The sequence below is a fragment of the Saimiri boliviensis genome, chromosome 5 (assembly GCF_048565385.1).
Source record: "Saimiri boliviensis isolate mSaiBol1 chromosome 5, mSaiBol1.pri, whole genome shotgun sequence".
In the NCBI taxonomy this organism is placed as follows: domain Eukaryota; kingdom Metazoa; phylum Chordata; class Mammalia; order Primates; family Cebidae; genus Saimiri; species Saimiri boliviensis.
In genome coordinates, this window is record NC_133453.1 from 87,108,195 (window position 1) to 87,684,910 (window position 576,716).

General features: G+C 40.6%; 3 protein-coding genes across 8 annotated transcripts in view; all 3 read left to right on the forward strand.

The window, feature by feature from the left end:
* The first annotated feature begins 14,995 nt into the window (after positions 1 to 14,995).
* CACNB4 (calcium voltage-gated channel auxiliary subunit beta 4) lies at positions 14,996 to 302,989 on the forward strand. 5 transcript variants are annotated; one of them, XM_003921977.4, is made up of 14 exons: positions 14,996 to 15,464; positions 15,992 to 16,075; positions 247,748 to 247,867; positions 250,192 to 250,314; positions 256,380 to 256,510; positions 259,868 to 259,944; positions 261,522 to 261,541; positions 261,763 to 261,843; positions 263,134 to 263,192; positions 271,688 to 271,797; positions 277,867 to 278,018; positions 279,709 to 279,804; positions 291,699 to 291,884; positions 295,034 to 302,988. In XM_003921977.4, the coding sequence occupies exons 1-14, from the start codon at positions 15,402 to 15,404 to the stop codon at positions 295,292 to 295,294; spliced, it is 1,563 nt and encodes a 520-aa protein (XP_003922026.1). In that variant the 5' UTR covers positions 14,996 to 15,401; the 3' UTR covers positions 295,295 to 302,988. The 5 variants fall into 5 exon arrangements, with proteins under 5 accessions (XP_003922026.1, XP_003922027.1, XP_003922028.1 ...); XM_003921978.4 differs by lacking the exon at positions 14,996 to 15,464 and adding an exon at positions 15,567 to 15,765; XM_039470093.2 differs by lacking the exons at positions 14,996 to 15,464; positions 15,992 to 16,075 and adding exons at positions 157,008 to 160,004; positions 161,948 to 162,107.
* Positions 302,990 to 305,300: 2,311 nt separating this feature from the next.
* On the forward strand, positions 305,301 to 337,495 carry ARL5A (ARF like GTPase 5A). Of its 2 annotated transcripts, XR_012517758.1 has the most exons (7): positions 305,301 to 305,640; positions 317,173 to 317,233; positions 318,357 to 318,504; positions 320,212 to 320,295; positions 325,343 to 325,494; positions 329,279 to 329,595; positions 336,133 to 337,495. XR_012517758.1 is itself a non-coding variant. In XM_003921981.4 (6 exons), the coding sequence occupies exons 1-6, from the start codon at positions 305,595 to 305,597 to the stop codon at positions 329,325 to 329,327; spliced, it is 540 nt and encodes a 179-aa protein (XP_003922030.1). In that variant the 5' UTR covers positions 305,301 to 305,594; the 3' UTR covers positions 329,328 to 335,572. The 2 variants fall into 2 exon arrangements, 1 of the variants encoding a protein (XP_003922030.1); XM_003921981.4 differs by lacking the exon at positions 336,133 to 337,495 and having other exon boundaries at positions 329,279 to 335,572.
* Positions 337,496 to 392,782: 55,287 nt separating this feature from the next.
* NEB (nebulin) overlaps positions 392,783 to 576,716 on the forward strand; it is a 221,979-nt gene continuing 38,045 nt past the window's right edge. Inside the window, 137 exon segments of the mRNA XM_074399695.1 lie at positions 392,783 to 392,808; positions 393,342 to 393,406; positions 397,153 to 397,194; positions 398,873 to 399,073; positions 401,862 to 401,969; positions 402,430 to 402,534; positions 403,031 to 403,135; positions 403,905 to 404,009; positions 410,081 to 410,185; positions 417,518 to 417,622; positions 418,301 to 418,408; positions 421,074 to 421,190; positions 424,111 to 424,215; positions 424,302 to 424,409; positions 424,507 to 424,611; positions 425,113 to 425,211; positions 426,252 to 426,356; positions 427,295 to 427,402; positions 427,495 to 427,608; positions 429,534 to 429,635; positions 429,730 to 429,837; positions 429,928 to 430,032; positions 431,141 to 431,239; positions 434,017 to 434,121; positions 434,679 to 434,786; positions 434,879 to 434,992; positions 437,426 to 437,623; positions 439,629 to 439,736; positions 441,498 to 441,596; positions 442,404 to 442,508; positions 442,595 to 442,702; positions 444,534 to 444,845; positions 444,950 to 445,156; positions 447,259 to 447,363; positions 448,067 to 448,174; positions 449,716 to 450,027; positions 451,164 to 451,370; positions 453,179 to 453,283; positions 454,705 to 454,812; positions 456,235 to 456,546; positions 457,102 to 457,308; positions 457,789 to 457,893; positions 458,044 to 458,151; positions 458,809 to 459,120; positions 460,396 to 460,602; positions 463,535 to 463,639; positions 464,609 to 464,716; positions 466,207 to 466,518; positions 466,649 to 466,855; positions 467,306 to 467,410; positions 468,578 to 468,685; positions 471,749 to 472,060; positions 472,257 to 472,460; positions 476,766 to 476,870; positions 478,399 to 478,506; positions 478,845 to 479,156; positions 479,625 to 479,828; positions 480,108 to 480,212; positions 480,296 to 480,403; positions 481,781 to 482,092; positions 482,389 to 482,592; positions 483,085 to 483,189; positions 486,167 to 486,274; positions 488,487 to 488,798; positions 491,410 to 491,613; positions 491,933 to 492,037; positions 493,807 to 493,914; positions 495,566 to 495,877; positions 496,189 to 496,392; positions 497,488 to 497,592; positions 502,054 to 502,161; positions 503,270 to 503,581; positions 504,884 to 505,087; positions 505,563 to 505,667; positions 506,906 to 507,013; positions 508,436 to 508,747; positions 509,815 to 510,018; positions 511,352 to 511,456; positions 511,599 to 511,706; positions 512,101 to 512,412; positions 513,128 to 513,331; positions 514,421 to 514,525; positions 515,300 to 515,407; positions 517,134 to 517,445; positions 518,232 to 518,435; positions 519,433 to 519,537; positions 520,109 to 520,216; positions 521,684 to 521,995; positions 526,926 to 527,129; positions 527,483 to 527,587; positions 530,351 to 530,455; positions 530,583 to 530,664; positions 530,667 to 530,893; positions 531,630 to 531,734; positions 532,287 to 532,385; positions 532,596 to 532,697; positions 532,835 to 532,942; positions 533,848 to 534,159; positions 535,491 to 535,595; positions 535,707 to 535,811; positions 536,489 to 536,593; positions 537,693 to 537,800; positions 537,904 to 538,017; positions 538,784 to 538,981; positions 539,378 to 539,482; positions 540,152 to 540,256; positions 540,356 to 540,460; positions 540,773 to 540,880; positions 543,346 to 543,459; positions 544,401 to 544,598; positions 544,922 to 545,026; positions 545,632 to 545,736; positions 546,734 to 546,841; positions 548,789 to 548,893; positions 550,097 to 550,204; positions 550,802 to 550,906; positions 551,003 to 551,107; positions 552,043 to 552,141; positions 552,473 to 552,583; positions 556,846 to 556,950; positions 557,607 to 557,711; positions 557,957 to 558,061; positions 560,642 to 560,746; positions 560,902 to 561,006; positions 561,973 to 562,077; positions 563,371 to 563,475; positions 564,863 to 564,967; positions 567,127 to 567,231; positions 567,890 to 567,997; positions 570,012 to 570,116; positions 571,718 to 571,822; positions 572,272 to 572,376; positions 573,025 to 573,129; positions 573,220 to 573,330; positions 574,025 to 574,135; positions 574,681 to 574,782; positions 574,882 to 574,986. Coding sequence (XP_074255796.1) covers positions 393,371 to 393,406; positions 397,153 to 397,194; positions 398,873 to 399,073; positions 401,862 to 401,969; positions 402,430 to 402,534; positions 403,031 to 403,135; positions 403,905 to 404,009; positions 410,081 to 410,185; positions 417,518 to 417,622; positions 418,301 to 418,408; positions 421,074 to 421,190; positions 424,111 to 424,215; positions 424,302 to 424,409; positions 424,507 to 424,611; positions 425,113 to 425,211; positions 426,252 to 426,356; positions 427,295 to 427,402; positions 427,495 to 427,608; positions 429,534 to 429,635; positions 429,730 to 429,837; positions 429,928 to 430,032; positions 431,141 to 431,239; positions 434,017 to 434,121; positions 434,679 to 434,786; positions 434,879 to 434,992; positions 437,426 to 437,623; positions 439,629 to 439,736; positions 441,498 to 441,596; positions 442,404 to 442,508; positions 442,595 to 442,702; positions 444,534 to 444,845; positions 444,950 to 445,156; positions 447,259 to 447,363; positions 448,067 to 448,174; positions 449,716 to 450,027; positions 451,164 to 451,370; positions 453,179 to 453,283; positions 454,705 to 454,812; positions 456,235 to 456,546; positions 457,102 to 457,308; positions 457,789 to 457,893; positions 458,044 to 458,151; positions 458,809 to 459,120; positions 460,396 to 460,602; positions 463,535 to 463,639; positions 464,609 to 464,716; positions 466,207 to 466,518; positions 466,649 to 466,855; positions 467,306 to 467,410; positions 468,578 to 468,685; positions 471,749 to 472,060; positions 472,257 to 472,460; positions 476,766 to 476,870; positions 478,399 to 478,506; positions 478,845 to 479,156; positions 479,625 to 479,828; positions 480,108 to 480,212; positions 480,296 to 480,403; positions 481,781 to 482,092; positions 482,389 to 482,592; positions 483,085 to 483,189; positions 486,167 to 486,274; positions 488,487 to 488,798; positions 491,410 to 491,613; positions 491,933 to 492,037; positions 493,807 to 493,914; positions 495,566 to 495,877; positions 496,189 to 496,392; positions 497,488 to 497,592; positions 502,054 to 502,161; positions 503,270 to 503,581; positions 504,884 to 505,087; positions 505,563 to 505,667; positions 506,906 to 507,013; positions 508,436 to 508,747; positions 509,815 to 510,018; positions 511,352 to 511,456; positions 511,599 to 511,706; positions 512,101 to 512,412; positions 513,128 to 513,331; positions 514,421 to 514,525; positions 515,300 to 515,407; positions 517,134 to 517,445; positions 518,232 to 518,435; positions 519,433 to 519,537; positions 520,109 to 520,216; positions 521,684 to 521,995; positions 526,926 to 527,129; positions 527,483 to 527,587; positions 530,351 to 530,455; positions 530,583 to 530,664; positions 530,667 to 530,893; positions 531,630 to 531,734; positions 532,287 to 532,385; positions 532,596 to 532,697; positions 532,835 to 532,942; positions 533,848 to 534,159; positions 535,491 to 535,595; positions 535,707 to 535,811; positions 536,489 to 536,593; positions 537,693 to 537,800; positions 537,904 to 538,017; positions 538,784 to 538,981; positions 539,378 to 539,482; positions 540,152 to 540,256; positions 540,356 to 540,460; positions 540,773 to 540,880; positions 543,346 to 543,459; positions 544,401 to 544,598; positions 544,922 to 545,026; positions 545,632 to 545,736; positions 546,734 to 546,841; positions 548,789 to 548,893; positions 550,097 to 550,204; positions 550,802 to 550,906; positions 551,003 to 551,107; positions 552,043 to 552,141; positions 552,473 to 552,583; positions 556,846 to 556,950; positions 557,607 to 557,711; positions 557,957 to 558,061; positions 560,642 to 560,746; positions 560,902 to 561,006; positions 561,973 to 562,077; positions 563,371 to 563,475; positions 564,863 to 564,967; positions 567,127 to 567,231; positions 567,890 to 567,997; positions 570,012 to 570,116; positions 571,718 to 571,822; positions 572,272 to 572,376; positions 573,025 to 573,129; positions 573,220 to 573,330; positions 574,025 to 574,135; positions 574,681 to 574,782; positions 574,882 to 574,986 — 19,545 coding nt within the window. The 5' untranslated portion in view covers positions 392,783 to 392,808; positions 393,342 to 393,370.

The window sequence follows — 576,716 nt, forward strand, 5'->3', positions numbered from 1 at the left end:
TTGGGGTCTTCATGAGCTCTCCCTGTCAGCTTTTCTAAACTCTTCTTCCACTCTCACATACACTCTAGACTTTAGCCACCAAACCCAAAATTCCTCAGGTGACAATCTGACTTTTTTTGTACCTGTTTGGCCCTGTTATTTTTTTCTGTCCAGAATACTTTTGTCCACCTAACAAATTATCCTTTCAAGTGTCAGCCCAAATTTCACTGGTCCCCAAACCATGCTGTGATTCTGAAGTAGCTTGTAACCATGTTACAGCAGATGCCCTGTTGCATTGGAATGTAATTTGGCTCACTCAACATGCATTTCTAAACCATCTCCTTACTTAGATTCCTCTTAAGGAAGTCAGTAGGTAAGATAATAATATTTGCCTTCCCAGACTCTTGCAGCCAAGGGTGGCCACATAACATGGTTATGGCCAATGAGATTTAGCTGAGAGTTCCTGGGGAGAAAATCTTAGGATGAAAGAAAACACTTTTTTTTTTTTTTTGAGACAGAGTCTTGCACTGTCACCTGGGCTGGAGTGCAATGGCGCTATCTCAGCTCACTGCAACCTTGACTCCCTGGTTCACGTGATTCTCCTGCCTCAGCCTCCCGAGTAGCTGGGATTACAGGTGCACAGCATCACATCTGGCTAATTTTTTGTATGTTTAGTAGAGACAGGGTTTCACTATGTTGGCCAGACTGGTCTCAAACTCCTGACCTTATGATTCGCCCACCTCGGCCTCCCAAAGTGAAAACACTTTTAAAGAAAAGCTCTTTCTACTTCTGCGTTAGAAAGCACGTGTAATGCCAGGAGAAAGCAAGTTATGATGGCTCAGAAACACTGAAGGTGCTTGGCTCCTTGATGACATCTTCAAGTGGCTGTTGAGTTCTAGACTGTTCTTCTGAATTTCTTCATATGTGACAAGAAAAAAAAAAAAAAGCCTCTATCTCTTACCCTTAGTGGTCTAAACTATGGTTGGTACGTTTTGCTATTCGTACCTGAAAGCATTTCTACCCCCACTACGTCTATAAAAGCCTTCAGACTTTTACTCATTGTTGTTCCTGGGCCTAGCATGGGCACATAAAATATTTGTGGAATAAAGAATGAAAATTGATTTAGCACCTGACAATGCCTGGTATTTAGTAAATTTTAGTTTTCTTTGACCTTATCCTTGTGCTTTTCATCATTCTGTTTTAACATTTCTGAAATTGAGATTTGACTGGGCATGGTAGTTCACACCTAAAATCCCAGCCTTTGGAAGGCCAAGGCTGGCAGATCACCTGAGGTCAGGAGTTCGAGACCAGCCTGGCCGACATGGCAAAACCCCATCTCTACTAAAAATACAAAAATTAGCTGGGTGTGGTGGCAGGCACCTATAATCCTAGTTACTCAGGAAGTTGAGGCAGGAAAATCGCTTGAACCCAGGAGATGGAGGTTGCAGAAAGCTGAGATCATGCCACTGCACTCCAACCTGGCCAACAAGAGTGAAACTCCCTCTCAAAAAAAAAAAAAAAAAAAAAAAAGGGCCAGGCGCGGTGGCTCAAGCCTGTAATCCCAGCACTTTGGGAGGCCGAGGCGGGTGGATCACGAGGTCGAGAGATCGAGACCATCCTGGTCAACATGGTGAAACCCTGTCTCTACTAAAAATACAAAAAACCAGCTGGGCGTGGTGGCGCGTGCCTGTAATCCCAGCTACTCAGGAGGCTGAGGCAGGAGAATTGCCTGAGCCCAGGAGGTGGAGGTTGCGGTGAGCCGAGATCACGCCATTGCACTCCAGCCTGGGTAACAAGAGCGAAACTCCGTCTCAAAAAAAAAAAAAAAAAAAAAAAAAGAAAGAAATCAAGATTTATTTTACAGTGGGTAAGATTTCATTTTATTCTCTTAAAGCTATTTAATTATTGACACATCTGAAAATCCACGATGTTTTAGAATCAAAGGAATATGGCATTACTTTATCAAACATCAAAGGGACACCCGGGCGCAGTGGCTCACCCCTATAATCCCAGCACTTTGGGAGCTGAGGCGGGTGGATCACTTGAGGTCAGGTCAGGAGTTCAAGACCAGCCTGGCCAACATGGCAAAACCCCATATCTATGAAAAACACAAAAATTAGCCAGGCAAGGTGGTGCACACCTATAATCTGAGCTACTTGGGAGGCTGAGACATGAGAACCCAGGAGGCAGTGAGCTGAGATCACACCATTGTCTTCCAACCTGTGTGACAGAGTGAGACTCTGTCTCAATAAAGAAAAAAGAAACAAAGGGGAGTTAGGGTCTGGTCTAAGGGTCAGGAAACCCAATGGCTTTGCTTTATTTTGTTTTTTAAATATCTTAGGCTTTGTGGTGCACAACTATAATCCCAGCACTTTAGAGGCCAAGGAACTTTCCTTGAGCCCAGGAGTTTGAGACCAGGCTGGGCAACATAGGGATATTAAAAAAAAAAAAAAAATTAGCCAGGTCTGGTGGCATAGCTATAGTCCCAGCTACTTGAGAGTATGAAGTAGGAGGATCACTTGAGCCTGGGAGTTGAGACTGCAGTGAACCATGATCATACCACTGCACAATCAAGACTCTGGGCAAGACTGTGTCTCAAAAACATAAATAAACATGGTAGTGTGCCTAGTGCTCATCAAATAATGCTCCTTTCTCCATTCTGAGTCTAGGGATTGCAGCAGAGGCAAAAGTACAGTGAACATTTCTTTCTGACATGTGACAGAAAACTATTATAGCAAAATAGGACAAGAATTTTAATATTTGGAACCTTCATATTTCAGCACCTTAATTTGAACCTATAAGGGAATACTTCCTTCAAATATTACAGAAAACTTTGCATAATTTATGATAACCACCCAAAATGACAGAATGAAGATGAAGGATAGAGGTGATTATATATGTATATTTTGTTTTTTGTTTTTGTTGTTTTTGAGATGGAGTCTCACTCACTCTGTAGTTCAGGCTGGAGTGCAGTGGCACTGTCTCAGCTCAGTGCAGCTTCCATCCCTGAGGTTTGAGCGATTCTCCTGCCTCAGCCTCCCGAGTAGCTGGGACTACAGGCTCGTGCCACCATACCTGGCTAATTTTTGTGTTTTCAGTAGGGATGGGGTTTTACCATGTTAGCCAGGATGCTCTGGATCTCCTGACCTTGTGATCTGCCCACTTCTGCCTCCCAAAGTGCTGGGATTGCAGGTGTGAGCCACCACACCCAGCAGAGGCGATTCTATTTTACTGTTGTCTGTTTTAAGCGTGTTATCCTTTGAGTGGAGGACAGTATTGTTGTTTACAGCTTTTTACTCTCCCCTTTTTCTGTAAGAGGACTGTTTATATTTGCCCATGCACTTGACTTCTGGAGTTTTATGTCCTCATTCAGTGATTTTGGAATTAGTTGTATGTCTATGTCAGACATTGGCCAAAGGGATATGAGCAAATGCAGCAGATGCCTACATCTAAGAAGAGCCATCATGAACTTCCTGTAGCTCTCTAGCATCTGCTCTCTCCAGAGCCAGTATGTTCCAGATTGTGGCTGCTCCTTCAACCTGGGCCTGGGAATGGGAAGACAAGGGGAACAGAGCTACAGTGTAGACCAGAGCACAAGCTATGGTAGTGTAATCCACAGAGATTTTAGAGTTGTTACCATAGCAAAACTGGCAAATATGCCTGGTAAAATAAATGTAGGTTTTAAAATGTAAATTAAATTTAAATGAGCTAGTAGGTAGCATCTTAATATAATTCACCACTTAAAAGATGTATATGATTCATCTTCACAGTGACTATACTTACAATTTAGATTTTGGATTTTATATCCGTTACTAATCTGAATCATTTGTATTTTTCAAAATTGTATGACTGGGTGTAGTGGCTCACATCTCCAGGCTTTGGGAGGCCAAGGCAGGAGGATCACTTGAGGCCAGGAGTTCGAGACCAGCTTGGGCAACATAGTGAGATCTATCCCTACAAAAAATTTCAAAATTACCTAGATGTGGTGGTGCATACCTGTAATCCCAGCTACTCAGAAGGCTGAGGTGGGAAGATGGTTTGAGTCCAGGAGATTGAGGCTGCAGTGAGCTGTAATTGCACCACTGCACTCTTGCATGGTGACAGAGTGAGATCCTGTCTCAAAAAAAAAAAAAAAAAAATTGTACCATTTTCTGTTTTTGTCTTTTTTTAAAGACTAGGTTTCTGCTGTGCACATGGCTCACACCTGTAATCCCAGCACTTTGGGAGGCCGAGGCGAGCAGATTATGAGGTCAGGAGTTCAAGATCAGCCTGGCTAATGTGATGAAACCCCTTCTCTACTAAAAATACAAAAATTAGTCAGGCATGGTAGTGAGCCTGTAGTTCCAGCTACTCAGGAGGCTGAGGCAGATGAATCGGTTGAACGTGGGAGGCAGAGGTTGCAGTGAGCCAACATCATGCCATTGCACTTTAGCCTGGGAAACAGAGTGAAACTCCATCTTAAATTTAAAAAAAAAAAGAGAGAGAGAGAGAGAGCACAGTGGCTCACATCTGTAATCCCAGCACTTTCAGAGGCCAAGGCGGGCGGATTATGAGGTCAAGAGATCGAGACCATCCTGGCCAACATAGTGAAACCTGTCTCTACTAAAAAGACAAAAAAAAAAAAAAAAGCTGGGCATGGTGGCATGCACCTGTAGTTCCAGCTACTCAGGAGGCTGAAGCAGGAGAATCACTTGAACCCGGGAGGCAGAGGTTGCAGTGAGCCAAGATCATGCCATTGCACTCCAGCCTAAGCGATGGAACAAGACTCCGTCTCAAACAAAAAAGACCAGATCTGGTCTCATTCTGTCACCTAGGCTGGAGTGCAGTGGCACAACCATAGCTCACTGCAGCCTTAAACACCTGGGTTCAGGAGATGCTCCCACCTTAGCCTCTCAAGTAGCTGGGACTACAGGCACACACCACCATGCCCAGGGTTCACTGGGTTTTATAACATGTACATTTTTTAGGGTTAGGAAAGTAAACATTTTAAATCCAATTCTTGAAAATTTTAACCTTTAATGTCCTGAAGGTACATGGCTTATGTGTCTTTTGAACAGATTTTCAGTTTGGACCAGAACACTGGGGAAGGGGAAGAGGTAATTCTGGAGAAATTCTTTAGAACAAGAGAAAATAGATCCTCCAAGATGAAAACTCTGAAAATTGATGCCATGGTTAGTTGGACATAAATTTAAGAGGTCAATTACACAAATCTATAATATGCAATTAAGCACTTGTGCAACTATTGCGATTTTTGTATGCTCCTAGATTAAGAATACAACATTCTAGATGCATGGACCCTAGACAAAATGTGTTTTGACTTAATTTTTTTTTTTTTTTTTTTTTTTTTTGAGATGGAATTTCACTCTTGTTACCCAGGCTGGAGTGCAATGGCGCAATCTCGGCTCACCGCAACCTCCGCCTCCTGGGTTCAGGCAATTCTCCTGCCTCAGCCTCCTAAGTAGCTGGGATTACAGGCACGCGCCACCATGCCCAGCTAATTTTTTGTACTTTTAGTAGAGACGGGGTTTCACCATGTTGACCAGGATGGTCTCGATCTCTCGACCTCATGATCCACCCGCCTCGGCCTCCCAAAGTGCTGGGATTACAGGAGTGAGCCACCATGCCCCGCCCCGATTTAATTTTTATTTAAGAAACACATTGTCATCTTATATTCCTGAGCTCTGTGAGTTCTGCAAATCACTTCTTTTTAATGGCTCTTTGGACAAGACTTTGACTTTAGGAAGCACTTAACAAAAGTGTTTATTAAGTGACAATAAGGTTTATGAAGAGAGAATCTGTAGCTGACCAAGTGATCCAGCCGTGTTGAGTGTTTTAGGAAAGCAGCAGAGTCTAATAGGAGTCACTTGCTCTAGAGAAGTTCATTCTCTTTTTTTTTTTTTTGAGACAGAGTTTTGCTCTTGTTACCCAGGCTGGAGTGCAATGGCATGATCTCGGCTCACCGCAACCTCCGCCTCCTGGGTTCAGGCACTTCTCCTGCCTCAGCCTCCTGAGTAGCTGGGATTACAGGCATGTGCCACCATGCCCAGCTAATTTTTTGTATTTTTAGTAGAGACGGGGTTTCACCATGTTGACCAGGATGGTCTCGATCTCTCGACCTTGTGATCCACCCGCCTCGGCCTCCCAAAGTGCTGGGATTACAGGCTTGAGCCACCGCGCCCGGCCGAGCAGTTCATTCTCTTGAGCTCAGCTTCTTAATTTGCTAAATGTGGAGTTCGTTCTAAACAGTTGCTAGATTCCCTTCCAGCTCTAAAATTTTAGAATTTTAAAAATAAATTTTTATTTTGGAATAGTTTTATATTTATTTACAAACAATTGCTAAGTTAGCACAGAAAATTCTATACCTAGTTTATTCAATTATTAACACCTTCTCATGGTAAATTTGTCACAGTTTGGGCCAATATTATACATCATTATTAGCTAAATCTCATATTGTATTCCGGTTTTCGTGGCTTTTACCTAATGTCCCTTTTCTGTTCCAAGATCCCATCCAGGATATACGTCACAGTTAGTCATGTCCCCTCAGGCTCCTTTTGGCTCTGACAGTTTCTCAGACTTCCCTTGTTTTTGATGACCTTGACAATTTTGAGGAGTACTAGTCATATATTTTGCAGAATGTCCTCAGTTGGGATTTGTCTGCCATTTTCCTCATGATTAGACAGAAGCTGTGGGTTTTCACCCCAGAAGTGCCTTCTCATCCCATTCTATCAAGGGCACGTACTATCAACCGGACATTGCCGTTGATGTCGATCTTGATCACCTGGCTCAGGCAGTGTTTGTGGAGTTTCTCCACTCCCCGCTTTTCCCTGTTCTCTTTGGACGTCACTATATGCAGCCCACGCTTTACAGGGTGGAAAGTTATTCTTCTCCTCCTTGAGGGTAGAGTTTCTACATAAATTATGTGGAATTTTCCACATGGGGGGCTTGTCTCTTTTCTCCCATGTATGTATTTGTTTGATGGTTTATTTTTATCACTATGAACTCATGGGTATTTCTTTTGTACTTTCGGTTTTCTTTTCTTTTCTTTCTTTTCTTTTTTTTTTTTTTGAGACGGAGTTTCACTCTTGTTACCCAGGCTGGAGTGCAATGGCGCCATCTCGGCTCACCACAACCTCCGCCTCCTGGGTTCAGGCAATTCTCCTGCCTCAGCCTCCTGAGTAGCTGGGATTACAGGCATGTGCCACCATGCCCAGCTAATTTTTTGTATTTTCAGTAGAGACGGTGTTTCACCATGTTGACCAAGATGGTCTCGATCTCTTGACCTCATGATCCACCCACCTCGGCCTCCCAAAGTGCTGGGATTACAGGCTTGAGCCACCGCGCCCAGCCGGGTTTTATTTTCAATACCACTTTTATTACTCAAATGATTCGATCTTTGGCCATTGGGAGCTCTTTCAGTTTAGTTTGCTCCTATTTCTCTTTGACGTGCCTCACCATGTGGTTTTGATTTTGGGGTTCTTTATTTAAAGCACTTACCTAGGCCAGGCACGGTGGCTCACACCTGTAATCCCAGCACTTTGGGAGGCTGAGGTGGGTGGATCACCTGAGGTCAGGAGTGTGAGACCAGCCTGACCAACAGGGGGAAACTCCATCTCTGAAATAAAGATTTTTTTAAAAAGCACTTACCTTACTTTCTGGCACTGTGAGATGCTCCAGACTCCTCTTGTATGTTTCCTGCCCCAGTCCTAGAATTAGCCATTTGTCCAAGGTTGCCCTGATTTCTTTTATTACAGGATAGTATTAGAAACCAACATCTTGGTACTAGACGTATTTGTTGCTACTAAAGGGTCATTGCTTCTAGGCCTTTGGCTGAAAGCAAGAAAAAATATATATGTATGCTAGCCCATGTATATACAGCTATCTATAGGTATTTCTTCTTCTTCTTCTTCTTTTTTTTTTAGGAGACGGCTTCTTGCTCTGTGGCCCAGGCTGGAGTGCAGTGGCACGATCTCTCCGCCTCCCAGATTCAAGCAATTCTCCTGCTTCAGCCTCCTCCCGAGTAGCTGGGACTACAGGTGTACACCACCACACCCAGCTGATTTTTGTATTTTTAGTAGAGAGGGGCTTTCACTATGTTGGCCAGGATGGTCTCGATCTTTTGACCTCGTGATCTTCCTGCCTTGGCCTCCCAAAGTTCTGGGATTTCAGATGTGAGCCACCGTGCCTGGCTGTTTTGTTGCTGTTGTTGAGACAGAGTATCACTCTGTCACCAGGCTGGAGTGCAGTAGTGCTATCTCAGCTCACTGCAACCTCCAATTCCCTGGTTCAAGCAATTCTGCCTCAGTCTCCCAAGTAGCTGGGATTACAGGCATGCGCCACCACACTCAGCTAATTTTTTTGTGTGTTTTTAGTAAGGACGGGGATTCACCATGTAAGCTAGGATGGTCTTGACCTCCTGACCTAGTGATCAACCCTCGTCGGCCTCCGAAAGTGCTGATATTATAGGTGTGAGCCACCATGCCTAGCCTTTTTTGTTTTTCGGAGACTGAGTCTCACTCTGTTGCCTAGGCTAGAGTACAGTGGCTTGATCTTGGCTCACTACAACCTCCGCCTCCCAGGTTCAAGTGATTCTCGTGCCTCAGCCTCCTGAATAGCTGTGATTACAGGCATGCACCACCATGCCCAGCTAATTTTTGTATTTTTAGTAGAGACATGGTTTCGCCATGTTGGCCAGGCTGGTCTCCAACTGCTGACCTCAGGTGATACCTACCTCAGCCTCCCAAAGTGCTAAGATTACAGGTGTGAGCCACTGTGCCTGGGCAAATATTTCCTTTTAAAAAGTTATATATTTTTTTTATGTCCAGGCTGGAGTGCAGTGGCACAATCACAGCTCACTGCAGCCTCAACCTCCCAGGCTCTAGTGATCCTCTCATCTCAGCCTCCTAAATTGCTGGGACTACAGGCACACACCACCATGCCCTCCTAATTTAGAAAAGCAGTTTTTTTTTGTAGGGATGGGCCTCACTATGTTGCCCAGGCTGGCCTTGAATTCCTGGGCTCAACTGATCCTACTGCCTCATCATCCCAAAGTGCTGGGATTATAGGCCCCATGGCATGGGGCCCTACACATATTTCTGTATATAACCATCTGTATCTATTAAGCTACCCTCGAGTTCATGCAGGTTCTTTGTTACCACATGGATCATTACCAGCTACCCTTGAGTTCATGCAGATTCTCTAGTCCATTACCACATGGATCATTCTCATCTCCTCTCCTTGCTTCTGTGTAACCTTTCACTCCAACAGTGGGAAACCAGGCCCCCATCATTTTCTATCTGTAATGAATTGAGTTCCAGTGTGTACACACAGTGATTTCACAATAGTTAACCTATACTCCTCAGAAACAAATTTATCAGCTGTAGTACAGTGCTTAGACACAGTTCCTTTTAGTCTTACAGGTGCTACTCATTTCCAGGGTTACTTAGGCCAGCACTCCACATTCTTCAGTGACATTGTTTAATATATTTGTATTACAGTTATATCACATTCTGCATTCCATCCTGATCTCTCAACATCCTCAGTGGTTTTCTTTTTATTCACACACATTAATGCTTACTTTATGCTGTGAAGTTCTATAGGTTTGGACAGATCCATGTCAGGTATCCATCATTACAGTATCATAGAGAACAGTTTCATCACCCTTAAAACCCCCCCATGCTCTACCTATTCAACCTGTGATCTCCATCACCACTCCAGAACCACTGATCTGTTTATTGACTTTATAACGTTGCCTTTTCTAGAATCCCAAATAACATACAGCCTCAGACTGGATTATTTCATTTACCAATATGCATTTAAGGTTTATCCATTTTTTTAATGGCTTGATGGTTGAATAGTATTTTATCACATGCTGAGACCATGTTTTGTTTATTCATTCACCTCCAGTTTTGGGTTATTATGAATAAGCTATTAAACATTTGCATGCTGGTCTTTGTGTGGATGCAAATTTTCAGATCAGTTGCATAAATACTTAGGTTCTTCATTGCTGGATTGTATAAGATGGTTTTAGCTTGTTAAGAAACTGCTGAAGTATGCTCCTAAGTGGCTGTACCATTTAGCATTTCCATCAGCAATGAATGAGAGTTCTGTTGCTCCTTATCCTTACTAGCCATTGCTATTGTCATTTTCTGGTTTTTGTTTGTTTGTTTGTTTGTTTTTTGAGACAGATTCTCCCTCTGTCCCCCAAGCTGGAGTGCAGTGGCACAATCTTGGCTCACTGCAAATTCCACCTCCTGGGTTCAAGCAGTTCTCCTGCTTCAGCCTCCTGAGTAGCTGGGATTACAGGTGCACATCACCATGCCTTTTTTTTTTTTTTTTTTTTTTTGTATTTTTAGTGGAGATGGGGTTTCACCATGTTGGCCAGTCTGATCTTGAACTCCTGACCTTGTGATCCATCCACCTTGGCCTCCCAAAGTGCTGGGATTAGAAGCGTGAGCCGTTGTGCAGGGCCGCTATTGTCATTTTTATGTTTAGTCATTCTAATAGGTGGCATTGTGTTGTTGTTTTAATCTGCATTTCCCCTAAAGTAAATGATGCTGAACAGTTTCACATGCCTATTTGCTATCTCTGTGTCTTCTTTGGTAAAGTGTTCATTCATTTTTTTGTTCATTTAAAAAACTGGTTTTTTTGAGATGTAGTCTCACTCTGTCCCTCAGGCTGGAGTGCAGTGGTGTGATCTCGGCTCACTGCAACCTCTGTCTCCTGGGTTCAAGCGATTCTCCCACCTCAGCCTCCTGAGTAACTGGGGTTACAGGCACATGCCACCATTCCTGGCTCATTCTGTATTTTTCATAGAGACAGATTTCACCGTGTTAGTCAGGCTGGTCTTGAAGTCCTGACTTCGTGATCCTTGGCTTCCCAAAGTGCTGGGATTATAGGCATGACTCACCGCGCCTGGCCAAAAAAATGTTTTTTGTTTTGTTTTGTTTTTCAGATGTTAGATATGGGTCTCCTGTGTCTCAGGCTGGAGTGCAGTAGTGAGATGATGGCTGCTGGCAGCCTCAAACCCCTGGGCGCAAGGCATCCTCCCACCTCAGCCTCCCAAATAGCTAGGACTACAGCTGCATGCTACCCACCATGCATGGCTAACTTTTTTATTTGTTGTAGAGATGAGGTCCAGCTTCATAGCCCAGAATGGTCTTGATCTCCCGGCTTCTTAGGCAATTCTCTCCTCTGCCTCCCAAAATGCTGGGATTACAAGTGTGAGCCACAACCCCCTGCTACTTTTGTCCATTTTTATTTGAATTGTTTGTTATAGTTGAGGTTTTTGTTTTGTTTTGCTTTGTTTGAGATGGAGTTTTGCTCTTGTTGCCCAGGCTGGAGTGCAATGGCACGATCTTGGCTTACTGCCAGCTCTACCTCCTGGGTTCAAGCGATTCTCCTGTCTCAGCCTCCTGAGTAGCTGGGATTACATACATCCACCACCATGTCCAGTTAATTTTGTATTTTTTATTAGAGACCGGGTTTCTCTGTGTTGGCCAGGCTGGTCTCGAACTCCCGACCTCAGGTGATCTGCCCGCCTCTGCCTCCCAAAGTGCTGGGATTATAGGCGTTAGCCACCGCACCCGGCCTATAGTTGAGTTTTAAGAGTTATTTATATTTTGTTTACAAGTTACTTGTCTTTTTATTATCTTAACAGAATTTTTCACAGAGCAGAATTTCTTTTTTTTGTTTGTTTTTGTTTTTGTTTCAGACAGAGTTTTGCTCTTGTTGCCCAGACTGGAGTGCAATGGCGCGATCTCAGCTCACCGCGACTTCCGCCTCCCAGGTTCAAATGATTTTCTTGCCTCAGCATTCTGAATAGCTGGGATTACAAGCATGCAACACTGTACGCCTGGCTAATTTTTCTATTTTTAGTAGAGACAGGGTTTCACCATGTTGGTCAGGCTGATCTTGAACTCCTGACCTCATCCACCTGCCTTAGCCTCCCAAAGTGCTGGGATTACAGGCATGAGCCACCATGCTTGGCCCATTATTTTCCTTTTCTTACTCATGCTTTTGGTGTCATGTCTAAGAATTTATTGTCAAAGGCCATGGAGATTTGCCCTTATCTGATGATCTAATAGTTTTATATTTTTAACTCTTTTAAGTCTGTGATCAATTTTGAGTTAATTTTTGTAAATGATGTAAGGTGGCAATCCCCAACCTTTCTGGCATTAGGGAATAGTTTCATGGAAGATAATTTTTCCATGGGACAGGGATGGGGGATGGCTTGGGGATGATTCAAGCACATTATGTTTATTGTGCATTTTATTTCTATTATTATTACATACTCACCATAATGTAGAATCAGTCACTTTTCTCTAAGAAACTCCCAACTCCATGGTGCAACAACCCAGCCTCCCTTGCATTTCTGATCACTCTTCATCTCAGTTCTCCATCTTGATCTCTCTATGCAAACCTTTTTTATACAAACCTTCCAGCAAACAGGTCTTCCAGCAAGGAAAGCCTTGCTTTCCTGCAACTAGATGGTCTCATCTGGGGGTGATGGGAGACAGTGACAGATCATCAGGCATTAGATTCTCACAAGAAGCCTGCAACTTAGATCCCTTGTATATACAATTTACAATAGAGTTTGCACTCCTATGAGCATTTAATGCTGCCCCTGATCTGACAGGAGATGGAACTCAGGCTGTAATGCCCACTTGCCCTACCACTCACCTCCTGCTGTGTGGCCCAGTTCCTAACAGGCCACAGACTGGTACAAGTCTGTGGCCTGGGGTTTGGGGACCCTTGATGTAAGGTCAGGGTTCAACATCTTTTCCACTCTGGTGTTGGAGGTAGGGACAATGGTGCACCTTGCTTTGAGTGACATCACCATGTTAGATGCTGAGTGTTTCTGGTAGAAAGGAGAAGCGGTCCCATGTTTCCTGACTTCCTTCTTGATGATCCAGAAGCAAAGGTGATCAAGGCCCAAGTATACTCAGTGCTGCTGTGGCCAAGGTATAGCCTGCAGGTACAGCTGGGCAGAAGGGAGCCCCTGCTTCTCTGCCATATTGCTTAGAACTTAGTCTCAACAACAGGCAGCTGCAGGGAGGATAAAAAATGCCGATGTTTTGTCCCTGCTAGGAAGCTAACCCTCCAGCTGGGAGCTGAAAAGGTGAGGGAGCTCTGTGTTCCTGGCTGCACCAGTATAGAGTGGAGTTTCCCTCTCTGAGCTGGAAGCAGAAAGAGAGTGAGTAGGTCTTGGTTCAAATACCTCAAGCTCACTTTTCTTACTGGGTTTCAGTAGGTTTTCTTGAATGAATGTTTCTTGATTTGTTGTGCACCTTTAGGACCATTTTTAGAAATTTTAATGGTTGTGTATGTATGTTTTTGTACTTTTCACCAGTTTTGCTTTGAGCTGAATGTACAGGGGTTCTCATGCAGTTGTGCCTCTGTGGGTTCTGTTTCAATATAACTCAAGGTCGGTGAGACTATGGTCAGTGGAAAACCAGACAATTCAAAGTCCAGTGCTAATGCAGTAATTGAACATGCACACACATGTATCAACTATGAAAATGACTCAGAACTAAATATGGATTGGGTTGACAGGAACTAAAGCGGGGAGTTCTGCATGGTTATACCTACCATTCCCCATAAATTCTATGGAATATCTACTATATGGAAGGCATAGGAATAGATGATAAACAGCTAAAAATCTGTCCTGAAAATTAGGAGACTTTCACAAAAACAGAACTAACAAACCAATAAACTAAGGCAGCCTATGCTAAGTGCCCAGAGAATACCTGCTCCAGTTTTTCAGAAGCACAAGAATTATCTGGGACTGGAGTGGTCAGGGAGGATTTCTGTGGAGGAAGAGTGAGCCGAGTCCCATTTAGAAGAAAGGTAGGATTTGGCTGGGTGGGGTGTGTAGGTTGGTGGGAGGGCGTATTCCAGGGAGGCATTTCAAAGCAGAGGCGCTCAGGTAGGATTGCATTTGGAATGCTTGGGTAATGATGAGTAGATCTGCCTGCTTGCTGGAAGGTTTGTATAAAAAAGATCAAGATGGAGAAATGAGATGGAAAGTGATCAGAAATGCAGGGGAGGCTGGGATTTTGGGCCAGGGAGTTTGGAGTTTAATCTTAGAGAAGAGTGACTTGGGCAAGAGATTTTAGGAAAATGGTTTTGCCTGTAGTGTGTGGATGGAATAAAATCTCTGCGTGTGTATGTGCATATGCACTAGGAAGCCTGGAGGCAAAAACACTGGTTATAAGATTGTTACAGAAGTTTGGATTAAGTGAAGGGATTAGGAATGGAAAGGAAGTGTCTGGTGGATGGTAAACTGTAACTGGGACCTCAATAAAGCCAAGCAATTGTTAAAACAAGCATGGTAGTTGTGTCTATAAAGTCCTAGAATGCAGGCTGAGATGGGCTGATTTAGCGATTTGAGAGGGTATGTATATGTTAGTTTAAACAGATTCTCTTTATTTTTAATTTGCATATATTTTTCTTCCCTCTTCTTACTTCTCTCTACAATACCTCACACTTATTCCTCTTCTCCGCATCTCTCTTTTAATTTGATCACAAATTAATCTCTTGTATGTATTTGCAGGAGGAAACCAGCGGCAAACGTTGTGTACGGTTGCAAGGATGAGTTTCTCCCCTTGAAAACATCCATCCGCATAGAAATGGGAGGCACAGTGACCAACTCTTGCTTCTTAGCAGGTCTAACATGACCTTCAAAACTCCTTAGGACATGCTGGTCTTTGGCGGGGCAGCATCTTCCGTCAGACTCGGGCTGGTTGGGTTTCCCACGGCTGCCTGGATGTGTGTGACTCTCAGCTCTAAGGACAAAATTGCCAAAGCAATACAAAAACACGGACGAAAAGCTAGCCACAAAACCCCATGCCTTACCACAGTAGGCTGTTGAGTGAAGTCGCGGAAGGTGGCTCTGCTCTTGCCCTTTTAAAATTCCAGTGCAGCAAACACACAGACACACACACACACACACACACACACACACACAGACACACAGCCGCTCGGTTCTTCCCACTCCCGCCACACTGCACCAGCTTTCCTCCCCAAGTCCTGATTCATGAACCGTGCCACCTTTGTCTCATTTTAAACTGTGCAGACTATTTTAATCCTGCCACCCCCATCCCAGATTTCCCCCTCCCTTCATCCTCTGGAAGCTCTGATGTAAAGCGCTCGCTAAGTGGGAGAGCGTTTCTCCCAGTCGGCTGGGGTAGGCGAGTTTCCGAGAAGCCCCCTCCCCGGGACCCCGCCGTGGGCGCAGGGGAAGCGCCTCGGTCCCTTTAAGGTGCCGCGCTCTCCGAAGTGCGGGCAGGGAGCCTGGGCGCCGGCGCGGGTCCCGGAGCCCGGTGTTGAAGTCCTGCGCCCTCCCCCTCCGCCCGCAGCCCAGCCTCGGGGGCCAGCGCCCTCCGCCCACCGCGCACTGGCGGGCCATGCGGTGGCTCTGAACGATGTCCTCCTCCTCCTACGCCAAGAACGGGACCGCGGACGGGCAGCACTCCCCCACCTCGCAGGTACCGCCCCCTCCTCCCCCTCCTCCTCTTCCTTCCTCACACCTCCTCCGCCGCCCTAGCGCGCCCCGCCTTCGTGCCGGGCGTGCGGGGCCCCAGTCCCGGGAGTCGGCGGCCCCGCTCCCCCACCCCTCCTCCACGTTCCTTTCTCCTCCCGCTCCTCCTCTTTCTCCTCCTTCTCCTCTTCCTCCTCCTCCTCACCCTCCTTCGGGTCTCTGCGCTCCCGCTCCGGAGCCCGCAGCCTCCCCAAGCCGATGCCGGGGATTCGGACCCCGCACCCTGACAGTCTTTGTTAATGGATGTGGTGGGTGCTTGCGGGCTGCTCTTCTCGGGCATCTTCTCTGCCGTCGAGGCTTCGAGTGGGTGGGTGGGGGTGGGGGCTGTATTTGGGAGTCGCGAAGGAGACTTGGGTGCGGGTTCTGGGGGACCCCGGGGAGCGGGTCCGGAGGCGGACTCCAGCCGGGGATGGTCGCCCCGCTCCGCGCTGCGGTCCTCACTGGCTTCTCTCTGGCCCCGTGTGTCGAGTCCAGGTGGCCCGAGGCACCACAACCCGGAGGAGCAGGTTGAAAAGATCCGATGGCAGCACCACTTCGACCAGCTTCATCCTCAGACAGGTACGAGGAGGCGGCGGGAGAGCAGGATGGGGAGGAGGCCGAGCGTGTGGCGCGGGGTCCTGGAGCCAGTGGTGGCCACCACGTGCGGGAGCTCTGGGTCGAGTCCGCGTGCGTCTCTTCCGGCCTCGGCGGGTGCTGGGGCTCCATCGCTCTCCTTCTAGCCCAGGCTCTTGAAGTCTTCGGGTCCCAGCGTCTCCGCACCGCCCTGGGAAGTTAGTTTGTGCATGTGTGTGGACAGTTCGGAGGACCCCTGGCTTGAGTCAGGGACGTTGAATTAAAGAGCTGGAAATATGTCTGGTTGCACCCTTGGTGCCGGGAGAAACGTCTTCAAGTCGTGTAACTCGACCTAGAGTAACTAGACCCTTCGGGGCCGGGGACCTGGTTTGATTCGAGTTGAGAGTTAGTGGTTTCTTTTATTTTGTCCTAATTTGAATACTCTTATCTGTCTGGATCTTGGGAGAGATCGCCGAGCTCGGTCAAAAGAAAGATACTTTGAGCAGAAAGTTTACTCTCACTTTGGGACCGATTCTTGGATTCGCTTAATAAGGGAAAGACAGCCGTATCTGGTTAAATAGGAATTAACGAAGGCCAGCACTCAGCTCCCGGGGTCTGGGTGCGTTTTCACTTCGTGTCTGTTTTCTTACTGCTTGCTTTCTCCTGCGTGGTTCCAGTGAGAGTTGTCTGTGCTCGGGATCTCGGGATCGCTGGTAACGCTGAATGCTTAGGTGCCTTTCACCTTGGCACAGGAAATTGGTCCTCAGTTTTCCAACTGTTCGTGTGCTGTTAATGAAACCACCCCTGGCTGCTGGGTGCTAGAGAGATCATGCAAAAGTGAGTCACCTTGATCTTTCTTTGGAACAGAAATTGTCGGGGTGTGTCCTAGGTTTCGGGTGACCTAGGAAGACACTGGTCATGGCACCAAGAAGCTTTTGTCCCAGGTCTTCCTGTGGGCTGCCACAGTGACCTTGAGAAGTTCTTTTCCCTGTAGGTTACTCAGTAATTGTGTAATGTGTTTCTAACCTATGATGGCAGCTGTGGTGTATCTTTAGTGATTATCATCAATTTAAACATATCAACGAGGAATGGGCTTTAGCCTTAAAATTGGTCTCAGACCTCTCCTAAAAGGGTCTATAAAGCACAGTTAGATGATATTTATTATGCAGAATTTCACTTTCTTCCGAAGCAGAAATTTTGACTACCCTTTAATTCAGTGACCACTAAGCATATACATTATTGAAATAAATGCATTTTGGATTTCTATTTCATTCTTAAAATGCATTCTATCCCCTTTGCAGTACTTAGATTATGTATTTAATAAGGCAAACACATTGTTTATCTTAAAAACATTTTTCTGTTATGCAATTGTTTGAGGTCTTGCTGGTGTTTATTTTGGAGGTGCCTATTTTTAGTGGCGTTTATTGTTGCAAATTCTTGGAAATACTAATTATACAGCAGTTCATTCCATAAGCTGTTTGACTAGAACTTTGGAGTTCATGTACATAATTGCACTAATGCCTTATTCTTCCTTCTAAGCACAAACAAAATAATATTCTAATATTCTTATTCTTTTCTCAATTTATGCCCACAACTGATTGAGATAATGTACATATAAGTTCTTGTAAAATGTGTGCTGCTATGTGCTGGCTTAAAAAATGTAAAATGTATTACATGATAAATAATTTTGGGAATAATTTAAAGCAAACTAGATGTTTTAGAATCAATATATTTCATAAATCTGTATGAAATGGGGATTCATTGGTTTGATTAAATATTCTAATTTAAATTCAGGAGTTAATTGTAATTATATATACAATCTTTTTATTTTTTGGCACAAAAGTAGTACTTAATTTTTATGAGCACTTTACAACTCAGTAAGTACCATAAACATGATCTCATTTAAATGACATCATACAGACTTCTGTACTGGCTACAGTAAAAATAACTGATGGATTTATATTTCTTTGATGAGATAAAGAAAATGATTGCAAATGCAATTTAACAGCAGCTTTGAGATAAAATTGAAAATTTCACCCAAATGCCATTTTTTTTTTTTTTTTTTTGACAGTTTTGCTCTTGTCATCCAGGCTGGAGTGCAAAGGCATGATCTCAGCTCATCGCAACCTCCACCTCCCGGGTTCAAGCAATTCTCCTGTCTCAGCCTCCCAAGTAGCTGGGACTACAGGCATGCACCACCACGCCTGGCTAATTTTGTAGTTTTAGTAGAGACAGGGTTCTACCGTTGTTGGTCGGTCAGGCTGGTCTTGAACTCCTGACCTCAAGTGATCCACCCGCCTCAGCCTCCCAAAGTGCTGGGATTACAGGCATGAGCCACCATGCCTGGCCACCCCAAAAAATATATACATATTTTTTGAGACAGAGTCTCACTTTGTTGCCAGGCGCCCGGCTGGAGTGCAGTGGCACCATCTAGGCTCACTGCAACCTCCACCTCCCGGGTTCAAGCAGTTCTCCTGCCTCAGCCTCCCGAATAGCTGGGACTAAAGGCGCATGCCACCACGCCCAGCTAATTTTTGTTTGTTTGTTTGTTTTTTGAGATGGAATTTCACTCTTGTTACCCAGGCTGGAGTGCAATGGCACGATCTTGGCTCACCGCAACCTCCGCCTCCTTGGTTCAGGCAATTCTCCTGCCTCAGCCTCCTGAGTAGCTGGGATTACAGGCACGCGCCACCATGCCCAGCTAATTTTTTCTTGTATTTTTAGTAGAGACGGGGTTTCACCATGTTGACCAAGATGGTCTCGATCTCTTGACCTCATGATCCACCCGCCTTGGCCTCCCAAAGTGCTGGGATTACAGGCTTGAGCCACCGCTCCCGGCCAATTTTTGTATTTTTAGTAGAGACGGAGTTTCACCACTTTGGCCAGGATGGTCTCGATCTCTTGACCTCAGGTGATCAGTCCGCCTTGGCCTCCCAAAGTGCTGGGATTACAGGCGTGAGCCACCGTGCTCAGCCAAAAATATTTTTTATGAAAGCATAACAGCTGCTTATGTTAACAGAGCCTCGGGCTGGTCGCAGTGGCTCATGTCTGTAATCCCAGCACTTTGCGAGGCTGAGGTGGGCGGATCACCTGAGGTCAGGAGTTTGAAACCAGCCTGGCTAACACGGTGAAACCCCGTCTCTACTAAAAATACAAAGAAATTAGCCAGGCATGGTGGTATGTAATCCCAGCTACTTGGGAGGCTGAGGCAAGAGAATCTTTTGAACCTGGGCGGCAGAGGTTTCAGTGAGCTGACATTGCTCCACTGCACTCCAGCCTGGATGACAAAGCAGGACTCCATCAAAAAACAAACAAACAAACAAACAAAAAAAAACCCCAAAGAAACAGAGCCTCATTTATTTGTAGAATGAGTGATTTATTGATATTTGAATTCTTGATACGTTGGGGCGATGAAATCTCTTGGTGATGTTTCACAGTCTATGTGATGCCTTTGAGGATGAAGAAAGTGGAATACCAAAAAAAAAAAAAAAAAAAAAAAAAAAGTTGCTCCTTTTTTTGTCATGTCATACACAAAAATATGGAGAAAAGCTTTCACTTAAAAAAAAAATCAATGTGTTGCATTGGATGGGGAAGACTGGGCTGTTGGTGAAGCAGAGAAAGCAGTTGGCAAACTCACCCAATAAGACAATATTTGTTCTTTAAGCTTGTTAAAAAGTTTCAGTGTTTGTGAGAATATATGTGCACATATGTGTGCACGTACACACGGGCACATTTGAATTGGCTGGAAAACAAGCAGACTGAGAAAGGGAGCCGGCTTGCACTCTGAGGACTGCTCATGAAGCCCCTCAGGGATCTCTGACCTTGTTTCTGGTCTACAAGATTGCTGGCCTCCACCATTTAGGAGGAATAGAGGTTTTGGAATGAATCCATGGAGCAACTAAATGGCTTCTTTGAGGAAAGGTGAGAAGATGAAGTACTTTGCCACTGAAAGGAAAGAAAGCGAGGAGTGACCCAGAAATGATTTTCAAAGTACACACAAAGGCCTGCTTTGGAAATGTGATGAAGTGTTTTCACTCTTCATTGAGGATGAAACTCAAGAATTGGCCAAAATTAGAAAGCAATGCTGTTTTACAGCAAGACCTTCCTAAGAGTGTTGCTGTCATTGGAGTGGCTTTCCAAATGAGGCTGTAGACTTTCCTTTCAGGAGAGCCCTTCTTATAGGCCATTTATGAATGGAGTATTTAATCATATTTTAAAGTTTTAGGAAACTCTTAAGTATTTGCTATATGTCCAGCACTGTATTAGATATTGTAGCGGAGGAATGAAAAGATGGATGAGACACAGCTCCTGTACTCAAAGATTTTTATAATTTAGCAATGGAGACAGAGATGTATACAAACAGTACAGTGACATGTAACAAGGAATAAGAGGGTGGGCTCAATGACTGTGAACCCCAAACTATTATATTCCCATAACTATATCTACCCATGGATGTCGCTACACATACAGTTTATATGGTTGAGTACTTCAAGTTAGTCCTCTTCCCACTTGGGTTTGAAGAGAAAATCTGATCAGAGTGGGAATAGTTTGTTGACCTTTCCTTGTTAAGTTTGCTTTTATGAGGCCAGCAATGTCTTACCTGGCCTGGCCTCTACCTGCTTCCAGCCTCATCTTTAGCCATGATCTCTTAGCTCTGGATACAGAGTTTGAACACACTATCCTCCCTCTTTCCACTTTGCATATTCTGAGCCCTCTGTGTGGCAGGTTCTTGCTCTTCCTTCTGCCTAGTTAACTTTTTATCTTCCTGAGATCTGAGAGTTTTGTCTTCCCTTCCTTTTCTAATCTTTCTGATGAACTCAGTTCCCCAACTGGAGGCTCCCAGAGGGCCTTGTGCCAATTTTCAAGTAACACCACCACTTTTATTTAACATGCACTTAGATTTCTCTGTTCCGTTCTGTCTCCCCATCCAGAAAATGAGTTCCATGAGGACAGGGACATATCTGCATTTGATCTTTGTGTCCTCAGCATCTAGCATAGTATATGGTCAATAAATATGCGCCTGAATGAGTGCAGGAGTGGATGGATGGAAGACTAACTTGATATATTTTAGGGATGAGATTCTGCTCCAACATTAAATGCTTTGTTTAGTGGGGAGAAATTGCCTCCTAACAAACCTCCCCCCAAACTCTGTGGCTTAAAACAACAACATTTTTTAATTTCTGTGTACTAATCAGACAGTTCTGCATTGTGTGATGTTATATGGGCACTGGCATGGCTGGAAGGTCCAAAGTAGCCTCATACATGTGGTTGGCAGTTGGTGCTGGCTGCTGGCTGAGAACTCAACTAGAGCTTTTGGCAGGGGCTCACTTCTTCTCCACCTGGGCCTCTCAACATGGTTGCTTGAGCTTCCTGATAATATGGTGGCTGGGTTCCAAGAAGTGAAGGCTAAATGCAGCTCTCCTAAGGCCCAGTTTCAAAAGCTACACGGTATCAGTTCTCTTGCAACCTCAATTCAAAACAAGTTCAAGAGCCTGCTCAGTTGCAAGGAGAGAGAAAACATTATCTTCTGATGGGGTGCAGCAAGGTCAGATTATAAAAGAGCATATGAGTAACACACACACACACACACACACACACACACACACACACACACACAAACACAGAGAGAGAAAAACAGCAAGTCAGATTCAGTGCCAATAGTATAAACAGGAATTTAAAGATGATTCAATTTATATAACAAATTAAAGAAAAATATATGTTGAATTCAGTAGTTGCCAAAAAACTACTTGATAAATTTTGTAAGTTAAGAATAGATCCTGTCTAGAGGCACATGATTTTAAAAGAAAGAGTAGAAGGCAGCTCCCTAAATCTAATAAAAATTATCTACTAAAATCCACAGCAAACATCACATTGAGCAGAGAAACTAGAAACAACGTATGTTTGCAGCAGTCAGTAAATGAGTAAATGATGTATATCAGGCCTCTCTTATCCATGGTTTTGTATTCCCTGGTTTCAGTTACCTGTGGTCAACTGAGGTCTGAAAATAGGTGAGTACAGTATAGTAGATATTTTGAGAGCAAGAAAGAGACTATATTTCACATAACTTTTATTATGGTGTATTGTTAACATTGTTCTATTTTGTTCTTAGTTATTGTTGTTAGTCTCTCTGTATGTTTTTTTTTTTGAGATGGAGTTTTGCTCTTGTTGCCCAGGCTGGAGTGCAATGGCATGATGTCTGCTCACCGCAAGCTCTGCCTCCCGGGTTCAAGCGATCCTCCTGCCTCAGCCTCCCAAATAGCTGAGATTACAGGCATGTGCCACCATGCCCAGCTATTTTTTATTTTTATTTTTTGTATTTTTAGTAGAGACAGGTTTTCTCCATGTTGGTCAGGCCAGTCTTGGACTCTCTACTTCAGGTGATCTGCCTACCTCAGCCTCCCAAAGTGCTGGGATTACAGGCGTGAGCCACTGCCTATTGTTGTTAATCTCTTATTGTGCCTAATTTACAAATTAGACTTCATCTTATGTATATATGTATGGGAAAAACCATATATATGGTTTGTTACTCTCTGTAGTTCCAGGCATTCACTAGGGTCTTAGAATATATCCCCCGAAGTTAAGGGGGGACTACTCTATATTATACTACAGAACACTGTTCATCCATTAAAGAAAAAAATGAAGTGGCTCTATATATAATTATACAGAAATGCATTTAAGACATTCACTTGAAATGCATTCAACTGAAAAAAATAAGTCATAGAATCTGCACAATAATATTTCATTAAAAAAGAGTATGTGGAGTGGAAGATACGGTCGCAGCCATTGTTGGAAGCATCTACCTTAGAGCAAGGAACCTCGTATTTTTTAAGGTATGTTAATCAGATGATTGTTACAATAATTCAGTGAACGGCAATGTATTTAGAGATCTAAAACATTCAGATTTTTAGGTTGATACTAGAATAAAACAAGTTGGCAAACAAATTCTTTGGGTTATAATTTGAACACCAGTTATAGATATGTTTCTCTGATGAAATGCAAATTCATCAACAGAAGGTATATGCTTTGCACATAGCTCTAAGAATAATCATATGCCTAGAGGCATGTATATATGCAAAATTTATCCATAAACTTAGAATCACAGAATTTTAGAACAGGAAGCGATTGCAGAAAGAAAATGCTTCAGTCTCTTTCTTCAGATGAATAAAACATAGGCCCAAGGACATAAAGGTCATACCAATAGATAATGGTAGAACGGACACAAGGGATCCTGGCTCAGACTCTACTCTTTTTTTTCCACCACAGTTCGCTTTATCCCTGAATAAACAAGCTAGACACACAAACTTACATAGGTGTGGATACATGCAAGAACATATGGAGCTTACTCCTCTTAGATCCTGGAAATGTTCTTAACCTATGTGCTTGCTGTGAAGAACCATAGCATCAGTTGAAGAATTTAGAGACTTTGGTTTCTTCCCAATTCTGTCATGATGGAATTTTTGTTTGCTTGGTTAGCTTCTTGCAGAATTATTCCTACCATCCTCCAGTCTTCTGCCAGTTCCTCCCATTGACTGAACCTCTCTGGACACCCACTGACCTGGGATTCTGGGAAACAGCCTGCAGGCTGTGGCCCCTGAGATGGAAAGCAGAGCACTCAAGGAGCAGGGACACAGCCATTTATGTTTATTTTGATTTTTGTTTGAGATAGAATCTTGCTCTGTGCAGTGGCACCATCTCAGCTCACTGCAACCTCTGCCTCTCCGATTCAAGTGATTCTCCTGCCTTACCCACCTAAAGTAGCTGGGATTGCAGGTGCACGACACCACATCTGGCTAATTTTTTTATTTTTAGTAGAGGTGGAGTTTCACCATGTTGTGGGCCAGGCTGGGGCACAATCATTTTTATATTTTAGCTGCATGGAAGACAATAGCAAATCATTTTCATCTGAAAAGTTGGAAGCTTTTACTTGCTCTGTAATTAGACCTTCCTTGCTAAATGGTGTAATCCAGTTACAATGAACTTTAAGAAGTTCACACTGATTTCCTTGGTGAGGTTTTTGTGCAATGAATCTTCCCAAATTGAGATCTGATAGAACAAGAAAGAGCTCTGTCCCTTTTGGCAAACTGTACTTCTTCATGTTTTGGGGGCTTAAATACATTGAACTGAGCTGACGAAGAAAGAAATCTAATTATGGGCAGCTAACCCATTAACCAGTCATTTCTACTTATGTCTGAGTTTCTGTTCTTGATGGATGGATTGTCTAAATTTCGTTTCTTTTTTTTTTTTTTTTTTTTTGAGATGGAGTCACACTTTGTTTCTCAGGCTGGAGTGCAGTGGTGTGATCTCAGCTCACTGAAACCTCTGCCTCCCAGGTTCAAGTGATTCTCCTGCCTCAGCTTCCCAAGAAGCTGGGATTATAGGTGCCTGCCACCACACCTGGCTAATTTTTTATTTTACTAGAGACAGGGTTTCACCATCTTGGCCAGGCTGGTCTTGAACACCTGACCTCAAGTGATCCACCTGCCTCAACCACCCAAAGTGCTGGGATTACAGGTGTGAGCCACTACACCCAACCCTACATTTCATTTCTGTAGAATAAAGAAATATTTATTTTTTAGTTTAGAATGGTATGATTTTGTTGAAACTTAGATGAGTTCTGATTCAAGTTTTAATTTTCCTAGAAATTTATAGGAAGCTGTGTGGAAATGCAAACTGAAAATGACCTTGGCTTTGGCCCTCTCCCTTAATTGCTCCACCTGCTGCCCCAGACAGGATCAATGCTGGGTATTAAGGAGGCAGAGACTGCCCTTTCAAACAAGGTTTTACAGAAAACCAGTGCTGTTCAATGGGCTTCCTTTCACCACTCAAATCTGGATCTGACCCATCTTTTCTGGGTATGGTCTTGGCATTGTCCATAGTCATCTTCCTCAAAGCTTGGCCCTTTGTTGGTCTCCTTCCTGAAGCTCTGACTCAGAACAAAGCATAAACCCTAACCAGGATGAGCAGCTTGCAACCCACTCAAACTCCTGAAGACTCTACAGACACAGGGAGAGTGGGGCTTGCAGGTCCCATTCTGCCCAGTAGGTCTCTGTGTTTGGCCTCTGCTTGTTTCTTTTTTTTTTTTTTTTTGGTTTGTTTGTTTTTTTTGAGACAGGGTCTTTTTCCCTGCAGACTTAACCTCCTGTGCTCATGTTATTCTCCCACCTCAGCCTACAAGTAGCTGGGACTGCAGGTGTGCACCACCATGCCTGGCGTTTTTTTTTTTTTTTTTTTTTTTTTTTTTACTTTTAGTAGAGGTGGAGTCTCACCATATTGCCCAAGCAGGTCTCAGACTCCTGGGCTCAAGCAATTCTTTCATCTCAGCCTCCCAAAATGTTGAGATGACAGGCATGAGCCACTGTGACTGACTCTGCATGCTTTTTCAGCCATATTTTGGAGCAGAGATCTTCCTAGAACAGTGTCATCTCTCTCTCTGCTCTCCTTTTACTGGAGCTTTCTTCCTTGCAGAGCATGTGGGCCGAGAATGGGTGACAGGCCTCAAAACATGTATCCACTGAGCTGATCCTTCAGTGGGGTGAGCCTGGTGTGGGCTGAGCTTCTGGACTGTTTTTCGCTTCCACTGAATCTAGTGTGTTGCACAATTATTTCCTTTGTGGGCCATGGCAAGACAAAGCTTGCAAAGCACTCTTTGACCATCCCTAGGCACGCACTCTGCTATACCTCTCCATCTTAGGATACATCAATGGATAAGTCTCAAGAAGAGCCTGGCCGTTATCCCCAATGAACCCCGATCCAAACACACTCTGGTTGAAGCAGTCGGTATTATCCTGCTTTTGCACAGTTGCATGCCCTTGTACTTCATAAACCAGGAAAACAATAAGGTGCATACATACAGTGCTCTTCATTCTAGAAGAGTGTAAGTTCTGAGCTTGACTACATAGACACATCAGCAATTTCACATGAGTTTAACCATGTGTACTGTGAGGAGTTGGGAGGGCACTCGGGGAGGTAGGACTGGAAGTGGAAGTCTGATTTTGTGAAAAAGCCGAATTATAAATTCAGTCTTAAGGCAATACTGTAGCTTTATTGCTTTCAAGTAACAATAATGACAAGGTGTGTACCAGAGCACCCTGCCTTCAGAAACAGATGAGGCTGATGTATTATCATCTGGCTTGAATATTAGCAGTGCTTTGGAATTCCTTAAAGATAGTTCTCACTTCAGGTAAACATGCACCTTTATAAACGTCCCTATTTTCTTTAATGTGTCTTTTCTTATCACACACATAAATAAAGCAGAGGTAATTACTTGAATCTGAAGGGATGGCATTCATGGTCTGAAAGCATTAATTAGGTAAGGGCTGTAAACGTTATTCACGGCTACTGAATTTTTCTGATCATTTCACAGTAATCTTTTGGATGACAAATCATGTCTATTTCATTTCTCATTTTATGTTCTATGTTGATGGATGTATCTTTCTCCAAGACTGCAGTTTAATTGCTGTTACAGTATTTGTTTTGGGAGTAAATATTTTGTAAACTTAAACTTGAAAAGAATATGCATTTTCTGGGTTGTAAGATCACTAGAGGTGGTTAACTTTCACACTGCTCACTGTGTCCTTATATTATGATGATATTTTATAACTCCTTATGAAAATTTTTTTAGCAGTTTTACTGATAACATATGGAAAATCTAGCAGTAATGGAAATGCATAGTAACTTGTGCAGATAAATTTATCATCTTTTCTTCTTAAATGGCCCAATGCTATTGCTAACAGTTCAATGCTGATTATGGTTTAGAATCAAACAGGTGGGTAAAATGATCATTATTACCGTTAGAATGTTCCAGAGTCACTGCTTTTTAATTTGCGCTCTCTCTCTCTCTCTCTCTCTCTCTCTGTGTGTGTGTGTGTGTGTGTGTGTGTGTGTATGTGTGTGTGTGTGTGTGTTGAGCAGAAGTGGGGAAGGCATTCTTTTTTTCAGGCATGTCATAATCTAATATTTTCATGTTCAGGAGAAGAAACTTGTCCCTGTTAGCAGTCATTCCCCATCCTCTTCCTCACCCTCCAGCCCTAGTCATCCATGAATCTGTTCTCTGTCTCTGTAGATTTGCCTACTCTGGACATTTTATGTAAATGGAACCATAAAATAACATGTGGTCTTTTGTGACTGGCTTCAAATTTTTTCATTTTCTCTCTCTCTCTCTTTTTTTTAGACAGGGTCTCGCTCTCTCTCTTTATTTTTTTAGACAGCATCTTGCTCTGTCGCCTGGGCTGGAGTGCAGTGGCACAATTACAACGCACTGCAGCCTTGAACTCCTGGGCCCAAGCAATCCTCTTGTGTCAGTCTCCCAAGTAGCTGGGACTGTAGGCATGAGCCATCATGCCTGGCTATTTTTCTTATATTTTTGTAGAGATGAAGTCTTGCTATGTTGCCAAAGCTCACATTTTTTTTATTAACATACTGTCCACATCAGCCCGAGAACTTTCCGTTGTAGCCCCTGGTCTAAATGTGCAGATGTTAGTGTGAGGATAGAAATGGACTTGCCTTTCCTTAAGTCAATGTCAGAGATGGCTTTTCAATTCACAGTGTTGAATAGGATGGATAATATTCTTACTTATTTTGGAGCTACAGTCTCAGCTCATAAAGGTGAATGTGTTGTTTTGGCAAAACTCTTTAACCTGCATGGAAATCAAACCCCTGACCCTGGACTTCTTGTCATCAGGATTGAACAAAATGGAGTGACTTCCATTTGTAGAGGCGGGTGGTTTATATAACAGGATGTGATAGACAGGATTAAAGAAAAGTGTATGAACAATATAAATGGCTCTTGTCATCATTTTCAATAATTTCTAGTAATAGAAATGTCTTGGGTACTTACAATTCACAATGCTTCTTCTATTTTATCTAGATATTCATAATAATTCAGCTTTGGCAATTATAACATTTCTTCTTTGAGAAATACAATTAAAAAGAAAGCAGAGTGCTTGAGTTCCAGCTAAATACAGTATTTATGGGAATTATTAGGTATATAAAACTGTACTCTCTATGTGACAGGTGCTTCTCAATTATATTTGAGTACTTCCCTGGGGGACAAAAGTCAATTATCAACACAGTTGTGTGGGAGAGAAATAGGTCAGCTGCAAACATTCTTTGCTAATTTCAGAAAGCTTGAGGGGTGATTTAGTTTAGGGGGATACGTTTTATTCTTTCGGTCTCTGTGTTGAGGACTCTGATACAGAAGGTTCAGTTTTTCATGCAGATTGATTGTCATATTCATTTACTTTAATACAATACTCATATACACGTATTTCTCTTGATCGTGTAAAATGAAAATTAAACTATAATATCTTTTTTTATTTTTATTTTTATTTTTTTTGAGATAGATTTTCACTCTTGTTACCCAGGCTGGAGTGCAATGGCGCGATCTCGGCTCACCGCAACCTCCGCCTCCTGGGTTCAAGCAATTCTCCTGCCTCAGCCTCCTGAGTAGCTGGGATTACAGGCACATGCCACCATGCCCAGCTAATTTTTTGTATTTTTAGTAGAGACGGGGTTTCACCATGTTGACGAGGATGGTCTCGATTTCTCGACCTTGTGATCCACCCGCCTCAGCCTCCCAAAGTGCTGGGATTACAGGCTTGAGCCACTGCGCCCAGCAATAATATCTTTTTTTAAACTCAGACAAATCTATATTGTGAGAGAAATGTGTACCATGGGTATTATTGCTACAACTATTTCTACATTAGTAGAGACACTGAGGATGTAAACCTACCCAATCAAAGGCAAATGTCATATTTACAAGTATTTTATTTATTCCCTTTCTTTAGTAAGAAGTCACTAAGGAGTGCTAATTGTTGAATTAAAAGCAAGGACCTTGGTATATTTTCTTTTCTTTTTTTTTTTGAGAGTTTTGCTGTGTCACCAAGCTGGAGTGCAGTGGTGCAATCTTAGCTCACTGTAACCTCTGCCTCCTGAGTTCAAGCGATTCTCCTGTCTCGGCCTCTCAGGTAGCTAGGACTGCAGATGCACGCCACCACACCTCACTGATTTTTGTAGTTTTAGAAGAGATGAGGTTTTAACATATTGGTCAGGCTGGTCTTGAACTCCTGGCCTCGTGATCCGACCGCCTCAGCCTTCCAAAGTGCTGCGATTACAGGCCTGAGCCACCACGCCTGGCGATATGTTTTCTAACAATTATGTTTCATTTATTTTTTATTATGTTATAATAAATGTGACATAAAATTTACTATTTTAACTATTTTATTTTGTTTTTTTGGGGTGGAGTTTTGCTCTTGTTGCCCAGGATGGAGTGCAATGGGGCAATCTCAGCTCACCACAACCTCTGCCTCCCAGGTTCAAGCGATTCTCCTGCCTCAGCCTCCCAAGTAGCTGGGATTACAGATGCCAGCCACCACGCCTGGATAATTTTTGTATTTTTAGTAGAGATGGGGTTTCTCCATGTTGGTCAGGTTGGTTTTGAACTCCTGACCTCAGGTGATTCACCTGCCTTGACCTCCCAAAGTGCTGCAATTACAGGTGAGAGCCATTGTGCCCAGCCTATTTTAACCATTGTAAAGTGTAAGTGCAGTAGCATTCAGTACATTCACTGCTGGTTTTTTTTTTTTTTTTTTTTTTTTTTAATGGCTGCAGCAGGTTATTAAAAAGACAGTGCAGCCAAGCAAAACATAAATATGTCCAATGTATACATATGCTAAAAACATCCACCATAACTGAGGTCTTCCTTCACAACTGCGGTCTTGTTTAAAGCAACAACTGCAACACAGAGCCAGACCTTGGAGTGCCACACCCAGGTGTGGGTTTGGACGTTGAGAAGGGAACAAGCTGAGAGGAAGCTGGAAGAGCTCTGGAGACCGGCTGGGACCCTCAAGGTGGGGATGGGAAGGTAGGAGTGGGAGGGGGAGGCTGCCCAGGGGTAGTCCTGCCCCCAGATACGTGTTTTCACACTGCCTGACTGCTTTTCTTTTTCCTCTGTTGTCTGAAATTCAAACAGTTCCAAGATGATTTGGGTTAACAGGCAGCCTATTTAAAAAATATAAATGTTCCCAGGAGTCTTTGGAGGCTCTATTCATTCATACATTATGATAATTTGACTTATTGCTTACAAGTATGCTCATTTTCCCATCTTAACAAAGCCCACCCCAACAAAGCTGATGTGCTCCCATCTCCTCAGATTCGTTTGCCCTTTCATGCCAGTGTGTTCCCCTTCCCTCCCCTCTACCTGTACTCGCCTGGTAGCTGCAGATACCTTGGATGTAACCCCTGCTCTGTCCCTCCACTCCCTTGATCATGCCATTCCTTCACCTTAAAGTGCTTTCCCCATTTCCACTTGATAATCTTCCCACTTGTCAAAATCCCTCTTTAATCTTCTCCGTGAAGCTCTCTAATGTGGCGCTGATTCTCCTTTGTTCAATCTAAATGTCCCTATGTCCCATTAGCCTGTGGGTATACACTGACCTTATGCCTGTAATCACGTCTGTAATTCCAGCACTTTGGGAAGCCGAGGTGGGAGGATTGCTTGTGTCCAGGAGTTCGAGACCAGCCTGGGAAACATATCAAGATCCTGTCTCTAAAAAAAAAAAAAAAAAAAAAAAAAGTTAGCCGGACATGGTGGCATACACCTGTGGTCCAGGATACTCTGGAGGCTGAGGCAGGTGGATTGCTTGAGCCCAGGAGGTTGAGGCTGCAGTGAGCTGTGATTGTGCCACTGCATTCCACCCTGGTTGACACAGTGAGACTGTCTCATAAAACAAAAAACAGAGGAAGCAGGAGCAGCAGCAGAAGTTGTCATGTAGCTACATTAATAGTCCATATGTTGCTTGTTCACATTTCTCACCTGGAGACACAGGACCTTAACACCTTTCCCTAACCAGCTGCCCATTGTTTCTGAGTGTCTTAACATGGGCTCACAGCTCCCCCGCTCATTGATGTCTGCTGCCACAAGCCTTTGAAGAGGCTTCTGCTTCAGGGGCTGTGCCTTCCTCAGTGAGAACACAGCTTCTTCCTTCTAAGGTGCTGTTTTCCAGCATGGTACTCTTCAGTCTCCCTGGACAACCTGTGTTCCAGACTTTCGCAACTCTGGGTCACACTGCGTCCCCTGGGCCCTTAAGTGGCACTTCTTGTGCCTGGCGTCTCTCAGATTGCCTTGTAAAGCCAGCTTCTGCAGCATGACCTGCCTCTCTCTGTGGGGAACAGACATCATTCAGCCTCTGCCCAGAACTGCACCTAAAACCTGCTTCTAGCAGTGACTTTTCTACCCATTCATGTTGACCCTCACAAACTGATGTACACACAAAGTCTTCATCCTCTTTTAGTCTCAGTTACAACATACTCATAGTAATTTATGTATTTAAAATATTCTTGTCTGATGCATTTGTACTTGTGGTGGAGATGGAGCAGGGAGTAAAAGAGGGAGGAAAGGGGAAGGTGATGTCAGGGCCTGAAGCGTTTCAAAAGTGAGTGCAGGCAGGCCTGAGCAGAATATGGGGATGGGATCTTTGGGACAGAGGAGGGCACTGTGCTTGGGCAGAAGGACAGTGGCTGGTGGACGATGGTTTCAGAAAGGGAAGTGGATGAGGATCAAACCTGGTCTATTTCAAACTTTATTCTAGAACTGTATCTGGTAAGAATCTTTTCATTGCAATTAAACAGAACGCCAGCACAAATTGGCTACAGCAAAATATGGAATTATTGGCTCATGCAAGTGAAAGCTCAGAGGTAAACTTTGTATAGATAGTGTATGTTCCAGAAGTTCTGGCGTCACCAGCAGCTCTACTCTTTCTATGCAGTTCTTTTCACATTGTGTACTCTTCTGTGTGCTGACTTAGGTCTCAGTTTAGCACCCGTTATGGTGGTAGCAGTGGCCACAGTGATTCAGGATCTCCCATTTAATCACTATCCTGTCCAGATAGGCTTCCTTATAGTAGTTTCAGCAGAATAAAAAAGGAGAGGAGCCTCCCTCCCTCCCTTCCTACCTCCCTGCCTCCCTCCCTCCCTGCCTCCCTGCCTCCGTCCCTCCCTCCCTCCCTTCCTTCCTTCCTTCTTTGCTTTCCTTACTTTCCTTCTTTTTGTAGCTAATGGGGCTTTAAATACTCTCTCTGGCAGCAGACACACACGTGTACACAGGTTTGTGTGTACATGCATACACATACACACATACACTTCTTCAATCTCATTGAACTGAAATGGCTCATGAACCAACACTGTGGCCAGGGGGACTACCTTAAGGTAGCGGTTGGCTCAGTGGTTGGCTGAGACCGGGGAGGGCAGTTCCTAAGGGAATTTTGGACCTAGGTAGGATGGTGGGAACTTCCTTCTGCTGCTTCTTCCTCTGCTACCACCACTTTCAGTCACTTTATGAGTTAGATTTCTTTAAAGTGTGGTAAAATAAAAGTAACAGAAAGCTTACCATCTTTACCCTTTTTTAGTGTACAGTTCAGTGACATTTAAGTCCATTCACATGGTTGTACCTACCAACATCACCACCATCCATCCTAAATAGGATTTGGTGGACTAATCTGGGAGCCTAGCTTTCTGTTTTAACAATGTATTTTAATGGGAAGATACGCAGCAAGTTTCAAATAACCGACTAAACAGTGAACTTCTGGGATATCACAAAACTATTGCTACAGGGGATACTGCCTGAATGAATACTTTTTTTTTTTTTTTTTTTTTTTTGAGATGGAGTCTTACTCTGTTGTATAGGCTAGAGTGCAGTAGCGTGATCTCGGCTCACTGCAACCTCCGCCTCCTGGGTTCAAGCAGTTTTCCTGCCTCAGCCTCCTGAGTATCTGGGATTACAGGTGCCTGTTACTGCGCCCGGCTAATTTTTGTATTTTTAGTAGAGATGGTGATTTCACCACCTTGGCCAGGCTGGTCTCGAACTCCTGACCTTGTGATCCACCTCCTTGGCCTCCCAAAGTGCTGAGATTATAGGCGTGAGCCACCGTGCCTGGCCTAAATACTTCTTAAGGCCTCTGTTTTCCTTGTTGCAAAATGGGGGTGAGAGTGGGGAGGACTAGGTAACTGCTAAGGTTCCACCAAGTTCTAGTAGTATAGGACTTTATGGCTGTGTCCACAGATGTATGTGGTCGACGCATTCATTTTGGTAGAATACACTGTACAGGTAACTCTCAGGTCTGAGAGTTCCACAGACTGACTGCTGGACTCAAGCATGGAGGACTTTGGTATCCATGGAGGGTCCTAGATCCAATCCCTACTGATTTTGAGGAATGACTGTATTCTGCAGCTTTGGCAGAAAGCCTTTGTCACTTAGCTACTGAGATTAACTCATACAACATACAGTCATTCAGTATCAAGTATTGGAAACTTCAGATGAGGACATTCTTTTATAATGTAGCAAAGAGATGATGTGGAGTTTACAGGAGGAAAGATAATTTGGGATCGAGCTGGAATTTATAACTCTTTCAAGTATATGCATGCAGCATGAAAGACTGTGCAAAGAATAGAGTGGGCTGTCAAGAATGAAGTATTTGTGAAATGTGGTGAGATGGTTCTCAGATAAGCATCCTGGAAGCTATTAAGAGGAAGTCTGCTGAGGAATAGTATAGCTCCTGCTATTATAATTATTATAGCCACCAGGAAGAACAAGTAGCTAATGGAGCTTTAAATCTATAATAAAGAATAACACAAGTTGCCATATTAGAACTCTGCTGAAGGTGAGTGGAACCACAAGGTTGCTTCTCATCATTTAAAACATTAGGGACTTTCAATACTGACTTTCCAGCTTACTCTGCTTTTCCCATGGGCCTGATATTTGCACACATAGTTCAGCAAGGTTGCTTTGAGTGTAAAAGTTGAGGTGGAAATTTCTGTTTTTAAGTAACATTAACCATTAAATAAGTAGATTCTGGTGGATATTTTTAATAAATCTTTATGTTGAAGCACTAATCAATGTGATGGTATTTGGAGGTGTGGCCTTTGGGATTTTGAGGGTAGGGCCCCTATGAGGGAATTAGTGTCCTTGTAAGAAGAAGAAGAGGGATCAGAAAACTCTCTGTCTCCACAGTGTGAGAGTATAGCTAGAGGGTGTTTTTGTCTGCAAGCCAGGAAAAGGGCCCTTACTAAGAATCAAATCTGTCAGGGTCTTTTTTTTTTTTCTTTTCCCTTTTTCTTCTTTATTGACAGGATCTCACTATGTTGACCAGGACCAGGCTGAACTTGAACTCCTGGCTCAAGTGATCCTCCAGCCTCAGCCTCCCAAGTAGCTAGGATTATAGACATGCACACTGAGCCCAGCCGTCTGTCAGTATCTTGATCTTGGACTTCATAGCCTCTAGGACTGTGAGAAATCAACTCACGTTGTTTAAGTTACCCATTCTGTGGTATTTTGTTACAGCAGCTCAAGCTGACTAATTCACTTGGTAAGCTGGTGCACTTGACTATTTTCCTTCTCATCCTGCTTCTAGTCAGTAGCACATGCTCCTTATTCATTATGTAAAATTTATATTTATATCTTGCTTTCTTCTGGAAATGACTTAAGTTAGCTTGTAAGATATCACAAGAGTATTAGTCTGTTGGCATTGCTGTGAAAGAATACCTGAGACTGGTAACTTACAAAGAAAATAGGTTTATTTTGGCTCACATATGTTGGTTCTGCGGTTCTGCAGGCTGTCCAGGAAGCATGGTGCCCACGTCGGATCCTGGTGAGGGCCTCAGCAAGCTTCTAATCATGGTGGAAAGTGAAGGCGAACATATACATTACGTGGCAAGATTGGGAGCAAGAGGTGGAAGGTGCCACACTCTTGAAAAACCAGATCTTGTATGAACTCAATGCATGAAATCACTCATTACCTTGAGCAGAGCGTTCATGAGGGATATGGCCCATGACCAAGACATTCATGAGGGGTATGGCCTGTGACCGAAGCACCTCCCACTAGGCCCTGCCTCTAACACTGGGGATCACATTTCAGCATGAGATTTGGAGGGGACAAAACATCCAAACCAATAGGTGAATACAATGAACTAAGGAAAACATACAGGTAAGGCAGTGCATTGACGACACAAAATGTATGCCACTGATCTTATTCACTGATGTGAGTCTCAACTTTCTAGAAACTACCCAGAGAGGAAAGCGAGGTCATTTATGAGATTTTCAATGTCCAAGGGTGAAAGTAAACTTGTTTAAGAAAAGTACAAATATTTCCCACATCGAGGCCGGGTGCGGTGGCTCATGCCTGTAATCCCAGCACTTTGGGAGGCTGAAGCAGGTGGATCACGAGGTCAGGAGTAAGAGACCAGCCTGACCAATGTGGTGAAACCCCGTCTCTACTAAAAATATAAAAATTAGCTGGGCGTGGTGGTGTGCGCCTGTAATCCCAGCTACTCAGGAGGCTGAGGCAGGAGAATCACTTGAACCCAGGAGGTGGAGGTTGCAGTGAGCCGAGATCATGCCATTGCACTCCAGCCTGGGTGACAGAGTGAGATTCTGTCTCTCTCTCTCTCTCTCTCTCTCTCTCTATTTATTTCCCACACTGAAACTAGAGAGAAAGTTCTCCCATGTTCTTATAGGGTTGACACTGTATAAGACAGTAAGTTAAACCCTGAATAATGAAACCTTATCATAATTCTAGAGTTGTTTCTTAGAATATAGTTCAATATATAGATTTTACCTCTCATCATGCTGGAGTACAAGTCAATAAAAGCAATTATGTGGGAGCTATTGCTGTATGGTTCACAAATGTCTGTGATTCTCAACCTTGGCTGTATATTAGAATCTCCATATCCAGGCCACATCACAGGCTAATGATACCTGGATTTCGTGGAGGTGGGACTCAGATATCAGTCTTTTTCAGAACTCTAGGTGACGGATGTACTTCTCTGGTCTGATGTAATTCAGGGAGAGATTTTATTTTCGTTTATTTTTTTTGAGACAGGATCTCGTTCCGTTACTCAGGCTGGAGTGCAGTACACCATCACTGCCCATTGCAGCCTCAACCTCCTGGGCTCAAGCACTCCTTCCACGTTGGTTTCCAAGGTACCTGGGACTACAGGCACACACCACTGCACCAGGCTAATTTTACAATATTTTGTAGAGACAGCATTTCACTACATTGCCCAGGCTGGTCTCAAACTCCTGGCCTCAAGTGATCCCCCTGCCTTGGCCTCTTAAAGTGCTGGGTTTACAGGAATGTACCACCGTGACCCGCCAAGCAGGGAGGTTTTAGAGCAGCTCTTTTCTGCCAGGATTTATCAGTCAGGATATGTGAGGTGATGTTGCAATAATAAATATTTCTCTAAAACATTAGTAGCAACAACAACACAACAAAGGTTTATTTTATACTTACTCTGCATGCCTCTCCTGGGTTAGCTGGGGTTTGCTCACTGTTCTTTCTCCAGTAGAGCAGCCACCATCTAGAATAGGCGTCCCCAAACTTTTTACACAGGGGGCCAGTTCACTGTCCCTCAGACCGTTGGAGGGCCGCCACATAACTGTGCTCCTCTCACTGACCACCAATGAAAGAGGTGCCCCTTCCTGAAGTGCGGCAGGGGGCCGGATAAATGGCCTCAGGGGGCCGCATGTGGCCCGCGGGCCGTAGTTTGGGGACGCCTGATCTAGAACATTACTGTTTGCTGCAGAAGAGGGTATGGAGGCAAGGCAGTGGGATACACTGGCTCATGAAACTCTGCGTGGTTCTATGCTAAGCTGCTGTAATACTGAAATCGAAAGATCAATATATATTTCTATGTCACTTAACAGCCTACAGGAAGGTGGGCAGTTTAGGGTGGGTGGTTAGTTCTGTTCCAAGAGATTGGTCGTCCAAGGACCTAGGCTGTTGCGTGGCTTTGCCGTTTTCAACATTTAGCTTTCATTTTTGGATCCACTGTGGCCCCCTACAGTCATTACCATTTTCTAGTTGGCTCAAAGAGGGAAAAAGGAGGATAAGCCGCTTCCTTTTTAAGGGGATGACCCAGAAGTTAAACAGATTTCTTCAGCTCACAATCCGTTGGCCTGAACTTTGTCATGAGACGAATCTAGCTTCAAAGGAGGCTGAGAAATGCAGTCTCTAGCTGAGTTGCCATGTGAAGGCTAAAAATTGGGACAGCTCTATTTCTGGAAGGAAGGAGAGAATGGATGTTGGAGCCAGTTATGCGGACTATGCCTCATCACGATAGTAGTTTCAAAGTTTGGTTTTCACATAGAAACATTTCCTTCGAATGAAATCGCAGATGTTGTCTTTGGAAATTGACATGTTTGGAGATGCTCTGATGAAGTGAGGGGATCTATGTGGACTGCCCTCTCAGTTTCCTCCTCATGCTCTGCAGCAGTTCTGGAGGCATCTCCGGGGACCCTGAAGGCTCTATGAAAATCGTGGATGCAGATGAGCTGATGATTTACATAGGCTGCAGAACACCCTCCCAGAATATCGTTCCTCGCAGAAGGACTGGGGAGTGATATTGAAAATGGAACTGCATCCTTCCAGTCAGTTCTATCACAAAAAGCCCTCCCAAGCCCAGCCACGTCTCTCCATCGCCCCTCCTGCTGCCCTGGTTCTCAGCTTGTGCCACCGCTGTCTCTCTCCTGACCTACTGAAAGAGTCTCCCTCTGTCCATATGCCAGCAGGTCCACTTGCCACACAGCTGCCAGAGTGATCTTTTTAAAAAGGAAATCACAGCCGGGAGCGGTGGCTCAAGCCTGTAATCCCAGCACTTTGGGAGGCTGAGGCGAGTGGATCATGAGGTCGAGAGATCGAGACCATCCTGGTCAACATGGTGAAACCCCGTCTCTACTAAAAATACAAAAAATTAGCTGGGCATGGTGGCACATGCCTGTAATCCCAGCTACTCAGGAGGCTGAGGCAGGAGAACCGCCTGAACCCAGGAGGCGGAGGTTGCGGTGAGCCGAGATCGTGCCATTGCACTCCAGCCTGGGTAACAAGAGCAAAACTCCGTCTCAAAAAAAAATAAAATAAAATAAAAAGGAAATCAGATCAGGCCATTTTTCTGTTCTCAAACCCTCTAATGGATTTCAGTTGGGTTTAAAATATAATCTAATAAGTTATTGTGGTCTACTAGGCTCTGTGGTAATATAACTTCTGTCAGATTCTCTTACCATCTTCATCTTTCTTTCAGTTTACTAACCCTTCTCCTCCCATTCTCCGGCTTTCTTTGTGTTCTTTTTTGAGAGGGAGTCTCGCTCTGTTGCCCAGGCTGGAGTGCAATGGCACGATCTCGGCTCACCACAACCTCCACCTCTCGGGTTAAAGCAATTCTCCTATTCAGCCTCCCAAGTAGCTGGGACTGCAGGTGTGGACTGCCATGGCTGGATAATTTTTGTGTTTATTTTATTTTATTTTATTTTATTTTTGAGGCAGAGTCTCACTCTGGAGTGCAGTGGTGCGATCTCGGCTCACTGCAACCTCGGCCTCCTGGGTTCAAGTGATTCTCCTGCCTCAGCCTCCTAAGTAGCTGGGATTACAGTCATGCGCCACTACACCTGGCTAATTTTTGTATTTTTAGTAGAGATGGAGTTTCACCATGTTGGTCAGGCTGGTCTCAAACTCCGGACCTTGTGATCTGCCCACCTTGGCCTCCCAAAGTGCTAGGGTTATGGGTGCAAGCCACTGCGCCCAGCCAATTTTTGTAGTTTTAGTAGAGATGGGGTTTCGCCACATTGACCAGGCCGGTCTCAAACTTCTGACCTCAGGTGATCCACAGCCTCCCAAAGTGCTGGGATTATAGGCATGAGTCACTATGCTCAGCTCTTCATGCTCTTTTACTAAGCCAAGATTGGTCCTGCCTCCAGGCCTTTGTACTTCTGCTCTCCTTCTGGAATGCTCCTTCCCCAGCTCTCTAGATGGCTGGCTCCTTCACACCCCAACCCAAACATCACCTGTTTAGAGAGACCTCCTCTGGCTGCCTAGTCCATGGCTGCCAGCCGCCCTCCCTGTCACATTCCATTACTAGCAGAATTTACTGTGCTTTTCTTTTCACGTATTCATTTCTGTCAATTCTTACCGGAATGTGAGCTCCAAAGAGGCAAGGAACTGGTATATCCTTGTCATTGCACATTCCGGGTTGACAGAATAGGCATCAGAAATGCCGGATAAGTTTAGTAAATCTTAATTGGTAAATGAATAGAATGACAGTGACTTTTGAGATTCAGTATCTAGTAGGTCCTAGTCTTAGTTATTGGCTAAGTGAGGTATTGCATGAGGATAGACAGGTTGTTTGCCTTTAAGAATTAAGATATCTTTTAAGAACATGTGCCTGAAAAGGAGGCTTAGAGTTGATTCAAGGTCTGAGGGTCTTCTCAGAAAGTAGTTTGGAGTTTACCTGAAACTATGCAAAGAGATGTCCATGGACACATAGTTTTGAGGCTAAACACATAACTACAGTGATTTTTGCACGGACACAAATGAAAGTGGTTGTGATCACATGCCCTCCTTATTAGCTCCTACCATGGCCTGCTAGCTTTCAGCAAGTTTCTTCCTCATCTACTTTCCCAAAAGACCTCATGACAAAATGCATATTTCACGCACTGAGTTAGGTGACTTGATTTCGGGGATATCAGCTACAGTTTGGTGAAATGCAGGTGAGCAAATATTTTACTCTCTTGTTTTGTTTGGATACCCCATCCTTGACCTGTTTCAGGACAGTGTCTATCCTAATAGGGAGCATCCGAGGAGCCTGTGGGCAGCACTGACTTTGGCCTTAGCTCTTAATCTGCTGGTGGCTGATGCTTTCTTTGGTCTGGGGCCCAGTATTCCATGCCTGAGTTCCTGCAGATGAGATCTTTGGTCCCAGACCTCCTCAGGAGGCAGCAGGACTTATCAGGCTCTGGAATTTGAGCTGGAGGCAGGGCAAGTCTAGGCTTTGCAGGAGTCTGTGTGTGTGGCTGAGGGCTGTATGGCTCAGCTGACCAGACCTGAGGCTCTCAGGCCAAGTCAAACGTGGGAAAGTCAGCAGAGCCAGCAGCAATGAGTCCACGCTGCCCGCGTCCTTCGGGTTGGCTGGCCTCCACATGGAATGCTCTCCCTTCTGTTGCTTTTTCTGGTGACTCTTACTCCTTTTCTTCATGATTGCATAAATGTCGCATCCTCTGTATGTCTCGTCTGACACTCCTGGGCAGAATTTGTTTCTTCCTCCTTTAATATGCTCAGAGGAGCTCTCACATTGTTTCATAGTAATACGTTTACAGGTCTCTCTCCTACTGACAGTGAACCTCCCAAGGACTTGGTTTTGGCTTAATTTTCTTCAGAAGCAGCACCAGCAAAGCTGTTGATGGAATCAGTTGTGGCATCAGGTGAATGGACTGTGAGTCCCTGCTCCATCACTTTCTATTTGTGTGACCTTATGCAAATAATATTGTGAAATAAGGATAATAATAACCTGCCTTGTAGGTTGGTGTGAGAATTTTGAAAACTATGAAATCATATATGTATATATTAGATGCAAATTATTTTATTTAAAAGCACATCTCACTGCAGTTATTCTTTTCAAGCAGGGTGGTGGCCATAATTTGTATCGGTATTTACCTTCCACTTTCAGAGACTGGTGGGAAGGCTGACATTTTAAAGCCTCTGCCCGTTCCTCTGTTTGTGAGGGGGACATCGTAGAGTGATGATGGCAGTGAGGGTGGTTGTGGGGATGGTGATATTAGTGGTTACGATGGCACTGTTGGTGGTACTGGGTGTCAGGTCGGGTGGTGATGATGAAGATGGGGCAGTAGTGGGGACTGTAGGATGCTGATGGTGTTTGGTAAGGGCTGGGTGGAGGTGGAGGTGATGGTGATGATGGAGGGGGCAATGGTGAGGGGGTGATGGTGGTGGCAGAGAGGAGGGTGGAGACGGCAGTAATGATAGTACTGATTATGCCATGGTGGCAGTGGTGATGGTTGTGGTGGTGCTGCTGGTGGTGGTGATGGTGGCAGTAGTGGTGATGGTGGTGGTGGCAGAGAGGAGGGTGGGGACAGTAGCAGTGATAGTAGTGACTATGCCATGATGGCAGTGGTGACAGTTGTGCTGCTGCTGCCAGTGGTAATGATGGTGGCAGAAGTGATGATGGTGGTGATGTTGGTGCTGGCAGAGAGGAGGGTGGGAATGATAGTAGTAAGAGTACTGATTCTGCCGTGATGGTAGTGGTGAGGGTGATGTTGGCATAGTGCTGATGGTGGTGATGTTGGCAAAGGGGATGTGGTATTGGTATAAATGTGGGGGTGCTGATGGTGGCTGTGGTGGAGATGGCAATGATGGTGGTAGCATTGGTGGCTCTTACTCCATGTTCCCCACGTCTGTTGCTCAGCCTGCCTGTTGGGATTCATAGCCTCCTGGAGTGATGACCGCATAGCATTGTTTTCTGTTGTTTTGCCATTCCTCCCTGCCTGCCTTATTCTGAACTCAGTCCCTTTCACATGGGCTTTCCCAGGACACTTCGCCTGACTCTCAGCCCTTGACCCTGGACATTCGCTTTGGATCCAGGACAGCATCCTATCCTGCCTGCCCCTATCCTCTGCTTCAGACAGTCCTGCCTCTTCTGGTCCTAGATCCTGGCTTTTCACCTAGAAGCTAGGGACATTTCCTCATTAGATGAGGCTGTTGAGTTGTTGTCAAATAAGAGCCTTTAATGCTAGAGGATTGCAATTGTTATTGAAGGGAATGCCCCAAGTCTGAGAGCCCCCGTCTTGGAGAACACAGCTGGCAATGGAGAACGGACTTTCTTTTAAGCAATGAAAGCAGATTGATATATTTGCCCATCATTATCTCTTTTGTTCTGTTTTTAAAATATATCTTTAATTATTTTTGCAGATTGTTTTCATTGTAGTTTTCCAATCCCTTAACATTACTTAACCTGTTTGTTTATTTAAATACTTAGCAATCTCAGCTTGTTCAAAATTCATAATCATCCCATTCTTATGCTAACTTATGCCAGCCTCAGTGATGGCACTAGAATCTGGGGGTGGTGGCTAAATTCTCTTGTAAACATAACAAAGTACGATTGCCAGTTTACTACACAGGCAAACGGCATTAAGCTGAAGTGTTCAAAGAGGAGGATGCTTCCAGGTATGTTGAATTTGGCATAGGGGTGGTGGGTGAGGGTTGGAGAGGGAGAAGATGACAAGGAAGATGGTCTTTCCTTCTTGACTGGCTCCCTTCATTAAGGAAATCATTATGCTGGACTTGAGATGTTTCAGTTTGCTGATAGCTGACTTCCGTCAGCTCTCCTGGACCTGGCAGAGAATAACTCTGCCAACCGCACAAGGTAAATCTGTATAGATAGCTTCTTGGGACACATGGCACTTATGATATATTGCTCTCTGAAAGCCTTTTCCTGTTATTTTGTGAAAACCCTTGAGTTGGCCCTAAATTCTGGTAGTAGAAAGAGCATAATATTTTCAGCAAAAGCCTAAGTTCAAGGTTTAGCTTAACCATATACTAGACCAAGCCACTTAACCTGAATTTTAGTTTCTACCCCTATAAAATGAAGGTAAGGAACTGCTGTGCCTCATTATAAGATTTTTGTAAGCCTTATCTGAGATATTACCTGCGAAAAGGTTTATGATGTTAAAAGATTACTGTAACTGTTATTAAATTTGACTTACGATATTACATATCTTGAGGCATGAATGCTCTTTAACTAGGAATTTTGTTGTTTAGGAAAAGTAAGTATTTGAGATGGAGTCTTGGTCTATCCCCAGGCTGGAGTGCAGTGGCATGATCTCAGCTCACTGCAACCTCCACCTCCCAGGTTCAAACAATTCTCCTGCCTCAGCCTCCGGGGTAGCTGGGACTACAGGCGCACGCCACCATGCCTAGCTAATTTTGTATTTTTAGTGGATATGGCATTTCACCATGTTGACCAGGATGGTCCTCATGATCCACCCACCTTGGACTCCCAAAGTGTTGGGATTACAGGCGTGAGCTACCATGCCCAGCCAAAAATAATTATACTCTTAAATTGCTGTTCAAACACACATTTTCCAAAAATGTAATATTCATTAGGCTCCCCTAGCCACGTTGGATCTGTCAAGTTGTCTTGGAGCCAGCTCCGCGATGGACATTCCTTCAGATCTGTACCTCCACACTGGGCTCCCTTGGTCTGGAATGACGGTCCCCATTTTTGGCTGCTGTCCTACTACTCATCTCTCAAGCCCAAGCTCAAAAGTCACTTCTCTGGAATCTTGAACTGACTGCTCCTAGCAAAAGGAGTCATTCTGTTATCTTACAGCTCCTTTTTTTTTTTTTTTTTTTGAGATGGAGTCTTGCTCTGTCTCCCTGGCTGGAGTGCAGTGGGGGACGATTGATCTCAGCTCACTGCAACCTCCGCCTCCTCAGTTCAAGCGATTCTCCTGCCTCAGCCTCCCAAATAGCTGGGACTATGGGCCCGTGCCACTTCACCTGGCCAATATTTTGTATTTTTAGTAGAGACGGACTTTCACCATGTTAGCCTGGATGGTCTGGATTTCCTGACCCTGTGATCTGCCCGCCTTGGTCTTGCAAAGTGCTAGGATTACAGGCATGATCATGCCTGGCCCCCTTGTTCTTATCTGTAAACTGCTTCTCTCAATTATTGTCATCTGACTGTAAATTAAACCTGATTGCAAGCTTCAGGAAGGCAATAATTTTTGTTGTTTTTGATCACTGTGCAATTCTCAATGCCTAGAACTGTATCTGGCACATAGTGGGTGCTCAGTAAACTCTTATGGAATAAGTGAATGAATGCATGAACGAATGAAATTAAGTCACCTCCGCCAGTTCCTAAATGGCGGGAGTGGTTTACCTTGATGTCTCTTACACATTCATCTTGGTCAAGGCCTGGCTCCTGGTACATTTACACTATGTTTGTTGAATGAATAAATTTCTGGATTAGGAACTATTAGATACCTTTAGAAAACAGAAGAAAAAGACTAAATATTATAAAGTACTAAAGATGCCATTGTACTGCCACACTATAATTGCTTACATTGTATAATTCTAATTTTGTTTTTGGGTTACTATAGGCCCTATTGCTATTTTTATAAAAACCTACAATAAACATCTGGCCCAGTGTTTAAAAGCAAACCAACCAAATCTTAGGTTTCCTTTGACTAGTTGTTGTTAATGTAAATTCTTACTTTTTTTCCCGCTAAAAATTGGTATAAACATCATTAGCATAGAACATGCCAAGACGTTTCACGTCTTTAGCAGCCTAATGTATAGATATTAAAAGCCTCCTCTTAATAAGAATTATTGCAAATTCATGGTTAGCATCAAAATAATGATAGCCCCAAATTTTGCAAATGGCTGTTTGCCAGATTTTCTGTAGCTCTCTCACCCCTGCTGTGTTTGAGGAAGTGTTTCTCATAGTAAGATTTTAAGAATTCTACTTACGAAATTTTATATCCTCTTCAGCAGATGGGCTGACCGGCTTACAGTCTCCATGGTAACAAGGTTTCTGAATTTTTTCCCCCTTTTTAAAATAGCCTAAAGTCACAGAAGAGAACTTAGATATTAATAGCATAAGAAATTTCAATGTGAACAACAGTTATTAAGTGTACAGCCTTTGATTACTTGTTTCTTCATCCAGCATCATTTGTGATATATAGCAACTGTGATTAAGCATGAATGAATATAAGTTGGCTGGGGGCGGTAGCTCACGCCTGTAATCCCAGCACTCTAGGAGGCCAAGGCAGGTGGATGCTTGAGGTCAGGAGTTTGAGACCAGCCTGGCCAACATAGAGAAACCCCATCTCTATAAAAATACAAAAATTAGTTGGGTGTAGTGGTGTGTGCCTGTAGTCCTAGCTACTCGAAAGCCTGAGGCAGGAGACTCTCTCAAACTTGGGAGGTGGAGGTTGTGGTAAGCTGAGATCGTGCCACTGCACTCCAGCCTGGGCAACAGAGTGACACTGTCTCAAAGAAAAAAAAAAAGCATATATGAATATAATTTTATTACTCATGCAGATTAGGATGTACCAATTTGTTTGCTGAAATGATTAACTATTGGATACTTGTTTAAATTAGCCTCTCTTTCCCAACTTTCTTTTAGCTCGCCAAATCAGATTATGTACTATACTCCACTTAGGAGTCAGCAGCATAGTAATAGTGCGTTGCATTATTTCACCACCAATGTGAAAGATGAAACCAAGCCTGTCTTCTTCTTGTGTGGTTTCTGTGGACACCCATTTTTCTGTTAAGTGTAGTGCTTTTGCTAACTGTAAAAAAAATGCATGTATCAGGTCAGGCGCGGTGGCTCATGACTATAATCCTAGCACTTTGGGAGGCCAAGGTGGGTGGATCACAAGGTCAGGAGTTTGAGACCAGCCTGACCAATATGGTGAAACCCTGTCTCTACTAAAAACACAAAAATTAGCTGAGTGTGGCGGTGTGTGCCTATAATCCCAGCTACTGGGCAGGCTGAGGCAGGAGAATGTCTTGAACCCAGGAGGTGGAGGTTGCAGTGAGCTGAGGTCGTGCCACTGCACTCCAACCTGGGTAACAGAGAAAGACTGTGTCTCAAAAAAAAAAAAAAAAAAAAAAAAAAAAAAAAAAAAAAAAGCATGTATGATTTTATGGGACCACAGCCCATGTTGATTTGATTGGGCTCTAGTATCTTTGATTATATGCATAAATGATTCTCTAAGGCAAGTCCACTAACAAAGCATGAAAAGATACTTTAAAAAGAGGGGTATGTTTGGCTTGCCAAAATTCTTGCATTTTCCCAAGAAGTGCCCTATTCTTGAGGCAGTGTGGTTATACCTGCCACAGAAAAATCAATTCTTATTTTTGGGTCTGCTTTTAAATGTTTATTTTTATGAAGTCATGACATATTCTTGCTTGTTTAGCTACAAATATTGATGAAGTTGTTGTTCTATCAAAAGATCTAGAATAAAGGAGAATATTTTCTGTCCAACAGCAGAAAAATTAAGAAAATTAAGCAGACCTGGAATGTCTGGCCCTGCCATACGCTCTTTTAAACATGTTGTTGGAGCTAAAATCCTATTACAAGATCACTTGAGAGTTTTATTTAAGTATCTGTTAAAACTTTTTCTCCTCGTTTGCCACTGTCATGTCTCTATATTTACTTACTTTGCTGTCAGCTGATCAGGTTGAGCTGTAAAAGCCACAGTGTGGAGGGTATGTGTGAGGGAAAAATTTGATTCTACTAAAAAAAAAAGTGTGTTGTTTATGTGTTTGTGTTGAGATTCAGTGGGAGGTTGGTGGCGGGTGAGTATCTGCTGATGATGCTCTTATCATTGCTACTTCTGCTGGAGGACCCATTTCCTAGGAGGCTTTGAGGTCTTGACCCTTGTAAAAATACTCCTCTCCTGCCTCCTCTCCAAACTATTGGACTTCGTTTTCTCTCATGTTCCTATGATAGCATATGTGCAGGTACTTATTAGGGAAGTGATTCCGTGGAGTGGGATTGTAGAGGTTGAAGAGCTAATATCAGAATATATTAACAAGTTGGCCAGTGCTGGGAGCAATTAGTGATTGACAGCAATTAGTGATTGGCAGCAATTAGTGATTGGCAGCAATTAGTGATTGGCGATACCCATGCCTCCCTGTGAAGCGCCATGAAATGCAGATCAGCACTGTCCACGCTGAACAGTGATAGAGGGAAGCATGTATTCATTAGCACGTGTTCCCCATTGACCGAGAGTAGCCCCACAGAGGTTAGCTCCCTCATACTACCCAGTTGCACTTGCATAAGTGCCGAGCATCGGCACCTCACTGTGGCTAGAAAGCCAAAGGTCCCTGAACCAGTGAGAAGCTGGTCAAAGCCTGTGTGGGCCTGACTATTGCCAGTGGCTGGAATGGTGGGGGCTAGAGGACGTGATGTGGTTCCTAAAGGGTCTAATGGTGCATCTCAAGGATGTCAACATCTCTTTCATCAGTCCACTTCCTTATAGCATCTGTGAAGGGAGAATTCTCCTTTCCATCCTTCTAGAAAACATAGATGTGGATTCTTCAGTCTCATATAATAAATCCATACTAACGATCTCACCACCCTGACCCTTCTAATTACCTCCTCAGTTCCATCATCTCCACCTCACTAACAGGAAACCATCTTTCTATCCGAGCTTCTTGGAGCCATTCCACCTGGGTCTTAGGACCAGTTTCAGTTGTCCTTGTCAGGAGTTTGAACCCAGAGTCACGGCAGAGTACTCCCATATCAGTAAATTATTCTTTATCCAGCTTAGCATTTTGTAGCCCCTGGTCTAAAACCACTCTCGATAATCTTCCTCTGGTTCCCACTGACGTATATTCCTTTGATGAATAAGCAGTTTACTCCTGCAGCAGGAATGATATTTCCCTGCTTGGGCTGTGCCGAGACCTGACTCTAATTATTGGCTCAGAGGTAAAGAGATGAACTAGCAGCAGGTCTTAAAAAACACAGGAATTTCCTTGTTAGGCAGCTACTTCGTGTGAGGACTTTGCAGGGTCTCTAGGCAAGGGGACATTGCTCTCCTCTAGCAAGAGGAAGGGAGAGTTGCTAATGGCTTGGAGAATTCAGGGGAACCTAAGGATGAAAGGTTCGTAGGTGTCTGTCCAAATGCCCTGATTGCAGGTCATGGAATCCTCTCTTTTCCTTCGAAGGCTCTGAATTTGACATGAGAGACATATTGAGACTGCATTCCTTCTCCTTTGCAGCTCTTCCAGCTTTACAGTTAGCTCCTGAGCCTGATTTTCAGCCCCATGGCTACAGGGAGTGAGTCAACCTAAACACTGTCAGGGAGGCCTTTCACAATCCTCTTTGAGTTAATAGTTAACATACCTAAACATGTAATTTAAATATTACCTCTTCAAGGCTTCCAAAGCAGTTAATAAAAGCCATACAACTCCGTGATTCTTATAATTACCGTTGACCCTGTGCCATTCGAGTACCACAACTACCACTTAATTCAGTATTTCCCATTCCATATGTACCTCATGCCAGTTCACCACAGGTAAGAGTTTTAGTAGATGTGATGCTACTGTGTGCCTGTGGTTATTACTCTCCTACTTAGCACCAGCAATAGGGCGGGTGATCCAGCTTCCTGATCCAGAGGCTCTGCTTTCTAAGGCCACTTGCTTATCATCTTTATAGCTCCAGTCCCTGCAAAAACAGAGCCTGAGATAATTGCTTGCATTCAGGTAGTTTATTTGGGATGAGATCTTAAATGGAGTAAATGACCTAGGAAGAGAAAAGGGAAGGAGAGAAAGCCAGTAGAAGAATATATTATCAAGTTGGGCACAGTGGCTCATACCTGTAAACCCAGCACTTTGGGAGGCTGAGGCGGGAGGATTGCTTGTGCCCAGGAGTTCAAGACCACCCCCACATCTCTGTGTTAAACAAAAAAGAATACATTATCAAACTGATCACTGCTGAGAGTATTGGGTACTTAATCTCAGCCACTTTTGAGGAGCCATATAAAATGTGTCTCAGAACTGTCTGACTTGGGGCTGACATGCAGAAGTATGTGTCCATTAGCTTCTGTCCCCACTAGTCAAGAGTGGCCCACAGGCTTTTACTCCCCTGCACTTCTGGGCTGCAAATGCATGAGTGTGGAGCTGCACCTAAGCCTTAGTTGGGATTAGAAAGCTCTGGAGCAGGAGGTGAAAGGTATGTGGAAGGGGGAGAGGGAGGCAGGGGCAAGGTGCAGTCTGACTATACCTGTTTGAATTTGGTTGAAGCCTGCATGTACATGGCCACCTCAGCAGAGGCTGGAGTAAGATGTGGGGTTAAGAGCTTGTGAAGTACTTGAAGGGTGTCCTGTGTAGGCTTTATTCCACTTGATTGATTTAAGATGCATTCATTTATTATGCTCACTAAATGTATCCACTCTGTCTCTTTGTTTTCTATTATTTCTGATATAAATATGTTTAACTTTTGTAACCAAGAATAGCGTTACTTTAAAAATATTACCCCCTTAGGCCAGATGTGGTAGGATGCATGTGTAGTTCCAGCTACTTGGGAGTCCAAGACAGGAGGATCGTTTAAGCCCAGGAATTGGAGGCTGCAGTGATTGTGCCAGTGTACTCCAGCTTGGGTGACAGAGTGAGAGACCCCATCTTAAAAAAAAATTACGCCCTTACGTAAAGATTTTAGGCTTAAATACATTATCAGATTGACCACTGGGGTACCCTCAGGGGTACTGCGTACCTTAAAGTGAGGACATACAGGACAACCTGAGGAAAGGAAAAGTGGAGAGTGTGGAAGAGAAGGAATCGATTATATATGTAAATTTCTGCTTCCTGTTACTTTCCAAGTAAAATGTAGGGAAGTTAAACACTATAGCCAAGAGCCTGAATTTGTCCCATGCGAAGTCCCTAAAGACCTACTCAAAAAGCAGCACATTGCTAAAAACGTCTCTTCCTGGCACTCTTTCTTTCCCTCTTACTTTGGGGTTGGGGGTTGTGGAGATGGAGTCTTCCTCTGTCGCTCAGACTGGAGTGCAGTTGGCCCAGTCTTGGCTTACTGCAACCTCTGGCTCCCGGGTTCAAGTGAGTCTCCTTTAGCCTCCTGAGTAGTTGGGATTACAGGTGTGCATCACCATGCCCGGCTATTTTTTGGTATTTTTAGTAGAGATGGGGTTTCACCATGCTGGCTAGGCTGGTCTCGAACTCCTGACCTCAAATGATCTGCCCACGTCAGCCTCTCAAAGTGCTAACTTCTCTTAAAGTTGAAACTATTCTGGGTTTGGGTTAGGGATCAGATAGCAAGTAAATAACATTTACCACACAAGCAAGAGTATGCATAGAAAGGTGAATAAGAATCAGCCGTTCCTTCAGCTGATCTTGAGGTTTCATAGGAGCACTGCTGTGTAGCAGCTGATTGTAGACTCAAGGGTCAAGCTTCTCTGAATTTAATATTGGGGGTCTAGTTTCTCTCTATGACATGTAGAGAGAATTTCTTGGATTTTGTGATCATTTAGTTAGAATTTCTTAGATTTTATGGTCTAGTTTCTTTGCCTGGATATATTTTGATACCAGTGTTGGGGTAACTGTCTTTGCTGATGATTATCAAAAAGTCTGTTTTCTTTTTTATGTATATTGAAGAATATATATATGTACTACTTTAAAGTACATTATAGGGCCTGGTGTGGTGGCTCATGCCTGTAATCCCAGCACTTTGGGAGGCTGAGGCGGGCGGATCAACTGAGGTCGGGAGTTTGAGACCAGCCTGGCCAACATAGTGAAACCCTCTCTTTGCTAAAAATACAAAAATTAGCCAGGCGTGGTGGCATGCACCTGTAATCCCAGCTACTTGGGAGGCTGAGGCACGAGACTCGTTTGAACCTGGGAGGTGGAGGTTCTGAGCTTGTAATGAGCTCAGATCGTGCCACTGGGCTCCAGCCTGGATGACAGAGTGAGACCGTTTCAAAAATAAATAAGTAAATAAAAAAAAGTACATTATAAACATTCTGGTGTATATACAAAAATGAAATATTAAAAGAATAAAATACAGATTTGAATATGGAAATAGAGACTTGAATGTTTTCTTCCTGCAGTCCAGCAGATGTTCTTGCCTTCTCCCTGCTGCCGAAGTCCACGGCGAGACGCATGATTCAGATGTCTGTGTTCGTGTACTTCCACAGATGTGATTTCGAGAGATGTTTGGACTCACGTACTCACCATTAGACATAGCTAGACCTAAACTAACCTCTGTGTATAGTTATATATTGAAGACTGTCTTCCTAACATTTTAGAAGTTCTATTAATTCCCAGTACTCTATCATTCACAAGATGGTTATTATGTTGTCTGCCGAGAATTACAATGGATTTAGAACAGAGGTGCCAGCCTGTGTTTGGCTCATCATTCAGAAAAAAAAATAATTCTGAATGACTGCCAAGATTTGAAAGTTGGGGGATTTTGTACAAGCGTCTGAATGTTCAACTTTTCTGGAAAAATTGTGTGGAATGGCAAAACTGGCTTTTCATTCTTCTAGGAAGATAGCTGGGGATGGTCGGTGGCTGCCTCTTTTAGGTAGGCATCTGCCGTCTTGATTCTCATTAACCCCGCCCCTCCACTTCACAGCCAGTGTGCTTCGCTCAGTTACATTACTTCTTCTGTAGAATTTAAGTTGTTTGCTTTGGTCTAAATTTTGCAAGTGTTAATATTAACATGGCCTTCTTGAAATGATATAATGTGCAGAAAACTCTTCAAGCCTCAGTCTGTGAGGAGTGCTGTTCACCTGGTTTATTTGCTCAGAGCCCCAGGATCTCGATGGCCTGCACAGGCTGGAGCTGGCTTGATGCAATGTGATTTACCAAACAGCCTCTAGAGCAAGATTGCCTGGGTTCGGGTTCTGACTTTGCCATTTCCTACCTGTGGGACCGTGGGCATATTAATTAAGCACTCTCTGCCTCAGTTTCTTTATCTGCAAAATGGAGATAATAAATGAATAGATATAAAATAACAGGCTAATAACAGTGCTTGGCACATAGTAAGCATTTAATATGTGTCAGCTGTTATCTTTAATTTACCGATTCCTTATAATTGGGTATTTAGTAATGATTTGAACAGATTTGGAACTGTTAGAGACTATCTAAACTGGTTGAAAATAACCCGCAATGTAGAATCATCTATGTGCAGTTCACCAAACAGTTAACTGGTTACCAATGTATGTGCAATAAGCTCCCAGCAGCATTGTGATATGTCTGGAATGAAATCCAATCCCTTCTCACTAAGGGGTTAGTGAATTCCTGAGTATGGAGCAGCCAAGGGAATTGTCTCTGTCCAAGTCCATCTGGATGCTTCTGACTCATCTGCTGATCCTCCTCTGCGTGGATGTCTGGCCCACACCCTAAAGCTAATCTGAGTCCCAAGGGGCACTTTCTTGTCCAAAAGTTGATATGCTAATTTCAGAGAAGTGCTAGCCTTTCTGTCTAAAATTGCTCACAGTTCACACCTCACGTCTTGTCTTCTGCTTTGTTTCCTTCCTAATTTGGCGTTACACTGGTCTGTGCAAAGCCAGACTTTAAGGAAGTTCCCTCTCCTCCCATGTCCTCTGCCAAATGCTTCCCGTCTGTCATTGGCAAAGGCTCTGTCTTGCCATGATGGGAGAGGCCAAGCGCTGCTCCAAAGCTGGTGGAAAGAGCCGTTCCATGTTCAGTGCTCTGTGAAGGGCCGCTCCACTATTGAGATGGGGAGGTGATTGGGTCTAGGTGGTTTCCAGTATGGCTTAGCCACAGAGGTCTTGCCCATTCTGTGTATGTACCCGCCTTGGCTTGCTTTGGGAATGCATGTGTCTTTCAGAAGTGCTGTTTTTCTAGAAATTTCTTTGTTCTGGTGGTTTAAAGCAACTATCCTTTTTTTTTTTTTTTTTTTTTTTTTTGAGATGGAGTCTTGCTCTGTCATCAGGCTAGAGTGAAGTGGTGCGAGCTCGACTCACTGCAACCTCCACCTCCTCCCAGGTTCAAGTGATTCTCCTGCTTCAGCCTCCCTAGTAGCTGGGACGATGGCCATGTGCCATCACATCCAGCTAATTTTTGTATTTTTAGTAGAAACGGGATTTCACCAGGTTGGCCAGGATGGTCTTGATCTGGTGATCCTCCCGCCTTGGCCTTCCAAAGTGCTGGGAATAGAGGTGTGAGCCACTGCGCCCAGCCAAGCAACAATTATTCATCTGATGCAGTACATAGAGAGACTAGATAAAAAATAAAATAAAATGACTTAGAAGAGTGGTCAGTGAAGTGTTGGTCTCAACTCATTGGTGGTCTCAACTCAGCGATGTAATTAGACTGGCCTCTGGCTGAGGGGATGTTCACAGCATCTTGACCGCCGGAATGCTGTTTTTCCTAAACTGCCTATCTTTTTTCTTTCTATCTGTTGTAATGCATTAGGAATTCTATGTATGGGCCTGTGCTTATTAATTGGACTAATGAATAGTTAACCAAAAATTAGGGGAAATTTTCACAATAAGGTTCATGGAAAGTGAACGTATCTAGTAATCTTCAGTATTTGCTGAAAAAGAATTACTCAGGGTATGAGGAAATCCAGAAAGCATTGCTAGTCATTATTATTATTTTTTGGAATAGAGTTCACTCTGTCACCCAGGCTGGAGTAGAGTTGTGTGATCTCTGCTCACTGCAACCTCCACCTCCTGGATTCAAGTGATTCTCCTGCCTCAGCCTCCCGAGTAGCTGGGATTACAAGTGCGTGGCACCATACCCAGCTAATTTTTGTATTTTTAGTAGAGACAGGGTTTCACCATGTTGGCCAGACTGGTCTCAAACTCCTGACCTCTAGTGATCTGCCTGCCTCGGTCTCCCAAAGTGCTGGGATTACAGGTGTGAGCCACCGTGCCTGGCCCCTCATCATTAGTTTTTTGATCATTCTTTATTCTCCTATTTGAGATGACCAGCCATATCTGGAAACATAACATTTTCCTGCTTTGAGAAGCAGAAATCACAGCATCTAGAGTTCGATCTTTTGATTTATGTGATATGTTACTTGAGCAAGTTATTTAATATCTGTAAAATGGACTTAATAAGCTATTTCTACTTCACAAAGTTTTGGGAGGCTCAAATAAGCTTACTTAAAGTTGTTTTTATTTTTATTTTTTTTGAGATAGTTTTGCTCTTGTTGCCCAGGCTGGAGTGCAATGGCATGATCTTGGCTCACTGGAACCTCCACCTCCTAGGTACAAGTGATTCTCCTGTCTCAGCCTCCCAAGTAGCTTGGATTACAGGCATGTACCGTCACACTTGGCTAATATTTTTGTATTTAGCAGAGATGGAGTTTCACCATGTTAGGCTTCTCTCGAACCTCTGACTTCAGGTGATACACCTGCCTCAGACTCCCAAAGTGCTGGATTACAGGTGTGATCCACCATGCCCAGCCTTAAAGTTGTTTTTAAAAGTAAAATGTTATAGATTACGAGTTATTTTTATATTCCAGATGTTTCTATAGTAAATATTAAATTAGTAATTATTTGCTAAATTAGGACAATACTAATTACCTCTTTTCTCCTATTTTAAAACAGTTTTAAACATTTAAGAAAATTAAATTTTTTTTAGAGACAGGATCTTGCTCTGTCACCGAAGCTGAAGTTCAGTGGCATAATCATAGCTCACAGCAACCTCCAACCCCTGGGCTCAAGCAATCCTTCTACCCTTAGCCTCTTGAGTAGCTGGAAGGCTACAGTCACGTGCCACCATGCCTAACTAATTGACAGAAATTTTTTGTAGAGATGAGGTCTTTTTATTCTATGTATGGGCCTGTGCTTATTAATTGGACTAATGAATAGTTAATTTTTTTATTTATGTATTTTTTTTCGAGATGGAGTCTCACTCTGTCACTCAAGCTGGAGTGTAGTGGCGCGATCTCTGCTCACTGTAACCTCTGTCCCCGCCCTGACCCCCTGCCAGTTTAAGCAATTCTCCTGTCTCAGACTCCTGAGTAGCTGAGATTACAGGCATCTGCCCCCACACCCAGCTAATTTTTCTATTTTTAGTAGAGAGTTTCTATTTTTCTATTTTTAGTAGAGAGTTTCAACATCTTGGCCAGGCTGGTCTTGAACTCCTGACCTCATGATTCACCGACCTTGGACTCCCAAAGTCCTGGGACTACAGGCATGAGCCACTGTGCCTGGCTGAAATGGCGTCTTTTTATGTTGACCAGGCTGGTCTCAAACTCCTGGCCTCAAGAGAGCCTCCCACTTGAGCCTCCCAAATTGTTGGGATTATAGGCATGAGCCACCATATCCAGCCAGTTTTAAATGTTTTTGATTAAAAATAAATGCATGTTTGTTACAAACATTTGAAAAACACAGAAAAGTTTAAAGATCACCTGTAATATGGCAACTGCTGTATATTAACATTTTTGTTACATCTTTTCATATTTTCTATGTTTATGTACACATAGATATAGACAATGCATTTTTACAAAAATTTGTGTTTTCTTTTATTATTTGCTTTTTTCATGTAAGACTATATTGTAGACATCTTTCCCAGTTTGTGAGTGGAAAGTTTCATAAGTGCCAAAGCAGGAGACTGAAGCCCCAGCCAATTCCTGTTTAATAAATAGAATATAGAAAGAAGAATTTAGTTAGGAATAAGTGTCATGAGTGATTAGATATTAGTCCTACTGACTATTAAGCCTTGATTAAAGCCTTCTTGTATTTTATGCATGATTATCTAGGAACTTCAGGTTGCTGTGGTCAGGGACTGATAGGGGACACTATGGAATGTGGCCCCGAGGCAAGAGCATTAATACCTGTTGAACATCGATTGGTGGTGATCAGCAGGGACAACCTGTTGAATGCCAAAACCGAGCTCTCTATCACAACTGCATGAGGGTTGCTGGAGGGCATCTAACATCTCTGTGGTAGTGTAATATTGGGGTTCTGGGGCCCAGAGTGCCCTCAGCTCCCCTGAGAGGATGTTTCTCCAGGTTCTTGGTCTCCTGGTGTCTCAAGTATGAGAGAGGGGACCACAGTGCAGTGTGCAGTAAATGCCGGACTCAAAACTGTTTGTAGAAAGTAATTTATTGAAAGAGAGAGAGAAACAGGAGAAGGAGAGAGAAAGAAACAGCTAACTCTCACAGTGAGCGAAAGAATCCAGAAAGAAGGAATCCAGGAGAGAAAAGCAGCTTTGAGAGTGTTAGGGAATGGAGAGAGATGGAGTTTAGGAGGAGGAGACAGGCTTCCACGAGAGAGTGTGGAAGGGGACTCCAGAGGGAAAGTCCAGGAGAGAGACGGCTTCCACGAAGGGAGTGTTTGTGGAAGGGGACCCAAACATGGAGTCCGAAGGGGTGGGGAAGAAGGGGACTTTTAGCCTGGGAGGAACCCCCACCTTCTCTAAGACCCCGAGCCAATGAGAGGAGTTCCTTAGAATTTCCGCTAGAGTGATTGACTTAGTTTCTTCTCGCTCCTGTGAAATTCAAACATAAACTGTTAAATCTCCTGGATTGAGAAAGATGGGAGGGGGGCATGGCGCCAGGAAGTTCTTGCCCTCAAAACTACGCCCCCTTGTGGACCTGGAAAGAGAACACATTCCCTCAGTAGCATCAGTGCTTGGGGAAGCACCCACTACTCAGCAACCTTGAAAGGGAACATCCCTGTCCTTGGGCGAGTCAGACAACACTCCACTCTCCCATGCTCTTATGGAAGGACTATCAGTCAGCCCAACCTGCAGCTACCCGGGGGCTGAATTGTCTCTATGTGGTGCTGTGCTATATTGGTTACAATTTGTGTCTGCTTTCACTCCTTACTTCTACACCTGGTTCCTCTTTCGTAGATAGCAAGAAGTAGCGTATCTTGAAGCCTTTGTGCTTACTTGACAGGCCTAACGTAAAGTGCTGACACATCTCGCTGCCCCCTGCTCAGATTACTTGAAAGCCCTAGGCCTCTTGTTCCTTAGACACATGATCACCCTACTTATCCTGCCCCTTGTTTTCTACCTAATAAAGCTCAGAGTGTCGAGGCACTCGTGGCTACTACCAGTCTCCGCATGCTGGCGGCAGTGGTCCCCTGGGCCCAACCCTTTTTCTCTTGATTTCAGTGTATTGTGTCTTTATTTCTACAGTCTCTTGTTGCCACACCCATAGAGAATACCCTCTAGACCCAGCAGGGCTGGACCCTGCACAGTTAATAAGATCTAGTTCATCACTATTAATCCAATGCGTACATGTACCAGGATGTATTTCACTTGCCCCTGTTGCTGGATGTTTGGTTTTCCAATTTCTTGTATTTTTTTGGATGCTGATGTTTGATTTTCTTATGATAAATTTATAGAGTTGGAGTTCCTGGGCAGTTGTTTTCTAAGCTGAAAATCGAATGTACGCTGCTTCCTCACCCCTTGTCATCAGTTATAGAATAGCCAGTAATGTAAATTGTATGCTTTTTTACAGTCCTTGATACATTTTGAGTCTCATAGCATGCTATAGCATTGAATTTATCAGAGCAGTAGTTTTTCTTGAACCTATTCAAAGGAGCTGTGCTTAATTTAAAAAATCTAAAGACCTCATTATAGTATAGCTCAGCATACTTGTAGCTCAGCAGTGGTTCTCCTGTGAATTAGTAATGCATTAATAATTAATTTTAAATCTTAGTGTAATGGTATGAAATGAATCAACAGTCAGCAAACATTTACTGAATCCCAACTGTTGATTAACTTTTTACTACACACCAAGGCTTTAAAGATGAATAAAACGCAAGTAATTTTCCTTGAAAAACAGTCTAGTCAGGGAGATAGATAAGTAGGCAATTAATTATATAACATTGTGTCAGTCCATTTTCATACTGCTCTAAAGAAATACCCAAAACTGGGTAATTTATAAAGGAAAGAGGTTTAATTGACTCAGAGTTCCATATGTCTGGGTAGGTCTCAGGAAACTTACAACCATGGCAGAAGGTGAAGGGGAAGCAAAGACCTTCTTTACATGGTGGCAGGAGAGAGAAGAGGGAGGAGAAGGTAAAGGGGGAAGTCTCCTTATAAAACCATCGGATTTTGTGAGGACTCACTCACTGTCATGAGAACAGCATGGGAGAAACCACTCCCATGATCCAATCACCGCCCTCCAGGTCTCTCCCTAGACACATGGGGATTACAATTCAAAATGAGACTTGGGTAGGGACACAGAGCCAAACCATATCATTCCATTCTTGGCCCCTCCCAAATCTCATGTCCTCACATTTCAAAACACAATCATGCCTTTCCAACAGTCCCCCAAAGCCTTACCTCATTTCAGCATTAACCCAAAAGTCCAAATTCCAAAGTCTCATCTGAGACAATGCAAGTCCCTTCTGTCTACGAGCCTGTAAAATCAAAAGCAAGTTAGTTACTTTCAAGCCACAATCTGCATACAGGCACTGGATAAATGTTCCCATTCCAAATGGGAGAAATTGGCCAAAACATGGGCTATAAGCCCTATGCAAGTCCGAAATCCAACAGAGCAGTCATTAAATCTTAAAGCTCCAAAGTGATCTCCTTTGACTTCATGTCTCACATCCAGGTGATGTTAATGCCAGAGGTAGACTCCCACAGTCTTGGGCAGCTCCACCCCTGTGGCTTTGGTGGGTGCAGCCCCTGCCCTGGCTGCTTTCACAGCTGACATTGTCTGCAGCTTTTCCAGGTGCTCACATGGTGCAAGCTGTCGTGGATTCTGGGGTCTGGAGAATGGTGGTCCATAGTGGAGCTCTTCTCTTCTCACAGCTCCACTATGCAGTGCTCCAGTGGGGGACTCTGTGTGGGGGCTCCAATTCCATACTTCCCTTCTACACTGTCCTAGCAGAGGTTCTCTATGAGGGCTCCAGTCCTGCAACACACCTCAGCCTGGACATCCAGTCATTTTCATACATCCTCTGAAATCTAGGCAGAAGTTTCCAAACTTCAGTTCCTGCCTTCTGCACACCCACAAAACAGACACCACATGGAAGCTGCAAAGGGTTGGGACTTGCACCCTCTGAAGCAATGGCCCAAGCTGTACCTTGGCCCCTTTTAGCCACAGCTAGAGGGGTTGGGACGAAGGGCACCAAGAGGCTGCACACAGTAGGGGTGCCCTGGGCATGGCCCATGAAACCATTTTTCCTGCCTAGGCCTCCAGGTCTGTATTGGGAGGTGCTGCCATGAAGGTCTCTGACATCCCCTGGAGACATTTTCCACATTCTCTTCATGTTAACATTGGACTCCTTATGCCAATTACTGCAGCCAGCTCGAATTTCTCCCCCCAAAAATGGGTTTTCTTCACTACCACATCATCAGGCTGCAAATTTTCCAAACTATACTCTGCTACTCTTTTAATCATAAGTTCCAATTACAGATAATCTCTCTCAAGTTCAAAATTCCACAGATCTCTAGGGCAGGGGCATAATTCTGCCAGTCTCTTTGCTAAAGCACAGCAAGGGTTACATTTGCTCCAGTTCCTAATAAATTCCTCATCTTCATTTAAGACCACCTCAGCCTGGACTTCATTGTCCATATCACTATTGGCATTTTGGTCAAAACCATTCAACAAGTTTCTAGGAAGTTCCAAACATTCCCACATATTCCTGTCTTTTTCTGAGCCCTCCAAACTATTCCAACCTCTGCCCTTTACCTGGTTCCAAAGTTGATTCCACATTTTTGGGTGTCTTTGTAGCAGTACCCCCCTCTTTGTGATATCAATTTACTGTATTAGTCTGTTTTCACATTGCTTTAAAGAAATACCCGAGACTGGGTAATTTATAAAGGAAAGAGGTTTAATTGACTCACAGTTCCGCATGGTTGAGGAAGCCTCAGCAAACTTACAGTAATGGTGAAAGGCAAAGGGGAAGTGAAGACCTTCTTTACATGGTGGAATGAGAGAGAAAAGTGACGAGCAAAGTGGGAAGAGCCTCTTATAAAACCATCAGATGTTGTCAGGACTCTCTATCATGAGAACAGTATGGGGGAAACTGCCTCCATGAACTAATCACCACCTACCAGTTCCCTCCAATGAAACGTGGAGATTATGCAGATTACAATTCAAGATGAGATTTGGGTGGGGACACAGCCAAACCATATCAAACATGTGGTAAGTTGTATTATACTATGTCCTTGGAAAAATAAGTTTCCTTTCCACTGCCTGCCGTAGGCAGAGACTAGAGCGAATAATGATGCTTTGTCAATGTACCTCATTAGGACCTTTCTAGGGTCAGTTGAGTTCAAATTCTCTGCTGAAGTTCTGTGCCTGTGTGTGTGTGTGTGTGTACATGTGCGTGTACATGTGTGCGTGTCTCTCTCTGTGTTTGTGTATACATATTTTAAAGCCTAGCATGGGTGTCATGGAAGAGAAGGATGGTGAGAGGGAGAGACTGAGTAATACAATCTAGTGGTCAAAGGATTCTCACAGACTAAATGTCTAGTATTCAGTTTTGTGCTTTTGGGATTTTGTTATGTGAAGCTTCCCTCTCTCCCTAGCCCATGAATAAAGTCTTCTATATACACAGAAGTCACAAGTGAAGGGGCAGTTTGTTTCTTTTTAGGTTTTTTATTCCTTAATTATTGGTGCACGAATAACACACATTTGTTTTCTCCCAATTTTTGTGGCTTAGGAATCTGAGAATGGCTTAGCTGTGTCACAGGACGTGGTGGGAGTAGAAACCATGTGAGGAAGTGATGACAGTAAGAAGTGAGTGAGGATACACACACATCCAGCTTTGGTCATATCTCGCTTGCTGTGCCCAACTGCGCATTGTGTCACCTGCAGTCCCAAGGCTGCAATCAGGGCATCAGCTAGAGCTGGGGTCTCATCTTAGGACTAGAGAAGGATCCGATTCTCAGCTCATTTGCATGGATTGTGACAGCATTCAGTTCCTTAAGGTGTGTTGGACTGAGGGTCTCAGTTCCTTTCTGGCTGTTGACAGGAGACCACCTTATAAGTTCCTTACTATTAATACATGGGCCTCCAGCCAGTGAGAGAGAGTCTGCTATTAATGCCAAGATGAAAATCACAATCTTCTGTATTGATCAGGGCAGTGACATCCCTCAGTGTTGCCATATTCTGCTAGTTACTCATGAGAAGAGGATTGTGCAAGACTGGGAATACTGAGAGGTGCAGATCTTTGGGGGCCATCTTGGAGGCTTGCTAGCAAAGCTTTCAGTGTAAATCAGCATGAGGAGTTGAGGTCTGTGCCTGTAGAAGTAAGGAATAGTCACAAGACACATAGAGAGCAAGAAGTGAGTGAGGGCAGAAAGTTGGAAATAACAGTATCCACAGGATAATCACCACTCTCCCCTTACTGTCTAGGGATTTCAGATATCTTGAACGGGTACTAAATTTTCCACAGGATGTGAAGTTGTGGTGCAAGCCAGTAGTAACTGGAGCATAAAGGGCAGCATGATTCCAGTTGCCATCTGGGTTATAATCATAATAGAACTGTGAAGAAAATGCCAAGGGCATCACACACAGGTAGAGTCTATTAAATGCCTGGTGGAGCTGGGGGTGATATGTCTGGGCCTTCCCATGTGAGCAGGAGAAAAAGGAAAGTACCTTCCAGAGCGGAGGAGTTTTTAGTGGTGCAGTGGTTTTGGTAAACTTGGAGAAGGTTGATGAGGCTTGAGTGTGTGAAACATGGGAGTAATTATAGCAGATGAGCTGAAGAAGCATCTGGGGACATGATATTTCTGAAAATTTCTCATTTCTGAAAAATCTTACAGGTATCAATGAACCAATTGGTATAACCAGATTTTTAAATCTGATGCTTCTGGCTTCAGTGTGGTGGTAGTCACGGGATGTGGTGGCGAGCAGAAACCATGTGAGGAGGTGATGATAGTAAGAAGTGAGTGAGGATACACACACATCCAGCTTTAGTCGCCTTTGCTGTGCCTTGACTGTGCACTGTTACACTTTGCCCAGTTTCTGTCTCCTTCTTCCTTAGTAGTCAAAGTTTGAAAATTTCAGAGGTTAGAGTTCCTCTGAAGAAAGTTATTAGTTTTGGCAATCACTTCTTAATTGACTTCTTAGAATCAGGGGAAGTCAGCCTTCAAAGCTATTTTAAGGATTAATTAATAATTCTGAAAGGCTCCAGAAGTTTAAAAGCCTTATCTAGACTCCAGAGTGTTCAGTAATAATCAAAGTGATAATCAGAGCACAGCAGGACTCAGTGGGGTGTGCAAATCCATTCATGTCTTGCATTGCCTGTGGGTTGTGTGGTCTGTCGTGTCTCCATAAGTGAGTGAGTCAGGGTAAGGAGAGGCCCTGCTGCTAAAGTAGAAAAGAATCGATGCCTACGACTGTCAGTACAAGCTGAAAAAAGCTTGTTTAAAGTTGATCTTAATATATGGCACCAAAGTATAAGTAACCAAGGAAAAAAATGGATTATTTGGAGCTCATCAAAATGACAAACTCTGTGCTTCAAAGGTTACTATCAAGAAATTAAGAAGAGGGCTGGGCACAGTGGCTCACGCCTGTAATCCCAGCACTTTTGGAGGCCAAGGCGGGCCGATCACTTGAGGTCAGGAATTCGAGACCAGCGTGGCCAACATGGTGTCTCTATTAAAAATACAAAAATTAGCTGGGCTTGGTGGCATGCGCCCATAATCCCAGCTACTTGGGAGGCTGAGGCAAGAGAATTGCTTGAACCTGGGAGGTGGAGGTTGCAGTGAGCTGATATTGCACCATTGCATTCCAGTCTGGGTGACAGAGTGAGACTCCATCTCAAAAAAAAAAAAAAAAAAAAAGCAAATCTTATATCTGATAAGGGACTTGTATCTAGGATATGTAAAGAACTCTTAGAGTCAATAAAAAAGACATTTCAAAAATAGGCAATGGATAGGAATAGACGTTTCTCCAAAGAAGACATACCAGTGGCCAATGATCACATGAAAAAAATGCTCAGTATCGTTAGTCACCAGGGACATGCAATTCAAAAACCACAATGAGATGCCACTTTACACCCACTAGGATGCCTATAATAAAAAAGACAGATAATTTTTGGCAAGAATATGGAGAAATTGGAATCCTCATACACTGCTGGTAGAAATGTAAAATGGTGCAACTACCATGGAAAGTTTGGCAGTTCCTCAAAAGGTTAAATATAGAGTTATCTTATAACCCATTGATTCCACTAATAGGTACATACTGCAAGATAAGTGAAGGCATATGTCCACGCAAAAGCCTATACAAGAATGTTTAATTCAGCATTATACCTAATAGACAAAAAAGGAAACAACCCAAATGGTCATCAACTGATGAAAGAATAAGTAAAATATGGTCTGAAAAAAAAAAACAATTTTTCTCCTCTACTTATACAGTCACTCAACACTTCTAACGTGTATAGGGTTTTCTCCACACACCAAGCAATTCTCCAGCAGATGCAAACTGGGTATCCTATGCTTTTACTCAATTCTGAGACTAACTACTTGAAGACGGTATCAGATCCCACACGTTGAGAGCTCGGTCAGCTCCACTCCTCCAGTTTCAGATGCCAATTGCAGGTAATAGGTTGTTACCTATACTTCTAACTGAGGGATTCCCATGATCCTCTTCTTGGATTCAGTTTATTTGCTAGAGCAGGGCCAGGTGTGGTGGCTCATGCCTGTGATCCCAGCACTTTGGGAGGCTGAGGCAGGAGGATTATTTGAGCCCAGGAGTTGGAGACAGGCCTGGGCAACATAGTGAGACCCTATGTCTACAAAAGATTAAAAAATTAGCCAAACATGGTGGCATGTGCCTGCAGTGCCACCAACTCTGGAGGTTAAGGTGGGAGGATCCCTTGAGCTCAGGAGGTCAAGGCTGCAGTGAGCTGTGATCGCACCACTGCACTCCAGCCTGGGTGACAGAGCAAGACCCTGTTTCAAAAAAGAAAAGAATTACTAGAGCAGATCACAGAACCTAGGGGAACACTCACATTTACTGGTTAATTATAAAGAATATTTTCAGGATACAGACAAACTGCCAGTTGGCTGCTGTGGAACACGGAGCTTCCACGACCTTTCCAGACACGTCACCCTTCAGGCATGAGCTCAGCGATCCAAAACCTGTCCTTTGGTTTTGTTGTTGTTTTCTTTTTTTTTTTTTTTTTTACAGAGCTTTCATTAAGTAGGTATGATTGATTGCATCACTGGTCTTTAGTGATTAACTCAACCTACAGCCCCTGTTCCCTTCCCAGAGGTTGAGAGTGAGGTTGAAAGTTACAGTCCTCTAGATCGTGTCCTGGTCTTTCCTGACCAGCGCCCATCTTGTAGCTACCTAGGGGCTCCCAGCCATCAGATATTCACTTTTGAATGTCTCTTGTACTCAAAAGTATAAACCCAGAGTTCTAGAGATTCCAAGGCTTTAGAAACTGTGTGCCAGGAATTAGAGGCACAGACCAAATATATGTCTTTTATTTGATCTCACTATCACATATGGTATTACCTTCCTTCCTTCCTTCCTTCCTTCCTTCCTTTCTTTCTTTCTTTCTTTCTTTCTTTCTTTCTTTCTTTCTTTCTTTCTTTCTTTCTTTCCTTCTTTCTTTCTTTCCTTCTTTCTTTCTTTCTTTCCTTCTTTCTTTCTTTTCTTTCTTTCTTTCTTTTTTTTTTTCAGACAGAGTCTCACTGTGTAGCCCAGGCTAGAGTGCAGTGGTGTGATCTCCACTCACTGTAACCTCCGCCTCCTGGGTTCAAGTGGTTCTCCTGCCTCAGCCTCCCAAGCAGCTAGGACTACAAGGTGCCCACCACCACGCCTGGCAAATTAAAAAAAATTTTTTTTCAGTACAGACAGGGTTTTACTATGTGGCCAGGCTAGTCTTGAACTCCTGACCTTGTGATCCACCTGCCTTGGACTCCCAAAGTGCTGGGATTGCAGGCATGAGCTACCACGCCTGGACTACATAAGGCATTTCTATACAATGGAATATTATTTGGCAACAACAGGGCATGAAGTACAGAGGGTCACTGACTTAAGATGGTTTAACTTTAAGATGGTGTGAACATCCAGGAGCAGTGGCGCATGCATGTAATCCTAGCACTCTGGGAGGCCAAGGCAGGCAGATCACCTGAGGTTAAGAGTTCAAGACCAGCCTGGCCAACATGGCAAAACCCTGTCTCTACTAAAAATACAAAAATTTGCCAGGCATGGTGGCACACACCTGTAGTCTCAGCTATTTAGGAGGCTGTGGCATGAGAATTGCTTGAACCCAGGAGGTGGAGGTTACAGTGAGCCGAGATCATGCCACCCATACTCCAGCCTGGGCAAAGGAGTGAGACTCTGTCTCCCCCGCCACCCAAAAAAAGAGATAATGTGAATGATCTGATTTTCACTTTTAGTACAATATTCAATAAATTACATGAGACATTCAGTACTTTATTCTAAAATAGGCCTTGTGTTGAATGATTTTGCCCAACTGTAGGCTAACATATGTATTCTGAGCACATTTAAGGTAGGCTCGGCTAAGCTATGATGTTCAGTAGGTTGGATGTGTAAAATGTATTTTCAATTTATGATATTTTCAATGGGATGTAACCCTGCCATAAGTGGAGTAGCATCTGTACTGATAATGTGCTACAATATGTGTGAACCTTGAAAATACTATGCTAACACTATGTCTGAAAGAAGCCAGACACAAGAGGGCTTCATATTACAAAAAACTACGTATTATATGTAGTTTAATACTACATAAACTACAAAAACTACATATTATGTGTTACCATTTATAGGAGAAGTCCAGTATTTATAGAGACAGAACAGTTAGTGATTGCCAGGGTAGGGGGAGTGGGGGGATTGGGGAGTGACTGCTGAAGGGAACAGAGTTGTTTTAGTTTGCTCTGGCTGCCATGAGAAACTACCATAGATGGGTGGTTTAAACACCGGAAAGTTACTTTTCAAAGTTCTGGAGGCTGAAAGTCCAAGACACTGGGACCTGTGTGGTTGGGTTCCTGTTGAAAGCTCTCTTCCCAGTTTGTAGACAGCTGTCTTCTTCTTGTACCTTCATGTCCTCACGTGGCTGAGAGCAGAGAAGAGGGCTTTCTCCTGTTTCTTCTAAGAAGGGCACTAACCCCATCAGGAGGGCTTCACCTCATGACCTGATCACCTCCCAAGGGCTCCATCTCCAGATGTCGTCACACTGGGGATTAGGGCTTAACGTGTGAATTTTGTGGGAACACATTCAGTCCATAGCAAGTGTTTCTCTTTGGGCTGATGAAAATAATCTGAAGCTGGTCATGGTGATAGTTGCAGTACAACTCTGAATATACTAAAACCATCGAACTGTGCACTTTACATGGGTGAATAGAATGGTATGTGAATTATATTTCAATAATACTGTTCAAAAAAAAAAAAAAAAAAAGAAGGAATTCGATAGTAAAAAGCCAAAGGGAAAGCTGGGCTGCTGGGTAGGGATGGGGTAGTCAAGGGAGTGGACCTCCCTAGATCAATTTCTTTACCAGTCACCTGTCTGTCCACTAGGTTATTGTACGTGGTTTTTGAGGGTTTGTTGTTGTTGAAAACATGGATGTGGGCTGGCCCCAGAGGCTCACACTTGTAATTCCAGCACTTGGGAGGCTGAGGTGGGCAGATCGTTTGAGCATGGGAGTTCAAGACCAGCCTGGGCAGCATGGTGAAATGCCATGTCTACAAAAAAATTAGCTGGATGTGGTGACATACACCTGTAGTCCCAGCTACTTGGAGACGGAGGCAGGAGGATTGTTTAAACCTGGGAGGTCAAGGAGGTCGAGGCTGCAGTGAGCCAAGATCATGCCACTGCACTTAAGCCTGGGTGTCAAAGTAAGACCCTGTCTACGAACAAACAGAAAAACCTGAAAAAGTGGATGTGTCTAACATTTTATTTTAGAGACATGGTCTTGCTCTGCCACACAGGCTGGAGTGCAATGGCATAGTTATGGCTCACTGCAGCCTCAAACTCCAGGGGTTAAGGGATCCTCCTATCTCCGCTTCCCAAAGAGCTGGGATTGCAGGTGTGAGCCCCTGCCCTGGTCTTGCATTTTCCTTTCCTCTACCAAACCTGGCTCCATTTGCTTGTTAAAAAAGCAGTGAGCATTAGTGGAATGTTAATGGTCTGAACGACTTTAACTTCCCATCTGGCTGTTACTCTCCAGGAAGTCTCTTTTCATTTGATTGCGACTGATTAGAGGTTTTTGTTCATGTTCCATTTGATGTGGCTCATTTGGCGTAAATCTAGTGGGTGATTTGCCCTCCTCTTATGTCCGGCCTTCCAAAGAGCTCTCTTTTAGATGCTGTGTTCGCTTCATCAATAGCAAATGATCACATTTCTGGCCAGCGTGCCAAAAGGATGGAAGGCAAAGTGAGGGCTGAACTGGGTGTGGGAGAACCTGAAAAACTTCTTTCCTTGTCTTTACGTGACAGGCAGTGGGTACAGCACAGTATGTCACTTTGGAAAGTCATCTGCCCGGGGCAGCTGTGATATGGTATTTCACAACAAACCTGTGGCTTTCAGCCAAATTGTCAGATGCCAGCTTGGCCAAGATCTCCACTCAGCAGACTGGCCCATGCTGGGATTCCGCAGACACGATGCAAACATTTGGGTGTCCTGCCTCCATACTGTGGCCTGGTTGGTTGAGATGCAGTTGTCTTGCAGACAAGTCGACACCTTTGGCCCTCAGTAGAAGTTCCTCATGGTAGGTTAATGACAGTCACTAGTCAAGTCAATATGGTCATAACTTGAATCATCTAAAAGGAATAAACGGTTCCTTTTATTGGTTTATCAATTCATAGTCTAAAAGAGGAAGTTAGCTTGTCGCCTGGGCACCTGTGTAAGCCTCTGGTGTTCCATGTGGAAGATTCATCCTTCAGAACACAGCTTGTCTTTCTTTGTATAGATTTGGATATTATAAGGAGACAGAATCTAGGGCTGTGGCTGGTGACCTACTTCCTTCTTACGGTGAAGAAGGTCAGGAAGCTAGAGGGAGAAAGAGAAAAGGAGGGAGGGAGAATTAAAAAAAGGAAGGAAAGACAGAGTGAGCAAGAGAGCCACAGAAAAAGAATCAGTATAATGAATGAGAAGAAATTTAGGGATCTGAAAAAAAGAATAGGGAGAAGAAGGGGAAATTCAGTTGTGAAATGAGAGGAAAAGAGGGTGCAGGCTGAGTGTGGTGGCTCACGCCTATAATCCCAGCACTTTGGAAGGCTGAGGTGGGCAGATCACTTGAAGTCGGGAGTTTGAGACCAGCCTGGCCAACATGGCAAAACCCCATCTCTACTGAAAAATACAAAAATTAGTTGGTGATGGTGGCATGCACCTGTAACCTCAGCTACCGGGGAGGCTGAAGCAAGAGAAATACTTGAACCTGGGAGACAGAGGTTGCAGTGAGCCAAGATTGTATCACTGCACTCCAGCCTGGGCGACAGAGTGAGACTAAAAAAAGAAGAAAAAAAAAGAGAATGCAAATGCAGGAGAGAATGGTATCAAGGTATGAACAGGAGAACGAGTTAGGATGGGTAAAGGTATAGGGAGTGCTGAAAAACATACCTCTTATGAATTCTTCCTTCTTTATCCCAGAAATTCGATTGTTGCCAACAGCCTGGAGCTTGTGGACTTCTCTTAAAAGCCTAGCTCATTCCCTCTCTGTGCATACCATGTAGTCACCTGAGAGTATTCCAGTGCTTTCTTTGGTTCTTCTGCCTCCATCTGCTCTCTTCTTTCTTTTACCCTCCCCAACACTTGGTCCCTAAAATAGTAGTACTTTAGATCTAGAAGCAACCTCCAAGAAGGGCTAAGATTTGGCTCTTTTACTTTACAGCTGAAGAGAAAGAAATCCAGCAAAATTAAATGACTTGCCCGAGGTCCTATAACTAGCAGATTGCAAGGCTGGGCTAGAGAGCAGAGCTTCCATCTCATGAGTGCAGGCCAGGCCCTGAGGGACCCACTTCTCTCTGGAGAGAGCTGTCTCTGCTGCTCACATCCTGGGTAAATCCTCATTGGCAAAGAAGAAGGTGGCCAACAAAGTGCTAGGGCTGCCAGCTTCTTTCATTGTCAGGAAACAGGTGTCGCAGTTGCTTTTTATTTTCTCCTTTCAGTGCAGGGATGAAGTGGAGGCCGGTTGGTTTCCTATTGCACAGATTCTCACTCTTTCTCCCTTGGATTTTTCTTGGCCATCTGCTGATGGCTCCTTCTGGATCTAACCCAGGTTATCTGGAATAGTGCAGGTGGGGATGAGTGAAGAACATTCAAATGGAGGTTTCTGATGGCAGTGAGCAGCGGGATGGAATCTCACTTTACCCTACTGGTTTTCAGCTGGGGTGATTTTGTCCCACCCAGTGAACTTTCAGTAATGTCTGGAGGCATTTTTGGTTGTTACATCTAGGGGACGCTACTAGCATCTAGTGGGTAGAGACCAGGGATGCTGCTCAACATTCTCCAATGCACAGACAGCCCCCGTAACAAAAAGTCATCCTGCCACGATGTCAGCAGTGTTACCCAACTGAACTTGAGTCTTCTTGCCCAGAATGCACAAAAATCCAAACCCTGATACTAGGATTTGCAGGGAAAGTTAGGTGTTTGTGGCAGGGTGCCAAACAGAGAGAACTGAGCAGCAAATGCCTAAGACCTGAACTCTCCAATGGCTTACAAGTGAGGGAAGTTTTGTTTTGTTTTGTTTTGTTTTGAGACAGAGTCTTGCTTTGTCACCCAGGCTGGAGTAGAGTGGCCCAATCTCAGCTCACTGCAACCTCCATTCCCAGGTTCAAGTGATTCTCCTGTCTCAGACTCCCAAGTAGCTGGGATTACAAGTGTCCACCACCATGCCCAGCTAATTTTTGTATTTTTAGTAGAGATAGGGTTTTACTATGTTGGTTAGGCTGGTCTCAAACCCCTGACCTCAAGTGATCAGCCTGCCTTGGGCTCCCAAAATGCTGGAATTACAGGAGTGAGCCACCGCACCTGGCTCCAGTTGAGGGGTTTTAAACGCAGGGGTTCATTTCAAGAAAGCAGAAGTTACAAGCATAATCGTAAATCAATACATGGGGATTATACATTGGTTTGGCCCAAAAAGATGGGATATCTTGAAATGAGGGTTACAGGTCATAGGTGGATTCAAAGATTTTTTGATTTGCGATTGGTTAAGGAAGTAAGAGTTCCTCTGAAACCTTGGGGTAGGCAGGAAGGAATGTCAAGGTTTGGCTTGTGGGCATGACTCTCTCAGATGCCTCAGGAAGAAATGTACAACAAAGAGCTGTCATCAGAGTTCAGTCTTCACTTCCCCCTTATTTGAGGTTTGTGTGACAGTGATTGGCATTTTCCATCTGGTAGGGGTTCAGGTTTCTGAACAACAACTCGGGGACATATGTCAAGATGTTATCTTTAATTTCTATAGGGAACCAAACATCTCGTGACTCTCTTGTACTGGGGTGACAATAGTTAAGCTATTATTACTTTCTTTCTTAGCAGGTTATTCATCCACTTCCCAAGTTGCTGGCTGCATGGCTAGCTAGGTACCCAGAATTTCCCTTGAAGGGACTAAAATTTTCCTTTATTTTCAGGCTAGGGGTAGCTGGACAGGCCCCTAAGAGGGGTCCCTGCTCCATCTCAATAATGTTGAGGTGAAAGAATTTTGCTTTGCCTGAATCTTTCCTTAGCAGAAGTTTAGTGCTCATGGCCCAGGATAGTCAGAGGCCCTTTTTCCTAACTGGGTGGTAGTGCCTGGGTACAGTTTAGTGCAGATACTTGAACTTGGACAAGCTGCCTGAGATGATAACCCAGACTTTCAGGGTTAATTTAAAAAGTCAAGGTTTGCTGAAAAACAGGCGGAATTCTCATCTCCTTTCGCATTTCTATAGCCCAGCTGCCACAGCTTACCCGCTTCTCCTCTGCTTAGGGTGACATCTTAAAAGGGTAGAAATAAGGAATCTCTTAGATGTGGACTTCCAGTGTCAAAGTGTGGTGCTGAATAAATAGAACCCTGTGAGTTGTCATGATGGAGAATTAAACCAGAAAGGAAACCGTGAGATGGAATGAGGAGAGGCAAATATTTAAAAAGGCAAAATAGATTCTCCTGTTTGCAGCAGTCAAATTGAAACCAGCCATAGCTGTAGGGAAGAAATTAGAAAGAGATTATCATCTTAGTTATTGTTCTATAAAATTGCTCTAGGCCAAGGGGCTGCTTTAACATTTTTGTAATTTAACTTCTTTTTACCTTCCTGAGCCACAGTGTGCATTTGTGTTTCTAATAAGCTGTCATTTTCCAGGAAGGGATTTGGTGTTGTTTCTGCCTGTGCTCACATATGAGGAAAGGGATGCTACGTGTTCTGGGACATTCTAGCCTCCCCTGAATGGAAAATCCGTATGATATAAAAATATGCTGTTACATAATCAGTTTCCAGGTAAAATAATTGCCACTTCCTTCTTAATAACTCACTTTTGTTCTAGTTTATTTAAAAAGCTGACTCACATTGATTTTATTTCTATATGCTCAATTTCTTTTTTCTCCTAGTAATAGAGGTCGTTAGTAAGGAAAAAGTTTTCCATCCTTCCACTGATTCTCAGTTACTCTAAAGACCCAGACTTGTTAATTTCCAATCTGCCTACATTCTAGCTCATTTATCAGAACTTTTTATCCCCTCTATTTCAAGCTATGTTCTAAAAAAAAACTTTCCAACTGTTCATTACTTGTGTTTTTTTTTTCTCCTTTTCAATGAATCTGCGAATGTTTAATGAATCCCTGCTAGCTGCGAGTTACTGTATTTAGAGCTGTGGCATGTATGTGGCATGCATAGCTGTGCATAAGGTGGCATCTGAACTGTCTTGGAACCACAGGGAATTCCAGTCTGTGCTCTTGGAGGTTGTGTGAGGGGGAGAAAGAAGAGACTACTTGTAAGACTTTGAGGCTGTATTTTGATCTACCTTTTCAATTCTTATCTTTTTTTTTTTTTTTTTTTTTTTTTTTTTGAGACGGAGTTTCGCTCTTGTTACCCAGGCTGGAGTGCAATGGTACGATCTCGGCTCACCGCAACCTCCGCCTCCTGGGTTCAGGCAATTCTCCTGCCTCAGCCTCCTGAGTAGCTGGGATTACAGGCACGCGCCACCATGCCCAGCTAATTTTTTGTATTTTTAGTAGAGACGGGGTTTCACCATGTTGACCAGGATGGTCTTGAACTCTCGACCTCGTGATCCACCCGCCTTGGCCTCCCAAAGTGCTGGGATTACAGGCTTGAGCCACCGCGCCCGGCCTTCAATTCTTACCTTAAAAAAAAAAAAAAAAAAAGTGGCCGGGCGCGGTGGCTCAAGCCTGTAATCCCAGCACTTTGGGAGGCCGAGGCGGGTGGATCACGAGGTCAAAAGATCGAGACCATCCTGGCCAACATGGTGAAACCCCGTCTCTACTAAAAATACAAAAAATTAGCTGGGCATGGTGGTGCGTGCCTGTAATCCCAGCTACTCAGGAGGCTGAGGCAGGAGAATTGCCTGAAGCCAGGAGGCGGAGGTTGCGGCGAGCCGAGATCGCGCCATTGCACTCCAGCCTGGGTAACAAGAGCGAAACTCCGTCTCAAAAAAAAAAAAAAAGTGGTAAAATATACATAACATTTACCATTGTCACCATTTTTAAGTGTACAATTCAATGGCACTAACTAAGTACATTTGATGCCGAATGTTTTTTTTTTGAGATAGAGTTTCTCTCTTGTTACCCAGGCTGGAGTGCAATGGCGCGATCTCGGCTCACCGCAACCTCTGCCTTCTGCGTTCAGGCAATTCTCCTGCCTCAGCCTCCCGAGTAGCTGGGATTACAGGCACGCACCACCATGCCCAGCTAATTTTTGTATTTTTGGTAGAGACGGGGTTTCACCATGTTGACCGGGATGGTCTCGATCTCTTGACCTCGTGATCCACCCGTCTCAGCCTCCCAAAGTGCTGGGATTATAGGCGTGAGCCACCACGCCCAACCAGATGCAGAATTTTTGTTCCTTGATGTGCTTGGTAAGTTCAACTAAATCCAGGTTCTTGCGTCACAACCAGGAAAATATTAGACATGTGGACAGATTGAAGGGTGAAGAGAACAGAACTTACTGGGCAAAAAGGAAAAAAGAAAAAAATAAAAACAGAGACAGAGTCCAGCCAGTGGGCTCCCACCTCATCTATGGAAGAGGCCATGACACAGGAGCTGAAGAGACCGGGCTCCTCCCCCAGGCCCAAGCTGACAACTTCCCGTGGCTCCATGCCATCCTCCCAGTACGCAGGCAGGTTCCTAGCCCATTGTAGGCATGCACACACAAGACCCTGGGCAGGCCCCCTCATCTGCGCAAAAGCATCTGATGTAAACCCTTGAGGGTTTTGTCGGAGATTCGCCTGGGACCCCCCTTATCTGCCTCCTGCACCTGTCACATTCGTGTTGTGTGGCCATGCCCCTCTTTCATCTCCTGAACTTACTCATCATCCCATCCAAAACTCTGTACCTATCAAACAGTAACTCTCCATTCCGTCCTCCTCCCGGCTCCTGGTGACCACTCTTCTACTTTCTGTCTCCATGAATTTAACTACTGTAGGTAGCTCATATAAATGGAATCACGCAGTAGTTGTCCTTCGTGACTGCTTAATTCACTTAGCATCATATCCTCAAGGTTCATCCCTGTCATAGCATGAGACAGGATTTCCTTCCTTTTTAAGGCTGGATAATATTCTGTTGTATGTATCCACCACCTTGTCTTTAGCCACTCCTCTGTTGATGGACAGTTGAGCTGTTTCTATCTTTTGGCTACTGTGACTAATGCTGTTGTAAACACGGGTACAGTCCCTGTCCTTATCTTTAAAACCATATCTGCAGGCGAAAGCAGCGAAAAAAATTGGCAAATGATGCCTCTCCATATCCATACGTATATACATGCATTTATCTAGTTATACGTGCTAGATATCATTATATGGAGCCAGGACAATATCATCTCATATCCTTGCTCCATGTCTGCCTTTCTTTCCACGAAATCTCTCTCTCCCCCACCACGGTCTCTTCCCCATCTTCTCTTCCTCCTGCTTCAATTCAGTTTAGCAAACTTTTATTATTGTTACCTTTTTGGATACAAGATGCTCTGGAAATTTTGAAGAATAAAACTGGTGTTGGGTTTTTCACGGTCTCTTATTGGAGACGAGACCCATGGTAGCAGTTGAGTGAGTTGGGCTGTGGACCTGCTGTGGTGGCCAGGCTCATGAAAGGATGGCAAAGATGAGGGGAAACGCATTCTGACAAGAGAAAATGACCCTCGCCAAGGGTGTGGGATGAAAAGTGTTGGGAATATTTCATTCGAAGTTGTTTTTATTTGTATGTGGCCTTTAAATGTTTTTAATTATTAGGATGTGCTTGGTAAGTTCCTTACCTGGGAGTAATAGTGATTTTTCAACTCTGTATTGTAGATTTTATATAGGAAATTTCCCTTTAATAATTTGTTTTGAAAGAAGTCCATTTTTGCTGGGTGCAGTGGCTCATGCTTGTAATGCCAGCACTTTGGGAGGCCGAGGTGGGTGGATCACAAGGTCAGGAGATCAAGACTATCCTGGCCAAAAACCCCGTCTCTACTAAAAATACAAAAATTAGCTGGGCGTGATGGCACGTGCCTGTAGTCCCAGCTACTCGGGAGGCTAAGGCGAGAGAATCACTTAAGCCAGAAAGTCAGAGGTTACAGTGAGCCGAGATTGCCCCCCCTGTACTCCAGCGTGGAACCAGAGTGAGACTTTGTCTCAAAAAAAAAAAAAAAGAGAAGTGCATTTTTTGTTTTATGTAATCTTAGATATTCTCTATGCTTCAAAGAAAGAAGTTTGTTTAGTTTTTAGTATATTTTATATAAGTAATTTAGTTTGATTTTTTTCCTGTAATTCTAATGGTTTTTGAAAGATTTTGAAAAACTTTTTTTTAAGAGACAGGGTCTTGCTTTGTTGTCCAGGCCAGCCTTGAACTCCTTGACCAAGTGATCCTCTCACCTCAGCCTCCTGAGTAGCTGGGACCATAGGTATGTGCCACCAAGCATGGCTCTGTTCATTTACTAACTAAAATCTGATGGAATCAAATGTTCGTAAAGCCCGGAAAAGAAGTCCCTTCAATTTATCAATATAACGTTTGAAGAACGATGTTGCTCAACTGAACAGTTTCATACTTGAAAACTCGATAAGTTTCTATCAATCTCTTTATTTAACAAAAGAAATAAGTGAATTTGAGACATCTTGCCACAAGTATGTTAAAAAATCCAAGTAGGCATACATGTGTGTGTATGTACACCTGTAAACACGCACATAGTCGCGCTCACTTTTAGTTCTAAATGTGAAGGTAAAAAAAATTGGCAAGCGTGGTGGCTCACACATATAATCCCAGCACTTTGGGAGGCCGAGGCAGGAGGATCATTTGAGCCCAGGAGTTGGAGATGAGCCTGGAGATGGCAAGACCCCATCTCTATAAAAAAATGAAAAAAATTACGCAGGCATGATGGTGTGCGCCTGTAGCCCCAGCCATTCCAGAAGCTGAGGTGGGAGGAGCCCTTGAGCCCAGGAATCTGAGATGGCAGTGAGCTATGATCATGACATTGCACTCCAGCCTGGACAACAAAGTGAGACCTCGTTGTTATTGGAAAGGGGTCCTAATGTGGACCCCAAGAGAGGGTTCTTGGATCTCGCACAAGAAGGAATTAAGAGGCGAATCCATAAAGTGAAAGCCAGTTTATTAAGAAAGTAAAGGGACCAAAGAATGTCTGCTCCACACTCAGAGCGGTGGCAGTGGGATGGCTGCTCAGCTGCTGACACTTATTGTTACTTCCTGAGTATGGACTCAACGAGAGGCAGATGATTCATGAGTTTTCTTGGAAAGGAGTGGGCAATTCCCTTGAACTGAAGGTTCCTCCCATTTTTAGACCATACTGGGTAACTTCCAGACATTGCCATGGAATCCGTAAACTGTCATGGTGCTGATGGGTGTGTCTTTTAGCATGCTAATATATTATAATTAGCACATAATGAGCTGTGAGACCGATCAGAGCTCACTCTCCTCTCCATCCTGGTTTTGGTGGGATTTGGCCAGCTTCATTACTGTTTTATCAGGAAGGCCTTCGTGACCTGTGTCTTGTGCCAACCTCTTATCTCATCCTGGGACCAAGAATGCCTACCCCTTGGGAATGCAGCCCAGTAGATCTCAGCCTTATTTTACCCAGTCCCTGTTCAAGATGAAGTTGCTCTGGTTCAAATGCTTCTGACAACATCTCTAAAAAAAAAATAAAAATAAAGAAATAAAATTAGCAACATTTTCAGCCAGAAGGGGGAACATAAGATATAAAATGCCATTTTTCTTTTTTTGATCTTTTTTTTTTAATGATTATCTGCTATCAGCAGATGGCCACACAATATGAGCAGTAAATAATGTAGTAAATTTAGCTGATGATTTGGGTCAATGGTACTGCTAGTCTAACTGCTTTGACTTCAACCTGAGTTCTAGGAGTAACTTGCCAGGTCTGTAGGATTCACTCAGGGATCCTCAGAGGCCTGGGAGGTCCAGACCTTTGTTAAGCAGGAGCCTGAAGAAGTAAAGAATTGAGACGCCAAGAAATATGGTCCAACCCTCTGGCAAGCTACAACATACGAGAACCAGGCCTGGGGAGGGAGCAGATGGATGAAAGGAAATGGAATTGGAAAGCATTCCTAGGGTTACATGGGAAGAGGAGCAGGATGCTGGTTGAGGCCTTGCTAGTGACCCTAGATTAGTTAGTAAGGGAACCTTAAAAAATGGCATTATGGCCGGGCGCGGTGGCTCAAGCCTGTAATCCCAGCACTTTGGGAGGCCGAGGCGGGTGGATCACGAGGTCAAGAGATCGAGACCATCCTGGTCAACATGGTGAAACCCCGTCTCTACTAAAAATACAAAAAATTAGCTGGGCATGGTGGCGCATGTCTGTAATCCCAGCTACTGAGGAGGCTGAGGCAGGAGAATTGCCTGAACCCAGGAGGCGGAGGTTGTGGTGAGCCGAGATCGAGCCATTGCACTCCAGCCTGGGTAACAAGAGCGAAACTCCATCTCCATCTCAAAAAAAAAATAAAAAATAAAAAAATAAAAAAATTAAAAAAATGGCATTATGGCTTTCTCACCATTCCTAGTAGCAATTAGTTTGGAAGCTTCCAGAAGTTTGTCCTTTACAGAGTCATTGACCTGGCCCTGGGCTTTGGGGAGATAGAGCTTCCCAGCATGGCTCATTCTAACTCTGCATTTAGGGTGAGGTTTGGCTAGAAGTGTGGCAGCCTGAACAGATCGCATAGTTTACTCTTCCACTCCTTCAGCTGTTGATTGAACACACCTCCTATGTGCCAGCCATTATTCCAAGTGCTGCGAATGATGGGGTGAGCAGGACAGAGGCTCCACCCTCTCTGGGTTTGTGTTCTGATGGAAGTCATAGGGGAATTAGTGCTCACGCACCGTCTTCTTACTTCTGTGTGGGTATTACTTGCAATAATGCCAGATAGAACACTATCTTTTAATCACTTGCAAAAGATCTCCCTTTTTGATGGTTTCGGAAGAAGAAAGAGAAGTCATACCCAAAGCCAGAAAATCAGAGGCTTTCTGAAGATGTCTCCAGCAATATAATCTCCAGGTCTTTTGGTGATGGACTGATTTGTCCAGATGCTTCTTTCTTCCTGCGGTTACTGTGCTCCAGTCTCCTATCAAAACTCGGACCTTTCACGGTAATGATTTTAGTATACTCTCAGAACCAGCAATAATGTCCATTCAGCTCCTGGCCTGGCCAACTACCCACCTTCTATGTTTTTTCGCACTGTCATATTATTATTATTTTAACTGGATTTAATCACTCATGGCAAATTTAAACAGAAATTTATAGCCCCCATTACAGATTGCCCTTTACCTTCTTCCAGAAATGCTTCCCGTGAGTATTGAGCTTATGCAACTAAAACATGATGATGACTTCAAAATTCATGGTTTATTAAACAGATTCTTGAGCCTAAGAACACAGACCTCTCTCTACACAAAGAATTCTGCAGTGAGAAGTTCCAGAGGCGAATAAAGTAATACTTTGGGATTAGCAAATGGGAGAAAGAAAAATCATTTGTCTTTCTTAGTGTCTCAGAATCATTATATTGTGTGCCGTAAGTTGGTGGGGAGAAACAGGAAGAAGGCCTTTATCCGAGGTTGAACCAATGGCCTAATGGTGTTTCTTCATGGGGTGTGTGGACTCTGCTCCCAAAGGGCCCGAAAGGCTGAGGTCAGGAGTTATGGCAGTGGTGGCCTTTTTGCCATGATCTCTGAGGGCTTTGCCAAGATGACCAATATGGGGATTTGGTCAAAATGCAGTTTTGTTTATGTGGACATTTTCTCACTACAAATTGTCTTGAAAATACCAATTTGTTTCACAGAAAATATCAGCCAGGAGTTAATCACCATCATTTAGCACTGGCAGCACGTGCATTTAGATTTGAACAAAGGACTGGATTTTAGATGAGTTCTAAAGGTTTTGCTAATCTTGAAAACTTATTTTTATTTTTATTTATTTATTTTTTTTGAGACAGAGGTTCGCTCTTGTTGTCCAGGCTGGAGTGCAATGGCACGATATCAGCTCACTGCAACCTCCGCCTCCTGGGTTCAAGTGATTCTCCTGTCTCAGCCTTCCAAGTAGCTGGGATTACAGGCACATGCCACTACATCTAGCTCATTTTTATATTTTTAGTAGAGACAAGGATTTCATCATATTGGTCAGGCTGGTCTCAAACTCCTGGCCTCAGGAGTCCACCCACCTCGGCCTCCCAAAGTGCTGGGATTACAGGCATGAGCCACCATTTCCAGCCAGCTCATTAAATTTAAAAAGAAGTTTTTGGCCAGGCGCAGTGGCTTATGCCTGTAATCCCAGCACTTTGGGAGGCTGAAGTGAGTGGATCTCCTGAGGTCAGGAGTTCAAGACCAGCCTGACCAAAATGACAAAATCCTTGTCTCTACTAAAAATACAAAATTAGCTGGGTGGTATGCCTCTGTAAACCCAGCTACTCAGGAGGCTGAGGCAAGAGAATTGCTTGAACCCGGGAGGCTGAGGTTGCAGTGAGCCGAGATTGGGCCACTGCACTGCAGCCTGGGTGACAAAGAAAGACTCTGTCTTAAAACCAAACCAAACCAAATGAAAAACATAAAAATTAAAATGAAAATTAAGTAACTTTAATTAGCTGAAGAAAGTATTAGTAAAATGTGAGGGCGTGAATAGACATCGCATTATATGCTTCGGTTCAACTATTAACTGAGCCAGATTTGATAATAGGGATTTATAAATTTAAAGATTCTAGATGTCATTGAAGTCTTTATAAAATGTAGGAGTTAAATACCATGAGATGGGAGAATCATGAGCCTTCAGATTCAGCAGATGCATGAAATTCTACTTTTTAACTAGTATGTGGGTTAGACCTCTTGGTATTTTTGATACTTAAAAAAACTTTCAGCTAATTTATTCAGAATAGCCCATAAATGAGACATTCCCATTTAGCTGCAATGAAAACAGGGGACCATCACTTACCAGCCAGTACAATTTTGTAGAAGTAGAAGGTGGAATTAAAATTCTTATTCTTTTTGGATATAAAGTATATTCATTGCCCTAAGACTTAAGGGACTTTAATCTTTGTCAACAAATTATGCTTTAGCTGTACCCAAGAAACATTGCCATAAACGTCTCCTTTTGTTCCGCATTCTCTATTTTAATTTCTTTTGAAAAATAGACGTTATTTTCCATATGGGGTCTGCTTCCGTGCTTACCTGATACCTTTGACTGTGTTTCTGAGGACTTTGGTAGTTTTCTCCAAGTTTCGCTCTGCTTGTCCGGGGTTGGAAGGAGTATCTGCATTTCTGTGAGCAGAGCTTGGTCCCACCCTCCTTCCTTGCCCTGCCTGCCTGCCATGCACAGAATTGTCAGTCATGTTTTGTCAGATGTCTTCATTAAGACATAGAGCATAAAATAAGGCTCTTGTCCTCAGAGAGCAAATAATGTCGTTGGAAATGTAAGATAGAACCTATGTGAAAGCAAGAATATTCTAGGGCTCCATATGCTGCTTGGCAAGTGAACACAGTAGGAAGAGTGTGGGTTTCCTTCAAAAGACTGGACAGGGAGAGGTTTGGGTTCAGCATTGAGGGAATAATAAAATTCTTCTTCTTCTTCTTCTTTTTTTTTTTTTTTTTTTTTTGAGACAGAGTGTTGCTCTCTTGCCCAGGCTGGAGTGCAGTTGCATAATCTCGGCTCACTGCAACCTCCACCTCATGTTCAAACAAGTCTCAGCCTCAGCCTCCCAAGTAGCTGGGATTATGGGCACCTGCCACCATGCCTGGTTATTTTTTGTATTTTTAGTGAGATAGGGTTTCATCATCTTGGCCGGGTTGGCCTTGAACTGTTGATCTCATGATCCACCCGCCTCAGCCTCCCAAAGTGCTGGGATTACAGGTGTGAGCCACTGCGCCTGGCCCAATAATAAGATTCTTAAGTAGAGACATCAGAAAGCTATGTTTCTTGCTTTTTAAAAAATACAAGGAAATGTTGGCTTACACAGCTAAACATTTTTTTTTAAAAAATGCTGTTTAATTATCCCTGTATTAACTAAGCAAGCAATGACCTCAGTTCTGGAAGAGTTTATTATCTTTCCTCTATATCTGTCCAGAGCTCTAGACAATGGGCCAGCAGGGAGTCACCTCTGGGAACATGACAAGTGTCGTATCCTCTTGGGGTGGGGACATACAGACTGGGAAGAGAGTGGGAGTTTGTCTGTCCAGAGCATCCTGGGCTGGGAGGCAGCGAGGCAGCAGGCTTGAGGGAACTGTCCTCTCCATCACTAACTTGTATAACTTCAGCCAAGTCCTAGCACCAGTCAGGGCCTCTGTGCCCATCTGTGTGGCCACAACTTGTCACTCTCCTCCCAATCTCACCTGCCATGAGTCTTTGAAAATGACTGAGTTTGCAGCCTGCCCTGCTTTTACTGCCGTGTCTTTGGTGGAAAGACAAAAAGGAAGCCTCAGCCTCTGCTGTTAATGAGCTGTTAAAAGGGTCAGCGGGCTCCAGCAGAGAATGGTGGGTCTTTTCTCTTCTGGGCGTCCAGCTGCTCCGGCACACCTATCCCCTTCTATCTCCCAGCCAGACTTGGGGCTGAGGTGGAAGCCTGTGTCCCAAGTGCTCCTCATCTCTGCTGAACGCACTGATTATCTGCAATCAAGATGCATTCCAGCTTCTCGCCAAACCCTTGTCTGTCAGTAGCAACTGCGTCGGGAAAATGCAGTCTGAATTTGGCTCATTAGGTCAAAGGCAAGGAGCAGAACTTGGAAAAAGGCCGGGGAGGGCTGTTGCGCGGTTCCCAGCAGCTTGTGCAGCCTCTGGTGTGAGAATTACCAAACCCCAGAATTACAAGCTCACCAACCCCTTACCTTACAAGGCTTTTTGTTCTGCGTTCCCATCGCAAGCCAGCAGCCTGATGCTTTGAAGGATTTAGGAACTTTGCCATGGGCAGGATTTATGAAAGCTACCAGCACTCCCACCTCCTGCCTCCAAATACAACATGGTAGATCCCGGTAGGTTCCTGAAATGCATTTCTTTGGGGGCCCTCTGATCCTCCCCAGTTTTCCTGGCCAGCATGAATGTTGAACAGATTCCCTGGGCCCTACATTTTGTCATGGCCTCCTTGAAGGTGGTTCCCTTCTGCATCCAGCTGTTGCAGCCTGGCTCTCTGTGCCCTGCAGGCTGGGGCCTGGCCAGCTCCCTGCTGTAGCAGTTGGCAGGCAGCTCCCAGGATGAGGGCGAGCAGTGCTGCAGGCCTGCTGAGGTCTTGGCTCAGGGTGGCTCCCCTGGCTGACTTTCAACCAAATGGGAGAAGAAAAATCTTCCCTCCTCCCTTTAGGTCTCAGAGGGAAGCCAGGCTGCCTTAGAGCATTTCTTTCTCTCCCTCCCATCCCCAGCAAAAGAAGAGTATCATTCTAAATGCTGTGCCCTCACCGGGGAGGGGATATGTCCTTTTGGTCTAAGCAAGAAAAATGAGAAAAATGTAGATTCACCGGAGTCAGAAGGTCACATTATTCAGTTCTTCATGGAATACTTCAAAATCTGTGAGCACTACTGCTTGCCTCTCCTTTTGCTTTGAAATACCCTAAAACGAGAAGGCAGATACGTAAGCATTTGCAGAAGCAGGGTGTAAGTAGAGTCAAGAACTGCACGATTCCTCTGTCATGCCCACACACGTATTTCCTTAGCAAAGATTGACATTTGGATCCAAGCAGGATTTATTTTTCTTACAATCAGTCAGTTTGTAAATTGATGGGATATAAATTGCCACTGAAGCACTTCTCTGATTTATATTCTAAAGAGAGTCTTGTTATATTATTAGGTACAGGAAGTGTGTTACTGTAATATCTACCTTTGAGGACTTGTTCAAAGGAGGGAAGCAGGATATTATATTATTTCTGGCCAAGCCAAGATTCTCAGATATGACTCATTGAGAACGTAACAAAACAGAAGCTCAGGGAGGAAGACCCTACCCGTGGTCCCCTAAGAATCAACTGGCTTGAGCCTCAAGTGTGGAAATGGTTGGTCTACATGCGCCACCTTGTGGCTAAGGCCATAATGAACGTTTTCAGATAGAGACACCCACGTAAGGGTTCTGCTCAGGTTCATTGCCTTTTTGAAGCTGAAGTTCGTGATAGCTGCTTTCTAGCATCTAGTGCACTTCCTGGCATTCTCAGTTGATATTTGTCAAGTGAAACTTTGTGAAGGAATCTCATGTCACGGCAGAGTGTACTTGTTCTATGTTACACAGTGTTTCAGTCATGGTCCAAGGCCGTTGTGTCCAAAATAAGACAGAATACTCTAAACATGGTCTGAGTAGCCTAAAGTATCCCAGAAATATTACTCCTAGACTCTGGAAACTCTGCTTCTAGAGAGATTCATTGAAAGATGCCTTTCGCCAGCCTTAACACTTAAAAAAATTATTGTGGTAAAAAACATGTAACATCAAATTTACTGGCCAGGCACAGTGGCTCATGCCTAATTATAGGGATTACCCAGCATTTTGGGAGGCTGAGGCTAGCAGATCACCTGAGGTCAGGAGTTTGAGACCAGCCAACATCGTGAAACTCCATCTCTACTAAAAATACAAAAATTAGCCAGGCGTGGTGGTACACGCCTGTAATCCCAGCTACATAGGAGGCTGAGGCAGGAGGATCACTTGAACCTGGGCTCAGAGGTTGCAGTGAGGCAAGATTGTACCACTGCACTGTCTCTGGCCTGGGAGACAGAGTGAGACTATGTCTCAAAACAAAAGAAAACATGAAATTTACCATCTTAAGCATTTTTAAGTGTACAGTACAGCAGTGTTTAACTATATGCACTCCATTATGCAACTGATCCCTGGAACTTTTTCATCTTGCAAAACTGAAATTCTATATCCATTGAACAGCAACTGCCTGTTACCGCCTCCTCCCAGCGCTTGGCAACCACATTATATTTTCTACTTCTAAGAGTTTTACTGCTTTAGATACCTCGTATAAGTGGAATCATGCAGTATCTTTTTTGTGACTGGCTTATTTCACTTAACGTCCTTAAGTTTCTTCCACGTTACATATGGCAGGATTTCCGTCTTTTTAAAGGTGGACTAATATTGTCTGCATATGCCACATTTTGTTTATCCATTCATGCATAGATGGACATTTAGGTTGCTTCCACCTCTTGGCTATGGTGAATAATGCTGCAGCGAACACAGTGTGCGCATTTAACACTTTTAATGATATGATGGAGTTTAAAAATCGGGAGAATTTAATTTATTCTCGAACTTTTAAACTCAGAAATGCTTAAGGGGTAAAAGCTTGAAAAATGTCAGTTGGTTATTCTGAGCTATTCTTATGGTTTGTCTAACAAGGACAGTCTTAATCCATATCAGATGCGTCTTAATATAGCGAATATATATATATATATATGTATGTATATTTAGATGGAGTCTCGCTGTCACCCAGGGGAGTACAGTGGCACGATTTCAGCTCACTGCAATCTCACCTCCTGGGTTCAAGTGATTCTCTTGCCTCAGCCTTCTGAGTAGCTGGGATTACAGGTGTGTGCATCCACGCCCAGCTAATTTTTTGTATTTTTAGTAGAGACAGGGTTTCACCGTGTTATCCAGGATGGTCTCAATCTCCTGACCTCATGATCCACCCACCTCGGCCTCCTAAAGTGCTGGGATTACAGGTGTGAGCCACTGCACCTTGCCACAAATAATTTTTTTAAAGTTGTTTTGAGTCATTTTTGGAGTAAGAGAGTGAATAAATATACAAAAGAAAATCATCCATTTAAGAAAGTTCTTGCTTCCCATGAGGCATCTGGATATTGCTTGCAACATGGTGGAGTCAGTGTCAGACACTGTATCTCTCATGGAACGTCGCTTTCTTTCTCCTACCCAGAGGTTTGGGATTTTGAAGGGCATTGGATTCTGAAGGGCACTTGCCAACTTACGGTTACGTCTGGAAATGGGGAAGTTGCTCATTTAACAACAGGTGCCACTTGATCAACCACTGGCATTACTTTTGCCACTGCCTTCCCAGGATCCAGCTACACTCACGGTTCCTTTGGTCAACTCTTCTGCCTCAAGCCTGCTGTAGATGTCACTGAGAATTGAAAGTGAACCCAGTCCCCAGTGAAGCAGCAGCACACAGTACTCACTAGAGAATAAGAAGGCCAGTGAACACTTTTCCTCATAACTCTAGAGCTTAGTGTGTTTAAAAGCACGCGGTGGGGGCACCATTGTAGAAAGCAGCAATTCTGTATTGAATGCCATCCCTGGTGTTTTAAAGGCAGGATTGCAGACATCTAGAGAGGAAAACAAAAAACAAAACAAAAACCCACATTCTCTAATTCATATACAGATCGTTAAGTGAAAAAGGACATTTATGGGATGCTTTTCATGATGGGGGATTTTCTGCTGGGGAAGCTGCCTGCCCATTTTGTGATAACAGGGCTTGCAATAGAGGCTGCAGGCAGCGAGGTTAGCTTGCTCTTGCAGGATCAGTGCTGTCGTCCTTGCCCTCAGCTTCTCTGCTGTGTGGCCTCGCCCCTTCCCCGTAGTCATCCTTCACTGGAGCCCCGTGTGAGGGCCCTAATGGAGACTTCTAGAGCTTTTAATTCAGTAGGTACTGCCACCTGCGTTCCAGTCTCTGCTTTTCCTTCCCCTGCAGCTCTCAGCTGCCCAGCAGAGAAGTATTTTTAAGACCTACTTTGCAAGACGTGACTTCTGTTGGGATTTTAATTTGAAATGAAATTTAAATGTACCGACCCTGGGCATTCTGATCATTTAACAGCCCTGCTGGGAGATAAGTAATGAGGAGAAAGTCACTCTGAGTCCATCTTGCTCTTCAGCCTGATGGGTTTTATTTGGAATTACTGTCTGTTAGGGAGAAATGCTCATTTCTTTCTTTGTTTTTTTTTTTTTTTTTTTTTTTTTTTTGTTTTGTTTTGTTTTTTGTTTTTTCCCTGTGTAAGGAACTGTTGAATTTGATTTTTTCCCCCAGGTGTTAGGAGACAGGAATTAAAAATAGTATGTGACCCAGACACACCAAACGATACAAAATTCTTGCTTCTATTACGTTGCTGACTACCTGCATCTTGCTAATGAGGAAGGGAAATATCTGTTACCTACAAACTGAAGGAGTGAATCATTTGATTCAGGGAAATATGAAATATCACGAGAATTAGAGAAGTCCTCACAAAAGGGCCAAAGCTTACATTTTTCATTTTTCTCTTTATTTCATGTGACTTTCGCCTTGAAGTCCTCCTTCCCACTTTCTCCCACCCCTGCTAGCTGAATGTTGTGTCAGATTATTTAGAACTTTCTAAATGGGGGAGAAAAAAATTTTTTTCCCCAAGTTTGGCTCCTATGTCCTTTGAGACTATACCGTCTGTGCAGGAGAATTTATAAAAAGATGGGAGGTTTGGGTGCCGGTTTCCTTTTTGGAAATGGTATTTACCCAGATCACAGTGAATCTGCCTCTCGCCTTAAATGGCAGAGGATGATAGGGTAGAATCTTCGTGTGCTGGAAAGGCAGCTGGAAGCCATGTGGAGACCTCAGGAGACCTGAACTGCCTGGGTAACCAAGCAACTGTGGCTGCTGGAGTTGAAGGAGAGAGGCTGGAGTTGCTCTTCTAAGATGCTGGTCGTGTCCCTCCGTCCCTTCCCTGTTGTGTTCAGTCACTTCCGAGAGGTGGTGGCAGCCCGTCCACAGCACCGAGCGGGGATTTAGCCGAAGCGTTCAATTTGCTTCAGCAAGTCAGAAGCTGCCCTTTTGTAAAACCAGTCAGCATACCTCTTCATGCTCTTCCCCACCCCCTTCTTCTCGCTCATGATTTAACCAGCCGCCTGGGTCTTCTTTCTCCTCTCAGACATGCTAGTCCCCTCCCCACCTGGGGAGCTTGGCCCTGTCTGTTCCTCCTGTTGGTGTACTATTCTCCAGGGTCTTGTCTGGCTGCCAGTGCCTCACTCAGGCCTGAAGTAGAAGCTCCGCAGAGGAACCTGTCTACACAGCCTCGTTCATTTTTCTATTTTTTTTTTTTTTTAAGAGATAGCGTCTTGCTCTCTTGCTCAGGTGGGAGTACATTGGCATAATCATAGCTCACTGCAACCTCGAACTCCAAGGCTTAATCAGTTCTCCTGCCTCAGCCTCCTGAGTAGCCGGGACTATAGGTGTATGCCAACACACTCAGCTAATCTGTTGTTTTTGTAGAGATGGGGGATCTCACTGTGTTGCCCTGGCTGGTCTTGAAGTAATCTTCCTGCTTCAGTCTCCCAAAGTGCTGAGATTATAGGCACGAGCCACCACACCCAGCCTAAAAAGTCTTTTTAAGATGGAAACATGTAAAGTATATTGAGACTTTCTTTGGTGAGAGAAAATGCATTAAGCAATAAGCATTTAGATTTTTTGAGACAGCGTTTTGCTCTTGTTGCCCAGGCTGGAGTGCAGTGGTGTGATCTCAGCTCACTGCAACCTTGGACTCCCTGGTTTAAGTGATTCTCCTGCCTCAGCCTCCTGAGTAACTGGGATTACAGGCATGTGCCACCATGCTCGGCTAATTTTGTATTTTTAATAGAGTTGGGGGTTTCTCCATTTGGTCAGGCTGGTCTTGAACTTTTGACCTCAGGTGATCCGCCTGCCTCAGCCTCCCAGAGTGCTGGGATTACAGGCATGAACCACCACACCTGGTTTAATAAAGTTGTATTAAAACATCTCAGTAATATATGGCAGAGCCATAGTCTCTATTTTTGTTTTTTTAAGGAATTAGAATTAATTGTGGCTTTCTTAAAATTATGAGCCACTGAATTAGAGGTGCCACCATCAATAGTTGATAGATAAAATGAAGAGCAAGTTCAGAATTTACTTGTTAATTTCTGTGGGCTGCCAAGTAGGTTTTGGTCCAGTGTATTTTAGGGAAAAGAAGGTTCGGCTGAGAGTCAGGAGACATGGCTGTTGGCCCTGCCTGGCTGTGTGGCCTGGGTCAGTCCTTTCTCTTCTGAGGCCAGTTTCTTATCCGTGGAGCCAAGATAATGGACTGGGGGTAGGGGATTCCTTCCAGCTCTCCTCAGTCTCTGGTTCTATATTTTGAAACCATCTGCAGGGCAGTTTTAACAGAAGGTCTGAAAAATCAGACTTGATCGTGTGCCTCCTATTCCTTTTTTCTTTCTCCCTGATTTGCCACATCCTTTCTCCACCCTAAAAGGATCCAGACACGTGAATCATCAAGACTCTGTTGCACTCTGCTCTTGCCTGAATGTGAAAGGAGGGAGTTTGCTGTCCCCTGATGGAGCCTTTGGTAAAGTAAGCTATGGGCTGTGAGGCTTTCACCCTTGACTTGGCAAGACCATCATCATGGTGCTTACCGTTGGGAGACCTGAATGTCGACAGAAAGGGCAGTTTTCTAGAAATGGAGGAAAATATCAGTTTTTTTTTTTGAGACAGAGTCTCACTCTGTCGCCAGGCGCCAGGCTGGAGTGCAGTGGCACAATCTTGGCTCACTGCAACCTCCTCCTCCTGGGTTCAAGCAATTCTTCCGCCTCAGCCTCCCAAGTAGCTGGGACTACAGGCGCACGCCACCACGCCCAGCTGATTTTTGTGTTTTTACTAGAGACGGGGTTTCACCATGTTGGCCAGATGGTCTCGATCTCAGCTCATGATCCACCTGCCTCAGCCTCCCAAAGTGCTGAGATTACAGGCATGAGCCACTGTGCCCGGCCAACCCTCAGAGTCATCATCATAATTCCTTATACCTGTTAGTTGTTCAGATTTAATAACTTGTGAAGTGTCCTTTGTAGGGTGACCAACAGTCCTGAGGACTGAAGAGTTTCCCAGGGTGTGCAATATTGGGTGCTAATACTGAAGGAGTTCTGGGCAAACCAGGATGATGGTCATTCTCTTGGGTCCTCTTTTTCTTTCCAGAAGGAAGTTTCTTGGTAAATTGATATTTCTTCATCTGTCAAATATCTTGCTGGTCCCGTGGCAAAACCTCCTGTCTATCCCAGATGCCCTTTCCCCTGGAGCGCTTGCGCACACTTCCCTGTTACTGCTGTGTTTTCCACCCAGGGCCGAGGCTGTGCAGTGAATGAATCCTCTTCCCTCAACCTTGCTTAACATGAGTATCAATTTTAGAAGGTGAGAGTGCCCAGTGCTCACAATTGCCTCAAAAAGAAAAGGAGGCTTCTTGAACTCGGGCTTCAGCATTCTCTACTCAGTGTACCATTTTATGTAATTTGTTTTTTACTTATTATCATGATGCATGACTTTATTAGTCAGCTCAGGATGACATAATACCAAAGACCAGATGGCTTAGACAATAGGAATTTATTTCTCACGTTCTACAGGGTGGGAAGTCCAAGATCAAGGTGTTGGTAGATTCAGTGTCTGGCAAAGGCCAACTTTCTGGTTCATGGATGGTGCCTTCTCACTGTATCCTCACATGGTAGAAGGGGTGGGGGATCAGTCCAGGGCATCTTTCTTTCTTTTCTTTTTTCGAGTTGGAGTCTCACTCTGTCGCCCAGGCTGGAGTGCTGTGGTGCAATCTTGGCTCACCGCAACCTCCAATTCCCTCAAGCGATTCTCCTGCCTCAGCCTTCCGAGTAGCTGGAATTATAGGCACATGCCAATACACCCAGCTAATTTTTGTATTTTTAGTAGAGACGGGGTTTCACCATGTTGGCCAGGTTGGTCTTGAACTCCTAACCTCATGATCCACCAGCTCTGCCCTCATGACCTAATCACCTCCTAAAGGCCCCACTTCCTAACACCATCACCTTGGGAGTTAGGATCTCAACCTATGAATTTTGAGGGGACACAAACATTCAGACCATCGCAGACCCTCTTCCTAATCTGCAGGTGGCTGTCTTCCTGCCGTGTCTTCCTGTGGCAGAGAGCGCAAGCTCTGGGCTCTTTCTTTTCTTAAAGAACCCTAATCTCATCATGGGACTCCTGTCCTTATAAGACCCTCATGACCTCATCTAAATCTAATTACCTCCCAAATATATCCCCATGCCATCATATTGGAGGTTGGGGCTTTCACATAGGAATTTGTGGGGGGACACGGTTCAGTTCATAACAATGCATTTGCTTCCTCGTCACCAGCACACTCTATATATTCTCTTGGTCTTAATCCATTTCTTCTGGATGGGCTGTCTTCTCCCAAGCTACTTGAATTTTTCTTTTCAAAATTACTTAGAAATGCCATCCTTTATGAAGCTTTCTTGGACAAATACTTTTTGTTTTTCATTCCTGCCACTTGTACACAACAAAAATACCTGGAGTATTTGTATGTGTTGATCATTTTTTGGCTAATAACCACTTGTGTGAGCTCCTTGTTTCTTGCTAGATTTTAAACACTGGATGCAAGGATCTGCTCCTTTCCTTGTGACTCTCCCAGATCTCACTGCCAGCCGTTCACCACCACATGAAACGTTTTGACCAACAGATTGTTCATTTGGTCGAAGCCTTGGTCCGATTCCAAGGAAAACAAATTAAAATAATACTCTCTTCTTCTTTCACAAAAAGACAAATATAAATGATATGGTTATATATATCATTGTGATAACACAATTACACGAGTGTATCATTATCTAGAAATCATATGGGTTAAATATTCAAAGGTTAAGTTACAGAGAGATTTGTCTACAGGCTACGGTAACACTAGCTAGGCTTGCGCTGTTCTGTGTTAGAAACAAAGGCATCGGTGGCTGTCAGGAGAATTCATCTGGGCCCCAGTGAAGTGCTCGTTCATGCTGTTTCCATAGTTTAGGTGCATTAAATTTTGTAGTGCGGATTTTTCCAATTGTGTCCTTTGCTGGTCTGGAGGTGGCAATAATCACGAACAAATCCACAACCCTTTGGTTCAGTATCCATCCTCCGAATCTCTTGAGTTCCCAGTCGTAAATTGTTGCGTTGAGTTTAAAGCAGATTGTGGGTCATGCCCTTTTTGCTCTTCCCTCATTCGATTAGGTTTCTGCTCAGGTGATCCTTGTCTCGTGTTCGCCCTTGTAGAAGGGAGGAGGTATCAACCTCCGACCTAAGCTTCGGTTCTGCCACCTGTGCGCTAAGAAGGTGTGAAGAGACGTGTTACTCACAAATCGAAGCTCTCTGGGGAGAGCTGGGCAGGCTCTCAGGCAGGTTAGAAAATGGCTCGAGAGCAGCGAGGGCAACTCGTTTTAGCTTTTATAGTGCTCAGGGATTTCGGCTGCAGCTGAAGTTTGTGTGGTTTGAGCTGCCACCTGGAGCCAAAGAGGTGGCGCAAGGCTTTCCCGGCTTTCCCGGCACTTCCCCTGGTGTGAGTCAGGAGGGGAGGTGGCAGGGAGCTTGAAAGCTCCGGGGGGCTTTCCTGACCACAACTTGTCAATACCTGATTTTATATTTAAAATGCATCTAATTATGGTTGCTTCTGCTAGATTGTAAGCTCCGTGATTTGTTCACCATCCAGTTTCCAGAGCTGAGAACTACACTAGGCGGTGAGAGGCTCTCAGTCGGTATTTGCTGAAACGGTACCGTGGCGTGAATGTCCACTTGACCAGCACGTCCCTGCCCCTCCTCTTTGTGGCATTCTTCTCTAGTTCAGCTCGTCTGTGGCTCCCAAGTCACCGAGTGGACACTCATTTCTTACCATGAGCTCATTTACATTGACATCATTGTCAGAGTGACATTTGTTTCCCAAAAGATTTAGGGACGGGATTCATCTTCAGGATCAGCAACCAGTCTCAGTATTTCCTAGTTGTCAGAGTCTGTAGTTCAGAATGGGGTATGCAGGGACTTATATCAGGCTGCTTAATAATTACATAACTTTGGCAATTTATGCATCGATTCGATTCTTATCTCTGTTATGTATGAAAAACATATGCATACATAATTGAATTTAGCTCTTAAGCTGATTATGAATCCTAAATGAGTGCTTGATAGGCAGTGCCTGGCATATGGAAAATACTCAATAAATATTCATTTTGGTTATAGTGATCAGTCTTCTCATTTATTCATTCAGTTCCTATTTATTGAGTGCACAAGGTAAGTAAGAAAAATACACACAATGTTAGAGTGTGGTAAGTGCCCAGGAGAAAAAACAAATTTGGAAAAGAGCTTGCAGGTCAGGTATGGCCACTCATTCCTGTAATCCCAGCACTTTGGGGGGCTGAGTCAGGAGGATCACTTGAAGCCAGGAGTTCGAGACCAGCCTGGGCAACATAAGGAGACCCCCCCCCCATCTCTACAAAAAATAAAACTAGCTGGACATGGTGGCATGTGCCTGTAGTCCCAGCTACTCAGGAGGCTGAGTGGAGAGAATGGCTTACATCTAGGAGGTTAAGGCTGCAGTGAGCTGTGATGGTGTTATGCCACTGTTCTCCAGCCGGGGCAACACAGTGAGACCCTGTGTCAAAAAAAAAGAAAAGAAAGAAAGAAAGAAAGAAAGAAAGAAAGAAAGAAAGAAAGAAAGAGCTGCAATTTTAAATAGGGTTGGCAGGAAAAGGAGATGATAAGGGAGGCAAGTGATTAAATGGGAAACGATTTCAAGCAGAGGTTATAGCAAGTACAAAGGCCCCAAGGCAGAATTATGCCTAGTATATTTAAGGAGCAAAAGGGTTAGTAGTAGATGTGATCTAAGAGGTCACAAGGGACTAAGTCATGTTCCCTGACTTTTATTTTGGGTGAGAAGAGAAGTCTTTGGGCAGTCTGGAGCAGCGTAGTTAAATATTCTCCCTTCCCTTTTAACAGGGTCACTCTAACTGCTGAACTGAGAGTAGTTTAAAGTGAAAAAGAGAGGGCAGAAGCAGAGATACTAGTGAGGAAGGAAGCTAGAGCAATAATTCAGACAAGAGATGTTGTTGATGGCTTAGACCAGGGTGGTGGAGGTGGTGAGAAGTGGTCAGATTCTGGATGTATGTTGAAGGTAGAGTCAGTAGGCTTTGCTGATGGATAGAACGTGGTGAGTGGGAAAAAGTCAGGACTCAAGGAATACTTTAAAGGTTTTTGGCCTGAGCAAGACAGACGGGTTTGCCATTCTTTGAAGATAATGAGAGAAGCAGGTTTCATGGGGAGACAGTAGATCAGGAACTTTGTTTGGGGCATGTTAAGTTTGGGATGCCTACTAAATATTTAAGTTGGATATGTGAGTCTGGAGTTCAGGGGAAAGGTTGGTGCTGGACATATACCTTTTGGAAGCATCAGATTTGGCCCTTAACTCTGGTGCCAGTTGGCCCACTTTGATGTCTGTCACAGGTGTCCTGGGCCAGCTGCTGTGAGTGGGCTCAGACTCATCTCAAGTTTACACTGCGTATCTTTTTACCTTGTGCTGACTGTTCTTCCCTGAAGTTCACTGCAGCCTAGATGTGCAAGGGAGTTAATACCTCCTGCAGAACCCCTCACCAATGGGAGACGAAGCCATCAGATAAATGCCACTGGGCAAAAAGGTGTACACTTTGTTGGAGGCTCAGCAGAACTGAGCCCCCATTACTGTACCCGTGACCCTGAAAATGCACATTTACACTGGCTTTCTCCAGCCTCTCTCCTTCTCGCCCACTTTCTCACTCCCAGTGAATGAGAGTACTTTCCAAGTAAACTCCTTGCACCCAAATCCTTTTCTCAGCCTCTGCTTTCAGGTGAATTTGAAACCAAGACAACCTGTAAAAGGCATTTAAGGCCGTGAGACTTAATGAGATCTTCCAGAGAGTGCGTGTAAACAGAAAAAGAGGAGGTCTGGGAACTCAGCCATGGGGCATCCCAGCATTTAGAGCAGTGACCCTCACTCTGGGTGAACAGCAGAGTCACCTGAGGTCCTTCCTAGATGAATTAAATCAGAATCGCTGAGAGTGGTAGGCTCTGGCATCACTATCTTTTAAAAACTTCCTGGGTGAGGGCCAGGTGCAGTGGCTCATGCCTGTAATCCCAGCACTTTGGGAGGCTGAGGTGGAAGGATTCCTGAGCTTTGGAGTTCAAGACCAGCCTGGGCTACATAGTGCGACCTCATTTCTACAAAAAATTAGATAGGTGTGGTGGTGCACCCCTGTAATTCCAGCTACTCTGGAGGCTGAAGTGGGAGGATTGCTTGAGCCCTTGAGGTTGAGGCTGCAGTGTTATAACAGCACCACTGCACTCCACCCTGGATAGCAGAGGAAGTCTCTCTCTCTGTCCCTCTCTCTCTGTCTCTCACACACACACAGCTTTCTGGGTGATTCTAATACACAGCCAGGGTTGAGAATCACTAGTTTTGTGGATGGGGAGATGTGGATCCAGCAAAGGAGATTTAAGGAATGACCAGAAAAGTAGGAGGAGGTGCCTGGAAGCCAATAGAAAAATGATTTTAAGAAAGGAGGAATGTGACCAGGCATTGTGGCTCACACGTGTAATCTCAACACTTTGGGTGGCTGAGGTGGGCAGATCTCCTGTGGTCAGGAGTTCGAGACCACCCTGGCCAGTGTGGAACCCTGTGTCTACTAAAAATATGAAAATTAGCTGGGCATGGTGGTGGGTACCTGTAATCCCAGCTACTCAGGAGGCTGGGGCAGAAGAATCGCTTGAACCCAGGAGGTGGGGGTTGCAGTGAGCCGAGATTACACCACTGTACTCTAGCCTGGGTGACAGAACGAGACTCTGAAAAAAAAAAGGAAGGAAGGAAAGAAGGAAAGAAAGAATTAATTGTGTCAAATGCTGTCAATGGGTCAAGTTAGATGAGCCCAAGATTCCTCAGTGGATTTAACAACATAGACACCATTGGTGACCTCAGTAAGACCAGTTTTGGTAGAGTAGTGAACGAAAAGCCTTATTGGAATGGGTTCAAGAGAGAATGGAAAGATTGAAGTTAGAATCAGTTAACATGGACAATTCTTTCAAGGACCATAGCATTAAAAGGGGTGGAGCCTAGGTGTGGTGGCTGATGCCTGTAATCCCAGCACTTTGGGAGGCCGAGGTGGGCCAATCACCTGAGATCAGGAGTTTGAGCCTGGCCAACATGGAGAAAGCCCATCTGTACTAAAAATACAAAAATGAGCTGCTTGTGGTGGTGCACACCTATAATCTCAGCTACTCAGGACGCTGAAGCATGAGAATCACTTGAGCCTGGGAGGCGGAGGTTGCAGTGAGTGGAGATTGCACCACTGCACTCCAGCCTGGGCGACAGAGTGAGACCCTGTCTCAAAGAAAAAAAGAAAAATGGGGTTGGGGGGAGAATGGAGATGTGGGGCCTAGAGAGGGTTTTTAAAATTAATATGATAGCATGTTTATATGTTGACGCTGATGCGAACAGTTCAGTGGAAAGGCAGATACTGAAGATTCAGCCGGAAGGAGGAGAATTGCTGGGGCCCCATCCTGGAGTAAGATCCACTGCTGGAGTGGAAGGGCCGGTCTGTAAGGGATTTGGTCAGTTTGTTCACAACAACAAGAGAAAAAGCAGAGTGTGTGAACCCACTGCAGGTGGGAGGGGAGACGTGGTTCACTTCTCGTAGCTCCTAGGGAGCTCTGTGGACACTCACGCCAAGTGTCTTGTGATGGCCTGGACCCTGCGCCCTCCAGAGGTGTCGGCTGCATCAGCACCTGCAGGGGGCTCCCTGTGCATGTCCTGTCCTCCCATCCCCTTCACTAAACACGGAGATAGATGGAGCAACTCTCCCGCTGCAAACACAGCTCTTCACAGCTCTGACATTTTTCTACTATGCTGCAGACACATCTGTAATTACGTTTAAAAATAATTGCACACAAGAAAAATTCACTGTAGTATAACAAGTGTGACTTCTGAGACAACTCTGAACATTCTCTGAAATCTTGTCAAAAACCACACGGGGGCACTATTCCTTTAAAACACACAGTACTGTATGTCCAATTTTGACACATATTTTGCATCTTTGAAGTTCAATTTCCTGAAGTTTATTTTCCATTTAGAAGAGAAGCTGTTGTGTCACAATAATAAAATATTTTCTGTGCCACACAGATAATTTGAGGTGTTCCAGACTCCTAGATTTTTTATTTAATTTGGCCCCTGGACAATCATTCTTTTCATGTTATAGCCATTTCCACTGCACTTAAGGCATAAGCATATTTTTCTCATTTGTGCTCTTTCATATGCTTACAATAGAGGCTGTGAGCTAGCAGAGAGTCCAGTTCATGTTCATATCTGGAATTAGGTTGATCGAAGTGGACAATTGGAAAGAAAACGCCCTTGTCTTTCTTGGTTCTCACCACTCCATTCCCCAGCTCTCACCTCTGAAGCTTGAGCTGTTGCACTTTTTGTAATAGGAAAGAAAAAAATGAAAGTCTTTTGAACAATGTCCTGTTTTCAGGAAGACATCAAACTTAATTTACACAAATGAAAGAAGAGGGTTTTTTTTGAAACGGAGTTTCACTCTTGTTGCCCAGGCTAGAGTGCAATGGTATGATCTCAGCTCACTGCAACCTCCGCCTCCTGGGTTCAAGCAATTCTCCTGCTTCAGCCTCCCATGTAGCTGGGATTCCGGGTGCCTGCCACTACACCCAGCTAATTATTGTATTTTTAGTAGAGACGGGGTTTCCCCATGTTGGCCAGGCTGGTCTTGAATGCCTGACCTCAGATGATATACCTGCTTTGGCCTCCCAAAGTGCTGGGATTACAGGCATGACCCACCACGCCTGGCCTTGGTTTTGCAATATTTAAATGCATGATGCCCACCATACTGTTGCAAGCAATGGCAGGTCTCTAAGGGTGTAGCACCCTTCAATTGTGTAATGATTTGCTTGTGGGGAAAGTTAACGGTGATGCTGCGGATCTCTATTGTAGTTGGTATGCTATGTTAAGAAGCAACTATTGGGGCAAGTATTTCTTACTGCTTTGTTTCATGATTCAAAACAAAAGTAATATATAATCTTTTAACGCCATTTTTAGGGCTATCCAATAAGAAAATTACATTGTTGTCTATGCAATAGAAGCTACTTAAATATAAAAGAGACAAACACAAATGATCAAAAGTAGCCATCGTCACCTAAATAATTACAAAATCAGTGTTTGCATGTGTTCATTTTTTAACCACTTTGTATTTTTCTCAATTTACCTTGAACTGGTAAACAATTAATTCTTTTTCTGAGACAGCTCTATCACCCGGGATGGAGTGCAGTGGCACACATTCATAGCTCACTGCAACCTTAAACTCCTGGGCTCAGTCTGTCTTTCCATCTCAGCCTCCTGAGTAGCTAGGACTACAGGCACGTGACACCATACCTGGCTATTTTTAATTTTTATTTTTTGTAGAGACAGGTCTCGTTATGTTATCCAGGCCTATCTTGACCTCCTGGTCTCAAGCAATCCTCCTTCTTCAGCCTCCCAAAGTGTTGGGCTTACAGACATGAGCCACTGTGCCCAGTCAACCCTGGTTCTTAAACTAAACATGTTAGCGTGCTCCTGATATTTCAGGCATTCCTATCGTAATCTATTCATTGTGCTTCTTTGTCCTAAATATAAATTGTCACCATGGTAAATAGGGGTGTGCCTCCAGGGCACAGTGCTAATTTATCCGTGCTTTCAGAGTTTCTTGTTTTGACTTTGTGATAACATAAATATGTTCAGTTCATTGAATTGTACACTTAAGTTGTTGTTTACACGTTGCTTTGGTGGAGGAAAGCTATTTAAAATTTAATCCCAGAAATTCATATTAAATGCTATTACTATGCACCTCTCACTTTTACAGTAGCCTTTATTCGGAGCCCAATGCCTTTGCCCAAATTTATTTCAGTTTTATTTTTCTTGGGCCTCCTTGATATGGTTTAACTGTGTCCCCACCCAAATCTCATCTCGAATTTTAATCCTCATAATCCCCACGTGTTGAGGGCAGGACCTAGTGGGAGGTGACGATTGGATCATGGTGTCAGTTTCCCCCATGCTGGTCTCCAAATAGTGAGTACTCACGAGATCTGATGGTTTTATCAGGGACTCTTCCCCCTTCACTTGTTCGCACTTGCTCATGCTCTCTCTCTTCCCCCTTCCTTTCTCTCACCCCCACTGCATCTCCTGCACCTGTCACCATGTAAGACATGCTTCTTCCCCTTCCACCATGATTATAAGTTTCCTGAGGTTTCCCCGGTCTTGCAGAACTGTGAGTCAATGAAACCTCTTGTCTTTATAAATTACCCAGTCTTGGGTGTGTCTTCATCGTAGTTGAAAACAGACTAATATGCTCCTCAACTTTTCCAAGTGTAAATATTGTCAAACAACCTCAAAACAACCTTAAATTCCTTTGCCCTGATCATCTGGGTCTAATGATTACAGTTGTGAGTCCTGTGCATGATCTGATAGGGGAGTTGTGGCAACAACATTGTAGGTGATGGGGCTGCTGTGGATCCCTGTAGATTCTGCTTTCTATGATTCTTTGCTTCATGTTATTTCATTAAGGAAAAATTATACCAAGAATCTAAGTGTAGAGGTGAACATATGACTTTGCATGGAGGACTGAAACAAATGGAGAGATTGCAGGTCTTTAAAATAAAGCCCATTGGTTCATATATGCAAATCAAGCATATTTTAAAAAATAGAGATCTATGACATGCTGGTGTCTCTTTGAAAGGAATAGTGCATTTCTTGTCCAACTTAATAAAAACCAGGGAATTTTAGAAACATTGTAGCAATAGGGATCATTCTTGATTACTGCTCATGTTTTTATATTGTGTTTAGACTAAATTAGTTGCTTTTTGCAAAGCACTCTGAAGCACTTTGCTTTTATATTGTTTGAGACATTGTGTCCTTTGTGAAATAGTTATTGGTTTCACATTCCCTCCACCACTTCTTGATGGCTATGAGCTGTGTGTGATTCCTCTCTGTCCTTGGCTCAGAGTATAATGAATGTTGAATAGTAAACAGACAGGGCTTATTTGTAGGAGTTAAATTAAGGGTAGCAGTTTGAGTGGTGTATATGTGGTTGAAGATGATGCAGAGGTGGCTGAAGGGGAGAGATGCAAGTAATAGGCTGGTTGCCAAAGAGAGGAGGAGAGAGGTTCTTTGTTATCCTGAGACTTACCTGATGAGCTCATGTGCAGTCACTACAACTGTGAAGGAACTTATCTGTAAATGTGCTTTTTAATGTAACTTTGGATACTGGATCAAAATGACATGTTAAAAGATTAGGAACTTATACTTCTTGGATGTATATAGCCTTGACTTCAAATACTTATTCTAGCAGAGAAAACCTTTTCAAGAAGATAAGACATAAAAAGCCAATGTTTAGCAAGATAAAAAGAATAAGCTGTATCCTAAGAGTAAGATGTGAGTATAGAATAAAGAAAGGAAGATAAAAAGAAACATCGGATTACTTTTAGCTTTTCCGTTTTCTTCCTTTCATGTGCAAGATCCAGTGTCTAGTTCCTTGTGAGTTGTCTCCAATTCTGTGAAGTCTAAATATAATGATATTTTTATACTTGATAAAGCATTATTGATTTACACACATATGAGAAGGGGGGAAATAGACATTGTTTTATTATTTAGAATGAATATGAAATATTTATGCAAGTTTTGACAGCATTTTCAAAAGCCAAATATTTCATACGAAGAGATTTTTCTACCATGCTTTCACCAATAGTCTACAGAAATTTTGAGGCAAGTCAAATATTAAGAGATTATGGATTGATGCAACAAATATGCCTGTTATTATTACGTCAAACTTTGGCAGCCAGAGGGTAACATTATTCCTTATTTGAAGTTTTAACCCTTTGAGTATCTGGCCTATAATTCTTTTCTAATTTGAAATCATTCTAAAATGGATTATGTGGTTTTCTGCTTGCTTAAATGTAAGGTAGAGAATATAATTTTAAAAAATATTGTTTTAATGTTTCAGAGTTACTTTTTTCTTCAATCTCCATGCTAGTAGTTTCTGAGTTATTTTAAGCATTAATTTTTGGGGCAAACCTTGAATGCAGGTGGAGGATATTAAGTATTTACATTTATATAAACCCCAATTTAGATGCCCGAGGTTAGACTTTTACCTGCTTCCATTAGTGTTTCAGACAAGGGAAATGCCTTATGCTTTCCTTTCTCAGGCTTCCTCCTCTGGGTGAGCTCTCAATTCTAACCTTGCTACTAGCATCGCCACCTGTTAATTATCGCTGTCGGTTACGCCCTTGAACTTCAGTCTTTCCCTCTCCTCTGAGAACTTCTCCTTTGGCTTAATGGCACCAAAGTATGTCCCATTCTGAAATCAAAAGAAGAGCAAAAACAAAAACCTACGAAATCCCCACAATTTCCTTCTCAAACTACTACTGGATCTTTCTATTCTTTCTTTATCATCAGACATCATAAAAGAGCAATGTTTTACCCACTGCCTTTGTTTCCTCACCTCCAATTCACTTCTCAGACAGGAGCACTTGGCTTCTTGCCCCCTCACCCTATACTGAAATGTTCTCTAAGAAGTCATCATGAATTCGTTGCCAAATTGGAAGTCTTTAGACAATGCCACGTATCCAGTTCTTACTCAGGAGATGATAATAGGAGAAATTCTGGAAGAATAGGAGAAGAATGCCACCCACCATCTTGATCCCATCACAATTCAAATGGACATAGAAATGCCTGACAAACTCTCTCAATTAAACTGTCATGGCCCCAGCATCTAAAACCGATGCTGTTGGGTACTTCTTAGTCTGAGGAGGCTCTCCTTTCCTTAAAGCGTAGAGCCCACAATCAACAGGACTGGACCAGGTCTTCTAAATTCCAGAGACATTGATTTGGGAATGTGCACATAGGCTGCAGGTGCAAATCCTGGAGGTGGAGGCATAGAAACACAGTGGTTTTTCCTTGAGTTTTTAAGACCTTCATCTGCTTCTGGGCCCTCTTTGCCCTCTCACTCTCATTCTGACTGTGTCTCAGTCTAAAGATTCCTCTTGCTCTTTTGGCTAACCATAGGTACAGCTGACTTGCCCATATACCGACTGCACAGTCTTCCTGCCTCTCTCAGCTGTATGAGTTGTTTGACATTTTCAGATTAATGAATAAAAGAACGAGAAAACCAGTTTCACTGAGGAGCACTTCTGTCTCTGATCCTTTGTGTAAATTTATGTACACAATCATGTGTATGCACACACATAGTATTTGGTGGCCGCCTTAACTCTGTTACAATCCACTTGCCATTTAACCTCTTTTAACCTTTATTTCCATCCTTTGGGGAGATATCTTTTGTGTTATCAGAAAACATTTTCACTCACTTATTTTTTCCATTAATGTCTCCATTCATCCACCTGTTCATGTATCCACTTATCTGTCCATCCACCTGTCCTCACTCACTCATCCATCTGTGCAACCCCCCATCCACCCATCATTCACCAATTAAACATGTACTGAGCAGCTATGATGTGCCATTACTGCTAGATATAGGGAGCTCAAGAGAATAATTTTCCTCCTTTTTGCTATCTCACCTGTCTTACACTTATATACATCTAACTTGTTGAATTAGTGCTAACTGACCATCAAAAGTAGAAGTGGGATTAAAAAGACGCTTATATATAGGATCATATTCTCGAGGCATAGTGGTAATCAGAAATGATCTGAAACAACTTCTATTCATCCAATATTACTGAAGGAAAAGAAGTTGGTTGAAAATTACCATCTGGGTAAATGTCCTGAAAAGCCTGTGCTCAAGTCAAAAATACTCTCGGGTGCGAGCATTAATGTAATACTGGTCTTTGTTCAACAGGAAAGCCTGGTCACTGTGCCATTGTAAATGCAACATACATTTTCCAAGCAGCAGAGGACAAAACACGTTGTGTGTATTCCCCGCTCCCAGCCCCCAGGTGCTAATCAGTAACCAAATCTTTCCCCCTTGACTTCACCCACCTCCATTGGTAAATTTCTTAGCATCTCTCTAGCCCAAGAGAGAACGTTCTCATACCAGCTTTTCAGCACTCCAGTTTTTGTCATTTCAATTATTTAAATGGAAAATTTCCTGAAATATTTGATACCTTTGTCTTTTTTATTTTCTTTGAGACAGGGTCTTTACTATGTTGCCCAGGCTGGAGTGCAGTGGTGCAATTATGGGTCACTGTATCCTGGATCTCTTGGGCTCAAAGTGACTCTCCTATCACAGCCTCCCAAGTAGCTGGGACTACAGGTGCTTGCTACCACACTCAGCTAATTTTTGTATTTTTTTGTAGCGATGGGGTTTCACTATGTTGCCAGGGCTGGTCTTGAACTCTTGGGCTCAAGCAATTCTCCTGCCTCAGCTTCCCAAAGGGCTGGGACAACAGGCGTGAACCACTGCGCTTGACCTTTTTATTTGTCTTTTTTTTTTTTGGTAAACAACAAAAATTTATTTCTCACAGTTCTTGAGGCTGAGAAGTCCAAGATTAAGGAGCCAATCGATTTGATGTCTGGTGAAAGTTCTGTTTCATAGATGATGCCTTGTTGCTGTATCCTTACGAGGGAGAGGGGCAAAGAGGCTTTCTCGGGCCTCTTTTATAAGGACACTCATCCCATTAACGAGGGTGGAGCTCTCATGACCTAATTACCTTCTAAAGGTCCTCTTTTTTTTTTATTGCATTTTAGGTTTTGGGGTACATGTGATGAACATGAAAGATTGTTGCATAGGTACACACATGGCAGTGTGCTTTGCTGCCTTCCGTCCCCTCACCTGTATCTGTCATTTCTCCCCATGCTATCTCTTCCAACCTCCCCACTCCCCCGCCCCTCCCCCATTTCCCCCCAACGGATCCCAGTGTGTAGTGCTCCCCTCCCTGTGTCCATGTGTTCTCATTGTTCAACACCCGCCTATGAGCGAGAATATACGGTGTTTGATTTTCTGCTCTTGTGTCAGTTTGCTGAGAATAATGGTTTCCAGGTTCATCCATGTCCCTACAAAGGATATGAACTCATCGTTTTTGATGGCTGCATAATATTCCATGGTGTATATGTACCACATTTTCCCTATCCAGTCTATCATCGTTGGGCATTTGAGTTGGTTCCAGGTCTTTGCTATTGTAAACAGTGCTGCAATGTACATTCGTGTGCACGTGTCCTTGTAGTAGAATGATTTATAATCCTTTGGATATATACCCAGTAATGGGATTGCTGGGTCAAATGGGATTTCTATTTTTAGGTCCTTGAGGAATCGCCACACTGTCTTCCACAATGGTTGAATTAATTTACATTCCCACCAACAGTGTAAAAGTGTTCCTATTTCTCCACATCCTCTCCAGCATCTGTTGTTTCCCGATTTTTTAATGATCGCCATTCTAACTGGTGTGAGATGGTATCTCAATGTGGTTTTGATTTGCATTTCTCTGATGACCAGTGATGATGAGCATTTTTTCATATGTTTGTTGGCCTCTTGTATGTCTTCTTTTGTAAAGTATCTGTTCATATCCTTCGCCCATTTTTGAATGGGCTTGTTTGTTTTTTTCTTGTAGATCTGCTTTAGTTCTTTGTAAATTCTGGATATCAGCACCTTGTCAGATGGGTAGGCTGCAAAAATTTTTTCCCATTCTGTTGGTTGCCGATTCACTCTACTGACTGTTTCTTTTGCCATGCAGAAGCTGTGGAGTTTGATTAGGTCCCATTTGTCTATTTTGGCTTTTGTTGCCATTGCTTTTGGCGTTTTGGTCATGAAGTCCTTGCCTACACCTATGTCCTGAATGGTTTTGCCTAGATTTTCTTCTAAGGTTTTTATGGTATTAGGTCTCATGTTTAAGTAATCCATCTGGAGTTAATTTTGGTGTAAGGTGTCAGGAAGGCGTCCAGTTTCTGCTTTCTGCACATGGCTAGCCAGTTTTCACCATTTATTAAACAGGGAGTCCTTTCCCCATTGCTTGTTTTTGTCAGGTTTGTCGAAGATCAGATGGTTGTGGGTATGTTGTATTTCCTCTGAGGCCTCTGTTCTGTTCCATTGGTCTATATCTCTGTTTTGGTACCAGTACCGTGCTGTTTTGATTACTGTAGCCTTGTAGTATAGTTTGAAGTCCGGTAGTGTGATGCCTCCTGCTTTGTTCTTTTTGCTTAGAATTGACTTGGCTATGCGGGCTCTCTTTTGGTTCCATATGAAGTTTAAGGTGTTTTTTTCCAGTTCTGTGAAGAAGGTCATTGGTAGCTTGATGGGAATAGCGTTGAATCTGTAAATTACTTTGGGCAGTATGGCCATTTTCACGATGTTGATTCTTCCTAACCATGAACATGGAATGTTTCTCCATCTGTTTGTATCCTCTCTTATTTCGTTGAGCAATGGCTTGTAGTTCTCCTTGAAGAGGTCCTTTATGTTCCTTGTTAGTTGTATTCCTAGGTACTTTATTCTCTTTGTAGCAATTGTGAATGGCAGTTCGTTCTTGATTTGGCTCTCTTGAAGTCTATTACTGGTGTATAGGAATGCTTGTGATTTTTGCACATTGATTTTGTATCCTGAGACTTTGCTGAAGTTGTTTATCAGTTTCAGGAGATTTTGGGCTGAGACGATGGGGTCTTCCAGATATACAATCATGTCATCTGCAAATAGAGACAATTTGATTTCCTCCTTTCCAATTTGGATACCCTTTATTTCTTTTTCTTGCCTGATTGCTCTGGCTAGAACTTCCAGTACTATATTGAATAGGAGTGGTGAGAGAGGGCATCCTTGTCTAGTGCCAGATTTCAAAGCGAATGCTTCCAGTTTTTGCCCATTCAGTATGATATTGGCTGTTGGTTTGTCGTAAATAGCTTTTATTGTTTTGAGATACGTTCCGTCAATACCTAGTTTATTGAGGGTTTTTAGCATAAAGGGTTGTTGAATTTTGTCAAAAGCCTTCTCTGCATCAATCGAGATAATCATGTGGTTTTTGTCTTTGGTTCTGTTTATGTGGTGAATTACGTTTATGGACTTGCGTATGTTGAACCAGCCTTGCATCCCCGGGATGAATCCTACTTGATCATGGTGGATGAGCTTTTTGATATGCTGTTGCAATCGGTTTGCCAGTATTTTATTGAAGATTTTTGCATCTATGTTCATCATGGATATTGGCCTGAAATTTTCTTTTCTTGTTGAGTCTCTGCCGGGTTTTGGTATCAGGATGATGTTTGTCTCGTAAAATGATTTGGGAAGGATTCCCTCTTTTTGGATTGTCTGGAATAGTTTCAGAAGGAATGGTATCAGCTCCTCCTTGTATGTCTGGTAGAATTCAGCTGTGAACCCATCTGGACCTGGGCTTTTTTTGGGTGGTAGGCTCTTTATTGCTGCCTCGACTTCAGACCATGTTATTGGTCTATTCAGGGTTTCAGCTTCTTCCAGGTTTAGGCTTGGGAGGTTGCAGGTGTCCAGGAATTTATCCATTTCTTCCAGGTTTACTAGTTTATGTGCATAGAGTTGTTTGTAATAATCTCTGATGATGGTTTGGATTTCTGTGGAATCTGTGGTGATATCACCTTTATCGTTTTTTATTGCATCAATTTGGTTATTCTCTCTTTTCTTTTTTATTAATCTGGCTAGTGGTCTGTCTATTTTGTTGATCTTTTCAAAAAACCAGCTCCTGGATTTATTGATTTTTTGAAGAGTTTTTTGTGTCTCTATTTCCTTCAGTTCTGCTCTGATCTTAGTTATTTCCTGTCTTCTGCTAGGTTTTGAGTTTTTTTGATCTTGCTCCTCTAGCTCTTTCAATTTTGATGATAGGGTGTCAATTTTAGATCTCTCCTTTCTTCTCATGTGGGCACTCATTGCTATATATTTTCCTCTAGAGACTGCTTTAAATGTGTCCCAGAGATTCTGGTATGTTTTGTCTTCGTTCTCATTGGTTTCCAAGAACATCTTTATTTCTGCCTTCATTTCATTGTTTATCCAGTCAACATTCAAGAGCAAGTTGTTCAGTTTCCATGAAGCTGTGCGGTTCTGAGTTAGTTTCTGCATTCTGAGTTCTAACTCGATTGCACTGTGGTCTGAGAGACTGTTTGTTATGATTTCTGTTCTTTTGCATTTGCTGAGGAGTGATTTATTGCCAATTATGTGGTCAATTTTAGAGTAGGTGTGATGTGGTGCTGAGAAGAATGTATATTCTGTGGATTTGGGGTGGAGAGTTCTGTAAATGTCTATTAGGTTTGCTTGTTCCAGGTCTGTATTCAGGTCCTGGATATCCTTGTTGATTTTCTGTCTGGTTGATCTGTCTAATATTGACAATGGGGTGTTAAAGTCTCCCACTATTATTGTGTGGGAGTCTAAGTCTCTTTGTAAGTCATTAAGAACTTGCCTTATGTATCTGGGTGCTCCTGTATTGGGTGCGTATATATTTAGGATTGTTAGCTCTTCTTGTTGCAGTGATCCTTTTACCATTATGTAATGTCCTTCTTTGTCTCTTTTGATCTTTGTTGCTTTAAAGTCTATTTTATCAGAGATGAGAATTGCTACTCCTGCCTTTTTTTGCTCTCCATTTGCTTGGTAGATCTTCCTCCATCCCTTTATTTTGAGCCTTTGTGTATCCTTGCATGTAAGATGGGTTTCCTGGATACAGCACACTGATGGGTTTTGGCTTTTTATCCAATTTGCCAGTCTGTGTCTTTTGACTGGGGCATTTAGTCCATTTACATTTAGGGATAGTATTATTATGTGTGAATTTGATGCTGTCTTTTTGATGCTACCTGGCTGTTTTGTTGGTTAGTTGATGCAGATTCTTGATTGTGTTGATGCTTTTTTACCATTTGGTGTGTTTTTGGAGTGGCTGGTACTGGTTGTTCCTTTACATGTGTAGAGCCTCTTTCAGGAGTTCTTGTAGAGCAGGTTTGGTGGTGATGAAATCTCTGAGTGCTTGCTTGTTCACAAAGGATTTTATTTTTCCTTCACTTATGAAGCTTAGTTTGGCTGGATAGGAGATTCTGGGTTGAAAGTTCTTTTCTTTTAGGATGTTGAATATTGGCCCCCAATCTCTTCTGGCTTGTAGGGTTTCTGCTGAGAGATCTGCTGTGAGTCTAATGGGCTTCCCTTTGTGGGTAACCCGACCTTTCTCTCTGGCTGCCCTTAGCATTTTCTCTTTCATTTCAACCCTGGTGAATCTGACGATTATGTGCCTTGGGGTTGCTCTTCTTGAGGAATATCTTTGTGGTGTTCTCTGTATTTCCTGGATTTGAATATTGGTCTGCCTTGCTAGGTTAGGGAAGTTTTCCTGGATAATATCCTGAAGAGTATTTTCCAGCTTGGATTCATTCTCTTCATCACATTCAGGTACACCTATCAGACGTAGATTAGGTCTTTTCACATAGTCCCACATTTCTTGAAGATTTTGTTCATTCCTTTTTGCGCTTTTTTCTCTGTTCTTGCCTTCTCTTTTTATTTCATTGAGTTGATCTTCGACCTCTGATATCCTTTCTTCTGCTTGGTCAATTCGGCTGTTGAAGCTTGTGCATGCTTCACGAAGTTCTCGTGTTGCGTTTTTCAGCTCCATCAATTCATTTATACTCCTCTCTATGCTGTCCATTCTCGTCAGCAGTTCATCCAATCTTTTTTCAAGGTTCCTATTTTCTTTGCGATGGGTTAGAACATGTTCTTTTAGCTCATTGTAGTTTCTTACTACCCACCTTCTGAAGTCTGATTCTGTCATTTCATCACCCTCCTTCTCCATCCGGTCTGGTTCCCTTGCTGGTGAGGAGTTGTGATCCCTTTTAGGAGGAGAGGTGTTCTGGTTTCGGGAGTTTTCATCCTTTTTGCGCTGGTTTCTTCCCATTTTTGTGGGTTTATCCACCTGTTGTCTGTGTCTGTCCCAGGGAGTTGGAGCTTTATGAGTTTCCCTTGCACTACTGCCTTTTTTGATTTTTCTTTCAGGTCGGACCCGCCCAGCTAGCAGCACGCCTAGCCACTGCCTGCCCGCAGGGGCTTTGCTGAGCTGCTGTGGGCTCTGCCCAGCTGCCCTGAGCTCTTCCCTGTAGTCCTTTTTATAAGGGCATAGTTAGAACTGTCTCGGCAATGGTGGCCCCGCCTCTGTTATGGTGGACTCTCTCTGTTGTGGCAGGTTGCCTCGGCAACGGCAGCCTGCCTCCCTAGCGGTGGAGAGTCTCAGTAATGGCGGAAACTCCTCCCCCACGGAGCCGGGCCGTCCCGGTTCAGCTGTGCTTGGTTTGAAGGGCTCAACCCAGAGGGTTTCCAATTACTGTTTTTGTTTTGGTTGTTGTTGGGGGTGGAGGGGTGGGACCAACCGAGCCTGATCACCTGGCTCCCTGACTCAGAGTCTTTTCTTTTAAGTTGAACGACCCCGCGTTCTGGTCGCTTGTTGAAAAGGCGCCGGGATCTCCCGTGCTGCGACTCACGGAGTCGGCTCGAACTGCGGCGCTGGCTCCTGGCGGATTTTTTGCCTAGGAATCTCCTGGCCTGACTCGCTATTTCAGATGAATGGGCTATTCTGCCGTCTCAGGGCTCTGCTCGCCAGCTAAGAGGGCTCCCAGACCAGTGGCTTTTGTACGGAGAACGGCAGCAACAGGGAGTGGTCACAGCAGCCGCGCGGGCGGAATCAGCCCCGCGGGGGCCAAAACAGCCGCACCGGCTGGGACTGCGACGCTGGCGACCCCTCTGCCTGGGTATCTCCTGGTCTGTGGGCAATAAGAGTTCGTCTGGAAATGCGGCGTCCACTCACCCTCTGCACTTTCACTGGGAGCTGAAGTCCTGAGCTGTTCTTAGGCGGCCATCTTCCCAGCATTCCCCAACTTTTTTTAATTTTTTTTTTTTTTTTTTTTTTTTAGTAGAGAGGGGGTTTCACCATGTTGGCCAGGATGGTCTCGATCTCTTGACCTTGTGATCCACCCGCCTCGCCTCCCAAAGTGCTGGGATTACAGGTGTGAGCCACCGCGCCCAGCCTGTCTTTTGAAAATACTATGCAAAATATAGTAATTGACTACTGCTTTTTTCTGGTTTTGGATGGTACAACATCTGATTTTTTTTGTTTTGTTTTGTTTTTTTTTGTTTTTTGCCACATTATGAGAAATAGTCCTTCCTCCTAGGTGTGTAGAGGGCTCAGGGTCTCAACCCTGATACTCCCAGATCTTAGTGCTTCTTTGAATGTTTGCATTTTAAAAGTTTCTTCTCTTGCCTCCTCCCTCCCTTTTCTACCTGCTTTCATTCATTGCTGGCTGTGTTTCCGCCTAAGGTTCCTAATTACTCCAGCCCTTTTCACTTTTTATTTATTTTTGCTTCTAATCTTTTGTGATTTTGAAAACTAAATAGCTTCTTAGAATTGTGTGTATAACAGCTGGGTGTGGCTCATGCCTGTAATCCCAGCACTTTGGGAGTCGGAGGTAGGTGGATCACCTGAGGTCAGGAGTTAGAGATCAGCCTGGCCAACATGCTAAAATTCTGTCCCTACTAAAAATACAAAAATTAGCTGGGTGTGGTGGCGCACGCCTGTAATCCCAGCTACTTGGGAGGCTGAGGCCGGAGAATTGCTTGAACCCGGGAGGCGGATGTTGCAGTGAGCTGAGACCGTGCCATTCCACTCCAGCCTGGGCAACAAGAGCAAAATTCCCTCTCAAAAAAAAAAAAAAAAAAAAAAAAAAATGTGTAAAATTAGAAGAAACAGTCTTTGATCAGAGGTCTGAGGAAAATTCTAAGAAATACAGTATATGAGAGCTTTATTGTTTTAGGACTTGATTTCTGCTTTTCTCATCTTATTTTTTTAAAGGCTCTCTTCTGTTTCTCAGCTTTCCACTGAACAGGTGAAGTTGATTCATCTGTCTGCAATGACTCATTAGCTGAATTTGAAAATATTATCATTTTCCACATGTCGTCTGAGAACTACTTGTGTCAGAACCACTAGGTTGTGTTAAAATGTAGGTGCACAGGTCTCTTCTCAGGCATGTTGAATCAGAATTTCTGGATGGAAGACCCAGGAATATACATTTTGATTAAGCAGCCTCAGTTATATGTATACCCTAGAGCTTGATAACTGTTGGAGTGGGTGCTATGCCTGTGTTCTTAATCTGAGCTAAGCTTGTCTCATATTTGTAGTTGTAAATTAAGATGAGTTGTCTGGAGAAGTAAACCTAGTGGATAAAAGTGCAAACTCTGAAGAGAGACACCTGGGTTAAACTTGCAGTGCTGCCTCTAACAACTAAATGATATTGGGCAACCTATGAAAACTCTTTTTGCCTCATCTTCCCTGTGTATAAAAGGAAGATGATCACAGAGCCTGATTCATAGGGCTGTTGCATTAATATAAAAAAGTAATTTAAAACAGTAAGCACACAATGAATGGCAGCTATTACTACTATTAATATTATATTTTTGTTATAGTGGCGGTATCATACATTTTGTGGCTTATCCAAAGCACAGTTATTGGGGCTATACATAAAAATATCCTCCCAGCCACGCTGGTACCTGAGCGTGCAAATGTAGACATGCGTGCCTGGAACAGTGAGTGATGTATCCCGACCTGGCTTCAAATAGCACGACTGTGGGTCATGGTCATGTCGACATTGCTCCTATCTCTTGGAAAGCAAAATGTCTAAGTTCAAAGGAATGTCACTGTCATTAGCCTTAATTTTAAAAAATAGATGTTTTAGCCTCAAACAATGAGACTCGTTAAAGGATTCAAGCCAGAGTAGTGGCTTTGTTATAAGTTGAGAGAGTGAGACAGGGTTCTTCTGTGTGCACCAAATTATGCAGTAATTTGATGGAATCCCATACGGAAGTCTACTGGTTTCTATGGCAACCTGAATTCAAAATAGGATGTTAGAAGCCTCTTCAGCATAGAAAAAGCAAGTTTCATTCTTTCTGTAGTTCTGGAACATATAGTTTGTACAAAGTATTTTCTAAACAGAACTTTTGTCTTTTTACTTTCTTGCCATTAATAATTTAAAAAATTTTGTAGAACCACATTTCTACATTCTTTCTGTATCTCTGAATAAGAATCTGAAGCCACCCTAAAGTGCTGGTTTTGCTATGAATAGCTGAGTTTTCACTTTATCGTTTATAGTGATGCACTATACAGTTTTTGCTTTTCTAATACTCTAGCAATTGGTGATCGAAGAGAAGACTCGTTGCAGAATTCCTAGGTTAGCGAGTCAGCCTATTTTTAGTGGCAACTAGAAAAAAAGGCTTTTGAGTAAATACCTAATTTTTGTAAAAGATGTATTTTAGCACATATCTCCCTGAAAATACTTTAAAATTGGATCTCATAATCCTGAAGACAAAGTCTTTTGCAGATATTGACTAACTGGGTGTGCAATTCCAAGTATAAGGCTATGTTGGGTTGTGGTAACAAACACAGCTGAAAGTCTCAGTGGCTTATGACAACCAGAGTTCATTTCTCATTTGTTGCTCCTGCCCATTGCAGGTTTGCTGTAGTTCCTCTCCCTGCCATCTTCACTCTGGGACCTGGGCTGGCAGATCAGCCCCTATCTGGAACATTGCCTGCAATGGGAGAAGAGTGCAATGAAGCAACTCCTAACTCTTAAAGCTTCCATCCAGAAGGAACACACATTTTTGCTCACAATTCGTTTTCTAAAGCAAATCCCATGTCTGGCCTGAATTCACTGGTTAGGGAAATGGAATCCTTCTGCAAGGCAGTGACTGTTGTCTTCACTTGTGCTAAGAAGGTCTGTCACAGAGGGACACCAGAGCTTGTAGATAATATACTTTTTATTTAAAAAATTGTTTTAGAGGTGCTGGTGATGGAGAGTCATGGTAAAATCATAGAATTTTAGAGCCGGAGGAAATGGTTCATGAAGGTTTTGGAGCTTACGTTCTTTTCTTTCTAGAATTAGGCAGCTTTGTTTCATGGTTTCGACAAATGAGCACTTTGTACAAGAGAGTACATTCAGCCTTGGGTTACAGCCCCTTGCCTTCCATTTGTTTTTGTCCTTTTGATTAACATTCCTTTTGATAATTAAGTTAAACATTTAAATTTCTAATAGTGGAACACAGTGACTGCATAAATGTTTTTATAATTGGTTCTCTGAGGCACAATACTTATAAGAAATGAAAATGGCCAAAAAGACTTTAACATAATTTTTCCATATTGATTTAAAATTATTATTATTTTTTTTTCAAGACAGAGTTGTGCTCTGTCACCCACTCAGGCTGCAGTGCAATGGTGCAGTCTCAGCTCACTGCAACCTCCGCCTCCTGGATTCAAGTGATTCTCCTGCCTCAGACTCCCGAGGAGCTGGGATTGCAGGTGTCCACCACCATGTCTGGCTAATTTTTTTTTTCTTTTTTTTTTTTTTGAGACGGAGTTTCGCTCTTGTTACCCAGGCTGGAGTGCAATGGCGTGATCTCGGCTCACCGCAACCTCCGCCTCCTGGGCTCAGGCAATTCGGCCTCAGCCTCCTAAGTAGCTGGGATTACAGGCACGCGCCACCATGCCCAGTTAGTTTTTTGCATTTTTAGTAGAGACGGGGTTTCACCATGTTGACCAGGATGGTCTCGATCTCTCGACCTCGTGATCCACCCGCCTCAGCCTCCCAAAGTGCTGGGATTACAGGCTTGAGCCACCGCGCCCGGCCCTGTCTGGCTAATTTTTTATATTTTTAGTAGAGACAGGGTTTCACAATGTTGGCCAGGCTGTTCTTGAACTCCTGGCCTCAAGTGATGCACTCACATTGGCCTCCCAAAGTGGTGGGATTACAGGTGAGAGCCACCATGCCCAGCCAAAAAGTATGATTCTTTAGATTGTACCCAAATTATTTGTAAGAAGAAAGCTTTAGAAAGGGGACTGTGCTGGACCAAGAAGGACTCTTGTTTTTGTTTTTTCTTTTTGAGCTGGAGTCTGGCTCTGTATCCCAGGGTAGAGTGCAGTGGTATGACCTTGCCTCACTACAATCTCCACTCCCTAGGTTCAAGCGATTCTCATGTCTCAGCCTCCAGAATAGCTAGAATTACAGGTGCCTGTCAGCATGCACGCTAATTTTTGTAATTTCAGTAGAAATGGGGTTTTGCCATGTTGGTCAAGCTGGTTTCAAACTCCTGAGCTCAAGTGATCCTTCCGCCTCGCTCTCCCAAAGTGCTGGGATTACAGGCGTTAGCCACCGCATCAGGTTAAGAAGGACTCTTTTGGACCATGGAGTGTTGCTCACCACACCCCGTCACATAACAGGGTAGTGTCATTGTCTTCTGAACCACTAGGAAAGGCATGACTTGCTTAACCAGCATACTGACCTGCAAAGCAGTTGGAACCACTAAGTGGAAGAGCCGTGTTGGCTCTGGAGACCTAGAAGCATTTCATCATATGGAGCAAAGCTGGGACGTCTGTAAATGGCATGCTGGGAAGACTACATTCTTCAGAAGGAAGGCACCGTCCCATCCCATAATGAGTAGTAGCAGAGTGAGTCTCCTCACTAGAGTTACCAGGGCTTTGTGATTTTAACACAACAGGTGTCACATGCCTGCTGATTCCTGGGTAATGGTTGCATGAAGAGGTTCAAAGAAGACCTCTCCATATGCTGGGGGAAGCATCCTTTGCGTGGGGCATGCTTTTCTGCAGGTCCCAGTGCTCAATTTGGCCCCCTCCCTGTCCCCTCTGCAGAGCCTGTCTGCTATGTGAACCCCAGGATTCCGCCATGGGATTCACAAGGACACATGCTAATGGGCTCCATCAGGTCTAAAGGCACCTCTTCTTTCCTCATTCCGAGCAACCTAGTACTCCCTTTCACTGGCCTTCCTGTGTACCTACTGCTTGATTGCATTCCATACTCATAATTGTGTTCTTGCAGTGCTGACAAAGACGTCTGTATGTTTGGTGTGAATTAGACTTATTTATAATTTGCTCCTTTGAGAATGTGTAATCCTCATATGGCCTGGGTATAGTCTATCTAGATGAGTTATATGGTAAAACTCTGTACAGTCATGTGCCACCTAATGATGGGGAGACGTTCTGAAAAACACATTGTTACAGGTGATTTGGTCATTGTGTGAACATCACAAAGTGCACTTACACGCACCTAGATGGTGTAGCCTACCACACACCTAGGCTACGCGTAGAGCCTGTTGCTCCTAGGCTACAAACCTGTAGATATTGTAGCCAACTGTAACACAGTGGTAAGTGTTTGTGTATCTAATGTATCTGCACACAGAAGAGGTACGGTAGAAGTATGAGATTAAAATGGTGCCCTTGTCTAGGGCACTTATCACAAATGGAGCTTGCGGGATTGGAAGTTGCTCTGGGTGACTCTGAGTGCTGAGTGAATGTGAATGCTTGGGATATTACTGTCCACTACTGTAGACTCTATCTCTGTACAATTAGGCTTCACTACATTGGTTTTTGTTTGTTTGTTTTTTGAGATGGAGTCTTGCTCTGTCGCCAGGCTGGAGTGCAGTGGCATGATCTCAGCTCACTGCAACCTCCATCTCCCGGGTTCAAGCAATTCCCCTACCTCACCCTTCTGAGTAGCTGGGACTACAGGCACCTGCTGCCATGCCTGGCTAATTTTTTGTATTTTAATAGAGACAGGGTTTCACCATGGCCAGGATGCTCTTGATCTGATCTCGTGATCCATCTGTCTCAGCTTCCCAAAGTGCTGGGATTACAAGTGTGAGCCACTGCACCTGGCTGCTTTACTAAAGTTTTAAGAAAAATTTTTTTCTTCAATAATAAATTAACCTTAGTTTAGTATAACGTTTTTACTTGATAGACTTTAACTTTTAAACTTTTTGACTCTTTTGGACTAGCACTTAGCTTAACACACAAACACATTGTACTTCTGCCCAAATATATTTATTCACATTATATAAACTTCTTCTTCTTTTTTTTTTTTTTTTAACTTTTTACACTTTTTTATTAAAAACTAACACACAAGCATGCACGCTGGCCTGGGTCTCCGCAGGGTAAGGATCATCAGTCTTACTGTCTTCCATCTCCAGTCTTTTCCCACTGGCAGGATCTCAGGGGCAATAACCACATGGAGCTGTCATCTGCTGTGGCAACAATGCCTTCTTCTGGGACACCACCTGAAGGACCTGCCTGAGGCTGTTTTACAGCTAACTTTAAAAACATAAGTAGTAGGAGTATGCTCTAAAATAAAAATTAAAAGCCTAGTTTAGTAAATATATTAACCAGAAACACAGTTGCTTATTGTCAAGATGATGTACAGTATATAACTATCTGTGCTATACTTTGATGTGACTGACAGCTCAGTAGATGTGTTTACACCAGCATCGCCACAAAAACCTGAGTAATGCCTCATGCTCTGAAGTGAGGGCTGCTATAAGGCACTAGGTGATAGGCATTCTTCAGCTCCATTACAGTCTTATGGGACGACTGTCATATATGTGGTCTGTGATTGACCAAAAGTTTGGAGCATCGTTATGTGGTGCATGACTGTATTGGGATGTTCTAGCCACTGAACTTGCCCTGGAGTTGAGTCACCCCAAAAGAGGCAGCAGGGGAGTTCCTGCAAGGGAATGTCTCAGACCATCCCGAGATGGGACCATTTGGGATTCGAAAGAAAGGAGCATCGAACACCAGGGTGATCAGCTCCAAACATTTATTAGGGGGAACTTAGGGAGCTTTATCATCCTTGCGACAGACAGTGAGAAAAGAGGTTTTCTTTCCAGGCATATTCCTACTGGGGTGGCAGGGTTATGTGAGGGTTTAAGCCATTTGGCTCAGAGTCAGGGATAGTTTCTATGTGTTTAGCAATATAGTTGATTTCTCTGTGCTTCAAGCAATAACCTCAACAACTTTATTAGTGCCTGGGAATGTTTGAGACCCCAGCTTGGGTTCAAACCCAGAGGGGGAACCATGCAGCTGTCCAGGTCACAGAGTGGTCAAGGCACTCTGTTTCTTGGTCAGGACAAAGAAAGAAGGTGGAGGGACCTGGGGGTTACCAGGTTGGGGGGGTTCTACACCGGATAACTGAGCCTGGAGTTTCAGTTAGAAGGGAACTGAAAGTTTGTCTTGAATTCTAGCTGACTTCATCTCGATGACAGGTGGGCTCTCGCCTGTAGGATGCACCTCATGAGCCAATGAATCTTCAGGAATAACAGTTCTGTGTTCCTCATTGTATTGAACCTACCTCTGTCTTCGTCTAGTTTTGGTTTTCCTTGACCCTATTTCTGTTTTCTTTGATCAGCCTGGGATGTCTGTTCCTTTTTCTACCTCGAGAGCTGGAGCATCTTCTCTCGGGGCCTCGTTTTCTCCCTTACCATTTCTCACAGGAAATAGCTTTACTTTGCCCTGCTCCTGGTCAATGTCCTTGAGGTGTGTTCCCATGCATCTCCAGCCTCCACCCTATAGAGTGCTGGGCTGGGAACCGATGTGGGACCCCAGGGCCAAGCACAGCTGGGCCATCATCGATCCTGCCTGGGCAGAGGGGTCCTCAGGGAAAGGGCCCAGACTTTGCCGTCAGATGCACCTGGGCTCAACACCCAGCTCTGCCACTTGCCAGCGGAGTGACCCATGTGCTTTTTATCTGTTCTTCAGGTCTCAAGTTTGTAGAGAAGGGACAATAATTCCTTCACTAAGGGGTGCTGTGCACAATAAGGCGATGATACCTGTGACATCTTTAAAACCAGTGTGTGGCAAATAATCCCTTCTCAGTAAATGTTTGCCTTCCCATTGCCCTAGCGGTCAGACTTTTATTAATTCAGTATAATAGGATATCAGCTTTTTGGTTAGCCATATCACTCCTGTGCCACATCAAACTTGTGATGAGCTCAGGTCCCAAAGCCTTCCACATTAAGCCCGTCTCTTCTATCCTGCAAGTGTAGCAAGTATCCCATGGAGATAATAACATGCCTGCCTCACAGGGTTGGGTCTAGAAAGTAAATGAAACCGATAATACATTTAGTACACGTGGCACAGTGTCTACAACACAGTACAAAGAAGAAATGCGAGCTGCAAACTTTATTATGACTCCCTGTTTTAGTGCAGATTGATTTTAATGGTGCTTACTTCCCTAAGATCTATATTTTGATATCAACGGAGTGTGTCATATTCAACGAAGAAGCTTATGGAGAAGCTAAGAGAGAAACAAGTCAGCCCACTTAGAGAGAATGAACTTATGTAAAGGTTAGTGCAACATTTGGAGGAAGGCAGTGGCCTCTCAATAAAACTTAGCTCACTATGACCCTTGACTTTGGTTGTGACTCTTTCTTTCCTTCCTTTCTTTCTTTCTTTCTTTCTTTCTTTCTTTCTTTCTTTCTTTCTTTCTTTCTTTCTTTCTTTCTTTCTTTCTTTCCTTCTTTCTTTCTTTCTTTCTTTCTTTCTTTTTGAGATGGAGTGTCTCTTTGTTGCCCAGTCTGGAGTACAGTGGTGTGACCTTGGCTCACTGCAACCTCTGCCTCCCGGGTTCAAGTGATTCTTCTGCCTCAGCCTTTCAAGTAGCTGGGACTACAGGCATGTGCCACCACACTCAGCTAATTTTTGTATTTTTAGCAGAGATGGGGTTTCACCATATTGGCCAAGCTGGTCTCAAACTCCTGACCTTGTGATGTGCCTACCTCAGCCTCCCAGAGTGCTGGGATTACAGGGGTGAGCCACTGCGCCCGGCCAATGCTTTCTTTTAAGAACAGATATAACTTAAATTTTAGTCTCAAGAAAGTATATTTCAACACAAGAAAGAGAAGAGAGTGCTAGAAGATTTTTTACAGTTGCCGTGTCCCCAGCCCTAGTTTCTTGATGCCTTTTTAGCAGGTGGCTCCGTCCTCTAGCGAAGAAGATGAGTAGCCAGTTAGAAAGCAGAGGCCCGTCCCACGCCCTGCAGAGGGAGGCCAAACTGGCCTCAGATTCAGATACAACCAGCTGTGGACTGTTTTCCCTTAGAGCTACAGATGTGTCATTTTGATTCTGTAGGGTCCTGGAGGCACCCGTGTATTGCACTGCAGGAAATTAATGGCACAAAGGTTACTTCCTGCACATTTGCTGCTGAGGGTCATCTTCATGCCTGCCTCCCTTTTCTCTGCCTCCCCTTCCTAAATAAACTGTATTTTAGATATGCAACAAACTGTGAGAGCGGCAGAGAGTTCCTGTATACCCAGTACCCAGTTTCCCCGTTAGTAACATCTTACTTATATGTCTGGTACATTTGTCACCGTGGGTGAACTGAAACTGATATGGTCTTATGAACCAAGTCCATTCTTTTTTCAGATTTCCCTACCTTTTACCTAAAGACCTTGTCCCAGGATCTCATCCAGGATACCACATGACATTTCATCCTTATGTCTCAGACTCCTCTTGGCTATGACAGTTTTCTCTGTCCTATTTTTCAACCTGCTTTGAGCTACTTTGCAAGAGATGCTTTTTCACTGTTTTTTTTTTTTTTTTTTTTGGAGACAGGGTCTTGCTCTGTTTCCCAGGCTGGAGTACAGTGGCACAGGCACAGCTCACTGCAGCCTTGACTTCCTGGGCTCAAGTGATCCTCCCATCTCGGCCTTCCAAAGTGCTGGGACTGAGGGTGTGAGCCACCATGGCCGGCCCTTTTTCACATCTTTGATAAAGGCCTGATGGTGGTTGTTAACAGGGCCATTCATTTTCTTCATTAATCCTTCAGTCAGCAAACATTTGCTGGGTACTTAGCAGATGAGGTCACTGAACCTAATGACAGAACTAAGGGAAGTTGCCTTTCCTGGTGCTAGTGCTGCCCAGCACTTCACTGGAGATCTCGTTAAAATGCAGATTCTTGTTCAGTAGTTCTAGGGCAGGGCCTGAGAATTTGCATTTCCAGCAAGCTCCCCGCTGCACCCTGGCTGCAAGAGATCGTGCTTGGAGGATCAAGTCCCCACACTTGGACCAAGCTCCATATTAAGTGGCAGTGAGAGGAGAGCAAGGGGGCCAGGTGGGAGATGAGAGAAGAGTTAGATAAATTATATACCACAGTTTCTGCCATCAGGAAGTTCATGGTTCTATCAGAAAAATAAAGAAGATTGGCTGGGCATGGTGGCTCACACCTGTAATCCCAGCACTTTGGGAGACTGAGGTGGGTGAATCACTTGAGGTCAAGAGTTCGAGACCAACCTGGCCACCATAGTGAAACCCCGTCTCTACTAAAAATACAAAAGTTAGCCAGGTGTAGTGGTGCATGCCTGTAATTTTAGCTACTTGGGAGGCTGAGGCAAGAGAATCACTTGAACCTGGGAGGTGAAGTTTGTAGTAAGCTGAGATTGCGTCACTGCATTCCAGCCTGGGCAATAGAGCGAGACTCCATCTAAAAAAAAAAAAAATAGTAAAAGATAAAGAAAGGAGACTGAACAAAGTAAGGGAATACAAGTAATGTACAAAATGGAGATTAAGACAATAGATAGTAGACAGTTCACGTCACTGTGATGGCTTTTATTAAAAAACAAACAAAAACAAACAAACAAGAAAACCAGAAAGGACATGGAGAAGTGGGAACTCTTGTGCATTGCTCATGGAAATGGAAAACGGTGTAGCCACTGTGGAAAACAGTAAAGCAGTTCTTTAAAAAATTATGTAGAATTAGGCGTGCTGGCTCGTGCCTAATCCCAGCACTTTGGGAGGCCAAGGCAGGTGGATCACTTGAGGCCAGGAGTTTGAGACCAGCCTGGCCAACACGATATAACCTTTTCTCTACTAAAAATACAAAACTTAGCTGGGTGTGGTGGCACACGCCTGTAATCCTCACTGCTCATGTGGCTGAGGCAGGAGTATCAATTGAGCCCAGAAGGCAGACATTGCAGTGAGCCGTGATCATGCCACTGCACTGCAGCCTGGGTGACAGAATGAGACTCCATCTCAAAAAAAAAAAATTATGTAGAATTGCCATATGATCCAGCAATTCCACTTCTGAATATATGCTCAAAAGAACTGAAAGCAGGAATTCGAACAGATATCTGTACACCTGTGTTCACAGCAGCATTATTCACAATAGCCCAAGTGTGGAAGTCACCAAGTGCCCATCCACAGATGAATGGATAAAGAAAATGTAGGACACACATGCAACAGAATGTTATTCAGCCTTGAAAACGAGGGAAGAGTTTGACATATGCTGCAACATAAGTGAACCTTGAAGACATTACACTAAGTGAAATAAGCCAGGCCCAAAGGGAAAATGTTGTCTGCTTCCACTTACATGAAGTACCTAGAGTGGTCCGCTTCAGAGACAGCAAGTATAATAGTGGTTGCCAGGGTTTAGGGAGGACAGAATAGGGAATTAGTGTTAAATGAGTACAGAGTTTCAGTTTTGAAAAGTTGAAATGGACAATGGAAAAGTTCTAGAGATGGACAGTGCTGATGGTTGCACATCAGTGTGAATGTAATTACTATCACCAAACTGCACACTTACAAATGGTTAAAATGGTACATTTTGTTATGCATATTTTTCCATAATTTAAAAAAATGGTTAAAAAGAGACACACAAAAATACGACAGGTGGTAGAGTTGTCAGGGGAGAGGGATGAGATGGTAACCGTAAGACCTTATTTACAGACCGAGTGCGATGCGCCAGGCAGAAAGTGCTTATGAACTCATCTAGCTTCCAGCCACCCTCTGAAACGGGAACTTATTAGCCCTGCTTTACAGATGACACAACTGAGAAAGGGAAGGTTACTTGAGGCTCTAATAGTCAAGGAGAAGTTTCGAAGGTAGCCATGGAATTGAAGGTGGATCTTGGAGGAGAGGCAGGATTGGGCTGGAAAGAGGATAGGGGGTGTTCTAGATAGATAGAAACTAGCTAGGGAAAGATCCAGACACTGGGGGAAATTTAAATATTCAGCTGCCATGACAGTGGCTGGTGTGTAGCATTCATAGGAATAAAACATGACTAGCAGGGCAGATAACGAAAGGCTTTCAATACAAGAATAAGAGATACAGTCAGGCACAGTGGCTTATGCCAGTAATCTCAGCATTTTGGGAGGCTGAGGCACATGGATCACCTGAGGTCAGGAGTTCGAGACTAGCCTGGCCAACATGGCAAAACCCTACTAAAAAATAAAAAAATTAACTGGGTGTGGTGGAGCACACCAGTAGTCCCAGCTACTTGGGAGGCTGAGGCACAAATCTCTTGAACCCGGGAGGCGGAGTTGCAGTAAGCCGAGATTGTGCCATTGCACTCCAGCTGGGCAACAGAGTGAGACTCCATCTCAAAAAAATAAAATAAAAAGGAAGAGATATGGACTTATCTTTTAGAGTCTAAACAGAGGGCATCAAATTCAAGTGTTTTCAGAGGCCAGCAGGTAACAAATGTGAGAGAAGTGGCTTAGTACAGGTGACAGGGAGTAGTGTGGATTGTGGCAAAGTAATTAGAGTATATCCTACCTGAGACATTCAGATCTCACACATGAATCCTGGGCAATGTAGGCCACTGATGGGCTTGGATGACATTGAACTTCTGAGGGTGAGGTTGCCCCTTGCAGGCAGGCAGAGTGGTGCTGAGGGCACATGCAAGACCACATGGTGTATGAGGCATTCTTCCTGCCTGTGTCAATAGCACTAGAAGATTGTGGGGTGAAATTGATGCACTTTCGCTAAGTACTTAAAAAAGATTTCTATGGTATGAAAAGACAGGTGGAGCAGAATACTAATGAGAGCAAACATTACTGAATGCTCACTAGGTGCCAGGCACCATTCTGGGCACTTTGAGTATATTATCTTCTTCAGTCCTCCAAACATCCCATGTACTCGGATCCATTGTTACCCTTATTTACAAATAAGGAAATGGAGGTGCAGAAAGAGAAAGTAACTTGATACAGAGATGGTCATACTTGCACTTAGAATTAACTCTGAGTTTCCCAAAAGCTACTTTTTATTATTTTTTCATGGCACTATAGTCCAAGAGTAATTTTAAAAATCTTTCCATTTTAATTTTAGATTTAGAAATACATGTGCAGGGGCTGGGTGCGGTGGCTCACACCTATAATCCCTTTGGGAGGCTGAGGTGGGCAGATGACTTGAGGTCGGAGTTCCAGACCAGCCTGACAAAGATGGAGAAAAATTGTCTCTGCTAAAAATACAAAATGAGCCAGGCGTGGTGGTGGGCACCTGTAATCCCAGCTACTTGGGAGGCTGAGGCAGGAGAATTGCTTCAACCTTGGAGGCAGAGGTTGTGGTGAGCCAAGATCGTGCCATTGCACTCCAGTCTGGGCAACAAGAGTGAAACTCCTTCAAAAAGAAGGAAGGAAAGAAGGAAGGAAGGAAGGAAGGAGAAAGAAAGAAAGACAGGAAGAAAGAAAGAAAGGAAGGAAGGAAGGAAGGAAGGAAACCTCCCTACCTACATACATGTACAGGTTTGTTCCAAGGACAAGGCTGTGTGGTACTGAGGTTTGGGTTTCTATTCCCTTCACCCAGATCATGAACACAGTACTCAGTAGGAAGTTTTTCAGCATCCCCCTCACTCCCGCCTTTTGGAGTCTCCACTCTCTCTTGTTCCCATCTTTACGTCTGTGTGAACTCAAGAATTAGCTCTCACTTATAAGTGAGCACATGCAGTTGCTGGTTTTCTGCTTCCGCGTTAGTGCTCTTAGGCTGACAGCCTCCAGCTGCATCCACATTGCTACGAGGAACCTGATTTTGTTCTGTTTATGGCTGACTGGTGTTCCATGATGTATATGTCCCAGGTTTTCCTTGCCTAATCCACCATTGATGGGCATGTAGGTTGAGTCCATGTCTTCGATATTGTGAATAGTGCTGCGATGAACATACACATGCATGTGTCACTGTGGTGAAAAGATTCAGTTTCCTTTGAGTAGATGCCCAGTAATGGAACTGCTGGGTTGAATGGTGGTTCTGTCTTTAGTTCTTTGCACAATTCCAAAGTGCTTTCCACAGGGGCTGAACTAATTTGCGTTCCCACCACCAGTGAATAAGCATATCCTTTTTGCCACAACCTCACCAGCATCTGTTATTTTTTGACTTTTTAATAATAGCAATTCTGACTGATGTGAGATGGGATCTCACTGTGGTTTTGATTTGCGTCCAAGAGTAATTTCAATAGGGACCACTAGATGTCACTACCCAGTGCTCCTTAGGAAAGAAACACGAGAAACGCTGCTGTGACTGTGCCTTGAAGAAACAGAAAAACTGCTTCACCACTGATATATACAGTCTTCCTGTTGGAGAATGCTGATGTGACCTCGTTGCCATAGCACCTCTGACTCCTTCCTACCCCCATCGTCCAGCCCAGCTCAGTGGTGCTGTGGGAGCCCCATTCTGCTGGTGTATATTGTCATTTCAGGAACACTAGAAGGGACTCTGTCGTTTCGTAAGTCAGCTCCTTCCTGCATCAACTGCCCACTCCACTAAAGACAGGAGGAGCAGGATTGGCCGAAGGAGGTTTTGGTTGTTAGGGTGTGTGTGTGTGTGTGTGTGTGTGTAAAGTAGGGAGATGGGGAGTTGTTTCCAGTTTTGAAAAACTCAGGACCTGCTCTTGCACATTGGTCTAGTGTTTGCAACTGAGAGTTCCTTAACATGGGGCTTACATAGGCTAGACGTGTGACCAACATATGCTAAATTAAGTTGCACAGAGGGCAGGAATGGGGCTTCTGCACAGGCATTGAAAAGGAGAGGAGGATCCGGGAAGGAACTAGCTATGCCCTAAACCTCTCAGGGCAGTGGGAAGGTAGAGGAGAGTGTGCCACGGGCTCATTCAGAGGGAAATAGAGGAAGGGGCCCAGTGCCGTCCTCACAGGGTACCCGACTTACCCATTCAGGATATAGCTATAGAATGTACATGTTCTACTTCAAGTACCTACAAAGATTTGTCAAAGTAGAGCAAATCAGCCAGGCACGGTGGCTCATGCCTATAGTCCCAGCACTTTTGGAGGCTGAGGCAGGAGGATCACTTGAGCCTAGGAGTTCAAGACCAGCCTGGGTAACAGCGAGACCCTGTCACTATAAAAATTTAAAAAAAATTAGCTGGACATGGTGGCGTGTGCCTGTGGTCCTAGTACATGGGAGGCTGAGGTGAAAGGATTGCTTGACCCCAGAAGTTTAAGGCTGCAGTGAGCGTTAATGGCACCATTGCACTCCAGCCTGAGTGACAGAGACCCTGTCTCAAAAAAAAAAAAAAAAAAAAAAAAAGAACAAATCAAACATATAAGACATATTTCTTTAAAAAATTTTATCTTTAAAAAAGTTGCTTTTTCTCCATCCCAGCATCCTCAACGAATTAAAAAAAATCTTCCTTCTTTACTGTAAATATTTTGAGAATTCTGTATTTGTAGCTAAATATAGTCAATACAACAATTAATTAAATTTTTATCCAGTTCACTTGAATCTGGAAAACGAAGAGAGGTTTCTCTAGAACACGGTGAAAGGTAACCCATACCAAAGCAGAGCGGAGAAGGGGAGGAGGGAACTGCTGGGAAAAACACCTTGAAGTTTTTACGGAAATGTGTCTCCTTTCTTTTGGAGAGGAGGTCAAAATATAATAGGCACATCCGAAGTTGTTTTGAAAAATGGGGCTGTATAAATTATGAGAACAGCTGCAGAGATTTTTTTTTTTTTTTTTTTTTTTTTTTTTTTTTTTTTTGAGATGGAGTCTTGCTCTGTCGCCCAGGCTGGAGTGCAGTGGTGTGATCTTGGCTCACTGCAACCTCCACCTCCCTGGCTCAAGCAATTCCCCTGCCTCAGCCTCCTGAGTAGCTGGTTCTACAGGTGCACACCACCACGCCTGGCTAATTTTTTTTGTTGTTGTTGTGTTTTTAGTAGAGACAGGGTTTCACCATGTTGGCCAGACTGGTCGCGAACTCCTGACCTCAGGCAATCTGTTTGCCTCAGCCTCCCAAAGTGCTGGGGTTACAGGCATGAGCCACCATGCCCAGCTGAGATTTTTTTTTTTAAATCTGGATAATAAAGCAAATGGTGTAGAAGAATGTCTGTGTTACAGGAAGAAAATGGTCTCAGGCAGAACTTTATATTTTCTGTGCACACTGGAGATGGAAATTCATCTGCATGGGAGTAGAAAGCATGCTTTGCATGATGTTCATGGACAGAATGTATTTTGAAAATTTGGAGCCTAATTGTTGCTCTCAAATTTTCTACCCTTATTAATTCAAGTGGAGACTTTCTGCTAAACACAAAAATACAAATGCTAAGTTATTTCAAATAGAAATATTACTAACACTAGCTCCTCTTTATTGCATGTAACCACAGATGCTTCCATTTGAGTCCTTGGTCATCACCAACACCACATAGAATGGTATCGAGCTATTTTGATGCTGCTGTATCTATTTGGTGTGAATGGTAATAGCCATATTGTGCATTCGAGTCACACTTTATCACATGTGATTACATTGAATTCTTACAGCAACTCTGTGTGGTATAAGGCACACATTGTTAAATGTATTTGATAGATGAAAGAAGATAGAACCAAGGCTCAGAGAGATTAATTAACTTGACCAAGGCAACAATTAGTTGGATAAGTTGCATATTTGATCTCAGAAGAATTCTTATTAAAATGAATAGATTTCATTAATAGACATTTTGCTTTGGGGAAGTATCTGAAAAATCTTCCACTGCAGATATTTAGGCCACGGTCACTGTGTAACCTCGGCAGTATTTGTTATATATATGAACAGAGAAAGAGCCACACAGATACATCTTTGATTTATGTGAGCTCCACATGATTTGATATTTAAAAACTGTCTTCCTAAAAGAAGCATATTCCCAATTCAGTGAATCAAGAGGTGCCATCATGTGTGCATGTAGGTATGTGTGTTTGTGTTTTAAGTAAAAGGAGGAAAGAGGAGAGAGGTACCAAAAAAGCCCCTTCCCTTTAAAAATGTGGCTGCACTGCCGGTCAGCCACTGCTGAAACTCTGAGACAGCTTTAGTTTTAAAAGCTCCTGGGACTTACCGACTGTGGAGGTGCTGCACTGCTGTTCACATCCATGGTCGTGCCTGAAGCGCCCAAGGGAAGGTCATGAGCATTCCCTCTTGTGGGGGTGCGTGGCATGTGAAGACTTTGGTGTGCTGTGGACCACTTCGTGGAGAGGTGCTCATTGTTGGCATGGTTGGGATTTTTGCTGGCAGGATGGCAGGCAGAAGCCAGCTTTCTAAAACAGCTACCCTCTCGCACTTCCCTGCTGTCTTTGCATTGGCATCCTCTTGACGCAGATAGCTCTCGCTGACCATTTACACTCTATTGCACAGCCTGTCAGCGCCATCTTTCCTCAGCATCTTTCCTGACATCCCAACCTCATGTAAACATCATCCTCCAGAAGCACTTATTACCCATAAGACTCATTATTTATTTATTTATTTATTTATTTTGAGACAGAAATTCACTCTTGTTGCCCGGGCTGGAGTGCAATAGCACAATCTCGGCTCACGGCAACCTCCGCCTCCTGGATTCAAGCGATTCTCCTGCCTCAGCCTCCCAAGTAGCTGGGATTACAGCATGTGCCACCACGCCTGGCTAATTTTGTATTTAATTTAGTAGAGACAGGGTTTCTCCATGTTGGTCAGGCTGGTCTTGAACTCCCTACCTCAGGTGATCTGCCCACCTTGGCCTTTCAAAGTGCTTGGATTACAGGTATGAGCCACCACGCCCAGCTGACTCATACTTTAACTGATGGACACTGCCCTGCCGGACTGTGGTTTTATTCAGGTACATACACATTTCATCTCCCTGCCTTTAGTGTGAATTTCCAGAGGGCAGGGCCTTGGTCTCAGGCCTCATTCTTGCCACCCTCTTCTTCTACCACCGCTTGGCACCCAGCCCTTGGCCAGGCCGAGTTTGTTGAGAGGCAAGAGGCAGGAGGCTGTGGTTAAGGCCTTGTGCTCTGATTCCGACCTCCTAGTTTTGAATCCTGACTGCTGCTTACTGACCATGACTTTGATAGCTCGGCCTCTTAATCTGTAAAATGGAAATCCTGATGGTACCTGCCTGGTAGGGTTGTTGAAAAGATTCAGTGAGATTCTATGTGAAAACTGCTTAGTGCAGTGCCTGGTATGCAGTAGGCACGATGAAAGCCAGAGCTATTGTCATGCTTCAGTAAGAATCATCTGGAGGTGGGAGGCTGGAGGCCTCTGGGGTGGTGATGGCGGAAGAGCCGCATCTGTGCTGGCTCAATGCCCCACAACACGCTTTTCTGCACATCCTCCGCCCAGGCCATGAGCATCGCTCCTTGCTGCAGCCTTGTTCCAGCTCAGGAGGCTGGGAGCGTGTGAGGGCTGGAAGGGGAGAGTAGGGACGGAGTGCTGTCACCGGCAGGGCAGGGAATTCTGAGGTAGAGGGGACAGGATTTGGTGGCTGATTGGACGTAGGGGAAGTAAATGGGGAGTTCAGGATGCCTTTCAGGTTTCCAGGTTGGACAACCGGGTTGACATGGATGCTATTAACAGAAAGGGATCCAGGAGTTGGAACAGGTTCAGAGGGGCTGGTAATGAGTTCGGCTAGACATGTTGGGTTTGCAGGGTCCGGAATGCGTCTAGATGGAGCCATCCAGTTGTAACAACAACATAGAACATATATGGGATATTATGTTCCAGTCTGTTCCAGGCCCTTTACAGATTCAAACCCACTTATTCCCACAACAGCCTTATGAAGGAGGTACTATTCTTTTTCCCATTTTACAGATGAGAAGGCTAGATGCTTAAGTCGCCTGTGTGAGGCCACGCTGCTAACAAGAGATGGTGCGGAGATTGAAATCCAGGTAGTCTAGTCCCAGAGCCCACACATTTTGCTGCTACTCTACACAGACCCTGCATCTCATTTCAGGGGAGGATAGGTCTGGGCATGTAGGTGTGGTGAAGCCTTGGCAGGGAAGACATTGCTCGAAAGGCCCTGCAGAGTGAGGTGGGTGGTGGCTGAAAGAGACTCAGTTTGCTGACGCAAGTGGGCATCATTGTTGAAAATTCAGGATCAGTGTAAGGTATGACTGGGAGGAAAGGTCAAGTCAGGGGATGATGCTCCTGTTAATTTCTCTGAGTAAAGGCTACAAGATTGATGGCACAATACTTTGCTGCAATACTTACGTGGTCATTTCAATCAACAAGGTTTGCTCAGACGGCTTTCATATTCCTTAAATTAACACTCTTGTAAGTTAAGTTGGTGGGAAGTGTTATTACTGAGGGTACACAGGAAGAAATGAATTTGGAAATAGAATCCTAGCCAGACATTTCCTGCCAAGCGTTTTATTTAACAAAGCACACACTGAAAGAGGGTGTAGATTGCAAAGTACTAGTTATGTCCTGGAGTTGGGTTAGTAATTTTTAATTAACTTTTAGCGTGGCATAGCATGGTACCTAAACAAAATGAAGTGGCTGCTAATGATTTATTTTTACTCTCCAAGCTGCCTTAATTATACCAAGAAGAGGTTTAACACAGCGGCTCCGGGCTCTGGCTGCATCAGAATCACCTGGGGGGAGGGGGGCGGGCTTTAACAAACTACATTCTTGGGCTGCAAACTTTGGTGGGTAGATCTGGGTAGAGGTAAAGGAATGGACTGGGACTTTTGTTGTTGTTGTTGTTGTTGTTAGTGCATTTTTAAAATAGGTGTTCCTTTGTCAAGATGCTGGAAAAACATAAGTATTTATTTCCTTTTCATCCCGCAATCTCATTGAAATGATTCCCCCAAAAAGTATAAGAAAAAAAAAAAATAGCAAAGCTGGCAGGCGGCATAAAGTACCGTCAACTGGCAATTCCGAGGACTGTCCCGAAGATACCAGCAGATGGGACTGGATTTTAAAAGATAAAGCAGAAAACCCAGAAGAAGAGGACACGAACTGCCCGAGGAGAGCGCTCTGAGCGCTGAAACTGGGAAGAAGCACCACCAGCGCCGTCTAGTGGAGGTCATGAGTAGGCCATGGAGTGAGTGAGTGATTATCTGGGTAATTAATTAAAAGACACCCTGTTCCTACTGATTCCTTACGCCAAGCAGCTGACGGCAGCGTTTGTTCTCGGGCTAAAGCTGCAAGAACTGTTCTCCAAATAAAATTCAAGCTCGGCCCTGGGTGTGAGTCCCTACATTGGCACCAAGGTGACAGAGAAGCAGAAGGTACTTTTCCATCTTCATGGGAGTGAAGCTCACCAAGCTCCAGGGGAAAGCTTTTCACATTTTGGTGGAGGGGTGGGTCACCCTCTTGCTCACTGCTCAGACATCCACTGGGAGACCTGGCTGCCCACCGATGTGCCTATTCTCACAGACTAGGCTAGACAGCTCTTGAATGCAGGGGAGAAGCCTGCTGTGAAAATAGATTTTCTGAGGCATGTGCTGAATACAACATTCCCATGATGCAGATATGGCATGAGCAGCCGTTATTAGCCGCGTACATTGTCATTCCTCCTAGACGGACTTAGTGCCTCTGGGGAGGGGAGGCAGAATACTGAGAGTAAGGAACATAAGCACCGTGGGTTTCTGTACAGGCCTTATCATTCCCATATCCTTCATCTGAGCTTCAAAACAATCTTATGAGGCAAATGGGACTTATATTTTCATTTTACCATTAAGACAGCTGAGATTCTGAGACGTTAAGGGACTTGCTCAAGTTCATTTGGATAACACATGGCAGAGTAAGGAATCAAAAGTGGGTTTTGCAACCTCAGATGATGTTGTCTTTCTACTTATTTTCTACTTATCACAGTTTACTTAATTTACTTAATTTCAACTTTTTTTTTTTTGAGACGGAGTTGCCCAGGCTGGAGTGCAATGGCACCAGATCCACTCACCACAACCTCTGCCTCCCAGTTCAAGTGAATCTCCTGTCTCAGCCTCCCGAGTAGCTGGGATTACAGACTTGTGCCACCACACTCGGCTATTTTTTTTTTTTAATTTTTGCATTTTTAGTACAGCCGGGGTTTCATCATGTTGGCCACGCTGGTCTTGAACTCCTGACCTCAGGTGATCTGCCCTCCTTGGCCTCCCAAAGTGCTGGGATGACAGGCATGAGCCACTGTGCTCAGCCTATTTCAACTTTTTGATAAACATTCATTTCTAGAAGATAGAATAGACTTCGGGATCTGTAGATTAATTTGTTGCTTTAAATATGTGCCAATGTAATGACTAATGAAGCTGAAAACTGTTGAGAAATATTCTCAAATGATGGTGCCCATGAAAGTGAAAAGGATAGTATCATGTATTAAAAAGGGATTAATTTAGGGGTTTGACTGTAGTTGGGTGGAGGACATACTTGTTTCCTGAGGCTGCTGCAACAAATTACTGCAAAGCTGGTGGTGTAAAGCAGCACGTGTATCTTCTCACAGTTCCAGGGATTAGAAGTTGGAAATCGAAGTGTTAGCAGGGTCGCCTTCCTCAGAAAGCTCTGTGGGAGAATTTCATTCCTTGCCACTCCAGCTTCTGGTGGCCGTTGGCATTCTGTGACTTCTTGGCTTGTGGTTATATCACTCCAATCTCAGCATTCATGTCACTTTGTCCTCTGGGTCTTTTCCCCTTTGTCCCCTTGGTCTCTTATAAGGACACTTGGCATTGGAATTAGGAACCATTTGATCCTAATGGACTGAGCTAACCTAATGTTGAGATCTCATCTCAACATCCTTAACTGAAATCTGCAAAGATTCTTTTTCCAAATGAGGTCACATTTAGAGGTTCCAGGAATTTGAATGCAGGAATATCTTTTGGTGAGGGGGTCATCACTCAACTCACTAGAGGGTATATCTGTTTTATTTGTTTACGTGTTCATAGCGAAATGAAAAATCCCTTGGCTCCTCTACCCAGTGGTGTATATTTATACAACCATTGGAACGCGTCATCACTAGCGACTAGTTGATGTTATTTTGTTTCTTAAACACCAACAGGTAGCAGCTGCCAGTTTGAAAGCAGGAGCTGTTCTTGAGCCTTTCCTCTGTCTGTCTGTGATGACATTTCCTGTGACTCCATCTCTCTCCCTCCTTTTCTTTAGCTTCCTGGGCAAAATACTTGAATTTCCAGTCTTAGAAACTGCTATTCAAAAGGAAGGAAATCAAGCCAACAGAATATAAGAAAAATGTTCTCAGGTTTCTGCCTTCTTTAGTCATGGAAAGGAATGGCAGGTTTACTCAGCCCAGATTGGAAAGAAAGGTAAAAACCTGGGGAAAAGGAGTGGATATTGGGCTATTTATTTTTGAGTCGCTCACATTCTTCAGTTTGTAAATGGGAAAAACTGAAGGCCAGAAGGATTATGTAAGGTCATTTGGCCAGAGCTTCTGAGTTCTCTATTTTTTATTTTTGAGAGACAGGGTCTTGCTCCGTTGCCCAGGCTGGAGTACAGCAGCGTGATCATAGCTCACTGCAGCCTTGATGAATTCTCTATTCAGAGCTTCCGAATTGCAGTGAGTCTCAAGGGGGTCTCACTTTATTAATCTTTGGTTGTCTAAGCCGTATAGGAGGGTCTTGACACTCACAGCCAAATGAGCACACAGGAGAAGTTAAGCCTTGGCTTACTTCTTTGTGTTTGATCCTCATTCAATAAATAAAGAAACGAGTGCTGTGGTTGTATTGCTCAGCTTGTTTCCTAGCTAGCCACTGGTGAGAAGTCTGTAAGCAAATGGATTTTTCAAATTTCATGCTAGTATCTATTATTGGCTATACCGTTCTTGAATCCAACTCAATTGTTGGAAGGATTACCATGGCTGGAGTTGGTGTTTGTAGAGTTATATGAGAAAAATAACAACAAAACAGAAGCCAGCCTTTCTTCTTCATAAGGACTTTCTCTGACCATTCATCTAGAAGTAGATTTTTCTCTTTGCAGACTTTGAACTTGTTTGCAAGGTCAGCCCTCCACCAGTTCAGGGGAATGAAAGCTATTTGGAGAGCTGAAGTAAATATTGAAGTCAACCAGCCCAAAGAGCACCTTGCCTTGTCTCGGGAGCAGTTGATAGCTTTACCAGGTGCTGGTAGGGAGTCTCCCAGTGTAAGGCCCAACTGCCAGGCAATGTTGGTAGGCTCTGCAGACTTCCAAATGACAGACTTTAATATAGCGTATCTGTTAGTGATATGCTTTGAATCATTTTGTGTATAAATTTAGTGCCTTGTTTTTTTGGCTAATGCCTGTTAAATCTAATGTATTCTGCTTCCCTTTGTGGTAAGCACATGACTGAACAGTTATGAGCTGTAAATCTTACACTCAAAAAATTCACATGATATTTTCTCATTTTACCTTGTAGTGACCTTGGCTTTGTGGTTTATTGTCATGGTCTGGGATGGCTTTTGAGGTACATTTTTACTTTTGTCATGTAAAGTACCCCAGACACTCCTGGTGTTTGTCTAAGGCAGGCGTCCCCATACATTTTACACAGGGTGCCAGTTCACTGTCCCTCAGACCATTGGAGGGCCGCCACATACTGTGCTCCTCTCACTGACCACCAATGAAAGAAGTGCCCCTTCCTGAAGTGCAGCGGGGTGTGGGGGGGCGGATAAATGGCCTCAGGGGGCCGCATGCAGCCCCTGGGCCGTAGTTTGGGGACGCCTGGTCTAAGGGATAGTCTTGGATGGGCAGTTACTTGGGCATTTATGCTTGCAACCTTTTTTGGGGACTTATACTTGCCAACTCAGTAGGCCAGCAATAATTTGGAATATGTCTTGTTGAGTATAAACTTCTGAGAGATGTAAAAACCAAAGTTTCTGCAAATGCATTTAATTCCTTGTTTCATCAGCATATGGGCCTCAAGTTTAAATTTATTTTCTATTTTTACTTTGGCACAAAAGTCATTGCAAGAATTGACAAAGCAGCCAGGTGTGGTGGCTCACACCTGTAATCTCAGCACTTTGGGAGGCTGAGGCAGGAGGATCACTTGAGGCCAGGAGTTCAAGATCAGCATGGGCAAGACTCAGGAAAGAAGGAAGGAAGGAAGGGAGGGAGGGAGGTTAAAAGGGAGGGAAGCAACAAAGGAAGGAAGGGGAAAGGAAGAGGAAATGAAAGGAAAGGAAAATGTATTTGCAAGGCTGATAGAAATCAGGAGGCTAAAAGGAAAACCTGGCCTAAATGATGTAATGATGTATCTCCTAGATGTAGGCAGGGCAGCCAGTCATATTTGCTTAAGGAGCCTATATGAGGCAGCCTGTAGAATAGGGACGAACATCTGTAATCCCAGCGCCTCGGGAGACTGAGGCAGGAGAATTGCTTGAACCCAGGAGGTGGAGGTTGCAGTGAGCCGAGATTGCACCACTGCACTCCAGCCTGGGTGGCAGGGAGAGACTGTGCCTCAAAAAAAGAAAAAAAAAGAAAAGAAAGGGACCCTTTTGGCTGGGTATGGAGACTCATGCCTGTAATCCCAGCACTTTAGGAGGCTGAGATGGGCAGATCACTTGAGGCCAGGAGTTCAAGACCAGCTTGGCAACATGGTAAAACTCTATCTCTACTAAAAATACAAAATTAGCCAGGTGTGGTGGCTCATGCCTGTAGTGACCTTGGCTTTGTGGTTTTTTGTAATCCCCGCTACTTGGGAGGCTGAGGCAGGAGAATCCCTTGAGCTCGGGAGGCAGAGGCTGCAGTGAGCCAAGATTGTGCCACTACACTCCAGCCTGGGTGACAGAGTGAGACTGTCTGAAAAAAAAAGAAAGGGACCCTTTTTTTCTGGATTCCAGATAGGAAAATTTAATCCTTGGTATTTTCTTTCTTTCTTTCTTTCTTTCTTTCTTTTTTTTTTTTTTTTTTATAAAGAAACAGGGTCAGGCACGGTGGCTCAAGCCTGTAATCCCAGCACTTTGGGAGGCCAAGACGGGTGGATCACGAGGTCAAGAGATCGAGACCATCCTGGTCAACATGGTGAAACACCGTCTCTACTAAAAATACAAAAAATTAGCTGGGCATGGCGGCGCGTGCCTGTAATCCCAGCTACTCAGGAGGCTGAGGCAGGAGAATTGCCTGAACCCAGGAGGCGGAGGTTGCGGTGAGCCGAGATCGTGCCATTGTACTACAGACTGGGTAATAAGAGCGAAACTCCGTCTCAAAAAAAAAAAAAAAAAAAAAAGGAACAGGGTCTTTCTGTGACTTAGGCTGGAGTGCAGTGGTGCCAGTATAGGTCACTGCAGCTTCAAACTCCTGGGCTCAAGCAATTCTCCTGCCTCAGCCTCCCAAGTAGCTGGGACTACAGGAATACACCACAACACTCAGCTAATTTTTAAATTTTTTGTAGAGATGGAATCTTTCCATGTTATCCAGGCTGATCTCAAACTCCTGGCTCAAGCAATCCTCCTGCCTTGACCTCCCAAAGTGCTGGGATTACAGGCATGAGCCACTGTACCTGGCCAATTTCAACTTTAAAAGTGGTCCCCAGCTAGGTACACTGGCTCCCACTTTAATCCCAGCACTTTGGGAGGCTGAGGTAGGTGCATCACAAGGTCAGGAGTTCAAGACCAGCTTGACCAACATGGTAAAACCCTGTCTTAACTAGAAATACAAAAATTAGCTGGCGTGGCGGTGTGCAGCTGTAATCCCAGCTACTTGGGAGGCTGAGGCAGGAGAATCGCTTGAACCCAGGAGAATCACTTGAACCCAGGAGGTAGAGGTTGCAGTGAGCCGAGATCGCACCATTGCACTCCAGCCTAGGCAACAGAGCAAGACTCCATCTCAAAAAAGAAAAAGAAAATGTGGTCCCCAACCTATGCCTCCTTGTTTAGAGAAGTAGCCTCTGGCATGAGCCTGTTCTTCTGGTTATTTACCGGGCCCCTCTTGTAAGTTGTGCACCTCGTCTGGGCTATGAATTTCTCACTGCTGTGTATTTCATCCTTGCTTTGGCACTTTGCCCTGTGCACCTTCTCATCTGATTCCGCTTTCATTGGCTACCATGAATATCATTTCTCCTGGGCCCCAGGCTCCTATTTCCTGTCCCTGAAAGTAGGTCTGGGCTTCTTGGGTCAAACAAAAATGGCATCTACAAATTACTTTGTCTCAAGGACTGTTTCTAGATATAGTTAGTGATCAAAAATATGTTTCCGAACAAGAGGAAAGCTTGTGGATAAAGCTTTGATAGTAAAAAAGATGTTAAACAAAAAACAAAAAACACGGCTTACTGTCTCTGACTCTGACCTTATTCAAGACGTTTGTTGTCCCTTCTTTCCACACCTACCAAAAAAGACACCAGAGTTGAGAACCTTGTGAGATCCACTCAGTTTCAGCCCTGTCCGTGGGTGTGAAGACAATAATTACTGGATTTGGAAGCTAATGAAGGTGTCATTTTGACAGTCCTGAGAACTTAAATTTTCTGTTTGTGTTGCTCGCAGAACTATTTGCAATTTAGAAAGTGGGCTATTTCCAAAGCTTCTTTGGTGACATGGCTTAACCTTGACTTTGGAGGAGTAAAAGCCAGTCTAAGGATGTGAAATGCTCGGCTTCCATTGGCTAAGTGCTCATAGCATCAACTTTCTCTAGGAGTGACCAAATGGGTCCCGGCTGGAATGAGGTGAGAAATGGGACTAAGCATGGCTTCCTGATTGCAGTGGTGGCTAGCTTGTAGCTTTCCCAGAAACTTAAATTGGCTCTGGTCCCCCAGCGCTGGTTTGCATTCACACATCTCAGCAACTGTCATAATGACACGTGCAACAGCCATGCTGCTTACAGAAAAAGCAAGAACTTTATGCTGGTAAGCAAAAGCCCTCCGGAGTAGACATTCACTTCGTTGTTCCTTCGAGTGGTTATCATACTTCTTTTCTTGCCGTAGTTACATGCTGACAACGTCCCAAAGCTATAGTTGCTCTCCCATTTCAGTCTTAATTCTTGTAAGAGAAACTAATAATGCAGGGAGCAAATGAGCACCGTTTATTAATTAAAATCCCCAGGACATGCGATAAACTGAAGGAAATAGTGCTTTTTGAAAAGTAGGTGTAGCTTGCCACACTGCATAGTCTTATACCCACACATAACTATAGCTGGCACTTTTTGGGTGCCAGGCTGCCTCTCCTTGGCCTACTGTAGACTTCAGCTGCAGCTGCAATGGACGGTGCTTATGCATTCAGCCGGCTTGCCTCCTCTCTGCTGCCTTAGGGTTCTCCCTTGAAGTGGTTTACTCAATCCAGCCCTGTCTCCACATATAGGACACTTAATGGCCTCTGTACCAATGGTGAAGGGGGGCCAATGATAAAGTACCTTAGCCCATTGTCCTTCAGGGGGGCCATTCTGAGGAGCGTTTTACTCTTGCTTCGAAGTTCTCAGTGGGACTGAGTCCCAGTTACCTCTCTGCAATGGGAAATCAGTTATGCATTCTGCACTGACTTTGCCTCCTTCCTGAATGCATGCTTTTGTTTCCCTCATTCCTGTTTCCTAAGATAACCTCTGAACGTTCTTATCTTAGGTTCTGCTTCCAGGGAGGCCAAATTAAGACCATTGTCATTACAGAATGATAAAGAAATCACTAGAAGCATGTCTTTTGGCATCTTCTTTTAACTCCCTGTAGAGAAAGATAGTATTTCAAGATTTTTTTAAAAAAATGGAAGCCAGAAAAATGGAAAGATGAAGAAAAGGGATGTTTGTTTCTTATTGTCATGTTAAGAAAAAGAAGACATGCAGAAGGCCTGCCTTACTGTGGTTTGGTTAGAAAGCAAGAAACACATTCTTCACACCCCATTTTCAGTTATAGGCATGTCATTTGGCCCATTTTCAGGACTCGTCACCTAATGGCTACTCCCAGTTCAGACCCACAAATGGAAAATTATAAGGAGAGACAGTGAAAAGTCATCTGGTTCAATGCTCTGTCTTCAGGTGAGAGTTAAACCCAGGTCTTCTAGTTTTGTTAGAGAATGACATGAAAAGAGATTTCACAGTGAGCTTAGCAGGGCTGTGCACACCAGCTTCTGGGAAGAGTGGTTCTTCAGGCTGGCTTCCCGAATTTGGATTTTGGATTAAATGTTATTGATTAGTAAGAATGAAATTGGATCTTCAAAATGGAACTACTATACCCAGAGTCCTAAAGCCAGTCTGGAGTTGAACTCTGAGTTAGGTGATGAGCTGCTCGCCTCCAGTATGCAAGGTCCAAGCCCTCTCTCTAAAGAGATTTTATAACTGCTAGCTTGATGGGAGAAAGCTAGAGATAATCTGAGCTTTATAAGAAGCAGGCTCCTCTGAGATATTTTTGAATATAGCCGAAGGTCTAAGATAAATAGGACTTAGACATGCAGTTTTTGTTGAAAGAAATTTAGTATAATTTGTATTCCATATGTAACACATTGCAAATTTGTTCCTGCTAGATAATGCCATTTTATTTTATTTTATTTTATTTTATTTTATTTTATTTTGAGAGAGACTTGTTCTGTTGCCAGACTGAAGTGCAGTGGTGCAATCTCGGCTCACTGCAACCTCTGTCTCCTGGGTTCAAGCAATTCTTTTGCCTCAGCCTCCCAAGTAGCTGGGACTACATGCATGCACCACCACACCCAGCTAATTTCTGTATTTTTAATAGAGACAGGGTTTCACCATGTTGGCCAGGATGGTCTCCATCTCTTGACCTCCTGATCCACCCACCTCAGCCTCCCAAAGTGCTGAGATTACAGGCGTGAGTCACTGTACTTGTCCACATAATGCCATTTTATATAGTTACACAATTCATCTCCCAATCAGAAGACAACATTTAAAATGACCTTTCAAACCGATACTAGCAAGATTTTAAATGGGCTTATCTGTCATCTTATTAAACTACTTTTTGAGTATTCTCACATTCCTTGGCAGAGTCTCTGCATACAGACATCGCTTTCTTTCCAAGGTAATTAACTGACTGCTTCCTTGTCCTGTTTAGTTGCTCAGTTGAAATCGTGGCTTCTGGTCAGAGTTGTGCCCATGGTATTTTAGATAGAGTCAGAAGGTAAAAGTCATCAGGATGTGTTCACTGAATACAAGATTCATCCCAGAATTTGCAGCACTCTTTATTAAAAGATTGCGGGGTGGTTTCTATGTAACAGGCTGTATGGTAGTGGTGAAGGAAGCAACAGTGCACAAGACCCGGTCTCTGTTCCTCCTGGAGCTCACGGTGTTGCCTGAGTGAGGAGGGCGCTTCGTCGTGGGAAATGCCGTGGTGGCACCTGAGGGACATGTAATCTCTAACTGCAGAGAGTTGTGCTTTTGGCAGGGAAGTGAGGTGTCTGGGCTGACTTTCGAATGACCAGTAGGAGAAAGTTAGGTGCAGGAATTTAGGTAGTGAAACAGTTTTTGAGGAACAAGGTTCAATGTGCTCAAAAATCTAGGACAAGGAGTGCAAGAATTTGATACAATGAGGTAGGGCTGGGGGCTGTGCGAGGAAATGATGGCAAGAGATGAGACTGCGCTCACCAGAAGTGGCTAGTACTTCATCCCTGAAGGAATTCCAGTTTTATCTTAAAGAAAGGGCGGTTCCATGGATATTGTGTCAACAGAGTCATCTGACTGGACTTGTAGAACATTTTGGTATTCAGATGGAAAGATATTGGGACTTGGGAGGTGGACCCAAGGGGAGGCAGGAAGACTGGTAAGGAGTCTGTCGTGGGGAACAAATTGGGTGAACCTCAACTGTAGAAACTGAAAAAAAAGAGGAGAGGTTCAAAAGGTGTTAGGGTTGGGGAAAAACCAGCAGAACATAAAGTCAGTGGAGAGGGGAAGGGAGGAGTCAAGGGTGACCCCCAAATTTTCAAATTGGACAATGGGGCAGTAATCACTCTATTTTAGACTATAAGGACTTGGTTTCAAAGGAGGTGGAGGTGAGCTCACTATTGGAACGCCGAGTCTAATACCCTGGACCATGGGACATCTGAGGAGAGATACCTGGTAGGCAGTTGAATATGTGGTTCTAGAATTTCAGACGTATATTTGAACTGGATGTATTTATGAATAATCAGAAGATGGAATGTAGTTGAAGCTAAGGGAGAGGAGTTGAAAATACGAAATTTGAGAGATGACCAGAGGGTGAAGAACCCACAAAGGAAATAAAGAAAGAATGACCTGAGAAGTAGAAGAGAAACCATGGAGAGCCCTGCCATAGAAACCAAGGAGCAGGAGAGTTTCCAACAGAAGGGAGGTCAGTAGTGTCAGGGGTCACATAAGATGAGGTTCTATTAGAAATATCAACAAAGAGGTCATTGGCAATCTTGGCAAGTACAGTTTGAGTCAGAGATGGAGATAAAGGCCAGATGATTGAAACATGAATAATGGAGAAGAAATGAAGACAGAGTGTAGAAGCACTCTCTCAATGTTGGCTATGAAGGACAGATAGAAATAGGCTGGAAGAGGCAATGCCAGGGGAGCATTGTTATTCTTTGAAGCATTTATGTGTTAAGGCAGACAGCTCAAAGAGAGATGTGGGTTGAAGTTATAGTCAAGAGAGTATATGGAACCAGGTTCATATTGAGACCAGAGAAATTGGGATTCTGAACACGGATGAGAAGATCAATCTTAGAAGAAGAAGAGATACTTCTTCCACCGAAATGGAATGGAAAAAGGTATTTCTGGGGTGAAACAGGATATTGAGGAAATGTCGTTTCCATATTTACCTCTTGTGGAGTAGGGGGTGGGATAATTTACTAATGGTAAAAGAAGAGAGATGAGGTAGGAGTCTTGAGGCAATTGGTGAAGACCTTTGTGGATTGAGGGAAAACACTCATAACAGATATGGAAGGGGTGCTGGGCAGTCGCTCATGCCTCCCTCCCCTCAGTTAATAGGTTGAAATCCTAACGCCCAAGGTGATGGTATTGGGAGGTAGGGCCTTTGGGAGGTGATTGCACCAGGAGGGTGGAGCCCCCATGATGGGATTAGTGTCCTTATGAAAGACAGAGCCTCCTCTCTCTACCACTAAGGATATGACAGAGCCCCCTTTCTCTACCACTAGAGGATACGATGGAGCCCCCTCTCTCTACCACTAGAGGATCCTTCCCCTCAGTTAATAGGTTGAAATCCTAATGCCCAAGGTGTCAGTAGAGTTGGGGTTCTGCAAACCAGGAAGTGGGCCCTACCCAGACCCTGACTCTGCTGACACCATGGTCTTGGATTTCTCAGCCTCCAAAATTCAGAGAAATAAGTCTTGGTCGTTTAAGCCACCCAGTTATTGATATTTTTTTTTATAGCAGCTCAGGCTAACTAAAACAGTGGTATTGAGAGACCAGTAGAGGCCCAAGGTTATCAGACTGTTCTGCATGTTTTTCGTTTTTTGTTTTTGTTTTTGTTTTGAGATGGAGTTTCGCTCTTGTTACCCAGGCTGGAGTGCAATGGCGCGATCTCGGCTCACCACAACCTCCGCCTCCTGGGTTCAGGCAAGTCTCCTGCCTCAGCCTCCTGAGTAGCTGGGATTACAGGCACGTGCCACCATGCCCAGCTAATTTTTTGTATTTTTAGTAGAGACAGGGTTTCACCATGTTGACCAGGATGGTCTCCATCTCTTGACCTCGTGATCCACCTGCCTCGGCCTCCCAAAGTGCTGGGATTACAGGCTTGAGCCACCATGCCCGGCCCTGTTTTTTGTTTTCTTTTTGTTTTTTTTTTTTTTTTTTTAATAATATATATTATTGTTTTTTTTTTTTTTATTGCATTTTAGGTTTTGGGGTACATGTGATGAACATGCAAGATTGTTGCATAGGTACACACATGGCAGTGTGCTTTGCTGCCTTCCGTCCCCTCACCTGTATCTGTCATTTCTCCCCATGCTATCTCTTCCCACCTCCCCACCCCCCGCCCCTCCCCCATTTCCCCCCAACAGACCCCAGTGTGTAGTGCTCCCCTCCCTGTGTCCATGTGTTCTCATTGTTCAACACCCGCCTATGAGCGAGAATATACGGTGTTTGATTTTCTGCTCTTGTGTCAGTTTGCTGAGAATGATGGTTTCCAGGTTCATCCATGTCCCTATAAAGGACGTGAACTCATCGTTTTTGATGGCTGCATAATATTCCATGGTGTATATGTACCACATTTTCCCTATCCAGTCTATCATCGTTGGGCATTTGGGTTGGTTCCAGGTCTTTGCTATTGTAAACAGTGCTGCAATGAACATTCGTGTGCACGTGTCCTTGTAGTAGAATGATTTATAATCCTTTGGATATATACCCAGTAATGGGATTGCTGGGTCAAATGGGATTTCTATTTTTAGGTCCTTGAGGAATCGCCACACTGTCTTCCACAATGGTTGAATTAATTTACATTCCCACCAACAGTGTAAAAGTGTTCCTATTTCTCCACATCCTCTCCAGCATCTGTTGTTTCCCGATTTTTTAATGATCGCCATTCTAACTGGTGTGAGATGGTATCTCAATGTGGTTTTGATTTGCATTTCTCTGATGACCAGTGATGATGAGCATTTTTTCATATGTTTGTTGGCCTCCTGTATGTCTTCTTTTGTAAAGTATCTGTTCATATCCTTTGCCCATTTTTGAATGGGCTTGTTTGTTTTTTTCTTGTAGATCTGCTTTAGTTCTTTGTAAATTCTGGATATCAGCCCCTTGTCAGATGGGTAGACTGCAAAAATTTTTTCCCATTCTGTTGGTTGCCGATTCACTCTACTGACTGTTTCTTTTGCCGTGCAGAAGCTGTGGAGTTTGATTAGGTCCCATTTGTCTATTTTGGCTTTTGTTGCCATTGCTTTTGGCGTTTTGGTCATGAAGTCCTTGCCTACACCTATGTCCTGAATGGTTTTGCCTAGATTTTCTTCTAAGGTTTTTATGGTATTAGGTCTGATGTTTAAGTCTTTAATCCATCTGGAGTTAATTTTGGTGTAAGGTGTCAGGAAGGGGTCCTGTTTCTGCTTTCTGCACATGGCTAGCCAGTTTTCCCAACACCATTTATTAAACAGGGAGTCCTTTCCCCATTGCTTGTTTTTGTCAGGTTTGTCGAAGATCAGATGGTTGTGCGTATGTTGTATTTTCTGTGAGGCCTCTGTTCTGTTCCATTGGTCTATATCTCTGTTTTGGTACCAGTACCATGCTGTTTTGATTACTGTAGCCTTGTAGTATAGTTTGAAGTCCGGTAGTGTGATGCCTCCCGCTTTGTTCTTTTTGCTTAGAATTGACTTGGCTATGCGGGCTCTCTTTTGGTTCCATATGAAGTTTAAGGTGTTTTTTTCCAGTTCTGTGAAGAAAGTCATTGGTAGCTTGATGGGAATAGCGTTGAATCTGTAAATTACTTTGGGCAGTATGGCCATTTTCACGATGTTGATTCTTCCTAACCATGAACATGGAATGTTTCTCCATCTGTTTGTATCCTCTCTTATTTCGTTGAGCAATGGCTTGTAGTTCTCCTTGAAGAGGTCCTTTACGTTCCTTGTTAGTTGTATTCCTAGGTACTTTATTCTCTTTGTAGCAATTGTGAATGGCAGTTCGTTCTTGATTTGGCTCTCTTGAAGTCTATTACTGGTGTATAGGAATGCTTGTGATTTTTGCACGTTGATTTTGTATCCTGAGACTTTGCTGAAGTTGTTTATCAGTTTCAGGAGATTTTGGGCTGAGATGATGGGGTCTTCCAGATATACAATCATGTCATCTGCAAATAGAGACAATTTGATTTCCTCCTTTCCAATTTGGATACCCTTTATTTCTTTTTCTTCCCTGATTGCTCTGGCTAGAACTTCCAGTACTATATTGAATAGGAGTGGTGAGAGAGGGCATCCTTGTCTAGTGCCAGATTTCAAAGGGAATGCTTCCAGTTTTTGCCCATTCAGTATGATATTGGCTGTTGGTTTGTCGTAAATAGCTTTTATTGTTTTGAGATACGTTCCGTCAATACCTAGTTTATTGAGGGTTTTTAGCATAAAGGGTTGTTGAATTTTGTCAAAAGCCTTCTCTGCATCAATCGAGATAATCATGTGGTTTTTGTCTTTGGTTCTGTTTATGTGGTGAATTACGTTTATGGACTTGCGTATGTTGAACCAGCCTTGCATCCCTGGGATGAATCCTACTTGATCATGGTGGATGAGCTTTTTGATATGCTGTTGCAATCGGTTTGCCAGTATTTTATTGAAGATTTTTGCATCTATGTTCATCATGGATATTGGCCTGAAATTTTCTTTTCTTGTTGAGTCTCTGCCGGGTTTTGGTATCAGGATGATGTTTGTCTCGTAAAATGATTTGGGAAGGATTCCCTCTTTTTGGATTGTCTGGAATAGTTTCAGAAGGAATGGAATCAGCTCCTCCTTGTATGTCTGGTAGAATTCAGCTGTGAACCCATCTGGACCTGGGCTTTTTTTGGGTGGTAGGCTCTTTATTGCTACCTCGACTTCAGACCATGTTATTGGTCTATTCAGGGTTTCGGCTTCTTCCAGGTTTAGGCTTGGGAGGTTGCAGGTGTCCAGGAATTTATCCATTTCTTCCAGGTTTACTAGTTTATGTGCATAGAGTTGTTTGTAATAATCTCTGATGATGGTTTGGATTTCTGTGGAATCTGTGGTGATATCCCCTTTATCGTTTTTTATTGCATCAATTTGGTTATTCTCTCTTTTCTTTTTTATTAATCTGGCTAGTGGTCTGTCTATTTTGTTGATCTTTTCAAAAAACCAGCTCCTGGATTTATTGATTTTTTGAAGAGTTTTTTGTGTCTCTATTTCCTTCAGTTCTGCTCTGATCTTAGTTATTTCCTGTCTTCTGCTAGGTTTTGAGTTTTTTTGATCTTGCTCCTCTAGCTCTTTCAATTTTGATGATAGGGTGTCAATTTTCGATCTCTCCTTTCTTCTCATGAGGGCACTCATTGCTATATATTTTCCTCTAGAGACTGCTTTAAATGTGTCCCAGAGATTCTGGTATGTTGTGTCTTCGTTCTCATTGGTTTCGAAGAACATCTTTATTTCTGCCTTCATTTCATTGTTTATCCAGTCAACATTCAAGAGCAAGTTGTTCAGTTTCCATGAAGCTGTGCGGTTCTGAGTTAGTTTCTGCATTCTGAGTTCTAACTCGATTGCACTGTGGTCCGAGAGACTGTTTGTTATGATTTCTGTTCTTTTGCATTTGCTGAGGAGTGATTTATTGCCAATTATGTGGTCAATTTTAGAGTAGGTGTGATGTGGTGCTGAGAAGAATGTATATTCTGTGGATTTGGGGTGGAGAGTTCTGTAAATGTCTATTAGGTTTGCTCGTTCCAGGTCTGTGTTCAGGTCCTGGATATCCTTGTTGATTTTCTGTCTGGTTGATCTGTCTAATATTGACAATGGGGTGTTAAAGTCTCCCACTATTATTGTGTGGGAGTCTAAGTCTCTTTGTAAGTCATTAAGAACTTGCCTTATGTATCTGGGTGCTCCTGTATTGGGTGCATATATATTTAGGATCGTTAGCTCTTCTTGTTGCAGTGATCCTTTTACCATTATGTAATGTCCTTCTTTGTCTCTTTTGATCTTTGTTGCTTTAAAGTCTATTTTATCAGAGATGAGAATTGCAACTCCTGCCTTTTTTTGCTCTCCATTTGCTTGGTAGATCTTCCTCCATCCCTTTATTTTGAGCCTTTGTGTATCCTTGCATGTAAGATGGGTTTCCTGGATACAGCACACTGATGGGTTTTGGCTTTTTATCCAATTTGCCAGTCTGTGTCTTTTGATTGGGGCATTTAGTCCATTGACATTTAGGGATAGTATTGTTATGTGTGAATTTGATGCTGTCATTTTGATGCTACCTGGCTGTTTTGTTGGTTAGTTGATGCAGATTCTTGATTGTGTTGCTGCTTTTTTACCATTTGGTGTGTTTTTGGAGTGGCTGGTACTGGTTGTTCCTTTATATGTGTAGAGCCTCTTTCAGGAGTTCTTGTAGAGCAGGTTTGGTGGTGATGAAATCTCTGAGTGCTTGCTTGTTCCCAAAGGATTTTATTTTTCCTTCACTTATGAAGCTGAGTTTGGCTGGATAGGAGATTCTGGGTTGAAAGTTCTTTTCTTTAAGGATGTTGAATATTGGCCCCCAGTCTCTTCTGGCTTGTAGGGTTTCTGCTGAGAGATCTGCTGTGAGTCTAATGGGCTTCCCTTTGTGGGTAACCCGACCTTTCTCTCTGGCTGCCCTTAGAATTTTCTCTTTCATTTCAACCCTGGTGAATCTGACGATTATGTGCCTTGGGGTTGCTCTTCTTGAGGAATATCTCTGTGGTGTTCTCTGTATTTCCTGGATTTGAATATTGGTCTGCCTTGCTAGGTTGGGGAAGTTTTCCTGGATAATATCCTGAAGAGTATTTTCCAGCTTGGATTCATTCTCTTCATCACATTCAGGTACACCTATCAGACGTAGATTAGGTCTTTTCACATAGTCCCACATTTCTTGAAGATTTTGTTCATTCCTTTTTGCACTTTTTTCTCTGTTCTTGCCTTCTCTTTTTATTTCATTGAGTTGGTCTTCGACCTCTGATATCCTTTCTTCTGCTTGGTCAATTCGGCTGTTGAAGCTTGTGCATGCTTCACGAAGTTCTCGTGTTGCGTTTTTCAGCTCCATCAATTCACTTATTCTCCTCTCTATGCTGTCCATTCTCGTCAGCAGTTCGTCCAATCTTTTTTCAAGGTTCCTATTTTCTTTGCGATGGGTTAGAACATGTTCTTTTAGCTCGTTGTAGTTTCTTACTACCCATCTTCTGAAGTCTGATTCTGTCATTTCATCACCCTCCTTCTCCATCCGGTCTGGTTCCCTTGCTGGTGAGGAGTTGTGATCACTTTTAGGAGGAGAGGTGTTCTGGTTTCGGGAGTTTTCATCCTTTTTACGCTGGTTTCTACCCATTTTTGTGGGTTTATCCACCTGTTGTCTGTCTCTGTCCCAGGGAGTTGGAGCTTTATGAGTTTCCGTTGCACTACTGCCTTTTTTGATTTTTTTTTTTTTCAGGTCGGACCCGCCCAGCTAGCAGCACGCCCAGCCTCTGCCTGCCCGCAGGGGCTTTGCTGAGCTGCTGTGGGCTCCGCCCAGCTGCCCTGAGCTCTTCCCTGTAGTCCTTTTTATATGGGCGTAGTTAGAACTGTCTGGGCAATGGTGGCTCCGCCTCTGTTATGGCGGACTCTCTCTGTTGTGGCAGGTTGCCTCGGCAACGGCAGCCTGCCTCCGTAGCGGTGGAGAGTCTCAGTAATGGCGGAAGCCCCTCCCCCACGGAGCCGGACCGTCCAGGTTCAGCTGTGCTTGGTTTGAAGGGCTCAACCCAGAGGGTTTCCAATTACTGTTTTTGTTTTCGTTGTTGTTGGGGGTGGAGGGGTGGGACCAACCGAGCCTGATCACCTGGCTCCCTGACTCAGAGTCTTTTCTTTTAAGTTGAACGACCCCGCGTTCCGGTCGCTTGTTGAAAAGGCGCCGGGATCTCCAGTGCTGCGACTCACGGAGTTGGCTCGAACCGCGGCGCCGGCTCCTGGCGGGTTTTTTGCCTAGGAATCTCCTGGCCTGACTCGCTATTTCAGATGAATGGGCTATTCTGCCGTCTCAGGGCTCTGCTCGCCAGCTAAGAGGGCTCCCAGACCAGTGGCTTTTGTACGGAGAACGGCAGCAACAGGGAGTGGTCACAGCAGCCGCGCGGGCGGAATCAGCCCCGCGGGGGCCAAAACAGCCGCACCGGCTGGGACTGCGACGCTGGCGACCCCTCTGCCTGGGTATCTCCTGGTCTGTGGGCAATAAGAGTTCGTCTGGAAATGCGGCGTCCACTCACCCTCTGCACTTTCACTGGGAGCTGAAGTCCTGAGCTGTTCTTAGGCGGCCATCTTGAAAGTCGTCCCCGTTTTCTTTTTGTTTTTAAACAGAGGCTCACTCTGCCACCCAAGCTGGACTGCAGTAGCATCATCTCTGCTCATTGCAACCTCCGCCTCCCGGGTTAAAGTGATTCTCCTGCCTCAGCCTCCTGAGTAGCTGGGATTATAGGTGTGTGCCACCACACCCAGCTAATTTTTGTATTTTTAGTAGAGATGGGGTTTCACTATGTTGGCCAGGATGGTCTTGAACTCCCGACCTTGTGATCTACCTCCTTCAGTCTCCTAAAGTGCTGGGATGACAGGCATGAGTCACCACACTCAGCTGCATGATATATATATAATTTGATTACCTATTCTGGTGTAGGGTGGGGAAGGATTTAGAGTCTACCAGGATGTGACTGAAGTAAGCACAGGAAAGGCAGATGTATTAGGTAAAACTGGAGGCATTTAGAGCCTAGAAAGCTCAGTGGTTAGAGAATGTAAGTGAATATGAATAATTGAGAGAGAAATTTAGAGGGATTAGGAGTGGAAGTCACGTCCTAGGGTAAGGAGACCGGTTTGTCCAATCCTTTGCTGCAACTGTTACCCACTGTTTGACTTTTCTTTGGGAAAAAAAAAGACAGTAACAGTAATTTATAGCTAATTACTTGTAACAACTTCCCATTAGGATTTTAATTTACTTTGACTTCTAGATCATTTTAACAATGTGTTTTCATCTTAAGCTTCAGATCTTAAAAAAGGTATTTCTGTTGGTGATAAATTACTTGGTAAGAAAATGAGAGTATAAAAGTTATTTAATGGAATCATTTTCAAAAGGAAGGGTACAGTTTCTAATGAATATATGTAGAGATTTTTCGGCAAATTCATGCAGATACATAAATCCTCAAGAATGAACACCAGAAAATGATACATGGTGACTGAGATATTGTCATTGGAAATGGAAAGATACAAAGGGAAGACATTTAAATTGGTGGGTCACATCAAAACTGTGATTCATTCTCCTTGTGCATAGGTACTAAGTTATCTGAGTTAGCAGCATTTCTAATGACTCTAAATTTAGAAAAATAAAATGAAGAGGAGGGAAAGTGCTGGCATGGCGATTCACAGTGACACACAGCTAATGCTGAGGTGTGAACGTGTGACCTTGTGATTACACTTTTGGATATGTGTCCTGGCTTGTTAATTCCAGTCACAAAGTTTGGTACACTTGTTAATGCTTGTTTCTTTTACTTAATTCGAAATGTCAACAAAGTGCCTTTCTTTTGGATCTGTCATCCTAATTTTTTATGCTCAGGAATGTCCAGGCTTTTCTGTCTTGAGGCTTTTTTGAGGATGATGTCCATGGTAGGACAATCCAAAGGCAGGCAAAATAGCCTCTGGAGAGAGATAAACAGGTGAAACTGAGTGCTCTCTTAACTCAACCAAGCCCAGAAATTGGAGTGCTGCCCCTTGCTGAGCTGCGGTAGTATACCATAAAGAATATCGTCGCCATATTAAGACTTAATTTTTGAAGTTCAAGTAGCCTGTCATTGCCAATTAATTTGTACCAAGAGCTCAAGGTGGTTGGTATGATAGTGCTGATATGTTGCAGAGGTTATCTGCAGAACAAATACAATACTTCATTTGGATTCATACTTTATCTAATTTTGAAAATCCATCCCTTATTTTTCTTGTTGGAAAATGGGAATGAGTTTTCCACCAATGGATCTGTTGAGGAATTCAGTTTACTTCTTGCCTTTGACTCAGCAGTGTACTGGTTGTCAGCACTTGGTGTTCTTCTTCCATCTCTTCCTTTCAGAAGGGGCTCTTTATGGTGGCAGGAGATGACCACTCTGAGCACCTGAGAGGAAAAGAATCTCTAAAGCAACTCCTGCTGAACTTCTTATGCTGAAGATTTGTAATAATTCAATGTGTGACTCCCCCCAGCCCCAATAAGGGATTAGTCTGAAGGTAGCTCTCAGTCCAAGCAATGCTAGGAGTATCAGACTGAGCTCAGGCTGCTCTTACACTAGCATATCCCAGCCAGATGGGATTGTATCAGAGTCTGATATGAAGGGATCTTTTCTCTCCAATACCAGGCCTTCTTTTTTCTCTATGTATTTTTCTTCATTAGAATATTAACTAACCTAGCTCTGAAAGTGAGACAAGGGTACTTCCTAAGCCCAGGTTTTATGAGGTTGATGAGTATGCTAACTGTGACCCCAATATCAATAGCTATAGATGGTTCTAATACGGTGCCTAATAATATGGAGTGAAATAATTGGTGGTTTAGAGATGGGAGTGGGATTAGGAGTGGGTTGAAGGATTAGCTGAGATTTTATATCTTGGTAAACCTCACCATAAATTGGTAAATAATAATATGAGCACTTATCACTGACCCGTAAAATACAGACAGAGACGCTCCTTGAGTTGGAAAGAGCCATTTTGGAAATTCAAACCAGGTGCTTATTCTATCTACTATATAAATATTTCTTCCAGGTGCTGAGTATGTAAGTAAAAGGCATATCAGTGTTTAGATTACTCTCTTTTCATATGAAACAAGAACATTCCTAGAAAGGAGACTAACAGCAATGGGCACTGTTGTGTCACTCTGTGAAAGTAGATCACACAAGGTCAGTAAGTGCTTCATTAGATGTAAGGTCAGTACCATAGAGCACAATGATAGTTTAGGGAATAATGTTCTTCTTCATATGCCTGAGGAAGTGCATGTAGCAGCTTTTTTAACCACCAGACAGGATATCTAACTATGGTAGTCATAGCTCAGTCATCTCAGTCACTTGCCTAATAGAATGATTTTGGAATTTTTAGAAAATATAGATACTAGAACCTTCACTGAGCTTGAGTTTCTGGAGTGTAAATGGATTTTTCGAAAGCTCCACAGGTGACTCAGATTTTCTGCTGTTGTCAAGCGCAATTACCTTAGGTGCCAATATCGTAAGACTTTCCAAAAAGAGATTAGAGGCAAGAACATCACAGTGTCTGTCATTTAGATATGAATGGACATTCCTCACTCAGAGACAGAAGGTTAAATATACTTATGAAAAAATGCAGCATTATGTATATTCACATTCTTGTTCATTGGCAATAAAAAAAAATTAAAGCAGCAGTGGTATTCTGCTTTTTTGTATATCAAATTAATAGATTAAAAAATTAGACCCTTAGGTCCCCCTTTGTCACATTGCTGGTGATAAAGCTAAGAGCTAGCACTTCACATTGAGCTAATAGGTATGCAAACTGGCAGAATTTTCCTGTACAGGCTTTGGCAGTGTGATCAAGAAGCTTAAAAACATTCATATACTTTGACCCAAGGGTATATGGGAATCTAGCTCAAGAAAATGATCTGAACTGCAGACTAATAGAATTCCAGCATTGTTTATATGAGCAAAACAATGGAAATTGCAAAGTACATCCATATGTTGCAATAGTTTGTAATTGTAATAAATTATGTTTATGAGGAGTTTTTAGTAATGCGGGGGAACACTTAGCTTGTTATTGCTAACAGAATGCAAAAGTTTACATATAGCATATTCTAGATGTAAAACAAAATGCCTACAAAGATAGATAGAAAAAGACCAAAGGATCAACAGTAACCACATTTTAGCAGTAAGACTACAAATTTTATTCCTTGCCTTTGTACTCTTTTGAATTTTCCAAGTTTTCTACAGTACCATTTTTTAAAAAACATATTTTACTTTTATAATCAGCAAAAAAGATATATTCATGAGAAATGCTTTAAAGGCAAATATTTTGTGGAAGAATTGGCTGTGGAAGATCTCAAACAGGGGAATGGATCTGTGAAGGGAAGAGATTTGAGGAAAAACTTCAGTAGGCCAGAAAAATGCTTAAGTTGTTTTCAAGCATAAGAAGAAACAGGCAGCTGGATCGTAAGCATGTGTTTTGAGGAAAGTGTAATGAGTGGCTGAAATATGAAATACGAGAAGTACGTTGCAGAGGTGGCAGGAAGCAAGTTGACGGAGGATGGATGTAATGAAAAATATATTTCATCAATTCTCTTATGGCTTCAGAGTTGTGTGATTTTAGGAAAATTTCCTAACCCTTTGGATCTTCATGATTCGTTTATGTTCGTCGAGTATATGGTCAAATGAAATAATCCAACTATCAAAGGCTGAATGTGAAAGGAAATGGATGACTCTACCGGTTATGAAATTATTTTCTTCTTCTGGGCCTTTTGTTCTTCTCCCCAAACTTTGGAAGTTGATAAGCTTGGTTGGGATAGGATAACGATTCCCAAAGTTGCTGTGTTGGTTAACATGTTAATATTCTAGAAGATATCTCTTTCAGAAGTGAACCTGTATTAATTGAGGCCCACAGGCCATCTGCCTGACATTGTCATTTTTAGTCAAGACTTTCATGGAAAGGTCAAAAGGTACTTGGTTGAGAAAAGCTCATAATTCTTTATTAAGTTAGGTAAGTTTGATTATTAACAGTAGTCTTTTTTCCTAATGCCTGCTTAGAGCCGTAACAATGTATTTATGAATTTCCCCTCGGTTTTTGGAATGGACTATTTGTGCTTGTTAGTATCTCTTTTGTTGCACGTTAGCATTTCCAAACCATGTTAAAACAGTTGCTCAGTGTTCAAGCAATTTGTAGGTTTCAATGTCTGGTTAGAGAAGCCCAATAAATGTAGAGAGCATTATGATTCAATAATGCTTCTGGACCAACTAGTTATTACTTTACTATCTTGTGGTGTTGCATATTTATTTAAAGCTAATTTGATGTTGAAAGAATAACTTAAAGGAAGGAGCTATTATAAATAATTTTTTAAAAACTACTGTTTTTGAAAATTGTGATACTGTTGTCTTTCTCAGTTTAAAAGAGAATGGATTTCTGAGGTACACAAGAACAAAGAATCAGGTAGTGTTTACAGCTTACTCTCCCACACAAAGTTCAGAAATCCACAGACTGTAGGGGTGCTGTGAGATACGTGGCTGTGAAAGATTTATTTGGATCTTGCTGTTTTAAATTCTTCAATCTATCTTAAAAATTTGAGTTCATTTTCTGTTATGAAGAAAAATGCATTACTAAACAACTTGCAAAGCCCTGTGGTGTGTGTGTGTGTGTGTGTGTGTGTGTGTGTGTGTGACCAAAGTTATATACTTAACTTTTTTAAGAAAATACTTTTGGACTTACGAGACATACCTACAAATATTGATCATTCATTTTTTTTTACATTCTCATCTATTTTCTATCAGTACCAATGTATATTATCTTTATTATGTATCTGCAAATTTATATTGTTTTCTATGTAGATGATTGTTATTTTCCTTGAATATTTGATGCAAGAATCACTTCTGAGAATCGGCATTTAGATCAAGTAATTCAGTTTGTTTCCATTTGTACCTCTTGGGGAAAGCCTTTTTACTTAGTGCTCCAACTAATTATCCATCCAGTATTGCAAAGGAAATGATCAAACAGACTGAGAACTAAGATAAGTTACATCAAAAATCCAAATCTTCATGAGGAATTACTAATGGACTTGGCTAAAAGGTGGTAGATAGTTTTTTCTTTGTAATGGTCTACTTAACGCTCAAAAACTCAATAGAGTTGAAGATTTTTCTTTGACTTCATTTGGCCTTTGAAAAAGCTGTGTAAAATTGGCAGTTTATCTGTGTATGTGTTTTCAGTTCACAAACGTTTTGTTTTGGTTCCTGTTCTGTTTTTAATGGGGATGATGGGTTTATGTGGAGATTTGCCATCCCATGCCACTGTCTTGGGTTGTCAGCATTTCATGAAAGGAAAATCAGAAGAAATGATATAACCTGGTGAGGTCTTTTTTTCTGAGTCCACTTCTTACCTTCTGTATCTATTTCTCTGGTTGCCTTTATTCCTATTCTAATGACCTCAATATTTTTACTTTTATAGCTGGTATTAGTCAGGTTGAGCTGCTACAAGAAGAGATCCCTAAATAAAGTTGCCTAAATAAAGTTGCCAAAATAAGATGGAAATGCCTTTCTCTTTCATCTAACAGTGCAGAATGCAGAAGCTTCTTTATCCTATTAATTTTTCATCCTTAAGGTGAGGTCCTCATCTGTATGGTAGAAGTTGTTTCATCAGCACCACATCAAAAGGAATGGGAAGAGAGTATATGGTAGGCAGTCAGTATAGTCAGTACCTTTTTAAGGATGTAATGTGTAAACTGGGCACATAACTTTCACTCCTATTGTATTGGCAAGAACACAGTCACATCTAGTTGCAAGGGAGGCTGTGAGGTATAGTTTCTAGTTGAAGAACCTTACAAAATTTTAGCCATGCTAAAATTGAAGGTGGAATAGTTTATTGCTAAATAGAGGAAATGGGGAAAGGATACTGGGGCTTTTAGTCATCTCTGCTGCCTAGAATAACAGAGTGCTCAAAGTTCAGCAGTGTGTACTCAAACCTTTATTTTCTCCAGACCTAACACTGTGTTGCAGAAACTGAAAACTTATAACCTGAGGACTTAGACTAATCCATTGCCTGAGACAATCTTACCCATGTCTAGCAGTACTTTAAAAGCTTTAGATTTTAGGAGGGATCTAGAATGAGTGTCGCTACTCTAAGCGCAGTATTTTAGAGCCAGCTAGATTTTTCTACTCCCTTGTTGAGGTGCTAGCATGCCTGGTGCCTGGTACTTAAGACATGTAGTTTCTTTAGTGAATGCTCTACTGTGAAGATTATATTATACCAGCTTAGCTGGCTTTTTGCAATGTAGTTATTAAACTTCAACTATTTTTAAGTTATTGCAATAGGCACTGCATCAGAGAGGGGTATATCAACAAGATGAATAAAACATACTTCCTGTCTTTAAGGGATACATGCTCAGCACAGTCTTTCAAAGGTAATACATGTTTCTCCAAAAATATATTCTGAGGAAAATACCCCAGGACCTTCATACTACCACCTACCCATTATCCACCAATATCCTCTCTTCCCATAGAGTCCACCCAAGAAGAGCCCCTAGCAACGACAGGAGTTCCGCTCAGACCTGAATTCCTGAGAGTAGTTTCCATTTTGTCTTTGTTTTCTAAATCCACAGCAGCTCTGAAATTGACCTCACAGATTCCTTGGCTCACTGACTGACTCTAAGGCCTCAAATATCTACTAGACTAGGCTGCATGCGTTATGATGGAGGCAAGGACATCAAGGCTCACAGTGTGTGAGTTTTCTTTTCGTGTTTGCTGTTCAATACCCGTCACCGATATTTGTTGAGGATCTTCTAGGGAATGAAGCATGTGGGATGTGAAGCTGAGTAAGACATGGTTCTTGCTCTTGAGCTGTTCATCTTGTAATGAAAGAATTACACTATTATGTGATTTGCCCACCAGTAGAGATATGGGAGATAGAGTGTTATGGGAGTATAGGAGAAGGATTGGCTAATGTCTGAGAGGTTGGGAAAGTTAGTGACATTTACATTTGACCTTAAAGAAGGAATGAGTTCACCAAATAGTCATCAGGGGTAGGGGACAGAGTGAAGGCAGCCTTCCCAACAGAGGGGACATCTTGTGCAAAGTCAGAAGTAGGAAAGATCATGGGGTCTTGTCTTCAAAACCAAAACAAGAACCAAAAACTCCATTAATGCATTATAAATGATGTTTCCCTTGAAATAAAGACTCTGTTAAAACAACTCTATGTCACACTAGATTATTTAGTTTGTAAAAATCTGAATCTGAACAGGACCATTGTGTCCCAATCAGGGCATGAGGACAGTTTGGTAGGGACCCTCTAGGGATGCTTATGTTCTAGGTTTCCTTAGCTCTAAAAAACTACCCACATTTCACTTTGTGAGCTCTTTTGCCAGTCACTGTGCTGTTTTGTCAACCAAAGTGCAGAGGTAGCCAAGGAGCTCAGGGCCATCATGAATTATTTACGTATTTGTGGAAAGCCCATGTGCTAGGCAGTGGGAATATAATGGTGTGTACAAAGATATCCTGGTTTCTCTCCCCACGGAACTCACATTTAAGAGACAGCTATTAATTCATCAATTGCACTAATGCACGCTAATGTGGGTGGACTCGGGGGAGGTGTGGGGTTCTAGGCAAAGGGCTCAGAAGCAACAAAGCCCAGTGGTGGGAAGTGGTGTGATGTGTCCAAGAAGGACAGCTTGGAGAGAGTGAAAGGGAAAGGCATGCAAAATAAGGGCTGTGAGAAGAGAAGTATTAGGGCCACACTGTACAATAAACCTTGTTAAGGATTTGGGTTTTTCAGTGGGAGGTCATTGAAAGATTTTGAATTGGAGCTGGCTGATTTTTGTTTAGAGGAAATATTAGGTGCTAAACAAGCATTTATGGATGTTTATTACAAATCATGTTATCAAATCAGAGAGAAAAACTCCTGGGAGGGAAAAAACATAAATTGTTACCTAAAAGCAGTAACAAAATAGAAAACAAAGTTTAACTAATTTTACGTTAAACAGTTTTGTTTACTCTTTACAGCAAATTTGGAGTCATGGAACTGAAGGAGTCCCACCTTTTGAGGAGGTGGTTTGCCCAAGGCTGAGTAGTAAGTTGGTGGCTGATTCATTTCTGCCCTGCTCCGTGAGCGACACTGTTCCTTTCCTTCCCCCATTCCTGCCTCCCACTCCTGCTGAAGCTTTGCAGATAAGGAATCAAATTACTCTCTGGCTCTCATCAGAGCTTCTCAAAATGTGAGCACTTTGATTGCAACCCTCTCCTTTGTTCAATTTCTGTCTTCGGGATCTCCAGTGTTGTTGCCATGCCATCCCTGCCTGTCCCCAGGGAGATGCCATCATGTCTTGATGATCTTCACATTCCAGTCTCTCTTTGGATTGTGGACCAGTCAACAATTCGAAGCTGTAATTGGTATATTAGCACTGATAGTAATATCAGCTAAATGATATATAGGCAATAGGAAGGTGACCAGCTGAACTAGTGTCCTAGATTCATTTTGGAGAACAGTGGAAAGTAAAGTTGTGTAGCAGTCATGAAAATTGTGGCTTTATGGAATGTTTTTTGCAAAAGATTGGCTCTTCTTTTTTTTTAACTGAAATTTTAGAAAGTGAGAGCTTTCTGAGTAATACATCAATCACGGGGAGGGATCTGTCATTTTCTGGCAAGTTGAATAGGCCATGGGAATTTTTTTTTTACCTTACCTACACTCATTGTCTTTTGAATTATGAAGTATTATTTTTCCTGAAGCCATCAAGAGTGGCAGGGAGGAGGGGAGCTGGTCCATATATTCACTCTTCCTCTGCACGTCTCTAGGGTTTTCTGTCTCTGCCTCTTTATCCCTGTCTCTGCTTGTTTCTCTCTGCTGTTCTTCCTCTTTTCTTGCCTCTTTGGCATGAACCAGCATAGCATTTGGTTACAGGATTTTCATGGGGACGGTGTTCTGGGCAGTGGTTTGTGACAGGGTGGAAAGGTTCAGGAGTGGCTGGTAGGGGGTGACAGAGCAAGAGGCCAGGCAATTGAGGAGGCCAGTGGGAGAGCACTGGGTACACCCAGGTACAGAGGAAAGATGCAGAGTTCCGTGGGGTGGCTAAGGGCGGGGTAGCTGTCAGGCGGTGGAGGAGGTCTGGGCAAGCATGACAGCCTTGGCACGAGGAGCAGTCAGCCTGGCCAGATAGAGCAGGTAGGCAGCCAGCAGGAGCTGGCATGAAGGTAGGAGGGCAGCAGGAGGCAGGATGCTGGGCTCAGCTCTGGTGGCTGAGACCCGAGACTCAGGTGGGATTGAGAGGACCAGGGCAGCATCAGGGGCAAGGGTTAAAAATCCCATCCCAGAGGCAGGGGCATGAGGGCTTCAGGCCAGAGCCCAGGCGGAGAACAAAACAAAAAACTACCGACAATACATTCCACTTCCAGTATCCTCTGCTGTAGTTCTCTGAGGCTGAACTTAGACCTTACCACCTAGTTAGGCATGTCCTGAGTCTCTTGGGGCCCCATCTATACCAGGGAGATAATGGTTTTGAAATTAATGAGTTAAGATATGAAATATGCATAGGAGGCAGCACGAGAATCACCACAGCAGCCCAGTGCTTGTGGAGCACTGTCGGTGCCAGGCACCCATCCAAGCATTTTATTAGACCAAGGCTTTTAATCTGCGCAGTCTTCTTGATAGAATCCTCATTTTGTAAGTGAGGAAACGGAGGCACAGGAAGGCAGAGTAGCTTGCTGAGTGTTACCCTGCTGGGAAGTGGCACAGCTGGGATATGCAGGCAACTGGCTCCAGGGTCCCTGCTTCTCACCACTTTGGTTCATGATATTCCTGTTACACATCACAGGGAGGACCGTTCACACGGGGTGCATGGGGTGCTTGGAGCTGGGCAATGTGGGCTTCCCTGATTCCATACTACTGGCCTTAAAAAAATTAAAAAGGCCAATTCTTCCATGCTGCCTCCTATGTATCTTTCATATCTTAACTCACTAATTTCAAAACTATTATCTCCATGGTATAGATGGGGCCCTGAGAGACTCAGGACATGCCAGCCTAGGTGGTTAGGTCTACGGTCAACCTCAGAGAACTACAGCAGAGGATACTAGAATTGGAATCTGTTGCCTGTAGTTTTGTGTTTGTTTTGTTTTCATTCCCTTGTCTGCCCTGTTGCTACCACCTATCTGATGGGCTCCAGGGAGGAAACAGGGGTATGATATTCATTCTTGCAATGCCACACAGATTTCTAGAGGCAAAGGAGTGGAATGGTATTACTTGCAGAGCGGAAGATGAGAAAAGTCCTCTGGGACATTGTAGTCACTTAGTAAAATTTAAACAAAAACAAAGAACAAAATAATTCCCAAGGCTGAATTGGCAAACAAAGACCTTGGGCTTCTGTTCTAGCCCATACAGCCAACGAGAGGGCTAGCCTTGGCTGAGGCTGACATTATTCCTTTGTCTCTTCTCTGCGCTCTTGCAGTTCTGCTACAGAACACGTAGCTACATCGGCTTTAAAAAGTTAAATTCCCAAGAAACTTAGTGGAAAATTAGAATCAAAATTGCCTTTTGCTTCTAAATCTGCACTGGTTGTCTTGATCATGACTATCTAAATCTCATAGCTAATCATCTCACTTTTGGCTTTTCTCTCTTCTCTGTCCAAATAAATGGAAAACAAAAATACTTGTCTGTTGTACTCTACTGTCAATTTCAAGGGTTTGTTCTATGACAAAGCCCAGCACTAGGTAAGGAAAAGGGACATATATTTATATCCCTAATTTTGAAGTTCATGAAAAGTAACTGAAAGTAATGTTACCTTGTGGTACAAAATAGAGCTTTTCTAATTTGTTGAGGGCCATGCCATTTCCTCCACTAAATTGAGCTCAGCTGAGGCGTTTGTCAATTGCAAGGACACCTCCCCCATCATGAATCACGTGGCATTTATAAACACAGAATCATAGAGACGATGCTTTTTCATAGGCTGTTTTGACTTTAAACGGTTGATCATAATGAGAGATAACTGGAAAAGAGGTGGGTCAGAAACACATTCAGCAGGGCAATGTCAGAATTGGAGGCAGCCTCCTGGAGGCTGTGTAGTTTTGGAGGCTACTCAGTAATGAAAGGCGGGTGGGTTCCTGGGAAACACCAACACAAGACTTGATCTCACTGTAACCTCAGGTGAGAGAAGTAGGCCAGAAACAGGGCAGTTTCTCTTTCGTCTTCTTGACCATCATTCAACTGGAGAACTGTTAAAGTCAAAACCAAGAGGGTGCCAGTGTCTTGGTTGCTTTTCACCTCCTGCTGCTGTGAATTATGAAATTTGGCCCTAGAAACTTGAATCTGCTGGAATCCATAGATCCTTTTTCTAAAAGCTGGGGACTGGAGGTGATCTGAAACAGGCCAGGAAGCTCCCAGGGACCTCTCACTACTTCTCAGCCTGGTCTCAGTTTAGAGAATCTTGGGACAGAGATAGTCAGTTCTAAGATCTTTCTAGAGTTCTGAGCTCACTTTTCTGGAACTTCTTAGAGTTCGTTTGTGGAGGTTCAGAGCTGAGTGTTTCACTGGGGTTCCTTTGGAACTCTAGGTTCAGCCTGAGTATTGGGTTGAAACCCTTAGGTGATTCACAGGTGAGGTGCTGATTCTGTGTAGATCCAGACTGTAAGAGAAGACTCCCCAGCCGGTGATCTGATTTGTAATTATCAGCTGTGGGTGAACAAAATGACTTCTGACTGGATAACTTTTTAGAATGGAAAAGGTCAGAAAAATAGGAGTCACCAAAGTGACTTCTCTCTATTTCACCAGATTCCTCTTGGGAACACGCCTACTGCCCCTCATCTTGAAAACTCTATCAAGGAGGAAGTGGGGTAGGAACACTCCAGTATAGGACATACGGCTTTGAGTAAAGCAATTGAACATTTCTAGGCACTGAAAGGGTGTTCTCCCACCTCTTACAGTGTGTGATGTGGAGTCCAGCATGCTTCTGACTTCCTGGGAAGCAGGCAGAGCCAGGCTGCCCCTGCTTCACATCTGTTCTTAGAGGGGTTGGGTGTAGCGGCAACCACAGGCTGGTATGTGATCCAGTGCCTCCCTGCTAACATCCTGCCCCAGTCACTGACTGACTGCATGCATTAGGGTACTGTAAAGTGAGCCCCTCCTCTTTAAATCTTCCTTTAGGCCCTCAGATTGGCCGTAGAGAGAGCTCCACAGCAGCCATCCACAGAAGAGCTGAGCTATGTAGTTTCTCCAATCGGGAACAATATCCCTCATCTTGGTGAATTGCGAAAACGGGCTGCCTCTATCTTCTCCCCTTAATTTAGATGTCCATTTTAACACAATCGGGAAATACCTGTACTTGCAATTGAGGTGGTAAAGTAGGGAAATGGTCTGGAGAATTTAAGAGAAGAAGAGACCCTCTTGTCTCAGTTTTCTGTTGATTCTGGCTGAAATATCATCTGGCTGTGTTAGAGAGTTAATTGAAATAAGAGTCTGACCCATGAATTTGAGCACAGCAGCCCTTTGATCCGGTCCTTTTATTGTATGGGGGAGGGAACCGAGGTTCTACCTGGGCAAGGACTTGCTCCGACATGCATCCTGGTTGACAGGTAGAGCCAGCACTGGGTTTCTCTCTGAAATTCCGTTGACTGCACTCATCCTCTGCTGCTGTCCTCCCTCCATGGGGGCACAGTCTAAGAGGTGACAATCTATGAACTCTACCATTTTGGGATTCTGAAGGACAGCAGAGTCTCCTGGTCATCATTTGTATTTGGAAGCGGACTGAGTATTGATGCCACTCCCAAGGTGTGCAACTCTGATGGAAAGACGTGAACGGGTCAGCACAGACCTGGAAGAACTGTGCTCTGCTCAGCAGTTTTAGCCCTTGTGGTGTTTATTATTTTGACTCAGGTTTTTTCCTTTAAGACTTACACTTTTCAGAGCTACTGGCTGGAAGGACAGGCCTCCTTTCCTAGGTCCAAGGCCAGCCAGTTACTCCTGTGCTGAGCTCCCATGAACTGCAGCCAATGCCTCTGGCTGACAAAGCAGCTTCTCAATGGTAAGTGTTTAATGTTGCACTTTAGATTTGCAGAGTTCTTTCCGTAAGTTATTTCTTACCTCATTTTGGCGGGTGAAGAAACCAGAGCTCATCGGGGGTGGTGACTGACTGGTCTAGAGTCATCTGACCGATTAGTGGTGAAGCTGATATAGGGGACTCAGAGCTTCTGAGTTTCTGGGTCATGACTTACCCAGTCAGTCACGTAGCTTCTCTAAAATATGTTCTTTGTCCCTCATCAGCTTCTTTGTCCCCCTGAACTTCGCTGGCTTCTTTTAGAGTGGGCTATAAAGCTTTCCTGTTGCAAAGCTGTAGCTTTTTCTTATTGGTTGACCAGAAAGCTCTAAGTACCTAGAGAAACTCCATGCCAGGCTGCTGCGATGTGGGACCTGTCCTAGGTCAACCTGAGTTGTGGTGTGGCAGCAGCAGGGGGAGGGAGCAGGACGTTTCTATTTGGGTTTTGGAGAAAAGATCAATGCCCTTTCAGGATCTTCAAGATTTATACATGGGAAGGTGATGAAGAACTTACATGAAAACATTGGCTGTTGCTTAAAGTTGATTAAAAAATTCAACTGAAGAGCATTAAAAATTTTGCATCTAAAAGTTGAGAGGTTTTTGGCTCCCTTTTCAAACTTCACCAGTTGGGACTCAGAGCTATATTTTTACCAGTGAGGCAGAGAGACACCAGTGAGAATATTGAAAACTTTTACTATAGAATTCGCACAAGAAATCTTACCATCTGTTTATTCTAGTCATTTTTTTCTTCACCTTGGGCTTAAAAAAAATTTTATGACTCATTGCCCTTTTGACTTAAATGCATCTGTTAATTACAGATGCTGGATGAGATGAGTATCTGTTTACCTGTCTTTACATGATATTCTCTGAAAATAAAATCTTCCCTTTGCTCCCCTCTCCAATTGTGAATTTAATTAAGATGAGCAGTTGTGTTTGGAGTATTCAATAGTCTGCCTTTCCAAACATTCCACACAGCCGTTTGGATATTGATAAGTGTTTATTGTAGAACTAACAATACAGGCGAAACAGGAAGCAGCTCTTTGCTGGGTAGGATGCTCCACTCTCCGAGGGAACGCTCTTCAGCTGACTGAAGCAGGGAAGCTGAGCCAATCAGCGGCCGCTTTCCTAGCTCAGTCACCAGTCTGTGGTTGAGGAAGGGTTTTGCTTTTTGTGCTCTGTACTGGGAAGGCAGATAAAATGCCAGGTCTGGACTGCCTCTGGGGATAACCTCACCCTGTGGGATGTGAATGAATAGCATCTTGCCTGGTAAATCCACAGAAATTGATAAGGCAGGCGCAGTTTTCCCAAACAGGCCTTTTCTCTTTAAGCTCTAGCTGTGGTTTCTGCAGCAATTTTGTTTTTGCCTTGAAAAGAGGTGCTCTGGATTTTCAGACCTCCATGTATGACAATTTGTACCTGCATGGAATTGAAGACTCGGAGGCTGTAAGTATTTTCATAGATAGCTAATTCCCTCTCTCCTCCTCTTCCTCCTCCCACTATCCCCTCCACCCCCCCTCCCTTATTTCTTAGGCAACGCAGGGAACATGGAGCAGAAAACTAACATCATTCTGGGGCTTGCTGACTGCTGTGTAAATGTTCTCTGTGTAGTTTATAGGTAACTGAAATTATTTATTGTCAAGCAATAAAGAAATGAGGGCGATGGCAAAGCATCTAAGAGTGTAGGCTGCTTGAATTTATACCTTACTGGGTCCATGTCTGATTTCACCAGGGGTAACTGCTCCTTGTAGACTGGTTTAAACTATGCAGAAAGTGCCTGTGTTTTCCAATAGCAGGGTTCGTAGAAAAGCCTCATTCATTATATAATACACATTGTTTGTTGAGCTAGCATGAATGGAAGTTCCTAAGCTATAGCTGTATTATTATGTACTTTCTGGCCAAGCAAGCAGTGCAGATCTACTGCTTCTTTGTTAAGGAAATCAGATGCAAGGGTTGTGGCCGTCAGGCACCCCAGTGCAGAGGCAATGGGCAGTGTTCCTATACTCTACCTTGGAAGAGCGAAGTAGACTCACGTGTGTTTTGGTTTAGAGAACTGGTCTCATTTTCCCCCCTAGGTCAGGCTCATGCAATCTATTAAAATTAGGATAAAATAATTTTCTGAAGTTCCTAAAATCATACCATAGAATGCTAGCTTTTGAATATAGGGTAAAGCTGTTAATGGAATCTTTCTTTTGACTCTTGCTGGTGGTAGTTCCTATTTTTTCATCAATACACAGAAACCTTGCAAGGTGGATGGTTGGGGGTGGTTAATGGGAAGTGCTGTGGGGAGTCTGAATTTTATGTGAGTGCAGTGCCTTACATGTTGCTACATTTGAAACAGGAGTGTGTTATATAAGATTCTCTGACTAAACCACCAAATAAACAGGTTATAACAACAACAAAAAAACCCTGTGGTATACGTCAATGCAGACGTATATGTCAAATGATGTGCTATCCATGAAAGAGAGAAATCCTCAGTTCTGTTAAGGCATTCCATTTTTCCATCCTGTCTGTGCGTTTGTTCTAACTCTAACTCTGTTTCTGCAAAGTCTCTCTGCATGTTACCCAACGTGCTCGTAAATGATCAGACTGTCAGTGTATTGCAAGGGATGGTAGTTCAAAACCTAGGTGGCTGAAAGCGAGAAGATCCACACTTGCAGGTGGGGTGCAGAAATGGCAAAGGCAATTACAGGAGTTGAGTAAGCCAGCTTCCCGGACTGGGCTCTTCAGAAGGCCTGATCATTTCTTCTACCCCTTCTCGTCACGCTCAGTTATGAAACCTATGATACCTTGCGAATTCTAAGTTTTCTTTTCAGCCATTGATTTTCAACTTGGGCAGGCAGGGTATTGCACCGAAGTGAACTGGAGTCATTTAGAAATGCCTTTAGAAACTGGCTGCTGTGAAGAGTTGGCTAGGAACTAATGTATCCAGCTTCTTGTTCTCCAGAACTGTATAAATGTCAGATGCACTGGTTCAGAGGGGAGCCATTATAAGTATGAAAACATTTTTTTTTTTTTAATTTTGCCTTTGGGTCCAGTCTCACAGGACAGCTGAGTTTTCCTGTAGGGTGGGAAGTGAAGGTGCAGTGACTTGACTCAGTGGCGGTAGTTGATGGAGGGTAGTGCTAGGTACTGCAGTGCTGTACTCCTGGTGACTCAGTGGTGGCCAGCAGGCTGACATCCTCTGGGCTGTGCACATCTGTGGAGGTGAGGAAGCTGGAAGACCTGAGGAGTGGAGATGGGCATCTGGCCAATCCTCAGTGAGAGTATGGGAGGCTTTCAGGTGGGAGGGATTGAAACCGTGTCACATAAATCAGAGGGGAAGACAGAGGTGTTCGGAGGGGTGAACTGACTCTGAATGCTCATTTGAGTTTATTTGTTTTTATAAGGAAGAATAATGTGATGTGTTACCCAAGATGGTGTGAACAGAGCTTCAAGCCAATGGAGAAGACTAGGCCTAAATAGCTGACCTGGTGAAGTGACACATAAAGCCACACCTGGAGTGCCACCTCCTCAGCAGTCTTTCTCAGTGCCAATGCATTTATGGCTGTAAGTGTGGGGGGTTGCCCAGATTGAAGCAGAGCTCTCGAAACAGGTCTGGTGGATAGGCGTGGAGAGGCTTTTCTCAGTTGGCCAGCTGCAGTCCGAGAATATACAGGCACTAAGAGCTGAGAACGGCACTTTGGTTGGGGGTGGGGGTTGGGGAACCCATCCGTGTATGTCCTACCGCTCTGCGCTGTTGAAAATGTCTTTGTGGGGTCTGTGGGAGTTAACCTGTGTTAAGTGATTATTTTCAATGTTTTCACACGGTAAGCTTGTAATAAGATCATATCACCTAGGGACTATTTTATTCTGAATAAGAATAAAGCATTATTATGCACTGTTAACACCTCATATCCCCACAGTAGGAGAGAGATTTTGGTACTGTGATGCAAGGCTTTGCCTAAGAGTCTGGTCCAAAAGTAGATATTATGCTCCCAGTGCCCTAGATTTTAGTTTGTAACCTCTGTGTTTCACATACTGTATATATGAAGTGAAAGGAAAAAGAAACATGCCGGAACACACTTGAGTCTGGAGTTTTAGATTCTTGAGTCCTGTGGAGCCTTTTGGGGCAAGTCCATTAACTTCTGTTCTGGTGTGCAGGAGGGTAGTTAAGAATCTGGATTATAAGGAAATGCAAAAGATCATTCAGCGCCCCACAGCAGGGCCCTGCTTCTGAATAGGAGATTTTGCACAGAACATCACATCACTTCTTGTGTTACCTTGATGTAGTTGATGGAGTGCATGCTTCCAGAAGAGCCCATACCTAGCCTAGGCTGGTTCCAATGGATCATGCACATCGACTCTTCCTACATTGGCTGCTGTATAAGAGCTGCCTATTCTAACTTCACTGTCCCTACTGTGTCTTAATACAAGTCCTGATGGTCAAGATATTTTTCATGGACAGAGCCCCTCATGTACACTATACTATGTGTTTTTATCTGATTTGCGGTAGATTTCATTAGATCTGCTCTTTAGTATGTACACGTATTTCATAAATGAATTCGTTGTGTATTTTGATGTTCGTGGAATTATTCTGGGAATAGATTTATTTTTTCATTCATCAGGTTTATTACATAAACAGAGGGATGTGCTTATAGGGATCCATGGAAGCAGCAGAGAAAGTTACCAAAAACCTACCACCCAGAAATAGTCGCTGTTAATATATTGCTACACACCCTTTCAGATGATCAATGCACATATATGTAAATAGGTCAGTCTCAACCTGCTATTGTGTGTTGTGTCCTATTCTGTTTGATGCTGTTCTCACTTGAGAAAATGTTGAGCATACTAGGACTAGAACTGGCCTGCACAGGAGACGCTTTGCAAAATTTAGTGCTCCTACATGGACCTTCTGGAATTGTGAGCAATTCCAGAAACACAGCTTCTTAGGGTATTTTGTAAAGTGATGTCGGGGTTAGTTGCACATAGAATTAATATTTCATTTCCCTGACACAGTTGCTTCCATTTTGAAATGCTGAAACTCTAAAGCATTTAGAAGCAGAGACCTGATCTTTTCCTGTGAAAAAGATGATCAGATCATCATTCAGGCAATTTCCAGAGAGGAAAATAAAGTCTTAAGTGCTTTTCAATCATAGAAAGGAATCATAATATATTGATTAATACTGTTAGAAGTTTTATGTATGTAAAAGTTACAGCAAAGGTAAATTTTACAAACTTAGTGCATATTTATAATAATATCTGAGTGTATATATAAAACACATATTTAAATTTACATGTACCTACGCATTATTATAAGGATAGCTTTGAGTTATTTATTTAAACTACTTGTTTTCTATAAGCTGTGGAATTATGTATCTTTGTCTCAATGTCTGGGCATCTCTGCATGTGTGTGTACTGTTCACCCTCATACCTCCATCTACATTCATAGACAGATATGTTCCATGCTTTGCTAATTGATGGTTAATGCTAAGTGGGGGATTTGTACTGTGGAGCTTTTGGAGAAGGAAAATTAACTGCTTTTGATGTGAACAAAGATACCCAAGAGAGTTGAAAGGCAACACAGCCACAAGAGAATAAAGGATTGCTCCTGTCAGAGATGTAGTAAACTTATTTGAAATATGAAGATAGGTCCTTGTGCTTGCTAGGGAGGAGGATGAACTTCAGACAGAAGGATTTGTGTGTTTAGGGGCCTTCAGAAAACACTCTAGGGATTTAAGGATTAGATTTCTTTTGGAAACAACGCCAGCGGTCTCTATGGTTTGGTAGATCAGAGCATCCTTTCTAGGGTCAGAAAGTCTTTCTGGCCTATTTATAGAGAATGAGGACTGATCTGTAAGAGAATCCAACGACTGGATGCTGGCATCTCTGACCAGAGAAGAAAACCAAATGTTGCTCCTGGTTTGTGTAAGAAATTTGACTGAGAAAATCAACTTGTTTTACTCAGCTGAGCTATGTTGGTATTTGGCCAGGGTGTGTTAAGTAAATAATGAACTGAGCTTTCACTTCAGTCAGTCAATTTTTAGTAATGATGGTTTTCCAAAATATATATTGAAATTATTTCTAGATATAATTGGCATGGAGCTAAAGAGAAAAATTCCTTGAATCTGATCAGATCCCATGAATTTCCTGTTCCAACTTGTCGATCTTGCTGCTTTCTTGTTAATTTTCCATTTTTTGAGTCACAGAGGCAAGAATTCAGATCAATCCTTGCCAGGTACTTCCATGTCTCCTTTTCTGCTGCTGTTATTATTATTATTATCATCATTAGACTGTGATGAGTCAATCCAGGATTTTAGAATATGCACCTATGACTCCCTTTGTATGTACTCAATGAACATTCCATTATTCTGTGATGTAAGACATTCTATATGAAGGTCAGCAATAATGGTGAAAAACCATTCTTTTGGGCTGAAGGTGGGGAGGCATCCCATTGCCTTAGCTCTTGTCTTTCTATGGGGTTCAGCGTGGACCTTATTTCTATGTCCACAGTTCTCCCATTCTGGTCACTGTCTCCCCTTTACTCTCTCTTACCAAGGTGAACAAGGCCACCTAAGCAGGACGAGAGCATATAACTGGACTGGTCATCATTTTTCATTCTCTTCTCTTCCTTCTCCCACTAGTCCTTTACAATAATCATCAGGCCATGAACTCAGATATCCATGACGTTAAGTTAAAAATTGTACCAAGGAAGCTGTACAGACATTGGCTCTGTGTTCTCATCTTCATTGGCTGATTTAAGGGCCTTTCATGTGTTTGCACCAGGCTGTGGTGGCTGTGAAAACAGCAACAGCTGTAAAGCCACACTGGAAAAAATACATTCATTGGGTGGATGCCTGAGTTCTCACATGAGGCTGGGGCACTGCTGAGTAAAGCTAGTGTTCAGAACAACTTAGTGTGTAAAACCCAGGGGAGTTTACAGTTCATATAAAATTATGACAGCAGATTGGGAGTTGTAGATTTTTATGCATCGGACTTTGAGCTTTTTGAGACTTTGAAGGGCGTGAGTCTAAGATAAAACTGTGTGGCTATTTTTACAGTATGTATCGGTATGCCGAAAGAAGGTAGCCCAGATAGCTCACGCGACAATCTTTGAGATCTGAATAGACCTCAAAATGCTTGCTCTTGCTCTACATTTTATATTCTTTATAACATGACTGCATAGTTTTAGTTATAAATATTTTCTTTTCTTTTTAAATGGTGCCATGTTATCTATACTTCCTGTGTTCTTTTTTTTCTCTTGTGTCTGTCATCAGAAATATTGAAAAGTCTTATATTTAAAACAGGATGTTTTGAATTTGCATTTAGCCTTTTCATTCAGAGGAGTTGATCTAAAGGTTCCACTCAGACATGGATATTGGCAACTGTCAATTACTCAGGAGCTTGCCTGTGTAGTTTGTAAAAAAAAAAAAAAATCAGTTCTCTTATTTTGCCTTTCTTATGCCTATTATTCCTTAATCTCTCTTTTCTTTTTACCTTGAGCATGATATAAGGAAAAGATTCTGACCTTCAGTGTTATTTCTATTGCAGCTTTGTTGAAAAGTTTGGTAAGTGATAAGGTTGTAGTTGAAATTGTTTTTAGATATTTTTTAATCTCCATAAAACTTAAATTTTGTCTTCTATTGGGCATATCTATCATCCAGGAGAATTTCAGGTTTACTTTTTGTGCTTTGTATTATGAAAAAAAAAAAAACAGTGTAGTATAATAGTGTCATGATCAAAAGTGGAGACAGACCAGGCATGGCGGCTCACGCCTGTAATCTCAGCACTATAGGAGGCACAGGTGGGTGGATCACTTGAGCTCAGGAGTTTGAGACCGGTCTGGGCAACATGACAAAACCCCGTCTTTACAAAAAAACAAAAAACAAAAAACAACTAGCAGGGCATGATGGCGTGTGCCTGTAGTCCCAGCTACTCAGGAGGCTGAGGCAGGAGGATCCCTTGAGCCCAGGAGGTTGAGGCTTCAGTGAGGTGTGATCATGCCACTGCACTTCAGGCTTGGTGACAGAATGAGACCCTGTTTCAAAAAAAAAATAAAATAAAATAAAGTAGAGACAGTGCCATATTGCCCGGGATTGAAGATTGAATTCTGACTTCTCCTTTCCTACCTTGTGGCCGTGAGTATATTTCTTTTTTTTTTTTTGTTTTTCCCAAGATGGAGTCTTGCTCTGTTGCCCACCCTGGAGTGCAATGGTGTGATCTTGGCTCACTGCACCCTCTGCCTCCTGGGTTCAAGCATTTCTCCTGCCTCAGCCTCTCAAGTAGCTGGAATTACAGGTGCCTGCCACCACAGCTGGATAATTTTTGTATTTTTAGTAGAGACAGGCTTTCACCATGTTGGCCAGGCTGGTCTTGAACTCCTGATAATCCCACCAAGTTCTTTGTCTTATTTTCAGAGCCCATACATGGTTTTTTTTTGACAGTGATTTCCAAAAATCTTATAGTGGTTGACAGGTAAAGGAATTCAGTAATCCCCTAAGGCTCTATGGTTAGGTCATTGTATTTTGTTTTAGGAAAGCAGGTAGTAAAGTGTAATTAAAAAAATACTGGGAGTTGGAAATCTTGGTCTTTGCCACTTTTTTTTTTAAACTTTAAATTCCAGGGTACATGTGCAGATCTTGCAAGATTGTTATGTAGGAATACACATGCCACAGTGGTTTGCTGCATCCATCCCCCTGTCACCTACATTAAGTATTTCTCCTAATGGCAAGTCACTTAATCTCTGACTCAGTGTTTCCCTCTTATAAAATGAGTAAGTTTGAGTAGATCATTTTCTAAGGTTTCTTCACATCCAAACTTTTGTACTTTTTTCTGATAAGCCGTTTCTTCAGTTAAGATAAAAATGTCACCATATGCCATTTGCTTTTTGAAGTGATCAGTTACCACGGTGTTTTGTACATACTGAGTAAAGTGTCAGTGTTTGGACCTCGAGTCTGGATGTTTGTCCTTTTTCGAATCTTTGAAGGAAGAAGGTATGTGTGGTGCGTCTCGTTGACTGGGGTAGATGTTTGAAAAGGAAAATGTTTTATTTAAGACTTTTAATTTTTGGAGCCAAAAAGGATGCTTTGTCTATTGCTCGTTTGCTTGCCAGTACCCATGGTGCACTTCCAGCCCACAGTGATATGAGCTTGGAAACACTTGAGTCTCATCTCTAAGAAAAAAATTAAAAGCAAACGCTTTCTGAGAAGCAAATTTCTCCTAACTCTTACTGATGATTGAGGAAAGGTAATTCTGCTTTAAATTATGTTTCCTTCTTGGCTAAGGTATCTGAGCTGTACACTACCAGATTGTTGATATAAAAATATTTTAAATCATTGTTTTGTGATGATAATGCCTAATCATCAAGAATATTTGTTGTTCAGTGTTTTCTTGCTCCACAGAATTTTCTTCAGCTTATTATTGTCATCCTTTGAGATGTTCTAAAACCAGTAATACATCAATTCAAAAACCCCAGGAATACAATCAATTCTAGGAGACAGTCATTAATTTTAAAAGTCATTCATTACTTTTAAAAGGAATAATTGTGCCTCGCCTGGTTAAGTTCCATCTATGATAAGGTGAAAGGATGCAAAGATAAGAGAGAAAAAGGCAATCTTGACTTGAGTCCAATCTCTCAAACGGCCCTTTAAATAATGTTTGCACAAAGGAGGAGGTGGGGGCAAATATTTATCATCAAGCTAGAAAACTATGGCGAATGTCGTGGTAAAATGGTTAGTGCATAAACAAATTAGTTCCCTAGCTTTTTTCCAAAAAGTTATTATTGATAGCTTAACATCATCTAATTTCTTTTCTTTTTCTTTTTTATTTTTGAGATGAAGCCTTGCTCTGTCACCAGGCTGGAGTGCAGTGGTGCAATCTCAGCTCACTGTAACTTCTGCCTCCTGGGTTCAAGCAAGTCTCCTGCTTCAGCCTCCCAAATAGCTGGGACTACATGCATGTGCCACCACGCCCAACTAATTTTTTTGTATTTTTAGTAGAGTCAGGGTTTCACCATGTTGGCCAGGATGGTCTTGCTCTCTTGACCTTGTGATTCACCTGCATTGGCCTCCCAAAGTGCTGGGATTTACAGGTGTGAGCCACCATGCTAGGCCCCACCTCAGCTAATTTCAAATGATGTCCTAGAGTTAATGTCTTGGGCTTTACTTGATTCAGTGGCTCTGTTGATCCAAATGATAGAATTAAGAACCTATTTATCAAATTTTCAGATCATCTCGCTTGATCATGTTGTTAACACTTCGAATACAGGAACGGAACCAAGGTAGTTGATAAGGTAGGTGAGGACATAACATTTAATTATGATACACAGGGCCCTTTGTGAGGTGCTAGGATATTGCAGAGCAGGGTAAGGAATGAAAGCACACAAATTACGGCTAGTTAGACATTAGATTTCAAAAAGAAAAGACCATGTGATAGTCACATTTCATGTTAATTAACTGAAAACCAAAAATTTGGTACATAAAACATGACGCATAGTCTTAGAGTGCCCGTGACCATATTTTTCTATATTATAAAAATCCCTAAAGGCATATTTTTTACTTTGTTGATCCAAAGGCACACTTTTCCCTCCATATTTAACACGACTAACACAGGCCTACATCTTAAAACTAATTTTGTTCGGCAGTTTTATTGGCGGTTTTTTCTCCTTAGTGATACGTAATCTAATACTGAATCTTAAAATCATTGATATCTCAAATTCAGTGAAATGGGAGTATTTGGGGAACAAATTTTAAACAATGCAAAACCACAGTGTGTAAAAAATTAATCTTCCTTGATGACTACCCAATCTGCTCTCCTCCCCACTGGTAGTCATTCTTAACAATTCAGTGGGTATCCATTTTTATGCATTGGCAAACAGGAATATTTAGAAAAATGTACTTAAAAGCAAACTTATCATATTTGTAATCTTTAAAAATGCAAATAAGATCATAATAAATATTATTGTGACTTGCCTTCTTCACCTAAAAATGTACTGCGGATTTTTTTCCAATATCAATTGATTCTTTTTAATAAAAAGTGACATAATTGCTGTGCAGTGTGGTTTAGCCATGATGATTTTTTCCCACTCATAGAGATTTAGACTATTTTTTATTTTTCAGTCCTACAGACAAATGCTACAGTTAACATTCTCTCTCTTTTTTTTTCTTTTTGAGACAGAGTCTTACTCTGTTGACCAGGCTGGGGTGCAGTGGCACGATCTCGGCTCACTGCAACCTCTGTCTCCTGGATTCAAGCAATTCTTCTGACTCAGCCTCTTGAGTAGCTGAGATTACAGGTGTGTGCCACCACACCCAGCTAATTTTTGTATTTTTAGTAGAGATGGGGTTTCACCATGTTGGCCACACTGGTCTCAAACTCCTGATCTCAGGTAATCCACCTGCCTTAGTCTTCCACAGTGCTGGGATTACAGGCGTGAGCCACTGTGCCTGGCCCAACATTCTTTTACATGAATCTTTGTGTACACATGGAGCATTTCTCTAAAACAGCTTCTTAGAACTAGAATTACTGGATCAAAGGATTAACACATTTTAAGATGTATATATATTGGTGAGTGTTGTAAAACATTTTTACATGATACTTTTTTTTTTGGTTCAGAAAAGAACCAATTTAGTTCAGCCTCTTTAACTTGAAATATAAGACTTCAAAGAAGTTTCTTGATTGTGGAAAGCAACTTTAGAATATGACCTCTAGATTCTATAGGAAGAGCTTATTTACTCTCTGTTGTAATAATTTGGTTTAAAAATAACACACAAAAACTGGGAAAGTTTTATATGCCCTCATCATTTCAAAGATGAAACAATTGAGGCCCAGAGAAATTAGGCTACTTGCTGAGAATGACCCAATTTGTAGTAGAGCTGGACCTGGAGCCTTCCTCCCGTTTCTTTCTAGAGGAATATTCTTTTTATGATGCCAAATTCCAAGGGTTAATACTCTAAAAAACTGGAATAAACCTGAAGAGTGGTATAATCGTGTTATTTGTATGGTGCTTGACAGCTTACAAAGCAGTTGGGAGTTGGGCGAATCTCCAAAACAGAGATCAGATTGCTGTCTGACCCAAATGGTGGGAACTTTTATCTACTTGGAGACCAGATTTGCTTCCCAATTTCTTCCAAGCTTTTGTTTGATGTTGCTTTATGATATAGTTTGAAATCCCAAGTCGTTGATGGATTAGAATGATAATACACCCATAAAACTTAAATGAACATAAAATTTCAATGCTAGAAAATGTCACAAAGAGGTTTCCTGTATTAGGGAAATGTTAGAGCTCTCATGATTTGTATGCAGGCCTTGATGACAATTGCAAGTTACTGCTACATTTGGCCTTAGCCATGAGCATCCGAATTTCATTTTTATTCTCTGCTTTTCTCATTTACGATTCATCTCCACGAGCTTCCAATTCAAAGAAACATTTGCATGATTCATATTGCATAATTTTTAAAAGGAAAAAGGAGCAGCAGTATTTGTAAAAGGTACAAGCAACTCTAAGTTCTGGGGGTGGGGGTGGAGAGTGTCCCTGACAACATGCTCAAATGAGGATAAATTGAGAGAGTTTAATAAAATGGAAAGGTACTGGTAGGGTGTAGGAAAACCTCAAGGGTTAGTTCTGTACCCCCATGGCTAGTAACTGCAGAGTTGTGAGCACCCCTAGAAAGGGTGTGGCCTTGAGAAGGACACAGCTTTCCCTTGGGTGGATACAGCCAGCTTTGGAGCATCCCACAAGGAGAAAGCCAGAGAAGAAATACCCCAATCTATTCTCCCTTAGTCTGATCCCTGCTAGGGCAAATTTTGGCCAAACTCAACCAGAAGCCAAAGAGCAGAGCTTACAGGTTAGCCCCACAGTGCAACAGCAGCGTGGGGAAGGGCGGAGGGTGGTTTGGAGAGGTGATTTGGTTCCATCTGTATTACTGTATTGTCTGAGTGTATATTCACATAAGTAGATGAAAGCATACAATTTGAAGACATTCTTTTTTTTTTTCTTTGAGACAGGGTCTTCCTCTCTTGCCCAGGCTAGAATGCAGTGGCGCAATCATGGCTTCCCGCAGTCTCAGACCTCCTGGGCTCAAGTGATCCTCCCACCTCATTCTTCTGAGTAGCTGGGACTACAGGTGCCTGCCACCATGTCTGGCTAGTTTTTTATTTTTATTTTTGTAGATGTGGGATCTCACTGTGTTGCCCAGGCTGATCTTGAACTCCTGCACTCAAGCAATCTTCCTGCCTCAGCTTTCCAAAGTGTTCTGATTATAGCCATGAGCCACTGCGCTTAGCTTGAAGCCATTCTTAAAGCACACCTCTGAAGATGCTGGTGACACTCTGAAGGAGCTGTTGTTGGTTATCTTCCATTGGAGATGTGTGTTGGCTTTCATATGTGAGAACAGTTACACTGCAATCAGTCTCCTGGGTTGTAATTCCTGCACTGTTGCTTTGATGAAGACCTTGAGTACTTCAACAAAATGTCTAGCTATAGGAGCAAATAAAATATTTAAATGTTAGTTTTTGTAGAGAAAGCTTGAGCAGCTAAGCTAAGAGGCCTTTCATGATTGCCTTCAAATACCTAAAGGTCTCTGTGGAGAATGAAGAGATATAGGAAAGTGTGAATGCGACCAACTTGTGGCTTAGATCTGCTCCATTGTCATGGCCAGGCCAGAATAATTTTCAGGATCGCTCCAAATGTCATCACATTGTGATTCCCACATATAACATTGGGAGCAGGGTGTTGGGAACACAGATTAGCTGTGAGATTTTACAGTTCTGGTGACAGCCTCCCTATTAAAGGATACATTGACTGGGCAGGGGTGGGGATGCTAAGAGAAGCATTTCCTTTACATGGATGATACTAACTTGGAGGCCAAGTCTTGCCATTTTTAATAAAGCTAAAACAGACCCTGTGTGTCTCTATTTAAAAATCAACTTTGGCCACTGGTTTCACAGTGTGTAAGATATGTGAAAATCCATTGATGTACACATGTGATACATGTGCATTTCTGTACATGTCTTATACCTTAATTAGAAATTTTGGGAATATATTTTGGGAAAACCAGTGAAACTAGTGGAATTCTGAAAGCTGTGATCAGGATTAGGATGGATATAATGAAGACCCTTACTTTCTATTGCTAAGATTTGCAAAATGTAGAAGGGAGTAGATTCACGCACTCACTAGATGCCGTAATCCTGAGTGCTGAAAGAGCACTGACCCTTGGCTGGTGGACCAATTGGTCAGCGATTGGGACATGTGACCCATCACTGGGATATGGGAAGAGCATGACCCTCCAGTCTCTGAAACAGAAGCTGCTCTCCTTGGTGTTGCTTATGGTCACCTTTTCCTTCGCTGCCCTCCCTGGGACAGATTGTGATAGTGGTGGTCACATGCCCAAGCCAGCAGATGCCTCATCTCTCTGATTAGCCATGATTCTTAAGGTAAGGAGAACTCGGGGGAAGTTGACTTTCTCCCCAAGTTTAGCAGTATTTGCAGGGTCAAAGCCAGGCTGTTCTCAGTGGTGAGAGCTGGTCCTTATGCTTACAGAACTGTGCCAATGGCCACAGCAGAGAGCCAATTCCAGTAATAAGGAATAAAAGGATTGCCATGAGTCTCAGTTGTGGTTTATTTTGATAAGGTTCTAAGGTTCAGATGTTTACTCCTGGAAGGGTGTGTGCTTGGCATATGGTATACAGAGACGCTCTCTAGAGAGGTACTGCATGAGTCTTTAAATATACCTAAGGGGTTTTATGAAAGCTAAGCTAGCATACATATTATACGAACACTGCTTGGATTGTTTCATTTTCACAATTTAAGTACTTATAAAATAATACACTTAAAATTGGTTTCTAATTTTTATAGCTCAAATTCTTGAATTATTACTAGTGTAGAGTGCAGTGTTGTAAGAAGGATGAGGCAGATCTTATAACTGAAGTACATTGTTACCATTTGTTATGGATGCTTTTCATTAGCTCTGATATTTTGAATGAATGAAAGAATGTGTGTGTGAATCTCCTCGAATCAGAGGTACAATATGAAGAACTATGCAAATTATGCAAGATATTATAGCAAGATTTTATTAGGACTGAATAATATGTTGATAAATATGATATTGTTCTGCTTTGGTTTTGAAATTACACAGGTATAAAAGTAGCTAAAAAAATTTATTCATTCACATTCCAAATTTAAGTTGGGTAAATTTAGCCTCAAAATGTAAGAGTGAGAAAAAAAAAGGATACAAATAAGATAGAAAAAGGATGTGAAATGCATAATCTAGATTCTATGAATGTTTTGATTTATATTGCTTTTAACTAAAATATGTTCTGGCTGTAAGATGTACAACTAGCTGCTAGATTTTTTATTTGAGTGCTGTATTTACATAGAGAAGCTGGCTTTCGATGCCAGCCAGCAGCCAACTCAAATGTGGAAGGTTTGAGTCTAACTTAGTGACTGGTTTTGTCAGAAGATGCCTTGAGGAGGTTGGGGGAAGGGTACGCATGGGACACCTTGTTCTGGAAACTCAGCCAGAATTTTGTCAGCTGTGATTCATCTGATTCTTAGGGTATTTGAATTTCCAGTTCCTAATTTAGAGCTTGCAAAGATGCTGTGAACACAAAGCCTCACCTCCATGTATTTAACGGAAGATGTATAATTTTGAAGTTCCAGATTACCTTCCTGCAGAAAATGAGGACATTCAGCAGGCCCTGGCTATAAACTATATATATATATATTTTTTTTAGAAGTATAAAAGTATCCATTATCCTATCAGCATTTGTGTTAAATGACTTCTGAGATTCTCTAGAAAAGGATGTTGATAGACTTTGGAAGCATTTCCAAGTTTACTGATTGGGACTTCCTCTGTGACCTTAGTCTCTAAGGAATTATTGGATCTGCCTGCTATACTGGAGACAGATCAGACACTGATAGGTAGTTCTCATCATTGTACCTATACTTAGAAACACCTAGCCTCCCATGTGAAAGGAGCCCTTTTTTTGTGGATCACACACTGTATTGATGTTTTATTGAACATACTGTGAAAGAAATTATTTGCAGTAGGTAATGGGGAGCCTTTGACAGATTTTTAAACTGGAAAGTGGTTTGATTGGCTGTGCACTGGTCAGGGTAGAAGAAGATGGCTTTGAAGAGAGGAAGAATTCAGGCAGGGAGTCCAATTAGAAAGCTATGGAAATAGTATAGGTGTGAGCTGATGGAAGCCTGAACTAGGGCAGTAGTAGTGGGGATAGAGAGGAGGAGGTGAACTGAAAAAATATTCAAGTCATAAATGCAGCAGGTTTAATGACTAATTAGCTTACGAAGGAAGAGGAACTCCCACTTTTGGCTTAGGTGACTGACTGGTTGGACAGTGATGCCACTGAGATTGGGAAACTAGGCCATTTCTTCTGATGTTTTTTTCGCTGACCCTGGGGAACTCAGGTTAGAAGCCAGGTCTAGGATTGAAGGTCTCAATCCTTCAGCCATTGGTTTCTGGCTAAGAAAGTTACTGACTTCATCCCAAGATCATGTAATAGTTTCGTTCTAGACAGCTGGGACTCCTGGTGACCAGGAACTTGCTGCCAAATAATCATGTTAGGGTTCTATCTGATCTGGACCTGTACCCATCATCCTTCTATACCCTGCTATGCAGTGTTTGGAAACTATAGAGGAAGCTTGTTGTGTATTATCCTTTTACATTAAATGATTCTTTTTCTATTTAGAAGTAGATAATATCATTTTCCAGATTCTCTCATACTTCTTGTATGTGATAGATGAGTTTCTAGCATTAAATTTCCTGTGCCTGTTGATACATGTGAAAAAAACAGGTCCCCAGTCAAATAAGTTTGACAGTCACCATACTCTGTCCTTTTCTCAAAAGATTTGCAGCACCCAGTCACCCACTAATATCTCTTAGCATTCTGCAATAAATAAACCAATTAAATTTTATTTAACCAAAAGATATCTAAAACTTATTTGATCTCAGAATCCATTTTTTCCCTTAAATAATACCTATTAAGTACTTGAATAACTAGTATACTGCAGAATACAATTAGGGAAATGCTGGTTTAGTTATTTACACTAGGCCTCGTAATTACTGCAAACCATCTCAGTGTTGTAGATTGGAGAATTTTGTGGGATAGAGTGAAGTTAATGTTATAGAGATACAGTATATATATTTCTGGGACCTCCCTCTTAGGAGACATTGATTCAGTTAGTTTGGAGTAAGGCTTAGGATTCGTATTTTTGGCAAACACTCCCCAAATTATTTTCATGTAAATTCTTTTAGAAATACTCGGTCAAATTATTGTGTTGCTCAGCCTGAGCATTTGTGACAGTGCACAGCACTTAGTTTCCCTGCTCTCTTAGGTTGCTGTGCACTTATTTGGGGTGGCAAGCACTTTGAAGTATGGATGTCTTTCTTGAAATAAAACTTAATTGGTTTATTCATCTCCCTATCCTTACCCTACCCTTGCTTGCTTTGTGTGCTTGCTTCAAGACAGGCACTAAATAAATGGTTGCTGGAATAAATTGAAATTCAATAACTTTAATTCCTTCAAGAATCAAGTGGAATCTAGGGAATGGTCAGAAATTATTGAACACAATATATCTATGAGGGATTCCCAAGACACCCCCCTGCAACCCACCTGTGTCCAGCCACTCTACATTTTTTTCTTTGAAAAAATCAAAGTGAATTTAAAATTGGGGGTTAGCAGGTTTAGGAAATTAAAAGGCCTATATTCTTTTCTTTCTTTCTTTCTTTCTTTTTTTGTTTTTTTAGATGGAGTCTTACTCTGTTACCCAGGCTGGAGTGCAGTGGCACTATCTCTGCTCATTGCAACCTCCATCTCCCAGGTTCAAGCGATTCTCCTGCCTCAGGCTTCCAAGTAGCTGGGATTACAGGCATGCGCCATGACACCCGGCTACTTTTTGTATTTTTAGTAGAGATGAGGTTTCAACCTGTTGGTCAGGCTGGTCTTGAACTCCTGACCTCAGGTGATCTACCCTGCTCAGCCTCCTAAAGTGCTAGGATTACAGGCATGAGCCATCACACCCAGCTGGAAATTAAAAAGCCTATATTATTAAAAGAGCTAGAATATGATGAGACAGTTAGCTATACTGACTGTAAAAAAAAATTGGTGGTAGTATTACACCTACTTTCTATCTTACAATCCTAGACCCTATTCCCTAGAGAAAACACTTAGTAGTTTGTTTCCTTAATACAGCTTCACTGCGTATAATTCACATACCATAGAATTCACCCATTTAAAGTGTGCGATTCAGGGATTTTACTGTATACAGAGTGGTACAACTACAACCATCACCATGACCAATTTAGAACATTTTTAATCACTCCCAAAAGAAAACTCATACCCATTAGCAGCCACTCCCCATTTCCTTCCAACTCCCTCAGCCCTAGGCTGTGTCTGTGCATTTGCCTCTTCTGGGTGTTTCATACGCAGGGAACCACTCAATATACAGCCTTTTGTGATTGGCTTCTTTCACTTGGCATAACGTTTTCAGGATCCATCCATGGTACAACTTGTATCAGCATTTCATTTCTTTGTTTTGCCAAATATTATTCCATTACATGGATATATCACATTTTATCTATTCTTTCATCCTTTGATGGACATTTGGGTTGTTTCCGCTTTGTGGCTGTTACAAATAATGTCGCTGTGAACATTCATGTATGAGTTCTTGGGTATGTGTGGATCATAATTTTCTTCACCAGTCACATCAAAATGTAAGTAATTTTTAGTGATTTGATGTATACTAAAGGTATATTGAAGATTCAAGGTGTTTTAGATTCCCATTCCACTGGCCTGAATGGCCATATCTCAGCTATTCCCATATAATCCTGCTCTTGTCAGTTTGTACGACTAAGCAATGCTTGGTCCCAAGTACATGAATTGTGGACACTACTCCCCCCGTTTTGAGACTCTCTTTTCCTCCCACATCCTCTTTATAGACTCTTTAGACTTCGAATTGCTCAAATTCCAACTTTTTTTTTCTATTTTTTATTTTTGAGACTGTGCCTTGTTCTGTCAGCCCAGGATGGAGGGCATTCATGCAGTCACCGCTCACTGCAGCCTTGAATTCCTGGGCTCAAGCACTCCTTCCACCTAAGCCTCCTGGGTAGCTGAGACTGCAGGTGTGTACCACCAAACCTGGCCAATTTTTTATTTCGTGGAGATGGGGTCTCACTCTGTTGCCAAGGCTTGTTCAAACTCCTGGGCTCAAGCAAGCCTCCTTCCTCAGCCTCCCAAAGTGCTGGGATTATAGGTGTGAGCCACTGCACCCAACTGAAGTCCAACTCTTATTCCACTTCTTCTCTGAGGCTCTTCTCAGCGTTTCCAACCTCTTCTGAATTCCCATAGCATCTGCCCACTCACTTGGGCATTAGCCACCTGCAGCCTTGGATGACTTCTTCACCATTTCATGTGTCTGCATCTTATCTCTGCAAATATAGGACTCTAGAGGGCAAGGATCAAATCTTACCATTCTTTTCTGCCTCCTTTCCCTTAACCCCAATGATGCAAGGGTAGAGAACGAATTAAGAAAGACACGTAGCACAGCAATACATAATAAGTTAACACTGAATGAGTGAGTGAATGCTACAGCTCCATGATATTGATGTTCTCAGTGCATTGTAAAATGGGAATGGTTTGCACCAACCAGTGAGGAAATGACGAGTGTAATTAATTAAACCAGGTGAAGCTCTGGAACTGTGAGGGGCTTATTTAAAAGTTGCTGACTTGTCACAGAAAATTCTGAATGGCATTTTATTTAGAAATAATCTTGTCTGCATATCCTATAGTCTCTTTGTTTCTTCTTGTTCTCATTTGCAAGGACATATTCAGAGATATTATCTTGAAAATAGGATACTTTCAACTTCTTCTCTTTTATTTCCAAGCTCAGATAATAATTTAGCAACTGTGTTATGATCAGAGTCATTATGTCTGTGATGGCTGTATCTGAAATCTCTGTGACTTTGCAGACAAGGTTAGTTATTTGAATGAACCCTGCAAAGGAACCTTTTCATATTAATTGCCAAAGCCAAAAGGAAACAAACAAACAACAAATTACAGGAAATCAGACACATAAAGGTACAATAACTTGAAACAGAATAAAGATATTTTAGTTTTTCTTGCTCTTGGCAATGAAAATTTCTCTATAAAATCTGCTCTTCAGATATTTCCCTGTGGATGAGAGAATTAAACAAATCACCCCAGTTTGTTCTTTATGAGCTAGTTATGAAACATTCCTTGGAAATAATACTGCCTAAATAAAATTATTTATTAATTCATAGCCTTAATTTTTGTGTGATGTTGAAAAGAACTAAGGACTAGGGCAGTCTCCATTGGTAGTGACAAACCATTCTACCCTGGTTTACAATGAGGGGCTTGCTGAAGGTTGTAGAGGCAGAGTGCACATTATAGTAAAGCTGCAATTGTTGCTTCAGGGCCACACTGATAACCCTGGTCATAGTCACAAGAGGTAAATGGCAGATCCCTTCCACAGGAATGTGTCCTTGAGTCCCCATGGTCATTCACGTTAAGATCGGAGCACGCGGCACCATGCCTGACTAATTTTTATATTTTTAGTAGAGATGAGGATTCACCACATTGGTCAGGCTGGTCTTGAACTCCTGACATTAACGATCTGCCCACCTCAGCCTCCCAAAGTGCTAGGTGACTTCCTTAAGTTCTTACCGTGCAAATATATTGACATATTTGTTCAACAAACAGACTGAATTTGTTGCGAAGGCATTTTTTGAGACGGAGTCTCACTCTGTCTCTCAGTCGCCCAGGCTGGAGTACAGTGGCACAATCTTGGTCCACTGTAACCTCTATCTCCTCGGTTCAAGCGATTCTCCAGCCTCAGCCTCCCAAGTAGTTGGGACTATAGGCATGTGCTATCATGCCTGGCTAAGTTTTGTGTTTTTAGTAGAGACGAGGTTTCACCATGTTGGCCAGGCTGGTCCTGAACCCCTGACCTGAGGTGATCTACCCTGCTAAGCCTCCCAGAGTGCTGGTATTACAGGCATGAGCCACTGCGCCCGGCCCCTGTTGTGAAGACATCTGAGCTTTGTAAATGGATCCTTGATATAGCTATTGATGACCTTCATAGGGACGAACACATTTGTCAGTATGTTACCAAAGAACTGTTTATAGATGTATTCTTTTCTGAGCATCTAAATGAATAGTTCACAAGTACCTATGGAATTTCCAACACTGTGCTAGAGGTGATAGCTCTTATAAGAATCACAGAAATAGGAGATATTCCTAGTAGAAAAATGCTTAGAGTGAAATCAGAAGGAACAGATCTATGCAGGTGAAACCACTTCTTTTCTCCATGCATATGAAACTGCACAGAGTAAGACGATGGACTTTATTTTGCAAAAATACCTGGACTTACAGTGTTTTCCATTTACTGTTTGGACTTGGACAAACTGTTTGCCTCCCTGAATCTATTTCACTGTCAGTAAAATGAGGATGACAATACTCTTGTATGGTCATCATGGTGATGAAATCAATTTAGGTGACATACATAAAGTTCCTGACACACAATGGTTCAATAAAGTTTAGGTATTATTAATAATTGAAAGACAACTTAGGGTGACTGAAACTAAGATCAGGAGGTTTGGTATGAAGTTTAAACATAGACACAAAAGGAATTGGGAATCAAAAGAAGATTTAGGGGCTTGGAGTTAGGCTGTGTAACATTTTATTCAAGTCATATTTAAGCCACGCTAATGTAATCCTCATGATGCTCACTATCTGTTGAGGGCCAGAGTGGTTCTACGTGCTCCATGTGAATTCTTTCCCTTAATTTTCACAATGAACTTATCATGTAGATATTTTTATCACACATTTTCTAGGCATTAAAAAAATGTCACGTGATTTGTCCAGGGTCACACAGCTAGGAAACAGTGGAGCCAGGAGTGGAACCAAAGTGTTTCAGTCTAGACTCTCTTCCTAAAACAGGGAAGTGAGGGCTCAAAAGGAGAACATGGCAGGCTGAATGAAGAAACAGAACAAGAGAAGGAGTAAGTGAGGTGCTGGCACACAGCTAAGGACGGGGACCTGCTGTGTCGGGCCTGGGCATGGGGCCCACACCAGCAGGTGTCGGACGGATCCCGTAGGCAGGAGGGAGCCATTGCCTCTCAAGAGTAAGCTTCCTTTGCACTGAAAGAATCCTGAGAACATATTAGTCTCACATTACTGCCTCCATTTCCTTTCTGAATTCCTACAGATGATGACTGAGCCACTTCATATACATTTTCTGTGTCAGGACAAAATCATTCAGCTCAGCTCAGTCATCCCTAATTTTCTTAAGTTTAGGACAGAAATTGCACTCCTAACACCTTACCCAGTATTCAGTTTCTTCTCTGTAAACAGACACCCAGTCTTCTCTTCTCCACAGGCCATTCTTTATGACTTATTCATCTGTTCATTCAACCCAGTCTGAACGCTTGAAGACTGTGCTAGCAAAACAATTAGCAAAGAAAGCTAGACACTGGTTTTCGTCCTTCTCACACAATTCCCTGAAATCTACCCCTTCTTCCCAGGAATATAAATGTTTCAAGTGTTTTTGAGTAACAGTGGCAGAATATGAATCAATTATATCATAAAACAGGCTTTTAGTTCAGCTGACATTTTTCTTCTGTCGCAATCCTTTTTCAATGAAGGAATCAGGGCATTGATTTGCATTCTGGTGTATTCGCTCCTGTTTCCTTCTGGGGCAGCCCATTAAGTCCTGGGCTAGCTGCTTCTCAGGTCCTGTTATTTGGAACCTCTAGCATTTTAACACACATTATTAGCCAGTTTTAAATATAACTTGGTCATATTTACTTTTTTTTTTTTTTTTTTTAAGACAGAGTTTTGCTCTTGTCACCCAGGCTGGAGTGCAATTGCATGATCTCTGCTTACTGCAACCCCCACCTCCTGGGTTCAAGTGATTTTCCTGCCTCAGCCTCCCAAGTAGCTGGGACTACAGGCACCCACCACCACTAATTTTTTTTTTACAGGGTTTCATCATGTTGGCCAGGCTGGTCTTGAACTCCTGGTCTAAAGTGATCTGCCCACCTTGGCCTCCCAAACTGCTGGGATTACCAGCCTGAGTCACTGCGCCCGGCCCATATTTATATTTTCTTTGTGCATTCCTTTTAACCACCTGGGAAACAGGATCCTTCTGCCACTCTTCCTGGAGGTTACCTCTCTACAGAGGGGAGTGTGGTAAAGTGACAGAGAAAGAGGAGACTACTCGTAAGGGGGACCTTCGGAGATCTTTTCTGGACTGTGCTTGATTTTGTCTGTCTGTTTTTGAGCTATCTAAGAGTAGTCTGTATTTTGTAGAAATAATAACCCTCAGAATCCTATTTCTAGCGGTCTCTTCCAAATCATTATTTCCCATTATAGGCTTTCAATGAGCCATGGACTGTTTCAGGGCTGATTTGTATGTTATTTGTGCAGCACATAGGTAGGACGCACCTGATTCCATTCTGAGTGGATGGTTTAGATCATTGTTTATTCTGATTCGTTGATATTTGTATAGCAGTAGTTATTAAATAATTCGAGTAGTGTCCTTCACTATTTTAAATACCCCAGATGGCATATATACATATGTCATTTAAGTCTCAAAAGAGCAGTTGAGGTAGGTGTTATTATCTCTGTTTTACAGTTGAGGAAACTGAGGCACAGAGAAGGTAAATGACACACAGTCTGTGGCAGAATTAGTGTTCATACGCAGAGCTTCCAGGCCTTTTGATTATAGCTTGCTACTTTCCAAGCCCTACAAAGCCCCTTTTCGGTTCTCAGTATGCCTAAGGAATTTTTTGCAGCTTTCTTTACTAGACAAATTCTCTCAGAAAGCCTACTTCTCGAAGACCAGAAGAAGGGAGTTTAATCAGTTTTCTTGCGCAGAGGACTCCAGATTCCTCATTAGTCTTTCATGTTAGGAAGAAACAGAGGTGCATCCGTGGCAGAAGCCAACCACTGCAGTCTGCAGGCATCTTCCAAGCTCCTCTTCTTGAAGCCTGCAGGCGGGCCTCTGTGGTGGGAGCTAAGCTTTCTTCCCATTTCTCCCCTGGCCTGGATCTCATCTTATTGCCCTGACTTATGATATATCTCATTCTGTTAAACTGTCAGATTCCACTGATGATTTCCACAGTGCACTCAGGAGCACACTGAAACCTGTTCTCACTGACCTTTCTGATGCCATTGGCTCCTTTAAATTCTTAGCATCCTTAAGAGAAATTGGAAAGTGCTGTCGTCTGGGGCTGTGTGCCAGCTCTGGAGGGCTTCCTCAGTCAGTGCCAGCCTTCTAGCACTTCCGTCATCAGGAGATTAATTAGAGAGGGAATTGAGTTGGGGAAAGAAGAAGGTAATGTTTGGTTATTAGTTTTTTTTATTTATTTTTAGAAATTGAGATGAGATTTACATACCATGCAGTTAACCATTTTAAAATGAACAATTCAGGCAGGATGCTGTGGCCCATGCCTGTAATCCTAGCACTTTGGGAGGCTGAAGGGGTGGATCACTGGAAGTCAGTAGTTGAAGACCAGCCTGGCCAACACGGCAAAACCCTGTCTCTACTAAAATTACAAAAATTAGCCTGTAGTCCCAGTTACTTGGGAGGCTGAGGCAGGAGAATTGCTTGAACCCAGGTGGTGGAGGCTGCAGGGAGCTGAAATTGTGCCACTGCACTCCAGCCTGCAGCTGGGGGTGACAGAGTAAGACTTCCTCTCAAATAAATAAATAAATGAACAAGTCAGTAGCATTTGGTAGATTCAGAATATTGACCGACCACCACCTCTCTCTATTTCTGATCTAGATTTTCATCATTCCAAAATAAAACCTTGTACTCATTAAGCAATTCCTTCCACTCTTAGCAATTACTAATCTGCTTTCTGTTTCTGTAGATTTACTTATTTTGGATATTTCACATAAATGAAATCAGACAATATGTGACCTTTCAGTCAGACTTTCATGTAGCATAATGTTTTCAAATTTCATTTGTGTCATAGTATGTATTAGTAATTCATTCCTTTTTAATGATTGAATAATATTCCATTTATGGATGGATAGCCCACATTTATCTGCTGAGGTACATCTAGATTTGTTCCACCTTTTGGTGATTATGAATAGTGCTCCTGGGGATATTCATGAACAAGTATTCGTTTGAGTTTCTGTTTTCAGTTATTTTGGGCATATCTAGGAGTCAAGTCATATGATTACTTTCTGTTTGACTTTCTGTGACACTGTTAAAATACTTTCTACAGGGGCTGAAGTATGGGCCATTAGTTTTGACAGAGATCTTTAGAGCAGGCATCAATGAAGACAGGAAAGGATATATGACTGTCTCTCTAGAAACTCTATGCATCTTGGAACAAGGCTAAAAATGTACATTAGGTTGCCTTATAAAGACCAATATTGAGCAATAAAAATATGGCTCTGTATGTGTAGGGGCAGAGGTTTTTTTAAATGTCTCCCCAGGTCCATCTCCCACTAGGATTATGGAAATAACCTCTTCATTCATTTCTCTCTCTCTGGCTTTGTCCCTTTCTTTCCAGTTCTTCTTTTGGAGTGGTTTCCTTTCAGAATACTATCATTCCATTTATTCTTTGTATCTCATCTTACTACACTAAACTGTGTGCTTGCATAGTAGAAGCATGGAGGATAGAGGCTGGAGAAGTGGAGGCTTAAATCCTGGGAATGAATGCCTCCCAGTCCTGCTTCATTGCACTTACATTCTGTACTGTAGCCAGGGGCAGGGGAACTAGTAGTTTCCAAAACCCCATGGGTACAGGGCACTTGACAGGAATTGCTGCTTCCATTATATCTGTCATTTTAGACTTTTTTTTTTTTTTTTTTTTTTAAGATGGGGGTCTCACTCTGTTGCCCAGGTTGAAGTGGAGCAGTGAGATCTTGGTTCACTGCAGCCTCAACTTGCCAGGCTCAGATGATTCTCCCACCTCAGCTTCCCTAGTAGCTGGGACTACAGGGATGTACCACTATGCCTGGCTAATCACAAAAGTGATCTACCCTCCTTGGCCTCCAAAGTGCTGGGATTACAGGGATGGAATATATACATATATAAAATTTTATATATATATATATATATATATATATATATAATTACATTTTAGTTTCTGGGGTACATGTATATATATATATATATAATTACATTATATATATATATACATGTATATATAATTACATGTATATATATATATATACATGTATATATAATTACATTTTATATATATATATATACATGTATATATAATTACACACATATATATATAATTACATTTTAGTTTCTGGGGTACATGTAAAGGACATGCAGGATTGTTGCATAGGTATATACATGGCAATGTGGTTTGTTGCCTCCATCCCCATCACCTACATCTGGCATTTCTCCCAATGTTATCCCTCCTCAACTCCCTACTCCCCCAACTGTCCCTCCCCTAGTTCCCCCACACAGATCTCAGTGTGTGATGCTCCCCTCCCTGTGTCTATGTGTTCTCATTGTTCAACATCCGCCTATGAGTGAGAACATGCAATGTTTGATTTTCTGCTCTTGTGTCAGTTTGCTGAGAATGATGGTTTCCAGGTTCATCCATGTCCCTACAAAGTTCACCAACTCATCGTTTTTTACGGCTGCACAGTATTCCATAGTGTATATGTGCTATATTTTCCCTGTTCAGTCTATCATTGATGGCATTTGGAATGGTTCCAAGTCTTTGCTATTGTAAACAGTGCTGCAATAAACATACGTGTGCATGTGTCCTTATAATAGAATGATTTATAATCCTTTGGATGTATAGCCAGTAATGGGATTGCTGGGTCAAATGGAGTTTCTATTTCTAGGTCCTTAAGGAATTGCCACGCTGTCTTCCACGATGGTTTAACTAATTTACACTTCCACCAACAGTGTAAAAGTTTTCCTATATTTCCACATCCTCTCCAGCATGTGTTGTCTCCAGATTTTATAATGATCGCCATTCTAACTGGCGTGAGATGGTATCTCAATGTAGTTTTGATTTGCATTTCTCTAATGACCAGTGACAATGAGCTTTTTAAAATATATTTCTTGGCCTCACATATGTCTTCTTTTGAAAAGTGTCTGTTCATATCCTTTGCCCACTTTTCAATGGGTTTGTTTTTTTCTTGTAAGTCTCTTTCAGTTCTTTGTAGATTTTGGATATAAGTCTTTCCTCAGATGGGTAGATTGCAAAAATTTTTTCCCATTCTGTTCATTGCTGGTTCACTCTAATGATTGTTTCTTTGCTGTGCAGAAACTCTGGAGTTTAATTAGATCCCATTTGTCTATTTTAGCTTTTGTTGCCAATGCTTTTGGTGTTTTAGTCATGAAGTCCTTGTCTATGCCTATGTCCTGAATGGTTTTGCCTAGGAATTCTTCTAGTGTTTTTATGGTGTTAGGTTTTATGCTTAAATCTTTAATGCATCTGGAGTTCATTTTAGTGTAAGGTATCAGGAAGGGGTCCAGCTTCTGCTTTCTGCATGTGGCTAGCCAGTTTCCCCAACACCATTTATTAAACAGAGAATCCTTTCCCCATTGCTTGTTTTTATCAGGTTTGTCAAAGATCAGATGGTTGTAGATGTGTGGCATTGCCTACAAGGCCTCTGTTCTGTTCCATTGGTCTATAGCTCTGTTTTGGTACTAGTACCATGCTGTTTTGATTACTGTAGCCTTGTAATGTAGTTTGAAGTCAGGTACCATGATGCCTCCAGCTTTGCTCCTTTTGCTTAGAATTGACTTGGCTATGTGGGCTCCCTTTTGGTTCCATATGAAGTTTAAGGTGTTTTTTTTTTTTTTTTTTTTTTTTTCAGTTCTGTGAAGAAGGTCATTGGTAGCTTGGGGATAGCACTGAATTTGTAAATTACTTTGGCCAGTATGGCCATTTTCACAATATTGATCCTTCCTAACCATGAACATGGAATGTTTCTCCATCTGTTTGTGTCCTCTCTTATTTCATTGAGCAGTGGTTTGTAGTTCTCCTTGAAGAGATCCTTTACATCCTTTGTTAGTTGTTTTTATTCTCTTTGTAGTAATTGTGAATGGCAGTTTGTTCTTGATTTGGCTGTCTTTAAGTCTATTACTGGTGTATAGGATTGCTTGTGATTTTTTCACATTGATTTTGTATCCTGAGACTTTGCTGAAGTTGCTTATCAGTTTAAGGAGATTTTGGGCTGAGACGATGGGGTCTTTTAAATGTACAATCATGTCATCTGCAAATAGAGATAATTTGACTTCCTCCTTTCCTAATTGAATACCCTTTATTTCTTTTTCTTGCCTGATTGCTCTGGCTAGAATTTCCAATACTATATTGAATAGGAGTGGTGAGAGAGGGCATCCTTGTCTAGTGCCATATTTCAAAGGGAATGCTTCCAATTTTTGCCCATTCAGTATGGTATTGGCGGTGGGTTTGTCATAAATAGCTTTTATTATTTTGAGATACGTTCCGTCAATACCTAGTTTATTGAGAGTTTTTAGCATAAAGCGCTGTTGAATTTTGTCGAAGGCCTTCTCTGCATCTATTGAGATAATCATGTGGTTTTTATCTTTGGTTCTGTTTATGTGGTGAATTAGGTTTACAGACTTGCGTATGTTGAACCAGCCTTGCATCCCTGGGATGAAGCCTACTTGATCGTGATAGACATGCTTTTTGATGTGATATTGCAATTGGTTTGGGAGTACTTTATTAAAGATTTTTGCATTTATGTTCATCATGGATATTGGCCTGAAGTTTTCTTTTCTAGTTGAGGCTCTGCCAGGTTTTGGTATCAGGATGATGTTGATCTCATAAAATGATTTGGGAAGGATTCCCTCTTTTGGATTGTTTAGTTTCAGAAGGAGTGGTAACAGCTCTTCTTTGTATGTCTGGTAGAATTTGTCTGTGAACCCATCTGGACCTGGGCTTTTTTTGGTTGGTAGGCTATTAATTGCTGCCTCAACTTCAGCCCTTGTTATTGGTCTATTCAGGGTTTCAGCTTCTTCCTGGTTTAGGCTTGGGAGGGTGTAAGTGTCCAGGAATTTATCCATTTCTTACAGGTTTACAGGTTTATGTGCATAGCATTGTTTGTAGTAATCTCTGATGGTGGTTTACATTTCTGTGGAATCTGTGGTGATATCCCCTTTATTGTTTTTTATTGCAGCTATTTGATTTTTCTCCCTTTTCTTTTTTATTAATCTGGCTAGCAGTCCGTCTATTTTGTTGATCTTTTCAAAAAACCAGCTCCTGGATTTATGGATTTTTTAAAGGGTTTTTTGTGTCTCTCTTTCCTTCAGTTCTGCTCTGATCTTAGTTATTTCCTGTCTTCTGCTAGCTTTTTAGGTTTTTTTTTTTTTTTTTTTTTTTTTTTTTTATGTTGCTCCTCTAGCTCTTTCAATTTTGTTGATAGGGTGTTGATTTTAGATCTTTCCTTGCTTCTCATTTGGCCATTTATTGCTATAAATTTTCCTCTAGACACTGCTTTAAATATGTCCCAGAGATTCTGGTACATTGTGTTTCATTGGTTTCGAAGAACATCTTTATTTCTGCCTTCATTTCATTGTTTATCCAGTCAACATTCAAGAGCCAGTTGTTCAGTTTCCATGAAGTTGTGCGGTACTGACTTAGTTTCTGAATTCTGAGTTCTAATTTGATTGTACTGTGGTCTGAGAGACTGCTTGTTATGATTTCTGTTCATTTGCATTTGCTGAGGAGTGATTTACTTCCAATTATGTGGTCAATTTTAGAGTAGGTGTGATGTGGTGCTGAGAAGAATTTATGTATATTCTGTGGATTTGGGGTGGAGAGTTCTGTAAATGTCTATTAGGTTTTCTTGGTCCAGGTCTGAGTTCAAGTCCTGTATATCCTTGCTAATTTTCTGTCTTGTTGATCTGTCTAATATTGACAGTGGAGTGTTAAAGTCTCCCACTATTATTGTGTGGGAGTCTAAGTCTCTATGTAGGTCATTAAGAATTTGCTTTATGTATCTGGGTGCTCCTGTATTGGGTGCATATATATTTAGAATCATTAGCTCTTCTTGTTGCGTTGATCCTTTTACCATTATGTAATGCCCTTCTTTGTCTCTTTTGATCTTTGTTGGTTTAAAGTCTATTTTATCAGAGACTAGGACTGCAACTCCTGCTTTTTTTGCTCTCCATTTGCTTGGTAGATCTTCCTCCATCCCTTTATTTTGAACCTATATGTATCCTTGCATGTGAGATGGGTTTCCTGCATACAGCACATGGATGGATTTTGACTTTTTATCCAATTTTCCAGTCTGTGTCTTTTGATTTGGGCATTTAGCCCATCTACATTTAAGGTTAATATTGTCATGTGTGAATTTGATCCCACCATTTTGATGCTAGCTGGTTGTTTTGCCCATTAGTTGATGCAGTTTCTTTATTGTGTCAATGCTCTTTACCATTTGGTGTATTTTTGGAGTGGTTGGTACTGGTTGTTCCTTTCTATGTTTAGTACTTCTTTCAGGAGCTCTTGTAAAGCAGGTCTCGTGGTGATGAAATCTCTGAGCAATTGCTTGTTCATAAAGGATTTTATTTCTCCTTTGCTTATGAAGTTTAGTTTGGCTGGATATGAAATTCTCGGTTGAAAGTTCTTTTCTTTAAGGATGATGAATATGGGCCTTCACTCTCTTCTGGCTTGTAGGGGATCTGCTGAGAGATCCGCTGTGAGTCTGATGGGCTTCCCTTTGTGGGTAACCGGACCTTTCTCTCTGGCTGCCCTTAGATTTTTTCCTTCATTTCAACTCTGGTGAATCTGATGATTATGTGGCTTGGAGTTGCTCTTCTTGAGGAATATCTTTGTGGTGTTCTCTGCATTTCCTGGACTTGAATGTTGGCCTGCCTTGATAGGTTGGGGAAGTTCTCCTGGATAATAGCCTAAAGAGTGGTTTTTCAGCTTGGGTTTATTCTCTCCGTCACATTCAGTTACACCTATCAAATGTAGATTAGGTCTTTTCACATAATCCCGTATTTCTTGGGCTTTGTTCATTTCTTTTTAATCTTTTTTCTCTAATCTTGCCTTCTCATTTTATTTCATTGAGTTGATCTTCAGTCTCTGATATCCTTTCTTCTGCTTGGTGGATTCAGCTATTGAAACTTGTGTATGCTTTGCAAAGTTCTCATATTTTGTTTTTCAGTTCTATCAATTCATTTATATCCCTCTCTAAGCTGTTTATTCTCATTAGCATTTCATCAAACCTTTTTTTCAAGGTTCTTAGTTTCTTTGCCTTGGATTAGAACATCATACTTTAGCTCAGAGAAGTTTGTTATTACCCACTTTCTGAAGCCTGTTTCTGTCAATTCATCAGACTCATTATCCATCCAGCCTTGTTCCCTTGCTGGTGAGGAGTTGTGATCCTTTGGAGGAGAAGAGGCATTCTGGTTTTTGGTATTTTCATCCTTTTTGCATTGGTTTCTTCCCATCTTTGTGGACTTATCTACCTGTGGTCTTTGTGATTGTTGACTTTCAGATGGGGTCTCTGAGTGGACATCTTTTTTGTTGCTGATGAAGTTATTTCTTTCTGTTTCTTAGTTTTCCTTCTAACAGTCAGGCCCCCCTGCTGTCGGACTACTGGAGGTGCACTCCAGGCCCTGCTTGCCTGGGATCACCTGCAACGGCTACAGAACAGTAAGGGTTGCTGCCAGTTTCTTCTACTTTTATCTTTTCCCAGAAGAATACCTGCCAGATGTCCATCTGAGCTCTTCTTTATGAGGTGTCTCTTTGGTTATATGGGGGTCAGGGAGCTGCTTGAGGAGACAGTCTGTCCTTTATAGGAGCTCAAATGCTAAGCTGGGAGCTCCATTGTTCTGTTCAGAGCTGCTGGGCAGGTACATTTAAGTCTGCTGCAGTGGAACTCATAACCACCTTTTTTTCCCAGGTGCTCTGTCTCGGGAAAGTGGGGCCTTATTTATAAGTTTCTGTCATTCTGCCTTTTTTCAGAGATGCCCTGCCTGGTGAGGAGGTAGCCTAGTCACAGTCTGCCAGCAGAGGCGTTGTTGAGCTGCTGTGGGCTCTGCCCAGCTGCTTCCTTGTAGTTTTGTTTATAGGGGTTATAGTTAGAACTGCCTCGGTAATGGCGGTCTTCCTCAGTAATGGTGGACACCCTTCCCTGCACAGAGCTGGACTGTCCCAGGTCTAGCTGTGCTTGCTGTGAAAACTCTCAATGCAGAGCATTTCAGATTGCTGGTATTTGTGGGGTGGGACCAGTCAAGCCAGGTCACCTGGCTCCCTGTTTCAGCCCCCTTTTTTTCAGTTGAATGGGCGACTCTGTCTCCCAGGCATTCCAGTCACCAGTTGAAGTGGTGCCTGGATTTATGTGAGTTTTTGTGCAGAGACCCGCTACACTGGCTGAAACAGCTGCACTGGAGACTCGTAGTGCTTTTCTGCCTGGGAATCTCCTGGTCTGTGGGCAGTAAAAATTCATTTGGAAATGCAGTGATCACTCACCCTCTGCATTTTTGCTAGGAACTGCAATCCAGAGCTGTTCCTATTCAGCCATCTTGGATCCTTTCATACATATATAATTTTTTTAGAAGGAGTCTCACTCTGTCTCCCAGGCTGGAGTGTGGTGGTATAATCTCAGCACACTGCAACCTCCACCTCCCGGGTTCAAGCATTTCTCCTGCCTCAACCTCGCAAGTAGCTGGGATTACAGGCGAGCACCATCATGCCCAACTAATTTTTGTATTTTAGTAGAGATTGGGTTTCATCATGTTGGTCAGACTGGTCTCAAACTCCTGACCTCATGATCCTCCCACATTGGCCTCCCAAAGTGCTGGGATTATAGGCATGAACCACCGTGCCTGGCTAATTTTTATATTTTTTTATGGAGATAGAGGTCTCCCTGTGTTGCCTAGGCTGGTCTCAAACTCCTGGGCTCAAGTGATCCACCCTCCTTGGCCTCCAAATTGTTGGGATTACAGGGATGTACCACTGTGCCTGGTCTGTACTGGTTTTAGGACCTCCAGGTTGGAGTACAGAAAGGGCCATCCAGACTGCAATGGGAGTGGCTGTCTTCTGCCTTTTGCTTAACTGTCCCAGGTTATATAATTTGCACCTTTGCTAGGTGATGCCATTGCCTTTTGATTGCAGCTAAACTGCAAGGCTCACTTAGGAAATGCTGGCTTTGGGGTGGCAAAGCTTTTTAAATGTAGATCTCTAAGAAAAAAGACACACAGTTTGTTCCTAGTTTCATAAGGAATTTTAAGGCAACCAATCTAAATGCAATAAATACACTAATGACACTATCATCTATACCCACATTGCTTTATGCATGCCAAAAACTGAAAGCCCCAGAAAGCCGCCAAGTGAGTCACTGGCATCCTGGAGGCCTGAGCTCCTCAGTGGAGCATGAGAATGCCCTCACCTACCTCCGGCAGCCTCAGCCAAGAAAAGACTCCTCAGTATGCTGCCATTTCTGCACTCTGGTTTGCCTTTTCTTCCCCTTTTAAGCTACTGCTGCTTGTTTTTATAAACCAGGGACTTATTAGCCAACAAATAGACATTCTCAGAATAGTAAGTGAAATCTGATCTTGTCTGTCTCTCTGCTGGGCTCCAGGGCAGGTGCCTGCAGGAAGTGCTGGGTGGGCTCAAAAGAGGCAAGTGGAACTGGCAGTGTCCACTCCCAAAAGAAGCCTTGCTGCCAGACCAGAAGACTTCACAGCTTTTTGCAAATGAAAGAAACTTCTCCCTACCAAGGGAGCCCCACCACGGTAAACATTTCCAGCAGCCCTTTTGAAAAGTGCATAGACATTCTCAGGCCATTTGGAACTCGTTTCTGAAGTTACTTAGTCTCTGTGTGATCCAGAATTCCTAAAGCAGCATTTCTTAAAGTGTGGTCCACAGGCCATTCTGCAGTAGAATCCACCCCTCGGAAACTGGTTAGGAATGCAGTTTCTTGGACCCCACTCAGGATCCATAAAGGCAGCAGGGAGCAGCATTTTTACTAAATACCCCACATGATTCTTTGCACTCTGAAGTTCCAGAACCACTGTTTTGCAGGTTTACAGAGCAGTGGATCTTAAAAGGCAAGCAAGCCCTGGACATCTTCTGTTTCTATGCCTGTGTAGCTCCATTCCTTTTGTATCACCTGGGTGACGCTGTGTTCCTGGATGACACTACCAACCATGAAGTACCTTCTACAAGCTGTGGAGGGCTCTCCTTCTGGAGATCTGGTTTAATCCATTCTTTTCAGTGGGGTTGCTTTTTCTGGTGACTGTTCTTTTTTTTTTTTTTCCCACATCTACCATACACAGAATGTTTTTCATCCGGTGTCTCTCCTTAGGGGATTGGACTGAAATCAAATCTCAGGCTGTGAGCACATGTCACACCAGGATTTATGGCACAGGACACCAGAATTTGCTCAGATATTGTTTTCTAAAGGACTCAGAATCACCACCGTCCTTCAGAGTCATAATAATATTCCTTCCATAAGGATCTCTTAAAGAGATCCTTATACTGCTAAGAAAGTACCCTCCCTCTAATAATGGTTTCTGAGGAATTGTAAGGGAGAAACAGCTTATATCCCTGGGATGGTGTTTTCTTTTTCCTTCTCTCCTCCTCATAGGACATGCTGGCCTCTTTCCACCCCATTGTGCCAGATGCTTCATGCCCTGCTGAAGCCCTTGGCTGCTCAGGACACATGCTGAAACTCGGATCTTTTTCTGCCTGCTGGATATCCATCAGAATGTATCTGTCCTGTGGCTCACATTCTCAGAATTTTGCTAAGTTGGTGATCTCATTATATGTTGTTAAGGAATGCTAATATTTTAAAGTGCATCCAATGGCCTTCTGATAACATCTGCATCTCAGTAGCAACTTTCAGTGGAGTGAGTGATATAGGATTTTGAGGCTGCTTAGGGTGATCAGCGTCAGGATTTGCCTGGGACTGTCCTGTGTCCTGGGAAACATTGAAGTCTCAGGCAAACCAGGAAGGTTGGTCACTGAAGCCTCACTGGGAGGCCTTTTTTTTTTTTTTTTTTTTTTTTGAGGCAGAGTTTCACTCTTGTTGCCCAGGCTGGAGTGCAATGGCATGATCTTGGCTCACTGCAACCTCCGCCTCCTGGGTTCAAGTGATTCTCCTGCCTCAGCCTCACAAGTAGCTGGGATTACAGGCACCTGCTACCATGCCTGGCTAATTTTTGTATTTTTAGTAGAGATGGGGCTTCGCCATGTTGGCCAGGCTGGTCTCAAACTCCTGACCTCAAGTGATCCACCCACCTTGGCCTCCCAAAGTGCTGGGATTATAGGTATGAGCCACTGTGCCTGGCCTTGGGAGCCATTTTATAATAATAATAATAATAATAATAATAATAACAACAACAACAATAACAATAGCAGCAATAATAATAATAGCTAACACTTCTTTTTTTTTGAGATGGAGTTTCACTCTTGTTACCCAGGGTGGAGTGCAATGGCACGATCTCAGCTCACCACAACCTCCGCCTCCTGGGTTCAGGCAATTCTCCTGCCTCAGCCTCCCAAGTAGCTGGGATTACAGGCACATGCCACCACATCCAGCTAATTTTTGTATTTTTAGTAGAGACGGGGTTTCACCATGTTGACCAGGATGGTCTCGATCTCTTGAACTCGTGATCCACCTGCCTCGGCCTCCCAAAGTGCTGGGATTACAGGCATGAGCCACTGCGCCCGGCCATAGCTAACACTTTTATGGTGCTTTGTGCCAGTGCTCTTTCAACTTTTTTGTACACACACACACACACACACACACACACACACACACATACAATATTTTTTAAGAGACAGGGTCATCTTGCTCCATCACAGAGGCTGAAGTGCAATGATCTTAGCTTACTACAGCTCTGAACTCCTGGTCTCAGCTCCCGCCTCAGCCTCCTAAGTAACTGGGACTACAGATGTTTACTATTGCATCTGGCTACTTTACACATATTAACTCATTTGTTCCTCTCTACAACCCTATGGGGTATGTACTAACATTAACCCATTTTTAATTTTAAGTAATTAATTAATTAAATTTTTTTCTGAGACAGAGTCTCACTCTGGTACCCAGGCTGGAGTGCAGTGGTGCAGTCACGGTTCACTGGAGCCTTGAATTCTAGGTTCCAGGTGATCCTCTTACCTCAGCCTCCTGAATAGCTACAACTATGACACACACCACCACACCCAGCTGATCTTTGTATTTTTTTTTTTTTTTTTTTTTTTTTGAGACGGAGTTTCGCTCTTGTTACCCAGGCCGGAGTGCAATGGCGTGATCTTGGCTCACCGCAACCTCTGCCTCCTGGGTTCAGGCAATTCTCCTGTCTCAGCCTCCTGAGTAGCTGGAATTACAGGCACGCACCACCATGCCCAGCTAACTTTTTGTATTTTTAGTAGAGACGGGGTTTCACCTTGTTGTCCAGGATGGTCTCGATCTCTTGACCTCGTGATCCACCCGCCTCGGCCTCCCAAAGTGCTGGAATTATAGGTGTGAGGCACCGCACTCGGCCTTCAGTTGTAACTTTTATCATGTCTCTCTCCTATTTAATACCTATACTCTCTTTTTCCCTCCAGATCAGACCCAAAGAACTCAAGACTAATTTTTTTTCTCTACTGTATTCTCCTATATTTCTCATCATAGGAGCTCAGCACCAAAAAGGACTTTAGAAAGTACAATCCCAGGCTGGGTGCAGTGGCTCACGCCTACATATAATCCCAGCACTTTGGGAGGCTGAGGCGGGTAGATCACCTGACGTCAGGAGTTTGAGGTCAGCCTGGCCAACATGGCAAAACTCTGTCTCTACAAAAAAAAAAAAAAAAAAAAAAAAAAAAAACCTAGCTGGGTGTGGTGGCATGCACCTGTAGTCCCTACTTGGGAGGCTGAGGCAAGGGAATCGCTTGAACCCAGGAGGCAGAGGTTGCAGTGAGCTGAGACTGCACCACTGCAACTCCATCTCAAAAAAAAAAAAAAAAAAAAAAAAATCTCAAGCCAGATGTGGTGGCTCATGCCTGTAATCCAAGCACTTTGGGAGGCCAAAGTGGGAGGATCTCTTGAGGCCAGGAATTTGAGACCAGCCTGGGCAACAAAGCAAAATCCTATCTCTACAAAAAAAAAAGTTTAAAAAAACTAGCCAGGCATGGTGCACATGCTTGTTGTCTCATCTCAGCTACTCGGGAGTTTGGGGGAGGAGAATGACTTGAGTCCAGGTGTTCGAAGCTGTAGTGAGCTGTGATTATTCCATTGCACTCCAGCCTGGAAAACAGAATGAGACCCTGTCTCTACCAAAAAAAAAAAAAAAAAGGAAAGAAAGAAAGAAAGTATAATCCTGTATTCAATAATCAATATTCCACACAAACCATAATTCCTGGGCAATTTTTAACACCTCCAATGACAGGCAACTTATGGAAACACATTTAATTTACACATTTTGTCAGAAAGTTTATTCTTGAATGTAGATAAAATTGGAGTCTCTATAATAATTTTACATCGGCCTTTGTTCTGCCATTTTTTCATCTGCCAGCCTCTGAATATTTGCACATAGCTATCATGTGTTGTCTTCTCCAAATGATGCATAATCAGTTTCTTCAAATGATCATCAAAAAGCCTTTACGCTCCTGGCTATTTCCTGGAGGCTTTCCCAGTTTTGGGGGCTCTTCCTAACATGAAGCACCCAGAACTGAACTGGGCATACAACAGATGCTCAAATACGCATTTGCTAACAATTACCTGATGGTTCCTCCGTAGCATGTTGGGACTAATTAATAACTAATGACTAATTACCCAGATCCTTTGAAATGGATTGATAAACATAGCCAGTTTTTTTCTTTTGGATACTCTAGTTGTAGACTCTAGGAAGCCTTATTCTGAAAGTATTAGACACTCCTGTGTTACAGAGACAGAGAGTTCTTCCGGATGAGCAAGTAGCACTTAGAAGGTACATTCGCATTTACCACCTCCAAGGAAATGTTAAAAATGAACTCAGCCAGACCAGGACTGACTTGGACAAGAGAGCCTCTGTTTCAGCTGTTTTCCCAGTCCTTTTGGACTGCCTAAAAGAAGAGCACTACCACCCTGGTGACAATATATTCATGTGTCTCTCTTCCAAGATCCTTTGCACACCACCATTTGGCAAAGGTATTTTTGCCTGCTACAGACAGTTAATATCACAAGACCTCCCTTGCATTCCTCAGTGCTCTATAGTTGACAAAAGATCTCCACCTCAAAGATTCAGTGAGTCATATTACCCCCATTTTATACATGAAGATATTGAAGCTCAGATAGGACAAATTTCTTGCCCAGAGCCCAACTGTTAGCATATGTTGAACCTGAGACTTAAATTCAATTCTGAACTTCCCAAGCCTTTGGATGTCCTGAAGAAACTACTGGCCCTCGGATTTGCCCAAGCTATAAGGGGTCAGAAATACAGCTTCCTAATCCAGAATCCTGTTTCGGAGAAGCAGTTTTAGCAACAATTTTCCATTTCCTCAACACTTAACCCTTTCCTGCCCTTTTACCTTTGCTAATGCCATTTCTCTCTTCTGTTACCACTTACTCATTTTCTGTATAAATCCTACTGAAGTTCAGAGGGTCCTCTTTGGGGGAGATTCTAGAGATTCAAGAAGGCTCCTGTAACATGCTGTTTGGTTTGAAGTTAGCACCTTGTACCTCATGTCAGCATAGAGTAAGGACTCCGAACATGATTTGTTTATAAATGTCACATTAACTAGAAAGAGCCATGCCTCTTAAGAAAACTTGACTCCGTTATTATTAATCTGCTTTTTGCTTGTGCATATATATTTATGTTAACACTGCCAACCATGTAGATCAACTCAGAATCATTATTTGGGCAAATTTTATTAGGCTGGAGCAATTTTTTTTAGATTGATTTCAAAACTAACAAGAGTAAAATTTAGAAGTTAGGCAGATTTTTGGATATAAAATCTGATATGCTTCTCAGCCTGGCTCTTCAAAAAGCCAAAGAAGCTAGGGGTTTTTTTTTGTTTTATTTCTTTTTTTTCTTTTTTGTTGTTTGTTTGTTTGCTTTAAGAAATATGAATTAATTCTTTTTCCTTACTTGCTTTTTAATTCCTTCCATTTGTATAGCTTTTGTTTTTGCTTTCCCAAAGAACTTTCATAACAGGGTGAATTTCACCGTTGTCTGGACTTAACAGTTTTTTGGGTAGTGTTGGGTGCTAGTAAATAATTGCTTTGGATTACTGCAGAGAGAGGGATGTTCACATGAAGCAGTTTGTAAGGCACTCAGCAAATTGTTGGGTCATAGGTAGTCACTTTGGTGGGCCCATTCTAGCATGCAGTGCCCATAACTATGGATGCAAGTTCCTCACCTGCCAGAGAGAAGAGCACCGCCCAGAGACACAGTGAGATCACAGAGATGGTCATGGGTGATGCCTTGTCTGGAGACATCCAGACCTTGTCATTTGTTCACTGAAAGTCCTTGGCCATTTTCATTTATTTTGCATGGACCCTTTTCAGATAGGCAGATACATGCTATATATGCCCATGTCTGCTAGACAAAGTTGACACGGTTGGCCAGGTGGCCGTATTAGCACATTACACTTGAAGAGAAGACCTCTGGCAAGATTTTTATTCTCTTTATTAATTAACAGTTGCTGAGAATGTGCTATAGTTTCTTTAAGTCAAAAGCTGTGTGGTTATTATTCACCATTTCTGGTGAATGAAAGACTCGGGGGCATGACAGCTGTCTTCAGCTGTTTGAATAATTGTCATGTGTAAAGGGTGTTTAGCTTATTCTGTGGGAACTCAAGGTATTGGGTTAGGACCAATGGATAGCAGGCTTAGGGAGGCAGATTTTTATAAAACATAAGAAGAAAACTTCAGACCTTTCTGAAAATGGAATGGCTGAGTTCCCCAGCGCTGCAGATGTTCCAGCAAAAGCTGGAAGATGACTTGGCATTTATAATATAGATGGAATTCAGTTCTTTAATTGGCAAATGAACTAGATGCTCTCTAAAGTGCCCTCCAACCTTGCAATTAGGTAATCGTGTGTCAGTCAGAAGTCAGACTTTGGAAATTCACCATTACATTGGTGGTCATTTAGCAGCCATCAAATATGGCACCATGGCATGAGATTTCATTGTTCCACTGCAAATTCTGGAAGTCACCACATATCCACTGTCTACAGAAAAGGGGAGCGTGAATGACCCCCAGCAGGACATTCCCCAGGCTGTAGATGCAGATATGATGCACGGGTTCCTTAGAAACCTTGCCAGTTTTTTCTCTGCCTTCTGAGCTGGTACCATTTCAAAATGTCCTGTTTATCCATACTATGGAGAAGCACATGTCAAATATAAATAAACTGAGAAAGGTTTCCTTATATTTGGGAGGCTTTGGCATCTCAGATCACTCCCTTTTTCTCTAGGTAACTGGGAAGTAATCTCTCAGTTGATAGCTGAGAAAAGGCTTAATATAATACCTCTCCCAGAGTTCTTTGCATTCTCATAGTGTAAGGCAGCATAAAATGAAACTCTTAACACTTAAAAAGAATATTTCACCGATGGTAGAGCTTGACCCTGGGACTGGCAGAAAGAGATTTGGTGGAGAGGGGAATTGGAAAGGAGCCTTCCTGGCATACAGAAAGTTATTTCGCCCAGCCACTTACAAGGCCTGCTCGGGCAGAAATTCACTGAAATGTGTTCATTTCAGTGGTTTCGGGTGAGAAAACAATGAGTGTGGAGTGGCACTTATTCGTTGCTGAAACTGGGTTGAAAGGTAATTTGTGCCTTTTTCATGACTACTGCATGTCTCCTCTGAGAAGACCTTTCTGATTCCTACAAAGAAAACTTATTCAGTGGGATGTATAAAGATACCAAATACATTTCTCATGAAATAGCCTCCATAAATTAACTAACGCATCTTCAGTGATTTATGCTTTGAGAGCCCAGAGAGCAATCATAATCTTGAAACGTACAAGGGTTTTTCGAAGTTTGCAGTGGCAGGTCTGGTTCATGTTAGACAGAATCAAGTGGTCTGTAGGGAGAGGCTCTCATTTTTACTCGTGATGTAATAGGCATTTTCTAATGAGAGGTGGTCCAAGCACTAGGGCATTCCCAACCACATATTACGGGGAGAGAAAGGTGAAAGGAGGAGGGAAGTTTCACCTTTGTAGACCTGCTTCCTGCAAGGCTGCCTTTTATTCCTGAAGGAAGCAGTTGATATGCAAATGACCAAGGAATTAAATACCACAGGACAGCCAAGGCACAGAACACATTAATACACAGAGCTGAAATTAAACAACGTGGTTTACTTTCAGCAATCATTTTCACAACATGATACAGCCTTTTACTATTCTTTGTAGGGTGGGAACAATTTAAGCAAAGTTATTGGCACAAAATTTCTTTGGAGGTCTGACTACCATTTCATGTTTCTTTGGCCAAGGTCTTTGACTGAGATTCACTAAAGAAGTGGCAAAAGCAGAATGTACTATCTCCGGATGTTCATGGGAGCCTAAACATGACTTTTCCTTGCAAAAACGTTGCAGTTCTCTATAATAAACAGAGTTGGCTGCTCCCCAGAATTCTCCAGTCAAGGATGATATCTGCTGGCTATTTTAACTTCTGCTCCTTGGGAAATTAATGTGAGCTTTCTGAGACTCTGCATTCTGCAAAAGCTGTTTACATTTCTGTTTCAAACAGCATAGAAAAATCTATGAATTGCACTTTGCAGCTTAAATTTGTTATAGACTGAGTTGCTTAGTTGGCCAAATCTTGAGAATCTTAAAGTTGATATAGTTTTGTTTATTTGTTAGTTTTGTTTTTGAGAGCTGGTTTAAGACTTCCTTCATTTACCAGCACCTGAAAACTAAATCTGTACTAGTTTGGGAATTTCAAGACTGAGACTGGGTGGATTCAGTTATAAGGAAAATTATAACAAAAGGATTTACAGTCTTTTGGAAAGCAATCTGGATCTCCTTTGTCTAGGCATTTCATATTCTTTGAAGGGAAAGCTTTTTGAACAGTTGATACATAAGTTGAATGAAAGAATACATCCTCCCTCGAAGAATATCTAATAGAATATCAATACTATTGATAAAGTATTGATAATAGTATTGACAAATATCAATACTAGTATCAATAGTATTGATAAAGAATATCAATACTATTTCTTCAAATGTTATCAGAAGTTTCATGTTTATATTGACATCACATGTTTTGATAATTTGTAGACTATAACCATAGAATAACTTGAAATTTTGAATGAGTTCAGCATCTGCATTCAAATAAAGTGGATTTCTATCTGCATATGGATTTGTCTGTAACTACTGTAATGATTGTTTCTAAAAGTTTACTAATAGTAACACAGCGTCCTTCGCTAGGTTCAGATAACCAGGTTGTAATTAGGCTGTTCTTGTATTAAAAATAGGAAAGTCTACACAGACTAAAAATCAAAGCATAAATATCACATATTCAGAGACAACATGATAATTTCCATTAATTTGGCCTCATGCTAAGGGCTTTAATGCACTGTCTCACTTTAACTCCAGAAATCCTTTGTGTTATATACATGTAATAGGAATTGCCTTGTTACAAATGAAACTGAGGCTTAGAGAATTAGTTAGCTATCCGAAGGCAAAGTTAGTAAGTAACAGTTAAGGATTTAAATCAACGTCTCTGATTGCAAAACCTGTCACTCTTCAGTTTAAGAAGTTTCCTTCTATCTGCACAAGAAAGCCTTGTTTCAAGCTATATAATGCTATGCAAATGATGAATGAAGGCATTAGTTTGAGGTACTAATTGTTCTAAGAGTCCTACCTTAGTTAATCAGCCAATCAACAAACTCACTTGCGATGTTCCAGGTGAGTTCTAGGAAGGTACGCAGATCTCTGTATTAATTATACAAAGGAATCCATTACTACTACCTTTACTTGGAAAACATGGAGCAAAAGCGTGTGGCATAGTCAATAGTGGATGTGTGTGTTTAGTCATAACACGAATTAATCAAAAGTTAACGCATATTATTGAATTTCTGTATGGAATGTGGATCACAGAAACAGTAAATACGGATTTTTTTTTTTTTTTTTTTTTTTTTTTTTTTTTTTTTTTTGAGATGGAGTCTCACTCTGTCACCAGACTGGAATGCAGTGGCACAACCTTTGCTCACTGTAACCTCCAGTTCCCGGGTTCAAGTGATTCTCCTGCCTCAGCCTCCTGAGTATCCGGGACTGCAGGCGTGTGCCACCACACCCAGCTAATTTTTGTATTTTTAGTAGAGACGGGGTTTCATCATGTTGGCCAGGATGGCCTTGATCTCTTGACCTTGTGATCTACTCGCCTCCGCCTACCAAAGTGCTGGGATTACAGACATGAGCCACCGTACCTAGCCTGTAAGTAAGAATTTTAATTGAGTCTCACATCTGACATTCTTCAGTTCTGGACTTTAGCTCTTTGAACCTCTGTAATGTGGAATGAGACAAACGAGACAATGCTGTTAAGCACCTAGAACAGTATCTGGTAGGTGGTTGGTGAAAAATAAAGCACTCCGCTGTACTTTGCCTACTTCACCTGTGTATCCAACTGGATGTGTATCTGTCTCCAGGTATAGCCTCCCCTGAACTCTCACTGGCCTCTAAATCTGACCAAGCGGTGACACTCACTTCCTTGAACATTTTTACATTTCCCAAATTTATAAAGTTTACACGACATAGGAAGAGAGCAGAATAGTGTCTTGGTTTCACGTAGGTAACACTCCCTTTCCCTTTCGTCCCCTGTGATCACACTGGTGGAGACAGTGTGATCTCAAGTTCTTATTATTAAATCTACCAAGCAGCTAGCTGGTCTTTCCCTTAGGGCCAAAAAATTTTCTCTTGCAGTTTGCAAACTTTATATAGCTGAGCTGTTCCTTCCTTCTCAGGCACCTTATAACTCTCTTCAGAGTAGGACAGGAGTGCTGCCAGGGTGTTGCCTTCCTCAGGGTTTCTGATTCTATAGCCATGAGACTGCAGATTTCACATTCCATAGCAGCTTCTGCTTTAATGAGTTTGATCGTTGAAATTTTATATATTGAGTTGCTATGTCTTAGGAATAACTGCCTTAGAAAAATCTCACCTATCATTTTAAAAATTGCTTCAATAGTTGCTTTAGTAGTGACTCTAGAATTTTTTTTAAAACTCTCAAAATATATAGAATTTGATTTCAAGTGCCAGTACAACTTGATTAAAGAATGAAAGTTTCACAAAGCTCTGCTTTACTGACCACATCACCACATTCTGGGCCTGCGAGGGGAAGCCTGCATAGAAGCAGTAGGGTCTGGCGGTTCACACGGAAGACTTGATGTTGCTCAGACCGAGCTTTGAGTCTAGGCTTCTACTTGTGTGATCTTGAGTAGGTTGGTTGGTCTCTCTGAGCCACAGTTTTTCTATCTGTCACAAGGGGGATGACAGTTACAATAAAACCAACACCCTCGAGGGTTGTGGTGAGGCCTATATAAAATAATGCATGCACAGCACAATGTTGGCTATTTAGTAAATAATCAAAATACTAGCTGTCATTATAAAGTGAGACATAGTCAAGATGCCTTACTGTCTTTTAAAGAGATGTCCACAGAACAAGCAGAGAATATCCTGTTAATAACATGCTAAATGATGTAAAATATCTAATTAGGCTAACATCAGGACACTGAGATTTCTAGTTTACTTTATTGAATACTATTAGGTTGGTGCAAAAGTCATTGCAGTTTTTGCCATTTTTTTTTTTTTTTAAATGGCAAAAACTGCAATGACTTTTGTGCCAATCTAATGTATTAGTTTCTTGGAACTACCGTAACAAAGTACCACCCACTGGGTGGTTCTGAAAACAGAAATTTGTTGTCTCACAGTTCCGAAAGCCCCAAGTCCAAAATCCAGGTTGTTTGCAGGGCCATGTTCCTTCTCAAGCCTGCAAGAGAAGGCGCCTGCCTTTGCTCTTACAGCTTCTCATCGCCCAGTTGTTGCTCGGCTTGTGGCAGCATATTGATGATCTTTCTATGCCTCTTTACATTCTCTTCCCTCTAATGTCTGTCCCTGTGCCCAAATTCTCCCACCCCCCACTGGAACCTCCGCCTCCCAGGATTAAATGATTCTTGTGCCTCAGCCTTCCAAGTAGCTGGGTTTACAGTTGCACGCCACGATGCCCAGCTAATTTTTGTATTTTTAGAAGAGACAGTTTTATCATGTTGGTTAGGCTGGTCAAATTTCTCCTTTTTGTAGACGTTAGTCATACTGGTTTAGGGCCCACCCCAATGACCGCATTTCAACATGGATCACCTTTATAAAGAGCCTGTTTCCAAATCAGATCACGTCTGAGATACTGGAGGTTAGGACTTCAGCATATCTTTTTCAGGGAACATAATTCAACTCATATCAGTTACGTGTTCTCTAGCATTGTCTATAACCTTGAGCTCCCCTGGTGAAGTTCCTTCCCTCTTGTGGGTTTATTGGCTGCTATTAATTGGATATTTCAGAGTTTATGGGTCATGTTTCATCTGTAGCCTTCAGATCTGGTAAAAATTGGTCATCCTGGCACAGATTCTTTCTTCCAAGATGTGTTACTTTCTCCGTGGCCCATTTTACTGGCTTTTAGAAGTTCCCCCACTCTTATTTTATAATTTTAGTTATATTTAAAAATATTTTATGATTTTTAATTTTAGTGATAGTTTAAAATATGATACATTTTTATTACAATTTATAAAAATGATTAAAAATGTTTTTATATTTCGTGTGCTTATTGTAACAACTCAGTGATAAACAAAAGCAAAAGTTAGCCATGTCTCCCTAGCTTCCTTCCATTTTTATCTTCCCCAGTATTAAAGTCAACATTGACAGCCTGGTGTCTCTCCTTCCATGTATTTCCTCATGTTCAATCGTGCGCAAATACCTCTTGACATATTTTTGGTTGTTTACTTTTATAGAAAATGGTATTGTGTCATATTCATACTTTGCTTGCTTCCAGGTCACTAGAGGGAGAGTTATCTCTCTTTTTAATAGTTGCATCATACACTGGTGTACTATAGTTTTTCAGTCATTCAGTTACTAATGGAAATTTAGATTGTCATTTTTCCATTTTGAGCTGTATGAAATGTTGAGAAGAGGTGGAACTCATCTTTTCGTTTGCTCCTATGCAAGTTGAACCATTATTATTTTTAAAGAAAAAAAAAACCCGAAATAGCAGTTCTTAACAGTTACAGGAATATCGGGAAGGATTTCATAGAGTAATGAGAGAGGTCACCCACCCATTGCCACTTTTTGCCTTATGGCTTCATTTGGAAAAATGACAGAGTTTCTGAGACCAAGGGGGAGCTTCCAAATGTGCTTTGGGGGCTCTTTGAGCCTGTAACTTAATGATGTCTGAATTTCACTAATTTGGCGTTACCGTGTTCCTTTTGTGAGCCTGAAAATAAGTCTTTATGTGTCACATACTACACATGTTGCCAACTAGACTGGACAAGCATGCTCTTCAGGAAAAATAATTAAACACAGTAAAGGGAACCTGGATTTTAAAGCTAAGCTTAAATGAACATTATCTGTCACTTTAGGGCAACTTCAGAGCTTACTTTGTCTATAGAAATATCAGTACTAGGCTTCCAGATACTGTATTCCAGTCACTAGTTAGCATTACTCATACAAATTGGTTCTATTTTTGGAGCAAGCACAGGACAGATTCCTTAGCAATTCTTGGTCAATAACCAGCTAGTATACTGCAGTGACCTGGAATAACCTGAGAATTCAACCACAGGAAATGAGTTTCTATATATTTGAACTGATGAAGAACAGAAAATAGGGGAAGAGGGAGTATGCCTTATTTGGATATGGTACTGGCATGTTTTGTATTTTCTACTTTTTAAAAATCATGATAAAAACAAACTTCAAATAGTATAGAAGGCTATAAACTATCAAGTAAAGATCTAGAGTCCCATAATTGTAATTTCCATAATTAGTTGATAACAACCACTTCCTATCTTCATAATGTATTGTTAAGTGAACAAATATATGTTGTAGAATATTAGAGTATTATGCTACATATATTACATAATGAACTATAATGTAAATATTACATACATATATACTATATGTAAATATATGCATGTATATATACATATATATAAAAATAAATGGGTTTAAAAAATAAAGGAGTATAGAGTGTTCTGGAATGTTTCCTTTTCACTAAACAATATTACCTTTAACACATTTCCATATCAGTACATCTAGATCTACCCCATTCTTATCAATTTCTGCCTAGCAATCCTCTGCTGGGTTGTATCATAGTATTTGTTTCACTAGTCCCCTACTAATGAGCACGTATGCAGTTCTCAGTGTTTTGCAATTACAACCCATATTGCAAATAACATCCTTACACAACTATCTTTGTGCAGTCATGTGTATTAAATTTTATATTCACAAATTCATTCATAATTTTGTGACTTCAGGGATGTGGATCATGCTTTAATACTCCCCATGTCAAAAATATAAAGCTTTATATACTTATTCTGACACTATTTTAGTTTAATTTTCTTACCCTTTAATTCTTTAGGAGAATAACAAAGTAGAAATCCACTATAACTTTTTCGCCCCAAAAGCCTGCCAGCTTTTCCAACATCTGTCATTAATCTGTCATCTCCTTCCCCACTCCAGTTTTGAAGAATTTCATTTACCATATTTAAGATATCCATATATGACATGCATAACTTTCTCTCAACTCTGTTTATGGTTATTTTGTCTGTTTCTGGGTTAATATTAAACTGTTTCAATTACTGTAGTTTTATAATACATTTTTATATGTGGCAGGGTTAGTTCTCCCAATTATTCTTTCCTGAAAGTTTTCCTGGTCTTTATCACAAGTTTATTTTTCTGTATAAATGTGGGTATGATTTTGTGAAAATTTTCCCCAAATCCTATTTGTATTTTGATTATGATTATGTTAAATTTAATATGGGAAAGATTATATGTTCATAATACTGAGTCCTCTCACCCTAGAACAAAGTGTGACCTTCTATTCAATTCTTTGATTATTATCAGGAGAGAGATTTGGTTTTCTTCATATAGAGCCTGGAAATTTCTCCCCAAATATTCTACCTATTTTGTTTTTATCCGAAATGGTGGTTGTTTTTTTCTCTTTGTCTTCTGTCAGGTTATTAGTTGGTTAAAGGAAAACTATTAGTTTTAACATATAAATGTAGTATTCAACACTTTACTCAATTCCTAATCAGTTTTCTTAGTTGACACTCTTGGAATTCCCAGGTATACAGTCGTATTATCTGCAAATAATGGTAATTGTTGCCCCTTCTTTTCCACTATGGTGATTAATTTTCCATGTTGATAAACTATGTGTGCTATTACAGAACAAAGACAATGGTATCTTTTGTTTTCTAATTCACATAGGCTAATGATTTCAAACTGCAGGTCAGAACCCATTTGTGGCCCATTAAAGCCTTCTAGTATATTATGACCAGAATTATTTAAAAAGTGAGGTAAAAGTAAAATTGAAAAATATTAGAGAGCATTACATAAGTAAGAGTTATGAGTCTTACCTTTTAGTTTTATGTATGTGTGGGCATTTACTGGGTTATAGGGTAAAATTTCTTACTGTAAGTGGTAGTAAAAAATGTTTGAAATGTACTCATATAAGTGCTTTATTTTTGGAACTTACAAATACTTTTCCTGTTCTTCTGGAAGTTAGGGGACACTGTCTCCTCTTGGTTCCAACTCTCCTTGCTTCTCCCCAAGTAGGAGGAGGACTGAGTAGAATTATGTAAGCACTGTGATGGGTTTTCAGCCTTTAGATGGAATGACAGTAGGTAGCCAAAGCTCTAGGTTGGAATGCGATACCTTCAGCAGACTCTCCAGGAGTTAGAACCCAGAGCCAGCTTGCTGAAAAGAGGCAGAAAGTGAAGAAACTATTTGTTGAATTCAGACAGTGTAGTGAGTGAGTCCATTTGCATTACTTTTTTTTTTTTTTTTTTTTTTTTTTTTTTTTTTTTTTTGAGACAGGGTCTCACTCTTTCACTCAGGCTGGAGTGCAGCAGCATGATCCCAGTTCACTGCAACCTCTGCCTCCCAGGTTCAAGCTATTCTCCAGCCTCAGCTGGGACCACAGGCACCCCCGTGCTCTGCTAATTTTTGTATTTTGTAGAGATGACAACTGGGTACCATGTTGCCCAGGCTGGTCTCAAACTCCTGAGCTCAAAGTGATGCGCCTCCCTCGGCCTCTCAAAGTGCTAGAATTACAAGCATGAGTCCCTGCACTCAGCCTTTTTGTTTGTTTGGAATTATTTACCAAATGAAGCACAGAGATTGCATATCCACAACTTGATTTTCCAGCTACCTTTCTGACCAACTAGGTTTCTCAAGGAGGTAGAAATGAGTGAGATATAATCAGAGTGTAAACCCCTGAGAGTTATCACACCTGTCCTTTGTGGACTGCCTACCAAACGCAAAGGGATGGCGTAGGAGGCACAGGAATAAATGAGGCATGGCCTTTGCCTTCTTGGGGCTGCTTTTGGTTCTGTTACATTACAGTTATTCAGACACTTTTATTTACACTAGTATGCAAGTATCTACAATTTAACACAAAATGTAGAAAGTGCTGTAAAAGGGAGCATCAAACTGGTCAAAAGCTCCTGTTTGTAAGTCAACAGTCATTCACTAATAGGTATTCTTTTAACATTAGGCAATACATAGTTATCATTTGCTTTTATACCCTTTAATAGAGACAGATTTCTGTTCATCCTAAGAGTTCAAAGCAGCCCCAGGAAGCAGGTTCTCCTGCCATGTCCTGAGCAGCACGAGCTGATGGAGCTTCTCTCTGATGTGTAGTCCTTCACATGACCACGTCTGCTCCTGCTTCTGCTGCCTCTTAGCCAGCTCCAGCCTGTGCTTACTCACAGCCCCCTCCTGCCTCTCCATTCTGTGGCCTTTCCATTTCTGTTGCTGCCTGCCCAAATATTTTTTTTTCTTATGTTTGACTCTCAAGAAAGCAGGAGCGAGGGGAAAAGCAGAAAGCGGAAATAAATCTGTTTGGTCAAGCTCACCACTACTGTGCCAGAGCTTTTTATTTTCCAGCCCATCAGCCGCTCTTTGCAATCTTGCTGTTCTCTTGCTTTGTCTTCACTTGCACAGCCCTGGTTATATCCAACCCTCCGCCTACTCAGCACCTGAGTCACTGCAGCTGGATAAGACTCGGGTAAAGCACACAGTCACGCTGACTCACCTGCAGTTCGTGATCATTCATCTCAAGTGAGTTTCCAGTGCTGTTCACCGACTGTGTTACCCCTCACCAGCCCATTCACTGTCCTACTTTTCCAGACAGCCAGTTCATTCATACCTTCTGCTGTCTCCCCAAACTCCAGCACCTCTTCCCCCATCCTCACTCTCAGCTGATGACCTTGCTTCTTATTTGAATGAGAAGATAGGAGCAATCAGAATACAGCCTACGTAGGGTCTTATCACCACATTTTCCCAGTGAGTGGCTCTGCCCGTTACTCTCTGTGTTCTTTCCCGTAACTGTGCATGAGTGGCCCACATTCCTATCTTAGCCCAGCCTGTCCCCTTTTGTGTTAGATTCATCTCCTTGTGCCTACTCAAGCGCATTGCTTTAGCAGTTTTCCCTATTCCTGCATCACCAACTTACCCTCTCTCTACTGACTCATTCTCATCTGCAATACAAATATCCTTTTATTCCTCCCATGTTAGAAAATCCTCTGTGGCCGTTTCTTTCTCCTTCTCCTATCTGTTTCTGCCTTACATTTTCAGAAACATTTCCCCAAAAATTCCTAACTTTTTTTTACCATAAAGACCTTTAATGGTCTGGTGAAGCCATGGAGTCCTTCTCAAAATAATGTTTTAAAGTGCTTCAAATGAAAGATAAGACTGAAAAAGAAACACAGGACATTGGAATATACTGATCAAAAAAACTTTCCACTGTTGTGATATGGTAGCATGTTACAAATGAAGAAACTGAGGCTTAGAGAATTAGTCAGACACCCAAAGGCAAAGTTAGCAAGTAGCAGTCAAGGATTTAGGTCAAGTACTCTGATTCCAGTGCTGTTCACCAGTTGTGTTACCCCTCAGCAGTCCATTCGCTGTCCTTCTTTATATCCTACGTATACCGTCACTCTTCAGTATAAGTAGTTTCCTTCCATTGGAGCACTTGTAGAGCAGAATACAGTCACATGAGACCTACTGATGGGTACAGTAATTACTGTAAATTTGAAATAGTAATGAGCATGATGTTTTGAGATATTTGTATTAACTATAGTGTAATATGAAAATATCCAGTTTCTGTAGGCTACAAAGTAACAGATGCTGCTATTATATTATTAGCTGAAGAAAATGCTACATTAGAGAGGAGTCAAGTAAAGATGGACTTTTTTTTTTCCCATCAAAATCCCTAAGCTCTCTGAAGTCTATCCATAGATTCTTTGGGGACCCTCATCTAAGAGGCTGTGGCTTTTATAGCAAAATTTCATTCAGAGTTTTTCTATTCCCTGCCTTCTACTTCTCTTTACCCTTTATTGAGTCCACTCCAATCAGGCTTTTGCCCCCAGAATCTAGTGGAACTGTTCTTGTCAGGGTTGCTAATGACTTCCATATTGCTGTGGCCCACGATCTTGCTTGCCTTATGAGCAGTATTTGAGACAGTTGATCATTCTTCTTTACTTTTCTTCACTTGGCTTCAAGAATACTCACTTTCTTGGTTTTCCCCTGGCTTTTTTGGCAACTAGTTCTCAGATACCTACACTGATTCCTCATCTTCTGACTGCTAGATCTTGGAGACCCGGTGGCACTCAGTCCTTCAACGTCTTCTCTTTCTGTTTATATGCATTCTTTTATTTATCTTATCCATCCTTGAGGCTTTAAATATCCAATGTATTCTAATGTTTTTCCCAAAATTATAACTTTGGCCTCAACCTATCTCCTGAATTCCAACTGCCTACTCAATATCTTCATTTGGTTGCTTAATAGGCAAATTAATCATGCCTAGATCTGGGTTTACCTGCTTTTCCTGTGGTCTTTCCCATCCCAGAAAGTGTTATCTCTGTTCTTCCAGTTGCTTGGGTGAAACACCTTGGTTTCAGGTTTACCTCTCTTTCTCACATCCTACATCCAATCCATCAACGAGTCCTGTCAGTTCTTGCTTCATAGTATATTCCCAGTGTTTCCCTTCTCTACCACCTTGCTGTTGCCCCTACACCAGCCTCTAAGGCCCCTCCTCTGGAATTCTGCCCTAGCCTCCTCACCTGCTCCCTGCACCTCTTTTCTATCCTTAAATTTGGACATTTGTAAATCTTGCAAACAACCTATCCACTCTGCTCCTTTGAATTCAGAAGAAATACACACAGTTGCCAAACAAAATCGAAGACTCTTTCAGGTACCAGGTATTGCTAAAGTACATGATTCCAAAATGATAGATGCTTTCCTATGAGTGACTTATGGAATTCATTCAGCAGCAAAAAAAATTAACTTCATAAGATTTTAAATGCAGCTCTGCAGGTTTGATGCCCATAGAAAGACAGTTTCAAAAGCATGGTACTTCAACTTTAGGACTTTATTTTTAAAGGATGCTCAGAAATTGTTTCACATGTTCAAATGAAATTGGAACATACATCCTCCAAATATAAAGGAATTATTTCTGTTATGTGACTATCAAATAATACAAAATGTGTTAGCTAATAGCTGTATTCTTCTACTGCTTATTCTCTGCTATAAAATCAGAAAATAATAGAAATGCTTCAAGTAGCTTAGAGTGCAGGTAACTTTTCTTAACCATTTATTGAGTCATTTGTTCACTAACCACTGTTGAATGGCTTTTATGTGCCAGGTACTCCACCGGGTACTGGGGATACAAATAAGAATAAAATTTAATGAATATCCTCAAAGAGATCACAGATAAGTGGGAAAGGCAGAGGAATGAACAACTAAGTACAATATAATTGTGATCCATATCATAACCGAGGTGGTAGCTATTAAATACAACAATAATACAAAGAATGGAATTATCAGCTCTGTTTAAATAGGTCAGAAAGTTTCATCCAGAAGCATTGTGTGGGATTCCTTGAAAAACAATAGAATCTTTGTCACAATGTGTAAAGGGTACCTATCCTTACCACACCTCAACTCTGTTCCAAAAAGGAGTTGTCTTAGAATTCTAAAGGATGAAAAACAGATATCATATGTGTTATAAACACCCTGTGTTGAAAAAATGCCAGTCTGGCGTTCCAGAAAGTAGAATCTGTTCTGAAACTTCCTAAAACGTTCTAAATTAGATATATTCCAGAACATCTCTTATTCATCCAGGGATTGAGAATGCTTCTTAGGGATTCCTAATGTAAGTGATTCACCTCCATCATGTTTTCTCTGTGGTGGTGTAATATATACATATTATATGATGTAAACATATCCTATGATATAATCATAGGATATGTATATATTACTTATTATACTACACCATCTATGGTGGCACACTCCTATAGTCCCAGCTACTAAGGATGCAGAGGTGAGAAGATCTCACCATATATTATTATATATAAAATACAAATTATATTGTATAGTAGCATTATATATTATGTTGTATAGTAGTAATATCTACAATCTACTTTAAGAGATTTCAGAATAGATTTTCTATAATCTTTAAGAGATTTCAGAATAGATTATACACACGTATGTATGTATGCATATATCTATGTATGTATATAATGTATCAGAGTCACATTTAAAAACCAGTCCCCCTGAATGGAGGTGAGCTGGAAACTCATGGAGAAGTACTAGAAATTACAGAATTACAACATACTGCCTGAGTACGTTAAAGTATTACCTTGCTTTAATTTTACTTTACTTAGTGTTGGGTCCATGAAACCAGGAAACAATTTCCCAACCTTCCTCATTTTACTTGTGAGGAAACAGATCAATTTTTTTAAGAGGTGAGGAACTTTCCTAGGGTTACCCAGCCAATCTGCAAGAGGGAATAGAATCCAAGTTTTCTGCCATAGTCTGATAATTCTTCTTCTGTTTTGTAAATAGCTTTTTTTGGCTGATGCTTAGAAAAAATATTTCCCATTAGAGTTCTGTAGGCCAGTCTGAAATCATCTGGCCAAGACAGATATTTTGTACTTGAAGAATGGAATGTCAGCTAGATGCCATCCGGGCCTCCAACCAGGCTTCCTCCAGCTCCCCACACCTACAGCAGCAAGTCATGTGCATAGCAAGGGGCCACATGGGGTCATGGGCCTGCTGCCAAGACTGAGAGCAAAGCACAGAAGTTCAGGTCTAGACAGCAATGTGTCAAAAGCCAAGCTAGCATGTGAGAGATCCAGTACATAAATAAGGACCAAGGTGAGACTGCAGAGTCTTTAAGGACAGTCTGCCCTACAGAATTGAGAGGGCAAATAAGGTGAGGTCTAGAAGCGAAGCAGTGGAGTCCTCTTGAGTTTAGGTGTTGGAGCCAGTTTTAGAGTAGAATCAACAGCTAGGAGGAGGAGCTATCACATAGCCTGGAGGCTAACTCTGACCTGCAGTTGCTTTTGTTTGGTTGAGCATAGTTATTATTTCTTAAAATAATGTTTGCTTGAAATAACTTTCATGTGCTCTCCATTTTACCATGGTTCCACCTGTTGTCTCACATCCATTCAGACAGGTCCGCAATAAGCCCAGCCTTGTTGTTTCTTCAGAGTTCTGGGTATTGCACAGCTGGGCACGGAGTGAGCACAGTTCCTTAAGACTCACAATTAAGACATTGTGAGTCTCATAGACTCACAAATGTGAATGTGGAGAGATTCCAACTTGAGGTTATTTTGCAGTGGGCAAAATCAACAAACCCTGGGTATTGACTACATTTGGTCCTTTAGGAATCAACTCAATATTTTATGAAACCAACTTTCCAAGTTCAAAAGGTCTAAAAAACAAGAGAATGAAAACAGGATTTGTGATTTTGACCATCTGCTGGAGTCCACAAACTACAACTGTCTTGGTAGAGATCTTTTAGAAAGTTCTGATTGTCAGAAAACTTCAGACTATAGATGCCAAAGATCTGACACTGGCAATGTTATAAATCTTATAAGCCCCTGCCTCAGCAGGGCAAATTTCATCTAAACTCCTCATGCTGGGCAGAACAAAAAAATGGCTGCCCAAAGATGTCCACATACGAATCCCTGGAATCTGTGAATATGTTAGGTTTCATGACAAAGGGGAGTTAAAGTTGCTTATCAGCTGGTTGTCATAGCTCATGCTTTTAATCTCAGCACTTTGGGAGGTGGAAGCAGGAGGAACACTTGAGGCCAGGAGTTTGACAAGCCTAGGCAACACAGCAAGACCCCATCCCTACAAAAAACTGTAAACTTAGCCAGCCATTGGTGGCACATGCCTATAGTCCCCAGCTACTCAGGATGCAGAGGTGAGAAGATCCCTTGAACCCAGGAGGTTGAGGCTGCAATGAGCTATGATCATGTCACTGACTCCAACTTGGGCAACAGAGGGAGAACTGCATCTCAAATATAAGATAAAATAAATAAAAAGATAAAGCTGACCTTGGGATGGGAAGATTGCACAGGATTATCCCAGTGAGTCTTATGTAATCACTTGGGTTCTTGTGAGTATAAGAGGGAGGCAGAAGAGAAAGAACAAGAGAGATGGCATTGTGAGGATGACTCCGTCTGACATTACTTTTTTCAATATTGTATTAGGCCGTTCTCACATGACTATAAAGAACTACCTGAGACTGGGTAATTTATGAAGAAAAGAGGTTTAATTGACTCACAGTTATGAAGGCTGTACAGGAAGCATGGCTGGGAGGCCTCAGGAAACTTACAATCATGGCGGAAGGCGAAGGGGAAGCAGGCACATCTTTACGTGGCTGAGCAGGAGAGAGAGAGCAAAGGGAGATGTGCTACACAATTTTAAACACCCTGATCTCGTGAGAACTCACTATCACAAGAACAGCAAGGGAAAAATCAGCCCCCATGATCCAATCACCCCCCCACCAAAAGCCTTAACACTAGGAAGTACAATTCAAAATGAAATCTGGGTAGGGAAACAGAGCCAAACCATACCAATATAGAGGAAGGGGCCTGTAAGCCAAGGAAGGTGGCCGGCCTTAGAAGCTGGAAAAGGCCAGAAACAGATCCTCCCTTAGAGCCTCTAGAAGGAACACAGTCCTGCCAATACCTTGATTTTAGGCCAGTGAGATCCATTTTGGACTTCTGACATCCAGAACTACAAAATATTAAACTTCTGTTGGTTTATGCCATTAAGTTGTGGTCATTCTTACAACAGCAATAGGTTATTAATGAACTCAGATGAAGAAAGGTCAGTGAGGCATGACTAGATTAGCATGGCTCATCTGTTATCATTTGTGTTGTTTTAAACCAAGATTTACCATTTGATATTTATTATTTGGCATTTGTAGTTGTCATCATTTTTTAGATGTTGAAATTGTGGCTTGTTTTCATGGGATGATGTTTATGAAACTCTCAAATTCCTAAACCAATCAAGTAAGGGTTGTTTTTTGTTTGTCTATTTGTTTGTTTTTTGTTTTTTGTTTTTGAGATGGAGTATCACTCTGTAGCCCAGACTGGAGTGCAGTAGCATGATCTCGGCTCACTGCAATTTCTGCCTCCTGGGTTCAGGCAATTTTTCTGCCTCAGTCTCCCAAGTAGCTGGGACTACAGGCATGCACAACCACACCTGGCTAACTTCTGTATTTTCAGTAGAGACGGGATTTCACTATGTTGGCCAGGCTAGTCTTAGAACTCCTGACCTCAAGTGATCTGTCCGCCTCAGCCTCCCAAAGTGCTGATATTACAGACGTGAGCCACCGCACCCAGCCTTCAAGTAAGTTTTAAGATGGCAAAAGTTAAGGATTGTAAGGCAGCTTTCAAAATCCTTAAGATGCATTATAACCTTGCCACTTAGCACCATTTTACTTGTCAAATATGATCCTGGGCACAAAACACAGTTGCATGTTTAGATGGAAATGCTTCTTTGGTAAACAGAGAACCAAATTGCAAATTACATTAGACTGATACATGCCTGAGGTTATTACAGAGATTCCAGACTGGGCTGGCATGGTGGCCATGCCTGTAACCCCAGCACTTTGGGAGGATAAGGTAGGAGGATTGCTTGAGGCCAGGACTAGCCAGGGTAACATAGTAAGACCCTGTCTCTATGCACACACACACACACACACACACACACACACACACACACACACACACAGACGATACAAAAATGAGCCAGGTGTGGTGGTGTGTGCCTGTAGTCCCAGTTATTCAAGAGGCTGAGGCAGGAAGATCACTTGAACCCAGGAGGTCAGGGCTGCAGTGAGCCAAGATTGTGTCACTGCACCTCCATCACAGACAACAGAGCAAGACCCCATCTCAAAAAAAAAAAAAAAAAGTAAAAATGAATATAAAATGAGATCATTTTATAGTTGTTCTATTTCTATTAGTACTAGTAAAGGAAAAATACGTTCTGACACCTAATAATTTCTAAATTGGTGTAACACTTATTGGGTTGACATAATAGGCTTAAAAAACATACAGGAGGAGCTAATTGGAAGGGATTTAACTTGGACATCACAACCATTGCCAAATGGCTTTGTGGCTGGATTTTGTGGTCGTTGTCATGGATAGGAAGAAAAATGAGCTAGTTAGGAATTGAGTCTTGTCTGAACCTTCCAAGATATATTCTAGTTTTTAGTTGTGTGAGGAAATAATTCAGAGTTTTTTGTTTGTTTTTTTTTCCAAACTTGCACTTAAGTGGTACCTCTTTTAAGGTGGATCTGGTCTTAATGATTTCTTTAGCCATGGCTAAATCCTGGTTCTTGAAAGTGTACATGGAGGAATGATGCACAAATTAAGGGGCATCAAGGTGGGTGGAAGGGGAAAAAGGAGAGGTGAACAGGGCTGGGAGTATGGTGAGGCAGTGAGGAGCCTCAGGTAGAAATCTGAGGAGGTACTCACTCTCTGGACTATCACAAGCCACCCCTCTACTTGCAGGACCCTGAATGGGAATGCCTCCTTAAGAATGAGGTGGGAGGGCCCTCTTACAGTTTGCATCTTAGACCTCTCTGCCTCAGTAATCTCACCCTGGAGGTGAAGGTATGGCTAGTGATGGCTGTAATGAGGGATATAAGCCTGCCTATAGCTTAGAAAGCATGTTTTGTCCTAAGAATCCTCATATAGGCTGAGTGTGGTGGCTCAAAACTTCGGCCAAGGCGAGAGGATCACTTAAGCCCAGGAGTGTGAGGCTGCAGTGAGCTATGATTGTGCCACAATATTCCAGCCTGGGTGAATGAGTGAGACCTTGTCTCACTCAAAGAAAAGAAAAGTAAAAAGAGGAGAGAAGACAATCCTCATGCATTTCAGACCATCTCTCTTTGACAAAACCTGGACCATTAGAGAGAATTCCCAGAAGACCTAACTTAGTATGACGTCAGATCAGTGTAGAATTGAACATGATCTCTCCTTTGAAACACAGCCTCTGAGGCTACCCTGGCCAAAGTTTAAGGCTCACCCCTAAAGAGAGCTCGCCCCTATGGTTGGCTCTGGGCAAAATCACACCTTCCATTATGTTACAGACCTTCAATTCCTTCAGCCCTTCTATGTGCCTTTTGATTTAGGAAACCTTTCAGTGAATGATTAATCAAATTTGTACTATACAAATAGAAACACTTAAAATTTTATAAAATCTTTATGAAGTCAGAATGGTGATGTGGTGAACATGATATTTGCATCTCTGGAAGTGCTGCTTTTGTCAGTTCTGCCTATGTGCAAGGGGTCACTTGCATGCAGTGCTAATGCTACACAATGGAGATATAATATAGGTTTTATTTGGAGAAGAAGTCATAAGCGGCCATGTGGCAGTGCACACACAATCCCTTGAACTCTCAACCTGTACTCTAGGCTAGGCATGGATATCTGTATGCACCGTAGCCACAGCTCTGGTAGATAATGCTCTCCGATCTATAGGGTCAGTAGCCAGGAGCATCTATGTGCTTGCATAACAATGGAGATTCTCTGATCAGGGAAGCAGCCTTATTGGAAAGGGAAAGCCCCTGGAGCCTAGTGGTTGGTATCAGCCTATTTTTTTGTTTGTTTGTTTAGCTGAGCCAGCTTTCTGCTAAGCTAGCAAAAGGGGGAAGGAAATGAGTCTCCGGAGACACCCAGACTTGTCTCTTGCTAACCACAGGTTAACTGTTCTCCTTACCTTTTCCTCCCAACTGTAAGCAAGTTGGAAGGAAAGACAACATTGTACAGATCTTTGCAACCCCCATGGTGCCCTGCCTGAAGTTCAATGCTTAATACATACTTGCTGACTGAGCAAATGAAATAATAGATTTCAATCAATGCTGAATGACTGCTGTAATAAAAAAATAAATATTAATGTATGCTTTGTGGCAACTTGAAAGCATGGACCATGCCTTCCTAATGGCCAACTACATATTTTGGCAGATAACAAACCAGTACATATGGTTGAGGGTGGCTGTTGAATCTGAATGTGGAAATTGGTAGCACCCTTTTCCCCCCAGCCCTTCTCACTTTTGTTGCAAAACATTTGTTTCTGCCATATTGAGAGGGGGAGTTAAGACAAAAGACCTCCTTTAGTTGTCAGTGCATTGGGGTTTCCAGCCAACTTTCTCCTTAATGCCTTTCTAGTTGTGCATAGTTGAAGCATATGGAGGGGAGAAGTTTAGGGGTAAACTACAGTATTCATTTCAGAAATTTTTTTTTTTTTTTTTTGAGACGGAGTCTCACTCTGTCACCCAGACCGGAGTGCAGTGGCGTGATCCCAGCTCACCGCAACCTCTGCCTCTTGGGTTCAAGCAGTTTTCCTGCCTCAGCCTCCCAAGTAGCTGGGATTACAGGCACCTGCCACTATGCTTGGCTAATTTTGTATTTTTATTAGAGATGGGGTTTTACCATGTTGGCCGGACTAGTCTCAAATTCCTGACCTCAAGTGATCCACCAGCCTCAGCCTCCCAAAGTGCCGAGATTACAGGCAGCAGCCACCGTGCCTGCCCAGAACTCTTCTTGTGTGTATTTGGTATTCATAATCATCATCCTCATTGGAGCAAATATATTTGTAAACATTTACTGGGTTTGCACTGTGCTGAGCCCTTTCTGTGGATTGCGTTATGTAATCCTGTATCCTGTGTGGCAGTGTGCTTTATTAACCCACATCTCCAGACCCGAGTTCACCTCAGAGTCCTTCCAGGTGTTTATTTTTTGTTCCTTATACTCCAGAACCTGTCTTGCAGACGGATTGTACTAAGAGCCAATCAAACATATTTTGCTTGAGTTTTCTCAGTGCCCTTCCAAATTGGCAGTCACCTTTTCATTCATTATGATTTCATTCTTTCATAGCAGGGAGCTACTGTCTATCCTGGATATTCAAGGAGCATATGACCAAAATTCAGTTTATACATATTGTTTAACATTGTATTAATACCACTACATCCTAGTTGTCTTCTTATTGAAGCATTTGTTTTAAAGGAAATCTGGATTTGGTTTGGTAAATAGTTTCTTGCTAATGACAGAAACACAAACGTGTTTCTAAATATGTCCATTTAACTTTGAAAAAATAAACCTCATATGAAGGCGACCTAATGCTTCTATCCCAGTGTGTCTCAACGTTGGCACGGCTGACATTTCCAACGAGATTGATTGGTCGTGGAGACCTGTCCTGCACTTTGTAGGACGTTTGGCAGCATTCCTGGCTTCTACCCACCAGATGTCAGTACCAACTCCTCCTCCCAATTATGAGTATGAAAAATATCTCTGGACCTTGTGTAATGTCCCTTGGGGGAACAAAATTGCTGGGAACCGCTGTTCTAAACTCATAGTTAAAAAAGCCTTGCTTTGCACCAGAATAGTAGTCTGATGTTTCCTCTTGCAGCTCTGCAGTCAGGTATCATACATAGTTTCAATATTTTGGCTTTCTGTTTGAGTGATCATTAAGTACTTCACAGTCCTTATAGCAACATAAATATGCATAATTCCTTCCTTTCAACAATTTGTAATCAAGATAAGATTTAAAAATTTTTAATGGACTATTTTAAAACTGATGAAACTTTATTCCACTATAAAACATTCTCTTGTTCACAAACGGAAACCTTTTAAAATAGGCATGAATAATTTTAGGCCTCAAGCACTTTCATTTTTCCAAGTGTTTATATAAATATAGAGTAAACTGGTCCAATTTATATCTTTCTTGATATCTAATGTATTTAATGATTTGTTTTCTCTATAACAAAGAGAGGGGTTTTATCAGGAAATCAGGCACAAGAGGACCCTAAGTCTCTAATTTTATGCTTATAAAAGGATATAAGAGAATATAATAATTTAAACAGGCCTGAAAACCTCAAGAAAGGATCCAGGAATAGGGCCAAGATGGCCAACTAGAAGCAGCAGCATTTGGAGACTCCCATGGGAAAAAACCCATAATAAGTGTGTGAATCCTTCGGCAACGAGGGTATCCAGGTTCTCTCATCAAAATTGACTAGAGGGCTGGTGTGACCCACAGGGAGAAGGAAGAACAGCATGGTGCAACAGCCCACCTGAGAGCCACAAGGGGCAGGGGAACCCCCTGGTGAGTGAGCATACTACCTGCCCCCCAAACTGTGTTTTTTCCACGGAACTGTGCAACCCACATATCAGAAGATCCCACTTGTGAACCCATGCCACCAGGGCCTAGCCTCCCAACCCTGGAACCTGCAGATTCTTACAGCATCTCAGCTGGAATCTGCTTAAGCCTCCTGAACCCCTGGGGGAGGGGCAGCCAGCCTCAGCTGAAGCTGCCTGCCATCTAGCCCTTGAGCTCCTGGTGGGAGAGACAGCAGCCTGCATTGGGACTGACAACTGCCTAACAAACTAAGCTCCCTGGGCGGGGAAAGGACGGCATTCATTTCTGTAGCTCCACACTGCACTTTTTCCCTGCTGGAGCCAGGGAATCTGGGCTGGTCCCAAGACTTGTCCTCATAGCCCAACACACCCTCTGTGGTAGTTTGCTGGCGGAGTGCCTCTTCAGGCCTAACCCTGACCCATTCTTCCTCACTAGGTGGGGCTTCCCTGCAGGAACTCCAATAATTCCAGCCAGAAGCTCAGGGACAGAATATGGATCTTCCTGGGCCTGAGTCCATAGGGGTGGTCACAGTATCTGAAGACCAGCAGACTTAGCCTCTCCTCCTGGTAGTTCTGAGGAATCTGGACAGCCCAGATGAGTGAGTTTCTCCCAGCAAAGCACACCCCCTCACCAAGTGACAAAGTGCTTTGTTAAATGGGTCCTGTTCCCTGTGCTACCCAACTTGGTGAGACCCTCCAGGGGTTGTCAGACACCCTATACAGGGGCGGTCCTGCTGGCATCAGGTTGGTGCCTCTTGATGTCAGGGGTCCCAGAAGAAGGAGCAGGCACTCATCTCTGCTGCTCTCCAGCCTCCTTGAGTGACATCTCCAGGCATGGAAGTTAATCAGATGAACAGAGCCCCAAGTGAACTCTCAATAACAACAAAAAAAAGGCCACCACAAAAACCCCATCCAAGGGTCAGCAGCCTCAAAGACCAAAACTAGACAAACTCACAAAGATGAGAGAGAATGAAGAAAAAAAAGAAATGCTGAAAACCCAAAAGGCAAGGGTTCCTCTTCTCCTTCAAATGATCACAACGTCTCTCCATCAGGAGCACAGAACTGGACAGAGGATGAGATGGACGAATTGACAGAAGTACCCTTCAGAAGATGGGTAATGAAAAACTACACAGGGCTAAAGGAGCATGTTCTAACCCAATGCAAAGAAGCTAAGAACTTTGATAAAAGGTTAGAGGAACTACTAACTAGAATAACCAGTTTATAGTAACATAAATTATTTTATGGAGCTAAAAACACAGCACAAGAACTTCGTGAAGCATACACAAGTATGAACAGCTGAATCGACCAAGCAGACAAAAGGATATCAGAGTTTGAAGACCACCTTGCTGAAGTAAGACATGCAGACAAGAATAGAGAGAATGAAAAGGAATGAATAAAGCCTTCAAGAAATATGGGACTTCATAAAAAGACCAAACCTATGATTGATTGGGGTACCAAAACAAGACAGAGAGATGGAAACAAGCTGAAAAACACACTTCAGGATGTTATACAGGAGAACTTCCCCAACCTAGCATATAGGCCAACATGCAAATTCAGAAAATGCAGAGAACATCATTAAAATACTCCATGAGAATATCAACCCCAAGACACATAAACATCAGATTCTCCAAGGTCGAAGTGAAGGAAAAACTGCTATGGGCAGCCAAAGAGTAAGGCCAGGTCACCTACAAAGGGAAGCCCATCAGACTTACAGTGGACCTCTCAGCAGAAACTCTACAAACCAGAAGAGACTGGAGGCCAATATTCAACATTCTTAAAGAAAATTTTCAACCCAGAATTTCATATCCAGCCAAACTAAGCTTCATAAGCAAAGGAGAAATAAAATTCTTTCCAGGCAAGCAAATGCTGAGGGATTTTGTTACTACCAGTTCTGTTCTGTAAGAGCTCCTGAAAGAAGCACCAAATATGGAAATGAAAAGCCAGGACTAGCCACTACAAAAACACACCAAAATATAAAGACCAATGACACTATAAAGAAACTGCATCAACTGTTGTGCAAAATAACCAAATAGCATCATGATGACAAGATCAAATTCACATGTAACAATACTAACCTTTATATATATATATATATATATATATATATATATATATGTATGTAAATGTATATATAATTGCATTTTAGGTTTTGGGGTACATGGGAAGAACATGCAAGATTGTCACATAGGTATATATATGGCAATGTGGTTTGCTGCCTACCTCCCCATCGCCTATATAATACTAACCTTAAATGTAAATGGACTAAATGCCCCAATTAAAACACACAATTTAATTGGGAAATTGAATAAATAATCATGACCCATCAATGTGCTGTGTTCAGGAGACCCATCTCACATGCTAAGACACACATAGGCTCACTAAAGAATCACTGGCAAATTGAATAAAGAATCGAGACCCATCAATGTGCTGTATTCAGGTGACTCATCTTACATGCAAACACATAGGCTCAAAATAAAAGGATGGAGGAAAATTTACCAAGCAAATGGAAAGCAATAAAAAGCAGGGGTTGCAATCCTAGTCTCTGACAAAACAGACTTTAAACCAATAAAGATCAAAAAAGACAAAGAAGGGCATTACATAATGGTAAAGGGAACAATTTAACAAGAAGAGCTAGCTATTCTAAATATGCACCCAATACATGAGCACCATAAAACAGATTCATAAAACAAGTTCTTAGAAACCTACAAAGAGACTTAGACTCCCACACAATAATAGTGGGAGACTTTAACACCCCACTGTCAGTATTAGATCAATGAGACAGACAATTAACAAGGATATTCAGGACTTGAACTCAGCTCTGGATCAAGTGGACCTAGTAGACAACTACAGAACTCTCCACCCCAAGTCAACAGAATATACATTCTTCTCAGTGCCACCTGGCACATATTCTAAAGTTGACCACATAATTGGAAGTGAAGGACTCCTCAGCAAATGCAAAAGCACTGAAATAATAAGTCTCTCAGACTACAGTGCAATCAAGTTAGAACTAGGATTAAGAAACTCACTCAAAACTACACAATTACATGGAAATTGAACAACCTGCTCCTGAATGACTCTTGGGTAAATAATGAAATTAAGGCAGAAATCAGGAAGTTCTTTGAAACCAATGAGAACAAAGAGACAATGTACCAGAATCTCTGTGACACAGCTAAAGCAGTGCTAAGAGGGAAGTTTATATCACTAAATGCCCACATCAGAAAACTAGAAAGATCACACATCAACACCCTAACTCACAATTAAAAGAGCTAGAGAGGCAAGAGCAAGCTAATCCAAAAGCTAGTAGAAAACAAGAAATAACTAAGATCAGAGAAGAACTGAAGGAGATAGACACACAAAACACCCTCTAAAAAAATCACTGAATCGAGGAGATTTTTTTTTAAAAAAATTAACAAAATAGATAGATTTCTAGTTAGACTAATTAAGAAGAGAGAGAAGAATCAAATAGACGCAATAAAAAATGATAAAGGGGGTATCATCACTGACCCCACAGAAATACAAACTACCATCAGAGAATAAACATTTCTATGCAAATAAACTAGAAAATCTAGAAGAAATGAATAAATTCCTGGACACATACACCCTACCAGGACTAAACCAGAAAGAAGTTGAACCCCTGAATAGACCAATCACAAGCTCTGAAGTTGAAAGCCCAGGACCAGACAGATTCACAGCTGAATTCTACTAGAAATACAAAGAGGAGCTGGTACCATTTCTTCTGAAACTATTCCAAACAATTGAAAAGGAGGGATTCCTCCCTAACTCGTTTTATGAAGTCAGCATTATTCTGAACCAAAACCAGGAAGACACACAACAAAGAAGAAAACTTCAGGCCAATATCCCTGATCAACATCAATGTAAAAATCCTCAATAAAATACTGGCAAACTGAATCCAGCAGCATATCAAAGAACTTATCCACCATGATCAAGTCAGCTTTATCCCTGGGATGTAAGGCTGATTCAACATAACGCAAGTCATTGATGGAATACATCTCAAAATAATAAGAGCTATTTATGACAAACCCACAGCCAATAACTTACTGAATGGGCAAAAGCTAGAAGCATTCCCTTTGAAAACTGGTACAAGACAAGGATGCCCCCTCTCACCAATCTTATTCAACATAGCATTGGAAGTTCTGGTGAGGGCAATCAGGCAAGTGAAAGAAAGAAAGGGTATTCAAATAGGAAGAGAGGAAGTCAAGTTGTCTTTGTTTGCAGACAACATGATTTTATATGTAGAAAACCCCAACACCTCAGTCCAAAGATTCTTTGAATTGATACACAACTTCAGCAAAGTCTCAGGATACAAAATCAATGTGAAAAAATCATAAGCATTCCTTTACACCAACAATAGGCGAGCAGAGAGCCAAATCATGACTGAACTCCCATTCATAATTGCTGCAAAGAGACTAAAATACCTAGGAATACAGCTAATAAGGTATGTGAAGAACCTCTTCAAGGAGAGCTATAAACTACTGCTTAAGGAAATAAGATAAGACTCAAACAAATGGAAAAGCATTCCATTTTCATGGACAGGAAGAATCAATATTGTGAAAACGGTCATACTGCCCAAAGTAATTTGTAGATTCAATGCTATTCCCATCACACTACCATTGAAATTCTTCACAGAATTAGAAAAAGCTATTTTAGATTTCATATGGAATCAAAGAAGACCCTGAATAGCCAAGACAATCATAAGCAAAAAGAACAAAGCTAGAGGCATCATGCTACCTGACTTCAAACTATACTACAAGGCTCCAGTAACCAAAACAGCATGGTACTGGTACCAAAACAGACATGTAGACCAATGGAGCAGACAGAGATGTCAGAAATAACACCACACATCTACAGCCATCTAAAAATGGCTAGCCATATGCAGAAAATTGAAACTGGACCCCTTCCTTATACCTTTTACAAAAATTAACTCAAGATGGATTAAAGACTTAAATGTAAAACCCAAAACCATAAAACCCCTAGAAGAAAACCTAGGCAATAGCATTAAGGACATAGGCATGGGCAAAGACTTCATGACAAAAAAGCCAAAAGCAATGGCAGCAAAAGCCAAAATAGACAAATGAGATCTAATTAAAGAGCTTCTGCACAGCAAAAGAAACTATCATCAGAGTGAACAGACAACCTACAGAAGAATGGAAGAAAATTGTTGTAATCTACCCGTCTGACAAAGATTTAATATCCAGAATCTACAAGGAACTTAATCAAATTTACAAGAAAAAAACAACCCCATCAAAAAAGTGGGCAAAGGATATGAACAGACATTTCTCAAAAGAAGACATTTATGTGGCCAACAAACATGAAAAAAAGCACATCACTGATCATCAGAGAGATGCAAATCAAAACCGCAATGAGATACCATAGCATGCCAGTCAGAATGGTGATTATTAAAAAGTCAGGAAACAATAGATGCTGGTGAGGCCGTGGAGAAATAGGAACACTTTTACACTGTTGGTGGGAAGGTAAATTAGTTCAACTGTTGTAGAAGACAGTATGGTGATTCCTCAAGAATCTAGAACCAGAAATACCATTTGACCCAGCAATCCCATTGCTGGTTAGATACCCCCAAAAACAGAAATCATTCTGCTATAAAGACAGATGCACATGATGTTTAATGCAGCACTATTTACAAGAGCAAAGACATGGAACCAACCCAAATGCCCATCAGTGATAGACTGGATAAAGAAAATGTGGAACATATCTGCTATGGAATACTATGCAATCATAAAAAGAAATGAGACCATGTCCTTTGCAGGGACATGGGTGAAGCTAGAAGCCATCATTGTCAGCAAAGTAACACAGGAACAGAAAACCAAACACCACACATTGTTTTTTTTGGTTTTTGTTTTGTTTTGTTTTTTTTTTCTTGGAGACAGTCTTGCTCTGACACCCAAGCTGAAATTCAGTGGCATGATCTCGGCTCACTGCAACTTCTAGCTCCCTAATTCAAGTGATTCTCCTGCCTCAGCCTCCCGAGTAGCTGGGATTACAGGCACCCACCACTGTACCTAGCTAAGTTTTGTATTTTTAGTAGAGATGGGGTTTCACCATCTTGGCCAGGTTGGTCTTGAACTCCTGACCTCATGATCCGCCTGTCTTGGCCTCCCAAAGTGCTGGGATTACAGGTGTGACACATCATGCCTGGCCCACATATTTTCACTCATAAGTGGGAGTTGAACATTGGAAACACATGGACACAGAGAAGGGAACAATACACACCAGGGCCTGTTGGGGGTGGGGGTGGGCGGAAGGAACTTAGAGGGTGGGTCAATAGGTGCAACAAACCACCGTGGCACATGTATACCTATGTAACAAACCTGCACGTTCTGCACATGTATCCCCTTTTTTTTTTTTAAGAGAAAGGAAGGAAGGAAGGAAAGGGAAGGGGAGGGTAGGAGAGGAGAAAGGAAAAGAAAGGAAAGAAAAAGAGAAAAAAGAAAGAAAAGAGGAAAGAAAGGATTCAGGGATAGTCAAGGGTAAAAACTTACCTAAAGTTTTTTTTCTTTCTAAATTTATCCAATTAATACTTTTCAAGCATAACACCTATTCCCTTCCTTTAAAAAAAAATCTTAAATCCTTTGCATTGGCACCTTTGCATCTCAATTTTTAAAAATGGGGAAATATCTAAAATGCCAGCTTACTCCTATTTAAATATGCCCTCAAATGAAGGGAATTTGAGAAAACACTTAGGGCATGGGGTTTTATAACCTGCTTCAGAAACCTAGTCCTGTGCCTGATAACATTTGCTATCTTGGTCAGAAAATGTGTTCGTATGTCTGACTTAAATCTCTCAGGCTGCAGCAAGCATGTTTTCTTTCGCTCTGCCCGCACTGCAACGTGGCTGTCTCCCAACCCTTGAGTTTGAGCCTTTCAAATTCTTAAAGCATGTTATCTAAAGTCTTCCCTTGGCTTTTATCTAGAGATGAGTTGGCCCAGATTTTTTGCCATGACTTTCATAACTCTTTCATCATCTGCAACTTCCCCCATGCTTCCTTCAGGATCTTCACTTTCCTTTGAGTTGCAGATTCCTAAAACCAGGCATGGTTGGCAATGCCAGGAAGGTACCTTAGAGGGCCTAGACTCGGAACACCTGTTCAGGTATCCTGATTGGCCTTAAGTGACTGTTCTAACTGGAATAAAATCCTCTCTTGATCATCAAGCAAAGTAGTTAGCTTCTCTTTGCCTTAAAAATCGTCTCAGCATGGTGTCTGCTTTCAAACTTTCCAAAGTGCTTAGTTTATCACCTCCCTAAATATACCACTGTCTATCTTGTAAGACCTGGGAACACACAGATTACAGCAAATGATCTTATTTTCTGTTTTTAATGCCCTGTGCACCTTAACAGATCCTGTGGCTACAATCAGACCCTCTACTGGCGTCTTTGTTCCTTTTCCCCAGGCCCTGCCTCCCTGCCTGGGCTTTGACAGCAGCAGAGACTCATCCCATCTTCTCAGTCTGCTCCTGCAGCTCTTTTCTAACCCATGGCAGCAAGCTAGGCTTGAGGACAAAAGCCTCTTGAAGAATATTTGAGCACTTTGGATTCACCCGTGACCCTTTTGAAACACCAACTCAGGATGCTCTTTATTGCTGGTTGTTATCTTTGCTATGATCTCTACTCTACCTCAGTTTCTTTTCTTTAGAAACTGCGTGCTGACCTGATTGAAATATTCTCAGTCAACAGGAGGGGACAGCTATGACAGCTAGTGCAGAGGACTTTCCTTGCTTTGCTCTTCCTGGCTGAGACCAGGAAAGGCCAGCCGGCCCACCCATCACACGTGGGAGGAAGAAAACGGGAAGAATGGCCGAGATGTTTAGTCACTCTTTGAAGCCATTTTTCTTATTCAAAAATCAAGTCAGTATATGATTATAAAAGGCATGCACTAAATATAACATGGCATTCTGAATTGCAGTGCTCCTGGAACAGAAAAAGGGCATTAGTGGCAAACTGGTAAAATCTGATAAGACTGGAGTTTTATTAATAATGATGTGCCAGTGTTACTTTCGTATTTATGTCAAATGCACCTTGATTATGTAAGTTGTTAACATTAGGGGGAACTGGGTGAAGGGTATATGGGAACTCTCTGTACTATCTTTGCAACTTTTTTATAAATCTAAAATTATTCCAAAATAAGTTTATTTTAAAAGATAGCCTATATATTTTTTCCCAGTAATTTGCGTTATTCACTTCTATTTCTTTACTGGTTAATAAAGCATTATTATAGTAAGTATTATTATAGTAAAGTATTATTAAAGTATTCTATTAAGGACCTGATTCAGGAAAAAATATGAACTAAAGCTTTCGTTTGCAGAAAAGAATAGTTACATCTATAGCTAGCTCATCTGTGTCCCTAATGAAAATATCTGATCATATATTAGGGTCTTTGCTCGGGCTGCTTTCCCTACCTCTGTTCTCTGATTACCTATAAATTACTTATTCATTTCCATGTTTTCTCATTCAGCAAACATTTATAAAACTAGGTACTGAGTTTAACTCTGAAGGAAAAAGAAAGAGATCGTTAAAATGTGGTTTCCACCTCAGAGTACACAAGCTAGTGGGGAATAAATATACAGACATAGCTGTTGAATAATGTAAGTGCAGTCATAACAAATGTACACAGTAATTTTAATGGGAACTAAGCAAGCCTGAAGGGGGTTATCAGGAAAAGCATCCTAAAGGTGACACACACCTCTGCCTTCAGGACCAGTAGGAGTTAGGATGAATTTACTGAAGAGACACATCAGGGTAGCAATCTACATGATGTGCTCAGGGAGCTGGGGAGCTACAGGCTTTTCAGCGTAGCATGAGGGAAAACTGATAGGAGGTGGAGGGACATGAAGTTGGACAAAGAGACAAGGGCCTGACTTAGGGCCGTCAGAATTAGGAAGGCCTTCTGTTGCTGAACAAGACTGTAGTTTCACCCTTTAAATCGTAAGCAGATGAAAATAGGACAGCAAAAGATAAAGACCAGAGAGTTTCATATCACCTTTATTCTCTATCAGTTGCAGTGGCTCAGGCATTTCCTGAAAATAAGGCTAACCCCAAAGGAGCTATTCTTGCCATGAAAGAATTTGGTGGCTTCATAGGCGGAGTAATTGCTCTTAGGCTCTTACCCTCTTCCCTAGCAGTGGGAAACAGTGGTTTATTTTTAAAGTTTATATAGGTACTAATGCTCAATGATTGCTGCTTAAAAAGAATGCAGAAGACAATGATTTTCACCACCTGCAAAAGAAATATTTTGCTTTTATTCATAGGACGACCAGTGGCTTCAACTGCTTTCCATTTTTGAAAACTCATGTGTTGAAACATAAGAAGTTCTTATTTAAAGGGGTTGATGAGTTCTTCTTTTAAATGCTCTTACATTGTTGATCATGCTTGAATTGGGGCTAAGAATAAAAATTCATCTGAGTAGTTTCTGTTGACGTGGGGTCCCTCAACTTTTTGGAGAAAAATGTCAAGTTTTACATTCTGGTTCCGTGTCAATTCCTAGAGGCTACTGAGTAGGGAGAGGATAGCATGATGTATGTGCATGCCCTCATGTGTAGAAAGACAGGATGAGGTAGCTGCTTATCCAGAGCCAGGAGGAGCGCTAGTCAACTTAGAGTTCTGACTAAACATTCTTTTTACTTTAAGGTAATCTGGCTGTATCAGGGTTTACTTCCATTGAGTTGAATGTGAACTTGATAGAAGAAGTTGAGAATTCTTTCAGTTTTGTGAACAGTTTCACTATGACATTGCTTTAGACAGTAAATGACACGTTCCCATTTCTTGTCAGTGAATATTTATTGAAATCTAGTCCTTCTAGTCCTGCCTTTCTGGTTAATTTTATATATATATATATATATATATATATATATATATATATATATATAAAATTGCATTTTAGGTTCTGGGGTACATGTAAAGAACATGCAGGATTGTTGCATAGGTACATACATGGCAATGTGACTTGCTGCCTCCATCGCCATCACCTATGATTTCTTTAACTCTCAAGCCCACTAGTCATCTTTTCCTTGCTGGGCCTTATGCGTCATGTTTTCTTGAGTTGTGGGGAATAACCATTTGTTAGCTAAAGACCTTTCTCTGATCTAATGCAACTGATACTTGAAAGGGTAAATAAACAGAACCTGATCCCTGCTTTATATTTTCAGGTACAAAATACCTTTGTGGCTATTCTGTCATATTACTATGTTTTTTTAGGGTTCTGAATTAAAGAAAGCAAGGCTTCTACCCAAGACATACAAACACGTGGTTTTGACAATCAAATTATTTCATTCTTAAGTATATGAATCGTTCTATTCTGCTGCAGAGAGAATTAAATTTTTAGTTTGAAAGATGAGTGCACATTGGGAAGATGTGTGTTAGGTGGAAGCAGTATTTTGCATTATCTGTAACATGTGAGAAACTATAAATTGACAATACAATATTTTAGTAAATGAAAGGCAATGGGCAGGAAGCAATGGGCTAGAGAGAACTCTAGGCTGTGGGTAGAAAATAACTATTATAGGCTCCTAGGCATGGTGGCTGAGCTTTCTGTTTTTTCCTTCTTTGGGAAATGGGTCGAGTATTTTAGGTTCATCTGCAAACCTTTGCTACATTTAAGAGTACAGTATCCTGGCACGCACTTGAACCATGCTGAGAGGCTGACTGCCAAAATGAGCTGGACCTTGTTCTCACTTTGTTATTTGATTGCAGGCTATGAGGGGAAATGATAGGATTCTAGTTCTTCTTTTTTAAAAAGTATGCATTACATTTCAGAATGTTTCACTGCCCGGTATTGCACAGGTTTCAAATGTAGTTCCTCTCTTACCACACAGCTAAATAATCCTGTTAGCCAAAGAAGTAGACTGTATTTATTTCAAATTCAGTCGTTAAGATGTCTCAGCTGAGTGTGGTGGCTCTCGCCTATAATCCCGGCACTTTGGGAGGCTGAGGCAGGCAGACCACCTGAGGTCAGGAGTTTGAGACCAGCCTGGCTAACATGGTGAAATCCCATATCTACTAAAAATAGAAAAATTATCTGGGTGTGGTGATGATCACCTGTAATCCCAGCTACTTGGGAGGCTGAGGCAGGAGAATCGCTAGAACCCAGGAAGTATAGGTTGCAGTGAGCCAAGATTGCACCACTGCGCTCCAGCCTGGGTGACAGAGTGAGACTGTCTCTCAGAAAAAAAAAGTCGCTAATTGTTAGTCTTTATGTCTAATTGTTACTGTCTTTATGTTGAGTATGTGAAGGTTGACTAATTTATGGTGCATATTTGGATTTTTTCCCATGTGGTTAGTGGAAGAAAATAGGAGGTTGAATAACATGGCATTTATTATGACAGTAACCAACAGGGGCAACTGGAGTTAGCATAGTTGTAGCTTTTGTAAATTACTCAATTGTCACTCAATAACAGGACAGTTATTTACTCGATTTTGATTGGCTGAGGAATAATAGCGGCTCCATTTCAGCAGATAAATAGCGAGGACTCGAAGCTTTAGTAAAATTAATGACAGCTGGAGGAATTCCCAGCTGCACATGTAACTAGAAGCGCTTAACTACCCAATTAATCATGAATGGATGGATTCAGTGAAACACAAAATTCAATCTGCTTTTGCAGTGGTGGTTTTGAAAAATTAGAGGCAAGTGTTTTTTTCTCTATTCAACACAACTCTGAGTGGCTAGGAAAATGCCATACATTTTTTAAGATGAATGCAAAGAAATGTGAGTCCCTTCTTCCCTCCCTTCTTTCCTATACATACTTATTATACACCTACCATGTGCCAAGCCCACAATGGGGACACAAAGATGAAAGGAATATACTACCTGCTCTTGATGAGTTCTTGTCAGAAAGATAAGATAGCCATTTGTACAGTTATAACACAGTGGATGGATGAAATTGAGTTTGCCAGATGAGCAAGGAGAAAAGGGGCTTCAAAATAAGTCAGTCTCCTGTGCAAGAGCAGGGCACTTTCAAAGCATGTACTCACCTTTTACAATAAATATTTTACCTGGGTGCCTACTATGTGCCACACAGTGTGGAGGAAATATGTTTGGAAAAGTGTGAGAAGCATGTTATGGCCAGAGCATGTTGGAGGAGAAAGATGAAAGATAGGCCTGGAGGTTGGCAGGGACATTTAAAATGCCATTTTAATAGTGTCATTCCCAGTTTGGTTTCTCTTTTCAAAGTAAATGACTTTTTTTTTTTTTTTTTTTTTTTTTTTTTTGACGGAGTCTCTCTCTGCTGCCCAGGCTGGAGTGTTGTGGTGCGATCTCAACTCACTGCAGCCTCCACTTCTTGGGTTCAAGTGATTCTCCTGCCTCTGCCTCCTGTGTAGCTGGGATTACAGGTGTGCACCACCACACCTGGCTAATTTTTTTGTATTTTTAGTAGAGACGGGGTTTCGCTATGTTTGCCAGGCTGGTCTGGAAATTTAGGCCTCCAGTGATCCACCTGCCTCAGCCCCACAAAGTACTGGGATTACAGGCGTGAGCCACTGCACCTGGCCTTATTGTTTAAATTTCTACGCTCACCACATTCCACAAGTTTTTCAGGCAGCTTAGAAGACCATATGAAGCCATAAAAAAGTTAGTAACCAGCAAAAGATCATGGTCAGAGAAAATATAAATTAAGATAGAAAATCTTATGCTAAGAAGAAAGCTAAAACTGAGCTCTGATCTTCCTGGTGCTGATGTAAAAACCAAAATATAATTAATCATAGGCTCCCCATTGTTCGTAGAAAATACTTCAAGACAGATGATAATCAACATTAATTTTTATTATCCATAATGAAAGATTTTAATACTTGTAAAGAGCCCTTTTTTTATTTAGTTGTTAAGGTATGAGTCGACTCAGCCTTCCGTATTTTGAGGAACATGTTCACCAGGGGCCTCTTTGCCAGTGGGTTAATGTAAGTGCTTCCAGTGTCTTTCATGTACAAGGCATTTTGCTACAGAGTTCTCATGCAGTCATTTCATCAAAAGATAGGTGAAGGCTGGGTCAGTGGCTCATTGCTGTAATCCCAACACTTTGAGTTGCTGAGTGGGGAGGATTGCTTGAGTCCAGGAGTTTGAGACCAGCCTCGGCCATATAGGGAGACCCTGTCTTAACAAAAAGTAGTAAGTCATGCGTGGTGGCGTGTGCCTGTGGTCCCGGCTGCTTGAGAAGCTTAGGTGGGAGGATCACTTGAACCAGGGAGGTCAAAGCTGCAATAGATATGATCATGCCACTGCACTCAAGCCTGGGTGACAGACAGAGCAAGATCCTGTCTAAAAAAAAAAAAAAGCTGATGGTGTTACCCACTAAGAAAAATGTTGCCAACTTTGGCTGCATCTGCTTTATTCTCATAAGGACTGTTCTTCTTTGACAGTAATTCAAAATGATGTATTTTTCTGGTAAAGTTTGTTTGTTCTGCAAGAGTGTGTTTCATTTTTCTTTCATATTCAGCATCTTTACAGCATTTCATGCTAAATGGTGATAGATTCTGTTGTATTCCAATTTTGTAATGAAGTAATAGAATTTGCAGTAAAACCAAGTTCCCTGGAATTCTTTAGTAAAACAACGATTGCTTAAAATGGGAAAGGCTTGGTTTTCAAATTCCTATTCTCAATATAAACCTTGGCCTTTACCCAGGGAGGCACTGTGCTTGTCCATCATTGTCAATTTTTATGTTCTTTGGTTATAAATAACTTCTGGAACAAGTGCCAGACCACATTTCAATAGCAATTTTCAAAATGGAGTTCATATATTTTTTAAAAATCCTTTGTGATCTTTTCTAGTAAGAAGGTTTTTATTTTGTTTTGTTTTGTTTTTTAATGAATTGTAATTTTGTAGTACTGTAGATGGTATTGTATTGTCTTGGACCTGCATAACTCAAATTAGTTAAGAATCTTTCCACAAAATATTGAGGTTAATAATGATTTCCTGGACTTTTCAGTAAATAGCTCAATATATTTAAGCCCACCCCTGCCTCCCCACTGCTACTACATTTTCTTTTTCAGCCCTGATAATAGTTTCTCCTCATCTCAGCTGAATATTGGAAGATGTACAAACTGCTGATACTTTGTTGATAAATTTAACAGTCACCAAAAAAAAAAAAAAAAAAAAATCATGAAAAGGCCAGGCAGAGTGGCTCATGCCTGTAATTCCAACACTGTGAGGCTGAAGCGGGAAATCGCTTGAGCTCAGGAGTTCAAGACCAGCCTGGGCAGCACGGCAAAACCCTGTCTCTACAAAAATACAAAAGTTAGCCAAGAGTGGTGGTGCATGCCTGTAGTTCCATCTGTTTGGGAGGCTGAGGTGAGAGGATTGCTTGAGGCCAGGAGGTTAAAGCTGCAATGAGTGGTGATTACACCACTGTGTTCCAGCCTGGACAACAGAGTGAGACCATGTCTAAAAAAAAAAAAAAAAAAAAAAAAAAAAGAAAGAAAGAAAATCATGAAAAATACTGAAGGCTTCAAGCTGGAAATGTTTAAGTTAAAAGATGTTCTTACACCTTTAGCCAATGTCTAATGCAGCACTTAGTGTCTATTAAGCAGTAGGTAAATTGTGTATATCCCCTATATCCTGTTGATCATTTGTAGATGTTTTTGGAGTAGGTTTCTGGTTTACTTCTTGCTCTCTTTTCTCACTGTCATTAGCCTATCAGTCTCTCAGTCAGTCTCTCTGACTGCAGTTTTCACACTTTCAGATACATCTTCCCAGTGCATCCTTTCAGCCTGAAACTCTCATTCATTTACTTTAGTGCAGCATCAGCCATATACTCACAACCATATGGCTGCAAACACTTCCTCCCAGCTTGCCTGATTTGCTGTGATCTGCATTTATTCTACTCTACAATTTTATTTCGAGCTACTCCTCAACATGAACCTCCGAACTTCTCATTCCCCAACACATAAGGCGAGGCACTGCTCTCATGCCTTCGTCCACACTGCCCCCACTTTTTCTTGAAATGCCTTCGCAGAGTTTGCTCTGCCCCCAGCATATCATGATGATGCTGATGGCGCAGTTCCATTGCTGACTTCTCCGTGCACCTCTCTTGGCTTCCTCACCTCAGACTGACCTCTGCCTTTTTGCAACTCCAAAGTCAGTAACCTTGGTTTCTTTTTTTAAATGATATAGTTCATCACTGAACTGCCTTGTTTCCATGAACACAGATCTTATTTCTCCAGCTTGTTTGTAAGCTATTTAAAGGCAAGAAACATGCCTTTTACTTCTTTAGTATCCACTGCAACTCCTACCCCCATGCGGACTGCAGAATTGTCCAAATTCATCACTCTCCAAACATTGCCTTTATTTTCCTGCCCTTTACCTTTGCTGTCTGCCATTCCTGATAATTCTGCTTAAGGCTCCCTCACCTTCTCCCTGAGATCTTCTATTCCCCCAAAACAGAATTAATCTGTCCTCTCCTATTCATTGATTGCATTTGTATTTTTGTTATGGTACATTTTGTACTCTCCTTTATAATGTGGTTATTTACATAACTGTCGGCCCTATTATGTTGTAAGCCCTTGTTAGGCATGGACCATGTCTTAGTGAACTTTTTGGCTACCATTGAGTGTGTAACATACATACTAATTTTTCAACAGGCGTTTGTCAATTTGAGTTGCATATTAGATAGTAGACAATCAGACATGACCTAGAGTTGTTAGGGCATCGACTATGGTAGGTATGTGGAAGGCCCACTTACCTGCTCTGTCCTCTTGGGGTACCCAGAACCTAGCAACAGTTCACCTGGTTCACATTTGATCACCTGAAGAGATTCTTTCATTTGGAAATTAATAAAGACAATAAAATGCTTGGTAAAAATGACTAAAGCTATACTGTGAGGTTAAAACTAAACAATTAAGCACAGTTTCTCTACTGTGTGTACAGCAAGCTGCAAAGATTCCGCAAGAATGTTGAGTACTAATAACCTAGTCCGTTGTCCTTGAGAGTTCGTAGCATACTTGCTCTGGGGAAGATAAGGGAAATATCTCTGGGTCCTCTTTATTCCAGGGACCTTCCTTTTGTAGTACTGAATTGTTCACTGATCCAGTACTGTTTTATTTCTCAGGCCACCTCTACTGGAATGTTTCATCCTCATCTAAGACCATTTTATCTAAGAGTGGCGAGTTCTTGGCCTTTGTGTCTGCATTTTCCCCTAAACTCTCCATTAAAGTACTGAGTCTGAATTTCTTGAACTTGTCTTTCTTGTTCCCATAGCCAGTGCATAGGTGCATGCAACGCCAACTAGAGAGAAGGGCTTCCTCTCTCCTCCACTTCAACCTGCTGAATGCTACCTGTGGTCCTCAGGGCTGTCTCCTTCTGCACTGTGGGTCTCTCTGAGCTTTGCTGTGCAGCATGGAAGGAGTTTGATAAATAGTGGTGGGAGAAGAACAGCTTTCAGGTTGAGTCCAGGAGGAAAAAATTTTCCCACTGAATGGACATCCTGCCTGCCTCTTGGGTTTTGCTCTGAACCCTATACCTGTCTCCTGAGGCCCTGGCCTTCATCTGGACTTGGATTTCACTCTATGCCCATCATCACACCCAGCCATAGTCAGTATAGGACTGTGCTACTCCAACATTTGTTGATTTATTTCAAATTCAGCCATTTAGATTATATATATATATATATATATATATATATATATATATATATGGTTTGTGAATTTATCTATAATGATGCAGGATGAGAATGGTAACAAAAGACCTATTTTTAATAAATTCACCTTAGCTTTAAAATAGGAATTCTTTCTTTTAAAGCACATATTTCATAGAAAAGCAAAAAGAATGAGAAAATAGAATTTTAAAAATTTGCTAAGTGAAAGGAACAACTGCCTTATTTTTCTTGCTGAAACCACAAAAGGGAATTCTTTAGCCAGAGAGCTTATATTTAGCTTTTGGGAAAGGACAGAGTGTTTTGTCTCTGAGAGGTGACTTCACACCTGTTTAGGATTCTAAAAGTCTGTGGTGGGTTGGCTTGTTTTTTTGAGAGTGCCAGCCTTAAATTTTGGGATGTGGGTAGGCTAGCAGAGGTTGCGACAGTGTTCTGTGATGGTCACTGTCCCTGTCCCTGGCCGTCTTAAAGTGGATCCTAGGTCATAAGAGGAGGGGCAGCCCACAGTCGTCCCGGCTGATGCAAGTTTAGAGCCACACAGTTTAGAGGAGACAGCAGGTTAGGAGTGTCAGCCTCAAATGCAAAGGACAGAAGTCTTATTTATGCTGCTATCTGACCGAGAAAAACAGAACTGACTGTCTTCTGGTTATTCCCAAACAAGGTGATGCCTCTGAGTAAACATACTTCTTGCAGGCAGAAGAAATGTGGAGGAATAAAACCAACATGATTCCCAAATTTCATTTTAGCCAATACTTTTAACTGTTCTAAAGTTCTCACTAGAGCATTTAATTCCTACTCACTTTAATTAATTAAGCTTTATATCTCTATCCCTTTTTAAAGAGAGGGATTTCAACAGCAAATTGGCCTCACCCAAGGAACAAAGGACCAGGCAAATCCATATACAGAAGTGTTCTCACTAACCTGCATTGAGTGATTCCTTGGCTGAGTGCTTGCACATTCTGATTGCATAATCTTCATGACAGCTCCATGAGTCAGGTTATTCTGCTCATTTTCAGAAAGGAAACTGAGCCCAGAAAGAATAAGTATTGTGCTTAAAAGCAAATGTCTAGTAAGGAGTAGTCCTAGGATTCCAGCCCAGGTAGTCAAGCTTCACAGCACGCCTTAGAACTGCTGATTGCATGCCAGCTCATATGAGTAACCACTCCCTCTCCTTATATTTCCTAATGAAAAATAAAGATGATGATCAGGATAAATTAACTTATAGCTCCTTTGTCAGACTTACTGAAATCAAGCATTTCATCTCTTTACTTTTTTTTTTTCTATTTGTTTGGTCAAAAAAAGTTTTCAACAACGAGATGAGCAGATGTGGGTCTCCTCTTTGGCCAGTTTGGATCTATTGATGAGCTAATTCACTGGAGAAAGGGGAGAGAAAATCCAAGATTTGTTAGTCACTGCCTTAGTAATAGTTGATTGTATGTGCTTTGATGTCAATTCAAATGACCAGTTGCATCACGAAGTACTTGAAGACCTAATTCCTGGCACTAGGCTCAAATCTTTAACAACAGACCTCAGAGGACTCTTAGAGATCATCCAAGAGATGTTCTTGTCTAAATGCAAGTCTCAACTTCTCCGGTGGCTGATGGCCTAGTGACTTTGAGCATGTGGCCTGACTTCTCTTGTAAGAACCCAGAAGAACTTTGAAGAGAAATCAATATACTGTGCTGGAAAGAACATTACTAGCATGCTCAGTAATTGTTAGTTCAAGCTAAATGCAGAGACAGAAAGAGAGGTTCTTTTTTTAATGCCTTCAACTTCAGTGATCTGCTCATCCAACAGTGCCTATTGGCACTTCTGCTGGGCATGATTATTAGTTAATTAGCAAGGGCTTTAGAGGCGGTCAAACCAGGGCTCATCACACTTTACCAGCTTCTTGACCTTGGGCATATTACTTAGTGTCTCTAAGCCTTGTTTACTTCCTTGAGGATAATGAAGTCTACCTCTTAAGTTTTTATTGTGACTAAATTAGATAACATCTGTAAAGTGCTGTTTTGTTTTTTTTTTTCCAATCAAAGCCCTACTTCCTAGTTCCAAAGGTTAAATTAAGAATAAGTTCTTTTCCTTCACCGTAATGAACTCTAACACACAGAACACAGAATTAGCAGACAGGAATCAACAAAGCAAGCCTTGCTCTCATCTCCTGTCCTCTGAAATGATTGGAGAGGAAGGGCACTATCCCAGGAAGGAGTATGGGCCTGTACCACTCCAAACTCCAAATGGGGCTGGTCCATGCTGATGGGAGGGGTGGGTATTGTGTGGTCACCACCAAGGCCACAAAGGTCAAAGGAGGGAAGCAGTGCTATAAGGAGTAGTGCAGCCTGGGGTGCATGTCTTATGACAATCGGCTCCTCCTGTGGAGGAAGCGAGGGGTAGGCATAGCTCTTACCTTGAGTCCTGTGTGTTTGCAAGTAAGGCAGCATGTGCACAAGGGGCCCACCACACTGTCAGAAGCTCCCAATGATTCATCGTCTCCTAATTCAAAAACAGTATTTATACCTAAAATTAAATTACTGTACAAGATGATATCACCTAGTTTTTAACTTCAGATCTACAGGCTTCACAAATTTAGGAGAGAGGTGACCAAAGAGAAAAACTCATACTAATATAGCCTCTGTTCAGGGGCCCCTGGGCCTCTCAAAAGAAACAGCCTTTTTTGGTGGGGGATGGAAATGGGTGGCAAATAGTCTTTTTTTTTTTTTTTTAAGACAGAGTCTCACTCTGTTACCCAGGCTGAAATGAAGTGGCACGTTCTCGGCTCACTGTAACCTCTGCCTCCCGGGTTCAAGTGATTTTCCTGTCTCAGCCTCCCAAGAAACTGGAACTACAGGTGCCCACCACCACACCAGGCTGATTTTTATATTTTTAGTAGAGACAAGGTTTTACCATATGTGCCAGGCTGGTCTCAAACTCCTGATTTTGTGATCTGCCCGCCTCAGCCTCCCAAAGTGCTGGGATTACAGGCATGAGCCACCGTGCCCGGCTGGCAGGAAATATTCTTTTTGAAAGAACACAGTTGGTTGGACACAGTGGCTTACTGCTGAAATCCCAGCATTTTGGGAGGCCGAGGCAGGCAGATCACCTGAGGTCAGGAGTTTGAGACCAGCTTCGTTAACATGGTAAAACCCCATCTCTACTAATATAAAAAATAAAAAATATAAGTATAAAAATTAGCTGGACATCATGGCATGTGCCTATATTCCCAGTTACTGGGGAGGCTAAGGCAGGAGAATTGCTTGAACCCAGGAGGTGGAGGTTTCCTGGGAGCTGAGATCATGCCATTTGCACTCTACCTTGGGCGACAAGAGTGAAATTCTATCTGGGGGGGGGGAAAAAAAGAATGCAGTTAATAAAAGCACTTAATACTAATCATGGGACGTACATAGTAAGTGCTTAATAAACAATAGTCATTATTGTTTTTGATAGTGATCATTGATATTTAATGTCACCTATCAAAATCATTATTTTAGGGTTAATGCAGGTAATTTTAAGCTGTATAATCTGTAAAAATATGCATGTTTTTACATATTTGTATACAAATGTATATAGGTATATAGAGATGTATAATGTTTTTGTTTTTAAAAATTCTGAAGGTAAAAATTCAAACTATATAGCAGGGTTTAAAGTGAACTGTAACTCTGTTTCTTTCCTCTAGTATACTTAGGTATATTGATGCATAATAGATTCTCAGTAAATTTAACACAATTTCAAATAATGTGCTAGATTATTTTACAACATAACCTTCTGATAACAATTTCACAGTTTATTAGTTGGAGGTCTATGTCATGCTCCTGTGTTCAAGAAATTCTCTTGCCTCAGACTCCAGAGTAGCAGACATGATAGGCATGTGCCATGGTGCCTGGCTACATGCTATTCTATTTTATGAATGAGCCATACTTTTTAAAAACATGTCTTCTATGGATAACATGTATCTGTTTTTATACCAATAACATGCTGTTTTAGGTCCTATAGCTTTGTAGTATATTTTGAAGTCAGGTTATGTGATGTCTCCAGCTTTGTTCATTTTGCTCAGGAATGTGTGTGTGTGTGTGTGTGTGTGTGTGTGTGTGTGTGTCTGTGTCTGTGGCTATTTGAGGTCTGGTTCCATATGAATTTTAGATATTTTTTTTTCTATTTCTTTGAAGAATATTGTTTAGTATTTTGATAGGGGTTACATTGGATCTGGACATTGCTTTCGGTAATATGGTCATTTTAATAATATTAATTCTTCTGATCCATGAACATGGGATGTCTTTCCATTTGTGTTTTCTTCTGTTTCTTTCATCAGTGTTTTATAGTTTTTATTGTAAAGGTCTTTCACTCCACAGTTAAATGTATTCAGAGATTTAAAAATTATTATTATATGTAGCTATTGTAAATGGGATTGCTTTCTTGATTCCTTTTTCATCTAGTTTGTTATTGATGTATAGAAACACTACTGATTTTTTTGTATGTTTATTTTGTATCCTGCAATACTGAATTTGTTTATCAGTCCTAGGGGTTTTTTGCTGGAGTCTTTAGGTATCTATACATTTGAGATCATGTCATGTATAAAGAGGGACAATTTGACTTTCTCATTTCCATCTGCATGCCTTTTATTTCTTTCTCTTGCCTGATTGTTCTGGCTAAAACTTTTATTATATGCTGAATAACAGTAACAAAAATGGGCATCTTTGTTCCATTTCTTAAAAGATTCAGTATGATGTTAGCTGCAGGTTTGTCATACGCGGGCTTTATTACATTGATGTATGTTCCTTTTATGCCTAATTTGTTGAGAGTTTTTGTCATTAAGGGGTGTTGAATTTTGTCAAATGAGTTGTCTGCATCTGTTGAGATGATCCTATGGTTTTTGTCCTTCAGTCTGTTGATGCAATGTGTCACATTTATTGACTTGCATGTCTTGAATCATTCTTGCATCCCTGAGATAAATCTCACTTGATAAATCCCACATGATAGTTTTGACATGTTGGATTCTGTTTGCTAGTATTTTGTTGAGATTTCAAAATTATTTTTATCTTTTTTAGAGACAGAGTTTTGATCTGTTGCTCAAACTGGAATACAGTGGCATGATCATAGTTCACTACAGCCTTGAACTCCTAAGCTCGTTATTCTTCTGCCTCAGCCTCCCTAGCTGGGGTTACAGGCATACACCACCATACTTGGCCTTATTGAGGATTTTTGTGTCTTATTCATCAGAGATATTGGCATTGGTCCATAGTTTTCTTTTTTTCTTTCTTTCTTCTTCTTCTTCTTTTTTTTTTTTTTTGCCTTGTCCTTGTTTCTATTTTTGCTCCTTTCTCATATTAATGAGTAAGGACATAAGTTGTTCATCTTTTTCTTATTAACTTGTTAGAGCTCTTTGGATATGAAGGATCTTAAAATCCAAGTCACTTATGAGACAGTGTTTTCTCTTTTGTCATTTTCACTTTGATTATTGTATTTTTTTCCCCAGACAAATGTTTAAGATTTTAATGCAGTCAGATTTATCAATCTTTTCTTTTCATGGCTTCTGAACTTTTTGACATGTTATTTTAAAACTTTAGCATAGTTTCTGCTAGTGGTAGTGGGTGTGTGTTTATATATGTATATTTAAAAAATACATATATGTATTTTTTATATATAATATTGCCTTTAAATCTCTTCATCTATATCTAAGATATAAGACTAAGCACGATGGCTCATGCCTGTAATCTCAGCACTTTGGGAGGCTGAGATGGGTGGATGGCTTGAAGCCAGGAGTTTGAGGCAAGCCTGATAAATACGGCAAAACCCCATCTCTACAAAAAATATAAAAATTAGCTTGTTGTGGTGGCACATGCCTATAGTCCCAGCTACTCAGGAGGCTGAGGCATGAGAATTGCTTGAGCCTGGGAGGCAGAGGTTGCACTGAGCCAAGATCATGCCTCTGCATTCCAGCCTGGGCAACAGAACAAGGCTCTGTCTCAAAAAGAAAAAGATATAAAAATAGGAATCTATTTTATGTTTTTTTGAGTTGGCTAGCTCAACTTCCCAACACTATTTATTGATAATAATTCTTTTCCCATTGATTTGCAATGTTTCCTATATCTTACATTAATCTTCCGTACAGAGCAGTCAGTTTGTGGTCTCCTTGTAATTTCTTTGATCTGTGCCAGTACCAAACAAGTTTAACTTTTGTAGTTCTATATGTTTTCGTATCTATTTAAAAGGTTAGTTCTTTTTTATTGTTCTTTTAACATTTTTTCTAAACAACTTCTGGATTTCAATTTTTCCAGTCAACTTGTGTATCATTCTGTCAAGTTAAAATTAATTTTATTCTTCACTGGTTATTCCTGAATGATTTCCAGCAACCCCTGGAGGCAGGAGGAGTGTATGCCATTTGGGTGTTGTCTGGGCAGTATTGGGGTCTCCATTTAAGGTTCTCCCCTTCCCCCTGATGCCATCTCATTGATTCTTTCTTTCAGCAAATAGTTTTGAGCTCCCGTGAAGTGCAAAGTTTTGTGCTAGGAACTCTGAGGACCACAAACACTGATAAGATACGACTCCTGCCTGAAATGAAGTAAATGCTTTACTCTGACTTCCATTGTGTCTTCAGCCACCTCTGGGGAAGCCCTTCTGTTTTTGATAGCATACCTGGATTCAGTTAGCCATGCATACACATCCCCTTAATAAGAAACTTTAGCCAGTCTAAAAAAAAATCATTCCAAAGAGTTAAAAGATATTTTTTCATCACACAGTTCCTGGGGCTACAGAAATGACATGGGTGAGGCTCAAGCCCTTTTCCCTACTTTCTTCCTGTCTTCTAAACTAAGCTATATTATTCTTTTTTATCTGACAGAAGAAAATCTTTCTTTCTTTTTTTTTTTTTTTTAAGGCGCAAGAGATTACCTGAGGCTACTTTTAGGGGAAACATATATACTGTTGTCATATTGCTAATCTGATTCTCAAGAAAACACCACAGTGTAAAAGTAGTGTTCTGTCTGCTGCTTTGTAAACCGCTCTAGGGGCCATATGAGAAGAAAGCATCTCTCAGGCAGTCACTTCTCCAGAAGAGTCACAGAAGTCCGTGTTTTCAAGCAAGGATCAGCACCTCATCAGTATGCAGCACTGCTTCTACCAGCAGCATATTCAGGATTTCCTGAACAAATGCTGCAATTTCCTTTCGTCTCTGCGGAAACTAGATTAGTACAGCTTGAGCAGCCACCCTGGAATGAAGACCCTGTGCTGGGGCTAATGCTGCCAAGTGCAAGCATTGGGGTCAACCGGTGGGAGCCACGCTGTCATATACCTGTGTCATACAGGTTGATCAGAAGCTTTCATGAAGTTTTGGCTAGGCAGGGTGGGTCTCAAGAGCAGCTGCTCTGCGTCCCATGATGTTATTCTGTGACCTGTATATAGTAAAGCTTGGTTGTTGGAGGCCACCTTCTCTCAGTAGGTGATCACTTTTCCTGTCCCAGAAGGAAAGTGAGCTCCACAATCTCACTGTCCCTACTGTTACAATAAAGTGCTTGTTGGATGCAAAAATGATCATGGGTGTTTTCAATTTCTCTTCCTCCTTAGTCTCACAGAAGGTTTTTGATTTATTGCTAATTGTGCTTATTGATATAGCACTTCTTACATACATGTAAAATATTATATGTTGATTACTCAGCTTCGCATGTCCACTTACCCTTCCTGGATGCTCCAGCGGTCAGGTGCAGGCAGTTTCCTTCTGGCCTCTCTCTAGCTCACCTGCTCTTCCCTCTATGCCCTTGTAAATAACACAGATCCTTTCCTGTATCTTTTCCTTCCTTTTTTTCTGGGACATGTTCATACTCCCTTTCAACTGGTTGAAACAAACCAAAACCAAACCAAAAATAAATTAAAATGAGAAACCAAGCCAGTACCAAGCCAGCAGAACATATTTATGGGCCAAATTATGGGCTCTTGAATGTTGGACTTCTGCTTTTTCATATACAAAGCAATGTAGATGACATTGAAGAAAAAAAAAAAACAAAGTAAATGTTGTGATGATATAACACTAATTATGAAAATGGGTATCACAGTGCTTTATTTTTCGCTCTACCAATGGGAAACAGAAACTTCTGCTTCTACATATTTGGTCGTAGTAGAGTTTATTAGATAGTTTTGAGATTCTGACAACTTTGTTCACATTTCAACATAAAGTTCATCTGCCGGAGTCCCGGAGTCACTTTTTGTGTACTCAGAGATAATTGAATGCAGGGGTTTGAAAAGTTGTTAAGGCAGTTTCAGGAATTCAGCTATCTTCTCATGGTAGTAGTGAAGTGTGTATTCAGCTGCTTGACTCACTGCCCCATCAGGCGGTTTGCGTTTTTTGTGAACTGTAGGGACTAACCATCCCAGGACATGTTTTCAAAACCAGGCAAGTGCCTTCTTCCCAACTTACATACCGTAATCTCACTTAGTGGTCCTGATGTCTTCACAACAGCCAGTCCAGGCTCCCTGAGAATGGTTCATCACACATATCACATTTCCAGCAAAGCATTGCTTAGGACTCACTCCAAACTGTTTCAATAGATATTTTAGAAACACTAGGTCAGGGACAGTGGTTCATACTTGTAATCCCAGCACTTTGTGGGGCTGAGGCAGGAGGATTGCCTGAACCTAGGAGTTCAAGACCAGCCTGGGCAACATGACAAAGTCCCATCTCTACAAAAAAAAAATAAAGAAAAAATTGAAAATTTTTTTTTCTCTCTTACTTTAGATTTTATGCAAGTGTATCTAAATTCAGACCAAAGACGTGTTCTGAGAGAACTCTGCTTTAAAGGACTTCAAGATGGCTCTCTTTTTAGGCAATGAATACGACTATGAAGCAGTCACTCTACACTTGACCATTTTGCATGTCCAAAATTTTTCCCTAATAGATTTGCACAGAGGAATTTGATTATAATTTGGTTAACGCATACATTTCCTCTGCCAAGCGCACTTTGAGAAGCACTAGGTAAAGTACATGGATTTGGACACATTGCAGTTATCAGGTTTATAGCACATTTTCTATGCAGTAAATACGGTAAGACAAATGGCTACATTTCAAGATGGGTTATTATATATATATATATATATATATATATATATATATATATATATATAATCATGGAGAAATTAATGCTTTTTGTTTTTATCAATGTGAAAACATCAGTACTAAGAAATGAGGATGAAAAAGCTGATTTATTGTGTGCCTGTTATGTGCCAGGTCCTGGAGTAGGTATTTGAATGTCAAACGCAGTTCAGTATGGGATTTGAATCTGCTGGCTCTAAGGCTGAACTACCTGAGTTCGAATCTCAGCTTTCCCACTGCTCTGAGGATTCAGTGAGATGAAGTGTACAAAGCAACTAGGCCCATGCTGATGCGATAGCAAGAACTCAGAAAATATTAGCTGCTTATTATAACTTGTTCCATTTAATCCTGGGAAGTAGGCAGTGTCCCTCTTTTTTTTTTTTTTTTTTTTTTTTTTGAGAAAGAGTCTTGCTCTATTGCCAAGCTGGAGTGTACTGCCATGATCTCGGCTCACTGCAACCTCCACCTCCTGGACTCAAGTGATTCTCCTGCCTCAGCCTCCCAAGTAGCTGGGACTACAGGTGCATGCCACCATGCCCAGCTAATTTTTGTATTTTTGGTAGAGATAGGGTTTCACCATGTTGGCCAGTATGGTCTTGATCTCTTGACCTTGTGATCACTCGCCTCAGCCTCCCAAAGTGCTGGGATTACAGGCATGAGCTGCCTGGCGGCAGTGTCCGTCTTTAATAGATGAGGAGACTGTCTCAGAGTTGTCCAGTAACTTGTACAAAGTTTTCAGCAGTATGTTGAAAAGGCAAAATTTAGAACCAGGGCTTGACTGGGCACTCTGATAAAAATACTAATGAGGGGTTCTTGTTCTAGGCTGCCAGGAAAATCTGTGCTGGGATTTTTCTATGATGGGAAAGACCACCCCTACTAGAATACTTTCCTCTACTGAGACAGAAAGTTACCCTTAAAGGTAGCAAATTCACAAATAAACATTTCTACATGGAGAAAAACTTTCAAAGGGCCAGATTCAGCAGTCAACTATTTCTTAAAGCTTTTTTTTCCTCCTGTGGACAGCAAATTCTCAGCTACATGGATAGGTTTTTTCAAAACCCGTGTGTGATTTATGAAACATGTCAAATGCACCAGTCCTCCCAATACCTCTGCTGTGTAATGTTACCATCTATGCAAATATCAACTTCTAATGCCAGCTTAAGGAAACTATAAGGATGATGTTCCTGTAGCAGCTGTAAGACAAACCTCCAGGGTTTTTGTGAGGAGGCAGGAAGGGAGTGGTTAGCTCTTTAACTTGATCACACCAGTCAGACTGGATTTCAGCGCTGTTTAAGTAGCTCTTCTAGTATGGGCTTCAACTGAGAACATCCCTGTTTTCATCCTCAAGGTTGTTTTTCTGCCCAGTGTTCTCATTGACCACGTCTGGGCTGGCTGCTGCAGGACAATGATTGAAGTTTTAGTAGTGAAAGAGTTCAATAGTGTTGACATTGAAACTGGAAAATCATTTTACTAATGTAGGATGATGCTTTGCTGTATTGAAATCTTAGACAAATAGATGATCCATAGTGCAAGATACAGTTAGGATTTAGCTTTTGTAATAAGCTGAGTCTGTTTTTCCTTTAGATGTATATGCAAAAGAGAAGATGAGTGAAAACTAACATTTCACAAGTGATATGGGTCTAATATGGCACAAAACAAGAAGAATTGGGGCTATCACATAATTTTCATTGCAGTTTACTTCCTAACACTTAGTCAAAATATTTTTCTTCACAACATTGTTACTTTCTGAATAACTCAGACACTTAACTATATTCTGCCATCTAAATTTATATCTGCAATAAGGCATGAAGTGTGTGCATCAAATTTTAGGCAAATGAAAAGAACTTGCCTTAGGATACTGTTATGGATGTGACAATTTAAGAAGCTACCCATCATCGCAAACTATTCTGTTTTCCTTTCCAGGGTTCAGCGGATTCGTACACAAGCAGGCCGTCTGACTCCGATGTCTCTTTGGAAGAGGACCGGGAAGCAATTCGACAGGAGAGAGAACAGCAAGCAGCTATCCAGCTTGAGAGAGCAAAGGTGACTCTCTTTCCCTCTCTTTGATTCAAAAGTGGGTCATTGCTCAGTGGCTACCAGCTGCTCTTCCCCTACCTCACATTTTTCTGGAATAATTGTTTTATGATTATTCCAATAAGGCTCCAGATTGGGAGGCTCTCTGATTCTTTCACCTCTAAGTGAGGTTAGTAACATCTCCAAAGGGGCATTTCCCGAAAATCTTCATCCGTTTATATTTGGTTTGGTGGTGAATTATTGGTCATCTTCCAACTTAGCAATATCAAGCCTCCCACGCCCAGTGTTGGCAGAGAGCCTCCCAGGTACCAGCTCACCCTGCCTGTTCTCGGCCCGTCCTCATCCATTGCCTCAGCCTTTATGACAGGCCACACCTGTGCTATTGCTCCGTGGCTCTCCCTGTTGGTTTCTCTGCTCTTCTCTCTTGCTTTCAGTATCCCACCTCAAGTTTAGTGTGAAGTTCAGAACTTTGAACAACTCTGAGAAGTGTAGCAAAGATGAGCAATAAAGACCATTGCCAAAATAGACCTTCAGATATTCCAGAAGGAGAGGCTTCCATAGGAAGCAGCAAAGAACCAATTGCGTGGTTGAAAGTTAGACCCAGAACAGTCACTAGGGATCTCCCATCTACAGGCTTCCAACTTTTTATTTATTTATTTACTTACTTACTTACTGAAGCACAGATGCCTTTTGTGCAATGACATTTTATACACAATAGCAAAATACAAGACCAGACAAAGTCATGGCCCATCTGTCCTCTTTGCCCTCCGTGAAAGACTCCTAAGGTATATTGATTCAGTCTTTCTGATTTTTCGAAGAAGAAAAAACAGAAGCCCAGATAAAGTGAATTCCTTCCTTTTTCTATTTTTATTGTAAAATCTTTAGCGGTGACAGGCTGTGTGTGGTGGCTGACACCTGTAATTCCAGCTACTTAGGAGGCTAAGGTTGGAGGATCACCTGAGCCCAGGAAATAAAGGCTGCAGTGAACTGAGATTACACCACTACACTCCAGCCTGGGCAAGAGCAAGACCCTATCTCAAAAAAGAAAAAAGGGGGCCAGGCATGGAGGCTCACACCTTTAATCCCAGCACTTTGGGAGAATGAGGTGGGCGGATCACGAGGTCAGGAGTTTGATATCAGCCGGGCCAACATGGGGAAACCCCGTCTCTACTAAAGATACAAAAAATTAGTCAGGTGTGGGGGTGCATGCCTATAATCTTAGCTACTTGGGAGGCTGAGCCAGGAGAATCTATTGAACCCAGGAGGCAGAGGTTTCAGTGAGCCAAGACTGCGCCTTTGCACTCCAGCCTGGGTGACAGGGCCAGCCTCTATCTCAAAAAAAATAAAAAAATAAAAAATAAAGAGGTGGGAGGAGAACAATGCAGGCAAATGGAGGTGTCTTCATTTTCTTCAACACCTATGACGTCTGTGCTTTATTGGTGGAAGGGGCTTTTCTTGTGGTATATGTAAAGGGACATCAGTGAGGTTCCAGCCTCAACTGCTGTTCCCCAGTCAGGTTCCCAGCATGAATAAATAAGCTGGTAACAAAGCAGGTCAGACTTTCAGGAACCTTATGTCTCGCTGTAGCTAACTTTTGTTATAAAATTTTCTTTCAGGATCTGTTTTGTGGCCATTGTGGTTACTCAGATGTGGGTGGTGGCACCATTCGCTTAGGCTGGTGGTTTACATGTCCCCACAGGGCAGTACCAGCCTGAGAACACTTTGCTGAGAGGAATTTGTGTAAAAAGAATTTCAAAACCAGCTTTGTTCGCTAGAGAGAAGATGATTTGTAAAGAGCCCTGCCCATCAGCTTTGATGCTGACTGACCCTTCTTTTCTCTGGCAGGACCAGGTATTCTGCTGTATAGAATACCACAGGTTTTCAAATCTGGATTATTTCAAAAATACTATTTTATCCTCTTTCCACATTTTTTTGACCTAACACATATTTCCTGTATTACAAGATAAGAAGGTATCAGTTATCATTTAAAATAAACACAGACTTTAAGATTGGAGAAGAGACTGTCCTTCTCCTCCGCCTTTGTCTATCCCTCCCAGTACTTCAGAGCACATTTTAAAATTTGAAATATTGGAATATGGGAAAGTATTGCAGGAGAGGAAGAATGATTGGGCTGATAGGACCAAATCATTTTCACAGTTATCTCTGCAGGTTTCTCGATATTGCCTGAGAATGTAAAACGCATTTGAGATCCTTCTTTGGAAAGTTATTTCTCTTACTACCTGGTATTATCGGTCATCTTATTAGAGTTTCAATATGAAAAATGATCCTCTCTCCTCCCTTCCTCATTCCTTATTCCATGGTTCTGTCCCTAGTCCAAACCTGTAGCATTTGCCGTGAAGACGAATGTGAGCTACTGCGGCGCCCTGGATGAGGATGTGCCTGTTCCGAGCACAGCCATCTCCTTTGATGCTAAGGACTTTCTACACATTAAAGAGGTAAATGTAGAACAAACTGCATCCCTTCACTTGCCAAAAAGCTGAACCTAGGAATCAGCTCTGAGCCAAACTAGCCCGAGAGGAGACCCTAGGAGCTGCCAGTGTAGTACCTCATTTAATTTGCTGAACCTTCCAAATCTAGTCATTCTCATTAAGATTGAGAAGTCTGAGATCATTGCTTGCATTATCACACACTTACAACATTAAATCACAGTCAATCTTAAAATCATAGCAGGGGGCCAGGCGCCAGTGGCTCATGCCTGTAATCTCAGCACTTTGGGAGGTTGATGCAGGCGGATCACAAGATTGAGATTCTGGCCAACATGGTGAAACCCCATCTCTACTAAAAATACAGAAACTAGCTGGATGTGGTGGTGCACATCTGTAATCCCGGCTACTCAGGAGATTGAGGCAGGAGAATCGCTTGAACTCGGGAGGTGGAGGTTGCAGTGATCCGAGATCGCGTCACTGCACTCCAGTCTGGCAATAGAGCAAGACTCCATCTCAAAAAAAAAAAAATTATAGCATGGATTTTGGAGAGACCTCCGTGGTCCTCAGAGCACCTTTAAATCCCCTGTGTGACTGCAGAGCCATAGATGTATGGATCCAACCGAGGAAAATGTGAGTTTGGTGGCATGGCACCTACCCAGAAGGGACTATTTACAGGTGATGCTGTAATTATAGACATGTAGACTAGAGTCCTGTGCACCTCGACCATGGAACCAGCAATAAAGTGTATAATCATTCAAAGAAAAATTTATATCTAAGAAGCTGCATCATGTCAGAGATTTTGCTAGGCACTGGGGGATCAGACATAAGGATCACTGTCCCCGCTGGCAGGGAGCTCCAGCGGGGTGGAGAGACAGACAAGTACAGAGTTTATGCACGAGACGACAGGTTCTATTACAGAAAAATCGAATGGGTGTTGTGGGAGCCTGAGGAAAGAGGAAGAGGGATTCTCTGGCTGAGGAGGGAGGCGATCGGGGATGGGAAAGCTCTACAGAAGTGGTGAACTCTGAGGGAATTTGGGCTGGGATGTGGGTGGCATCACATGGAAGGAACAGCCGCAAGCAATGTAGTGTGGCTGGCAGGGATGGGGGCTGGGGGATGTGGGGGATTGGGGGTAGGCAGGGGCAGGAGAAGGAATGATTCAGGTTGTGGGCCAGGCCAGAGAGGCAGTGACCAGACAATAAAGGACCTCTTGGACCATGGCAAGAAGCCTGCCCTTTATCACTTGGCAGTTAGCTGGAGAAGAACTTTACATAAATGACAGATGTGACCAGCCTTGTGTCTTAGAGTGAGAACTCTGGTGGGCAAGGGAGTATTGCAGAGAGCTGGAGAGTCACACTACAGGCTGGGCAGTGGTTGTAGCAGAGACGATGAAGAGAGAGAGCAGCTTAGAGAGAGGGAAGGGACAAATAAACAGGACTTAGAGATTTCACATGGGTGGGGAAAGGGACATAGAAATGAAGGCCAGAGGCTAGTTTTTCTGGCTTGCTTAAAAGGATAGAGAGTAGTATCAGCTATCAAAATAAGAAGTTAGAGGGAAGCAGATTTGTAGGAGGGATAGATATGAATTTGCTTTTATGTACACTATGTTTTGGACATTGTAAAACTCCCCATGAAGATGCTTAAAAGACCCTTACCCACGTAACTTAGAATCTAGAGGAGAGGAATTGCAATTTGTTCTTTTGAAATAATTTGAGTTGAAAAAGAGAATGGTTTCTAGACAGGGAAAAATAGCATAAGGTTGAAGAAGTATTCTTTTTTTCTTTTCTTTTTTGAAACAGAGTCTCAAAAATGAAAACAAAAACAAAAAACAAAAAAACCAGGGTCACTTTGTCACCCAGACTGGAGTGTAGTGGCTCAATCATGGCTCACTGCAGCCTCACCTTCCAGGCTCAAGTAATCCTCTCGCCTCAGCCTCCTGAGGAGCTGGGACTGCACGCATGTACCACCATGCCCAGATAATTTTTGTAAAATTTCTTGTAGAGACAGGGTCTCCCTATGTCACCCATGCTGGTCTCTCCTGAGCTCAAGTGATCCTCCCACCTTGGCCTTCCAAAGTGTTGGGGTTACAGGTGTAAGCCACTGTGCCTGGTTGAGGGGGGCTGTTTTTAAAATTTGATTTACATTTGTACTTTTTAGGATGGGAAAGACTGAAGCATGTTTTCTATGCTGAGATGCTGAACTCAGTAAGATATGTTGGAAGGAAAAATGACAGCTAATTAAGTGAGAGGAGGAGATGACATCTGGAGAATGGGCACAAGAATTAGGCTGAGTCAGGTCAGCCTTAGCTTCCTGAACTTCCCTGTTCTGCACAGAGTTTTCCAGTGGGGTCAGTGACATGCACTGGTTGATGTTCCCATGTGGTACCATTTGCTCTGTGGGATGGGGCGGAGGTATTGGAAATAGAATCTTAAAGAAAGGAGAGCATAAAGGAGGAACAATAAAATGTACCCTGAGAATGGAGGTGCCTGGAGAATGTAATCAGTGTAAACGTATCATTTAATGTCATGGAGCCCATCTGTACTTATACCCCAGCTAAGACAAGGTGTGCATCATAAATATGTAATCAAATCATTATCTTTGAAACTCTGCATTCTGTAGTCCAGACCAGCAGCGTGGAGGTCACTGGGGCCATTGTCTGTGGAATTGTGGAGATGGAGGCCCAACAAAGTGGGATGAGGAGAGAAGGGGAGCTAGAAAGGGTATGTGGAGACCATGCCTTTTAGGTTGGCACTGCTCAGGCAGTAGATGAAGGAGGGTATGAGGTCAAAAGAGGTCTTCTTTCAAGGTGGGATCTTATTCGATGCCTGTACTTGCTGATATTAACAAACAGAGTTGGGGAGAGATTGGGGGAAAGGAGAGATAGGTAGAAGGATGCAGTGCTTGAGTAGCCAAGAAGGGTGGGATCTAAGATCCTAGTGTAGGGACAGACGTTTGATAGAAAGAAGAAGGCTAATTCATTGTGACATACAGGGAAAAGACCAGTGCAGGCATGGACACTTCAGGGCCTTAGTAATAGGAAACTGAGGACCCATCAATTTCAATCATAGCTTCTACTTCCTTGATGGTACATGAGGTGAGAATGTCTACATTTGTCTGGAAGACAAGAACTCTTGACCTGAGACATATACCCTGGCATCTGAATGGTTAAGTTGATTATGTCTCACCATTCCCATCAAAAATGCCCAAACCGTATTCATTAGTTGCTAACACCCACTATGTCCAAGGAGAAGCAGCACTTTAAAGGTAAGAGATGTTCTTACATGTCACATGCACGCTCACTCACACCGACATTCCAACCTTATACTTTATTGCTTTCCTGCATTGTATCAATGTCTCAATTTGTCTTGGCTGCTGTTTCAGCTATGTGCTTTTTCTTCAGTCTGGCAGTTTGATGTGTGGCGTTGAGCTGGTAATCCTATGTGGACCAGAGCTGCCTGCTTTCCTGTTTTGAAGTTATCAGATAAGAAAACATCTTTGAAAGAGAAAGTGCTAATCATTTTAAGGAAATCAAAATAGAGAAGGGTTGGAACAACCCCTAGGTGACCTCTGTAAAGAGCTGGCACAAGCTCCCAGAACATCAACACAAAAGAACACATTTCTATAATCAAGTTGTAGCCTTTCCTCTCATCCATCACTTAGGAGGCCATTTATTATGCACCCTGTTAAGTACTTTCTCAGTAATAAAAAAGCTTAAATGCAGAGAAAAGCTACAACTATGCTGTCACACAAGTCAAATCATGATCAAATTAAGCTCTCGAATTTACAGTGACTTTTTCCCAAGTAACCCAAAAAACTTTCATTCATCCTGAGTCAGATTCTCACTGTACTTCAGCTGTTTCCTAGAACTAAGTGAAAACATTTGGGGAAGTTGCATCAACCATTTCAGCAAGCCCTTTAAAGTCACTTGGGTACCATTTAACAAATGAGTGTTCCAGCGGGCTAACTTCATTTCAGGAAATAACTTAAGCCCCAGGAAACTATGACTCATGGTCTGTTTTGTCCTCACCACAGTAAAATTTAAATTCCAGACCTATGCACCCAAGATTCTAACAGGGTCCCTTTGCCCTTTGCTGATTCCAGAATAAACAGACCTATTATTTTAGGCCTGTTATACTAAAAGACAGGAAAATAGGGGAAAACAGTTAAGACCTAGATTGTTCAAGATTTTATATCAGGTCAATTCACATTTCTTTTCTTCTTTTCTTTTTTAATTTATTTTATCTTATTTTTGGAGACAGGGTCTCGCTCTGTTTTCCAGGCTGGAGTGCAGTGATGCAATCACAGCTCACTGCAGTTGTGAACTCTTGGGCTCAAGTGATCCTCCTATCTCAGCCTCAGCCTCACAAGTAGTTAGGACTGCAGGCATGCACTATTACACCCAGCAAATTGTGTGTGTGTGGGTATGTGGGTATGTGTGTGTGTGTATAGATGGCTCTGTTACATAGATGGCACTATTACACCCAGCTAATTGTGTGTGGGGATGTGTGTGTGTATCGATGGCTCTGTTGCCCGGGCTGATTTTGAACTTCTGGCTTCAACTAATCTTTCTACCTTACCCTCTGAAAGCTCTGGGATTACAGGAATACACCACCATGCCCAGCCCTCCTTTGAATGCAATCTCATACTCTATGTCACTCATATAGTATGCATGGAGAAGCTGTGTGTATAACAGAGGCCAAATTCTTACCAAACCATGTTTCTCATGAGTGGGAAGCTGTTACTCAGAATAACTTAAAGTTTACCCAAAACTTCATGCTGTGATAATTCAATGAAACCTTCCATTTCTCCTTCATAATGTGTCAGAATCATATATATATATATATATATATATATATTTCACCTTTCTATGAGCACAGCAAAACATGCTGCATATCAATGTTACATTTTGGAAAATATTTATGTTTATAAATATATATGTTTTGGATCAAAGTAGGAGATAATTATCTTGTTCAACACTGATAAAAACAGTAAAGGAAGTTTTTAGAATCATCTCTGGAGAGTTTAAACAATAGAGGTGATACCTATCTTGTAGAAATGACCTAGCTGAAACCTTTCTTTGAGGCAGGGAGATTGAGTTAAATTGCTTTCTGCTCTATAATTCAGCAGATGTATAGTTACAAATGCAATTTTACTGATCCACCAAATAAGCCCCCATTTGACAGGCTCTCACCTCACACTGGTTGAGGGCTTCACATGGGCTTGGGTCTTGAGTTTATGTGTCATGGAACTTAACTTACATGGAAATTCTGGAGTTCCTTTTGGGCTATAGAGGTTTTGGAGGTTACTTGCAAAATTTCACATAAAAAATATATAATATGCTCAGACTTTGTAAGAGTAGGTTTCTTTTTCTTCAAGTAGTAAGATGGACCTTAATCTGCAAGTCTATATTTGAAAGATTATGACTCTTCCCCAGCGACAGTAGACTACACATAGTATCATGGAATTTTTACCTGAAAGCATTTAACAAATTATGAACTATAAAATCTGTTTCATCTCAGGCATATCCATCCTGTCTCCTAGAGCTCCAGTTACATTGGTGCATATTTATCTGTGGAAAATATGTTCTTTAAGAATTAGTTAGAGCTTCTTGACAAAGACCAAAATAATACAAATGTTAGGACCGGATATTAGTCCAGGGGTTTACAAACTATAGCCCATGGTTCCAGTCTGACTACTGCCTTTTTTGTAAAGAAAAGTTTTAATGAAACACAGCCATGCTCCCTTGTTTATGTTTGTCTGTGGCTGCTTCCACACAAAGCAGCAGATTCAACTTATTGTAACAGAGACCACATGGTCTACAAAGCCTAAAATTACTTGGACCTTTACAGAAAAAGTCTGCAGAACCCTGCTTTAGTCTATGAATCCACCTCAGATACACACACACACACACGCACACACACACACATACACACACACACACAGTATAGTTTATATAAAATGTAGTATAATATCATATCATATAAATAGCACTTTGTTTTGTCCCATAAGATTAATAAACAGCATGTGAAGATAAGTGAATTACTATTGATAGCAATTTTATTTCTGAATTCCAGAAATATAACAATGATTGGTGGATAGGAAGGCTGGTGAAAGAGGGCTGTGAGATTGGCTTCATTCCAAGTCCACTCAGATTGGAGAATATACGGATTCAGCAAGAACAAAAAAGAGGACGTTTTCACGGAGGGTATGTTTCCATCTTTTCTTTGCACTTTTTTTGGTCAGAAAATTGGGGGATATTGTCAAAGGTGTATGCTTTCAAAGTACAAGATATTTCTCTGTGCGGGAGGTGTTTCTGAAATTAACACAAAAGAGTTTCAGACAGTTCTCTACCTTCTGTGCATGCTGAAGCCTGACACCACTGGAGACCATGTGAATTCCATGGCAGGAACTGTTTTCTGTGGCCTCAGCAAGCCCTCGGAACCCAGGCTTTCCTCTAGGAGAGTCACTTCAGGCATTCTTTCTCCACACAGTGAGTGGGAGCTGACCTGATCCAGCATTATGGCTCCTCTTGGAGACTCTCCCTTAACCAGGCACAGAATGTGATTGTACATGTAGGTCCTGGACTAGAAGCACCTTCTCCACTCCAGGCTTTTTCTGGCATCTGTTGTCTTCTGGTATTTGGTTAAAGACAGCTTCAGGTGAATCATCCTCTAGTGAACTACTGAAGTAGCCATGTAGACCTCAGAGTGAAGGTATTTAAAGGTCCCAGGAACACAAGCATAGCTTGAAAGAAGAGAAACCAAATCATCCTGAGCCTTCCTGTATTGTGTTACAGCTTCCACTGAATCGTTGATTTGATATGTTATAATTTTTTGAAAGCTCTAAAATAGAAGCTGTTTTTTCTCTTGACCCTCAACTTCTGTTTTCTATTGGATGCTTTTCTATTTCAAAAAACTCCCATGTTCTTTAGGGGCCTGCCTTTGTCATAATGAGAACCACTCCAACAGTAATAGGAGATCACAAAAGTATAGTTACCCCACTTTTAATTATTAATCTTTTTTGGCATATAACTTGCTAATACCATTATTAATATTAATCCCTTTTGTCCCTTGTATTAGTCCATTTTCACACTTCTATAAGACTGCATAACTTATGAAGAAAAGAGCTTTAATTTTCATGGTTCTGCAGGCTGAACTGGAAGCATGGCAGCATCTGCTTCTGGGGAGATCTCGGGGGAGTTTTACTGGCAGCAGAAGGCAAAGCGGGAGCAGGTGTCTTACATGGCCAGAGCAGGAGGAAGAGAGAGAGGGGGGAGGAGGTGCTACACACTTTGAAACAACCAGGTCTCGTGATAACTCACTCACTATCACAAGAATAGCACCGGGAGATGGTGCCAAACCATTCATAAAGGACCACCCCCATGGTCCAGACACCTCTCACCAGGCCTCACCTGCAACACTGGGGACTACATCTTAACATGAGATTTGCTGGAGACACAAATCCAAACTGTATCATCCTTTTTTTTCCTAAACTTTTTGTCTTTCATGCTCCTTCTTAAACACGTGGAGAACATGTGTTCCAGTCTTGGGGTCTTTGCAGTTCCTGTTTTTTCTTACTGGAACCTTTTTCATCACATTTTCACCAGACCACTCCATCTGCTTTATATCTGTGTTAGACATCACCTTTCCAGTGACCCTTTTCCTGCCAACTGTATTTAAAATTGTACCTACTTCCCTTTCCTGTTCTTCCCCTTCCTTCCCTAACTTAGTTTTCTCTATTGCACTTACTCCTCTTAGCAATATTATCTATTTACTTATTTATGTTGTTTCATACAAGCTGAGCATCCATAATCTGAAAAGCTGAAATACAAAATGCTCCAAAATTCAAAACGTTTTGAGGACTGACATGATGCCCAAAGGAGATGCTCATCAGAGCATTTTAGATTTCAGACATTCGGATTAGGGATGTTCAAGTAGTAAGTATATAGTGCAAATTTCCAAAATCTGAAAAACGTGGAAATGCAAAACATTTCTGCTCCCAAACATTTTGGATAAGGGATATTCAACCTGTATTGATATGTCCCATTAGCGTATGACTCAGTAAGGGAGTGGATTTTGTCTCCTTAATGCCGCTGTTATATTTCTACTTTCTAAAACAGGGATGTACAATCGATATTTGTTGAATAAAATAACTGAATTATTATCATTTTCAAAGTTTTGTTGTTGTTATTATTTCTTAATTGTTACAATCATGGGCCATATAACATTTTTGTCAGTAATGATCACGCATATGATGGTGGTCCCATAAGATTATAATACTGTATTTTTATTGTATCTTTTCTATGTTTAGATAGAGAAATGCCACTGTGTTCGAGTTATCTATGGTGTTCAGTATAGTAACATTCTATATAGACTTGTAGCCCAGGAGCAATAGGCTACATGATATAGCCTGGGTATAGAGTAGGCTGTGCCATCTAGGTTTGTGCTCTGCAGTGTCCACACGACAATGAAATTGCCTAATGACACATTCCTCAGAAGATAACCCCATTCTTAAGCCTCCCATGACTGTATAAACTTTTTTTTTTCTGAGACAGAGTCTTGCTGTGTCACACAGGCTGGAGTGCAGTGGTGCAATCTCGCCTCACTGCAAACCCTGTCTCCCAGATTCAAGCGATTCTGCTGCCTCAGCTTCCAGAATAGCTGGGATTACAGGCACATGCCACCACGCCTGGCTAATTTTTGTATTTTTACTACAGGTGGGACTTCACCACTTTGGCCAGGTTGATCTCAAACTCCCAACACCAGGTGATCCGCCCACCTTGCTCTTCCAAAGTGCTGGGATTACAGGCATGAGCCACCATGCCCGGCCAACTATATATACTTTTGAACTAAAAACTTACCTCATGGCAGGCACAGTAGTAAAGCCAAGAGCTCACAGACATTTTATTTGATCTTTATACCAACCGTGTGAGCTGTGGCATCTCCTTCTGTAGGTGGGGAATGTAAGGCTCAAAGACATTATGATGTGCCACAGTACCACAACTAGTAAGCAGCAGAGCTAGGCTGAGAGATCAGATTTTTCTGACTATAGGGATGACACTCTTAAGGACTAAAAGAGAGGGGCACTGGGGAAGTAGGGAGGTGGCAGCTCCCGATGGCCTTTGTGGGCTTCAGGGAAGCTTTTAGAGCACACCTGAGAAGACCAGAGTTGAGGATCTTCCATTCAAGTAAATAATATTTTTTTTGTGACCAATTCCTCATGGTCAGTTCTTAACTCTGATGCCCGACTGGCATATTGGTGCCTGGTGTTAGGTTAACAGTTCATAAGAACATTTCTGTCAGTGATGGCTTTGCCTGACATCTACATTGAGTAACTAGAAGAGATGCTTTTGCAAAGTATTCCAGGTCTTGGCTAGTTCCCCACATTCTCTTAGAAATGAGGCCAAAGAAAACATTTGGACAGATTCTTGAAGTTCTTTATAGCAGAATTTTGTGTGTTTTGAATTATTTAATAGATGAAGGACAAAGAAGGTTTTGTACTCTTAAGTTCTGTTTTCAAAGAATTGGGGGAGTGATTCTTTAGTTCCTTTTCTATATCCTAGGAAATCAAGTGGAAATTCTTCTTCAAGTCTTGGAGAAATGGTATCAGGGACATTTCGAGCAACTCCCACATCAACAGGTGAGAGTTTAGTTAAACTCTTTTTCAGAAAATGTATTCCTTTCCAATATATTTGAACATAGATGCAACTATTTTTGCTAATTTGGAAATGATTTGAAGACTTAATTTAAGGATTTTTCTCTCTAGTATTTAATTTCTCATTTGTTTTCTATGTTAATTTGATTTGATTTAGAGTGACTATTGGTACTAAAAATTCAGGTCATTATAATGTAATTTTGAAAAATCTTATTTAGCGCCCCTCGAGTTAATAACTGTCCATTGTGTAAACTGATCTTCAAAACATTCATTATTTTCCTAAGAAACTGACAGACTTTAAGATGGTGAGGGCCAATACAAAAAGGAAAAAATGTTGCAGACTCTGAAGAAAATGCTCTGTTTTCAGTCTCCATCTGGAACTTCGGGATGTATTGGTACAGCCTGGGCTGGGAGGGTTGAAGCAGAGACTCAGGCAGGGGCCAAATGAGGGAGGGCCTTGTTTCCATTTGGACAGCAGGCATCTGAGCCCTGGAATTAACGGTAATGAAGAGACCATGGTGGCATAATAGGGAGTTGTGGTGCATTTGGAAACCGTAGAGATATTCATGCAGGAATTTTTCTTCTACCACATTCCCTGACTCCTATTGGCTAATTTCATTCTGGCCCACAACTGCTGCTGCATTAGGGCATCCAGGGCCCTGCTTACCACTTCCAGTTGTATTACCAATTCGGAATGGCAAGTCCAAGGCCCTATTCTGGCGTACCAAAACTGCAGGCAACTGGATTGGTTCTGGAATGGTTCTAAGTATCTGGGTCCTTGTTCATGTGAAGCCCTCTGACCTACAGGACACTGAAGCAAACCAGGTTTCTGAGTTGTACCCAAATAGACTGGACCTGCTCGGATGCCCACAGAATCACTTTGAACCAGAGATCGAGTACATTTTACCTTGTTCCCATTTGTTAGACGTTCAGGGCATTGCAGACTTTAGCTATTACAAACAGGAAAGAACAGGAATAACTGGTTATAGGTTTATCTGAGCAATAACTAGTTATAAATTTATTTGAAATTTAAAAGCAGCATGGTAGGAAAAAATGTGCCAATATTCTAGAAAATAGGCAAAAATGTCCAAGGGGCTGCAGAATTATCTCGTGGATTATCAAAGTTACAAATATAAAAATAACTAGTGATTGAGGTGATAGTCATTTTTGCCCAAATAGTTTTTCTGTTTCCTTCTATGAAATTGCATTTGTCCAACTTGTTTCCAGCAACACTGTGCTGTGTTCAGCACGAGAACAACCCATGGTGAATGACTAACCCGGAGCTTCCAATGTTGTTCTGAACTCCTGTCCCCACTCCCACCCATTGAGAAATCAGGATATAAGGTCATTTGTACCAAGGAGGAAGCTGTCTCGGTTTCATACATCTTCAAAATTGACATGTCCAGAATGAAATCACAAAGCAGGTTCTCCAGAGTGGGCGATAGAAAAGTGGTGAAGATAATTACAGGGACAAATGGGTGCATTCTTCAGTCTCTTAAACTCGTGTACTGTCATTTGCAGAGATTACATATTTTGATATGGCTTTCATTATTGTCTTTTAGCAAAACAGAAGCAAAAAGTGGTAAGTTGTATTTCCTTTTTAAATCTACTGTTAAGGTTCCTATACATACATGCCTGCAATGCTCCATCTCAGTGACCCAAGTGGCTATAAAATAAGGGAAGAGCCTCCTCGGTGGGGACCTTTGATAATCATTTGTCATTCGACCTGAGAATTGTGAATGTTGTGGCTGCTGAGGCATGTTCAACCTCACCTTGTCACGTGTGTCAAATCATCTTTTTCAGACGGAGCACATTCCTCCTTACGATGTTGTGCCATCAATGCGTCCGGTGGTGTTAGTGGGGCCATCACTGAAAGGTTATGAGGTACAAATATCATCTGTTACTCTTCAGTTCTTGATCGACCACCCGGGAAACAGTCATGTTGGCAATTGCTCCTTCAGGGTCTGTTTCCACATGGGTCCTGATGGAAGCCAATGCTCAGCATGGGAAGGGAGGGGGTACCGTGGAGGGCTCATGAGGCCCTTTGCCCTTTCTTTCCTTCCTTGCACACTTCTTATCTTTTATATATTATATTGTTTAGAAATACCTCCCTGAAAATATTCACAATGGGATGATCTGGTCAAAGATTTACTGTGCATTAAATACAAAGAAAGGGACTTTATCTGTCTTGACCATTCTCACTATTATTAGAAGTAATAGAGAATGAACAGCACCAGGGGACAAACAATCAATCTTCCAGCAAATCCAAACCTTTAAAGCACTAACAGAGCTCACCCTGCCGGCTGTTTAAGATGATGCCACCAAATGCTTCTTGCTTATTTATTTTAAAGGGCACATTTTTGAAAAGACCGCTAAAAACATTAGTGAACTTTGGAGATTAAACAAAACCTTGTGACAAGAAAGAGAGTAGAGACTTTGTTTCAGATGTTTCTGTTTTGACCTTGTGCTAGCATGGATGAAAAAATAGGTAGATGTGACATTGAACTCTGAAGGTGAGCAGTCTCCAGGGCACCATTCCCATTGAGCTGGGACAATGTGTGGCACATAGTGGGCACTCAGTACACATTTGCTGAATGAATTAATGAATCTCTTTCAGGCACATCTAAGAATCCTCGCTCTCTCTCCCTCTCTTTCTCTCTTGTCTTTCTCTGAGTTAGAAATGTCAGAGGGATGAGCAGGAGAGTAGTCTACAAAAATCCAGCCATGGGCATGGAGAATTTCCACCAACATGCACAAACCAGCAGGGCCGCTGAGTCCAATGCTGGCCTCAATTCTCTAGCTGCTCCTCACTGGAGGCAGGCACAAAGCAGGTGTGCCAAGAATACCTGGCACCTGTGTTCAAAGCCAGCCTTTTGTCTCCTGGCAGCAGTTCTATCCCCTAACAAGGAAAGAAGAAAGAGGGTCTGGTGAACACTGCTAGTTTATTCCTCAACACCATGGAGGAAAACCAGGGATGGGGTGGGGGGTGGAAATTGGCAATTGCACATGGTTAAGCGTGAAAAACACCTTCCATGGTAACCTGCCCCTAGGAGATGACTGGCTTGGCTCATAGTGCCCTTCCCTCCTTCCTCTCTCTCACTTTTGACTTCTCTCTCTCTCTCTCTCTCTCTCTGCGTGTGTTTGCCTCATTCTTTTTTTCTCACCTCTGCAAAGGTAACAGACATGATGCAGAAAGCCCTCTTTGATTTCCTGAAGCACAGGTTTGATGGGAGGTGAGACATATAGATGTTTTTGTATTTTTATTTTCCTTTAACCAAACTTGTATGATAAATTGAATTGTAGATCTATGTTTCCAGAGATTTCAGAAGTTCTCTCGTGAAAAGTTAATTCAATATTCTTGGGAAGAATATAATAAAAGAGCTCTGAAAATATGAAGTATAACATTAAGGCCCAAAGGAAAAAAGGACTATGAGAAGAAAAATAAGCCATTTGTTTCGTTTTAATTTATATGTCGTTATTATCTCAGTTATTAACAATTTCATACCGAAATGATTTTTATGAAAAAATATTAATTAAAACATATAATATTTCTGATGAATATAGTGGCTTGCTGGTCAGGCTAGGCAGTATTTGGGAATTGTGCATGTGCACGTGTGTGTGTGTGTGTGTGTGATATGAAAATATAAATATCAAGTACTGAATTTCCTCAAAAGAAGAGAGTGAGAATTCTTTACATCATAAACCTTCCAAAGTGATCATTTTGTAGGGAATAGTACTTATTTGGATGTTTATTATAGTTGTGGGCTTGTTTTTATTAGAAGCGTCCTTGTTATTTTATTGATCTATTTTTTAATGTATCTTACTATGATCCATTAACAATATGACTCAGGCATTAGCCATTAAACAATTTTATCATTTAAGTTTTGTGAAAAATGTCTAGAGAAAGTTTCTGTGTTTTGCAGAGAAATGGTAAAAAGCTTGAATTGACTCAATCCTACATATTAAGCTCTTTCACAAGGCAGAAAGCAGTCCATGTAAAAATAACCACATGAAAAAAACCTGAAGACTTACCAGAAATATAGAAAATTTAAATAGTGTGCATCAAAAAGTATGGGTAAATGCATCTAATTTATCACTGTAGGATTGAGGAAGAACATGACATTTTTTATTTTCAAAGGCAGTAATTGAGACACTCACTCTCTCTTTGCTAAATTATGACAATGCGCTAAATGCATGGAATTTTATGTAAAAAATCTTCAGATAGATTTTAATAAATTGGTATATTAAGAATAAAAACAAATAAGATATTGCTTTACATATAAATTGTATATATTTGTTAAAATAAAAGCTTTCTGGATAATTGGGTTAAATATTCATTAGTTTCTGGAATTATATAGAAAGAAAGTAAACTGAAATTTTAGCTTACCTATGCAACAATCTTGCATGTTCTTCACATGTACCCCAAAACCTAAAATGCAATAAAAAGAAAGAAAGAAAGAAAGAAAAAAAGAACAACAACAACAACAAAGAAACAAGAATGCTTCTAGGTACGTTAGAATATAGATCAGCCTGCCTTAATGAATAGACCCCAAAATGTGTAATGTTTCAAACACAGTGGAAGCTTATCATTGTTCACTTAACAGTCTGAGGGAAATGTTCCTTAGCTGGGAGGGAGGCTGGAGTGGGGAGAAGGGAGAATTAGACAGAAAGTTTGTTCCCTCTGTCATTTGGAGCCCTTAGCCCAGGTATGATGTCTCCAGTCAGCTTGGTGGGCCTGGAGGCAGTGTACTTTATTACTCACATTTTACTGATTAGAACTTGGTTATATGGTCATACTTAATTGCAACAGAGGCTGGGAAATACAGTCTTACAGTCCCGGAGGAAGAGGAGACAGAATTCGTTGAACCAATAATGGCCTTTTTCAAATTCATCTACTAGACAAAGGCTTAATAAGAAAGATGTATTTATTCTATTCAACTGTCTTTAAAAAGGAAATAGGCAGATAATGAAGTAGCTTCAAAGAAAATAAATTAAAAGCCCTGAATGCTAGAGCATTGGAGTTGGAAAAATATTTAAAATTTCTTTTAGACTAATCTCCCTTCTCCAGCAACTACAGTCAGACAACCTACTTCTGTTTGAAACTTTTGGCTTTTGGAAATTCACTTTCTAAAAAAGCATTACAAAGAAACAGACGAACTCTGACTGTCACTTAATAGGGTTGGTCTTGGTCCTCCTCTCTGATGTTCTGGCCTTAACTCTAACCCTCATGCAGGTCCCTGTGGATTGAAGGCAGCCAACGTGCATGGGGCCAAGTCTGTGTTCTTGGTGGCACAAGCACGGTTCCTTCGGATATGCATGGAGTCAAATGGTTCAACCAGTGGGGCAGTTACCTAAGGCAGTTCTGAGCAGTGCCGAATCCACTGGCCCCATAACAGCCCTGCCTGAACAAATCCCATCCATAAGACAGCCTACATTTGTGTTCGGTTATTTTGGTCTATAACATAATTACACACAACAGTGTTGTTAAAGGTTTGCCTTCAAGAATGAAGAATCTGATGTTCTTCCTCAATCCTGAGGCCCAGAAAAAGGGAATTTATTTAATTGTAACAGCAGAGATTTGTACTGAATCAAGTATAATTGTCTGCATCTGTTACTGTACACATACTATTGAAGTTGGTTTTAATAGAAATAGAAGAAAAATTTCAATAGCAAGTGTTCATGGGGTCTGATGACATGGCAAAGGATCTGGAAGAAGGGCCCAGCAGCAGCAAAAGTAATAGCTGAAGATAGAGACGTAGCCCTGGAGCAATCTGATGTATGGCAGGGCTGGAGAAAGATAGATAGATATTAAAGGGGTGAGGGGTGACAGAATGGACTTGATTTAAAATATTAAGAGGCCAGGCAGCAGAATAAACAATAATGAGTTCATTGGTTGATTGTATGTGGAGAGTTTGATAAAAAAGAAGAGATTCGATAGTAGCTTCGCACTGACTCTGACATGTCTTCTTCGTGGGGAGTATTGTTAGATATTGAGCTATAACATTATGCTGCATTATGTTTTACCAGTTGATACAAGGAGAGAAAAACAAAAATAGTCTTTAATTGAAATCAGCCAAGCTTAGAACAGTGACAGGCTTTAGCACAGTGATACAGCATAAACAATATGTTCTAATGGAAACCTACTCTATGTTTCATGGGCTATGAATGCAGTACATTAGGCAAAATAGGAGAAAGTCTTACTATTTTTCAGAAAGTACAAAGAAGGGATCCGTTGGCTACGAGGCTTTGTTCTTTAATCTGCTTTTGAGATCTTAGTAGAAAATAATTCAACAAATTGGATGAAAGTCCAACAGTTTGACTATTGCAGAATCATAAACTTGGGATTTTTTTTTTTTTTTTTTTTTTGATACCTTAGAAATGATTAAGGGCACTTTGGGAGGCTGAGGTGGGTGGATCACCTGAGGTTAGGAGTTCAAGACCAACCTGACCAACATGTAGAAACCCATCTTTTATAAAAATACAAAATTAGCCAGGCATGGTGGCACATGCCTGTAATCCTAGCTAGGAGGCTGAGGCAGGAGCATCGCTTGAACCTGGACCTGGGAGGCGGGGGTTGCAGTGAGCTGAGATTGTGTCGTTGCACTCCAACCTAGACAGCAAGAGTGAAACTCCGTCTCAAAAAAAAAAAAAAAAAAAAAAAAAGAAAAGAAAGGAAGAAAAGAAATGATTTGAGTCAGTTTAGAGCTACTTATGATACAGTTTTACTGGTATAAGTGCTATTGTGGGGTCTAACTATAATACGTGTAAGAAAAACACAATACTAAATAGTTCCTGAGTGCCCTCTGTATATGTGAATATCCACATGCAGCAATGATTCCCGTGCTGACGAGGACACAGTAGATACACAGTAGGCACCGAGCTTCTCTCTTCATTTCACACCACAAACATTAATCAGGAATCACCTTTTTGGATGAGATTTGTTCAGCTGGCTGAATCTACCATTCACAGGCTGAAGAGCCAGCAGTCAAACCAGTTGCAGTTTGTTGACCTATGCCAATCATTTCAAATCCCCCCAAAAGTTGTTACTTTAGGTTTTTTGACAGCTGGATAAGATCAACTCTATGACATTTATTGGACAATTTGTAACTGATATGATCATGGCTAAAAATCTTACATGAACATCATGTAACCTACACAGATCAGGTATTAAGCTAAAGGATGCTTTTAGCCAAAGAACACATAAGGGGAAAAACGGGCTTGAGAAATACTTTGAAAGAAAAGAAGCTAAGCATACAACTTAGGGAGACTCAAAGAGATAGTATTTATTAATAAAAGGAAATGGGAACAATTTATGTTATTACAAGCAGCCAAGCCATATAAGAATGAAGATAATTTCTAATTGCAGTCAACAAACGAAAAAGAACAGCAGCAGCTTCTGTTTTGTAATCAATTTCATTCTCCTATACTTTCTTCCTACTGTTCTCCATTCAAATGCAGACTCATAAACAGCCACTCAAACACCAGTAATAACTAATTGACACTTTAGTGTCAAACTTGAATATTTAAATTAGTAGGTTTTGAGTACAACTCATCTGACCTGATTCTCCCACCCCCATTTCACAGACTCTGGGAATGGGAGAGGTCATGGTATGCTGCCCACTTTTGAAACCAGGCTATAACGATATATATATCCTTCAAGTCTTTTAATCTTCAATATTTGCTTACCTTGTATACATTATATGTGTGTTTATTAACAGAGGACACTATGAATATTTAAGAATGCACTTTATATATTACCTTATTTGCTCTTAATGGCAATCCCATGAGATAGTTATGGCAAAGCTACTATTGCCATTTTATTGATTAGGATACTGAGGTCAAAAGATGTAATGATTTGTGTAACCACCAAGAGAAACATCCAGGAAAATACTTGGGTGCCATCCTGTGTCTTTCATTTCTCCTGAAAGTGCACTGTTCCATTCTTTGGAACACTTTTCCCTTCTAATAATAGAAATTTTCAAAAATTATTATACTGTTTGGGCTGCATATTGAATGTAGCAAGGATAGAATATAGACAGATCTTACAGCTAGTACATTACCAGCCTGGAAATACACATTATTTTTGAATGAATGTGTCATAACTGAAATTAGTATCTTTCCACAGAAAATCACAGAAAACTAATAATACTCACAACTCATGATGGATTGCAGCAGTTGGATGAATTCTAAAGTGGAAATAAGCAACAGTTGGGGTTCAGATTTCCTGAATTTAAGGAATGATGTTTGCTAGTTTTCAGTAACATTTGCTGCTACACCCAGTCTTCTGGGGAACTAAACTCCTATTAGTCTTTTACCTACTGGCCAGTAACTGCCAACAGCAAGTCACAGAAAGATTTCCAAGGGAACTCTTTAGAGATGTATATTAAACAAGGTGCATGGGAATGCTGAAACACACTATGGGCTCTCAGCATAGCAAGGAAAGAAGTAGAAAGGATACCCCTCTAAGTTAAAAGAAAAAAGCATATAAGCTGGATAGCATTCAGTTGTGAATGTGATTGCTTTTCTGGAGAGCCTTTTACAAAAAAGAATTTTGGGTTTGGTGTCTGATTTTGATAATAGTAAGCATCTTTGCATAGAAAAGAGGAACTCCTACTTTGTCATAGTGAAGGTTTTCTAGGGTTGTGTCTGTCTTCTTCTGAGCCCTGATTGATGCATGTGTATTTTTATTAATAAATAACTTGTATTAGCAAACTGACTTGTATTAGCAAGTAAAATGAGAAAAAGTACTCCTTTAGTGTTTGCATCTTTTTCTATTTTTGGAACATATGAAGCAGTTTTTTTCTGAGTGTTTTCTAACTTTGGTCGTGTTTGAAAATAGCTTTGTAAAAGTACTTTTATAACTCAGAAAAAAATAAATGAGTGTCTGATGATAATCCCTACACATTTGAAGAACCAAGAATCTCTTGTTTGTATCAAACTAGAAAATCTGATTGTCATTTAAGCAGAATAGAAATCGACTTTCTGGGTTGTTGGGCTTTCAAAAAATCATTAGTCTAGAAAGTTCAGTTCTGTCCCTAAACCTATCCACTTGTCTCTCGTCATATATTTGGATTGCTGTAAAACATGACTGTATGTTTCTACCCAGCAGCTACATTCTTAAAGCAAGTAAACCAGGAACCCCAAAACACAAAATAAACACACATTCCTGGGCATGGTGGCTCACACCTATAATTCCAGCACATTGGGAGGCTGAGGCAGGTAGATCACCTGAGGTCAGGAGTTTGAGACCAGCCTGGCCAACATGGTGAAACCCCGTCTCTAGTAAACATACAAAAATTAGCTGGGTGTAGTGGCACATGCTTGTAATCCCAGCTACTTGGGAGGCTGAGGCAGAAGGATTGCTTGAACCTGGGAGGTGGAGGTTGCAGTGAGCTAAGTTTGTACCACTGCACTCCAGCCTGGGTAACAGAGCTCAAAAAATAAATAAAATAAAATAAAATAAAATATTAAAACCACACAAACCTTATTCTGGAAAGCAAAGGAGCTGCCTATGAGACGTTGTGCCTGAAAGCCACAGTGGCCAATTGGTAATGGAAAGTCAGATATGGGTTTACCCTACCTCAACTTGATTTAAATCCTCACCATCTCAGAGCAAGGCCAAGACTGACTGTGCATCTGTGCTTGACCATTTGACTCATATCTGGAGATTTGGGCTTGTAGAACACTGAACTGTAAGAAAATGGTGGAGTCAGGTGACTCGGCACTGGCCTGATGCCCAGGGGCTGGTTTAGACCTGAGCTGCGGCTAACCACATGCAACTTTCTGTCTGTGTTTCAGTTTCCTTTTTCATAAAATCAAAAAGTTTTTTGTTTTCCAGTGTCTTTTAGCAGTTGAACAGTTTTTTTTTTTTTTTTAGTGAAATCATATATAAAGCCCCAATGCAGGAAACAGAAATGCAGATGTGTTTTCCTGGCACTGGGGATAGTGAAGCTGGAACCCAGTGAACCTCCCGTTAGTCCTCAGAACAGTCCCTGAGATCTGCAAACTCCCTTGGTTTTCCGGGAGACAATTGGAATATGCATCAAATAATTATTAGAGTCTAACATTCTAAAAATGTAACAATTGAAAACTTTCTGACAACCTATAGCTTATAAACGTAATGACCCAGGCAAGCAGTGCTTTGCTTCAAAATGGCACTAGAACTTTTGCACAGACTATTGTTGTAAAGAATGATTTCCAACTATCTGAGGAAAGGACTATTTTAAATGCTCCCCAGGAAGTTGGGTAAAGTCTCCTGACAGTGCTGGCAGTGTTGTCCCCAGACAGGTGTGAGATGACATACGACTCAGTAATTGTTAATAACTCTACCCTCTTTCCTACCTCAATCCCCAAAGGGTTTGAAACCAGAAAAGAATGGGTGTACTGCGTATAAAAGGGAGGGGTGCTATCTTCCTTGTCTCCTTTCTGGAAACTCTACCAAGCTGTGAAGATAATGATGGAGAAAGGCCGATGGTGACAGTAACTGGCCTAAAGAGGCAAACTTTGAATTCTACTGGTAGATAAATGGAAGTTGAGCAATCTCAGTTTAAAATAGTCTTTAAATTCTAAGTTCCAGATGTTCTCATTTGTTAAATCATTTGCAAATAGATCCTCCTCTGCATTTATTTGCAACGTCTTTGCTTTATTCTCTTTTTTTTTTTTTTTTTTTTTTTTTTTTTTTTTTTTTTTTTGAGACAGGGTCTCACTCTGTTTCCCAGGCTGGAGTTCAGTGGTGTGATCTTGGCTCACTGCACCCTCTGTTCCCCGGGCTCAAATGACCTTCCCACCTCAGCCTCCCAAGTAGCTGGGACTACAGGCATGCACCACCACACCTGGCTAATTTTTGTATTTTAGTAGAGATGGAGTTTTGCTTTGTTGGCCAGGCTAGTCTCAAATTTCTGACCTCAAATGATCCACCCACCTTGGCTTCCCAAAGTGCTGGGATTACAGGCGTGAGCCACCGTGCCTGGCCCTACTTTATTCTTCTCTTGCATGACCACAGGATACTTTCTAACTTAGCAAATTCTGGCACAATACTCAAATTGTTCTCAACTAAGGTGCCTTATGACTGCCCGCCGTGCCCGCCGTATGCATTCAAAGTCATATGCAAATATGCTGAAGAATCCTATGCCTGCAGAAAAAGCTAAAACAAGTTTTTTCCCATTTTTACAAATGAAGCATCCCTTTGGGCCTGTGGAGAATCACGTGTGTTTTATAAAGGAATGCAACTTAGCCACCGACTAGTTAATTGTCTTTATTAATCAAAAATGAAGAGGGTTTCTCAGCTTTGAACTGCATCATTGAAATGCCAAGGCAAAGCATTTGTAGTTCCTGAAGGTCTTATTCAGGAGCAAATCAACTATGTATGAATTGTGGCAGGTTTTATAGCTGCTTCCCAGAAAGAGCATGGTTTATTTATATTTTTTGATTCCTTCCCGGTATGGTGTGTATTATAAAGGGAATTCAGCAAGGCAGGCCATAATGGAGTAAGAACATTTTTATTGGAGTAGGTTTTTTGTCTGTGAAATAGCTTAAACCTTCCTCCATTCTGCTCTGCTTGCATTCTGATACTAGCCAGAGCCTGTTTAAAATACTTGTGGTCAATGTTTATTAAACTGTGGTTCTTCTATAGTATGTAAATTGGTTATTAAGTACTGTGGTTATAAATCACTTGGAGAGCCTCATAACATTTTTACTGGCTTGTTCTGTTCTGTGTTCCTATTCATAGGATATCAATAACAAGAGTGACAGCTGACATTTCTCTTGCTAAGAGGTCTGTCCTAAATAATCCCAGCAAGAGAGCAATAATTGAACGTTCGAACACCCGGTCCAGCTTAGGTAAGATGTTCAAATGTGGTACTTCTTCAACCTGTGCTTACAGACCTGGCTGACACATGGTGCATTTGTGAATGTCTTTTCCAATTTGTTCCCCATTCTAAATGGGGGAGCACTGAGTACCTGAAGAGAACGCTAGCTATGGGCAAGAAGACAGCAGAGTCTTGCAGTAGCCAGAGCCTGCTGTCTCTCAGCTTTAGTCAATTAGCTAATTAGTAGTCTGGTAGGAAGACACCTCAACAAGCTCTCCTAGTCTTTTCCTGCCTAACCACGTGAAACTATTCATCTCTGCTTCGCTCGGCTTCTCAATGAGGCTAATGATATTTGTCATACCTGAGTTATATCTGACATGAAAGGAAATGAGGTGTACAGCCTTCTGAGATCTTTAGAAAAGCTAGATAGTGGTGTTCTTGGTCTTGCTTCCGCTGCTGGCTGTTAGCATACAGAATGACATTTTAAGAGGAAATGGCAATTACCATTAGTAACATACAGAGACTTTAAACATGTCTTTCCTGGGGTACCAGTCAGAAAGCATCCTAAAATTCCCATGATGGAGGAAAAAAAAAGGCTGTAAGTGAGTACCTCCATCAAGCCATAGGTGAGCAGGGCTGTGGAAGATGGCATCACCACCCACAGAAGTGAGTCCTAGTGCTAGCGAATCACATCGTTCATCTTGAAAGCCTGTTCATGGTCTCCCTGATTGCCAAGGGTGGTGTAGTTCACTCATGACTTCTAGAATTCTCTTTACATTCACATTCTGAGGGCAACTTGTTTTGACTAGGAAGGACAGATAGGGCTCTTCCATGCCTTACATTTTTTAAACTGTTAAAATTAGCTCTGTAGATGATAGAAAACAAAATAAAATAAAGATTTCCAAGATAGAGTGCACGCCCTAACATCACATTAAGAACCTGCTGACCTTGAGCCAAAGATTGTGCAATTTGTAAAGATGGTACCAAGTATCATCTGTGTATTCCTGACATGGGATTGACATATGATAATCGCTAATAAATGTTTGTTGGATGGTTGCTTTGTGAAAGAATACTGAACATACCAAATGGAATAGTGGTCAGTGCTTGCGAGGGGAAGATCCCAGCGATTAGTGGTTCCTTCTTTAGTCTTGTATTCAGAGCCTCCCACATGCAGAGGGAAACATGCTTAAAGGCACAGTATTTTGATCGTGGCAGTGTGGATGGTGAATCCTATTAGGTAATGACTAAAGTCAAATATCATGGGTGACAAGGACATTAAGTTAGATTGAAGATTTCTCAAGCAAGCATCCATTCTCTGCTCTCCTGTCTTTACCCTTTTTGGAACTCCTCATAGTGTCTTTGGCTTTTAACTATTCCTTCTTCTAATATATAATGAGAGGCTAAAAGATACTTAAAAGCTTGAGCCAGGTTGTCTGACTCCTTTAACCATTGACACTTGCCAAGGACTTCACGGGTATTCACTGAAGTCATTCCTTACTCTAGTCCCCTACTGTCAGAGTCAGTGGGGTGGGTGGGACGAGTTAGTGTAAACAGAAACAAAATCTATCTCAGCTCATAGTTCTTACCTTTACTCTGTAAAGTCATATACCCACAACCATTGGAGTTAATTTCATGGCAATCTATTAATATTATAATCATGGTATGATCCATTTGTGTGCTTGTTAATGTACATTTGTAGAATATCTCATCAAATGTTTATTAAACACTTGTTCTGTGCCATGCATTATGCTAGACTTAGAAAATACAGACATAACCCACACACAGTATCTTACCCATGGGCAAAGAGACAGAAGGGACAGAAACTTAGAATACTCTGTGACAGTAGAATTACGAACAAAGAGCTAGGGGTATAAAGAAGAGTAGGGGGTAAGACACGTGTGAGAAGACCTCTCAGAAGTTATATTTGAGCCAGTTCTTCAAGGCAGGCAACAATGTACAAAGGCATCGACTTGTAAACAAAAATGTGTTGTTGAGAAACAAGTAGATTTGTGTATAGCATGCTTAGAACAGAGAAGTTGGGGGTGTGATTTGAGAGGAACAGAAGAGACTGAAAGAGACTGAGGCCGACATGTTAGGATTCTAATGTGCCTTGCTGAAGAGACCTCCAAAATAGATCCCATGCAATGTTAATTTTACAACATAGTAAGAGTTGTTACATTCAGAATGTTTTCCATTGTCAAATAAATTTGGAAATGATGAATTAAACTTACAGGTTTCTTCTCTGCAGGACTTCTTAGAGCCTTGAAGATATGAAGGGTAATGCATGTTTGAAATTCTAAAGAGAAGCTATTATAATATGCAATACATCCCTTGCACAAAACCACCTTCTTCTCATTGGATGTCTTATGAGATTACTGTTCTAGAGTACTCACTTTGGAAAATGTTGCTTTTGGCCCTGGGGAGCCATTGAAGTGTTTGAAGCATAGGAGAAATAGGAACAGGTTTGGATATAAGGAAAATCATTTGTGACAGAGATCCTGCAGAGAGATGGGCCCAGATCAGTCATGGTCAGTCTATAGAAGTGTTCATCGAGGTCCTCCAGCCTCATAGTCTGTAACTCCCCAGGGTTTCATTTGACTAGAATACGATTATGAGGAAACTTTCATTGGAACCCCTCTGAGGATCAGTTTGGGTAGCCAAGATTCTTTGGTTTGGCTGAGATCTTTTTCTTTAAAAAAAAAAAAATGAGCTATGTAGATAAATATGCCTTACACATAAAATGTATTTATTACATTTTATGTAATATGTATACATTCTGTATACATATTACCCAAATGTGGGGCTCACCCCAGTATTTAATGTGGCCTTCTGCAGCATCCCTTCTGGCTTACTCTGCCCGAGCACCTCTCTTCTTCTGCCCAACTGCCCCTTGCTTCAGAGTTTTGTGTTGGTTAAGCAGTAGGTGTGACTGCCCTCTGCTCCTGGCAGAAACCACACTTAACCTCATTGCTAGTGCACAGCAAATAGGGCCCAGGTATTTCTGAATTATTTACACAGAAACTCAGAGTGCCTTGAGGGCCATTTGTACCAGGCAGTCCAGTTTATGTCAATGTCTTTTTGCTGCTTCCAAAAATACTAGACTCATATTTGAAGCTTAAGCAAACATAGGCTTGCTCACATACAGTCCTGGCCAGAAGCTCCCATAAGCCAGTGACAATTTAATGAAAAGAGCAAATGGAGAACATACCCCAACATCCTGAGACTGAAATTTACTGCAGTAAAATTTGACTTTACTTTCCAAACTTCCTTCTGAAGAAACATTTCTTTTAAAAATGTTTCTGACATGTGAGGAAAAAATGGGACAAATATGCTATTACTAACAAACGTGGAATATGATTTCAGAAGAATTTGGCAAAATAAGCCCATTTTATTTTCACTGATATTTTGAAAGCTAGTCACCTTTCCAAGCAATGTGAAGTCTTTCAGGCTGTTGGTATTAGATAACATGGAAAGTGATAGATATATTGACTCTTCAAATTCATCTTTTTAGTAAAAGGCGAAAGACTTATTTGTTATGAAGATAAACCAGAGCATAAATTCATTCTTTTTAATACTGATATGCCTGAAACTTCAATGATTCTATGGGAAATAAGAATTTTATGCAATCATGCAAAACACGAGAAAATAGAGTTTCGTGATAGTCTTGAGTATACATGACCCTGTGCACCCTGTCAATCCTTTTGGTTAAGGAAGGGAGAATTTTCTGGTGGGCAATGTGAACTTGAATTTACACTAAATAAGCAAAGCAGATCACAAACACTTTTCAGTGGGGATATTTAGAGCAACATTACCTTTTCCCTAGGCCATCATTAGGATAATTTAAGACTGGGCACAGTGACTCACACCTGTGATGCTGACACGTCAGGAGGCCAAGGCAGAAGGATTCCTTGGACTTCGGAGTTCAAGACCAGCCTGGGAAACATACTAAGACCCTGTCTCTACAAAAAAATTAAAAAATTTAGTCAGGCACAGTGATGTGCCCCTGTAGTCCCAGCTACTCAGGAAGCTGAGGTGGGAGGATCAATTGTACCCAGAAAGTTGAGGCTATAGTGAGCCATGATTGAATCACTGTACTCCAGCATGGGCCACAGAATTAGACTCTGCCCCTAAAAATTAATAATAATAATAATTTAAATTAGATAGGTTTGTCTACTCTATGTACTTTGGGCCAGATTACAGCATTGTTTGGTCACGCCTATAGCCAAAAAATAAAAAACAAAATCAGCTGGGCACAGTGGCTCATGTCTGTGGTCCTAGCACTTTGGGATGCCAAGGTGGGTGGATCACTGGAGATCAGGAGTTCGGGAGTTCAAGACCAGCCTGGCCAACATGGTGAAACCCCACCTCTACTAATAATACAAAAATTAGCCAGGCATGGTGGCGCATGCCTGTAATCCCAGTTATGTGGGAGGCTGAGGCACAAGAATTGCTTGAACCTGGGAGGTGGAGGTTACAATGAGCCAAGATCATGCCACTGCACTCCAGCCTGAGCAACAGAATAAAACTCCGTCTCAAAAACAAAAACAAAATTATCTGGACATCAAATAGTATAATTCTGACTTTGGGCATGATCCAATAAATCAGGTAATTTATAATATATATATATAAACTTTTTTATATTTCAGAAAGCCATGTCCTATTTTGCTTATCTGTTTTCCTTTAAAAAAACAAAACAAGCCGGGCGCGGTGGCTCAAGCCTGTAATCCCAGCACTTTGGGAGGCCGAGGCGGGTGGATCACAAGGTCAAGAGATCAAGACCACCCTGGTCAACATGGTGAAACCCCGTCTCTACTAAAAATACAAAAAAAATTAGCTGGGCATGGTGGTGCGTGCCTGTAATCCCAGCTACTCAGGAGGCTGAGGCAGGAGAATTGCCTGAACCCAGGAGGCGGAGGTTGCGGTGAGCCGGGATCGCGCCATTGCACTCCAGCCTGGGTAACAAGAGTGAAACTCCGTCTCAAAAACAAAACAAAACAAAACAAAACAAACTGGCCGGGCGCGGTGGCTCAAGCCTGTAATCCCAGCACTTTGGGAGGCCAAGGCGGATGGATCACGAGGTCAAGAGATCAAGACCATCCTGGTCAACAAGGTGAAACTCCGTCTCTACTAAAAAAATACAAAAAATTAGCTGGGCATGGTTGTGCGTGCCTGTAATCCCAGCTGCTCAGGAGGCTGAGACAGGAGAATTGCCTGAACCCAGGAGGCGGAGGTTGCGGTGAGCCGAGATCGTGCCATTGCACTCCAGCCCGGGTAACAAGAGCGAAACTCCGTCTCAAAAAAAAAAAAAAAAACTGGATTGCTTCAGACATTTGAAAATAAGTAGATTTTTCGTTTGACTAGACTCGTGCACAGTTTTGGGTCATTTGCCTATTACAGCCAGCCAGATAGATTTGCATCTAGATGTATTGCAGTGTTTTAATATAGTTGGCCTCACTTTTTTTTAATACTCAAGCTAATTATGCCTTAGAACAAGTGACTTGGCTCTCATACTTAAATCTAACCAGTCTTAGTAACATGATTAGTTTTAAGGGTAGACTCAGAACAATCAACCAGTAGTACAAAAATGTGCATATCAGTCAAAACAGATGAGTTGCAGGTTTTTTGTTTTGTTTTTGTTTTTGTTTTAAACGTACTCACAAAGTATTAGTATATACTTTGTTGATAGAAATATTTCATTGTAATTTGCTTTCCATGTGATATTGCTTTGCACGTGTATTTCAATTGTTTTCTAAATGTGGTTTCAGCTTCTATGGCTAACATTGAAGTTCTTTAGGACAAAGAAACAATCAAAAACAACATAAAAGAATCATCATAGGTATATAAATAGCTAAATATTATGTTGAATAGAAGAAGCAAACCATGAGAGCCATCTCAGACTTTTCTACCAACTGGTTGTATGCAAAACTCAACCCATCTCCATCTATATTTAGAAAAGATCTTAAATTAGACAGGACTACAAAAATTTTAAATGTTTTGTTTTGTAATGTAGACCAATATATCTGAAAATATACTATATCTTTTTTATGTAAGAACTAATTCATAACAATAACCAGGATCTATTTATTATTTTTCCTTTTAGCGGAAGTACAAAGTGAAATTGAAAGAATCTTTGAGTTGGCAAGATCTTTGCAACTGGTTGTTCTTGATGCAGACACCATCAATCACCCAGCACAACTTATAAAGACTTCCTTAGCACCGATTATTGTTCATGTAAAAGTCTCATCTCCAAAGGTGATTAGCTCCTTTCTGTCTTTTATATATATATATATATATTTATCATTCTTGACTTTGAAAGCTCCTTTCTGTCTTAAGGGTTAGAAGTGCATCTTTTAAAAATGTGCTTTGCTCTGTGGATTTTGGTTAGTGGACAAGGAGAATGTCTTGCTGATTATTAATAAGTATATTTAAAATCTTTCCACAGTGTACAGATTCTATGAATTTTCAGAAAGCAAAGACTGTAATAGTTCTTTTTCTTCTAAAAGCTACTATTATGGATCCCAACCAGACAGTTATGCAAGTGTATAATAGAAACAAAACATTAAGGCAGATGTGGAAAAGTAGATTCTGGCTTATCACAGATTATGAATTCTATATTGGTAAATTTCTTGAATATTGATTCCTGTATCACCCAGACTCTGTACCCAGTTGAGACAGTACATTTATATTGATCAAAAAAGGCATCTCTGTTGATCATATATAAAATAGAGTATCACTGTTTAAACATCTGTTATGGAAACATTATAGACACTGACATTTAAAGAATATAGTTATTCCATGATAAACACAATGGGAAATTTACTGTGTATCTTGATGCCATTGTGGGAGGTAAAAATAAAAGTGAAATAGCCCCACATTGGTTTCTTTTGATTTGGGTGTTCTTTCATTTTTAAAAAAGGATATTGTTAAAAAACTTAATGTGAAATGGATACCCTTGGGAAGTACTATCTTAATAATCAGTTTCTTGTCTGTGCCTCCTATTGTACTTTGGTTCCTAAATACAAATTCAACTGCCAACCAACATGACAGTCTCCTCTTATGGGTGGAGAATGTCTAAAGAAGCTGTACACTCCTCCAGATTTTCTGAGATCCTAGCCTTCTATCTATCTCTGCAGACACTGCTTTGGTGCAGTAGACTTGGGAATCCTGAGCACACAGGGTCATTTGAGAATCGGTAGAATGAATCAAAAGTGCTTCTGGGATTCAAGCACTTCACTGCAGTGTAGAAGTGGTCAGCCCTTCCCACTGCCCATGACATGATGGTGTCCTTAAGTGTAAGAACAGGGGTTCTGGGGTATTATAGAGCTCATAGATTAGCACTGTTTGCAGGGGAAGGGCCAAGGGAGATGGCAGTCTATAGCCAAATGCAGTTACAGCAGTAGCCAAAAGACATAGCTATATCACTGGTTTACATGTAGCAGTATACCAATACAACTGTTTTGTCTGGATCTCCAATCACGGAATAGTCTGATTAATTTAAAATTAAACTGAAATGTCTCATTAATAATCAGTGACAAAAATAACAAACATGTAAATGACTCTGACATTTATCTGACGTGGAGAGAGTGAGCTGAAACATTATTCAACTGAGTAATTTTTAAATATTACTTAACATAAACAACCTGGTATAGTCCATTCCCTCCATTGTTGCAGGGCTCTCTTTGAAATCTCTGAGGAAAATCTAGGGTGAAAACTCGGGCTCCTACTGAGACCTGTTAGATTAGGATGAACTTATCAAATCCATGGTAACTGAAAGCAAATGTAAGCAGATGACATCATCACAGGTTTAACTATATGATTTCTCACACTGTATTTCCTCTCTAATAATACTCAGGGCCAAACAGACCATTAAAAAGATCCTGGTTTATTTGATTTTTCTTTCAACTCATCTACAATACCTCAGGTTTATGTCTTCTTCTATCAGGTTTTACAGCGGTTGATTAAATCTAGAGGAAAGTCACAAAGTAAACACTTGAATGTTCAACTGGTGGCAGCCGATAAACTTGCACAATGCCCCCCAGTAAGTATGATCATTTTTTGTCTTAATCATCCTTGACTGGTTAGAACAGGATTTTTTTTTTTTCATGTTGTTGTTTTCATTCTAAAATGATGGTGATGATGGTATGTTGTCATCTGAAGGATTTCCTGGAACAAACTGTTGCTGTTATGTTACTTGTACTCAGGCAACCAGATATGGATGGTATTTGCCTTATAATAAGAAATGAACTTAGTGCCGGGGGTCTGCTCTCCTCACTGCTACCTTGTTTGCTTTGCAAACATGCAGCAAACCACTTAGCATCCAGCCTCCAGTCATGTGGGCATGCTTAAGAAAATAACAAAAGAAAACATACCAATTTGATCTTCTTTTAACTTTTCTGCAAGAAAATTCTAGCAGGCATAAAAGACGATGACACTGAAGGTCAAGAATTGATTGGAACTAGAGAGGCCCTGTGGTTAGAGTAGATGAAAGAGTCAGGGCTGAGCGAGATGAAAAATGAAATTACAGCAACTCTTTTTCTAATGCCATTGCCAGAAAACAGCTGCTGGGTTGGAAGGTGAGCAGTGGCGGGCTGGGCTGGGAGAGGGAAATGCTATCACGCGGCACTGGGTCCCCAGTGGCCAGTCAGTCTCACCTCTTTTTCCGCTGACTTACTATTTCTATGCCTATGTTTCTGTAAAGGAAATAACTGTCCTTCTTACTCAATGGATTCACTAGATTGTTTTATATACTTGTGTAGGATGGTTTAAACTCTATGGAAGCATAAAATCTGATTCAAGTGTTTAGAGAGGCAACACAGCATAACCAGTTAAAGCACAGACTCTGGAGCCAGGTATTTGGGTTTTGAATCCACACTAATGAGTTACGTAATCTTGGGCAAGTACCTATCTCATGGGATTGGTGTAAGGATTGAGTGAGTGAATATGTGGTAAAGCTGATAGAACAGTGCCAGGCACATAAGAAGCATCATCTAAGTTTTCTTATTATAATTACTGGATACATTTTGCGTGATGCCACGTCTGGTCTGGTAGACTCTATAAGAACCTGTGCCTCTCTGGCTCACTGTTGTATGTCAGTTCCCTATCATAGTAGACCCATAATATATATTTGTTGAATGAGTGAATGAATGAATATTCAAATGATAAGAATATAATGCATCCTTTCATTAGATGATTACAATGGACCAGTGTGCTAGATACTTTACATAGACTACCTCTAATCTTCACAGTTACCTAGTAAGATAGGCCTATTTTATAGTTTAGGCAACTGAAAACAGAGATTAAATAATCTCCCTAAGGTGACATAGCAAATTAGGATTCAATCTATTCTAGATCTGTCTGGCTCCAAAGACAATTTCCTACCCCCTAATTCCATCCACCCTCACACACACGTACCTGATTACCTACCCTGAAGATAATTTGGATAGCTTGGAGTATGCAGTGCTCTGTTAAGAAGTTTAACTTCACGCTGCCTGATAATGAAGCCCAGTTACACAGTGAAATGTATAATTAAAGCACTGATCAGATACAGAAGAATGTATTGCCCAGCCCTGACCCTAGTTACATAGTTGAAGGAAGATAATCTTTGTTGTCTAGCTATCGAAAGCTAGGAACTATGTTATTATTTCCAGTTTTTAGTACAATCTTATAAGGGTAGTTATATCAGTTTGGTCTTCTGGGAAGCAGACGGAATTAGAAGTCTAAGAGATTTATTGGAGAAATTTTATTTTTATGAAAATAAGTTTATTAACATTTATTCTAATAATTACTAGAGAAAATTCTTGTGTCCTATTAAATTTGAGGGATTTTAGCTGCTGAGAGTAGTTGTACATATAATATGGTTTGTTACATCTGAAATAGCTAGAACCAAGAAAAGATATGTGTATCTGTAAAAGCAAGTAATATCATGAGCCTTAGGACTTGTGCCCAGGTCAGAGATTTCAAGCAGCTCCATGACTGGAAAGACAGCCTTGGCCTATCATTAACTCAGTAGGATAAACACTTTCTCTTTTTATATCATTGGTAAGATAACCTGGAATTTTAAACAGGCAGTCTACATAGGTAAGCTTACCTTGTACTTACCATTTTCTAAACAGTTTACTTTATTAAACATGTTTAATTGATATCGCACAGACAGTATTAATGCTGAGAAGGAATTGTATCTTCTATTTTGGCATGTGTGAAGAAATCTTTGGATTATAAAACCCAGTAATAATCTTAAAATGTATCTGCATTTGCCCCTGCTTTATTTCAAGACCATAATTATAATTGTCATCCAAAGATTGGTGATCACCATGTCATTTTAATTTGCAACTTACTTAATTGGCCACAGTTATCTCCAGTCTGAAAAGTCAGCAAATTACATCAGCAAAGTATCACATTGCTAAGAAATGAAAGGCAACAGTTTTTGGAAAGAGAAGTCTATAAGAGCACTGAAGAAAGTTAACTCAGGCTGGGCGCGGTGGCTCACGCCTGTGATCCCAGCACTTTGGGAGGCGAAGGCAGGTGGATCACAAGATCAAGAGATTGACAGCATCCTGGCCAACATGGTGAAATCTTGTCTCTACTAAAAATACAAAAATTAGCTGGGCGTGGTGGCTTGCACCTGTAGTCCCAGCTACTCGGGAGGCTGAGGCAGGAGAATCACTTGAACCCAGGAGGCAGAGGTTGCAGTGAGCCAAGACTGCGCCACTGCACTCCAGTGTGGGTGTTAGAGCGAGACTCTGTCTCAAAAAAAAAAAAAAAGTTAACTCTGTAGCTAGAAGAATTAATCCTAGATCCAGAGACAAATGAAGCAAAAAGGGACTTTAAAGATTACCCAACATACTATTTCCTAGAATATATTATTTACAATATGGGTCCCATGTGATATCAATAAGTGTTATGAGGAAATAATTCTGATACCAAAAGTGTTTGAGAAAACACTTAGGTGAACAAATCTAGTTTGATTTCTTTACTACAGAATCCTGAATACACTAATGTGTATTTTACATCTCCAATAGGACAAATAGTATGTAGAACCTCCCGTAAAATTGTGACTGTAGATCTGCTTTTCCATTGATCATCCAACGGGTCCAGTGAAACATGTCTAGGGAAAGACTGACTTAGTCCAGTCTCCTCATTTTACAAATGAGGGAACTGAGACCAAGAGAACTAGCTTTTCAAAGGTTTTATGCCTGGGCCAAAGTCAGCTTAAGATCTCCTTCTCCTAGTCTAGCAAGACTTTAGATAATGAATGGCAACAGGTCAGTTATATATTCTCCTGGAAAGAAAAGTATGGGTTTCATGGATAAGGATTTTTCTAGGTGAGAGATAAGTAACCTTTTCAAGTAAGTAAAGGGCCAGATAGTGATATCTTAGGCTTTGTTGGCTATATAGACTCCTTTGCAAAACTACTCATCTCTGCTTTTGTAGCAGGAAAGCAAACAGACAGTGTGTGAACAAATGGGTATAGCTGTATTCCAATCAAACTTCGTAGAAGCATGAGGCAGGCCTGATTTAGCCAGCAAACTGAAGTTGCCATCTTGTTCTAGGACCAAGCTATGGTTATCCATTACTTTGCAATAAAATAACCCCCAAAACATAGTGACTTCAAACAATGGCCGCTTGTGGTATTCAACAGGTGGCTGACCTGGTCCCTTTGCAGGAATGGCTGAAGGTTGGGCTCAGCCAGCTCTTTTTGGATACAGGCTTCTTACATGGCAGCCCCCAGGCTCCAAGAGCAAACATTTCAATCTCTTAAGGCCTGGGCATAGATATCAGACCTCGTCATTTTCACAGCATTCTGCTTATCAAAATAGTCACAAAGAGTTGGGTGCAGTGGAAAGTACCTGTAGTCCCAGCTACTCAAGAGCTTGAAGCAGGAGGATCACTTGAGCCCAGGAGTTCAAGGCTGCACTGAGCTATGATTGTGCCACTGCCCTTCAACCTGGGAGACATACCGAGACCCTGTCTCTAAAAAGACATTTTTTAAAATTAGCTGGGTGTGGCTGGCTGCGGTGGCTCATGCCTGTAATCCCAGCACTTTGGAAGGCCGAGATGGGCAGATCACCTGAGGTCGGGAGTTTGAGACCAGCCTGACCAACATGGAGAAACCCCGTCTCTACTAAAAATACAAAATTAGCTAGGCGTCATGGCACATGCCTGTAATCCCAGCTACTCAGGCTCAGGAGGCTGAGGCAGGAGAATCATTTGAACCCGGGAGGCGGAGGTTGTGGTGAACCAAGATTGTGTCATTGCACTCCAGCCTAGGCAATAAGAGCAAAACTCTGTCTCAAAAAAAAAAAAAAAAAGCTGGGCGTAGTCCTAGCTATTTGGTAGGCTGAGGTAGGAGAATTGCTTGAACCCAGGGGTTTGGAGCTGTAGTGAGCCAGGATTATGCCACTGCATGCCACCCAACAGAGTAAGATATTGTCTCTTAAAAAAAAAAAAAAAAAGGTCAGAGGCTGCCTAAATTCAAGGAGAGGTAATATAACTCTCCATCTCCATGTAGGCAGTGTCAAGGCATTTGTGACCATTTAAAACTGTCATAGACAGTAAGATGAGCAGGGAAAATGGGCTGCTGGATAGTTCTACTTTGAAAGAGAAAGAACTTTCCTCTCGTTGCCCATTTGGGATTCACAGAAGAAAAGCTGGGATGCCGATGAAAGGAGGCCTATGGGAATAGGACCTGCAAACCCATCTCACTTTTTTCTTTTTTCTTTCTTTCTTTCTTTTTTTTTTTTTTTTCTGAGACAGAGTTTCGCTCGTTACCCAGGCTGGAGTGCAATGGCGCGATCTCGGCTCACCGCAACCTCCGCCTCCTGGGTTCAGGCAATTCTCCTGCCTCAGCCTCCTGAGTAGCTGGGATTACAGGCACACGCCACCATGCCCAGCTAATTTTTTGTATTTTTAGTAGAGACGGGGTTTCACCATGTTGACCAGGATGGCCTCAATCTTTTGACCTCATGATCTACCTGCCTCGGCCTCCCAAAGTGCTGGGATTACAGGCTTGAGCCACCACGCCCAGCCTGTTCACTTTTTTTAAAATATGACAAGCCTGATTTTGTAATTCCATTATACATCTATACATGACATTTTTAGATTTTTTTTCTTCTACCAAGTATTGGTATTATTTTCCTCTTCAGATAAGGTTAAAATAGTCTATATTTTAAGAAGGCCAAGTGTAAACTTCACCAGTACTATGATAATAAGAAGAAAAGCAGAGAGACAGACAATTGAATATATAAATGAAATGTAATCCTTTAATTCTACTTAGTTACAATCTGGCTTGTGTTACCCAAAGCTGACCCTGTGGTGGTTTGAGCTGTGTCATGTTTTTGTGTGTGTAGAATGACATTGATCGCTCTCTCTGCGAGAAGAACTCATCTCCTCAGTAGAGTCTTGCAAACCTCTAATGTTACGGTAACCATGGTAGTTCTCTTGTCACTCTTTATTTTCCACTGCTGAATGGACTCAGATTTATTCTATGAAACACAAGAATTCTGGAGGGAATGAGAGTGCCCAGTTATCCTTGATCATATTGCTCTCGCAGTAGTAGTTTTCCACTGGCCTCTTCCAGTCATTTTATCTGAATTATTTAGAATCGTGTGCATTTACCTGTCTATTTGAAGTGCTCTCCTCATTGGCGCATTCATTATTCACAGCCCTGGATGTCCACAGTTTAATTCCTAACACTGCTTTTGAAAAAGGGAGTAATCAATTTCAGGTGTTTGCTTCATGAAACAAGGGTACATGGGATCCAGTTTCTCTCAGCCCAAAGGGGACTATACCTTTCCTAGGGATTTCAGCCACTGAGCTTGGGTATATTGAGTTAGGGGTAGTTCATTCCCATCAATGCTACAATCTAACACATCTAATTAATATGACTTTAACAAAAACATGGGATACCTTTTCTGTAGGCATGAATGTTGGCAGATGGTGTAATCTCTGAAGAATACAAATGGACAGGATGGAGGGGTGTGCGGAGAAAAACATGTTTGGCTTCACAACAAATGTCACAAATTATCAAGAGAGAGGAAGTCAAAAGAATCAAAGTTACATATTTTTGCCCTCATATTCCCCTCACCAATTACTGGCAAAAATTATGATTATCTTTCCTGTTTAGCTCATTAAAGTGGAAACTACCTGGGACTAACTGCTAGAGCCCTATAATATTGTCACCCCGGCTGCAGTGCAGCGGTGCGATCTCAGCTCACTGCAACCTCCACCTTCTGGGTTCAAGCGATTCTCTTGCTTCAGCCTCTCAAGTAGCTGGGACTATAGGTATGTGCCACCACACCCAGCTAATTTTTGTATTTTTTAAAAGAGATTTTTGTATTTTTTAAAAGAGATGGTCTCAAACTCCTGACCTCAAGTGACCCACTCACCTCATTCTCCCAAAGTGCTGGGATTATAGGGGTGAGCCACTATGCCCAGCATAGATTTTTTAAAAGCCCTTCAACTTAGAGTATAATTTCCTATCATTAGTTGACCAGTGACTTAAGTACTCAGAATCTCAAAAGCCTTAATAATGTAAAGAATGCAGTTTTGATATGAAAGAAACATTGGTTGATTGTTTTATAATTAGTATTATGTGTTGTACCATCCTGCTGTTTTATTTTACTGAAAAGGAATTGCCAGTCTTTTTTGTGCATGTTTTGTTTTGTTTTGTTTTAGCCAAGGGCATGTTCTTCACATGTACCCCAAAACCTAAAATGTTTTGTTTTGTCGAAACAGGATCTTGCTCTGTTGTCCAGGCTGGAGTGCAGTGGCATAATCATGGCCTCCCCAGCTCAAGCAATTCTTCCACCTCAGCCTCCCCAGTAGCTGGATCCATAGGAATGTGCCACTATGCCCAGCGAATTTTTGTAGAGACAGGGTTTTGCAGTGTTGCCTAGTCTGATCTTGAACCCCTTGGCACAAGTGATCTTCCTGCCTTGGCCTCCCAAAGTGCTGCCCCAATCTTTTTTTTTTTTTTGGTGTTAGTTTCTGGGTCTCTGTATTTTCCAATAGCAAGGAAACAAAAGTATGCTCACCCATATTATTTCTTTTTACCATTTAGAAATAAGAAAAATATCCAACATGCAGTTTTATCTATGTACAACAAATAAATGTAAAGCAATGCACATAATTATAATTATTATATGCACGGAAGAGTTTCGGTACATTTAATCCCCTGTCTAGCTAATATTTGGTAATGGCCCAACTTTAAAAAGTTAAGTTCAGGCACAGTGGCTTATGCCTGTAATCCCAGCACTTTGGGAGGCTGAGGCAGGTGGATCACTTGAGCCCAGGAGTTCGATACCAGCCTGGGCAACTTGGGAAAACCCATCTCTACCAAAAACTACAAAAAATTAGCCAGGTGTGGTGTTGCACACCTGTAGTCCCAGTTACTCAGGAGGCTGAGGTGGGAGAATCACCTGAGCCCCAGAGGTTGAGGCTGCAATGATCTGAGATTATGCCACTACACTCCAGCCTGGGCATCAGAGTAAGACCCTACCTCCAGAAGAAAAAAGAAAAAACGTTAAACTGCAAAATTAGTTTCTACATTTTATAAACTTTTTATTAAAAAAATTCAATAGCAGCTTCCTAGGAAAAATCAAACAATGTATGTTAGTTTTAATGAGATTCTCCCCTCCATGCTAGAAAATATGTATTTTAGTCATTAAGGAACTTACCCAGTGTCTCTATATATCTTCCTTCCCAAAAGAATTGAAAAGAAATAAATGGAAGATGCTCCATTTCCTCCAGGTAGGACCCAAAGAGTGCTGCATCTTTTGTAAAAGGCAGGGTGACCAACCATTTGCTCAGGGTTTTCAGGGTATAGCAGTGATAGTCTCATGTCCCCTGAAACACTGAGATTCGCAGCAACCACAGCAATTGGTCACCCTAATTCAGGTGGCTTCCCTAGTAAAGATTGTTACATCTTACTCTGTGAATGAAGAACCACTTTTTTTTTAAGCCTTGCAAGTATTCATTTTCATTTTATTCAGTTTCAGTCTTTCTTCCCCTTTATTTCTTCCCTGCCATTTTAGTTCTTGTACCCACTACCTGAGCTAGAGGCATGTCTTTCACTCTTGGTTATTTACAGTGCTGTGTTTTTAATTTTCTTGAAAGAGCTTATCCAGAAAGGGGACCTAATGTGCCTGATTTTTTGATGGTTTGTTTTGATTCCCCTCTTTACTACGTATTTACTTTGGCGGCCACACCATTTCTGCCTACCTCATCTAAGGAGACTATCCCAACATAGAAAGGCAGATGTGCTTGCCGTGGCTCTGCTTGGAAAACAGCTCAGTGTTGCCCTTCTCTTGGGCTGCACCAAGGGCATGATATCACTCAGTGGGTAACTGTTCACTGCCTGGGACTTCTGCTGTTTAAGAGCTCTCTGCATCCATAGGCCATGCCGCAAACCACATATTGCATAGTAAGGAGCTGTCTAGACTTGAACCTTTAAATTTATGAAAAATTGGCAAAGCTGGTTTGCATAATTCATTGGGTTGCTTCTTTTTGCATTTCTGGTATGATTTTAAAAAATTGTTTTCCCCTGATATTGAGTTTCTAGCACTCTGGTCTACTCAGCTGTGTTATTTCCTAAACAGCTAAAGAGGAAAATTGTCACAGATACACAGGCTGTGAAATTCTTCCTAGTTGAAAATAAGCCACATATGTCAGTATTCATTCAGAAGAAGAAATTTGCTTTTCTCTGTGCTTTTTGAAAACCTAAAAGCAGTTTCAAGTCATCTTCCAGCCTATATCTGTCTTTTAGCAGTGCAAAAGCAGTTTCCTAGAAATGACTGAGGCTTAAGCACACAACCATGTGCTGATATATACAGATTCTATCCATTCATTGGCAAAGAGAAGTGCTTTAAAATTACTTGTAATTAAATGTGCCACTAATTGTGTCTACGACAGTGACAATGTAACAAGTAGAACAGCCAAGTAGATATAAACCTCATTCAAGTAACATTCTGTCATTTGTGCTGCTTATCCTCCTTGGGCTTTGCAATCCTGACTGAATATCAGGACCCATCCAGCCCAGGTATCCTTGGAAGGCTCTTCAGTTTGGCACTTTGTGAAACAGCAGGAAAATGACTCGTTGAGACTAATCAAACCCACATTATAGAATTAGACCTAGGTAATCAAATTTTATGGTTCACATAAATCAAATGATATAAACAACCAACTCCAAATCACATGAAGTGTAAAACTTGCAGCACACTTTAGTCCGGAGTGGGCAAGAGAGTGGCCCTTTGTTCTGGTGCTGCCTCGTTTCCTCTTTCTTCCTCTGGTACCATCTGAGTCTGTGGATGTTCTTTGGGGTGTAGCTGTCCTTGTCTCACTCAAGTCAGCACCTCGATGCCGCTATTTACGTCAAAGCATCATGGACAGTTCTCAGTTTCTATATTTGTAACTGTTGAATGTTTACATGAGGGAGGGAGGGGCTTTTGATTGCAAGAGACAGGGAATTCCCCTGGGTTACTTGAGTGGAAAAGGGGTATTTATTGTAAGCATATATGCTGAACAGAAACTCTAGGAAGTAGCTACTTTCTCTGGCTTTCTCGGCCATATGGTCTCTTTCTTCCATTGTGTCTCTGCTTCTCTTTTTTTGTTTTATTCTTGTCCCTCTACAGATAACATTCTTTGGCTTACTCATAATTTCCCCTTCCACGTAAGTTCAGTTTTCACACATCTCTCCAAGCCTCCTTCTAAATCCAGAACTTTATGCTGCAGCTCCAAACGTTAACTGGCTCAATCTCTTTATTTTTTCTGAAAGTCCCAGTGTGACACAGATTATTTAATACTTGTCTCTCCCACCCCGTTTTATGCTTCTTGAGCATAAGATGTTGTCTGTTTTCCTTGCCACTGTATACCCATGGTGCCTAGAACAAAATAGGTACGGAGTACATATTTTATGAATGAATAAAATGTGCAAAAAAATCTGAAATCCACTAATAACTGTTCTTGGTTGGGGGAATTTTCTACATGACTTGAACTGGCTGAGTCTTCTCAAACATGAGTCCATTTGGAATGAAGTCATCTTATTCTTTTCTTAGTTCTGTTCCAAGAACCTCAAGTGGCTTTCCAATTTAAGGCCAAAATTTTCCATAAAAATTGATGTGATAAAACGTTTAAATAGTGAATGTTGGGACAGAGATTGTTTCCATGGTGACTTCTGCTTCAGGAATCTTGGTTCTAAGCACTGAAGAGAAGGACTGAGCTGAGACACCACTAACTTCACATCATCCAGTTGCCATTAACCTAAATCCAGCCAGCTTTATCAGTGCCGATGGCAGCGACCTTGTCTTTGATTCATTCCTGGGAGGTTCTTATTTTGGCAAAATGAGTTCATAAAAGGAGATGAAGGTGGTGGAAAAGGTATTTCAATCCTGCTATTGCAAGTTGAGATGTGAGCCAGGTGTGGTGACTCACATCTGTAATCTCAGCACTTCAGGAGGCTTAGGCAGGATGATTCCTAGAGCCCAGGATTTTGAGGCCAGCCTGGGCAACATGAGATCTCATTTCTACAAAAAATTTTAAAAATTAGCTAGGCACAGTTGTGCACACCTGTGGTCCCAGCTACTCAAGAAGTGAGGTGGGAGGATGGCTAGACCCAGGTGTTCCAGGCTGCAGGGAGTTGTGTTTGGTTCAGTGCTCTCTGGCCTGTGCCACAGAGCGAGACTCTGTCTCAAATAGAAAGAAAGAGAGAGAAAAAGAAAGAGAGAGAGAAGAAGGAAGGAAGGAAGGGAGGGAAGGAGGGAGGGAGGGAGGGAGGGAGGTGGGCTGGGCACGGTGGTTCAGGTCTCTAATCCCAGCACTTTGGGAGGCCGGGGTGAGCGGAGTTCAAGACCAGCCTGGCCAACGTGGAGAAACCCCATCTCTACTAAAAACACAAAATCTTAGTCAGCTGTGGTGGCAGGCGCCTGTAATCTGAGCTACTTGGAAAGCTGAGGCAGGAGAATCATTTGAACTTGGGAAGCAGAGGTTGCAGTGAGCCGAGATTGCACCATTGCATGCCAGCCTAGGCAACAAGAGGGAAATTACGTCTCAAAAAAAAAAAAAGAAACAAACAAACAAAATTGAGATGTGCTAACACTTCCCTGTCAAATGACTTTTCTCTTTGTGTGGTGCAAAGTTTTCTGACTTTCCCTCAGAAGAGTATATGAGTCTATGTCTGGGTTATATTCTGTCTGTGTTCCCAGCCACACTGCAATAATGGGGTGAAGGCGGAACAACTTCCTAAGTGCAGACCAGATGTTGAACAATGGTCTTACTGGCCAACATATGGACAGCAGATACTTCTTTTGTGACCCTCTGCTTTCCCCAATTAAACACTTCTTGTTCTTTTTTAACCATTTCTTGAAATGATCTTGTGGCAGCGGAAACCACTGCCATGTGGTTTTCTGTTATGAATCCTAAACTTTCTTTCCTTATTGTTTCATCATAAGGCAGATTATGTAAGTAAACGTATTCCTTTCAACATAGTTACCTTGGGAGAAAAAATCTTTATTCCAATGACATGGTTATTGCCCAAAATATGTCTAGAATTCCCATCTCCATGCCACTAACTTGCTTCTCATATTCTGAAGCATGTAGAGTGCAGCTCTGTAAAAATATATGGCTGAGGATGTGAATACACATAGGTTTTCATTTTATTTGACCTATAACACATTTACACCTACCTCATCTTTTTCTTTCTAAATAATGAAAGATCCAAATACTGAATGAACACTCTTATTTTTATAGTAGTGTCCACATTTGTTCATGGATAACTGTGTAACTCTTCACTTGACCCTAACTTTAGAAACTGCCTATATAGCACCTCAAATTTGGTATTAATAGCTATTAAAAATGCTGTTATCTATGTTAAGTGGAATGTTAGGTTTCATTGCCTAAAACCTAAAATGGAAGTAAGGTGGATTTTCTTGTCCTCTACAGGAAATGTTTGATGTTATATTGGATGAAAATCAGCTTGAGGATGCGTGCGAACATCTAGGGGAGTACCTGGAGGCATACTGGCGTGCCACCCACACAACCGGGAGCACACCCATGACCCCACTGCTGGGAAGGAATTTGGGCTCCACGGCACTCTCACCATATCCCACCGCAATTTCTGGGTTACAGGTATTGTCACTTTGTCGCTCGTGCTTTTTACAATCTTATGTGTAAAATTCTTTGGGAACTTGATGAGAATGGAGACTTCAGTCATCCTTAATCTGAAGAGTGCACATTATATTTAAAAATCTTAAATATTATCTAATTAGGATCTATCCCAGAGAAAGCTATCCAGAGAGTGACCATTTCCTGAGAAACTTTGCTGTTAATTTCTAATGGATTTTACTTAGGTAAATTAACCTCACCTACATGTAAACTCTGCTGGGAAACTTAATGCCTATTCAGTGTACCTGCCCATTACTTTTTTTAAGAGACATAGTCTCGTTCTGTTGTCCAGGCTGGAATGCAGTGGTATGATTATAGCTCACTACAGCCATAAATTTCTGGACTCATGAGCTCATGCAATCCTGCTGCCTCAGCCTCCCAAATAGCTGACTACAGGCACACACTACGCACATGGATAATAATAATAATAAAAAATCTATGGAGACAATGTCTCACTTTGTTGCCCAAGATGGTCTCCAGCTCCTGGCTTCAAGCAATCTTCCCGCCTTGGGCTTCCAAAGTGTTGAGATTACAGTCATGAGCCACCACTGTTGGCCCCTCCATTACTTCTTAATGCTACTTCGTAAGGATTACACAATAGCTAAGTAAAATATATGGGTGCAGATAGGCCTTTCAACTGCCCTTAACTAATCCTGCCCCACCCAGGTTGCTAGGCCTGCTCTCTACCTTGCACAAGACAATGTGGATATAACTAGATCTGCTCTGTTCAGAAACAGTAACCGATTCCTGAGTTTTCTTGGAGTTTCGCAGGCGCTCACCTTTGTAAGTGGCTGTGGCATGTGTCCTTTAGGGATGCTGAGGACAAACACAGGATCAAGAGGTTCTCTCTTCTGCTGTTCTGGGGCTGCACTCAGAGGTAGAGATAGGGAGCCAGAGACCTCATGGTACAAGATGAGCCTTGTCTTTCTACATCAATTATTATTTGCCATTCATCAGGTAGCTGCTGGAATGTGGCCAAACCTGCAGCAAACTGAGGAACACATAGTCAATTGAGTCCTTTTGTATCATGATGAGTTTTGTTTTAATGGGTTATAATGATAGTCATAATTGTCGATCATATGGAGTTAACTCTGAGATAAATGGCACTCTCTGAAATGCTGTTATAGCTGTATTACTCTGTTACCAAATTGTGCCTTTGTAAGCAGAAAAACTGCCATACATATGAATAGGTTTTGAAACTAGAAATGAACATGAAAAATGTACTATGGTAATGTACAGCACATATAACATGCATTAGGACTATTTCATGCCTTGTTTCACTTCCTTGGGCTGATCTGAGTGTACATTACTATTGACTAGTTTGGATCAGCTCTGAATTGTATATTGTGGAATGAGAAATAGATGCATGAAGCAATATGCTTCTGTAACGTAGGTAGACATGCAATGTTGCACTCTTGTAATGAATACAACACTCTTGGCTCATCACTGCTAAGACATCCACCTAGAGTGGTTCTCCCTGTTTCACTAATGAGTTAATGTATTGCCCTTTATTATGTGGCCTATTTCTTCTCAAGGTAACTATTGACACCATTGTTAGACATCTGCTTGAGGTTAAAGGCACAGTCTGTGACCTATCAAATGAACTTCCTTCTGCCTGAATCTGAATGTACTTTAGATGAGATGTGTCCGGGCTCATGGTTTCAGCAGTATCCTGTGCCTTAACTGATGTTACCCACCTAAACGGGTAGATACAATTAGATAAATGTTCTCTCATAGTGAAGAAAAATGTGGAATAACATTTTCTGAGCCATCAAATAAGTATCTTAAGATACTAATTTCGATTAATGATATTTGAGGAATTTAGTTTATATTGGAAGATTATTTTGCAGGACATTTTAGTTGAGGAAGCAATGTTTATAAATGTATCAATTAGCTGGCTTTATAATTATTGTATACACCCTTGGAAAGATTATTACATTTATATAGGATGCGGAAACAAACACTTTTTTTTTTTTTTTTGAGATGGAATCTCACTCTGTTGCCCAGGCTGGAGTGCAATAGCGTGATTTCAGCTCACTGCAATCTCTGCCTCTCAGGTTCAAGCAATTCTCTGCCTCAGCCTTCCAAGTAGCTGGGATTACAGGTGCTCACCACCACACCTAGCTAATTTGTGTGTGTGTGTGTGTGTTTTTAATAGACACGGGGTTTCACCATCTTGACCAGCCTGGTCTTGAACTCCTAACCTTGTGATTCACCTGCCTCAGCCTCCCAAAGTGCTGGGATTAGTGGGTGTGAGCCACCGCACCCAGCCACAAACACTCATTTTATGAACAGTACAAATAATAATTTTATTAAAATTTTTTTAAAGGTATAAGGAGGCCGGGGGTGGTGGCTCACTCCTGTAATCCCAGCACTTTGGCAGGCCAAGGAGGGTGGATCATGAGATCAAGAGATCGAGACCATCTGGCCAATATGGTGAAACTCCGTCTCTACTAAAAAATACAAAAATTAGCTAGATGTGGTGGTGTGCACCTGTAGTCCCAGCTACTCAGAAGGCTGAGGCAAGAGAATTGCTTGAAACTGAGAGGCGGATATTGCAGTGAGCCAAGATTGAGCCACTGCACTTCAGCCTGGCACCTGTTGACAGAGCGAGACTCTGTCTCAAAAAAAAAAAAAAAAGGTATAAGGATATTCAGTTAGATCAAGGTGAGGTGTGTTACTTTAGAAAAAGAAAGATTATATGAATTCAAGAGATTTAAATAAAATAATAAATGCTATTCTGAAGTTTATTTCCCAATAGTAAAATAATTTTCATTTTTGCAATAGAAATGGAATTATTGGGCCTTCCTAAATATATTAGGTTTCCATTTAACAGTTAGCTTTCAATTCTGCATTTGCAATAGGTAGCACAGTCATTCAGCACTGTGGAATTAAATTCATAAACTGTCAACAACACTCTCTGGCATCTTTTCATGTTGTGTCCCAAATAAATAAAAGCAGATATTCTGAGCAGGCCATTGGTGCATCAGAATGCCTTATTAAGTCAGATATTAAGCATCTTATTGTACGGATCCTATTATTTTACATACATTTACATGTTTAGATGAATGAAGCTGACATTATTTAATCAATGAACTATCTGATATTTTTAGAGTCAGCGAATGAGGCACAGCAACCACTCCACAGAGAACTCTCCAATTGAAAGACGAAGTCTAATGACCTCTGATGAAAATTATCACAATGAAAGGGCTCGGAAGAGTAGGAACCGCTTGTCTTCCAGTTCCCAGCATAGCCGAGATCATTACCCTCTTGTGGAAGAAGATTACCCTGACTCATACCCGGACACTTACAAACCCCATAGAAACCGAGGATCACCCGGGGGATATAGCCATGACTCCCGACATAGGCTTTGAGTCCGATGAAACAAAAAATATTCACCTGTTGACAATTTGCCATAGCAGTTCTAGGATAAACCAGTCATCTTAACTTGGCTAACACGGCACAGTATTTACTGTGCTAATGGGCTGCTGTCATTTGATGCTAAGTAAGGGGCAAAAAAAAAAAAAAAAAAAAAAAAAAATTACATTATGCCCTTGAGTCTAGATGGATATTAGATGCCCGATCATATAGATATTTTTAAGTGCAACATTTACATGATAACAGTACATTTTGTTTTCTTCATAGATTTAGACACATCAATTTGTAATTTAGGGTACTTAGAAGGCACATATAAAATAATTTCCCATGCTGGAAATTCCAAATGACCAGTTCCAGTTGGAACCAATTTATAAACCAATTCCTGTTGGAATTTGGGTAAATTGACTAGGAAGTCTGCTTGAGCATGTTGCAATGATTGAAAAATCTTGGGGAAAAAAAAAACCCTAATGATAAGAAAATCAAAATACCAATAGAAACCAAATCCAGCTTTGGTATTTATTTGCTGGGAGCTAAATTTACACTTAAAGTTGGAATGTATAAACATTTTAATATATGTTAATGTTGCCAGAATGACTTTTCAGACTTACCAAATGTATTGATAGTGCCAAAAAATCTCAGAAATCTTAATGCAGAAATTATATTGTCTCCTCAGATTTTAATATTTTTATTTCTTTCCTGGCACAGCTGTTGTATTCAAAGTGTTTTGCTTTTTGTTTAGTCAGTACTGTTAGCTTGTTTGAAGTTGGCAAAAACAAACAAGGAAAAAAACCTCAAAATTTTTTCAGCAGTGAGAGGGAACAGTAAAGAGAAGCCCAAACATAGCTGGTTATATGAAATATAAAATGGGGTGGTGTTCTCCCTTTAATTAATCTGATCACAACTGCATACATCCAGGAATCTGAAGTCAGATGGTAAGGATGTGGTACCAATCCTCCCGAGTGCAATGCTAAACACTTGCAAATGGGAATTCATCTATTCCACTTAACACAAATGCAGGGTCAGTATTTCCTGCCAACACGATTGAGTATCTTCCCATTGCTTCTCTCAGTCTCTGTCTTTGGATATCTGAATGTTCTGGCCCTTCAACAAATTCTTTAAATCATGCTAAAGATTTTTGTTTTACGTGGACACATTCAATTTTGATGTTCAAGAGGTGTTTTTTTTTTTTTTTTTTTTACAAAGTGACTAATTGAAAAAAGTTAAAACAAATGATGATTTTAAAAGCTTGCAGCAAAAAACAAACTCATAGATTCAGAAAATATTTGTTGACTAAAATTATAGCATTTTTAATGCAGAAAATTATGAAGAATTTGGAGGTTGAGCCACCTTATTTCTAATGAACACTCCTCTTCATCTTATTAAGTCTTCACAGTTTTCCTGTGGCTATGATTATGGAATTGGTGACCTATGTTTTACATAGTAAGGAAGCCTTAGATTCTCTATGATCCAAGAAATTATTGAAATTGACCCTTTTTACACAAATGTCTTTGAAAAAAATAACTCTTGTTTCTAAAGGTCCACAATGCATGCATTTTCTAAAACCCCAATAAATCCAGGCATAAAAGTCCTTTTCTGCTAGTACATGTCATGAAGCCTATTTTTGAAAATAATGATAATTAATTTTATATTCTGTTTTCCCCAAGCTTGTCAATATTTAGGCACTCAAAGCATGCACCAGTTCAGTAATCTTCTTGACCATGGAAATAAGTTCCATATTATTGATTAGTTATACATATCTTGAACCCCATTACAACCTCACCACATGCCCTCTGCCTTTCTGTTCACTGTATGTACCCCATTATGAACCTGTTTAGCTGATAATGAGGATACCTATAATTCTGTAAGTCATTTCAAATATTTGATACAATTAAAAAATATGGGCTTAGTAAATTTTAAAAGTTAATATGTGATACTGGCTTGTGAGATTCTTCTGTCATCTAGTGAGGCTTATAAAACTTTCAGTTAAGACATTTTAAAAGAGTTATATCCATTAGGCACTTTAATAAACATATAACCTGCCATTACTGAATACTTTGTTAGAACACAGAAGAGCATCTTCCAGCAAACAAAAATATATTTATTACATGTACAGCACATACTTGCATGAGAAAGAAAACATTAGCCAAAACATTTTTCTATATGCTTTGCTGGTTTCTTGTTTGTGCGCATTAAAGTATTTAATTGCAAAGAGTGCACCAAGGTGTATAAATTTAGACTAGACAGCTGTTCAGCTTTTTCTGTAGTAGCATTAGCAATTTGGTCATTTAACTACTTTAAGATATTTACATTTTATGGCAGGTAGCTGTAACAGCATTTACATATATTTCCTAGTCATCAAGATTACCATCTTCTTTCAACTTTTTTAAAGTCACTTGTTTTTAAAGGCCTCTCAAAGCCTTGTTTCTAGTCTTCCATGTCATGCTGATAAAAGAGAGGCTCATTCAATATCTGTGCACAAAACCAATTTATTATTTACCATCAGATGTCCATACCTGTTTTGCTTTGCATTCTTATTCAAAAGCAAATAATCTTGGAAAAGGTATAATGTATATTTTATTGATGGATACATTTAAATGTTTACTTTAATTTGGCATATTCTTTCCCCTTCCTTCTGCAATAAGTTTATCTTCCTCAAATAAGGGATATACATCTTATTTTTTTTAAAGATTTAAGAGTTTATTGTGTAAATGATACTTAAAATCTAGATATATACTAAATGAAAAGTTTTATTTTTGCCAAGCACATCAAGCACCTTTGAAAAATACATATTCCATAAATACTTTGTTTTTAATTAATTTTATTTAAAGATAACAAAAAATATAAGCAGGAAAAGCAAGTCTTTTACTGTTTTGAAGCTGTTTTCCAGCATATGCCACATACTAGAATTCTGTAATTTCAGTTACAGACATATAACAATGTGGAGTCATGTAACAGTGTAGAAATGTAGTACTGGAAAAAAGGGAATGCAATTTGTCAATCCTGATGTTAACTCTCAAGGGTATAATGTGACTCTAATATTATAACCAACAACATTATCTTATTTAATATTTAAAGCAGCACTTAGAATTGTTTATAAATGATGATTCTCTCTTATCTTTATACAGTTCTATTGGAGAGAAGGTTGAAATTGTTAACAATTTAGACTGATGATCTTTCCTAATAAGAATCTTAATTTTGTGACTATATAAGTCATTGCAGTTAATCTTTAATGAAATGAATTTTACTAACGTGAAACAAATCCTGAGACAACTATTTGTTCCCTTTAAATAATTTGCTATTTAATTATTATTGTTGTTGTTTGCAAAATGTATTTTTGGAATGTTAACCTCTTTTCATACCTGCATACTTGAACTTGTCTTTTGTGTGGGGGCCTTAAAATTCATAATAGGAAGTGGAAGCAGTGAAAGGAAGTAAGGAAAGGAAATTATGCCAAAAGATGGTTTGCAAATTTAAACTCTTTAAATGAACATATCACAAAATGTTGTTTAGACCCAGGATGTCCATTAAGAATGTTTCTTGGCAACCTTAATTTGCATGTTAGTATATATTTTCTTAAACAGTTTTATTTTGGTATTTGCTTAAAAAATGTAATACCACTATAGAAATTACCCTATGTATGGATATATTTACTACCTCTTCTCTAGAGAAGACAATCTGTCTTTAAAGAGAAAAACACTTGTCAATAAGTAGTGATCAAATTTATTACTATTCTGGCTAACCTTGCTGCAAAGCTAAATGCATAGAGTGTTAAAATACGCCTTCCCTTTAGATTTTAAACTGTTTCCAAAATGCTCTTGGCACCCTTTTCGTTTCTTCCATGTTAGCACGGTTTTCTTGAACTGGTTCACAGTTTATCATGAGGCAAGGTTAATTTTACAGATAAGTCATCACAGGGAACACAAACCGCAAGGGGATTGCCTTTGTGTGCAACTTGTTATAATATCTAGCTGTAAGTCTAAAAGACAGTAGAGGTCCAGAGACTATGTTTAAGGGCAGCTGGTTTGCAAATTCACATTTTATTGGTCCTTGACTTATACAGAGACCCAGAGCATGACTTAGCCATTTACTGGGTAAGGATATGCATTATCTTGGACTCCCATGTAATTGGAATAAACTTCATATCAATGTTTCAAATAAATGCTATGTACCCCTTATTCCTTTTATATTTCTGCCTTTGTCTTTTATGACAATGTTGCATGTTGTTTTTTTTTAATTATATAAAACCCATTCTTGAATGACTATATGAATGAAAACTTTATAGGAAATTATGTAATAAAATCTGTTTTATTCATTTCTCATACCTTTAAATACTGTCAATACTGTAACTGTTCCTACATTACTTACTCAAGCTGTGTCTATGGGGCAGAGAACAGTCCTCTTCTTTAAAATGATAATCATGATCAAACCAGTCAAGTCAATTAGCTGTTAGACAATAAGGATGACCTTCTTTTTGACTTAAGCAGTCAAGTTAGTCAAAATAGTAAAATTGGCTTACATAGATACCCAGAACAATGGCATTCAAAAATTACTTTTAAAAGGTTTTTTCTTTTATTAAAATGGCCTTTCTTAAATGAAATACATCCTTTGATAGCAACTATCTCTTTTTACTTGTAGATCATTAATTCTAAATGCTTCATGTAATTGAGGGATATTATGAGAAGACTAGAAAGTATCTCATCAGATAATCCTAAGGGTTGTAACTTCTACTTGCCATAAACAAAGTATAATTAAGAGTGAGTAGCAACTGGTTTGGGGGAGTCATAGTTATAGTTTGTTTCTCATGATACACCATTTGCAGAAGGATGGTAGAAAATGTTACTGATGAATTTAGAGTGGTTTGGGAGAATATACTGATACTTCCTCATTTGAAAATTAGGAAGAGTGAAAAGGGGAACTAAGAACCAGTAGGGGCTGGCCTCTAGCTTTTCAATACTTCGTAAGTGTTCTTGGTTATGTTTTGAACACTTAAATTTCTCAACAAATGGCAATGTCTATATTTATGTAGGGGCCACTCTTACCCTATTTGCATGCCACTTTCACACACTTTTAACTGAAATCAGTGTGAATTCTGTATGCATAAGGGATGTATTAAAGATGCGGGATCGTTAACGCTATCTTGTTGCATACTATTTTTCATATGCCTTACAATATTTTCTGGGACGTTATTAAAATGAAAGCATTTTATTGCCAAAACAAATCTATGTTGTTACTTATAATCTGCATTAGCAGTAGAAAAATAATGTAGCAAAAACATATATTGTACAGTACAAAATTATAAAGTATATATTTTGCCAATATGAAAATAGATTGAGGAGAAAGAAGCACATTTGTTATAGCACAAACTTATAACAAAATCCACTGTTAAATCTGGCGGTCATATTTTTTAAAAGTATGTCCATTTAGTTCTAAGTTTTATCAGATTTACTTCATCTACCATCTTTTAAACTTGCTGCTTGATACTTTTCTGGGAATTTATTTCATAGCCTTGCAATCTGTGGATGTAATTTCTTTTGTTTTATTCCCTTCCACAAAACTTATTAAATTTTATTTTGTGATAACATTCATACTATATTTTCTCTTCTTATTTCTTCTCTTTCAATAACAACAACAGAAAGTCACAGCAGGTGAGCTCATAGGGCTCCTCTGAATTTTGGACATGTTTGAAATGTTCATATTTTTCACAGCCTCAAGTCAGAATGATGAATACAGATGTCCCAACAACAACAAAATTATATTAGGGATTCTTTCATTTGTTTTGTATGGAATACTACTTTGACACATAAGTTAAAGCCATTAGCTGTGTTTTTGAAGGGATGGTGGGAGAGAATAAAAATAAATATATTAACATAAAACATGCTAAATCAGAAATATGGCAAAATGATGTAAAACAATTTTTCCTACTATTCTGAGGGCTGTTGAAATCCCAGGCTATTGCTATATCTCCATTGACAAAGTGGCATCCAAAATGCCTTTGTCAAATAATTTTCTTTCTTTCTTTCTTTCTTTCTTTCTTTCTTTCTTTAAATTTTAGTTATTTATTTGAAGAACTTGTCCCCTTTTATTTTTCTGATATAGGTATGTGTAGCATTCTACAAGGCATGCTGGGTAAAATATACTATGCAAATGTGTACAGTGCTGCATGCTTTGTTCTCCCTCTGCTCTAGTGGCTTTAAAGAAAAAAAATGTGGTGTTATTTTTGTGAATAAAAACGTTTAACAAGAAAATGCAGAGTGCATGCATAGAGTATCCTAATTTCTATGGATTTGTTTTATGGAATTCAAATGTGTACAAGACAACTGCATTACTTTTTTTCTTTTATATAATAAATGAAAAAAAAAACACTGAAATCAGCGTTATACCTCTCCTTTATATTATTCTAGAAATATATTGAAGAAATACTGGAAATCAATGGGTACTCTTTTAAGAAAAAAAGTAAGGCTAAATATTTATCCTAAAAAGAAAGATTCAACCAAATGACTATTTTCTGAATACTCTGCCAGGTGCTATGAGGTAATCACAAAATAAGTACTGTATTAGGAAAAAGTTTATAAGTTAAATATGTGTGTGAAATAAAACAGAATACATGTGCAAAATAGGATTGAATATAGAAAAAGATACTAGATGAAATATTACATTGTTCACAAGTCACCCACTCCAAAATGATTGTCATAATTATCTGATGTTTCCGAAGCTATCTTGTACTTGTAAGAATTCCATTGTATGTATTGGGAGTCAATTGTCCATGTTAAGACTTGATTGGAATTTGACTTTTCTTTCATTGCACTGTATAGGAGAGAAAAGAAATATGTACTGTGTTGATTACTATCACTGTATTAGGATTATACAGTGATTTATTAGAGTCAAGTTATTTCACAAACATTATCACATTTAATTCATCTGATCAGCCAGGAAAGCAGGCAGGACATGGATTATTAGCTACAAATACAAGTGAGGAAACAAGCCCATTGAAACTTCTCTCTCAAAAGAATTTTTCTTTAAAAATACATACTCATATGTTACATTTAATCTAGGTAATCATCTGACGCATACGAAACAGTGTCTGAAATACAATAAATGTTAACTGGATGAAGAGTAGGTCAGTTATTGGAGAGGTATTATATAAGTCTATCTCAACTATCAAAGTATTTCAGCCAACAGTCTGAAATGCATCCACCAGCCATATGCCTGAAGCTATTTCTCTTGTCATCAGCGCACTTCCAATAATAAAATGAACTAGGGAGAGAACCATTTTATTTGTATTTTCATACAACATGCAGATTAGCACAGTGGTTTGAGTGGGGATCTAACCCTTGTCTGAGTTCAAAGCCTAGATCCAGCAATAACTAGCCATGAGCTTAGGGCAATCACTTAGTGTCCCATGCCTGAGTATTTCTGTGGTTTTCTTTTGGTTATGGATCACATTTTCCTGTTTCCTGGCACATCCAGTGATTTTTTAATTGGATTTAGGACAATGTAAATTTTACATTGTTGATGACTTGATCTTGTATTCCTTTAAAGAATGTTGTACTTGTATTGGCAGGCAATTGTGAATTAGTTTCACCCTTTCAAGGTTTGGTTTTAAGCTCCTTTAGGACTGGTTTTGTATAGGGCTTATTCTTAGGCCATTTAGCTCCTTTTCTAAGGCTTCTGGGGTGTCGACTGAATGCCCTATGTTGAGTTATCCAACCTGCAGCACGTGGGCTGCATGCAGCCCAGGACAGCTTTTTCTTTCTTTCTTTCTTTCTTTTTTTTTTTTTTAAGATAGAGTCTTACTCCAGTCGCCCAGGCTGGAGTGCAGTGGTGTGATCTTGGCTTAGTGCAACCTCCACCTCCTGGATTCAAGTGATTCTCCTGCCTCAGCCTTCTGAATAGCTGGGATTACAGGCGTGTGCCACCATGCCTGGCTAATTTTTGTAATTTTAATAGAGACAGGGTTTCGTCATGTTGGCCAGACTGGTCCTGAACTCTTGGCCTCAAGTGATCTGCCTGCATTGGCCTCCCAAAGTGCTGGGATTACAGGTGTGAGCCACCGCACCTGGCCTCAGGATGGTTTTGAATGTGGCCCAACACAAATTTGTAAACTTTCTTAAAACATTTTATTTTCGTGATTTTATTTATGTTTTTTAGCTCATCAGCTATCAGTGTTAGCCTATGTTATGTGTGGCCCAAGACAATTCTTCCAGTGTGGTCCAAGGAAGCTAAAAGATTGGACATCCCTGTCCTACATATTCAGTTCTCTTCACTCTGGCTGAAGGGAACTCAAATGACTCCTGACCCATGGTCATCTCTGGGAATCATTTGCATTACAGTTCCCTGGTACTTATTTTTCCTCAGGAATTGTGATTGGCCAGCCTCCTGGGAGTTCATACTACATGAGCACAAACTGATATGCAGCCAAAGACTCAATGGCCCCTTCACAGGTTTCTAGAACTTTTCTCTGTGTAGCTCCCTCCTTCCAGTTACTCTACTTCACAAATTCTAGCCACCTTGATCTCTGGGAATGCTGATCTGCGTCTTCAGTTCTAGGAGGTTCCCAGATTCTTATTTGGATTCCCACTTCCTTCTGATGTGACTGGGAATTGCTTTTATGCATGAAGTCCAAGAAATGGTAAGACTCCACCTGTTTGTTTCTCTGTTGTAGAGGATCACAGTCCTGTGATGTGTTTTTCAATATCTGAAATGTCATTGCCCGTACTTTGTTCAGTTTTCTATTTGCTAATAGTAGGAGGATATATTGAAACCATCCTACTTTCTTATGCCTGGAATCAGAATTCTCTCCAATGACATTTTGCACTTCTCTCTAATCACAGATAAATTGGTCTTTAACTGTCTCTTGATCTCTCTTTTTCTTTCTTCACTCAGAAAATAACCTGGGGGACCATTTCCTTAAGGTAGATTGTAAAATATGAAGCTCCAATGTCACAACTTAATATGTATGTGACATCCACTTCATAAGTTGACATCTGTGGGGGAGTCTGCAAAAGTCTTAGAGCTACCAAAGCATTACCTATGGCATGCAAGAATAGAAATATTAAAGAGTTAATGCAAATTGGTTATACAAACTATATTGTTTTTCTAAACAGCCTACAGGGTATTAAGCAAATCCAGACATGATAATCATAAATTAATATGGATTACTATGATTTTCCTTCCCTCATGTATGGCTTCTCTAAACTTTGGCTTTTTAACCATAAAGCCCCCAAAGAAGTAAAAAAAATTACTTTTCTATATATTGAGATAAGATAGTGTGTAGTTAGGAGAAGTGAGGTGGGAAGGTGCAGCTGATTGTTGATTTTGCTTCCTTTCATTCAGCTGTTGGGAATGGGAGTACAAAGCAGTTCAAATGGCTCCTACAACTCTCCCAATTTTTCTTTCTTTTCCCTTTTACTAAGGTTAAGGAGAACAGAAAGGGATGGAGCTTTAGTGCCCACTAAAAGTTTTTAAACAGGGGAATGACTTGATTAAAATCGTTGCTTTGGGCAACACTGACCTGAGAGTGAAGAGAGATTGGAGAGAAAAGAGCCCTGAAGTGCAGAAATGAGTTTAGGTAAGGCCACTGACTTCGATGAGTGTCAGAGGGCGGCAGGCTTTTCCCCCAAAGATCCTCTGGGGACACCATGTCTTAGACTGGAGGGTCAAGACGTGGAACTTTTGGTGTAGTGGATGTGAAGGGTTGGGGATGGACACTGGGTACGCAATTATATGTTTGCATTATGGCACAATGGAGGAAATTCGAGGGAAATATAAACACCCGGCGGGGACGCAACAGCGAGCAGTTGGAAGCCATCTGCCCCAACCTGCAGCCTGCACAACCTCCATCTCAGGGTAAGGTCCCACGCCTTCAGCTGTCTGCCTTTTGCAACTAAGAGAGGACTGGGCGGGCGCCGTTTCCCAGGCTCCGCCCCCTCTGGCCGCGCGCCTGCGCACTCTCGTCCCGCCAGGCCCGCCCCCTCACCTCCCCCGCCCGCGTGGTCGTCGCCGCCGCTGCCGCCCGAGAGGAGCTGGGGGAGGACGGTGGCCCGCGAGGCTCGTCGCAGACAACGCGGCGGCGATGTCCGCGAGCCAGGCGAGTGCCGCGGCGGCAGCGGCGGGGCCTCGCGCGCGGCAGGGCGGCCTGGGCTTCGGCCTCCCTCCGGTTCTCTGGAAGCGGGCCCGCGGCCAGCGCGGGAGCAGCAGCAGAGGCGGAGGCTCCAGCGCGTCTCTGTCCTCCCAGTCAGCCTGAGCCAAGGGAGGCCGGGCGGCCCAGGTGTCTGGAAGGGGGTCCGCTGCCCGAGAATGGGAATTCTCTTCACCAGAATATGGAGACTGTTCAATCACCAGGGTGAGGAGCTCGGTCCGCGGGCGTGCGGATTGGGGACAGGGTCAGCCCGGGCCGGCGGGGTGGGGGTCTCCTAATACTTCCGGAATGTGGGCGCCGGCCGGGCGCGGGGTGCAGGCTGCGCGGATGCGGGCCCGGGACCGTTCGATCCCCGAGCTGGGGGATCGTTCTTGACTCGCAGCCCTTTATCTTAGGGGACCTTCCTAAGAAGTCTTCCATCATACACCCATTGCTCCGATTTCTATTGAGAATGGAAAGGTTTCTTGCCCTACCTCCGGCGTCCCTGAGTGGCACGGCCTGGTCTTTCAGCTCTTTGCCCAGCAGTTGGGTTTGGACACCACGCGGAAATGCTGGGGTCTTCTGGAATGAAGGCTGTAGATTGCGGCCCTAAACGCACCACTGAGCGATCGAGGGTTGCAGAATGCGGAAAACGGGGTCGCTGTACTTGCCCAGTAGTCTGCCTTCGGTTTATGAGCCTGCCCTCCACTGCCACCCCTCTTTGTGTGTGTTGCGGGGAGGGGAGGTTCTTCTGCCTCCTAAGTAGCGATGGACTTCTCTCCATTTGCCTTACTTAGTAAACCTGTGTTTAAGGTTAAGCTTAAGGTCATTTTTCTACTCGTGTGGGTTATTAGACAGTTTTTGTTTGTTTTGCTAGGTTAAAAATTTTAAAGTGCTTCACTGAAAGTTTCGAAAACATACCATATGAAACATTTGTTACCCATAGGTAATTAGCAAGTTACCAAGTGTATAGTGTGTTATATAGGGATGCTTAAATTCAGCCAACCTCGGACATGTCCATGAAATGCATATCAGGTTTATTAAACTTTGTTACAAAATGACTGTAAAAGTGGGGAAAGAGAATGCGATTTTAACCCAAAGACTCGATACGTATTTAAATATAGCAGTGTACTTTTGTTTCTTTTTAACTCAAGTTGGGTGGCTCATGATTCTGCTGTCAGTAACTTAGTTTGTGTTTTTCTCTTGTGTAAGCTGGTGGTGGTGTCACATCCCAGTTTTCCAATAAAGACTTAGGTGAATGGTGGCATCTATTATGTACACCTACTGCTACCAGCTCCTTCTTCATGATCTAGCTCCTCTTGTAAGAAGGTAAGGGAAAGCAAGCAGAACTGGAATTTGTGATCACCGGTGTATCTTTTACACACACATACACACACACACACACACACACACACACACACAAGTGTAGATCACGTGATACCGAAAGGGCAGTATCAGATAATTTTTCTGATAAGAGGATTTTTCATAAAGTAGAGAAAATCAGCTTTAATCAGCACCGCCACTGACTGGACTCACCGGTTGTGTTTGGAGTGAGAGAGTGGGACCCAGTCACTTAAAATCTCTGGATCTAAGTTTTCTCACCTAGAACACCACGGGTCTGTGGAGCCTGCAAATCTTGAAAACTGTTTTTCTACATTTTGAATATTAAAACTTCCATTGCTGTAAGACTGGTGGTACTTACGGTAGATAAGATCTATTCTAGTTTTAACATCCATCATTTTGTATTATTTTTAGCAAAGCTAGTGTTTCATCTGCTGTGAGGTTTAGAAGGACTGCTTGTTAATTGAGCTCTAGTACTGACAGAAAAATAGATATCACCACTTTCTATTTTGAGTCTATGATAAAATTATTTGTTTCTGTAAGTTAAGAATGAATGAGAACTTTACCAACAGCTCCTTAGAGTAGTAAATAATAAGAATGTGTGCTCTGGTATGACTACAAATTGGCCAATAGTAGTGTTTTTATAACCTGTATTTTGTGGTAATTTTGGAAAGAACATTTATGTCTGTTTGGTGGAAATTAATAGAGGAATTAATAAGTTCTAGAAAGTTAACCATGACTATTGTGAAAATGTGAATAAATTATTACTTTTCTGCTAAACACTGGCTGTCTTACCAATAAGGTCACTTTTCAGAATATTTACCATTTAATCTAATGTCAGGCACTTGTTGGTTTTTTTTTTGTTTTTTGTTTTTTGTTTCTGTTTTGGACATATATAAGTTGGATATGTCTTGGATGCCCTTGTTATACAGTGGATTCAGAATACAATCGTATATTCTTTTCATGGAAACTCTTGGAAAGAATGTTTTGGGAGATTACAGAATTTGCCATCTGATGAAACTTAAATGATATAGTATCTCCTGTTTCTGAAACCCCTTGAGAACAGCTTTTTCAGTTAAAGCTCAGATTGAGTGCACAGTGAAAGCTATTTGTGTACTGGTCAAACTAGAAAAACCAGACGTCACATTTAGATGATACTGAGATTCAGTGGAGTACAAACTTTGTCCTAAATGCTGTCATTTAAATCATTTTTATTTTATTTTATGTTTCAACAATCTTTCGAAGTAGTTGTTATTTCCCCTGAAAAGGGAAAACTGAGGCTCAAGTGAAATGAAATTTTTTTCCCAGGCCATACAACTGGTATATGCCAGAACCAGACAAGTTAAAACACTGAAGTAATGCGTTACTGATTATTGGTCTTCTTAAAGAAGAGATTGACATTATTTTTTCCTCCTTCCTCCTTCCATTAACTTTCTGTTGCTAAACTCTAAGTTGTCTTTAGAACTTCAAAAAGTTGGTAGGGCACCGTGGCTCACACCTGCAATCCCAGCACTTTGGGAAACTGAGGTAGGTGGACCATCCTAGGTCAGGAGATCAAGACCATCCTGGCCAACTACTAAAAGTACAAAAATTAATTGGGCATGGTAGCGCGTGCCTGTAATCCCAGCTACTTGAGAGGCTGAGGCATGAGAATCCCTTGACCCAGGGAGTCAGAAGTTGTAGTGAGCCAAGATCGTGCCACTATACTCCAGCCTGGTGACAGAGCGGAGACTCTTGGCACAAAAAAAAAAAAGAACTTTGAAAAGTTGCCATTAACTTTTGTTTTTTTATAGAAGAGCTTGTGATCAGTGATTTACTTGTTTTCATTAAACAAATATTTTAACCCCTATTTAGTCCAGGAGCTGTTCTAGGTGGTGGGAATAAGGGAGCAAAACACGAATTCCTCTGCCTTTATGGAGCTTTCATGTAGTGTGGGGAGACAGGAAATTAACTCATTTAGAACACAAGTTTCTCACAGGTTTTTTATTTAATCTTCACTTAATTGATTTACTCTTCACAACAACCCTGCAAGGTAGATACTATTCCCCTCATTTTATAGGGGAAAGAAACAGATAATGTGCTTAAAGCACTACAGGTGAAAGTGATAGACCTGGATTTTAACCAAGATTATCTAGTGCCAGAGTTCTACACACACACGCGCGCGCGCACACACACACACACACACACTCATGCGTGCTTGCACACAACTTCCTTTGTATAAGAAGGACTCATAAAAAAACTGATTCTGATGTGAGCTATGAAAGAAGTTGTGGAATTTCCTCATTAATAGCCCAACTCTCTTGACTGGTTGTTAGAAAAGGAATTATAAGTTTGAATGGGTGCAGGAGAAGCTGCCTGTGCTTCAGGAACCTGATGCTGAGGAAGCCACCTCTGCTTCTGGCTTTTTAAAAATTATTATTGTTATCATAAGGGATTTCAAATGTGTAGAAAAGAGTACATATGGAAGCTGAGTAGCCAAGGGGCAAACTGTGCCTCTTAGCTTCTAGTACAGATGCTCCTCAATTTATCATAGGATTACATCCTGGTAAGCCATTGTAAATTGAAAATACAGTAAGTAAAAAATGAGTTTAATATGCCTGACTTACTGAAAATCATGGCTTTAGCCTAGCTTGCTTTATATACATGCTCAGAACACTTACATTAGCCTACAGTTGGGCAAAAACTATCCCAAAGCCTATTTTATAATAAAGTGTGGAATATCTCGTGTAATTTATTGACTACTGAAAGTGAAAAACAGAATCTTTGTATGGGTATTTGAAGTATGGTTTCTACTGAATGTGTATTGTTTTGCACCATCAGAAGTCAGAGTAAACCCTTTTTTTGCATGTTCTGTGGAAGTGGAACTGGGTCCTTTAAATGTTTTTGTTTTTTGGTTTTTTTTTTGGTCACCTGGCAAAATGTTAAGCTTTGTCAGTAGGCTGTATTGGAGGGGCACTGCAGGAGGAAAGGGTGTTTGTACTTACAGTGTGCTTTCTTGAAGGCCTCTGCTTGTAGCACGAGCACCTTCTCCAAGGCCTGGCTCTTGTACTGCGTAGTGTTCAGCAGCAGCCAGCAACCTCCCCTAATACCCATCTTAGTTGGTTTCATAATGGAAGGTCTCCAGTGAAACACCTCTCAATAAACAGTTTTCCAGCAAGAGGATTTTTGGCGGGTCCCACTGGCACCTAACCATACTTACTTCTCTGCCATTCAGTGAGCCACTGTCTGTGCCTTCCAACAAGGTCTGCATCTGAGTCTGGAGGGAGTGGGAGGGCCTTTATCTCAAACCTAGGGGTAGTGACTGCTTCTTATATTTGTCATTCCTGTCATCTTTATAGTTGTCTTATTTCTTATTAGCTAATCTCTCATTATTCCAGTCCTCTGTAATATTTCCTTTATGTTAAGCTTTCCGAGTTCAAATTACTGTGTGATTTCTGCCTCCTGATTGGATCTCTAATTTTGCCATGTATAATCATTGCTTGTTTTTCAGCAGCCTCATAGTGCCAAAGAAAAGTTTGGTTATTACTCTGAAACCTCTTTTACCAGTACTGTAATACCAAGAGTATTTTTAGACTTTGTTTTTTATTGATAAGACTTTTAAATTTTGAAAACTGAACTTTTAATACAAAATGACTTGATCAGGTATCTCCCTCATAACCTTTATACTTTCCAGATCTGATTTATTTATTCATGAAAAATGTTAAACTCTTGCTTTATTCCAGGATCTGTCCTATGAACTAAGAAAAACGATAGTGAACATGACAAATGGAATGTTTTGCTCTGAGAGACATAGAATTGATAGGGCTTAGTGATAGTTCAGATATGAGGTAAGAATGATGAATCAGGATGACTTGCCATTTATTTGCCCTGGTGTTTTTGTGTTTTCCAATGTATGATACACAGAGATAGAAATTATCTTCAATAACAAGTATGATACTTGATTTATTGACTGATGCTTTGGGGGGAATATGTATTAACTTTTAAAAACTGGCAATGACGGCACTGTTTACAATAGCAAAGACCTGGAACCAACCCAAATGCCCATCAATGATAGACTAGATAAAGAAAATGTGGCACATATACACCATGGAATACTATGCAGCCATAAAAGCGGACGAGTTCGTGTCCTTTGTAGGGACACAGATGAATCTAGAAACCATCATTCTCAGCAAACTGACACAAGAACAGAAAACCAAACACCACATGTTCTCACTCATAGGTGGGTGTTGAACAAAGAAAACACTTGGACACAGGGAGGGGAATATCACACACTGGGGTCTGTTGGGGGCTGGAGGGCTAGGGGAGGGATAGTGGGGGTAGGGAGGTTGGGGAGGGATAACACTGGGAGAAATGCCTGATGTAGTTGACGGGAGGGGATGGAGGCAGCAAACCACCATGGCATGTGTGTACCTATGCAACAATCCTGCAAGGTCTGCACCTGTGCCCCAGAACTTAAAATCTAAAAAACGAAACAAACAAACAAACAAAAAACTGGCAATGAATGGAACTGGCAGATTGCCTGAGTGTGTCAAAAGGAAATGAAGGAGAAGGGAAACAAGCATTTGCATGACAGAACAGTAAAGTATTGATTGGTACATTATAGCCTAAATGATAACTCACAGTTCCACCAAAGCATTATAATAGTATAGTTATTGTGGCTTATTTGAGTAAATACAGGAATGCTGTGACATAGTCTAAAAGAAAAATCATTAAATTTGTGATGATTCGTGTGCATCAATGAGTTGGAATGGCTGAAAGTTGTATTACATTTGTCCACAATAGTATTCTTGTAGTAGGCATATTAGGATTCTATGGAGTATTTATTTTGAAGTGCTTTATAGCACTTTTTGACTACAAATTTATATTCTGTATGGATGCTTTTCCATCTTGCTAATGAAAGGGGCAGACTATGGTGGTGAGAGTAAAGATGTTCAAAGGAAGTTGATTAGTTTTAAAAACTATGCGAATAATCTGACCCTGTCATTGAGTTGACACCTTTGTCTTTGAGCCCATTGCACAATTAGGTCTTAATTTTATAGTTCTCGTTGTGAGCCACATGCTATGTGTTAGATTTAGGAAGCTATTAAAAATGGTCATTGGTGTCTGGGCTCAGTGGCTCATGCCTGTAATCCCAGCACTTTGGGAGGCCAAGGCAGGTGGATCACCTGAAGTCAGGAGTTCAACACCAGCATGGTGAAACCCTGTCTCTACTAAAGATACAAAAATTAGCTGGGCATAGTGACACCTGCCTGTAGTCCCAGCTACTTGAAAGGCTGAGACAGGAGGAGAATCACTTGAACCCAGGAGGTGGAGGTTGCAGTGAGCCAAGATCACGCCACTGTACTCTAGCCTGGGCAACAGAGCGAGACTGCGTCTCAAAAAAAAAGTCATTGGTGCTTTATTATGAAAATAAAAAAACTCAAATAGAGACAGGTCTTGGAAGACAGTAACTAGAAATTGGTAATGAATGTAGGTTGTAGGTGTTTGGGTGGATTAAAGGGATAAAGATTCCCTGGATCATGGATTCTTCATTGGAATGGCCCTCTGGAGATTTCAGACTACTTGTGGTTTTCTTAGATGTTTTCCAGGTTCTGCTTAGGTTTGATTGAAGTTTCTTTCTTCCTTTTTGTTTTTTCAAGTATTTTAACCATTTCTTAAGAATGTAGTATGTTCAAATATGTTAGTTTGCTTTCCTTTGATTGAAATCTGCCAAGATCTTAAGAGTTTGGGAGTATGTTTGCATATTTATTCATTTGTAAGTGATATAGGAATTTGTTAAATTTGTAAAATTAGATATGCAGAAGAGTAAAGTTGCCTGCAGCATGGAGAATGGCATGAGCAAAGTTAAATGACTGGAAAGTTTATGACACATTCTGGAGACTGAGTAGAACAGCTTGTCTAAATTTTAATAGGTAGGTCAAGAAGAATTATGGGAAGCTTTGGGCTAAGGCTTAGCTTTCTTTGTCATACTCATCCTTTTTCATCATGTTTATGTAATGATCTTACCTCAATTTACTTACTCACTTTCAGGTGCAGACAGAAGGTTATGGGTCCTCCAGAGCTTCAGACCTTGGCTAGTTTTCCTCCTCTTACTCATAGCCATTTTACCTTTCCCCTTTCCTGTTCTACCTTAACAATAACCTAAACTTTCACCTACTAGGACTTCCAGCCATTCCTAACTTTGTAGGGCAGCACTGGATTTCTTTCCCTGCCTGTGACTAGCCACTTTATTGCTTTCTTATCACCGTCTCTGACATACTTTTCTCTGTTAACATTTTCTACCATGTCAGACATGTGGATTTGGTTTTCTAGGGGACGAGGTTTCACTCTGTCGCCCAGGCTGGAGTGCAGTGACACAATCTTGGCTCACTGCAACCTCCGCCTCCCACATTCAAGTGATTGTCATGCCTCAACCACCCAAGTAGCTGGGACGACAGGTGTGTGCCACCACGCCCAGCTAATTTTTGTATTTTTAGTAGAGACAGGGTTTCACCACGTTGGCCAATCTGGTCTTGAACTCCTGACCTCAAGTGATCCACGCACCTCAGCCTCCCAAAGTGCTGGGATTACAGGTGTGAACCACCATGCCTGGCCCAGACATGTGGATTCTTAGCTTTTATCATCTACCATAACTTCTCTATCCAGTGTGCTTTCTTTATTTTTAGGCACCGTTGAAGAATTCTTTAAAGCAGTTTAAATCTTAATCCACCACAGGATAGGTTATCTAATTTCAGGATATTCATTCTGTAGTTCATTCCATATAGTGGTTGTAAAAGATGATGCATCTTGAAACTGTTCACCTTTTCATTTCCTCAGTAGGCAACTAACTTGTGTTATAAGATGAATTCCTGGTATGCTTTATCTCAGACTCATGTCTGTGTGTTACTGCACATGGTTTTGTTCAGAGCAGTTTCACCTTGCTGATCATGTTCAGCTACTGGCCAGGTATGATCAAGAATCTTTTTTTTTTTTTTTTAAGTAGTTTTTGCCTAGCCAGTTTTTCTTATACTTGATCTTAGCCAAAAGGCTGAGAAGTGATACTGGCTAGTTTTTCCTAACAAAACTGTTAGAAAAGCACCAGATTTGGAATTAGGACATAATAACCAAGTCCTAGTGACATGCATGAAGTAAGGTGACCACTTTAAAAAATACCTGTACTAAAGCCAGCTGAGGTTTTACTTTAAAGTTATAATTTTAGGAGGCTATATAGTTTTTCCACTGACATGTCCTACTGTTCAACATATCTTTTGAAACTCCTTTTAGAAGTTCTTTGGAAACAAATTTTTAAATCACTCTTCATATTTCACTTAACAACAAAAAGATAGCATTAATTTTAAATACCTTTTACCTTATGACCAAGATGATACCAGGTGGTTCGTCTCCCACTTTAAAGTCAAGTTCATCTTCAGAGTGTAAAAGATTTTCCACCATTAGGAATATTCCAAATGGCATACCTCAGGTTCTGAAAGCAATTATGAGAGAAGAGTAGCCAACTATTTTGAAAAAATGGTAACATAGTAGGAATAAGTATTTAACCTCCTTAACCTTGTAAGAAACTAAGAGAGTACTGTTTTTTACTGTGTGGCCTCTCCGTCCATTATATATATACATATACACATTTTTAAGTCATTCTTTATTATGTATCATAGATTCTTGCCTATATTTTTGTTTACTTTTGGACTTTTCCTGTTAATTTTGTACTATTTTTAGGGTACCATTTCTTTCATTGGTCAGAGTAATTGTATTTTCTTCCCGAGTATTGACAAGTCTGTCTAAATTCTGTCCTGTAGCTAATACATTGGAGGAATGGGGTTGGGGGAGGGAGAGGATGTAGTCCTAGAACTTAAAAATAACCTGACATTTTGAGAATGCTATGATTAAAAATCAGTATTCACCTGGGAAGCTAAAAACTTTTGTCCAAGTCAGAGATCAGAGTATAGCTTGATAATGAATTGTAGTTATAGCAAAATGTTTATGGGTGCTTGTATTCATAAAACAGAGAAGAGTTGTGTCATCAAAAAGGGAATGCTTAATTTGGGGACATAGAAAAATGGAGTTAGAAAGGCAGAATTGCCATGCTATTTAAAAACTTTCCAGATGCAAAGGTACCTTGTCCCAAGGACTTGATTACCTGGCCCTGATGCAGGCATGGCCTTGCTCTAAAGATGAATTCAGACTGGGTACAGTGGCTCACACCTGTAATCTTAGCACTTGTTGAGGCTGAGGTGGGAGGATCGCTTGAGCTCAGGAGTTTGAGACCCTGGGCAACATAGGGACACCCCATCTCTACAAAAGAAAAAAAAATATATCCAGGCATGGTGTTGCACACCTGTGGTCCCAGTTACTTGGGAGCCTGAGGTGGGCGGATAGCTTGAGCCCGGGAGGTTGAGGCTACAGTGAGTCATGATTGTGACATTGCAGTCCAGCCTGGGCAACAAGAGTGAGACCAAGGATTCACATCAGTCATTGCAGCCTGTAACACTTTTTGGGTTGGGATTCCATGCTCCCCAAGTAATCATCTGATTTTAATTCAGCTACCATGTATACATTTCATCAGGGACAGACTGTACTTGTCACTCATTTTTACACATTTGGTCTTATGTATGTTACTCATTTGCTGTTCTTACTTATGTCCTAGTCATATCCATGAATTGCCCTCTCTTGAGTCCTATCTATTCTGGGATAGCAGCAGAATTGTTTGTAAACCTGGGAGACTAAGGGCCGCAGATGGAGTTTTGCTCTTGTTGCCCAGGCTGGAGTGCAATGGCGTGATCTTGACTCACTGCAACCTCCGCCTCCTGGGTTCAGGTGATTCTCCTCCCTCACCCTGCCAAGTACCTGGGATTATAGGTATGAGGCCCATGCCCAGCTAATTTTATATTTTTAATAGAGACAGGGTTTCACCATGTTGGTCATGTCGGTCGTGAACTCCTGACCTCAGGTGATCCACCTGCCTCAGCCTCCCAAAGTGCTGGGATTACGGATGTGGGCTACCACACCCAGCGAGGCCCTAGGTTTTTAAAATAATTCTTAACCCATAAAAGGGGCAGGTGATCATGTCACTTAAGGACCCTAGTAGTTCTAAGCCACCTGCTCTTTCTTATCCATAGATGACTGGATAAAATGGATTGTATTAAAATGTTTTATTTACTCTATCTTCCTAGTTTTGTGTAATAGGAGGTGCCTATAGATCATTAGGAATTTCCTCTGGTAAGTGGCATCTATTTGGAAAACATCTACCGTTTGAATTATAAAGATCTTACTCTGAGGTGTTATAATCCTCAACACTCATTACTTACAGAATGAATATTAATTCAATATTTATTGAGTACCTACTTTATGCCAGGAAGAGTTGTGATCACTAGAAGTGTAAAGATGATTAATATGTATTTTATATAGTTGAAGACACCTCATTAAACTGAGATTAGTGTACATGTAAATAATTAGGATAAGTGCAAGATTAGAGGTAGTGTGGGAAAGCAGGAGAAAGTGATTTTACATGGAAAGCTAGACTTTAAAGGATTAGTCTGATTCCCTAAATGGAGAATTAGGATAATTCCAGCATTTGGTGATACCACAAGTAGCTGTAGAGAAATGTTTGCTGTAAACATATGTGCAGCTTATATAAGGAGAGTGACTTGAACTTCAGGTTATAGTTGCCCTTCAACTTATGATGTAGTTATGTGCCAATAAACTTGTTGTAAGTTGAAAGTAACTTAAGTCAAAACATTTATTACACCTAACCTACTAAACTTCATAGCTTAGCCTAGCCTACCTTAAATGTGCTCAGCACACTGACATTATCCTCCAGTTGGGCAAAACTATCTGATAGCATAGTATACTCTTAGGCAGTATTGGTTGCTTACCCTTGTTATTGCATGGCTGACTGGGAGCTGCAGCTCGCTGCTACTGCACAGCATCTTGAGAGCGTCATACTGCATATCACTAGCCCAGGAAAAGATCAAAATTCAAAATTTGAAGGACAGTTCTACTAAATTTTTATCTTTTCCTGGGCTAGCAAAACAGGTTAAGAATTCTCTCCTCAGTGCTGGGCACTGCTGTGTGCTATTTTAATTGTTATACAACTCTGAGTGATAGGTAGTTATTTCTGACCTTAAGTTTCTTCATTGTAAGATAGGGGAATAATTTAGTAAAACTGTAGTGCTATGGCTTCCTAGAGAGGAGGTTGGAAAGATGACAGCTGTCTCTAGAATAATGGCGATGGGGAAGGTGAGTATAATGGCACACTTCTGCTGGTCTTACTAGGATGTTCTTTTGACTTCCAAGAAAGTATAAAGTGCCATGAACTGAATTATACCATAGATAGAAGGGTGAAATAAGGAAACCTTTTTTTTCCGATAATCTAATTTTTTTTCCCTTTTTTGAAAAAAATCACTGATATTTTCTCTGTTTCAGAGCACAAAGTTATCATTGTTGGGCTGGATAATGCAGGAAAAACTACCATCCTTTACCAATTGTAAGTATTAACTGTCTTAAAAAAATTTTTATTTCTAGTTACTTTTTTGCCTGAGTGATATTTAATGAATGAATGCAATAAGACATTACATGAAACCTAAGTTACCCTGTGAGAAAGTAGGTTGACTGTAAACCGGGAGCCAAACCTCAGCAACAGTTTGCAGAAAGTGAGAAATTTATATGATATTGAGCATATAGTTGGCATTGAGTTGTTCAGTTGTTTTGTGCTAAAGCTCTTTTGTTTATAGAAAGTAGAAAAATATGACAGGGTGCAGTTGCTCATGCCCTTATCCCAACACTTTGAGTGGCAGAGGTGGGAGGATTGCTTAAAGCCAGGAGTTTGAGAAACCTCTTGGGCAAGAGGTACTTAATTATATCTGCAAAATTGCTTTTGTTGCCGGGCGCGGTGGCTCAAGCCTGTAATCCCAGCACTTTGGGAGGCCGAGGTGGGTGGATCACAAGGTCAAGAGATCGAGACCATCCGGGTCAACATGGTGAAACCCGTCTCTACTAAAAATACAAAAAAAAATTAGCTGGGCATGGTGGCACGTGCCTGTAATCCCAGCTACTCAGGAGGCTGAGGCAGGAGAATTGTCTGAACCCAGGAGGCGGAGATTGTGGTGAGCTGAAATTGCGCCATTGCACTCCGGCCTGGGTAAAAAGAGCGAAACTCCGTCTCAAAAAAAAAAAAAAGATATATATTAATATATATTTGTATGCTTTATAAAATTAGCTAGACATAGTGGTGCACACCTGTAGTTTTAGCTACTTGGAAGACTGAGGTGAGAAGATTGCTTGAGCTTACTCAGAAGGTCAAGGCTGCAGTGAATCTCATGCCATTGATATGTATGCCACTACACTCCGATCTGGGTAACAGTTAAAAAAAGAAAGAAAAAATATTTGTTTTTATAGTTTCCTAGAATGGTCTAGTATGTGCCAGATAGCCTATAACCTAGTTCCAGCTCTGTTTAAACCCTTAGCTCACTCACATTGTAAACTAGTGGGAAAAGGATATTTAGTTATAACTTATGAAAGGAGGTCATACTGGTTTGTCCTTGATTAAAAAATTGTTCAAGCAAGTTAGTTTCCTTCTAATTGTAACGTATATAAACTTTTCCCTGCAGTTCTATGAATGAAGTTGTACACACATCTCCTACAATAGGAAGTAATGTAGAAGAGATAGTGATTAATAATACACGTTTCCTAATGTGGGATATTGGTGGCCAAGAATCTCTTCGTTCTTCCTGGAACACTTACTATACTAACACAGAGGTAATGTTTCTTACCATACTAAAAATTATATGAACAGAATGCTTGGAAAATACCTAGATTTGAACCCTTATTGTTAATTTTTCGAAATATCACAGTATGTTAATAAAGAGTTTAAGCGTGGTGAAATCTTTGATTTCCTGTTCAGGGCCATTGTCAATGTGTCTACTATCATTGAACCTCTGTAGGGAGGATTGGTTAATTATGTTCTGATTGTGTATTGATCTCAGAACTTGTCTGAAGTAGTTGTTTTTGTAATGACTTCCATCTCATAGTTTGTCATTTCATTTCTCTCTATTTATGTTTGGCTGAGTTTAGCTCACTGAATGAGAGAGCTTTGGTGGTTTGAATCCTAGCCAGTTTTACTATTTTCTTTTACAAAACACAGTTGCACATTAAATAATTTTTCTTTTGATTATAAGGCATTTTAGATTGATCATATCTTTTTATTTACATATTATTTCCCAAAGGAAAATTTTGGACCTATGACATTTGAGTGCTTCATTGCATAGGCCTGTGAATTAAAAGACTGACAGTTGTTTTTGTAGTGTTCATTGTAAGTTAATAAAACATGGTTTATGTCTGTATAAAGCTGACTTTTAAGTTATTAAGAAACCATGAAGTGTATCTGCCAACCTGATTTCCCAACACTGCATTAGGCATTTAATCATTGTTTAGAAGGAAAGTTGTGTATGATTATAAAGGTGTATATGCTACTCTGTACATAATACCATAGGTTTCATATTCATGCCAACAATCTGAAAATTAACAGCTTTATTAAAATACCTTGGAATAAAATTGGCCTTATAGTGATAAAGCCACCTATCAGTAAGCTGTCAAGTGAGGGGAGAATTAAAAATAACAGTTCTCTCATACATCTCTCTTTTGGTTGATGAAATCTGAAGAATAGAAAAGATCCAGAAAATCGTAATAGTTTATTTAAAAATTAAGATCTAGGTCTAAAAAGTAAATAGTGCATATTACTAATAGGCAGTCAGAACCAACTTGGGCATCATAAATGCTAATGTAAAGAGAGTAAGTTAAGTCTCCATCTATTCCTGCTAACCTCTTGCTTTTGGGTGCTCACCGAGTTGAGGAAGAGTTGCAGAGGAGCTCAGTCCCACAGTCATCGCAAGTTTTTCATTGCACCTTCTGATGCCAGTTTCATCATCAGTTCATGAAAGGGTTGTGCTTGCAGGTAGCAGGTGATACTTATGTAAGGAAGAGAGCTTGTTTTTAGATAGAGATTTATTCTTTCAATTGGTTGATTTTTTTTTTTTTTTTAAATCGCATTATTTTACTCCCATACTCATGCCCTTTAGGATTTCAGATTGATATTAATAAATAACATTTACCTGGAAGTAATAAATTCAAGATCATATTGTATGTTTTTCTTATTGATTTGTAGTACAAAGAGATGGATATAGGCCTGTTAGCTTTTGAGATACTAATTTAGAAAACAGACATGTGTTATATATTAGAATGTTAGTATCATATTCTCTTTTCTCTTAAAAATTAGTAAATATATTTGGATTAAAATTAATCAGACCTTTTGGTTTCACAATGTATAGTAGGTAGCTCTGATTTTCCAACAATACCATGAGATTCCAATTTTTTCATATTAATACCCTGTATATCAAATAAACACGTTAAGTTTTACAAATACCAAGTTATGTAATCACTAATGATTTTTTTTCATAATTATTTTAGTTTGTAATAGTTGTTGTGGACAGTACAGACAGAGAAAGGATTTCTGTAACTAGAGAAGAACTCTATAAAATGTTAGCGCATGAGGTAAGTAAGTAGTCTTTTTACATTAGATGTGGGGGAAGGGTATGTGAATCATATTTTGTTTTCTAGTTTCTCATGAGGGTCCTATCAATTTCAAATTTTTAAAAATAAGTTACTGGCCATGCCTGCTCTATTATTTTGACATCTCCGAGTTTGGAAGTGTATCTGGAAGCAGCAGAAAGATTATGGATTGAGTTGCAGAACTTTATTTCACTTATCCTAGATAAATTTGGTTTTGTAATTTTCCTGGGCAAAAGTAATTTCTGTAAGTGGCTTTCATTTTGCATTTTGAATAGATTAATTATACAGAGAATTGTCATTGGAAATGATATTTTAAATTACCTGGGCGCTTAGTAATTCTTGATTGTTATTCATCACACTAATATTTAAATGTAATTGCTGTTAGGTTTCTCTAATATTGTCCCTTTGACTAAAAAAAATTAGATGACCAGCTACATTTTCATAGTCCTTGAAAAATACCGGCTGGGCATAGTGGCTCACTCCTGTAATCACAGCACTTTAGGAGACTGAGGCAGGAGGATCACTTGAACCCAGGGATTCAAGACCAGCTGAGCAACATGGCAAGACCCTGTCTCTATGAAAAATAAACAAAATTAGCCAGGTGTGGTGGCATGCACCTATAGTCCAGCTATTCATGAGGCTGAGGCGAGTGAATCGATTAAGCCCAGGAGGTCAAGGCTACAGCGAGCTGTTCTTGCCACTGCACTCCAGCCAGAGTGAGACCCTGTCTCAAAAAATTAAATTAAATTGAAAATAAATAAGTAGAAATAAAAATAAATTTTAAAATTAAATTTTTTTTAAATCGAAAAATATTACTGGTAACAAATTTGAATAATAAACTGAATAATATAGTCAACTTGATAATCATAATATTATATAGTATTTATATAATATTTACTAAAATTGATTATTTTTAGATATCTTTTATTGCAGATGCTACTTTCTCAACTCATAGATGGGAATAGAAAAATTAATATTTAGATATCTAGAGTATTTTTTATTTCAGTGGAATTTTTGCAAAGCTTAGGAAAACCGGATATCTTTGTAGTGAAGTTTTATATTAATTTTGTTATTGATTTGATGATTTATTTCTGAGATTTGCTTTAAGAATTTTAGTGTATTTCAGGCAAACTTTCAGGGCTTTAGGGAACCTAACCTAGTAAAATAGTTCTGTAAATTGAGGTTCCTCATTTCCTTATGACCACCAAGATGCACACTTCCATATTTTGGACTTTTAATTCCAGTAGCTGTGTTTAAACCTCTTGGAGATTTGCAAAAATACATCTTGCCATTCTGTGTTCATTTGCCAAATTCCATTTCTAGTTGGGATACAAGCAGTAAGCCAACAAAGAGACAGAAGACAAAGGTTTGGTTTTTTTTTTTTTTTTTCTTTTCAAGTTCCTATTGTGCAATAATGCAGTGTTTTTCAGTTTATTCCAAAGGGTGGTTTTATGAAGACTTTGGAAAATGAAAAATTGATACCAAGTGTTATTTGTCTCTGGCCTATATCTTGTTCTGTTAACAGGTAGTCTCCCTATCTGATTTTTAGTCTAATCGGCCCATATGCAGCAGGATCAGTATATGAAGAGCCCAGCAGTAGGGTTCAAAGTCTTTGAATTTTACTAGCTGGGGGCATTAACTTGCACAGATCACTTAACCTTATCTGTTATGGGTGAGTACACTGAGGGCCAGAAAGGTTATGTTACTTGATTAGCTTTGTAAGAGCCAGGTTTTGAATTTAGATGTTCCAACTCAGACTCTTTATTAGTGGAAGAAAAGAGAAAAAGACGTTAAGTAGGGCCTAGTTGGAAAGGGAAAGAAGATTGAATGGGGAGATGACCAGAGAAGAAAGGAGTTATAAATGAAGTGGGAGTTTGAGCAGGCCACTCAGTAGGGTCAAGAAGAGCCAAACAGGCGGGGTTCTGGAGAGAGACAAATGGATCAAAGAGTGACAATGTGTGAGTGAAGAGTAAATGTAGACACGATGTTAGTTGGATGTTTCATATGTACTTCATAACCAACAAAATCTTATTGTCATCCCTGATAACCATTCTTTACATCATTAAGAAATACAAAACTCTAAAAAATTTTAAAATAACTTTTAAAGCTTTATCATAAGTGAAATGTAAAACTTTAGAACCCATTAAATTTAAAATGGTTTCAAACACCAGAGTCTAAAATTTTATTTAGAATGACTCAACTTCTAGGAGTTACCTTCACAAATGAAGTTTTAAGAAACAAACTGACAACTGTATATGGTATATAGAAGATGCTAAGTAAATGTGACTTGCAATTGCTATTATTCATCTCCTTGATCAAACTTAAATATATATCTTAAACTAGAAATCTGTAGCAGAAATGGTTTTAAAGTGTTTCAAGTGGCTTACGTACAAAAGATCACCATTGTTCACCTTATACTTTGACCTTTTGTTAAGTCAAGTTGATGAACAGCCTTAATTCAATATATCTATTTTCTATTGTTCTTTTGTATACATACTTGGTTTTGAGGTTATATAATAAAAAGCAAATGAAGATTTTATTCTCTTTCTAAATATTTAAAAATTGGTAAAATAACTTTTTCTTAAAAATCAATAACTGAAAAATTTGAACCTTTGAGATCCAGAAAAATTGATTCAAGGTATTTGAAGATCTTTTATTAAATGGCTTTTTTGTGTGTGTTTTTAAATTTTCAACTTAGGGGCTTCCGAAAATAATTTTATCATTAAGAGTGGTGAATACAAATGACTTACACTAATACAAACTGTGTATCCTAACTTGTGCCAAGTATTTGTCAGAAGTTTGTTCTTTCACCGTGTCAACATTAGCAAACTTGACCTATATAAGACTTCAGCACACACCAGCAAGAGATACTGAAACCTAGAAGATAGGAAGATAGGAATTAAATCTCATGGAAAGTCCATCTACTTAGTGACTCAGCCACATATCAACTATTGATAATGATTTATTTTTGTTTTTTTGAGACAGAGTCTCACTCTGTCACCCAGGCTGGAGTGCAGTGGCACCATCTTGGCTCACTGCAACTTCCACCTCCTGGGTTCAAGCAATTCTCATCCCTCAGCCTCCTGAGTTAGCTGGGAGTACAGGTGCGCACCACTACACCATGCTGGTTTTTATATTTTCAGTAGAAACAGTGTTTTGCCATATTGGCTGGGCCGGTTTCAAACTCCTGGCTTCAAGAGATTCACCCGCCTTGGCCTTCCAAAGTGCGGGGATAACAGGTGGGAGCCACCATGCCTGGCTGGTTAATGATTGCATATTCTGTCTTGGAGGAAAGAAAAATATTTACTGTATATCCTTGATAATGAGTATATGTATACAAGTTAGAGTCTATCTCTTCAAATTTTTTGTCTTTTCTATAGGCAGGTGAACTGAAATACAGGTGAAACTGGTTGAATCTTAAAATTGCAAACATTGTAGCAGTATTCCTTTCTGACGATACTTACTCAGATAACTGCATCAACTGTGGGAGCATTAATAGCTGCCATCCTGCAGAGGGCACTGTAATTAAAGTCAGTCTTGATCGTTACATAAAATATTTTACATAACTCCTTTGACCAAGTAAGAAATACAAGTATACTACTCATATTTTTATTTGCATCAGAAAGAATCATCAAATATTCTAACAAGAGTCACTGAAGATTTTATTGATTCAACCACATACACACATTATTAAAACCAAAATGTCTCACTAAAATCCCCAAGAAGACAGATGCCATTCAGCAGTTGTGAAAACTTGCAAGTGTAGCACCAAAACCTTAATTTTGTATCTCCTAATATATAATAAGCAGAATTTTATGGAGTTTAATTTAGTAATTGAGTATGTCTTTCATGGATTCTAGATCCAGTATCTACGTAAGGAATTTAGGGTATTAACACCCTAAAATTATATATAAACTTTAAAAATTTTTGTATGGATGCATATTTGCATTTTGTGGAGAAAGGTCCATGATTTTGAACAGATTATCAAGGAAGTCCCTGGCTTTAAAAAGATTGGCAGGTAGAGAGGAGTGGAGCAGAAACTGAGAACTTTGCCTATTTTGTGAGTAAAACATTATACTCATTATTTGGAGTATGCACAATTATATTTGGAAAAGGGTTAGTGTAGTGGGTATCTTGCTCAGATTGGATACTCAATAAAAGATATGAGGAACACATTTAGAAAATTTAAAGAATTTACCTCTGAGTCATAGCATTGAAGTGACAGAATTTCTAATTGGGGAAACTTGGTAAGTTTAATGCCATTCTAAGATGGCCGTATTGTATATTCAAATCTAAGAAATCTTCATACACAGTGAGAGAAATTAGGGTGAATAGGATTGGTTTAGGATAGAACTTAAACTGAGAATTAAGCCCTAAGCTTTAAGGCGTACGTCGTAATGAATTCATTTCCTATGCACCTAGAAGGTACTAGCTATGTACATTATTGGGAGATTTGCAATGTAGTCAACTCAAATCATTTTCTGTGGAGCTTAATTCTCTTGTGGAATCCTGATTGGGAAAGGCTGGCTTAGGACGTTGGAGGGAAGGAAATAGACGCAAAAGAAATGATTTGAACAACATAGAGATGGTAGTGCCTAACACTGTTTAGAGGGCAGTGGATAGATTGCTAATTACAGCAGAGTACTTACATAGGAGGGATGTAAGGTAAAGCAGAAAAGTATAGTCAGGGTAGAATTTTGGGGAGTTCTCAGGTACTAGGCTAAAAGGTAGTTCTTAGCCATTTGAGCCTAGTTTTGGATTTAGGGGGTGGATAGTACATATACTGGAAAACATGACTGTTAAATATAGCACTTAGGAACATTAAAAAACTATAGTCTACGACTAAAGAAATATGTAAACATATACAAGTGTATAAAAAAATGTGTTATCAGCCTGTGCTGTGAGATGCTTTTGTGTCAGATAGTTGAGAAATTCTAGGTTACTAAGATTATGAAAAAGATTCTGTTAATTAAGTTGAAAAATATGTGGAAAAATGTACTGGCCTTTACAGTTTTATTTGCTTTAATAGGACCTAAGAAAAGCTGGATTGCTGATTTTTGCTAATAAACAAGATGTTAAAGAATGCATGACTGTAGCAGAAATCTCCCAGTTTTTGAAGCTAACTTCTATTAAAGATCACCAGTGGCATATCCAGGCATGCTGTGCTCTAACTGGCGAGGGGTAAGAAGTCTTCCTCTTAGATGTTATCGAACATGTATTTTGCTTAGAAACATGTATATTATCTTAAAACTCATAAATATTTAAGGCTATTGTATACAAAACATAAGGGACAGACATAAGCTATAGTTCATGTGTATATTCAGGGACTTTTTCGGGTGGTTCTGTAAATAGTAAAATAATATAAACAATACATATAAACCTACTGAACATGTAAACATATAGCTGTTATAGTTTCTTTAGGAGCTCAGAGAAATGGGAGTATCAGTGAGAGCTGGAGAAGTTAGGAAATATGTCTTAAAATGGTAGTGGAACTGAAGACCTGACACTTGCTGAGCATGTCCTGTGTCTGGAGAGCTTTCAGTATAGTGCTTCATTTAATCCTCATAACAGTTCTACAGAGAAATTATTTTTAAGTGATATTTTATGCATAAAAAAGCTCCAATCAAAGAGGATTCATGTCAGACTAGTTTGGGGTTACTTACTGTTGCCACAAATGTGGTCAAGAGGGAACTGATGCACTTAAACAGAAGAAGGATTGGGGGAATTGGAGAGGGTGTGGCAATGATGTTCCTTGGTTCTGGAATGATAAGTCATGGAAGAGAAGTGTGTGCCTATAGTAGAAGTTTGCCCTGTGTAGTGCCCAGAGATGAAAGTATTTCAAAAAAGGAGGTGGTGTGATTGGCATTGTCAAGCCTAAGGTTAAGGACCAGGAAGATGGAGAGAATACCATTGAATTAACAACAAATGAGTATGTTCAACCAGTTTGTCAGAACAAATTCTGCGCATTGGGAAAGTGGGCATGAGGTAAGTATAGTTTAAAGATGAGGTAGATTTTAGGAAACAAAAATAGCTTTGTAAACGGTTGAGTGTGGCAAGAAGAGGAAGGAAAGATGAAATCAATAGAGGAGGTTGGAAATAGGGTAAAAAGCTAAAAGGAGGACCAAACTATAGTACAGTTTTTGTTGTTGTTTTTCCAAAATATGGTGGATCTGTATATATAGTCATGTAGCCTGTAATAGTGTTTTGGTCAGTGATAGACCACGTATGTGACAGTGGTCCATAAAATTAAAATACTGTATGTTTACAGTAACCTGTTCTATTTTTAGATATGTTTCGGAACAGAAGTTCTTACTATTGGGTTATGGTTACCTACAGAATTTAGTACAGTAACATGCTGTACAGTTGTGTCGCCTGGGAGCGGCAGGCTTTATAGCATAGAGCCTAGGTGCATACTAGGATGTACTGTCTAGGTTTGTGTAAGTATGCTTTATGATCTTCCCACAGTGATGAAATCACCTGACATATTTCTCAGAATGCATCTCTGTCATTAAATGATGCATGATTGCATTTAAAAGCCAAGGAAAAAAGAAATTAGCATTAGCGATGAAGGATTCCAAATAGAGGTCTTAAGTTGGGGTTGAGGTTCTTGAGGTGTTAGGAAAGGGCAAAAGCATGGGGTATGGATGAACTAGCTCAAGTGGGAGAAATGGTTTTCCTTTCAGGACCATGATGAAGGGTAAACCAATATAATGAGTTATTGAAGTCAAATCTTAATAGAAGGCGCTATTACCAGCATTTGGAAGAGCATAATTAGAACCTTAAAAAAGATTTTTTTAATGAAAAAAACAACAACTATTCATTAAAATATCACAGATAATACCAGTTATCCATGTATTCATTTAAGTAAAAATCCGTTCTCTGTCAAATATATCTTAAGCAAAAGCACTGATTTATAATATTTGGCAATAAAGACAAGTTATCTAGGATTGACATAAGATTTAGTTTATATACTTTGATAATTAATTGTATGGAAAATGTATCATTAGTATAAATATTAACTCAATTTCATTTTAAAAAGGAAAAGCAATTTTGTTTGAAAATGGGAAAGTAATGGATGAGTTTGGTTTTGAGAGCAATGTTCTGTTTTTCTTTTATAGTTCAGCTACCTTGGTCTAAAATACTGGTTTTAGTATTGATTACTGTTTTGATTCACTGGATTGGAAGTCACAAACTTTGGAGAGTGGCTCCATTTGACTTCTACTTTTCCCATTTGCTAACATTGCCGAGCCTGGGTTTCCTTTGTAACATTGGAAAGATTCTGATCTCAGTGTTGTAAAGATCCAATTAAGAGAATGGATGTTAAGTCAGTTTCTAGTTTGCTATTAGGTAACTACTGTTCATTTATTCGTTTGGAGTTAAATAATCTCTTCATCTATCATTTTCGTGTACTGTTTCCTATCAGTAGTTTAAAAGTAACAAATCTAGTCACAGAAGAAAAGTATGGGACAACCACCCCAAAACAACCATTTGTTTACCTCATTGCCGTCTTTTTTCTATTTGTGTCTTCTTTTACATTATTAGAAATACTTAATAAAAATCTGAATTAAAAATTTAATATTTTTATTTCTACAAAAGCTTGTCATAGATAATAGTTAATACTTATAACACTTCTTTATTTTGTTGTAACTTAATGTGTACAATCATTTCCCTCTTGCTAAACTTTTAGTTTCTTTGACCACAATGAACATCCTTTTCTATATTTTGGGTTATGTTCAACTAACGGTTGTTAGTGATAACTGATGTTACTAATAAGAAATTTTATTGCCTTCAAAAGTTTCGTATACTTACATTTTATTTTATGTAACATACATATTATGTGTATGCTTTGTTTTAATAACTCTACTGTATGTTTAGTTTATCCTGCCATTTTTCATTTATATCATGAGCATTGTATGTTATAAAATGGTTTTATTTCCTCCATTTCCTAGTAATGAGAATCGTAAAATCATTTTTGAAAGGAAAGTTTTAAATACTTTATCGTATGAATGTCCTCTAATTTATTTTTTTCTGTATTTCTAGATAGAAATTCTTTTCTTATTAAAAGTACTTTAAAGAGCAGTTTTGTATTTAAGTCTGTGTTTATGTCTGATTTTCCTTTTTAGGATACATTTCTAGAAGTAGAAAAAAGGGTACAGAGTATTGATATTTTAAATACTTTTGAGACCGGGTGCAGTGGCTCAAGCCTGTAATCCCAGCACTTTGGGGGGCCGAGGCAGGTGGATCACGAGGTCAAGAGATCGAGACCATCCTGGTCAACATGGTGAAACCCCGTCTCTACTAAAAATACAGAAATTAGCTGGGCATGGTGGCACGTGCCTGTAATCCCAGCTACTCAGGAGGCTGAGGCAGGAGAATTGCCTGAACCCAGGAGGCGGAGGTTGCAGTGAGCCGAGATCACGCCATTGCACTCCAGCCTGGGTAACAAGAGCGAAACTCTGTCTCAAAAAATAAATAAATAAATAAATAAATAAATACTTTTGATATGTATTGCCAGATATATTTTTGACATGCTGCTTTCTGTGGGCAGTCTTGTATAATTATAAAGCTTTTTAAAAGTGTCAGACAGTGTTCTGGGCACTAGAGATACAACTGAACCAAAAGACCACAGATACTAGCTGGGCATGGTGGCACACACCTGTAGTCCCCGCAACCGGAGAGGCTGAGGTGGAAGATAGATTGAACACAGGAGGTCATGGCTGCCATTGATTGTGCCATTGCACTCCAGCCTGGGTGACAGAGTGAGACCCTAAAAAAAAGGAAAAGAAACAAAAAAGCACAGATGTATTGTATATGAGAATATGGCTTCACTGCAGCAGCCCAAGCACTGAATATTACTGATTTTTAAATCTTTGTTATTTAGCTAAATGAAAAATACTCTCTTTTAGTTTGCTGTTCATAGTTTCTTAGTTCAGAATTCAATCAAATGATTTTGTTTTCTTTATAGATTGTGCCAAGGACTTGAATGGATGATGTCACGACTTAAGATTAGATGATTTCTACTGACCTCTTCTCATAGACTTTGTATAAATGAAGTGCTGGACTTTACCTGAAAGCTGCAAAAATTAATGGTTTAGATATATTTATAATAAACTGATTTAAACTTTTTCTATAAGAAGAAAGATTAAGACCACTTATTTGAAAACAAAGATGAAGTCTCACCTTCCAATTTGCTTTCTCATTAGTTTTTTCCAAAGTAAGTTTTAAAGCTGTGATTGACATTTTTCTCATAATGAATCCTCTCAGGACATTGCATAGCCTGTGGTAAGTACAAAGGGAGAGGAAGACATTTTGAATTTTAAGAGCTTTATTATCAGTGTAACCCTCCCTAGTTGAATGTTGTTTTCTTCTTGTTCCATTAAGTCAAAATACAAATCACAGATAGTTTCCAATATTTTAAAATGTAACATTACTTATAAAAAGTATTTTGCTTAAGGTTGTGTGTGTATTGTGTATATACCTCAAGTTCAAGTTAACGGCTTTGATTTATGTTCTAAAGAAACAGATAACACAAATATTAATATCCTTATAACCATAATGAGATAAATATTGGCATTGGTGTTAAGTGCCATTTTATACTTTCTCCATATGTTTTCTATATTGTACTAATCAACCTCCCAAATCAATGAGCTGTGTGCTAAAAAAAAAAAAGGAAAAGGAAAAAGCATGACTTTGTGTATTGATTTTTTTGTTGACTAAAATCACACACGTGGAAACACGTAATTCAGCAGAGTGGGATAGCTATCAGATTCTTGGCTTAGTATTACTAATGGGCAGGATTGTACCATGAGCAACTATCAGATTATTCCTTTCAGTGGTTCTTATGGCATCTAAATTACTGAATAAATTATTCATTAATCAGTGAATCATAAATTATGATTAAAATGATCAAATGAATTCTCAGCATTAATTGAAAACTATTGTGTGAAACATGTCTACCCAGGAAAGTAACACTCTATAAATACTGTTAAACAATTTAGCTATATTATTTTTAAGTATTATATTGTATGTCAAGCAGTTAAAATGAATTTCAGAGTAAAAGTTAGTGTGTTTCTGAGCAACATTGATAATTTCTTATTTTGGTACTTGAAATATAGTGGGATTTTTTTATTTCTAAATTTTGTTGTATGTTCTATTACATAAATGCATTGTTTGACAGTTATAAAATGCAAGTGTTTTTTGAATGATCTTAAGAATTTGGCTTAAAAATTTATTGATAAAGTATTATTTGTACTACGGAGTAACTTGACCCAAAACACCCTTTATGTTAGCCTAGGGTATCTTTTTTCAGTATCTGAAATTCAAAGGTATTCCTGTCACAACTGTAAACAAACTTGTCCTAAATGTGTTAAAACATATTATTGGATACTCTATTTGTATATCTTTCATGCCTTGAAAATCTGAAGGTTAATCCAAACCCACATGTTTTAGCATGTTTAAGAAAAAAACTACTTTTAATGTCACCCTTTTAAACTTTATGAAGATTTTGGTGAGGAATAATAGTATATACTTTAAGTGTTGGCAAAACTTAGAAAGTTTCTTTCTATAAAATGGGAAATACTCAGTATCTAAATCCAGGTCAGGCATGGGATATCAGTATTTAACATTGGATGTTTTGTGTTTTATATTTATAATGTTCAAAATCCAAGCATAATTACTAAAGTAAATCTTAAATTACCAAGCTTTTCTCATGTTCACATACTTTCTTAAATCTCTATAAAGAATTACTTATCTATTAAAAATCCCCTTAACCCAAATCTGTATTATAGTTTCTCACCAGATAAATATTCTGTGATGTACCCCAGGAAATCCACATCTTTTGTCCTTTTTATTTTTTAATTTGAATAATCATGTGCTTAGTCCCTTGGATTGCTGCCATATCAGTTTGACACGATATCAGCACATTCTTTTGTCATCAAGGTATTGGCTCAAATTTATTCATAATTGGCTGTTTAAAGCATGCACTACCTTGTTACAGTTGGTTTAGTGTAGTGGATTATTGACATGACGTCATGAGAAGATGTGGAATTTTACACTACATTTATAAAACTTGATTTTGTTCTCTACCCTTCAAGGTGAACATTAAAAATAAGGTGGGATCTCTGTACTTGTATATAAAACCAAAATTACAGTTGGGAAAAATAAATCTGTGTATGGAAATGTCAAAATCATTTTAACAGTATTATTTTCAAATAAGATAGAAAGGCTGGTGAAAAGTCATATTGGCAATTTGTATGTAGTTTAAGTGGAATTAAGCAAAGAGAGATGCTTTTGGGTCTCATTTAATATGCCACTTTTGAGTGAAAACATCTTGTAGAGTCATTGTGTTCAGCTCTGAGAAGAACAAAGATGCTTCGGTACTTGTAGCTGGATTTAAATATCCTGTTTTTGATACTAATTTTGAAGTCATGTAACTTTTGATATCTTGGCAAAAGTAAACGTATGCTATAAGCATTTGAATATGTTTAATTTTGTCATAATAGCATCTGTAGAGTATATCTTACACATTATATAGAGGGTTCTTATTTGAAGTTTCCAGTTCTCTGTATCTTCCCAGTACATCTTGGTCCTCATAATAGGCAAAGGATACAATGAAGGCAGGTGGTTTAGGGGTTATAGTGGAGAAGTGGATAGGGGGTTCATTTTCTTATATGACATTTTTGCCTTAAGAATATAAAAGTGCTTTAGCACTGCTGGCTGGCATTTTTAATACAGGTAATGAAAGTGATGTTAGAAGCATGGGATGAAATAGAGGGAAGAAGAGGTTTTATTTTCTGGCCTTTAGGAAGTGCCTAGTAGGTCGTTACAGTAAGAAGTGCACAGAGCTTGAGGAAAGGCATGAAGTCCCTGACATTTTTTCCTTTTTGTCCCAGTGTATAGTTTTGAGCTGCCTAGAAACAGGACCCTATTGTCTCCTCTTGTGTAGGCACTTGACATTTCTTGCTGTCACTATAGCAACCATGTACAGTACAGACAATTTCAAAACCTGTTTATATTAGTGTAAATAGAAAAACTAAACAACTTTATAGTTTTCTCTGCAGGCATTTTTGAGAATGTATGTGTAGTATGCTCTGCTTTGTATATAGGAGATAGTACCACATCATCGGTTATCTCAGAACTTCAGGGTCATCTCCTAACTGCCCAGTTGTATCTTGACATCAATCCTTTTTTCAAGGCTGGGTAGGGACAACTTTCTCCATGTAACTTTGGCCCCTCCCATTCTTCAAGTGTAATCTGGATCTTCTTGCTTTCAAGATCAGCTTCCCCATAGCTCAGGTATCCCTTGCTTTCCTGTATCTTCATTTACTATCAGTGAAGATATCTGTCCTGAAGGTTATTCTAAACTTGGTCTATAACCATTGTTGCCCAAATCAGTAGTTTCTATGTAGCTTCTCTAGTTCCTTGCTATCTTCTCACCACTGGCTTGAGGTAGTGATTTGGATATTGCTCATTAGAGAGCATTATCAGAGAGGTGGAGTCCCTCATAAGACCCGCTTGCGGTGCATATAGCATGTAGATGCCAGTATTAGAATTCTTTAAATTATATTGTATTTAACATTTTCATGCTTTTTAATTTAACTTCACATGTTGGGAAGTAGATTCAGAAAGATAGGAGAAATACCCAGACTCTACCTGTTCCTTGAGCTCCTAGTTAGGCATTAACAGGATTAAGTTTTATTTGTATTGTCTTCCTATTACCAAGAATGGTTATGTTGCACAGAATACCAGTTCAGTTTGAGTTGGAAAAAGATGCCAAACCAAATTTATATGTAGCATATAACCTAAGGGCATCCTTGAAATCATTGCCCACATTCCATTTTTTTCTTCATGTTTGCTTATAAAACAAAGATAAACATTAGCTGTCTAAAGGAATTAGCAATCAAAAGCCTAACTCTACAAAATAAACCTGTTGAAATAAACCTGTTAAATAAGCCTGTTTAAAAGACATCAAAATAATTGTCATGCATTGACTGTAGATGCAGATAAATATGTCTTTAAAGCTCCACTTACACAAAAATAAAACTTCTATATCATGCTTCCTCAAAGAAAGTATGATAGATTAAGACCATGATAATAAAATAAAAAGGAAAGAAAACCAGAAATCAGAATTTCAGATGCTAAAAAGTAACTTTCTAGTTAACCCTAAAGTCCTGTCAAATTGTGAAGAAATGTGACAGGATGCACTTGGATTCATTTTGCAATATTTCTTATCAATTGTCTAGCTCTTGTGTATTGTTCTAAAAACTAAAGTTTAATCTTTATGCTATTGCCTGCTAGATATCCTGTTCTTTGGTAGAAACTTCCCATAGTGTGTACTCAAGAAGTGCCTAAAAATGGATTTGTGTTGGTTTTAAGTCCATCTAATAAATTATGCATATTTTCTATGGTATTACATGTGCTTGTCTTAACTGATAACACAGTCTGGAGGGTTTCTGTCACAATTTGTACTTTATTTGAATAAAAAGCTTGAAATTGAAGACATCCATCTCACCCTCTACAAACCAAAATGTGATAAAGCACAAGCCACACCATTTTGTCTCTTTCCTAATACAAGTATGTTCTGTCCCTGGCATTAGTTAATGCAGTGACTAGAAAACTGAACCCTGCTACTGTTTTTTAAAACAGTTTTAACAGAAAATTAAACCGTGTGTTTGAAATCATAAGTAAAAGTTCTTGGCTTACGTAAGAGTAGCCTCTTGATTCTCATGGTTAAGTGATTAGTAATTTTGTGTCATACCATTTAGATGTTGAGCCATTTCACTTGTGCACATGTATATGTGTATGTGTCCAAATTCCTCCTCTTTGTTTAGATTCTACTTACAAATTAAACTATTTAATAGAATCTTAATACATTTATCATATATTCTTCCAGGTTTTTTTGTCTTTGTTTGTTTTTAACTGACTATACAGTATGACTGTAAATTCTGGGGCAAAGCTTGATTGTATTTTCAGTGATGTATAGTTACATTGTTTCATATTAGAAATCATTGTGCATGGAAAGTGAAATGTGCAAATGATTTTAAATTATTGTAACATGTGCTGTGCCCTTCCCCTAAACGTCTTACATTGATGATACACAGAATTCCTCTATTTTTGCTTGAAAATAGTCCTTTAGATTGGAGTAGCCTTTTCTTACATCCCTCTGTTGTTCCATGGTGTAAGGTGATACCTGCAAAGCACTTTTAAAGATATTTTTTAGGTTAATGTCCAAGATACAGCATTGAGGAGGCAGCTATGTCTAATGAGGGCTCTCTTGGTTGCTAGAGATGAGAGAAATGTATACTAATCATTTTAATTTGTACTTAAAATACATTTTACTAATCATATTGATTTTAAATACGACAGATTCTCCTTGTAGATATTAATCTTTAATCTTTCTTGTTTATCATGTTGTTCTAGAGAAACCTAGATAAAAATGGTTTTCACCTAGTCTCTTTGTAAAACACCTTCCCCACATACTCCCCATCCCTTCCAATTGAGTTCTTTGCACTTTGACAAGCAACGAAGAAGACTTTAGGTTTCTTGTATTTGAATTTCCAAAACAATAAAAGGTTTTTACTCAAGATTTGCATGCAAGAGGCAGAAATTTTGTCTCATCTCCTTATCATTTTGTGTACTTGTGTTTCTCTGTATACTAGGGAAATTTTGCACACAAGGAATGTTTGAAAAAGTGAGAAGTTTAGAGTGCTTGGGTGCTTTTTATTTGCTCAGTGCTGATGTGTTAGGTATCTAGGGAAATAATGCTTCAGGACCTTTTCAACAACGCAGCTTCATCAATGACTGGGAAATATTTATGTTTGTGCTGAGGCAAGGGAGGGAGTGGGCAGGTTGGAGTGGGGGCCTTTCCGTGGAAAGCAGTGCAGTCAGCTGCTTTATAGCTGTGGTTTTTCATTATACTTGTAACAATGTTCTTGTGTCCATAATTGACTGAAATGTCAAGTTTCAGGAATGCTGGGCATTTATCAGGTGACCAGAAGTAGAACCTTGTTGATTATGAAATGGAAGAATAATGTCAAGGTAGTTGGGGGAAAATGACAAATAAGATTTTACTGGTGAATTTCCATGTTTAATATGTATATTAATCTTTTTTTAAGTTGCATGTTAATCTGGTATAACGTATTATCTCTGCTTTATGCTTTGGGTAAAAAGGAAAAAAAGACGAGTTACAATTGTTACTCTATTATGTACTATTACATATACCTTTTCTTTTAGAAAGGGTTAATTATAATTACTATCCACACCTCTGTGTTGTCAGTGTTTTTATTTTGGTTTATTCTCTAAACGTGCAGATTGGGTGTCATAAAGGCTGGGATCCACTTGGTAATTGAAAAGGTATGACAGCTGCATTGTACAAATTGAAAAAAAAATTGTCCTGATCTTCTCTAGGAAACTTTTCCAGCACTTGTTTAATTTATAGAGAGCTATTTAGCTTTTATTTCTGAATGTTAGAATTGGAAATGAGCCTGATTAATGATCAATTTGCATGGTTGATTTCTTTTAAAATCTGAGAAAAGTTCAGTCACTTAAAATGAATATTATTAGTTAACATTCATGAGCATAGCTGATAGTAAACAGAAGAAAAAAGGAAAAAATGCAGGGAGAGAGGAGTCAGCCCAGTCACATGCTGACTGGAATATTGTGTTTCTCCTCTCTGCTAGAATGTAAGCCCCAGGATGGCTATTATGTCTCTGTGCTACAGTGCCTGGTATGTAACAGGTGTTCAATTTATATGTGTTGACAGATGAATGAATGGCCTACTAATGTTTTTGTTGTTTTTTTCTACCTCTTTTGTTCCCATAGGTAGGTTTTTTTATCCTATGCGATTGCAGCATATTGCCTGGTTTAATTTTTATTTAACACCTCAATTCTCATTTAATTCTACTTTACTTCAAAAGGATTTCAAGGTGACTATATGTTTTTCTCATTCTTTTAGTAGAAATAGCACTTATTTCCTTAAAAATGGCCTGAAAGCATCATGCAGTGGCAGATATTTACAAATTTTATGTATTTAAAATCTGTGGGGGTCTACATCAGAGAATGTAACATACCGGAGTCTGTTGTCAGCATATGCAGACATTGAAATAGTAAATGGTACAACATCTTTTTTGGAAAAACAACTGTTTCATCTTTTTTTTTCTTTCTTTCCTTTTTTTTTTTTTGTTTTTGAGACAGAGTATCACTCTAATCACCCTGGCTGGAGTGCAGTGGCACAATCTTGACTCACTGCAACTTCCACCTCCCAGATTCAAGCAATTCTCCTGCCTCAGCCTCCTGAGTAGCTGGGACTACAGCTGCATGCCGCCACGCCTGGCTAATTGTTTTTTGTATTTTAGTAGAGACAGGGTTGGCTCACACCTGTCATCCTAGCACTTTGGGAGGCCAAGGCAGATGGATTGCCTGAGCTCAGGGGTTTGAGATCTTATTCATCTTATATGCTCATTCTTCCTTCATATCTGGAATATCCCCTTTTTACTAGTAAATAACTTTTGTCCCATGAAATTGGTGAGATTTTCACATTAAAATAACCTCTGGCAGTCCTTTTGAATGTGTTCCTTATGATTAATTACCACCTTTGTGGGATTCCATGAGTTGGGATGCCTAGGTCACCCATTATTCTCATCACTACATACTTTGAATTCTAGCAAATTATACCAAAATAGATGTTTACTTAAAAAATATTTTTGAAACCGTTCTAATATATTTAAATTTCCAAATTATATACTATATTTCCTATATTATTACAAAGAACATTGCAATGAACATCTACTTAATGATTTTTTTCATATTTAAAATTATTTCTTTTGGTTATAATCTCAGAGGTGAAACTACTGGATTAAATGCTAGGATGGGATTTGAGGGCATCTATTTCAAATTTTCATGAATATGTTAAACAACAAAACTTTCCACTTTAATAGAGGGATAAGCATATTATTATACTTTGCACTTATTTATTGAGACTTTTTCTTTGAAGTTTTAATTTCCTCTGAATTGTTCTTTCGCTTTATTATAATCTTGTCGTGAATAAATTAAATTCTCAAAATAGTAGATATAAGTACTATGTGCTAACCGCTTTTGCCACAGGAGCTCTGTTTAGTGAATATATTATCTCTTGTTACGTTTTTGCAGATATGTGTACAAAATAAATCCCAGTATGCCCCTTAAACTTTTATAGTTATCTTTTTTCAGCAAATGAAGTGGTGTGTTTTTTGAGACAGAGTCTCACTCTATCAGTCAGGCTGGAGGGCAGTGTTGTGATCTTGGCTCACTGCAGCCTCTGCCTCCTGGGTTCAAGTGATTCTCCTGCCTCAGCCTTCTTAGTGCATCACTATGTCTGGCTAATTTTTTTGTATTTTTGGTAGAGGTGGGCTTTTGCCATGTTGGCCAGGCTGGTCTTGAACTCCTGATCTCAAATGATCTACTTGTGTCAGCCTCCCAAAATGCTGGGATTACAGTTGTGAGTCACTGCACCTGGCTTAAAGTGTTTGTTAATGTAAAAAATTACAGCCAAGCAATGGTGACTCACACTTGTAATCCCAGCACTTTCAGAGGCGGAGGCAGGTGGATTGCTTGAGATCACAGGTTTGAGCCCAGCCTATCCAATATGGTGAAACCCCATCTCTACTAAAAGTACAAATAATTAGCTGGTTGTGGTGGGACACGCCCATAATCCTAGTTACTCGAGAGGCTGAGGCATGAGAATCACTTGAACCTGGGAGGCAGAGGTTGCAGTGAGCCAAGATCACGCCACTGTACTCCAGCCTGGGTAACAGTGAGACTCTGTCTAAAAAAAAAAAAAAAAGAAAAGAAAAGAAAATAAGATATACATGACTTCTTTGAGTGAAAATCAGTAAAAAGATATAATAAGCCAAATTGAGATAATTAAAATTGTCCATTGTCCCAACATTCTAAGAAAACCATTATCAACACTTTAGGACATGAAACGATATTTCAGTTAGTAATGAATGACATACACAATGATGGTTCTGAATGATTGTAATGGAGCTTAAAAATTCCTATCACTTAGTGATGTTATAACTGTTGTAGCACAGTTCTGAAAATAAATTTAGTATCACCTAAGTGTAGGGCATTTATAAAGTCTACAGTGTGGTACAGTAATGTACTAGGCCTTTACCTTCACTCATCACTGACTCATCCAGAGCAACTGCCAGTCCTGCAGCCTCCATTCACACTAAGTGCCTTATATGGGCGTACCATTTTTTAATCTTTTAGAGAAATTTTGTATAAATATGTGGGGTACAAGTGCAATTTTGTTACATCCGTAGATTGCATAGTGGTGAAGTCAGAGAATTTAGTGTATCCATCCCAAATAACATGTTGTACCTATGTTCAGTTATGTTTAGATACACACATACGTAACCATTGTGTTAGAATTGCCTGCAGTGTTCAGTACAGTAACTGGCTGTACAGGTTTGTAGCCTACGAACCATAGGCTGCACTATGTAGCTATACCATCTAGGTTTACATGCATATACTCTGTGATCATACAATGATGAATTCACCTGCAACAATTTCTCAGAACACAACCCCATCATTATGCAACAAATGACTATATTTCTTAGTTTTGATGATAGGATTCTAAAAAGCTCTTTATTTTACCATGATATACTGTAAACATCTATGTATAAAATATTTTAATGGATATATTGCATTTGCTGTTTGGACATGATGTAATTTATTTAACCAACCTAATGTTGACATACATTATTGTTCCTTATTTCTTACCATTGCAGTAATTTTACTGGTTAACATTTGGATTTATTTTTCGTAGAATGCATTCTCACAAGTCCAGTTGCTGTGCCAATTTGGTATGTCCTTTTAAAAGGCTTTGGTGGCCTGTTGCTTAATTGTCTTCCCAAAAGATTCCGCACATCCTGGTCAATTCTTCAGTCATACACGGGGCCATCTCTACATTAAGAAACTTTATATTAAGATTTGTAATCCTGTTAACTGTCACAAGCCACCACCACTCTGGGCATCTTCAGGTCATGCTGCATGTTCACCAGTCCTTCCAGCCATAGGAAGTGCAAAGCTTCTCTCCACCCACAAGGTTTCTGTGATAGCCTTTAATCTATTGTGCAGAGTTTACTTCATAACCCACTTATAATGTATTCAGCCTATGCTAATCATTGACTCCTTTTGAGAAGGGTAGAATGGAAAAAAACCTGTATAGTCTCCTAGCTGACTTTTTTTTAATGGGGAAGAATAATTAACAACTTTTATTACCTAATATAGATAGCCAATCTTCTGCATCTGGGATGTTCTCCCTCCAGTTGTCCATCTACACTGCCAGACCTAAATGCGAGTCCTGTGTTGGAAGTCCTGTGTTCATTCATTCAGAAAATTCACCCAGTGTCCTTGCATTTATGTCCACCATATTAAAAACATTTGGGTTATATGTTAAAACATGTTACCATTAAATATTTTAACAGATTTTACTCATGAGGAAATTATTAATGATTGCACCATGTTAAACAGGACAAAAAAATTACAGACTTTTACATCTACTATGATCTCAATTATGCAAGAACAAAAAACCAGAAAAAAGATAGGAAATTACCTTGGGAAGCTGAGGTGGGAGAATTGCTTGAGCCCGGGAGCTCAAGATTAGCCTGGACAACATGGTGAAACCCTGTCTCTACAAAATACTTTTAAAAACTAGCCAGTCATGGTGGCATATGCCTTTAGTCCCAGCTACTCAGGAGGCTGAGGTGGGAGGATCACTTGAGTCCAGGAGTTCAAGGCTGCAGCTAGCTGTGATTGCACCACTGCACTCCAACTTAAGTGTCAGAATGAGACCATGTCTAAAACGAGAGAGAGAGAGAAGAAAGAAAGAGAAAAGGAAAGAAAAAGGAAAGGAAGGAAGATATTATTAGGAGTTGTAGGTGGCAACATTATGGTCAATATTTTTCTGATTGTGCTTTTGTGTTACAAATATTCTATATTGAGCATATAATACCAATCATCAGGAAACACTGCTGAATCATCTCGTTTTTAAAGAATCATCTTAATGGGGATGGGAAGGAATACAAAAGTTGTAAGTGTATTAAGTAAATGGGATGCAGCACTCAGTTTAGAGATCAAGATGATTGGCAAGTGGAATACTATGCAGCCATAAAAAGGAACAAAATCTTACCCTTTGCAGCAACATGGATGCAGCTGGAGGTTGTTATCCTAAGCAAATTAACACAGAAACAGAAAACCAGATACCCCATGTTTTCACTTATTAGTTGGAGCTAAACATTTGGTACTCATGGATATAAAGATAGCAATATTGGGGATTACTAGAGAGGCAAGGGAAAGGGGGCCAAAGGTTGAAAAACTGTTGGGTACTATGCTCAGTACCTGGATGATGGGATCAGTCATGCACCAGACCTCAGCATCATGCAACATATTCAGGTAACAACCTGCACGTTTATCGCCTGAAGCTAAAATAAAAGTTGAAATTAAAAGATGATTGGTAAAAATTCATGATGCGATGCTATTTGCAGCCTCCAGTGCAAGTTTGGATGGTTTTGACGGAGTTTTTACCAATTATTGCAGATGTAAAGAGATTAACCCTTTAGCTTATGCCTTGATACTATGTGCTTTGTTTTAAATAGTTTGGTGGTTGCTTGGTTTGTGGGATGGGTTCTTTTTGGCTGTGTAGTAATGACATCAAATGCCCACAGACAAGTAGTTGGAAGTGGTAATGGCCTTTTTAAATGGTTTAACTGCTGTACTCAGAATACTCTTCAACTAACCTGATCAGGTATCTTAAATGTTTAGTACTTAAATTGCTAATAAGATCTAATATTTGGCCCAGCACGGTGGCTCATACCTGTAATCCCAGCACTTTGGGAGGCCGAGGTGGGGGGGGATCACAAGGTCAGGGGTTTGAGACCAGTCTGGCCAATATGGTGAAACCCCGTCTCTACTAAAAATCCAAAAATTTAGCTGGGCGTGGTGGCTCATGCCTGTAATCTCAGCTACTCGGGAGGCTGAGGCAGGAGAATCACTTGAACCTTGCTATGTTGCCCAAGATGGTCTCAAACTCTTGGACTCAGATGATCCTCCCACCTGGGCCTCCCAGAGTGCTGGGATTACAGGTGTGAGTCAGTGTACCTGGCCTGGAAATAACAGTTTTAAAGCCATCCTCTTAAAATCAAAGTTATTGTGGCAACTTTTTAAAGATGGGTTGAAAAGAGGAAACTTGAGATGACATCATGAATAGATAATTATGGTATCCCTAGTGAAAGAGAAAATGAAGACCTGAAACAAGGCAAAGAAGCCAAAGACAAACTTGAAGCTAACCATTTAAGTTATCCAAAATGGGACCTATTTAAGAGTCAAATAAGGCACTATTAATAATTACTCCAGCATATCAAAATACCATATTGTACCCCATAAATACACTTTGTCAACTAAAAGTATTTATTTTTAATTCATGAAAACGGGAGATAAGAAGAAAAACATTCATCCAGGACAAATCTGGGCAAGAGAGGAGTTGTGGTAACTAGTTAAGAGGAGAAGGAGAAGAAGGAGACAGAGCAGTTGGAGCTTGCTGCCTGGAAGAATGATGGCATAATACAAAGGAGAAAGAGACGGGGTGTGTGAAATATTTCACATTGTTAATTACGAATCAGCTCAATGTTACCTAGAAATGACACTCAGATATTGTGTCAGAATCAGCTCAATGTTACCTAGAAATGACACTTAGATATTGTGTTCAGATAGGGGACGTTATGCTTTTTCAGTGATAGAAGTGGAGGCGAAGGGTTGTCAGCTTAAGGGGCAGTTGGTAATTCTGACATCAAATAAATTTAGCAGCAAAACTTGACCAGCGTTTGTGAATAGTGAAACTTTTCTTGCTGACCAACTGCTGATGTTTACATTGGGCAATTATAATAGGTAATTGAATGTCATTAATGACCTTTATATCAAAAACTCATGGATCAATGTAGTGAACATTAAGTACTACTAATAGAAAAAAAAGGCAAGCCTTCTTTACCAAATTGGCAGAATGATCATCAATATTTCTGCCCAGGCTTTGCCTCAGTTACACACATCTTTGTTTTTTATTTTATGTTTTTAGAGACAAGGTCTCACTATGTTGCCCAGGCTGGACTTGAACTCCTCAGTACAAGCGATCCTCCTGCCTGAGCCTCCTGAAAAGGTGGGACGAGAGGCCTGCACCACCATACCCTGCTCTAGTTACACAAATCTTAAAATGATGCTGCTATGTTAATTTAATCAATAAAGTAAACTAGGTCTATGATCCAAGCACATACCTGTGACTCAATTCATGGTGTTGTTTTTAATCCTGAAATGATACTGTAAAATAAGGGCATTGCCTTCAAGTTTTTATTTGTTACCCAGTTTTTACATTTGTGGTAAGAAGGTAAGTGGCAGGGAAGAATGATTAGCAATAAAGCTTTTTTAAAGTTCTTCAGAAACAGAAGGCAATTGGTTGAGTCAAATTGACTGATAGTGACTATTCCCAGGAATTTCCTAATTCTTCCTCCTTTGAAAGGAATTTAAACTGCCTTATGCCATGTATAGAATGCTGCTATTTTCAGTTTATTTCAAAGATATGCCTATAGGTAAGAATCAAACTAGAGAACTTAAAGATGTTGTAACTTTACATGGTCTTTTCATAGAAAGCTACGTAGAATACAGTGCCAAGAAAAATCATAAGCCTGAAACTGTGAAAAAGACACCGTTAATACGCCCACATTATCAGCAAGCTGTATAACATCCCTGGACCTTAGTTTCATTGTACTTTTAACTAAATATATATCAGAGCCCTTAACACAGCCTGTTTCTAAAATACTGAACACTAGTTATTACAATTAAATATATTCTAAACATCTGCTTTTTCCGTCTCATGCTTTGAGCTAGTCTGTTCCCTCCACCTAGAATGCCTTTTCCTTCCTTTTCCCACATAGCAATCTTTGACATACCCTTGAAGACTGAGCTCTCCCATGACCCTGGGAGGTCTGGCCTGATACAGAAGACTGGTCAACACATCTTTCTGTGTCGCCATAGTGTGGGATTTTTGTCTGTTTTCAGCAGATGGTTCCAGACTGCAAGTCTCTGGAGGGCGGTGACTCAATCCCATTCAGCTCCATATGCTCACTACCAGCATGGCACGCACTGGGGGTGTCCGCGAATACATAGAAGCTTTCAGGGTTTGGCCAATTTTAATTTTCCTTAGCATGTATTATTATAAAGTGATCTAAGTACGATATGCCTGGGTTTGTCTTATTACTACATCTATTTGTTAGTAAAAGGAGGTTACATGGTGCCTTAGTGGTTTCTTTGCGCTTAAATATTTTTGAAATTATTTGGTTCTTGGCTGGGAACTGAGTTCAGTATGTCTGTTAAAGTATTTCTTGTTTGTTGCCACCTCTACAGTAGTGCCGTAGTTTCCAGATTGTTATTACATGTATCATCTTTATTCTCACAATCCTGAGAGGTATGTAGAGCAAGAATTAAGTTCTACATTGAACAAAAGAGAAAACACACACAGATTGATAGGCTCTAGGTTATGTAGCTAACTGGTAACAAAGCAATCTTTATGAAAACTAATTTTAAAAATTCAACTGTTTTCACGTTTGTCTTACTTAAATGATGAACATTGCATGTCTTTTTCTTGCATGTAGTTTCTATTTTAGGAGAAACAGTTTGCCTAGCGGCAGTTCTGAAACCAAGTAAAAGTAATTGGGTTATGAAGGTCTTCTATCTTCAACTAGTTGTCAACTTTAAACTCAACAGTTTAATAATTAAATTTAAACTTTACATTTGTTTTAGTAAAGTTTCTTCACATTAATCAATTTTTGAAAGTAGGAAAGTAATAAATGACAAAAAATGGAAGAACATTTATTGAAGATAGAAAAATAAAATGTTTAATGGTTTTGTACATATAAATGTGTTAATGTTTTGGCTTCATTTTAATAAAGCTTTTACTAAATAGTGTCTTTCAGAAAGAGAGTGGTAGCTATTTTGTAAAGAAAATGTAAAATCTTTTTTCAAATTATAAAATTACTTGATTATTGTTATACTTAGTGAAAGCCAAATTAAAATTATTTATAGGTTAATGGACTACTTTATTAATATTTGTCAGATGAGATCTTTAATAAAAGATGTGACATAAATTTATACATTTTTCATGGTGAATATAACTCAAATTTTATCTTTAAATTGGAACAGAAAAATAGAAATATAAATAGATATAATGAATATAAATCAATTTCTTAATAGTTTCTACTCTGACTTAATATCAAAATTATTAATTAATATGCTCTTTGAATCCTAGAAAAAGCTAGCAGTTTAAGTATTTAATAATATACTAAATTAAAATGACTTTAAAGAAGGCTTCAGGTATTTCATGGTAAACTTCCTTTGATTTTAAGTTGCCAGCTGATAGAGTGCAAAAGTGATAACTTTCTGAATACTGTTGCTGTAAACAAGCATATATTTCGTTCCTGCTGTGTGAAAAGAAGCCAAATGTAATGATTGTGGTCTTATTCAACGACAAAGTGCTGATGATATTATTTCCATAGACAGTACAATTCTGCAGCTGGCTCTGTCAGTCTAGGAAGAGAGCTCACTAAATAAAGCCCATGAAGTAATTTGCAATTCAGGGGCAGCATTTTAAAGGAAATGAGCTGAAAGTCTGTTCATTAAAGTTAAAGGAAACCTTGTGCTGCTTTTTCTTTTCAGTATATTTGTTCAAAGTATAGCTTGCATAGCCTATATTGAGAATTGAGAAAAAGGTGACTGTTAAAAATTTTACTTTTTGGAAAAGTTCTTTGGAGATAGATCTTTTGGAGATAGATCTTCCAGACACCTAAAAAAAATTATTGAGGTGTCTGGGATTTAAACCTACATTGCTTGTTTCATTTGAGACATGTAAGAAATGTGTTTCAGAGGCATTTGTTAATTGTCTGTTTCCTCACAGTGTAAGGCTGTCAAGCATATAAATGCACGAGCCCCAGTGACTTGAAAGCAGTCAGAGTTGCTACCCTCCTTCTTGGCTCAGTGGAAATGCAAGTGAACTATACAGCATTCATGGACCAATAACCGGGGCAAAATCAGTAAGTGCATGTCTAGTTTTCTAAGGACAATATTTTAGCTACAAATGATTCTTTTGATGCTGTATGTATCTCCTCAGCCCATCCTCCTTAAGGAGTCCAAAATTGTGTCCTTTGGTTTCCTATATATAATAGCAAAATTTTATTTATAGCAAAATAAAAGTCAATAGACATTTGAGTAGCTACTCGGGCTTAGAAACCACTAGAGGTCAGGGATGTAGAGAATGAAAACATGTATGTTGCCAGGTTGCTGTATCTGATGGGCAGATCGGTGAAGAATAGCTTATATGGTGTTAGAAATATATCATAGGTAAGTATTTCTGCTTCTAGTAATAAAATTTCTGACATACTTACTTATGGAATAGCCTGAAGACCTATAAGAAATAAGTCAGTGCCAGGGTGACATTTTATGACATGTCAGTAGCAAGCTTGGTTCTTCTGTTGGGGTAGGTTTGTTTTCTTTTTTGCTTCTTTGTACCTACTGCTCCTTCGCCTCTATATTGTGGGCATTCCTTATGACGTGCCCCCGCTCGTTGCTATCCCAAGTCACTCAGGGTTTTTCCAAACTTCCCTCTCTGTCCTTGATCTTTTGGTCTTTATTGAGAACCTAGTAACCTGCAGATTCATGCTGCGTGTGTGATTGTTCAGATGATGTCTTAAAGGTAATGTGTATATCAGAAAGTGAATTCATCTTCCCTACCCCCTACTTCCTGCCTCCTTCTTTCCTGTTTCCCAAATTTCGGTAGCAGTGATCTTGGTCCTGAAAAGTAGCAACACCCTTAAATAGAGTATCCACATATGAGTGAGATCGTGTGGTCATCGTGTTTATGTGCCTGGCTTATTTCACTTAACATAGTGTCCTCCAGGCTCATCTATGTTGTCACAAATGACAGCATTTCCTTCTTTTTTAAGGCGAAACAGTAGGGAATCCCATCTTGCACAGTGTCTCCTGAAACACCTAACTCGGCACACAGTGGGTGCTCCTCCTCCCTGCCTGCATAAGGGTATTGCTGCACGTCAGTGGACTCCTCAGCTCTCCTGCATATTCCTTTCATCATCCCCAGCAGACAACCTTGCTTCATAATTTAAAAAATGATAAAGGCTATAAGGTGTGAACTCCTGGACCTCCCTTCCATCTTACCTCCCTTTGCTCATTTTCTGGGAGTTTGTTCCCTCTAGCCACTGAGGCTGATTGAAGACTCCTTCCATAACTAGACTCTTGGTTCTATTTCCTTTTGCATTGATTCCTTGTTTGCTTCCTTCCATAACATTTTATGGAACGATTACTATATGCATGCCACTGTGCTGATGCTGGGAAAGTAGTCATGATAATTAAGATGGTCTCCATTCCAATGAGGAGAATGTTTTTTTATTGTTTTTTCAGTCTTTCTCTCAGGTGGCTCCATATGATCTAAGATATTTTCACTTTTCTCCTGCGTAAAAAAATAAAATTCTAAACTCTCTTATCTTTATACCTCCTTCTTGATACTACCTGATTACTTCCCTTCCCTTTTCAACCAAGCTCCTTGAGAAAACATTGTTTCTGAAACTTGAATTCACACAAACTATTTTTAAAGAAACTTGTTCCATGTCTTATAACCTATATAAAAACTAACTAAAAATGGAATATACACCTAACTGTAAAACTTGAAACTCTGAAAGTTCTTAATAACACAGAAAAAATCTTTGTGACTTTGGGTTAGACCAAGATTTGTTAGGTATATAACCAAAATTTGAGCCATAAAAGAAAAAAATCGATAAATTAAACTTCATAAAAATGAAGTCTGGTAGTCTCCTCTTATCTGTAGTTCACTATCTGTGGTTTCGTTACCTGCAGTGAATACCTTGGTCCAAAATTACTACATACGATAAGATGTTTGAGATAGAGACCACATTCACATAACTTTCAGCAGCATATTATTATAATTGTTCTTATTTGTTATAAGTTATTAGTAATCTCTTATTATGCCTAATTTATAAATTAAACTTGATCATAGATATTATATATAGGGAAAAACAGTGTGTGTAAGGTTCAGTACTATCCACCATCCAGGTATCTATCCACTGGGATTCTTGAAATGCCTTCCTCCTGGATGAGGGAGAACTATTGTACTTTTGCTCTTTGAAAGATGTGGGTGAGAAAATGAAAAGGTAAGCCACACATTGGAACAAATAATATTTGCAAATCACATACCTTATAAAGAACTTACATCCAAAAATCACAAGAAAATAAGCAACTCAATTGAAAAATAGGACCACGTGCTGTGGCTCACGCCTATAATCCCAATACTTTGGGAGGCTGAGGTGGACAGATTGCTTGAGTCCAGGAGTTTGAGACCAGCCTGGGCAACATGGCAAAATCCTGTCTCTACAAAAAGTAGAAAAAATTAGCCAGGTGTGGTGGCATGAACCTGTGGTCCCAGCTACTGAGGACGATAAGGTTGTAGGACTGCTGGAGGAGGTAGAAGAGGTCGCAGTGATCCAAGATCGCACCATCACACTCTAACCTGGGTGACAGAGCAAGACCTGTCTCAAAAGAAAAAAAAACGCAAAAGATCTGAACAGACATTTCAGCGAAGTAGATACACAGAGGACAAATAAGCACATGAGAAGATGCTCAACAGCATTAGTTACTAAAGAAATAATAAGTAGCTTCTCAAAAAGTTCAACCTATGCCTATTATGTGAGCCAGCCATTTCACGACTAGGTATTTACTCAAGTGAAAAACAAAAGCCCATACAAAGACTTGTACACAAATGTTCATAGAAGCTTTATTTATAGTAATCCACAAGTGAAAAAAACCCAAATGTCCCTTAGTGCATACAAGCACAAACAAATCGTGTTATGTCCCTACCACAGAATACCACTTCTCTGTAAGAAGGAACAAACTATTGATATACAACAAGAGGCATGGATATCAGAATTGTCATACTGAAGGTAAGCCAAACAAAAAGGATTGCATACTGAATAATCCCATTTATATGAAATTCTAGAAAATTCCAAGTAACCTATATTTACAGAAAGCAGAATAGTGGTTGCTTGGGAAAGGAGCATGAGGAAACATTCTGGAATAATAGAGATATTCATTATTTTTATCGTGATGATGGTTTCATGAGTGTTTACACGTGTTAAAACTTACCACTAAATTGTATCTTTAAATATGTGCAATTTATTATATGTCAGTTATACTTCAATAAAGATTCCTTGTTTTTTAGAAGGCTACATAATGTTCAAGTCCATTAACATGACATTCTTATGAAGGCAAAACTACAGAGACAGAAAACATATCAGTGGTTGCCAGGAGCCAGGGTTAACCACAAAATAGCATGGGAGACGTTTTTGGGTTGACGACATTGTTTGACATTTTGATTATAGTGGTACCTGACTATACATGTTTGTCAAAATTCACAGAACTGTACATTAGAGGGTACATTTTACAAGATATTAATTCTACTGTAATTTTAAAAATAGAAAAATTAATCAAATAATTCTGTGAATACCAGAGTTGTTTTTATTAAATTTCCACATCCTAGTACCTAGAGTAGTGCCCGCTTACCTGCAAAGGATATGTTTCAAGATCCCCAATGGACGCCTGAAACCATGGATAGTACTGAACCCATATATCTTATGTTTCTGTTATACATACATATCTATAATAAAATTTAATTTATAAATTAAGCACAGTAAGAAACTAATAATTTTAAAATAAAACAGTTATAATAATTTACTATGATAAAAGTTCTGTGAATGTGGTGTCTCTCTCAGTGTTTTATTGTATATAAAATTTTTGGACTTCAGTTGTCTGTGGGTCAGCAAAACCACAGATAAGGTAGGGCTATCTGTGTACATAAAGTCAAGTATATTTTTATTTATAAACTAGGCTTATTACATTTAAAACCAAAATACATTTACAAATTAAATTTAAAACATTATAAATTCAATACCATTCAAAGAAGCAACATTTATTTAATAAGATGGACAATGTTATTTTGCTGGACATAAAACATTTGTGGATATGGCTCCTTCCCCAGGACCACCTTCCTGGCCACCCCCAATACCTGGTGCCAAGTGTAACTCTCTCAAGGCGTCTGTCCTCTCCTGGATGGTCCTTCCCTTCTCCTGGATCCTCACTGCCGTCCTTGCAAAGGTTCGCCCTCTACTATGTCTCAGTGGCATACATCCCTCTCCGTTTTCATCTCCACACAGGTCTCCTGTGAGATAAGCGGGAAAGCCAGCTTTTGGTCCTAAAAATGGAAAAGAAAGGAAAAAGAGGAAGTACCGTATAGGTCTGACCTCAGAATAGAAAGTCTGAAAAACAAATGGGGAAGGCTACACACTTGCTGACACCATCCTTTCTCTGATGTTAAGAATGTCTGCATTTCTGTCACAGTACACAAGGACCCCTTTATTACCTTAGCCTTGAAGGCGCCAGGCTTCAGAGGGCAGGGACAGGAAAAGTCCCACCCTGCCCAGCCTATGGTCCCCTTCTAGGCTCTGAAGTACTTGAAGACAGGTACAGTCTCATGAATCTTTGTATCCTCAGTGCCTTACAGTACCTGGCATGTGTCAGCTATAATCAATGAATGAATAAATGAGTAAATGAATGCATCAGTCAAATTCATTCCATTGTGATAACTTGAATAAATATTCAATGATTAAATCGGTGCAATCAAATGCAAATTAATTGCTGCCTTAATTAATTTATCAGTAAGTGTGGAAGTGTCATCTGGTTCATATGCCAATTCTCAGTAACAACCAATTGATGTTTGTCTTTTCTAGATGTTCTATTATAGAACATCTATTCTAGATGTTCTATTATAGAACATCTATTCTAGATGTTCTGAGGACTGATCTTCACACCTGTTTCTGTCCAGGTTATCTTACTAAAATGCTCCAGAAGTTCACGTGTTTTAAAAATAAAACATATAGACTCGTAATCTTGGGCAAGTTGGTAAATTTATCTGAGACTCAGTTTCTTCAGCAGTAAAATGGGGATACCAGTAGAAACAACTTCACAGAGTTGATGTGAAAGTTAAATGAGTCAATGAATATAGAGTGCTTGGTGCAATGCATGGCACCAGGTGACAGTAAACGTTGACCATTCCTCTTCCTCCTCCTCCTCCTTTTCTTCCATTATAACTACCACCACCACCACAACAGCCTTTGTGATTTTTTTATTTTCTATTTCCCACTAAGATGCCAGCATAGCCTTGCCTAGCTGGAGGAAGTATTCTGAACTCTGACCCGTCTCTTCCTTCCCTAGGTGACGATTGCTTTTTATTTAAATAGAATAAATTTGAGTGACTTACCACCTCCTGGGCACACAGAGAATTGTCCTTTAGAGAAAACAACAATAACAACCTTATACTTAAGAGGAAAAATGGCACGAAATTAGAATGCAGTTTTGGTTATGCAGATTCTACAAAATGTATCCTTTAGTCTCTAGTCATCAAAGTGAAAAGCGGCTTTCCAAGAGGGGGTGAATGGTGTTGCTGTGAGGAGATAGTAATGACCTTGCTGTTGGGCTATCTCTGCAGGGGAGGTGGTGTAGGCTGGTGGTGATGGGTCAAGGGTTTCAGCTGGATTCAGTTTTCAATCTTCTCTTGATCTTCTTGTATAATTTGGGACAAATTACTCTGCCACCTCTCTTAGCTTCTCTTTTCTGCTTCATAACAGCTACTTCACATGAGAATTAAATGAGGTCATACAAATGAGGGAAAAAGAAAATGCTCTTTAAAAAAAACAATTTCAGATGATTTCATGTTAAACGGACCCAACCAAGGAAAATGCATTCTTCTGTTTGGGGGCCATCTACTTCTGGAAGGCAAAGCCCCAGCTCCATCTGGATCTTTATTTTTATTTATTTATTTTTTTTTTTGCAACTGTCTCACTCTGTCACCCAGGCTGGAGTGCAGTGGTAAACTTTCTCTATTGCAATTCCCCTGCCTTAACAAATTGGCTCTATCTGGAAAGCCGGCCAAACGAACCCACAGGGTGTTTACATTACTGTCTGTCTTCATAAAGCAAAGGCTTTGATTTTTTCATAAGCCCCACCATGCAGCTAGCACTTGGCTTAGTGCCTGAACCCTCGTAGGCACTCAACAGACATTTGAATAAATATGTCCTGAGCAGTGCTGTCCAATAGAAGTAAGAAGTGTTGTCATATATATAATTTTAAATTGTTCAGTAGTTATGTTCAAATATGTAACAAGAAACAATAAAACTGATTTTAATAATACATTTTAATTACCCAGTATAGCAAGATATTATCATTGCAATATGTAATCAGTATAAAAGTTATTGGGATATTTTCATTTTTTTGTAGTAGGTCTTCAAAATCCATCATGTGTTTTACATTCAGAGCACATCTCAATTTGTATTAGGTGCCTTGCAAGTGCTCCATAGCCTAAAGTAGCTAATGACTCTGTACTGTTCACGGGAGGTCTGGAGCCTCCCCCTGTTCAGTATATGGTAGCTGATAGATAATAACATAAATGCAAAGATTTAGAGGAAGAGAGTTTTATTCTGAGAGCTGCTGTACCCACTAGTTGACAGGGTGACGATGAGACTTCATTCACCTGTTAACATCTGGAATAGCAGAAAGAACTGAAGTGTCCATGATGAATGAGTGAGGACACTGGACAAGGAGTGAGGTGAATATGCAAAAGCCCATGCCTCCCAGACTCCCAAAGAGATGGGAGAGCAGAGGATGCCAAAAGAGCAACGGACTTGTTAGACCAGTAGGAAGACACAGCAGGTGGCAGGCCCTGCTGAGGAGTCTGCCAACAGAGCATCTCAAAATGCAAACTAGGCTGGGCACAGTGGCTCATACTCATAATCCCAGCACTTTGGGAGGCCGAGGTGGAAGGATCACTTGAACTCAGGAGTTCAAGACCAGCCTGGGCAACAAAGTGAAAAAACTGGTTGCAACAAAAAATAATTAAACATTAGCCAGGTATGGTGGTGTGCGTCCGTAGTCACAGCTACTTGGGAGGCTGAGGTGGGGAGATTGCTTGAGCCTAGGAAGTCGAGGCTGCATTGAGCCAGGGTTTTGCCACTACACTTCAGAGCAAATGATAGTGTAAAATGCAAATTTTACAGAGCTGGCAGAGCAAGACCTAGACACCATCAGAGAGCTCACCAAAACACACCAAAGACTACACTCTGAACTTTTTTCTCTTTTGTCTAAACCCCTATCTAAGGGATCAGAGGAGTCACACACTATGAACCATAAAATCTCAGAAGATGGATTTTATTTAACCCTGTGTAATGTGGATTGCTTTCCAAGTTGACTGTCATAACAGCACATGACAGATGAAGAGGGAAACCAAAATGTTTTACCCAAAAAATATGTTTCATCACTATATTTTGAAATAGCCCTGCAAAGCTGTTGTGTGTGTGTGTGTGTGTGTGTGTGTGAAATTTGCATCTGTAAAAACTTTAAGGCAATTTCCTTATTGTACAGTATCATTTCAGGATTAAAAACAACATGAATTGAGTCACAGGTATGTGCTTGGATCATAGACCTAGTTTACTTTCTTGATTGAATTAACATAGCAGCATCATTTTAAGATTTGTGTAACTAGAGCAGGGTATGGTGGTGCAGGCCTCTAGTCCCAGCTTTTCAGGAGGCTCAGGCAGGAGGATCGCTTGAACTGAGGAGTTCAAGTCCAGCCTGGGCAACATACCTAGGTCTTTCCTCTTCTAGGTTCGCCCAGTCCTGAAGAGGTTAACTTAGAGTCTAGCACCTCCTAAAGGACTGAATAGGAAACATTTGCCATCTATGGCCTATAAGGCCTGCCACCTATAGACTACTGGAAGCGGCCTGCTTCACTACATAATAAGAACCTTGGATCCACAACCCTTTATCTTAACCCAGACACTCCTTTTTATTGATCTCAGGTTTTTAGATAATAACTTAATTATTTCAGCCAATCAGAAAATCTTTGAAGCTACCTGTGATCTGTAAGTCCCCACCCTTCAAATTATCCTGCCTTTGGGGACTTAACCAATGTGTACCTCACATGTACTGATTCATGTCTTATGTCTCCCTAAGATGTATAAAACTAAGCTGCAACCCAACTACCTTTGGCACATGTTCTCAGGACCTCCTGAGAGTGCTATGGGCCATGGTCACTCATATTTGGCTCAAAATAAATCTCTTTAAATACTTTACAGACTTTGGCTCTTTTCGCTGACAGCACTGTCCCTGGGATTTGTCATGTCAGGGTATGTGTCTTAGTCCATTTTTGCTGATGTAACATTCTAACACAGACTGGGTAATTTACAAACAATAGAAATTTATTTCTTACAGTTCTGGAGGATGGAAGTCCAAGACCAAGGTGCTGGCAGGTTCAGTGTCTGGTGAGGGCCTGGTTCCTTAAGCCCTTTTATGAGGGCCGTAATCCCATCCATGAGGGCTCTGCCCTTATGACTTGATTACTTCTTGAAGTCCTCACCTCTCAACACTATCACATTGGTAATTATATTTCAACATATGAATTTGGGGGAGACATATTCAGACCCTAGCAATATATAATGTAGTTTTTTTTCTTCCTGTAAAACTTTCTTTGGCTGATTTATGGCCAGCATGGTTTCCACTGGGATGTTGGTACTAGCCAACTGGGCTGTCTACTGAAATGAGTTTGTCTCAGGTTTCTGGGTAGGAAACCTGTCTCCTTAAAAGTGACTTTTAGGGGCCAGGCATCATGGCTTATGCTTGTAATCCCAACAATTTGAGAGGCCAAAGTGAGGAGTTCGTTTGAAGCCAGGAGTTCAAGACCAGCCTAGTCAGTGTAGCAAGACCCCATCTCTGCAAAAAATTTTAAAAAATAGCCTGTCATGTTGGCAAATCCTCTGGTTCTAAGCTACTCAGGAAGCTTAAGTGGGAGGATCACTAGCCTGGAAGGTCACGGCTGCGGTGAGCTGTGATCATGCCACTGCACTCCAGCCTGGGAAACGGAGCGAGACCTTGTCTCCAAAACAAAACAATGCAAAAAGTGACTTTTGGATGTGTGCCCCTCACTAAATAATTTTCATCATACTAATGACACAGTGCTTGGGAGAAAATCCATTGTGCATGTTTAAAACTCCGTTTTAACGCTACAAGGGTAAAATGTGTGTTGTGCAAGAAGATAAGCCACTGGCTTTGGTATCCAAAGCAATAGCTGCCGCCCACCCACATTTGACTAATGTTAGTTTCATTGCTTGGTGCTGAATCTCTTGTCGCTATGAGTTTCTGAATCAGAAGGACAAGAGGACAGTTAGTGCCACGTCACCCAGCCCTCTTTGCCCTTAGGGAGCAGTCTGGGTAGTAGATTCTGAACCATACTGCAGAGAGTTCCCAAAGGTGACAGTGGGGATTTGTAAGCAGGAAGAAGTTCCCGATACTTAAGGAAGAATTCTGCCATGCAGATTCAAGAACCCAGCCCACAGTTCAGAGTGAACAATTTATAACTTTTGACTTTTCCAGAAAATGAAGACTCACCCTCCTAGGTTTCAAAGGATATCTGCCAGTAATATGTTGCTGGAGACTCATGTCCTACAAAAGATCCAGTAATTTTGGTGACAGATCTCTAAGGCAGTTGAGGGAGGTAAGGGGTTCATGGGGCTATTTCCCCAGCACTATTAATGCCTTAATAAAATATCAGCTGCTGTTTGACAACAAACAGAGACACACTATAAAAGCACAACTGTTCCTTTCAGACTGTATTAATAGAAAGAATCTGGTAAACAAAAAAGATCGGTACAAGAATGTTCCACCAAGTAGATCCAATTTCTCAAAGGAAATGTTAATCCCTACACATGACAGGCTTTCACATTAAAAAAAAAAAAAAAAAAAAAAGTGAGTCATCATTGTATCACTGATTATTTTAAGCAGTTTTATAGAGGTTAACGGGTGTTGGAGTCAAAGAAGTCTTTATTTTTCATTTCTTTTTTTTTCCCTTCAGGTATTTGTAAGGAATATTACAGATATATTCTTAATGAAATAAAACATTAAAGTACATTTAAAGATTTATATGTGCCCCTCTCCAATTTCATTCTACTCTTTTCTCCCTAAAATAAACTATATTCAAGTATGCTTTCTACTTACTATATATGTATGTATCAATAAGTGAAGTACAGTACTGCCTCTGCATATGTTAAATTTCAAATGGTAACTACTGCTAATAATTTGTGTCTTCTTACAGAAATGTCTGCAAACATACAAACATACATATATATTTTATGTAAAATAAGCTCCTATATACCTACCTACACCTTGTGTTTTTGACTTACTATATCTTAGATAACTTTTTATATTCATGTAAATCTATCTAATTCATTTTAATAGCCGTACATTTCATGTTAGAAGTGCCTTATTACCCCAATTTGTATTGATGGGCATTTAATTGTTTACTTTCCCTTATTGCAATCATTTCTTTATTATGAATATTGCTGAAGATGTTTCTGTGTACTCATAAAAGTATATCTGTGAACTAAGTTACTAGAAATGGAGCTGCTAGGCCAAAGGATTTGTTCAGTTTATGTTTTTCAAGACATAATTGCTCTTCAAAAAGTTTGACTATCTATTATAATTCTGGGTATTACCAAATGACTTAATATTAGACAAGCATTGGTGGAAAATGGCATTTCAATTAGCATTTCTTTAATTATGTATGAGATAAAAACTTTTCATTTGTTTATTGGCCCTTTTATTTGCTTTAAGCTGTGTATTCAAAACCTTTTCTCATTTTTAAAAAGGATTGAACCCCTTTTATAAAGACTAATAGGTGTTGGAGTCAAATGAGTCTTCCTTTTTTTATTCCTGTTTTCCTTCAAATATTTTTAAAGACTATTACAGATATATTCTTAATGAAATAAAACATTAAAATATATTTAAAGATTGATATATGCCCCTTTTTCAAATTGCTATAAAAGTACCTTTATATATTAGGGAAATTAACTCCATTCTCCTATGAATTGCAATTTCTTTTTTACCACTTCATTTTATTTTAACTTTTACTTATGGTATTTTTAATGCAAAATTTATATAGTAAATTTGCTCATCTTCTTTATGATTTCTGGGTTGTATCTTAATCAAGAAAGTATCTCCTCCACCCAAGAATATCTCCCAGTACTTTCAGGGTTTCATATGTTGTAGTTGCATCTTTATTCATCTGGAATTAATATTCATGTAAGAAACAAGATAGGAACATTTTTTTTTCATTGCACTAAGTCCTCACACCATTTACTGAATAATCTTTCTTACCCTGATTAGAAATGCTGCTTGTATAACTTCTGTTTTATCCTCTATTCTGAGCCAGTGATCTTCTGAGTCATCCTGCACTATCACAAACTCTTTTAAATTGCTGTAGTTTAATAATGTGGTTTCATATCTAACATGGCTAGTTTCTTTAGATTTATATTTTTTTGGAGAGTAGCTACTAGCCAGCTCTGATATACCACCAAATAAAGTATTGTTGTTGTGCTATGAAAAACATGCTTAGGCCATGCTAGGAACACAAAGCACAGAATAGTCAATTCCATTTGAAGGAGAAAGTTAGTAGAGGAAGCTTCATAGATAGACTGTCAGGTGTTCGAAGGTTTTCTTTAAAGACCTGGAATGTAACCCTCTTTTGTAGCACATGAGGCCTTCCATTTTTGTTCTTGGATGGGATAGTTGAGAAGTCCTTATTTAGAAGAAGTACAAGCTTCATGTCCTCAACAGCAAGATAAATAACAAAGATCCCCTGGTGATCCTAAGGTGCTGTGAGGGATTGAACCAGCAACTCCTCTGCTGAAAAGCCTTAGCTGGATCCTCATCTTTAAGTTACAAGACTGCAGGCTTTGTTTGTCTTAAGTTTCTTTCTTACTCTAGCCTGAGTCTTTGCCACTCAAAGATCTCTTATTGAACGGTTACAGAACCAAACTGGGGCATTGCTAATAAGTTTGCCTCACAAAACTGGAGAATCCCAGACTCTGGAAAAAAAAAATTATCTGTTAGGAATGTTGCATGGAAGCCAGGAAGACTGGATTAGAAGACATTAGAGTTCCTTCCACTTTTCAATAAGCTGATGGTGCTATGAAGAGTCTGGTTGGAGTCATTTTTTTAGTCGTTCTGAAGGAGCATTGTTGAATCCCTGTAATGTCCCGTGGTTAGCGTTTGTTGTAAGGGAGATTCCGTCTTGGCTATGATGTAAGTCCATGTCGCCCTCTGGAAAGAAAAGAGGTCAGGGGCATGTGACTCAGGGTCTGTGGCCAGCACACCTCCTTCACACCTCCTCTGTCTCTCCCAGGTACCAGCACCCTCCCTGGTTCAGGTAAGGAATGAGGAGTAGGTTTGTGTGAGGTGGGAGACCTGCGAGGGCTATTGTGGGATCATTTGTTGAGCAGCCAAAATGAAATGTATTTCTCTTCCCAAGATATGTGCAGTGCCTTCGCTAGCTTCTTTTTGAAAACAGACAGATTCCCTTTTTTGTTTACACCATAAGCATTCAATAAATAGTATGCCTCGGTAGTCATAATACTCCCTGGTTCCTTTAAGAAACAAGCCAAGCTCATGAGTAAAACCAGCATTAGTGGACACCAAACAACTGTCGCGTTTTGGACACCTCAGAGCCAGCTTGGTAGCCAGTGACCTTTCAGTGTGAGCTGGCTCCTTGGTGTTACTGGAGGCGAAGCAACTGCTTTTTCAGAGGCACGGGGCTGCCCCGGACAGCTGTGTTTGCTGAACTGTTTGATGTCACCTCTCTATTTAGTCCAGAAATAGAGATCTGAGAAAAGAAAAAAACCCAAACAATGGCAAGGTCTAAATGTAAACATAATACGGCAATGAGAGTGGCTTGTCGACTTAGATCATGGATGCTTCATAGTGTCCAGGCTGTAGGCAGCAAAGGGAGGCTATGCCAAGATTTGAGGGTCCCTGTGTCTCAATCAAGGTCTTGAAAGATCTGGATTAGTTTAGCATGTAAATTCCTCATTCTGCCCTTGCTCAACTGAAGGGTTTGTGTCTGGGCTTCTGACAGGGAGAAGAGGCTAGAGAAGAAAGAACAGTGTGTAATGGAATGACCCAATAGAGTGTTTGTCTCAGATGTCTGTAGAGAAGGAAACCAAGACCCTCTAACATGGTGATGTGGTGCAGTGGTAGGAACCTGGAGCATGTCTGGAGGAGAGCCTCCTACCTCTGTTCCATGGTGATGTGGTGCGGTGTTAGGAACCTGGAGCGTGTCTGGAGGAGAGCATCCTACCTCTGTTCCATGGTGATGTGGTATGGTGGTAGGAACCTGGAGTGTGTCTGGAGGAGAGCCTCCTACCTCTGTTCTGTGTTGACCATCACATTTTATCTCTACGCCCAATTTATCTCAGTTTGCTCATCTGTATAATAGGAAGATAAAACTTCATAATATGATAATTTTCTGATTTTCTAACCTCTGATTCTAAGAGCGTCAATAATCTTTGCAAAGTTAAACAGAGACCGGAAACTACCCAGAAGACCCAGACTTCATCCACAAACAGGGCTTGTATAATTTTTTTAAATGTCTTCTGTAAAGTCTATATAAATTTTACTCCCCGCACATCTTCTCCATATTTCTTTGAGATTAGCTAACAGCACCTTGGACTAGTTCTACTCCAAAGAGGGTTAGAGAGACTGTACAGTTTTATGATACTACTCACAGGAGCCAAGGGAGTTTCACAAGCCAAAATAATTACCCAAACCTTACAGCTCTTCTTATCAAGCTCTTGACTTATCACCACCATTGACACCAAAACCAACGATGTATGAAATATTCACAAAAAGGGGTGAGCTGACTGTGCGGGGAACTTTGTTAAGAAACAAAATTGGTCCTAGGCCTGACAAGCTCATCCTATCATTTTCGAGGTGGAGGTAAATTTTCTTTCTTTCTTTCTTTCTTTTTTTTTTTTTTTTGAGGCAGAGTCTCACTGTGTCGCCAGGCGCAAGGCTGGAGTGCAGTGGCACAATCTCGGCTCACTGCAACTTCCGCCTGCCTCCTGGGTTCAAGCAATTCTCCTGCCTCAGACTTCCGAGTAGTTGGGACTACAGGCACATGCCACCACGCCCAGCTAATTTTTGCATTTTTAGTAGAAACGGGATTTTGCCATGTTGGCCAGGATGGTCTTGATCTCCTGACCTCGTGATCTGCCCGCCTCAGCCTCCCAAAGTGCTAGGATTACAGGCTTGAGCCACTGTGTCCGGCCCTTTTTTTTTTTTTTTTTTTTGAAAGGCAGTCTCATTCTTTCACCCAGGCTGGAGTATAGTGGCATGATCTCAGCTCACCGTAACCTGTGTATCCCAGGTCCAAGCTATTCTCCTGCCTCAGCCTCCCAAGTAGCTGGGATTACAGGTGGGAGCCATCATGCCCGGCTAATTTTTGTATTTTTAGTAGAAATGGAGTTTCACCCTGTTGGCCAGGCTGATCTCAAACTCCTGACCTCAAGTGATCTGCCCACCTTGGCCTCCCAGAGTGCTGGGATTACAGGCATGAGCCACTGCACCTGACCTTGGAGGTAAATTTTTAGCAAGGGAAGATGCAGGAAGTGGCATCTGCTGGAAAATGAGGTCATGATGCTCCGTGGAGGAGGAGGGCCCTGATAGGAGCCTGGAAGGAGGAGGCCGCTGGCAGCAAAGAGACCAGAGACACGCCAAGCCAGAACAGCATGATGAGAAGGGCACAGAAGTGCCATGTTGGGAGACAACAAGCACATGACCATCTCTGTGGGACAGAGCAGATGACAGCGAGCAGACGGCAGGTTCAGCTGGAAGGGGGTGCAGGATGGGCAGACATCCCTAGTTACCTAGCCCAATATCTTCTCTTTCTCCTTAATAACCCAATCTTAATTTTTAGCTGAGCTTCTTGATGCTCAGAATCAAAGAAAACACTTTCCAACCTCCTTTGCAGTTAAGTATGAGCACATGGCTGGGCTCTAGACAATAAGATATAGGCAGAAACAAATGTTCTGGGGGACTCTGAGAAGATGCATGTCCATTTCCCCCTTTCTTTCTGCTCCATGGACTGCAGATGTGGTGGCTGGAGTTCAGCAGCTGACTTGCACTAGGAGGTGATTTGAGAATGGCCTATGTTGAAGTTTATAGAGAAGAAAAGAAGGATCCTGGGTTATCAATAAGGCCTCAAAGTAGCCTAAGACCGCTTATCTCCAGACTTGTTTTACATGACAGAGAATTTTAAGATACAGTTCTTTAGTATTTTTCTGTCATATGTATCCAGATTGTGGTAGGCTTAGAATTTCAGGGTAAATTACTTAAATCTAATTCTTTAGAGACTGAGAAATGCTTCAATTTTAAAATTAATATATTGGTTATATTTTGGGCATCTATTGTATGTCAGACATTGTGGTGGATGTGAAGGAGTGTCCAGCTGATTTTCTGAAGGCCATATGGAGATGCTTTTGTGGTTCATTTAAGATGAGTTTATGTTTGGCTGTCACTGAGAACTTACATATATTTCTCATCTCTCCCCATGAGATGAAAAATATCACTGCCACTGACACCAAAACCAAATATATGTGGAATATTCACAAAACAGGGTAAGCTTACTGTGCTGGGAACTTTGTTAAAAAACAAAATATTTGTTATGCATGTCACGATAGGTGGTGTACTTGAATGGCGCTGTCAAAACATCTGCCAAACTCATGGAGTTAAATGTCGTGCTTTCAGAAATGGCCAGGTAAATCCTTCCATTGGTCTAAAACTCTAAACTCTATAATAAGCTTCCTCTATCTAGTAAGTCTGCCATTTTACTTTGACTCTTCACAAGCTATTAGAAAGACAGTCTTGATTTTGCATTCACTGCCCAAGAGCACCTAGAATATAACAAGTTCATGAGAGTGTTTGGCTAAGTGGGAAGGGGGCATTTGGAGCATTTTAAAGGGAAACAATATCTCTAATGCTCAATTTTAAAAATACACAGGGAATGACTCTAACAACTCTCCTATTCCCTCCCAACACTCAGCCTTAGCTCTGAATCAAATATAGGGTATTGCTCTGTTGTCCAGGCTGGAGTGCAGTGGCATGATCATACCTTGCTGCCACCTCGACCCCCAGACTTAAGCAATCCTCCTATCTCAGCACCCTCAAGCAGCTGGGACTACAGGAGTATGCCACCACCCAGTTAATTTTTTTTAAATTTTTTCTAGAGATGGGGTCTTGCCATATTGGTCAGGCTAGTTTCAAACTTTTGGGCGCAAGGTATGCTCCTGCCTCAGCCTCCCAAAGAGCTGGGATTACAGGTGTGAACCACCATGCCCAGCCTTCAAGGCTGATTTTCTAGCAACCTCTCAGGTGAGGCCCATGCTGCAGGTCTATTGCCCACGCTTTGGGTAGCAAGAGTAGGCAGTGTCACCTGTCTCAAAAGTGTTTATATCTTAGTATTTTTTTTTTTAGATGGAGTCTTGCTCTGTCGCCCAGGCTGGAGTACAAACGGTGTGATCTCAGCTCACTGCTACCTCTGCCTCTCAGGTTCAAGCCATTCTCCTGCCTCAGCCTCCCAAATAGCTGGAACTACAGGTTTCCACCACCACACCCAGCTAATTTTTGTATTTTAGCAGAGACGGGGGTTTCACCATGTTGGCCAGGCTGTTCTTGAACTCCTGACCTTGTGATCCACCTGCCTCAGCCTCCCAAATTGCTGGGATTAAAGGCATGAGCCACCGTGCCCAGCTGTATCTTTTATATTTAGTGTCATGCACCCTGTGCCAGCCTGGGTGACATCCCAGGCACAACAAGAAAAACATCGATGACCCTAACATATTTGTGCTATTCTAATGCTTAGAGGGGCAAACCCAGAATAGAGATCTGTTTGTATTCGTAAATACTGTCCTCTCAATACTGTCCTCTCTTTTACAGTAGTAATTTATAATAAAGATGATGTTGATGATGTTAACCATAATGGTAGCTAACCTATTTTTTAGTACTTACTGTGTGTCTGATGGTGTAAGTGCATTCCATGCATTATTTAATTTAATGCTACCAGTAACTGTACAGTAGGCACTATTCTAATTGCCACATTTCACATGAGGAAACTGAGGCTCAGAGAGGCTAAGCAGCTTTCCAGGGTCACATGGCAGGCTCACAAGCCTAATGGCAAATATTTCTCTGCTCCTTGAAGAGGATTAGCAAGTCCTCCTTACTGCTTCCAGATAGGTACAAGCTGAGTGAGGGTGCTGAGCAGAGAGTTGAGGCCAATGGAAGGATTTACCTGGCTAGTTCTGAAAGCAGGAAATCAATTTTAACTCCCTGGGTTTTGAAGACATTTCGACAGTTCCCTTCAAGTATACTCCCTATGGTAATGTACTCATGTACTCTTAGAATATATTACAGGGAGAGGGAGATGAGAAGTATCTGTAAGTTATCACTGGCAGCCAAACACAAACTCCCCGCTTACAACTTTATCTTCTTTCTTAAAACTTCAAAGTGAATACATCTGGGATATGGGGACAAAAGTTGTCCTCAGGAACCATGAGTCATAGTGACTTTAGGAAATGATTATTCAGCAAAATGATTTGACACCAGACAGCAGTCAGTGAACTATTTCAAGATGTCTTAGAGTCTTGGTGTCAGAAGGATCCTGGAGGCTGCGGGCCCCCAGTGTTCCTAGTCAGAGGCCGTGCACTCATCCTCTGTACGCTTTGAGCCACAGCCACCAGTGCCTTGCCAGGCGGGCTGCTGCTTTTTCAGGCAGCTCTAGTTGTTAGGAAGCCTTTTTCTGTACTAGCTTCACTCTCTTAAGCTTCATTCCGCCCTGTGGAGCCCCTCAGATTCAGTCTCATCTGTCTTCTGTATGACACTAACATATGCCTGTTTCCAAGTTCCTACTCCAAGGTTGCCTCCTTCTGACCAAAAATAAAACCAAAAGTGAGGGGTGTTTGTGTGTGTCCTCCGGTGCTTGAACATTGAACATGCATGTTTATGCTCACACTTGCTAAGTGCTAGCTGGGCTCATTGATTTTTCTTTTATTTTCTTTTTTGTTTTTTAGAGATGGGGTCTCACCTACGGTGTTGCCCAGGCTGGACTCCAACTTCTGGGCTCAAGTGATCCTCCTGCCTCAGCCTCCTGAGTAGCTGGGGGGGACTCTAGGTGTGAGTTTGTTTTTTATTTTATTTTATTTTTTCTTCATATTTCAATAATTTTATTTAATGTTTTCAATTCTATATGTAGTAGTAAAACAGAATGACCTGATTAAATGGAGGTAAAAATATAGCTTAAGAGTTTATACATTTATAAATGCGGGAATCATGGAAAATGATTTTATTTCCTATGAGGTCAGGAGTTCAAGACCAGCCTTGCCATCATGGTGAAACCCCATCTTTAGAAAAAAAAAAAAAAAAAAAAAGCAGCAGAGTTTATTTTAAAGGTGGCTTTGTCCAGTAATCTGCAGCTGAGAGCATTTCACTGACCCTGGGAGCTAATGCATGGGGTGGGGTTGGGGTTGGGATGAGATGCACTCCTGGGAAGGTGAGCGCCTTTGCGTTATCTCAGTCCCTGGCACCTTCAGGGGTGGGCATGCAGATGAGCTATCATTCTAGAAAACTCCAGCCATGTCTGCACACTCCTCTCAGTCTTGTAGGCACACACCCTAAGCTCAGAACCAAAGGTAGGGCTGCTGCCCCAAAGCCCATGTGGCTTGTTAAGAATCTGAGAGACTGTAGGTCACTGCAGTCCCAGAGGCGTCCACCAGACACGAGGACAAACAACGGGAGACTTCAGCCTTGGTGCGGGCAGGTTCAGGAGGGGCCCAGCAGTGTGGCTCGGAGACAGGGCTCTGGGTCAGCAATGCAGCTTGCTGGTGGAGCTACCGTAGCAAAGGTTCTTACCTTCTCTGCTTCAAGGCCCAGTGTTGTTATCTGTCAAACTTGGGGAAGATCTCTTCCTTGTAGGCTTTAGATGTTTACTTAGTAGCTCTCAATTTCCTTTCTCTCTTGGCTAAAATTTTGAATGTGGAGGCAGGAAACCACTACTGAATATCGTTAACTTGTTTACTTGAGATTTCCCTTGTGGCTCATTAGAGGCAAAAGAAGGTGTGTGTGTGTGTGTGTGTGTGTGTGTGTGTGTGTGTGTGTGAGAGAGAGAGAGAGAGAACATGCCAAAGGCCACTTCGGGTGAGGGTGGGGGGTCGGATGAACACTGATCTGGGACTCCTGCACTTCCAGGCCTGGGCTCCACTGCTTTCTGGGCTTTGGGGAAGCTATTCTACCTTTCTAGGCCTCATTTTCTCCATTTCTAAAATGAATACCATAAATAGGAAATAATCTCTAGTGTATTATGCTACTCAAAACTTCTGTTCTCACTTGTTCAAGTTTTTTGTGTACCAACTGCCTGCCGGGAACTAATTCACAGCATGGAACAAGCCACTGCCCTCTGGCTCTCAGTAGCTTGTGCCCCCGGGGAGGGGGCAGCTCATACCCCAATAGACAGCTCCAGAAGGGGGAGGGTGATGAGCAGCTGCAGGCAATCCAGCAAGGCAAGGGCAAGGGCATGGAGGGCGATGGGCAGGCGCTGAGGGAGGAAGTGCTGTTTGAGCAGGGAGCTTAAGCACTTGAGGCAGGGAGTCCGGGGTGTGTTTGGGGGAAGAATGTTCTGGGCAGGGCACCGCAAATCTGAAGCCCAGAGCTCCCAGCAAGTCCAAGGAGGTGGCAGCACAGTCACTGGGGAGGCCTGAGCACAGAGGGGCAGGAAGTGGGGCTAAGGCGAGGAGATTGGATTTCATTCTAGTGGGAGGGTTTGGTTTTTATTTTGGCTCTCAGAGCTGCATTTCAGTCCACGTGCAGCAGGTTAAAACACTGCTTCTCCCATTTCCTTCCCTGCTCTGTGGCAGTGGTGGTGGTTTTGACCCTGGAGGGTGGGACGTGGAGGTTGGGGTGAGGAGGAGGTAGGATGGAGCGGGCCTGGCAGGGCTTCCTTGGAGAGCATGTGGAATTAATGGCAGAGGAAAAGAGGCAGGAAAGGGTGTGCATTCCTGTTTATCTTGTATTTCCAAGCTCTGAAGTCACTACTTGGAAGGAGGAGATAAGCCCTATTTCGTCCCAGTTTTCCCTTGTATTTTCTCCTGGAGTTAGAAAAACACAGAGATAATTGATATTGATGCCTATGATTTGTCTCTCAGCTAACTTTTAAAGTATTTGCAAGGCTGAATGATTATGTGTTCTGCATCCAGTATTCCTGTATTCTCTCCCAAAGTCATTCTTTCCATAAAACCTTTTGAAATCAAAGAAGAGAAGGTCGCAACTCTCCCAGCCTCAGATCTCTCCTGAGGCGGCAGAGGTGTGGCATGGACGGGGTGTGCTGGTACAAGTGGGCATCTATTCTCCAGAAGGGTGAGTTCAAATGCTCGAAAATAAAGTAACAAAATAAAAACAGTAAAGTAATAAAATAAATAAATAAATAAAATGGCAAGGCTGGGGCTGGAGAAACGAATCTAAAGAAAGCAAAGAACAAACACAAAAGATCCACACTGCTCAGCTACTTCCCAGACCTCCAGTCAGCATTAGCCCCTCTGTTACCTAAACTTGGGTCAAGTTGGAAAACTCGAAATAGCTGGCTTTTGTTTTGTCTTTTCTCAAAGTTCACCTTCCCTGGAAGCCTGGAGTGGAGGGTGAGTCCCAGAGGATGGGGAGCAGGAGGGAGGACAGAAATGTGGACAGAGTGATGCCCACTCCCTGATTAGCTCCATAATGTCTGAGACTTGAATTTGAACTTGCTTTTCTGTAAGCAAAAGTGGCCCTCTGGCCATCCCTAAATACTCAGCTAAAGACACTGCCCAGTCCTCAGAAGGACAGTAATACCCTTTCCAAGATTTATCCATGTGGACCACACTGCACGTAGATGCCTCTTCCTAACTCAAAACCTTCCAAAGCCTCATAAGGGCCAGTAAGATTTGATCCACGTGGTATTCCTAGCTGTCTCCTGCTCATCTTCTCCCGTCATTCTCTCCCAGCCTCCTTGGATTCTCTTTTACTTGAATAGCACTTTCCTCCCTAGGGCCTTTGTATTTTCTCTTTCCTCGGCCCAGAATGGTCTCTGTCAGACATGCCCAGCTGGTCTGCACTGTCGTACGCCCAGCTGGGCAACGTTTGCGCTGGCAGCACTACCTCTCCGCACGTGTCACTCTCTCATTTCATTGAGGACTGTTCTCTAACTTCACCTTCTCAAGGTCTCCTTGGCTCTCCCAGACAGCTTGTCCTTCCCATGAGAATACTTACCTGCCCATGTGCATATGGTCCGTCTCCTTCACTAGGATGTAAGCACAGGAGGGACGGGAATTCCTCTGTGTTAGTCATCACTATGTCCATAGCGCTGCACATGGTTCCTAGTACATACTTGGCACTCAAGAAATATTTGCTGGAAAAATGCTTTGATTTGCAGGGCAGTCGTACTTGCTGGTCTACCCAATGTCTCCAGCATGAACTCGTTTGACATGCCTGCAAGTATCATTTGCATTGATTGTATCTCCTGGTTGTGCGAGTGTGTGTGTGTGCGTGTGTGCGTGTGTGTGCATGCACATTTGCATAAGAATCGCTTAGTAAAAGTGCTACTTTATTTGACTTTTGAAAATTGCAAAATAGCCATGACTGCAAGGTCAGGAGCCCATTTGGCCAGCAAATAGAGGGAAACTTGAGAACTTTAGCCTTGCGGGTTTCCCCTTGTACCCAGTGAGGTGGGTCGGCGTATACCTCTCTGTCGTCTCAGGATGGTTAGGACAGAGGGAACATGCTGCCTATGATGTGCCTGGCCTCTGGGGAGTGTTGAGGATGGGTCTCAGAGAGGGGATCCACTAGAGCTGGTGGTGATGGGAATCATAACACATGGACCCAGGTCTCCCACCCCCACACGGCAGCCGGGCCTTGTGGCTGCAGCCACGTGGGCTTGGGGAGTTGTTTGATTGTGTATGTGTTTGGTTTCCCTGTTTGCATGGAGCAGTTAAAGGTCATGAAGAGACCTCAAGACCTCTGAGCTCTCCTCACTTAGTTTCCTCTTTCTTCCCCAGAGTGCACAGCCCATGCTATGTGAAATACCCACAAGACAATGTCAAGAGGAAGGTCATCACCTGTGTACCATTCACACAGCTTTCAGTGACTAGGTCTTTTGGTCTGGCCTGCTTTCATAAGCAGTGACGTTATTTAGCATCTGCTAATCCAAAATTCACCAAGTACATATATTCTGAATCTTTTAGGCCATTCAGTAACTGTTTACCCAATGCCTGCTATCATGCATTAAATGCTTATTTTTATTTATTTATTATTTTGGGATGGAGCCTTGGTCTGTCGCCAGGCTGGAGTGTGGTGGCGCAATCTTGGCTCACTGCAACCTCTGCCTCACAGGATCTAGTGATTCTTCTGCATCAGCCTCCCGAGTAACTGAGACTACAGGCGTGCGCCACCATGCCCAGCTAATTTTTTATATTTTAGTAGAGATGGGGTTTCACCATGTTGGTCAGGATGTTCTTGATCCTCTGATCTCGTGATCTTCCTGCCTCAGCCTCCCAAAGTGCTGGGATTACAGGCATAAGCCATCACACCCAGCCTAAAATTTTTTAAAACTAAGTTCTGGCCGGGCACGGTGGCTCACGCCTGTAATCCCAGCACTTTGGGAGGCCGAGGCAGGTGGATCATGAGGTCAAGAGATCGAGACCATCCTGGTCAACGTGGTGAAACCCCGTCTCTACTAAAAATACAGAAAATTAGCTGGGCATGGTGGTGCGTGCCTGTAATCTCAGCTACTTGGGAGGCTGAGGCAGGAGAATTGCCTGAACCCAGGAGGTGGAGGTTGCGGTGAGCCGAGATCGCGCCATTGCACTCCAGCCTGGGTAACAAGAGCGAAACTCCATCTCAAAAAAAAAAAAAAAACTAAGTTCTGCCTTGCCTCAAGAGAAAAATCCCAATACCTAAAAAGTTGGGGGGAGTGAAATTCTACAATTCTACAGCAAGCTTCTACTGGGGTAACTGCAAGGGAACTCTCTCCAGCCACAAGGCTTTAAAGACCATGGTCAGAAAACCTCTAGGCAAGGTTATTGTTAAGTGTTTAAATGTTTTATATACATACATATATATATATATATATATATATATATATATATATATATATATATATGTCAGCTCTGTACCAATATCTGATTTTAAGCAACGTGCCCCCATTTGAAACCCCAGTCTGGCTAACCCTCTGGCAAGCTACTGAAATCCACGCTGCTTGGCAGGTAGACAGGCCTGAGTATAAATTCAGAGAGAGGAAGGCCTCAGAGTGACCAAGCGTAACATCTAAAACACTGGTACCTACAAGTGCACAATCTAGATAGGTCAGAGTTCTCTAGATTTTTTGGCATGGTATTGTTCGAACCACAGCAGGCAATGGAGATTCTGACCACTGAACGTGAGGTATACTTACGGTAGTGTGGTCAGTATAGAAGTGGCAGGAAGCACCTTTCTTCCTGGCAACTGATGTGAAGGCTAGCTGCCCTGAAAACTCAGATTTTCTGGATCTTTTCTCAGGCAATATGGGAAACAGATGGTGAGCACATAGTCATTCTCTTTCCCATCTGATCCTCCCAGAAACTGTCTGTGGTTGACCGGGAATGCCAGTTAAGTCACGATGGTTCTCTGTTAGAAATAACCCTATTTGCATCTAAGGATAAATAACAAAATACAACTTTTTCTAGTGAGGCATAAATTGGATCTGTTTGAAATTACACATTTTGAAGAATTGTAAATGTCTGATATTTCTGAAAACACCTATACTTTAATGAGTTAATTTTTGTTTTACTATTTCTTTTCCATTCGTTACATGTCATCTTTCCATAACTGACATGTTCAATAATATAATTATTTTCAAATGATTGCATATACAGTAAGAGTTGCATTAAACTAATTGTAAAGATCATAATGTATCAAATCAAATAGTGTTTACACCAAAATCAGAAATCCATACACACCCTAGACATATATGTGTGCACATTTCTGTGTAGTGTATGGAGAAACAGAAACACTGAGTTACAGCTTTTCTCACCCAAAATGTGCACTTAACATTGAAGTGATACTCACCTTTAATTACAAGGAGTTGTTTCCCAGGCAAATCAGCCAGTCAAGTCGATTGTCTATAACTTACTTTTTAAAAGATGGAAAAGAAACTCTGTATAGTGGCTTGTACCTGTAGCCCCAGCTACTTGGGAAGCTTGAGTCCAGGAGTTCAAGGCCAGTGTGGGCAACACAGTGAGACTCTATATCTAAAAAAAACCTAAAGGGCCAAGTGTGTAGCCCAAGGCTGCTCAGAGGTAAGGGGAATATCTGAGACCAAGGCTGTGTGTCCAGCTCTTGTCTCAGAGTCCACAATGCCCTCCAGGCCCATTTGCTGCTGCCTTGGTTTTTCACACCTGGGAACCTTTGCATTCCTGTTAAGTCAGGAAGCAGTTCAGTATACAAGGGCCAGAGGCTAGGGATAGATAGGCAGCCAAGGTGAATCCCAGAGGCTTTTTGAGATCCATTCATTCATTCATAACATACATTTACTGAGCAACTACTATATGCTGAGTTGCATAATACAATGTAGAGGACCTTGTTGTAACAGATGCCTCAATCTGTGAAAACAAAGCGGGGGTTGGGGGGGGGAACTGTGTGTATCACTTTCCTAGGGACAGTGTAACAAAGTAACAAAGTACCACCAAATGGTGGCATACAGCAATAGAAATTTATTGTCTTGCGTTTCTGGATGGTAGAAGTCTGAAATCAAGGAATCAGAAGGGCCAGGCTCCTTCTGAACCTGGGGGTGAATTCTCCCTGTCTCTTCCAGCTTCTGGTGTCTGCTGACAATCCTTGGAGTTCCTTGGCTTGTAGACGCATCACTCCAAGCTCTGCCTCCATCATCAAACCCCGTCTTCTTTCTCCCTTTGTGTCTCTGTCTCTTCACGTGGCATTCTCCTCTCTGTCTCTACTCCTTCTGCAAGGACACCAGTCATATCGGATTAAGAACCCACACTGCGCCAGGCGCGGTGGCTCAAGCCTCTAATCCCAGCACTTTGGGAGGCCGAGGCGGGTGGATCACAAGGTCGAAAGATCGAGACCAACCTGGTCAACATGGTGAAACCTCGTCTCTACTAAAAATACAAAAAATTAGCTGGGCATGGTGGCACGTGCCTATAATCCCAGCTACTCAGGAGGCTGAGGCAGGAGAATTGCCTGAACCCAGGAGGCGGAGGTTGCGGTGAGCCGAGATCGCGCCATTGCACTCCAACCTGGGTAACAAGCGCGAAACTCCATCTCAAAAAAAAAAAAAAAAAGAACCCACACTGCTGAGTCTCTAGTTTCATTCATTGATGATACTTGCTTTAATCACTAAAAAAAAAAAAAAAAAAGACAAAAGAACCCAGGCTGCTCCAGGATGACCTCATTTTAACTCACCATGTCTACAGTGACCCTATTTCCAAATGAGGTCACATTCTGAGACCCTGGAGATGAGGACTTCAATGTATCTTTTAGGGGAACACAAACCCATAACACCCTGAGGTCCAGTTTCAAAAGATTTTCAGAGTTTCACAGGATTCATCTCCTAGCCTATCCCACTTCCTCTTTGAAACATCCTGACTTACTAAAAAATAATTTTTTAAAAATGCTGTAGCAAGATTTGCAGGATTATACATATTGTGGGATACTTCAAAAGTTTTAAATTAACCGTTTATAACCCAGAGTGCAATACAACTATGTTACTCACAAGATAATTACAGAATTTACTTTGAAAATATTAATTTACAGCATACTCGTGGAAGTGGGATGCAAGTTTTAAACTCCCTAAGAAACGACAATTTATTTTAATCCTGTGGGTTTATCACCGGCAGCAATTGTGTGCCTCATGAGTCATGACTTCAGACTCCTATGTTGGAGCCACGTTGCGATAGTGAGGCTGGGCCAAGGGACTGGCTCCCCACAGATAGCCCTGCTCGCACTTAGGACGAAGCCATTTTTTATTGACATGCGCCTCGTTGCTTCCCTCCTACCTGCTGAGCCAACACACGCTGCCTTTGCTCTGACATCACTCTGCTCACATCCTCATGCTCCTGACTCAGAGCATTGCCCGGCTGTCTCCTGTCCTTTCCCCATACGCATCTCGCCCATCCTTTGCCAAAGGGTGGACTTGCTACTGTCCAGGCCGCAGGTGGCTGCTATTTGCAGCAGTGAGCTGTGCAATCAACATTGTGCCTACCCCAGGTCTTAAGCCTGTTTGCTCTTGTCCGGTGACCCAGAGAGGGCTCAGGGCTCAGAACCATTTTCTCAGTGCTTCCAGTGTTCCCCCAAGATATTGTGCCTGGAATAGACTCCACATTTTGGTGGAGAGCGACTGCTTTACCTGACCCCACTGCTACTGCCCCAGAGAAATAACAATAATAACCAATATTTATTAAGCAATTACTGTGTATTAGGCATTCTGCTGGGCTTTTTATACGAATCCTGTCATTTAATCTGCATAAAGCATCATGAGGCAGGAACAAATATCATCCTCACTTTTCAAATAAGGAATCCAAGACCCAAGGCAAGTAGGTTACTTGTGTGAGGCCACACTGTTAGTAACTTTTTGTTTTTTGAGACAGGGTCTCATTCTGTTACCCAGGCTTGAGTGCAGTGGTGCAATTACAGCTCACTGTATCCTTGACCTCCCAGGCTCAAGCGATCCTGCCACCTCAGCTTCCCAAGTAGCTAGGACCACAGGTATACACTGTACCTGGCTAATTTGTATGTGTGTGTGTGTAAAGAAGGGTCTCCCCATGTTGCCAAGGCTGGTCTTGAACTCCTCGCCTCAAGTGGTGCTCCTGCCTTGGCCTCCCAAAGTGCTGAGATTACAGACATGAGCCACCATGCCCATCCAACACTGTTAGTATCTTTGCAGAGCCTGGCAACCCACACTCAGGTGCTCTGACCCCAGGGACAGGACCTTTCATCAGTCTGGCCCTGTCTTGCTCTGTTTGGGAATGCTATGACAAAATATCACAGACTGGGTGGATTAAAAACTACCAACATTTATTGCTGACAGTTCTGGAGGCCAGGAAGTCCAAGATCCAGGTGCTGGCAGATTTGGTGTCTGCTGAGGGGCCCAGGTTCAGGGTCTTCCTGGTTCAGATAGCCATCTTTTCAATGTGACCTCGAATGGCACACAGGGCAAGGGAACTCCTTCATTCCTCTTTTATAAATGGCACTAACCCCACTCGTGAGAGCCTTATGACCTAATCAACCCCCAAAGGCCCATCTCCAAATATTCTTTAAATTTTTTTTTTTTTTTTTTTAAGAGATGAGGCCTCACTACATTGACCAGGCTGGTCTCAAACTCCTGGCCTCAAGCGATTCTCCCATCTCGGTCTGCCAAAGTGCTGGGATTACAGGCATGGGTCACCACACCCAGCCCAAATATCCTTGCGCTGGGTATTATGTTTCAACATGTAAATTTGGTGGGGCATAAACATTCAGACCATACCTCTCCTGTCGAGGATGACCTGTGGAGGAATGTGGGTGGATGGATGGATGGACAAAAGAGCAATAGATTGATCCCTGCACAGACAGCTTGACTGGCCTGCTCGAGGACATGCCAGACCCTTCAAGTACACACAGCCACAGACATGCTTGTGAGGCAATAGCACTCGGGCAAGGAGTTTGGACTCCTGAGCAGAACTACCTGAGTTTGAATCCCAGTACCATCACTTGCAAGTTGCGTAACCTTGGGCCAGTTTTTTCCACATCTGTGTGCCTCAGTTTTCTCATGTAAAAAGGTAGAATTATCATAATATCTTACTCATGAAATGTTAAGAGAAGTAAGTAAAATTAGGCCTGTTGAGGCTGGGCGTGATGGCTCATGCCAGCACTTTGAGAGGCCGAGGCGGGTGGATCAATTGAGGTTGGGAGTTCGAGACCAGCCTGGCCAACATGGTGAAACCCTATCTCTACTAAAAATATGAAAATTAGCAGGGTGTGGTGGCACATGCCTGTAGTATCAACTACTTGGGAGGCTGAGGCAGGAGAATCTCTTGGACCTGGGAGGCAGAGGTTGCAGTGAGCCAAGATCACACCACTACACTCCAGTCTGGGTGATAGAGCAGGACTCCATCTCACACACACACACACACACACACACACACACACACACAATTAGTGCTCTCTGAATCTTGGCTAGTATAATTATTACAATTATTTAACACGACAGTACCTTACTTTTATACCAAACCTTTCAAAGCTTGTGAGAAACGTTTTCTCATGTGAGCCTCAACCAGTGCCATGTGGTTGATAATATAAGTATTTATATCTAGTTTACAGAAGAGGAGTTCATTTCAAAGCATTCAGAAACATGAGAAATCCTAGAGCCAGGGTTGGTAGATGCAGAAGCCAGGTGGGCTGACTAAGCCCAGAGGGTAAGACCTGCCCTGGGAAATACTGTGAAGGATGAGAAAAATCTGCTGTTAGCTCTGCCCTCCTTCACTCTTCACTGCTACAACCTGAATTGCTTTCAGCTATGATCTCCTCTGAGCTCTCATACTGCTATAAAGGGCTGTTTTTCACATGCCCGTTGCTTGCTGAAGCCGGGCGCTGGAGGAGCCTCAGAAACCCTGCAGAATGGACTGTGATGGTGGCGTTTCAGGCACTCCTTGCAACACTGGAGGAACTTAACACATTGGCTTTCTAGACAGGTAACCCTAGCAGCTGACGGAGAAGAGTTGGAGGCCTGGATTCAGGGAGGCGAGTAGGGAGGCCGTATTGATAATTCAGGTAAGAAATATTGATTGGTGTGAATTAAAGCAGTGGCAGTGGAAGAGGAGGAAAGAGGTAGGAGAGAGAGGTGGGCGGTAGTGCTGAGAGTTGATGTTAACTGAGTGAATGTGGAAGATGATGGGGAGCTGGGGTTGGGGGTGACGGGAAATACTTCACAGAGCAGCGGGTTTTCAACCTTTTTTTTTTTTCTTTTAACATCAGAATCACTTGGTGGGCTTGTCAAAATAGAGATTGCTGGCCCCCTACCCAAGAGTAGTGCTTCGGTAGGCTAGATGGGGGGCCACAAATTTGCATTTCTAACAAGTTCCCAGGTGATCCTAATGCTGCTGGTTCTGGACCACACCGGTGAAGATACAGCAGCGAGATGGCTGTTTGCAAACTGTGAAGAGAGCCCTCAACAGACATTGAGTCTGCAGTGTCTTCATCTTGGACTTCCCAGCCTCCAGACCTGTGAGAAATAATTTATGTTGCTTAAGCCTCCTTGTCTATGGTCTTTGTACAGCAGCCCAAACTAACACAGTCAGTGGCTTACTGACTCAAACAAATAGCCACGTCTTGGTATTTTTGGCAAGAAGAATAGTGAGAAACTATAAGATAGTAATCTAGTTACGTGCTCATCTTGAGTGAGTATCCAACAAAATCCAGGACCTGATTAACAGTTTGGAACTGACTTCTGCTTCTTGGAATAGGCAAAAAATAGTCCCTCACGTAAAGAAGATTAAAATTTATTTAGCCCCTATTTCTAGGGGCTAAATGCACTGGCATCCTTAGAATACCAGAAGGAATTATTTCTCCACCTCACCTAAATTCTCTTTATTGGCTTTCTCTTTCTCTAGTTGCACAAAATGGGAATGAATGCAGAGTCACAAGACTCATTTTTGCTTTACCATGGTCACCTAATGGGTCACACCAGGAGCCTTCTCAGGAACCACTATCCTAGAGAATAGTGCGGTTAGGTTTCAATGCAGCTTCTAGGAAGGAATTATACACAGATGGGCTGAGAAGATGGAGCAAAGCATGTTAGGTGGGCTAAACGGCATGGACAGTAACATGAGACTGTGTCCTGCCTGTTCAAGTGGCCTCTTGAAGGCCTGAGTGTGGTAGAGATAAGACTTTAAATAACCAGTGCCTTTGCAGTATATCTGTTTTTGAGAGTTTCCCTTGCTCATGTTGTGATATAGCCATTGGATTTAATGAGTCTTAGTGTGAGTTGTTCCAGATTCAGAAACCAAGAGGATTTAAATGAAACTACTTTATTTAAAAAGCGCAGGCAACTCCAGGAAAGAAAGACATGTTTTACAGGGAAGAGAAGGTGGAAACATTAAGCCACAGGAAAACTGGGTTAAGTGCAAAGCTCAAAATGATCCCAACCAAGGTGAGAGGCAGCTGGGGAATTAATACGATCACTCTTGAGAGTCATGATTGAGTGCCGTATCTGGTGACAGGTGAGGTATGTTGAGTCCTTACCACTTCTGGTCTGCAGCTTGTTTCCCTTAATCCTGGGGAAAGAACCTCAGGCACAGAGATGCAGGTGCCGGCTTTATAAATGGTGGGAATATATTCAGAGGGCTGGGGAAAGACCGTGCATAAACACCATCTGGGCAACCTCTGGCTAAATGCCAATAATGGTCTCTGTTAAGGCTCCTGGTCTGAACTTTTAGGTGACTCTGGCAAAGCAACAATGGGCCTTGTGATCCTGCGTTCATTCCCATTTTGTGCAACTAGAGAAAGAGAAAGCCACTAAGGTGAGTTGAGCTGGGATGGGGAAGAGGATTCCTTTTGATATTCTAAGGATGTCAGATGTTTAGCCTCTGGAAATAGTGCATTTTAATCTTCCTTACACGTGGGACTCCTTTCTTATTCCAGGCAGCAGAAGTCAGTTCCAAATGGCTAATCAGGTCCTGGATTTTGTTTTGGATATTCACGTGAGATTAGCACATTATTAGTTTACTCTCTCATTTTTCTCACTAAAAATGCCATACCTTGGGTAGTCTTTTAAAATACTGTTAGTCAGTTTGGGCTGCTATACCAAGATACCATAGACTGGGGGGCTTGAACAACAGAAATGTATTTCTCATAGTTCAGAAGTCTGGGAAATCCAGCATCAAGGTGCTGGCAAATTGAGAGTCTGGTGAGAGCTCTCTTCATGGTTTGCAGATGGCAGTCTTCTGATTAATTCATCACATGACAGAGAGAGAGAGCTCTGGTCTCGTTCTCTTCTGATAGATATACTAATCCCTTCATGGTGGCTTCACTCACGTGAGCTCATCCAAACCTCCCAAAGGTGCCATTTCCAAATAGCATTGCATTGGAGGTTAGGAGGGACACAAACATATAGTCCATGACAAATACTCTTTCCTGAAACTCACATTTTCCTGGGCATTTAAATTGGGTTTTCATTTTACTGTTGATTCCTCCAAGTCTCTGCAGCCTTGGATTCATTTTTTTCGATCCGCTGGAATCATATTCCTTTTACCACCACTTAGAGTTAAGCAAAATGACAGAGGAACCAAATATTTCTGCTACTTGTTAAGCTCCTGGGGTGATCAAATGATGCACACCTGTGACCAATGAGGAACTGGACTAGTCATGTTGAAAGGTCCTTTATTGCTTTTCATAAAAAGGAAATGGAAAAGGAAACATAAATATTTTAGGTAAAAAGTAATTATTAGCCCCAGTGGCTCCTGTAATAGCTCTGACGTTCATTGACATTCCTCTTGCATATTATCTTGTCCAGAGAAGTTAACCAGTAACTATTGGTTAGCTTTAAACACATTTTCAAAAATAAAAATCCAGGCTGGATGCAGTGGCTCATACCTATATTCCCAGCACTTTGGGAGGCCAAGGCGGGTGGATCACCTGAGGTCAGGAGTTTGAGACCAGCCTGGCCGACATAAAATAAAAATATATATATTCTATTTTAAAAATTGTCATTTGAGCTAGAATACAAAAATTAGCTGGGCATGGTGACATGTGCCTGTAATCCTAGCTACTGGAGAGGCTGAGGCAGGAGAATCGCTTGAACCTGGAAGGTGGAGGTTACAGTGAGCTGAGATCGTGCCATTGCACTCCGGCCTGGGTGACAAGAGCAAAACCCCACCTCAAAAATAAATAATAAGAAAAATCTGGGGTATTATTCATATTTCTTAAACATATAACATTGCTGTGCAATGTAATATAATGGTTTTAAAATAGTATAACATTTTTTCTTGGAGGTCAAATTAGTCTTGTTTAAAAGTTACTAAGTGTCAATCTTCAGCTATAAATTCATCCTGAGACTCAAGATATGGGACATCTATTTATGGAGGATTAGCTGTGGTGTCTGTCACTCAGCAGCCCAAGGGGCTGGGAAGAGGTCAAATTTTAAAGTAAACTCACCCATGGGTAGGATATTTGGTGCAGTGACAGAGCTGAAAGGGTCATTCAGCTCACTCATTTTACAGATGAGGAAATTGAGTCCCAAAGCAAGAGAGTGACTTCCAAGAGTAACACATTTAGTTATAAATTAAATAGCATGCCGATCAGAGGTGGGGAGGATGGTAATCGGAGCCTCTCCCCAGCCATGGGTGCCATTTCTGTCCTCTGCCAGTCCCAAGGATTTGAGTTTAGACCAGGGCAGGTCTGGAGTTGCCACTCTGGACAGTGTTAAGTTGGGAATATGCTATGGGACAAAATGAACTGTTACTTAAATATATTGGTTTATGGTCATATAGTTTTCAGATATGCAAAGTAGAACAAAGCCAGTAGGTTTATTTTACTTCAAGGCTCTGCTTCTTGGGGTCATTACAATTGAATGTGTTTACAAATCCCACAGAAATGCTTTAATGTTCAGAATTTCCCACACTTGCTAACAATGGAAACCTCTTCTCATGGACCAACTTCTGAGACTAATGATTCTCCCAATTCCCTTGTTCACCTAAGAGGAAAGGAAGCCAGAGAGAGGTGTTATGGAACCAGTCTTACATTTTGGAAAAAGCTATTCTCAAGTTTAACCAAGTCCCAGGTCATGCCCACTCTGGACAGCTGTCTACTGAAATGATAATCCCAGGAATGCCCCAACTTGGGCTTCAGTGTGCATCTCAGATTATCTGTTAATTCAGGGCCCATAATGCCATCTTGGCCCTTCCTCAGCATATCTGAGGTCACTGGAAATGCTAGAACTAACCTAGTTTCTCAGTGTTCTCCAAACTACTGATGTTAAATGGGTCAGCTAGAATGTACAGTCCACAATGAACTGGATTTCAGGAAAGGACCTACACTGTGTAGAGTGTCCTGTGAGTGAAGTGGCTCTGGAGTCAATGGGACAGTTGTTCATTATTTACCTGCTTGTATTTGCTGTTGTCAAACTTCCAACATCAGATGCCATATAATGATCCTGGAAAGTTACTGCTGATAGACTTTCTCCTCTTCACTCTCTTTTTCTTGTGAAACAACTGTTTTGGTCCCAGAAACTTTCAGTAACAGTGATGGAAAGGTGAGATAGCTATTAGTTCAAACTCTGTTAAAGGAATTACAAATTTCTGGACTGCTTTTGCTTCATGAAAAGCACTTAGAACTATTTAATTTTAAAAAAAGAAATATTAAAATATGACTGTTCAAGGATGGCTCAGGTGAGTTAGTTAAGCATCTACAAGACCTCATAAAAAGCCACTTACTCCACACAGACTTCTCTTGCTCAGTAGAAGTTATGCGAAAACTTCCTCCCTCAAGACCAGCTCTATAAAAATTAATGCACATAGAAATGTATATATTCTACTTTAAAAATTGTCATCCAAGCTAGTACATTTTATTTTGCAAATCCTGTGGCTGCCTCTATGTTCATGTTTACATATATGTATATACCTGGATACATGCAATGTGTAATTTTCAAATACTAAGACATTACTACCAACAATGTAAGGACTTACCAATTCAAACTTAAATCTGGAAGTCATTTTCCTGAAAAAAAAATAATGTGCAAATACATACATATGCACACTTGCATGCACACACACACACACACACACACACACATAATTGGTATGTGAGGCCCTGGGTTAGAGGTACTGCCTATAAAGTTAGTTGACAAGCCATACATGAAATGGGTTTTGCTATATCTCATACTGGAAGCTCCTTAGATGTACACAATTTAAGAGTGGCATCTTTTGAGACCAATGACTTGCAAAGTCTGGTTTGGGGTGGGGAGTAAATTGTGGCCAAATTTGATAATTTATTCTCCTACAATTAAGTAACTGTGGATAGTGGGCCAAAAGAGCAATTTTGCACTTGGCTGTAGAGATGGAAAGAGTAGAAGCAAAACACATACAACCCTTGGCTACTTTGATTTCAATGCAGAGATCAGAGACACACAATTCCAAAGTGAGGACTCTCCAAACAATAAAACTGAATGAAATACCTCACTTAGAAGATAAATCTGTATCTAAATCCTGTAAGAAATCAAAGTAAAAAAGCAACCTAGAAATGGATCAGAGGGTAATTTTGAAACCTCTCTTTTCTCTTCTGTTTTGATGTATTTTTCTTGGGGTCTGCTTTTAGGGAACATCAGTAGGAGGAGGTAGGAGTGTTTAGAAGGATGAAGGGGCAGCATTAGTGAACTTTATTGTGTTTGACATGGATTTTGAAAAGTGGATAACACTTGGGAGTTTTGATAATTTGAGAAAGTTCTTTTCAATGTTGATGTAGATTTCTATTCATACCTATATTCCTGCTGTGTTATTGAATCTGCATGTTTCACAGTTGAATATGTTTAATTACATACTGTATAATGTGTTCTTTCTACTTTGCTAATATCTGATTGAATTACAAGTACAATCAGATATTATGTAGAAGAGAATAGCAATATGACAATGTCAGAACGTATGTTTCTACTGCTTGGCTGGGTGTTCAGGGTCCTCCATAAAACAGCTTCAGCATTATGGCTTTCCATTTCTTCTCTACATATACCTTATACTTGATCTAAACCAGATCAATTTATGTTCCCCAAACAGGCCACACACCTTCCCAACTCTGTGCTATTGCTCATTAATTTCTGGAATGTTCTTCCCCTGTCATTTCTACCTCTTGGAAATCCTATACAAAATGTACTTAAAATGCTAGCTCTATGCTTCAGATTCAAGATGGCTCACATTTATCAAAATGTCAAATGTGTGACCTTTCTCAGCTCAATAAATTCTACAAAAAAAGTTAATAATTACAAAATCAATAATGGCAATAAAAAACAAGAAGCTAGATAAATAGCATCTACTAGAATTTCTACACAAAATTCACAATGACAGGAAATGCTTTAAAATACCCACAAATACCCTTACGGTATTTAACATGCAAGACCTACATAAATAAAGCCTTCATTCTTTGCTGTAGACATAAAAAAGAAAGTGAATGGGAGGATTACATTATAAAAGTACCAGTCCTTGCAAACCTGTAAAGTCAATGCAATTATTGTTATTTTTATTATTATTATTATTCGAGACAGAGTCTTGCTTTGTCACACAAGCTGGAGTGCCATGGCTCAATGTTGGCTCACTGCAGCCTCCACCCCCAAGGCTCAAGCAGTCTTCTGCCTCAGCCTCCCAAGTGGCTGGGACTATAGGTACCTGCCACCATGCCCAGCTATTTTTTTTTTTTTTGTATTTTTAGTAGAGATGGGGTTTCACCATCTTGGCCAGACTGGTCTTGAACTCCTGACCTCATGATCCACCCACCTTGGCCTCCCTAAGTGTTAGAATTACAGGCATAAGCCACTGTGTCCAGCCTCAATGCAATTATTTTTTTAAAATCCAAGGATAATTTTAATGAAACATGATATAAGTACTTCATAAATAACAAAAATATAAAATATCCAAATGAAATTTAGAAGAATGGGGGCAGCTTGCTTTACAGATATCAAACAATACTAAAGAGCTGCAGGAGCTGAAAATAGTGTGATACTGACTTAGGAACAGTGAAACAGAATTGACTAAGGAAGGAGACTACACTTTTCAGGGAAATTGATAAGCTGGTTGTAAAATTTGTGTGGACTATCCAAGACAGGAATAACCAAAAACTCTGTTGAATATTAATAATGAGGTGAAAGGACTTGCTTTTCAAGAAATCAAGACATACCACAAAGCTACATAATTAAAATAGTGTGGCATTGGTGCAAGGATAGATAAATAAACCAGTGGATATAATAGGGAGCTCAGAAAGAACTCACAGTATGGATAACAGAAAATATTGATACCAGAGGAGGAAATTTATCCTGTTGGGAAATGATGGAATTCTCAATAAAATATGAGACAATTGTCTATATACTAAAAATTAAATCTCTTCTTCATAACGTATAAAAATAATTTCCAGGCAGGTTAAAGACCTACATGTAAAAGGTAGAACTCTAAAGCTTTTAGAAGAGTATATAGGAACATATCTTTGTGACATTGGGTACAAAGTATTTTTTTGTTGTTGAAAGCACTACTCACAAAAGGGAAGATTCATAAAGTTGACTATATGAAAATTAAAAACTTTTCATCGTATGTCAGTATGAAAATGATGAAAAGAAAAGCCAATGAGAGGTGAAGACATCTGCAACACATGGGATGATCAAAGGATATTCAGAATAAAGAAGGTCTACAGATCAATAAGCAAAAGGTCAACAACTCAACAGAAAAATGGCTAAGAGACTCAGACACTTCTCAAACAACAACAAAACATTTAATTGGCTAACAAACATATAAAAAGGATTTCAACCTCACTAGTAGTCATGGAAATGAAAATTAAAATCACATAATTATACTGTTACACACCCATTAGACAGGCAAACTTTGGAAAGCCTAATTTAAAAAAAAATTATTTATTCATTCATTTTTAGAGACGGGATCTGGCTCTGTTGCCCAGGCTGGAGTGCAGTGGTGTAAGCATAGCTCACTGTAACCTCGAACTCCTGGGTTCAAGTGACCTTTTCATCTTAGCCTCCAGAGTAGCTGGGACTATAGATGCATGCCACCACACCTGGCAAATTTTTAAATTGTTTTGTAGAGACAGGGACTTGCAATGTCACCCAGCCTGGTGTCAGACTCCTAGCTTTAAGTGATCTTCCCACCATGGTCTCCCAAAGTGTTGGGATTACAGGCGTGACTACCCACACCCAGCAGGAAAGCCTAATCTTAAGTGATGGCCAGGTTAGGAGCATGACTGATGAAATGTAAATTGGTACCAACACTTTGAGAAATAGATGGGATTATTTAATACAATTGAAGATAAGCATATTCTATAACCTACAATTTCCACTTCTACTTGCATACCTTACTGATTTCATTGTCAGTGGTTCCTGAAGGTGATCAGAACATGCCAACGCTAAACATATTAACGTTTTATACCATTTTAACAAACTGATTATTTTTATTTATTATTTGTTTTTGAGACAGAGTCTCACTCTGTTGCCCAGGCCGGAGTGGGGTGGCATGATCTCAGCACACTGCAACCTCCGCCTCCCAGGTTCAAGTGATTCTCCTGCCTCAGCCTCCCGAGTAGCTGAGATTGCAGGTGCCTGCCACCATGCCTGGCTAATTTTTGTATTTTTAGTAGAGACAGGGTTTCGCTTTGTTGGTCAGGCTGGTCTCAAACTCCTGACCTCAGGTGACCTGCCCACTCAGTCTCTTAAAGTGTTGGGATTACAGGTGTGAGCCTCTGCACCAAGCACATATTGATTATTTTGAATCGAAGGTAATTGAAAAAAAGCAGATGAAGGAAGGGCTCTCTGACTAACCCTTTTCTAACCGAAAGTGGAGCATAAATTTCTTATGAAAAAGGTGTCCTTCCTATACCAGGAAGAGAACATTTTTATCACATGAGGTGGGGAAGTCAACACTGAGATGAATCTGTACAAACAAACCTACTATAATAACCCTTACCTTGCATTGGTCTTTCCCATGTGTTTCCTGTTTACATTCCCATGGGTTATCACCCATAGCCCAAACCAACTCTTTCCCCTGTCTTGCCATGTGTCCACCACACACTGTTCTTTACTGAAATGTAGTGTGGGTTCTCAGGCCTATCTGCATCTTTGGGTCTTCTTTTCTTAAGTATGAAGGCCTCCATGTACATATAAGAATATTAACATCAAGTATAATTTATGTATTTTTCTCCTGTTAATCTGTCTATTGTCAGTTTAATTCTCAAGCCAAGCCACAGAACCTAAGAGGGTAGAAGAAAAGTTTTCCACCCCTCCACACAAGAATACAATGTATAAGAATGTTCATTTCATCTCTGTTCTTAAATGATAAAAGTTGAAAAAACTTAATTCCCTTTCTACAACAGAATGTGTAAATATAAGTATGGCCATTTGGTAGAATGTTGTACAATGATAAAAATCAACAAACATGATAAAAGTAAAAAAGTTACAAAATTGCATATAGCATGATTCTATTACATAAAATCTAAAAACAGACAAAATGAAACTATATTGTTTAGAAATGTGTGATTTTTTTAAAAAGCAAAGAAATTATTACTGCCAAGATCAAGCGATGACCTTTCTGTACTAGTGTGGTATTAATAGTTACATGGCTTCCCCCTTTACCGCCATTTGCTAAGCTGCACACATAAGTTTTATATAACTTCCTCTGTGTTACATTTCATAAGAAAGCAAAACCAAATGAAGTCAAAGACAAAAACAAAAACCCTAGGAAGTGAAGAAAATGAGAAGGCCAGGCGCCGTGGCTCACGCCTGTAATTCAGCACTTTGGGACACCAAGGCGAGTGAATAAATTGAGGTCAGGAGTTTGAGACCGGCCTGGCCAACATGGTGAAACCCCGTCTCTACTAAAAACAACAATTATCCGGGTGTGTTGCCCAGCACCTATAATCCCAATTACTCGGGAGGCTGAGGCAGGAGAATCACTTGAACCCAGGAGGCAGAGGTTGCTGTGAGCTGAGATTGGGCCACTGCACTCCAGCTTGGGCAACAGAGTGAGACCCTGTCTCAAAAAAGAAAAAAAAGAAAAGCAAAGAAAACGAGAAAAGACATGAGACTCTTGAAACAGAAATACATCTTAATTTAATGTGTGTTAAAAGCAGTATTTCAAATTCAATTTAGTCAATAAATGGTATTGAAACTAAAAGGAAGAGATTGACAGATTTGACTGAAGATAAAAGTTCAACTCATCTCTGTGGCCACAGCCATCACAAATAACTTGGAGAAAATATTATTATACACAGGAGGCAAATCATCATTTCTATAGTACAGAATGAATAGCCTGGAAATGAATGTGGGCTAGAGATATGAGCAAATCATAGACAGAATAAAAGTTATAAATGGTCAACAAACATATGAAAAAAATAACTAACTTTATTGTTAATTGGCAAAGTAAAAATAGAAAAGAATGTTTGATATGTAGGGAAAAGTAATATAATCACTATAATTGTATAATTTTACATTAACATTATTAAATTTAAAAATAAATAAAAGTACAAAAATTAAGAAAATCAGTAAAGGCTAAGACTCCTCTAGCTTTACCATTTCTTAGTGCATGATCCGTATCCTTACAGTCTCAAGATGGCTGCCCTGGCCCAGGCCTTCCATCTGTGTTCCTGGCATAGAGAAGGGAAAAACAGCAAAAGACATCTAGTGCATCCCAGCTGAGTCTGACCCTGCTCATCAGTCAAGTAAGAGCTTTCCTACAGGCCTCAGCACCAAGAATTGTACTTAGATCTTATTGGCAAAACTGTGTCATAGGTTACCCCTAACTGTTAGGGAATCTGAGGAGTGTATTTTTAAAATGGGCATATTTCTGTGCCACACTAAACTGTGATTCTGTTAATAGACAAGAAGGGAAGCACATAGAGTTGGCCTTTCATATCCACTGGTTCTCTATCTGTGAATTCAACCAACCACAGATAAAAAATAATTGGGGCCAGGCGCAGTGGCTCAAGCCTGTAATCCCAGCACTTTGGGAGGCCGAGATGGGTGGATCACGAGGTCAAGAGATCTAGACCATCCTGGTCAACATGGGGAAACCCCGTCTCTACTAAAAATACAAAAAATTAGCTGGGCATGGTGGTGTGTGCCTGTAATCTGAGCTACTCAGGAGGCTGAGGCAGGAGAATTGCCTGAACCCGGGAAGCGGAGGTTGCGGTGAGCCGAGATCGCGCCATTACACTCCAGCCTGGGTAACGAGCGAAACTCCGTCTCAAAAAAAAAAAAAATTGGAAAAAAATATTCTGAATTTTATAGAGACTTTTGGGGGGCCATTATTCTCTAAACAATACAGTATAACAACTATTTAGCATTTACATTGTATTAGATATTACAAGTATTCTAGAGATGATTTAAAGTATACAGGAGGATGTGTACAGGTTATATGCAAATGCTAAGTCATTTTATATCAGGGACTTCAGCATCTATTAAATTTTGATATCTTCTGGGGGTCCGAGAACCAACCTTCCATGGACACCACTGAGGAATAGCTATATATTGCTTAAGCAACTAATGATTTCTGCTGCATGAGGGGAGCATCTAGCACAGAACCTCATATATTGTACACAATAAATAAAAGAATGAATCAGAATTTTTATAATATATATAAACCTTTATTTCATATTATAATCTATATGAACCTTTATTGCTTGAAATTTTTACAATGAACATGTATGACTTTCAAATTTATAGATCGAATGCAAACTTATGTTTGGAGTCCTGGAGCATTTTGCAGTTCCAGAAAGTAAGAAAATGCTCACGCTCTCTCTCTCTTTCTCTCTTTCTCTCTCTCTGACACACACACACACACACACACACACACACACACACACACATACACACACACACACACACTGATGGGGGTATGTCAAAGGAATGCAGGAGCCAACTAAGCTGCCAATGGTCAAAGCCAGAACATTTGAGTAATAAAATAAAGACGTATTATATTGTTACACAAGGTGTAAAATAAATATCCATTAGTCCTTGCTGACATAAATAAATCATTAAGTAAATTCAGAAAAAAGAAAAATTTCCCATGCTGAAGAATGCCAAATAATTTATGTAGCTACTTCACCCTCAAGGAGGGGTGTGTAACTCTCCAATCCTTAGGTTTTGACTGTACATAGTGACTTCCTTCCAAAGAGTGTGGTATAAAGAAGGATGGTGGGGAGAGTAATTTTGCAGAGTAGAAACATCCCAAACACCACAGCCAGGTGATGATCAAGGCCAACATCAACAGTAGTCAGTCATGGTGACAGCAGGAATTCTTGATATGATGGGAAGAAAACGGCACTTCACCTCTGTGGTCCTCCTCCCAATAATTCATAACCCGAGTCTTTTCTATGAGGAAAGACGTCAGATAAATTCCAGTACTAAGCAATCTATAAAATACTTAACCTGCACTCCTCAAAACTGACAAGGTCATCAGCAATAAAGAAAGTGTGAGAAATTGCCACATTTAAAGAGACATGACAACTTAATGTAATGTGGTATCTGACATGGAATCTTGCAACAGAGAAAGGTCATTAATTATAACACATGTATCATACTAATGTAAAGTGTCAATGATGGAGAAACTGGGTGGAAGCTATACGAGAACTTTCTGTACTAGCTCCTCAATTGTTTCTGAAAATCTAAAACTGTTCTTAAAAATAAAGTTTATTAAGAAGAAAAACCCATATTCTTGTGAATATTCTTGATCTCTTTCCTACTGATTAAACAAAGGATATATTAGTTATCTATTGCTGTATAACCAATTGCCACAAACAGTGTTTTAAACAAGACATATTCATTGTTTCACAGTTTTTGAGTATTAGGAGTTTGGGCATGGCTTAGCTGGGCCCTCTTTAGGATGTCACAAGGCTGCAAAGAAGTTGTTGGTGAGGTTGTGTTCTCATCTGCAGGCTGGACTGGGGAAGATTATCCTTCTCAGATTATCCTGACTCTTGGCAGGACCATTTCCTTGCAGCTATATGACTAACAGCTCAGCTTTTTTACTGGCTTCTTCTGGAGGCTGCCCTCAGCTCCTAGAAGATGACAGCAGTTCATTGCCAGGTGGGCTTCCCCACCAAGGCCACCTTGCTTTATCAAGCCAGCAGGAAGAGTCCCGTAAGCAAGTTGGCTAGCAAGATGGAGTCTTATATGTTGAATGTAACCACAGGAGTGCCATCTCAACAAGTTTGCCAAATTCTTCTGGTTAGCAGTGTAGCACAGGCCCCATAACAATCAAGACAGAGGGATTTCACAAAAGCATGATCACCAGGAGGCAGGGATTATCATGGGGCTACATTGCTGTCTTTCTGCCACAAGGTTTTATTCATCTAGTTCACATCCATAGTCATGTAAGGCAAAAGAAGAATGGAGCCATGTACTGCAGGCCACATCCAGCCCCAAAGCTCAGCAACAAATCTCAGGTCCCACACTCCAGCATCCAGTCCCACACTCTCAGCTCAAAAGCCACCAGGGAGTCTTTGGATGAGCATCCAGTTCCAGTTCTGAGCATCTCAGTCTATGCATATACTATACTTTGATGAAAAGTATAGTATTTTTTAAATGCTGGACACATGTTGTCAAGACCTCCTGAGTTTGTGTCATGGGCACGTCCTCAACCTTGGCAAAATAAACTTCCTAAATTGATTGAGACCTGTCTCAGATACTTTCAGGTTCATACCTTATATGTGTCCTTTCTCAGGAAACTACTGGAGGATGTTTTCCATCTAATCAAGAAAGTTAATCAAGAGAAAGACATGGAATCCAGGAAACCCAAGGTCTAATTCAGAAGACAGAAGAAGAGAATTCCCAGAAATGAAAGACAGTGGAGGGGGCTCAAGAAAAGAGCTGAGCTCGAGCTGCACTGGAACTGGTCCAGATGGAAGAAAAGACACCCTGAGGTATCTAAGAAGAGGAAATGAGTAGACTTATAGAACGGTACCTAAAGACATTGAAAACACCAAGAGCAGACTTAGAGAGAAGTTTGAGGTGTTCGTGCTAAAAGTGTCTAGAATTGTTTTTCCCAGTACCATCGCCACCTGCTACATATGGCTGTTTGAATTTAAGTCAAATAAAAAGTCTAAAACTTCAGTTCTGCAGTCACACTAACCACATGTTGTATGTTCAATGGCCACATGTGGCTAGTGGTTACTGTACTGGACAGTGCTGGTATAAAACATTGCTACCATTGCAGAAAGCTCTCTCAGACACCACTTGTCTAAAAAAATCAAGCCAAGGAAGAAAATAAAAGAAATGGAGAAAAATACCAACTTTCAGAAAAACAAGCCCTTGTAGAGGAAATGAAAAATAATCATAATATATAGGGTTCAGCTGTGAATAGCCCTTGGCCAATCATGAAAATGTATACATGGAGTTCTGAAATGCATATCTAGAACTTTATTGAGGAGCAGGAGGTGAGGCTTGTGGTTTAGATGAAAGAGAATTAAAGCCTCATCCTCCCAGATGGGAGCTTAGTAAATGATGCCTATGAACAAAAAATCAGGAAGGAGCAATGCAGACATTTTGTTAAGCGTGTAAAGGAATATAACAAAAGATTCAGCTAAAAGAGTCTAAGTGATGTCTCCAGGGAGGGGAAAAAAGGAAAAGACGAAACAGGAAGTGCTGATTTAATAACAAGTCTTACAAAACTTAAGCTTGACTCCTAAGCTATGTGCATATAGAAGTTGATCAAAATAATGAATCAAAGAAATAACAAAAACTGTTACAATTCCATCTCCCTTATCATGTCTTTTTTGGTCCCCGGGCAGGACACTTCTGTATTTTCATATTTAGGGAAGCATTATCGAAGTTCTGCTATTGACACATAACTGCCCTGGCTTTGGTTTGTAGCCAGTTGTACAAGCTTCTAGTCAAATGCCTGTATATTCATAAGTTCTTAGACTATTGTCTGATTTTAGAAGCTTTGAGGTATTTGGTATTTCAGTTAAATACAGAATAAAGAGTGAAGCTTCCAATAAAATGTAAAAAAAAAAAAAAGGTAATAGTAAAAATAATAATAGCTAACACTTACTGAACACTTACTATGTGCAAGGCATATAATAAGAACCTACCAATAAATCAGGGTGTCAATGTACTCTCGTTCCATAGATGAGGCCATAGATAGGCCAGTAAAATAGAGCTCTTCTTTCATCTCTGGAGGGCATCATTCCAGATTAGAATCTGCAGGGTTTAGTAAGAAGGTGGCAGTGTTTTCCTCCTGTGTGTCTAGGAGGGAAATGTAAGCTGCTTGTTGGTACACTCAGCCCTGTGTAGCCACGGTGGGAACACAGCCAGCTCTCCTGTGAGTCTCTTACTTCTTATGTGCTTTTGCAAAATATTAAGGCAACCTGCAGCAGGCCAATTTAGCAGGGGCTTTGGGGCTTTCTTTTACGAGGAATTTATCCCAAGAGGTCTAAGCCAGGGTAATTTTGTGTGAACTCACTCTTACCCCCGCTCCTTTTTAAACCCTGTTCCTGGGATGCACACTTCACTATGAATGGAGTCTTGGGTTCTGCTCATCTGTCATACTTCTTTTACTATCATACTGGTTTCAAAAGTAATGTATAAAGAGTATCTTAGTTCATTTGGTTTGCTGTAACAGAAATACTACAAGCTGGGTGGCTTATAAATAGAAATTTACTTCTCACAGTTCCAGAGGCTGGATGCCTAAGATCAGGGTGCTGGCATGGTTGGGTTCTAGGATGTTCTTTAAGGTTGCGGATGGCCGTCTTCCCTCTTTAACTTCACACGGCACAGAGAGGGCAAGGGAGCTCTCTAGGGCCTCATTCATAAGGGTACTAATCCCATTCATGAGGGCTCCACCCTTATGACCCAATCACTTTCCACACATTGAGGGGAAGGATTTCAACATATAAATTTTGGGAGGACACATTCAACCCAGATTGTATAGATTTTTCAGGGCTAATAATCCCTAAAGATATTGAGATATATGCAGAGGAACCTTCATTCTCTATTGGTGAAACATAAAATAGTGTAAGGATTTTGACTGGCAACATGACAATATTTATCAATTTTCAAAATGTGCATATATTACCTGCCTCAGTAATTCTACTTCTAGAAATGTAACTTGCAGATAGATTTCATATGAGTATTCAAAGGCAATGCACAGAGATGCTTCCTGTATGTTTTGTTTTGCATTGTTTTGCTTTATTTTGCAATAGCAAAAACCTTGAAACAATCTAGATGTCCATTAAAAAGTAATGATTAAACAATTATACTCTATCCAATCAATAGAATTATTTGTGGAAATTAGAGTAGGATATGTTTATATGATGTTTTATAAGATGTCTATTGCATGTTATTAAATGTATCAATTTTTGACAATATCTATATTGAAAATACCTGAAACTTAACAATGACTACATTTAAGAAGGTCAATGCTCATTTTTTACTTTATGTAATTTTGTACCCTATGTTTTTAAAATATGGGCCTGTGTTATTTTTTAATTCAACAACATGTTTTACAGCATATAATGACTAGTAAGTCACAATTCTAGTTTGTAGCTACCAAGTGAGTGATCTCATATTATGTAAATATCCTTTGGTCATAAGACCTGTGAGAACATACAAGATGAACAGGTATAATTAGTTAAGATGATACAATTATGTTATATTTTATTTACTACCATGTGAATCATGGAAAGGGAAGAGGTGCATATATTTGAAATATGAGATTACTTTCTCAAACTCCTGGCCTCAAACAATCTGCCCACCTCAGCCTCCCAAAGTGCTGGGATTACAGACGTGAGCCACCACACCTGGCAAGATTACTTTCTAATGTTTAACTTAAAAAAAAAAAAAAACCTATTACAGTACATTTAGTCTCAAATGCGTATCAAGATATAGGTGACTCACAGGGGTTTTGCCTCAGTATAGGAGCAACCCAGAGAAATAGCAGTTCTCTGTCATGTAAGAGCCTGTGATTTCTGTTGCTATGTGTAAGGATATACAGACATACAGACAGAATTAGATTTTAAATTAGAAAACAATAATTCAGGAACAAAGAAAGCACAAGAGAGACATTAAGCAAGTTTTAAGAAAATTGTTAGATAGTTTTTACAAAGGAACTGTCTTATGTTCGGATTTGCCAAATAGGGCATTATTTTCTCTGTAAGTTACCGATTTCCGTTTTATCGGCTCTTGCTGTTCAGAAATTGAGCCTGTTTGTGTCTGCATTCACACGTTGCTTCTGGGAGCCAGGAGTCATCTGAATTAATAGAAAATCACAAACTCAGTTACATATCAGAGAGGCTCTGTATTCCTAGCAGCTTGCCTTATCTAAGGAGGGAGAAGGTGCTAAATAGGATTTTGGTATACCCGCCTGGTTTAGTAACAGTAAAATGATGGGGTCGAATCTTTCTAATTACACCCTGTGGATATCTTACCTAGTGCCATAGTCAAATGTTTTCACCTTTAACTTCACTCATCACATTGTTAAAAATTGCTTTTGCCAACTTGATGTTTACTGGGTCTTTCTCTCACACTAAGTTTCTCTCACACTAAGAGCAGTAACTTACCTGTAGCTCACATGGTGAATCTTACCAGGGTGAGTGCATTTGCCACCATGAAGACTGGACAACTGATGTGAAGAAAGCAGTTATGGAAGCGTCAAAGCCTCTCAAAGCCATGCTATTTTCCACTAGATTCTTTTGCATAAACGTAGCATTGAATGGGGACTCAGTAAACGGGAAATTCAACCTCAAATTGAACTACATAGGCTGGAAGTTAGGTAAAATTTGATTCCATTTGAATAGTTCTAAGCAAGCAATTTGTTACCCTTTATCCTTTAGAGGAATTGATGAACAGGTGGTTTTCAGAAGATCACTTGGTAAATTTAGCTTCTGAAATTTGAGCAACTCAAGATCTGATTGGTTGCTCTTGCCACATGATAATCCGGAGCCCAGGCATCACACTGGCTTTTGCCTGGGGTTCTCAGGAGGGGAGAGTTGGGAGAGGCTTTGCTGCTGAGGAAATTTATTTGGTAGATTGAAGGTAAGGCCAGTTTATGACTTTTTCTGTAATACTCTTTCAGGAGATGTTCCACCACTTCCCTTGAAGTATTTTTTGAAGGTTTGGGCCATAACTGAGGAAATTAGTGGTAGAAATATGGCTAGAAAAGTCTAACCCCATTGCCCTACTGAGGCCCTACTAATATCTGCTATGTACAGCGTGGGATTAGAGTCAAGTCCTATACTAACCAATTTATTGCTCGCCTGAATTGGCTCTCTTGTCTAACATTTTTTTGCGTTTGGTATTTCTCCCTAAATATATTTATATGAAAAAGAAGATATGTTGCCCTATGTTCCTATATTTATCCTGTTCTACTGGGCTTCATTTGCCTGAGGAGTGGCAGTTTCGCTAGCTTGACAAAACCAGCCACTGCAGGGTATTGGTTTACACGGCAAACATCTTTGGATGAAGGGACAGCTGTTCCGACTCATCATCCACTTCATATCAAGAGTCCTGCTCTCCGGCGTCAAACTGTAGAGGCCTTGAGAGATCCTTTTGCTATTTTCTGCATTAGAAGCTTAGGCTAAGGACTGACAATCCTATATGTACTTCGATCAATGCTTTACAACTTTGTTATTTTTCAGGTTTGAACGAGCGCTACAGAAACAAAAGAAAAAGTCTGTATAAGCCAATGGTGTTCGGGAAGAAAATAACCCCATTGCCTTGAGGTTTCTTTTTTTCTTTTAAAATTTATTGAATTTATTGACATGTATTTTTATGGGTTCCAATATGAAGTCTAAGATATACAGCAAACAGTGGATCAGGGCAGTATGGAAAACTAAGTCAGCTCTTAGAATTTTGGTGCTGGGGGGAAAAATTTCAGCCTCTTCTGAAAGCCAAGCTGACCTTCTTTCACCAGATTTTTTGCTGGAAAATGTCTTTTCTCTAAGTGCTTTGAAGTTTAAATTCTCTGTTCCCTGAGTCCAAACTCTCTCACTTCCTTTCCTCAATTTCCTTTTGCAATTTTAACTAAATTGATTATGTAGAAGTAGCAATTTCAACACTGAAGGAATAAAGATAAAGAAATTTGAAGCTTCTGCTGCTTATACTTGTATTCTAAATGTCTTCTCTCCCTGAGCCTGCAACAATATATGAATTTATAGAATAGTTTAGCATTAAATTTCAGTTTTATAATGTCATAAGATAATTTCAGTGCTGGGGATAGACTCTAATGTGTTTTCTTTGTATGGAATATGAAAAGTTTGTAGGTGCCACTACTACTCTGGAAAAATGGCAGATGACGAAGAATATGAGGAGGTGGTGGAGGTAAGATTTAAAAAAAAAAAAAAAAACAGTGACAGCAAACTATTTTATGTAGTGACAATCAAAGCCATGTAGGTGAATTAATCATTTGAAAAATACATTGTCTATTATAACTTCACAAAGAGTCACCATTTAAAGCATAAGAAAGGAATATTTTATGTTCAGTTTCACTGTAATTATGTGGGATTTAGAATTGAAAGGAAATATCACTGTTTCCCACTTTTGCTTTTCTTTAAGCCCTCAAAAACTAAGTGTGGAGTACAGGCAGGTTTTAATTTGTCTTCTAAAACTACTTTCTTCCCCAGTTCCCACTCGCAATGTTCAAAGGGCTAGTGAAGGAGAGAAAGTTGTGAGAACAGAACTCTGTCTCTTAGTGTCTGCATAGCAATAGAGGGAAAGATCTACCCCTTCATCTTTGCTTCAACTAGCTAATTATCTATAGGGCAACATGGGTTAGATATTCAGAATAATCATATGTATGAAATTGTATGAGCATGTGAGACTTTATACATAATATGTACACATGTGCACACACACACACATACACGCAAATATAAATAAAGGCATGAAGATCACAGTGACAGTTGGAGCCACATCTTGCCACCAACTTCAATATATTTACCTAAGTAAACAAGACTAGCTTTTGCTTTTGAATTTTGAATAAGAACAAAGACTATAGTGAGTATCTTGAAAATTTTCCTTCCAATTTTTGGTGGACATCTAACACATTTTACAAAGCTGTTAATCATTTATTTTATATTTATTTTACATGGTTTTGTTTTTATCATCTTATGATTTTTCCTCACCAGCTCTTGCCTTTAGCTTCACATTCAGGAAATAAAATCTAAAGGCTTGGAACTATAATACACATAAATACAGTGCCATGAATCTGAATGTGCTTATGAATTATCAATTAATGATGATAATTTAAACATATGAAAATCTCTAAATGCCTAAGGCATTTGGAGGCAGTTCTGAAAATCTGTGCTTTTTAATAAGACCGAAATTAACTGGAAGAGCTACCCAGAACCAAATTCCAGGTGGCAGTGCCAAAACTGGTCTTTGGAAAATTATTGTAGTGACCAGTCTATATTTAGATGAAGAAAATTTTGTTTATTCTATGAATGAAATTGCTTTTATTACTGAACGACATGAGGGAAAAATAGAATGAATCTCATACAATGTAACACTAAACCTCTCTGGGTTAAATGCTGGTGACATCTTTCATGCTGATATTATCACTAGTGTGCATCTTGCTTATATCTCTAAGGGTCAGAAGTATCACTATCAAACACTAATACAATTATAAATTAAATTATTTTCCCTGTGATAATAATGCCAGTAGTAGTTTCTAGTCTTCAACTTAAATATCCCTTGTCTTTCTTAAAATAATTTTATGCCTTTGCCACTGGAAATTAGCGCTAGACTCAATTGATTTAACTAGATGTCATAAAAATGGAGGGGGCTATTTTTAGATATCCCAACCCTATCATTTTGTTTCCATTACAGCTTCTGGGTCTCACCAGCAGGTGATAAACGAATAGACTGCCTGCCAGAAAATATTGAACTGAGATCTCTTTGACCTCAAAAAAGATCATGAGCATGGGAGGGTTGTGCATTTGAAAAAATTGCCAGGGAAGATTTTAGAAAACAGAGAGCAAATAGCTTTAAAAATATGCAGAAAACAGAGAACTGGTTTTAAAAATATATCTCCTTGGGATCTTGGACATCTGAAATAAAGTTTTACTGTTCTCTCTACTCACACTTAAACTTGGAAAGAAAGAGGAAGAAGCAAGGATATACTATCTAATTAGTGGCACAGCTCTAAAAAAAGAGTGAGATTTGGCATACAAATTAATGCCAACCATTTAAATAATGTTGCCTCTTTTATAAGCGTATTTCTAAGATGCATTTACCAAGGGTGAGAGCTCAGCAAAGGTAAAATTGAATAGCTTCCAAGGAGCTGCTTTTACTTGGATACTGAGAAAATCCAAAATAGTCGCGAATCTTCCATTTGAGTTTAATCTTTCTTCCGAAGCCGCTGATGTTTTGTGTGACCATAGGAATGACTCCATGTGGCATCAGCATCAAATAATATTTCCTAGAGTGTCCAAATGGTATTTCTCATGTGCTAACATCACAACTGTAAAAAAGCAATTCTCTGTCCTGTCAGTGCTTGTGATTTTTGTTGTGATCTGTAACAACATACAGGCAGAATTAGATTGTAAGTTAAAAGAATAGCTCAAGAGTAAAGAAAGCACAAGAATAAGGAATATTAGGGCAAGTTTTAGACGATTGTTAACACAGGTGAAATAGAGCAGGCAGCCTATTGACAATGGCTAACTAATTTGATGACAATTCACTGAATAAGAAAGCGGGCCACCGAGGGAAATTTTGCATCTTAATGTTTTCCCTTCTTTTGAGTACTGTATTTGTTCCAGTGTCAGAGATAAGTGAAAATGAAGCATAAAGTGTTATACATCCAACTTTTTTTTTTTTTTTTTTTTTTTTGAGACGGAGTTTCGCTCTTGTTGCCCAGGCTGGAGTGCAATGGCGGGATCTCGGCTCACCGCAACCTCCGCCTCCTGGGCTCAGGCAATTCTCCTGCCTCAGCCTCCTGAGTAGCTGGGATTACAGGCACGTGCCACCATGCCCAGCTAATTTTTTGCACTTTTAGTAGAGACGGGGTTTCACCATGTTGACCAGGATGGTCTCGATCTCTCGACCTCGTGATCCACCCACCTCAGCCTCCCAAAGTGCTGGGATTACAGGCTTGAGCCACCGCGCCCAGCACATCCAGCTTTTGACTGAGAAATGAGCCAAGTGTTTCATCTTTATCCCTTTCCTCTTGTGCTTGGCCTAAATGGGCCTCTCCTTCTGTTCACCCTACAGAGCAGGGTGAGGCTAAGGACAGGATTCCTCTCTCCTTACACATCTGAAACAAAATGTCAACTGACTCCTTTCTGCATCTATTTATTGCTGGTGATGTCAGAAGTAGAACAAAAGTAGACTCGGTTTCAGATCCAGGCTGCAGATCTGTCATGCAGGCCATGATGACCTCAGAGCCACCATGGCAAATTGCAGCCTGCCTTTCCCACACTTCGTGATGAAGAATCTTCTCATTTTCCCCTTCATCTCTTAGCGTTTACAAATTTTCATATTAGCATCGCTCTGTTTAGGACAATCACACTATTGAAAGGGACTCAACCATCACTCCAGAAGAAACTGATTACTTACTAATGAGGGCAGTGTAGGAATAATTGAGACATAGATACACTTTGGGATCTTATTATTCCCATGATACAATCCATTTAAAAATGCATTCACACTTGAGTTACTGTTTTATTTTATTGTTAGTTTGCAAACAGTGAGTTTGATCACAGTTCCTCTCTGCCCAACCCACACACTCAGGATCTTTTTATTGTATTCTCTTCTCAGCAAATTCTATCTTGGGGACCATAAAAAAAAAAAATTACATGTCCCAGTAAAGTAAAATAGCTTCGCTTAATTAAAAAACAGCCTGGTACACTTTTCTCAGCCCTCTGCACCTCTTTGTCCATTCGGGTGGCATCCACTTTAGCTTTCCTCCAGTATTATAAGGTGAAAATGGGTTCCAAAGTATGAACAGGCTTTCCCACAGACATTCCAAATCAGCTGAGCTAGTGCAGTCACCTAAGTGGTTCAGCTGAGGAGAGGCGAGGTGGTTTCGCTTTGGTTCTCTTGCCAACGCCTTTGTGCTCTATTTACAGTACTACACAGAAGAAGTGGTTTATGAAGAGGTGCCAGGAGAGGTAAGTCTCAGTCCACAGCTGCATAAACTGCATTCTCATTAAAGCAGGAAGAGCTTTCTCCTTTTTCACATTCCCAGGGCCACAAAGATGGCAAAAGGGATTATCTGACAGAAGTTCACTCACCTACCTGTGCCCAGAAGCTGCTGTGAAAACACAAACATTACCTGTTTGATGGGTTATTTCACCTTTTTTTGCTATTCAACAAACCCAAGATGGCAGGGATTGGTTCCCCCTGTTGCTCGTGTGGGATTTTTCATGTAAATGATGCTAATAGAATGTCAGTGGCTATCACCATTAACCAACTGCAACAGAAGGGATGGCCTTGGCTTTGTGATTGGCATAGGAACAAGCAGTTTTGTTGCCTAGTGTTGTAACTTGTAGGACACCATCTCTGCCACCAGGGATAGTGCCTCCAAGGCTTTGTCCCTGATGATGCATTGAAATGCTATTCAGATATTAGCACATTAGGAATTCTAAATAAGCTATTACCATAAATATTCCAAGTTCAACCTCTTTTTTTTTCCAAGGCAAAATATCTATATCATGCTTTATCTTCTTCATGGAGCTGTTTCCCTTTGAGCATGACAAACAGTGATATGGATGGTTAATCCTGAAGCTTGTCCAGGGAACCTGTGACTGCACAGAAACTAACATCTGTAGATGCTGTAAATTGGTTTCTCACAGTCAACCATGCCTTAGTAATCATGGGCAGAAAACAACCTATTAGCAATGATGTGACAACACTAGTTGGGGGGTTTATAAATGTACAATTTCCTTTCTAGGTTCTCTTTTCATAATTGATGCTAGAACTGTCTCTTTGGTACAGATGGTATTAGTTGTGAAGGGAAAGATACTGTGAGATGGATTGAAGACTTGGCTCTTATCTTTTTTCTTACATGCATTATTTTTAACCTTGGACGAGACTCAAACTTTGAGTCTTAGTGTCTTCCACTATAGCCTGCTGTAAGAAATAGTAATTTCCCGTCTACTACATAGATTGGACTGTTGTAAGGATGAATACCCCATTATGTTGTCATCATTATTCTTGTCTAGCTAAGCATTTATTCGTGTAAATGGTACTCCAGTTCACCTTCATTAACTGACTAAGCCAAGGGAATGAAAATATCTTATAATATTGATGTGATTCATTTTTTTGAAAGTTCATTATTCTTTGTCTCCTACTACAGTGGAGAATGCCTAAATCCCTGCAGAATGAGTGACTGATTTTCCCTCAGTCATTTACAAGTTAATATGAAAGTCAAGAATTTGAGCTTTGTTTGATTATCTTAACTTTTTGTTCCCCAATCTCGTTTGCTTTTACTTTACCCAGACAACTTGATTTTCAACTGTTTTAAAAAATAGTTTATTGCTGATATTTCCCCCTACTTTGAAGTATTCGTGTGTCTTTCTGCAAATGCAAACTTAAGGCAATGTTGCAAAGTAATAAGGAGTAAGATTTTTACTCCACAAAATCCCAACAATCAGCATTCAGATTTATGTAACATAATGTGCCTTCATATGGCTATAGTATGTGGTTTTCTGCTTTGGCTTACTTTAGATATGGAAAAGTAACACCAGAAATGTAAATCTGACTTGAAGTTAGAGTAATATGTACTGAGATCATGGTAGCAGAGTTTTTACTTTCACAACAATGTTGAACTCCATATCAAATTTTCAGACAATAACAGAAATTTATGAGACTACGACCACAAGGACGTCTGACTATGAGCAATCCGAAACTTCCAAACCAGCTCTGGCACAGCCAGAACCAGCGAAGCCGGCAGAGAGAAGGAAGGTCATCCGGAAGAAAGTGGATTCTTCAAAGTTCATGACCCCCTACATTGCACACAGTCAGAAAATGCAGGATCTTTTTAGCCCAGTAAGTTTCAAACAACTTCTGCTAACCTGGTTTGATTATTAAGAAATTACTGATCTCAGCTGGGCACGGTGGCTCACGCCTGTAATCCCAGCACCTTGGGAGGCCGAGGCGGGTGGATCATGAGGTCAAGATATCGAGACCATCCTTGTCAACATGGTGAAATCCTGTCTCTACTAAAAACACAAAAAATTAGCTAGGCATGGTGGCGCATGCCTGTAGTCCCAGCTACTCAGGAGGCTGAGGCAAGAGAATTGCCTGAACCCAGGAGGCGGAGGTTACGGTGAGCCGAGATCGTGCCATTGTACTCCAGCCTGGGTAACAAGAGTGAAACTCCGTCTCAAAAAAGAAAGAAAGAAAGAAAGAAAGAAAATACTGATCTCAGCCCACTCTGTTTTGGGTACTGGCTGGATTTTATTTCTCAAACTTGTATGAAACAAACACTTATTTTGAAAAATATAGGTTCTTACGACTGTTAAATTTTTATTTTATGTAATTCATTTGTACCATTGCAGCGTAAGAAAGCATTCTTACTGAAATCATTCCTGCAAGATAAGCACAAGGCCAATCATAAAGCGTTTATTGGTATTTAATCACTATTAGCCAATCTAAAATAATGAAATCATAAATATGGATTTAATTGAGGTCAGTTTGCAGAAGCTGCATAACATATTTAAACTATGTCAGCAAAATAGCTTCTTAAGTAGACTAGCTAACAGTATGTAAAAAGGAATATAAAGAGTTGTAGAATGAAGAACATTTATTTTAAAAAACTAAAATCAGACTAAGAACTCATTTGAAATTGAGGATCTAAATGTTTGACTATACCTTAGAACAGTGGTTATTAACCATGGCTGCACACTGGAATCCTCTGGGAGTTTTAAAACTCCTGATGCTCAGGCCATTCTAGTTTAATTGGTTCAGGGTTAGGGCCTGTGCACAAAGATTTTTTTTTTTTTAAAGAAACAGAATCTTTCTCTGTAGCCCAGGCTGGAGTGCAGCAGCTTGATCATATCTCACTACAGCTCCAGATCCTTAGGCTCAAGCAATCCTCCTGCCTCAGCCTCTCTAGCAGCTAGGACTACAGGTGCATGCCACAATGTCTGGCTAATTTAAAAAAAAAAATTGTGGGAAAGGAATCTTCTATTTTTTTTTTTTTTTCATAGAGGCAGGGTCTTGCTATGTTGCCCAGGATGGTCTTAAACTTCTGGCCTCAGGTGATCCTCCCACCTTGGCCCCACAAAACATTAGAATTAAAGGCATGAGCCAGCATGCCAGACCCTGTGCAAAAGGGTTTTAAAAAGCTGCCCAGATGATTCTAGTGCAACTCAGGTTGAGAATCACTGCTCTCAATGGTTCCTGGTCCTTAAATTCCTGTGTACAGTTCTGCAAGGTATACTGACTGACAGCAGATTTAGATGCACTTCAATGGGTCTCATTTGTTAATTGTCTGTGGTGGGTTGAGGTCTCACTAGATGGCTTGATTGCACATCCTCTGGAGGCTTTAAAAAAAAATGAAATGTAGCTTAAGAGAACATCGGATTCTATAACACTAAAGTTCATGTCAAAACCATCCTATTGGGCTGGGCGCGGTGGCTCAAGCCGGTAATCCCAGCACTTTGGGAGGCCGAGGCGTGTGGATCATGAGGTCAAGAGATCGAGACCATCCTGGTCAACATGTTGAAACCCCGTCTCTACTAAAAATACAAAAAATTAGCTGGGCATGGTGGTGTGTGCCTGTAATCCCAGCTACTCAGGAGGCTGAGGCAGGAGAATTGCCTGAACCCAGGAGGTGGAGGTTGTGGTGAGCCGAGATTGTGCCATTGCACTCCAGCCTGGGTAACAAGAGCGAAACTCCGTCTCAAAAAAAAAAAAAAAAAAAAAAAAAACCACCCTATTGAGGTTGACCAATAAATATTCACTTTTACTTAGGTGATAGCAGCTCATTATTTGGTAAATTTCTAATTGAGAGCCTTGAATAATCTAAGACAGGTTTCTAAAAACAAGATTTTCTTACCTTCTTTAGTGCTGCAGTATTCAGCAAGGATAGAATTTTTTGTCAATATATTGCCATAAATTCTTATTCAGATCCTATGAACCTAGAATTTCTGATGTTCTGAACAGAATGTCGGCAAAGATCTATAATAGTTTTTAAGTGGCTAGTAACTAAATCAATAGTATAATTTTAGATTGTTGACTACTATACTCAAGAGTATTCCTGAAACATTTATAATGATAAATTATGCACATTATCATTAAAGCAAGAAATCATTGCATATTCAGCAGAAACAATGAAATGGCATTCCTAAATTTACAGAATACTCAATAATTCAGATCGGCCATTAATTCAGTTGATGTCTCAGCTATCTGAACTACTAAAGTTTAGCGGCAACTTGTGAATTGAATATTTTTGTATTGTATTAGCAATCAAATCTTTTCAGAATTAACTAACTCAACTTCTATATTTATTTTCTAAAATAATTGAGGTTCAGGCTTTTTATATATGCATTCAGACAAAAAAATGATTGAAAGAATCATTTTAGGATATTTCCAAGACAATAGTCTGTAATAAATTTGTATTGTCTTCAGGATCCAACCATGTTTAGGAGACGCAGTTATCAAATCTATTTTCGTTTTTTGCTGAGAGTCAGGGTAGGGGACAAAAAGAAAGCTGTTACACTTGATAATTGTTATAACTTGAAGGATTTTTTTTAAAACTCAGATGATGTGAGTATGTTGCCTGAAATTTTTGCTGCTGTCTTGTTAGGCTAATATCGGATATTCTTTTCAGAATAAATACAAGAAGAAGTTTGAGAAAACAAAAGGACAGCCATACGCCAGCACAACAGATACCCCAGAACTTCGCAGAATCAAAAAAGTACAAGATCAACTCAGTGAGGTGGGCTGCATTGAGACATTCCTACTACTGGGAATTGTGAGCTCCAAATATGTGCTGGAAGAATAAGGAGTTGAATTACCATGAGCTAGGTCAGAAATCTAGAAAAGCATCAGCCATAGATCATGTTGCTGTAAATGTGAAACCAAACAGACTTCTAAAAGCTTGGCTTAGCAATTTAGCTTAAAGGAGACTATGAGATGGAAGCTCCAACTCACTGTGGTCCTCAACCCTGTAGCACAGTAAGGCCAAGAAGCAGCAGGCTGGAAATCCAGGAAAGCAGACAAGCAGTAAATGCAGGTGCTCTTTTGAAGATCACAATTTTCCAGCTAAAATGCAGAAACTATGCTTTGTGATACAGACCTAGAGTCATTGGGGTAATGCTCTGTAGTTGTAAGAAATTCCTTAATATACTCACATGTTCATGGCCGTCATGAATTCTAACTGTGCATTATTTGAGCAGGTTAAGTATCGAATGGATGGTGATGTTGCTAAGACTATCTGTCACGTAGATGAAAAAGCAAAGGATATTGAACATGCAAAGAAAGTGTCGCAGCAAGTCAGTAAGGTAAGGCAACGATATTGATGGCTGGGGTACTTAGTAGCATATGCATCACCTCTGCATGGTCTTAGAGGAGAAAATTAGACAGGCCTGATCCCGCTCACCAGCCTCATAGGCAGTATGAAGTCAATACCCACATTCATCAGGGAGGCTGCACAGATGACTGAAGTGGCCTGTAGAATGCCTGGGTGGTTGGAAGGATCCATTCCCTGCCCAAAGAGGCAGCTATGACTCGGCTCCAGGCTGTTGCTGCATGGAATACAGTCCCAGTGTCACCAAAGAAGCTGAGGAGGTAAATTTTTAATTGAAAGAAATTAGAATTCTAAATCAAAAGCTGACTATTGTAGGAAGAGTATTATAGGATGTTGGCATGGTCAACGTTTTCCTAGTAACACATCAGCAGCCTTTGAGCCAGGAGCCTTCATGAGTCTCCCTTTGTTTTTAAATCCTCATGCCTTTGGGTGAGACCTCAAGCCACAGGTCCTCTGCTCCTTCTGTCTAGGTTTTATACAAGCAGAACTGGGAAGACACCAAGGATAAGTACCTGCTTCCTCCTGATGCCCCTGAACTTGTCCAGGCTATTAAGAACACAGCCATGTTCAGCAAGGTAAGGGCCGGCTCCATCACCACTTCCATCTCCCTATGTCGCCCCATCATACACTTTATGTCATGCTTGGTGAACTCTTGATCATCCAGAATACAATTCCCCAATGTTTTTATGAGTAGCCTTGAGACACGAGAGGCTGCAGGGGTGGGGTGTGACAAAAGGAACCGAGAGGCAGAGTGGGGAGAGGGTCCTTTGGGAACTTGAGCAACCTGGAAGCAGAGGGGAGTGTCTGTGGAGAATAAAGGTGTGCTGGAGAACCAGCTAAGAGAGCCACAAAGTAATAGCTCAAAATTTTCTGTAGACCCTGTGCTATACTTTGGATGTCCCAGGCTATTACTCTAACTAGAGGTTTATTTTGTAATCCATCTTGCAAGTATACTGTACTGCCCTGAACTAGTGCTTCCTGGCTCCTTACATTGTGCTAGTACTTGTAAGTGCTATTAATAAACAATAACAAATAAACAATGACAACAGCAACAACAACAATAACAACAAAAAAACAGCAAGAAGGCAGGTAGAGTCCCAGAGAAGAGATGAAACAAAATCAGACCCATCTGCCCCTCTGAAAGTAAGAAAGAGAAGCAGGCCATGCTATCAGTATAAATGACTTGAGTTGGGTGGAAAGGGGGAAGTTATTTGTGAATTTCATTTACCTTTGCTCTCACCTGGCCCTTGGTTCTCTAGGTCATTGATGGATGAATTCAAAATTATGTATTTTGTGTAAATGTGACCCTACCTACTCCTAACTTTTCACTCTTTTTTGATTTAGAAACTGTACACTGAAGACTGGGAAGCAGACAAAAGTTTGTTTTATCCCTACAATGATAGCCCGGAACTGAGGAGAGTTGCCCAGGCCCAGAAAGCTCTCAGTGATGTAAGTGAAAAGCAAACGGCACCATTTAGGTGTGCAGAGTCAGGGGAACTTGAATTACATCTTCTGGACAGTTGGTCACTGCCACTCTTCTTTATAAGAGAATAAATGCTACATTTCAGAGGAGTAGATCTAGAATCGTTATATTTTATGATGTCTCATTTAAATTAGATATAATTTACACTTTATATTAAATATAATCTAGTCCAATTTCCTCTTCTTATAGGTGGCAAACCTGAATGTGGGGTCACATTAGTTAGTGCAGAGCCCAGGCTAGCATTCTTCCCGCTAGAGAATGCGTCCTTCTTTTCCCTTGGCTCTGGTTGAAGTTGTTCTGTGACAAAAGAGTGGCAATTTTAAAAAACCTATTGTAAGCATAACCACCTTTCCAAATCTATTAAGTAAACAATGTTATGGAAGGATTGTGCCTTGCTATCCTAATCAAGTCCAAATTGTGGTGTGTCTCCCTTTTTCTGTGTGTGGAACCTGACTAGTGTACTTGTTAAAGCATATTTGTGACTCCAGCAGTTAAGGTGGGAGGATTGCTTGAATCCAGGAGGCTGAGATCAGCCTGGGCAGCAAAGCAAGACCCTCATCTCTACAAAATATATTTTTAAAAAGTTAGCCAAGTGTGGTGGTGCATGTCTGTAGTCCCAGCTACTCAGGAGGCTGAGGTAGGAGGATCATGTGAACCCAGGAGGTCAAGGCTGCTGTGACTTATGACCAAGCCACTGCACTCCAGCCTGGGCAACAGTGAGACCCCATCTTAAAAATAAACAAACAATGACAACACCACCAACAACCAAACAAACCAAAAACACATTTGTGTAATTATCCTGCAAAGAGCTCTTGCTATCAGAAGATACTTTAGTTAGTGAAAAATCAGTGAGCCATCTTGCCAGAATTTTGGCATCCTAGATCTTGAAAACCATGCGTTAGAAGAACTTAAAAGGCTTACTAGAGTCCTTAGGTTTGAAACCAGCAGAAGCAGCAGGGAGACACACGTGGGCCTAGCACTCCCCCTTGTTTTCAGGTACTTTCTCTCATGACCATTGGATTTGCCAGAGGCCATATTGAAAATCCAGACTGCTACTCCAGCCTTCAGTAGAGCACTGTATTATAAAGTGACAAGTTATTTGACAGTCAGTTGTCGATTAGATCCCTGGAACCTCATATACTCAATTTGGACTTAGTAAGCCAGTTCAGACTGACTGGAATTTACTTCTAATGGCTCCTAGGATCTGATCTTGCCCTGAATCAAAATAATACATACCAATTTGATGGCATCTCTAACTTTTGAGGTCTAACTTTTAATGCCACCCTCTTAATATCACCTGCGAATTTAGTGGATGTCTTTTCTATTTCACTTTCTATGTAATTGATTCAAATATAATAAAGATATACTTCCATCCTTTCATAGGTAAGTTAGGAAATAGAGAAGTTCTAACAAAATTTTCAAGTCATCTAGCACATGGTACCAGTTTTAATGTGTGAGTACTTCTTGCTTCTCCTTCAAAATTAGCTTTGTGGTTCTGTATCTCATGTACTCACAATATTGTTGTGTGGCTGTTATCAAGTGATCCATAGTTATTTATTGAAAGTCTATTATGCATGCATACCTGGAAGGATAGAAAATTACTACAAGCAGTTTTCATCCTTTCCTCTGAGAATTTATCATCAGGCTGGTAAAATAAAAGTATTATATATCAAACAACAAGAAAAAAAAAGTTAAAAATGAAACAAAACCCAATAGTCTAATACTTGCTACAAGAAAGACAGGACACATGTGAGTAATCAGAGAAGGCCATGTGGAGGTGGTGATCCCGAGGGCATGGGTAGTGATGAAGAAGAAAGGCATTTTGAGTAGAAGGAGCACTTGAACAAAGCGACACAGGCAAAATGAGGTCTGAGTTTTGAAGGACCACGAAAGTGAATCATGTGACTGCCTCATGTGGAGAGCACTTGTGAGAATGCCGGGAGCAGGACCTTGAAAGGCATACAAAATCTCTTTGACATGGAATGGTAAGAAATAAGAAGCATCATAAGATTTTGGAGAGGAAAACAGTATGATAAAAATAGAATCTGGGGGCTGGGCACAGTGGCTCATGCCTGTAATCCTAGAACTTTGAAAGACCAAGGTAGGTGGATCACCTGAAGTTGGAAGTTCGAGAACAGCCTGACCAACATGGAGAAACCCTGTCTCTACTAAAAATACAAAAAATTAGCTGGGCATAGTGGCATGTAATCTCAGCTACTTGGGAGGCTGAGGTAGAAGAATCGCTTGAACCTGGGAGGCGGAGGTTGCAGTGAGCTGAGATAGCACCACTGTACTCCAGCCTGGGCAACAAGAGCGAAACTCTGTCTTTAAAAAAAAAAAAAAAAAAAAAAAAAAGAATCTGGAGTAATTTTGATGGGCAATATGGTAGATTGAGATTAGGAAAAACTGGGTAATTTGGAAAAAATCTATTTTAGTAATAATTAGGGCAAAGGGGAGGAAGAAAGGAATCTGAGAGTAATAAGTATTAATAAGCATGAATGGCATTGGATATTGGAGACAAAAAAGAGAAAAAATCCATAGAGGAGCTTCGGACTATAGGCTGGTGGTCTGGGTGAGTAGGGGCACAGCTGCTAAAGATGCATTTGTGGAAAGAGAAATGGAGTTGAGATGATTGATGGAACATTCAGATCAAGGCATCCTATGGATAAATTACAAAGTTAGTACCATTGCTCAGGTATGAGACCAGGGCAAGAAATTAGTATTTGAGAGTCATCAGAACAAAGTGATAGCTGAAGACATGAACATCTATGAGGGAAGCAGAAGAGCGTATGGCCAAGGGCAGAGTTTGGGAGGACATCCACACTTAGGACTGAATAGGAGCCAGCAAAAGCATGAGAGAACAAACAGAAAAGTTGAAGGTGAACCAGGAAATGCCATGTCATGTAAGCCTGGGAGAGGTTTCCAAGAAGACACTTAATCTCCTCTCTCCCTTCATCTATCAAATGGAGAGATGAAGGGTTACCTTCATGCCATTCTAACTTTAAACAATTAAAGTTGGCCACATGTTTTGAGCGATTACAGTAGAAGACGTAATGAAAGAGAATGTTCAATAATGAAGTGAAGTCTTCCTCGCTATTTCTATTCCTCAAAAAGATGTGGCAGTTAAGGCATAGCTTTTACTTTTATTGGAGACCAAGTATGCACTCAGTGTCTATTAATATGCCTATTAATACTGCTGTCAGCGCTGTGAACTTCTACAGTTATTAGGAACAGAGCCCTAAGCAAGCTGTTGTTTGCAGAACATACCACTGGGCAGGCACATAGATTTCTAGCTAAGGGCTTGGGTTTAGAGGCTGTGGCTACCTCTTCTGTACCTTCTTCCTGTATCTTTCTTAACCCTAATTATCATGTTTTCCTTATTACCTAAGTATAGACAAACTACTTTGCACACACAAAGAATCTTTAAGCTGATGCAGAGTACAGAACTTTTTTTTTTTTTAACGTTTGTGGTTTTTCTCCATAACAACAGATTTCTAACTAAACAGAATTCTGAAGAAGGTTCCTGAGAAATCAGGACTTCTAGATCTGATTTGTCTGAAACTTCTTGGCAGAATGTCAGACTTAATAAGCATTTCTCCTGTTCAAATGTTGCTTTTTCCCCAAGGACTCAACCAGCCATGAAAAATCTTGTTGTCCTATGCCTAAAATAAAGTCTTCAGCCTTTGGGTTTTTTTGAGACAGGGTCTCACTCTGTCACTCAGGCCAGAGTGCAGTAATATAATCCTGGCTTATTGCAACCTCCACATCCACACTCAAGCAATACTCCCGCTTTAGTCTCCCAAGTAGCTGGGACTACAGGTGCACACCACCATGCCTGGCTAATTTTTGTATTTTCGGTAGAGACAGGGTTTCACCATGTTTCCTTGGCTGGTCTTGAACCTTTGAGCTCAAGCAATTTATCTGCCTTTGCCGCTCAAAGTTCTGGGATAACCGTGAGTCACCGTGCCTGGCTTAACTTATTTAAAAGAATTTAAGCAGTGGAATTTGTGTAAATGCATTTCAAAATCTGTCTTTTTGTATCCCAATTGATTTGATGCCCACGAAAGCTTTTGTTAGAGGCACCAGGTGGGTATTATTGGAATAAGATATAGTTAGACTTGGTTAAAGTATAAAGATGATTGGGACCTTGGGATTATTCAACTGCTTTGCTTGATAAATAAGAATACTGCCATGTGGAAGGGAAAATAATCTGTAGAAATCTCACAATTGTGTCATGGAAGAGTAGGAGGATAATTCTCCTCTTGAGGCATCCCCCTCCATGGCCTCAGTGTGTAAGACACATTGAGATGTCAGTCCTTGACTCTTGCTCTAGTCAGAAACTATGCAGGCCACAAGGGTTCCCAAGGATAGGACATCTTCTTTGCCATCCCAAAGTTCACAGTCCAAGAGGAAAGAGACATGTAAACAACAAATTGCAGAGTCATCTGATGACCCCTTTAAAGGGGCTAAGGGCCAAGCCGAGTGAGGTCCCAGGAGAAGGTCATTGCATCTGGTTCAGGAGTCAGGGAAGGTTTGGGAGGGGAGCCATGCTTGTCCTGAGCCATGGAGAAGAAACAGCGTTTGCAGACAGATGGGAGAGGGAACAGTATGTACGAGGTCCTGAAGCATTTGAAGGCCTCGTATGTCTGGGGATCTGTGACTAGTTCTGCATTGCTGGAAGCAGGGACCAAGTCTGGTGGAATAAAAAGCCAGAGGAGTCAGTAATGAAGAAAGAAAGTAAGGCAAGAGAAAATGATGTTTATGAATCATAGGTACCATACTTATTTTAAGGTGTTAGAAGTCTTTTATACGCTGAAGGGAAGGAGCTAATAAAGAAGGAGAAGTTGGAGTTGCGAGAAAGAAGAGGGATGATTGAGAGAGCTGGGTGCAAAATGATGTACTGGAAGGGGCCTCAGCATGCGTGCAGGAGTCATTCACCGTGAGGGATGTTTCTCCTCTGAGCCAGGGCAGGGGTGGGAGAGGAGGGATGAATACGGAGAAGGTAAGTGTGTAGCGTGTCTTTATGAAAAAGGAAGCTGAGAGTAAGGTGGAATTGATTGTGGGCTTAAGGACAGTGTCGAGGTTTTAGACTGGCCTCTGAGAATAGGAACTAACCAGAGACTCATAATAAGCTGTGCAAGTTTCCTTGAAAACAAAGTGGCATTTGTATACCTTAAGGTCATAGAGCGTTGGGAACAGAGCCCCAAGCAAGCTGTTGTTCACAGAACCTACCACTGGGCAGACATGTAGATTTCAAGCTAAGTGTTGGAGTTCAGAGGTGCCCCACTCTGTACCTTCTTCCTGTGTCCCTCTTAATCCTGTTTACCTTGTTAGCACTGCCTGATCCATGGAGCTGTGGGTTTTTTTTTTTTTTTTTTTTTTTTTTTGAGACGGAGTCTTATGTTACTCAGGCTGGAGTGCAGTGGCGCGATCTCCGCTCACTGCAACCTCCACCTCCCAGGTTCAAGCAATTCTCCTGCCTCAGCCTCACTAGTAGCTGAGATTACAGGCACCTGCCACCATGCCTGACTAATTTTTGTATTTTTAGTAGAGACAGGGTTTCACCATGTTGGCCAGGTTGGTCTAAACTCGTGACCTCAGGCGATCCACCTGCCTCAGCCTTCCAAAGTGCTGGGATTACAGGCGTGAGCCACCTGTTTTCTTCTGTGGCATTCAGCATCCTTAGGCATAAGAACAGAGGAAGTATATGGTTGAGTTGATCCAAGGCTGGGGGTTTATTAAGTGAGTGTGATAAAAAGACAAGGAGTTGGGAGTTAAAGATGCTGGTTAAGAGAATAATTGAAATCGCGAACCATGGCGTGGAAACAAAGGCAAGGAAGCAGATCTAGGGCCATGAGTCCTGAGGAAGAGGGAAGAAAATTAAACAAAATAGAAATCATGAGCAGTACTGAGAGCAAGGGTATGTGACATCTAGAAGGACAGATTATGATAACATGTTACACTAAAATTTAAGACTTCAAATAAAGATGAAAGCATAATCATTTTTAAAATACATCCCTGTCTTTTATTTCATCAGGTTGCCTACAAAAAAGGTCTCACTGAACAGCAAGCTCAATTCACGCCTCTGGCCGATCCTCCAGATATAGAATTTGCCAAGAAAGTAACCAATCAAGTGAGCAAGGTAAGTAAATAGAGCCGGGACTCTCCCACTCTTGAAAACTCTGCTTAATCATTTCAGCCATAGGGAAGGTTACTAAAGGTGAGCCTGAAGATGAAACACAAACACTCAGAGTATTTTTACATATGATCCCCAAAAACTCTACAGCAAAAGCAATACATCCATAAATGTCATGAACTGTGTTAATGAATGTTTGGCCAGCTTGATGACTCAATGATTGATAAATGTGAATGTCACCTTTTAAAAAGAGAAGCCACATCCTAATGTCACTTAACATTTTCACTTATGGCAGTAATACTACAGAGTCACCAAATAACCACACACTTCCTTGAAGAGCTGGTTTAAATTAATAGTGAAGAACTAGTATAGTTTTGTTGAGACAGAGCCTCGTGCTGGAGTGCAGTGGCACAATGTTGGCTCACTGCAACCTCCTCCTCCCTGGTTCGAGCAATTCCCCTGCCTCAACCTCCTGAGTAGCTGGGATTACAGGTGTGTGCCACCATGTCCAGCTAATTTTTTTGTGTTTTTAGTAGAGATGGAGTTTCACCATGTTGTCCAGACTGGTCTCAAACTCCTGACCTCAGGCAGTCTGCCTGCCTTGGCCTCCCAAAGTGCTGGAATTACAGGCATGAGCCACCGGGCCCAGCCAACCTTGCATAGTTTTATCCTATCAGTCAGACTTATAAAAATAAGAATGTGTCTCGTACATACCTTAGTTAACAGCAGTGAGCAGTGGACCTCATAACTTTTAAGGCCCTGGCAAACAGCTTAGTCTGCCTATATTTAGGCTAATAAACTAGCTCTGGGGACTGCGGCTCTGATGAGGAATGCAGAGAGACAGATGCTCCACTGATGAATAGGCCCATGCTCAATTCCTATTCTAAATTGTTCCAAATCAGGCCACTTTCTCCTGGGATACTGCTGCTTTTAAATACTTTATCTTGCCCTCTGTGGAGTTGAGCAGTTTGTTCTTCTGCTTGAATTTTGATGAAACCTCAAGATTTTTATCTTAAGCAGTTTCTGAGTAAAATATCTAGTAGAGAAGAAGGATGAAATCATATGGAAGGTGATGTCTACTCAGTGATGTTTGTTAATGTTCGATATTGCAGATTACCTAACTGTGAGCTGTTTGAATAAAGGATCTAGTAAGTATAGTTATTTCAGTAATAGGAATACTACCAATCTGAAATTTTTCCCGAGGCTAAGCGGAAATTAACTTTAGAACTGTATGTAAATACATGGTCCACTGAAAGTGTTGATATTGGCCGGGTGGGGTGACTCATGCCTGTAATCCCTTTGGGAGGCTGAGGTGGGTTGATCACCTGAGGTCAGGAATTTGAGACCAGCCTAGCCAACATGGTAAAACCCCATCTCTACTAAAAATACAAATAATTAGCCAATCATGGTGGTGGGCACCTGTAATCCCAGCTACTTGGGAGGCTGAGACAGGAGAATTGCTTGAACTCAGGAGGTGGAGGTTGCAACGAGCCAAGATTGCACCGTTGCACTCCAGCCTGGGCAACAAGAGCAAAATTCTGTCTCAAAAAAAAAGTGTTGATATTGTAGATAAGATGGGGGAGAAGGATAATTTATCTTCTTGGAAGAAAAATAAAAAGGTGTTTTCAAGTAGTCATTTAGAAATAAAAAGGAATCTGTTTTAAAATTTTTATTTAAAGTCTATTTTAAAAGAATGTTTCTTTACTAAAGAAACATTCTTTTGCCTTATTTAAGTATGTTTTGTTGAGACAGAGTCTCATGCTGGAGTACAGTGGCACAATCTCACTCACTGCAACCTCCACCTCCCTGGTTCAAGCAATTCCCCTGCTTTAAAAGTGATTTTGGAAAATTACTTTTGAACTCCTCTATAATCATTCTCTCCACCAATTTAGACTTACCAGTTGGTTTAGCACTGTACTCTTCGGCACAAAAGCCACTAGCCAAATGTGACTAGGAAGCGCCTGACTTTGATCAGTATAAACTAAGCATATAAGTCAACTTGGGCTTCTGCAGGAAAATACCATACATTGGGTGGCTTAAACAGTAGACATTTATTTTCTCACAGTTCTGGAGGCTGGTAGTCTAAGATCATAGATCCAGTTCCTGGTGAGAGACCCCCTCCTGGCTTGTAGATAGCTGCCTTCTCATTGTATCTTCACACAGTGGAGACACAGAGCAACTCTGGTCTCTTCCTTTTCCTATAATGACAATAATCTCATTATGGGGTTCCCACCCTCATGGCCTCACCTAAACTTAATTGCTTCCCAAAGGCCCTTACCTCCAAGTACCATCACATGGTACTTGAGAGTTAGGGCTTCAACACATGAAATTGGGGGATGGAGACACAGACATTCATTCCGTAAAACTTAAGTGTCCAATATGTGAGAAATAGACACTGGATCTTGGATACTTAATTATGAAAAAAAGAATGTTTCAAATTAATATTTAATATTGATCACATGTTGGAATGTTAATATTTCAGATTTACTTGGTTCAGTAAACTATATTATGAAAGTTATTTCTCACATGTTTCTACATTTTAAAATGTGGCTATGAGAATGACATGAATTATATATGCATTGGATGGCACCATTCTAGGTGGACAAGGTGACAATGTTGGATACGTTGAAAGTATTGCCAGAACTGGCCTTGCCCTGTGGAGTAATAATATAAGCTAAGGGGACGATGGCTGTGAAAAAATCACTAGATTTGGCCATGGTGACGTTATTTATTCCCAGTCTTACCCAGATTTCTGCGTTTGTAATGCCTTGTGCATCCAAAGTAATAGCTGTGTTGGGGAGAAATGCTTGGGATTGGTAGAAGTCCACCCAACAAGAAACCATCCCACAAGGGAGGCACAGGGCTTCTCAAAGTGATTTACCTCTGGTATTGTCTTTTCTCCTCACTCTCAAGATGCTTTGACCCATGTTGCAGCAGCATCATGTCCTCTTCCTCCCTAAAATAGGATTAAAGTCTCCTTTATCTACTCACTCGAATGCATCTAAACTCAATATCCCCTCGTTGAATCATGTTGCTCAGATCTATCTGTGGGGGCCAAGGGGTCCTCCTTGGCCCACTGAAGGTTGGCTGAAAAATCAACTTTGCAAAAGGCAGATTGGTTGAAGAAAAGGCATACAAATTTATTTAATGTGTACACACGGGAGACTTCAGAATGAAGCCCTAGCTCCCCAGGAGGTGCTGAAGCTTATATACCATCTTGAAGTTACAGAAAGACTAGGAACTTGGATTCTGGCAAAATAGGTTATGGGGAGTGGGGAGAAGAATTCTGTTGAGGGGCAAGAAATGATCACTAGGGAGAATTCAGTGGGTTTGAAGAACATATAGTAGTGTGGGGTGAAGTCTGTTGGGCTCACAAAGCGAACAATGGCTTTTTGACAGAAGTTTGTCCAGGTTTGTTAACAGACTTTAGTCTTCCTTCCTGAAATATAGGTTCAGTTGAAAACTCAGGAAAGGGGTCAGAGACAATTGGTTTCTGCTTTCGTAGGTCCAGACCTTAGGCAGATAAGAAGACTTGAACCTGTGCTTTGGGAGAGGTAGAGGATTTTAAAATGTGGCTATGAGAATAACTTGCATTATATATGCATTGGATGGCACCATTCTAGGTGGGCAAGGTGACAATGTTGGATACGTTGAAACCATTGCCAGAACTGCCTTTGCCCTGTGGAGTAATAATATCAGCTAAGGGGAGAGATAGCATGTGGCAGGGGCGGCGGGGGGGATTAGGGAGAAACAATTGTTCTCCTTAGTGGGACTGTCTGGTCTTCATGTAGATAGAAAAAAGTCTCTTCTAGCTTCCAAGCTTCCATTAATCTCTAAGGGCCTTTAATTCAAAATACTCATTATACTAGGGAGTCGTATTTTGGATGGAGCTCTGCACATCCTCACATCCTTTTCTTACAGCTCCCAATTCAGATGGTAATAATCGTATATCTGCAGTGATTACACTAATGCTACATGCCATTTGCCAGCCCTCCTTACTACACCTGTCAGAATCAATTCTCTCACCTTTGCCTTTGGCCAAAGCCATGAGCTACTTACTTCCTTCTGTCTCAGCTGTATTTTGTAGCTCTAACATAGATGAACAGGCAGATTTGTTCATAGAAACAGGCCGTCCAGATGGGGAAACTATGTACCCCATAACCAGCTGAAAGTGGGGCCCTGAATATAAGACGGGGAAGTCCCTTTACTTTCTCTGTGCCTGCCTCTCTGCTCCCTTCCAGAGCCACAAATGAAAAAATAGATTTCAGGTTGGAATTTCCCCTTGATACCAACTGGAACCTAAACTTAAAAAAATAATAATCTTTCAGTAACATATTGTTACACAGCGTGAAGAAACCAGGCTCTGCTCCTCTAATACCATGGAAATTCTTCTATCACATAGAATTGGGAAGATTTCCATTGATTTCACTAGAAGAGATTTGATTGAGTCAAGCAGACAGCATTGGGCCCACCGTGGGCAATAAAAATACCAGCTGGGTTCTTTATACCCTTTCTGCAGGGATAACTTTTCTATGAATGGAACCATCAGGAGTCCCAGTGCTTAGCTACTCACAGAATAAAAGGGTAATTAACTGCCTTCGTTTTCCTTTCCATTTGATAACCACATAAAAATGACAGATGCAGATTTTGAAAGTAGATAATGAAGCCATGTGTTTAAGCAAGACACCAGGGTACCCAGTTTATGGCCCCATGGAAGTCCCTTCAGCTGACCTCTGAGGAGGAGGGAAACAAGCTTACTGTATCTATGGACACATAGTCACCCTCTTACCCAGAGAAGGTGTCCCAGAGCTTGTAACTGACCTGACATACTTTCCTCTGTTAAACAAACCAAAACTTTCTAGAGAAGTTAAACTGACTCTTTCTTCCAAGTTTCCATCAACTGCAAATACAACAGAGTTTGAAGAGAAAGGTTTCCCCCTAAACTTTCTCTCCAACTCTGTTGCACTTGGATGTTGGGAAGGTTGGACGTTGGACCCTAACATGGGTAATCGGTCTCCATGTATTGTAAAAAACTCTGGCTTCACTCTCAGATATGCAGAGTGAGACCCCTTGGCTGGTAGAGAGGGTCCCACGTGGACACATACCTCTCTCTTCCTCTCACTCCTCCACCTGTGGACCTTCGTCCTTTCAACTTCTCTCCTACCCACAAATGAGGCAGAAGGCCATAACTTCCTCAGTGGTCAGCAAGCTCCAGCCTCCTCCTGTGTCATCAAAATCTTCCCAGACTTGGCAGTGCTCAGGAGTGGACTGTGAGAGCTCTATCTCCACCCCGACCCGTTTCAGCTGCTGGGTAGGAGGAAATACCTACAGACCTGGATAGGTCTGTGAAGATTAAGAAAGATGGAAGGACTTTGGATGAGGGGTTGAGTGATCTTACACTCTTGTTTTGCATCCGGTTTTAATATCTTCTTGAAAACCAGGCATCCATCTCTCACTGTGAGAATTAGTCTCCTGCTCAATTATCCTTAACAAATCTGTATATGCAATGCCTGTTTTTTGATAAATGTCCAACATTTAGACCTCATTAAGAATATCTGCTACCTTCTCAACTTTATATTTCAGAGTTCTCTGGATCTCAGTTTGGGGGATCAGGCCCAATTGCCCCTTCCCAAACCTAAGGTTTTTCTCCTTTAATAGCAAGCAGGAGGTAGGGCCACGTCCCTCCAAAAATGATACATTAGGAGATGCTAACCTGACGTATATGTACATCAAGAACCTCTGAAATTATAACTGTTTGTGAGCATTTTATAGCTTTCTCAATTTCTTGAAGAGGTCTGTTTCCGAAAAAAAGATTAGAAACATTTCTATCAGTAGTCTCAGAAAATCCAAAAATCAATTTTATTGACTTCAGTTTTTTAAATCTTCAAAATGAAGTGCAGGTAAGTCAATCAGCAGTATAACATGCATCTTATCTTAGCAAAGATTTCCATTGAAGAACTCTTACCTCCCTGCACATACAATTTTCTTTCTTATGGAGTTTCTGACTTTCTGTTACGATGATGACAATAATGATAGCTGTTACTATTATTACAATTGTTATACCCTATATTTGCCTAGCACTGTGGGGTTTACAAAGCACTCTTCAGTGAATGATCTTATTAAACTTCCCAGCAGGCCTCTCTGTAAATACTATCACCAGCACTTGTGGCTGAGACAACAGAATCTTGGAGAGGCTAAATAACACATTTGGTCATGACAAAGTCAGATGTTGTTCCCAGAGTTTAAACCCAGGCCCAAGACTCTAAAATTTATAGCTACAAAAACCAGTTGGCTATTATTATGCATATTAACCTTTTGAGAAGAAAGGAAATTAGGCATTTGAGTGATGGCTAAGTTTCCTTTAACCCAAGCTCCTCAACTTTGCACATCATTCGCCTTTAGTTCTTCTGTTAAAGGTATACCAGAAAGACGCTTTCTTTTTCCTTAATGGGAATTATGGGGATGTAGCATATGCCAGTGCCTTGGGACCCATTATGTCTGTTAACACATTTTTATGAACCATGGAGGGAGAATTGCTGTAATTCAGCTTGGGCTCTGGCTCATGAGCCCAGGTTTGGGGTTGGCTTGGTTAATTCTGTTCCAAGAACACTTAAGCCAAAATATTTCAAAACCATTTATCATGGTCTCAGCTTAGTGTAGTTGAACAAACATTTATGAGGTAACTTCTGGGTGCTACATTTTATGTTGGGTTCTGAGGATAAGAAAGCAAAGAAGATACAGCACCTCTCTCTTCCAGGAGTGTACAGACTGGGATTCAGATGGAGTGGTGTTTGGGAGTCAATTGGCTCAATAATTCAATTTTTGAATTACTTTCTAGTTCCTATTAAATTTAACTCTAAACTAGAAGGTCTACGCGTTAGCCTGCAAGTTGAATTTTATTGTGGTTATTGCTTTCTGAATAACTAGGCGTTTTGGTAAAGCTTAGAAATGAACGGCTGGGTTCATTTGACATAGAAATCTCAGGTTGATAGGTTGTATTGTAACTCTGAAATATAAATAGAGGATGACTTCTGACTCTATTTCTTTAAACATCAGGGGACGTCTGCAAGTTCTGAATAAATGAAGTCCCCAGACTCAGCAAGGGAAGGGGGCACTAGTACCCTCTTTCTCCATTCTCTATGCCCCCTCACCCAACTTTCTGGTTGGGTAAATTGACACTACGCTGGAAGATTTTTTAAAAAGGCATTTATTAAGGACCTAAGAATGGCTTGCGGAAGATATTTTTTAAAGTTAATCATTATTTCTTAATTTGCTGCCTTATTTGCCAGTTCATGAGTCCTGCTTGTCTTTTCCTTTTTTTCTTTTTCTTTTTTCTAGCAAAAATACAAACAAGACTATGAAAATAAAATCAAAGGCAAATGGAGTGAGACACCTTGCTTTGAAGTTGCAAACGCCAGAATGAATGCTGAAAACATCAGCACAGTAAGTGGGAAGGGATGGCCAGGGCCAGTCGTCCTGGGAGGGAGACCCCTTTCCTTAGTGACTTCTGGCCACCTGCTCTACCTCAAGGGGTGCCAGAACACGTGAAGCCCCTCTTCTTGGGGCAAGACCTGGTATAGAGTTCCTGTTAAGAAAGAAATTTCACAAACTCTCTTTCCTTTTGAGAAATATTATTTTGGCCAAATGCCATTATTTCTACCTCAATTTTCACAGGCACATGATGGTGAGACCCTCTTACTGACTGCAAAGTGCAGTTAGTACAAGTTAAAGGGACTCTTTTTAATTTATTCTTTGCCTGAGGTGCCAAACTGTAGGGTTATGGAATTGATCAATTTAGTGTCTCCTCACTGGAAAACATATATCTAACTTATTATTTTTCTTTCTTATTAAGTTTCCTGCTCCTGGCCCTTAAGAGCTCTTTGTTAGTAGCCAAGAAAAGCCTTTCTAATTCTGTTTTTAGCCTATTCTAATTGTTCTAAATCTCTGTTAAGTTGCTAATCATTTTTGCAATGGTACCACAGTCTCTAATTGTAATCTGATCAGCCTAAACCAAGGACAGGGTGGCTTTGGGTAACTTTTCCAAATCCCTGTGTCTTCTCATGTAAACCCTTGTATAGTTTGTTTTCACAGCAGTTCCTTAGCTTGTTTAATGTCTTACAGAGGAAATACCAGGAAGATTTTGAAAACATGAAAGACCAGATCTACTTCATGCAGACTGAAACACCGGAGTATAAAGTGAATAAACAAGCTGGTGTGGCAGCTAGCAAGGTACGAGGAAATCCTCTCATTTATCTTGATGGTTTGACGGTGGATGGATTTCTTATAATTTTGGCTCTGGTATAAAATTCGTAAAAAGGGGGAGGGGCGGTTCTTGGGGGAACTACCAGGGTTGAGACCAGTGGATGCGAGGCATGTGAAGAAGAGTAGAATTGAAACAAGAACAACAACAAAATACTTTGGAATTATCTTAGGGCTACTTAAAAATGTTGGGCCATATATAAGCATTAATAATATCTAATTACCATCTTTAGTGTTTCCTAGAGTAATTTATTATTTGCCTGAGGAACCAAACTGTACATTTATCAAATTGATGTAGTGTCTTCTCACTGAAAAGGCCTTTTGCTATTTAAAAGTAGAAAGATTGTAATCTTAGAGAGCAGGACTTCTCCCCCCAGAAAGAGGCAATTGGTAACCTTATATGAAGATAGGCACTCATACGTGCAATACTATCATGATTTTTCTTATTTTCCCACTGACTACAGAAAAACCTGGTTGCAGGTTCATAAATCCATAGATATTTCCATATGCTCTATCAAGTGACTTTGGTGAATAGTCCAAATCCTTGGCATTCTAAAGCACGATGGTCACTAAAGAGAGCATAAACTTTGATGCCAAACACACTTGGTTCTAACCCTGGCCTTGGCTGTGCCAGAGGAGAGAAAGAAGGATTACATCACTTAGAAGGCCATTATAGCATCCACGTGTAAGACAGTGGTGTTTTGGACCAGGAGGGTAGCAGGGTAGGTGATAAGAATTTTGAAAGCAGATCTGACCTGATTTGCTGATGTATTGGATGATGCAGGTTTTGGTCTAAGCAGTTAGGTAAATGGGGTTTCCCTTTATTGTGACAGGGAAGACTATGGAAGAGGTTGGTAATTTTTTGGAGGACAGACAGGAGCTCATCTTCACACATGGTAGATTTGAGATGCAATGACTTTTAGACATCCACGTGGAAGTGTCAGTGGTCAGTTGATTACATGAGCCTGAAGTTTCAGGAGAGATATATGGAAAGTTGTATAAACTGGGTTGTTATCCACATACAGAGTGTTTCCTGCCATGAATCTGGAGAGTATCAAGGGAGTGTGTGTAAATGGGAAACTGTAGGGACTGAACTGTGGGTTCTTCCACAAGTACTTATATGTGAGACGAGAGAGAAGCAAAACAGGAGAGGGAAATGCATTGGCAAGCTAGTGAAGGGGAAAGGGAATCACCAACTGTGTCAAATGTCTCTGAAATGGATTTACCAATGTCTGGTCTCTGCTGACCTGAACAAGAGCCATTTGGCTGAGTCTGCTTGGAGAGGATTCATGAGTGAATGAAAAGAGGGAAACTGAAGTTACAAGTATCTTCCACTCTAAATGTTTTCCTGGTAGGCAAAGAAGAAAATGGGCAAGTAGCTGATGAAAAAGTGGGTAAAGAGGGACTTTTTGAGATAAGAAACCAAAACATCATGCTGATGGAAAGAATCCAGTAGAGAGGGAAGATGTGGTGATGTTGAAAGGGGGAAGAATGGCTGGGGTGATATCCTAGAGTAGGTGGAAGGGAAAGAGATCTGGTGCTCGAGAGGCATGCTGGCTTTGCCGCAATCCCTGGCAGTTCATCTGTTTAACGGGAGAAGGCTGCGTATCCCAGCTGCAGGTGGGGAGATAGTACAGTTTGTGAATCTGCTTTCTACTTGTTTCTGTTTTTCAAGGACACAGGTAATTCTCTAAGGTAGAAAAGCAATCTGAGTCCCTCATTCCCGTAGCATACCCCTGTGATGCTCTGCGGAGGCTGTGGGGTGGATGCCTCGGTGCTTCTGCTGTGTGTCTCTTGCCTTTGGATATCAAGCTGATTGCTTTTGTTTTCTGGGGTTCATAAATCTTGGATTTATCTAGGATTCCTTGAACTTCTGTGGTGATATTGCCTGAATAAAGGGCTTACACTGGGGATTATGGTGGGAAACGGGATCAGTTTCTTGTTCTAATCCCTGTGGACAGGGTTCTGGTGGGGGCTTGTGAACCCCGTCTTCCCTATGCTCCCCCAATACCCCTCAACTTGCTGCTTCTGCCATAGCTGGAATTAAAGTTGCGAATGGGAAGGGCAGAAGGGAAAGCAAGGCTCCTTCTCCCCACTCCTTCCTCGTCCTCCTACTTGTACATTGAATACACGTGTGCTCCACGTACCATCGCAGGTGAGGCATAAAAGGGTGGATTAGTGGCGCTTCTCGCTTCCTTTCTTTAGGAGCGTGTTGGCAGGTAGGTAGTTGGGCGTTAAGAGCCGAGTGAAGGTTCTACAGCAGTAGGCATCTGGGGCGTCTTGCACGGTCGCTATTTTCATCTTTTTCTCTCTCCCATTATTTCTGTATCTCTCCCTTTGAGGGCAAAGACAATGTGTTGTTCTTTCTTGTATCTGTCCTCACACCAGGCACAGAATTGACACCCTGTGGATAATTTGGAAAGAATAAAAGAATGGGAAGAAAAACATGCTGGAAATTTATACAGTTTCTCCTCTGCTGTTATGAGTTACTATGAGTATTTTGTTTATAAAATGTCAAGCTGCCATTTTTCTAAAGAGAAAATTGATTTGTGGAAGTATGTCAGAATATCCGTAATAGAGACAGGGGCAAAAATAACCCAGAGAGTTACTTTATCATTTTATTTCACTCCTACAGGTAAAATACAAAGAAGACTATGAAAAGAATAAAGGAAAAGCAGACTATAATGTGCTTCCTGCTTCAGAGAACCCGCTGCTTAAGCAGCTGAAGGCAGCAGGAAATGCCCTAAGTGATGTAAGTATATTTTTGTCAAGAAGTGTTTTTAAACCTTAGCTGCAAAAGAGATGAAAATTTTCTCATCTAATGACTAAATGCATAGTAACTTTGCAAATACTTTAAGATTATGGAGTGCTAGGATCACTGGAACTATTTAACCACAGCAGGCGTCCCCAAACTACGGCCGGCTGGCCGCATGGGGCCCCCTGAGGCCATTTATCCGGCCCCCGCCACACTTCAGGAAGGGGCACCTCTTTTATTGGTGGTTAGTGAGAGGAGCACAGTATGTGGCGGTCCTCCAACGGTCTGAGGGACAGTGAACTGGCCCCCTGTGTAAAAAGTTTGGGGACACCTGAACCACAGAAAGGCATAAGTCCCTCTGAGTATAATGTGCCTTAATGTTTGTGGTTCTGTGGGATTAATTCAATGGGCAGGGACATTCTCATGTGCCTATGAGCTCTGGGCACCTGGGCCTCCACATTGTAGATGTGTTGTGATTTTGACAGAGGCAGAAGGAGACTTTCAAAGATACATCTTGACCCCAGAAACCATCATTCACCAACAACAGAACTCAAAAGATGGGCCCCTAAATCTTCACAGGACATTCTAATTGTGCAATTATTAAGAGCCCAACTAAGCCGTTCAATTTAAAACAAATGAGGCAAATGAGACTGGGCTAGGCATTAAAAGACAGCCAGAGAGAGAGAGAGAGAGAGAGAGAGAGTGAGATTGAGATTGAATATGTGATAACTTGAGTTTATCTCCTATGGTTGGGTTTGCATTAAGCTTTCCTAATATTTGTGGATTTTATGCGGCTGTCTGTGTGGGTTAGTGATCTTTTCTTTGTCTCTTGAACTCAGCAGCATAGGAAATACCTGTGTGTGATTGGGGAGCAGGTGGGGAGAGTGGCAAGTGAGAGCGTCTAAATGAATCTGACCAAATAGCTCTGCTGGAAAATCGGTGCAAAACACTTTTGCTTTCTTTTTAAAAACATTTTATTTCAGTTGCTTTTAGGGGTGCAGGTTGTTCTTGGTGACATGGAAAAGTTCTTTAGCATTGGTTGCTGAGATTTTGCTGCACCCATCACCTGAGCCGTGTACAATATAAGCAATACTAGTCCTTTCTCCCTCATTCCCATTCCAACCTTCCAGTCAAGTGCCCAAAGTCCATTATATCATGTTATACCTTTGTGTCTTCATAGCTTAGCTCCCACTTGTATGTGAGAACATACGACATTTGGCTTTTCATGCCTGAGTTACTTTATTTAGAATAATGGCCTCCAGCTCTATTCAAGTAGTTTCAAAAGACTTTATTTCATTCTTTTTTGGGGGCTGAGTAGCATTCCATGTTGTATATACACCACTTTTTCATTCGCCCCTTGTTGGTTGATGGGCACTTAGGTTCCACATCTTTGCAATTGTGAATTGTGCTGCTATAAACATGCCTGTGCCTGTGCCTTTTTCGTATGATTTCTTTTCCTCTGGGTAGATACCAAGTACTGGGATTGCTGGATTGAATGGTAGATCTCCTTTTAGTTCTTTAGGGAATCTCCATACTGTTTTCCATAGTGGTTGTACTAGTTTACATTCCCGCCAATAGCGTAAAAGCAGTTGTGCTAAGTGAAAAACATCCTTATTAAACATCTAAAAGCCCCAGTTCAAATCTCCTTTGTTGATAAAGACAGGGATTTAAAAATCTTTATAAATACTTAAATATATATGTGTGTGTATATATATATGTATATATATAGTTTTTTTAATTGCACTTTGGGTTCTGGGGTACATGTGCAGATCATGCAGGACTGTTGCATAGGTACATACATGGCAGTGTGGTTTGCTGCCTCCATCCCCCCATCACCTATATCTGGCATTTCTCCCCATGTTATCCCTCCCCCATGTCCCTACCCCCCATTGTCCCTCCCCTAGTCCTCCCCCAACAGAACCCAGTGTGTGATAGGAATCTAAAAATCTTAAATAAGAACAACATCATTTACATTTTGAAAACCCAGAATGAAAAAGTGGCAATAATCTGCTCTATCAGTGGCATATTTAAACTAACCATTGCTTCTTGTTGTTCTTCAAGCTAAAGGTAAATCTTGGCAGAGAAGAGTTAGTAATAATTCATAGTACCAGTTCACAGATATGTACATCTTATTTTTAAGGCTAATTGTATAATAAGAGATTTTATTACAAGGGGGGAGATTGTTATTTCTTAACTTATATAACTTTTTCATGAAAGTTTGTTTAAAAAAATTAAACAACTTGCAATTGGTCAAAATCTCCATGTTTGCTGTGGTACTAACAGTGAGGAAAGAGTATGGGAACTGAAAGGCAGAGAAGGCAGTAATTCAGAAATACACACAAATCCCTGCTACTAAGGGCTTGGTCAGAGGTAACATCTTGGTTTCTTAATTTTTAAGAGTTCGGAATGTACGAAACTTAGGCTTTATAATAATTGCTGAATGAACAGTCTTATGATTCATGACACTCCATGTTCGATTGTCAGGTTTTTTGTTTTGTTTTGAGACTGAGTCTCACTCTGTCACCCAGGCTGGAGTGCGGTGGCGTGATTTCAGCTCACTGCAACCTGCACCTCCCAGGTTCAAGAGATTCTCCTGCCGCAGCCTCCCAAGTAGCTGGGATTACAGGTGCACGTCACCACACCCAGCTAATTTTTTGTATTTTTAGTAGAGAGGGGGTTTTACTTTGTTGACCAGGCTGGTCTCAAACTCCTGACCTCATGATCTGATCTCCTCGGCCTCCCAGAGTCCTGGGATTACAGGCATGATCTACCGTGCTTGGCCTCAATTGTCAGTTTTTAAGACAGTTGACAGATGATATCTTTTCTTCATCTTTTGTTTAGTGTTAGAAAATATAAGTGTTATAATCAGCGTGGGAATGACAGGACTCTAATTTAACTGATTTTTTTTCTTTGACAGAAACTATACAAGGAAAACTATGAAAAGACAAAGGCAAAGAGCATAAATTACTGTGAGACTCCCAAATTTAAGCTCGATACCGTTCTGCAGAACTTCAGTAGTGATGTAAGCGATCTTACTGTCACTCCTTCTGTTAAAAAAAGAACCCATTATTTCACCAATTAATAAATGAAATATGTTTTGTCTTTCAGAACAAATACAAAGATTCCTACTTAAAAAATATTTTGGGACATTATGTAGGCAGCTTCGAGGATCCATACCATTCACACTGCATGAAAGTCACAGCTCAAAACAGTGATGTAAGTTCTAAGATAATTGTTTGACTTTTCAAATAACATTTTTCTTAGGGCTTGAATGCAATGGCTGCATCTTATGCCTGATTTCTTCTCCTCATAGAAAAACTACAAAGCAGAATATGAAGAAGACAGAGGCAAAGGCTTCTTCCCCCAGACCATAACTCAAGAATATGAAGCAATTAAGAAACTAGATCAGTGTAAAGACGTAAGTCCATAGTCTGAACTTTGAATGTGACTGCCTTCCATAGCATCTAGTGGTCAAGATATGTGTAAAATGCTGACACTTTTCTAAATAAGTGTAAGCCAGGAAATTGCAAGAAATGAAATCCATTTTGTAGTAAACATCCTATTTTCCCCTTGTTGGCATCCTTGCATTTTAAGAGGTAATTCTAGCTCATTTTCCCAAAGAAGAGTTATCAGGAATCTGAAGATTCTCATACAGATGTACGAAGAATCTCTCAAACTGCAGTCTAGTTAGAAATATATATATATATAATAAAAAAATATTAAATATATATAATTTTAATATATTAAATATATTTAATATAATTATATATTATATTATTATATATATTAATAATATATATATATTATTAACTATGAGTTTCTTTGCTTTGCGGGGCATGAGGTTCTATTTGCCTGGCCTATGGGCCACTTCGGATCTGACAGGTGATACTGTTAAACCAAATGCCTTTGCTTCCCACAGCACACCTACAAAGTCCATCCAGATAAGACAAAATTCACCCAAGTTACCGACTCTCCTGTTCTGCTGCAAGCCCAAGTCAATTCCAAACAGCTGAGTGACGTAAGTTCTTCTGACTACCCAGGACATCTAATAATAAGAGATAACATTTCATAACTCTATACATAAAATCCAATCACTTACAAGTTTATTCAAAAGGCAGGGTAAGTATTAGCAAGTTTAAATTGTGTGTATTTTTATATATTTGTATAAAAATATTTTTCTGCATCTTGTGGGGTGGATAACATTTACAATGAAATGATTCTGTAAAGGAAACAAATGTAGCTTAAAGCAATGGAAAGAACCTGAGTTCTAGAGTCAGACAAAACCACATTCAAATGTTAGCTCTGTCATTGAAGTCTGGATGGGCAAAGGTTTAACCTCCCTTTGCCTGATATTTGCCTTTTATAATTTGTGGCTATTTTGAAGAGTAAGTAAAGGGAGAAATGTACACTGCACATACCCTGGCCGAGAGTAGGTATTCAGTACATGAGTTTCTCTCTCCCTAGTAAGTTTCTGGAAATTGGAATCTCTGAGAAAAGTTGTATTATGTGAGCTTTAAGTGTGGACTTCCAAACTTACATTGAACTAAAAAAATAAAAGTAACCTCCGTAGATTTATGTCCAGAAATGAAGTCTCCAATTAGAGCATCAAAAGCCCTGACGTCTGTGAGAGGACTGTTAATCAGATGGAAGGAAAGCAGCTCCGGTACCTGAGCACTGACAGTGACAAGAACGACGGCACGGGGCACTTCCCAGAACCTACAGGGCCAGCTGTGCTATGCAGGGAGGGAGGCGTGTTTGACAGAGCTGCCTCATTCCCTTAGGGTCCTACCGTGGTGACAGATGTGATCGTAGCTAGCAAGTGTCCCACACACAGGTTCAGTCATGCAGGTGGCCTACCCAAGCTCTACAAGTCTCTTCTGATCTCGAAAATGTTGTCACTTATTTTACAAAATGTACCACACAAGAATTTTTGTATTCTGGAACAATTCTTCTGAGCTAATTGATATTCTCTCTCTCTGTGTCTGTCTCTGTCTGTCTCTGTCTCTCTCTCTCTCTCTCTCTCTCTCTCTCTCTCTCTCTCTCTCTCTCTCGTCATAGTTAAATTACAAAGCAAAACATGAAAGTGAAAAGTTCAAGTGCCATATCCCCCCTGATACTCCTGCTCTTATCCAGCACAAAGTCAATGCCTATAACCTGAGTGATGTAAGTTCCTCATGCCCTGTACTGTGTGCTATACTGACAACCTGTGCTTTTATTTTTGAACTGCTTCATTACGATTCAATGAATAATTTAATGTTAAAAATGGGAAGAACAGTTAACACTTGTATCATGTTCTTATGGCTCTGCCAGTATTACTGAATTCACCTTACAAAATGTGTGTAGCAATCTTATAAATAGTTTCAAACAGTTGGATAATCTTAATATAGTGTAACCATCCCTCAAAATGCTACTGCTCATTTATGCTTAATTGTAGATTTTAATGGTAGATCTTTTAGCCATATATTCATTTAAATCATACTATAATTCATTTATTCCCTGGGCTTATAATGTCCGTTATTTCACATAAATGATACTTATTTCTACACGTGTAAGGACTTTCATAAATAAAGATATAGCAGATAGAAAGGGCAGAAGTTCAGATACCCATTTCTATCTTTAATTTTTCAAACTTAATTTTATAGAAAAGTTTAATTACCCTTGGGGTTCTCAATTTCTTCAATAATTCTGTAAATGAGTACTAAGATTATCTGGTATCAATGAGTATTGTAATGATTTATGAAATAACCTTTGCAGAGAACTTAGAGGTCAAATGAAAGTGATGCCTTTGTATCATAAAAAGTAAGTTAACTGTAGAATGTTTGTGCTACTCTATAAAACATTCAGTGTTAGGAATCAAATATTAGTATAATAGCTAGAATTAAATTTGATTAAAAAAAAATTCTCATGGAGAGTAGAGAAGCCCAACTTAGAGAATTAATAGCTCCAGCTTGAGAATGTTTTAAATATGCATGATATCCTGGACAATAAAAAGGACCCATTTATTTTATATTGAGACAAGTTATTTAGTTACCCATTAGTCTTTAAAGGTGATGACATGCAGATCACTTTTGCCAATTCCTTTGCTGAATTTTTCTGTCCAGAATCTTTATAAGCAAGACTGGGAGAAGAGCAAAGCCAAGAAATTTGACATTAAAGTGGATGCCATTCCCCTGCTGGCAGCCAAAGCCAACACCAAGAACACCAGTGATGTGAGTGTGGCCTGGGGACCTGGGGACCTGGACAGGGCGGCCTCGGGGCATTTCCTGGAGAGTGGGATCTGGCACGTGTGATGTCTTTGCAGGTGATGTACAAGAAAGACTATGAAAAAAGCAAAGGAAAAATGATTGGAGCCCTCAGCATTAATGATGATCCCAAGATACTGCACTCCTTGAAGGTGGCCAAAAACCAGAGTGATGTGAGTGTCTTTGTAATTCACCCCTATTTTCAGATGTGGCCACAAAGTTTCTGTTTAAGTTAAGCTTGGATGGACATTAGCCTAACTGAAATCTCGGATTCAGGATGACAAATCACACGTGAAAGCTTTACCCAGGTGGTAAAGAAGTTGAACTTCCCTATTGTTGTGGATGTCTTCAATGCCAGTGAATATTGCAAAAGTTTCCTTCATCTCCTTAATGCCTTCTGTTTCGTTAGGAAGAAAAATATTCTGGCAATATCATTGTCTTTATTGTTTTTCCTAGAAATGAGCTTCATATGTGTAAATACAGCTACATGCACATGTAGGTATTCACCCAATGCCCACAACTGATTAAGGTAGTTTGCAAAAATAACATAAGAAAAATGAAAAGCAAGAAGTAAGTTAAAGGACGAAGTAAGAAAAACATGAGGCAAAAACTCAAAAGCAAAGTCTTTTATTTTAAGAAATTTATAGAATATTGATTTAAAGACTTTGATTTAAAGAATATTGATTTAAAGACTTTAACATACTTATTAAAAATAAAATATGACTCAGCAATCCTAATATAGGATATCTACCCAAAGGAATATAAATCATCTATTATAAAGACACATGCATGCGTATGTTCATTGCAACACTATTCACAATAGCAAAGACATGGAATCATCCTAAATGCCCATCAGTGATAGACTGGATAAAGAAAATTGGTGCAGATACACCATGAAGTACTGTGCAGCCATAAAACGGAATGAGATCATGTCCTTTGCAGGGACATGATGGAGATGGAAGCCGTTATCCTCAGCAAACTAAGCAGGAACAGAAAATCAAATACCACATGTTCTTTTATATGGAAGCTGAATGATGAGAACACATGGATACATGAAGGGAACAACACACACTGTTGGAAGTGGGGGTGTGGGAGAGGAGAGAGAGCATCAGGAAGAATAGCTAATGGTTACTTAATACCTGATTGATGGGGCGATCTGTGCAGCAAACCGCCATGGCACACGTTTACCTGTGTAACAAACCTGCACGTCCTGCACATGTGCCCTTGAACTTAAAAGTTGGAAATCAAACAAAAAATAATAAAACTCTTCACAGAAATTGCTTTCCTAATTCCTAGCAAAAAAAGAAATACAGAGAAATCATTTTTCATATAGAGGTGTTACAAAATGTGTTTCACCAAGTGCTGAACGGAGTACGCTTCCAGGACTGTGCTTAATTATCTAAGGTTCACCTCGAACCTTATATGTCATTTTGCATCAGCTCTTTAAAAAACTCATTTTTCTTTCTTCTTTCTTTCTTTCTTTATTTATTTAGAGACAGGGTCTTGCCCTGTTGCCCAGGCTGGAGCTCAGTGTTACGATCTTGGCTCACTGCAACCTCTGCCTTTCAGGTTCAAGCGATTCTCCTGCCTCAGCCTCCCTAATGGCTGAGATTACAGGCATGTGCCGTCACACCTGCTGATTTTTGTATTTTTAGTAGTGATGGGGTTTCACCATGTTGGCCAGGCTGGTGTCAAACTCCTGGCCTTGAGTGATCTGCCCACCTTGGCCTCCCAAAGTGCTGTGATGACAGGTGTGAGCCACTGCCATCTAGCCAAACTCATTTTTCTCTAAACATATTCAAATAAATTATTTTAAGACAAAACTTTGCTTAAATAGCAGCATTGGTGTACTTTAAGTTATTCAGCCTGAAAAAATTTTAGGACAAGTAACATAAACATCTTTGTGATTATTAGCAGGTGAGATTATATAAGGCATCAGCCTCTATCACACCAATACTGCTGTTTCTGCTTTGTGGAAAATAGATGCTGAGAAAACATAAATTTTGCCCCTTCAGTTAAAGTGTAGCAGTGACATGGCTTTTACTTTATGGGGTGTTTTTGTCTTTCTTTTTGGTTTAATTTCTTTTTCCTTTAACAGAGATTATACAAGGAAAACTATGAGAAGACAAAGGCGAAGAGTATGAATTACTGCGAGACCCCGAAATATCAACTTGATACTCAGCTGAAGAACTTCAGTGAGGTTCGGAAAGCCACGGTTACTTCTTGGGTCAGAGGGCTTTCCTACTGTTTGACAAATGATTGTTAACTTGGATTACATTTATTTTATTTTTCAGGCTAAATATAAAGACTTATATGTGAAGAATATTTTGGGACATTATGTAGGCAGCTTTGAGGACCCGTATCACACACACTGCATGAAAGTTGCAGCTCAAAACAGTGACGTAAGTTTGAAGACAATGGTTCATGCCTCACAATGACATTGTTTGAGAGCTGTAATAATCGCAATCTATTTTTGGTTTTTCTCATTATAGAAAAGTTACAAAGCAGAGTATGAAGAAGATAAAGGAAAATGCTATTTCCCTCAGACAATAACACAAGAATATGAAGCAATCAAGAAGCTGGATCAGTGTAAAGATGTAAGTTAGCTGCCCTGAATTCTTGAAATTGGGTTTGGGATTCTTGTGACATCTAGTGGTAAATTTAGCAGGAGTTTAAATGCTAATGTCTAATGATTAGGAGATGATTACATTTTACATTTAGTTTTGGGGTGGAACTGGGAAACACAACAATTATGATGAAGAGGGCTATTTGTTACAAAATAATTTCAGATTTTATAAATCTTAATTTCCATTAGTTTATATCTATTCAAATTCAGGGTAAAAGAAAGACATGCAGGTTTGAGGTAAGTGTTCATTATTTAACAAATTCATATGAGAAGGCAGCCTGGGCCAGGCGATTTCCTTGGTGCTGAGAAAGACAGGGAAAAAGTGGGCTACCTCTTGAGGAGCTCCCACTGGAGTGGAAGAGACAAATAATAAAGGAAGAGAGGACAGAAATAAGAAAGATATCAAGCAATGATAAGAAAACTAATATAGGATGATGATACAAAATTAAAATAGGACAATGTGTGAGACAGTGACTGGGTGGGCATCTTAGATTGGGTGGTCAACGAAGGTCTAAAACAGGCATGACCAGCCAGGCCAAGGTCAGGAGAAGAGCAGCAGGGAAGAACAGCCTAAGGAGAGAACAAACTCAGCATTTAAGGAATTCAAATGATGGGGTGGCTAGAATATACTGGGGAGGAGGGCAGTAGTAAGAGGTGAAATGGCAGGGGATGAGGGAGGGGATGGTTTCTGTAGGGATCTTAAGCCAACATGTAGTTTAGACTGAATACCAGGTTCAATAAAGAGTCATTGTAAGGCTTCAGTGGGAGAAGGGTTAATCTGGTTGCTGAGTTGCTGTAGGCAGACCAGAGGCAACTTGGGAAGTGGGGATTCAAGGCGAAGGGGGTGGGGGGGGGGGAGAGCGAGAGAGAGAGAGAGAGAGAGAGAGAGAGAAAGAGACAGAGAGAGAGGCAGAGAAGTGAGAATATAAATACATCAACTAAGTTTTTAGGAATAAAATAAACTCTGTTTTGACCTGGAACCATTTTTTATGTTAGCGTATGTATAACCAAGACTATATTGATAAATTATAATGTATAAATACATTATAAATTTCATTAAAGACTATCTTCTTTTCTAGCATACCTACAAAGTTCATCCAGATAAGACCAAATTCACGGCAGTCACTGATACTCCTGTACTGTTGCAAGCCCAGCTCAACACGAAACAGCTTAGCGATGTAAGTGCTTTGATTTATGCAAGTGTGGGTGACCCTGAGAGCTTTGCTCATTTAAAACATAAGCATTTACATGCTTAATCTTCATGGGCTCATCTACCATCCCAATATTATTATTTTTCAAGATTTATTTATTAAAACACAAATGAGGCTGCTAGGTTGAATTGTAGCCTGAGGAAAGTTGTGTTAGACAATAAAAAAAATAATTACTGTTTTTTTTTAACAACTCACTGTTTTTTAGTGGGATTTTCTTATTCATTAGGATCTGTCACATGTACCCTAAATCTTCATGTCAACTTAAATGAACAGTTGACAACAAAAGCATCTATTTGGGTAGGTAACAAGGCAAATATTTCCTATTCTTGAATTTGCTAACAAAGACTTTCCAGAAAGTAAGGGCACAGTAACAAGACAGACATCAAACAATAATAAGAAAACTAATATAGAATGATGCTACAGAAGTAAAGTGGGATGACATCAGAGAAAGAACTGGATGGGTACTTTAGATTGAGTGGTCAAAGAATGTCTAAGACAGGCATGGTCCAAACATGCCAACATCCGGGGAAAAGCAGCAGTGCTTCTCAAATATCCACATTCATGCAGTCGTCTACTGACCCTGTTGAAGTACAGATTCTGATTCAGCACATCTGGAGGACTCCATATTCTGACTTTCTAATAAGCCTCTAGGTGATACTGATGCTGTGATTGGTAGGATACTCTTTGAAGAGCAAGGTGCTAACATAGCTAAGTCCTGGAGAATAGTACATCATTCTCAAGATAGGAAAAGTTTTTCCTGCAATAAAATGTTTTAATGATACAAATTAGCTCATATGCAGTTGTTAAGGAGGAGAATGGCATCAGTATAACCTAGAAGTCATTTCAGCTCATATGCCACTTTTCTGAGCATCTTAATATTTTGTGTCCCAATAAAGAACAGCTAAACACTAACATTGCTGATTTAGCTCATCTCAGCAAGCTGCAGAGAAATATAGTGCTGCATGTGGTCACAGTCACTATCAATCACTCTTTCTATTGGCTTGGGTAGACAATCTACTCTGCCTTGGAACTGCTTCTTGCAAATTCTCAATCTTGTGCATTTTTACTTTTGGCTCCAAAATTCAACAGCTTCATCCGTTCTTTACAGTCCCTTCCTTCCACCTAACACCACCTTTTAAAAAAATACAATCCTATGTTTAATATTGTAAATAAGAATTCACAGCCAGGTGCAGTGGCTCACACCTGTGACCCCAGCACTTTGGGAGGCCGAGGCAGGCAGATCAGTTGAGCCTACGAGTTTGAAACCAGCCTGGGCAACATGGCAAAATCCTGTCTTTACCCTGGAACCAACACAAATGCCCATCAATGATAGACTGGACAGGGAAAATGTGGTACATATACGCCATGGAATATTACACAGCCATCAAAAACGATGAGTTCGCATCCTTTGTAGGGACATGGATGAACCTGGAAACCATCATTCTCAGCAAACTGACACAAGAGCAGAAAATCAAACACCGCATGTTCTCACTCATAGGCGGGTGTTGAACAATGAGAACACATAGACACAGGGAGGGGAGCACTACATGCTGGGGTCCATTGGGGGGAAATGGGGGAGGGACGGGGAGGTGGGGAGGTGGAAAGAGATGGCATGGGGAGAAATGACAGATACAGGTGAGGGGAAGGAAGGCAGCAAAGCACACTGCCATGTGTGTACCTATGCAACAATCTTGCATGTTCTTCACATGTACCCCAAAACCTAAAATGCAATTTAAAAAATTATATTTAAAAAATCCTGTCTTTACAAAAAAATAAAAATATTATCTGGGTATGGTGGCATATGCCTACTCAGGAGGCTACTCAGGAGGCTGAGGTGGGAGGATCACTTGAGCCTGGAAGGTGGAGGTTGCAGTGAGCTGAGATTGTGTCACTGCACTCCAGCCTGGGTGATGGAACCAGACCCTGTAGAAGAAGGAGAAAGAAAAGAAGAAAGAATTGTTTACATGTATTTTTAACTGTGCTAGTATTTTATTGAGAATTATTATTGTTTTTGTTAGTGCTTTGATTACAGAAGTTCATGTTCTCCAGATACAGCCTAGCAGTGTAGATCAGATCATACTCCCGTTGTGTATAACATAATCTATGCAATGGCAGCTGGTAGCCCAGAGTATGGTTACACAGCAGTCCCCTTATTCAGTTTTGCTTTCCACAGTTTCAGTTACCTGCAGTCAACCATGGCCCAAAACTTTGAAGTGGAAAATTCCAGAAACAAACAGTTCATAAGTTTTAAATGATGTGTTGTTCTGAGTAGCATGATAAAGTCTCACACTATCCCCCTTTGTCCTTTCTTTATCAAGAAAAAGAAGGGTAAAAACAGATATTTTGAGAGCGATAAACCACATCCACATTCCTTTTATTACAATATATTGTTATAATTTTTCTATTATTAGTTATTGTTAATCTCTTACTGTGCCTAACGTATAAATTAAACTTTATCACAGGTATATATGTATAGGAAAGAACATAGTATATATAGGGTTCAGTGCTATCCATGATTTCAAGTGGCCACTGGGGGTCTTGTAAAGTATCTCCCACAGATAAAGAGGGACTGTACCACAGTCCCTGAAATAGGCAATGAGACTTAGAATCCTATGTGAGACTTTGACTGAATTGGGTATCTCTGTGAGGCATTTTTTTTAAAAAGGCACTAACACCTTGGCTATATAAACTGTCCTAAATAAATTCAAATAAGTTCCCTAAACTGTTCAAACATCCTTTATCAGCTGAATTACAAAGCAAAACATGAAGGTGAGAAGTTCAAGTGCCACGTACCAGCAGATGCACCACAGTTTATTCAACACAGAGTTAATGCCTACAACCTGAGTGATGTAAGTACCAAAGCCACAGAAGCCTGTGTTTGGTGTGCATGGAAAGAGAAAATGTTATCAATTTTGAAAGACAAGACTAGGAATTATACAAATAAACAAGTATTAAGATTGTTACCAGAGTGTAAGTGGAGTTTTTAAGGCCAAAATGTTCTTAAGACTTCTACTTACCTATCAGATTTCATTTTCCATGGTCTCCGTTACCATCAGAAGATCACTCAATTACCCTTCTGCTATTCCCTGGAGTTTTAAGACATCTTTCCCATGTAAATGTCACATTTCACCTTCACCAAGTTGTTGTCATTTTATAGCATCCTTATATAAATCAAGGTAGCAGAGTCTTTAGAAAGTTTACAGAACATTAAAAAGAGTAGTTTATACTTAGCGGTAGGGAGAAAGAAACTGGGTGACAGATAAATCAATATGTATGCTACAATTGATAAATACAGTATTTATAGGTGAAATAAGTATAAATAAATTTTGAAAATATTTTTATTTTTTTACTGAATTACACTGTGTTTAATGGTCTTATCATTCCTTTGCTGAATTTTTCTGTCCAGAATCTTTATAAGCAAGACTGGGAGAAGAGCAAAGCCAAGAAGTTTGAAATTAAAGTGGATGCCATTCCCCTGCTGGCAGCCAAAGCCAACACCAAGAACACCAGTGATGTGAGTGTGGCCTGGGGACCTGGGGACCTGGACAGGGCGGCCGCGGGGCATTTCCTGGTGAGTGGGATCTGGCATGTGGGATATCTTTGCAGGTGATGTACAAGAAAGACTATGAAAAAAGCAAAGGGAAAATGATTGGGGCCCTCAGCATTAATGATGATCCCAAGATGCTGCACTCCTTGAAGACGGCCAAAAACCAGAGTGATGTGAGTGTCTTTGTGAATCTGTATTGTTTTCAAGATGGACTCCCTCTTATGATGCCCAAGGTAGTTGTGTGGAAAAGGATTTCATGAGCATAGGCTCTCTCATGTTCACAAAAGTACTGCTATAGAAAACTTTAGAATAATGCCCTGGATTATTGCACCTCCCACATTTGAGGGGAAAAATCACTGATTTGTACTTGATGTCCATTTCACTTTGAAAAATGTATGCATCAATATTTAATAGAATATTGATTATATTCTTAAAACCTTTTAGAAAACTTCACTAGATGTTTTCACATTTTATTCTAATTGAAAAATAATTTTTAAAATGAAAATTTTAAAACTGTCTTTACTTTGGAAGACATTTATGAATCACAAATAAAAAATCTTAATAGAGTATCATCGTTCTTCATTGGCTTTAGTAATGAGTTTGGTCTGGATCCAGGAAAAAGACTCCATTGATTACAAATCCCTTTGAGATGCTGACAAAAGATTTGAATCATCTATCTAGAAAATGAACATTTATTTTCATGCCTTTTGCCTGAATTTTGGTGAACTCATGGGCTCCTTAAGGCTTGTCTATGGGCCATGTAACATTTTCCAGTTAAAACTCTTACTACAGAGAGACAAACATCTACTATTGCAAATTATAGTATATACTGTGTATAAAATGTTTAGAGAATCCCTTAAGAGTTCTGAGAATGTTCAATGTAGCTTGCAGGTACTAGTTTTTTATGATGAAAGAAAAGGGTGTTTGTATCATTTACTTTTAACCATGCTTTTATATGATGATATATACATACCTCTTTAACTCATGTGGCATTTATTGTGTCATCACATAGCACTTTAAAACTTCCAATTCCATAATTTTCTCCAGTAACTTCACAGTGAATTATGTCAGTATATAGTGCTCACATATATTACTATCTTGTTCACTGGTTAAGTTCTCTCAGCTCAAGAAGAGTGTGACTCCCCCTTGATAGCATGTATATTTTTATCCTTTGTTTTTATTCCTATCACAGAACCCTGTAGTAGGCACATAAGAAATGCCCAATAAATATTTGTTGATTGATGTAAATGACCAAAAGACATAGCAAATGAGTCAGTCTCACATAACATCCAGGCAAAATGCTAAGCTGCAGATATAGAACATGCATGACTTTTTTAAAAGAATCTTTTAAAGCCATTTGGATCTTTGACAACATTTTATATGTGCTGGTATGTGTCAGCTGGTGTGAACACGAACAAAACAGTAACAACAATCTCTTCAAAAATACTTCCACACACCAACTGTTGTAACATTGCCTTATCAGTTTACTTCTAATTAAGACAAACTTGTTTTCAATGTTGTTGCAAACTATCAGAAAGTTTCCATACTTTATTTTTATAAACTAGGGTCTCAATTTTATAGTTAAGTAATAAATGTATTCAGTGAAAGTGACTACCCACAAAATATGAGAAGGAAAATCAAGTTCCCTTAGAAAGCCAAAAGATCAGATCGTTTGCAAAAGGAATTGTCACAGAAGATTTATAATGCACATCTGTACTTACCAGCTTGGGTCACTGTCTCTAATATATATGTGACCATGGGAAACGAGGATGAGTTTCTAATTTACTTAAAGGCAGTAGGTCAAAATTTTTCTGTTAAGGTAATTAGTGAGTGGCTATGATGAAACTGGGAATTTGACCTAATTAGCACCTTGTCTAACCATTCCAGAAAACCAGACAATGAAGGCAGCCCTTAAGGCCAAGTCAGGGCATTTAGTTTATAAGAATATCGTACAGAAGGGCCAACATTATTTTAATGACTCAGTTTCCCAAACTTTTCTCCTATGAAGTCTTTTAACTGCTGCAATCTGAAGTTTCTTTTAAATTGTTGCCAAAATTGACCTTGATATGAAAACCTTTGCTATTCTCAGTAGGGCTTATCTCCTTTCAATAATAGGTTAAAAAATCAGTTGACTATCCATTTAAAAATGACTCTATACAGCCAAGAAACTAAGTCTACAGCCCTGTGTATGAAGTAGCCATTTTATAAAATCAAATTGTCTTATGGTTTTCATTACATTTAAAAAATGCTTCTTTACTGGAAAACTCTTCATAGGTTAAATTACATTAATAATAGCAACACTTGTTAGCGGTCCTTGAGAAACGCTGTTTTAGAATAAAAGCATTCCTGTTCCTGACTGAGCAGGAGCTGTGGCCCATTGTCTGTTGTGACTCTTGACGGTTTCTCATTGATTTGAGAAGGTCTGCCCACGTGTGCTTTTTGGAGGGATTTCAACGGTGTGTAACATAGGAACACATTTTTGGACAAAATAACTACTCAGATGTTTGAATCTTTCTCTAACTTGTATTTATTGTTTATGAAAGATCTGTCTTTTCTGGAAATCCATAGAAGATTTGTTATAATAAATGATAATTTCCTATTCACAGCGTGAATATCGAAAAGATTATGAAAAGTCAAAAACTGTCTACACGGCACCTCTTGATATGCTCCAAGTCACTCAAGCTAAGAAATCTCAGGAAATTGCCAGCGACGTTGATTATAAGCACATCTTACACAGTTACAGCTACCCGCCCGATAGCATCAACGTGGACCTCGCCAAGAAGGCGTACGCACTACAGAGCGATGTGAGTAACCAGGGTTTCTCTAGCCTCTTTAAAAAAGCTGGAAACTGAAATGAACTTCAAAGTTGAGTTAGGTTTTTACACTTCTCAGAGGTATCTGCACTGTCCTATGTATGTTAGCAAAACGACCCTTGTGATTCTCTAAGAACATGCCCTTCAAGGTCAGGAAGAACTGATCTGGCATGCATCCCATCACTGTTTCCCTCTGGGAAAGTTATCAGCCTTGCTAAGTCCAGAGTCCTCCTCTGTAAAATGGAAATAAATACATTGTTTGGAGGAAATAAAAACATTGTTTGGAGAATGCAAATGCATGCAAAATACTTAGCATGGTGCTAGGCCCGGGTGAGTTCTCAATAAACATTCAGTATTTATCATTGCTATTATCATAATCATCATATTCATCATTATCAATGATTTTTACATAGATTGCTATCTGAAAAGAAAATATATCATTTGACATAAATATTTATAACTATTTTTTTCTGCAGATCAAACTTCTTTAGGCAAGTTAATTTGTCTGAACTACACAAGTGAATACTTCATCCTAACAATTCTAGTTTTAAAAATGTGATAAAGTACACATAACATAAATTTACCACCTTTACAATTTTCAAATGTACATTTCAGTGGTGTTAAGTATATTAACATTGTTGTACAACCAATCTCCAGAGCCTTTTCATCTTCCCAATCTGAAACTCTATATTCATTAAACAGCAACTCCCATTTTACTTCTTCCCCTAGCTTATGGCAGCCACCAATCTATGCTGTTTCTAAGTTTGACTAACTCTAGATACCTCATGATGTGAAATCACAGAATATTTGTCTCCTTGTGATTGGCTTATTTCACTTGGCAAAATGTCCTCAGTGTTCATCCATGTTGTAGCATGTGTCAAAACATCCCTCCTTTTTAAGGCTGAATAATATTCTATTATATGGATATGCCACATTTTATTCACCCTTTCATCAGACATTTGGGTTGCTTCCACCTTTAAGCTATTTTGAATAATGATGCTATGAATATGGGTGTGTGAATGTCTCTTTGAGATCCTGCTTTCAATTATTTTGGGTATAAACCCAGAAGTTGAATAGCTGGATCATATGGTAACTCTAATTTTTATCTGTAGAAGAACCATCATAAGTAGTTTTCCATATCGGCTGCAAAATTTTACATTCCTGCCACTAACAATTCTATATTATGCATCGTTATTGTACTTGTTATTCGTTTGATTTGGTTATGTTTTTTCACCCCAAATAGATCATAAGCCTCTGAAGGACAAGAACTAAATATTTTGTTGATTTTCCATTCCACTTAAAAGGCCCACAGTAAAGAACAACAGTTTGAATGTTGTATATAAAATGTACATTTATGGTACCACCAATGGCCAGACAACAAAAGTAGCTCATGATTTTAATACCATCAAGTAACTGTGCCTCAACTAGGACCAATTCCAAATAATAACTGCTCCCTTATGCAAATGAACAAGTGCAACTGTTTTAAACTGTTGTTAGCCAATGTCGAAACACTCCAAAGTGGACCAGTACACATGAAGGGCCATGTGTGCAAACAGTACAAATAATTCCATTAAGTCTTATACAGCTCGAAAATGAGCAAATAATCCACCTTCAAAGTGGCCTTCTATTTTGATTTGATAGAAACATAATATTTAAAGTTCCAGAAAACAAATGTCTCACATTTGATTACCTGACAATTTCACTTACTCTTTAAAGGGCAGCTTTGACTTGAGCATTTTCCAGTTTGGAATTAGAGTACCACATACTTCCATTATGTTGGAAATAAGAATGAAATGGAACATATGCCAGTTAGAAGGAAAGCAAAAATCTAAGAGCTGTTACTATCTCTGAGCAAAGAAATACATACAATAACCTTAGCGTCTGGAGTAAGGAAGCTGGTTAGAAATCTCAAAAACATTGTTTTGAATAAAACATTGGAGTTTACATAATGAAGATGACACAGCAAAGAAATGTAACCTTTCTCTTGGTGTTTTAGGTTGAATACAAAGCTGACTACAACAGCTGGATGAAAGGTTGTGGCTGGGTGCCTTTTGGGTCCTTAGAAATGGAAAAGGCAAAGCGAGCTTCAGACATCCTTAATGAGGTAAAGCCATTGGGTGTGTCAGAGGGCGAGTGGTGACTGTGTTGTGTTAAAGCTCTCAAAACCATGGACAGTGCCTCCTTCATTGCCTCATTCTCCAGTGGCTGTTGCTGAGGAAAAAACTTACCACGTGCATAAATTACCCAGGTAGACCAGCACAAACCTTTATATTACCAAAATCGTTTATGTGAACCATTCATTATAAATATTTTTAACAATTTTATTAAGGTATAACTTGCATACAATAAAATCAGGTGTACACCTTGACAAGTTTTAATAAATTCATATGATTCTGCACTCATCACTGCAATTAGATTTTAAAATGCTGCTAGAACCCCAAAAAGTTTCCCCCTAAATTCCTGCTCTCATCTTCAGCCCCAGGCAACCACTGATTTGCATTCTGTCTCTAAAGTTCTCTTTCCTAGAAATTTCCTTTGTATCTGGCTTCTTTCACTTCATGTAATGTTTCTGTGATTCATCCATGATTCTGCTTGTAATTTTTTTAAAATTATTGAGTAGTAATCTTTTGTATGGATTTATTAGGTTGGTTCAAAAGTAATTACGGTTTTGACATTAAAAGTAATGGCAAGAACCACAGTTACTTTTGCCCTAGCATAATACGTACCACATTATTATTGCTTCACCGGTTTGGGGATATGTGGATGGTTTCCTTTTTTGTGTGTGATTATGAATAATGCAGCTGTTACAGAAATCGTCTTTGAAGAATTCTTCCCTACGTCAAATTCTGGTTGGCTTTGAAGTAATACATAAATTATAATTCAGTGTAAGAAAAAATAGTGATGCTCTTGAGCCTCATAAGGCAGCAGGGTTATGTGTCCCTCCTCTGTGACAGTGGCAGAGTCTCACTGCTGTCAGGCCGGTGCATCCTCAAGGAGGGCAGACAACACGAAGGACCGAGGTGCTATGTGCAGGTTACTTTCCACACTCAAGTTTTACTTCTTGTACACTGCCTTGTTTTCGATGAAAACCATTTTGTCTACTCAAAGATCTTCCAGAAAAAGTTATTCTGGGTTAGTGGTTTTTAGAAGTCTGAAGCTGAAAGAGGGATATTACGAAGTGGGATGTGCAATATGCACAAAGGAAGAGGACTGGGAAAATATATAAGAGATGAATACAGGAATAAGGTAGCTAGAAGTTGACAGCTCCCAGTTGGCACACCTCCCCAGGGTCTGCTCTGCAGTGCCCCTTAAATGCTTTGGTGATAATTTATGTGCTGACCACATTAAGGCTTGCAGAGCAAAAGTCCTGTCTCTATGAATAATAATTCCTAGCTCTTGCCCTAGTTCCTCAGTTCTTCCTTCCTCAACAACACAGCTTCTTGATGCCATTTGCTGATGGAGTAACAGGGAAAAAGAGAACTTGTTTGTGTCCTGCAAAGACACTTTAAATCTCCTTGCTTACTTTTCTGTCAAACCTTCAGAAAACTCTGGGATGTTTCTGCTTTCTGCTTAGCTGAGGGTGTCTTCTTTCATGTCATAGGCAAGAAATTAAGAATGGAGTCTGTCTGGTTCCTGAGAGCAGTATATGTGTCTGTGCTGTCCCAAAACATCCACAATTTAATGGATTTTTTTAAATATTGACTTTTGTATTGCATTCATCAAGCCAATCAAGAATCTAGTCTTTTTACATTTTAAAATCATAAAAGAAACTTCCTTATTGCTTCAAAATAAATTTCAGGGATTTTGACATATTAGCCTTCAGTGAAAAACCAGATTGATTTTCTCTTTTTGATTTGCCGAACAGAAAAAATATCGCCAACATCCAGACACACTCAAGTTTACCTCGATTGAAGATGCTCCAATTACAGTACAGGCTAAAATTAACCAGGCCCAGAGGAGTGATGTAAGTGTTAATCCTCTCTATATGTTAATAGATGTTAGCTAATACACATACATTTGTATTTCAAATGGACTGATCACCTGTAGTTATTACACAATATGAAGAGACCCAATTACATGAGCAGCTGTGCAATTACCCAGCTGTTCATTAATAAAGCATTCCTAATTAATATATTTACAGTAATGTATATTGTGCTGACTGTCCTTTTGGCCATTTGACATTGCTTTCTAAGGAAAAGGTAAGAGGGACTTCTCTTAATGGCAACAAAAACTACAAGCCTGTTTCTAGGAAAGACCAGAAAGAATGAGTATATCAAATGGGGAGCAGTTATATTTTAAGTCAGCCATGTAAACAAAAAATATGGTAACTGTAATACATTCTATTACAGTTAAGAATTTTATTTCTTATCCTATTTATCTTTAATTGCCCACAAAATATATTTTAGGTAGTTGGTGTATTCTACCCTATTATGCTTTCCCATGCTCAGGAAAGTGTTTGCAGGTGACCATTTTCAACAGGCCATCTCCCTGGGCTAATTGCCACTTTGTACCCCTACCTAGGCCCAGAAGTTCCTAGGGCAAGTTCCAAGGGACCTTTGCAAAACTGAATAAGCACTGAGACAGGATCCTAGGCAACTGCATGTGAGACCTTGAATGCCTACAGATATTTGCAAATGAATATGCAAATGCACAAGAATGTTCTCCTTAAAACCACCTCTGTGAAATAGAATCCTTTAGGAAATTATTTTCCAGTGCCATTAAACTTTTCTCTCTGTTTATTTGTTTGTTTGTGCATTTTTATCTCTTTCAGATCGCTTACAAAGCCAAAGGAGAGGAAATTCTTCACAAATACAACCTGCCAGCAGATCTGCCCCAGTTCATCCAAGCTAAAGTTAATGCCTACAATATCAGTGAGGTGCGTGGGCAGACTCGGGCTGATGTATGTGTCACACTCTACCAATATGGTCTCTAAGTTGTACTTAAATGACATTTTTCTTTCAGAATATGTACAAAGCAGACTTGAAAGACTTGAGCAAGAAGGGATATGACCTGAGAACTGATGCGATTCCCATCAGAGCTGCCAAAGCTGCCAGGCAGGCGGCGAGTGATGTAAGTCCAGCTGTGGTCATACGTGGACAACTAGAAAATGTGGGTGGGTGGGCTTGGGGTCTGACGATGACCCAAATGTCTCCATGCATGTGATCCCCAGTTGGAAGCAAATCTGATTGAAAACTATTCAGGAAATAAAGTTCCCTAAATAGATTTAAATTTTTTTGGCAGGAAAGGAGTTCTGTTACCTTCTACTGATTTGTTCTAATTAAGCCCCTTCATTTAAAATTCTCATTTCTGTTTCTACACTGACTCACATTACTTCTCTTGTGGAGATACCATTTAAGTCATAATTGCCTCCTGATGGTAAAATTTTTTCAAAACCTTATTGATATGGTCTCCTTCTTTCCCTTTCTCTCCCTTTTTACTTCATTACTTCCACAGACAGGTAAATTATCCTCAATTTCACCACCTCTAATAGCCAGTCTTTGGGTTCTATTAGAGTTAAGAATTTTATTTCTTATCCTATTTGTCTTTAACCAAGATGTGAAATGAAGTCACTTTGCTCTTTGAGATTTAAATAAAACTGGCTCAAGCCCCCATCTGTTATTCTATAGGAAGTGGAATCCCCCTTCACATGATTTCTGTGGCATCTCTGAGATTTTTATTTCTCAGCTGACCTCTGGCTCCTGGCTGGCTTGAGCTCACCTGGGGCCTCCTCCTGCGGGTTTCCTCTTGCTGCTGTGTATGACCCAGAAATGAAACACAGCCCCTTCCTTTTGACTTCCTAGAGTCCGAAACACCACTTTACTGATTGTTTGAAATTAGGTTTCAATCACTGCAGTGTGAATATGTGATGATTGAATAACAAATGTCCTCATCCTGAAATGCCCCTGTCCCACCCAGAATTTCTCACTGACCACCTTTCTCTGTGGGTGCTTTCCTTCAGCCACCCCTGCCCCGACATACCACAAACCTGCCCTTGTGCCTCTGCTTCTTAGTGTCCCACAGGGCCCTCCACATCTCCCCAAGGAAGCTCAGTCCCCCTCACTGTGTTATCCAGAGCCAGTTAGTGTTTACCTACCCCTGGCTCTGGGTTTCCCATTTGAATATCCAAGGACTTACTAAAATTCTATTATTATTATTTTTTTTTTTTTTGAGACGGAGTTTCGCTCTTGTTACCCAGGCTAGAGTGCAATGGCGCAATGTCAGCTCACCGCAACCTCCGCCTCCTGGGTTCAGGCATTTCTCCTGCCTCAGCCTCCTGAGTAGCTGGGATTACAGGCACGCACCACCATGCCCAGCTGATTTTTTGTGTGTTTTTTTTTAGTAGAGACGGGGTTTCACCATGTTGACCAGGATGGTCTCGATCTCTTGACCTCGTGATCCACCCGCCTCGGCCTCCCAAAGTGCTGGGATTACAGGCTTGAGCCACCGCGCCTGGCCTTAAAATTCTATTATTAATATTAACATCCTACTGCTACTATTAAAAAAATGCTAAAACTCATCAAATATCCAGTTACTTGCACTCTAGTAACACAACATAATTGATAGAGGTTGTGAAATATGTATCTTTTCGTGTTTCTTTACCAATGTCTAAATGCAAAGGGAGACTATAGAGATTTATTTTGTTACTGATACCAATTATGGTAATGCCCCCATTTCAACCTCTCTTGGAAACAGCTACAGACAATCAACTGGGTTCTATAATACAAAACATTTTTATTTTAAACAGGCTACATTTCAAAGCATATAGAAGTGAATTGCTAACTGTTCAGTTATTGAAGTACAGGAATTTAGGAGAAGTTCAATTACTTCAAATCATGACCTCATTGTTTAGTAATACCTTCAAAGCTGTATTTTAAATTATGCCCACCTTTGTTTACAATAGGTTCAGTACAAAAAAGACTATGAAAAAGCTAAAGGGAAAATGGTTGGCTTCCAAAGTCTTCAAGATGACCCTAAACTTGTTCATTATATGAATGTGGCCAAGACACAATCAGATCGGGAGTATAAAAAAGACTATGAGAAGACAAAGACCAAATACAGCACACCCCACGATATGTTCAACGTCGTGGCAGCTAAGAAAGCTCAGGATGTGGTCAGCAATGTCAACTATAAGCATTCTCTCCATCATTACACCTACTTGCCTGACGCCATGGACCTGGAGCTGTCTAAGAACATGATGCATATACAGAGTGATGTAAGTGTCATATACCCCTCAAGAAAACTCACCTGTAGGTTCAGAGTCTGCCATGAAAAAAACCCTGGCCTGGGCCCTCACTCCTCTTTTTCCCATTGCTGTAGAACGTCTACAAGGAAGACTACAACAACTGGATGAAAGGCATTGGCTGGATTCCTATCGGCAGTCTTGACGTCGAAAAGGTTAAAAAGGCCGGTGATGCTCTGAATGAAAAGAAGTACAGGCAACATCCAGACACCCTCAAATTTACCAGCATTGTGGACTCCCCAGTTATGGTCCAGGCAAAACAGAACACGAAGCAAGTCAGTGATGTGAGTACGACAAAATAGAGAGGACAGAGGATATGGAGGAAGCTTTTTAGAAAAGTCAACAGCAGCCCAGTATTTTTATTCTTCTGGGCAATATCTTTCCATTTTAAATTTATTATTTTGCTTATTTAGTTTTTTAAAAAAATTACAGTTATGTTTAGTTTGGGCACTAACATTTTCTTCTCTGTTGCTTTTTATCTTCCTTTTAAATCTTTGAAATATTGTGACATGGTGGAAAAATACTATTCTAGAACTCCACATGCAGACAAATACACATACACATACACAGAATTTAAGCTTAAATCCCAGACACTTTATTTTGGCAGATTTGTTGTATTCGTTTCTATATTAAGTTCCTCATATTTTCTTTTCATATATAAAACATTAATACAGAGAAGTAATACATATGAATATGTGTCTTTGCTCCTAAGAATTCAGCATACACAATTATCATAGACTTTTTAACATACGTCTGATTGAGACGAGTATCGTTTGCCTGCCTGTGCATGAGCAGCATCTATGCTGTGGCTAAAGTCAAAGTTTCTAAAGGAAAGTCTGGTGTATAGAAGATCAAAAGCATTCACTTGTTAATTTATTTAATGAATGCTTTTTGAACATCTGTGTGCCAGGCACTGTAGTACCTGCTGATGACAAAAAGATGAAATAGATGAGGATTCCTGGGATATAGAAATTCACAAAAATGTAGGGTAAGAGCATAAGACAAAGACATGGCTACAAGCAGGGCATTGTCATCCAGAGAAACAAATGCTGCAGGAGAGGAAAATGTTGAGAGCAAGGGAGGTGCCTCGTACAAGGGTAACTGCCTACCAGAGTTTCCCAGGCAAGTGAGAGAAGCGAGCATTCCTGGCAAAAGGAACAATATAATAGCAGTAGAAAAGGAATGAAAAAGTATAGATGCAAAAGGCTCAGAATGGTAACCTGATTAGTGAGGGGCTCATGTGCTAATTGTTAGAGTCTAAATATTATGTGGTAGGTAAAAAAGAGATGTTGAATGTGTTGAATCTGTGGAGTCCCATTATCAGACCTGTATTTTAAAACACAATGCTGGCCCTAAGTGTGGAGACTTTGGAAAGGAGAGACTGGAGGCAAGAAGATCAGTCAGAAGGCTGTCACTGAAATCCGAGGAATTCTTAATTGGACTGAAGCTAAGGCAGTAGCAATGGCAGAGAAGGAGCTGCGTAGAAGGTTGAATTCATGAATCTGTGATTGCTTAGATATTGTTCTTAAAGGCAGTGAGGACTTAGAGATAACTCTTTGGGTCCTAGAAGAGACTATTTAGTATTTGGGGATTAATTTAGCTATTAGCCATGTCAGATTTTATCTTGGCTGCATGCATACCAGTTTGCTTGTCATATTCCACATAAGCATGCCAGGGAAAGAGGGATATATATGATAGGAGGATGCAGTAAGATTTCTGTATCACATATTTTGACACCTTTCAGCGAAAAGTGTATATGATTCTTTAAAGTAACAACGTAGGGTAAATATGAAGTAGCGAGCCTTTTGAGTATGCTGGATTGGTGTATAAGCACCTCTACATTATGAGGAAATTATTGTTTGCTTTTATTGCTACAATTACATTTTGGAAAGTTTTTAGCAGAAGTGAAAGATTATTCTAACTACTATTTTCTCTCTAGGGATAAAGAAACAAAAACTTATAAAAATGTGAGAACTATTAACTCACAGGCAAAGAATAAATTTATTTGGCTCTGGTGAATTTTATTATTCTTGCTTGGATTTCATGTTTGAATTTACCTTTCCATTCACCTCTGGCAGTGAACAATTTTTATTTTCTTAAGAATTTTTTTCTCTTTCTATTTTAACACACAGAGTTGTTGGTATTAAGATAACAAAATACTTGTTTTGTTTTTAAAAAATGAATTTTTTTCTCTTTCTATTTTAACACACAGAGTCGTTGGTATTAAGATAACAAGATGCTTGCTTTGTTTTAAAAAAAAGAGGAAAATGCGTTTGATGATTTTTAACAGGAGAAATTCGTGGGTGATTGTGCTAAAAATAACTGTTTAAAGCAAGCAGTTAATAGAATTTCCTTTTTGCACTATGTGAAATGCATTTTATTGCAGATCTTATACAAAGCTAAAGGAGAAGATGTGAAACATAAATACACTATGAGTCCTGATCTTCCTCAGTTTCTCCAGGCCAAGTGCAATGCTTACAATATAAGTGACGTAAGTAGAGTCTTCGCTGAGATGTGAAATTCAGACCTGACATTAAAATCATAGACTTTAGGAGTAGGATGGTGCCTTGACTATTTATTTAGGTCAGTTTCCCACAAATCCCCCATTGGAACATATCCCATAGGATGGTCCTTTACCTCTTCAGTTAACCTTTTCAAGTGTAGGACAACTTTAAAGGATGTAACATTCTTCTTTATGTAGAGCCCAACATCTATTCCCCTAAAACTTCTACCTAGTTTTCCTAGTTTTGCATGTGGGGGAGGTTGTTATCCTCCAGAAATATACAATAAATTAGATCCTTTTAAAAATAACCCTAAAATTTCAAAAGCTGACCACCATGTCTTCTCTTGACCTTCCTTTCATAAGAATGAACAACTTCATTGTGTCTCTAGCTGATCCTCACATACCATGGTTTCCAAAACCTTGTTCATTTCCTCTGGATCCACTCTTTCAGTATTCCTCTCTTCAACAGGTGTCAGAACCAGATATAGGTCAATAATTAGAGCAGAATCCAATGATCTCACGCTGCACACAAAGTGTGACACTTTGCCAGTGTGATTTCCTAAAGCAGTATGTGCTATGGAGGATTCCTTTAACTTCTGTCTGGAAAAGAACAAAACAATCCCAGCAGCTGAGGAATCACTTAAGCTGATGAATACACAGATGCTGACATCCTGTTTGCTTTTCTGTCCAGGTCTGTTATAAACGGGATTGGCATGACTTAATAGCCAAGGGCAACAATGTGCTGGGTGACGCTATTCCCATCACTGCAGCCAAGGCATCGAGAAACATTGCCAGTGATGTGAGTAAAAATTTTAGGTGAAATTTGGATGTTTGCCTTTTTAAAAAGTAATCAAATGCTTGTTTAAATTGACACTTCACTGAAAGAAATATGTCAAATTAATGGCATTTAAATTCTCAAAATATTGTTTGGAAAACCTGTCGCTTTTAGAAATATTTTTGTGGTTCTTTTCAGTTGACCCCACTTGGCGGAGCTGTCATACATCTGACAGTGGCTTTTTCCTTTGATTCACAGCCCAAATTACCTTCACTGACACATTTCTCTGACAGCCCACATTTATTTTCAGTGGGAACATCCTGACTGCATTACCATGTTAAATTCAAATGACTGCCTGCGTTATAATTGTATTAAAAACACTGAAAAAAGTTATGTAAAATGTATAGATTTTTATAAACCAAAGAGGAAAAAGTCTACTTTTTAAGGATATAATTTTGATTCATGTAAATTGATGTCCATTTCATCTGGTACCAGAAAAAGTATACACTTCTACTTCTTTCCATCTTTGAAAAACAAAATTTTTAGAAAGCATGCATGCCCTGCAGAGTTCACTGTTACATGCCATCCCAGGGGCTAGAATCTTGATTTGAGAAAAGAGAAGAAACAAACCAGGTGTACAGACCACGTACGAGATAGGGGTGTAAAAACGCTGCTGCTCTCCTTGGAGGAGTGGTACTAAAAACGTCTTTTGCAAAGATCTGCACACGATGCACATCACTATGAAATACATTTCTAGTTTAAGTAGGGAGTGAAAGTCTACGGTACAACTTTATTTATTTATTTTTAGCAACTGCACAGTGCTTTTTCACATGTCTAGAAATTACTTGACTCCTTTTGCCTGCTAAACTCTTGTTTATGAATTAAGGCTTAAATTGCAGGAGCTGAAAGTCTACAGGGTTTAAGTGGATTTGAATTGTCTTACATAACAATTGAGGTTTTGACCTGTTACAGGATTGCTCAATCTGTATCCCGTTGCTGCTTACAGCAGCGAGAGACAGTGGACAGCGGAACTCTGTCCGTTCAGTTTTTATTGATGGGAAAACCCCACAGCAGGTCCTGTCCTTACTGTGGCTCCTTAATTCATTTGCAGCTGTTTCAGCAGTGAGCTTGGAAAGCAGCTGCTGATAAAAGAAGCTGGTGAAGGCCCAGCTGTCTTTCAGCGGGGACCCATATTTGTGATGTAAAAGAAAATATTAAATTGAAAACATTCGCATCCCTATGAAACCAAGGGATACTGCTCTTATCTTTAGAATGTGTCGTGTTCATATTAAGTGTGAAAATTCAGTTTGTTTTAAATAAAATTCCACATGCAAACCATCTAGGAGTCATGACAAAGAAAATAAACTGATCTCAAATGTATCATGACATTCGCTTGAAACTTCAATACATGTTTTCACTGAACTTTTTGGAGGGGGTTGTGGTTTGCATTTTTTGTACACTCTTGAGAAAGTCACAATGTTCTGAGCGTCTTTGTATATGAATGTAATTGTAGCGTTAATGTCATCAATGCCTAGGACTTTGCTAACCCAATTCTGCCTCCACAGTATAAATACAAGGAAGCTTATGAGAAGGCAAAGGGAAAGCATGTAGGTTTCAGAAGCCTCCAGGATGATCCCAAGCTGGTCCACTATATGAATGTAGCAAAGTTGCAGTCCGATCGTGAATACAAGAAGAACTATGAGAACACCAAAACCAGCTACCATACCCCTGGGGACATGGTTAGCATCACAGCTGCAAAGATGGCCCAGGATGTCGCTACCAATGTCAACTACAAACAGCCATTACATCATTACACATACCTACCAGACGCCATGAGTCTTGAGCATACGAGGAATGTCAATCAAATTCAGAGTGATGTAAGTATGTGTAACAACAGACCCAGAGATGTTTGCACTTAAAGGATGATCATTTCTCTCTTTTATTAGACCTCATACTACAGTAAGATATTTGAAAAATTCATTTTAGAATAAACAACCATTACTGAAAGACTACTAAAGGCATAGCAGATGAGCTGTTCTTGCCTGCTTTCTATGCTTATATCATAATCATTAATGTTGTCTTTAATAACTAAAGAATGAAAGATAAAAGTATATTCCACTAACTAGGAGAGCCACTTTGATTCTCAGCAAGAAAAGATGGGTATTCCTGATGGGTTGGCTGCAATGGTGATAGATATAAAATGCAATATAGAAGAATTTTCTCTCCTTCCTGAATTTGGGAAAGGTGGGGTTTTATTTTTTTCCTTTATTAACTCAAGGTCACAATGTCTTCCATGTAAATCTATGAGTCATCTAAAATGAACCAGGAAGGCTTTGTGCTTGCAACATGATTCATGGAGAGCTGCGCAGAGAGGTATTTAACAATCAGGGCGTTTCCTTCTGCAGGAGCCAGATTTCTGTTAGAATTGTCCTCTGTAAAGGGAAGAAGTGTTACATATTTCTTGTCACTTGATGAAAATATTGCTCCCCAGATGAGCTCAAGCATAGCCTAGGTGGACAGTATGGATGTAATTTAGTTTTGGAGTCATCAGTGAAATCAAAAGGAAAGCCCAATTTATTGTCAGAAGTGACAAAATATTTTCTAGCAATACCCATAGAGACCTAGATTCCCTTCTGTGTTGCATAATGCATTCTGAAGCATGGTCATTTCTCTCCGTTTTATCAGGCTTCATAATAGAGTCAGAGACTTGAAAAAACCTTAATATAAACAACCATTGTGGAAAGTACCAATTTATTGTCAAAAATGACAAAAAAATTTTTTAGCAGTACCCATGAAAATATGTGACTTAGATTCCCTTCTGTGTCGTGTAATGCACTGTAACAACAGAACAGCTTCTTCTTATTACCACCCTCCAGATAAGCTCTGTGACAGTCAGACATGAGCATGCTGAAGAGTTGCTGTTCCTTTCCCTTGGCTAGAGAGTTGCAGATCCCAGAAACACCCCTTGAATATTCTCCAGGGTATCTTCTTATATGAGCTTACCCTTTTACAGAACGTGTATAAAGACGAGTATAACAGCTTCTTTAAGGGCATCGGATGGATCCCTATTGGTTCCCTGGAGGTTGAGAAGGCCAAGAAAGCAGGTGATGCATTAAATGAGAGGAAGTATCGGCAGCACCCAGATACCATCAAGTTCACAAGTGTGCCGGATTCCATGGGCATGGTGTTGGCTCAGCAGAACACAAAGCAGCTAAGTGATGTGAGTGGTTTCCTTTCAAAAGGATTTGTCCATAAATAACCCCACATGTCTGAGCCGCTCCACCATCCTTCTTAATTCAATGTGTGAGGATGCATCTATGTCCGCAAATAAACTGCTTTCATAGGTACGAGAGAAAGGGCTGACTTCTGAAGCAACGGGGATCTTGAACATGGGAAAAACAGGAAGGCGAAAATGAGGGGCTATACCAAATTTGCTTTGTTTTCCAAATATAGAGAGCCTGTGCTATTCATAAGCAGATACACATTATACATATGAAATGACATTATTACTATTATTATCTGTGGCTCTGAATTGCAAAAGAAGCTATTTATTGCTTTGATTGCAGTAGTTCTACCTAGTCATAAAGGGAAGAGGCGTAATGTCCTAATCCCCTCGCATAATAGCTCCATGTTCTGAGAGGCAATCTTAGAATGAGGCCTCTGGGGAGGAGATAAGCAGTTTATTTGCAGTCATCTGGGGTCTCATTCTGAGACCACATCTATATGGACTCTTATTCTTTCTGTCAGAAGCTAATTACAATGCTCAGGGCCTCACATGATTTGTTAATTTTAGAGTTCTGTTAAAATGCCTCCAACAGCAAGAGAGGGGTAAGTAAAAAGCAAAGAAAGAAAGACTTTTTGTATTTTTAGTCCCAGATTTTGAAAGGTGGGGAACGCTTTCCTTGCCTTGGATTTGAATATCTGTGGATTTTAGCTTCTGCTCCCACATTATCACAGATGTCTAAGGGTTAATTCTATCTTAGGGGTAATACATGGTATAAATTCTTTGATTTATTTTGTACTGAGCGAGATGTCGCTTCTCGTGGTGTTTTTCCAGTTAGCTAGGCAAACTGTACATTCACTATATAAAGTCTTCCCCATCACAATAAATGCCATCAACATCTACCTCGTTACTCAAGCTGGAACTTGGCAGTCACTGTTAACACCTCCCTGTGTGAACTCCCACATCCAGTGCATCTGCTGAGTCAGCTTCCTAAATATCTCTCAGCCAGCCTGCTCCCAACAGCCACCAGCCCTACTTCCAGCTTCCGTATGGCTCATGTGGACAACTGCAATAACCTGTTACCTGGACTCCCTGCCTGGGGTCTCAAACAACCCCAAAAGCCTGTCTTAAAACACGAATCCAAGCATGTCCCTTTCATATGTAAAATCTCTTAGGAACTTCTTGAATGTGAAGTGAAATCTAAACTCATCAACTTCACTGAAAAGACCCTCCTCTCTGTGACCTTTCTGCACCTCCTGTCTAATACCGCCGCACCGCGCCTCTACCCAGGCACGTTCCAGCCCCATGACTTAGACTGATTTCAGTTCCTCAAGGTGGCCAGCCCATTTCCAGCCTCAGGTCCCGAATGCTCTTCCTCTCCCCTGTCTCCAAGTTTGAGCGTAAATATTACTTCTGCAGAGTGGCTTTACTGACCATCCTTGTTTCTTTGCTACAATTACTCCATTGACCACACGTCACAAATTCCAGCGGTAGTTTGTAGTTTACATGTTTTTTTGTCTGTCCCTTTTGTTGGACAATAAGCTCCAACAAGGACTGATTTGCCTTCCTCACCTCTTTAAACACAGAAGGTACCATCCTGCCCAGCCCACAGTGCTGCCCAGTAAATACTGGTAGAATAAGAACATAATTGCCTCTACCAGGGTCCCCTCCCTTATGACAGAGTAGGCATTTGTTTCGTACATGGAAAACACAATGATAACCTTCGTTTTTAAAGGCGTCTGTGCTTGATGAAACTTAAATGATGTGAGCTAATGATATGTGCATGCTGCCTCCTTTGCTTTTAGTTGAACTACAAGGTGGAGGGAGAGAAACTGAAGCACAAGTACACTATTGACCCTGAATTGCCTCAGTTTATTCAAGCCAAGGTCAACGCCCTCAACATGAGTGATGTGAGTATTTGGCCCAGTGCTAATATTGCCTACTTGGGCCTCTCCTTTCTGGTTCTTTGGAACTCTTGCCATCAGAATTGTAGAGGGGGAAATTGAGTGTGAACACTGAGCCTCCGTGTTGAACCCTTAACCTACAACATGAGCCTAGGGCTGCAATACAATTTTGCCTAATACAGACTTTTCCAAACTATGGGCTGTGACTCATTCGTGGGTTGTAAAGTCAGTCAAATACATTGTGTCCCATTTTTTTAAAAAAAAAATGGAACATGAGATAGACAAGATTAGAAAACGCAAGAGTGCCTAGTCTGTGGTATGGAAAATATTGCTTTCTACAACTTTTAATTACTTATTAAAACATCCAGAAAAGTTTCGTTTTCTTCACAAACTCTTTTTTTTATGGAACTAGCCTCTCTCCTGAGTAGTCTAGACACCTAATTGGTGGTAATGTTTAAATCCACTATTATGAATTGTTTCCTTTTTTAAAAAAAAGATATTGATAAATCCTAATTTAAAAACATAATCAAACTTGGATAAGATTGTTAATTTCTTAAAAGATGGCTTAGTCATTCTTTCCAGTGTTTTTAGGTTCTGTTTCATCTCCACCTATACATTCCTATGCTTTTGGTTCATTTAAATTTTTTTCTAATTTTATAAGTAATATTTAAGCAGTAAGATCAATCAAAGCTGAGTTGTACTACATCTGGATTTTTAGTTTTAGTATTCATGTCTTTCTATAAGCCTGAAATACTTCATTGCAAGAAAATTTTTCCCGGCCAGGCGCAGTAGCTCACGCCTGTAATCCCAGCATTTTGGGAGGCCGAGGCAGGTGGATCACGAGGTCAAGAGATCGAGACCATCCTGGTCAACATGGTGAAACCCCGTCTCTACTAAAAATACAAAAAATTAGCTGGGCATGGTGGCGCGTGCCTGTAATCCCAGCTACTCAGGAGGCTGAGGCAGGAGAATTGCCTGAACCCAGGAGGTGGAGGTTGCGGTGAGCCAAGATCGCGCCATTGCACTCCAGCCTGGGTAACAAGAGCGAAACTCCGTCTCAAAAAAAAAAAAAAAAAGAAAAGAAAATTTTTCCCGAAAGTATTATATATTATAGAAAGTTGGAAAATATAGAAAATTATGAAAAATAAATGAAAACCTTCTGTTATCCAACAGTCAAAGCATTACCTTTCAGTTGCATTGTTATGAAAAATATACATTTTTTGATCAGTTGAGATTATACTGTGTAAACAGTTTACTAATCCTTTTAAATAAAATCTAATATATATGTAAAAGACAATCCTAACTTCGTAGATTGTCTTAATAGAAATGGATCTATTATGACATGTTTTATAAGAAATATTTTGGCATTCTGTTTCATTCCTCTGTTAATGTTGTCAAATAATCAAATAACGTCTACTTTTTTGAAGGCTTATTATAAAGCAGATTGGAAGAAAACTCTTGCCAAGGGCTATGATTTGAGACCAGATGCCATCCCAATTGTTGCTGCAAAAAGTTCAAGGAATATTGCTAGTGATGTAAGTCTAATTTAAAAGTAGGAAACTTTCTGTCTATCTAAAAGACTTCAGGAGTTCAAGACCAGCCTGGGCAACATAGCAAGACCCTGTGTCTATAGAAATAAAAACAAATTAGCCAGGTGTGGTGGTGTGTACCTATAGTCCCAGCTATTTGAGAGACAGATGGGAGAATCTCTTGAACCCAGGAGTTTGAGGCTGCAGTGAGCTGTAATTGTACCACTGCACTCCAGCTTGGGTGACCAAGTGAGATCCTATCTCTAAAAAAGAAAAAAAAAAATCTATATGTGATATGTAAGACTGTATCAACTATATAAACAATCAAGTAAAGAAATTATAATATATAACTTCTAAAATCCTAATTGCCAATTACATGGTTTATATTGTTTCACTTAAAATATTTTTCACATATTTGAAAGCTTAATAAAGTTCTTACAAAAAAGAAAATTCTTTTTTTAAAACTGTGAGGTATTTGAAATTTTCATTAGCATCATTAGGAACTTAAACACTTTTTATTTGGAGTTTGTCACAGAAAAAGTCGTGATATACTAAAATATCACTAAATTAGAAAAGTCTCCAAGTATTTTAAAAGAATATGATGTTTTAATTTTATAATTTCCACAAAGAAAAACATCCGTGGAAATAGAAACATGGAAAACCGGAAAAAATATTTTGCTAGTTCTTTGTGGTTTTCCATATTTTTAGTTCCATGGATTGGATTACATAACAGGATTTTAGTTAATTACATAAAAGGATTTTAATTTTTTTTTACAAATTAAGTTATATTCCTCTATGAATTGACATAATAAACACCTTGATAGAGCAAAAACACATTAATTTCAAGATTAATACACTAATTTGTATTAGGGCTGAAATTTACTCATAATTATGCAAATAGTTTTTAAGTTAATACAGATTAATAATGGAAATATGATAATAAAAAAGCATACATTAGCCAGATGTGGTGGCTCACAAATCTAATCATAAAACTTTGGGAAGCTGAGGAGGGAGGACCCCTTAAGCCCAGGAGTTGAAGGCTGCAGGGAGTCATGACTGCACACCATTCCACTCTAGCCTCAGTGACAGAGCAAGACCCTGTCTCCAAAAAAAAAAATAAAAGTGCACATCAAATGCCTAATAAGCAAACTTCTCAGGAACCTTTGAGTATATTCAAATAATCTACTTATGAAGAGTATAAATATAAACTCTTCCATTATTCCATTCTTAATGATCTCTCCAGAGCAGGTCTCAAGATGAGCCATTAAAAATGTTTTTCTAATTGTTTACTTTAAAATATGGGAATAAAACCTTAGATGTTACCTAGATTCAGGCTGAATTTAGCTTTTGCTTAATTTGTTGTATAAATTCAGTTTATATCAAACTGCTATGCTATCCAACTTTTGTTTGTCCTTTGTTTTCAAATAGTGCAAATATAAGGAGGCCTACGAGAAAGCCAAAGGTAAGCAAATTGGATTTCTCAGCCTTCAGGATGATCCTAAACTGGTTCACTACATGAATGTGGCCAAAATGCAGTCTGATCGTGAGTACAAAAAGGGCTATGAAGCCAGCAAGACCAAGTACCACACACCTCTGGATATGGTCAGTGTGACAGCCGCAAAGAAATCTCAGGAGGTTGCCACTAATGCCAACTACAGACAGTCATACCACAACTACACTCTGCTGCCCGACGCCTTGAATGTGGAGCACTCCAGGAACGCCATGCAGATTCAGAGTGATGTATGTACTGGTTATCAAGTTGTCATCCATTTCTAGTGGGTGGGAGGGAAAAATAGGAACCACTTACTCCATCCCAAACCTGGCCGCACTCGCTGTAATTAAGGATCCCCTCCAGAACTGGGAGTTTTGGGATTTCACTCATTTGAACTATAGGTAGCTTTGTTGTTAATTTTTTATATATGCATACATATATATTTAAAATATTGGTGTTAGACCCAAACATACGATGTTGTCTGTGAAAAATTAGGAGACTCAAATAGGTGTTATATAATTTTCCTTCCAGGGCGAAATTCTGTTAATTTTTCTTTTCCTCAAGAAAGTTAACTTTTTAAAGGGATTGCTGGGTCAGGATTTCCTGTTCAAAACCACCATGAATGCAATCACTTTTATAACTAATTTCTTCTGAAAGACTGTAGGAAGTAAAAAGCAGATTTTTTTCCCCTGCACATCTTCCCTATTTTTTTTTATTGTAAGTTAATCATGTAGCCAAAGAAACCCAAGCCCTGACTCTTTCTGAAATGAAAAATGTTTTGTTTTTTTTTTTTCATTGTAAAGAATCTGTACAAATCTGACTTCACCAATTGGATGAAAGGGATCGGCTGGGTCCCCATAGAGTCCCTGGAGGTGGAGAAGGCAAAGAAAGCAGGAGAGATTCTTAGTGAGAAGAAGTATCGCCAGCACCCCGAGAAACTAAAGTTCACATATGCCATGGACACAATGGAACAGGCACTTAACAAGAGTAACAAACTGAACATGGACAAGGTAAGGACTCACCTGCTAGCCTCGCCTAGGGAACCCTCATGATGGTCACGCCATTGAGCCTGGAAGGGCCCCCATCATCTCCTTCAGTGTTTCTGTCTTTCTGGTCGTCTTGGTGGTGTTGGTAGGAGGAGGACTCTGTTGCTTCCATCATGTTGAGAGTGTTCTCTTTCATGGTGACCCCCCTCAGGTCATCTCCCAATAGCATGTTACAGATGTGACAGAACCACAAAACTCTACCTAGTTGTGCGGAGGAGGCAAGACGGTATTTGACGCCTTTGGTGGTAGAGAGTTCCCTTATTCAATAATGTTTTTTTCTCATTGTATGTTTAGTTTACTCGGCCCATCTTTTTGTTATTTCATCCATTTTTCTAATACCGCATTTAACCTCTTCTACCATGGAAATGCCAATCTCTTCCTCTTGCTAGCATTGAAGTAAACTTGTCCTGCTGTAAAATCAAGCACCCGACTTTCTCATTGCAGAGGCTCTACACTGAAAAATGGAACAAGGACAAGACCACCATTCACGTCATGCCTGACACACCGGATATTTTACTCTCCAGAATAAACCAAATCACCATGAGTGATGTAAGTAGATTAACAACAGCAAAAGCTGGGGAGAAGGGTAAAGGGAACTGATACTTATGTCTGTCTTCTACATGCCAACCACTTTGTAGTCAGGACCTCTATTCTAACCCCAATAACAAGATGTTGTTGTTGTTCTATTTTATTATTTAGAAACTGTACAAAGCTGGCTGGGAAGAAGAAAAGAAGAAAGGATATGATCTAAGGCCTGATGCCATTGCAATTAAGGCTGCAAGAGCCTCTAGAGACATTGCCAGTGATGTAAGTACTTCCACTGGACCTTTGTGGGGTTGAGCAAGCAAGAACAAATGTGCCAAGCTTGTGTGCATGTAGGAGCTGCAGTCAGCTTTACTCAGGGTTGGTGGGAATGCCATCCCATGTGACATACGAGACACCTCCCTTCATCCTATCCTAGCACCCTCTAATCATCTGTTCATTAATTAACGTAAATAGCGATTGAGTCTTGTTAAAATAAGTAACCTTTAGAGTTTATTCAAATTATTTACAGACAATTCTAAGCAAATGTAAAGATGCAATATACATGTTTTATCCAGGAGGCCCATGGCCAGTCTGTCTCCTGAATTTAAAGATGCACCATAAAAAATCATGCCTGCAGCCTTGTTTGTTGTTCAGACAGATGAGTGGGGAAATTGCTTTCTAAATCTCTCTAAACCAATTTATTTTCAGATCTCTTCATATAACTCTAAGGTTATTTTCTTTCCATGAACTCAAGTCTGGGGGGAAAAAAAATTGAAGTAAAAAGAGTTTGCTCCCTGCCCCTCATGAGTGCCTTCCTGTCTAATTTTAGAGTAGCTCTAAAACCCTTCAATTAAGACAAAGCTAATGTCACCTAGCGAATGGTACTTTGCTCTCTTTCTTTCACCATTTTCATTGCCACAATTTCTTCTCTGTCCACAGTACAAATACAAACAAGCCTATGAACAAGCCAAAGGGAAACACATTGGCTTCCGGAGCCTGGAAGATGACCCCAAGCTGGTGCACTTCATGCAAGTGGCCAAGATGCAGTCAGACCGGGAATACAAGAAGGCATACGAGAAATCCAAGACCTCCTTCCACACCCCGGTGGACATGCTCAGTGTGGTGGCAGCCAAGAAGTCTCAGGAAGTAGCCACCAACGCCAACTACAGGAACGTGATCCATACCTACAACATGCTTCCTGATGCCATGAACTTTGAATTGGCCAAAAACATGATGCAGATTCAAAGTGATGTATGTGAAAGCCACAACATTTGCAGAGCATTTGCCCTGGATAATAAGCAACCATGAATAACCATAAGTAATAAGATTTTGAAAATCCTGAAAGAAATTCTGCAATTTCCCACAGAGTGTTTCATTTATTACCTTAGATTGAATTCATGTCTTTTAGCAAAAGGAGATCAATTCTAGAAACTAAAGTCTTTTCTACTGTTGCTGCTGTGAACATTGTTGGATTCTGAATTCCACAACAGCAAATGGAACTTCGTTTCACAAAGAATGTAGTGAAGGACATATGTCTAGCAAAGATGGTCAAAAGCATATGAGGCTTTTAATAGAGGAATGAAAGGAAAAGAAATCAGATAACCTGATAGCTCAGGCCCCCTCCCCAACCCTCCAACTGGCTTTCATCCCACTACTTCTAATCTTGCAGATCTTACTGATGAAATTTTGAGGAGGTGATGGCTGAGGCAGTTTTTGGAATAAATATAAGGAAGACAGTATAGAGCCAAGGATTTAGCTAAAGAGGCCATTTGATGGTTGGAGAAGTGAATTAAGTTACTTACGAACCCAAAGCAGACCACACCAAGCCTACATTTCTCTTTGGAAATGTGAAGGCTGAGCTATTAATTGCCAGGGAATAAAAAGAGTTTGCTCCCTTCCCCTCACCAGCGCCTCCCTCCCTAATTTTAGAGAGGCTCTAAAACTCTTCATCTAAGACAAAGCTAAGTCTTTACATAGTGTCCGAATGAAAGCAACCATGGTACAGTTATAGAGAGAGATGTCAAAGCTGAGGGGCAAAACAATGAAATTTACATAAAGTACCAGGAAAGTTTCTGGCATACCTGAGGGAATTGTAACAGTGGTGGATATCAAAGATGGCATAAGAGAAACGTGGGGTTTCCATGGTCATCTGTTAACCAAGGGGACTTGGGAATTTTTGTGAGAAAGGTCAGCATTGTCACCTTCTCAAGGAAATAATAGTCACCTGGCAGATGAATCTATGTGGTATTCCTTAGTACTTTTTCTTTATGAAGACATTGAGAAAAACAAGTCACAAAGACATTTCTGCTTATTTTTAATTTATCATACATGGAAATATAAAAAAGATAAAAGGTTAGGGAGGAAATGGATGAAATTCAACTACTATTGGTTGAATACCAATATTGCACCAAATACTGAAGTGGTAAACTTACAGAAAAGTTACAAATGAAGTGGAAGTTACAGAATATTAAGCACACACTTGGGATCCTTGGGAAGTTTCATGATTTAATTTTTCCTCTTTTGCAGAATCAGTACAAGGCTGACTATGCTGACTTCATGAAGGGCATTGGATGGCTCCCTCTGGGCTCCCTGGAAGCCGAGAAAAACAAGAAAGCCATGGAGATTATTAGTGAAAAGAAGTACCGCCAGCACCCAGACACTTTGAAGTATTCCACACTGATGGACTCAATGAACATGGTTTTGGCCCAGAATAATGCAAAAATTATGAACGAAGTAAGTCTTTCAATAATGCAGTGTTTCATGTGCATCAGAGAGAATCCAGGTATAACTTATCTTTAATCCACAGGTTTTGCTAATACAGTTATAGGGCATCATACTTGAGGTTATTTTACCTAGAAAAATAGTCTTGGGGTTAAAAAAGAGAGTAATTATTTCTAACTAGTGGTCTTCATATTTCAATGAACCATCCTATCTCATTGACATAATCAAATAGGGACTCTTTTGCTGCACCAGCTGAAAATGAGTCCTGTTTGTATAAGGCGTGGTTGAAGAGACATTCATGACACTGAATCAGCAGATTCCCTGGTGACAGCTTTTGTTGCAAACCACCTCCCTGCCAACCCTAGCTTCCTTACTGCTTTGATGGGATCAAAGAAAATTCCAAGATTAAGGAATGTAGCAGCATTTCAAACTGGGACCTTCTCTGGGCAATCTTGAGGGCAATTGTTCTACATCAGTATTTCCTTGGTTCATTAATTATTCCAGCTTTTAGAAAAGACTTGCTCTATTTTTGCGTTGATTTACAATAAGAGATCAAGACCAGCAACTGCAATCAACCTTAAACATCTGTTTTTGAAGTTAAAAATAATAAAATAACTGCAGCAGCACCGGTGGATCAAAATGAGAAATGCCTTTGATTAACATAATAGAGAAAAAGATTATTTAGATCTAAACATGAAGCAGCTGCAGAAAATAATGGCCCTAGTTATGCTAGAAAAATAAAGCTATATTATGCGAAGTCATGACGTAAACCCCCTAGAGTCTTCAGATAATTGAAAGATTTGTGCAGATCAACCTCCTTGAAAGGGACCTGCCTAAAAGACAAGGCACAAATCTCTGTGCCTCTTTTACGATTCAGAATCTAAACTATCATGAGGATATAGATATTTTTCAGTGTTAGTGATTAACATCTCAGGATAATGATGCCAAGATGAGAATCATAGAACCAGCATGTACTGGTACTGAGAGACATGTTGGTGATCATCAAGTTGAATCGCAGATTCATTGCAAAATTGAGAAAAGAATAGCCCAGAGAAGCAGAGCACCTCCCCAAAGGGCACACAGCAGATCAACAACAGGGTCTGGACTGGAACAGGGATTCTGATAATTAGGCACTGCTCTTTCCACTAGCGTTTCACTGTCCCATCCTATTACTACTACCCACATATGTTGATTTATATTTATATTAAATATTAATAATTCAGATTCTCATCCACATTAGCTACATGTCAAGTACTCAATCGACTTATGTGGCTAGATTCTACCACCTTGGATTATGCAGAATATTGCCATCACTGCAGAAAGTTCTGTTGTATAGTGCTGGTCTAAAACAAGGTTCAGAAAACAACTGTATTTGTAAATTAAGTTTTATAATAACACAACCACAGCTATTTGTTTGCTTATGGTCTCTGGTTGCTTTTGAACTACAACAACAGAGTTGAGTAGCTAATGACAGATTGTGCAGCCCATAAAGCCTGAAATTTAATGAATTTCTGTCTATACAGAAAAAATTGGCCAACCTCTAGTCCAGAAGAATGTTATTCTTATTTGAATTAAGACTGGCTAAAACAAAGAGATAACATTTTTCGTCTATTGCATTTGCAAAAATTAGGAAGTTGTATTACACACAGTATCTGGAAGGGAGTTTCTGTTAAAGTAAACATTTAATGGGCAATTTGTTAATGTTTGTAAACATAAAAAATTCAGGTATCATTACCCTATAGAAATCCTTATATATGTGTGCAGAGATACATAGACATATAGATACACAAGACTATGTTTTGCATTTTAGGGTTTTTGAAAGGAGATGCTGAGATGAAAATTGGGGTACAGAGTATTTTTTAGGGATTCGAGTCCTTGGGAGGAAAGGACGAGGCAGGTGGAGAAGCTGAACAGTGATGCTGGTATAACAAAGTCTTGGCCAGTCCACAGAGGGCTCTCAAGTGTCTTTGTCAGTAGAGACATGAACTGAACTGAAATGGCTAGATCTGTGTACCTCCACTTCGATGAGCCGTTGGATGTGGTTATCTGGGAAGGGCATGCTCTTGAGTGAGGTAGCTGATGACTACAGACTGTTTGCCAAAAGCTGGGGCATCAGGTCCTTCCTTGAATGAGTATATTGGTGGCATATCTCCACGTCCACCACAAGGATCATGACATTGCTTGTAGTAGAAAAGGCTAGAGACCATAAATTAAATATTCATCAACAGAGAACTAATTCGTTAAATCAATTAGATTATACCTCCTAATGAAAGATTATGTAGCTCTCTAAATGAATGAAGCAAATTATTGTAAGAAGGTTCAAAGATATTTAACCTATATTGTTTAATTAAAAAGCAAGATGTAGAACATGGCTTTATTTATGTTTTAAAAGTATCATGTGTTTTTTAATATGCACAGAAAATTTTAGGAGGCAAATGCTATCTCCATGCTGTAAGATAAAGGGAAAAAGCATTTTTACTTTCCATTGTATATCCTCTTTGCTGTATTGTTTTAATAAGCAACTCTTCCATTAAAATTTTTTGGGCCAGGTGCAGTGGCTCCCACCTGTAATACTAGCACTTTGGGAGGCTGAGGCAGGTGGATCGCTTGAGCTCACGAGTTTGAAACCAGCCTGGGCAACATAGCAAAAACCCACCTCTATGAAAAATACAAAAGTCAGCCAGGCTTGGTAGCACATGCCTGTAGTCCCACTTCCTCAGGAGGCTGAGGTGAGAAGGTGGGTTGTTTGAGCCTGGGAGGTGGAGGTTGCAGTGAGCCATAACTGTGCCACTGCGCTCCAGCCTGGGTGACAGCACAAGACCCTGTCTCAAATAAATAAATAAATACCTAGTGAGATATTGCTATATATGTACAACGATATGTATGTACTAAGTGAGCTTCTTTTAAGATTTTAAACACTAATTTACACTGGTTTTTTTCCTAGCATCTCTACAAACAAGCATGGGAGGCTGATAAAACCAAAGTCCACATCATGCCTGATATCCCCCAGATTATTCTGGCAAAGGCAAATGCAATTAATATGAGTGATGTAAGTATAGTTCCCCCTGTTTTCATCTTTCTCTCCAGCAGATTTGAACCAGTAAGAACAAATGAACTAACATCTCTCTCTAGTATGAGTGAATGTTTAAAAAATAATGGTGGAAATCCACGCATGAGACTGTTTCTCTTTCTAATCTTCCTTCGTGGAGTTGGAGTAGGGCTGTCGATGGGCTTGGGCCAAGCAGTTAAAAATTTGAAGGGTGGCGTTGTCCTCGGGACAGGCACTCGTTATACTGAGACATTTGGTAGAAAGAAGAGAGGCTCGGGGACCAGGAGAAGAGAAAAAGGAAATGAGAATCCTAGGATTTTGTTCTTAAAGAGCCTTTCCATCGAACTTTTGAGATGTTCTAAAGAAGGGGTTAAATGGAAAGGGAAGAGAAAATTTTTGAAGAATTTGGGGCAAACCCCAAAACAAGGAATGTACAACACTTTTTAGAAAATGCATTCCTGTTTATTTCATTTCCTCTTTTGTCCTAATCATTTGCTAGGAAATCCTCTAATCCTACGCATTTTTTTTTCTTATCTTTGTTTGTATTCCACAGAAATATGGAATAGCTGACCTTTTTAAAAAAATATGTAGATTCCACATTATTATACAAATAAAAGGGTTGATTATAAAACTGAAGTTTTGTTTTGATGTAAGAGCATGGCTGTTTTAAATTCTTACTTGCATCAATGAGAATCTTTGGGACTTTCACATTTTTAAAGTATATTTACAACCTAATAGAGACCAGTAACTTTTACTTTTTCTGGTAGTTTCTTGAAAATATGTTTGAGTTTGTTATAGATTTTTCTTCAAACACAGATATGTTACTGGTAGGAACATTCAGCCACTGACCCACCAATGAAGCTTTCTGCTCAAAACAAAAAAAGATGCCACAGTGCCGGTATACTCTTCTAAAATAAATCCAGGCTTTCATATTTAGAAGAAAACTCTTCCCTTCACCTCTCTTTACAGAAACTCTACAAACTTTCCTTGGAAGAGTCTAAAAAGAAAGGCTACGATCTCAGGCCTGATGCAATTCCTATCAAAGCTGCCAAGGCGTCAAGAGATATCGCAAGTGATGTAAGTCCGAAGGAAAGCAGTGACCTGGCTCGGGGTTTCTAAGGAACGAAAATAATAAGGGCTGAGTTCTGGAAACACTGAGTGGACACAATATGCAGAGCAGTGGATTTCACTGTCTGTGAATGCTTCTTAACCTTGCTTTTGTGTTTTCTCTGACATTTCTGAAAAAACACCGAGCTAACCACATTATGACCCTCATAGATGTCAGCTCCCTGACTCATGAGATCTAGGTAAACTTACTTTGAATCTGTCACCAAGGCTTATGGCTTGTAGAAATTGTAAGTCATCTACTACACTTTCTTGGTGAAAGGCTTGTGTTACTCTTGCCTCCCACTTCTTCAGACCTGATTTCCTAACAGGATGCTCATGTATGCAAGGGAGCTGATCATTTGGGCTCATGATAGCTGATGAGTAAATAATCAGGAATTTCTGCAAACCAGTTGTTAAACCATTGGTAGCTTGATATTGCCTATGATGGGTGTATTTACATGACAGAAACTGGCAAACACTACAAAATGAGGCTTCCCCCCGCACCCAGCAAAAAGCAGGTGTACCAGCACATCACTGTCATAACATGCCACCTATATGAAACTCAATTCTTTCACTTGGTTGTTTCCACAAGAAATCCACTCACAGGGAGCATTTAGTGACTTGGAGGTCCTGGGAGGAGCACATTTCAGAACACTCGTCCCTTGGTCACCCAGCAGTTTTACTCTCTCTTTCCTCTTCTATCTCTGTTCTTCATCTTCCCTACCTATCTAGCCCATCCTACTCTCTCTTATCCTGAGAACTCCAAATTCTTCTCCCCTCTACTATACTGGACTAATTTGGCTCTACTAGCTTCTGCCATCAACTTGCACCCTCAACCCCACAAGGAGATAGGCAGAAATAGAAGCTCTTCATGGATCAAGATATCCCCTCTATAGAAGAAAGTTGGGATGATAAATAGTACAGTTTCTTCCCCATTATAGCAGTTTAGAGAATCTTAAAGGAAAAGAAACTCCACAAATATAAAGCTATTTTAAAATTACACGGTGTGTCTCATAATTGAACCTATTCTCACCAGTAAATGACTGACAGGATGATTTCTTAGGACAGCACTAAGAGAAATTTTCTGGTTTTTGCTTTTTTAAACTTTCTATGTTATTACCTACTAAAGTCCTCTTAGCACTATCGGGGAAGTACATATGTAAGTCAGTATGATGCATCATCACAAGATCTGGGTGCTAATTCTCAGTGGCCTCAGCAAGTTGCTCAGCTCTCTGGGTCTCAGTTTATTCATTTATAAAATGAGGGCAGTAATAAGAATCTTGCCATCTACCTCACAAGGGAAAGTTGTATTAAGTTACATCAATAAATATGAAAAAAATGTGTTTTTGAACTGTAGAGCTCTATACAAATATAATTTAAATGAAATACAGCATATTGACACTAGACTGATTTTTAGTCAAAGGAATTGCTCTGTGTAAAAACTCATATTTTCTTCACAGTATAAATACAAGTACAATTATGAAAAAGGGAAGGGGAAAATGGTTGGTTTCCGCAGTCTTGAGGATGATCCCAAATTAGTCCATTCCATGCAAGTGGCTAAGATGCAATCTGATCGGGAGTACAAGAAAAACTATGAGAACACAAAGACCAGCTACCACACGCCTGCCGACATGCTCAGTGTCACGGCTGCCAAGGATGCCCAAGCAAACATCACCAACACTAACTACAAGCACCTGATTCACAAGTACATCCTCCTTCCAGATGCAATGAACATTGAGCTGACGAGGAATATGAATCGCATACAGAGTGATGTAAGCTTCTCTTCTACTTGGGTGATGGTTGGAATCCTAGCATGGGAAGGGAGGTCACAATCTGTTTACATGCCATGCTTTTGTATCTAAATGGATAAGATACAGTAGAATTTACTTATCTTCTTTATAGAATGAATATAAGCAAGACTACAATGAATGGTACAAAGGGCTTGGCTGGAGTCCAGCAGGTTCCCTGGAAGTGGAGAAGGCCAAGAAAGCAACTGAATATGCCAGTGATCAGAAATACCGCCAGCACCCGAGCAACTTCCAGTTTAAGAAACTGACTGATTCCATGGACATGGTGCTCGCCAAACAGAATGCACATACCATGAACAAGGTAGAGACAACAGTGGCCCTCCACACAGTTCCCATGTGAGGAAAGGCTAGCAGGGTCTTCTTCTTGTTTGGAGAAATCTAATTCAGGTCCATCACTCCTAGGCTGTGGCAAACCATTCCAGATTGTTCCCCTACACCTTCTTCTTCTTCTGCCCACCTCTTATTTTTTTCTTCTCTCAACCTTCAATTGGGTTAGAAATTATATATGTTTTCAATTATTATATCTTGAATACTTTCAATCCATTGTAGAGAATAGAAAATAATTAAAAGATTATTTTTTTTAAATCTGAGTTTGTTTTTAGGGATTTTTCTGAATTATATGCTACCTTAGTTATTATTTGCTACTTCAAATTGAGTGCATTCAAATATTACTATATAAATATATCTTTTTCTTTTCTGCTTGTCCCAAACAGTTATTCAAATTTCATGTCTTTTTCCCCCTACTTCCTAGCATTTATACACCGTTGATTGGAATAAAGATAAGACCAAGATTCATGTGATGCCTGATACACCAGATATTTTACAAGCCAAGCAGAATCAAACAATGTATAGTCAGGTAAAGCTACATAAAAATTACTTTTAAGTTTTGTATTGAAACTTGTGGAACTTATAAAATAATGTAATAGTAAATACTGATATAATTGTTGACACAATGAAAATTTGGAAGTGATTAGCCCAGGATATTGCAAAAGAGAGTGGTTAAAGGCAAAGGCGTCAGCCACCACTGTATGCTTCATGGAGGAAGGTTCTGTGCCTGTTCATCTCTGTGCTCGTTGTGCTTGGTACCAAGTGGGAAATCAATATATAATTGTTGGAAAAAAATTACATCAAACAGCCAGGTGCAATGACATGCACCTGTAGTCCTAGCTACTTGCAAGCTGAGGCAGTAGGATCCCTTGAGCCCAGAAGTTTGAATCCAGTTGGGGCAACATTGAGAGACCCTGTCTCTTATTAATAGATACATAAATAAAATAAAAATTGCATCAAACCAACTTGGTATGAATTTTGGCTTTGCCATTTTTGAGTTGTATGATACTGGGTAATTCAATTACGTCTCTAAATCTCACTTTCCTCATCCCTAAAATTGGGACCGTAAAGGTGCCTATGACATTGGATTGCCATGAGGACTAAATGGGAAATTCTGTGTAAGACCCTCAACACAGTGCCTGGCCCATGGAAAGTATTGGATAACTAGGAGCTATTTTTATTATTAGCCAGTTTTAACACACATACATCCATTCGATCAGTAAAGTCAACTCAGAAAGATTACAACTAAATTATTGCAATTTATAAAAGGCATTTAACCATTTATTGTTTTTATCACTTAGCTAATTAAAATGTTGTGACCTGTTTTTCTTTTCATTAGCAATTATCTTAATATCTATTTACAAAATAGTAAGCCCAGGCTTTACTTAACAGCAGTGAGAAAGGTACCTAATATGCCTGATGTGACCAAATTTTTTCTGAGCAGCAGAGGCTGTGATAAAATATATATCTCACCAGAATTCTCACAGCCAAAAAGATTAAAGTCAGGTCATATGATGCTGAGTCAGTGCTTTTTCAACTCCTTGAAACAGCTTGTTTTATTTTTATCCATATCTTTAAAGATAGGGTAGATGGCGTTTGATCTTATATTCACTCTGTAGGTAAACTTATCCCCTAATAATCTATTGGGATTCTTTATATAGACAGAATAATGCTGAAGAGTATCTTTAATTTTCAGAAACTCTATAAACTTGGATGGGAAGAAGCTTTGAAGAAAGGCTATGATCTCCCAGTTGATGCGATTTCTGTACAGCTAGCTAAAGCTTCAAGAGACATTGCTAGTGATGTGAGTACTATTTGACTTCTAGAAGGATATAATTTTTTCTGAATCAGGTAGCTTAATGTTGGTAACTATTTTTATGGATAGGCTTTACCTTTCAAAATATAATGCTTCCTTCATTTTCTCCTACCCTCTTTGTTTATCCAGAGTTCACTCTTTTTTACGGTTCATATGACAAAAGGGGATTCCTGAATAGAGGTTGGGCCAGAAGACCTCTAAAATGTATTAGAATAAGATGTTCTACTTGGGGATATTACAAAGGACCCAGAGATTGCAGATTTTCCCTATTTTGCCTGAACATATAATAATTTTCCTGTTTTCTACTTGTCTATTTTAGACAAATTCAAAGTGCCAGATAATAAATTAACCTCAACAAACTGATGCTGATAGATTTTATATGCACATGTTTGAAAATAGGCTGTCAATTATTTCAATTTAGTCCATTTTGCACTTACATAATTGTAATAAATTACCTTGGGATATTAAAAAAATCCAAAAAGGTGCAGAAATTTAAGTTTAAGGTGCCAAGGGCTTACTTAACTCTTCTTTCTGCTGAAAATCTAGTCTAAATTTCATAGACTCACTCTCCCAAAGGTAAATTCCAGTTATGATTAGGATGGTAGCAAATCTCGTGAAAAACTAGATGTAGTCTCTATTGATTAATTTTTTACAAGCATTTTACTTAGATATTCTGCATATAGCTTGCATATCATTTTGTTAATCCCAAAACTTAACCACAAAAATTCAGAAGGTCTTAGTTATAGAAAATATCAGGATTTCATAGGGAAGCAGGACCTCTTAATCAAAATCCTTAAAAGAAAACAGTGATTTGGTTAATATGCAGATTGAAGTACAGAGTGGAGAAAGAAAACGCCTAAAGATGGAATCTGAGAATAAATTCTAAGAATATAAGGGAAGATTTTATTTAATTCAGTTAATTTCTGGCACTCCAGAAATGTTGGAAAATGAATTCAATGATATATTATTACCCACCTCCAGCTTGCAGGTCAATCATTTATTAAAATAAATCAACAAGGTGATAAACCTAAAGCAATAATTATGTGTAAACTCATTTTCATTTAATGCTATATGTGAAAGATAGTCTAGGAATTGAAGAAACAACGTGAATAATTTCCTAACAACTCAACGTTTGATAGTACCTCGTTTCTTTTTGTGTGAACCCGTTAGTTAGAACCTTTTGAAATCTGACTCTCAAATGAACTATAATCAAACTTTCTCACTGTTATAGAGATATATTTCCTCTCAATTTCAAATGTCCTCCTATTCATAAATATTCAGAAAATCAGAACTATATCAGTATTTAATGAATCAGAATCATAGAATTTAGAGTTGGAAAATAGCATAAAGGACATTTAATCTAATCTCACATTTAGCATCCTACCTTGTCTCCATCTCCAACAGTCTGTAGATACTTAAAAACATAAGAATTTTGGAGGCTGGGTGCAGTAGCCCCTTCCCATAATCTCAGCACTTTGGGAGGCCAAGGCAGGAAGATCACTTGAAGTCAACATAGTGAGATTCTTTCTTTACAAAAAATAAAAAGTTAGCCAGGCATGGTAGTATGTGCCTGGAGTCCCAGCTACTGGGAAGGCTGAGGTGGGAGAATCACCTGAGCTCAGAAGATTGAGGCTTTAGTGAGCTGTGATTACACCACTGCACTCCAGCCTGGGCAACACAGTAAGACGGTGTCTCAAAAATAAAAAAAAAATCTTTAAAGGAATTTTGGATTCCATCAGGGCAGATCATTTCTTTGTTAGATCATTTCCAATTGCCATTACATACTTTCTTATTTTTATCTAAGTATTTTATCGATAAGCTCTAGCTCTCCGTACTGTAACACCACAAAGTAGCCTATTTCCTCCTCCAGTTGCTATCTCTTCAAACATTTTCATATTTGCCCTTCTTTGGTTTCAGTTTTATGAATTCTTCAATCTTCTGATTATTCTATTTATAACTTACACTATTTTTTCAAAATCCTGTTGAAATAGAATCCCTCAAAATTTAGTGTTGTTTTCTTGATACAGTAGGTCAGGTCAGAGAGCTTATCTGTGCCCCATACAGAATCTATGGCACTACTTTTTAAAATGCAATTTTGTCAGATTGCTCATGTTGAAGTTATAGTCCACTTAAACTCCTGAATATTTTATATGTGTAGTAATGAAACTGGGTATCATATGAGGTATAACATGTGTTCAGCACCTAACATCAAGTAAATGCTGTTATAATACTCATTATTATCACTGTTGTTATTGCCATCTAGTACTAATGTGATTTTTCTCAACTGAATCTAAATACCAAATTTTACTTTTACTGTCTTACATTTATGTAATCATTTTGACCCATCCAGTATGCTGAGCTCTTGTGGAATTTTCTTTCTAATCTAACATATTTAGTTATTTTTAGCCTTCTGTACATGCAAGATACAGATCCCAAACAGGACAAGGTTATATGACATAACCACATGGCAAACCACAAAAAATCCTGCTATTGAAGAAATTAATCTGCACTATTAGGCATATTACTGAGTCATGTATCTTCCTAATTTTTCTGCCATTTCACCCATGAGGATGTCATTTCTATAAGAATATCACAAGAGCTTTATTAAACACAACCCCAAAGTCAGCATACACAATATCTAGCACAACCAAGCATATGTTTCTGCATCTAGTTAGAATTAATTTCTTCTCATAACCTCTTGATATTCAACTACATTAGATTTCTTCAGAAGCTTCCATGTAAACAAGGCTTAATTTAAGTAAGTAAACATTCCATACTAAGTTAGCATAGACAAACCTCTCATTTCAGTTTTGGAAAACAAACATTAAAACAAAACAAATTGAAGCTGGATGGGGTGGCATGTGCCCTTAATCTTAGCTACTAGGGAGGCTGAGGCTAGAAGATTGGGCCTGGGAGTTCAAGACCAGCCTGGGAAACATAGTGAGATCCCTGTCTCAAAATAATGAAAGAAGGAAAGAAAAGAAAGAAAAGCCAGTTGAGCTTACCTTGGCCTTTGTGTTACTGAAAGAACTGTGTTTTCTCTGATTTCAGTTTAAATACAAACAAGGCTACCGAAAGCAACTTGGCCACCATATTGGATTCCGGAATCTGCAAGATGATCCAAAACTTGTATTGTCCATGAATGTAGCCAAAATGCAGAGTGAAAGAGAATACAAGAAGGACTTTGAGAAGTGGAAAACTAAGTTCTCTAGCCCAGTGGACATGTTGGGAGTGGTACTGGCCAAGAAGTGTCAGGCCTTGGTTAGTGACGTGGACTACAGGAATTACTTACATCAGTGGACATGCCTGCCTGATCAGAATGACGTTACTCAAGCTAAGAAAGTTTATGAACTTCAAAGTGAGGTCAGTTTCTGTTAAATCCAATAGTTTATATATTAATTCATATTTTATATGAGTAGCTGTTTAGTCAAAGAAAAGCAGAAACTAAAAAGAGGAATTATGAAAATCTAAAATGAATCTGTTTGTAATGCATAGAATCACTTAAATCAAGAGTCCAGGTGAGAATGAGATTTTGATGGCTTGCTCTGTCTTTTCACAGAATCTGTATAAGTCTGACCTTGAGTGGCTGAGAGGCATAGGATGGAGTCCCTTGGGTTCTTTAGAGGCAGAAAAGAACAAGCGGGCTTCAGAAATCATCAGTGAGAAGAAATATCGTCAGCCTCCAGACAAAAACAAGTTCACCAGCATTCCTGATGCCATGGACATAGTTCTGGCAAAGACAAATGCCAAAAATAGGAGTGATGTGAGTAGTACTCTGGAAATAAATAAGATAGATTATAGTGCCTGCTACCTAGTATTTGCTCAATAGCACTTGCTTAATAAGTGAGAGCAGCAAAGCATTGTCTCATACCTCACCATATAATATTTTATATTGGGTCACTTTATTTGAATTAGCAACTGTCCTACACTGAATCATGTAAAAATGGGTCAGTATCAGTTTTTGTCACCCAAAGCTTATTTATTATTTAACCAAACTGTAATGGGTACATGATTGGACAAAATTTTTTCTTTGAAACTTGAGTGCATGAAACACCCAGATGTTTTTTACTGGGGTAGAGTATATGAGGGGGAAAGAGTCTGAGTACCTTACACAGGCACAATGGATATTACAAAGAGTATATTTCCTGCCAAATGAGTATAATGCTTTTAGTTTCGCTGAATAAAGATAAATAGATAATTCTGTCACTGTAAGTAAGTATATATTCTATCTTCAACTTACTTTCTTTGCCAGCTCTGACTCCAGTGTCTAGCATGTAATAAATATTCGTTGTCTAGCGTGTAATTAATATTCATTGAAAAAAAATAAATAAAAGATACCAGGGTGGAGTAGTTATATGCAAAGAAGGAAAATATTACTCAACACTGCTCAGCTAAATCCTAACCCTCAACATTATAGAATATTGAACTATGTACACTGAGATTCTGTAATTGGTAAGAACATTTAAATAGGTATATAATAACCATCTGTTATGTAGTATTACATTTAGATCCATTATTATAGTAAATATATAGTATATCTATTTAGATTCATTATTAGGAGGATCTAAATACATATACTATAGGTCTTAGGAGGATCTAAATATTTATACTATATGTAATATGCTACATACTTTACATATATCATATATATCAGAAGTTTTATGTAATATATAAACCCAGAATCAGCTTAGAGTGAGCATTGATAAATTGGAGTTCCTCTTTTCCCAACTAACCCCTCACAAGCTTTTTATAATGTCGATTTCCAGGACGTGTAGTAAATGCTGACCTGTTAGCTTCATTACGAATGTTTAAGCATTTACTTATTCTTTTACTGTTTTTATGATGATAATCAGAATCCAACAAACTGAGAAAGCAACAAATTTGTACAAAATATGCCGCTCTTCTTGGAATTCAAGTTTCTTTTCTCTTCATGAAACAGAAGAGAAAAAGCTCTGAATTAATAAGCTGACCAAGAGAGAAACCCTAGATCATGAAGTTTATCAGTATACATGTCCCGGGACAGGACTCCCCGGCAGTGTGCTCTGGTTTGGGGAATGCTGAAATATGGAGCTCTCAGGCGTCAGGACAGCCACACAAAACCCTGGACCAGCTGGGGTCCTTGAGCCTGCTGTCTCTCCTTCTGAATAGATCAATACATCCATCCCAGTGTAAATAATATTCGTGTTTTCTCTGCATTCCATGAGGCGAAAGTGGAACCTGCCATTGAAGAAGTAATCTAACTTAGTGACTCTCAACCAGAGGCAGCTTTGTCCCACAGGGGCATTTAGCAACATCTAGAAATATTTTTGGTTTTCACAACTGGGGAGTGACATGCTACTGGCATCTAGCAAGTAGAAGCCAAGGATGCTGCTAAGCACCCCACAATGCACCGGGCAGCCCCCACTACAAAGAATCATCCAGTACACAATATCAGTGTTATGAGGTAGAGAAGCTCTGCTGTTTGCTTGGTGGGTACAACGTGTGTTGCTCCAATGATGGATGTGCTGAAGGCCCTGACTTCACCACAGCGCAATTGCATTTGTGCCTCATGAATATAAAAAAACTTTTAGAGAGAAACTCTGGTGTTACTAAACCCCGAAAGGGTAGTGCAAAACTGGGATACACATATATGGAAATTAACAAGCCCTGCTTAGTTTTGGTACTAAGGGTCTTAATTGGCTTCTCTGGGTTATGTGTACCATAGTAAACATGCGCAGGAAAAAGAAAAGTATCACACACACATCTCATACTGTGTACCTGAAAGGGAAATGGGCAAGTTTAAGGAATCAATGAGACTAAAAAATTTTATGGTGAAATAATTTGAGGCATTCAGAAAAGTTGAAAAATTAGTACATGTAATTCACACATGTATATGTGTGTGTGCATATATATCTTCACACATATTCCCCAAATGTTAACATTTTACCATATTTGCTTTCTCTTTTTGTCTCTTTTTCTCCCTTTCTTTCTTGAGGATCTGTATCTTTATCTATATATTTATATGAGAAAGTAAATTGCTTCATAATGCCTAAATACTCTGTGTGTACTTCCCGAAAATAACATTCTTACATAATCACATTGTGGTGATTAAAATCACAAAATTAATTTGCACTAGTCTGCTAGTCTACAGAATTTATTCAGTTTTATCACTAATGTCCTTTATAGAAAAAAAAAATTTTCTGGCCCAGGTTTAATCCAAGACTACGGGTTACATTGTTTGTCATGTCTTTAGTCTCCTTTACTCTGGGCTGGTTCTTTGCCTTCCAAGTTTTTGACATTTGTGAAGAACATAGGCCAGTTACTTTGTAGAATCTTCCTCCATTTGAGCTTTCTGGTGGGTCCTTGTGATTAGACTCAGATTGTCGTCTTTTCTTTTCTTTTTTTTTTTTTTTTTTTTTTTGAGACGGAGTTTCGCTCTTGTTACGCAGGCTGGAGTGCAATGGCGCGATCTCGGCTCACCGCAACCTCCGCCTCCTGGGTTCAGGCAATTCTCCTGCCTCAGCCTCCTGAGTAGCTGGGATTACAGGCACGTGCCACCATGCCCAGCTAATTTTTTTGTATTTTTAGTAGGACGGGGTTTCACCATGTTGACCAGGATGATCTCGATCTCTTGACCTTGTGATCCACCCGCCTCGGCCTCCCAAAGTGCTGGGATTACAGGCTTGAGCCACCGCACTTGGCCCCAGATTGTCTTTTCAACAGAAGATCACACATTGTATCCTCCTCAGTACCTCATATCAGGAGGCACAGGATATTAATTTGTTCTATTACTAATAACTTAAACTTTGGTCACTTGGTTAAAGTGATATTGCCAGGTTGCTATACTGTCAAGTAACCATTTTATCCTTGGTAATGGATACGTTATCTGGCAGGGATATTTTCTGACTCTGTGTAAATATTCTGTTTTTCATCAAATTTTCCTAGTTTTAGCCAGGCGCAGTGGCTCATGCCTGTAATGCCAGCACTTTGGGAGGCCGAGGCAGGTGGATCACCTGAGGTCAGAAGTTTGAGACCAGCCTGGCCAACACGGTGAAACCCCATCCCTACTAAAAATAAAATATTAGCCAGGCATGGTGGTGGGTGCTGGTAACCCCAGCTACTTGGGAAGCTGAGGCAGGAGAATTGCTTGAACCTGGGAGGCAGGGATTGCAGTGAGCAGAGATGGTGCCATTGCACGCCAGCATGGGTGACAAGAGTGAAACTCTGTCTCAAAAAAAAATTTCTCATTTTAGTAAATCAGTGAATCTTTTGTTTGGATCTTTTTGTCTTCCATTAAACATAAGGATGGCTCTGGGACATACAAGTGATTTTGATAAATTCCTAAACAAAATCCTTTTGGGAATCCTAATCCTTCACAATGATTATGAGGTATAACTGTAAATAATAAGTCACATAGGGGCTGGACATGGTGGCTCACACCTCTAATCCCAACACTTTGGGAGGCCGAGGCAGGCAGATTACCTGAAGTAAGGAGTTCAAGACCAGCCTGGCCAACATGGCAAAACCCCATCTCTACTAAAAATACAAAAATTAGCTGGATATGGTGAACCAGCCACTTGAACTCAGGAGATGGAGGTTGCAGTAAACCATGATTGTGCCATTGCACTCCAGCCTGGGCAACAGAGTGAGACTCAGTCTCAAAATAATAATGGTAATAATAATAATAAACCACATAGGAAATAAAACTCCCTGATTTCTAGGCACACTTTGAATAAGTCATCTTTTGAAAAGGTGAGGGCTGCCTCTCAAACACTGAGATAAACCCAAAAGATGAAGTACCCTGTTTTATTTTACAATATTGATGAAGCCTGTAATTACCTAGATTGATTTCTTGTAGGCAGGATTATCTGTAACTTTGAAAATGTGACCTATAATCTCTGTTTTGAAAGGCAGTTATGTCCCGGATAAGTCAAGAAATAATGCATCTGTTTTCTGCTTATGTTGTCTGCTTATGATGTCAATTCTGTATAATGTTTAATTCAGATAAATTCAGCAATTCTGTTTGAAGGCAACTATGTTATTCACTCATTTAACAACACCACTGAAAAATTCTTATTTTTTATTTTAGAGACTTTACAGAGAAGCTTGGGACAAGGACAAGACTCAGATCCGCATCATGCCTGATACACCTGACATTGTTCTGGCTAAAGCAAACTTAATCAACACCAGTGACGTAAGTTTTCAAATTCGGCATGTGTTTTCAGAAAGCTCATTTTGTCTCTAAATCAGTGAAGTTGTCTGAATTAATAAACTACATATGACAGATTTCTTATTTAGTGGATTTAGATTGAACATTGAAATGTCAGTACTTGCTGTGTCAGGCAGAATGAGGAGTTGTATTCTCTGTTCTTTGCAGTCCATTCTCATACATATCCTCCTAATGTGATGCCTTATATTGCTTTCCCCAGTGTGGACAGGAACTGTTTGAAGGCAAAGTCAATTCTTATTGAATATGCAGTGCTTATCTAGAACCATGCCTGACACATAGTAGATACTCAGTAAAATTTTGGATCAGTGAGCATCCAAAACCCATGCAGGAGAATTGTATTTTTATTGTTATTGTCATTGCAGCATAATCTCCTGAAATTTATACATGTAAAAATTAAATATTTTAAAAACAAACTCTACATTCTAATACAGTGACTTGAACATTAAAGAGTGTATTAAAGTACTGCCATGAAGGACTAACAGATAAACACAAGTCCAAGATCGATAGGCACTTTCAATAATCTGGTTTCTGGATAAAAGTCCATTTAAATTATATTCTAAATTTTTAAATTATGTTACAGATCTGAAAGAACACATTCTTTCCCTTAGGCTTTTAAAATTTATTATTTAAACTTTCTTCAAAACATCTTAAGTTTTAGAAATTATGGTGGACTCATCTCTTACCTGTAGATGTGGATCCTATTTTGGATGGTCCCATATTGGGAGACAGACTATTTCATGTTATATTGGCTACATGGAAGAGACAGCCCCTTAGGCATTTTTCCCCATTAGAAGAATTGTTGAAAAGCCATAGCTCTTATCTAACAAAAACTTCTAATGAAACAGTCAATGTTAATTGACCAACAGCACCTAAATAATAATCCATTTCATTTCTCTATTGTTTACTTCTGTCAGATTCTTGCAAGTATAGACATGCACTGTATAACAACAGTTTAGCTAACAATGGCACACATATAGGACAGTGGTCCCGTAACATAATCATATTGTATTTTTGCTGTACCTTTTCCATGTTTAGCTATGTTTAAATATGCAAATATTAATACTTCCCATTGTGTTACAGTTGCCTACACTAGCATGCTCTATAGATTTGTAGCCTAGGAAGAATAGGCTGTACCATATAGCCTAGGTATGTAGTAGGCTGTACCACCTAGGTTTACATAAGTACACTCTGTGATGTTCCCACAAGAACAAAATCAACTAATAATACATTTCTCAGGATATATCTTTGTCATTAACCAATGCATGACTGTATTTGAGAAAAGCTGACAATTTTGCTGATCTAGGCAATATCCAAGAGCTTTAAAGTTTAAAACAGGATCATTAGCAATCAATGGGCATAATTTCTGATTACATTTGAGTATTCTAGGGCACAGATGCTATTCTCATGGACTCAAAATATTTAGCACATTTGATCATTATGCTATATTTCTCTATGGGGAACAGTATTTCCCAAAGTGATCATTTCTTAACAGAAACTCTACCGAATGGGTTATGAGGAGCTGAAGAGAAAAGGTTACGATCTTCCTGTTGATGCCATACCAATCAAAGCAGCAAAAGCCTCCCGGGAGATTGCCAGCGAAGTAAGACTTTATCCTCTGTTGATATTGATTTGATTGCAATTTATCACTTCAAAGCAGTCTCAATTTAATTTTAAATTGAACACAATCTAAGGGGTAACAAATTACAATGGAATAAAATGATCCCATGCAGTGTGGGATGAGGATAAGATCAAGGATGCATTTATTATGTATGGAATTTCATAGCTGAATTTAGCCTTTAATCTTCTTATCAAAAGACTGAAATCTTTGGCTCTCTAGGCTTAGTAAAATATTTAGAGTTAATGCGCTTTGTAATTTGCCACAAAGATGGCAACAGAAGTTAATTTTGAAAGGAATGAGACACAATTTTTTTTCTTTAGTACAAGTACAAAGAAGGCTTTCGAAAGCAGCTCGGCCACCACATCGGAGCCCGGAACATTAAAGATGATCCCAAGATGATGTGGTCCATGCACGTGGCCAAGATCCAGAGTGACAGGGAGTACAAGAAGGACTTTGAGAAGTGGAAGACCAAGTTCAGCAGCCCAGTGGACATGCTGGGGGTGGTGCTGGCCAAGAAGTGCCAGACCTTAGTCAGCGACGTGGACTACAAGAACTACCTGCACCAGTGGACATGCCTGCCCGACCAGAGCGATGTCATCCACGCCCGGCAGGCCTACGACCTACAGAGTGATGTGAGTCTAAGGATTTTCTTTGGCCAACAAAACATTACATCAGCTTTTTAAAGAACCAGAGTCCCATAGTAAGGGGAATTGAGTTTACACAATTGAGTTCCACTTGCCTGAACTAATTCCCAACCCCATCTAGTCACCCAAGCATCTGAAGGCACCATTAATCCACAGAGAAAGAGCAAAGCTCCACTGCTTTGGAGGAAGCCTCTAGATTGTCGAGCTAGACAATCAAAGGATTGAGTCATTCTCTATGTGCTTCTGTTTAAAATATTTTTCAAAATATGCTTGAATATTTTGATTTGTAATTCATAACAAAAATTTAGAATTTCCTAAGAATTCAAGCATTAAAAATATAATACAAACTTTTATTTCTTTAGGGACAAATGATTTAACTATGACAACTTATGACAAATCATGATAAATGATTTAATTATGACAAATCATTTAATGCTTTTTCACTTACACTTTCAGAATTTGTACAAGTCAGACCTTCAGTGGCTAAAGGGCATCGGCTGGATGCCTGCTGGTTCTCTCGAGGATGAGAAAAACAAGCGAGCCACCCAGATTTTGAGTGATCATGTTTACCGTCAGCACCCAGATAAATTCAAGTTTTCCAGCCTTATGGATTCCATACCAATGGTTTTGGCAAAAAACAATGCTATTACCATGAATCATGTAAGTCTTATCTTTGTTTGAGGAGATTATTAAGTTTTTGTTTATGGAAACACTTAAATCTCTTTCTATAAAAGAAAACTTATTTTTGATTCCTTTGCTTGATGCTAATATGGTTTTAAAGTATTGTGCTTTTTATCAACACAAGACATCTAGACCTGAAAATGTCACAAAATACCAATTCACTGAGCTGAATTTCTTTATTCTCATTAAAAATCAGACTGTTTGCATGTGTCTATTCATTACTGGCCTGTACCAGTCATGTCTTTCTGTTTCTTTTAGCGCCTCTATACAGAAGCTTGGGATAAAGATAAAACCACTGTCCACATTATGCCAGATACCCCTGAAGTTTTATTAGCTAAACAAAACAAAGTAAATTACAGTGAGGTAAGCAATATATTCATAGTGCATGATACATTTTCCTTACGATGTACTTTATAAATCCAACTTAGTATTTATGTCTATTTTAGAAATTATATAAGCTTGGTCTAGAAGAAGCCAAGAGGAAAGGTTATGATATGCGAGTAGATGCCATTCCTATCAAGGCAGCCAAGGCCTCCAGAGACATTGCAAGCGAAGTAAGTATACTTGGAAAGTTCTTTGCCTTAGCTTTGGCTCAAAGATTTATTTCTCGCTGCTGGATTTAAAGTGGCACAAATAAGCCATGAGGTTAAAGCTGTTGTTAAGTTTCTCGTTTCAATGAGTGGTTTAAAATAATGATAATAGAGTTATGAACACAAAGGCTAAATTCCAGTTGTGGTTGAGCCCATAGCAACATGCATTTCAAAACATGTCCACTTCCTGCTGAACAAAAGTATTGTATACTTGACTGTAGTTCAGATAATTTTCTTGGCTTTTCCAATGATGTATTTCTCATATAGAGTTGAACTTACTGTAGGATTCCTTAAGAAACCAGCCTATGCTGCATGAACTAATGAATCTACAAGGGCTGAATTATAGGACATATTATTCAAAGTTCAACAATTCATATTTGTTTCTACATCCAGCGATGAGCTACAAATATTTGCTTTCTTTAAAAGATGGATTTGCTCACATTTCTAAAAACTTTTATCTTTCCATTTCTTTTGTCTATGAAGTAAAAAAAAAAAAAAAAACAACTCTAGATTTTTTTCTTTATCTCCAAAATATGGGAAGTAATAATATTTTAAGAATAAATGTTCAACAATCACAGAAGAGTTAAATACCATATAATGAAATACCTGCTGTCATTAAAAATCATGTGTATAAGTCAGGCACCGTGGCTCACACCTGTAATCCCAGTGCTTTGGGAAGCCAAGGTGGGAGGATCACTTGAGGCCAGGAGTTCAAGACCAGCCTGGTCAACTTAGCAAGACACTATCTCTACAAAAAACTTAAAAGTTAGCCAGGTGTGGTGGCACATGCCTGTAGTCCTAGCTACTGAGAGGCTGAGGCAGGGGGATCACTTCAGCCCAAGAGTTGGAGGTTGCAGTGAGACAAGATTGTACCACTGCATTTCAACCTGGGCAATAGAGAGAGATGCTTTCTGAAAAAAATAATTAATTATGGAAAGCCTATTTAATGACCATAGAAATGCTTATATAATAACTGAAAAAAGCAGGCACAAACCCATATACAGTATGAGTTTTAATTATATTCTCACACATGAATCATAAAAAATTATTTCTTAATTGTAGCATTATATCTTAATTTTTCTTTTTTTCTGCATATATGAATATATATATCATCTACATGATATATATTTTATATGAGATATGTTTTATATAAGATATCTATTTCATATGTGATATATGACATATATTTCATTTTCTAAATGGTTTACAAGATACATGTATCATATATAATTTATATATTCAGCAAAAATTTTTCTATAAATAAATAGAAAAGTTTAGGCTTAGTAATTGCATTTTACTAAAAGTTAAAACAGATGACTCTCTGTCTTTTTCTTCTTCTAGTTCAAGTACAAAGAAGGCTATCGTAAGCAGCTCGGCCACCACATTGGTGCCCGAGCTATACATGATGACCCCAAGATGATGTGGTCCATGCACGTGGCCAAGATCCAGAGTGACAGGGAGTACAAGAAGGACTTTGAGAAGTGGAAGACCAAGTTCAGCAGCCCAGTGGACATGCTGGGGGTGGTGCTGGCCAAGAAGTGCCAGACCTTAGTCAGCGACGTGGACTACAAGAACTACCTGCACCAGTGGACCTGCCTGCCCGACCAGAGCGACGTCATCCACGCTCGGCAGGCCTATGACCTCCAGAGCGACGTGAGTACTGAGAGTCATAACAACGGGCAGAGGTGGGAAATTAGTTAACACCCCTTGGAGAAAATGGCAATATATGGCACAAGCTTGCCAGTTCCCCCTACAGGAGGCAAACAGCATGCCTTTATCCTTAGGAATTTTAATCCTTTAACCCTTAAGACCAAAATGGAATATTGTGTGATACCTGGCTTGTCCACCAAACTATATTTTGGGAGTGATTTTACTTGATCGCTTATCCTTTAGATGAAAATGCATTGCTGATACAGAGATAAATATTTATTGACTATTTGTGTCAACAGAATATGTACAAGTCTGATCTTCAGTGGTTGCGAGGCATCGGCTGGGTGCCCATTGGCTCTTTGGATGTGGAAAAATGCAAAAGGGCCACAGAAATTTTGAGTGATAAAATCTATCGCCAGCCTCCAGACAGATTCAAATTTACCAGTGTGACTGATTCTCTGGAACAAGTGTTGGCCAAAAATAATGCCATCACTATGAACAAGGTGAGACTTCAAAATTAGGAACCGAAGTGGGGTTCATAAAGCTGAATCTACAAAAATGAAGCATTAATGAAGAAAGAGAAGATGGAGCAACAAAAGGCATTTATCTATATGTCTGTCTATCGGCCTGTCATCTATCCATTAACAACTGATATCTAGCATGTATATTCTTATATTTACTTTAGTTATCGTTCAATGGTTTTGAAAAAGTGGCATATTTTATGAAAAAAATAGTCTTTGCATAAAATATGCTTATTGTCATTTTTCTTTTAATTGTTAACATACATTTCAGATTATTAGAATGCATTTATAAATACATGTTCCACTATGAACTGACTACTTGGAGGTGTGCATAAAACACTTCCAAGTAGTAAGTTCTGTAGAAGACCCATAACCTTTTATTTCTTTTGTTTATAGAGTTTCTGTGGTCCTAAAATTCATGTTAACTATACACAAAACTTTTTTCCTGATGAATGTGTCTATTTTTTTTGATAGCGTTTATACACAGAAGCCTGGGACAAAGACAAGACTCAGATCCACATAATGCCAGACACACCAGAAATTATGTTGGCAAGAATGAACAAAATCAACTACAGTGAGGTGAGAGCAGATTCTTTGACATTTGCACATTGCTGCTTATTTCAATTGATCTACTCTATGGTGATGTAATGCCACATGACAGCTTTATAAAGAATCTTTTTTGTGCTTCGTGTGAGTAACAACTCTTGCATTTCTCAATCACCAGCATAAATGTCAAACTTTATGCAAATGAATCAACATTTAGGAAATACAAATAACAAGAACAAATTAAGTTGTAACCATGAGATTATGTAGACCATATTCTTTTATTAACTTTTGAAGTTAGGAAATAAGCAATTAACATAAACATGTATCTCCCATTTATGCTAAAGCATAACTGGAGTAAACATATTTTCCATATGTTGTTCCTAAATTGTGGTGTAGGATCCAAATTTAAGATTTTTAGTGTATAAGATTAAAGGCAGGAACTAAAATCCACAATACCACCAGGTAACGCATATTCACACACACAAAAACACACATATATGCACAGAGAAAGAGAAAGAGAGAGAAATATCTGTCAATGTATATATTAGCAAGCCCATTTCCTTTTCACTTTCAGTAATCACAGGGCCACGTGCCACCATTCCAGAATCACAGATACTTAGGCAGAGAGCCAAGCGTCCACACCAGTGCAAAGGTGTCCCCCTCCCCCCACTCCAAATAGGTTGTTGACCTGCCTTTGGTTAAGGGTTCCCAATGGCAAGAAAGTAATCTCATAAATCAGTCCATTTGTTATAGAAAATATATGAGAAAGTGCTTCTGATGTGTTCAGCCACAACATTTCCCTCTGAAAACTCCCGTAGTCCTCTGAAGCTGCACAGAACAAATCTGTGCCAACCCTCAGAGATGGAGAGCAGCACCAGAGTGCCTCCCCTGCCACCTTCACCCCAGGTTCACTTTCAAATCCAAATATCCCAAGTTCCTGAGCATTCCTCACATGATATCATAAAGTGGGACTCTCAGAGCTGAGCAAAATATTATGAGTGAGGAATGACTGGCATTGAATACGCTTAACTATTGTGTTTCCTCTTCTGGACATTTGACCTCTATTCTGCATCCTGTGCTCCCAGGGCACATCAGCAGCCATCACCACTGGTGCACACAGAACTTGAAATCAACTTAAACTCTAAGACAACTTATGTGGGCCAAAGCTAGGTTTCTTCCATCCTGCATTTATGCATTTGGTAATTTATCTCTGTTCAAAGATTGGCATTTATCTCTGCAATTTCTTCTTATACTGAATTTGTGGGTATAAGCCTGTGGAGATTTTTGTGAATCTCAGATTCTGGCAGCTGATGTGTTAGTTATTTCACCTGGCTTTGTGCCACTAGCAAGGAAAATATTGTTTGGCAGCATAAATCAACAATATATTACTCTTCTGAAGAGCGCAATTCAGAGAATTGAGGTGGAACTGCCACCATCTTAAGTAATTTTATTTTGGAAATAAAACTGTAATTTTAGTGCTTGTGTAGCTAGCTCTTGTCACCAAAAACTAAAAACATCAAGTCTTACTCCCCGGTCCGAAAGCTTTGAATTTTTAGCTAAACCTATATGATAGGTCTTGTTACAGGAAAGCATGCATTATATGTGCAGGAATTTCAGGAAGCAAAGGGCGTCCCTGTAATCTAACCACTCAGCATTTCTGGAATTCTCAACTCTGTCTTTGCTGAAAAAGCTCATAGATGTGTTCTTGCAGCTGCTGGGCTGCCGGTTCGAGGAGGCCCACGTGCCCTTCCTCCTTTTGCCTGTGATCCCCTATTCCACCTGCCCAGCCTGGGACACTGCCATGGGCACTCCCCTCTGGTGTTAAAAAGAAGATAACTTTTTGGCTGCTTTCCTATTTTCTGTAGAATTAAACACCAACTTAGAATCAGGCATTCACAGTCCGACTCCAGGCTCTTCTCAGCCCTCTCCAGCCACTTCTCCCTGGGACCTCACCCACCTTCTTTAACACCCCTCTGCTTCCCCTCCGCAGTGGTACCTTGATTCACATGATTTCCTCTGCCGTTCATGCTACCCGAGTCTACTGAAACTCTGCTCAAAGTCCAACTCAAAAGTCACCCCATCTGCAAGAAATTCCCTGACTCTGAATTCAGAATAAATGATTCCTTTGTGGAGCTCTTCGTTATTAACGTGGTTGGACTTTTCAGCAGTTGGACTCAGGTTATCAGTCTCTCCCTCAGTTCTGTCAGGAAACTTTAGGTCGAGAGGGGCCTCAACCTCATCTTTGATTCCCAAGTACCCACCACAGTCAGAAGCACAGGGTCAGGGCAGAATAAACGTGAGTTGAGTTGATTGCCATGATCAACAGTTAAGTCTTTTCCTCCTACCCACATTTTACCATGATAGACCTATGAGTTTCAGCTTAATTTTTCCCATATTTTTTAAACTGGATTTATTGTTTTAATTAAAAAGTTTTAAAACAACCTATAATATGTATATATACTTAATTCAACATAGTTTTTAAAGTAAAAAAAAAAAGGTGCATTGGTCTTGATGGATATCTTTTTTTTTTTTTTTTTTGAGTTGGAGTTTCGCTCTTGTTGCCCATGCTGGAGTGCAATGGCACAATCTCAGCTAACTGCAACCTCCGCCTCCTGAGTTCAAACAATTCTCCTCCCTCAGCCTCCCTGGTAACTGGGATTACAGACATGTACCACCATACTCGACTAACTTTTTTTTTTTTTTTTTTTTTTTTTTTAGCAGAGACAGGGTTTCACCATGTTGGTCAGGCTGCTCTCAAACTCCTGACCTCAGATGATCCACCTACCTCAGCCTCCCAAAGTGCTGGCATCACAGGCGTGAGCCACCATACCCACCCTTATTTTTGAGTCTTCACTTCAGCAAACATGCAGAAGGCTTAGAACTCTAAGAAGTAAGATAATTATAGGCACTGTCTGTGGAGAACTTAGTGAAATTGTCATAGTCCTCTGTCAATTTTTAGATATAAATGTCAGCATCTAGCTGACTATTATTATTATTTGCCCAAATTTAGAGTCTGTACAAACTTGCTAATGAAGAAGCAAAGAAGAAAGGCTACGACTTGCGAAGCGATGCCATCCCCATCGTGGCGGCCAAGGCCTCCAGGGACATCATCAGTGACGTGAGTTGTCAATTCCATTCCGAGTATGTGGTCAAGCCAATGTGGCATTTTCACTGAACTAAATCTTGAAAAAGAACCTTTCCTGGACCTTTGAAAATACATCCTGATGTATTTGTGTGGAATTTTTCAGAACCTCATTTTTAAGGGAAATGAAAATGTTGATGTTTACAAAAGGGGTTTGTAACCTGTAGGACACAGCGTCTTCCATGAAAACTGGTCAACCAAGAACAGAGAAAGATTCACTCATGTGTACACAGTTAAAGTGAAGCTGCAGGCTTGGAGATGCTTATGTAAGAATTATCACCAGGCTTATAAAAAGCTTCTAAGTTCTGCTAGTGCGATTCAGGGCCTGGCTTTATGTAACGTTTTAATATATAGTATTTTAAAACACGTATGGTACTTGCTATTGCAATTCACCCTATGAAAAGAAAGCAGTTGATCAGTACCAGAGGTGGCTACTGACCTAAGGTTAACACTTTTTTGAGACGGAGTTTTGCTCTTATTGCCCAGGCTGGAGTGCAGTGGCGCGATCTCGGCTCACTGCAACCTCCACTGCCCAGGTTCAAGCAATTCTCCTGCCTCAGCCTCCTGAGTAGCTGGGATTACAGGTGCCCGCCTCCACACCTGGCTAATCTTTGGATTTTTAGTAGCATCAGTGTTTCACCATGTTGGCCAGGCTGGTCTCGAATTCCTGACCTCAGGTGATCCACCCGCCTCAGCCTCCTCCAGTGCTGGGGTGACAAGCGTAAGCCACCATGCCCAGCCAAGGTCACGCTCTTAACAATACCTCCTAGTCTTGTAGTGTGTCTCCCAGAGTAAAACTGACATTCTTTCCTGGGGATTCTTGAGGAACAAACGACTGTTCTAAAAATCAAGGCCCACTTGCTGTCCTTTATATTGGAATCTTTTTTTTTTTTTTTTTTGAGATGGAGTCTGTCTTGCTCTTCTTACCCAGGCTGGAGTGCAATGGCACGATCTCAGCTCACCGCAACCTCCGCCTCCTGGGTTCGGGCAATTCTCCTGCCTCAGCCTCCTGAGTAGCTGGGATTACAGGCACACACCACCGTGCCCAGCTAATTTTTTGTATTTTTAGTAGAGACGGGGTTTCACCATGTTGACCAGGATGGTCTCGATCTCTTGACCTCGTGATCCACCCGCCTCGGCCTCCAAAGTGCTGGGATTACAGGCATGAGCCACCGCGCCCGGCTTATATTGGAATTTTATGTTAATGATTCAGCTTTATGTATGTGGGACCCTCTCAGCAAATGGACTCATACAATAATAATAAATAATGAAATACTCATAACCAGTTGAGAACTCTTTGCTAAGTGCTTCACATGCATTGTCTCATTTATTCTTCATAATTGCCCTAGAATGTAGATATCCTCATTATCCCCATTTTGTGGATTGTTTAAGCAACTTGCCTAAAATCAAACTCCTAGTGAGTGGTAGAGTGTCAACTCCAGACAATCTCATTCCTTTCCATTGTACCATATTGCCTCTTGCTGACTTACCTACACTTAGTCAGCTGTCTGTGAGACTAAAAGCATGTATTTTGGATAATTGGCTTAGATTTCAGAATGATCTCATTGGACATAAATAATAAAAACATTGTTGGCCCATGCGAGGCTAGAACCCATGACCTAGGAGCATGATCTAACCGGTTGGGTTGCTATGTCAGTTTCACAAGTACAATCTGTTTTCAAAATGATGCCAAAAGCTTGCCACTGCCATTGAATGCAAGAATCCAGTAAATGATAATAATAATAAATTCTCCTCTGTTGCTACAACAGGGGGTTCTTGCAGGAATCAGTCATTCATTTTACTGTTTATTAAAGACACCATTCCACCAAGTGCACCCTTTTCCTGACATGCTTTTAGTGTTTAGAATCCAGTTCTCTGGGTTACCTGATTCAAATATTCTCTCCCTAACTTCCACAGGTGACCTTTCCCCACATATGCACTTCCTGTTTTCAGAGATACTCCTTAGTACCAGGCTGTAGGTGATGTGGGGTATACACTACAATTACATGAATTCCATCTATTTTTCTACCTCTGTAAAGGCTTCCAGGATGAAGGCAGGATACTGACTTGAGTTAGTGCTTCTTAACAAAAGTCAGTTGAACTATAATGTAAACAAGTTGATTTTGTACAGACCTGTGGCCTCTAAGGGAGTCACAATAAAAACCTGATTTGTGCACTTTCATTTTAGTACAAATATAAAGATGGTTACCGCAAGCAGCTCGGCCACCACATTGGAGCACGTGACATTAAAGATGACCCCAAGATGATGTGGTCCATGCACGTGGCCAAGATCCAGAGTGACAGAGAGTACAAGAAGGACTTTGAGAAGTGGAAGACCAAGTTCAGCAGCCCAGTGGACATGCTGGGGGTGGTGCTGGCCAAGAAGTGCCAGACCTTAGTCAGCGATGTGGACTACAAGAACTACCTGCACCAGTGGACCTGCCTGCCCGACCAGAATGACGTCATCCATGCCCGGCAGGCCTATGACCTCCAGAGCGACGTGAGTACAGCATTTATAAATGGAGCTGTTCATAGAAGTAATTTAAACTATGTGAAAATTATCCTTTATATACAATCCATTGACCTACTCAAGTTACGGTTGATTGGTCTATGAATAAGATTTAAATCAGAATACAATTTTATTGCTTTATCACGAATACAAGACTTCATAAGAAAGTAAAATTTACAAAGTGGACTTGGTCTTGGAAAAACAAAATTGGAATTAAGTAACGTTGGAATTCAGGGTCCACTAGAGGGAGACATTTTATTTTATTCTTTTAAGGAGGGAAGAAATGTTTTTATTTTAAAAAGAAATTACTTTGGAATTTGTTTTTGGCTTCTTTGCAAAACAAATTATTGAATTCTGCCTACTGCAGTGCTAAATATTATGCTTATGAAATAAAAGAAGTCTCTGTGTCTGTACACTACTGGACTGTTTGACAAAAACTTCCTCCTAGCATGGCTCTCTATGGAGGAGCCACATGGTAATGACAGAACCTACTACCTACCGGAAGCAGATGCACTATCTCAAATCTGGATGTGAGAGGCACATTTCCTGCACTCTGAACTTTATAAACTTTGAAGGAATTAAAGCACTAGCAAGTTTTGGTGACTAAAACTAGTTAGTAATAATTATACATTAATTGGTTGTTCCTAAAACCTTACAGCCTACCTGAGAAAACTCCCACGTCTGTTCTGTAGCTTTTGACATACAGAACCCTGTGTTTAGCAATTATTTCCAAAAAGAAAGGCTTTGCCTGCATGTAAAAGATAGTTTAAGAGGGTTGATGTCACCCATACAATGACAACATTGACAGATTGCTTGCCATCTGTCTATTTGCTGAGTACCTTCTCTGGATTGCTTTCCTCACCCTTCAATATGAACTTCATACTGTGGGAAGTATTTGGAAGTTAAAAAGCATTCCAGAGGTATAAAGTGTTATTGTTTTTATTTTATTTTATTTTATTTTGAGACGGAGTTTCACTCTTGTTACCCAGGCTGGAGTGCAATGGCACGATCTCAGCTCACTGCAACCTCTGCCTCCTGGGTTCAGGCAATTCTCCTGCCTCAGCCTCCTGAGTAGCTGGGATCACAGGCACACGCCACCATGCCCAGCTGATTTTTTGTATTTTTAGTAGAGACGGGGTTTCACCATGTTGACCAGGATGGTCTCGATCTCTTGACCTCGTGATCCACCCGCCTCGGTCTCCCAAAGTGCTGGGATTACAGGCGTGAGCCACCGCTCCCGGCCTTGTTTTTATTTTTATTTATTTATTTGAGACAGAGTCTCGCTCCGTTGCCTAGGCTGGAGTGCAGTGGCGTGATCTCTGCTCACTGAAACCTCCGCCTCCTGGGTTCAAGTGATTCTCATGCCTCAGCTTTTCTGTAGCTGGAATTACAGACCGCCAGCACCATGCCCCACTAATTTTTTGTATTTTTAGTGGAGATGGGGGTTTCGCTATGTTGGCCAGGCTGGTCTCAAACTCCTAACCTCAGGTGATCCGCTCACCTCAGCATCCCAGAATGCTAGAATTACAGGCATGGGCCACCGTACCCGTCCTGTTTTCACTCTTGCTATTTTTATTTATCGGGCAATAACTAGTTAGCACAGGCCAATTCCAATAGGTTTTTTTTTTTTATCTAGACTACAAAATAGGAGTTTTTTATTTTCTACTTAGTTGCTGTGACAGGGGAAATCTTTCTAATGAGCCAAGCAAAGATCCAGTACTATGACTGTGATGTAGTTATGAGTACTTAATGGGTACATAAAAATCTTTAGCAAAAAAATGTTTTAAAATAAAATGAGAACTAAAAATATGGCAACTTGATTCTATATAGGTGACTGTGCTTCCATCCTGAGGACTTGGTTAGGAAAAGACAGGGACCCTGCGTAATGAAACTGTTCATTTAATAGATGAACAATTAAATATGTATTTATTGCCCTGAATCTTGGACAGAGTTACAGCTGTTGAAGATCTGCCTCAGGGTTTCAGTGGTTCTACATCACTGTTATATTTTAACTGTGCTTTTAAAGGCATTACGGGTATTTTGAAATATACAGAAGAATACATCAAAGGGAATAATAATCCAACACAATCCAAACACTAGAAAACCCCACTCTTATTGGTGTAATTTATCTACTGACACTGTTTTATGTGCTACTTTAAAATTTCATATTGTATTAATGACATTTCTACATGTCATCAATATTCTTAAACAGTGAAGCTTTTAATGGCTTTGGAGTGTTCATTTCATTTAGCTAGGTGTAAAATTGATTCACTAAGAGCCTGTTGTTGGATGTGTGTGTGGTTTCTGTCAGTCTGGGTTGGTATTCTTCCCTGCATAGACACGTTACAATTATGATAACATTCACTGAACCAACTGACAGAAGATATTACTTGAGATCACTCCTCTCCTAATAACCTGAGACATTTGATAAGTTTTTATTACAGCTAGAAGATATTTCTGGGTCATTTATGAGCATAATTCTTCTAGAATTGTGTTTTCTAAATAGAAAACAGAATTGCACTTTATTACTGATTCTGTTTGCATATTTACCCAAAATATTTTGATCTTGATGAAGAGTTTTTGACTTTTTTCCTCTTCTCAGAATATTTACAAGTCAGATCTCCAGTGGCTGAAAGGCATTGGCTGGGTCCCCATTGGGTCTCTGGATGTGGTCAAGTGCAAGAGAGCTGCAGAAATACTGAGTGATAACATCTACCGCCAACCTCCAGACAAGCTGAAATTCACTAGCGTGACTGATTCTCTGGAGCAGGTGCTGGCCAAGAACAATGCCCTCAACATGAACAAGGTGAGCCCCAGCTGCCTCAAGCTTCTGCAAGATGCCAGAAGATGTTATTAAACTTTAATGACTAATGGAGTGAAATTATCTATGAAGCCATGGGGTTGAATTTGCTTTTTAAATTACATGCTTGAAATCCTCTAAATAACTTCAATTATTCCCAGTTTCAATCTTGATAACTAGTAATAAGACTCATGCTTCCAGTGGAATACTTTCTGTTCAAGTCTGGCTTATTTTTCCTCATTAGGTCCTTAATAACAGTTTTACATGAACTTTTTGTCATTTCTATTTCAAATGATTTTAATCAACATCTTATCTTCTTTTATAGCGTTTATATACAGAGGCCTGGGACAAAGACAAGACTCAAATTCACATAATGCCAGATACACCAGAGATTATGTTGGCAAGGCAGAACAAAATCAACTACAGTGAGGTGGGGCCAAAATCCATGGTGCTACATTGTAGTGTTGTGGTTGTTTGTCTATATTAGTTTTATGGAGATTCTTGGGCCTCAGCTATCACCATGCATGTGGGTCTTTCACTTAATACTCTGCCCATCCAACCTTTCATCTCTGGGTTGAATATTATATGAGATTCTACTGGCAAATTGAAGTCGCATTGTCTTTTCTGTTCATGGCGATTTCCAATGTGAGTCAGTGGGACTAAGTAGTATTTTAGACATTTCTTAGGATTGTCAGATAAAATACTGGCCCATTATTTCCACCAAAACATTATTTGTTGTTTATCTGAAAATCAAGTTCTACTGGGTGTGCTATATGTTTATTTACTAAATGTGCCACCCCTCCCAAGGAGGCCTCTAATAACACACATCTCTTCCCTACCTGGGCCCTGAGTAAAATTAATAAATAAAAGGAGTAGAAATAGAAGTCAAAATCTCACTTTTTAAAAAACTACTAACATGGCTGGGCATGGTGGCTCACGCCTGTAATCCCAACACTTTGGGAGGCCAAGGCAGGCAGATCATCTGAGGTTGGGAGTTCGAGACTAGCCTGACCAACATGGAGAAACCCCTTCTCTACTAAAAATACAAAGATTAGCTGGGTTTAGTGGTGCATGCCTGTAATCCCAGCCACTCAGGAGAATCACTTGAACCCATGAGGCAGAGGTTGCAGTGAGCTGAGATTATACCATTGTACTCCAGCCTGGGCAACAAGAGTAAAACTCCCTCTCAAAAAAACAAAAACAAAACAAAACAAAACAAAAAAACTACTAAAGTTAGGCTAAAGGGTCCATTTGTATGAGAGCCCAATAAGCATGCTAACTGAACATCAGAATTAGGTTTCCTACCAGGCACAGGCTGTTCTGGAGCAGACGATCTGCCCTGATTCTCCCCACTTAGAGGTGAGGCTCTGCTTAGAAAACAGAAACAGAGGAGGATACCAGGCTCCTTCCTAGAGGGAGAAGGGCAGGGCTGAGCCAAGCATGCCCACTAATTCCATCCCTACCAATCAGATACATCAGTAAATCACTGCACCTCTCCAAGGCAGAGAAAGTAAAGGGACAGAAAAGGCCACAGTTAAAATAATTGAGCTTTGCCTATAGAAAGAAAACCTTAGGCATGAGGAAGAACTGTTCTCTATCAACAGTATTGATGATTGACTTTTTTTAAAGTAAAATGCAATTTTATAGACACTTGGTTTACTAATATGATATAAACAAAATTTAGAAAGTTGTGATTGTGGTTATTAACTATATTTTTTAGATTTTAATTTGTCTTGTCTTTTAAACATTATAAAATATTACATGATTGTCATACAAATTGTAGGTCATAAAAAAGAAATAAAAATATATCTATACACATAAATGGATAATATTAAACATTGTTCTGCCATTTTTTTCCACTTAGTGGTATAGATGGATTGCTGCTTTGCTCATCAATCTGTATTACTAGATTATATTAATCGATGCTGATATATGTATAATATTTATGCATAACATATTTATAATATAAAATAAATTAATGTATCAATACATATTAATGTTCATTGATATGTCCTGTTTATTTCTAATGCTATATAGTATTTTTGGTAGAATATAATTGATTTCCTTTATATATTGCCAGAAACTTGGATTGTTTCCAATTCCTATTCTTTTTAAAATTGTATTATATAAGTCACTTAATAATCTCTGAATTGTTGATGTCAAACCTTTTGCTTGAACTTTTTGGCTTGCTTTCTTTAGAGTCTATACAAACTTGCCAATGAAGAAGCGAAAAAGAAAGGCTACGACTTGCGAAGTGACGCCATCCCCATCGTGGCTGCCAAGGCCTCCAGGGACATCATCAGTGACGTAAGTAGCAACACCCTTGATATTTACCTGGATGGATGAAGTGAAGAGGGAGAATCATTACTATTATAACATTTGGGGGCCAGTTTAAGCACATTTATGGACTTATTTTTCTAAATCAAATAAATGTTTTTCATCTGAAAAAACGTAGATTTTAAGCTTCATAAGACTTCATAAGTATCTGAGTCTCAGGGAGGAAGAGGGTGACCTAAACCAGTATACTTCAATTCAGTATAAAAGTGGATGTGATTCTACATTTTTTCATATCTGTGAGAAATTCATCTCCATATTTTGAGCATGGAGCATTATAGAAAATCGAAAATGGCAGAAGAGGTGTTAAAAAATAACTTAGTTACATGTATTGGTTCAACCTCAAAAAAGAGCTGATAGAACCAAGTGTAGGAAAATCCACCTTTCCCCAAATTTGCTGTGTTTTTGCCAGCTCATTTTTTTTTTTTTTTTTGGAAAATTATCTTAAGTGCTTTGTTTTGAGTTCTTTTAAAATGAAAACAGAAAGACAAAGATGAGGAAAACAACAAAATAGTGAACATCATTTCTCTTCCTGCCATCTCTGAAAAAGGTGGGTTATTCGGTGGAGAATTCAGACTTTTTTTTTTTAAGATGGAGTCTCAGAGACTCGCTCTTGTCACCCAAGCTGGAGTGTAATGGCATGATCTTGGTTCACTACAACCTCTGCCTCCCTGCTTCAAGTGATTCTCCTGCCTCAGCTTCCTGCGTAGCTAGGATTACAGGCACCTGCCACCATACTTGGCAAATTTTTGTATTTTTGGTAGAGACAGGGTTTCACCATTCTGGCCAGCTGGTCTCGAACTCCTGACCTCAGGTGATCTGCCTGCCTTGGTCTCCCAAAGTGCTGGGATTACAGGCATGAGCCACTGTGCCCAGCTGAAAATTCAGACTTCTGTAAATATTTGTGTGGTGTGGTATCTGAAATACAAAATATCCAGTTACCCCTTACCACCACCAACAACAAAATGGTTTTTTTTGTAGACATACATTCCATTTGTAGACATACATTCCATTTTCTCACTTGAGGAATCCCAGACAAACCTCAGTCAAATTTGATCTCCAACAGAGCAGGGCTTGTAGGATGGAAATGTAATCCAGTCCACTTCAGAGAGTCAGTGCCCCAGTGAAAGTCAGCAAAGTCAGATTTGGGAAGGAGTGTGGGTATGTTGGATAGTGGTGGAGGGTTAAATTACTATCTGTGAACTCAGGAATAGCAGTCTCAAAATCATATATAAGAGTTTTGGGTTAGTAACTTCATGGGCCCAAGATGACGAAACGGCAGTACACAGTACCAAATGATCTTCTGGAAAGTGTATCTTCCTTTATTTTCAAGGACTTAACGTCTACCAGCCAAAAGACCATGTAGTTTGGCTTACCTTCCCACTGGACTATTCCTATTAGACTGTTGCTGTTAGGCTATTTATGAGACTTCCATTAGATTACTGCCCATTAGATTACTGCTGTAAAGTCTAATCAGAATTTAGAAGGGGGAGATAAACTGATCATCAGATTCTTTCATTTCTGTGCAAGAATTAGCAATTTTAAAATAATAAAGTTTTAAATTAATGAGACTTCTAAGCCTTTCTAGTCATTTTTATTTTTGAAATGACCACCTTTATTTTAGTACAAATATAAAGATGGTTACCGCAAGCAACTTGGCCACCACATCGGAGCCCGGAACATTAAAGATGACCCCAAGATGATGTGGTCCATGCACGTGGCCAAGATCCAGAGTGACAGAGAGTACAAGAAGGACTTTGAGAAGTGGAAGACCAAGTTCAGCAGCCCAGTGGACATGCTGGGAGTGGTGCTGGCCAAGAAGTGCCAGACCTTAGTCAGCGACGTGGACTACAAGAACTACCTGCACCAGTGGACCTGCCTGCCCGACCAGAATGATGTCATCCATGCCCGGCAGGCCTATGACCTCCAGAGTGACGTGAGTACTTAAGATCCATGGTAACTGTGTTCATGATAGTAATTCGTAGAAATACTAAGACAGTGGTCTAGGATTAGACAGAACTCTCATAAGGGATGACAGTCTTCTCTCTGCTCATTTTTTAGGCCCCTCTTCCTACATTTTTTTGGAGAGAAAGAAATGCCATGAGACTATATTCAATTCAGCCTTCTTGTATTGAAAAACATCTACATGAAATTTGACTACCTAAACTTTTCTAGTGTTAATTTTTCATTTTTGAAATTATGTTAAAACAACTTTAGTAATACTGCTTTTGTGTTTAATCTCTCCAGAACATTTACAAATCTGATCTCCAGTGGCTGAAAGGCATTGGCTGGGTCCCCATTGGGTCTGTGGACGTAGTCAAGTGCAAGAGAGCTGCAGAAATACTGAGTGATCACATCTACCGCCAGCCTCCGGACAAGCTGAAATTTACCAGCATCACTGATTCTCTGGAGCAGGTGTTGGCCAAGAACAATGCTCTCAACATGAATAAGGTGAGCCCCCAGTTTGTGGGAAAATAAGTCAGGGCTGTGTGTCATTTAAGATACCTATTGTTAATTAAGTTAGTCTTTTTTGTTTAATCCAGTTGAATTGCTATCCCATGTAGAGTGATTCGGTTGAGTTCTCTATTCTGTCAGATAACAATACATGGGAGCATTTCTGCTTTGACATCTCTTGTGAAATAGAGTTAAGAATAGGACAGCTATTTTGGGTTCAAATTGTTTGAAGTCTGTAAGAGTTAATGGTTTGGTATGAAGGTTTCTTTCTTGTTGACTACATATGTAGGTGATCACAGAACAAACAAGAAAGATGCAAGCCAGCCATGGCGGCTCTCACCTGTAATCTCAACACTTTTGGGAGGCTGAGGTGGCAGATCACTTGAGCTCAGGAGTTGGAGATTAGCCTGGGCAGCATGTCAAACCCTGTCTCTTCAAAAAATATAAAAATTAGCTGAGTGTGGTGATGTGCACCTGTATCCTAGTTACTTGGGAGGCTGAGGTGGGAGGATCACCTGTGCCTGGAGAGGCTGAGGCTGAAGTGAGCCATGGTTCTGCTACTGCATTCCAGCCTGGGCAACAGAGTGAATGAAACTCTGTCTCATTTAAAAAAAGAAAAAAGAAAAAAAAGAAAGATGCAAATCTTCATAATATTTATCAAAAAGAAATCTAGAGATAGCGTCTCTAGGTATATTTGCAGTTAATTAACCAACAAAAAACAGCATCAAAGAAATAAAATTGTGGGAAGGCTTTGTTAATATAGCCATGGTACAAACATGGATGTGAATATATGCTTGGAAAATACTTGGTTTTGATTTAATTGGGGTTGGGGGGGGGTTACCAAACACACGTGTGTTTGATTTTATATATATATGCCACATGTATATTTTCCTTTTCATATCTTAGTAGACATTTATATTTTGATACAATAAGTATATTGTAAAATCAAAGAGGTTGAAAAGAATGTTAACATACAGCACATGCACAGACAGCAGGAAAGCTGCCTCTCAATTTTGTCATGATTTCTCAACTGAAAACTCATGTTTACAACAAACTGTTTTTCTAATTCATTAACCTTTTTATCCTTCACAGCGCTTATACACAGAAGCCTGGGACAAAGACAAGACACAAGTCCATATTATGCCTGATACACCTGAAATCATGTTGGCAAGACAAAATAAAATAAATTATAGTGAGGTAAGATTGTTTTATTTCTTTGGTCTGGCCACATTGATTTTTGCTGATGTAAAAATGTCAGAATTATGGATTTAATCCTCATGTAAGCCAGTTAGCTGAGTTGGCTTTTTATGCCGTTTACCCTATCTCGAATATACATATCATTGTATTAAAAAATAGGTAGATAGAAAGGTAGATCAGAGAGAGAGAGAGAGAGAGAGATAGACAGACACAAAAGTATCTTCATTTTAGGAGGGGAAAATATCTTAAGTCAACTATTAATGACTAAAACATAATTGTAATTAAAAATAATTCTTGCTATTAATCAATGTAGTACTTGCTTCAAAATTTGTTTGGCAAGTTTCTTTTCTTCAGTTACCTCATCTGTAAAGTAGGATTAAAATGCCTATCCTAAAGAATTTTTAAAGAATGACTAAACGAGGTAAAATATTTAACATGTCCAGTGTGGAACCGGGTGCAAAATATTTGTTTAATAAACTTTAACATCTTTCCTTTACACTCAACTCACCATGAAAATTAGGTGTATTTAATATGCTCAAAATAACTTGAGTTTTATTTACAAGAACTGAAATGAGAATGCTTAAATTCACTCATTTCACACGGCCTGAGAACAATAAAATACATTCTTTTATGAACTATCTCCAGCCTTGCTAAACTTGTCATTGCATATCTTTGCAGTCCAGAAATACTGCTGCATAAATAGTGTTTTGCTCAATTGTTCTTGCCAAAGTCAAGAATTTATATGGTTGATTCAAGAAGACTATTAATTTTTTAAACATGTTTATGTGTCTTCATTTTCTTTTAGAAAGAAATGCAGAGTTTTCTTCAGTTTGACAGCACTAGAAAATTTACTGATTTTAAAGATGACCAAATTTATTATTTTACCCATATTAATTACTTTTGCTTATAATAATGAAGCCTTCAAGAGGAGGCATGCTTAGATCAAATAATCATGACCAGTAAAATAAAGAGGGTATGATTTCGTTTTCTCCAGCATTATAAAACAGACCAACTGACAAGCTTGATTATAAATATTTGATTGGCCTTGGCTTCAGTCACTTTTGAGTGAGCCATTTTCTCTTGGCCACAGAGCTTTTCAACTGGGTTATCTTCTCGGCAGACGAAGTTAATTTCTATTCCAGATTGTTAAGAAGCTCTTAAGCCTCTCTCATTTGTTTACATTAGGGGAATTGAGGTAGATTTTTTTTTTCAGACTGCTGCAAGGAAATTGGGCTAGTTTTTAATTCTAAAATTTTCAGCTGGATTTACTTTCTGTAAAATTGCATGATTGTGCATTGAAGGCTTTGACTTCACCACAGTGCAATGTATTAATGTAGCAAAATCACACTCATGTCCCATGAATACACACAAATAAATAAAAATAAAATTGAATGATCATATTGATTCCTTGAGGAATCTAAGATTAGATTTCAGAATGGCCCTCCTGAATTTCTTCTCAACCCATTGCCTATGTTACCTTCATTCCATAAATGTAAAAGTAAGCAAATCCATCTACTTTTTCCTCTTAAGTTCTCATTTACCTATTCTAGTTTTCTTAACAAGCTTTAAAATATATCCTTGATGATAGCTAAAAGTGTGCTCTCCTTCAAAACACTGCATCTTTTTTAAATGTTGAAAGAATTAAAGAACTCTATTTTTTGGCCTGAAGCCATGAGATGATTGAAGCACATTTTTCCCCACTTCTACCATTTTTAAAACAAGGGCATTTATTCTTAAAGAAAAAAACATAATTGAAGTATTTAACCTTCTACTTTCAAAAGAAACATTCCTAGAAATTTTGAAGAAAAACAATTCCCTCTGGAATTTATCTCAGAGATATTACATTGATTCTTATTTTTACTTTAGCCTTTTCTTGTAAAATCTCATCTTGAAAAGACTATAAACTGGCACATCTTAATAACCTACTTATTAAACACAATAATGACCTGGTAAGCGTCTTAAGTCGTAAAAATATTTTTTTTAATTAAACGCCTCTGTAACATATTCAAAATCCAGATACTAGTCCAGTATTCTTAATTCAATCTAATTTGAGAATGGGCATAAAAATAAAGTTTTTATTATTTGTAACACACTTTTTAGGGATTTTCCTTACGTTTAAGATTTTGTCTTTACACAGCCTCGGCAGTGAAACATACACTGAACAGTAGAGGGATGATAAAGCCTTGTAGAACCATAGATCATTGTGGTTTTTCCCTTAAAAGCATACATCGTTTCTAAGCTTTTTCCAGAACTGTCTACTGGTACTGCGTCTGCTTTATCTAACTCAATAAACCTCGTAAAAGGAAAGGGAGAAAGCGAAATTAAAGACTATTCGATTGTAGATTGATCTCAAGGCTGTATTTGGATATAGATGAGCTGCTTTCAAACCTCAGCTACCACCCTTGAGGTTACACAGAGGCCTTCCAAGGGGTAATCTGGCATGGGTCGTTTTACACAAATCAGTTAACATAGCTTCAACTTCCATACACACACTCTTCTAAATTACCTGCCCAAGAATGCCCCTACAGTTTGAGTGGCATCCCACTTGTTTCACAGTCACTCTCATCTATGTTAAAACAAAAAAGGCATGGTTTGAACGTGAAGAAAGAAACTAGAGAACTAAATGCTACTCATTCTCTTGAATTGAATTTTGGATAGGAAAACAACATTGCTATAAAGGAAATTATTGGGACCACTGATGAAATTTGAATATTGACTGTATATTTGATAATAAAAGAGAATAGAACTAGACAATAATACTGTATCCATGTTAAATTTCCTGAGTCTGATACATATATTGTGGTTACATAAAATGTCTTTATTCTTAGGAGATACATGATAAAGTATTCAAGGATGAAGGCCATGTTGTATACAGTTTTCTCTTAATTAGTTCAACAATTGAAAATAATAAGTAAAATGAAGAAATACATCACACATAAAGAGAAAGAGATAGAGGAGGCAAATATGGCAAAAATGTTAATAAGTTGGATAGTTGGAACTTGCAACCTTTCCGTAGGTTTGAAGTTTTGCAAAAAGTGGAAAGAATACGTTTTAAAATATGAAGATGTACATTAAAATATTTAAGTATAATAATATAAAGATTTCATTTTTAAAAGAAAAAGAAAAAAGTTATACTTATCCTAGTAGTTACTGTGATGCATGTGTGAAAGTATTCAAACTCTACCAAACATGGCTGGGTGCAGTGGCTCATGCCTGAAATCCCAGCAATTTGGAAGGCTGAGGCAGAAGGATCTCTTGAGTTCAGGAGTTTGGGATCAGCCTGGCCAACATGGCAACACTCATCTCTACTAAAAATACAAAAATTAGCTGGGTGTGGTGGCATGCACCTGTAATCCCAGCTACTTGGGTGGCTGAGGCATGAGAATCACTTGAATCTGAGAGGCAGTGAGCCAAGATTGTGCCACTGCACTCTACCCTGGGCAACAGAGTGAGACTCTCTCAAAAAACAAACAAAATAACAACAGAAAGCCCACAAAACTTTACCAGGAAACTTAATTCATTATTGCCCAACAAAACTTTTTCAATCAAGCCACCATGAGCTCCTACAAGTCATGTCTCATTAAGAGAGCAAATAAATTTTTATTTTTTATGTTTAAAAATTGTTATCAAACTGTATATTTATCTTGTTTTGATTTATTGAATACCGACATTTGCAGTTATTTAACATTTTTGTTAAGAGGATACAGAATCAGTCAAAATTTTCATCACTGGTTCACAAACAAAAAGAGCTGAAAACCATTGGTATAGATGATTTGGTTCTCAAATGACATTCCCATGTAACATTTGTGTTTTGTCTTCTATGTACATCTGTCCTGCCACAGAAATTGAACAGTGGCAGTGCTTTGTCAATTCACAGAAGAAGTTAATTAATAGATTTTTATCTGTTTTACAGTTTTGACTCCTAAATCTTTGATACCTGCTACCCTCATGTCTGCTAACAACTTCCAGCCGTTGATGAAATAATAAAGAGGGAGCAAATCAACATTAACAGAGTGATACATCCTTAGTTCAGCACTAAATTTTATTATGGACACATCCTCCTAGTGGTAGTATTATTATATATTATTATATGATACTATTCTCTGCTAGTAAAAATGTTCCCAGTTCAAATTTGGAGTTAAATAAATCAACATTTCTTGGTTGTTGCATGCAAAGAGCAAGTAGTGAACAATTTAAACACACTAAGAACTGTTCATTTAATGTATGAAATTTACAAGATTTGTGCAAAGAGAGATTGTGATGTCAAAACTTGCTGAATATGAAATTTTAATTTAAATAAATATCCAAGGATAAACAGAAAGCAAGAGTTCTTTTTCTGATTTAAGGCTGAATATACTAGTGTAGTTTTGCATCCAAAAGTGGTCTGTCTTCCTTTGACAAAAATGTATTTCTCGAATGAATGTGAATTCTATATTTAAAAGCTACTTCTTCTTTCCTCAGAGCCTCTATCGTCAGGCCATGGAAGAAGCCAAGAAAGAAGGCTATGACTTGAGAAGTGATGCCATTCCCATTGTGGCTGCCAAGGCCTCTCGGGATATTGCCAGTGATGTAAGAGTTGATCAAGTCCTAACATTTCTTGCCATCAGGCCAGCCACACAGGGAATACAGCTGGACATCTCTTTGGTCATCATCCACCTTAAGTCCCTTCAGTGCATAGGCAAATATATTGAGGCTTGAGATACAGATAATATGCCTAAGATCACAATCACCACAGAAGCATAGTCTAGACTGGAATGTGGCTCATTTGACTCTGTATTTTTGATCTTTGCTCAATAGGAGTGAGTGCCTCAATTAAAGTTAGATGTATGTATGCTGAACTACTCACAGAATCTCAGAAGGTCTCCTTGGAACATACCCAAGGCAAAAATGCCGGAAAAGAAGGAGGTTTAACTGAGTTTGCTCCATCACTTGAAAAATAACATAGGATAGCAAAAAAAATTAAAAGATTTCTTGCCATGGGGTGCACAGAGTCAGTATTTCTTTACCCTAAAAATGAAAACATATGCCTGGACATCCTAAAAATTAATCCAAGAGTAATAAAATTGTCCATTTTTATAGGTTTTTAAAATTTTAAATTCTGATTAAATATATAATATAAAATTTACCATCTTAACCATTTTTAAGTATACTGTTTGGTAGGGTTCATTGTATTCATATTGTTGTACAATGGATTTCCAGGATTTTCATTTTGTAAAACTGAAACTCTCCATCTATTAAATAACAGAATTTTTTTTATTTTTAAACTAACTCTCCCAAATCAGCTGTGAAGAGGAAACTATTTCTCAGACTACAGTAGAACATTTTAATGATCCATGTAAACACACAGCCCAGGTATGTTCTTAAATAGGCTCACTCACATGATGGATTTCTGAGACACTGTCATGGTTTATTACTGTAATTGGGTTCTTCATTTCAGTATTCATTTTGTATCACTTTTTGCCAACATATAATTCTCTAGCATATATAAAACAACCATTGTGAAGTTACTCTGTGGGGATGTGCCCATGAACACAACAGTCCAATATGCAGTATCACAGCAGCATGATCAGTGAAACTGCTGTTGCCTTAAAGATTTCCTAGAAAGCACCACCACAGAAAGAACAACAGGGAATGGCCTTTTGTGCCTCCTTCTTATTTACTGGATTCTCTCTTTCAGTACAAATACAAAGAAGCATATCGTAAACAGTTGGGTCACCACATTGGTGCCCGAGCAGTACATGATGACCCCAAGATAATGTGGTCCCTCCACATTGCCAAAGTGCAGAGTGACCGTGAGTACAAGAAAGAATTTGAGAAATACAAGACAAGGTACAGCAGCCCAGTGGACATGCTTGGTATCGTTTTGGCCAAGAAGTGTCAGACCTTGGTCAGCGACGTGGACTATAAACATCCTCTTCATGAATGGATCTGCCTGCCTGACCAGAATGACATCATTCATGCACGGAAAGCCTATGACCTACAGAGTGACGTGAGTTTTCTTGATATTAGCTCTGAGTGTTTAAAGCGGGTCTGAAACGTGTCTGCGGGTTCTGGCTAGTGCCAGTGAAGTGCAATTTGTTTGTATATTTCAAACAATTTACAATTAAGTGTCAGAAAGGACTTTTCCCCTGGAGGACCTACAATTTGTTTTCTTCTCCAAAAGTCGTCTGTAGGAGAGGAAATAAGGTAAACATTATCAGTTCTATACAGGTATAAGTCTTCGTAGGGATTCAGGCTTCCTTTGTCTGAATCGGATGAAATTTAACCCTTAAAGATACATCACTGCAAACTTTTGGCAAAGGAGGTAAAAAGTGTGTGTGTGTGTTGGCAGAGGGTAGTATGGAGACAGTAAGAGGGAAAGCATATTATGCTGTTATTTTAATTTACATTTTACACTTACTAATGGGAAAATTCTGTCATTCCCATGTTTTTCAAAATCAGTCCAGTCATCTAATCCTTATTCATCATGTCCTATTGAGAGTAAAATAAAATGAACAATTAGGTAAATACCAAACATATCTCTGCAACATCACATTTCCTTTATACATTTGAAATTTTGTGATTTTTGAAGATGGAAATAACAGTGAGAATTTTTTGATTGCAGTACTCACACATCATCAGTCTGAGTACGTGGTTTTATTTGGAGCTATTAGAATACATTTTTCAAGGTTAAGAAAGCATGCTCCTGTGTAAAAATCTTGTATTGCTCTCATAGGCAGCACCATGTCTTTTACTTTAAAAAAAACCATTCTTGGTGTACTCCTCTGTACCCAAAAAATGCTCAGGAAAAAAAAATACGCTTAGTATTCAATAATGTTTGTAGTGTTAGGATTCAATAATGTGTGTAGACCGGGCGTGGTGGCTCAAGCCTGTAATCCCAGCACTTTGGGAGGCTGAGGCGGGTGGATCACGAGGTCAAAAGATCGAGACCATCCTGGTCAACGTAGTGAAACCCCGTCTCTACTAAAAATACAAAAAATTAGCTGGGCATGGTGGCGCATGCCTGTAATCCCAGCTACTCAGGAGGCTGAGGCAGGAGAATTGCCTGAACCCAGGAGGCAGAGGTTGCAGTGAGCCGAGATCGCGCCATTGCACTCCAGCCTGGGTAACAAGAGCAAAACTCCGTCTCAAAAAAAAAAAAAAAAAAAAAAAAAATGTGTGTAGTGAGTGACTGACTATGCTGGGAATCGTATCTATTCAGTACTTTTGTATTTCTCTAGGATAACCCATTTTGTAACTATGAATTTGAAATGCTAATTAATAAATGTGTTTCTTATCTGTTCATCTGCAGAATTTGTATAAGTCAGACCTTGAATGGATGAAAGGCATTGGCTGGGTTCCGATTGGTTCCTTGGAAGTTGTTAGGGCCAAGAGAGCTGCAGAAATACTTAGTGATAATATCTATCGTCAGCATCCAGACACACTGAAATTTACCAGTATAACGGACACTCCAGAGCAGGTGCTGGCAAAAAGCAATGCTATAAACATGAATAAGGTGAGTCTTCGATCCTCACTGTTAGATACCGAAAGTTACCATAGAACATTGTAAAAATACTGATGCATTATTGCAGTTTAAAGATTATGATAAGAATCATGATACCTTTTAAAATGATTTTTCCCACTATAATGCCATAGTTACTTAGTGATATCTCAAAATATTAAACCAATGTTAAAAGTACTGTGTGCTTCTGATTGGAATAGTAAGTTGTTAAAAAAATAATGTGTGCTATAACTCTTTCTTAGAAATTATTTTAAATACTTCAATCCTATTATACTTTTCATAACTGACAAGTCCTTTAACGGTTAAAGTATTAGATTCTTGAAAGAATTTTAATAAGAAACAAAGGTAAGGAATTCATGTAGTTTTAATAATTTTATTTCTACCTTGAATACAAGAAAGACGACTGGCACATAATCAAAAGAATAAAGTCTGTGAACACCAAAATATTTTTTCTTATTTTTCTATGTAGCGCTTATATACTGAAGCCTGGGACAATGACAAGAAAACTATTCATGTCATGCCTGATACACCAGAAATTATGTTAGCCAAACTCAACCGAATAAACTACAGTGACGTAAGTAAACTGTTATCTTGGAATGAACAGAAAGGAGAAAATGAACTATTATAGCTGTTTTCTTAGGAAAATGTTTTGACTAATTTATTACACATACTCCAAACTACCCTTTTCAGTAGAAGAAATAGTTCTCGCTTGATTCAATTTTAAGCTTTGTGGTGGGTCCACAGAGGAGGCTACCACTTTATTAACAGGTTCTCAGGAACCGCATGATTATGAATAAATATTCCCGTAGGAATTATACTTTTAAAGCCTCCCCTTACAGGTCAGTGTGGATAGCAAGTCATTCTTTTTTTCAGCTGCTAGTGAGTAGGCAAGGAGTGGGTTGGGATCTGGTGAGTTAGTAAGCCACATATTATTTTGCTGCTTCAATAGGCTCTGATAATCATTTGACGTTAACCTGCAAACATTTTTCCAGGCATTTCTGCCCAAACTAACATTTTCATAAGGGGAATGATCCTGAAATCCCAGTCCACAAATGGATCATTGTCTAATAGTCCACAGCAAAATAAGAAAAAATAAGCACAAGGCATTGTTTTTCATAAAACTAAATTATATTTTAAAATATTGTCCTTCTTTAGTATTATGATGGCCTGTCTTTTATATTATGATGACAATAATAAATAGTGTTTTGCTTTGTTCTGTTTTTTTGTTTTGTTTAAGACATAGTTTCACTCTGTCACCCAGACTAGAGTATAGTGGCACAATTTTGGCTCACTGCAACCTCTGCCTCCTAGGTTCAAGCAATTCTCCTGCCTCAGCCTCCTGAGTAGCTGGGATTACAGGTGCATACCACCATGCCCAGCTAATTGTTGTATTTTTAGTGGAGACAGGGTTTCACCATGTTAGCCAGGCTAGTCTCTTCTCAAACTCATGACCTCAAATGATCTCCCCACCTCGACCTCCCAAAGGGCTGGGATTACAAGTGTGAACCACCATGCCTGGCCAATAAATAATTTTTTTTACATCTGTTTGTTTGGCAAATAAAATTTTGTCAACCAAATGTTGATTTTTTCCCCACATTTTATGTTGAAATTCACAAGTCAATAAAAATCCCGAAGTTTGGAACATGTGCCTTAAAAATCCTTAAGCACCCATGAGACAAAGCTATCTATAAATCCACCCTAATGCTTGACTTTGTGGATTATGTCTGTAGTTTAAACGAGGACAGAGAAAATATAATAAACAGATTCCTTTTTTATGGAAGGAGTAATGAATAATTACTTTCTTTTTTACAGAAACTCTATAAACTTGCTTTGGAGGAGTCCAGAAAGGAAGGCTATGACTTGCGTCTGGATGCCATTCCAATCCAAGCAGCCAAGGCTTCAAGAGATATTGCTAGTGATGTAAGTGGATGTTTTTGGAAAAGACATCTCTTACTCAAAGATGTCGACAAACAAAAGCTTTTAGAGTTTTTCTTGCCAGAAATTTAGTTACCCCTACAAGTCTCAATTCCCTTTAGTGATTTTCCCATTTACAGAATTGTAAATGGAAAAAAGAAAAGCACGAAATTCTAGACCCGATATACCTGTCAGTCAATCAAAAATAGAGACATGCTATTTTTAAAAGAGTTTTTTATGGACACCAAAAATGGGTTCATATTTTTGAGCCTCAGAAGTTGGATACTCTGTCTCCAAAAAGAAAAAAAAAAATAGGAAATTGAGCAGCAGTTGACCTAGATGTTTGTGAAGTTAAAGGGATTAATTTAATCCCTTTAAATAACATGTGGGAAACAGCCAATATACATGTAAATTCTTTCTTACTACTTCTGTCTATTCTGGCATTAAAAGAAAACTAGATGGGCATGTTTTAGAGATTTGTTTTGTCCTTCGTAACTCCTAATTAGTGAGATGTCCCTCACTGGACACAACAGATGGTGAAGTAAGCAAGGCTTTTTCTCAGCACCCACTTGCCTCTTCTCTACTTTTTTCTTCACATGCGAAACACCTCCTAAGGGTGCCTAGTGTCCTCATTCTACAACAAGCCTACTTAGGACTCAAATCCAGACATTCCGTCCTCTGGAAGGGCCTCATGCCTTACACATATGCTTCATTCCTTCTGTAAACCAAAAACTATCTGAGACAGATCTCAATCAATTTAGAAGTTCATTTTGCCATCGTTAAGGATAGACACCCTATTATCAAAACTTTTCTTGCTGTTAACCAGGAGAAGCCCACACCATGATCGTTTCAGGGTGAAATGGACTATAATGTGTTATTCTTGAATCTTAAAGGTAGATAAACTGACTCACAGTGAAAGCTCAGTGATGTTGACAGGCTAATAAGGGGGCCATTTCCTGGCGGCACATAAACTCCATCTAAATGTAACACATATCCTTGACTGAGATGTCTATTATAAGTTCTAATAAGGGAAATATTCTAAAATATTATTAATGTCAAACAGTTTTGGGAAAACAACCATGTCTTTAAGTAGATGCTCCATTAGATTGTGTAATATATTTACCTCTACTTGTTAAGGAATCAAATGTAAACTAAGTAATGTAGTATAATGAGGAGGAAAAATATTAAGAACGAGAAGCTCTTCATTCCAGGCTCATGCTGCCACCTGCTTGTGGTGTGACTGTACATATCACTAAACCTCTGCTAGGTTTAGATTTTGACTTTTAAAAATAGGGTTGATGGTATTCACCTTTCCCCTTTGTGATAGTGATGGGGAAAAGAAAAAGAAACAATGTGTGTGTGAACCTATGAAACCTAAGTATATAAGATGTTCTTGTCATTAGACTCATATCTCTTTTCTTTTTTTAGTACAAGTACAAGGAAGGCTACCGCAAACAGCTCGGCCACCACATTGGGGCCCGGAACATTAAGGATGATCCCAAGATGATGTGGTCCATCCATGCAGCCAAGATCCAGAGTGACAGGGAGTACAAGAAGGACTTTGAGAAGTGGAAGACCAAGTTCAGCAGCCCAGTGGATATGCTGGGGGTGGTGCTGGCCAAGAAGTGCCAGATCCTCGTAAGCGACATAGACTACAAGCACCCCCTGCATGAATGGACCTGCCTGCCTGATCAGAACGACGTCATTCAAGCTCGGAAGGCCTATGACCTGCAGAGTGATGTGAGTGGCTCTAACAATCTTTAGTCAAGGTTTAGAAAAGCATTTCAACTCTTTTGTGCCATAGAATCTTTCCAGTCTGGTGAAACCTACAGACAACTCTTTAGGATAATGTTCTCAAATGCACAAAATAAAATATGTTTTTAGTTTCAAACAAAACCAATCATATTGAAATATCATTATCAAAGTATTAAACCAAACCTGTAATGTGCTTTTTATTAATACATTAAGTAAAAAGTTCTAGCAGTGACTGTAACAACTAATTTCAAAGAAGTGATGAGCATAAATATTTCAAGACATCAGCAACAATTCTTTATTAGTTGGTTCTCACATTGCTGTAAAGAACTATGTGAGACTGGGTAATTTATGAAGAAAAGAGGTTTAATTGCCGCACAGTTCCATGGGATGTTCCAGAAGCATGGCTGGGGAGGCCTCAGGAAACGTACAATCATGGCAGAAGGCGAAGGGGAAGCAGGCACATCTTTACATGGCTGAGCAGGAGAGAGAGAGCAAAGGGGGATGTGCTACACAATTTTAAACACCCTGATCTCATGAGAACTCACTATCACAAGAACGGCAAGGGAAAAATCAACCCCCATGATCCAGTCACCTCCCACCAGGCCCCTCATCCAACATTGAGGTTTACAATTCAACTTGAGATCTGGATGAAGATGCAGAACCAAACTGTATTAAACTATAATAGGACATAAAAAGATTTGAGATTTCTATAGGTGACAAAGTCAGCTGTAGTAGCAATACTACTGTAATCTATTGTTTATACTTATAATGATTGAAATGCTTTATTTCAGTTACAGGTTAATGAAAATGAGGATGTTATATATTTTTCCTATCCAAGTTCACTGATGCCAAGTTAAGAATTCCTGTTTTAAACAACCTAATTTTCCAAATGAATTGATTGCATTATAATTATGTGTCTTTTTAATTCATAGGATATATCTATTATAACTTTTGAATGGAAATTTAAAACTGAATTATACATATTGAGACATTTTTTCTAAGAAACTTGAAAACAGTAACTCTATAAATATTTAACATTATTTCATCTTCAGGCTATTTACAAATCTGATCTTGAGTGGCTGAGAGGCATTGGATGGGTTCCCATTGGCTCTGTAGAAGTCGAGAAGGTGAAGAGGGCTGGAGAAATTCTGAGTGAAAGGAAGTACCGCCAGCCTGCAGACCAGCTCAAATTCACATGCATTACAGACACTCCAGAAATTGTCCTCGCAAAGAATAATGCCCTGACCATGAGCAAGGTGAGTCTCCAGCTGTTTCCTGTTGCCAGAAACATACCTTCCACAGATTTGGTTCATAAAGTAGGAAATTCTCTAAGGGTCCCCTGAGAAAGGAGATGTCTTAGGCCTAATTCTCATGTAGACCTTTAACAGAGAATCTGCTTGAATTCAAGGTGACCCTGTGTGCTCTTCTCAACACACTGCCCCCTAATTCTCTATGTGCATGTGGGAACAGAGCCTGGGATGATTTCCCTGGAGTGATGCACCCACCCTTCTGAGCAGTGACCTGGAGACATCACAAATACATTACCTTACCTTGCACATTCTCCTAGGCAGAACAGACTCAGGCCACTGATGTGTCTTTAGCCATCTGGTAAGGAATATAAGCCATTTACATTTCATTCTGAGTGCTGTGAAACACATACTGTTTCATAGCAGTGCTGGTATACATTAAAATTGGTTGCTGGGTTTGCGCCTCCACATTAGGTTATGGAAATACACTTTTGAAAGCTAGCTGCTATTTCTGCTTTATTTTATTACACAAGATAGATGATCATTTGTTTCATCCAAAGTTCTATCGGTCTCTTTATTTTTATCCAATGAGTCAGCCCTTAGTATGCATATTTTAGATTGACTTGAACTTGAATTCTCCCACACCTGCCTGGAAGCCTTCCAGTCATTAGGCTAGTATAACTGAGTGCTCAGTGCAGAATATGAAAGTGGCTTCAGACAGCAAACTCCAGAGTTTTGGTATACGACTCTAGAAACTCTTTTATACTACATACATCAACAGCAACCACAGTGATAACAGCAATAGGAATCACCATAAAAATCGCTGAGTATCTGCTATGACTTGGCCATTTTATATATGTTATGGGTCATCTTCAAAAAATACTCAATAAAAAAGAATGATTATCCTCCTCTCAGAAAGGAGGAATATGAGGAGTATCTCTGATACCTTTCTCAGGATCATACAGCTTGGAAATAGTAGAGTTGGGTTTGCACTTGGGATGGACTCTGAAGTCTAGGGATTTCTTGTCTCATGGTTCTATAACTGAGCTCCATCTCTGGATGTCTGAATACGCTTGTGATTCACTGGATGAAAAGAATTAACAGCCACCATTATATTGCTTCATATTAATTATGAAACCATTATACAGCTATTTAAATTTTGTTATGTTTTATTTTTCCCATGACCTTTTTGCTTCCCTCACCTCCCAAAAGCATTAGAAGGGGTTATTTTATAGTTAAATGTGAGTTAAATTTGTTAATCACTGTAATGATGTGATTGGCTTTAACAAAAACTCTTACTCTCCCTCTCCCCCACCCCATCCCACCCCACCCTGCCCTGTAGCATTTATACACAGAAGCTTGGGATGCTGACAAAGCCTCCATCCACGTGATGCCAGACACCCCAGAAATCCTGCTGGCCAAGAGCAATTCTGCCAATATCAGCCAAGTAAGGGATTTCCTAATCGTTGCTTAAACATTTCTAAGAATAATTAAAATGCTTTTTCCACCTTAACAATTTCATTTCTGGAATTGGCCTATTACCTTTCTCAAACACTTTTATTTTCTGTCATCTATTATCTCTTCCCTAGAAACTTTACACCAAGGGATGGGATGAATCAAAGATGAAGGACTATGATCTGAGAGCGGATGCTATTTCCATCAAAAGTGCCAAGGCCTCCAGGGACATTGCCAGTGACGTGAGTACTTCCATCTAACTCTCTCTGTGGTCTCCACCAAGGTGAACAACCCAGAGGGTTGCTGGAAGACCACGCTCTATAGTTACTGCCACACGTACCTTCCAGTCCTACCTTCTACCTCCCAAGACCTTTCCCTTTGTTGTTAAAAGAGAATAAAAATACGTTTTGGCATTATAGTTAGAGTTACTGCAGGGAAAGTTTCCACCAATGAAGATATATGATTACATTATAATTATTTTTATAATGATATAAAACATCACTTTTAAAAATAATAATTCAGAGATGCCAAAATGTTTGTAATATAAAATTCTTGTCCATATCATGTTATCTGCAATTGTCAGCATGAGCATGGTTTTAAAACAGGATGTCTACACTTGTATTTCTGGTATTTTAGTACAAATACAAGGAAGCGTATGAGAAACAGAAAGGCCACCACATTGGAGCCCAGAGCATTGAAGATGATCCCAAGATTATGTGTGCCATACATGCAGGAAAAATTCAAAGTGAAAGGGAGTACAAGAAGGAATTCCAGAAGTGGAAGACCAAGTTCTCTAGCCCCGTGGACATGCTGGGCATCTTGCTGGCCAAGAAATGTCAGACGCTGGTCAGTGACATTGATTATCGCAATTACCTGCATTACTGGACATGCATGCCTGATCAAAACGACATTATCCAAGCAAAGAAGGCCTATGACCTGCAGAGTGATGTACGTAAGATGAATTTTGGGAAAGGGGGAAGGGGAAGACGAAGATTTGTTAATTGTCCTGTCAGTGCCGCTGTGGACAAGCCCCTGGGCTGTGTACTGCACAAACCTGAGGGCAGGGGTGGGGGGTTACCGTTTACATTATTTAATATAAAATCCATCTGTAGTAGTTATGTTGTGAGAAACAAAAATAGAGATGAGATGAGGTCATCTCTATTAGTGAGGTCATGTCCTTTATTCCCTAGCCCAGTTTAGACATTTTTTTCCATGTCATTTGTAGCTTCTGGCAATGAAAACATAATTTCAGACAAACATAAATGATCTGAATGTTTTTAAAAGAATTGCTGCTATTATGCTAGATCCAAAACACTAAACAGCATTTTCTTGGATCAATTATCACAGGATTAAAATAGAATTTAATGCAGCAAAATTTCCCTTAAAAATTTTCAATTATAAAATTTTTTGAAATATCAACTATATCATGGAATGCAGCATTATTACTATATATTATTATTCATGGCTAGTATAAATAATTATGTTTTTACGAATTACTTCTGTCATCAATATTAAAAACCCTGAATCACGTGAGATCTCAGGTCTTACTTTTTGGAAGTGTAATCTCTGCTTATCCTCCCTTCAACCCCATGTGCTTTATTTTTCAGCTAAGGGGTGGTATGTCTAACACTTGAAATGGTATTTTTGTCTGACATCTTTATAGAATGTATATAAGGCAGACCTGGAGTGGATGCGTGGCATCGGTTGGATGCCAGAAGGCTCAGTGGAAATGAACAGAGTGAAGGTTGCTCAAGACCTCCTGAATGAAAGACTCTATAGGACACGTCCAGAAGCTTTGTCATTCACCAGCATTGTTGACACTCCAGAAGTTGTCCTGGCAAAAGCCAATTCTCTGCAAATAAGTGAGGTAAGAACCATCCTACTATCAAGCTTTCCTGGTTCTGGATTCTTTTTCCCAATGATACCACCCAAACTGAGCATGTAGACCAGACTTCTTCAAAGAATTTTAGTGAGAGGAGCAACTCTAAGAATGTCTTCACTAGTTCATGCCTGTAATCCCAGTACTTTGGGATCACGAGGTCAGAAGATCGAGACCATCCTGGCCAACATGGTGAAACCCGTCTCTGCTAAAAATACAAAAATTAGCTGGGCATGGTGGCACATGCCTATAATTGCAGCTAATTGAGAGGCTGAGGCAAGAGAATCACTTAAAGCAGGAGTCAGAGGTTGCAGTGAGCCAAGCCGAGATGGTCCCGCTGCACTCCAGCCTGGTGACATAGCAAGACTTTGTCTTAAAAAAAAAAAAAAAAAAGAATGTCTTAACTCGTGAAGATATATTGAAAATAAAACTCTGACAAACACCAACATGCCTTTTTTTCTACCACACGTACACACTTTGAAGTACTGCAATGAAAATGTCACTCCATTACAACTCAGGAACACAAATACTTGTTGACATCGTATTAAATACTAAGACATGTAGTGTCATGCTACATAATAAATAACATTGTATCAGTCCAGATTCTCTAGAGAAACAGAACCGATAGGATATGTGTGTGTGTGTGTGTGTGTGTGTGTGTGTGCAAACACACACACACAGAAAGAGAGAGGTAGACTTTAAGAAACTGGCTCATGAGATAGTACAGGCTGGCAAGTCTGAAGTCTGCAGGGTCGGCCAGCAGGCTGGAGACTGCGGGCTGTGTTGCAATTCAAGCCCAAAGGCCGTCTGCTGGGGAGGTTCATCTTGTCTATCAAGGTCTTCAACTAATTAGATGAGGCTCACCCACATCTGATTTAAATGTTAACTTCATTTTATTGATATTATCACAGAAACACCTAAAATAATGTTAGACTAAATATCTGGGTACTGTGCCCCAGCCAAGTTGACACATAAAATTAACTATCACAAACATATGTAAAAGCATTTTTCCAGATTGAATAGTTGCTAAGGCTTAATGTTTCAGATACTGATTTCCCATTTCCCTTCTCTCCACAGAAACTGTATCAAGAAGCCTGGAATAAAGATAAAGCCAACATCAGCATTCCTTCCGATACTCCGGTGATGCTGCAAGCCCAAATCAATGCCTTGCAAATCAGTAATGTAAGTGGCATGAACATGAAGTGCAAAAGCCTTTATGGGTAATATCTGTCTGCTCATGGAGTGTGCTGTAACAGACAAATTACCTACGTCGGAATGTTTGTGGCTTTTGGTGCTAGACATTTTCTTTGGAGCTACCAGTCCCAATGTAATATGAATGGAATTTCTCTCTTTTAAATGTGTGGTTAGATACAAGGCTGGGTGCCTAGACTGCAGGAGTTAGAACACCTGAATCCCTTTTGTGCCCTCCTTCACTCTAAACAGTCTTTGTTATCATCTTGGGTTTTTTGATTGATCCAGGACTTTTTCATTTGACATTTCAAGGCCATAGGAAAGACAAAAGACCATTTTTTAATTACATCCAAACAGTAGGTGATGTATGGTATCTATGTCACAACGCTTTAGCAGAAACTTCTGAAAAGTCAAAGGGCAAAATTGGTAGAATAATCTTATCAGATCTTCTCTGGTACCTGATAAAGTTCTCTGGCTTTCCCATTGATCCTTAGGTTCCATGTATGTGCTGTGGGATATTTTCAAATGCATACCATATTGTAATGGATGTAAATATTCAGACATTAATAGAGTTTGATGCTTAGCTTTAAAATTTTAACCAGAAATATTCTATACACCACAAAGGAAATAGCCAACAATTAAAAGAACCCAGAAATGAATGCTTTTTTCTTATACTGACTATATTATGAATTACATTATGATAAATTTGAGTATATTTGCTTATTTTCCCATTCATGTAAACAAACCTATATTTTCCCTCTATAGAAACTCTACCAAAAAGACTGGAATGAGGCCAAGCAGAAAGGCTACGACATAAGGGCAGATGCCATTGAAATTAAGCACGCCAAAGCCTCCAGAGAAATTGCCAGCGAGGTATGCTTCCTTCTGTTTCCTTGTAGTTTTTCTCCTCTATAAAACAAGCAGGCAGACTATTTTTCAAGAATTTTGTGTTTAAAAAAAAATCTGTGCAAATAATTGCATCTCATCCCGTGCTAGAAGCTTTCTCTATTTGAAAATATTAAAGTGGAATGGAAAACATTAAAGTTAGCATAGATGAGATATATGTGTAAACTTACTTTGATGCTGTTACAAAGTAGAAGTAAAACATTATGAAGAGTCTGTATGAAATTCTTGGGAAAATTCAGGACCCAATACAATGTCATTTTGTCCCTAAAATATTTCTAACATTCTCCATAAATATAAATCACAGATAATAGTTTCACATAAGACTTAAGACTGATATCACATTTAAATACAAGATTTTATACTGGAGACTTATGTAGAATACTCTTAGTAATGTTTTGAAGTTCATTTAATTCTAAGTTTAAAACTTACCAGTGGTCAAAATAATTATGCTACTAGCTGGGCATGGTGGCTCACGCCTGCAATCCCAGCACTTCATGAGGCTGAGGTGGGTGTATCACCTGAGGTCAGGAGTTCAAGACCAGCCTGGCCAACATGGTAAAACCCTATCTCTGCTAAAAAAATTAAAAATAAAAATAAAGGGCTGCGTGTGGTGACAGGAGCCTGTAATCCCAGCTACTCAGGAGGCCGAGGCAGGAGAATGGCTTGAACCCGGGAGGCAGAGAGTGCAGTGAGCAGAGATCGTGCCATTGCACTCCAGCCTGGGCAACAAGAGTGAAACTGCGTTTCAAAAAAATAAAAATAAAATAATTATGCTACCAAGTCCACCCTCCCCACAGCTCCAACTCTTTAGGCCACCTTGTTCCCTTTATCTGAGTTCTTCTCTGCTTTTTGTCTCATGTATCCAGTTGTTTCCTCCTCCTTATTCTTTATTTTTGTATAACCATAGCTGGTCCATATTATCACATTACCGCCTGCTTTATTCCCAGTTTTCTCTCTCTGTGTTCAAACTTGCCTGTGTTATCCAAACAAAGGAAAGAAGCAGAAACCGTCTTATACTAGTCCTAAGACACTCATCAGACAAAAACTCTTGTCCACAGAACATTTGTTTTTATCTTCTGATTCAAGCCAACGATCTTGCTTTCCATCCTTGTAACATGTGTCTTTCTTACCTGTTTCCAAGATCACACACATATGACCTCTCCCCACCTAAGGTTCCTTCAGTACTTATAGGAGATCATTTGACCTAATGTTGCACTTGTCAGGGAACCTTGGTGATGGAGATTATTACATGTGCCTTGTTTTCCCCATCTGGAATATATGTTAATAATAGTATCTACCTCATAGACACATTGTGAGGATTAACTGTGATTGTAATTGCCACTGGTCAATGATTTTTGACCGAAAAACACGGTAGTTTCATATGGATCTACCCAACACATGTGAAGTAGTCGTAATAGTGTCTGGCATAGAGTAATTACTTAGTAAATGTTAGCTACTGTTTTTATTACTCTTGTTCACCACACCATCTCCCTCCTGATTTACTCATGTCCTCTCTGAAACTACCTAAAATAGTATTACCTAACTTCTTTAAAGTGAACTGAAATATATAACGACTGCCAGTGTTGAGCCAATTTATACTAAGGCTAAGAAATCATTCTGAAACCATTTAAAGAAGCCCCTCTTAATATATTATTTCCGTATGTATTTTTTATCTGATTTCTTACAACTTTAGTACAAATACAAAGAAGGTTATCGTAAGCAACTGGGCCACCACGTGGGTTTCCGCACCCTACAAGATGACCCCAAGTTGGTATGGTCTATACATGCTGCCAAGATCCAGAGTGACAGAGAATATAAGAAAGCTTATGAGAAGTCTAAAGGAATTCACAACACACCGTTGGACATGATGTCAATCGTTCAAGCCAAGAAATGCCAGGTCCTAGTTAGCGACGTTGATTATCGCAATTATCTGCACCAGTGGACATGTCTGCCAGATCAGAATGATGTGATCCAAGCCAGGAAAGCCTATGACCTGCAGAGCGATGTGAGTATATTGTCACTAGAACCAGGGAGATGTGTATTTGTGTGTTTAATCCCAGTGCATTCCCCAGAGGCATAATCTAAATGATCATCTTAATAGAATCTAACATTCTGTACAATTCATGGTAGCAGAGTTTTCCCCAAACATTTTCTATCTTATAGAGGACTCCTTCTTACGGTAGCAAGATTTTATTCACCAAGATGAAAATCAGTCTCTTATTCTATGTAATTAGGTAGAAAATTTCAGTTGCAGCTGCTCTGAGCCATTACCTCTGCAAGATCAGAAACATATTTCAGAAGTAGATGTAAGTATAAGGAAATGTTGGATTTCATGTTTACTTGACACAGAAAAAAAAAAACAGAGAGATAGGGGGCAGGGTAGATATAGATATAGGTATGTATGTTTTTTCTCATTATGCATACATCTAAGGCTCTTTTCCTCCTAAAACCCTACTGATGTTATTCCCAGTGGTATATAAAAGGCAGACTTCAAGTGGTGAGTGTAGAAACTAATCCAAGTATACAAAGTTAGGTGCCATTGCTGGCTGTCATTTCACCACCAAGTGTCACTTGTGAGTGAGCCCTGTTCCAATTCCTGCAGGATACTCTGAACTTCTCTCATGTGTGCCAAAGAGATAACACCCAATATTAACATTTAGTGTTGATCCTTGAGTTTTATGAGATTAGCCATCTAATTGATTTAAATAGAGGTGATGTGTGGTTTGCAAGCATCAAACTCTTATGGGCAACTGTGACTCTTCTCCACTCTGTGTTTCTCTCCTTCATGTAGAACTTGTACAAATCAGACCTGGAATGGATGAAGGGTATCGGATGGTTGCCAGAGGGTTCCGTGGAAGTGATGAGAGTGAAGAATGCCCAGAATCTCTTGAATGAAAGGTTGTATCGTATAAAGCCGGAGGCCCTCAAATTCACCAGCATTGTTGACACCCCAGAAGTAATCCAGGCAAAGATCAATGCAGTCCAGATCAGTGAGGTAAGCCAGGTGGATGATGTTTTCAGACAAATTGACACAGATTGACTCCTCAGTCAAGAAGAATTATAAATATGAACTTTAGACCCTTCACGTCAGCGTCAGGATCTGAAACGTGCCTTTATCTAGATAGATCTCCCGGTAGTGAGTCTGTTAGCAGCTTCTGTATTTGATTTGCTTTGATAAGTCTTTGGTCAATGCACATGTGGCGAGCATGTCATGCTCTGCACACCCTGATATACACTTTGATCACATTTAGAGAGCCAGACCATAATACAGGCCTACCACTTAGTACTATAATCACAAAATTGCCACTTTTTTATTACTTGAAATAGGTTGATAAGTCTAGGAACAACCCCAATATTAGACATTATGGCAGTTATTTGTACCAAAAAAAGCTGGGTCCTGCTTAGCAATGGGGACTATCAAAGCTATCTGCAATGTGTACTTACCCATCAGATAATTCGAGGTAAATGGAAAGGATAATTTTATTACCATATTTCTGACTCATTTTAAATTTATGTTGTATCACACGTGAATGTGTTCTTACTGAAGTCACTATTGGCACCTTTTAAATAAAAGTGCAAATGAGGCCAGGTGCAGTGGCTTATGCCGGTAATCCCAGCACTTTGGGAGGCCAAGGCAGGAGGATCACTTGAACCCTGGAGTTTGAGAACAGCCTGGGCAACATAATGAGACCCATTTCTGTTTTTAAAAAAAAGAATGCAAATGTAGACAATGTAATCTATGTTTATATCAGAGACCATCCAAAAAGAACTTTTCATTTTATTTATTATTTAGATATAAAATTAGATTTACTTATTTAATCTTACCTAAATTTTAATTTACTTATAATGTTATTTGTTTTAATTATAAAATTCAGTTACACTTTTATTCATCATCCATTTATTCAAGTATGTTTTCTGACTTTATAATTTTGTTCATGTGTTAATTGACTTATTTACTACTCACTCATCCCCTTGTTTTTCATTTTTACCAGCCACTGTATCGCGATGCCTGGGAGAAAGAGAAGGCGAATGTGAACGTGCCAGCTGACACGCCCCTGATGCTGCAGTCCAAAATCAATGCTCTGCAGATCAGCAATGTAAGACAGCACACATCATTTGCTTTTCAGAGTGCTCTCTGCTTAACCAGACCTTTTATTACATACCCCAAAGGGAGTTTGGCAAAAGGAATTTCTTCCCATTCCTTTTATTTCTAGCTGCAAGCTAATGATAAGTAGCTGTGTGGGTCTGTCTGTCTGTATAACGTACATCTCAATGTTTGTTGGAAGGAAAAATGGAATGGCTTCTCCAAAAACACAACGGAAGACTTACAAACATGTAGAGTAATATCTAGTTCTCATTTTTTAGTGGGCCATCCATCATTGCTCTTTCCTTTTAAAAGCCAAACAATATGTATTTTTACTGGTTTTTACATGATTTATTATCTCCTAAGTTTCCTACTTCAAAAAATAATTTTTGGGAGAGAGCTTTACTAAATGTCATTAAAAATCTACTGAAATTCAAGCTCAATATGAAACCAGACTATTTTATAAATCTTAAGGAGAGGTTAATGTTCAGTGTAACTGTTAATACCTGTTTTTAAACTCATCACTAATGCTGACTCGGTAGCTCCCTCTTCAGATTGACTGTGGTATTGCACTCTGTTTGCAGAAACACTACCAGCAAGCTTGGGAAGATGTCAAGATGACTGGTTATGACCTGCGAGCAGATGCCATTGGGATCCAGCACGCCAAGGCTTCCAGAGATATTGCCAGTGATGTAAGAGCTCCTGCTTGCTTAACCGGAACAAACACTACCTAGTAGACACAGAGGGAGTTTAACTTAATGCCCTGTGAATTATATTTAAATAGAATTGGATCATTGTTACTAGTATATTTTAAAATCCTAAATTCAAGAACAACTCTTACAATTTGAGAATCCTTTTGCAACTCTGTTTGGTTCTACAACTCTTACGTTTAAGCACAGATTTTGCTTTTCTTTTCACTATCTTCACGATGTCACTTGATTTACACGTACTAAAAGAATTGAATCTCATAGTACAAAGAATTCTGTTGTTACTCAAAGTGTGGCCTGCATACTACTGGTGGTTCCTGTAATAATTTTATGTAGTATGTGCACAAGTATTTTTTTAAATAGTTATATGGTTGTTTTAATGTGTACTAGAAAAATACTTTTTTTTCTCCATTTAGGTAGGGCTATACATTTTTAAGTAAAATTTTAAAATAAGCTTATAATTAAAAATGATTTCAGGCTGGGTGCAGTGGCTCATGCCTGTATTCCCAGCACTTTGGGAGGCCAAGGTGGGTGGATCACTTGAGGTCAGGAGTTCGAGACCAGCCTGGCCAACATGGTGAAACCCCATCTGTACTAAAAATACAAAAATTAGCTGGGTGTGGTGGTGGGCACCTGTAATCTCAGCTACTTGGGAGGCTGAGCCAGAAGAATTGCTTAAACCTGCGAGGCAGAGGTTGCAAGTGTGCCGAGATCACGCCACTGCTCTCCAGCATGGGTGACAGAGCAAGACTCCATCTCAAAAAAGAAAGAAAGAAAGAAAGAAACCTATTTCAATAAATAATTAATTTGACTTAAAGTAATAAGTAAAATTGGTACTTGTTTGTGATGAAACATCTGAAGGTGGCCAGGCTGTACTCAGAGATAATCCAGCAACAAGGTTCTCGCCTAAGAGGTGTTTTCATGCACATAGACACAGAAGACAAAACCAATGTGTCAAAACTTATGGCTTGAATTAATTTATTTATTTATTTATTTATTTATTTGAGATGGAGTTTTGCTCTTGGTGCCCAGGCTGGAGTGCAGTGGCACGATCTTGGCTCACTACAACCTCTGCCTCCCAGGTTCAAGCGATCCTCCTGCCTCAGCCTCCCGAGTAGCTGGGATTACAGGCACGCACCACCATGCCCGGCTAACTTTGTATTTTTAGTAGAGATGGGGTTTCACCATGTTGGACAGGCTGGTTTTGAACTCCTGACCTCAAGTGATCCACCCGCCTCTGCCTCCCAAAGTGCTGGGATTACAGGCATGAGCCACCATGCCCTGCTGTGGTGGCTATGCCTTGAATTTAAATAAAAACAGCATCCCCACTACCCCCGCAAAAAAAAAAAAAAAAATAGGTAAACTAAGGGAGATGGAGTTATTTTGATTAGGCTCTCTAGAAAAAGTGAGTTTGGAGTAACTACTCTTCTTTTCTCTGTTCACATCTACCAGTATCTGTACAAAACTGCTTATGAGAAACAGAAAGGCCATTACATTGGATGTCGCAATGCTAAGGAAGACCCTAAACTAGTTTGGGCAGCAAATGTGTTGAAGATGCAGAATGACAGGCTGTACAAAAAGGCCTACAACGACCACAAGGCCAAGATCTCCATCCCCGGGGACATGGTATCCATCAACGCTGCCAAAGAAGGCCAGGCACTAGCAAGTGATGTGGACTATCGCCAGTACCTGCACCAGTGGTCTTGCTTTCCCGACCAGAATGATGTGATCCAAGCCAGGAAAGCCTACGACCTGCAGAGTGACGTAAGTGTGTCCCCCAAGAAATCAGTCCCCCATTGCTTTCCTGATAGCTCCTTCTAAAGCTCTGAAAACACAAGGTACTCCACTTTAGTATTTCATCAGAATTATTGATGGCCTACCTACAGCCAAGTTTCTTCAGAAAGTTTTCATTTTCATTTTCACTGTTAAAGGTGCTACCAGAATTTTGCTATAGTTCGTTAATGTATACTGTGTTTGCCCGCCCACCCTCCCTCCCTTCCTTCCTTCTTTCCTTCTTTTTTGGAGTCTTGCTCTGTCACCCACGCTGGAGTGCAGTGGCACAATCTCAGCTCACTCCAACCTCCACCTCCCGGATTCAAGTGATTTTCCTGCATCAGGTAGCTGGGATTACAGGCATGCGCCACCATGCCTGGTTAATTTTTGTATTTTTAGTGGACAGGTTTTTGCCATGTTGGCCAGGCCAGTCTCAAACTCCTAAACTCAGGTGATCCACCTGTCTCTGCCTCCCAAAGTGCTTTTTCTATTTTTTTTTTTTTAAATGAAGTCTCGCTCTGTCACCCAGGCTGGAGTTCAGTGGTACGATCTTGGCTCACTGCAACCTCCACCTTCCAGGCAATTCTCCTGCCTCTGTCTCCCAAGTAGCTGGGATTGCAGGTGTGCACCAACACGCCTGGCTAATTTTTAGTAGAGATGGGTTTCACCATGTTAGCCAGGTTGGTCTCAAACTCCCGACCTCGAGTGATTCACCTGCCTCAACCTCCCAAAGTCCTGGGGCCTTTTCTTTAACATCAGAACATCCATGGTCCTTCAGCTATGTATCGAAGAAGGGCAGGACCATCTTCCTCAAACTTAATTTGAAAAGTTAGTGGCCGGGCACGGTGGCTCACGCCTTTGGGAGGCCGAGGCGGGCAGATCATGAGGTCAGGAGTTCAGGACAAGCCTGGCCAACATGGTGAAACCCCATCTCTACTAAAAATACAAAAATTAGCTGAGCATGGTGGTGCATGCCTGTAATCCCAGCTACTCAGGAGGCTGAGGCAGGAGAATTTCTTGAACCAGGCCCCAGGAGGTGGAGGTTGCAGTGAGCTAAGATCACACCACTGCACTCCAGCCTGGGCTACAGAGTGAGACTCTGTCTCCAAAAGAAAAAAAAGAAAAGAAAAGAAAAGCTAGCAGCATGCTCCAGACCACTTGTAGTCTTTCATTAACTCATCTAAGGCATTTTTAATTTTACTTATATTTTCGGCCCTTTCAAACTTTTAAAAATGATGGATTCCAGAAGGTTATTTATTTCCTATATAGAATAGATAACTTAAAAATTATCTGACCCTTGTTCCCTTAAGCATCTAGAGATAATTTTTTTTAAATAATGAGTTCATTACAGGAAAGCATGCTCATGTCTTAAAATGCATTGACAGGTGGTGGATTTAAGACAGTTTCTGGAGAAATATAGTCTCTTCATTAACCTGAACCACATTAGTGTATGGAGATACATACATCAATTAAGTTATTAAAGAACAAGAAAGGGAAATTTCAGAATGTGTATGTAATTTTCATTGAAAATACCTTCTTTTGAATTTTAAGTATTCATCATACTTTAAACATTAATACATATAATGTCATTTTATTAAGGTAGAAATGTTTCAACATTTTTTACTCATACTAGACTTTTCACCTGATATTTTTATCCTATTAACTAGCTATCAAAATGCCATTTCTGAGCTGAGCAGCACTATTGCCTTTTTTTTTTTTTAAAAAAAAAAAAAAAAAAGGAATCTCTTGTCACCCAGCCTGGAGTGCAATGGAGCAATCTCAGCTCACTGCAACTTCTACCTCCTGGTTCAAATTATTCCCCTGCCTCAGGCTCCTGAATAGCTGGGATTACAGGCCCTTGTCACTGTGCCCAGCTAATTTTTTGTATTTTAGTAAAGAAGGGGTTTCACCATGTTGGCCAGGCTGGTCTCAAACTCCAGACTTCAAGGGATCCATCCACCTCAGCCTCCCAACGTTCTGGAATTACAGGTGTCAGCTACCATGCCTGGCCCACAATGGCTTTTATAAAATGCATAACTGGTTTATTAGGTTTCTGCAGAGAAACAGAACCAATACAACATAACAGGATTTATTTGTATTACTGGCTCATGTGATTATGGAGGCTGAGAAGTCCCATGATAGTCCATCTGTAAGCTGGAGAACCAGGGAAGTCCACACTGGAGCTCAGTTCGAGTCCAAAGGCCTGAGAACCAGACAAGCCAAGGGTAGAATTCTCAGTCTGTGGCCAAAAGCTTGAGAACCTGGGAGTCTACTGGTGTTAAGTCCCAGATTCCAAAGGTTGGAGAGCCTGGAGTCCTGATGTCCAACAGCAGAAGAGGAAGGGTATCCCAGCTCTGGAAGAGAGCGAGAATTTGCCTTTTCTTTGCCTTCTTGTTCTATCCAGGCCCTCAGCCAGTTGAATGGTGCCCACCTACATTGGGTGAGAGTGGATCCCTCTCAGTCAGTCCACTGATTTAAATGCCAGTCTCTTCCAGAAACATTGTCACAGACACATCCAGAAATATTGCTTTACCAGCCATATGGTAAGCTCAGCCAAGCTGATACCTGCGTCACAAGCTGGGAGTGGTGGTGCACACCTGTAGTCCCAACTACTCAGGAGGCTGAGGTGGGAGAATCACTTGAGTCCAGCTTAAGCAACAGAGCAAGACCCTGTTTCTAAATATTAAAAATAAAAAATTAAATTAACCATCACACTACTGCTTAAAATGTAACAATTTTATCTCCTTAACCACTTTGCCTATATTTGAGGAAGCATGTTTAGATAACTAAGAATGTGGAAATCACAATTCAAAGAGGAGTGCTATCTTAGAAAAAGAAAACTCAGTTAAGACCAAAACTGTGAAACTAGTGATCAAATTCTTAATCGTCCTTTCAAAAAATGCTTATTGAACACACTTTGTGCTAGGCATGTGCTAAGCACTTAAAGATACAATGGTGAATAAAGTAGAAGAAAAAACATGACTTAGGGCCGGGCATGGTGGCCCACACCTGTAATCCTAGCACTTTGGGAGGCTGAGGTGGATGGATCACAAGGTCTGGCCAACATGGTGAAACCCTGTCTCTACTGAAAATACAAAAATTATCTGGGCATGGCGGCACATGCCTGTAATTCCAGCTATTCAGGAGGCTGAGGCAGGAGAATCGCTTGAACCCAGGAGGTGAAGGTCACAGTGAGCTGAGATTGCACCACTGCACTCCAGCCTGGAAGTCAGAGTGAGACACTGTAGCAAAAACAAAACAAAACAAAAACATGACACAGCTCCTGACTTTAGGGGGTTCACATTGATAACCGAGACCTAGATGTTCATTAAAGAATAAAAATGGAATGACTGTGAGTGATCCATGGTGCTATGAAGAGAGATCAAGAAAGTTCTTCTGAGAAGGCACCAATTTCACAGAGATATGAAAAAAGAATTAGGAGTCGGGTCAGTTAGGAGGACATGGGGCATTCCTTCAGGGAGACCAACATATGCGAAGAGGGCTGATGAGATTATAAATTGAAAGACGGGCTGTGTGGTCAGCACACACAGGGCCATTGGAATTGCAGATGACACGAGGCCGGAAGAATAGGTGGGGACTGCTGCCAGACCATTCATCCCCTTCTAGTCTGTGTCAGGAATTTTGATTTTGATTTTTTTTTTTTTTTTTTTTTTTTGAGACGGAGTTTCGCTCTTGTTACCCAGGCTGGAGTGCAATGGTGCCATCTCGGCTCACCGCAACCTCCGCCTCCTGGGTTCAGGCAATTCTCCTGCCTCAGCCTCCTGAGTAGCTGGGATTACAGGCACGCACCACCACGCCCAGCTAATTTTTTTTGTATTTTTAGTCGAGACGGGGTTTCACCATGTTGACCAGGATGGTCTCGATCTCTTGACCTCGTGATCCACCCGCCTCGGCCTCCCAAAGTGCTGGGATTACAGGCTTGAGCCACCGCGCCCCGCCAAGGAATTTTGATCTTTATCCTATGACCAATAGGAAGCCATAGAATCGGGGGAATGGTGTGACAGCTGATTTGAATTCTGAATTTTGAAAAGATCATTCTTGCTGCTGTGTGGAAAACTTACTAGAAACCCCATTATTATTGCTTTAAAGTCCAATGGTGTGATGACTGCCTAAATATTATTCAAAAGTCTTCCATGCATTCTCTCAAATGGAGAGCTGCTTCTGCATCACCTTGCCTTTTACAATGCACGTGGGCACTTCCACACAGACCCTTGCCACAGAAAACCAAGCAAAATAAAATGTCTTTGTGTATTTAAAGTATTATGTTTGTAAGGCTAGTGACTGTTTTAATTATTGTTTGTGAAAGATAAAATATAAGAGTCTGGGCATGATGGCTCATGCCTGTAATCCCAGCACTTTGGGAGGCCGAGGCGGGTGGATCACGAGGTCAAGAGATCAAAACCATCCTGGTCAACATGGTGAAACCCCGTCTCTAATAAAAATACAAAAAAAAATTAGCTGGGCATGGTGGCGCGTGCCTGTAATCCCAGCTACTCAGGAGGCTGAGGCAGGAGAATTGCCTGAACCCAGGAGGCAGAGGTTGCGGTGAGCCAAGATCGCGCCATTGCACTCCAGCCTGGGTAACAAGAGCGAAACTCCGTCTCAAAAAAAAAAGAAAAATATACATATATAAAAATTAGCTGAGCATGGTGGCACATGCCTGTAGTCCCAGCCACTGAGGAGGCTAAGGCAGGAGAATCTCTTGAACTCAGGAGGCGGAGGTTGTAGTGAGCTGACATCATGCCACTGCACTCCAGCCTGGGTGACAGAATGAGACTCTGTCTCAAAAAAGAAAAAAAAAAATTACGTATCTATGTATATCATAAAAGCCTTACTCATTTTACCACACACATACACAACAAAACACAAACCCTGCTTCTACCTGTGTTTTCTTTCTCAGGCCCTCTACAAGGCTGACTTGGAGTGGCTGCGTGGCATTGGCTGGATGCCTCAAGGTTCTCCTGAAGTGCTGAGAGTCAAAAATGCCCAGGAGATCCTTTGCGACAGTGTCTATCGGACGCCTGTGGTGAACCTTAAGTACACAAGCATTGTTGACACTCCTGAAGTGGTCCTCGCTAAAGCTAATGCTGAAAATATTAGTATAGTAAGTCAGTTTTTTTTCTCCATTAAAATTGAATTCATGCTATAAATAAATGAGGAATAATAAACCTAGTAATCTATTATAGAATAACAGTAACATTAATAACATAAATTTTACTAATACTGATAGTATTGTCTTGGTTTGCTTATTAATTTTAAGTAAAAACTCAAAGTGTTAATAAAAGGGAATAATAGCTCTTACATTAAATCTGAGTAACTTATGTGAAAAGATTCCAGACATCTTTGCCCTAATATGAAAAGATTTTGGATCAGATCCAAAAGAAAATTTAAAAGTTGCATACCAGGACTAGTGACATGAAAATTGTGAAGTAATTTTATTATTATTTCTTTCCATAGCCAAAGTACAGAGAGCTTTGGGACAAGGATAAAACTTCAATCCACATAATGCCAGACACTCCTGAAATTAATCTCGCTAGAGCAAATGCTCTTAATGTGAGCAGTGTAAGTATCACAACAGACTTTCGTTTGGAAAGTTACCCATTCAGTGCTATACTATGACCATGGAACTTTGGATCACCAAGGGAGGGAAGATGAACTTGGTGGGATGGGGAAGACTCCTTGCAGTCAGCCCTTGACTAAGAGTGAGGTAAGGAGGAGATCCGTGGTGATTAACTGGGCAAGGCCAATTACCGCTGAGTCAATATCTCCATGACAAAGGTCTCCTGAGTTGTCTTTTTTTGAATAAGGGGATGAAGAAGGTGAAAGAGGAATGAAGAGATGCACAAACAAGAAAGGAGAATTAATGATAGACTCAGATAAACTCAAAATAATTATGAGAATTCTTTGCAAAAATATATGAATTAATTTTAAAATGTGGATCTACGGAGGTTTTCTAGAAAATTATAAGTGACAAAAATTGACCCAAGGACAAAAACCAAAAAACATATTTCAAGAAATTAAGAGGTTTCTTAATTGAGAAATTAAGGGGAACATTTAAACACTTTGCTTTGTACTTTCAAACGTCAGAGTCCCCTTGATGTTTTCAAAACTTCAATAAATAAATAAATTACCAGGAGCCTAGTGAAAGAAGGAAATCCACTGAAATTACCAAAACTTTACAAAGATAGAGTCACACATTGAAAACTATAGACCGGCTGGGTATGGTGGCTCATGCCTATAATCTCAGCACTTCAAGAGGCCAAGGCCAGAGGATTGCTTGAGCCCAGGAGTTCAATACCAGCCTGGGCAACATGGGCAGACCCCACCTCTGCAAGAAAATAAAAAATAAATAAATTAGTTGGGCACAGTGATATGCACCTGTGGTCCCAGCTACTTGGGGGCCGGAGGTGGGAAGATCACTTGAGCCCAGGAGGTAGGGACTACAGTGGGCCATAATCATGCCACTGAATTCCAGCCTGGGTGACAGAGCAAGACCCTATCTCAAATAAATAAATAAATAAAATTTAAACTGTAGACCAGTAATTATGGGGGGAATCTTAAATAAAATATTAACAAATCAAATTCAGCATTACATTCAAATGATATGATAAAATCAACTGGGGTTCAGGCAGGAATGCCAAGAGGGCCCCATATTCAGAGACCTAATAGTGCCATAGGACAAGCAGAAAAAGCTCATTTTAGTAAATTTAAATGGCATCTGACAAAATCCAATACCCACTCTTATTTTTTTAAATAAAATTTCAGTTAAGAAAGAATAAATATTTTCTTGACATGACTGAAACATAAATCTCAAAGGCCAACCTATCCTCAGTGAGCAAACTCTCATTCATATCAGGATTAAAACAAGGATGCCCCTAATGTCATCATCATTTAACATTTCCTGAAAGTTTTGGCCAAGTGAGTAAGCCTCTCATTGATGCTAATATAATTATTTAAGAGTCAGAACAGAAGATAAATATTGGAAAGAAAGAGGCCAAATTATCATTATTTGCAGAAGAAATCATTTTAAGCCTTAAAATAGCAAGAGAAACAACTGAAAAAAAAAACTATTAGTGAGTACAAGACAGTTACATGGCTGGCTACACAATTCAGGAAAGTTCAAGGAAGATGCCGTCTTCATGGATCACAGAGGTTGCTTGCGTGTAGAATAGTGTGACCTCAGAAGGAGGATACCACCTTAGTGCAATTTGCCAAGGCTTGGAACTTTGCATTCTTTCAGAAGAATAATAAGTCTTTCTGAGAGAAGGAGGCTGCCAGCAAAGATTCCTCACCATGTGCCAAACAGCTCTATAAATTCTACTGTAATGAGCCACTTGGGGACCAATTTTTTCCAATGTTTAAGAAGAAAATACAATTTTAGGGCACTGATATATTTTCTCTTTTGGACCAGATATTAATATGATGGTGCAGTGCATTCTTGTCAAGAGGCTGAATCAAGGATTAGTCAGTTCTTCATTGCAGCACAGACTCCTCTCCCCACTCAATCCCTAGGCATCTGTGGCAGGAGAAATCTGGAAAGTCTCTTATGCTCTCTTGCATGATAAATTTCTCAGCTGAAAACACCGGAACCCTACCAATTATATTATATGAGCAAGACCAATATTCAAAACTATGCTAAAAGCAAAATTATTAACTTTATTTAGATATTAATAAGAATGACTTCCATGTTGGAAGAAATCAAACAACCCATGTGAATGCTAACCAAACTGTAAAGACATTTTGTTTACACGTGTATCACCATTACTGCAGTCTTGATTAAATCCACAATTTAAAACTGCTGCCATGATTTAGAAAGCACAATTTTAGCAGAATATTTGTTTTTGATTTTATGGGTAACAAAGCAAATTCACGTTAAAATGACTCATTTAATCTTCACACTCACTATATGAGTAAGATATTGTTATTTTGTTTTTATCAGATCGTAAATAGAGATTTTTAAAAGTTAAGAAATTTTCTCGTGTTCTCTAAGTTATTAGTAGCTGAAAAAAAATGGGTCTCAGGCCCAGCATTATTTGTCGTTGTTAGTTAAATATAAATGTGTGTGTGTATGTATATATATATATATATATATATATATATATATATATATATATATATATATTTAAAATGGCTGGGCATGGCGGCTCATGCCTGTAATCCCAGCACTTTGGGAGTCCAGGGAGGGTGAATCACTTGAGACCAGAAGTTCGAGACTCAAGTCCTTTGGCTTCAAAACTGTGCCCCTGTGATATTAATTTCACTTGAGCCACTGAAGGTATTGGTAAATTTGAATCTAGGATGATACCTTATTTTTCTCCTTTTCAGAAACTTTACCGTGAGGGCTGGGATGAAATGAAGGCAGGCTGTGATGTCCGGCTGGATGCCATCCCCATCCAGGCTGCCAAGGCCTCCAGGGAGATTGCCAGTGACGTGAGTGGCCTTTTTTAACTTCTCAATTTTTTTTTTTTTTTTTTTTTTTTTTTTAGCCAATGCCCTAGGTATATCAAAAGGACATGCTGTGACCCATCTGCTTTATTTTTTATTTTTGCATCTCCAGTATAAATATAAGCTTGACCATGAGAAGCAGAAGGGACACTACGTGGGCACCCTCACAGCCAGGGATGACAACAAGATCCGCTGGGCCTCATAGCTGACAAGCTCCAGAATGAACGAGAGTACCGGCTGGATTGGGCCAAATGGAAGGCGAAGATCCAAAGCCCCGCGGACATGCTTTCCATCCTGCACTCGAAAAATTCCCAGGCTCTGGTCAGTGACGTGGATTACCGCAATTACCTGCACCAGTGGACCTGCATGCCCGACCAGAATGATGTGATTCAGGCCAAGAAGGCCTACGAACTGCAGAGTGACGTGAGTGGGCTGCATCTGGGGATAAATGAACTCTTTTCTCATTTGGCTATGACTCCCAGAGAATTTATGACACTCAACCCTCTGTCATCATTTTACAACTTCATATCACCAAGAATTTAGTATTAGTGAGACCTTATAATATGGTGCCAAAATCATCAAATCCAAGAAGGACCTAGACTTTGTATCAGGAAATGAATGGTAGTGTGAATACAGGTCTTAATTGTGTCAGTTAAAGAAAACTGTGAAAATATTCTTTCTGTAGAATTTAGATAGTAATAGAGGCTTATAGCCAGTAAAATATTAGCAGCCCACAGACAGTCCATGGACAGGATGTAGGCACAGACATGCTTTTTTAATTGATACATTTGAAATACATGCCTCTCAGGTTCAAGTGATTAAGTTGCCAAGTTTTTAAAATCCAAAAACTTTAGTGTACAAATGTAGGGTTTCCCATTTCTCTTGAAAATTCAGACGACGCAGCTCTGAATTATCCTTTAGTCACAATAACCAGAACGGAATTGAGGATAACCCCCTTTAAATAAAAATATATGCACCAGTTTGTCACACTGCCTGGCCACCTAGTTAATTTTCTTACATTACCTGTGTGGCTACTTGAGTATGTCCTCCTTGGCTTAAACAGCATTTACATTGTATTTTGCTTCATCAGACCAATGGGTAGGCTAACTAGGACCCCATGACCAGGGTTGCTGAACTCATTCTGGCCTTGTTTTCACAGAATGTTTACAAGGCTGACTTGGAGTGGTTGCGTGGAATTGGGTGGATGCCAAATGACTCTGTGTCCGTCAATCACGCCAAACATGCTGCAGACATCTTCAGTGAGGTAGTCCAAGATTTTACGCTGACATTCAGTACACTTCCCAAGAAAGTAACAAAATACACAAACTAAAACGTAGTCATCTAATATCAGCAATTGTAAGCATTTCAGTTGCTGTAATTTAAATCAGACATATATGTTTTTGAAAATGTCCTGTCCCTATCACATTGTGGGACCACATCCATAATATAACATCCATCACACTCACCAACACTTGGGATTGTGTAAATGGAAAAATCCCTTTGTGAGCAATAGCTATATACTTGGGGAAACACTGTTCCACTGGAAAAATGTATATTATGATACACATAATTATACATTATATAACTTTGAGAACTAAGCAAACTTCCTACTTTAAAATCTGTGGGAGGCGTAGGAAGCCAATGCGTTTGTTTAAAAAATAAAATGCTAAAAAGAAAGCCAGATTCCCGAGAAGATGCCATTCAAATGTGGCACTGTATGTTTCTAGTAGAGAAGGACCCTAAATTTAGTGTGTGTTTCTCAGCTCACACATGTCCGGGAACTACAACTGTCTAAAAGATGCTTTCTTTCCCATAGAAAAAATATCGTACCAAAATAGAAACTCTCAACTTCACTCCTGTGGATGACAGAGTTGATTATGTGACAGCAAAACAAAGTGGCGAGATCCTCGATGATGTAAGAATATGGCTGTTTGAAAATCTCACAATGATGCAAATAACACTTCAAAGCTTTTCCATCTACTGACACTCAGCATGCGATCTTCTGAAACATGGATTTTAATCAGTGAAATGATGTATGCTAACAATTGCTTGGACGACACAATGTTTTCTTACCAGAAAGTAACTTGCCCCCTTGCCTCTCTTTTTTTTTTTTTTTTCTTTTCAGATTAAATACCGAAAAGACTGGAACGCCACCAAATCAAAGTACACTCTCACAGAAACCCCCCTGCTGCATACGGCCCAGGAGGCTGCTAGGATACTGGATCAGGTATGGGTTTCACCCAGATGCCTAGCATTTGTGTAGGAGTGGAAGGCCTTAATAGAACTGTGGGATAAATATGCACACCATGTACCCCTCCCTTCTGGCTTCTCATTTTAACCCTTTGTTGTGGCTCTGTCTTTCAGCATCTCTACAAGGAAGGCTGGGAGAGACAAAAAGCCACAGGTTACATTTTGCCTCCAGATGCTGTGCCGTTCGTTCATGCCCATCACTCTGGTGACGTTCAGAGTGAGGTAATTTATCCTGATGGGAGTGCATTTTGCAAAAGTGGAACCTTGCTCACAGGGATTCTAGTTATGCTGAAGGCAGAGATAGTACCTTACAGGTGTCCAGTTTCAGTGTGGCAGAGCTGGCCAAGCTTGGTGATGGTTGGAGGACCTGCTCCTTACTGGTCCTTATTCCATGGGCTTTAGGCTTTCTTCTTTCTTTACCCCCGCTTGGCTTCTTTAAAAGCAATTGTTAGGCCGGGCGCGGTGGCTCAAGCCTGTAATCCCAGCACTTTGGGAGGCCGAGGCGGGTGGATCACGAGGTCAAGAGATCGAGACCATCCTGGTCAACATGGTGAAACCCCGTCTCTACTAAAAATACAAAACATTAGCTGGGCATGGTGGCACGTGCCTGTAATCCCAGCTACTCAGGAGGCTGAGGCAGGAGAATTGCTTGAACCCAGGAGGCAGAGGTTGCGGTGAGCTGAGATCGCACCATTGCACTCCAGCCTGGGTAACAAGAGCGAAACTCTGTCTCAAAAAAAAAAAAAAAAAAAAAAGCAATTGTTCAGATTCTTCACTTTTTCTTACATTCTCTGCCTTCCCTAAAGTCTTTAGGCCTTTGAATAAAATCAAGAATCAGAGAACAAGTGTATTTTTTTTCTATTTTTATTTATTTTTACAATTTTATTTTTATTACTTTTAGGGCTATCTCAATCTCAGCAAAATATTTTTCTATTTTTAAATAGCTGTGTCTTCATATGGATTTATTTGCTTTCTATTATTTGTTCTCAGGGTGGGGGGTGGGTGTTAAACAAAAAGCTTGGCGGGGCAGGGGCGGAATTTGCTGATATCCCTGAGTAGATGGTCAAGCCCCCTCTGCCTTGTGTGCTTGTCAAAACTGATGGAATTTATATTGCTCTTCTCACCAGCTGAAATACAAAGCTGAGCATGTGAAGCAAAAAGGTCATTATGTTGGCGTCCCAACAATGAGAGATGATCCTAAGCTGGTTTGGTTTGAGCATGCAGGCCAGATTCAGAATGAGAGACTATACAAAGAGGACTATCACAAAACAAAGGCCAAAATCAATATACCCGCTGACATGGTGTCAGTCTTGGCTGCCAAGGAGGGGCAGAACCTTGTCAGTGATATTGATTACCGTAATTACTTGCACCAATGGACGTGTCATCCTGACCAGAATGATGTTATTCAGGCAAGAAAGGCCTATGACCTACAGAGCGATGTAAGTGATTTTTGTTTCTTCATTATCTAGAAGTGCATGGTACATTCTAAGAATGATGAGCAACATCCCAGATCCACCAGTGCTTGAAATTTGAAGCCACAGATATTTAATTTATTTCTGAAGGGAACTGAGGCTGGATATGAAATAGAGAAAGATCAGGAGCAGTGACAGATTGATAGATTTGCTCACTGACTGCATTTCTGAATAACTGTCAATCAACTTTTTTTTTAATCTGCTTTTGTACCATTTTGGTCAGCAACTCCTCACTTACATTCACATGGAAAAGTGTCAGCTGATTGAAAATAATAATTTGCTTGAGTGGGAACTGAGAGAGTTGAGGTTTTAACAATATCAGATGATAGCACAGTTAAAGACCTAAACATGCCGTATTCCTGCTTTGCTAAGCATCTCATTCCTCAAGGCATTTATGAAGTTGTCCCCAAAGCAAAAGAGAAGAAAATACTGATTAAGCTGCATGAGGACCCAGTATGCCTCATGCAGAGCTTTGGTAAAGCTAGGGTAGAGAATATACCTCCCACTGAAGCCTGAATGGAGATCTTGCTTGATTCAGGCCACCAGCCTTCTGTTTGTGCAGCACAGTAACTTGCAGCATCAACTTAGCTGCTCAGGTGACCAGTGAAGCTAATGCTACCTGGGCCCTCTCATCATTAACAAAAGAGAAGCCGGAAGTCAAAGACTGCTGCAGCATAGATGTTGAACTTGAACATCCCACCTCACTGGTTGCTGCAGCAAAATAGCTGTTGTGGAACTTTCATCAGAATAGCAACTCCTCTTATTTTTGTGTGGGATAGGCTGGGAGAATCTAGGTGCTGGAAGCGGTAAGGGCAAGAATAGGTTTGGCCAGGACCCAGGAGATGCCTCCCCCTTCCCAATAAGTTAACATTTACTTGCGTAATTTACCTCATTTACCCGCATACTCCTACATGACTAAATGTACCAAAACCATCTAAAAGTACAACCTCCTTGGTAAGCCTTTTCTTATGACAATAGCAGAAAATAACAGCCCCTTCCCCTCAACTCCAATAGCATTTGGGCACTTGATCTAACAGTACTTCCTGCTTTATATATGACTTATCTTGACTCCTAAAACTCCTTCTTCATACTTATTCATCAAAACACCAAGCATAGTGCCTCTTGCACAGTCATAGCCTCAAGAAATACTGCTCAGGTGAAACCACTGTTGAATGAATGAGACAACAACTACTAGAGAGAAATCCTTAAAAAGCTTCTGAAAAAAAATTTAATCTGCCATCTGTAAGCCTGTGTCCCAGTCATTTATTTCTCCATTATGTTTCTCTTCCTGCTCTCAGAATGTCTACAAAGCTGACCTGGAGTGGCTCCGAGGCATTGGCTGGATTCCCCTGGATTCTGTGGACCATGTGAGGGTTACTAAGAACCAGGAAATGGTCAATCAGGTATGCAAAGCCTGTTCTCCTTCTAACCTAATGCTTGCCCTGCTACCTGCCATGTGGGGGTAGATAACCTGTAGTGGTAAACCTGTCTTCATTGTTTCCATTTCTTTACAGATAAAATATAAGAAAAATGCCCTTGACAACTATCCTAACTTTACAAGTGTGGTGGATCCTCCAGAGATTGTTTTAGCCAAGATTAATTCTGTCAATCAAAGTGATGTAAGTTTGCTTTGTGCATGCTGAAGTGCATAGACTGGGGAGTTCATTGTATCATTGAGGGGATAAGTTTAACTTTAGATAATTGCTTGTTAAAAAAAAAAAAAAAAAGAGGAGGTGATAAATTATCATCTTTGCGGATGTCTTAAAAGTCACTAGTAGGCTGGGCACAGTGGCTCATGCCTGTAATCCCAGCATTCTGAGAGGCCAAGGTAGGTGGATTACCTGAGGTCGGGAGTTCAAGACCAGCCTGACCAATGTGGAGAAACCCTGTCTCTAGTAAAAATAGAAAAAATAAGCTGGGCATGGTAGCACATGCCTGTAATCCCAGCTACTCGGGAGGCTGAGGCAGGAGAATCATTTAAACCTGAGAAGCGGAGGTTGCGGTGAGCCAAGATCGCGCCATTGCACTCCAGCCTGGGCAACAAGAGCAAAACTCTGCCTCAAAAAATAAATAAATAAATAAATAAATAAAAATCTAGTAGGTGGTAAATTTTATCCACTTTTGGCTATCTATACTCCTATCCAAATTCTGTTGTTTTAGTTAAAATGGACTAAAATTCAACCAGTTGGTCAATTTTAATCTCTAAACGTGGACTGATTATATTTCTAGGTAAACTTCTGAAAATGTAATATACATTTCTAGTAATAAAAGGTTTGCTTTTGTTTTCTCTCCTTAGGTGAAATACAAAGAAACATTTAATAAAGCGAAGGGCAAGTATACGTTTTCACCAGACACACCACACATCTCCCACTCCAAAGACATGGGAAAACTCTACAGTACTGTAAGTTCTCTTTTATGTAATAACCACTCAACTTCTAATTTTAAGCTTTTGTTGCATTCATATTCTTGGCTGATTTTATGAACTGCTGAACTTATAAGGCAACCTGTGATTTATTTTCCCATTGCTCTTAGTCTTGTTTATTAGAAGTAGCATGTTATTCAGGGCAAATTGCGTTTATTTGGCTGGAGCTCCTGTGATGTGCCAGGCACTTAGGGAGGCACTGAGAGCCTAAAGCTCAATGAGACAAGCCCTTCAGGAGCCCATGCAAGTGAGCCCAGGCAAGGAACAGACTTAAATCGATAGAATAATAATCTAACAAGTGCTCTGTGTGCACGGATGATTGAGCACCTGTCACCAGAAAAAAGGGAGAAAAGGCTGGTCCCTCTTTAACAATCATGCACCAGAATCTCCAGCCAACAAGAGGAAAACTTGCCCTTCAAAATTTCATTCAGCTAATTTAAAGGAGGACGATGGTGTGCACGTGTGCACCCAATGGGAAAGAATCTTTGCCAGTTCTCTCCCTGTGTGCAAATTTCTTGTCACTTTTACTAGGATCACAAATATAATCAACTGTTTTAAAATGCCTAGAGTTGGCCGGGCATAGTGAGTCACACCTGTAATCCCAATACTCTGGGAGGACGAGGTGGGTGGATTACCTGAGAGCAGGAGTTAGAGTCCAGTCTGGCTAACAGGGTGAAATCCCGTCTCTATGAAAAATACAAAAATTAGCTGGGCATGGTGGCATGCATCTGTAGTCCCAGCTACTCCAGAGGCTGAGCCAGAAGAATCTCTTGAACTCAGGCAGCAGAGGTTGCAGTGAGCTGAGTTCATACCACTGCACTCCAGTCTGGGTGAGAGAACAAGATTTCATCTCAAAAAAAAGTAAATAAATAAATATTAAAATACCTAGAGTCTGTAAACTTAATTTTCAATAAACCAAATAATTTCCCTATTCTAGGTAGCCGCACTAACGGCTATAGATAAAGATTTCAGCCTTGCCTTGAACATACATGTTTCACCTTAATTTGACCTATTGTTTTAGCGGCATCTGAAATAAATTGGATGCAAACTTTTGTTGCCACATATTTCTTTGTTCTAGATCCTGTATAAAGGGGCGTGGGAGGGCACCAAGGCCTATGGCTACACCCTGGATGAGCGCTACATTCCCATCGTTGGAGCCAAGCATGCTGATCTGGTGAACAGTGAGGTCAGTATGACCTTTTCCTCTCTTAAGTTTGGGAGTCTTTATTGGGGATCAAGGGACTGGTTAGAAAACTCCAGCGATTCTCACTGTTAAACCCATTTTACAGCTTAAATACAAAGAGATATATGAGAAGCAGAAAGGTCACTACCTGGCTGGAAAAGTGATCGGTGAATTCCCTGGTGTGGTTCACTGTCTGGATTTCCAAAAGATGAGGAGTGTGGTAAGCAAATGTCCACTTTCACACGGGATTTGTGCCCCGTAAGGGGGCTGTCGGGTCTGCCTATTTATAACTTGCCCTTGGTTCAGGTTAATTGGGAAATGGAGTGGCAGAGTCCTTCCTGAGCTTTTCCTCTGCCCTGCCAGTCAGCCTGTGGACTCTTGATGGCTGTGTGTTTTCTCCCTGCCACCTTCTCCCCACTATTAAATACTGAGACTGCTTTGTGTTGGGAAAAGGGAAAATCAACAAGATGACTATTTACCCTGTGTTATAAAAGGATGGGAAATTTCAGACCAGGTACAGTGGCTCACACCCGTAATCCCAGCACTTTGGGAGGCCGAGGCAGGCAGATCACCAGAAGTCAGGAGTTTGAGACTGGCCTGGCCAACACGGTGAAACCTCATCACTACCAAAAATACAAAAATTAGCTGAGTGTGGGGGCACACGCCTGTAATTCCAGCTACTCAGGATGCTGAGGCATGAGAATTGTTTGAATCTGAGAGGCAGAGATTGCAGTGAGTGGAGATCACGCCACTACACTCCAGACTGGGTAACAGAGCAGGACTTCATCAAAAAAAAGGTGTTGAGTGGGGCGGGGGAGTGGGGATGAGAAATTTCAAAAGAACAAGAATATATTAAAGTATGATTTTTTTAACCTTAGTTTATTCTAGAGATACTGATCTAAATGGGAAATAAGGATCTAAAAGAGATTGATCTGAATAATTTACATGTAAATCCCTTTCTTATTTTTGTCTTTAAAATGTATTAGTTGAACTACAGAAAACATTATGAGGATACCAAAGCAAATGTTCATATCCCCAACGATATGATGAATCATGTGCTGGCTAAAAAGTGCCAGTACATCCTCAGTGACCTGGAGTATCGACACTATTTCCACCAGTGGACATCTCTTCCAGAAGAACCTAATGTTATACGCGTCCGAAATGCCCAGGAGATCTTGAGTGATGTATGATGTCCCTTCTGCAGCTTGACTTAGCTATAGCTTCCATGACTCTGTCTTGGCCACCCCCCCAACCCCAGCTGCCATGTTCCCCTTGTCCCTGTATTCATAAATTGTGTTGCTTCTCAACACAAGGTGGCATGAATAAGCATCTTTTGGTGTAAGAATCCATTCTAAGCCATAGGACATATATGTTAAATATTTTATTGTTTTAACACTAGACACAGACTTTGATATTGAGCTCCAGCTTCTTTAGGCTTTGGACTTAAAGACCTTCCAGCTGGTGAAAGGCATACCCTATGTCCTCTAAGCAATAAGCACAGCCAGCGACTGATAGGAAATTATCAAATGCTCAATTGTAAATTCAGAATACCTTCCACATTTCACTGTTCTTTCTTGCAGAATGTATATAAAGATGACCTGAATTGGCTGAAAGGCATTGGTTGCTACGTTTGGGATACACCCCAAATCCTCCATGCCAAGAAATCATATGACCTTCAGAGTCAGGTGAGCCAACTTTCTAGAAGGACTGGCCCTCCATGGGTCATCAGAATCCATGGTGGTGTCAGTGGACTGATGACCAGGCTAAGAAAGCTGCTGTAACAGTGTAGGCTCTGACTGACCGAAGCCCCTCCTCTCCTGGTCAAACCTCTTCTAGTGGCCTGCTCTGGGGCTGGATCTTCCCATATGAGTCTCTCCTGCAGTTTAAGGCAGTGAACACTGATAACCAGAAGTTTACCTGGGAGGTGTTTCACAGTGAACTACTCTGAAGCATCTGTACTTTAGTTGATCAGGTTAACTTACAGAGAGTAGAATGCAAAAGCGTCCTTTGACTACAGGAAAAAAATCACTATCTGGAAAATTTTTTAGCACATGGTTCAGCTCTGATGGAGCAGATATAATAGAATGTTAGAAGTGAGGGGCTGCTGTCAGGGGTGGGGGATAGGCATGGAAAAGAAAAAATGGCCACAATCTTGACCCCAGTCTTGGTCAAGTGAAACTGTTCATTCTGGCAGCTATACAAAGTCTGCAGGACTCTAGAATTACAACCTGTTTGTTAGGATTAAAGCAGAAATCCAGAAATAAAGAAAGGTACATCTAAGTTGGCACAAGCAGCTAAAGCTGATGACAGACCTGTATGTTACCATTTTTGGTGACTTTTGTTTTTCTTCACAGCTACAATATACAGCAGCAGGTAAAGAAAATCTACAAAACTATAATCTGGTCACAGACACGCCCCTCTATGTGACTGCTGTTCAGAGTGGCATTAATGCCAGTGAGGTGCGTCTTCCTATACTTCTCTTCCTGGGACAAACTATTTCTTGTCTTTACATATTTTCAAACAACAGAGGTGAATAACCTGTTGTTCCTTGTCTATAGGTGAAATATAAAGAAAATTATCATCAGATTAAGGACAAATACACAACAGTTCTGGAGACAGTGGATTATGACAGAACCAGAAACCTGAAGAATCTGTACAGCAGTGTGAGCTGAGTTTTTTTTTTTTTCTCTCTCTTATATATGAGCCACCTTTCCCCCTTCCAAGACAGTAAGAGAATAAATGGGATGGACACTCTATCCCCAGAGGGTTTTCTATGGTTTTTTCCTGGACCTTTGATCCTACTTTACCTCATGAAATTCTAGTATGCACAATTAAATAAGCCCCAAATTAAAGAGGCGTCCTGGGAGTCGGTCGGCAGTGTGTGAGGACGACAGAAACAGAAGGAAAACCTGCTACTCAGAAGCGAACCAGAAGGCATTCTCGCATATTCACAAGAAGGTCTTTAATTCCTGCAGAACCTGTACAAGGAGGCCTGGGATAGAGTGAAAGCCACCAGCTACATCCTGCCCACCAGCACCTTGTCCCTGACACACGCCAAGAACCAGAAGCATCTGGCCAGCCGTGTAAGTCAAGCAAAAACATGACAGCTGTCCCACCCTCCCTTCCCCTCCCCTCCCCTCCCCTCCCCCCCCCTCCCCTCCCCTCCCCTCCCCTCCCCTCCCCTCCCCTCCCCTCCCCTCCCCCCCTCCCCTCCCCTCCCCTGCCCTGCCCTGCCCTGCCCTGCCCTGCCCTGCCCTGCCCTGCCCTGCTCTCCACTCCAAGAATCTTTCAGCCTGATTCATATGTTGCCCAGAAGTACCCCCAGTGCTTCCATGGGCATGTCCAGGAAATAATTCCAAATCATTAGAGTCTATTCAGGCGTCCCCAAACTATGGCCCGCAGGCCACATGCAGCCCCCTGAGGCCATTTATCCGGCCTCCCGCCGCACTTCAGGAAGGGGCACCTCTTTCATTGGTGGTCAGTGAGAGGAGCACAGTATGTGGCTGCCCTCCAATGGTCTGAGGGACAGTGAACTGGCCCTCTGTGTAAAAAGTTTGGGGACGCCTGCTCTATGTTCTCACTGCCTCTCTCTCTGCTGCCTGGAGAGAATCACGAGCACTTGCAAGAAGGACAGGATGTGACCTCTCAGGCTGTCTGTCTGCACAGGTCTTGCATGGATAGTCTCTGCTAGAGCCAGAAGTAAGGATGGGCTGAAGACATAACACATCCTCCAAAAATAGACAATTTCAGTAGAATTACCTGGACATAGGGCAAAAATAAACCAGTGAATATAACTGGTTATTACTCCATGCCCAGTTAATATAAATTATTTTTTAGCAAAGAAATAGAAAACATTAAAAAAGGCTAATTCTACTTTTTTAAGGTAGAACTTTTCTTAGATATAAACATAACTGTATAACAAACCAACCCTAAATCTCATGAGCTGTTTAAATATAGTAGAAGGTCGTTATGTCCTCTGACTCTTTATGCTTCTGTTTCATGACCTCTATCCATTAATGCACTAAAGTAAAACCTTTTATTGTAAAATTCCCTGTAACCTTTATTGTAATTTGTAGCCCAGTTATCTTTCAAAAAATTAGACTTGATCTCCTAATTGTGAACATTTTATATAACACTTTAAATTAGCATTTCTCAAACATGTTTTGACCATGACTCACAGTGGGAAATTTTTTTATTTCAAGTACACACACACACACACACACACACACACACCTGAAGTTTATGTGAGTTTCTTCTGGCATAATTGTCTCACAGAAGAGTAGTGACTGCTATACTAGAGACAATGTACTCTGATCATTTCTATTCTGTTCTACTCATTTAAATGCTAGTGACTCAGTAAATTGATTTCACTACGCTACTGGGCTTAGAGATGCACAGCTTAGAAAAAAACTTCATTAGACAATCTATGGACTTACTTAGTTTTTATCTGGAGGAAAAAGTAAGTTATATGATTTTACCCAGACCCAACTCTATTTGGAAGACTGCAAAAAGGAACAAACTTTTCATTTGGGAAGAAAAGTGTTATAGATAAGATTTACGAAGCTCAACAGAGGCTTTTTCCTTGAGTCATGAACAAAATTATAGAGGCAAGTTTCTTGGCAAATTGGTTTTGAAGCAAGGTAAAACATAGAGAAATTAATGCTGTAAAAGAAGTATTCTGACCTTATTTTAGGGGGAAAAAAGTTTTTGTTGTTGTTTTTTTTAAAGGGTACCTTTAAGTGCCATCATCTTTGAAGCTGAGAAATAGATTCGATGTAAAAAGCTGATTTTCTGTTCTGGAAAAATCTGGTGGAAATTTTGGTTGGTCTCCAGTCAATGAAGGGCATTGCTGAAATTCTGATACAAATATGTACTTCAATCTCTCATTTGTTAGAGATGCAGGTCTCTGAGTTGTGGGAGAATTGTTATTTTATTATCGTGTGTTATGAGACTGGATCTCAGTCTCTGTCTTAACCTGGTTTATGTAATCATGGAACACTAATTAATAGGCAACATAGCTTAAGAACTAATTGTTATCCCATAGAAGTTGATTGCACTGTACTTTTGAAAGCCTTGTAGAAACTGAAATCCAAGGATAGTGTCTTCTTAGCAGCAGACTTTTCAGTTATTAAAAACAAAGAAATTCCTGGGCACAGTTTTAATCTTGTATTCATTGTAGTGAGAAAAACAAAGTCATTACCACAGTATATTTTTAAGTTACATACTCTTTAAAATGAATTGCTTGTAGTAACAATAAAAGTGCTAGTATTGGCATAGGAATTTTGAAAACAGCAACCAAAATTTCAGAGTGCTCTACAGTTTAAAAGTACCTTTGATACAGGCTGATTTCAGCCCCACGATAACCCCATGACAGGCACTGGTGCCGTATCTCTCTGTACAGGTGGGGAAATGAGCTCAGAGTAGTGTCCCCAGTGCTGGGTGGATCTCAGAGTTGTTTTTCCCATTAAATCTTACCCTCTTTTAACAATATAAATCTATTACTCTCTAAAACTATGTTTCTTTCTTTCTTTCTACTTTTTCTCTATAGATCAAATATCGGGAAGAATATGAAAAGTTCAAAGCTCTTTATACGTTACCAAGAAGCGTTGAAGATGATCCGAACACAGCACGGTGCCTCCGAGTTGGCAAGCTTAACATCGACGTAAGTACCATCATGCATCCCTTAATGACTAGGATACCTTCTGAGAGCTGCGCCGTTCATGATGGGATTCCATCGTGCTAACATCATAGCGTGCACTTACACATACCTAGATGGTGCAGCCTATTGCTCCTAGACTACAAGCCTGTACATGTTGTGGTACTGAACACGGTAGGCAAATGTAACACAGGGGGACGTATTTACGTATCTAAACATAGAAAAGATACGGTAAAAATACAGTATTGTAATATTTTCACTGAAACATTGTTATAAAACACATGACTATAACTCCAAAGACCTTACTTCAAATTGAAGTCAAGTAAAATAACCATGTATTATTAATAGGAACATTTCTTTTCTTTCTTCTTTTGTTTCTTGCTTTCTTGCTTTTTTTTTTTTTTTTTTTTTTAAGATAGGGTCTCACTCTGTTAGTCAGGCTGGAGGGCAGTAGGGCAATCACAGCTCACTGCAGTCTTTACCTTCAAGGCTCCGGGAATCATCGCACTTCAGCCTCCTGAGTAACTGGGTCTAAAGGCATGCACCACCATAGCCAGCTAAGGTTTTAAGTTTTGATAGAGATGGGATCTCGCTATGTTGCCCACTCTGGTCTCAAACTCCTGGGCTCAAGTGATCCTCCTGCCTCAGTCTCTCACAATGCTGGGATTACAGGTGTGAGCTATTGTGCCCAGACTGAACGTTTTCTGTTTACCAAGGCATATGACACTGATTGTGCACATGTAAAGATACTACACATTATTTCAACTATAATGTTTTATTTTTTAAAAATTTTCCCTGGTATTAATCTGTAGGAAATGTCAGAAAATACCAGTCCCTGCCCTGCCCCCAGCTGTTTGCTGTGAGTTGGTTAACCTGACCTCTCATGTATGGCCATGCTGCCTTGGCACAATTTCCTGTATAACTGGCATGTGATTTTAACTTCACAGCGCCTGTACAGATCAGTTTATGAAAAGAACAAGATGAAAATCCACATCGTCCCCGACATGGTAGAGATGGTTACCGCCAAGGATTCTCAGAAGAAAGTCAGTGAGATTGATTACCGCCTGCATCTCCACGAATGGATCTGCCACCCCGACTTGCAAGTCAATGATCACGTCAGGAAAGTCACAGATCAGATCAGCGATGTAAGCCTGTGACTTAAGAAGCCCCCTCCACTGCCCTGCCCCATGCCCCCACCCAAAAGAGCAACAGACTCACCCATTTCTTTACCTTAGCCTTTTCCCACTATTTCTTTCCTATATGTTCATGGCCTGCCTTGACTGAGGAGCAGTCTCTGGAAGCAGGGCTCCATGTATGGATGTTTCTGTGGCTCCCCTGAGCCTCTTTGCATAATGTCCTTGCTCATCATTTTACAAAGGCTTCTGGGTCCAGAATGTGCCTATGTTTTTAGTGTTAAAGTTATTATGGTCAATTTTTTTCTCTGATCCTCTCTATCGAAACCCTCTAGATTGTGTACAAGGATGACCTCAACTGGCTGAAAGGCATTGGTTGCTATGTCTGGGACACTCCTGAAATCCTCCATGCCAAGCATGCTTATGATCTACGTGATGATGTGAGTTTGCCTCGTTTTGTTCTTTAGTATATTTCCATTTCTGCATAGAGTCAAGAGGGAATTATTTAAAACAGGGGCGTTGTCACAGATCAGCTGTGGGGGTGGCTGAGCTGAAGAAGGATGCTAGGAGCAGAGTAACTATCACTTGGGGAAGCATATGGCACTCTATTGAACAATGCAGTCCAGGTATGCCATCATGCTCTGGCAGAGAAGGGATTGCTGGCTCTCCTTTCTACTTTTTAGACTATTTTGGATATATGAACAAGCACTTAATTATCGTTTTAGGAAAGTGCTTTTTGCTAGTGTTTGCAATGCTATAGACAAGATCTATTTGTAAAGAGAGGATTTTTCAGGCAAATTAAACACTGTAATGAAGATTTCAGTAAGAAAGCTTAAACTTTCCTAGAAGAGTAGTTGTCAAGTGTCCTAGAAGATGCAAGAAGCCCCATATCGCTGTTATAAAATTCAAATGCATCTTGGTCTGTCAAACAAGTGCGGATGAACGTAAAGCTCATGAGTTAAAAGCAACCAAACCCTCTACGAAAACCAGCAGTTTCAAGTACAAGGAATGGTCCAACATGGGCTCATTTTCTTCTTCTCGGCAGATCAAGTATAAAGCTCACATGTTGAAAACAAGGAATGACTACAAGCTTGTCACAGATACCCCAGTCTACGTGCAGGCTGTCAAAAGTGGGAAACAGCTGAGTGACGTAAGTGCTCCCTGGGGAAGTTAAGTGGACAGTAATAGAGACAGGGCCACCACTCAAGCAGAGGGGTAAAAACCATAGGCGGGGCAGTGCCAAGTCTTTTCTGAGAAACCAGTGATGCTGCTGCTGCTGTTTCCTAAAATCTGATGTGTTCAAGCAGTTTGCTGGGGTGGAGTTGTAAGTGATCTGAGTCTATGAAGTAACTTTGGGCCTTAGTGCTTCCAACATTGTTTTTTGTGCCCTGGGTCATTGCAAGTTTATTTCTGTCTAAGCCAGGTGTCCCCAGACTTTTTACACAGGGGGTCAGTTCACTGTCCCCCAGACCGTTGGAGGGCCCCCACATACTGTGCTCCTCTCACTGACCACCAGTGAAAGAGGTGCCCCTTCCTGAAGTGCAGCGGGGGGCCGGATAAATGGCCTCAGGGGGCCGCATGCGGCCTGTGGGCTGTAGTTTGGGGATGCCTGGTCTAAGCCATTTAATAAATTAGAGCCAACTATGGTAGAATAAGAAGCAAGCAGGCTCTGAGGTTAGAGATGTGGAGCGCGGTCTCGGCTCTACCACACATTATCTATGAGGCTTGTGAAAAGCACTGAATCCAGCTGAGCCTCCCATCCTGATGCATAAGATGGGGACGTAAGGAAGCACCCACTGTGATGCCTGACGTGGAGCAGGCAGGGCAGGCACAAAGCTGCTCTTTCTTTATTAACTCTACAGGATGATAAGTCAGTATCAGATCCCACCAGTGAAAGCAAACATTGAGACCTAGTATTTTGGAACTTCTCGTGGTAAAATGCCCACCCTTCCTCTTCTTGTGCCTGGGCCATCTCTTCTATTCCTCAGTGTGAGTGTCCACACCCTGGCTCTGATCCTATTGGACAAGCCACAGTAATGTGTCAGATGAGTTCTCCAGGCAAGGGGAAGCAGGCTACCATTATTTTTTTAAAGAGAGATCTGGGTTTCCCTTTTCTTTGCTTCTAATAATGCTTCTCCCTGCACCAGGCTGTCTACCACTATGACTATGTGCACAGTGTCAGAGGCAAAGTGGCTCCAACTACCAAAACCGTGGATCTGGACCGGGCCCTTCACGCGTACAAGCTCCAGAGTGCGGTGAGCAGTGAGAACTTGAGAGTGCCCAGCAGAAGTCCATTCCATCAGCCTCCGTGGAAGCAAGCTCAGTCTGCTTTCTCTTGACGTGTCCTTGTAAAATATAAATGCTGTTCGATTCACATGAGGTGAAAAAAACCAAAACACCAAACAAAGCATACTCTATCTTCCCTCCTGGCTGCCAGGATCCTCCTGTGGAGCAATCAAACCAACATAAATGGGCATTTTTCAGCAATATTTACAATTTACAAAGAAGAAAGCCAGTATACCTTCTCAGCTTTCAAAAAGCTGAAAATCAGGATGACAGAGATAAGGCCTTTAACCTCAATAAGAGATAAACTAGAAATTGTTGTTGGTATCCAGAAGAGAAAGAACCTAGATCCCACCTACCTATTCTGCGTTACCCAATGGTGCTGATTTGGTCTCAACTTTTCATGCTATTTCCCGTCTTGAGCATTAAAAATAATTTTGGGCCAGGTGCAGTGGCTCAAGTCTGTAATCCCAGCAGTTTGGGAGACCAAGGCAGGCGGATCACCTGAGGTCAAGAGTTGTGACCAGCCTGGCCAACATGCTGAAACCTCATCTCTACTAAAAATACAAAAAATTAGCTAAGCATGGTGGCACATGCCTCTCAGCTACTTGAGGAAGGAGAACCACTTGAACCCAAGAGGTGGAGGTTGCAGTAAGCCGAGATCGCGCCATTGCACTCCAGCCTGGGTAACGAGCAAAACTCTGTTCCAACTAATAATAGTAACAACAATTATTATTATTTTGGCCAGGCACAGTGGCTCATGCCTGTAATCCCAGCACTTTAAGAGGTTGAGGCAGGCAGATGGCTTGAGCCTGGAATTCAAGACCAGCCTGAGCAACATGGTGAAACCCCATCTCTACAAAAATAAATAAATTAGCCAGGCATGGTGGCATGCATCTGTGGTCCCAGCTACTTGGGAGGCTGAGGCGAAAGGATTACCTGAGCCCAGGGAGGTCAAGGATGCAGTGAGCTGTGATCGTGCCACTGTGCTACAGCCTGGTGACAGAGTGAGACCCTGTCTCAAAAACGAAAGAAAAATAATTTGGTATTTCATATTTTAAATGTAATTCTCAATCTTAAACTCCAAGAGACAGAGTATTTAAGGTCACAGGCAGACATTCCACCTGGTCCTCCCTTTCGCCATGAACATGTGCATCCTGACCTCTTCACAGCTTGATGTCAAGACATCGTGTTTGGAGCGGGCAGGAGAGGGTAACACAGACATACACCTGGCTATATCTTGGTGATAGCTTGAATATCATCACCTGAGATGGAGCAATGACAAAGGTGACACTTGGTTACCTGTCTTCTCTTCATTTCCCAAATTCTTGCTAGATGCCATACAGTGAACTGGGCATATGTTCAGAATCATACAGAAATTACTTTTTTTTTTTTTTTTTTTTTGAGACAGGGTCTCCTCTGGAGACTCCCAAGCTGGAGTGCAATGGTGCAGTCACAGCTCACTGAAACCTCAAACTCCTGGGCTTAAGTGATCCTCCCACCTTAGCTTCTCAAGTAACTGGGACTACAGGCACATACCACCATGTCTAATTTTTAAACTTTTTGTAGAGATGAGATCTTGCTATGTTGTCCAGGCTGGTCTCAAATACTGACCTCAAGCAATCCTCCTGCCTTGGCCTCCCAAAGCATTAGGATTGCAGATGTCAGCTACCACACCTGGCCAGGAACTATTTTCAATAAACCATTGTTCTATTTTTCCGAAACAATAGGTGAAGAGTAAACTGACTTATTTCATGACTCTTAGAATGTATTTAATTTTTTCTTGAAATCAATTCAGTGAGCATAAGAATGTAAAGTATCTGGTCCAAAACCTAACATGAGCTATATGCGCTTTGTTGAGCTCAGATCAGTTACTTCATGCCAGATGTCATTTAACCTGCTGTTCCTCGTTCCTGCAGAATCTATACAAAACCAGCCTGCGCACCCTGCCCACTGGATATAGACTTCCAGGTGATACTCCTCACTTCAAACACATCAAGGATACCCGTTACATGAGCAGTTATGTGAGTAGTCTCCTCCTCGTTGAGATGGGTCTGAAGGTGGGGTAGGAGGAGACTCATATTAATAGCCTGTTATAATTCTCCAGTCATACCCTAAAGGTTCAACCTGATATAATAATGGGAGCTGGGGAGGAGAGAGAGCACATTTTTAGGGGTGCTGTGGAATTGACTACTTCTGCAATTCAGCAGTGCCTGGGTAGCCCCGTGGGTTAGAATAGGATGTTCGTGGACGCCTTGGCTGAGGGCACACAGCTGTCATGATGCTTCTACTTCTGCTGGCCTTACTTAGCACAGAAGCACTCTGAATTATGCCAAGCCATTTACTGGAAATGCAACTTCACACACGTACTACTACTGAGGTGTGGTGATAGTATTGTCTTCCTTCTGCTATGTTTAACTGCAGAAGCTATAACATCCCCATGTGTTCCTTTGAAAAGAAGACTTCTTGCCTAGCTGTTGGCTCTGATACTTATCTCACTACTTATCCTCTGTGCCCAGTTCATAGAAGACTAGAGGGGTAGACAGGCTCTTACTACCTTCAGCTTGCTCAGATAATGACACTCATGCTGCTCTTCTCCACTTTTTACAAGTACCCAATTGGGACTTGATACATTTACCACATGGAGAAGGCTTAGGGAAGTTGTGGCCGTCCCAGTAAGTCTGGCCTGTGTACCACAACCAGCCACTGGTAGAATAATCAGCTCTCCCTCCACACTACCCTTCGTAGTCCTGGAAATCAAACGTACTGGCCATAAAGGACCTAATAGCTTATGGTTCAATAATGTACTTCCAAAGTAGACAGTCAAAGCTTTAATAATTTAACACCTAAAGGATGTGTTAAAATCAATCCACCAAGCCACTCATCAGTCCTAAATACATTCTCTTGTTTCTTTGTATTTTCTAATTTTCTAGCCACATTAGGGCTAAAAATACAGATTTTTCTCTGTCATTTTGCATACCTCTCTACAAACAGATTTCACCTAGGAAGGGTTGAAATTTATTCCTTTCTGGGACTGGTTTTATTTTGCAGCACATAATTTTCAAGGTCTGGATTAATACTGAAATTTTGTCCATGCTTTTCTTCATACTTAATTCTTAAAAAGAGCAATCTTTCAAATAAAGGTGACGTCTCTTTTCTGTTTGAAGAAATGTAATGTCGCTCCTTGTTTACCCATCATTAATCTCGTTCTGACTTTGCTTTCGCAGTTCAAGTACAAAGAAGCCTATGAACACACCAAGGCATATGGGTATACACTCGGTCCCAAAGATGTTCCATTTGTCCACGTCCGGAGAGTCAACAATGTTACCAGCGAGGTACCTGAATGCTGATTCTCTGAGAGGCATATTGAGTTTCAATGGCCATGGCTTTGTTTGAAATGCATTAAGAATTAATTGTATTTCCATTGTAAACTTACATACCATCAAAAAGGAAGAAAGTCCTTATTGTCACATTTTGATGCTGGCATTTCTTGGCAGTGTTTTGTTGTTGTTGTTGTTGTTGTTGTTGTTTTGTATTTGGTAATGCCTTGCAGATATGCAGTTTAATAGATTATGATGCAAAACTTTTCTAAAGAAACAATTTCTTCTTTTGACATTTATATTCAAAAATCTTTAATAAGGTTGCATTTTAGTCTGACTCACGACCTTGGTTTTCTACACCAACTATTGGTTTGCATATCTGATCCTACTATGCAACTATCTGATAGAAAGTGGAAGGCTTTGTGCTCAGAATTCTTTACCTAAATGAAATAACTCTCGTTTTCTCCTTTTTTCCTTATCTCAAATCATTTCCTATATCCTTGATATTTCTTCCCCTGGTTCTTTATGTAAAATATTTTGTTGTTGATTAGTCAGTAGATGCCCTCAACAATCCCCTACTAAATACCTATAATGATATTTCCTTCAATGTAGAGACTGTATCGGGAATTGTACCACAAACTGAAAGACAAGATCCATACAACTCCCGATACCCCTGAGATCCGCCAAGTCAAGAAGACACAAGAGGCTGTCAGTGAGGTGGGTATTTTCCTAGAAAGACAGGGAGTGGAGACCTGGGATAATATCAGTTGTTCAGTCTCTAATGCATGTGTTTTGGGGTATTTTTTTCTTTAGTTGATCTACAAATCAGACTTCTTCAAGATGCAGGGCCACATGATCTCTCTGCCATACACACCCCAAGTGATCCACTGCCGCTATGTGGGAGACATCACCAGTGATGTAAGCATCTCGTAGGGGTCTTTCTGGAGTAGTCTTACCAAGAGGCAGGCTTGCTTTCAGCAAGTAAAGCAACCAGTGGTCTTTGAACAGCCTTTTCTGATAAGCACTTCCAACCAAGAGTACAAATTGGAGGTAAGGCAGTGTGGAAGGAGGATGCCACAATTCTCCACCTATGGAAACAGAGGACCAATTGGGGAACACAGAATTGCCATTATTCTTGATCACCCAGTGACCACCGTTCTACATTCAACACAGAATCATTCCAACTCCTCACTCACTATGTGGCCTCCAACCCAGGTCATGTTCAGTATTTTCCTCTGACTCATCCCTGCTCCAAACCCCATTAACGACTTCTTGCTGCATTTTTTCATTCTCCTTGTATGTTCTCTCCTTCTAAAAAACCAATCCATTCAATCTGTTCTTTTCTCCAATCAGTATTATAGTAATAAAATAGCAGTGTTCTTTCCTCAGCTTGGGGCTAGAGACTTAAATGAAAAAATATGTGACTTACTTGGATGTAAGTAAACTAAGAGTACAAGATAGATGAACCTGCAGCCAGGCACTTTGGGAGGGTGAGGTGGGTGGATCACCTGATATCAGGAGTTCGAGACCAGCCTGGCCAACATGGTGAAACCACAACTCTACTAAAAATACAAAAATTAGCTGGGCATGGTGGTACATGCCTATAATTCCAGCTACTTGGGAGGCTAAGGCAAGAGAATTGCTGGAACCTGGGAGGTGGAGGTTGCAGTGAGCTGAGATTGTGGCACTGCACTCCAGCCTGGGTGACAAGAGCAAAACTCTGTCTCAAAAAAAAAAAAGTAGATGAACCAAAATGAAAGATACAGTAATAAAGAAGTGTTGCTACTCCATCTTTTGTGTTTCCTGATTTACATTTGCTTATGACCAGCTATATTTCTGTGTTTGCCTGTCAGATTAAATACAAAGAGGACTTGCAGGTCCTGAAGGGACTTGGTTGCTTCCTGTATGACACTCCTGACATGGTCCGCTCCCGGCACCTGCGGAAGCTCTGGGTGAGTGCACAGCGTCACAGTGCCTAATTAACCCTGCACAGCTGGATACACCCATCATCTAGCCTCCAGGGCTAGGCAGAAGGGATCTTAGCCTGCAGCTACTTTTAAGGGGAAAATTTACCATTAACCCATGTGAGCAAGTTATCACCTGCTTATTATGATCTGTGCCTCCTGTGGAACGTGCTGAGCTTAGTTAAATTACAATTGTTTCTGCCTGGGAAGTCACCCTGGACATATGAAGGCCCTGCTCAGCTGATACATGTCAGACATTTGAAAGACAGTATGACATGAATTCCTTAAGTGATTAATCAACTTGTATTTTTTTTTTAAGTCTAATTACCTGTACACTGATAAGGCAAGGAAGATGCGAGACAAATACAAAGTGGTACTTGACACTCCAGAATACAGAAAAGTGCAAGAACTGAAGACACATCTGAGTGAGGTAAGGACGCTTTACCTGTCACTAAAGTCAGCCAAATTGACCAGTACAAACTGAATTTTTCCACAAGTGATCGCTGTTCAGGCAGCTGCAGCAGGTAAGATATTTTCCCTCTTAACTGTGGAATGGCTACTATGTGTAAGCAAGTCAACTGACTCCACTTTTCCTCAGTTTACTTATTTTGCCTTTTGTTAAGTTATGCATATTAATACTTGCTCTTCATGTATCTAGGGCTGATGAGGTGTTTTCTTTGAGTTTATAGATTAGAAAGACCTTACTTATTCGTGTCGTCTCCAAACTGATCTTATTTCAAAATTTTCTTTCACTTTGATTCCCACCATCAGGAGCCCTGAGCACGGCAGTGCCATTGGAGAAGTCTTCAATAGCTCCTTGCTCTGCTGCCCACTCAATAAACTGCAGGCTACTTAGTTTCATTTTCATCTGGCTCCTGATATATTGTGACTAGATCTGATCCTCTCTTTAGACTGCTGGTACCTTGATAACTGGACCCATGTTATTTACATGTGTCCCATAGTACCTTGGCTATAATAGATGTGCATGTTTGCCAAAGGGCATTTGACAAGTGTAAATGATTGCTCTCATCTGGGTCAGTTGGCCATTCCCATTCTCCTGTCACTCTGGTATTGTAGCTCTGTTCATCAGTTTGTACATTCACCATTCTGTATTGTGGCTTCACCCAGCTGAGCACTGGTTTCCAGGCCATTTCACCCTTCTCAGTAGCTCTGATGGCTGCTGATTAGGAATCTTATGCTCTTAGCGATGCCCTGGAATACCACATGTCTCCCTTAGTGGAGGGGATATGCAGCTTCCTATACTCAGTGAGCCAGAGACAAAGGATGACTAACTCTTCAGCTTTTGCAAATGCAACATTGAGCCCATTTGCATTCCTGAAAGTTTCTCTGTGTCATTTCAGCCAGTGCTTACACTCAGACTGGAACACTTTTGTTATTTTTATCCCAGTAAAGTTGTGCTTTTCCACTCTGGTTCAGTATGAGAATCACCTGTGGAATATTTAAAAACCACCCAGAGAGGGCTCTGACCCCTAGTTCCACATCAGACTCAGGTTTTCTGTGTCTGGGTATCTGTATACTTTTAGATGCTCCGCAGAGACTCTAACAATACGCAGCCTGTGTTAAAAACCACTGCACCACATCTCTTCTCTAGCTACCAAATAATAGTAATAAACTGGTAACTTACAGTGCTTCAGAGTAAAGATTACTCAGAAATACCTTTACTCTTTTTGGCTTTCAGGGTTCAGAATTATCTAAAACTTTAGTTTCTCCTCTTCTCAATTCCTAGGGGGATTTTGTGCCAATTGTGCATCAGCACTGAGGAAGAAGAATGGATACTTTTCAGTAGTGCAGTTTTTTTGTCTCTTCATAACGATGACTCAGGCTTGATAAAATGCTTATCCAAGGCACTCCCCTGAATTCAGAAGGGTTGGAATAGAGCCTACAAATCTGTTTTTAATTAAGAAACTTGCTGGGTTTTAATATCAGGAAAGTTTGGAAAACATTGAGTTAGTAAAATGTTTGATGGCCAAAAGAAGTTCAAGTTACTGACGTTTGAGCTGTCTTTCAATTGTATAGATTCTTGACATAAACACATTTGTAGTACTAGGAAGCAGAGATGTTGTTTCAAGAAGCATAAACGATGCTTACGTAAGTACAGGGGAAATAAAATACACAGAGAAATGTATAATTCTAGAAATGGCATAGAGGCCAAGCACAGTGGTACACACCTATAGTCCTAGCTACTTGGGAGGCTGAGACCAGAGGATCACTGGAGTGCAGGAGTTTGAGGCCAGCCTGGGCAACACAGTAAGACCCTGTGTCTAAAACTACATAAATAAAATAAAAATAAGAAAAAAAAATGGCTTGGGAGAATTGGGTTTTAGTCCCAGATTTACTTCCAGTTGGCTCTATGACCTTATGTAATTCACAACTTTAGCACCCTAATTTCCTAAACAAGAATTGAACTAAATGATGATTTGAGCTCTTTTTAACCGTAAAATTCTATGAGTTGTTGATTTACTTTACTAAAAATTGAGTGTGGAAGAAACATTGTTTTCATTTAGTTTTTTTTTTTTTTTTTTTTTTTTGAGACGGAGTTTCGCTCTTGTTACCCAGGCTGGAGTGCAATGGCGCCATCTCAGCTCACCGCTACCTCCGCCTCCTGGGTTCAGGCAATTCTCTTGCCCCAGCCTCCTGAGTAGCTGGGATTACAGGCACACGCCACCACGCCCAGCTAATGTTTTGTATTTTAAGTAGAGACGGGGTTTCACCATGTTGACCAGGATGGTCTCAATCTCTTGACCTCGTGATCCACCCGCCTCGGCCTCCCAAAGTGCTGGGATTACAGGCTTGAGCCACTGCGCCCGGCCAAGTTTTCATTTAGTTTATCTCTTTCTTTACACACAAAAAAGCCCCAAACACATGAGCTACACTTTCTTTGAACTTGCAGTGGTATATATTTTGGATTTAAAGACATTGACCTCTGTGTGTGTGTTTAAAATATTTCTTACATTTTATCTGTTCAACTGGTATTTATATCCATGATTAGAATCTATTTGGTAGCCATTTGTTCTTTCTCACTTGCTTCATTATGTTAAATTCCTTCAACATTTATTAGGGAACTGCTATTGACCCTTTGAGCTCTGGTTGATGAAAGGATCATAGCACTAAACTGCCATGCCCTAGTCTTGGAGAAGAAACAGGCATCAGTGTGATAAATGGTCTCATGTAGGAATAGTCAAAACAGCATGGGCTCTTGGAGTTTTCCAGGTAAATGAGGGAAGAACACTGAAGGCAGGAAGAACAGTATGTGAAAGCAGCCATAATGAGTTCTAGGAACTAGGACTAGTTTACATAGCACACAAGGGGTGTGGAAGAACAATGGGAAATTATAGAAACATGGGTTGGAGCCAGGTTATAAAGACTTGTAGGTGTTATGTAAATGACCTTGGACTTTATGAAAAATCATTGAAGAATTATTTCTAGGAAGAATAGATTTGAGCGTTAAGAAAATATGTGTCTCAGACTTTTGAAAGATGGGTGAACTGTGGAGTAGTCCAATAGAGGAGTTGAGCAGGTGGTTTTGACGTGTAGAAAATAAGACGGAAGGCTGAACTAGGGCAGTGGTGTTGGCAAAGAATCAGATTTCAGGAATAACACAAAATTAGGAGCCCAGGATTCATGACCATTTTGATGTAGGAGCCTAGGATGACTCCCCCAGTTTCTGGCCTGAGTAACTGGGGTATCAATGAGTCATTTAGCATAGTAGAGAAAATAGGAGAAGCAGCAATTTGAGATAGAGCTAGAGGCAATATAAAGAACTACACATTGAACATGGTAATTCACCCAAATTCAGAAAGTTGTTGAAAACTTGGATCTGGAGCTCAGGAGAGGCACTGGATATGTAGACTCGGAAGTCATCAATCTCAAAGTGATGCTTGAGATCACAGGTACAGATGAGATCACTGCAGGAGAATGTACTGGGTGAAAGCGGCCAATCCTTCACTCCAGCCAACAGCAGCCTTTGCATAAGGGCAGAACCACAGAGGGAGGCTGATGAGGAGACCTAAGAGACAGGAGGCCACCTAGGGAAGAATGCTGCAATGGAAGCCAGAGAAGAGAGTTTTCAGGAATGAACACCAAGCAGTTTCAGTTGCTACAGAGAAGTGTTATCGTATTGGCAATCGTGAAGTTCTTGGTAGTCTCAACGAGAGTGACTTCATTGATGTGGGTAGGTGGGAGCCAAACTATGGTCTTGAGAAATTAATTAAAATAGAGACAGAGAAGAAACACAGGCAACTTGACTGAGAAAAGAATGAAGTTCATTGGCTGGAGGCTGGAAAAGGCTTAATTAATGACAGAGGTCGGGGGCTGCTGGGTGAGGTCTTGAGTCTGTTTGCAAATGAAGAGAGAGGGTTGGGAAAACAGGAAGGGTGGAAGATACAGAGGAGAAGCGGACAGTTGCTGGAATAGGGTGCTAGAATGGGACCAAGAACACAGCAGGAGGCTTCCGTTTTGGATAGGCTAGAGAATGTCTCGTTTTGATACAGAGGAAAAAAAAGAAAGGAAAGGTGCAAGAGATCAATAAAAGGTTGGTTTATTGGGAAGAAACTGCAATTGTTGCAGTAGGAGGGCCCCTGCCTTTTCTATGTAAAAGAGGTGAAGGCATCTGCAGAGAACATGACGTGGCCATGAGGCAGAAATGATGCTGATGACTTTGTTTATGTCTAGCTGGTCTACAGAGCTGCAGGCAAGAAGCAGAAGTCAATCTTTACTTCAGTTCCTGATACTCCTGATCTTTTAAGAGCCAAGCGAGGACAGAAGCTTCAGAGTCAGGTAAGCTGAGAAGTTCACAAACCTGCGAGTCAGGCATCACAGGGGCTATTATGAGTGCCTGGCCTCTCTGGGCCAGTGGCAGACTCACACACTTGGTTGTCCTGGCTGCAACTTCACGCTCATTAACACTGCACTTGAAGAAGCAGTTCTCTTTGGGGCCATGATAATTATGGTTGTGTTTTACTCAGGCAAGGGATGCCACATCTTCTTTCCTACGTGCTATAAAACTTCTGTTTTGGAGTCTGTGGACTCAAAGTAATGAAAATGATTGCTTAATCATTCTGTGGGATCTTCCTGTTAGCCACAAACAAATGAAGCCATATTTCATTCATTAAAACAAAAATGAGAGGAAAATATGTTGAGGGATCTATGGGAATCCTCTCTCTCTTCTGTTAGCATTCTTTATCACATGGCTTTGATTGGATCATACTCAGCAGCAGGCATATTAGATAACTGGGGTATGTATATGTGTTTTCAAACATGAGACACAGGGAGAAGCAAATTAACAGAAACACATGTAAGAAAAAAACAAGCAAACATCAGGACTGTAAACAGATACCACCTACCCACTGAATGGTCAGAAATGAAGTGGGCTAAATGCTAAATACTAAATGCTTTATCTCCATGACACCTCACTTTCTTCTCTTATTATTCAGTATCTGTATGTTGAACTTGCCACCAAAGAGAGACCCCACCATCACGCTGGAAACCAGACCACAGCCTTGAAGCACGCTAAACACGTGAAGGACATGGTCAGCGAGGTAAGATGAAAATCAGCACTGAGGGACCGGGTAAAAGGAAAAATACTTTGTTAAAACCTTCCTCTGCTACCTCCAATCAGAGAGCTCATTACTATACATGGTGCTCAGCATCATCAAAACACAAAAGAGAGAGCTATTCTCTTAAAGAGGGTAATACATTGTGCCCCTCCACTAGACCTGTGGCTTGTTTGGGAATTGGGAAGACACTTAAGCTTGTCTCTCTCTCTTCTATTTTTATTTATCAGAAAAAGTACAAGATTCAATATGAAAAGATGAAGGACAAGTACACTCCGGTTCCAGATACGCCAATCCTCATCAGAGCCAAGAGGGCTTACTGGAATGCCAGTGACGTATGCATCCCTTCCTTTTTCCTTCTGTTGTGATAGGGAGAGCTGAGGTTGAAGTATCTAAGACAGAACGTATTTCAGCCATATCCATAGTTCTAAGTCATGGCTGAAGGAAAAAAAAAAACCACAAATTTTGCCGGGTGTGGTGGTGTGTGCCTATAGTCCCAGCTACTTGGGAGGCTGAGGTGGGAGGATCGCTTGAGCCCAGGAGTTCTGGGCTGTAGTGCGCTATGCCAATCAGCTGTCTGCAGTACGTTTGGCATCAATAAAGTGACCACCCCGGAGCGGGGAACCACCAGGTTGCCTAAGGAGGGGTGAACCGGCCCAGGCTGGAAATGGAGCAGGTCAGAATTCCCATGCTGATCAGTAGTGGGATCGCACCTGTCAATAGCCACTTCATTCCAGCCTGGGCAACATCTCAAGACCCTGTCTCTAAAATAATAATAATAATAATAAAAATAAATGACAAATTTTTTAAAAGAGAAAAATATGGCCCAAATAATGCAAGTCAAGCAAAATAGCTGAGATACCAGAAGCCTATCCTTCCCAATTCTCTCCTGAACAAAAATAGGACCCTTTATTGTAATTCTTCAGTACCATTTTCTAGGGATACTTGACAGTTAATTTATTTATCCAAAAAATTATGGTCTTGGAGTCAGCCAGACATGGATTCCAATCCTGATGCTGTTATTTGCCTGCTGTATAATTCTATATCATTTGTCTGATTTTTCCAAGTCACTCTTCTTATATGTGGAAGGACCATGAGAATTTTGATAATTAAATGAAACCAAACAAGATAATGTGTATGTGTCCAGCATGCTGCTGGGCTCCTAGTTGACCCGTAGATGTTTGTTCCCTATCTTCTCTTAATTGTATATAGATCATCTGAATAATGACACAGTGGTTAAAATTAGGGGGGACAGACGTTCATTTTCCATATCACACAACTCAGGGCAAGACTGCCTTTTAATGGTAATATAATTATCCATTAATGAAGATGTGAAATAGTGAATCCAAGGTAAATGGCCATTCCTTATGGGTTTTGTGTCCCAGCACCCAACCAGGAATTCACTGTACTCATGACTAGAACCACACCCTTACGGGATTACATATGCTGGGACTTAAACTGAGCAAAAAAATCAAGCCAACTTCATGACCCATCAACTTAGCAACATAGCTCTAGAATTTCAAGGCATCTTACGGTAATTGCAGTAAGCCCTAAGCAGAAAAGAGCAAGTACAGCAAATCTGAACAATATATCAGTTCCGTAATTTTGTTAGGAATTTTTTATTTGGAGCAGAGAAGAGCCTACTAATTAGAAAAAGGCAATTTTTTAAGCCAGTTAGTGCTTAAAATATAAGCTGGGAAAAAATCATATACTCCCCTCAAAGTCTACCTTCTAGGATATTTTTAGTCTTCTTGTGACATCCTTCATCATTATCACTTCAGGGTTACTGTTGAATGTTTATTTGAACCAAGCTGAATTAATATCTTAGAGTGGTGGCCACACATTGAAATTGGCCCTGGGATTCATTATGCCCCACTGGACAGCTCCATCCATCCCTAGGGCTTTATCAGTAGCAAATCTGATAACTCTAATCTTTATAATAGTCTAATGTAACAGGGTAGTATCTGGCATTTAATTCAGTGTATTAAGCATGGCTAACCCCACAAGTAGATCTAGGCCAGGCGTCCCTAAACTTTTTACACAGGGGGCCAGTTCACTGTCCCTCAGACCGTTGGAGGGCCGCCACATACTGTGCTCCTCTCACTGACCACCAATGAAAGAGGTGCCCCTTCCTGAAGTGTGGCGGGGGGGCGGATAAATGGCCTTGGAGGGCCGCATGTGGCCCACGGGCCGTAGTTTGGGGACACCTGATCGAGGCAATCTTATGAGATGATTCATCTAAAAAACAAAATTACAAAGTCAAAGACAAGACATCTTTCATTGTGTTTTCACTCATCTATCCCAAAAGAATAGAACTGTATGAGGTTGAAAATAAGCTGTCATCTTGTGTAGAGGCAATGACTCTTCTATGATATTCTCAGGTTAGAATCAGAGCTGTTTTCTCTTGAAATGTCACAAAAATAAAGATTATAATGAAATAAAGTTTTAAGACTGCTTAGTATAGAAGGCATTTAATACTAGGAGTTTTGTTTGGGTTTCTTTCCTCTCAAATAAGCTTTTGGTTTATGTTTTACATTTAAATAAACTTTGTAAATAGTTTCAACTTACAGAAAAGTGGCAAAGATAGTAGAGTTCTCACATGTCCCACACCCAGGGAACACCCATGTTCTCCTGTTGCCAACACCTATATCATCATCATAGATTTGTCATGACCAATGAACCAAGACTGATACATTATTATCAGTTAAACTCCATAGTTGCTTTGGATTTCATTAGTTTGCCCTAGTGCTTTTTTTTTTTCTCTCTCTCTGCTAGGATCTGAAATAAGCTTTTAAATTTTTCCTAAATGTATTCATGAGAAAACCAAAAAGAGAAGACGAGAGTTCAAGCTTAAAAAGAACTCAATTATTTAACTTGATAGTTTTTTGTAATTCATGTGCTTTTTCTCTTTCTAGCTACGCTACAAAGAAACATTTCAAAAGACCAAAGGGAAATACCACACAGTGAAAGATGCCCTGGACATTGTCTATCATCGCAAAGTCACTGATGACATCAGTAAAGTAAATGTTTCTGCTTGTGTTGCGCTCTACAACTCACCATATACATATGTATTTTTTAGCAACCTCCTTCTTTTAAAATTCTCCAGAGAGAAGTAGGCATATTTACATTAACTTTGGGTAAGACTTATAGCTGTCTTTGTGTTTTTTTATAACAGATAAAATATAAGGAGAACTACATGAGCCAGTTGGGTATCTGGAGGTCCATTCCTGATCGTCCAGAGCATTTCCACCACCGAGCAGTCACCGATGCAGTCAGTGATGTGAGTGTTGACATTTCCTATTTTCACATATAAATTCATCTTCCGGCCAGGCGTGGTGACTCACGCCTGTAATCCCAACGCTTTGGGAGGCCGAGGTGGGCAGATCACAAGGTCAAGAGATCGAGACCATCCTGGCTAACATGGTGAAACCCCATCTCTATTAAAAAATACAAAAATTAGCTAGGCATGGTGGTGCACACCTGTAGTCCCAGCTACTCGGGAGGCTGAGGCAGGAGAATTGCTTGAACCTGGGAGGCGGAGGTTGCAATGATCCAGGATCACACCACTGCACTCCAGCCTGGCGCCTGGTGACAGAGCAAGACCCTGTCTCCAAAAAAAAGTTAAAAATAAATAAGCAAATTCATCTTCGTATATAAGCTCTGAAATCATACATTGCATAACAACTGAAGAAACGCTTGGCTAGATTTTGTCTGTGAATGTTTAAATCATAACACTCAATTACTAAGTGAGTGAATTTCAACTTGGTAGAAGGAAATATATATTCAAAATTATAAACCCAATTTTTCTCTTAGATGTATGAAATCATATTGCAGGACTGGAAGTGATATACATCATCTAGGAAATAGCCTATTTTTGATCCACTGAAGTGACAACTTCATGAAGCAATTAAGACGCATAACAATGCTGACTTAGAAAGTTCAGCTCTGTGTATGAAAATATAGCTGCCAAGCTAATGATATACTTTCCAGGAAAGTATGCCTGTTAAATTTGAATTGCTTTAATTAGTATCAAAAATGGAAAACTTCCATATGTTATAAAACAATACACCATAAAATGAGCAGAGGTCAGTATTACCGGAAACTTCTTTTAAATAATTGTTTTAATACTTGATTATTTCATATGCCTCAAAGGGCAGGGCTTCTGTTTTTTCCACTTGTAAAGATAACTTGCTGCTGTTTAGAGGTGGCTTGTTAGAATTCTTTGATGATATTCTTCTTCTCCCAGGTAAAATATAAAGAAGACTTGACTTGGCTTAAAGGCATTGGTTGCTATGCCTACGATACCCCTGATTTCACTCTGGCTGAAAAGAACAAGACTCTATACAGCAAGGTATATATACTCAAGGAGAATTGGCTACATCCATTGGACATATACCTGTACCCACAGAGAGAATTAGCACTGAGGAAATAGTCTTTCTTGTTTCCATCCCTATCCTGGTTTCTAGACCTTATAGTTTGAGTACATGCTGAGTTGTTCACTCCTTAGGAAACTCTTGGGTATTAACCAAAGGCATTTATTTGAATTTGATGAAAAGTTATCTCAGGACAACCCCTCACAATCCTGCTAGAACTCTCTCCTTATTAATATGTCTCTGGGTGGTTTCTCCTAGTAAAGCTAATATGATAGCCAATATAAAATGGGTTATTTTAATCCACAAATAATACAACATGAGGCAGACCACATAGTTTTTATGGCCTCATTTTTCTATTTACAAAATAAATCAATTCAGTTCACTTTCCTTTGAGCTCTACAATAGAATCCAGCAATTTTTTTTTAATGCCAAATAGTAAATAAAACATAGAAGACACGGGCTAAATTCATTCTAGGGAATATTCTTGTTTGTCTGTTGCAACACCATGGAATGGTGAAACCCATTCTAATTCATGAAGCTGTTTAAAACAGGTGGCATGCTAGATGGGTCATACTCCATACCTGCTCTAGAAGATTATGATTATCTGATTAAGTACTTGAAAACTATCTTCAAATTAATGTACTAAAAACCTCCTTCAAGTGTACATAAAAATATTTTAAATTTAAATAACAATTATATAGAAACAAACTAAACATTGATTTAGATTTTTGCCCAATGTGGAAAATAAACCTATTTGGCATCCATTCAGTGGAAGTGTTTTCTAGTGTATACTTTTGGGCTAGTTTTCAAGACATCTAGGAAGTTCTGCCCTTCATTGCCTTGGAAGCAGAGTAAGCAATCGTGTTAGCTTGGCTGGGTTCTGTGGCTCATGCCTGTAATCCCAGCGCTTTTGGAGCCCAAAGCAGGTGGATAGCTTGAGCCTAGGAGTTTGAGAACAGCCTGGGCAACATGGCAAAACTTCGTCTTTCCAAAATATACATAAATTAGCCAGGCATGGTGGTGTACCACCTGCAGTCCCACCTACTTGGGAGGCTGAGGTAAGAAGACTGATTGAGCCCAGGAGGCGGAGGTTGCAATGAGCTATGATTGTGCCCTGCACTCCAGCCTGGACAACAGAGGGAAATCCTGTCTCAAGACAAACATGTGTTAGCTCTATGAATTACCACAATTATATGATATGATAAACAGCATGTCTTACTCTTAAGATAATCACAGCCTGCTATCAAGTAACCGTGTTCCATTTTTTCTAGTATAAGTATAAAGAAGTATTTGAAAGGACAAAGTCAGATTTCAAGTATGTTGCGGACTGTCCGATCAACAGGCATTTCAAGTATGCAACTCAACTGATGAATGAGGTATGAATGAACTGCTCCAATTAAGTCTGTTCATTGCCTTAAGAAGTCTTTGAGGTTTTTTTAATTAAAGCTCAATACATAGAATGACAGGAAAGCCATCCTAAGTTTTCAGTTTAACTAAAGATTTGGAAAAGATTCTATGATGTTACCGTCCAACAAGCTCTGCCAAACTACAAATAAGAACACGTGAAGGGACCATTCAGTGGTGGGAGAGCCCTGCAAACATCAGCACCTCTGCACAAATGCAGGGCAGTGCAGCCCTGCAGCTGACAATGTCAGGAAGGTAAAGGATTTTCTTGACTGTCAGCATAACTCCCTTATATAGAATATTGTATAAACTTGGAAGACACAGAAGTTTAAGGTTAATTTAGTGTCCTCTACTGAGGCACCAAGATGTCAGTGGTTAGAACAGCCTCACTAAAGGGATAGTTGTGATTCATGCTTCAAATTTATTGCCATGGTTACTCCCACATATAGTGGTGCACAGAATTATCCATTTGCATCTAAATATTTTCTATTTTTTCTAGCCTTTCCTGTAAATTATCTTTGCAATAATTTTAAATTATCTTCACAATAATTTAAATTTAGCTCAAGATGGCTGAAATAAGCAAGCTATGAATGTACTTAGTTTGGATGGTTTTACAACATTGGGATGGTTTTATAGTTAAAGTTGTATTTAATTTCCTATTTTCAGAGTTTTCACAGGTTTATTTAAGTTCAAAAATTATGTTAGAAAATTAGTAAAATGTATCTAAAAATGAAAATGTAGGCAATGGCATATTTGCTTAAATGTATGACGTTTTTGTTTGTTGTCTTTACATTTGATTTAGTTCACTTTCAGTAGATTTCCAGACTGGACCACCCTGAAGAATTACTGTCAGTAGCTTCATATGAGTATAATCTTGATATATTTTCTTTTTTTCTATTTCATGAAGAATCTCCAGGTCTCTTTTACAATCCAACAAGTTAACTAGCATTAGAAGACTATTACAAATCTCCCATGGATATTTTGGCATCAGTTATGCTTTCAGAGTCTCACAGCCTTAGACAGTAAACCTGTAGCTTATCAGTACCCTATTTTAAATACACCATTAGATGCGGTAAACCTAACATAGCTAATGGCATCATATATAAAGATGGAAAATGTTTAGGCACGAGAAACTCCAATTTCAGTGTCATAAATCTGACCTATCCCATACGCAGCCTTCTCCAGGTGATCTTCCTTTACTTGACTCTCTTTGCTTACCTGTTTTTTATTGTCTTGGGTATTTTGGAAGCCCGCCTCTAGAGATGACATGTTTTGGCTCTCTGGAGTGTTTACCTTGAGACATTTCTGTGTAGCCGTGAAGTTGTAACCTTGCTATAATATGCTATGATGTTTGAGCAGAAAAAATACAGAGCTGATTATGAGCAGCGGAAAGATAAATACCACCTGGTAGTCGATGAGCCTAGACATCTGCTGGCTAAGACCGCAGGCGACCAGATCAGTCAGGTACTGTGATGGGGCTGGCCGGTGGCCCAGGCAGGACTGTGCTCCCGGTTTCTCATGAGATGTCGTCCCGTCTGCTGCAAGGATGTCATAGGTTCTGCCTATGATATTGGGCCGTTCTGTTTCAAAATATCTGTCTAGCCACCCAAAGAGCCTGTCAGCTATTTGAGTGTGCCAGTCCATGCTCTGTGTCCTCACTTTTGCTGTGGTGAAGATGAAAAGAAAAGCTGGGTCCTCCCATCCTTTACTCTTCCAGAGAACCTGTTTGAAAACTGCAATTGTAAACTGTAGATTGAGTTGTAAAAGCAAAAAATAAGCAAATGAACAAAAAACAAACAAAAATTAATGGTAGGAAAGAACACAGAACTCCTTACTATACATCTTTCTATTCCAAAGATGTCTTCTTTCCTATACAACTATTTTGGTGGTAACATAAGTGAAACTAGCTATATCATTCCCCATTCACAACGGCTATGAATGGCCAACCACAAGCATTGCAATCATTCTGCCTCACATTATAATGTATTTGATGTCTTCACCCACACATATGTGAGTACATAAAGTGTGTATGCCTACATCTCTTCACTCAGAGGTGATTGGGATATAGAGCCATGTTCTTTTCTGTCTTCATGAGTCTCTTTTGTGCTTCACTGCTCTTTGCATGGACAGAGAAAATATAAATCTAGTGCCAAGATGTTTCTGCAACATGGATGTAATGAAATTCTACGTCCAGATATGTTGACTGCTCTCTACAATTCACACATGTGGAGCCAGGTAATGTCTGATGGGATATGAAGAAGGAGGTTTAGACATCTTGGGCGCATTCCCTTTTATGCTTTCATTGATTTCCTCTCCCACTCCCTGCCCATGCTGGCGTTATATATGGCAAAGCTACATAAATATTCATTCCTTGTAAATGACCTCTGAATGTGGCCAAAGGTGATAGGACAGCGGTCATCTGTACATCATCTGATGCTTTCAGAACTCTTAATAAAATCAACCGACTCTTTCAAGTGTTATTTCCAAATTGGTTTGACTTTAATTTATACTTTTTGGTATTTGCCTCAAAGAAATAGATTCCTTAGAGATTGAAGATAGTAAGTAGATTCAACAGAATGAAAAAGGTCTGAATATTTAATGTTTTCATCAAATGTGTCCCTTGTTCAATTATCACTACAAATGTTGTGGGGAGATGAGGATTGCCATGCAGCTCTATGAATATTGTATATATTCGTGGTGCCTCTTGACTTTGATGCTGAATTGCTAGGTTATTTCCAGCACATCTGATCCCACACACGCTTGTTAACAGTGTCTCTGATAATCATGCCTTTTTAGAAGGCCAGCTGAAACATGCACTTTCCAGCACATGCTCAAAGGTAAATTTGACTCAGCAATAAGCAGTGATAATTGGTTAACTACCAGACACAATGTTAGTAAAATGCCATTTTCCCGACAAAAAAAAAAGTTACTAATCAAGCTTTTCTATTAGCAACTTGTTTTGTCATTTTAGTTTACCGTCAAATCAATATGTGAAATGAGGAGGTTAAGCTCTCCCTGTAAACATCCTGTTTGCCTGAACTTCCTCCTTTGTCTTTATATGACCATCAAATAGTTGTGCATGAAATTCTATGGTGCTGTCTGTATCTGTCCTGCTTAAAACAGCTTATGTGCATGAAAATAATTGTGACTTGAAAATTGCAAACACAAATGAATTTTATAAATGATAACTACTTCATATATATTCATTCTTTAATTTACCTCCCTGTTTGATCTTTGATATGGCAAAACACTTTTGGAGATTGCACATGTTCAATACAATATGTTGGGAGTGAAACAACACTTGTCAGACTCCAGAGAACAGGTTCTAGTCCTGCTCTGAGATTCAGTCTAAATGTGCTCTTGGGTCAGTCTCGTAACCTCTGGGGGCCTCCGAATCCATGTGTATAAAACATATTGGAAATTATTAGTAGTAGTATTATCTGCTCCATTACATTTTTGCTATAAGACACAAATTTATATTAAACATTTCCAGTTAGGATTTAAAGACAAAGCTACCATGACCCCACCTCCCATTCTAGTGTTTTTCAGGAGGACAGTTAGATACCTTAAAGCCCTCTCTACAACTTCTTAGAGCTAACGCTTTCTTCTCTTCCACAATTTAGATCAAATATAGGAAAAACTATGAAAAATCAAAGGACAAATTTACTTCAGTTGTGGACACTCCAGAACACCTGCGTACTACGAAAGTCAACAAACAAATCAGTGATGTAAGTGCAAAAAACACCGTATACCTTTTCAAACTCAGGGGACATCTGCAAACATGGAGGGGCATTTTAAGTTGTCACAAAGTCTGGGAGACTACTGTCACTGGAGACTCCTGTCTTTTAGTGGGAGGGAGGCAGGGGTGCGAGATGTCCTGCTAGGCACAGGAGTCTTCTTCCCAATAAAGAATTGTTGTGGCCAGGTGCGGTGGCTCACACCTGTAATCCCAGCACTTTGGGAAGCCGAGGCAGGCAGATCACTTGAGACCAGGAGTTTGAGACCAGCCTGGCCAATATGGCAAAACCCTATCTCTACTAAAAATGCAAAAATTAGCCAGATGTGGTGGTACACACCTGTGGTTCCAGCTACTCAGGAGGTTGAGGCATGAGAATTGCTTGAGCCTGGGCAATGGAGGTTGCAGTGAGCCAAGATCACACCACTGCACTCCAGCCTGGATGGCAGAGTGTCTCGAAAAAAAGAATTGTTGTGACCACATGCAAGCTGGAAACACTGAGGTCTTAGCAGAGGGCATCAAAGCACCTGTCAAATTCACAGAATTCTCTTTCCTTTTTATCCACTCAGAAAAACACTTTGCATTTATATTTTGATATTATTCATTGAGAAGCATGACATTATGTCTTTCTGCTTTTTAATCTCTTTCAGATCCTTTATAAATTGGAATACAACAAGGCCAAACCCAGAGGCTACACCACAATCCATGACACGCCCATGTTGCTGCATGTCCGCAAGGTTAAAGATGAAGTCAGTGATGTAAGTACCAGAATGGCTTAGCAGTCCCGCTCATCTTCACCTCTTCTAATGTAATGTAACAAACCCTGGTCCACTTATCTATTCTTGTGTAACAACCACCCTAAAACTTAGTGGCTTAAAGCAACAGTCATCTCTTTTGCTCATAATTCTGTGAGTTGACTGGACACAGCTGAGTAGCCCTACTCCCCATGTTGCTGGCAGACACCTGGGGCTCAGTCAAGCCAGGACATCCAGATGGCTCACCCCCATGGCTGGCTATTGGTGATGGCTGTGGGCTGGGAGCTGGGCTATTGTATGGATGAGACAGGAACCCCTTCATGTGGCCTCTCCGCATGCCTTGGACTTCTCCCAGATGGCTCTCCACATGGCTTAAACGTATCCTGAGGTACTAATTTTTTGAAAATGAATGTCCATGACTTTCTCCTAAATATAGTGGTCAGTAAATTAGTAAACTAAGTCTATGGTGAAGCCCAGAAAACTGTGATTCCTATGATCAGTTTAATAAACCCCACGATGGCCTCCTTGGAACAGTCTACTTTGGCCTCAGTCACATTAAAACCTAGGATCCTTCCCCAGTGATTAATGAGAAAGCCCAGATTGACACCCTCGACCCTGAAATGTAAGAGCAAAAGGGAGTGAAGCTGGAATTCCCAGGCTCAGGATGGAAAAACTGCCTGTTGGGCCTGCAGAGGCTAAGCCTTCCCTGTGCTTCCCCCTCCTGTCCAAACCCACACATACCAAACCTTGCTAGGTATGTCTCTAGCAATGACAATGACAATATACGGCTCCATATATTTTTAAAAGGCAGAATGATGGCTGTATCCATCAGTTCATTCATTCATTAAATATTTATTGAGTGTCTGTGTGCCTGACACTAGGAATGAGATGATGGATGACAGTCTCTGCCCTTAAGGGGTTCTTTTTAATGGAAAGAATAGGCAGATAAACAAATAATCACAACATGACATGATAACGGCTAGAACTGTGGGAGCATAGCAGGAGAGCAAGACTCATTCTGTCTGGGTGAGTTGGTGGAGGAAGGCTTCTCTTCTATCGGCAGTTATCAAGATGTTCTGAACTCAGGACTTGCTGATTTGGGGAAGGGAAAACCTGAATGAACAGCTGTCCAACTCAGCACAAACACAGAAGCATAAATTATATGGCAGGCCAGGCACAGTGGCTCATGCCTATAATCCCAGCACTTTGGGAGGTTGAGGTGGGCAGTTCACCTGAGGTCAGGAGTTTAAGACCAGCCTGCCCTGCATGGCGAAACCCCACCTCTACTAAAATACAAAAAAAAAAAAAAAAAAAAAAAAGCCATGCATGGTGGCGCATGCCTATAGTCCCAAGATATTCAGGAGGCTGAGGCAGGAGAATTGCTTGAATCTGGGAGAGGCAGGGGTTGCAGTGAGCCAAGATTACACCATTGCACTCCAGCATGGGTGACAGAGAAAGACTCTGCTTAAAAAAAAAAAAAAAAAAAAAAAATGGCTGGGCGCAGTGGCTCATGCCTGTAATCCCAACACTTTGGGAGGCTCAGGTGGGTGGATCATGATGTCAGGAGTTTGAGACCAGCTTGGCCAATATGGTGAAACCCTGTCTCTACTAAACATACAAAAATTAGCCGGGTGTGGTGGTGCACGCCTGTAGTCCCACCTACTCGGGAGGCTGAGGCAGAAGAATCATTTGAACCCAGGAGGCAGAGCTTGCAGTGAGCCAAGATTGTGCCACTGCACTCCAGCCTGGACAGCAGACAGCCTCATCTCAAAAAAAAAAAAAAAAAAAAAAAACATTATATGGCAACACTAGTGACCATAGCCAGTGTGCCCTGATCTGAGATAGGAAGGTGCATTTCTGCATGGCTATATCCTTGCTCCACAGATTTCTAAAATTCTGTCTTAAAAAGCATTGTGTACTGTAGTCATGCTTGGATTTAACTTCTTGTTTTTTTAAGATGCTCGGTATGCTGCTATAAAAAAAAAAATTAATCTTGTCACTGTGTTTCCTCCCACAGCTGAAATACAAAGAAGTATACCAAAGAAATAAATCCAACTGCACCATTGAGCCAGATGCTGTTCATATCAAAGCAGCCAAGGACGCCTACAAAGTCAACACCAACGTAAGTTCCAGAAACTTCCCCAGGCATGGTGGGGGATTAACCGGCTTCTGCAGGACACATGGCCTCTTTTTACGTCTCTTCAGGCAACTGAGCTCTAGTAATTGATTCCAAAGCAAGAGTCAGGCCCCAGGAGCATGAACAATGATGCTAAAATATAAATCCTGCCTTGGGCCTCACAAAGGAGCATGGGGAGGAGCAAGGGTGGCCTCATCCCATGCCATGGATGCTACACTCACTCAGCCCTTGTGGTGGGTGGCTGAGAAATGGGACATTGAATTCTGAAATGTAGGTTGCATTTTTGGAAAGTGCCTGAGCATTTTTCGTTCTCTTCCCCTGTGCTCTCCTGCCTCAAGCTACAATCTGCTTCATCTCATGAAGAAAACATTGAGCCATTTGTTGCCATCAGGCATTGGCCTAGACCTTCTTCCTGCTCAGATATTCCCTGCATTGACCCTTTTCCTGGTGTCGCATCTTAAGGCCTCAACTTTTGTGCATTTAGATGAACACCAGCTTCTTAAAAATACATTAAATGGTTAGACAATAAAACCATTATAACCCAATTAGTACCCACTAGTGCCAGAGGGGACATATATTTATGAGGGCTGGCAAACTGGAATGCCTGTAGGAGCTGGCAAGGAGCTTGCAGGTATCCTGAGGATGGATGGAGGGTAGAGTGGTAGCATAGACATGAGATAAAGCAAATGCAGTAAAATGTACCTTGCAAAATCCAGATTATATGGGTATTTTCTGTAATATTCTTGCAACTTTTTTGTATATTTGAAGTTTTTCACAATAAAATAAGGGAAAAACTTTATCAAATAGTATACATAAAAGCATGTGCATTATATTGTGTATAAATTGTACCTCAATTTAAAAAAGAGAAAGGATGAGGAAAGAAATGTGCTTGATAGTGTAGGGCCCTCCAATGGACACTCAGATTAAATTACATATGTGTCTGTGGCTCAGATTTGGCCCAAGGCAGCCAGTTCTCCAGCCCTGAAGAGTCTAGGAAGCAGGCAAGCACCTCTGAGGCCAGACTGCCTGGGTTTAAATTCCAGCTCCACCAATTGCTAATAGTCTCACCTTGGGAAGTTTACTTAACCATTCTATCCAGCTCTTCAGCTGTCTATTTCATGGAATTGTTAGGAAGATTAGGTGAATTAATTTTATAAAATTTTGTAATTTATTTAATTAATTTTGTAATTTGTAAAGAACTTAGAAAAGTGCCTGGCACAAAATAAATATCTAGTGTTTGATCATTTTTGTTAAAAAATAAATCTGAATTTAGTTAGAAATTAAAAGTAATCGATTCAGAAGAGGATTAGGCTGGACTGGCAGAGCTAGAGAGACTGTAGAATCATTTCACCTGGAGGCCTTTAAAATTTTTAGCCTCTATTTTTGGACCACAAGGTCCCAACAGATGACCTCTGAGTGGATGACTACCTGCATAAAGTGTACAGAAATTTTAATTAGGGCTCCCTCTTGCATTAGGAATCATGATTTGAGATATTTTAAAATGCAGGAGCTCCTCTGTGCCGTGTGTATGTTTATGAATTTATCCTAATGAATCAAGTGATTTCTTTCTCTCCTGTTAAAAACAGCTGGACTATAAGAAACAGTATGAAGCCAACAAAGCCCACTGGAAGTGGACCCCTGACCGACCGGACTTCCTCCAGGCTGCCAAGTCATCCCTGCAGCAAAGTGATGTAAGACAGGAGAGACATAGATGATCGTAACTACATGCTGCGCCTGAGAAATACAATGAATAATAATTTATAATAACCACTGTCATGGGTGTTAACCCTTGCTCCTTTGAGATCCAAGAAGGAGAGGAGGATGGTTGGGGAGCAGTAGGCAAGCTCAGTACCCAAACGTGGCCATAGACCCTATTTTCCTATGGCTGGGCCTGGACACAAACGGCTCAGAGTTCTGGCTGGGGGGGATCTAGGGGAAGACTGGGGATGGAGGGGCTTGGTCCTGGCAGCTGGGCCGGAAAGGAGGAACCTAAAATGCAGTGAGGGACCAAGAAGCCCTTCCCCTCATTCTGGTAGCAAGTCTTTGTCCTCTCCTTAAAAGGACTCCCTGTGGGTTTAATCAAATGCCCAGCTTCCTCCTGTGCTGTGACCTTTCCCTTTCCTTCTTTCTTCTCTAACAGTTTGAATATAAGCTGGACCGGGAGTTCCTCAAGGGTTGCAAGCTTTCTGTCACTGATGACAAAAACACGGTGCTGGCCCTCAGGAATACTTTAATAGAAAGTGATGTAAGTATCTAGTTCCTTCCATGATGCCGAATCTCACTCAGGGCCGTGTTCTATCGTACAGTCCCCAGGGACACCCAGGCAAGGATGAAGAAGAGCTGCTTCCATCAGGGATCATGTATGGGTCCTAAAATATGGCCTATCCTGCGATGGACACCAGCAGCCAAGCAGGGCAGCAGCAGTGCAAGGGCCATTAAATCCAGGTGACAATCCTCGATTTATACTGCACCACCGGAGTTCACACAGCAGGAATTAGGGCCCTGAAGGCCTGGCTGGATTCTTTATGGAAACTCCATGATTTGTTTTCTATGGGATCATACTTTCCCTTCACTACAGTTTCCTTATCTGTAAAAAGGAATAATAATGCTTCCCAGGGCATACAGGAGGGTTAAACGGTGTATCTGAGAAGCTGTGAACAAAATCTGACTGTATAAAGATTCATCATGAGATCCACTGTTATTAAAACCGCAAATTGCTAGAGATAAGGAAAAAACCCTCTTGAATATTTCCCAGGATTTGCCAGCATCAAATCTTAATTATTGAGTTTAGTATTGTTTGTCAATGATGCTGTTCTAGTGGTTTGGGGGTATAATAAAAATATGTAGAATACCCAGAGAAGCTAAATAAATGCCCTTTTTCCTGCCCCTGCAGCTGAAATACAAAGAAAAACATGTCAAGGAAAGAGGAACCTGCCAGGCTGTACCTGACACACCTCAGATCCTGCTGGCGAAGACTGTCAGCAACCTGGTGTCCGAGGTAACCCCCTAGCCGCCTATGAGCTCTGCTTCCCTCTTGGGAGAACTCCCTAGGTAGATGCCTTAACAAGCTCTCTGTGGATTCCCCCAGAACAAGTACAAGGACCATGTCAAGAAGCACTTGGCCCAGGGCTCATACACAACACTACCAGAGACCCGGGACACTGTTCACGTCAAGGAAGTGACCAAGCATGTCAGTGATGTAAGTGATCAACTGCAGGTGTCTTGGCAGCAACAATGCCACTTGACCATAGAATCAGGTGAAATATTGTCAGCTGCCTTTTGCTTCCTTTTGCTTCCTTTATGTAGCTTCACTCTTACCATCAATATCTACATGTGAATCTTAAACTCTGATTTTTAAAATGACCCCGTATTTCTTGGCTTTCCATTTCTGGCAATTACAGCGAATGCAGGTTTTGCTACAGGACTTGTAATCTAGCCATATCAGATGTTACTAACCTATTAATAATAGGAGGAAACATTGCTGATTAGGAGTGGCCTCTCCTATTATTAAACTGCTACACAATTCTAGGAAGGTAAAACCACCTCTTTGGGCCTCAGTAATCTCTGCCCACTCTATCCTTATCAATAATGCTGTAGTAATCTTGGTATTACATGAGTCCCATATGGTCCTGTATATTTTTAAAAGATAGAAATGCTAAATAAAGGAGCTTAATTTGCCTGTACCCAGTTCTCCAAAGATCGCAGGTGGTTCTAGTGTTGGGCTGCAGGACACACATAACAGAAAACAAATAGAATATGGGTCAGATATCTAAGTCCCAGACTGATGCCAAAAAAAGCAGCATGGATTTTCCTGGAGATTTCATAGTTCTCCAAGTAAACCAACTCTGTTCCCAGCTTCCTCTGCTCATAGAAGTAATTCTGGCTCTGTTTAGACAAATTACAAAAAGAAGTTTGTCAAGGAGAAAGGAAAATCCAACTACTCCATCATGCTGGAGCCACCAGAGGTGAAGCATGCTATGGAAGTGGCCAAGAAGCAGAGTGATGTAAGTTTCCCTCCCGGCCCTCTCAGGGGCCCACCTGAAGCAGGGGATCCCAGATGGGTGCATTCTCTTGTTCCAGTGTGTGGTCACCCTAATCCCTCCAAGTGGCAGTTTCAAAAAGTTGGTGGTGAGAATTGGGTTGGGTTTAAAGAAAAGCTGATTGCATTTAATGGGGACTTTTAGAAAGACAGTGTATCAGCCGGGCGCGGTGGCTCATGCCTGTAATCCTAGCACTTTGGGAGGCCGAGGCGGGTGGATCACGAGGTCAAGAGATCGAGACCATCCTGGTCAACATGGTGAAACCCCGTCTCTACTAAAACTACAAAAAATTAGCTGGGCATGGTGGTGCATGCCTGTAATCCCAGCTACTCAGGAGGCTGAGGCAGGAGAATTGCCTGAACCCAGGAGGTGGAGGTTGCAGTGAGCCGAGATCGCGCCATTGCACTCCAGCCTGGGTAACAAGAGCGAAACTCTGTCTCCAAAAAAAAAAAAAAGAAAGAAAGAAAGTGTCTTTCTTGAGTGAGTAAACATTTTCTTCCCCAATAAAGGTTGCTTACAGAAAAGATGCCAAAGAGAACCTCCATTATACCACAGTGGCTGATCGACCAGACATCAAGAAGGCCACACAGGCAGCCAAACAAGCCAGTGAGGTAAGGGTGTCATTAAAATGTCCCCAGTCCCCAGTGGCCACTGCCAAGGCATGCCAGGCACCCATCACCTATTGCCCATTTTGGTTTTCTCTGACTCAGGTGGAGTACAGAGCCAAGCACCGCAAGGAAGGCAGCCATGGCTTAAGCATGCTCGGTCGCCCAGACATAGAAATGGCCAAGAAGGCAGCCAAGCTGAGTAGCCAGGTAATGCAGATGGATGCACTGGTGACTCTCACGTGAGATTATACAGACCTTGCAGGAAGAAGTGATTTCCAGATTGAAAATGCAAAGCTTCCAAGAGTTATAAAAAGTGCACCGAGGACTTTTTCTCGTTTCCCTCTCAGCTGTCTGGACCTTTCTTGTTCTCCACTTTTCCATTTATGGGCATTTGTCTGGGTGTTTGTGTGCTTAACTATCTTTATGTGACAAAAACATCAGCTTATGAGGTCCTATTAGAAATTCTCTTCAGGCCTTAAGAGTTTCATCCTTGGGATCTGATTCATACTAAGTCACCAGGGGTAGATTTAACATGAAGAGCCATGAAATTCTAACTTCCAGAATTCAGATAAAAATACTCATGTTTTCATTGAACATACATATATTAACAGCCTGGGCTAGGAAGCAGGGATGAGCACATGTCTTCAGACTACTTGTCCATGGATAAATAATGTACAATTTGGTCTGGCAAGTGTTTGATCAATGTATACACCAGGTGCTAACAGAGAATGCCACATTCTTGCAGATCTCATATTGTTGAGAAGCAAATGGACTCAGATATGTGTTGCTCAAACCCAGTTACCACATGACTTATTTTTCCTTGTTAGACCAATTATCTAAAATTCCCCAAGTTATGACAGGTTTTTAGACTTTAGCTCAGAGAACCTATCATCTACCACCAACTCTGTAGAGTACAAGTTTGATCTTATAGGACTTCAGCTTAAGAATATCTTATTTCTTCTCCAGTTTACAGATCCTATCTTCTTTTTCCTTGTCTGTTCTCTCAGGTATTTGTTTGAAGAAATAGGTTTGGGATATATATTTGGTAGTTGTGAGTGACTGACTTCAGCAATACTGAACACGAAATTCCAATCTTTTGGAAGATATAATGCAGTAATGTCAAGTGACAGAACAAGTTAGAATTATGAAAACACAAAAGGTTTAGATGACTGATGAAAAGCAAATACTATTTTTTAAAAGTTTTTAAACTTAAAATCCATATGTATCATATTTTATTATAAATTAATGGAATTGTGTAAGTATTTGAAACCAAGATAGATCACCACAAACAAACAAACAAACAAAAAAAAACAGAATCTCTAAGAGTAATGAGATGTAACAAGGACTTATTAATGCAAAAAGTTAATGTTTTTAAATGTACGTCATATCATTATAATTTAAAAGCGAAGAAACAACTGTGATATTGAAATTTTGAAAACTTTTGCGTTTTTGAAAATGAAGAGGCTCCTATTTCTAATCCTAAGTGAACCCTATGGTATGGAGAATGGGACCCCAGAAGATCCTTTTATGAGCTCAGCTTCCTGGGCTCACTTCCTGTGAAAGGCTGGTCTCTGGATTGACAGCTTCATAGTATGGCCCCTGGCCCAAGGGAGCTTCAGCTGTGTGTGGGCTTTCACTGTTCTGACTTTGCTGTCTTACTGCGTACTCTAGGCGGAATACCTGAAAGGCCAAAGGAGAGGGCACGGCGCTGCATCTTATGACACCCCTATGATGAGGCATCTTAAGAAAATTAATATACTCATCAGTGATGTAAGACTGAGACCAGCAAGCCATTATCTCTTTCTCTGATTCTTACCTACTTTCTTGGCATTGGTCAGGGGACTGACCAGGTTGTACTCTTTTCTGTTGATTTTGTGTTGGAACGTGCAGATTGCTGTGAACATTTGTCAAAGGATATACTTTTGTACACATCCCTC

Bases quoted from the DNA above. Each gene is read 5' to 3' on its own strand.
- CACNB4 (XM_003921977.4), top strand. From the start codon at position 15,402: ATGTCCTCCTCCTCCTACGCCAAGAACGGGACCGCGGACGGGCAGCAC. The intron at 15,465-15,991 runs GTACCGCCCCCT...TGTCGAGTCCAG, and splicing joins AGCACTCCCCCACCTCGCAG to GTGGCCCGAGGCACCACAAC. The intron at 247,868-250,191 runs GTGACTCTCTTT...TTCTGTCCCTAG, and splicing joins TCCAGCTTGAGAGAGCAAAG to TCCAAACCTGTAGCATTTGC.
- ARL5A (XM_003921981.4), top strand. From the start codon at position 305,595: ATGGGAATTCTCTTCACCAGAATATGGAGACTGTTCAATCACCAGG. The intron at 318,505-320,211 runs GTAATGTTTCTT...TAATTATTTTAG, and splicing joins CTTACTATACTAACACAGAG to TTTGTAATAGTTGTTGTGGA. The intron at 325,495-329,278 runs GTAAGAAGTCTT...TTTTCTTTATAG, and splicing joins TGTGCTCTAACTGGCGAGGG to ATTGTGCCAAGGACTTGAAT.